The sequence below is a fragment of the Chiloscyllium plagiosum genome, unplaced genomic scaffold (assembly GCF_037043375.1).
Source record: "Chiloscyllium plagiosum isolate Xiang-an unplaced genomic scaffold, Cpla_swu_hap1 HiC_scaffold_6, whole genome shotgun sequence".
In the NCBI taxonomy this organism is placed as follows: Eukaryota; Metazoa; Chordata; class Chondrichthyes; order Orectolobiformes; family Hemiscylliidae; genus Chiloscyllium; species Chiloscyllium plagiosum.
Genome location: NW_028270144.1, coordinates 133,668,280 through 134,244,176, shown reverse-complemented (window position 1 = coordinate 134,244,176; position 575,897 = coordinate 133,668,280). Strand labels below are relative to the sequence as shown.

The 575,897-nt window shown below is 44.1% G+C and overlaps 1 protein-coding gene across 1 annotated transcript; it reads left to right on the top strand.

Annotated features, from left to right (window-relative positions):
• The first annotated feature begins 89,413 nt into the window (after positions 1 to 89,413).
• Positions 89,414 to 460,341, top strand: LOC122551097 (protocadherin-16-like). The gene is made up of 21 exons (XM_087988529.1): positions 89,414 to 89,573; positions 108,567 to 110,396; positions 325,977 to 326,165; positions 333,505 to 333,736; positions 336,747 to 336,983; positions 339,332 to 340,339; positions 352,664 to 352,851; positions 354,957 to 355,053; positions 367,759 to 367,916; positions 368,672 to 369,515; positions 376,274 to 376,513; positions 378,071 to 378,196; positions 380,499 to 380,708; positions 398,484 to 399,344; positions 403,402 to 403,515; positions 430,703 to 430,914; positions 431,054 to 431,205; positions 439,083 to 439,213; positions 451,484 to 451,761; positions 452,539 to 452,680; positions 452,953 to 460,341. The coding sequence occupies exons 2-21, from the start codon at positions 108,633 to 108,635 to the stop codon at positions 455,556 to 455,558; spliced, it is 9,789 nt and encodes a 3,262-aa protein (XP_087844655.1). The 5' UTR covers positions 89,414 to 89,573; positions 108,567 to 108,632; the 3' UTR covers positions 455,559 to 460,341.
• Positions 460,342 to 575,897: the final 115,556 nt, after the last annotated feature.

The following is a 575,897-nucleotide window of genomic DNA, read 5'->3' as shown; positions in this document are numbered from 1 at the left end:
TCATCCACACTACCAAGTATCCGACCATTAGCCCAGTACCCCATCTTTTTGTTATTCTTCCCAAAGTGAATCACCTCGCACTTAGCTACATTGAATTCCATCTGCCACCTTTCTGCCCAGCTCTGCAGCTTCTCTATATCCTGCTGTAACCTGCCACATGCTTCCTCACTGTCAACAACTCCTCCGACTTTCGTATCATCCGCAAACTTGCTCACCCAACCTTCTAACCCCTCTTCCAGGTCATTTATAAAAATGACAAACAGCAATGGTCCCAAAACAGATCCTTGTGGAACACCGCTAGTGACGGCACTCCATGAAGAAACTTTGCCATCAACTACTACCCTCTGTCTTCTTCCATCCAGCCAATTCCTAATCCAAACCTCCAACTCACCCTCAATGCCATATCTCCGTATTTTCTGCAGTAGCCTACCATGGGGAACCTTATCAAACGCCTTACTAAAATCCATATATACCACATCTACCGCTTTCCCCTCATCAACCTCCTTCGTCACCTTTTCAAAGAATTCAATAAGGTTTGTGAGGCACGACTTGCCCTTCACAAAACCATGCTGACTATCCTTGATCACATTATTCCTATCCAGATGTGCATAAATCCTATCCCTTACAATTCTCTCTAAGACTTTGCCCACAACAGAAGTGAGACTCACCGGCCTATAGTTACTAGGGCTATCCCTACTCCCCTTTTTGAACAAGGGAACCACATTTGCTATCCTCCAGTCTTCTGGCACTACTCCTGTAGACAAAGAGGACATAAAAATCAAGGCCAATGGCTCTGCAATCTCCTCCCTTGCTTCCCAGAGAATCCTAGGATAAATGCCATCAGGCCCAGGGGACTTATCTATTTTCACCTTTTCCAGGATTTCCAACACCTCTTCTCTACATACCTCAAAGCCATCCATTCTACTTATTTGTGACTCAGTATTCTCATCGACAACAATGCCCTGTTCCTGAGTAAATACTGAAGAAAAGTATTCATTCAGTGTCTCCCCAATCTCTTCCGCCTCCACACGCAACTTCCCCCTACTATCCTTGACTGGACCTATTCCTACCTTAGTCATTCTTTTATTCCTAACATACCTATAGAAAGCCTTAGGGTTTTCCCTAATCCTATCGACTAAGGACCTTTCATGTCCCCTCCTTGCTGCTTTTAGCTCTCTCTTCAGGTCCTTCCTGGCTACCCTATAACTCTCAATCGCCCCAATTGAACCTTCACGTCTCATCTTGAGATAGGCCGCCCTCTTCCATTTAACAAGGGATTCCAATTCCTTATTAAACCACGGCTCCCTCGCACGACCCTTTCCTTCCTGCCTGACAGGTACATAATTATCAAGGACACTCAATAGTTGCCCCTTGAACAAGTTCCACATATCATTTACACTCTTGCCTTGGAGTCTACTTTTCCAAGCCACACATCCTAAGTCATGCCTCACCGCATCATAATTTCCCTTACCCCAGCTATAATTCTTGCCCTGTAGTACACACTTATCCCTCTCCATCACGAGTGTAAAAATCACCGAATTATGGTCACTATCCCCAAAGTGCTCACCTACCTCTAATTCTAACACCTGGCCTGGTTCGTTACCCAGAACCAAATCCAGTATGGCCTCACCTCTTGTTGGCCTGTCTACATATTGTGTCAGGAAACTCTCCTGCACACATTGAACAAACACTGACCCATCTAACGAACTTGAGCTATAGCTTTCCCAATCAATATCAGGAAAGTTAAAGTCCCCCATAACAACCACCCTATTACTGTCACTCATCTCCTGAATCACCTTCCCAATCCTTTCTTCAATGATTCTAGGACTATTAGGAGGCCTGTAAAAGACTCCTAACAGGGTGACCTCACCTTTCCTATTCCTAACCTCAGCCCAAACTACCTCAGATGGCAAGTCCTCATCCATTGTCCTTTCCACCGCTGTAATACTATCTTTGACAAGCAATGCCACACCTCCCCCATCTCCCCCTTGAAGCAGATACTGAATACCTTGCTTCGACACTGAATACCCTGCTTCAATACTGAATAACCTGCTCCGATACTGAATTCTCTGCTGCGATACTGAATACTCTGCTGCGATACTGAACAGTCTGCTTCGATACTTAATACCATGCTTCGATACTGAGTAACCTGTTTCGAAACTGAATAACCTGCTTTGATACTGAATACCCTGCTTTGATACTGAATACCCTGCTTCGATACTGAATAACCTGTTTTGAAACTGAATAACCAGCTTCGATATTGAATACCCTGCTTTGATACTGAATAGTCTGCTTCGATACTGATTACCCTGCTTGGATACTGAATAACCTGATTCGATACTGAATACCCTGTTTCGAAACTGAATAACCTGCTTCGATACTGAATACACTGCTTCGATACTGAATACCCTGCTTCGATACTGAATAGTCTGCTTTGAAACCGAAAATCCTGCTTCGATACTGAATAACCTTCTTCGATACTGAATAACCTGCTTCGATACTGAAGACCCTGCTTCGATATTGAATACCCTGCTTCGATACTGAATACCCTTCTTCGATACTGAATAACCTCCTTCGATCCTGAATAGTCTACTTCGATACTGAATAGTCTCCTTCGATACTGATTACCCTGCTTCGATACTGAATAACCTGCTTCGATACTGAATAACCTGCTTCGATACTGAATACCTTGCTTCGATACTGAATACCCTGCTTCAATACTGAATAACCTGCTCCGATACTGAATACTCTGCTGCGATACTGAACAGTCTGCTTCGATATTGAATAACCTGATTCGATACTGAATACGCTACTTCGATACTGAATAACCAGCTTCGATATTGAATATCCTGCTTTGATGGTGGATAACCTGCTTCGATACTGACGACCCTGCTTCGACATTTTTTAACCTGTTTCGATACTGAACAGTCTGCTTCGATACTGAATACCCTGCTTCAATACTGAATAACCTGCTCCGATACTGAATACTCTGCTTCGATACTGAATACACTGCTTCGATGCTGAATACCAGTCTCCGATACTGAATATCGGTTTCGATATTGAATAACCTGCTTCGATACTGAATATCCTTCTTCAATACTGAATTGTCTCCTTCGATACTGAATACCCTGCTTCGATACTGAATACCTTGCTTCGATACTGAATACTCTGCTTTGATACTGAACAGTCTGCTTCGTTACTGAATAACCTGCGTCGATACTGATTACCCTGCTTGGATACTGAATAACCTGATTCGATACTGAATACCCTGCTTCGATACTGAACAGGCTGCTTCGATACTGAATAGTCTGCTTCGATACTGATTACCCTGCTTGGATACTGAATAACCTGATTCGATACTGAATACCCTGCTTCAATCTTGAATAACCTGCTTTGTTACTGAATACCCTGCTTCGATACTGAATAACCTGTTTCGATACTGAATAACCTGCTTCGATACTGAATAACCTGCTTCGATACTGAATACTCTGCTTTGATACTGAACAGTCTGCTTCGTTACTGAATAACCTGCGTCGATACTGAAGAACCTGCTTCGATACTGAATAACCTGATTTGATACTGAATAACCTGCTTCGATACTGAATAAACTGATTTGATACTGAAGAACCTGCTTCGATACTGAATTACCTGATTTGATACTGAATAACCTGTTTCGATACTGAATAGTCTACTTCGATACTGATTACCCTGCTTGGATACTGAATAACCTGATTCGATACTGAATACCCAGCTTCGATACTGAATACACTGCTTCGATACTGAATAACCTTCTTCGATACTGAATAACCTCCTTCGATACTGAAGACCCTGCTTTGATACTGAATACCCTCCTTCGATACTGAATACCCTCCTTCGATACTGAATAACCTGCTTCGATACTGAATACTCTGCTTCAATACTGAACAGTCTGCTTCGATACTTAATACCCTGCTTCGATACTGAATAACCTGCTTCGATACTGAATACTCTGCTTCAATACTGAACAGTCTGCTTCGATACTTAATACCCTGCTTCGATACTGAATAAACTGTTTCGAAACTGAATACCCTGCTTCAATACTGAATAACCTGCTCCGATACTGAATTCTCTGCTGCGATACTGAATACTCTGCTGCGATACTGAACAGTCTGCTTCGATATTGAATAACCTGATTCGATACTGAATAACCTGCTTCGATATTGAATACCCTGCTTTGATGTTGAATAACCTGCTTCGATATTGACGACCCTGCTTCGACATTTTTTAACCTGTTTCGATACTGAAAAGTCTGCTTCGATACTGAATTCACTGCTTCGATACTGAATACCCTGCTTCAATACTGAATAACCTGCTCCGATACTGAATACACTGCTTCGACACTGATTACCAGTCTCCGATACTGAACATCGGCTTCGATGTTAAATAACCTGCTTCGATACTGAATATCCTTCTTCAATACTGAATTGTCTCCTTCGATACTGAATACCCTGCTTCGATAATGAATACTCTGCTTCGATACTGAATACCAGTCTCCGATACTGAACATCGGCTTCGATATTAAATAACCTGCTTCGATACTGAATATCCTTCTTCAATACTGAATAGTCTCCTTCGATACTGAATAGTCTCCTTCGATACTGAATACCCTGCTTTGATACTGAATAACCTGAATCGATACTGAATAACCTGCTTCAATTTTGAATAACCTGCTTCGATACTGAACAGTCTGCATCAATATGAATAGTCTGCTTCGATGCTGAATACCCTGCTTCGATACTGAATACCCTGCTTCGACATTTTTTAAGCTGTTTCGATTCTGAACAGTCTGCTTCGATACTGAATAACCTGCTTCGATACTGACTACGCTGCGTTGATTCTAAATAACTGGTTTTGATATTGAAAAACCTGCTTTGATACTGAAGAACCTGCTTCGATACTGAATAGTCTGCTTCGATACTGAACAGTCTCCTTCGATACTGAATACCCTGCTTCGATACGGATTACCCTGCTTGGATACTGAATAACCGGTTTCAAAACTGAATAACCTGCTTCGATACTGATTACCCTGCTTCGATACTGAATACCCTGCTTCGATACTGAACACCCTGCTTTGATACTGAATAGTCTGCTTCGATACTGAATATCTTGCTTCGATACTGAATAACCTGATTCGATACTGAATAACCTGCTTCGATGCTGAAGACCCTGCGTCGATACTGAATACCCTGCTTCGTTGCTGAATAACCTGCTTCGATACTGAATAGTCTGCTTCGATACTGAATAACCTGCTTCGATACTGAATAACCTGCTTCGATACTGAAGACCCTGCTTCGATACTGAACACCCTACTTCGATACTGAATACCCTGCTTCGATACTGAATACCCTGCTTCGACATTTTTTAAACCGTTTCGATACTGAACAGTCTGCTTCGATACTGAATACCCTGCTTCGATACTGAACAGGCTGCTTCGATACTGAATAGTCTGCTTCGATACTGAATAACCTGCTTCGATACTGAAGACCCTGCTTCGATACTGAATACCCTGCTTCGATACTGAATACCCTGCTTCAATACTGAACAGGCTGCTTCGATACTGAATAGTCTGCTTCGATACTGAATAACCTGCTTCGATGCTGAAGACCCTGCTTCGAGACTGAATACCCTGCTTCGATACTGAATACTCTGCTGTGAGACTGAATACCCTACTTTGATACTGAATAACCTGTTTCGAAACTGAATAACCTGCTTCGATACTGAGTACCCTGCTTCGATACTGAATACCCTGCTTCGATACTGAATATCCTTCTTCAATACTGAATTGTCTCCTTCGATACTGAATACCCTGCTTCGATAATGAACAGGCTGCTTCGATACTGAATAACCTGCTTCGATACTGAAGACCCTGCTTCGATACTGAATACCCTGCTTCGATACTGAATACCCTGCTTCAATACTGAACAGGCTGCTTCGATACTGAATAGTCTGCTTCGATACTGAATAACCTGCTTCAATGCTGAAGACCCTGCTTCGAGACTGAATACCCTGCTTCGATACTGAATACTCTGCTGTGAGACTGAATACCCTACTTTGATACTGAATAACCTGTTTCGAAACTGAATAACCTGCTTCGATACTGAGTACCCTGCTTCGATACTGAATACCCTGCTTCGATACTGAATACCCTGCTTCGATACTGAATAGTCTGCTTCGATACTGAATATCCTGCTTCGATACTGAATAACCTGTTTCGATACTGAATAATGAGCTTCTAATCTGAAGACCCTGCTTCGATACTGAATACCCAGCTTCGATACTGAATACCCGGCTTCGATACTGACTAACCTGCTTCGATGCTGAATAGTCTACTTTGATACTGAATACTCTGCTTCGATACTGATTACACTGCTTGGATACTGAATAACCTGATTCGATACTGAATAACCTGCTTCAATTTTGAATAACCTGCTTCGTTACTGAATAACCCGCTTCGATACTGAACAGTCTGCATCAAGATGAATTGTCTGCTTCGATACTGAATTCCCTGCTTGGATACTGAAAAACCTGCTTCAATACTGAATCGTCTACTTCGATACTGAATAGTCTCCTTCGATACTGAATAACCTGCTTCGATACTGAATAACCTGCTTCAATTTTGAAGAACCTGCTTTGATACTGAACAGGCTGCTTCGATACTGAATAGTCTGCTTCGTTACTGAATACCCTGCTTCAATACTGAATACCCTGCTTCGATACTGAATACCCTGCTTCGATACTGAACAGGCTGCTTCGATACTGAATAGTCTGCTTCGATACTGATTACCCTGCTTGGATACTGAATAACCTGATACGATACTGAATACCCTGCTTCAATCTTGAATAACCTGCTTCGTTACTGAATACCCTGCTTCGATACTGAATAACCTGTTTCGATACTGAATAACCTGCTTCGATACTGAATAACCTGCTTCAATACTGAATACTCTGCTTTGATACTGAACAGTCTGCTTCGTTACTGAATACTCTGCTTTGATACTGAACAGTCTGCTTCGTTACTGAATAACCTGCTTTGATACTGAATAGTCTACTTCGATACTGATTACCCTGCTTGGATACTGAATAACCTGATTCGATACTGAATAACCTGTTTCGAAACTGAATAACCTGCTTCGATACTGAATACACTGCTTCGATACTGAATACCCTGCTTCGATACTGAATAGTCTGCTTTGAAACCGAAAATCCTGCTTCGATACTGAATAACCTCCTTCGATACTGAAGACACTGCTTCGATACGAATAGCCTGCTTCGATACTGAATACCCTCCTTCGATACTGAATAACCTGCTTCGATACTGAATAGTCTACTTCGATACTGAATAGTCTGCTTCGATACTTAATACCCTGCTTCGATACTGAATAAACTGTTTCGAAACTGAATAACCTGCTTCGATACTGAATACCTTGCTTCGACACTGAATACCCTGCTTCAATACTGAATAACCTGCTCCGATACTGAATTCTCTGCTGCGATACTGAATACTCTGCTGCGATCCTGAACAGTCTGCTTCGATATTGAATAACCTGATTCAATACTGAATAACCTGCTTCGATATTGAATACCCTGCTTTGATGTTGAATAACCTGCTTCGATACTGACGACCCTGCTTCGACATTTTTTAACCTGTTTCGATACTGAAAAGTCTGCTTCGATACTGAATTCACTGCTTCGATACTGAATACCCTGCTTCAATACTGAATAACCTGCTCCGATACTGAATACTCTGCTTCGCTACTGAATACTCTGCTTCGATGCTGAACAGTCTACTTCAATCTTGAATAGCCTGCTTCGATACTGAATACCCTGCTTGGATACTGAATAACCTGATTCGATACTGAATAACCTGTTTCGAAACTGAATAACCTGCTTCGATACTGAATAACCTGCTTCGATACTGAATACCTTGCTTCGATACTGAATACCCTGCTTCAATACTGAATAACCTGCTCCGATACTGAATACTCTGCTGCGATACTGAACAGTCTGCTTCGATATTGAATAACCTGATTCGATACTGAATACGCTACTTCGATACTGAATAACCAGCTTCGATATTGAATATCCTGCTTTGATGGTGGATAACCTGCTTCGATACTGAAGACCCTGCTTCGACATTTTTTAACCTGTTTCGATACTGAACAGTCTGCTTCGATACTGAATACCCTGCTTCAATACTGAATAACCTGCTCCGATACTGAATACTCTGCTTCGATACTGAATACACTGCTTCGATGCTGAATACCAGTCTCCGATACTGAATATCGGTTTCGATATTGAATAACCTGCTTCGATACTGAATATCCTTCTTCAATACTGAATTGTCTCCTTCGATACTGAATACCCTGCTTCGATACTGAATACCTTGCTTCGATACTGAATACTCTGCTTTGATACTGAACAGTCTGCTTCGTTACTGAATAACCTGCGTCGATACTGATTACCCTGCTTGGATACTGAATAACCTGATTCGATACTGAATACCCTGCTTCGATACTGAACAGGCTGCTTCGATACTGAATAGTCTGCTTCGATACTGATTACCCTGCTTGGATACTGAATAACCTGATTCGATACTGAATACCCTGCTTCAATCTTGAATAACCTGCTTTGTTACTGAATACCCTGCTTCGATACTGAATAACCTGTTTCGATACTGAATAACCTGCTTCGATACTGAATAACCTGCTTCGATACTGAATACTCTGCTTTGATACTGAACAGTCTGCTTCGTTACTGAATAACCTGCGTCGATACTGAAGAACCTGCTTCGATACTGAATAACCTGATTTGATACTGAATAACCTGCTTCGATACTGAATAAACTGATTTGATACTGAAGAACCTGCTTCGATACTGAATTACCTGATTTGATACTGAATAACCTGTTTCGATACTGAATAGTCTACTTCGATACTGATTACCCTGCTTGGATACTGAATAACCTGATTCGATACTGAATACCCAGCTTCGATACTGAATACACTGCTTCGATACTGAATAACCTTCTTCGATACTGAATAACCTCCTTCGATACTGAAGACCCTGCTTTGATACTGAATACCCTCCTTCGATACTGAATACCCTCCTTCGATACTGAATAACCTGCTTCGATACTGAATACTCTGCTTCAATACTGAACAGTCTGCTTCGATACTTAATACCCTGCTTCGATACTGAATAACCTGCTTCGATACTGAAGACCCTGCTTCGACATTTTTTAACCTGTTTCGATACTGAACAGTCTGCTTCGATACTGAATACACTGCTTCGATACTGAATACCCTGCTTCAATACTGAATAACCTGCTCCGATACTGAATACTCTGCTTCGATACTGAATACACTGCTTCGATGCTGAATACCAGTCTCCGATACTGAATATCGGTTTCGATATTGAATAACCTGCTTCGATACTGAATATCCTTCTTCAATACTGAATTGTCTCCTTCGATACTGAATACCCTGCTTCGATACTGAATACCTTGCTTCGATACTGAATAGTCTGCTTCGATACTGAATACCCTGCTTCGATACTGAACAGGCGGCTTCGATACTGAATAGTCTGCTTCACTACTGAATATTCTCCTTCGATATTGAATAACCTGTTTCGATACTGAATAACCTGCTTCGATACTGAAGACCCTGCTTCAATACTGAATACCCTGCTTCGATACTGAAGACCCTGCTTCGATACTGAAGACCCTGCTTCGAATCTGAATACTCTGCTTCGATACTGAATAGCCTGCTTGGATACTGAATAACCGGTTTTGAAACTGAATAACCTGCTTCGATACTGAATACCCTGCTTCGATACTGAAGACCCTGCTTCGATACTGAATACCCTGCTTCGATACTGAATACCCTGCTTCGATACTGAATTGTGTCCTTCGATACTGAATAACCTGCTTCGAATCTGAATACTCTGCTTCGATACTGAATACCCTGATTCGATACTGAATAACCGGTTTCAAAACTGAATAGTCTGCTTCGATACCGAATATCCTGCTTCGATACTGAATAACCTGCTTTGATACTGAAGACCCTGCTTCGACACTGAATACCCTGCTTCGATACTGAATAACCTGCTTTGATATTTAATAGTCTACTTCAATACTGAAGAGTCTCCTTCGATATTGATTACTCTGCTTCAACACTGAATAACCTGCTTCGATACTGAATACTCTGCTTCAATACTGAACAGTCAGCTTCGATACTTAATACCCTGCTTCGATACGGAGTAACCTGTTTCGAAACTGAATAACCTGCTTCGATACTGAATAACCTGTTTCGAAACTGAATAACCTGCTTCGATACTGAATAACCTGCTTCGATACTGAATACCTTGCTTCGATACTGAATACCCTGCTTCAATACTGAATAACCTGCTTCGATACTGAATACCCTGGTTTGACATTTTTTAAACTGTTTCGATACTGAACAGTCAGCTTCGATACTGAATAACCTGCTTCGATACTGACTACGCTGCGTCGATTCTAAATAACTGGTTTCGATATTGATAAACCTGCTTTGATACTGAATACCCAGCTTCGATACTGAGTATCCTGCTTCGATACTGAATACCTTGCTTCGATACTGAATACCCTGCTTCAATACAGAATAACCTGCTTCGATACTGAGTACTCTGCTTCAATACTGAACAGTCTGCTTCGATACTTAATACCATGCTTCGATACTGAGTAACCTGTTTCGAAACCGAAAATCCTGCTTCGATACTGAACAACCTTCTTCGATACTGAATAACCTCCTTCGATACTGAAGACCCTGCTTCGATATTGAATACCCTGCTTCGATACTGAATACCCTTCTTCGATACTGAATAACCTGCTTCGATACTGAATAGTCTACTTCGATACTGAATAGTCTCCTTCGATACTGATTACCCTGCTTCGATACTGAATAACCTGCTTCGATACTGAATACTCTGCTTCAATACTGAACAGTCTGCTTCGATACTTAATACCCTGCTTCGATACTGAATACCCTTCTTCGATACTGAATAACCTGCTTCGATACTGAATAGTCTACTTCGATACTGAATAGTCTCCTTCGATACTGATTACCCTGCTTCGATACTGAATACCTTGCTTCGACACTGAATACCCTGCTTCAATACTGAATAACCTGCTCCGATACTGAATTCTCTGCTGCGATACTGAATACTCTGCTGCGATACTGAACAGTCTGCTTCGATACTTAATACCATGCTTCGATACTGAGTAACCTGTTTCGAAACTGAATAACCTGCTTTGATACTGAATACCCTGCTTTGATACTGAATACCCTGCTTCGATACTGAATAACCTGTTTTGAAACTGAATAACCAGCTTCGATATTGAATACCCTGCTTTGATACTGAATAGTCTGCTTCGATACTGATTACCCTGCTTGGATACTGAATAACCTGATTCGATACTGAATACCCTGTTTTGAAACTGAATAACCTGCTTCGATACTGAATACACTGCTTCGATACTGAATACCCTGCTTCGATACTGAATAGTCTGCTTTGAAACCGAAAATCCTGCTTCGATACTGAATAACCTTCTTCGATACTGAATAACCTCCTTCGATACTGAAGACCCTGCTTCGATATTGAATACCCTGCTTCGATACTGAATACCCTTCTTCGATACTGAATAACCTCCTTCGATACTGAATAGTCTACTTCGATACTGAATAGTCTCCTTCGATACTGATTACCCTGCTTCGATACTGAATAACCTGCTTCGATACTGAATACCTTGCTTCGACACTGAATACCCTGCTTCAATACTGAATAACCTGCTCCGATACTGAATTCTCTGCTGCGATACTGAATACTCTGCTGCGATACTGAACAGTCTGCTTCGATATTGAATAACCTGATTCGATACTGAATAACCTGCTTCGATATTGAATACCCTGCTTTGATGTTGAATAACCTGCTTCGATATTGACGACCCTGCTTCAACATTTTTTAACCTGTTTCGATACTGAATAGCCTGCTTCGATACTGAATACACTGCTTCGATGCTGAATACCAGTCTCCGATACTGAACATCGGCTTCGATATTAAATAACCTGTTTCGATACTGAATATCCTTCTTCAATACTGAATTGTCTCCTTCGATACTGAATACCCTGCTTCGATAATGAATACTCTGCTTCGATACTGAATACCCAGCTTCGATACTGAATACCCTGCTTCGATACTGAATAACCTGCTTCGATACTGAATAGTCTCCTTCGATACTGAATACCCTGCTTTGATACTGAATAACCTGAATCGATACTGAATAACCTGCTTAAATTTTGAAAAACCTGCTTCGTAACTGAACAGTCTGCATCAATATGAATACCCTGCTTCGATACTGAATAGTCTGCTTCGATGCTGAATACCCTGCTTCGATACTGAACAGGCTGCTTCGATACTGAACAGGCTGCTTCGATACTGAATAGTCTGCTTCGATACTGAATACCCTGCTTCGATACTGACTACGCTGCGTTGATTCTAAATAACTGGTTTTGATATTGAAAAACCTGCTTTGATACTGAAGAACCTGTTTCGATACTGAATAGTCTGCTTCGATACTGAACAGTCTCCTTCGATACTGAATACCCTGCTTCGATACTGATTACCCTGCTCCGATACTGAATACCCTGCTTCGATACTGAATAGTCTGCTTCAATACTGAATATCCTGCTTCGATACTGAATAACCTGTTTCGATACTGAATAACCTGCTTCGATACTGAATAGTCCACTTCGATACTGAATAGTCTGCTTCGATACTGAATATCCTGCTTCGATACTGAATAACCTGATTCGATACTGAATAACCTGCTTCGATGCTGAAGACCCTGCTTCGATACTGATTACCCTGCTTCGATACTGAACAGGCTGCATCGATACTGAATAGTCTGCTTCGATACTGAATATCCTGCTTCTATACTGAATAACCTGTTTAGATATTGAATAACCTGCTTCGATGCTGAAGACCCTGCTTCGATACTGAATACCCTGCTTCGATACTGAATACCCTGCTTCGTTGCTGAATAACCTGCTTCGATACTGAATACCCTGCTTCGACATTTTTTAAACCGTTTCGATTCTGAACAGTCTGCTTCGAAACTGAATACCCTGCTTCGATACTGAACAGGCTGCTTCGATACTGAATAGTCTGCTTCGACACTGAATAACCTGCTTCGATACTGAAGACCCTGCTTCGATACTGAATACCCTGCTTCGATACAGACTACGCTGCGTCGATTCTAAATAACTGGTTTCGATATTGAAAAACCTGCTTTGATACTGAAGAACCTGCTTCGATACTGAATACTCTGCTTCGATACTGAACAGTCTCCTTCGATGCTGAATACCCTGCTTTGATACTGAGTACCCTGCTTCGATACTAAATACTCTGCTTCGATAATGAATACCCGGTTTCGATACTGAATAAACTGTTTCGATACTGAATAGTCTCCTTTGATACTGAATACCCTGCTTTGATACTGACTACGCTGCGTTGATTCTAAATAACTGGTTTTGATATTGAAAAACCTGCTTTGATACTGAATAACCTGATTCGATACTGAATAACCTGCTTCAATTTTGAATAACCTGCTTTGATACTGAACAGGCTCCTTCGATACTGAATAGTCTGCTTCGATGCTGAATACCCTGCTTCGATGCTGAATAACCTGTTTCGATACTGAACAGTCTGCTTCGTTACTGAATAACCTGCGTCGATACTGAAGAACCTGCCTTGATACTGAATAACCTGATTTGATACTGAATAGTCTCCTTCGATACTGATTACCCTGCTTGGATACGGAATAACCTGCTTCGATACTTGATAACCTGCATCAATTTTGAATAACCTGCTTCGATACTGAACAGTCTGCATCCATATGAATTGTCTGCTTCGATACTGAATAACCTAGCTTGGATACTGAATAACCTGCTTCGATACTGAAATAGTCTACTTCGATACTGAATACTCTGCTGTGAGACTGAATACCCTGCTTCGATACTGAATAACCTGTTTCGAAACTGAATAACCTGCTTCGATACTGAAGACCCTGCTTCGATACTGAATACCCTGCTTCGATACTGAATACCCTGCTTCAATACTGAACAGGCTGCTTCGATACTGAATAGTCTACTTCGATACTGATTACCCTGCTTCAATACTGAATAACCTGCTTCGATACTGAATACTCTGCTTCAATACTGAACAGTCAGCTTCGATACTTAATACCCTGCTTCGTTACTGAATAAACTGTTTCGAAACTGAATAACCTGCTTCGATACTGAATACCTTGCTTCGACACTGAATACCCTGCTTCAATACTGAATAACCTGCTCCGATACTGAATGCTCTGCTGCGATACTGAATACTCTGCTGCGATACTGAACAGTCAGCTTCGATACTTAATACCCTGCTTCGATACTGAATAACCTGCTTTGATACTGAATACTCTGCTTCAATACTGAACTTTCAGCTTCGATACTTAATACCCTGCTTCGATACGAAATAAACTGTTTCGAAACTGAATAACCTGCTTCGATACTGAATACCTTGCTTCGACACTGAATACCCTGCTCCGATACTGAATAACCTGCTCCGATACTGAATACTCTGCTGCAATACTGAATACCCTGCTTCGATACTGAATAACCTGTTTCGAAACTGAATACCCAGCTTCGATACTGAATACCCTGCTTCGATACTGAATAACCTGTTTCGATACTGAATAACCAGCTTTGATACTGAATAACCTGCTTCAATACTGAATACTCTGCTTTGATACTGGACAGTCTGCTTTGTTACTGAATTACCTGCATCGATACTGAACAGTCTGCTTCCAAACTGAATAACCTGCTCCGATACTGAATACTCTGCTGCGATACTGAATACTCTGCTGCGATACTGAACAGTCTGCTTCGATATTGAATAACCTGATTCGATACTGAATACCCTGCTTCGATACTGAATAACCTGCTTCGATATTGAATATCCTGCTTTGATGTTGAATAGCGCTGAAAATGTGTTGCTGGAAAAGCGCAGCAGGTCAGGCAGCATCCAGGGAACAGGAAAATCGACGTTTCGGGCATAAGCCCTTCTTCAGGAATGAGGAAAGTTTGTCCAGCAGGCTAAGATAAAAGGTAGGGAGGAGGGACTTGGGGGAGGGGCATCGGAAATGTGATAGGTGGAAAGAGGTCAAGGTGAGGGTGATAGGTCAGAGTGGGGTGGGGGCGGAGAGGTCGGGAAGAAGATTGCAGGTTAGGAAGGTGGTGCTGAATTCGATGGATTAGACTGAGACAAGGTGGGGGGAGGGGAAATGAGGAAACTGGTGAAATCCAAGTTCATCCCTTGTGGTTGGAGGGTTCCTAGGCGGAAGATGAGGCGCTCTTCCTCCAACTGCCGTTTTGTTGTGGTCTGGCGATGGAGGAGTCCAAAGACCTGCATATCCTTGGTGGAGTGGGAGGGGGAATTGAAATGTTGAGCCACAGGGTGGTTGGGTTGGTTGGTCTGGGTGTCCCAGAGGTGTTCTCTGAAACGCTCCGCAAGTAGCCGGCCTGTCACCCCAATATAGAGGAGGCCACATCGGGTGCAGAGGATGCAATAGATGATGTGTGTGGAGGTCTTGCACCTCCTGTGGTTGCAGGGGAAGGTGCCGGGGGTGGAGGTTGGGTTGGTGGGGGGTGTTGACCTGACGAGGGAGTCACGGAGGGAGTGGTCTTTTCGGAACGCTGATAGGGGAGGGGAGGGAAATATATCCCTGGTGGTGGGGTCCGTTTGGAGGTAGCGGAAATGACGGCGGATGATACGCTGTACATGGAGGTTGGTGGGGTGGTAGGTGAGGACCAGTGGGGTTCTGTCCTGGTGGCGGTTGGAGGGGCGGGGCTCAAGGGCGGAGGAGCGGGAAGTGGAAGAGATGCGGTGGAGGGCATCGTCGACCACGTTGGGGGGGAAATTGCGGTCCTTGAAGAAGGAATTGGGAGAATGGGATGGCGTTTTTACAAGGGGCAGGATGGGAGGAGGTGTAGTCCAGGTAGCTGTGGGAGTCGGTCGGTTTGTAGTAGATGTTGAATAACCTGCTTCGATACTGAAGACCCTGTTTCGACATTTTTTAACCTGTTTCGATACTGAACAGTCTGCTTCGATACTGAATACACTGCTTCGATACTGAATACCCTGCTCCGATACTGAATACTTTGCTTCGCTACTGAATACTCTGCTTCGATGCTGAACAGTCTACTTCAATCTTGAATAGCCTGCTTCAATACTGAATACACTGCTTCGATGCTGAATACCAGTCTCCGATACTGAATATCGGTTTCGATATCGAATAACCTGCTTCGACACTGAATATCCTTCTTCAATACTGAATTGTCTCCTTCGATACTGAATACCCTGCTTCGATAATGAATACTCTGCTTCGATACTGAATAACCGGTTTCGAAACTGAATAGTCTGCTTCGATACTGAATACTCTTCTTCGATACTGAACAGGCGGCTTCGATACTGAATAGTCTGCTTCAATACTGAATAACCTGCTTCGATACTGAATAACCTGCTTCGATACTGAAGATCCTGCTTCGAAACTGAATAACCTGCTTCGATACTGAAGATCCTGCTTCGATACTGAATAACCTGCTTCAATATTGAATACCCTGCTTCGATATTGAATAACCTGCTTCGATACTGAATTGTGCCCTTCGATACTGAATACCCTGCTTTGAATCTGAATACCCTGCTTCGATAATGAATACTCTGCTTCGATACTGAATAACTGGTTTCGAAACTGAATAGTCTGCTTCAATACTGAATAACCTGCTTCGATACTGAATAACCTGCTTCGATACTGAAGATCCTGCTTCGAAACTGAATAACCTGCTTCGATACTGAAGATCCTGCTTCGATACTGAATAACCTGCTTCAATATTGAATACCCTGCTTCGATATTGAATAACCTGCTTCGATACTGAAGATCCTGCTTCGAAACTGAATAACCTGCTTCGATACTGAAGATCCTGCTTCGATACTGAATAACCTGCTTCAATATTGAATACCCTGCTTCGATATTGAATAACCTGCTTCGATACTGAATACCCTGCTTTGAATCTGAATACTCTGCTTCGATACTGAATACCCTGCTTGGATACTGAATAACCGGTTTCAAAACTGAATAACCTGCTTCGATACTGAATACCCTGCTTCGATACTGAATAATCGGCTTCGATACTGAATAACCTGCTTCGAAGCTGAATACTCTGCTGCGATACTGAATACCCAGCTTCGATACTGAGTAACCTGTTTCGAAACTGAATAACCTGCTTCGATACTGAATACCCTGCTTCGATACTGAATAGTCTGCTTCGATACTGAATACCCTGATTCGATACTGAATACCCTGCTTCGAATCTGAAGACCCTGCTTTGATACTGAATAGTCTGCTTCGATACCGAATATCCTGCTTCGATACTGAAGACCCTGCTTCGATACTGAAGACCCTGCTTCGATACTGAATACCCTGCTTCGATACTGAATAGTCTCCTTCGATACTGATTACCCTGCTTCAATACTGAATAACCTGCTTCGATACTGAATACTCTGCTTCAATACTGAACAGTCAGCTTCGATACTTAATACCCTGCTTCGATACTGAATACCCTGCTTCATTACTGAATAACCTGCTTCGATACTGAATACTCTGCTTCAATACTGAACAGTCAGCTTCGATACTTAATACCCTGCTTCGATACTGAATAAACTGTTTCGAAACTGAATAACCTGCTTCGATACTGAATACCTTGCTTCGACACTGAATACCCTGCTTCAATACTGAATAACCTGCTCCGATACTGAATACTCTGCTGCGATACTGTAAAGTCTGCTTCGATATTGAATAACGTGATTCGATACTGAATACGCTACTTCGATACTGAATAACCTGCTTCGATATTGAATATCCTGCTTTGATGGTGAATAACCTGTTTCGATACTGAACAGTCTGCTTCGATACTGAATACTCTGCTTCGATACTGAATACCAGTCTCCGATACTGAATATCGGTTTCGATATTGAATAACCTGCTTCGACACTGAATATCCTTCTTCAATACTGAATTGTCTCCTTCGATACTGAATACCATGCTTCGATACTGAATAACCGGTTTCGAAATTGAATAACCTGCTTCGATACTGAATACCTTGCTTCGATACTGAATAGTCTCCTTCGATACTGAATACCCTGCTTCGATACTGAATGACCTGCTTCGATACTGAATAACCTGCTTCGATACTGAATACCTTGCTTCGATACTGAACAGGCGGCTTCGATACTGAATAGTCTGCTTCACTACTGAATATTCTCCTTCGATATTGAATAACCTGTTTCGATACTGCATAACCTGCTTCGATACTGAAGACCCTGCTTCAATACTGAATACCCTGCTTCGATACTGAAGACCCTGCTTCGATACTGAAGACCCTGCTTCGAATCTGAATACTCTGCTTCGATACTGAATACCCTGCTTGGATACTGAATAACCGGTTTCGAAACTGAATAACCTGCTTCGATACTGAATAGTCTACTTCGATACTGAATAGTCTCCTTCGATACTGATTACCCTGCTTCAATACTGAATAACCTGCTTCGATACTGAATACTCTGCTTCAATACTGAACAGTCAGCTTCGATACTTAATACCCTGCTTCGTTACTGAATAAACTGTTTCGAAACTGAATAACCTGCTTCGATACTGAATACCTTGCTTCGACACTGAATACCCTGCTTCAATACTGAATAACCTGCTCCGATACTGAATGCTCTGCTGCGATACTGAATACTCTGCTGCGATACTGAACAGTCAGCTTCGATACTTAATACCCTGCTTCGATACTGAATAACCTGCTCTGATACTGAATACTCTGCTTCAATACTGAACTTTCAGCTTCGATACTTAATACCCTGCTTCGATACGAAATAAACTGTTTCGAAACTGAATAACCTGCTTCGATACTGAATACCTTGCTTCGACACTGAATACCCTGCTCCGATACTGAATAACCTGCTCCGATACTGAATACTCTGCTGCGATACTGAATACTCTGCTGCGATACTGAATACTCTGCTGCAATACTGAATACCCTGCTTCGATACTGAATAACCTGTTTCGAAACTGAATACCCAGCTTCGATACTGAATACCCTGCTTCGATACTGAATAACCTGTTTCGATACTGAATAACCAGCTTTGATACTGAATAACCAGCTTTGATACTGAATAACCTGCTTCAATACTGAATACTCTGCTTTGATACTGGACAGTCTGCTTTGTTACTGAATTACCTGCATCGATACTGAATACCCTGCTTTGATACTGAATAACCTGCTTTGATACTGAATACTCTGCTTCGATACTGAATACTCTGCTTCGATACTGAATAACCTGTTTCGAAACTGAATAACCTGCTTTGATACTGAATACCCTGCTTCGATACTGAACAGGCTGCTTCGATACTGAATAACCTGCTTCAATTTTGAAAAACCTGCTTCGATACTGAACAGTCTGCATCAATATTAACAGTCTGCTTCGATACTGAATACCCTGCATCGATACTGAATAACCTGCTTTGATACTGAAGAACCTGCTCCGATACTGAATACTCTGCTTCGATACTGAATACCCGGATTCGATACTGAATAAACTGGTTCGAAACTGAATAACCTGCTTTGATACTGAATAACCTGTTTCGATACTGAATAACCTGCTTCAATTTTGAAAATCCTGCTTTGATACTGAACAGTCTGCATCAATATGAACAGTCTGCTTCGATACTGAATACCCTGCATCGATACTGAATAACCTGCTGTGATACTGAAGAACCTGCTTCGATACTGAATACTCTGCTTCGATACTGAACAGTCTCCTTCGATACTGAATACCCTGCTTCGATACTGAGTACCCTGCTCCGATACTGAATACTCTGCTTCGATACTGAATACCCGGATTCGATACTGAATAAACTGTTTCAAAACTGAATAACCTGCTTTGATACTGAATACCTTGCTTCGATACTGAATACCCTGCTTCGATACTGAATAACCAGCTTCGATACTAAATATTCTGCTTCAATACTGAACAGTCTGCTTCGATACTTAATACCCTGCTTCGATACTGAGTAACCTGTTTCGAAACTGAATAATCTGCTTCGATACTGAATAACCTGCTTTGATACTGAATACCCTGCTTTGATACTGAATACCCTGCTTCGATACTGAATACCCTGCTTCGAAACTGAATAACCAGCTTCGATACTGAATTCCCTGCTTTGATACCGAACAGGCTGCTTCGATACTGAATAGTCTGCTTTGATACTTAATATCCTGCTTCGTTACTGAAGACCCTGCTTCGAAACTGAATAGTCTAGTTTGATACTGAATAGTCGGCTTCGAAAATGAATGCCCTGGTTTGATACTGAATAACCTGATTCAATACTGAATAAACTGCTTCAATTTTGAAAAACCTGCTTCCATACTGAACAGTCTGCATCAATATGAATAGTCTGCTTCGATACTGAATACCCTGCTTCGATACTGAATAACCTGCTTCGATACTGAATACCCTGCTTTGACATTTTTTCAACTGTTTCGATACTGAACAGTCTGCTTCGATACTGAATAACCTGCTTCGATACTGAATACCCTGCTTGGATACTGAAGACCCTGCTTCGAATCTGAATACTCTGCTTCGATACTGAATACCCTGCTTGGATACTGAATAACCGGTTTCGAAACTGAATAACCTGCTTCGATACTGAATACTCTGCTTCAATACTGAACAGTCAGCTTCGATACTTAATACCCTGCTTCGTTACTGAATAAACTGTTTCGAAACTGAATAACCTGCTTCGATACTGAATACCTTGCTTCGACACTGAATACCCTGCTTCAATACTGAATAACCTGCTCCGATACTGAATGCTCTGCTGCGATACTGAATACTCTGCTGCGATACTGAACAGTCAGCTTCGATACTTAATACCCTGCTTCGATACTGAATAACCTGCTCTGATACTGAATACTCTGCTTCAATACTGAACTTTCAGCTTCGATACTTAATACCCTGCTTCGATACGAAATAAACTGTTTCGAAACTGAATAACCTGCTTCGATACTGAATACCTTGCTTCGACACTGAATACCCTGCTCCGATACTGAATAACCTGCTCCGATACTGAATACTCTGCTGCGATACTGAATACTCTGCTGCAATACTGAATACCCTGCTTCGATACTGAATAACCTGTTTCGAAACTGAATACCCAGCTTCGATACTGAATACCCTGCTTCGATACTGAATAACCTGTTTCGATACTGAATAACCAGCTTTGATACTGAATAACCAGCTTTGATACTGAATAACCTGCTTCAATACTGAATACTCTGCTTTGATACTGGACAGTCTGCTTTGTTACTGAATTACCTGCATCGATACTGAATACCCTGCTTTGATACTGAATAACCTGCTTTGATACTGAATACCCTGCTTCGATACTGAATACTCTGCTTCGATACTGAATAACCTGTTTCGAAACTGAATAACCTGCTTTGATACTGAATACCCTGCTTCGATACTGAACAGGCTGCTTCGATACTGAATAACCTGCTTCAATTTTGAAAAACCTGCTTCGATACTGAACAGTCTGCATCAATATTAACAGTCTGCTTCGATACTGAATACCCTGCATCGATACTGAATAACCTGCTTTGATACTGAGTACCCTGCTCCGATACTGAATACTCTGCTTCGATACTGAATACCCGGATTCGATACTGAATAAACTGGTTCGAAACTGAATAACCTGCTTTGATACTGAATAACCTGTTTCGATACTGAATAACCTGCTTCAATTTTGAAAATCCTGCTTTGATACTGAACAGTCTGCATCAATATGAACAGTCTGCTTCGATACTGAATACCCTGCATCGATACTGAATAACCTGCTGTGATACTGAAGAACCTGCTTCGATACTGAATACCCTGCTTCGATACTGAGTACCCTGCTCCGATACTGAATACTCTGCTTCGATACTGAATACCCGGATTCGATACTGAATAAACTGTTTCAAAACTGAATAACCTGCTTTGATACTGAATACCTTGCTTCGATACTGAATACCCTGCTTCGATACTGAATAACCAGCTTCGATACTAAATATTCTGCTTCAATACTGAACAGTCTGCTTCGATACTTAATACCCTGCTTCGATACTGAGTAACCTGTTTCGAAACTGAATAACCTGCTTCGATACTGAATAACCTGCTTTGATACTGAATACCCTGCTTTGATACTGAATACCCTGCTTCGATACTGAATACCCTGCTTCGAAACTGAATAACCAGCTTCGATACTGAATTCCCTGCTTTGATACCGAACAGGCTGCTTCGATACTGAATAGTCTGCTTTGATACTTAATATCCTGCTTCGTTACTGAAGACCCTGCTTCGAAACTGAATAGTCTAGTTTGATACTGAATAGTCGGCTTCGAAAATGAATGCCCTGGTTTGATACTGAATAACCTGATTCAATACTGAATAAACTGCTTCAATTTTGAAAAACCTGCTTCCATACTGAACAGTCTGCATCAATATGAATAGTCTGCTTCGATACTGAATACCCTGCTTCGATACTGAATAACCTGCTTCGATACTGAATACCCTGCTTTGACATTTTTTCAACTGTTTCGATACTGAACAGTCTGCTTCGATACTGAATAACCTGCTTCGATACTGACTACGCTGCGTCGATTCTAAACAACTGGTTTCGATATTGAAAAACCTGCTTTGATACTGAATACCCAGCTTCGATACTGAGTATCCTGCTTCGATACTGAATACCTTGCTTCGATACTGAATACCCTGCTTCAATACAGAATAACCTGCTTCGATACTGAATACCCTGCTTCAATTCAGAATAGCCTGCTTCGATACTGAATAATCCGCTTCGATACTGAATAATCCGCATCGATACTGAATACTCTGCTGCGATACTGAATACCCTGCTTCGATACTGAGTAACCTGTTTCGAAACTGAATAACCTGCTTTGATACTGAATACCCTGCTTTGATACTGAATACCCTGCTTCGATACTGAATAACCTGTTTCGAAACTGAATAACCAGCTTCGAGACTGAATAACCTGCTTCAATGCAGAGTATTCTGATTGGATACTGAACAGTCTGCTTCGTTACTGAATAACCTGCATCGATACTGAATAACCTGCTTCGATACTGAATACCGTGTTTCGATATTGAATAACCTGCTTCAATACAGAATACTCTGCTTTGATAGTGAACAGTCTGCTTCGTCACTGAATAACCTGCATCGATACTGAATAACCTGCTTTGATACTGAATACCCTGATTCGATACTGAGTAACCTGTTTCGAAACTGAATAACCTGCTTCGATACTGAATACCCTGCTTTGATACTGAATACCCTGCTTCGATACTGAATAACCTGTTTCGAAACTGAATAACCAGCTTCGATACTGAATAACCTGCTTTGATACTGAATACTCTGCTTCGATACTGAACAGTCTGCTTCGTCACTGAATAACCTGCATCGATACTGAATAACCTGCTTCGATACTGAATACCCTGATTCGATACTGAGTAACCTGTTTCGAAACTGAATAACCAGCTTCGATACTGAATACCCTGCTTCGATACTGAATAGTCTGCTTCGATACTGAATACCCTGCTTTGATACTGAATAACCAGCTTTGATACTGAATAACCTGCTTCAATACTGAATACTCTGCTTCGATACTGGACAGTCTGTTTTGTTACTGAATAACCTGCATCGATACTGAAGAAGCTGCTTTGATACTGAATAATCTGCTTTGATTCTGAATACTCTGCTTCGATACTGAATACTCTGCTGCGATACGGAATACTCTGCTGCGATACTGAATACCCTGCCTCGATACTGAATAACCTGTTTCGAAACTGAATAACCTGCTTCGATTCGGAATACCCTCCTTCAATACTGAATACTCTGCTTCGATATTGAATACTCTGCTTCAATACTGAAAAGTCTGCTTCGATACTGAATACCCTGCTTCGATACTGAGTAACCTGTTTCGAAACCTAATAACCTGCTTTGATACTGAATACCCTGCTTTGATACTGAAAACCCTGCTTCGATACTGAATAACCTGTTTTGAAACTGAATAACCAGCTTCGATATTGAATACCCTGCTTCGATACTGAATACTCTGCTTTGATACTGGACAGTCTGCTTTGTTACTGAATAACCTGCATCAATACTGAAGAAGCTGCTTTGATACTGAATAACCTGCTTTGATATTGAATACTCTGCTTCGATACTGAATACTCTGCTGCGATACTGAATACCCTGCTTCGATACTGAATACCCTGTTTTGAAACTGAATAACCAGCTTTGATACTGAATACCCTGCTTTGATAGTGAACAGGCTGCATCGATACTGAATACACTGCATCGATACTGAATAACCTGCTTTGATACTGAAGAACCTGCTTCGATACTGAATACTCTGCTTCGATACTGAACAGTCACCTTCGATACTGAATACCCTGCTTCGATACTGAGTACCCTGCTCCGATACTGAATACTCTGCTTCGATACTGAATACCCGGATTCGATACTGAATAAACTGTTTCGAAACTGAATAACCTGCTTTGATACTGAATACCTTGCTTCGATACTGAATACCCTGCTTCGATACTGAATAACCTGCTTCGATACTAAATATTCTGCTTCAATACTGAACAGTCTGCTTCGATACTTAATACCCTGCTTCGATACTGAATAATCGGCTTCGATACTGAATGACGTGCTTCGATACTTAATACTCTGCTTCGATACTGAGTAACCTGTTTCGAAACTGAATAACCTGCTTCGATACTGAATACCCTGCTTTGATACTGAATACCCTGCTTCGATACTGAATACACTGCATCGATACTGAATACACTGCATCGATACTGAATAACCTGCTTTGATACTGAAGAACCTGCTTCGATACTGAGTACCCTGCTCCGATACTGAATACTCTGCTTCGATACTGAATACCCGGATTCGATACTGAATAAACTGTTTCGAAACTGAATAACCTGCTTTGATACTGAATACCTTGCTTCGATACTGAATACCCTGCTTCGATACTGAATAACCTGCTTCGATACTAAATATTCTGCTTCAATACTGAACAGTCTGCTTTGATACTGAATACCCTGCTTCGATACTGAATACCCTGCTTCGAAACTGAATAACCAGCTTCGATACTGAATAGTCTGCTTTGATACTTAACATCCTGATTCGATACTGAAGACCCTGCTTCGATACTGAATACCCTGCTTTGATACTGAAGAGTCTACTTCGATACTGAATAGTCTCCTTCGATACTGATTATCCTGTTTGGATACTGAATAACCTGATTCGATACTGAAGAACCTGCTTCAATTTTGAATAACCTGCTTCGATACTGAACAGTCTGCATCAATATGAATAGTCTGCTTCGATACTGAATACACTCCTTCGATACTGAATACCCTGCTTCGATACTGAATACTCTAGTTTGATACTGAATAGTCGGCTTCGAAAATGAATGCCCTGGTTTGATACTGAATAACCTGATTCGATACTGAATAAACTGCTTCAATTTTGAAAAACCTGCTTCCAGACTGAACAGTCTGCATCCATATGAATAGTCTGCTTCGATACTGAATACCCTGCTTCGATACTGAATAACCTGCTTCGATACTGAATACCCTGCTTTGACATTTTTTCAACTGTTTCGATACTGAACAGTCTGCTTCGATACTGAATAACCTGCTTCGATACTGACTACGCTGCGTCGATTCTAAATAACTGGTTTCGATATTGAAAAACCTGCTTTGATACTGAATACCCAGCTTCGATACTGAGTATCCTGCTTCGATACTGAATACCTTGCTTCGATACTGAATACCCTGCTTCAATACAGAATAACCTGCTTCGATACTGAATACCCTGCTTCAATTCAGAATAGCCTGCTTCGATACTGAATAATCCGCTTCGATACTGAATAATCCGCATCGATACTGAATACTCTGCTGCGATACTGAATACCCTGCTTCGATACTGAGTAACCTGTTTCGAAACTGAATAACCTGCTTTGATACTGAATACCCTGCTTTGATACTGAATACCCTGCTTCGATACTGAATAACCTGTTTCGAAACTGAATAACCAGCTTCGAGACTGAATAACCTGCTTCAATGCAGAGTATTCTGATTGGATACTGAACAGTCTGCTTCGTTACTGAATAACCTGCATCGATACTGAATAACCTGCTTCGATACTGAATACCGTGTTTCGATATTGAATAACCTGCTTCAATACAGAATACTCTGCTTTGATAGTGAACAGTCTGCTTCGTCACTGAATAACCTGCATCGATACTGAATAACCTGCTTTGATACTGAATACCCTGATTCGATACTGAGTAACCTGTTTCGAAACTGAATAACCTGCTTCGATACTGAATACCCTGCTTTGATACTGAATACCCTGCTTCGATACTGAATAACCTGTTTCGAAACTGAATAACCAGCTTCGATACTGAATAACCTGCTTTGATACTGAATACTCTGCTTCGATACTGAACAGTCTGCTTCGATACTGAATAGTCTGCTTCGATACTGAATACCCTGATTCGATACTGAGTAACCTGTTTCGAAACTGAATAACCAGCTTCGATACTGAATACCCTGCTTCGATACTGAATAGTCTGCTTCGATACTGAATACCCTGCTTTGATACTGAATAACCAGCTTTGATACTGAATAACCTGCTTCAATACTGAATACTCTGCTTCGATACTGGACAGTCTGTTTTGTTACTGAATAACCTGCATCGATACTGAAGAAGCTGCTTTGATACTGAATAATCTGCTTTGATTCTGAATACTCTGCTTCGATACTGAATACTCTGCTGCGATACGGAATACTCTGCTGCGATACTGAATACCCTGCCTCGATACTGAATAACCTGTTTCGAAACTGAATAACCTGCTTCGATTCGGAATACCCTCCTTCAATACTGAATACTCTGCTTCGATATTGAATACTCTGCTTCAATACTGAAAAGTCTGCTTCGATACTGAATACCCTGCTTCGATACTGAGTAACCTGTTTCGAAACCTAATAACCTGCTTTGATACTGAATACCCTGCTTTGATACTGAAAACCCTGCTTCGATACTGAATAACCTGTTTTGAAACTGAATAACCAGCTTCGATATTGAATACCCTGCTTCGATACTGAATACTCTGCTTTGATACTGGACAGTCTGCTTTGTTACTGAATAACCTGCATCAATACTGAAGAAGCTGCTTTGATACTGAAAAACCTGCTTTGATATTGAATACTCTGCTTCGATACTGAATACTCTGCTGCGATACTGAATACCCTGCTTCGATACTGAATACCCTGTTTTGAAACTGAATAACCAGCTTTGATACTGAATACCCTGCTTTGATAGTGAACAGGCTGCATCGATACTGAATACACTGCATCGATACTGAATAACCTGCTTTGATACTGAAGAACCTGCTTCGATACTGAATACTCTGCTTCGATACTGAACAGTCACCTTCGATACTGAATACCCTGCTTCGATACTGAGTACCCTGCTCCGATACTGAATACTCTGCTTCGATACTGAATACCCGGATTCGATACTGAATAAACTGTTTCGAAACTGAATAACCTGCTTTGATACTGAATACCTTGCTTCGATACTGAATACCCTGCTTCGATACTGAATAACCTGCTTCGATACTAAATATTCTGCTTCAATACTGAACAGTCTGCTTCGATACTTAATACCCTGCTTCGATACTGAATAATCGGCTTCGATACTGAATGACGTGCTTCGATACTTAATACTCTGCTTCGATACTGAGTAACCTGTTTCGAAACTGAATAACCTGCTTCGATACTGAATACCCTGCTTTGATACTGAATACCCTGCTTCGATACTGAATACACTGCATCGATACTGAATACACTGCATCGATACTGAATAACCTGCTTTGATACTGAAGAACCTGCTTCGATACTGAGTACCCTGCTCCGATACTGAATACTCTGCTTCGATACTGAATACCCGGATTCGATACTGAATAAACTGTTTCGAAACTGAATAACCTGCTTTGATACTGAATACCTTGCTTCGATACTGAATACCCTGCTTCGATACTGAATAACCTGCTTCGATACTAAATATTCTGCTTCAATACTGAACAGTCTGCTTTGATACTGAATACCCTGCTTCGATACTGAATACCCTGCTTCGAAACTGAATAACCAGCTTCGATACTGAATAGTCTGCTTTGATACTTAACATCCTGATTCGATACTGAAGACCCTGCTTCGATACTGAATACCCTGCTTTGATACTGAAGAGTCTACTTCGATACTGAATAGTCTCCTTCGATACTGATTATCCTGTTTGGATACTGAATAACCTGATTCGATACTGAAGAACCTGCTTCAATTTTGAATAACCTGCTTCGATACTGAACAGTCTGCATCAATATGAATAGTCTGCTTCGATACTGAATACACTCCTTCGATACTGAATAACCTGCTTCGATACTGAATACTCTAGTTTGATACTGAATAGTCGGCTTCGAAAATGAATGCCCTGGTTTGATACTGAATAACCTGATTCGATACTGAATAAACTGCTTCAATTTTGAAAAACCTGCTTCCATACTGAACAGTCTGCATCCATATGAATAGTCTGCTTCGATACTGAATACCCTGCTTCGATACTGAATAACCTGCTTCGATACTGAATACCCTGCTTTGACATTTTTTCAACTGTTTCGATACTGAACAGTCTGCTTCGATACTGAATAACCTGCTTCGATACTGACTACGCTGCGTCGATTCTAAATAACTGGTTTCGATATTGAAAAACCTGCTTTGATACTGAATACCCAGCTTCGATACTGAGTATCCTGCTTCGATACTGAATACCTTGCTTCGATACTGAATACCCTGCTTCAATACTGAATAACCTGCTTCGATACTGAATACCCTGCTTCAATACAGAATAACCTGCTCCGATACTGAATACCCTGCTTCAATTCAGAATAACCTGCTTCGATACTGAATAATCCGCTTCGATACTGAATACCTTGCTTCGATACTGAATACCCTGCTTCAATACAGAATAACCTGCTCCGATACTGAATACCCTGCTTCAATTCAGAATAACCTGCTTCGATACTGAATAATCCGCTTCGATACTGAATAATCCGCTTCGATACTGAATACTCTGCTGCGATACTGAATACTCTGCTGCGATACTGAATACCCTGCTTCGATACTGAGTAACCTGTTTCGAAACTGAATAACCTGCTTTGATACTGAATACCCTGCTTCGATACTGAATACTCTGCTGCGATACTGAATACCCTGCTTCGATACTGAATACCCTGTTTTGAAACTGAATAACCAGCTTTGATACTGAATACCCTGCTTTGATAGTGAACAGGCTGCATCGATACTGAATACACTGCATCGATACTGAATAACCTGCTTTGATACTGAAGAACCTGCTTCGATACTGAATACTCTGCTTCGATACTGAACAGTCACCTTCGATACTGAATACCCTGCTTCGATACTGAGTACCCTGCTCCGATACTGAATACTCTGCTTCGATACTGAATACCCGGATTCGATACTGAATAAACTGTTTCGAAACTGAATAACCTGCTTTGATACTGAATACCTTGCTTCGATACTGAATACCCTGCTTCGATACTGAATAACCTGCTTCGATACTAAATATTCTGCTTCAATACTGAACAGTCTGCTTCGATACTTAATACCCTGCTTCGATACTGAATAATCGGCTTCGATACTGAATGACGTGCTTCGATACTTAATACTCTGCTTCGATACTGAGTAACCTGTTTCGAAACTGAATAACCTGCTTCGATACTGAATACCCTGCTTTGATACTGAATACCCTGCTTCGATACTGAATACACTGCATCGATACTGAATACACTGCATCGATACTGAATAACCTGCTTTGATACTGAAGAACCTGCTTCGATACTGAGTACCCTGCTCCGATACTGAATACTCTGCTTCGATACTGAATACCCGGATTCGATACTGAATAAACTGTTTCGAAACTGAATAACCTGCTTTGATACTGAATACCTTGCTTCGATACTGAATACCCTGCTTCGATACTGAATAACCTGCTTCGATACTAAATATTCTGCTTCAATACTGAACAGTCTGCTTTGATACTGAATACCCTGCTTCGATACTGAATACCCTGCTTCGAAACTGAATAACCAGCTTCGATACTGAATAGTCTGCTTTGATACTTAACATCCTGATTCGATACTGAAGACCCTGCTTCGATACTGAATACCCTGCTTTGATACTGAAGAGTCTACTTCGATACTGAATAGTCTCCTTCGATACTGATTATCCTGTTTGGATACTGAATAACCTGATTCGATACTGAAGAACCTGCTTCAATTTTGAATAACCTGCTTCGATACTGAACAGTCTGCATCAATATGAATAGTCTGCTTCGATACTGAATACACTCCTTCGATACTGAATAACCTGCTTCGATACTGAATACTCTAGTTTGATACTGAATAGTCGGCTTCGAAAATGAATGCCCTGGTTTGATACTGAATAACCTGATTCGATACTGAATAAACTGCTTCAATTTTGAAAAACCTGCTTCCATACTGAACAGTCTGCATCCATATGAATAGTCTGCTTCGATACTGAATACCCTGCTTCGATACTGAATAACCTGCTTCGATACTGAATACCCTGCTTTGACATTTTTTCAACTGTTTCGATACTGAACAGTCTGCTTCGATACTGAATAACCTGCTTCGATACTGACTACGCTGCGTCGATTCTAAATAACTGGTTTCGATATTGAAAAACCTGCTTTGATACTGAATACCCAGCTTCGATACTGAGTATCCTGCTTCGATACTGAATACCTTGCTTCGATACTGAATACCCTGCTTCAATACTGAATAACCTGCTTCGATACTGAATACCCTGCTTCAATACAGAATAACCTGCTCCGATACTGAATACCCTGCTTCAATTCAGAATAACCTGCTTCGATACTGAATAATCCGCTTCGATACTGAATACCTTGCTTCGATACTGAATACCCTGCTTCAATACAGAATAACCTGCTCCGATACTGAATACCCTGCTTCAATTCAGAATAACCTGCTTCGATACTGAATAATCCGCTTCGATACTGAATAATCCGCTTCGATACTGAATACTCTGCTGCGATACTGAATACTCTGCTGCGATACTGAATACCCTGCTTCGATACTGAGTAACCTGTTTCGAAACTGAATAACCTGCTTTGATACTGAATACCCTGCTTTGATACTGAATACCCTGCTTCGATACTGAATAACCTGTTTCGAAACTGAATAACCATCTTCGAGACTGAATAACCTGCTTCAATGCAGAGTATTCTGATTGGATACTGAATAGTCTGCTTCGTTACTGAATAACCTGCATCGATACTGAATAACCTGCTTCGATACTGAATACCCTGATTCGATACTGAGTAACCTGTTTCGAAACTGAATAACCTGCTTCGATACTGAATACCCTGCTTTGATACTGAATACCCTGCTTCGATACTGAATAACCTGTTTCGAAACTGAATAACCAGCTTCGATACTGAATACCCTGCTTCGATACTGAATAGTCTGCTTCGATACTGAATACCCTGCTTCGATACTGAATAGTCTGCTTTGATACTGAATACCCTGCTTCGATACTGAATAAACTGTTTTGAAACTGAATAACCTGTTTCGATACTGAATAACCTGTTTCGATACTGAATAACCAGCTTTGATACTGAATAACCTGCTTCAATACTGAATACTCTGCTTTGATACTGGACAGTCTGTTTTGTTACTGAATAACCTGCATCGATACTGAAGAAGCTGCTTTGATACTGAATAACCTGCTTTGATACTGAATACTCTGCTTCGATACTGAATACTCTGCTGCGATGCTGAATAACCTGCTTCGATACTGAATAACCTGTTTCGAAACTGAATAACCTGCTTCGATTCTGAATACCCTGTTTCAATACTGAACAGGCTGCTTCGATACTGAATAGTCTGCTTCGATACTGAATATCCTGCTTCGATACAGAATAACCTGTTTCGATACTGAATACCCTGCTTTGATACTGAACAGGCTGCTTCGATACTGAATAACTTGCTTCGATACTGAATAACCTGCTTCGATACCGAAGAACCTGCTTCTATACTGAATACTCTGCGTTGATACTGAATACTCTGCTTCGATTCTGAATACCCTGCTTTGATACTGAACAGGCTGCTTCGATACTGAATAGTCTGCTTCGATACTGAATACCCTGCTTGAATAATGAATAACCTGCTTCGATACTGAAGAACCTGCTTCGATACTGAATACTCTGCGTTGATACTGAACAATCTGCTTCAATATTGAAAAACCTGCTTCGATACTGAATACCCTGTTTCAATACTGAATAACCTGCTTCGATACTGAATAACCTGATTCGATAGTGAAGAACCTGCTTCAATTTTGAATATCCTGCTTCGATACTGAACAGTCTGCATCAATATGAATCGTCTGCTTCGATACTGAATACACTCCTTCGATACTGAATAACCTGCTTCGATACTGAATACTCTAGTTTGATACTGAATAGTCGGCTTCGAAAATGAATGCCCTGGTTTGATACTGAATAAACTGATTCGATACTGAATAAACTGCTTCAATTTTGAAAACCTGCTTCCATACTGAACAGTCTGCATCAATATGAATAGTCTGCTTCGATACTGAATACCCTGCTTCGATACTGAATAACCTGCTTCGATACTGAATACCCTGCTTTGACATTTTTTCAACTGTTTCGATACTGAACAGTCTGCTTCGATACTGAATAACCTGCTTCGATACTGACTACGCTGCGTCGATTCTAAATAACTGGTTTCGATATTGAAAAACCTGCTTTGATACTGAATACCCAGCTTCGATACTGAGTATCCTGCTTCGATACTGAATACCTTGCTTCGATACTGAATACCCTGCTTCAATACAGAATAACCTGCTTCGATACTGAATAATCCACTTCGATACTGAATACTCTGCTGCGAGACTGAATACTCTGCTGCGATACTAAATACCCTGCTTCGATACTGAGTAACCTGTTTCGAAACTGAATAACCTGCTTTGATACTGAATACCCTGCTTTGATACTGAATACCCTGCTTCGAGACTGAATAACCTGCTTCAATGCAGAGTATTCTGATTGGATATTGAACAGTCTGCTTCGTTACTGCATAACCTGCATCGATACTGAATAACCTGCTTCGATACTGAATACCCTGTTTCGATATTGAATAACCTGCTTCAATACTCTGAATACTCTGCTTTGATACTGAACAGTCTGCTTTGTTACTGAATAACCTGCATCGATACTGAAGAACCTGCTTTGGTACTGAATAACCTGCTTTGATACTGAATACTCTGCTTCGATACTGAATAGTCTGCTTCGATACTGAATACCGTGCTTCGATACTGAATAACCTGTTTCGATACTGAATAACCAGCTTTGATACTGAATAACCAGCTTTGATACTGAATAACCAGCTTTGATACTGAATAACCTGCTTCAATACTGAATGCTCTGCTTTGATACTGGACAGTCTGCTTTGTTACTGAATAACCTGCAGCAATACTGAAGAAGCTGCTTTGATACTGAATAACCTGCTTTGATACTGAATACTCTGCTTCGATACTGAATACTCTGCTGCGATACTGAATACCCTGCTTCGATACTGAATAACCTGTTTCGAAACTGAATAACCTGCTTTGATACTGAATACCCTGCTTCGATACTGAACAGGCTGCTTCGATACTGAATAACCTGTTTCGAAACTGAATAACCAGCTTCGAGACTGAATAACCTGCTTCAATGCAGAGTATTCTGATTGGATACTGAACAGTCTGCTTCATTACTGAATAACCTGCAACGATACTGAATAACCTGCTTCGATACTGAATACCCTGTTTCGATATTGAATAACCTGCTTCAATACAGAATACTCTGCTTTGATAGTGAACAGTCTGCTTCGTTACTGAATAACCTGCATCGATACTGAAGAACCTGCTTTGGTACTGAATAACCTGCTTTGATACTGAATACTCTGCTTCGATATTGAATACTCTGCTTCAATACTGAACAGTCTGCTTCGATACTTAATACCCTGCTTTGATACTAAGTAACCTGTTTCGAAACTGAATAAACTGTTTTGATACTGAATAACCAGCTTTGATACTGAATAACCTGCTTCAATACTGAATACTCTGCTTTGATACTGGACAGCCTGCTTTGTTACTGAATAACCTGCTTCAATACTGAATACTCTGCTTTGATACTGGACAGTCTGCTTTGTTACTGAATAACCTGCATCAATACTGAAGAAGCTGCTTTGATACTGAATACCCTGCTTCGATACTGAATAACCTGTTTTGAAACTGAATAACCTGCTTTGATACTGAACACCCTGCTTCGATACTGAATAACCTGCTTCAATTTTGAAAAACCTGCTTCGATACTGAACAGTCTGCATCAATATGAACAGTCTGCTTCGATACTGAATACACTGCATCGATACTGAATAACCTGCTTCGATACTGACTACGCTGCGTCGATTCTAAATTACTGGTTTCGATATTGAAAAACCTGCTTTGATACTGAAGAACCTGCTTCGATACTGAATACTCTGCTTCGATACTGAACAGTCTCCTTCGATACTGAGTACCCTGCTCCGATACTGAATACTCTGCTTCGATACTGAATACCCGGATTCGATACTGAATAAACTGTTTCGAAACTGAATAACCAGCTTTGATACTGAATAACCAGCTTTGATACTGAATAACCTGCTTCAATACTGAATACTCTGCTTTGATACTGGACAGTCTGCTTTGTTACTGAATAACCTGCATCAATACTGAAGAAGCTGCTTTGATACTGAATAACCTGCTTTGATACTGAATACTCTGCTTCGATACTGAATAACCTGCTGCGTTACTGAATACCCTGCTTCGATACTGAATAACCTGTTTTGAAACTGAATAACCTGCTTCGATACTGAATACACTGCTTCGATACTGAACAGTCTGCATCAATATGAACAGTCTGCTTCGATACTGAATACACTGCATCGATACTGAATAACCTGCTTCGATACTGAATAACCTGCTTTGATACTGACTACGCTGCGTCGATTCTAAATTACTGGTTTCGATATTGAAAAACCTGCTTCGATACTGAACAGTCTCCTTCGATACTGAATACCCTGCTTCGATACTGTGTACCCTGCTCCGATACTGAATACTCTGCTTCGATACTGAATACCCGGATTCGATACTGAATAAACTGGTTCGAAACTGAATAACCTGCTTTGATACTGAATACCTTGCTTCGATACTGAAAACCCTGCTTCAATACTGAATAACCTGCTTCGATACTAAATATACTGCTTCAATACTGAACAGTCTGCTTTGATACTTAATACCCTGCTTCGATACTGAATAATCGGCTTCAATACTGAATGACGTGCTTTGATACTGAATACCCTGCTTCGATACTGAGTAACCTGTTTCGAAACTGAATAACCTGCTTCGATACTGAATGACGTGCTTCGATACTGAATACCCTGCTTCGATACTGAGTAACCTGTTTCGAAACTGAATAACCTGCTTCGATACTGAATACCCTGCTTTGATACTGAATACCCTGCTTCGATACTGAATAACATGTTTCAAAACTGAATAACCAGCTTCGATACTGAATACCCGGCTTTGATCCTGAACAGGCTGCTTCGATACTGAATAGTCTGCTTTGATACTTAATATCCTGCTTCGTTACTGAAGACCCTGCTTCGATACTGAATACCCTGCTTCGATACTGAATACCCTGCTTCGATACTGAATACCCTGCTTTGATACTGAATAGTCTACTTCGATACTGAATTGTCTCCTTCGATACTGATTACCCTGTTTGGATACTGAATAACCTGATTCGATACTGAAGAACCTGCTTCAATTTTGAATAACCTGCTTCGATACTGAACAGTCTGCATCAATATTAACAGTCTGCTTCGATACTGAATACCCTGCATCGATACTGAATAACCTGCTTCGATACTGAGTACCCTGCTCCGATACTGAATACTCTGCTTCGATACTGAATACCCGGATTCGATACTGAATAAACTGGTTCGAAACTGAATAACCTGCTTTGATACTGAATAACCTGTTTCGATACTGAATAACCTGCTTCAATTTTGAAAATCCTGCTTTGATACTGAACAGTCTGCATCAATATGAACAGTCTGCTTCGATACTGAATACCCTGCATCGATACTGAATAACCTGCTGTGATACTGAAGAACCTGCTTCGATACTGAATACTCTGCTTCGATACTGAACAGTCTCCTTCGATACTGAATACCCTGCTTCGATACTGAGTACCCTGCTCCGATACTGAATACTCTGCTTCGATACTGAATACCCGGATTTGATACTAAATACTCTGCTTCAATACTGAACAGTCTGCTTCAATACTTAATACTCTGTTTCGAAACTGAATAACCTGCTTCGATACTGAATACCCTGCTTTGATACTGAATAACCTGCTTCGATACTGAATACCCTGCTTTGATACTGAATAACCTGCTTCGAAACTGAATAACCAGCTTCGAGACTGAATAACCTGCTTCAATGCAGAGTATTCTGATTGGATACTGAACAGGCTGCTTCGATACTGAATAACCTGTTTCGAAACTGAATAACCAGCTTCGAGACTGAATAACCTGCTTTAATGCAGAGTATTCTGATTGGATACTGAACAGTCTGCTTCGTTACTGAATAACCTGCAACGATACTGAATAACCTGCTTCGATACTGAATACCCTGTTTCGATATTGAATAACCTGCTTCAATACAGAATACTCTGCTTTGATACTGAACAATCTGCTTCGTTACTGAATAACCTGCATCGATACTGAAGAACCTGCTTTGGTACTGAATAACCTGCTTTGATACTGAATACTCTGCTTCGATATTGAATACTCTGCTTCAATACTGAACAGTCTGCTTCGATACTTAATACCCTGCTTTGATACTAAGTAACCTGTTTCGAAACTGAATAAACTGTTTTGATACTGAATAACCAGCTTTGATACTGAATAACCTGCTTCAATACTGAATACTCTGCTTTGATACTGGACAGCCTGCTTTGTTACTGAATAACCTGCTTCAATACTGAATACTCTGCTTTGATACTGGACAGTCTGCTTTGTTACTGAATAACCTGCATCAATACTGAAGAAGCTGCTTTGATACTGAATACCCTGCTTCGATACTGAATAACCTGTTTTGAAACTGAATAACCTGCTTTGATACTGAACACCCTGCTTCGATATTGAATAGTCTGCTTCGATACTGAATATCCTGCTTCGATACTGAATAACCTGCTTCAATTTTGAATAACCTGTTTCGATACTGAACAACCAGCTTTGATACTGAATAACCAGCTTTGATACTGAATAACCTGCTTCAATACTAAATACTCTGCTTTGATACTGGACAGTCTGCTTTGTTACTGAATAACCTGCATCGATACTGAAGAAGCTGCTTTGGTACTGAATAACCTGCTTTGATACTGAATACTCTGCTGCAATACTGAATACCCTGCTTCGATACTGAATAACCTGTTTTGAAACTGAATAACCTGCTTCGATACTGAATACACTGCTTCGATACTGAACAGTCTGCATCAATATGAACAGTCTGCTTCGATACTGAATACACTGCATCGATACTGAATAACCTGCTTCGATACTGAATAACCTGCTTCGATACTGACTACGCTGCGTCGATTCTAAATTACTGGTTTCGATATTGAAAAACCTGCTTTGATACTGAAGAACCTGCTTCGATACTGAATACTCTGCTTCGATACTGAACAGTCTCCTTCGATACTGAATACCCTGCTTCGATACTGAGTACCCTGCTCCGATACTGAATACTCTGCTTCGATACTGAATACCCGGATTCGATACTGAATAAACTGTTTCGAAACTGAATAACCAGCTTTGATACTGAATAACCAGCTTTGATACTGAATAACCTGCTTCAATACTGAATACTCTGCTTTGATACTGGACAGTCTGCTTTGTTACTGAATAACCTGCATCAATACTGAAGAAGCTGCTTTGATACTGAATAACCTGCTTTGATACTGAATACTCTGCTTCGATACTGAATAACCTGCTGCGATACTGAATACCCTGCTTCGATACTGAATAACCTGTTTTGAAACTGAATAACCTGCTTCGATACTGAATACACTGCTTCGATACTGACTACGCTGCTTTGATACTGACTACGCTGCGTCGATTCTAAATTACTGGTTTCGATATTGAAAAACCTGCTTCGATACTGAACACTCTGCTTCGATACTGAATACCCTGCTTCGATACTGAGTACCCTGCTCCGATACTGAATACTCTGCTTCGATACTGAATACCCGGATTCGATACTGAATAAACTGGTTCGAAACTGAATAACCTGCTTTGATACTGAATACCTTGCTTCGATACTGAATACTCTGCTTCAATACTGAATAACCTGCTTCGATACTAAATATTCTGCTTCAATACTGAACAGTCTGCTTTGATACTTAATACCCTGCTTCGATACTGAATAATCGGCTTCAATACTGAATGACGTGCTTTGATACTGAATACCCTGCTTCGATACTGAGTAACCTGTTTCGAAACTGAATAACCTGCTTCGATACTGAATGACGTGCTTCGATACTGAATACCCTGCTTCGATACTGAGTAACCTGTTTCGAAACTGAATAACCTGCTTCGATACTGAATACCCTGCTTTGATACTGAATACCCTGCTTCGATACTGAATAACATGTTTCAAAACTGAATAACCAGCTTCGATACTGAATACCCGGCTTTGATCCTGAACAGGCTGCTTCGATACTGAATAGTCTGCTTTGATACTTAATATCCTGCTTCGTTACTGAAGACCCTGCTTCGATACTGAATACCCTGCTTCGATACTGAATACTCTGCTTCGATACTGAATACCCTGCTTTGATACTGAATAGTCTACTTCGATACTGAATTGTCTCCTTCGATACTGATTACCCTGTTTGGATACTGAATAACCTGATTCGATACTGAAGAACCTGCTTCAATTTTGAATAACCTGCTTCGATACTGAACAGTCTGCATCAATATTAACAGTCTGCTTCGATACTGAATACCCTGCATCGATACTGAATAACCTGCTTTGATACTGAAGAACCTGCTCCGATACTGAATACTCTGCTTCGATACTGAATACCTGGATTCGATACTGAATAAACTGGTTCGAAACTGAATAACCTGCTTTGATACTGAATAACCTGTTTCGATACTGAATAACCTGCTTCAATTTTGAAAATCCTGCTTTGATACTGAACAGTCTGCATCAATATGAACAGTCTGCTTCGATACTGAATACCCTGCATCGATACTGAATAACCTGCTGTGATACTGAAGAACCTGCTTCGATACTGAATACTCTGCTTCGATACTGAACAGTCTCCTTCGATACTGAATACCCTGCTTCGATACTGAATACCCTGCTTCGATACTGAATAACCTGCTTTGATACTGAATAGTCTACTTCGATACTGAATAAACTGTTTCGAAACTGAATAACCTGCTTTGATGCTGAATACCTTGCTTCGATACTGAATACCATGCTTCAATACTGAATAACCTGCTTCGATACTAAATACTCTGCTTCAATACTGAACAGTCTGCTTCAATACTTAATACTCTGTTTCGAAACTGAATAACCTGCTTCGATACTGAATACCCTGCTTTGATACTGAATACCCTGCTTCGATACTGAATACTCTGCTTCGATCCTGAATAGTCTGCTTCAATACTGAATAACCTGTTTCGATACTGAACAACCAGCTTTGATACTGAATAACCAGCTTTGATACTGAATAACCTGCTTCAATACTAAATACTCTGCTTTGATACTGGACAGTCTGCTTTGTTACTGAATAACCTGCATCGATACTGAATAACCTGCTTTGATACTGAATACTCTGCTTCGATACTGAATACTCTGCTTCGATACTGAATAACCTGTTTTGAAACTGAATAACCTGCTTCGATACTGAACAGTCTGCATCAATATGAATAGTCTGCTTCGATACTGAATACCCTCCTTCGATACTGAATAACCTGCTTCGATACTGAATACTCGAGTTTGATACTGAATAGTCTGCTTCGAAAATGAATGCCCTGGTTTGATACTGAATAACCTGATTCGATACTGAATAAACTGCTTCAGTTTTGAAAAACCTGCTTCCATACTGAACAGTCTGCATCAATATGAACAGTCTGCTTCGATACTGAATACCCTGCTTCGATACTGACTACGCTGCGTTGATTCTAAGTAACTGGTTTTGATATTGAAAAACCTGCTTTGATACTGAAGAACCTGCTTCGATACTGAATAGTCTGCTTCGATACTGAACAGTCTCCTTCGATACTGAATACCCTGCTTCGATACGGATTACCCTGCTTCGATACTGAATACCCTGCTTCGATACTGAGTACCCTGCTCCGATACTGAATACTCTGCTTCGATACTGAATACCCGGATTCGATATTGAATAAATTGTTTCGAAACTGAATAACCTGCTTTGATACTGAATACCTTGCTTTGATACTGAATACCCTACTTCAATACTGAATAATCTGCTTCGATACTAAATACTCTGCTTCAAAACTGAACAGTCTGCTTCGATACTTAATACCCTGCTTCGATACTGAATAATCGGCTTCGATACTGAGTAACCTGTTTCAAAACTGAATAACGTGCTTCGATACTGAATACCCTGCTTCGATACTGAATAACATGTTTCGAAACTGAATAACCAGCTTCGATACTGAATACCTTGCTTTGATACTGAACAGGCTGCTTCGATACTGAATAGTTTCCTTCGATACTGAGTACCCTGTTTGGATACTGAATAACCTGATTCGATACTGAAGAACCTGCTTCAATTTTGAATAACCTGTTTCGATACTGAACAACCAGCTTTGATACTGAATAACCAGCTTTGATACTGAATAACCTGCTTCAATACTAAATACTCTGCTTTGATACTGGACAGTCTGCTTTGTTACTGAATAACCTGCATCGATACTGAAGAAGCTGCTTTGGTACTGAATAACCTGCTTTGATACTGAATACTCTGCTGCAATACTGAATACCCTGCTTCGATACTGAATAACCTGTTTTGAAACTGAATAACCTGCTTCGATACTGAATACACTGCTTCGATACTGAACAGTCTGCATCAATATGAACAGTCTGCTTCGATACTGAATACACTGCATCGATACTGAATAACCTGCTTCGATACTGAATAACCTGCTTTGATACTGACTACGCTGCGTCGATTCTAAATTACTGGTTTCGATATTGAAAAACCTGCTTAGATACTGAAGAACGTGCTTCGATACTGAACACTCTGCTTCGATACTGAATACCCTGCTTCGATACTGAGTACCCTGCTCCGATACTGAATACTCTGCTTCGATACTGAATACCCGGATTCGATACTGAATAAACTGGTTCGAAACTGAATAACCTGCTTTGATACTGAATACCTTGCTTCGATACTGAATACCCTGCTTCAATACTGAATAACCTGCTTCGATACTAAATATTCTGCTTCAATACTGAACAGTCTGCTTTGATACTTAATACCCTGCTTCGATACTGAATAATCGGCTTCAATACTGAATGACGTGCTTTGATACTGAATACCCTGCTTCGATACTGAATGACGTGCTTCGATACTGAATACCCTGCTTCGATACTGAGTAACCTGTTTCGAAACTGAATAACCTGCTTCGATACTGAATACCCTGCTTTGATACTGAATACCCTGCTTCGATACAGAATAACATGTTTCGAAACTGAATAACCAGCTTCGATACTGAATACCCGGCTTTGATCCTGAACAGGCTGCTTCGATACTGAATAGTCTGCTTTGATACTTAATATCCTGCTTCGTTACTGAAGACCCTGCTTCGATACTGAATACCCTGCTTCGATACTGAATACCCTGCTTCGATACTGAATAACCTGCTTTGATACTGAATAGTCTACTTCGATACTGAATAAACTGTTTCGAAACTGAATAACCTGCTTTGATGCTGAATACCTTGCTTCGATACTGAATACCATGCTTCAATACTGAATAACCTGCTTCGATACTAAATACTCTGCTTCAATACTGAACAGTCTGCTTCAATACTTAATACTCTGTTTCGAAACTGAATAACCTGCTTCGATACTGAATACCCTGCTTTGATACTGAATACCCTGCTTCGATACTGAATACTCTGCTTCGATCCTGAATAGTCTGCTTCAATACTGAATAACCTGTTTCGATACTGAACAACCAGCTTTGATACTGAATAACCAGCTTTGATACTGAATAACCTGCTTCAATACTAAATACTCTGCTTTGATACTGGACAGTCTGCTTTGTTACTGAATAACCTGCATCGATACTGAATAACCTGCTTTGATACTGAATACTCTGCTTCGATACTGAATACTCTGCTTCGATACTGAATAACCTGTTTTGAAACTGAATAACCTGCTTCGATACTGAACAGTCTGCATCAATATGAATAGTCTGCTTCGATACTGAATACCCTCCTTCGATACTGAATAACCTGCTTCGATACTGAATACTCGAGTTTGATACTGAATAGTCTGCTTCGAAAATGAATGCCCTGGTTTGATACTGAATAACCTGATTCGATACTGAATAAACTGCTTCAGTTTTGAAAAACCTGCTTCCATACTGAACAGTCTGCATCAATATGAACAGTCTGCTTCGATACTGAATACCCTGCTTCGATACTGAATAACCTGCTTCGACATTTTTTAAGCTGTTTCGATTCTGAACAGTCTGCTTCGATACTGAATACCCTGCTTCGATACTGACTACGCTGCGTTGATTCTAAGTAACTGGTTTTGATATTGAAAAACCTGCTTTGATACTGAAGAACCTGCTTCGATACTGAATAGTCTGCTTCGATACTGAACAGTCTCCTTCGATACTGAATACCCTGCTTCGATACGGATTACCCTGCTTCGATACTGAATACCCTGCTTCGATACTGAGTACCCTGCTCCGATACTGAATACTCTGCTTCGATACTGAATACCCGGATTCGATATTGAATAAATTGTTTCGAAACTGAATAACCTGCTTTGATACTGAATACCTTGCTTTGATACTGAATACCCTACTTCAATACTGAATAATCTGCTTCGATACTAAATACTCTGCTTCAAAACTGAACAGTCTGCTTCGATACTTAATACCCTGCTTCGATACTGAATAATCGGCTTCGATACTGAGTAACCTGTTTCAAAACTGAATAACGTGCTACGATACTGAATACCCTGCTTCGATACTGAATAACATGTTTCGAAACTGAATAACCAGCTTCGATACTGAATACCTTGCTTTGATACTGAACAGGCTGCTTCGATACTGAATAGTTTCCTTCGATACTGATTACCCTGTTTGGATACTGAATAACCTGATTCGATACTGAAGAACCTGCTTCAATTTTGAATAACCTGTTTCGATACTGAACAACCAGCTTTGATACTGAATAACCAGCTTTGATACTGAATAACCTGCTTCAATACTAAATACTCTGCTTTGATACTGGACAGTCTGCTTTGTTACTGAATAACCTGCATCGATACTGAAGAAGCTGCTTTGGTACTGAATAACCTGCTTTGATACTGAATACTCTGCTGCAATACTGAATACCCTGCTTCGATACTGAATAACCTGTTTTGAAACTGAATAACCTGCTTCGATACTGAATACACTGCTTCGATACTGAACAGTCTGCATCAATATGAACAGTCTGCTTCGATACTGAATACACTGCATCGATACTGAATAACCTGCTTCGATACTGAATAACCTGCTTTGATACTGACTACGCTGCGTCGATTCTAAATTACTGGTTTCGATATTGAAAAACCTGCTTAGATACTGAAGAACGTGCTTCGATACTGAACACTCTGCTTCGATACTGAATACCCTGCTTCGATACTGAGTACCCTGCTCCGATACTGAATACTCTGCTTCGATACTGAATACCCGGATTCGATACTGAATAAACTGGTTCGAAACTGAATAACCTGCTTTGATACTGAATACCTTGCTTCGATACTGAATACCCTGCTTCAATACTGAATAACCTGCTTCGATACTAAATATTCTGCTTCAATACTGAACAGTCTGCTTTGATACTTAATACCCTGCTTCGATACTGAATAATCGGCTTCAATACTGAATGACGTGCTTTGATACTGAATACCCTGCTTCGATACTGAATGACGTGCTTCGATACTGAATACCCTGCTTCGATACTGAGTAACCTGTTTCGAAACTGAATAACCTGCTTCGATACTGAATACCCTGCTTTGATACTGAATACCCTGCTTCGATACAGAATAACATGTTTCGAAACTGAATAACCAGCTTCGATACTGAATACCCGGCTTTGATCCTGAACAGGCTGCTTCGATACTGAATAGTCTGCTTTGATACTTAATATCCTGCTTCGTTACTGAAGACCCTGCTTCGATACTGAATACCCTGCTTCGATACTGAATACCCTGCTTCGATACTGAATAACCTGCTTTGATACTGAATAGTCTACTTCGATACTGAATAGTCTCCTTCGATACTGATTACCCTGTTTGGATACTGAATAACCTGATTCGATACTGAAGACCCTGCTTCGATACTGAATACCCTGCTTCGATACTGAATACCCTGCTTTGATACTGAATAGTCTACTTCGATACTGAATTGTCTCCTTCGATACTGATTACCCTGTTTGGATACTGAATAACCTGATTCGATACTGAAGAACCTGCTTCAATTTTGAATAACCTGCTTCGATACTGAACAGTCTGCATCAATATGAACAGTCTGCTTCGATACTGAATAGTCTGCTTTGATACTTAATATCCTGCTTCGATACTGAAGACCCTGCTTCGATACTGAATACCCTGCTTCGATACTGAATACCCTGCTTTGATACTGAATAGTCTACTTCGATACTGATTAACCTGATTCGATACTGAATAACCTGATTCGATACAGATTACCCTGCTTCGATACTGAATAACCTGATTCAATAGTGAAGAACCTGCTTCAATTTTGAATATCCTGCTGAAATACTGAACAGTCTGCATCAATATGAATCGTCTGCTTCGATACTGAATACACTCCTTCGATACTGAATAACCTGATTCGATACTGAATAAACTGCTTCAATTTTGAAAACCTGCTTCCATACTGAACAGTCTGCATCAATATGAATAGTCTGCTTCGATACTGAATACCCTGCTTCGATACTGAATAACCTGCTTCGATACTGAATACCCTGCTTTGACATTTTTTCAACTGTTTCGATACTGAACAGTCTGCTTCGATACTGAATAACCTGCTTCGATACTGACTACGCTGCGTCGATTCTAAATAACTGGTTTCGATATTGAAAAACCTGCTTTGATACTGAATACCCAGCTTCGATACTGAGTATCCTGCTTCGATACTGAATACCCTGCTTCAATACAGAATAACATGCTTCGATACTGAATAATCCGCTTCGATACTGAATACTCTGCTGCGATACTGAATACTCTGCTGCGATACTAAATACCCTGCTTCGATACTGAGTAACCTGTTTCGAAACTGAATAACCTGCTTTGATACTGAATACCCTGCTTTGATACTGAATACCCTGCTTCGAGACTGAATAACCTGCTTCAATGCAGAGTATTCTGATTGGATACTGAACAGTCTGCTTCGTTACTGAATAACCTGCATCGATACTGAATAACCTGCTTCGATACTGAATACCCTGTTTCGATATTGAATAACCTGCTTTGGTACTGAATGACCTGCTTTGATACTGAACAGTCTGCTTCGTTACTGAATAACCTGCATCGATACTGAAGAACCTGCTTTGATACTGAATACTCTGCTTCGATACTGAACAGTCTGCTTCAATACTGAATAGTCTGCTTCGATACTGAATACCGTGCTTCGATACTGAATAACCTGTTTCGATACTGAATAACCAGCTTTGATACTGAATAACCAGCTTTGATACTGAATAACCTGCTTCAATACTGAATACTCTGCTTTGATACTGGACAGTCTGCTTTGTTTCTGAATAACCTGCATCAATACTGAAGAAGCTGCTTTGATACTGAATAACCTGCTTTGATACTGAATACTCTGCTTCGATACTGAATAACCTGCTGCGATATTGAATACCCTGCTTCGATACTGAATAACCTGATTCGATACTGAATAACCTGTTTCGAAACTGAATAACCTGCTTTGATACTGAATACCCAGCTTCGATACGGAGTATCCTGCTTCGATACTGAATACCTTGCTTCGATACTGAATACCCTGCTTCAATACAGAATAACCTGCTTCGATACTGAATACCCTGCTTCAATTCAGAATAGCCTGCTTCGATACTGAATAATCCGCTTCGATACTGAATAATCCGCATCGATACTGAATACTCTGCTGCGATACTGAATACCCTGCTTCGATACTGAGTAACCTGTTTCGAAACTGAATAACCTGCTTTGATACTGAATTCTCTGCTGCGATACTGAATACTCTGCTGCGATACTGAACAGTCTGCTTCGATACTTAATACCATGCTTCGATACTGAGTAACCTGTTTCGAAACAGAATAACCTGCTTTGATACTGAATACCCTGCTTTGATACTGAATACCCTGCTTCGAGACTGAATAACCTGCTTCAATGCAGAGTATTCTGATTGGATACTGAACAGTCTGCTTCGTTACTGAATAACCTGCATCGATACTGAATAACCTGCTTCGATACTGAATACCCTGTTTCGATATTGAATAACCTGCTTTGGTACTGAATGACCTGCTTTGATACTGAACAGTCTGCTTCGTTACTGAATAACCTGCATCGATACTGAAGAACCTGCTTTGATACTGAATACTCTGCTTCGATACTGAACAGTCTGCTTCAATACTGAATAGTCTGCTTCGATACTGAATACCGTGCTTCGATACTGAATAACCTGTTTCGATACTGAATAACCAGCTTTGATACTGAATAACCAGCTTTGATACTGAATAACCTGCTTCAATACTGAATACTCTGCTTTGATACTGGACAGTCTGCTTTGTTACTGAATAACCTGCATCAATACTGAAGAAGCTGCTTTGATACTGAATAACCTGCTTTGATACTGAATACTCTGCTTCGATACTGAATAACCTGCTGCGATATTGAATACCCTGCTTCGATACTGAATAACCTGATTCGATACTGAATAACCTGTTTCGAAACTGAATAACCTGCTTTGATACTGAATACCCAGCTTCGATATGGAGTATCCTGCTTCGATACTGAATACCTTGCTTCGATACTGAATACCCTGCTTCAATACAGAATAACCTGCTTCGATACTGAATACCCTGCTTCAATTCAGAATAGCCTGCTTCGATACTGAATAATCCGCTTCGATACTGAATAATCCGCATCGATACTGAATACTCTGCTGCGATACTGAATACCCTGCTTCGATACTGAGTAACCTGTTTCGAAACTGAATAACCTGCTTTGATACTGAATACCCTGCTTTGATACTGAATACCCTGCTTCGATACTGAATAACCTGTTTCGAAACTGAATAACCAGCTTCGAGACTGAATAACCTGCTTCAATGCAGAGTATTCTGATTGGATACTGAACAGTCTGCTTCGTTACTGAATAACCTGCATCGATACTGAATAACCTGCTTCGATACTGAATACCCTGTTTCGATATTGAATAACCTGCTTCAATACAGAATACTCTGCTTTGATACTGAACAATCTGCTTCGTCACTGAATAACCTGCATCGATACTGAATAACCTGCTTTGATACTGAATACCCTGATTCGATACTGAGTAACCTGTTTCGAAACTGAATAACCTGCTTCGATACTGAATACCCTGCTTTGATACTGAATACCCTGCTTCGATACTGAATAACCTGTTTCGAAACTGAATAACCTGCTTCGATACTGAATACCCTGCTTCGATACTGAATAGTCTGCTTCGATACTGAACAGTCAGCTTCAATACTTAATACCCTGCTTCGATACTGTATACCCTGCTTCGTTACTGAATAAACTGTTTCGAAACTGAATAACCTGCTTCGAAACTGAATACCTTGCTTCGACACTGAATACCCTGCTTCAATACTGAATAACCTGCTCCGATACTGAATGCTCTGCTGCGATACTGAATACTCTGCTGCGATACTGAACAGTCAGCTTCGATACTTAATACCCTGCTTCGATACTGAATAACCTGCTTTGATACTGAATACTCTGCTTCGATACTGAACAGTCTGCTTCGATACTGAATAGTCTGCTTCGATACTGAATACCCTGATTCGATACTGAGTAACCTGTTTCGAAACTGAATAACCTGCTTCGATACTGAATACCCTGCTTTGATACTGAATACCCTGCTTCGATACTGAATAACCTGTTTCGAAACTGAATAAGCAGCTTCGATACTGAATACCCTGCTTCGATACTGAATAGTCTGCTTCGATACTGAATACCCTGCTTTGATACTGAATAACCAGCTTTGATACTGAATAACCTGCTTCAATACTGAATACTCTGCTTCGATACTGGACAGTCTGTTTTGTTACTGAATAACCTGCATCGATACTGAAGAAGCTGCTTTGATACTGAATAATCTGCTTTGATTCTGAATACTCTGCTTCGATACTGAATACTCTGCTGCGATACGGAATACTCTGCTGCGATACTGAATACCCTGCCTTGATACTGAATAACCTGTTTCGAAACTGAATAACCTGCTTCGATTCGGAATACCCTCCTTCAATACTGAATACTCTGCTTCGATATTGAATACTCTGCTTCAATACTGAAAAGTCTGCTTCGATACTGAATACCCTGCTTCGATACTGAGTAACCTGTTTCGAAACTTAATAACCTGATTTGATACTGAATACCCTGCTTTGATACTGAAAACCCTGCTTCGATACTGAATAACCTGTTTTGAAACTGAATAACCAGCTTCGATATTGAATACCCTGCTTCGATACTGAATACTCTGCTTTGATACTGGACAGTCTGCTTTGTTACTGAATAACCTGCATCAATACTGAAGAAGCTGCTTTGATACTGAATAACCTGCTTTGATATTGAATACTCTGCTTCGATACTGAATACTCTGCTGCGATACTGAATACCCTGCTTCGATACTGAATACCCTGTTTTGAAACTGAATAACCAGCTTTGATACTGAATACCCTGCTTTGATAGTGAACAGGCTGCATCGATACTGAATACACTGCATCGATACTGAATAACCTGCTTTGATACTGAAGAACCTGCTTCGATACTGAATACTCTGCTTCGATACTGAACAGTCACCTTCGATACTGAATACCCTGCTTCGATACTGAGTACCCTGCTCCGATACTGAATACTCTGCTTCGATACTGAATACCCGGATTCGATACTGAATAAACTGTTTCGAAACTGAATAACCTGCTTTGATACTGAATACCTTGCTTCGATACTGAATACCCTGCTTCGAGACTGAATAACCTGCTTCGATACTAAATATTCTGCTTCAATACTGAACAGTCTGCTTCGATACTTAATACCCTGCTTCGATACTGAATAATCGGCTTCGATACTGAATGACGTGCTTCGATACTTAATACCCTGCTTCGATACTGAGTAACCTGTTTCGAAACAGAATAACCTGCTTCGATACTGAATACCCTGCTTTGATACTGAATACCCTGCTTCGATACTGAATACACTGCATCGATACTGAATACACTGCATCGATACTGAATAACCTGCTTTGATACTGAAGAACCTGCTTCGATACTGAATACTCTGCTTCGATACTGAACAGTCTCCTTCAATACTGAATACCCTGCTTCGATACTGAGTACCCTGCTCCGATACTGAATACTCTGCTTCGATACTGAATACCCGGATTCGATACTGAATAAACTGTTTCAAAACTGAATAACCTGCTTTGATACTGAATACCTTGCTTCGATACTGAATACCCTGCTTCGATACTGAATAACCGGCTTCGATACTAAATATTCTGCTTCAATACTGAACAGTCTGCTTTGATACTGAATAGTCTGCTTCGATACTGAATACCCTGCTTTGATACTGAATAACCAGCTTTGATACTGAATAACCTGCTTCAATACTGAATACTCTGCTTCGATACTGGACAGTCTGTTTTGTTACTGAATAACCTGCATCGATACTGAAGAAGCTGCTTTGATACTGAATAATCTGCTTTGATTCTGAATACTCTGCTTCGATACTGAATACTCTGCTGCGATACGGAATACTCTGCTGCGATACGGAATACCCTGCCTCGATACTGAATAACCTGTTTCGAAACTGAATAACCTGCTTCGATTCGGAATACCCTCCTTCAATACTGAATACTCTGCTTCGATATTGAATACTCTGCTTCAATACTGAAAAGTCTGCTTCGATACTGAATACCCTGCTTCGATACTGAGTAACCTGTTTCGAAACTTAATAACCTGATTTGAAACTGAATACCCTGCTTTGATACTGAAAACCCTGCTTCGATACTGAATAACCTGTTTTGAAACTGAATAACCAGCTTCGATATTGAATACCCTGCTTCGATACTGAATACTCTGCTTTGATACTGGACAGTCTGCTTTGTTACTGAATAACCTGCATCAATACTGAAGAAGCTGCTTTGATACTGAATAACCTGCTTTGATATTGAATACTCTGCTTCGATACTGAATACTCTGCTGCGATACTGAATAACCTGCTTCGATACTGAATACCCTGTTTTGAAACTGAATAACCAGCTTTGATACTGAATACCCTGCTTTGATAGTGAACAGGCTGCATCGATACTGAATACACTGCATCGATACTGAATAACCTGCTTTGATACTGAAGAACCTGCTTCGATACTGAATACTCTGCTTCGATACTGAATAATCGGCTTCGATACTGAATGACGTGCTTCGATACTTAATACCCTGCTTCGATACTGAGTAACCTGTTTCGAAACTGAATAACCTGCTTCGATACTGAATACCCTGCTTTGATACTGAATACCCTGCTTCGATACTGAATACACTGCATCGATACTGAATACACTGCATCGATACTGAATAACCTGCTTTGATACTGAAGAACCTGCTTCGATACTGAATACTCTGCTTCGATACTGAACAGTCTCCTTCGATACTGAATACCCTGCTTCGATACTGAGTACCCTGCTCCGATACTGAATACTCTGCTTCGATACTGAATACCCGGATTCGATACTGAATAAACTGTTTCGAAACTGAATAACCTGCTTTGATACTGAATACCTTGCTTCGATACTGAATACCCTGCTTCGATACTGAATAACCGGCTTCGATACGAAATATTCTGCTTCAATACTGAACAGTCTGCTTTGATACTGAATACCCTGCTTCGATACTGAATACCCTGCTATGATACTGAATACCCTGCTTCGATACTGAATAACCAGCTTCGATACTGACTACCCTGCTTTGATACCGAACAGGCTGCTTCGATACTGAATAGTCTGCTTTGATACTTAATATCCTGATTCGATACTGAAGACCCTGCTTCGAAACTGAATAACCAGCTTCGATACTGAATAGTCTCCTTCGATACTGATTACCCTGTTTGGATACTGAATAACCTGATTCGATACTGAAGAACCTGCTTCAATTTTGAATAACCTGCTTCGATACTGAACAGTCTGCATCAATATGAATAGTCTGCTTCGATACTGAATACACTCCTTCGATACTGAATAACCTGCTTCGATACTGAATACACTCCTTCGATACTGAATAACCTGCTTCGATACTGAATACTCTAGTTTGATACTGAATAGTCGGCTTCGAAAATGAATGCCCTGGTTTGATACTGAATAACCTGATTCGATACTGAATAAACTGCTTCAATTTTGAAAAACCTGCTTCCATACTGAACAGTCTGCATCCATATGAATAGTCTGCTTCGATACTGAATACCCTGCTTCGATACTGAATAACCTGCTTCGATACTGAATACCCTGCTTTGACATTTTTTCAACTGTTTCGATACTGAACAGTCTGCTTCGATACTGAATAACCTGCTTCGATACTGACTACGCTGCGTCGATTCTAAATAACTGGTTTCGATATTGAAAAACCTGCTTTGATACTGAATACCCAGCTTCGATACTGAGTATCCTGCTTCGATACTGAATACCTTGCTTCGATACTGAATACCCTGCTTCAATACTGAATAACCTGCTTCGATACTGAATACCCTGCTTCAATACAGAATAACCTGCTCCGATACTGAATACCCTGCTTCAATTCAGAATAACCTGCTTCGATACTGAATAATTCGCTTCGATACTGAATAATCCGCTTCGATACTGAATACTCTGCTGCGATACTGAATACTCTGCTGCGATACTGAATACTCTGCTTTGACATTTTTTCAACTGTTTCGATACTGAACAGTCTGCTTCGATACTGAATAACCTGCTTCGATACTGACTACGCTGCGTCGATTCTAAATAACTGGTTTCGATACTGAATACCTTGCTTCGATACTGAATACCCTGCTTCAATACAGAATAACCTGCTTCGATACTGAATACCCTGCTTCAATACAGAATAACCTGCTTCAATACTGAATACCCTGCTTCAATTCAGAATAACCTGCTTCGATACTGAATAATCTGCTTCGATACTGAATAATCCGCTTCGATACTGAATAATCCGCTTCGATACTGAATACTCTGCTGCGATACTGAATACTCTGCTGCGATACTGAATACCCTGCTTCGATACTGAGTAACCTGTTTCGAAACTGAATAACCTGCTTTGATACTGAATACCCTGCTTTGATACTGAATACCCTGCTTCGATACTGAATAACCTGTTTCGAAACTGAATAACCATCTTCGAGACTGAATAACCTGCTTCAATGCAGAGTATTCTGATTGGATACTGAACAGTCTGCTTTGATACTGAATAACCTGTTTCAAAACTGAATAACCAGCTTCGATACTGAATACCCTGCTTCGATACTGAATAGTCTGCTTTGATACTGAATACCTTGCTTCGATACTGAATAACCTGTTTTGAAACTGAATAACCTGTTTCGATACTGAATAACCTGTTTCGATACTGAATAACCAGCTTTGATACTGAATAACCTGCTTCAATACTGAATACTCTGCTTTGATACTGGACAGTCTGTTTTGTTACTGAATAACCTGCATCGATACTGAAGAAGCTGCTTTGATACTGAATAACCTGCTTTGATACTGAATACTCTGCTTCGATACTGAATACTCTGCTGCGATACTGAATACTCTGCTGCGATGCTGAATAACCTGCTTCGATACTGAATAACCTGTTTCGAAACTGAATAACCTGCTTCGATTCTGAATACCCTGCTTCAATACTGAACAGGCTGCTTCGATACTGAATAGTCTGCTTCGATACTGAATATCCTGCTTCGATACAGAATAACCTGTTTCGATACTGAATACCCTGCTTTGATACTGAACAGGCTGCTTCGATACTGAATAACTTGCTTCGATACTGAATAACCTGCTTCGATACCGAAGAACCTGCTTCTATACTGAATACTCTGCGTTGATACTGAATACTCTGCTTCGATTCTGAATACCCTGCTTTGATACTGAACAGGCTGCTTCGATACTGAATAGTCTGCTTCGATACTGAATACCCTGCTTGAATAATGAATAACCTGCTTCGATACTGAAGAACCTGCTTCGATACTGAATACTCTGCGTTGATACTGAACAATCTGCTTCAATATTGAAAAACCTGCTTCGATACTGAATACCCTGTTTCAATACTGAATAACCTGCTTCGATACTGAATAACCTGATTCGATAGTGAAGAACCTGCTTCAATTTTGAATATCCTGCTTCGATACTGAACAGTCTGCATCAATATGAATCGTCTGCTTCGATACTGAATACACTCCTTCGATACTGAATAACCTGCTTCGATACTGAATACTCTAGTTTGATACTGAATAGTCGGCTTCGAAAATGAATGCCCTGGTTTGATACTGAATAAACTGATTCGATACTGAATAAACTGCTTCAATTTTGAAAACCTGCTTCCATACTGAACAGTCTGCATCAATATGAATAGTCTGCTTCGATACTGAATACCCTGCTTCGATACTGAATAACCTGCTTCGATACTGAATACCCTGCTTTGACATTTTTTCAACTGTTTCGATACTGAACAGTCTGCTTCGATACTGAATAACCTGCTTCGATACTGACTACGCTGCGTCGATTCTAAATAACTGGTTTCGATATTGAAAAACCTGCTTTGATACTGAATACCCAGCTTCAATACTGAGTATCCTGCTTCGATACTGAATACCTTGCTTCGATACTGAATACCCTGCTTCAATACAGAATAACCTGCTTCGATACTGAATAATCCGCTTCGATACTGAATACTCTGCTGCGATACTGAATACTCTGCTGCGATACTAAATACCCTGCTTCGATACTGAGTAACCTGTTTCGAAACTGAATAACCTGCTTTGATACTGAATACCCTGCTTTGATACTGAATACCCTGCTTCGAGACTGAATAACCTGCTCCAATGCAGAGTATTCTGATTGGATACTGAACAGTCTGCTTCGTTACTGAATAACCTGCATCGATACTGAATAACCTGCTTCGATACTGAATACCCTGTTTCGATATTGAATAACCTGCTTCAATACTCTGAATACTCTGCTTTGATACTGAACAGTCTGCTTTGTTACTGAATAACCTGCATCGATACTGAAGAACCTGCTTTGGTACTGAATAACCTGCTTTGATACTGAATACTCTGCTTCGATACTGAATAGTCTGCTTCGATACTGAATACCGTGCTTTGATACTGAATAACCAGCTTTGATACTGAATAACCAGCTTTGATACTGAATAACCTGCTTCAATACTGAATGCTCTGCTTTGATACTGGACAGTCTGCTTTGTTACTGAATAACCTGCAGCAATACTGAAGAAGCTGCTTTGATACTGAATAACCTGCTTTGATACTGAATACTCTGCTTCGATACTGAATACTCTGCTGCGATACTGAATACCCTGCTTCGATACTGAATAACCTGTTTCGAAACTGAATAACCTGCTTTGATACTGAATACCCTGCTTCGATACTGAACAGGCTGCTTCGATACTGAATAACCTGTTTCGAAACTGAATAACCAGCTTCGAGACTGAATAACCTGCTTCAATGCAGAGTATTCTGATTGGATACTGAACAGTCTGCTTCGTTACTGAATAACCTGCAACGATACTGAATAACCTGCTTCGATACTGAATACCCTGTTTCGATATTGAATAACCTGCTTCAATACAGAATACTCTGCTTTGATACTGAACAATCTGCTTCGTTACTGAATAACCTGCATCGGTACTGAAGAACCTGCTTTGGTACTGAATAACCTGCTTTGATACTGAATACTCTGCTTCGATATTGAATACTCTGCTTCAATACTGAACAGTCTGCTTCGATACTTAATACCCTGCTTTGATACTAAGTAACCTGTTTCGAAACTGAATAAACTGTTTTGATACTGAATAACCAGCTTTGATACTGAATAACCTGCTTCAATACTGAATACTCTGCTTTGATACTGGACAGCCTGCTTTGTTACTGAATAACCTGCTTCAATACTGAATACTCTGCTTTGATACTGGACAGTCTGCTTTGTTACTGAATAACCTGCATCAATACTGAAGAAGCTGCTTTGATACTGAATACCCTGCTTCGATACTGAATAACCTGTTTTGAAACTGAATAACCTGCTTTGATACTGAACACCCTGCTTCGATATTGAATAGTCTGCTTCGATACTGAATACTCTGCTGCGATACTGAATAACCTGCTTCAATTTTGAAAAACCTGCTTCGATACTGAACAGTCTGCATCAATATGAACAGTCTGCTTCGATACTGAATACACTGCTTTGATACTGAAGAACCTGCTTCGATACTGAATACTCTGCTTCGATACTGAACAGTCACCTTCGATACTGAATACCCTGCTTCGATACTGAGTACCCTGCTCTGATACTGAATACTCTGCTTCGATACTGAATACCCGGATTCGATACTGAATAAACTGTTTCGAAACTGAATAACCTGATTTGATACTGAATACCTTGCTTCGATACTGAATACCCTGCTTCAATACTGAATAACCTGCTTCGATACTAAATATTCTGCTTCAATACTGAACAGTCTGCTTCGATACTTAATACCCTGCTTCGATACTGAATAATCGGCTTCGATACTGAATGACGTTCTTCGATACTGAATACCCTGCTTCGATCCTGAGTAACCTGTTTCGAAACTGAATAACCTGCTTCGATACTGAATACCCCGCTTTGATACTGAATACCCTGCTTCGATACAGAATAACATGTTTCGAAACTGAATAACCAGCTTCGATACTGAATACCCTGCTTTGATACTGAACAGGCTGCTTCGATACTGAATAGTCTGCTTTGATACTTAATATCCTGCTTCGTTACTGAAGACCCTGCTTCGATACTGAATACCCTGCTTCGATACTGAATACCCTGCTTTGATACTGAATAGTCTACTTCGATACTGAATAGTCTCCTTCGATACTGATTACCCTGTTTGGATACTGAATAACCTGATTCGATACTGAAGAACCTGCTTCAATTTTGAATAACCTGCTTCGATACTGAACAGTCTGCATCAATATGAATTGTCTGCTTCGATACTGAATACACTCCTTCGATACTGAATAACCTGTTTCGAAACTGAATAACCTGCTTTGATACTGAATACCCTGCTTTGATACTGAATACCCTGCTTCGATACTGAATAACCTGTTTCGAAACTGAATAGCCAGCTTCGAGACTGAATAACCTGCTTCAATGCAGAGTATTCTGATTGGATACTGAACAGTCTGCTTCGTTACTGAACAACCTGCATCGATACTGAATAACTTGCTTCGATACTGAATACCCTGTTTCGATATTGAATAACCTGCTTCAATACAGAATACTCTGCTTTGATACTGAACAGTCTGCTTCGTTACTGAATAACCTGCATCGATACTGAAGAACCTGCTTTGGTACTGAATAACCTGCTTTGATACTGAATACTCTGCTTCGATACTGAACAGTCTGCTTCGATACTGAATACCCTGCTTCGATACTGAATAACCTGTTTCGAAACTGAATAACCAGTTTCGATACTGAATAGTCTGCTTCGATACTGAATAACCAGCTTTGATACTGAATAACCTGCTTCAATACTGAATACTCTGCTTCGATACTGGACAGTCTGTTTTGTTACTGAATAACCTGCATCGATACTGAAGAAGCTGCTTTGATACTGAATAACCTGCTTTGATACTGAATACTCTGCTTCGATACTGAATACTCTGCTGCGATACTGAATACTCTGCTGCGATACTGAATACCCTGCTTCGATACTGAATAACCTGTTTCGAAACTGAATAACCTGCTTCGATTCGGAATACCCTCCTTCAATACTGAATACTCTGCTTCGATATTGAATACTCTGCTTCAATACTGAAATGTCTGCTTCGATACTGAATACCCTGCTTCGATACTGAGTAACCTGTTTCGAAACTGAATAACCTGCTTTGATACTGAATACCCTGCTTTGATACTGAAAACCCTGCTTCGATACTGAAAACCCTGCTTCGATACTGAATAACCTGTTTTGAAACTGAATAACCAGCTTCGATATTGAATACCCTGCTTCGATACTGAATAACCTGTTTTGATACTGAATAACCAGCTTTGATACTGAATAACCTGCTTCAATACTGAATACTCTGCTTTGATACTGGACAGTCTGCTTTGTTACTGAATAACCTGCATCAATACTGAAGAAGCTGCTTTGATACTGAATAACCTGCTTTGATACTGAATACTCTGCTTCGATACTGAATACTCTGCTGCGATACTGAATACCCTGCTTCGATACTGAATAACCTGTTTTGAAACTGAATAACCTGCTTTGATACTGAATACCCTGCTTTGATAGTGAACAGGCTGCTTCGATACTGAATAACCTGTTTCGATACTGAACAGTCTGCTTCAATACTGAATATCCTGCTTCGATGCTGAACAGGCTGCTTCGATACTGAATAGTCTGCTTCGATACTGAATATCCTGCTTCGATACTGAATAACCTGTTTCGATACTGAATAACCTGCTTCAATTTTGAAAAACCTGCTTCGATACTGAACAGTCTGCATCAATATGAACAGTCTGCTTCGATACTGAATACACTGCATCGATACTGAATACACTGCATCGATACTGAATAACCTGCTTTGATACTGAAGAACCTGCTTCGATACTGAATACTCTGCTTCGATACTGAACAGTCTCCTTCGATACTGAATACCCTGCTTCGATACTGAGTACCCTGCTCCGATACTGAATACTCTGCTTCGATACTGAATACCCGGATTCGATACTGAATAAACTGTTTCGAAACTGAATAACCTGCTTTGATACTGAATACCTTGCTTCGATACTGAATACCCTGCTTCGATACTGAATAACCTGCTTCGATACTAAATATTCTGCTTCAATACTGAACAGTCTGCTTCGATACTTAATACCCTGCTTCGATACTGAATAATCGGCTTCGATACTGAATGACGTGCTTCGATACTTAATACCCTGCTTCGATACTGAGTAACCTGTTTCGAAACTGAATAACCTGCTTCGATACTGAATACCCTGCTTTGATACTGAATACCCTGCTTCGATACTGAATACACTGCATCGATACTGAATACACTGCATCGATACTGAATAACCTGCTTTGATACTGAAGAACCTGCTTCGATACTGAATACTCTGCTTCGATACTGAACAGTCTCCTTCGATACTGAATGACGTGCTTCGATACTTAATACCCTGCTTCGATACTGAATACCCTGCTTCGAAACTGAATAACCAGCTTCGATACTGAATACCCTGCTTTGATACTGAACAGGCTGCTTCGATACTGAATAGTCTGCTTTGATACTTAATATCCTGCTTCGATACTGAAGACCCTGCTTCGATACTGAAGACCCTGCTTTGATACTGAAGAGTCTACTTCGATACTGACTAGTCTCCTTCGATACTGATTACCCTGTTTGGATACTGAATAACCTGATTCGATACTGAAGAACCTGCTTCAATTTTGAATAACCTGCTTCGATACTGAACAGTCTGCATCAATATGAATAACCTGCTTCGATACTGAATAGTCTAGTTTGATACTGAATAGTCGGCTTCGAAAATGAATGCCCTGGTTTGATACTGAATAACCTGATTCAATACTGAATAAACTGCTTCAATTTTGAAAAACCTGCTTCCATACTGAACAGTCTGCATCAATATGAATAGTCTGCTTCGATACTGAATACCCTGCTTCGATACTGAATAACCTGCTTCGATACTGAATACCCTGCTTTGACATTTTTTCAACTGTTTCGATACTGAACAGTCTGCTTCGATACTGAATAACCTGCTTCGATACTGACTACGCTGCGTCGATTCTAAATAACTGGTTTCGATATTGAAAAACCTGCTTTGATACTGAATACCCAGCTTCGATACTGAGTATCCTGCTTCGATACTGAATACCTTGCTTCGATACTGAATACCCTGCTTCAATACAGAATAACCTGCTTCGATACTGAATACCCTGCTTCAATACAGAATAACCTGCTTCAATACTGAATACCCTGCTTCAATTCAGAATAACCTGCTTCGATACTGAATAATCTGCTTCGATACTGAATAATCCGCTTCGATACTGAATAATCCGCTTCGATACTGAATACTCTGCTGCGATACTGAATACTCTGTTTTGATACTGAATACCCTGCTTCGATACTGAATACTCTGCTTCGATACTGAATACCCTGCTTTGATACTGAATACCCTGCTTCGTTACTGAATAACCTGTTTCGAAACTGAATAACCTGCTTCGATACTGAATACCCTGCTTTGATACTGAATAGTCTGCTTCGATACTGAATACCGTGCTTCGATACTGAATAACCTGTTTCGATGCTGAATAACCTGCTTCGATACTGAATAACCTGCTTTGATACTGAATACTCTGCTTCGATACTGAATACCCTGCTTCAATACTGAACAGGCTGCTTCGATACCGAATAGTCTGCTTCGATACTGAATATCCTGCTTCGATACTGAATAACCTGTTTCGATACTGAATACCCTGCTTTGATACTGAACAGGCTGCTTCGATACTGAATAACTTGCTTCGATACTGAATAACCTGCTTCGATACCGAAGAACCTGCTTCTATACTGAATACTCTGCGTTGATACTGAATAACCTGTTTTGATACTGAATACCCTGCATCGATACTGAATACTCTGCTTTGATACTGAATAGTCTGCTTCGATACTGAATAGTCTGCTTCGATACTGAATACCCTGCTTGAATACTGAATAACCTGCTTCGATACTGAATACTCTGCTTCGATACTGAAGAACCTGCTTCTATACTGAATACTCTGCGTTGATACTGAATAACCTGTTTTGATACTGAATACCCTGCATCGATACTGAATACTCTGCTTCGATTCTGAATACCCTGCTTTGATACTGAACAGGCTGCTTCGATACTGAATAGTCTGCTTCGATACTGAATACCCTGCTTGAATACTGAATAACCTGCTTCGATACTGAAGAACCTGCTTCGATACTGAATACTCTGCGTTGATACTGAACAATCTGCTTCAATATTGAAAAACCTGCTTCGATACTGAATACCCTGTTTCAATACTGAATAACCTGCTTCGATCCTGAATACTCTGCTTCGATACTGAATAACCTGCTTCGATATCCACCCCGACCTCAAATTCACCTGGACAGTCTCAGATTCCTCCCTCCCCTTCCTCGACCTTTCTATTTCCATCTCAGGCGACCGAATCAACACGGACATCTACTACAAACCGACCGACTCCCACAGCTACCTGGACTACACCTCCTCCCATCCTGCCCCCTGTAAAAACGCCATCCCATTCTCCCAATTCCTTTGACTCCGCCGCATCTGCTCCCAGGAGGACCAGTTCCAAAAACGCACAACCCAGATGGCCTCCTTCTTCAAGGACCGCAATTTCCCCCCCGACGTGGTCGACGATGCCCTCCACCGCATCTCTTCCACTTCCCGCTCCTCCGCCCTTGAACCCCGCCCCTCCAACCACCACCAGGACAGAACCCCACTGGTCCTCACCTACCACCCCACCAATCTCCATGTACAGCGCATCATCCGCCGTCATTTCCACTACCTCCAAACGGACCCCACCACCAAGGATATATTTCCCTCCCCTCCCCTATCAGCATTCCGTAAAGACCACTCCCTCCGTGACTCCCTCGTCAGATCCACACCCCCCACCAACCCAACCTCCACTCCCGGCACCTTCCCCTGCAACCGCAGGAGGTGTAAGACTTGCGCCCACACCTCCCCCCTCACCTCCCTCCAAGGCCCCAAAGGAAACTTCCATATCCGCCACAGATTCACCTGCACCTCCACACATATCATCTATTGCATCCTCTGCACCCGATGTAGCCTCCTCTATATTGAGGAGACAGGCCGGCTACTTGCGGAGCGTTTCAGAGAACACCTCTGGGACACCCGGACCAACCAACCCAACCACCCTGTAGCTCAACATTTCAATTCCCCCTCCCACTCCACCAAGGATATGCAGGTCTTTGGACTCCTCCATCATCAGACCACAACAAAACGACGGTTGGAGGAAGAACGCCTCATCTTCCGGCTAGGAACCCTCCAACCACAAGGGATGAACTCGGATTTCACCAGTTTCCTCATTTCCCCTCCCCCCACCCTGTCTCAGTCAAATCCATCAAATTCAGCACCGCCTTCCTAACCTGAGATCTTCTTCCCGACCTCACCGCCCCCACCCCAGTCTGACCTATCACCCTCACCTTGACCTCTTTCCACCTATCACATTTCCGACGCCCCTCTCCCAAGTCACTCCTCCCTACCTTTTATCTTAGCCTGCTGGACAAACTTTCCCCATTCCTGAAGAAGGGCTTATGCCCGAAACGTCGATTCTCCTGTTCCCTGGATGCTGCCTGACCTGCTGCGCTTTTCCAGCAACACATTTTAAGCTCGATATTGAATAACCTGCTTTGATATTGAATAACCCGCTTCGATACTGAATAACCCGCTTCGATACTGAAGAGACTGCTTCAATACTGAATTACGTGCTTCGAAACTGAAGAGTCTGCTTTGACACTAATAACCTGTTTCGATAAAGAGTAACCTGCTTCAATACTGAATAACCTGCTTCGATAAAGAATAACCTGCTTCGATATTAAATACCCTGCTTCGATACTGACTACCCTGTTTTGATACTGAACACTCTGCTTCGATACTGAATACTCTGCTTCGATACTGAATAGTCTCCTTCGATACTGAATACCCTGTTTTGATACTGAACACTCTGCTTCGATACTGAATACCCTGTTTTGATACTGAACACTCTGCTTCGATACTGAATAGTCTCCTTCGAAACTGAATACCCTGCTTTGATACTGAATAATCGGCTTCGATACTGAATACCCTGCTTTGATACTGAACACCCTGATTCAATACTGAATAACCTGCTTCAATTTTGAATAACCTGCTTCGATACTGAACAGTCTGCATCAATATGAATAGTCTGCTTCGATACTGAATACCCTGTTTTGATACTGAACACTCTGCTTCGATACTGAATAGTCTCCTTCGATACTGAATACCCTGCTTTGATACTGAATAATCGGCTTCGATACTGAATACCCTGCTTTGATACTGAACACCCTGATTCAATACTGAATAACCTGCTTCAATTTTGAATAACCTGCTTCGATACTGAACAGTCTGCATCAATATGAATAGTCTGCTTCGATACTGAATACCCTGTTTCGATACTGAATAACCTGCTTCGATATTGAATAACCTGCTTTGATATTGAATAACCCGCTTCGATACTGAATAACCCGCTTCGATACTGAAGAGACTGCTTCAATACTGAATTGCGTGCTTCGAAACTGAAGAGTCTGCTTTGACACTAATAACCTGTTTCGATAAAGAGTAACCTGCTTCGATACTGAATAACCTGCTTCGATAAAGAATAACCTGCTTCGATATTAAATACCCTGCTTCGATACTGACTACCCTGTTTTGATACTGAACACTCTGCTTCGATACTGAATACTCTGCTTCGATACTGAATAGTCTCCTTCGGTACTGAATACTCTGCTTTGATACTGAACAGTCTACTTCGATACTGAATACCCTGCTTTGATACTGAATAATCGGCTTCGATACAGAATACCCTTCTTTGATACTGAACACCCTGATTCAATACTGAATAACCTGCTTCAATTTTGAATAACCTGCTTCGATACTGAACAGTCTGCTTCGATACTGAATACTCTGCTTCGATACTGAATACTCTGCTTTGATACTGAACAGTCTACTTCGATACTGAATACCCTGCTTTGATACTGAATAATCGGCTTCGATACAGAATACCCTGCTTTGATACTGAACACCCTGATTCAATACTGAATAACCTGCTTCAATTTTGTATAACCTGCCTCGATACTGAATACCCTGCTTCAATACTGAATAACCGGTTTCAAACAGCCTGTTCAGTATCGAAGCAGGTTATTCAGTATCAAAGCAGGTTATTCAGTATCGAAGCAGGGTATTCAGTATCGAAGCAGGGTTTTCAGTATCGAAGCAGGTTATTCAGTATCGAAGCAGCCTGTTCAGTATCAAAGCAGGGTATTCAAAATTGAAGCAGGTTATTCAATATCGAAGCAGGGTATTCAGTATGGAAGCAGACTATTCAGTATCGAAGCAGCCTGTTCAGTATCAAAGCAGGGTATTCAGTATCAAAGCAGGGTATTCAGTATCAAAGCAGGGTATTCATTATCGAAGCAGGTTATTCAGTTTCGAAACAGGCTGTTCAGTATCGAAGCAGGGTATTCAATATCAAAGAAGGATATTCAGTATCGAAACAGGTTATTCAGTATCAAAGCAAACTATTCAGTATCGAAGCAGCCTGTTCAGTATCAAAACAGGGTATTCAGTATCGAAGGAGACTATTCAGTATCGAAGCAGAGTGTTCAGTATCAAAACAGTGTCGTCAGTATCGAAGCAGGGTATTCAATATCGAAGCAGGTTATTCTTTATTGAAGCAGGTTATTCAGTATCGATGCAGGTTCCTCTTTATCGAAACAGGTTATTAGTGTCAAAGCAGACTCTTCAGTTTCGAAGCAAGTAATTCAGTATTGAAGCAGTCTCTTCAATATCGAAGCGGGTTATTCAGTATCGAAGCGGGTGATTCAATAACAAAGCAGGGTATTCAATATCAAAGCAGGTTATTCAGTATCAAACTAGGGTATTCAGTATCAAAGCCGATTATTCAGTATGGAAGCAGAGTATTCAGGATCGAAGCAGGTTATTCAGTATTGAAGCAGGGTATTCAGTATCAAAGCAGGTTTTTCAATATTGAAGCAGACTGTTCAGTATCGAAGCAGGTTATTCAGTATCGAAGCAGACTATTCAGTATCAAAGCAGGGTATTCAGTATCGAAGCAGAGTATTCAGTATCGATGCAGGGTATTCAGTATCAAAACAGGTTATTCAGTATCGACGCAGAGTATTCAGTATCGAAGCAGGTTCTTCAGCATCGAAGCAGGTTATTCAGTATCGAAGCAGGGTAATCAGTATCGAAACTGGTTATTCAGTACCAAAGCAGGGTATTCAGTATCCAAGCAGACTATTCAGTATTGAAGCAGCCTGTTCAGTATCAAAGCAGGGTATTCAGTATCGAAGCAGGGTATTCAGTATTGAAACAGGTTATTTAGTATCGACGCAGCGTAGTCAGTATTGAAGCAGACTATTCATTTTGATGCAGACTGTTCAATATCGAAGCAGGTTATTCAAAATTGAAGCAGGTTATTCAGTATTAAAGCAGGGTATTCAATATCGAAGGAGACTATTCAGTATCGAAGGAGACCATTCAGTATCGAAGCGGGGTATATAGTATCGAAGCAGGGTCTTCAATATCGAAGCAAGTTATTCAGTATCGAAACAGGTTATACAGTATCGAAGCAGGATATTCAGTATCGAAGCAGACTATTCAGTATCGAAGCAGCCTGTTCAGTATCAAAGCAGGGTGTTCAGTATCGAAGCAGGTTATTCAGTTGTGAAACTGGTTATTCAGTATCGAAGCAGGGTTTTCAGCATCGAAGCAGAGTATTCAGGATCGAAGCCGGGTATTCAGTATCGAAGGAGACTATTCAGTATCGAAGCAGGGTATTCAGTATCAAAGCAGTGTATTCAATATCGAAACAGGTTATTCAATATCGAAGCAGGTTATTCAGTATCAAAGTAGGGTATTCAGTGACGAAGCCGATTATTCAGTATCGAAGCAGAGTATTCAGGATCGAAGCAGGTTTTTCAATATTGAAGCAGACTGTTCAGTATCGACGCAGAGTATTCAGTATCGAAGCAGGGTATTCATTATCGAAGCAGGTTATTCAGTATCGAAACAGGTTATTCAGTATCGAAGCAGGGTATTCAGTATCGAAGCAGGTTATTCAATTTCGAAACCGTTTATTCAGTATCAAAGCAGTGTATTCAGTATCGAAGCAGAGTATTCAGTCTCGAAGCAGGGTATTCAGTATCGAAGGAGACTATTCAGTATCGATGCAGACTGTTCAGTATCAAAACAGGGTATTCAGTATCGATGCAGGGTATTCAATATCGAAGCAGGTTATTCTTTATAGAAACAGGTTATTTGTGTCAAAGCTGACATTTTTTAACCTGTTTTAATACTGAACAGTCTGCTTCGATACTGAATAGTCTGCTTCGATACTGACTACGCTGCATCGATACTAAATAACCTGTTTCAATACTGAATACCCTGCTTCGATACTGAATACTCTGCATCAATATGAATAGTCTGCTTCGATACTGACTCCGCTGCGTCGATACTGAATACCCTGCTACGATACTGAATACCCTGCTACGATACTGAATACCCTGCTTTGATACTGAACAGGCTGCTTCGATACTGAATAACCTGCTTCAATACTGAATACCCTGCTTTGATACTGAACAGGCTGCTTCGATACTGAATAACCTGCTTCGATACTGAATAACCTGCTTCGATACTGAAGAACCTGCTTCTATACTGAATACTCTGCGTTGATACTGAATAACCTGTTTTGATACTGAATAACCTGTTTCGATACTGAATACTCTGCTTTGATACTGAATAGTCTGCTTCGATACTGAATAACCTGTTTCGAAACTGAATAACCTGCTTTGATACTGATTAACCAGCTTTGATACTGAATAACCTGCTTCAATACTGAATACTCTGCTTTGATACTGGACAGTCTGCTTTGTTACTGAATAACCTGCATCAATACTGAAGAAGCTGCTTTGATACTGAATACTCTGCTTCGATACTGAATACTCTGCTGCGATACTGAATACCCTGCTTCGATACTGAATAACCTGTTTTGAAACTGAATAACCTGCTTTGATACTGAATACCCTGCTTTGATAGTGAACAGGCTGCTTCGATACTGAATAACCTGTTTCGATACTGAACAGTCTGCTTCAATACTGAATATCCTGCTTCGATGCTGAACAGGCTGCTTCGATACTGAATAGTCTGCTTCAATACTGAATATCCTGCTTCGATACTGAATAACCTGTTTCGATACTGAATAACCTGCTTCAATTTTGAAAAACCTGCTTCGATACTGAACAGTCTGCATCAATATGAACAGTCTGCTTCGATACTGAATACACTGCATCGATACTGAATACACTGCATCGATACTGAATAACCTGCTTTGATACTGAAGAACCTGCTTCGATACTGAATACTCTGCTTCGATACTGAACAGTCTCCTTCGATACTGAATACCCTGCTTCGATACTGAGTACCCTGCTCCGATACTGAATACTCTGCTTCGATACTGAATACCCGGATTCGATACTGAATAAACTGTTTCGAAACTGAATAACCTGCTTTGATACTGAATACCTTGCTTCGATACTGAATACCCTGCTTCGATACTGAATAACCTGCTTCGACACGAAATATTCTGCTTCAATACTGAACAGTCTGCTTCGATACTTAATACCCTGCTTCGATACTGAATAATCGGCTTCGATACTGAATGACGTGCTTCGATACTTAATACCCTGCTTCGATACTGAGTAACCTGTTTCGAAACTGAATAACCTGCTTCGATACTGAATACCCTGCTTTGATACTGAATACCCTGCTTCGATACTGAATACCCTGCTTCGAAACTGAATAACCAGCTTCGATACTGAATACCCTGCTTTGATACTGAACAGGCTGCTTCGATACTGAATAGTCTGCTTTGATACTTAATATCCTGCTTCGATACTGAAGACCCTGCTTCGATACTGAAGTCCCTGCTTCGATACTGAATACCCTGCTTTGATACTGAAGAGTCTACTTCGATACTGAATAGTCTCCTTCGATACTGATTACCCTGTTTGGATACTGAATAACCTGATTCGATACTGAAGAACCTGCTTCAATTTTGAATAACCTGCTTCGATACTGAACAGTCTGCATCAATATGAATAACCTGCTTCGATACTGAATAGTCTAGTTTGATACTGAATAGTCGGCTTCGAAAATGAATGCCCTGGTTTGATACTGAATAACCTGATTCAATACTGAATAAACTGCTTCAATTTTGAAAAACCTGCTTCCATACTGAACAGTCTGCATCAATATGAATAGTCTGCTTCGATACTGAATACCCTGCTTCGATACTGAATAACCTGCTTCGATACTGAATACCCTGCTTTGACATTTTTTCAACTGTTTCGATACTGAACAGTCTGCTTCGATACTGAATAACCTGCTTCGATACTGACTACGCTGCGTCGATTCTAAATAACTGGTTTTGATATTGAAAAATCTGCTTTGATACTGAATACCCAGCTTCGATACTGAGTATCCTGCTTCGATACTGAATACCTTGCTTCGATACTGAATACCCTGCTTCAATACAGAATAACCTGCTTCGATACTGAATACCCTGCTTCAATACAGAATAACCTGCTTCAATACTGAATACCCTGCTTCAATTCAGAATAACCTGCTTCGATACTGAATAATCCGCTTCGATACTGAATAATCCGCTTCGATACTGAATAATCCGCTTCGATACTGAATACTCTGCTGCGATACTGAATACTCTGCTGCGATACTGAATACCCTGCTTCGATACTGAGTAACCTGTTTCGAAACTGAATAACCTGCTTTGATACTGAATACCCTGCTTTGATACTGAATACCCTGCTTCGATACTGAATAACCTGTTTCGAAACTGAATAACCTGCTTTGATACTGAATAACCTGCTTTGATACTGAATACCCTGCTTTGATACTGAATACCCTGCTTCGATACTGAATAACCTGTTTCGAAACTGAATAACCTGCTTTGATACTGAATACCCTGCTTTGATACTGAATACCCTGCTTCGATACTGAATAACCTGTTTCGAAACTGAATAACCAGCTTCGAGACTGAATAACCTGCTTCAATGCAGAGTATTCTGATTGGATACTGAACAGTCTGCTTCGTTACTGAATAACCTGCATCGATACTGAATAACCTGCTTCGATACTGAACACCCTGTTTCGATATTGAATAACCTGCTTCAATACAGAATACTCTGCTTTGATACTGAACAGTCTGCTTCGTTACTGAATAACCTGCATCGATACTGAAGAACCTGCTTTGGTACTGAATAACCTGCTTTGATACTGAATACCCTGCTTTGATACTGAACAGGCTGCTTCGATACTGAATAGTCTGCTTTGATACTTAATATCCTGTTTCGATACTGAAGACCCTGCTTCGATACTGAAGACCCTGCTTCGATACTGAATACCCTGCTTTGATACTGAAGAGTCTACTTCGATACTGAATAGTCTCCTTCGATACTGATTACCCTGTTTGGATACTGAATAACCTGATTCGATACTGAAGAACCTGCTTCAATTTTGAATAACCTGCTTCGATACTGAACAGTCTGCATCAATATGAATAACCTGCTTCGATACTGAATAGTCTAGTTTGATACTGAATAGTCGGCTTCGAAAATGAATGCCCTGGTTTGATACTGAATAACCTGATTCAATACTGAATAAACTGCTTCAATTTTGAAAAACCTGCTTCCATACTGAACAGTCTGCATCAATATGAATAGTCTGCTTCGATACTGAATACCCTGCTTCGATACTGAATAACCTGCTTCGATACTGAATACCCTGCTTTGACATTTTTTCAACTGTTTCGATACTGAACAGTCTGCTTCGATACTGAATAACCTGCTTCGATACTGACTACGCTGCGTCGATTCTAAATAACTGGTCTCGATATTGAAAAACCTGCTTTGATACTGAATACCCAGCTTCGATACTGAGTATCCTGCTTCGATACTGAATACCTTGCTTCGATACTGAATACCCTGCTTCAATACAGAATAACCTGCTTCGATACTGAATACCCTGCTTCAATACAGAATAACCTGCTTCAATACTGAATACCCTGCTTCAATTCAGAATAACCTGCTTCGATACTGAATAATCTGCTTCGATACTGAATAATCCGCTTCGATACTGAATAATCCGCTTCGATACTGAATACTCTGCTGCGATACTGAATACTCTGTTGCGATACTGAATACCCTGCTTCGATACTGAGTAACCTGTTTCGAAACTGAATAACCTGCTTTGATACGGAATACCCTGCTTTGATACTGAATACCCTGCTTCGATACTGAATAACCTGTTTCGAAACTGAATAACCAGCTTCGAGACTGAATAACCTGCTTCAATGCAGAGTATTCTGATTGGATACTGAACAGTCTGCTTCGTTACTGAATAACCTGCATCGATACTGAATAACCTGCTTCGATACTGAACACCCTGTTTCGATATTGAATAACCTGCTTCAATACAGAATACTCTGCTTTGATACTGAACAGTCTGCTTCGTTACTGAATAACCTGCATCGATACTGAATAACCTGCTTTGATACTGAATACTCTGCTTCGATACTGATTACCCTGCTTCGATACTGAATACCCTGATTCGATACTGAGTAACCTGTTTCGAAACTGAATAACCTGCTTCGATACTGAATACCCTGCTTTGATACTGAATACCCTGCTTTGTTACTGAATAACCTGTTTCGAAACTGAATAACCTGCTTCGATACTGAATACCCTGCTTTGATACTGAATAGTCTGCTTCGATACTGAATACCGTGCTTCGATACTGAATAACCTGTTTCGATACTGAAGAAGCTGCTTTGATACTGAATAACCTGCTTTGATACTGAATACTCTGCTGCGATGCTGAATAACCTGCTTCGATACTGAATAACCTGTTTCGAAACTGAATAACCTGCTTTGATACTGAATACCCTGCTTCAATACTGAACAGGCTGCTTCGATACCGAATAGTCTGCTTCGATACTGAATATCCTGCTTCGATACTGAATAACCTGTTTCGATACTGAATACCCTGCTTTGATACTGAACAGGCTGCTTCGATACTGAATAACTTGCTTCGATACTGAATAACCTGCTTCGATACCGAAGAACCTGCTTCTATACTGAATACTCTGCGTTGATACTGAATAACCTGTTTTGATACTGAATACCCTGCATCGATACTGAATACTCTGCTTTGATACTGAATAGTCTGCTTCGATACTGAATAGTCTGCTTCGATACTGAATACCCTGCTTGAATACTGAATAACCTGCTTCGATACTGAATACTCTGCTTCGATACTGAAGAACCTGCTTCTATACTGAATACTCTGCGTTGATACTGAATAACCTGTTTTGATACTGAATACCCTGCATCGATACTGAATACTCTGCTTCGATTCTGAATACCCTGCTTTGATACTGAACAGGCTGCTTCGATACTGAATAGTCTGCTTCGATACTGAATACCCTGCTTGAATACTGAATAACCTGCTTCGATACTGAAGAACCTGCTTCGATACTGAATACTCTGCGTTGATACTGAACAATCTGCTTCAATATTGAAAAACCTGCTTCGATACTGAATACCCTGTTTCAATACTGAATAACCTGCTTCGATCCTGAATACTCTGCTTCGATACTGAATAACCTGCTTCGATATCCACCCCGACCTCAAATTCACCTGGACAGTCTCAGATTCCTCCCTCCCCTTCCTCGACCTTTCTATTTCCATCTCAGGCGACCGAATCAACACGGACATCTACTACAAACCGACCGACTCCCACAGCTACCTGGACTACACCTCCTCCCATCCTGCCCCCTGTAAAAACGCCATCCCATTCTCCCAATTCCTTTGACTCCGCCGCATCTGCTCCCAGGAGGACCAGTTCCAAAAACGCACAACCCAGATGGCCTCCTTCTTCAAGGACCGCAATTTCCCCCCCGACGTGGTCGACGATGCCCTCCACCGCATCTCTTCCACTTCCCGCTCCTCCGCCCTTGAACCCCGCCCCTCCAACCACCACCAGGACAGAACCCCACTGGTCCTCACCTACCACCCCACCAATCTCCATGTACAGCGCATCATCCGCCGTCATTTCCACTACCTCCAAACGGACCCCACCACCAAGGATATATTTCCCTCCCCTCCCCTATCAGCATTCCGTAAAGACCACTCCCTCCGTGACTCCCTCGTCAGATCCACACCCCCCACCAACCCAACCTCCACTCCCGGCACCTTCCCCTGCAACCGCAGGAGGTGTAAGACTTGCGCCCACACCTCCCCCCTCACCTCCCTCCAAGGCCCCAAAGGAAACTTCCATATCCGCCACAGATTCACCTGCACCTCCACACATATCATCTATTGCATCCTCTGCACCCGATGTAGCCTCCTCTATATTGAGGAGACAGGCCGGCTACTTGCGGAGCGTTTCAGAGAACACCTCTGGGACACCCGGACCAACCAACCCAACCACCCTGTAGCTCAACATTTCAATTCCCCCTCCCACTCCACCAAGGATATGCAGGTCTTTGGACTCCTCCATCGTCAGACCACAACAAAACGACGGTTGGAGGAAGAACGCCTCATCTTCCGGCTAGGAACCCTCCAACCACAAGGGATGAACTCGGATTTCACCAGTTTCCTCATTTCCCCTCCCCCCACCCTGTCTCAGTCAAATCCATCAAATTCAGCACCGCCTTCCTAACCTGAGATCTTCTTCCCGACCTCACCGCCCCCACCCCAGTCTGACCTATCACCCTCACCTTGACCTCTTTCCACCTATCACATTTCCGACGCCCCTCTCCCAAGTCACTCCTCCCTACCTTTTATCTTAGCCTGCTGGACAAACTTTCCCCATTCCTGAAGAAGGGCTTATGCCCGAAACGTCGATTCTCCTGTTCCCTGGATGCTGCCTGACCTGCTGCGCTTTTCCAGCAACACATTTCAAGCTCGATATTGAATAACCTGCTTTGATATTGAATAACCCGCTTCGATACTGAATAACCCGCTTCGATACTGAAGAGACTGCTTCAATACTGAATTACGTGCTTCGAAACTGAAGAGTCTGCTTTGACACTAATAACCTGTTTCGATAAAGAGTAACCTGCTTCAATACTGAATAACCTGCTTCGATAAAGAATAACCTGCTTCGATATTAAATACCCTGCTTCGATACTGACTACCCTGTTTTGATACTGAACACTCTGCTTCGATACTGAATACTCTGCTTCGATACTGAATAGTCTCCTTCGATACTGAATACTCTGCTTTGATACTGAACACTCTGCTTCGATACTGAATACTCTGCTTCAATACTGAATAGTCTCCTTCGATACTGAATACCCTGTTTTGATACTGAACACTCTGCTTCGATACTGAATAGTCTCCTTCGAAACTGAATACCCTGCTTTGATACTGAATAATCGGCTTCGATACTGAATACCCTGCTTTGATACTGAACACCCTGATTCAATACTGAATAACCTGCTTCAATTTTGAATAACCTGCTTCGATACTGAACAGTCTGCATCAATATGAATAGTCTGCTTCGATACTGAATACCCTGTTTCGATACTGAATAACCTGCTTCGATATTGAATAACCTGCTTTGATATTGAATAACCCGCTTCGATACTGAATAACCCGCTTCGATACTGAAGAGACTGCTTCAATACTGAATTGCGTGCTTCGAAACTGAAGAGTCTGCTTTGACACTAATAACCTGTTTCGATAAAGAGTAACCTGCTTCGATACCGAATAACCTGCTTCGATAAAGAATAACCTGCTTCGATATTAAATACCCTGCTTCGATACTGACGACACTGTTTTGATACTGAACACTCTGCTTCGATACTGAATACTCTGCTTCGATACTGAATAGTCTCCTTCGATACTGAATACTCTGCTTTGATACTGAACAGTCTACTTCGATACTGAATACCCTGCTTTGATACTGAACAATCGGCTTCGACACAGAATACCCTTCTTTGATACTGAACACCCTGATTCAATACTGAATAACATGCTTCAATTTTGAATAACCTGCTTCGATACTGAACAGTCTGCTTCGATACTGAATACTCTGCTTCGATACTGAATACTCTGCTTCGATACTGAATACTCTGCTTTGATACTGAACAGTCTACTTCGATACTGAATACCCTGCTTTGATACTGAATAATCGGCTTCGATACAGAATACCCTGCTTTGATACTGAACACCCTGATTCAATACTGAATAACCTGCTTCAATTTTGTATAACCTGCCTCGATACTGAATACCCTGCTTCAATACTGAATAACCGGTTTCAAGCAGCCTGTTCAGTATCGAAGCAGGTTATTCAGTATCAAAGCAGGTTATTCAGTATCGAAGCAGGGTATTCAGTATCGAAGCAGGGTTTTCAGTATCGAAGCAGGTTATTCAGTATCGAAGCAGCCTGTTCAGTATCAAAACAGGGTATTCAAAATTGAAGCAGGTTATTCAATATCGAAGCAGGGTATTCAGTATGGAAGCAGACTATTCAGTATCGAAGCAGCCTGTTCAGTATCAAAGCAGGGTATTCATTATCAAAGCATGGTATTCAGTATCAAAGCAGGGTATTCATTATCGAAGCAGGTTATTCAGTTTCGAAACAGGCTGTTCAGTATCGAAGCAGGGTATTCAATATCAAAGAAGGATATTCAGTATCGAAACAGGTTATTCAGTATCAAAGCAAACTATTCAGTATCGAAGCAGCCTGTTCAGTATCAAAACAGGGTATTCAGTATCGAAGGAGACTATTCAGTATCGAAGCAGAGTGTTCAGTATCAAAACAGTGTCGTCAGTATCGAAGCAGGGTATTCAATATCGAAGCAGGTTATTCTTTATTGAAGCAGGTTATTCAGTATCGATGCAGGTTCCTCTTTATCGAAACAGGTTATTAGTGTCAAAGCAGACTCTTCAGTTTCGAAGCAAGTAATTCAGTATTGAAGCAGTCTCTTCAATATCGAAGCGGGTTATTCAGTATCGAAGCGGGTGATTCAATAACAAAGCAGGGTATTCAATATCAAAGCAGGTTATTCAGTATCAAAGTAGGGTATTCAGTATCAAAGCCGATTATTCAGTATGGAAGCAGAGTATTCAGGATCGAAGCAGGTTATTCAGTATTGAAGCAGGGTATTCAGTATCAAAGCAGGTTTTTCAATATTGAAGCAGACTGTTCAGTATCGAAGCAGGTTATTCAGTATCGAAGCAGACTATTCAGTATCAAAGCAGGGTATTCAGTATCGAAGCAGAGTATTCAGTATCGATGTAGGGTATTCAGTATCGAAACAGGTTATTCAGTATCGACGCAGAGTATTCAGTATCGAAGCAGGTTCTTCAGCATCGAAGCAGGTTATTCAGTATCGAAGCAGGGTAATCAGTATCGAAACTGGTTATTCAGTACCAAAGCAGGGTATTCAGTATCCAAGCAGACTATTCAGTATTGAAGCAGCCTGTTCAGTATCAAAGCAGGGTATTCAGTATCGAAGCAGGGTATTCAGTATTGAAACAGGTTATTTAGTATCGACGCAGCGTAGTCAGTATTGAAGCAGACTATTCATTTTGATGCAGACTGTTCAATATCGAAGCAGGTTATTCAAAATTGAAGCAGGTTATTCAGTATTAAAGCAGGGTATTCAATATCGAAGGAGACTATTCAGTATCGAAGGAGACCATTCAGTATCGAAGCAGGGTATATAGTATCGAAGCAGGGTCTTCAATATCGAAGCAAGTTATTCAGTATCGAAACAGGTTATACAGTATCGAAGCAGGATATTCAGTATCGAAGCAGACTATTCAGTATCGAAGCAGCCTGTTCAGTATCAAAGCAGGGTGTTCAGTATCGAAGCAGGTTATTCAGTTGTGAAACTGGTTATTCAGTATCGAAGCAGGGTTTTCAGCATCGAAGCAGAGTATTCAGGATCGAAGCCGGGTATTCAGTATCGAAGGAGACTATTCAGTATCGAAGCAGGGTATTCAGTATCAAAGCAGTGTATTCAATATCGAAACAGGTTATTCAATATCGAAGCAGGTTATTCAGTATCAAAGTAGGGTATTCAGTGACGAAGCCGATTATTCAGTATCGAAGCAGAGTATTCAGGATCGAAGCAGGTTTTTCAATATTGAAGCAGACTGTTCAGTATCGACGCAGAGTATTCAGTATCGAAGCAGGGTATTCATTATCGAAGCAGGTTATTCAGTATCGAAACAGGTTATTCAGTATCGAAGCAGGGTATTCAGTATCGAAGCAGGTTATTCAATTTCGAAACCGTTTATTCAGTATCAAAGCAGTGTATTCAGTATCGAAGCAGAGTATTCAGTCTCGAAGCAGGGTATTCAGTATCGAAGGAGACTATTCAGTATCGATGCAGACTGTTCAGTATCAAAACAGGGTATTCAGTATCGATGCAGGGTATTCAATATCGAAGCAGGTTATTCTTTATAGAAACAGGTTATTTGTGTCAAAGCTGACATTTTTTAACCTGTTTTAATACTGAACAGTCTGCTTCGATACTGAATAGTCTGCTTCGATACTGACTACGCTGCGTCGATACTAAATAACCTGTTTCAATACTGAATACCCTGCTTCGATACTGAATACTCTGCATCAATATGAATAGTCTGCTTCGATACTGACTCCGCTGCGTCGATACTGAATACCCTGCTACGATACTGAATACCCTGCTACGATACTGAATACCCTGCTTTGATACTGAACAGGCTGCTTCGATACTGAATAACCTGCTTCAATACTGAATACCCTGCTTTGATACTGAACAGGCTGCTTCGATACTGAATAACCTGCTTCGATACTGAATAACCTGCTTCGATACTGAAGAACCTGCTTCTATACTGAATACTCTGCGTTGATACTGAATAACCTGTTTTGATACTGAATAACCTGTTTCGATACTGAATACTCTGCTTTGATACTGAATAGTCTGCTTCGATACTGAATAACCTGTTTCGAAACTGAATAACCTGCTTTGATACTGAATACCCTGCTTTGATACTGAACAGGCTGTTTCGATATTGAATAGTCTGCTTCGATACTGAATACTCTGCTTTGATACTGGACAGTCTGCTTTGTTACTGAATAACCTGCATCAATACTGAAGAAGCTGCTTTGATACTGAATAACCTGCTTCAATACTGAATACCCTGCTTTGATACTGAACAGGCTGCTTCGATACTGAATAACTTGCTTCGATACTGAATAACCTGCTTCGATACTGAAGAACCTGCTTCTATACTGAATACTCTGCGTTGATACTGAATAACCTGTTTTGATACTGAATACCCTGCATCGATACTGAATACTCTGCTTCGATTCTGAATACCCTGCTTTGATACTGAACAGGCTGCTTCGATACTGAATAGTCTGCTTCCATACTGTATACCCTGCTTGAATACTGAATAACCTGCTTCGATACTGAAGAACCTGCTTCGATACTGAATACTCTGCGTTGATACTGAACAATCTGCTTCAATATTGAAAAACCTGCTTCGATACTGAATACCCTGTTTCAATACTGAATAACCTGCTTCGATCCTGAATACTCTGCTTCGATACTGAATAACCTGCTTCGATATTGAATAACCTGCTTTGATATTGAATAACCCGCTTCGATACTGAATAACCCGCTTCGATACTGAAGAGACTGCTTCAATACTGAATTACGTGCTTCGAAACTGAAGAGTCTGCTTTGACACTAATAACCTGTTTCGATAAAGAGTAACCTGCTTCGATACTGAATAACCTGCTTCAATAAAGAATAACCTGCTTCGATATTAAATACCCTGCTTCGATACTGACTACCCTGTTTTGATACTGAACACTCTGCTTCAATACTGATTACTCTGCTTCGATACTGAATAGTCTCCTTCGATACTGAATACCCTGCTTTGATACTGAATAATCGGCTTCGATACTGAATACCCTGCTTTGATACTGAACACCCTGATTCAATACTGAATAACCTGCTTCAATTTTGAATAACCTGCTTCGATACTGAACAGTCTGCATCAATATGAATAGTCTGCTTCGATGCTGAATACCCTGCTTGGATACTGAATAACCTGCTTCGATACTGAATACCCTGCTTGGATACTGAATACTCTACTTCGATACTGAATACCCTGCTTTGATACTGAATACCCTGCTTTGATACTGAATAATCGGCTTCGATACTGAATACCCTGCTTTGATACTGAACACCCTGATTCAATACTGAATAACCTGCTTCAATTTTGAATAACCTGCTTTGCTACTGAACAGACTGCATCAATATGAATAGTCTGCTTCGATACTGAATACCCTGCTTCAATATTGAATAACCGGTTTCAAGCAGCCTGTTCAGTATCGAAGCAGGTTATTCAGTATCGAAGCAGGGTATTCAGTATCGAAGCAGGGTTTTCAGTATCGAAGCAGGTTATACAGTATCGAAGCAGGATATTCAGTATCGAAGCAGCCTGTTCAGTATCAAAGCAGGGTATTCAAAATTGAAGCAGGTTATTCAATATCGAAGCAGGGTATTCAGTATGGAAGCAGACTATTCAGTATCGAAGCAGCCTGTTCAGTATCAAGGATGGAAATGTGTTGCTGGAAAAGCGCAGCAGGTCAGGCAGCATCTAGGGAACAGGAGAATCGACGTTTCGGGCATTAGCCCTTCTTCAGGATCAAAGCAGGGTATTCAGTATCAAAGCAGGGTATTCAGTATCGAAGCAGGGTATTCATTATTGAAGCAGGTTATTCAGTTTTGAAACAGGCTGTTCAGTATCGAAGCAGGGTATTCAGTATCAAAGCCGATTATTCAGTATGGAAGCAGAGTATTCAGAATCGAAGCAGGTTATTCAGTATTGAAGCAGACTGTTCAGTATCGAAGCAGGTTATTCAGTATCGAAGCAGACTATTCAGTATCAAAGCAGGGTATTCAGTATCGAAGCAGAGTATTCAGTATCGATGCAGGGTATTCAGTATCAAAACAGGTTATTCAGTATCGACGCAGAGTATTCAGTATCGAAGCAGGTTCTTCAGCATCGAAGCAGGTTATTCAGTATCGAAGCAGGGTAATCAGTATCGAAACTGGTTATTCAGTACCAAAGCAGGGTATTCAGTATCCAAGCAGACTATTCAGTATTGAAGCAGCCTGTTCAGTATCAAAGCAGGGTATTCAGTATCGAAGCAGGGTATTCAGTATTGAAACAGGTTATTTAGTATTGACGCAGCGTAGTCAGTATTGAAGCAGACTATTCATTTTGATGCAGACTGTTCAATATCGAAGCAGGTTATTCAAAATTGAAGCAGGTTATTCAGTATTAAAGCAGGGTATTCAATATCGAAGGAGACTATTCAGTATCGAAGGAGACCATTCAGTATCGAAGCGGGGTATATAGTATCGAAGCAGGGTCTTCAATATCGAAGCAAGTTATTCAGTATCGAAACAGGTTATACAGTATCGAAGCAGGATATTCAGTATCAAAGCAGACTATTCAGTATCGAAGCAGTGTGTTCAGTATCGAAGCAGGTTATTCAGTTGTGAAACTGGTTATTCAGTATCGAAGCAGGGTTTTCAGCATCGAAGCAGAGTATTCTGGATCGAAGCCGGGTATTCAGTATCGAAGGAGACTATTCAGTATCGAAGCAGGGTATTCAGTATCAAAGCAGTGTATTCAATATCGAAACAGGTTATTCAATATCAAAGCAGGTTATTCAATATCGAAGCAGGTTATTCAGTATCAAAGTAGGGTATTCAGTGACGAAGCTGATTATTCAGTATCGAAGCAGAGTATTCAGGATCGAAGCAGGTTATTCAGTATCGAAGCAGAGTATTCAGTATCGAAGCAGGGTTTTCAGTGTCGAAGCAGGGTCTTCATTATCGAAGCAGGTTATTCAGTATCGAAACAGGTTATTCAGTATCGCAGCAGTGTATTCAGTATCGAAGCAGAGTATTCAGTCTCGAAGCAGGGTATTCAGTATCGAAGGAGACAATTCAGTATCGATGCAGACTGTTCAGTATCAAAACAGGGTATTCAGTATCGATGCAGGGTATTCAATATCGAAGCAGGTTATTCTTTATAGAAACAGGTTATTTGTGTCAAAGCTGACATTTTTTAACCTGTTTTAATACTGAACAGTCTGCTTCGATACTGAATACCCTGCTTCGATACTGAATACCCTGCTTTGATACTGAACAGGCTGCTTCGATACTGAATAACCTGCTTCAATACTGAATACCCTGCTTTGATACTGAACAGGCTGCTTCGATACTGAATAACCTGCTTCGATACTGAATAACCTGCTTCGATACTGAAGAACCTGCTTCTATACTGAATACTCTGCGTTGATACTGAATAACCTGTTTTGATACTGAATAGTCTGCTTCGATACTGAATAACCTGTTTCGAAACTGAATAACCTGCTTTGATACTGAATACCCTGCTTTGATACTGAACAGGCTGTTTCGATATTGAATACTCTGCTTCGTTGCTGAATACTCTGCTTCGATACTGAATAACCGGTTTCGAATCTGAATAACCTGCTTCGATACTGAATACCCTGCTTTGATACTGAACAGGCTGCTTCGATACTGAATAACCTGCTTCGATACTGTATAACCTGTTTTGATACTGAATAACCTGCTTCGATAATGAAGACCATGCTTCGATACTGAATACCCTGCTTTGATACTGAATACCCTGCTTTGATCCTGAATAACCTGTTTGGATACTGAATACTCTGCATCGATACTGAACAGACTGCTTCAATATTGAATAACCTGTTTCGATACTGAATACCCTGCTTCAATACTGAATAATCGGCTTCGATACTGAATACCCTACTTTGATACTGAATAACCTGCTTCGATATTGAATAACCTGCTTTGATATTGAATAACCTGCTTCGGTACTGAACACCCTGCATCGATACTGAATAACCCACTTCGATACTGAAGAGACTGCTTCAATACTGAATAACTTGCTTCGAAACTGAATAGTCTGCTTTGACACCAATAACCTGTTTCAATAAAGAATAACCTGCTTTGATACTGAATAACCTGCTTCAATAAATAATAACCTGCTTTGATATTGAATACCCTGCTTCGATACTGACTACCCTGTTTTGATACTGAACACTCTGCTTTGATACTGAATAGTCTACTTCGATATTGAATACCCTGCTTCGATACTGATTACTCTGCTTCGATACTGAATACCCTGCTTTGATACTGAATAACCTGCTTTGATACTGAATAACCTGCTTCAATACTGAATAACCTGCTTCGATACTGAATAACCTGCTTCGATACTGAATAACCTGCTTCGATACTGAATATCCTGCTTCGATACTGAATAGTCTGCTTCGATACTGAATACCCTGCTTCAATACTGAATAACCTGCTTCGATACTGAATAACCTGCTTCGATACTGAATATCCTGCTTCGATCCTGAATAGTCTGCTTTGATACTCAACAAGCTGCTTCGATACTGAATACTCTGCTTCGATACTGAATACCCTGCTTCGATACTGAATACTCTGCTTCGATACTGAATACTCTGCTTCGATACTGAATACCCTGCTTTGATACTGAAAAGGCTGCTTCGATACTGAATAGTCTGCTTCGATACTGAATACCCTGCTTCGATACTGAATAACCTGTTTCGATACTGAATAACCTGTTTCGATACTGAATACTCTGCTTCGATACTGAACAGTCGGCTTCAATATTGAATAACCTGCTTCGATACTGAATACTCTGCTGCAATACTGAATAATCTGCTTTGATACTGAATAACCTGCTTCGATACTGAATACCCTACTTTAATACGAAATAACCTGCTTCGATATTGAATAACCTGCTTCGATATTGAATATCCTGCTTCGACACTGAATACCCTGTTTTGATACTGAATACTCTGCTTTGTTACTGAATAGACTCCTTCGATACTGAATACCCTGCTTCGATACTGAATACTCTGCTTCGATACTGAATACCCTGCTTCGATACTGAATAACCGGTTTCGAAACTGAATAACCTGCTTCGATAATGAAGACCCTGCTTCGATACTGAAAACCCTGCTTCGATACTGAATGGTCTACTTCGATACTGAATAGTCTCCTTCGATACTGATTACCCTGCTTTGATACTGAATAACCTGATTCGATACTGAACATTCTGCATCAATACGAATAGTCTGCTTCGATACTGAATAGTCTCCTTCAATACTGAATACTCTGCTTTGATACTGAATAACCTGTTTGGATACTGAATAACCTGTGTCGACACAGAATACTCAGCTTCGATACAGAATACCCTGCTGCGATACTGAATACCCTGCTTCGATACTGAAGAACCTGCTTCGATACTGAATACTCTGCATCGATACTGAATAACCTGCTTCGATATTGAATAACCTGCTTCGATCCTGAATACTCTGCTTCGATACTGAATAACCTGCTTCGATATTGAATAAAATGGTTTGATATTGAATAACCTGCTTCGATACTGAATACCCTGCTTCGATACTGAATAACCGGTTTCGTAACTGAATAACCTGCTTTGATACTGAAGAGTCTGCTTCGATACTGAATATCCTGCTTCGATACTGAATAACCTGTTTCGAAACTGAATACCCTGCTTCGATACTGAGTACCCTGCTTCGATACTGAATACCCTGCTTTGATACTCAACAAGCTGCTTCGATACTGAATAACCTGTTTCGATACTGAATAACCTGCTTCAATATTGAATAACCTGCTTCGATACTGAATACTCTGCTGCAATACTGAATAACCTGCTTCGATCCTGAATACTCTGCTTCGATACTGAATAATCGGCTTCGATACTGAATACCCTACTCTAATACGGAATAACCTGCTTCGATACTGAATAACCTGCTTCGATACTGAATAACCTGCTTCAATAAAGAATAACCTGCTTCGATATTGAATACCCTGCGTCGACACTGAGTACCCTGTTTTGATACTGAACACTCTGCTTCGATACTGAATAGTCTCCTTCGATACTGAATACCCTGTTTTGATACTGAATACTCTGCTTCGATACTGAATACCCTGCTTCGATACTGATTAACCTGTTTCAAAACTGAATAACCTGCTTCGATAATGAATACCCTGCTTCGATACTGAATAGTCTGTTTCGATACTGAATACCCATCTTTGATACTGAATAATCTGCTTCGATACTGAAGAACCTGTTTCGATACTGAATACTCTGCTGTGATACTGAATAGTCTCCTTTGGTACTGAACAGCTTGCTTCGATACTGAATATTCGGGTTCGATGCTGAATACCCTGCTTCGGAACTGAATTACCTGCTTCGATACTGAATAGTCTGCTTTGATACTGATAACATGTTTCAATAAAGAACAACCTGCTTCGATATTGAATAACCCGCTTCGATACTGAATAGTCTCCTGCGCTACTGAATACCCTGCTTCGATACTGAATAGTCTGCTTCGATACTGAACAGTCTGCTTCGAAACTGAATAACCTGCGTCGATATTGAATAATCTGCTTCGATACTGAATAGTCTGTATTGATACTGAATAACCTGCTTTGATACTGGACAGTCTGCTTCCATACTGAATATCCTGCTTCGATACTGAACAGTCTGCTTCGATACTGAACAGTCTGCTTCGATACTGAATAGTCTGCTTGGATACTGAATACCCTGCTTGGATACTGAATAACCTGTTTCGATACTGAATAACCTGCTTTGATACTGAATGACCTGCTTCGATACTGAAGAACCTGCTTCAATACTGAATACTCTGCCATGATATTGAATAAACTGCCTGGATACTGAATATCCTGCTTCGATACTGAACAGCTTGCTTCGACACTGAATAATCGGGTTCGATACTGAATACCCTGCTTCGATACTGAATAGTCTGCTTTGATACTAATAACCTGTTTCAATAAAGAATAAGCTGCTTCGATATTGAATAACTCGCTTCAATACTGAATCGTCTCCTTCGATACTGAATACCCTGCTTCGATACTGAATAGTCTCCTTCGATACTGAATACCCTGCTTCGATACTGAACAGTTTGCTTCGAAACTGAATAACCTGCATCGATATTGAATAACCTGCTTCGATACTGAATAATGTGTTTTGATATTGAATAACATGCTTCGATACTGAATAGCCTGCATCGATACTGAACAGCCTGCTTCAACACTGAATAGTCTGTATTGATATTGAAGAACCTGTTTCGATACTGAATATCCTGCTTCGATACTGAATAGTCTTCTTCGATACTGAATAACCTGCTTTGATACTGAATAACCTGCTTCGATACTGAAGAACCTGATTCGATACTGAAAACTTTGCTTCGAAACTGAATAACCTGCTTCGATACTGAACAGTCTGCTTCGATACTGAATAACCTGCGTCAATACCGGACAGCCGACTTCGATATAGAAGAACCTGCTTCTATACTGAAAACTCTGCTTTGATACAGAACAGTCTGTGTCATGAATGAATAGTCTGCATCGATAATGAAGAACGTGCTTTGTACTGAACAGTCTGCTTCGATACTGAAGACCCTGCTTCGTTTCTGAATAACCTACTTCGATACTGGATAACCTGCTTCGATATTGAATGCCCTGCTTTGATAGTGAATGACGTGCTTTGATATTGAATAACCTGCTTTGATACTGAACAGTCTGCTTCGATACTGAATACCCTACTTCGATACTGAATACCCTACTTCGATACTGAATACCCTACTTCAATACTGAATACCCTACTTCGATACTGGATATCCTGCCTCGATACTGAATAACCTGCTTTGATATTGAATAACCTGCTTTGATATTGAATACACTGCTTCGATACTGAACACGCTGCTTCGATACTGAATAACCCGCTTCGATACGGAAGAGACTGCTTCAATACTGAATAACCTGCTTCGATAAAGAATAACCTGCTTCGATATTGAATAGGAGAAAGTGAGGACTGCAGATACTGGAGATCAGAGCTGAAAATGTGTTGCTGGAAAAGCGCAGCAACCCAACCACCCCGTGGCTCAACACTTCAACTCCCCCTCCCACTCCACCAAGGGCATGCAGTTCCTTGGACTCCTCCATCACCAGACCATAGCAACACAACGGCTGGAGGAAGAGCGCCTCATCTTCCGCCTAGGAACCCTCCAACCACAAGGGATGAACTCAGATTTCTCCAGTTTCCTAATTTCCCCTCCCCCCACCTTGTCTTAGTCAAATCCCTCGAACTCAGCACCGCCTTCCTAACCTGCAATCTTCTTCCTGACCTCTCCGCCCCCACCCCCACTCCGGCCTATCACCCTCACCTTGACCTCCTTCCACTTATCGCATTTCCAATGCCCCTCCCCCAACTCCCTCCTCCCTACCTTTTATCTTAGCCTGCTGGACACACTTTTCACATTCCTGAAGAAGGGCTCATGCCCGAAACGTCGATTCTCCTGCTCCTTGGATGCTGCCTGACCTGCTGCACTTTTCCAGCAACACATTTTCAGCTCAATATTGAATAACCTGCTTCAGTATTGAATAGTCTCCTTCGATACTGAATACTCTGCTTCGATACTGAACAGTCTGCTTCGATACTGAATAACTTGCATCGATATTGAATAACCTGCGTCGATACTGAATAATCTGCATCAATACTGGACAGCCTACTTTGATACAGAAGAACCTGCTTCTATATTGAAAACTTCGATACAGAACAGTCTGTGATGTGATTGAATAGTCTGCATCGATAATGAAGAATGTGCATTGATACTGAACAGTCTGCTTCGATACTGAATACCTAGCTTCGATACTGGATAACCTGCTTCGATATTGAATGCCCTGCTTCGACACTGAATACTGTGCTTCGATATTAATAACCTGCTTCAATACGGAATAGTCTGCATCGATACTGAACAGCCTGCTTAGATATTGAATAGTCTGTATTGATACTGAATAACCAGCTTCGATACTGAACAGTCTGCTTTGATACTGAATAGGAGAAAGTGAGGACTGCAGATGCTGGAGATCAGAGCTGAAAATGTGTTGCTGGAAAAGCATAGCAGGTCAGGCAGCACATCCAAGGAACATGAGAATCGATGTTTCGGGCATAAGCCCTTCTTATGCCCGAACGTCGATTCTCCTGTTCCTTGGATGCTGCCTGACCTGCTGCGCTTTTCCAGCAACACATTTTCAGCTTTGATACTGAAAACCCTACTTCGATACTGAATAACCTACTTCGATACTGAATACCCTGCTTCGATACTGAATACCCTGCTTCGATACTGAAAGTCTGCTTCGATACTGAATACCCTGCTTCGATACAGAATACCCTGCTTTGATACTAAATAACCTGCTTTGATACCGAATAGTCAGCATTAACACTGAATAGTCTGCTTTGAAACTAAATACCCTGCTTCAATACTGAATACCCTGCTTCAATACTGAGTAGTCTGCTTCGATACTGAATACGCTGCTTTGCCACTGAATAGTCTGCATTGATACTGAATAGTCTGCGTCGATACTGAATAACCTGCTTCGATAGTGAAGAACCTGCTTCGATACTGAATACCTTGCTTCAATACTGAATACCCTGCTTTGATACTGAATACCCTGCTTTGATACTGAACAGTCTGCTTCAATACTGAATAACCTGTGTCGATACTGAAGAACCTGCTTTGATACTGAATAGTCTGCTTTGATAATGAATAATCTGCTATGATACTGAATACCCTGCTTCGATACAGAATACCCTGCTTTGATACTGAATACCCTGCTTCGATACTGAATACCCTGTTTCAACACTGAATAGTCTGTATCGATACTGAATAGTCGGCTTCGATACTGAATAGTCTGTATCAATACTGAATAATCTGCTTCATTACTGAATACCCTGCTTCGATACTGAATAATCTGCTTCGATACTGAATAGTCGGCTTCGATACTGAATAGTCTGTATCAATATTGAATACCCTGCTTCGATACTGAATAATCTGGTTTGTTACTGAATAGTCTGCTTCGATACTGAATACCCTGCTTCGATACTGAATAGTCTGCTTCGTTACCGAATAATCTGCTTCGATACTGCATACCCTGCTTCGATACTGAATTATCTGCTTCGTTACTGAATAGTCTGCTTCGATACTGAATACCCTGCTTCGTTACTGAATAATCTGCTTCAATACTGAATTATCTGCTTCGTTACTGAATAATCTGCTTTGTTAATGAATAGTCTGCTTCGATACTGAATACCCTGCTTCGTTACTGAATAATCTGCTTCAATACTGAATTATCTGCTTCGTTACTGAATAATCTGCTTCGTTACTGAATAGTCTGCTTCAATACTGAATACCCTGCTTCGATACTGAATACCCTGCTTCGATACTGAATAATCTGCTTCAATACTGAATTATCTGCTTCGTTACTGAATAATCTGCTTCGTTACTGAATAGTCTGCTTTGTTAATGAATAGTCTGCTTCGATACTGAATACCCTGCTTCGTTACTGAATAATCTGCTTTGTTACTGAATAGTCTGCTTCAATACTGAATACCCTGCTTTGATACTGAATACCCTGCTTCGATACTGAATAATCTGCTTCAATACTGAATTATCTGCTTCGTTACTGAATAATCTGCTTCGTTACTGAATAGTCTGCTTTGTTAATGAATAGTCTGCTTCGATACTGAATAATCTGCTTCGTTACTGAATAGTCTGCTTCGATACTGAATACCCTGTTTCAATACTGAATAGTTCGCTCTCTCTGTGTTTTATAATTTTCTATCTTGTGCTCTCTTTCTCCTTTTTAAAGTTTTTTGTCTCTCTCTGTTTCAGGGTTTGCTCCCTCTCTGTTATAGGGTTTTCTCTCTCTCTCACTCTGCGTATTAAGGTTTCTCTCTCTCTCTCTCTAATTAAGGGTCTCAATCTCTCTCTCTGTGTTAGTATTTTCTCTCTCTGTTTTAGCGTTTTCTCTCTGTCTGCGTTATTGGGTTTACTGTCTCACTCTGTTTTGGAGTCTTTTGTCTCTTCTGTTTTCGGGTTTTCTTTCTCTCTCTCTCAGCTTTAGGGTTTTCTCTCCCTCTGTCTCCAGCTCTCTCTCTCTCTCACACACACACACACTGAGTTAATGCTTTCTATCTCTCACACTCTCTCTCTGTTTGAGGGGTTTCTGTCTCTCTGTTTTATGGTTTTTTTCTCTCTCTCAGTTTTAGAGTCGTCTCTCGGTCCCTGTTTCAGGGTTTCTCTGTCTCACCCTCTGTTTTAGGATTTATGTTTTCTCTGTTTAGGATTTTTTCCCCTGTTTTAGGTTTTCCTCTCTACTTCTCTGAATTTTGGAGTTCCTCTCTCTCTGCCTTAGGGTTTTTCTCTCTCTTGCTCTCTCTCTGTCTCAGTTTTAGGATCTTTTCACTCTCTCATTGTTTTAGGATTTTTTGCTCTATGTTTTAGGATTTTCTGTCTTGCGCTCTCTCTTTCTCTTTTTAGAGTTTTCTTTTTCCATTTAGGGTTTTTGTGTCTGTTTTGGGGTTTTTTTCTCTCTCTCTGTTTCAGGGTTTTCTCTCTCTCTGTGTTTTAGGGCTTCTCTCTCTCGGGATTTCTCTCTCTGTTTCAGGATTATCTCTCTCTCTCTATCTCTGTGTTTTAGGGCTTCTCGCTAAGGATTTTTTTTTCTCTCTGATTTAGGGTTTTCTCTCTCCCTGTTTTAGGGTTTTCTCTCTCATGCGCTCTATTTTAAAGTTTTTTCTCTCTCTGATTTAGGGTTTTCTCTCTCTCTCTCTGATTTAGGGTTTTCTCTCTCTCTCTGTTTTTGGGTTTTCCCTCTCACTCTCTTTTTTAGGATTTCTCTCTGTCTCTATTTTCAGGTTTTCTATCTGTCTATCTCTGTGTTTCAGGTTTTCTCTCTCTCTTTGTTTTAGGGTTTTTCTCTCGCTTTCTCCGTTTTAGGGGTTTTTCCCTCTGTTTTAGGGATTTCTGTTTTTGGATTTTCTCTTTCTGTTTTAGTGTTTTCTCGCTGTCTCTTTGTTTTAGTGTTTTCTCTCTCTCTCGCTCTCTGTTTTAGGGTTTTCTGTGTGCGTGTGTGTGTTTTAGGGTTTTCTCTCTCTCTCTCTCTGTCAGGGGGTGGTGCTGACGTGTTGAGCTCAGCCTGCGCGGCTGCAGCAGCGGCTCCGGATCCCGGTCTCAGTCCCACTCCCGGTCTCGGTCCGGGATGTAACCGCCCGTTCCCGGTGCTGCGCTGTTTTCATGTTCTCAGGACTGCGGCACCGAGTCCGGAATCTGAATTCGGGAGAAATTGGAGCGAGAGAGAAATCGAATCGGATCGGGGTAAGTGAGATAGATGGAAATGTAAAGAAAAGAGGACGTAGAGATGGAGAAAGAAACGGAGGGAGAAAGAAAGACGGAGAGGAAAAGAAAAAGAAAGATTAAAAGCCCTAAACACAGAGAGAGAAAGATAAAGGGAGAGGGGAAGGTGGGAATGGAGAAAGACAGGAGCGGGCAAAGGGAGGGGGAACATTCCCAGAGAAAGGGAATGAGAGGGGGAGAACTGATAAAGGAAAATACATTTTAAAAAGTGGCAAGGGTCCAGTGGAAGATAGCAAAGTGGAGAACAGAGAGAGAGAGAGAGCGAGAGAGCACCTGGAGAAGGGGAAGAGTATTGGGGTCGGGCGGGGTGTGGAGGTGTGTGTGTGCCGGGGGGGGGGGAGGGGGCAGCTGGGGACAATTTGTCTGGAGGCAGGCGATTCAGCCCCTCGGGCTGGTGCTGGGGGCCGTGTTCTTTTTGAAAGTAATGACCTGGGCTCCAGTGAAATTGGGAGAATCGGTGCCGTTTCCCGGATCCAGAATGATGTCAATGGGCAGGAACCAGCTGCTGAGAGCGAAGACAGGGGAGAGGGAAGGGAGAGATTCCGAGGAAGAACAATGAAAAGAAACAATAGAAACTGAAGAGTCCAGTCGAGGAACCTGAAGGTGTCAGCAGAAAACTCATTGTGAGGAGTATGTGGAAACGAGAGGCAGGAATAGAGGACAAATGTATTCAGTTCTTTATAAAAGACTAGTTATTCGTCGCATTCCACGAGGATGGCACAGAAGTCGCTATTAGTCAATGACATTCTGTGAGGTGTGAGCAGTACAAGGAAGAAATTACAAAATGAGAGATTTAAGGAACAGATAGAAGTGGCCAATTCTGTCAACAAATTTGAGGTCATCCACTTTGGACTAGAAAAGGATAAAACCGAATCAAATCTCACTGATGAAAATCCACAAACTGGGGAGGTTCAAAGATTCTTGAGGCTAGGGATGCAGATTTGGGGGTAAAAAGATATAGATCTTTAAATGTCATGGACAGAGAAAGTAAAGAAAATGGCCAATGGAATGCTGGTCTTTACAACTAGGACTGGAATATGGGGGAGGAGGGGAGGAGGTGTCCTGTGGTGGTTTTCCAAAGCCCTGGTAGACTACACCTGCAATTACTGGGAACAGTTCTGGCCCCAAATATTCAGGAGGGAATATTGATTTTGCAGGGAGTGCAATGAAGATTCACCAGAATGATAGTGAGACACAAAAAGTTACATGACAAGGAGTGATTGTATAAACTAGGATTGTATTTCCTGGAATTCTGATTGATGGGTGAGTTGCTTGAAGTTGTCAGGATGTCAGTGAAAGAAGGTAGAGCAGATAGAGATAAACTGTTTCCAATGGTTGAGTTGAGTAAAAGGGATCAGTGTCATAACATTAGATTCATAGCTTTCAGAACAGAAATTGGGAGGTGTTTCTACATAAACAGGATGGTAGATATTTCCTTCCACAAATGAGAATTCATTTTCAATCAATTGTTAATTTTAAATCTGAGATTGATAGCATTTTTTTGACCAGAGGTATTAAAGGTATGGAACAAAGGAAGATACTTAAGAACATTAAAAAATAGGAGCAGGAGTTGATCATTTGGCCCACCACACCAGCTCTTCCATTCAGTAAGGTCATGTCTGATCTTAAATTCTCATCCATGAATCACAAAAAAAACTAGCATTCAATTTCAGTGGGTAATTGGGAAGGCAAATGGAATGTTGGTCTTTATTTCAAGGGAATGGAGTATGAAAGCAGGGAGGTTTTGCTAAAACTATACAAGGCAGTAGTCAGCCCACAGCTGGAATACTGTGATACTGAATACTGGAGCAGACTCAGTGTGCTGAATGGCCTACTCCAGCTCCTACATCTTATGGTCTGATGGTAATTCTGTCAACTCGCTTCAGAGTCTTGAATGCTTCATATTTTTTCAAGTCCAGAGAATATAGACTCAACTAACTTTGCCTGTTGTCATACCCAATCTTCTCAATCTAATGAATATTCACTGTGCTGCCTCTGAAGTGATTGTATCCCCCCAAAGGATGGAAGCTGGAAGTGTGTGGAATGCTCCAGCAAGCTTCCCAGCAAAGGCCAATGCAATTGTTGCAAAATATTCTTGTTCTTAAATCCCTTTGCAATTAAGGCCAACATGTCAATTGCCTTCTTGATCGCTTGCTGCACCTACATGCTAACTTTTCAGCTTTTTTGTTGGAGTACTCCAAAAGTCCTCTGAATGATATTTCAAAGTTTTCTTCCTTTTAAAAATATTGTTTCATCTTCTTAATATCAGAGTGAATACCTTCACACATACCCATGTTATACACATCTGGCACATTACTCACTGTACCGGCCTATATCTATCTACAGATCTTTTATATTATTCTTTTAATTGACAATCTCACCAATGTTGTATAATTAGCAAAAATTGTTCTGTATCTAAAGTAAGCCATTACCAGAGACTGTATGTAGCTGATAAGGAGTTAGATAGTGGACCGACCCTGATCAAAAATCATAGTCTTCAGCCCATTGAGCCTATAATCCCAAAATTTCCTGCATTTCACTTTAAAATTATGCTTCTTTGTTATTGACCCTTCAACAAAATGGAGCAGCTGCTTTCTATTCATCTTGTCCAAGCTCTTCATCATCTTATCCACCTCTGTCAGGTCCCCTCAACCTTCTCTGCTTCAAAGGAAACAACCCGAGCTTATCCAGCCTCTCTCCATCGCTGAAATGCTCCATCACAGGCAACATCCTGGTAAATCTTCTCTGCACTCACATCTTTCCTATAGTGTGGTAACCAGAACCATGGCCTGACCAAAGTCCTATACAGCTCCACCATAACCTCCCTACTCTTATCTCTGTGTTGACTGAAAAAGGCATGTATCTTGCATGCCTTCTTCATAACTGCGCTATTAATGACTAGAAGAAAGTGAAGTTTGCAAATGCTGGAGATCACAGTCAAAAACTGTGGTGCTGGAAGATTCCTGATGAAGGACTTTTGCCTGAAACGTCGGCTCCCCTGCTCCTTGGATGCTGCCTGACCTGCTGTGCTTTTTCAGTGCCACACTTTTTGACTCTGCCCTATTAACCTGTCATGCTACATAGAACATAGAACATAGAAGAATACAGCGCAGTACAGGCCCTTCGGCCCTCGATGTTGCGCCGATCCAAGCCCACCTAACCTACACTAGCCCACTATCCTCCATATGCCTATCCAATGCCCGCTTAAATGCCCATAATGAGGGAGAGTCCACCACTGCTACTGGCAGGCCATTCCATGAACTCACGACTCGCTGAGTAAAGAACCTACCCCTAACATCTGTCCTATACCTACCCCCCCTTAATTTAAAGCTATGCCCCCTTGTAATAGCTGACTCCATACGTGGAAAAAGATTCTCACTGTCGACCTTATCTAAACCCCTAATCATCTTGTACACCTCTATCAAGTCACCCCTAAACCTTCTTTTCTCCAATGAAAACAACCCCAAGTGCCTCAGCCTTTCCTCATACGATCTTTCTACCATACCAGGCAACATCCTGGTAAACCTCCTCTGCACCCATTCCAGTGCCTCCACATCCTTCCTATAATATGGCGACCAAAACTGCACACAATACTCCAGATGCGGCCGCACCAGAATCTTATACAACTGCAACATGACCTCAGTACTCCGGAACTCAATTCCTCTACCAATAAAAGCCAGTACGCCATATGCCTTCTTCACCGCACTATTTACCTGGGTGGCAACTTTCAAAGATCTGTGTACATGGACACCAAGTTCCCTCTGCTCATCCACACTACCAAGTATCTGACCATTAGCCCAGTACCCCATCTTTTTATTACTCTTACCAAAGTGAATCACCTCACACTTAGCTACATTGAACTCCATTTGCCACCTTTCTGCCCAGTTCTGCAGCTTATCTATATCCCGCTGTAACCTGCCATATCCTTCCTCACTGTCTACAACTCCTCCGACTTTCGTATCATCCGCAAACTTGCTCACCCAACCTTCTAACCCCTTCTCTAGGTCATTTATAAAAATGACAAACAGCAATGGTCCCAAAACAGATCCTTGCGGAACACCGCTAGTAACGGCACTCCAAGATGAACCTTTGCCATCAACTACTACCCTCTGTCTTCTTCCAGCCAGCCAACTCCTAATCGAAACCTCCAACTCACCCTCAATGCCATACCTCCGTATTTTTTGCAGTAGTCTACCATGGGGAACCTTATCAAACGCCTTACTAAAATCCATATACACCACATCTACCGCTTTCCCCTCGTCCACCTCCTTAGTCACCTTCTCAAAGAATTTAATAAGGTTTGTGAGGCACGACCTGCCCTTCACAAAACCATGCTGACTATCCTTGATCACATTATTCCTATCCAGATGTTCATAAATCCTATCCCTTACAATTCTCTCTAAGACTTTGCCCACAACAGAAGTGAGACTCACCGGCCTATAGTTACTAGGGTTATCCCTACTCGCCTTCATGAACAAGGGAACCACATTTGCTAGCCTCCAATCTCCTGGCACTACTCCTGTAGACAACGAGGACATAAAAATCAAGGCCAATGGCTCTGCAATCTCTTCCCTTGCTTCCCAGAGAATCCTAGGATAAATACCATTAGGCCCAGGGACTTATCTATTTTCACCCTTTCCAGAATTTCCAACACCTCTTCTCTACATACCTCAAAGCCATCCATTCTACTTAATTGTGACTCAGTACTCACATTGACAACAATGTCCTGTTCCTGATTGAATACTGATGAAAAGTATTCATTCAGTGTCTCCCCAATCTCTTCAGCCTCCACACGCAACTTCCCACTACTATCCTTGACTGGACCTATTCCTACCCTAGTCATTCTTTTATTCCTGACATACCTATAGAAAGCCTTAGGGTTTTCCCTAATCCTACCAACTAAGGACCTTTCATGTCCCCTCCTTGCTGCTCTTAGCTCTCTCTTCAGGTCCTTCCTGGCTACCTTATAACTCTCAATTGCCCCAATTGAACCTTCACGCCTCATCTTTACATAGGCCGCCCTCTTCCCTTTAACAAGGGATTCCAATTCCTTATTAAACCACGACCCTTTCCTCCCTGCCTGACGGGTACATACTTATCAAGGACACTCAATAGTTGCTCCTTGAACAAGTTCCACATATCAATTACGCCCTTGCCTTGAAGCTTACTTTTCCAAGCCACACATCCTAAGTCATGCCTCACCGCATCATAATTTCCCTGCCCCCAGCTATAACTCTTGCCCTGTAGTGCACACTTATCCCTCTCCATCACTAGAGTAAAAGTCACCGAATTGTGGTCACTGTCCCCAAAGTGCTCACCTACCTCTAATTCTAACACCTGGCCTGGTTCATTACCCAGAACCAAATCCAGTATGGCCTCACCTCTTGTTGGCCTGTCTACATATTGTGTCAGGAAACCCTCCTGCACACATTGGACAAACACTGACCCATCTAACGAACTTGAGCTATAGCTTTCCCAATCAATATCTGGAAAGTTAAAGTCCCCCATAACAACCACCCTATTACTTTCACTCTTGAATCATCCTCGCAATCCTTTCTTCTACGTTTCTAGGACTATTAGGAGGCCTGTAAAAAACTCCTAACAGGGTGAGCTCACCTTTCCTATTCCTAACCTCAGCCCAAACTACCTCAGATGGCGAGTCTTCATCCATCGTCCTTTCCACCGCTGTAATACTATCTTTGACAAGCAATGCCACACCTCCCCCTCTTTTACCCCCACCTCTGACCCTACTAAAACATTTAAACCCTGGAACCTGCAACAGCCAATCCTGTCCCTGTTCTACCCATGTCTCCGTAATAGCCACAACATCGAAGTCCCAGGTACCAACCCACGCTGCAAGTTTACCTACCTTATTTCGTATACTTCTTGCATTGAAGTATACACACTTCAAGCCACTTTCCTGTTTACAGGCACCCTCCTTTGAAATTGATGCCATGTTCCTAACCTCCCTACACTCCAGGTCCTACAGTCTGGGTTCCCATGCCCCTGCAGAGTTAGTTTAAACCACCCACAAGAGCACTAGCAAACCTCCCACCAAGGATACTGGTGCCCCTCAGGTTCAGGTGCAGACCATCCTGTTTATAGAGGTCCAACCTTCCCCAGAAAGAACCCCAGTTATCCAAATACCGGAACCCCTCCCTCCTGCACCATCCCTGTAGCCACGCATTTAACTGTTCTCTCTCCCTATTCCTCGACTCTCTATCATGTGGCACGGGTAACAAACCAGAGACAACAACTCTGTTCGTTCTAACTTTGAGCTTCCAACCCAGCTCCCTGAAAGCCTGTCTAACATCCTCGGCACTCCTCCTACCTATGTCATTGGTGCCAATGTGGACCACGACTTCGGGCTGCTCCCCCTCCCCCTTAAGGACCCGGAAAACACGATCAGAGAAATCACGTACCCTTGCACCTGGGAGGCAACATACCAAACGTGAGTCTCTCTTGTTCCCACAAAACCGCCTATCTGTGCCCCGAACTATCGAGTCCCCAATTACTATTGCTCTGCTCTTCTCCACCCTTCCCTTCTGAGTAACGGGGACAGGCTCTGTGCCAGAGGCCTGAACCCCATTGCTTACCCCTGGTAAGTCGTCCCCCCCACAAGTATCCAAAACGGTATACTTGTTCTTGAGGGGAATGGCCGCAGGGGGTCCCTGCACTGGCTGCTTCCTCCCAGTCCCCCTCACTGTCACCCATCTATCTGCCATCTTTGGAGTTACTACTTCCCTAAAGCTCCGATCTATGACCCCCTCTACCATCAATAATTTGTGTACAAAGACACCCCCAAGATCATGCTGTTCCTTTGAGCTTCCTAGTGTTTTGCCATTCATTGAATGACATACTAGTATTCATTCTTCCAAAGTGCATCACCTCATACATATCGGGGTGAAATTCCATTTACCACGGATGTGCCCTTCTGACTAATCTGTTTGTATTCTTCTGTAACCTACGAGCTTCCTCCTTACTAAAAACTCCCAGTCAACCTTTGTATAATCCATAAGGGAGCCAGCGCTGATCCCTGTGGTACATCGCTGCTAACTGGGCTCCAGTCACAGACACAGCCTTCTACCACCAGCCTCAGATTCCTGTCACCAAACCAATTTTGGATCCATCTTGACAGGTTACCCTGGATGCCCTGTCAAAGGCCTTCGTGAAATCCATATAAACTACATTAACTGCCCTACCACTTCTACACACTTGGTAACCTTCACGAAAAATTCAGCCAGATTTATTAAGCATGACTTTCCTCTGACAAAGCCATGCTGACTATCCCTGATCAAACCTTGCTCCGAAATGGAGATTAATTCTGCCCGACAGAATTTTCTCAAGTAATTTCCCTACTACAGATGTGAAACTGACTGGTCTGTAATTCTTTGGTTTATCTCTAACACTACTCTTGTAAAGTGGAATCACATTCGCTGTCCTCCAGTTCTCTGGTACCTCCCCTGTGGCTAGAGGGCAATTAAAAAATTGGGTCAGAGCCTCTGCACTTTCCTCCCTCAATTCCCACATCATCCTGGGATACAACTCATTCAGTCCTAGGATTTGTCCACTTTTAAGCCCAATCAAAACCTCCAATACCTTCTCATTCCCATGTCTTTCTGCTCAAGAACTTCATTATCTATTTTCCTGAATTCCGTATCTATATCCTCCTCCTTTCAAGTTAAGATAGATATGACATTCTTGTTTAACATCCTCCCAATACCGAGCAGCTCAAAGCTCAGATTTTCCCCTTCATCCCTCATGGGTCCTGCTTTTTCTCTGGCTATCCTCTTCCCGAAATACATTTATCAAATATCCTGGGATTCTCCCTAATCTTGCCCAACAGTGTTCCTGAAGAAGGGCCTGTGCCCGAAACATCGAATCTCCTGTTCCCTGGATGCTGCCTGACCTGCTGTGCTGTTCCAGCAATAAAGTTTCAACTTTGATCTCCAGCATCTGCAGACCTCACTTTCTCCTCGAAGTGTTTCTTCATACACTGTCTTTGTTCTCTGAAGTGCTTTCTTAAGATCCCCCTTATACTGTTAATTTTCTGCCAGTGACACTGTTAATTTGCTTCCTTTGCACCTGTTGTATATCTTCCTTTTCCTTTTTATCCAGACCTGAATACTTCCCAACTTGAATGGTTCTTTGATCTCGTCGCCCTGACACTACACCCTAAAGTGAACAGGTTGGGCCTGTACTCCCACAAGTGCCTTTTTGAATGCCTCCTACTGTTATTCTGCTGTAGATGTACCTTCAAGTAGCTGTTCCCAGTCTACTTTGGCCAAAAATTGCCTTATTTTAATAAAATTTGCCTTACCCAAATCCAAAACCCTTTTTTCCAGACCATCTTTCTCCTTTTTCAGACAGTATTGTGGTTGCTATCACTAAAATGCTACCCCCAATGTCACCTCAAACACCTATCAGTTTCGTTATTCAGAATTCAGTCTAGCACTGCACCATCTCTTGTAGGACAATCTACACATTGATATAAAAAGGTCTCCTGAGTATATTTCACAAAATCTACCCTCTCTTAACCCCTTATACTATGACTTTTCCAATTAATGTTGGGGAAGTTGAAATGTAATTACCTGATTATTTTTACGTGCCTCAGTGGAGTGAGTGCACATCTACTTCTTAGTTGCCTGCTGACTGTTTAGGGGCCTTTAGTACATTCTCAATAATGTGACTTCCCCCTTTTTATTCCTAAGTTCTATCCACACAGCCTCTATTAAAAACCTTTCCAAGATATTGTCCCTCCTTAATTAATAATGTGACACCACCTCCTCTTTTACACCCTCTCCTGTCCTGCCTGAAAAGCCCATGACACTGGAATTTTTTTTTGTGGCTAGGATACATGAACACCAACTAGCCACAAAAAGACATGACCCTCTCTCACATACTCACATACGGATGAGGAAGGACACCACTTCGACTGGGACAACACATCCATCCTAGGACAAGCCAAACAAAGACACACATGAGAATTCCTAGAAGCATGGCATTCCAACCGGAACTCTATCGACAAACACATCAGGTTAGACCCCATCTACCACCCCCTGAGAAAAGGAGCAGGAAGTGACTTCACCACAGGAAATAACATCACTACAGGAAATGACATCACCAGCCCAAAGAAACCCAAACATATAAATAGAAAGCAGGACTTATCAGCATTGCTTTGCCTGAGGCCCACTGAAGATGTTATCTAGCATGGTGACAAAACATCTGGAAATGAACCTTCCAGCTTTGCAAGCAAACCTACATCCAAAACCTCAATCTGAGCTGCAAATCTTCTCAAAATCCGGCATTCCATTTTCATCCATATGTTTATCCAATGACCATTTAAATGCCCTTAAAGTTGGTGAGTCTACTACTGTTGCAGGCAGAGCGGTGCCCGCCCCTACTCCTCTCTGAGTAAAGAAACTACATCTGACATCTGTCTTATATCTATCACCCCTCAATTTAAAGCTATGTCTCCTCGTACTAGCCATCACCATCCGAGGAAAAAGGCTCTCACTGTCCACCCTATCTAACCCTCTAATTATAGAGTCATAGAGATGTACAGCATGGAAACAGACCCTTCAGTCCAACCCGTCCATGCCGACCAAGATATCCCAACCCAATCTAGTCCCACCTGCCAGCACCTCCAAACCCTTCCTATTCATATACCCATCCAAATGCCTCTTAAATGTTGCAATTGTACCAGCCTCCACCACTTCCCCTGGCAGCTCATTCCATACACGTACCACCCTCTGTGTGAAACAATCGCCCCTTAGGTCTCTTTTATATCTTTCTCCTCGCACCCTAAATCTATGCCCTCTAGTTCTGGACTCTCCAACCCCAGGGAAAAGACTTTGTTTATGTACCCTATCCATGCCCCTCATGATTTTGTAAACCTCTATAAGGTCACCCCTCAGCCTCCGACGCTCCAGGGAAAACAGCCCCAAGTCACCTCTCAACATTCTTCTCTCAAATGAAAACCGTCTCAAGTCCCTCAGCCTTTCCTCATAAGATCTTCCCTCCATACCAGGCAACATCTTAGTAAGTCTACTCTGAACCCTTTCCAAAGCTTCCACATATTTCCTGCAATGCGATGATAGAACTGTATGCAATACTCCAAGTGCGGCTGCACCAGACTTTTGTACAGCTGCAACATGAACTTGTGGCTCCGAAACGTAATCCCTCTACCAACAAAAGCTAACGTACCGTGTGCCTTCTTAACAACCCTATGAACCTGGGTGGCAACTTTCAGGGATCTGTGTACATGGACACCGAAATGTCTCTGCTCATCTACACTACCAAGGATCTTACCATTAGCTCAGTACGCTGTATTCCTGTTGCTCCTTCCAAACTGAATCACCTCACACTTTTCCCACACTTAAACTCCATTTGCCACCTCTCAGCCCAGCTCTGCAGCTTATCTATGTCCCTCTGTGTAACTTGCCACATTCTTCGTCACTGTCCACAACTCCACCAACCTTTGTGTCATATGCAAATTTACTAACCCATCCTTCTGTGCCCTCATCTAGGTCATTTATAAAAATAACAAACAGCAGTGGCCCAAAACAGATCCTTGCAGTACACCAATAGTAACTGAACTCTAGGATGAACATTTCCCATCAACCACCACCCTCTGTCATCTTTCAGCAAGCCAGTTTCTCATCTAAACCGCTAAATCACCCTCAATCCCATTCCTCCATATTTTGTGCAATAGCCTACCGTTGGGAACCTTATCAAACACCTTACTGAAATCCATATACACCACATCAACTGCTTTACCCTCATCCACCTGTTTGGTCACCTTTTCAAAGAACTCAATAAGTGAGGCACGACCTACCCTTCACAAAACTGTGTTGACTGTCCTTAATCAACTTATACCTTTCTAGATGATTATAAATCCTTTCTTTTATAACATTTTCCAACACTTTACCCACAGTAAGGCTCACTGGCCTATGATTACCAGGACTGTCTCTACTCCCCTTCTTGATCAAAGAACTTTGTTTGTTCTAGTTCTGAGAGCTTTCCCACTCTTTAGGGGCAGCACAGTGGCTCCGTGGTTAGCACTGCTGCCTCACAGCGTCAGGGACCCAGGTTCGATTCCTGCCTCGGGCAACTGTCTGTGCAGAGTTTGCACATTCTGCCCGTGTCTGCGTGGGTTTCCTCTGGGTGCTCCGGTTTCCTCACACAATCCAAAGATGTGCACGTCAGGTGAATTGGCCATGCTAAATTGCCCGTAGTGTTAGGCGCAATAGTCAGGAGTAAATATAGGGTGTGGGTGGGTTACTCCTTGGAGGGTTGGTGTGGACTTGTTGGGTCGAAGGGCCTGTTTTCATACTGTATGGAATCTAAATTTCCACCCTAGCTCCCTGAATTTCTGCCCTAAATCCCTATCCCTTTTCCTGCCTATGTGGACCACGACTTGGGGCTGTTCCCCAACTTGCCCATGACATTGGGAATAATTAGAGATTACAGCCTTTGAGATCTTGCTCTTTAATCTACTGCCTAGCTCCTTGAACTCCTCATGTAGGACCTCATCCCTTTTTTGATCTGCATTGCTGGTATCAATGTGGACCATAACCTTCATATTATCACCCTCTCCTTTCAGGATGTCCTACATCCACTCAGTGACATCCTTAACCATAGTACCACTCTGCAGCCATATCTGCAGCCGCAGATCTTCCCAAAGGGTGGCTCCCCCATGTCTAACTGAACAAATTAGGGATAATATTAGATCTAAAGCGGAGACATAGAATAATCCAAAAAAGCAGCAAGTCTGAGAATCAAAAGCACTTTAGAATTCAACAAAAGAGAGAGTCGTGGCTGTAAAGGGATTGGGATTAGGAGCTGAATATTCAAGGATATACATCCTATCGAAAAGATAAGTAGGTGGGCAGAGGGAGTGGGATTGCCTTATTAGTAAGAAATTAAATTAAATCAATAGCAAGAAATGAAGTAGGGTAAGATGGGGTAGAATCTGTGTGGGTAGAATTGAGGAACCCCAAAAACCGTAAATAGAAACCATAGTTGGAGTTATATACAGGCCTCCAGACAGTAGTCAGGAGCTGGGGCATAAGATACACCAGGAGATAGAAAAGATGTGTAGGAAAGACAAAGTTACAGTGATCGTGGGGGATTTCAATATGCAGCTGGGCTGGGAAAACCAGGTTGGAAGTGATGATTTGGAGATGCTGGTGTTGGACTGGGGTGTACAAAGTTAAAAATCACACAACATCAGGTTATAGTCCAACAGGTTTAATTGGAAGCACACTAGCTTTCGGAGCAACGGTCCTTCATCAGGTGATTGTGGAGGGCTCGATCGTAACACAGAATTTATAGCAAAAATTGTGATGTAACTGAAATTATACATTGAAAAATTGATTGTCTGTTAAGCCTTTCATCTGTTAGAATACAGTGATAATTTCACTGTATTCTAACTATCACTGTATTCTAACAGATGAAAGTCTTAACAGACAATCAATTTTTCAGTGTATAATTTCAGTCACATCACACTGCAAATTTTTGCTATAAATTCTGTGTTACGATCGAGCCCTCCACAATCACCTGATGAAGGAGCGTCGCTCCGAAAGCTAGTGTGCTTCCAATTAAACCTGTTGGACTATAACCTGGTGTTGTGTGATTTTTAAGGTTGGAAGTGGATTGCAAGAAAAGGAATTTGTGGAATGTCAATCAGATGGCTTTTTGGAACACTCCACCACTAAGGAGCAGGCAATACTGGATTTATTATAGTGGAATGAGGCAGACTTGATAGGGGAACTTAAGGTGAAGGAACCCTTAGGAGGCAGTGATCATAATATGATTGAATTTACTCTGCAATTTGAGAGCGAGAAGATAGAATCAGAGGTAATGGTATTTCAGCTGAATAAAGGCAACTACAGAGGCATGAGGGAGGAGCTGGGTAGAATTGACTGGGAGAGGAGCCTAGCAGGAAAGACAGTGGGACAGCAATGGCAGGAGTTTCTGAGAGTAATTCAGGAAACACAGCAGAGATTCATCCTGAGGAAAAAGAAGCAACTGTGGCTGACCAGGGAAGTCAGAGATAGCATAAAATCAAAAGAAAAGCATATAATGTGGCAAAGGGCAGTGGGAAACCAGGGGATTGGGAAGCTTACAAAGACCAACAGAGGGCAACAAAAAAAAAAATAAGGAGGGAGAAGATTAAATATGAGGGTAAGCTAGCCAGTAATATAAAGGAAGACTGTAAGAATTTCTTTAAATATATAAAGGGCAAAAGAGAGGCAAAAGTGGACATTGTGCTACTGGAAAATGATGTTGGAGAGATAGTAGTGGGGAACAAGGAAATGGCTGGGGAACTGAATTAATACTTTGCGTCAGTCATTATTGTGGAAGTTACAAGTAATATCCTAAAAATTCAATAGAGAGGGGGTAGAGCTGAGTATGGTAGCCCTCACCAAGGAGAAGGCGCCAGAAAACTGAATGGCCTGAAGGTGGATAAATCATTTGGACCAGACAGACTACACACCAGAGTTCTAAGGGAGATAGATAAAGAGATAGTGGAGGCGTTAGTGGTGATCTTTCAGGAATCGCTAGAATTAAGGGGGGTCCCAGAGGACTGGAAAATCGCTAATGTGACACCCCTGTTTAAAAAGGGAGTAAGGCAAAAGACAGAAAATTACAGACCAATTAGCCTAACGTCAGTTGTGGGTAAGATCCTGGAATCCGTTGTGAAGGATGAGATTTCTGAATACATGGAAATGTATGGTAAAATAGGGCAAAGTCAGCATGGTTTCATCAAGGGGAGCTGAAAATGTGTTGCTGGAAAAGCGCAGCAGGTCAGGCAGCATCCAGGGAACAGGAGAATCGACGTTTCGGGCATAAGCCCTTCTTCAGGATTCCTGAAGAAGGGCTTATGCCCGAAACGTCGATTCTCCTGTTCCCTGGATGCTGCCTGACCTGCTGCGCTTTTCCAGCAACACATTTTCAGCTCTGATCTCCAGCATCTGCAGACCTCACTTTCTCCTTTATCAAGGGGAGGTCATGCCTGACAAATCTGTTAGAATTCTTTTAGGAAGTAATGAGCAGGTCAGACCAAGGAGAGCCAATGGATGTTATCTACCTGGCCTTTGACAAGGTGCCACACAGAAGGTTACTTAAGGGCCCGTGGTGTCAGAGGCAAGATGCTAGCATGGACAGAAGCTTGGCTGTGTGGCAGAAAGCAGAGAGTGGGGATAAAAGGGTCCTTCTCAGGATTTTCTTTATTCATTTGTGGGATTTGGGCGTCACTGGCTGGCCAGCATTAATAGCCCATCCCTATTTGCCTTTGAGAAGGTGGGGGTGAGCTGCCTTCTTGAATCGCTGCAGTCCACTTGCTGTGGGTTGACCCACAATGCCAGTAGGGAGGGAGGGAATTCCAGGATTTTGACCCAGCGACTGGGAAGGAACAACGTTATATTTCCAAGTCAGGGTGGTGAGTGGTTTGGAGGGGAACCTACAGATGGTGGTGTTCCCAAGTACCTGCTGCCCTTGTCCTTCTAGATGGAAGTGGTTGTGTGTTTGGAAGGTACTGTCTAAGGATCTTTGGTGGATTTCTGTAGTGCCTACCACCCTCTGTACAAAGTACTTGTCGCGTGTATCCCCCTTAAACTTTTCACCTCTCACCTTGACTTCTCGTTATTGAATCCTTCACCCTGGGAAAAAGCTTATCTCTATCTACCCTGTCTATACTCTTCATGATTTTGTAGACCTCAATCAGGTCCCCCCTCAATCTCCTTTTTTCTAATGAAAACAAACCTAACCTACTCAATATCTCTTCATAGCTAGCATAACTATCATGGACTATTTTCTAAATGGGGAGAAAATTCAGAAGTCTGAAGTGCAAGGAAACTTGGGAGTTCTAGACCAGGATTCTTGCAAGGTAAACTCACAGGTTGAGTCAGTAGTTAGGAAGGCAAATGCAGTGATGGCATTTAGTTTGAGAGGACTTGAATATAAAAGCAGGGATGTACTTCTGAGGGTCTATAAGGCTCTTGGTCAAACCACATGTGGAGTATTGTGTGCAGTTTTGGGCCCCATATCTCAGGAAGGATGTACTTGCCCTGGAGCATGTTCAAAGGATGTTCATGAGAATGGTCCCAGGAATGAAAAGCTTAACATATGGGGAACGTTTGAGGACTCTGAGTTTATACTCGATGAAGTTTAAAAGGATGAGTGGGAAATGAATTGAAACATGCAGAATACTGAAAGGCCTGGACAGAGTATCAGTTGAGAAGATGTTTCCATGGGTAGGAGAGAATACAACCCGAGGGCATAGCACTAGAGTAAAGGGAAGACCTTTTAGAACGGAGATAAGGAGAAATGTCTTCAGCCAGAGATTGGTGAATCTATGGAATTCTTTGCCACAGAAGCTGTGGAGGCCAGGTCATTGAGTATATTTAAGACTGAGATAAATAGGTTCCTGAGTATCAAGGGATTAAGGGTTATGGGGAGAAAACGGGACAATGGGGTTGGGAAACCTCTCAGCCATGATTGAATAGTGGAGCAGACTCGATGGGCTGAATGGCCTAATTTCTGTTCCTATGTCTTATGGTCTAAAAGAGGACAAAACATTTGGTTGAGGGGAATATAGAATGAGAGTAACATTGCAAGAATATTAAAACAGACTAAAAAGCCTTCCATAAATGTGTGAAGAGAAAGATTAGTAAAGACTAATACTGGTCTCCAGCAGTGAGAAGCTGGGGAAATTATACTGGGAAAGAAAGAAATGGTAGAAAAAATTAACACAAACTTTATTTCTGTCTTCATAAATAACCTCCCAAAAATATTAGGGAACCAAGGGTCTCGTGAGAGGCCATATCAGTAAGAAATGGTGCTGGGGAAATAAATAGGAAATAGACAAATCTTCAGCGTCTGATGATCTAAGTCTCCGAATACTAAAGGAAGTGGCACTGGAAATATTGGACGCATTGCTAGTCATCTTCAAAACTTTGATAGACTCAGAAGCAATTCCTACAGCTTGGAGTGTGGCAAATATAATCCCTTTATTTGAGAAGACAAGGAGAAAAAAAAGCAGAGTAACAGGCCAGTAGCTAACATCAGTGAGTCTTATATCTATTGTAAAATACATGATAACAGAAGAATACATCAACAGACTGGACAAAGTCAACATGGGTTATGAAAGATAAATCATACTTAACTGATGTAAGGGAGCTTTTGAGGGTGCAATCAAGATGAACCAAATGTTAAATTTCTAAATTTGCTGACAACACAAAATGAGGTGGGGTTGTGAGAAGAATGCAAGGAGGCTTCGAGGTGATTGTTGAATGAGTGGGCAAACACAAGGCAGTACAATGTAGCTAAATGTGAAGTTACGCACTTTGGTGTGAGAAACAGGAAGGCAGAATATGATTAAAATGGTGTATATTGGTAAATGTGAATGTACAAAAGGATCTGGGTGTCCTTGTACACCAGTCAGTGAAAGGAGATAGGATGTGCAGCAAGCAATTAGGAAGATAAATGGTAGACTGGCCTTTATTTCAAGAGAATTAGAGTTCAGAACTAGGAATGGCTTACTGCAATTATACAGGACTCCACATGACACCACGTCTGGAAATGGCGATCTGTTGGTAGTTGGAGTTTAATTTAGATACTTTAGATAAATATGAGGTGCTGCGTTTTGGAAAAGCAAATCAGGGCAGGGCTTTTACACTTAATGGTAAGGTCCTGGGGAGTGTTGCTAAACCTTGGAGTGCAGATTCATGGTTCCTTGAAAATGGAGTCTCAGGTAGTTGGATAGTGAAGGAGGTGTTTAGCATGCTTTCCTTTGTTGTTCAGTGCATTGAGTATAGGAGTTGGGAGGTCATACTGTGGCTATACATTGGTTAGGCCACTTTTGGAATATTGCGTGCAATTCTGGTCTCCGTCCTGTCGGAAGAATGTTGTGAAACTGAAAAGGGTTCACAAAAGATTTACAGAGATGTTGCCAAGAGTGGAGGATTTGAGCTATAGGGAGGGGCTGAATAGGCCGGGGCTGTTTTTCTTGGAGCATCAGAGGCTGAAGGGTAACCTTATAGAAGTTCATAAAATCATGATGGGCATGGATTGGGTAAATTAGACAAGAGGAGTCCAAAACATGGACAGGAGAGCCTAGGTTTAAGGTGAGAGGGAAAAGTTTTAAAAGGGACCTAAGGGGCAATTTTTTTCATGCAGAGGGTGGTGCATGTGTGGAATGAGCTGCCAGAGGAAGTGGTGGAAGCTTGTACAATTACAACATTTAAACGACATCTCAATGGATACATGAATGGAAGGGTTTAGAGGGATATGGGCCAAGCGCTGGTAAATGGAACTAGATTTATCTAGGATATCTGGCCTGCATGGACAAGTTGGACTGAAAGGTCTGTCTCCATGCTGTACATCTCCATGACTGTATGAAGCTAAGGCTGGACAGACTAGATACAAGGAGAATGTTTCAACTAGTTGAGGAGTCTAGAACCAGGGGACAGAGTCTCAGGATATAGTGTAGGCCATTTAGGACTGAGATCAGGAGAAATTTCTTCATCTAGAGATTAGTGAATCTGTAGAGTTCTCTGCCACAGAAAGTGGTGAAGCCATTACATTAAATGTTTTCAAGAATGAGGTAAATATAGTTCATAGGGCTAAAGGGATCAAAGGAGATGGGACTCAATATGATCCAACACTAGCTCGAAGAGCTTACTCCTGCTCCTATTTTCTATATTTCTATGTTCTACACACACACTGACTCTCACTGGGATACACTCCCACACACACTGACTCTCACTGGGATACACTCCCACACACACTGACTCTCACTGGGATACACTCCCACACACACTGACTCTCACTGGGATACAGCCCCACACACACACTGACTCTCACTGGGATACAGCCCCACACACACACTGACTCTCACTGGGATACAGCCCCACACACACACTGACTCTCACTGGGATACAGCCCCACACACACACTGACTCTCACTGGGATACACTCCCACACACACTGACTCTCACTGGGATACACTCCCACACACACTGACTCTCACTGGGATACACTCCCACACACACTGACTCTCACTGGGATACAGCCCCACACACACACTGACTCTCACTGGGATACAGCCCCACACACACACTGACTCTCACTGGGATACAGGTCCCATACACACTGATTCTCGCTGGGGTATGGTCGCACACACACTGACTCTCGCTGGGGTACAGCCCCACACACACTGACTCTCACTGGGATACACTCCCACACACACTGACTCTCGCTGGGGTATAGTCCCACACACACTGACTCTCACTGGGATACACTCCCACACGCACTGACTCTCAGTGGGGTACAGTCACACACACACACTGACTCTCATTGGGATACAGCCTCGCACACACACTGACTCTCACTGGGATACAGGTCCCACACACACTGACTCTCGCTGGGCTACAGTCCCACACACATTGACTCTCATTGGGGTAAGGATCCCACACACAGTAACTCTCACTGGGGTACAGTTCCGTACATACTGATTTTCACCGGGGTACAGTCCCACACACACTGATTCTCACTGGAATACACTCCCACACACGGCAAAAGTGAGGACTGCAGATGCTGGAGATTAGAGTCGAGAGTGTAGTGCTGGAAAAGCAGAGCAGGTCAGGCAGCACCTGAGGACCAGAAGAATCGGCGTTTTGGGCAAAAGCCCTTCATCTGGAATGAGGCCTATTCATGCCTCATTCCAGATGAAGGACCTTTGCCTGAAATGTTGATTCTCCTACTCCTTGGATACTGCCTGACCTGCTCTGCTTTTCCAGCACCACACTCTTGACACTGCAGTGACACACACACTGATTTTCACTGGGGTACGGGTCCCACAGACACTGACTGTCACTGGGGTATTACTGTATTTACTCCTCACTGTAATCCTGTGACTAATGGTGGAATAATTATTTTATCATGCAGAAAGATTGATTCCATCAAGTCTGGAGATTGCCAACATCATCATTTTGATTAGTACCATTTGAGATTATGGATCTAATGAAGAAATCTCAGTCTAATTGCCAAGGTGTGTTTCTGTGGTTGAACGTGGTGTCAGGATTCTTGATTGGATGGAGTGTTGCAAAGTCAGATGAACCTCTCATTCTTCAAATTGATGAGGAGCAGCCACCTTTTACCATCATTGGAGATATCAATGCAGGCCTGCCTCCTGGACATACAACTAGTAGCTTCTTCATTCACGAGACTGATGGAACAGGCATGTCCTCAGACTTAATTATTGATGAAACCACTGGGATTATCAAAACAGCCAAAGTGTTGGATCATGAGTCCAGAGATAAGTACAAATTTGTGGCTGTAAATTGGGGAGGTGATGCAGTGGAGGTGGTCATAATCGTCAATGATATCAATGATAACTCTCCAGTTTTTCCTAGCAGGCAAATGAAACTGAATGTACCTGAACAAACACCTGTGGGAACACGATTTCGTTTAGATTCAGCTATTGATGCGGATGGAGGTCAGTTTAGCACACAGGGCTATCTTATTAAAGATGGAAATGTGGGGCAAGCCTTTAGGCTTGAAACCAAGAAACTTGCAGAAACACTGGACCTGGAACTAGTAGTGAATAATCCCCTGGACAGGGAGAAGAGATCTACTTACACCTTAGTCATTGAAGCTTTTGATGGTGGAACTCCCCGCAGAACCAGTCAGATGATTCTGGATGTCTCCATTTTAGATGTAAATGATAATGCTCCAAGATTTAATCAGACTCGATACTATACCATGATCTCAGAGAGCCTACAGCCTGGCAGCAATATTCTGCAAGTCTTTGCCACAGACATGGATGAGGGAAATAATGGGGTGGTCATTTATGAGATCAACAGAAGGCAAAGTGATCCCGATCAGTATTTTGCCATTGATTCAAAGACAGGCGTTATCAAGTTAAATAAAGGGTTGGATTATGAAATGAAGAAAGTTCATGAGCTGGTGGTCCAAGCCAGAGACAATGCCACACATCCTGAAGTAACAACGGCATTTGTAACAGTTCAGGTAAAGGATTACAATGACAACCAGCCCACACTCACCATCATCTTTCTCAGTGAAGATGGTTCACCTCATATCTCAGAGGGAGCTCAGCCAGGCCAGTTTGTGGCCAGGATCTCTGTATCGGATCCTGACTATGGAGAATATGCCAAAGTCAATGTATCTCTAGATGGTGGTGATGGTAAATTTGGGTTGACTACAAAAGACAATATTATTTATTTGATTTGTGTAGACCAGATGTTAGACAGAGAAGAGCAAGATACTTATCAGCTGAGTGTCACGGCAACTGATTCTGGAACACCACCATTGAGGGCTGAATCCACGTTTACCATACATGTAACTGATGTTAATGACAATCCTCCAGTCTTTGACCACTCTGGGTATCGACAGTCCATCCCTGAGGTTCTGTATCCTGGCAGCTTTGTGCTACAAGTAACAGCCAGAGATAAAGATGAGGGCAGTAATGGTGAAATTGTGTACAGTATTACTGGCAATACAAACTCTCATTCTGAATGGTTCACCATCGATCAAACGACTGGTGTTATTACCACGGCTGCAAATTTGGATTATGAAACAGATCCTGTTCCCAAGCTGGTGGTGACGGCTACTGATCGAGGAAATCCTCCCATGTTCTCCTCTGCTACTGTCACTATTGCAATCCAAGATGTGAATGATAATGAGCCTGTGTTCAGCCGCAATTTTTACAATACTTCGATCAAAGAACATCTTCCGATGGGAACCTGCTTCCTCCAGGTATGATTTTTTGCACTGATGTTTTTGGAATGATTATAAATTGTACATGTTGATGAACCTGTTATCTCTAAATGCTCTGCCATTCTGAATGGAATAAAAACAGAAAGTGCTGGAGAAACTCAGCATCTGTGAAGAGAAACAGAGTTAATGTTTTGAGTGTGATATGACTCCTACTATTCCAAAACATGAACTCTGTTTCTCTCCACAAATACTGTCAGACCTAGTGAATCTTTCCAGCACTCCCTCCATTTATTTCAGGTTTCTAGCATCCACAACATTTGTTTCTATGTTGGAACTGTACAGGACTTTGGTGAAGCCACAGCTGGAGTACTGTTTGTAGTTCTGGTCTCCACATTATAGGAAGGATGTGATTGTACTGGAGGTGATGCAGAGAAGATTCACCAGGACATTGTCTATAATAGAACAGGATAGTGGTGAAGAGAGACTGGAATGTTCGGGATGTTTTCCTTGGAGCAGAGGTTGAAGGCAGGGACCTGATAGAGGTGCATAAGATTATGAGGGGCATGGATAGGGTGGATAGAAAGCAGCTGTTCCCCTTAGTTGAAAGGTCAATAACAAAGGAGCATTTTAAGATAAAGGGCAGGAGATTTAGAGGGGATTTGAGGTAATTTTTTTTAACAAAATGGTAATGGGGTCTAGAATGCACTGCCTAGGAGGGGAGTTGAGGCAGAAACCTCACAATCTTTAAAAAATTACTTGGTTGAACATTTGAAATATCATAGCATTCAAGGTGATGTGCTTAGTGCGGGAAGTGGAACTAGTGTAGATTTAGTGTGTTTTTTTACCAGTGCAGATTCGATGGGCCGAAGGGCCTCTTCTACTATATCTATTATTTCATATACTTTCATTGGCACCAGGTTTGGAATAAAAAATCTATCAACCAGGTTTCTTTAATAATGATTAACACAGGTCTGAAGAAGGGCCATTGGACTTGAAACTTTAACTCTGTTTTCTTTTCACAGATGCTGCGTTTTTCCAGCAATTTCTGTTTTTGTTTGCTTTGGATCTCCTACATCCGCAATTCAATAAATGATTAATGCAAAGATGTAAAGCTGCTTAGCAGCTTGAAATCTGTTTACCCTTGTAAATACCCCGAAATATAAACACACAATCATACAACAGGACACAAAGCAAGAAAATAGATTTCAATGCAGATATTCACTCTGCCCAACAAGTATATTTCTAGAAATAGGAGAACTGAACTGGGAGGTATCCTCCCTTTAGCAGAGACTGGACACCATGTCCCATTGGTTTTAAACCCTGTTCAAACAGAAACTCTTTCTCTGACAGTCAAAACCTCTGGAAGGCCACCCCAGTCCAAATGTCCAGTCATTAGCTGAAATCATATTTTCCAAGAAATGTTTCATAAACATTCAAATGTCAAGTGACTACTTTTAAAAAAATCCAGGTATTTGCAGAATTGAAATGAATCATTTTCCCATAATTCTTTAAAACTCAAATCCTGAAAAGAAATTAAATATGAAGCCTTCATGAGCTTGTGTAGGTTCATGATCACTCCTTGAAAGAAAACAATTAGAAGATTAGCCACTCAACCTAGTTCATATTAAACTGTTCCCTGGACCCAGGGTCAGAGGACATGCTGAGCTGAAGCATTTGATTGACCAATGAGAAGTGACCCTTCCTCTGCTAAAAAGACCAACCTCTCAACTGAAGGGAACTGTATTAAATTACCCCATCCAATTTTAAATCCAATTTTAAAGTTTGTTTTATGGAGGTACAAAAATAATCAAAAAGGAAGAAAAGCAGAAAGGTGGTAACTATAAACCAGTTACTTTAACATTTGTCATCGAGAAATTATTAGAAACTGTTTTTACAAAGTAATTGCAAGTCACTTAATGAGTTTGAGGTAACCATGGTTTTGTCACAGGAAAACCATATTTGACCAGTTTATTGGAGTTCTTTGAGAAGGAACTGTGTGCTGTAATGGTGGATACACTGTACTTCAATTTCCAGAAGGTACTTAATCAGACGTCACATCAAAGGTTATTGCGGAAAATAAATGTTCATGGTTTTGGGGTCAATATATTGACATGGATGGTAGATTGGCTGGTTAACAGGAAGTATGTTAACAGAAAGTAGGAATAAGCGGGTCTTTTTCAGACTGGCACAATATCATGAGTGGTGTGCCATGGGGTCAGGGCTGAGGCCTGAACTTTACAATGTATAGAAATGATTTGCTTGAAGGGATTGAAGGTATTGGAGCTACCTTTGCTCATGGCATAGAGATAGATAAATAAGAATGTGAGTTGTGAAGTGAATGTTGGGAGACTAAAAATATATACTTATTGGTTAAATGAATGCAGAAATTTTTTTAACAATGAAATATAAGTTGCTTAAACAAAAGGTATAAAAATAACAAAAGAAACCCAAGCTTTATAAATATAACTTTATAAATATAACACAGTTTGCAAGATTCAAAACACATGGCAAAGCAAACTCCCATCAACTTCCGACACTGTCATGTGACAATGAATCAAAATCCAAAGAGACTCTCCTTCCCTGTCTAATCAGGTTAACTGCTACTCTGTTCCTGCCCTCTGAGCCATGAAGGCTTTTCCTTGAACAATCACATTCTGTGATCATAAACTTTCTCAGCTTTGAATGCACAATGCACATTTTTTAAAAGAAAGCATTCATGGGTTGCGGTCATCATGGGCTGGGCCAGCATTTATTGCCTGTTCCTTGTTGCCCCTTGAGAAGGTGGTGGTGAGCTGCCTTCTTCATCAGCTGCAGTCCACGTGACCAAGAAACAGTGATATGCTTCCAAGTCAGGATGATGAATGGAACTCATAGGTGGTGGTGTTCCCAGGTATCTTCTGCACTTGTCCTCCCCGATGGTAGAAACATAGGAACAAGATTTGGCCATTCAATCATTGAGCCTGCCTTGCCGTTCATTGCAATTGTGGCAGATCAAACACTCAATGCCTTTTACTCACTCGATTCTTATAACCTTGTATGTTATTGGTAATCAGAAAGCTATAAATCTCAACTTTAAACTTACTAAAAGACAAAACTTTCACAGCCCTCTGGGGCAAAAAATTCCAAAGGTTCATGGATTGATAGTAATGATATCAGCCAAGTGGATCTCATGGAATATGGAGTTTCCTGATTGGGATTGTTAATCTGGTTTAATCAGAGATCTCTGACTCAAAGCTTTGACAGAGGGTCAGTTAGACTCAAAATGTCCTTACAGATGCTGCCAGACCTGCTGAGATTTTCCAGCATTTTCTCTTTTGCTATTTGGGAAGCTTGATTCATTTGATCCTGCTGTAGAAGATTGGGCCCAGTATGCAGAAAGAATGTGGTTCTTTTGTTCTGGTCAAATAATTTTGGGGCAGATGAAAAGCAACGAGTAATTCTTCTGACAACACATGGACCCACAGCTTTTTTGGTTATCAGGAGCTTAACTTTCCCAGAGGTACCAGATACTAAAACCTTTCAAGAGTTGACAGATTTAGTTAAGGAATATTGTGACCCCAAGTCTCCTCTAATTCTGAGATGCTATCAGTTTTACTCGACAATTCAAAAACCAGGGAAATCTGTATTGAGATTTTTGATGAGGTTAAAGCCACTGGCAGAGGCATGTGACTTTGGTTCAAGATCTGGAAAAATGGTGCACGGAGAACAACCCAGCTCTCAATGCCAGCAAAACCAAGGAACTCATTATTGACTTTTGGCGGGATGTTACTCATACCCCCCTACACATTAACAGCACAGAGGTGGAACGAGCGGAGAGTGCCAAGCTCCTGGGAGCGGTCATCAACAACAAGCATTCTTGGACTCTCCATGTGGATGCATTGGTTACAAAGGCCCAACTACGTCTCTTCTTCCTCAGGCAGCTGAGGAAATTTGGCATGACAGCAAATACCCTTGCCAACTCTTATAGGTGTGCCATCGAGAGCATTCTGTCTGGATGTATCACTACCTGGTATGGCAACTGTACCATTCAAGATCGGAGACGGTTACAGAGAGTGGTGAACTCAGCCCGGACAATCACAAAGGCCACCCTTCCATCTCTAGAATCCATCTACCAGGCCCGCTGTCAAGGAAAGGCCGAGAGCATTCTCAAAGATCCATCCCACTCTGGCAATATTTTTCTACAACCTCTATCATTGGGGAGAAGGTACAGAAACCTGAACACACGCACCAGTTCAGTTTCGAAACAGTTTCTACCCTACTGTTGTTAGAATACTGAATGGACTCACAAACTCTTAGCATTTGCCTGTACCCGTGTTTTGGTATTTTGCTGCTGTTTACCTATTATTTAGTTATCTCAGCTACTTAACTCTGTGATCTGACTGTACTGCTCGCAAGACAAAGCTTTTCACCGTGTCTCGGTACACGTGACAATAAATTCAGTTCAATTCAATGCTAAGTGAGATGCTGAGAGACCATTTGGTATGTGGAATTAATGATATGACTGTGCAAAAGCATCTTTTAGCTGAAGCCCAACTGGACTTCAAACAGGCACTGCACCTAGTTTTATAATTGGAAAATGGGGCAAGTAGAACATGTGAGTTACAGGGTATTCCGATGGAAGTGAACACCCTCGCCAGGACGACTGAGGTTGGGGAACAGCACTTGAGTGAAGGCAATTGCACAGCCTTACTCACGACATATCCTGACCAGAGGGACTCAAAGTCAGCCCACAGCAACACTCCAAGACAAAACATAGCCTCGGCCAAATGGTTTAAATGTTCTTCAGGATCTGGGCTGGCAAGCCATTGTAAGCGCTGCCAGTATGTGGACTCGAGGTAGAAGAAGGCATAGACGTACATGGAATAGTGTAGGTTAGATGGGCTTCAGATTGGTATGACAGGTCGGTGCAACATCAAGGGCCAAAGGGCGTGTACTGCGCTGTAATATTCTATGTTCCATGTTCTAAGAGTCCCACTAGGACCAAACTGAGTAAGAGAACTCATAGGCCAGTATCCAGGAGAGTGCACACCCCGGAATGTCCACCTACATCTGGCATGGAGCAATTAAATTGCTTCGCAACAACCAAATCAGAACTAATCAAAATAAACATCTGGCTAAATGGTCACCGGGTTCTAATGGAGGTTAAGGCTGGTGTGGCTGTATCGGTGGTTGCAAAACCAGTCTTTAACAAAATTCACCCTGGACTCCAAACCCTGAAGTTTGTATCAGACTTCAGTTAGACTGAGAACCTATAATCAGGCAGCCCCTCAGATTAAGGGTATAAGTTCAGTTTCCATCTCTTATGAGAAGCAACTGGTTCAGTTACAAGTGATTGTAGTAAAAAGGCTTGGACCTCAGCTTGATGGGGCAAAATTGATTGAGAAAAGTTCAACATGATTGGTTCAACATTTTTCAATTAGAAAATTGCTGCCTGAGTGAAGTCCTAATTAAATACCCAGAAGATTTTTAGGAAGGTCTAGGGACTATCAAAGGGGTCAAGGCCACTTAACGTGTTGAACAAGAAGCAATTCAATGACTCTGTAAGGCACACCCAGGGCCATTTGCCTAATGGGCAAAAGTCGAGGCAGGAAATAGGAGATTGGAAAGAGAAGGAATCATCAAACCAGTCTGGTTTGTGGAATGAGCAGCACCAGTCATATCGATTATGAAGCCTGATGGGCCAGTTCGCCTTTGAGGGGATTTTAAACAAACAGTAAACAGCTATTCACAGCTGGATAAATATCCAATCCCTCACATATGCAAAAATGGCAGGTAGGGCTATCCTTCACAAGGCTAAACATGAGCCATGCTTATCTACAGTTGCGGTTAGATGGGGATTCCCAGAGGTTTGCTATAATTAATACCCATGAGGGTTTGTACCAATATGCAAGACTGCCTTTTGGGGCATCAGCAGCTGTGCCATTTTCCAGTGGATGACGAAGAATATTTTACAAGGTCTACCCAGGTCATCATTTAGCTGGATGACGTGCTAATAACCAAGAAAACTAATAGAGACCATTTTGAGAACTTGCATATAGTGCTTAACTGTTTTTCCAAGGTGGGTGCACCTCTTAGAATGGAAAAATGTATGTTCCAGGTACCCCAAGTGACCTACTTGGACTACAGAGTCGACAAGACTGGGTTATACCCATTGGAAGATATAGTGTTGAATCCCTCTGTTAATTAAACCAAACACCCAGAAAACCTCACCCCACCTCATAATCTGTTAAAATATGAGTGTCAGAAAACTCCTAAGTTCCACTATTTAAAGAAAAATAAAAATCAATTTATTCCTTAACTCTAAAAGTGAACATTAAACAACAACTATTCACAACTCTAAGTTCCTCTTTCTCTTAACTACTTGTTATCTGCCTCCAACTCTATAACACTATACTGTTCCAAAAAAACCTGTATTAAAATTACATCAACTTAATTTCAAAACCGCACAGTGGCTGTCGTCTCCGGTGTCCTTCTTCTTTCGGCTGAAGATCTCTCTGAGTTGTCTTCTGTCTTTTACTGCTAAGATGTTTCATATGGAAAAGGCACCTTTGATATAGTGTGTTTTGATTAGCAGTCTCTCTCAATGGCAGTTACTCTCTGTCTACCTTTCAAAATGCCTGCTTCTTTATCCCCCAAGCATCAGATGGTTCGAGGTTGGCAAAAACAATAAATTCACACTCGATTGGTTTTTAGTGTGCTGGGACATAGTTTAAACTGATTGGTTAAATTCTAATTATTGTCAAAACAACTCGGGTATCTAGTTCACAGCCAAATGTTAGATATTTCCAATATTCCAGTACACTCTGAGACTGCTACTTAGTCATATGACAGGTGCTTGTAAGCTCTCAGTGCAGAACAGCAGTCACTCTCTTTTAAAGGTACAGAACATGCCTTCAACTTCAAAACAATAGTGAGGGCAATCAAAAGTGCTCTGGTTCCCACATTTGTTCTGGACCCTAGGTCTTTCCTCGGACTGATGAATTATTATGAAAAGTTCATACATAACCTGGCCTTCATCCTGGCGCCCTTATATTTGCTATTGAACATAGAACATAGAACATTACAGCCCTTAAAGTTGGTGAGTCTACTACTGTTGCAGGCAGTGCGTTCCACGCCCCTACTATTCTGAGTAAAGAAACCACCTCTGACATCTGTCCTATATCCATCACCCCTCAATTTAAAGTTATGTCCACTCGTGCAAGTCATCACCATCCGAGGAAAAAGGCTCTCACTGTCTAACCTATCTAACTCTCTAATTATCTTATATGTCTTAATTAAGTCACCTCTCAACCTTCTTCTATCTAGCCAAAACAGCCTCAAGTTCCTCAACCTTTCCTCAGAAGACCTTCCCTCCATACTAGGCAACATCCAAGCAAATCTCCTCTGAACCCTTTCCAAAGCTTCCACATGCTTCCAATAATGGAGTGACCAGAACTGTATGCAATACCCCAAGTGCAGCCACACCAAAGTTTTTTTTTAGATTAGATTACATTACAGTGTGGAAACAGGCCCTTCGGCCCAACAAGTCCACACCAACCTGCCGAAGCGTAACCCACCCATACCCTTACATTTACCCCTTACCTAACACTACGAGCAATTTAGCATAGCCAATTCACATGCACATCTTTGGATTGTGGGAGGAAACCGGAGCACCCGGAGGAAACCCGGGTTTCCTCCGGGTTTCCCAAGATGTGATGCTGACATGCGATGCCTTCCCATACGATATTGGGATGGTGTCGGCTCACCGGTACCCCAATGTACAGTTGCAGCATGACCTCACGGCTCCGAAACTCAATCCCTCTACTAATAAAAGCTAACACACCATATACCTTCTTAACAACCCTATCAACCTGAGTGGCAACTTTCAGGGATACATGAACATCAAGATCTCTCTGCTCATCTACACTACCAAGAATCTTACCATTAGCCCACTACTCTGCATCCCTGTTACTCCTTCCAAAGTGAATCACCTCACACTTTTCCGCATTAAACTTCATTTGCCACCTCTCAACCCAGCTCTGTAGCTTATCTATGTCCCTCTTTAACCTTCAACGTACTTCTGCACTATCCACAATTCTACTGACCTTAGTGTCATCCACAAATTTACTAACCCATCCTTAACCCTATTGGAAAGGGGTCAGCCTTGGAAAGGATCGTGAAGTCAATATGTAGCCTTTAGGGAAGTTAAGAAGCAGCTTTTGTCATTTAAGGTGCTTACACACTACGATCCCAAGATGTGATGCTGACATGCGATGCCTTCCCATACGATATTGGGATGGTGTCGGCTCACCGGTACCCCAATGGAGAGGAACGCCCGATAGCATAGTGCTGCCCAGACATTGGCTGATGCTGAAGTAAAATATGCCCAGATAGAGAAGGAGGGTTTGGCACTTATCTTTTGCGTGAGAACCTTTACAGCCATAAATTTGTGATAGTAATAGACCACAAATCTCTGCTAGGGCTACTTAAAGAGGACAGGGCTGTGCTGCCATAGCTTCAAGTCGAATTCAGCGATGGGCCCTTGTTCTGAGTGCATGTAATTACAAGTTGATACGCCCTCCAGGAGACCAAGTAGCAAATGCTTTTGCCTTGAGCTGCCTCCCACTGGGCCACCCCTCACACAATTACAGCAACAACTCCAGCAGAGTTGCTAATGAGGAGAAGACTCTGTACCAGGTTAAATCTGATATTCCTGGACCTGGGCAGGAGAGTGAAATGGCATCAGGAATGCCAGTGCTGGACACAAGACTCCCTCTAAGTGAGAAAGACAGTTTACTTTGATGTTTGGTATTGAAACGATGGAAAAAGCTCTGCACAGGTAAAAAGCATGGTCGATGTGAGGCCAGGTCCCATGACACAAAAAGTTTGATTCGATGAGTTGGTCCTGAACAAGCAGGTAGACCACATGAAAATGGCAAATTCACAAACGGAGCAGGGGCAAAACATACCCAGCCCTCAGAACATCTGACAAGGCTGTCAGTACCTGTGGGTTCTCCCTCGCTACCTAGTGTCGAAGAAACCTCTGAAGAAACCTTTGAAACCTCAGCCTCGACACCATCACTGCCTGAAGAAGATGACCCTCTGAGTGCCAGTATCGAATGCTGAGTTGGAGGAACTGGACCTGGTGTGAAAATGCCCCAGGAAAAGGAATGGTCCATGTCCCTGGACTTAGTAGGGGAGGGATGAAATGTTTCTAACAGGGCCTTGGGGCTGTTAACCTGGTCCAATCAGGGAGTTCTGGCTGACAGATATAAGCAGGAGTGTCAGAAATTCTGCTCACTCTAGGAGCCGGCTCTGAGCTAGCTGGGTCAGTGTCATACATTGTGCCTGTGTAAATAATGAGTAACTTGATGACAGGATACTGGCCTTCGTGGAGTTATTTCAGTTCATAACCCTCTGAGGAAAATAATTTCTCTTCATCTTGGACTTAAATGGCATCCACCTTATTTTTAAATTGTCTCCCATGGTTCTAGACCTCCCCCAACCAGGCAAAACATCTTATCTGCATCTATTCTATCTATCCCTTTAAGTAATTTGTAGGTTTTAAAGAGAACACCTCTCATTCTTGGAAGCTCCAGAGAATATAGTCTCAGTTTGCCAAATCTCTCTTTATAGCACAGTCTCACCATCATGAGAGCAAGTCTGGTGAACCTATGCTGCACTCCCTCTATGGTAATGATATCTTTCCTGAGATAAGGTGACCAAAACTGTGCTCAGTATATCAGGTGTGGTCAAACCAGATTATCCATTTATTTCCATCTTTCCTAATAGATTCTAGCATGTTCTCTACTACTGATATAAGGTAATGAATCTGGAGTTCCCTGTGTTCTCTCTCACTCTTTTCTTAAATAGTAGGTAGTGGTCTCAGATTTGCAAGCTGTTTAAGGAGTCTTAAGAAAATATGAAAAGGAGCAGGAGTAGGCCGTTCAGCCACTCATACCTACTCCGTAGATCAATAAAATTGTAGCTCTTCTGATTGTAACCTCAAACCCACATTCCCACTTATCCCTGAGAACTTTACAACCCCTGCTTAATAAGAATCTCTCTACTTCTGCCTTCAAAATATTCAATGACTCTGATTCCACCACCTTTTGACGAAGAGAGTTCTAAAGTCTCATGACCCACAGAGATATTCTTTGTTGCCAAATCTCTATTTTAAATGGGTGGCCCCTTTTCCTTTTAAAGGACCTTTATGAGCTACTATAATGCATCTTAATGATTCATCAAACGACAATGGTTGAATTCTCTCTTCATTGGCCAACCTGAATGCCCTTGAATTGTGTGGCTTTTCAGAAGGCAGTTAAAAATTAATAACATTGCTGTTGGTCTCTAGTCACATGAGGGCCTAACCAGGCCTTGGTGACAGATTTCTTTCTCTAAAGTACACCAGTGAACCAGATGGTCTTAGGACAATCACCATTAGCTACATGGTTACCATTAGACAAGCTTTTAATCTCAATTTCTTTTGTATTTCAAATTTTAACCATCTGCCAGGTGGAATTTGAATCATGTTTCCAGAGCATTGCCGTGGGGTTCTGAATTACATCCAAGTTACATTACCTCATGGTTGGCTCTGGTGCACAAGAGTTGAGGAGAACATTATAGTTAGGGGGGATTCAATCGTAAGGGGTACAGACAGGTATTCCAGTGACTGGAAAGGAGACTCTGGGATTGAAAGAACCTTCCTGGTACCAGGATCAAGGATGTCTCAGAGAGGCTGCAGGGCTTCCTGAAGTGGGAGGATGAACAGCAAACCATCATTTTACATATCAGTACCAACAACATTGTTACAAAAAAGGGATAAGGTCCCACAAGGTGACTATAAGGAATTAGGATGTAAATGGGAAAATAGGACCTCAAAGCCAGTGCCATGTGAGTGTAGAAATAACAGGTCATATCAGATGACTGCATGGCTGGAAAATGGTGTAGGAGGGAAGGAGGGAGTCAAATTTCTCGGGCACTGAGACTGGGGGAGGTGAGGATTACACACAAACAGGGCAAGTTGCATCTGGGCAGGACTGGGACCAATGTTTGTGAGTGCTATGAGGAAGGGGCTAAAGTAAAATGGAAGGAGGATGGGAATCTGAGCAGGGAGGCAGAGAAGGGGGAAACAAGGGTAGAAACAAAAGACAGAGAAGGGGAAACAAGGATAGAAACAACTTGAGGATAGACAAGTCCCCCGGGCCTGATGGGATATATCCTAGGATTATGTGGGAAGCAAGAGAGGAAATTGCAGTACCGTTGGCAATGATCTTTTCATCTTCACTGTCAACGGGGGTGGTACCAGGGGACTTGAGAGTGGCGAATGTTGTGCCCCTGTTCAAAAAAGGGAATAGGGATAACCCCGGGAATTACAGGCCAGTTAGTCTTACTTCGGTGGTAGGTAAAGTAATGGAAAGGGTACTGAGGGATAGGATTTATGAGTATCTGGAAAGACACTGCTTGATTAGGGACAGCCAGCACGGATTTGTGAAGGGTAGGTCTTGCCTTACAAGTCTGATTGAATTCTTTGAGGAGGTGACCAAGCATGTGGATGAGGGTAGAGCAGTGGATGTAGTATACATGGATTTTAGTAAGGCATTTGATAAGGTTCCCCATGGTAGGCTTATGCGGAAAGTCAGGAGGCATGGGATAGAGGGAAATTTGGCCAATTGGATAGAAAACTGGCTAACCGGTCGAAGTCAGAGAGTGGTGGTAGATGGTAAATATTCAGCCTGGAGCCCAGTTACAAGTGGAGTTCCGCAGGGATCAGTTCTGGGTCCTCTGCTGTTCGTAATTTTTATTAATGACTTGGATGAGGGAGTTGAAGGGTGGGTCAGTAAATTTGCAGACGATATGAAGATTGGTGGAGTTGTGGATAGTGAGGAGGGCTGTTGTCAGCTGCAAATGGACTTAGATATGATGCAGAGCTGGGCTGAGGAGTTCAACCCTGCCAAGTGTGAGGTTGTCCATTTTGGAAAGACAAATAAGAATGCGGAATACAGGGTTAACGGTAGGGTTCTTAGTAAGGTGGAGGAGCAGAGGGATCTTGGGGTCTATGTTCATAGATCTTTGAAAGTTGCCACTCAGGTGGATAGAGCTTGTAAGAAGGCCTATGGTGTATTAGCGTTCATTAGCAGAGGGATTGAATTCAAGAGTCGTGAAGTGATGTTGCAACTGTACAGGACTTTGGTTAGGCCACATTTGGAGTACTGTGTGCAGTTCTGGTCGCCTCACTTTAGGAAAGATGTGGAAGCTTTGGAGAGGGTGCAGAGAAGATTTACCAGGATGTTGCCTGGAATGGAGAATAGGTCGTACGAGGATAGGTTGAGAGTGTTAGGCCTTTTCTCATTGGAACGGCGAAGGATGAGGGGTGACTTGATAAAGGTTTATAAGATGATCAGAGGAATAGATAGAGTAGACAGTCAGAAACTTTTTCCCCGGGTACAACAGAGTGTTACAAGGGGACATAAATTTAAGGTGAAGGGTGGAAGGTATAGGGGAGATGTCAGGGGTGGGTTCTTTACCCAGAGAGTGGTGGGGGCATGGAATGCGCTGCCTGTGGGAGTGGTAGAGTCAGAATCTTTGGTGACCTTTAAGCGGCAATTGGATAGGTACATGGATGGGTGCTTAAGCTAGGACAAATGTTCGGCACAACATCGTGGGCCGAAGGGCCTGTTCTGTGCTGTATTGTTCTATGTTCTATGTTCTACAGTAAAGTAAAAAGTAAAAGTGGAGGATGGAGAAGACAGCGAGAAAGAAATGGGGCCGTAGTGCAAAGGAAAGGTAAGATGATTAACCAGGTGAAAAGCATGTTTAAAGTTTTGTGTATCTTAATGCACAGACCATTTGCAAAAAAAGTAAATAAATTGAAGAGTATTAAGTACAGGAGTTGGGAGGTCATGTTGGGCTGTACAGGACATTGGTTAGGCCAATGTTAAAATATTGCATGCAATTCTGGTCTCCTTCCTATTGGAAAAATGTTGTGAAGCTTGAAAGGATTCAGAAAAGATTAACAAGGATGTTGCCAGCGTTGGGGATTTGAGCTATGGGGAGACGCTGAACAGGCTGGGGCAGTTTTCCCTGGAGCGTTGAAGGATGAGGGGTGACATTATAGAGGTTTACAAAATTATGAGGGGCATGGATAGGATAAATAGATAAAGTATTTTCCCTGGGGTGCGGGAGTCCAGAACTAGAGGGCATAGATTTAGGGTGAGAGGGGAAAGATATAAAAGAGACCTAAGGGGAAACATTTTCACATAGAGGGTGGTACGTGTATGGAATGAGCTACCAGAGGAAGTGATGAAGTCTGTTACAATTGTAACATTTAAAAGGCATTTGGATGGTTATATGAAGAGTTTGGAGGGATATGGGCCAGGTGCTGGCAGGTGGGACTAGATTTGGTGGGATATCTTGGTCGGCATGGACGAGTTGGACCGAAGGGTCTGTTTCCATACTGTACATCTCTATGACTCTATATAAACAAGATTCAGAGATGCCGGTGTTGGACTGGGGTGTACAAAGTTAAAAATCACACAACACCAGGTTATAGTCCAACAGGTTTAATTGGAAGCACTAGCTTTTGGAGCGATGCTCCTTCATCAGGTGATTGAGCGTCGCTCCAAAAGCTAGTGTGCTTCCAATTAAACCTGTTGGACTATAACCTGGTGTTGTGTGATTTTTAACTATATAAACAACGATGTGATATAGTTACAATTATGGAGATAAGACTGCAGGGTGATTGAGGATGGGAACTGAACATCCAGGGGTATTCATTATTTCAGAAGCACAGACGAAAAGGGAAAATGTGACGAAGTAGCATTGTTAGTGAAGGAATAAATTAATGCAATAGTAAGGAAAGATATTAGTATAGAAAATCATAATGTGGAATCTCTTGATGGAGATAAGAAGCACCAAAGGGCAGAAAATATTTTTGGGTAGTTGTCTATAGGTCCCCAAACATTAGTGCAGATATAAGGAAGGTAACAAACTGGAAATTAGAAATACATGCAGTAAGAGTGCAACCGTAATCATGGATGACTTTAGTCTACTATTAGATTGAACAAACCAAACTGGTAATAATACTGTAGAGGGAGATTTCCTGGAGTGTATACATGATGGATTTTTCTTTAGACCAATACATTGAGGAACCTACTGGCTGGGAATGGTGCAATGAAAAAAGATTAATTATATAAAATGATTGAATTGTTCATTTTAATGGAGTGTGAAGCAGTTGAATTCAAAACTAAGATTCTGAATCTAAAGAAAGGGAGAAATGAGGATATAAGGTGTGAGTTGCTGATGATGGATTGGGTAACCAAACCGAAAGCATCAACAGTGGCTAATCTTTAAGAAATAAGTGCATGAATTACAACAACTATTCATTTCTATGCGATGCAAAAATAACACTGGAAAGGTGGCTCAACTCTGACTTATAAAATAAATTAGGGATAGTATTAGATCCAGTCCATCAGCCTTCCATCCATTGACTCCATTAGTACTTCCCACTGCCTCGGGAAAGCAACCAATATAATCAAAGACCTCTCCCACCCTGGTTATATGCTCTTCCACCCTCTTCCATTGGTCAGGAGATATAAAAATTTGAATATACATATTAACATGGATAGGGCAGGAACAGGAATGATTGTTGCAGGTTCCAGTAAAACAGGGAAGGAGGTAAAAGAGGGGGAGGTGTGACATTGTTAGTCATGGACAGTATTACGGTGGCAGAAAGGACATTTGATGAGGACTCATCTACTGAGGTAGTACGGGCTGAGGTTAGAAACAGGAAAGGAGAGGTCACCCAGTTGGGAGTTTTCTGTAGTCCTCCAAATACTTCCAGAGATGTAGAGGAAAGGATAACAAAGATGATTCTGGATAGGAATGAGAATAACAGGGTAGTTGTTATGGGGGCCTTTAACTTTCCTAATATTGACAGGAAACACTATAGTTCAAGTACTTTAGATGGGTCAGTTTTTGACCATTGTGTGCAGAATGGTTTCCTGACATAGTATGTAGATAGGCCAAAAAGGGGCGAGGCAACAGTGGATTTGGTACTGGGTAATGAACCCTACCAGGGGTTAGATTTGGAGATAGGTGAGCACTTTGGCGATAGTGACCACAATTCGGTTATGTTTACTTTAATGATGGAAAGGAATAGGTACATACCGCAGGGCAAGAGTCATTGCTGGAGGAAAGGCAATTATGGTGCGATTAGGCAAAATTTAGGATGCATTGGATGGGGAAGGAAACATCAGGGGATGGGTACAATTGAAATGTGGAGCTTATTCAAGGAACAGCCACTGCGTGTCCTTGATAAGTATGTGCCTGTCAGGCAGGGAGGAAGTGGTCGAGCGAAGGAACCGTGGTTTACTAAAGAAGTTGAATCTCTTGTCAAGAGGAAGAAGGATACTTATGTAAAGATGAGATGTGAAGGCTCACTTAGGGCGCTTGAAAGTTACAAGTTGGCCAGGAAGGACCGAAAGATTGAGCTAAGAAGAGCCAGGAGGGGACATAAGAAGTCTTTGGCAGATAGGATCAAGGAAAACCCTAAAGCTTTCTATCGGTATGTCAGGATAAAAGAAGGTACAAAAACTAGCATAAAGGCACTTTACCTGAATTGTCGGAGCATTCGAAACAAGGTAGATGAGTTAATGGCACTAATCATGGCAAATAAATATGATTTAGTAGCTGTTATGGAGACATGATTACAGGATGGTCACAACTGGGAGTTAAGTATCCAATGTATCAGAATATTTGGTACGGGAGGTGGATTAGAGTGGTGCTTCTCAGATGCTGCCTGACCTGCTGTGATTTTCCAGCATCACTCTAATCTAGACTCTGATTTCCAGCCTCTGCAGTCCTCCTTTTGCCTAAGTAAGGGAGGTGATGTAGCTCGGCTATTTAAGGATGACATCAGGGTGATGGTGAGAGAAGGCATAGGTTCTATGGAGAATCAGCTTGAATTAATTTGGGTGGAAATTAGAAATGCTAACAAGCAAAGGTCACTGGTTTGCATAGTCTTTAGGCCGGTAAAATGAAGGGCTGTTGCCCGAAACGTCGATTTTACTGCTCCTCGGATGCTGCCTGAACTGCTGTGCTCTTCCAGCACCACTAATCCAGAAAATAGTCTTTAGGCCACCAAATAATAACATCTCATTGCGGTGGGCAGTAAACAAGGAAATAACTAATGCCTGTAAAAATGGTATGGCGATTATCTTGGGGGATTTTGATCTACGTGTCAATTGGTCGAACCAGCTCGGTCAGGGTAGCCTTGAAGAGGAGTTCATTGAGTCTATCCGTGATAGTTTTCTGCAACAGTATGTAATGGAACTGTACAGGGAGCAAGCTATCCTAGATCTGGTCCTGTGTAATCAGACAGGAATAATTAATGAGGGCATAGTTAGGGATCCTCTTGAAAGGAGCGATTGCAGTATGGTTTGTTTTAGAATACAGATAGAAAGTGCAACAGTAAAATCCAATACCAGGGTCCTGTACTTAAACAAGGGAGACCACAACAGGATGAGGGAGGAGTTGGCTAAAGTAGACTGGAAGCAAAGACTTTATGGTGGGACAGTTGAAGAACAATGGAGTAATGTTTACAGTAGTGTAAACATTGATCCTTTAGGGAATGAGAAGGGGGATTTAATAATGGGAAATGAGGAAATATCTGAGGCATTGAAGAGGTATTTTGTGTCGGTCTTCATAGTGAAGGATATGAACAACATGCCAGTAATTGACAAAGAGATTAAGGTAGGTGAGGACCTAAAAACAATCATTATCACAAGAGAGGTAGTGTGGGGCAAGCTATTGTAGCTAAGGATAGACAAGTCTCCTGGCCCTAATGGAATGCATCCCAGGGTACTAAACGAGATGGTGGGAGAAATAGCAAATGCACTTCTGATAATTTTCCATAATTCACTGGACTCTGGAACAGTTCCAGCAAATTGGAAAACAGCAAATGTGATGCCAATGTTTGAAAAGGAAATAGACAAAAGATGGGGAATTATAGGCCAGTTAGCTTAACTTCTGTAGTAGGGAAAATGCTTGAATCTATCATCAAGGAAGGAAATAGCAAGACATCTAGATATAAATTGTCCCGTTGGGCAGGCACAGCATGGGTTCATGGAGGGTAGGTCATGTTTAACTAATTTACTGGAATTCTATGAAGACATTATGAGTGTGGTGGATAATGGGACCTAGTAGATGTGGTGTATCTAGATTTCCAAAAGCCATTCGACAAGGTGCCGCACAAGAGGCTGCTGCATAAAATAAAGGTGCATGGCATCATGGGTAAAGTATTAGCATGGATAGAGGATTGGTTGACTAACAGGAGGCAAAGAGTAAGGATAAATGAATGCTATTCTGTTTGGCAATCAGTGACGAGTGGTGTGCCTCAGGGATCAGTGTTGGGATCGCAATTGTTTCCAATTTATATAGATGATTTGGAGTTGGGGACCACGTGTAGTGTGTCAAAGTTTAGGGATGACACTAAGATGAGTGGCAGAGCAAGTGTGCAGAGAATTCTGAAAGTTTGCAGACGGATATAGATAGTTTAGGTGAGTTGGCAAAGGTCTGGCAGATGTTAATAAATATGAAGTCATCATAACAGTAAAAAGGACTATTAATTGAACATAAGAAATTGCAGCGTGCTGCTGTGCAGAGGGACCTGGTTGTCCTTGTGCATGAATTGCAGAAGGTTGGCCTACATGTGCAGCAAGTAATTAAAAGGGCCAATGAAATTTTGTCCTTCATTTGTAAAAGGATTGAGTTTAAAAGCAGGGAGGTTATGTTGCAGCTGTACAGCATGCTGGTGAGGCCACACCTGGAGTACTGTGTGCAGGTTTGGTCTCCTTACTTGAGAAAGGATGTTCTGGCACTGGAGGGGGTGCAGAGGAGGTTCACTAGGTTGGTGCCAGAGTTGAGGGGGTTGGCTTATGAGAAGAGGCTGAGTAGACTGGGATTACATTCACTGGAATTTAGAAAATGAGGGGGGATCTTATAGAAACATATAAAATTATGAAGGGAATAGCTAAGGTAGATGTAGAGAGGACATTTACATTGGCAGGTGAAACTAGGACAAGAGGGCATAGCCTCAAAATTAGGGGATCAGATTTAGGACTGAATTGAGAAGGAAATTCTTCACCCCGAGGGTTGTAAATCTGTGGAATTCCCTGCCCAGTGAAGTATGTGAGGCTTCCTCATTGAATGTTTTTAAAGCTAAGAGGTTTGCTAGTGCTCTTGGGGGGGGGGGGGGTTTAAACTAACTCTGCAGGGGCATGGGAACCTAGACTGTAGCTTTAGGGTGCAGGACCTGGAGTGTAGTGAGGTTAGGAACATGGCATCAATCTCAAAGGAGGGTGCCTGTAAACAGGAAAGTGGCGTGAAGTGTGTATACTTCAATGCAAGAAGTATACGAAATAAGGTAGGTGAACTTGCAGCGTGGATTGGTACCTGGGATTTCGATGTTGTGGCTATTATGGAGACATGGGTAGAACAGGGACAGGATTGGCTGTTGCAGGTTCCAGGGTTTAAATGGTTTAGTAGGGTCAGAGGTGGGGGTAAAAGAGGGGGAGGTGTGGCATTGCTTGTCAAAGATAGTATTATAGCGGTGGAAAGGACGATGGATGAGGACTCGCAATCTGAGGTAGTTTGGGCTGAGGTTAGGAATAGGCAAGGTGAGCTCACCCTGTTAGGAGTTTTCTACAGGCCTCCTAATAGTCCTAGAGACGTAGAAGAAAGGATTGCGAGGATGATTCAGGAGAAGAGTGAAAGTAACAGGGTGGTTGTTATGGGGGACTTTAACTTTCCAGATATTGACTGGGAAAGCGATAGCTCGGGTTCGTTAGATGGGTCGGTGTTTGTCCAATGTGTGCAGGAGGGTTTCCTGACACAATATGTAGACAGGCCAACAAGAGGTGAGGCCATACTGGATTTGGTTTTGGGTAACGAACCAGGCCAGGTGTTAGAATTGGAGGTAGGTGAGCACTTTGGGGACAGTGACTTCAATTCGGTGACTTTTACTCTAGTGATGGAGAGGGATAAGTGTGCACTACAGGGCAAGAGTTATAGCTGGGGGCAGGGAAATTATGATGCGGTGAGGCACGACCTAAGATGCGTGGCTTGGAAAAGTAGGCTTCAAGGCATGGGCACAATTGATATGTGGAGCTTGTTCAAGGAGCAACTATTGAGTGTCCTTGACAAGTATGTACCTGTCAGGCAGGGAGCAAAGGGTCGTGTGAGGGAGCCGTGGTTTAATAAGGAATTGGAATCCCTTGTTAAATGGAAGAGGGCGGCCTATGTAAAGATGAGGCGTGAAAGTTCAATTGGGGCGATTGAGAGTTATAAGGTAGCCAGGAAGGATCTGAAGAGAGAGCTAAGAGCAGCAAGGAAGGGACATGAAAAGTCCTTAATTGGTAGGATTAGGGAAAACCCTAAGGCTTTCTATAGGTATGTCAGGAATAAAAGAATGACTAGGGTAGGAATAGGTCCAGTCAAGGATAGTAGTGGGAAGTTGCGTGTGGAGGCTGAAGAGATTGGGGAGACACTGAATGAATGCTTTTTGTCAGTATTCACTCAGGAACAGGACATTGTTGCCGATGTGAATATTGAGTCACAATTAATTAGAATGGACAGCTTTGAGGTATGTAGGGAAGAGGTGTTGGAAATTCTGGAAAGGGTGAAAATAGATAAGTCCCCTGGGCCTGATGGCATTTATCCTAGGATTCTCTGGGAAGCAAGGGAGGAGATTGCAGAGCCATTGGCCTTGATTTTTATGTCCTCATTGTCTACAGGAATAGTGCCAGAAGACTGGAGGATAGCAAATGTGGTTCCCTTGTTCAAGAAGGGGAATAGGGATAACCCTAGTAACTATAGGCCGGTGAGTCTCACTTCTGTTGTGGGCAAAGTCTTAGAGAGAATTGTAAGGGATAGGATTTATGAACATCTGGATAGGAATAATGTGATCAAGGATAGTCAGCATGGTTTTGTGAAGGGCAGGTCGTGCCTCACAAACCTTATTGAATTCTTTGAGAAGGTGACTAAGGAGGTAGACGAGGGTAAGGCGGTAGATGTGGTGTATATGGATTTTAGTAAAGCGTTTGATAAGGTTCCCCATGGTAGGCTACTGCAAAAAATACAGAGGTATGGCATTGAGGGTGAGTTGGAGGTTTGGATTAGGAATTGGCTGGCTGGAAGAAGACAGAGGGTAGTAGTTGATGGTAAAGGTTCATCTTGGACTGCAGTTACTAGCGGTGTTCCGCAAGGATCTGTTTTGGGACCATTGCTGTTTGTCATTTTTATAAATGACCTGGAGGAAGGGCTAGAAGGTTGGGTGAGCAAGTTTGCGGATGATACGAAAGTCAGTGGAGTTGTTGACAGTGAGGAAGGATGTGGCAGGTTACAGCGGGATATAGATAAGTTGCAGAGCTGGGCAGAAAGGTGGCAAATGGAGTTCAATGTAGGTAAGTGTGAGGTGATTCACTTTGGTAAGAGTAACAAAAAGGCAGGGTACTGGGCTAATGGTCGGATACTTGGTAGTGTCGATGAGCAGAGGGATCTTGGTGTCCATGTACACAGATCTCTGAAAGTTGCCACCCAGGTAAATAGTGCGGTGAAGAAGGCATATGGCGTACTGGCTTTTATTGGTCGAGGAATTGAGTTCCGGAGCCCTGAGGTCATGCTGCAGTTGTATAAGACTCTGGTGTGGCAGCATCTGGAGTATTGTGTGCAGTTTTGGTCGCCATACTATAGGAAAGGATGTGGAGGCACTGGAACGGGTGCAGAGGCGATTTACCAGGATGTTGCCTGGTATGGTCGGAAGATCGTATGAGGAAAGGCTGAGGCAGTTGGGGCTGTTTTCATTGGAGAAAAGAAGGTTTAGGGGTGACTTGATAGAGGTGTACAAGATGATTAGGGGTTTAGATAGGGTTGACCATGAGAACCTTTTTCCACGTATGGAGTCAGCTATTACGAGGGGGCATAGCTTTAAATTAAGGGGTGGTAGGTATAGGACAGATGTTAGGGGTAGATTCTTTACTCAGCGAGTCGTGAGTTCATGGAATGCCCTGCCAGTAGCAGTGGTGGACTCTCCCACTTTATGGGCATTTAAACGGGCATTGGATAGGCATATGTAGGATAGTGGGCTAGTGTAGGTTAGGTGGGCTTGGATCGGCGCAACATCGAGGGCCAAAGGGCCTGTACTGTGCTGTATTTTTCTATGTTCTATGTTCTATGTTCTAAGATTGAGATAATTTTTGAACAATAAAGGAATTAAGGGATACGGTGGGAGGGTGGGTAAGTGGAGTTGAGGCCATGAAAAGATCAGCCATGATCTTATTGAATGGTGAAGCAGGCTCGAAGGGCCGAATGGCCTACTCCTGCTCCTGGTTCTTCCGTTTTTACGTTCCTTTAAGATGCTAGGATAAAATTCTTCTGGATCTGGGGACTTGTCAACTCACAACTGTACCCCAGTCTGACCTATCACCCTCACCTTGACCTCTTTCCACCTATCGCATTTCCGACGCCCGTCCCCCAAGTCCCTCCTCCCTACCTTTTTTCTTTGCCTGCTGGACACACTTTCCTCATTCCTGAAGAAGGGCTTATGCCCGAAACGTCGATTCTCCGGTTCCCTGGATGCTGCCTTACCTGCTGCGCTTTTCCAGCAACACATTTTCAACTCACAACTGCAACAATTTAATTCATGCGGCTTCCCCGGTTAATGTAATATTTTGAGTTGTACCCTCCCTTTCAATTCCTGACTTACAGCTATTTTTGGAATGCTACATATATCCTCTCCAGTGAAAACTGATGTTCAATTCATGTGCCATCCCTTTATCTCCATTACTAATTCCACAGACACATTTTCGGTAGGACCATCACCTACTTTGTTAACGTATTTTTTTAAATAGCTAAATGAAATTTCCAATTTGTTTCATCTATCTCTTGTATTCTTGTGTCTAGTGTGCAGCATCCAGTGCCTCAACCATTTATTGATATTACGAGAATGAATCGAATTATTTAAAGACTGGCATCTGCAATGCTAGGGATCCCTGTAGAATGTGGTAAAAACAATGACTGCAGATGCTGGAAACCAGATTCTGGATTAGTGGTGCTGGAAGAGCACAGCAGGTCAGGCAGCATCCAAGGAGCAGCAAAATCGACGTTTCGGGCAAAAACCCTTCATCAGGAATAAAGGAAGTGAGCCTGGAGCGTGGAGAGATAAGCTAGAGGAGGGTGGGGGTGGGGAGAAAGTAGCATAACGTACAATAGATGAGTGGGGGAGGGGATGAAGGTGATAGGTCAGGGAGGAGGGTGGAGTGGATAGGTGGAAAAGAAGATAGGCAGGTTGGACAAGTCATGGGGACAGTGCTGAGCTGGAAGTTTGGAACTAGGGTGAGGTGGGAGAAGGGGAAGTGAGGAAACTGTTGAAGTCCACATTGATGCCCTGGGGTTGAAGTGTTCCGAGGCGGAAGATGAGGCGTTCTTCCTCCAGGCGTCTGGTGGTGAGGGAGTGGCGGTGAAGGAGGCCCAGGACCTCCATGTCCTCGGCAGAGTGGGAGGGGGAGTTGAAATGTTGGGCCACGGGGCGGTTTGGTTGATTGGTGCGGGTGTCCCGGAGATGTTCCCTAAAGCGCTCTGCTAGGAGGCGCCCAGTCTCCCCAATGTAGAGGAGACCGCATCGGGAGCAACGGATACAATAAATGATATTAGTGGATGTGCAGGTAAAACTTTGATGGATGTGGAAGGCTCCTTTAGGGCCTTGGATAGAGGTGAGGGAGGAGATGTGGGCGCAGGTTTTACAGTTCTTGCGGTGGCAGGGGAAGGTGCCAGGATGGGAGGGTGGGTTGTAGGGGGACGCGTGGACCTGACCAGGTAGTCACGGAGGGAGTGGTCTTTGCGGAAGGCGGAAAGGGGTGGGGAGGGAAATATATCCCTGGTGGTGGGGTCTTTTTGGAGGTGGCGGAAATGTCGGCGGATGATTTGGTTTATGCGAAGGTTGGTAGGGTGGAAGGTGAGCACCAGGGGCATTCTGTCCTTGTTACGGTTGGTGGGGTGGGGTCTGAGGGCGGAGGTGCGGGATGTGAACGAATGTGTCATTCTCTAGCACTTCTGGCTGAAGATTACTAAGACAAAAAGACCACAAGGGGATGGCTCAGTGGTTAGCACTATAGCCTCTCAGTGTCAGGGACCCGGGTTCGATTCGAGCCTCGGGCAACTGTCTGTGTGGAGGTTGCACATTCTCCCCGTGTCTATGTGGGTTTCCTCTGGGTGCTCCTCCCACATCCAAAGATGTGCAGGTCAGGTGGATTGGCCATGCTAAATTGCCCATAGTATTAGGTGCATTAGTCAGAGGGAATGGGTCTGGGTGGGTTACTCTTTGGAGGGTCGGCATGGACTTGTTGGGCCGAAGGGCCTGTTTCCACACTGTAATCTAAGCAGGAACAGGGTAGGCCATTCAGCCCCTTGAGCCTGCTCCGCCATTCCTTGGATCATGGCTGATCTGACACTCAGTTCACTTTCCTACCCTTTCTCCATTACTCTCGACTCCCCGACTGATCAAGAAACTATCTGTCTCAGCTACAAATATACACAAGGACTCTGACCCCATAGCTCTCTGTGGCAAGGAGTTTCGAAGACTTACAATCCTCTGAGAGAAGAAGTTCCTGCTCATCTTTGTCTTAAATTAGCACCCTTAATTCTGAGACAATGCCTTCTGGTTGTAGACTCTTCAATGAGGGGAAACATCCTCTCAACATTTACCTTATTAACCTCCTCAAGAATCCTATATGTTTCAATAACCCCACCTCTCACTTTCCTAAACTCCAGTGAATAGAGTTTAGCCGTTGCTCATAAGATGATCCCTTTATACCAGGGATCATCCGACAGAATCTTTTCTGAACTGCCTCCAATGATATAATATATTTTCTTAAATAAGAATGCTTCAGCCTTATCTCTGGCTCTGATTTATTGGGCTCTAATATCATTGAGGATCGGAATATTTGTAGAGTCTCTATCTCCAGTGATTTGTATAATTGTTTATGACCATTCATGACTGAATGTGACAGGCTGCACAGCTTGGATTTGATTCACTGGATGTAGAATCACTTAGCCCTGTCTCACTCTTGCTGCTTATGCTGTCTGGCACATGTATTTTCCTTTATGGTAACTCCACCAGACTAACCTAGGTATGCCTGGTGCTGCCCTTGGCATTTCCCTCTGCCTTCTTAGATTGTCGAGTAGATCAAGAGAAATACCTCTTTCTTGTAAAAGGAACAAAAACAAGGGAGCACAGATTTAAAATTATGTGCAAATGAAGCAAGGGTGACATGAGAAAAAATTTTCACTCAGCGAATAGTTAGGGTATAGAATACACTTCCTGAAAATTTGGTGAGGATAGGTTTAATTGAAGCATTCAAAAGGGCATTGAATGGTTATTTGGATGGAAATGAAATGAAAACATGTGGAGAGAAAGCAGGAAATTGGCACAAGGTAGTGATACAAGTTTGAAGAGTTGATTCAGAAATGTTCCACTGGATGGCCTCCTCCAGTGCGTAACGATTTTATGATTCTTGATTGAACCAGGGTTAATTCCCTGGCTCGATGGTAACAGTACAGTGAGGGATATAGAGTTGTATAGCATAGAAACAAGCCCTTTTCCCCACCATGTCTATGCTGAAGAACAAACACCAAACTACATTAATCCCATTTCACTACACTTGGTCCATAGCCTACTATACCCTGGCATTTTAAATGCTCATCAGATGTTTCTTCAATGTTGTGAGAGTACCTACTTCCACTACCCTCTCAGGCAGCACGCCCCATATTTCTACCACCATCTGCATGAAAGCAAAATTCCTCAGATCTCCTCTAAACCACTTATCTCTCATCTTAAACTTATGCACTTTGGTCTTAGGCACGTCTGCCATAGGCAAAAGATTCTCATGATCTACTCTGTCATATCCCCACCCAGTCGCCTCTGCTCTAATGAAAGCAAGCCCAGCCTATCCAGTCTCTCCTCATAACTGTGACTTTTCATCTCAGGCAACATCCTGATGAATCTCCTCTGTATCCTCTCCAGGACAATCATGTCCTTCTGATAGTGTTGTGATCAGAACTCCACACACATGTTCCATCTGTGGCCTAACCAATACTTTGCAAAGACTTCCTTGCTCATATATACTCTATGCCTTGGCTAATGAAGGCAAGCATCCCATATGCCTTCACTACCCTGTCGACCTGCGCTGACACCTTCGGCAATCTACGGACGTGTACACCATGGTCCAAGATCCTTTTATTCTTCAGTACTTCCTAGAGGCCTACCATTCATTGTGCATGTCCTTACTTTATTCGACCTCTCAAAATGCATCACTTCATCACACTTATTAGGATTAAATTCCATCTGCCATTGCTCTGCTCAATTTATCAGATTAATCTCAGACTGTAACCTGACTGTAATCCTCCTCACTGTCATCAACACCACCAATTTTTGTGTCATGTGTAAACTTCCTAATTATTCCTTCTACATCCACGTCGAAGTCATTAAAGCACTTAAAAAAGTGAGGGTTTCAGCACCAATCCCTATGGTACATCACTGGTCACAGTTTTCCAATCACAGGAACATCCCTCCACCATCACCTTTTGCCTCCTATCTGGAAGCTAATTTTGATTCCAGTTTGCCAACCTGTCTTAAATCCTATGGGCTATTACCTTTTGGACTAGCCTTCCACGTGGGACCTTGTCAAAGGCCTTTCTGAAGTCCATATAAACCACATCAACTGTACATATTTACATATTTAGTCACCATTTAAAAAAAACAGTTAAATTAATCAGACACTCTCCCTCCAACAAATCTGTGCAAACTATCCTTGATCAATCCCTGCTTTTCCAAGTGTTGAGTAACTATGTCCTTCAGAATTTTTTCCAATAATTTCCTTGCCACTGATGTCAGACTAACTGCTCTGTAATTACCCGTCTGATCCCTGCTGATCTTCTTGAACAAAGGAACAACATTAACTATCCTCCAGCCATCTGGACTTCACCTGTAACCTGTGAAGTATTAGATATCCCTGCCATCTCCTCCATTGCTTCCCATAGCAGCCTAGGATATATCTCATCAGGTTCTGGGAATTTATACACCTTTATGCCTGCTTTATATCAAGCTAAGGAGATTGCAGATTGTGGTGGAGTATAGTTCTGCTCTCATGGATGATGACCCAGAGCATCTCATGGATTGCCAGTCTTGAATTACTAGATCTATTTGAAGTCTGTCCCATTTAGTGTGGTGATAGTGTCATATAATACTAATTGGGTCAGACTGTGTGAAAGTTATGTCCTCACTGTATATATCTTGGGTGTACAGAGACTCTGTCACTTTTGAGTGTATGTCATGTTGTACAGAGCTGTCTGCATTATATGTATATAGAGAACATGCCCCTCTTTGTTTATAATCTGTGTGTACACTGTGTCCCCATTGTGTGTTTATTCATGTATTGTGTTTTCACTTGAGGAAAGTGGGTATCAATGGCTGGGCCAGTGTTTTAGCAATATTCACATTTACCTTTGAATTAAGTGGCTTATTAGGTACTTTGCTGAGGGTCTGGAGTCACATGTAGGCCAGACTGGGTAAGCAAGGTAGATTTCCTTTTATTTAAAAAAAAGGGCATTAGTGAACCAGATGTGTTTTTAAACAATAATTAGCAACAGTTACACAGACACCATTAGGCTAGCTTCTAATTTTAAGAATTTTCATGGATTGCTGCTATTTGAATTCATACCCCCACAACATTGAACTGGTGTTGTGGATTGCTAGCCCAATGCTATTACACCACAACAGTGCTTTCCTGTGAGTGACAGACTGTGTCCTCCCGGTGTACATCAGCATGTACAGAGGCTGTGTTCCTGCTCTTCAAGCTAATTTGTATATATCTTGAGGGCTGAATTTACAAGATTTGGACAGAGCCTGAAGTGTAGTAGAGACTTGTAGAGTTGCACTTTAAGCAGTTTGGCATGAAGCCAGTAAATGACTAAGGGGCCCAGCTCTTGTGATTTAAATAAAACAAGAGAACAGAGTTGTAGCTCCTGCCAAGACCCCCAGGTGTTTGTTCTCACCCTAAGTTAATAACTGTCTGCAGTTCCGGAGAGTCTGAGTATGTTTCGGGGCCAAGAAAGCTACTCAGCTGATCCATCAACTTGCTGTGATTCATCTCATTCCAAATCGGTCTTGGGGGTGGAGTGTTTGTACCTTGAATTCCCGACTGCATGGGGCCAAACCCAAGGAAAATCTATCCAATGTCCCTGGTGATTTTTGCTGTGTTTCAATCCGATGGTTTAAATTGATGGAGCAGGGTAGGAGATGGGGTTCCAGAGACTTGACAGGGAGCTGGATTGGACAAGTTTGGAGAGGAGGAGGGGTTGGGGGGGGGGGGGGGGAGTAGTTTATGAGAGCTGAATGATTTTATTGAGATCCTGCCAACCTGTGATTAACATTGTTTCATCCGAACTGAAACACATGGCAAAACTTAAGCCAAACTTTCTGAGCACAGTTAGTTTCACTAATTCCAACATGTTCGCAAAGAAAATTATTGCTTAATTTGATTCCTGATTTTGCCACTTCATATCACACGACGAGTTTCACTGGCATACAGTCCACTTATATTAAATCATTACCTAATATGGACTGTGTTAATGATGGTGCTGAGGGGTCCCTAAAGATCAGACAACTTGGTGATTGCATTGGTGACATACTTGAGAGGAGAACAATTTGGAAAGATCTTTCAAACTGCTTTCGTCAAATGCCATTGGCATTCTGATATTCATGATATTCGGTCACCGATTAAATCCAGATTATGAGCACCCCACATTCACTAGGTCACAGAACCCGTACCCCATTGAGAGTCAGTGTGTGTGTGTGGAACTGTACCTCAGTGAGAGTCACTGTATATGTGGAACTGTACCCCTGTGACAGTCAGTGTGTATGTGTGTGTGTGGAACCTGTACCCCAGTGAGAGTCAGCATATGTGAGATCCCGTACCCCAATGAGAGTCAGTGTGTGTGTGGGACTGTCCCCTTGTGAGGGGCAGTGTGTGTGTGGGACTGTACCCCAGTGAGAGTCAGTGTGTGTGTGGGACTGTACCCCAGTGAGAGTCAGTGTGTGTGTGGGACTGTACCCCAGTGAGAGTCAGTGTGTGTGTGGGACTGTCCCCCTGTGAGGGTCAGTGTGTGTGAGATCCCGTACCCGAGTGAGAGTCAGTGTGTGTGTGGGATGCTATCCCAGTGAGAGGCAGTGTGTGTGTGGGACGCTATCCCAGTGAGAGGCAGTGTGTGTGTGGGACTGTACCCCAGTGAGAGTCAGTGTGTGTGTGGGACTGTACCCCAGTGAGAGTCAGTGTGTGAGATCCCGTACCTCAGTGAGAGTCAGTGTGTGTGGGACGCTATCCCAGTGAGAGTCAGTGTGTGTGGGACGCTATCCCAGTGAGAGTCAGTGTGTGTGGGACTGTACCCCAGTGAGAGTCAGTGTGTGAGATCCCGTACCTCAGTGAGAGTCAGTGTGTGTGGGACGCTATCCCAGTGAGAGTCAGTGTGTGTGGGACGCTATCCCAGTGAGAGTCAGTGTGTGTGGGACGCTATCCCAGTGAGAGTCAGTGTGTGAGATCCTGTACCCCAGTGAGAGTCAGTGTGTGTGCGGGGCTGTATCCCAGTGAGAGTCAGTGTGTGTGGGACGCTATCCCAGTGAGAGTCAGTGTGTATGTGGGACGCTATCCCAGTGAGAGTCAGTGTGTGTGTGGGACGCTATCCTAGTGAGAGTCAGTGTGTGTGTGGGACGCTATCCCAGTGAGAGTCAGTGTGTGTATGGGAGTGTACCTCAGTGAGAGTCAGTGTTTAGGGGAATATTACTTCCCAAGGTCTGTCTAAGTTCTTTCTGCTTCTTCTCAGGAAGTTACCTGAACTGTTGAAATCCATCTCCATCCTTCATGTGGCTGAAATGATTCTCACTTCGAACAATTTCACTTTCTCTGCCCAGTTAATCAAGTAAAAGTTGCCGCTGAGGGTACCTGCATGTTTCCAGCTCATTAGTCAATTTTCTAAGCACGTGAATAACTACCTCCAATACTATTGGCTCTTATTTTATGACAACTTTCTGTGAGGTCTCTTTTATGAATGCCTTCTGGAAGTCCAAATACAACACATCTACTGGTTCCCCTCTATTCCCCAAAAAACTGCAATAAATTAGTTAAACATAAAGAGGTCGACTGTCTTGGGTGACAAGAGATATAAGTTACATAGCCAAATGAGCAGATTAGTGGTAAATGGAATTTAACATTGAAAAGTTTGAGGTGATGCACTTTGGAAGAAGTAATTTGACAAGAAAGTATTCAGTTAATGACATGACATTCGGCTATTCTGTTGAACAAAGAGATCTTGGAATGTTTGTCCACAGATCTCTGACGATGGAAGGGAATGTTAGTGGGATAGTGAAAAAGACATATGGGACACTAGCCCTTATCAATCGAGCCATAGATTACAAAAGCAGGGAGTCATATTGGAGATCTGTATAGGTTTAGTTAGGCCATAGCCAGAGTACTGTGTGCAGTTCTGGTCACCATATTACAGAAAGGATGTGATTGCACTGGAGAGGGTGCAGAAGAGGAACATAGGAATGTAGGAATTAGGAGCAGGAGTAAGTAATTCACCATTTGACAATTTAACATGGTCATGGCTCATCTTATTTTGGTCTCAACTCCACTCTCCTGTCTGCTCCCCATAGCCCTTTATCCTGCTTTTCATCAGAAACATATCCATTTCTTTCTTGAATCTGTTGATTGTTTCTGCCTCCACTGTACCCTGGGGCAGTGCGTTCCATAGATTCACAGCCCTCTGGGAGATGTAGTTGCTCCTCATCCCAGTTTTGAACCGACCTCCTCTCACTCTATATCTATGATCTCTCATTCACGTCTGTCTCACAAGGGGAACATCTGTTCAATGCCTCCCGATTCCCTTTAGCATTTTATATACCTCAATCAGATCCCACTTTAACCTTCTGAACTTTGTGAGTACAAGTCAAAGCTATTCAACGGCTCCTCATATACCAGCCCTTTCATCCCTGGAATCAACCTGGTGACCCTCCTCTGAACTGCCTCCAGTGCCACCACATCCTTCCTCAAGTAAGGAGACCACAACTGGACACAATACTCCAGGTGTGATCTCATCAATGCTTTATATAATTGTAAAAACACTTCTTTACTTTATAAACAGTCCTTTTGCAATAAATGCCAGGATTCCATTTGTCTTTCTTATTATATGCTAGCTGAAAATGTGTTGCTGGAAAAGCACAGCAGGTCAGGCAGCATCCAAGGTGCAGGAGAATCAACGTTTCGGGCATGAGCCCTTCTTCAGGAATGAGGAAAGTGTGCCAAGCAGGCTAAGATAAAGGGTAGGGGTGAGGGACTTGGGGGAGGGGCATTGGAAATGCGATAAGTGGAAGGAGGTTAAGGTGAGGGTGATAGGCCGGAGTGGGGGTGGGGGTGGGGGGCGGAGAGGTCAGGAAGAAGATTGCAGGTTAGGAAGGCGGTGCTGAGTTCGAGGGTTGGGACTGAGACAAGGTGGGGGAGGGGAAATGAGGAAACTGGAGAAGTCTGAGTTCATCCCTTGTGGTTGGAGGGTTCCTAGGCGGAAGATGAGGCGCTCTTCCTCCAGCCGTCGTGTTGCTATGGTCTGGCGATGGAGGAGTCCAAGGACCTGCATGTCCTTGGCGGAGTGGGAGGGGGAGTTGAAGTGTTGAGCCATGGGGTGGTTGGGTTGGTTGGTCCGGGTGTCCCAGAGGTGTTCTCTGAAACGTTCCGCAAGTAGGCGGCCTGTCTCCCCAATATAGAGGAGGCCACATTGGGTGCAGCAGATGCAGTAAATGATGTGTGTGGAGGTGCAGGTGAATTTGTGGCGGATATGGAAGTATCCCTTGGGGCCTTGGAGGGAAATAAGGGGGGAGATGTGGGCGCAAGTTTTGCATTTCTTGCGGTTGCAGGGGAAGGTGCCGGGAGTGGAGGTTGGGTTGGTGGGGGGTGTGGACCTGACGAGGGAGACACGGAGAGAGTGGTCTTTTCGGAACGCTGATAGGGGAGGGGAGGAAAATATATCCCTGGTGGTGGGGTCTGTTTGGAGGTGGCGGAAATGAAGATGGATGATACGATGTATATGGAGATTGGTGGGGTGGTAGGTGAGGACCAGTGGGGTTCTGTCCTGGTGGCGGTTGGAGGGGCGGGGCTCAAGGGCGGAGGAGCGGGAAGTGGAAGAGATGCGGTGGAGGGCATCGTCGACTACGTCTGGGGGTAAATTGCGGTCTTTGAAGAAGGAGGCCATCTGGGTTGTACGGTATTGGAACTGGTCCTCCTGGGAGCAGATGCGGTGGAGACGAATTGGGAATATGGGATGGCGTTTTTACAGGGGGCAGGGTGGGAGGAGGTGTAGTCTAGGTAGCTGTGGGAGTCGGTCGCTTTATAGTAAATGTCCGTGTCGATTCGGTCACCTGAGATAGAAATGGAAAGGTCTAGGAAGGGGAGGGAGGAGTCTGAGACGGTCCAGGTAAATTTGAGGTCGGGGTGGAAGGTGTTGGTAAAGTGGATGAACTGTGCAACCTCGTCGTGGGAGCACGAGGCAGTGCCGATACAGTCATCAATGTAGCAGAGGAAAAGGTGGGGGGTGGTGCCAGTGTAGCTGCGGAAGATGGACTGTTCCACATATCCTATGAAGAGGCAGGCATAGCTGGGGCCCATGCGGGTGCCCATGGCTACTCCTTTGGTTTGGAGGAAGTGGGAGGATTGCATACCCACTTTCTGTGATTCATGCACACAGACACCCAGATCCCTCTGCACTGACACACTTTGAATCTCCTTCCCATCTAAATAATAATTTTCTCTTTTATTTTTCCAGCCAATATGGACAACCTCACATTTATCCACGTTAAACACCATCTGCTAGATTCTGGCCCATTGTCTGAATCTATCAATATTTATCTATAAATTCTTTACCTTCTCATGACAGCCTATCTATTCCCACCTATTTTAGGATTATCTGCAAACTTTGCTATGTTACACTCTGTCCCTGCTTGCAAGTCATTTATAGAGAGTGTAATTAGTTGAGGTCCAAGAACTGAACCCATGGCACCCCGTTAGTTGCGGTTCGCCGACGCATTTATCCCAATCCTCTGCTTTCTGTCAGTCAGCCAATCTCTATCCAATCCAATGCTATACCCTCAACCCCACGTATCTGAACTTCTGGATCAGTCTTTTATGCAACACCTTGTCAAACACCTTCTGGAAGTTCAAAGAGACCAAATCAAAACGAGTTTTTTTTCTTTTTGTTTTCTCCTTTCTTTATTTTCTTTCATTTACTTACTTCCCTTTACTTACCGTTGGTGGCGGCAAGGAATTCCAGCATGGACCTTGTAGCCTTAGGCAGCACGGTGGCTCAGTGGTTAGCACTGCTGCCCCACATTGCCAGGGACTTGGGTTCGATTCCAGCCTCGGATGACTGTCTGTGTGGAGTTTGCATGTTCTCCCCATGTCTGCATGGGTTTCCTCTAGGTGTTCTGGTTTCCTCCCATAATCCAACGATGTGCAGGTTAGGTGAATTTGCCAGGCTAAATTGCCCATAGTGTTGGCAATTGGGCCAACACTATGGGCCCTTGGGCCCTCAATGTTGCGCCGACCTGTGAACTATTCTCAGCTCGTCCCCCTACACTATACCTAAATCATCCATGTGCTTATCTAAGGATTGTTTAAATCTCCCTAATGTGGCAGAGTTGACTACATTAGCAGGTAGGCCATTCCATGCCCTTATCACTCTTTGAGTAAAGAACATGCCTCTGACATCTGACATCTGTCTTAAATCTATCACCCCTCAAGTTGTAGTTATGCCCCCTCGTACAGGTGATGTCATCATCCTAGGAAGAAGACTTTCACTGTCTACCCTATCCAATCCTCTGATCAGCTTGTTTGTCTCTATCAAATCCCCCCTTAGCCTTCTTCTTTCCAATGAGAACAGACCCAAGTCTCTCAGCCTTTCCTCATAAGACCTTCCCTCCAGACCAGGCAACATCCTGGTAAATCTCCTCTGCACCTTTTCCAATGCTTCCACATCCTTTAGGAAATATGGGGACCAGCACTGTACACAATATTCCAAGTGAGGCTGCACCAGCGTTTTGTATAGTTGCAGCATGATATTGCGGTTCTGGAACTCAATCCCTCTTCGAATGAAACCTGACACACCGTATGCCTTCCTAACAGCACTATCCACCTGTTTGAATCCAGTGTAGATGGAGGCAAGGTGGTGGAGGAGGGATGGCAGCACAAGTGTCATTGATAATGAGTTGCCTCAGGAATGATGAAATCTCTTTAAGCTATATCTTTCATCTTTTTTCTTATTCGCAAAACTATTCAAATGGCACCAGATTGTGGCAAAGGTGGAAAAGCTTTCACTATATATTTTTTTCTCACTGTAAAACTCGTAACAAATAAAAAGAAAGTTTAAAGGTTAGGTGTTTATCATGTGTCAGTGCATACTCGGGCCAAAGGGCTTCTTTTTCACTGTATGGTTCTCTGACTCTAATTCCCCTCTCATGAAGGCATGCTGACTCTACTTGATTAAATTTGGATTTTCCAAATGTGTTCCTATTACGATTAATAATTGATTCCAACATTTTTCCAATAATAGACATTATGCTAATCTATCTACACTTCCTCACCTTTTGCCTCTTTCCCTTTTTGAACAGGGCTGTCATGTTGGCAGTTTTCCAGTCCTCTGGTACTTCTCCAAACTAAGGATTGTTGGAAAATTACAACCAGTACATGTACTATCTCTGTAGTTATTTCTTTTAAGATCCTAGGATGCAAGCCATCAGGGCCAGGGAACGTATCTGCCTTTAGCCCCATTAGTTTGTCTAAAAATACATCTCGTGATGGTGATGGAACTTAATTTCTCCCAAAACTCTTTACTGTTAACGGGATGTTTGAAGTATCTTCGACCATAAAGATTGAAGCAAAATATCTATTTAACTCCTCTTCCATTTTCTTGTTCCCCAAAGCTACCTCCCCAGATTCATTGAGAGGCCTATGTTTACTTTAACCTCTCTGTTCCTTTTTATATATTCAAAAAACCTCTTATTGCTAGTTTTATATTCATTGTTTGGAGGATAGTGGGCTAGTGTAGGTTAGGTGGGCTTGGATCGGCGCAACATCGAGGGCCGAAGGGCCTGTACTGCGCTGTATTCTTCTATGTTCTATGTTCTATGTTTGTTTGCTCGCGTAGTTTATTTCCTCTTTCTATCATCTTTATAGTTCTCCATTGCTATTATCTTTATAGTTTTCCATTGCTGAATTTTGAATTTATCTCAGTCCATGTTGTGATCCATGTTGGTACCAATGACATACAGGAAGGAGGAACTTGTCCTGCAGTCAGAAATTAGGGAGTTAGATACAGGTGAGAGGGCTTTTCTGCTAATGGGAATAGCTCTGGGGGAGATGGCACCTGTACAAGTTGGACGCATTACACCTGAACAGAGCTGGAATGGAGATCCTTTTGGAGTGTTTTCCTAATGCTGTTGGAGAAGGATTAAACAAACTCAGAGAGGGTGTCAGAGTCAGGACAGAATGCTAAAAGATAATACCAGGTGTATGAATTGCTGGGATAGAAAGATAGAGAAAGGTAAGTTAATAGGTGGGGTTGGAGTAAGGGACAAAGTAATAAAATATAAATCAGGGTTGCATTGCATGTATGTATACATATGGAATATCGTTAACAAGGTCAGGGGGTTACACGCACATATTCCTTCTGGAACACAGCTTCCTACACCGGAAGCTGGTGTAGCGCAAGCTTACCTGTGTAGGTTTTTTTTGCTATAAAAGCGCGCAGGAGAGGAACCCGAGGCACTACAGAGGTAGTGCCTCCCACCCGCTCTCCTCCTCTAACCTAATAATAAGTCCCGTTGTGGTAAGTAGGTAAGTGCTGTATTTTGCTTGTTCTATTCTTTAGACCTAGTTTTTTTTTTAAAAAAGGTTACTTTTAGAGGGATGGCAGTGAAGGCAGTGCAATGTTCCTCTTGCAACATGTTTGAGGTGAGGGATGCCATGGACGTCCCTGCTGATTACACTTGCAGGAAGTGCACCCATTTCCAGCTCCTCCAAGACCGTGTTAGGGAACTGGAGCTGGAGTTGGATGAACTTAGGATCATTCGGGAGGCAGAGGGAGTCATAGATCGGAGCTTTAGGGAAGTAGTAACTCCAAAGATTGCAGACAGATGGGTGACAGTGAGGGGGACTGGGAGGAAGCAGCCAGTGCAGGGACCCCCTGCGGCCGTTCCCCTCAAGAACAAGTATACCGTTTTGGATACTTGTGGGGGAGACGACTTACCAGGGGCAAGTAACGGGGTTCAGGCCTCTGGCACGGAGCCTGTCCCCGTTGCTCAGAAGGGAAGGGTGGAGAAGAGCAGAGCAATAGTAATTGGGACTCGATAGTTCGGGGCACAGATACGCGGTTCTGTGGGGGTGAGAGAAACCCACGTTTGGTATGTTGCCTCCCAGGTGCAAGGGTACGTGACGTCCCTGATTGTGTTTTCCGGTCCTTAAGGGGGAGGGGGAGCAGCCCGAAGTCGTGGTCTACATTTGTACCAATGACATAGGTAGGAGGAGCGCTGAGGGTGTTAGGCAGACTTTCAGGGAGCTGGGTTGGAAGCTCAGAGTTAGAACAAACGGAGTTGTTGTCTCTGGTTTGTTACCGGTGCCACGTGATAGAGAGTCGAGGAATAGGGAGAGAGAACAGTTAAATGCGTGGCTACAGGGATGGTGCAGGAGGGAGGGATGCCAGTATCTGGATAACTGGGGTTCTTTCTGGGGAAGGTGGGACCTCTATAAACAGGATGGTCTACACCTGAACCTGAGGGGCACCAGTATCCTTGTAGGGAGGTTTGCTAGTGCTCTTGGGGGGGTTTTAAACTAACTCTGCAGGGGCATGGGAACCTAGACTGTAGCTTTAGGGTGCAGGACCTGGAGTGTAGGGAGGTTAGGAACATGGCATCAATCTCAAAGGAGGGTGCCTGTAAACAGGAAAGTGTCTTGAAGTGTGGAAGAAGTTTATGAAATAAGGTAGGTGAACTTGCAGCGTGGGTTGGTACCTGGGATTTCGATGTTGTGGCTATTACGGAGACATGGGTAGAACAGGGACAGGATTGGCTGTTGAAGGTTCCAGGGTTTAAATGCTTTAGTAGGGTCAGAGGTGGGGGTAAAAGAGGGGGAGGTGTGGCATTGCTTGTCAAAGATAGTATTATAGCGGTGGAAAGGACGATGGATGAAGACTCGCCATCTGAGGTAGTTTGGGCTGAGGTTAGGAATAGGAAAGGTGAGGTCACCCTGTTAGGAGTTTTCTACAGGCCTCCTAATAGTCCTAGAGACGTAGAAGAAAGGATTGCGAGGATGATTCAAGAGAAGAGTGAAAGTAACAGGGTGGTTGTTATGGGGGACTTTAACTTTCCAGATATTGACTGGGAAAGCTATAGCTCGAGTTCGTTAGATGGGTCGGTGTTTGTCCAATGTGTGCAGGAGGGTTTCCTGACACAATATGTAGACAAGCCAACAAGAGGTGAGGCCATACTGGATTTGGTTCTGGGTAACAAACCTGGCCAGGTGTTAGAATTGGAGGTAGGTGAGCACTTTGGGGACAGTGACCACAATTTGGTGACTTTTACTCTAGTGATGGAGAGGGATAAGTGTGCACTGCAGGGCAAGAGTTATAGCTGGGGGCAGGGAAATTATGATGCGGTGAGGCATGACTTAGGATGCGTGGCTTGGTAAAGTAGGCTTCAAGGCATGGGCACAATTGATATGTGGAGCTTGTTCAAGGAGCAACTATTGAGTGTCCTTGATAAGTATTTACCTGTCAGGCAGGGAGGAAAGAGTCGTGTGAGGGAGCCATGGTTTAATAAGGAATTGGAATCCCTTGTTAAATGGAAGAGGACGGTCTATGTAAAGATGAGGCGTGAAGGTTCAATTGGGGCGATTGAGAGTTATAAGGTAGCCAGGAAGGACCTGAAAAGAGAGCTAAGAGCAGCAAGGAGGGGACATGAAAGGTCCTTAGTTGGTAAGATTAGGGAAAACCCTAAGGCTTTCTATAGGTATGTCAGGAATAAAAGAATGACTAGGGTAGGAATAGGTCCAGTCAAGGATAGTAGTGGGAAGTTGCGTGTGGAGGCTGAAGAGATTGGGGAGACACTGAATGAATACTTTTCGTCAGTATTCACTCAGGAACAGGACATTGTTGCCGATGTGAATCTTGAGTCACAATTAATTAGAATGGACGGCTTTGAGGTATGTAGGGAAGAGGTGTTGGAAATTCTGGGAAGGGTGAAAATAGATAAGTCTCCTGGGCCTGATGGCATTTATCCTAGGATTCTCTGGGAAGCAAGGGAGGAGATTGCAGAGCCATTGGCCTTGATTTTTATGTCCTCATTGTCTACAGGAATAGTGCCAGTAGACTGGAGGATAGCAAATGTGGTTCCCTTGTTCAAGAAGGGGAGTAGGGATAACCCTAGTAACTATAGGCCGGTGAGTCTCACTTCTGTTGTGGGCAAAGTCTTAGAGAGAATTGTAAGGGATAGGATTTATGAACATCTGGATAGGAATAATGTGATCAAGGATAGTCAGCATGGTTTTGTGAAGGGTAGGTCGTGCCTCACAAACCTTATTGAATTCTTTGAGAAGGTGACTAAGGAGGTAGACGAGGGTAAAGCGGTAGATGTGGTGTATATGGATTTTAGTAAGGCGTTTGATAAGGTTCCCCATGGTAGGCTATTGCAAAAAATATGGAGGTATGGCATTGAGGGTGAGTTGGAGGTTTGGATTAGGAATTGGCTGGCTAGAAGAAGACAGAGGGTAGTAGTTGATGGTAAAGGTTCATCTTGGAGTGCAGTTACTAGTGGTGTTCCGCAAGGATCTGTTTTGGGACTAATGCTGTTTGTCATTTTTATAAATGACCTGGAGGAGGGACTAGAAGGTTGGGTGAGCAAGTTTGCGGATGATATGAAAGTCGGCGGAGTTGTTGACAGTGAGGAAGGATGTGTCAGGTTACAGCGGGATATAGATAAGTTGCAGAGCTGTGCAGAAAGGTGGCAAATGGAGTTCAATGTAGGTAAGTGTGAGGTGATTCACTTTGGTAAGAGTAACAAAAAGATGGGGTACTGGGCTAATGGCCGGATACTTGGTAGTGTGGATGAGCAGAGGGATCTTGGTGTCCATGTACACAGATCTCTGAAATTTGCCACCCAGGTAAATAGTGCGGTGAAGAAGGCATATGGCGTACTGGCTTTTATTGGTCGAGGAATTGAGTTCCGGAGCCCTGAGGTCATGTTGCAGTTGTATAAGACTCTGGTGCGGCCGCATCTGGAGTATTGTGTGCAGTTTTGGTCGCCATACTATACGAAGGATGTGGAGGCACTGGAACAGGTGCAGAGGAGGTTTACCAGGATGTTGCCTGGTATGGTAGGAAGATCGTATGAGGAATGGCTGAGGCACTTGGGGCTGTTTTCATTGGAGAAAAGAAGGTTTAGGGGTGACTTGATAGAGGTGTACAAGATGATTAAGGGTTTCGATAGGGTTGACCATGAGAACCTTTTTCCACGTATGGAGTCAACTATTACGAGGGGGCATAGCTTTAAATTAAGGGGTGGTAGGTATAGGACAGATGTTAGGGGTAGATTCTTTACTCAGTGAGTCGTGAGTTCATGGAATGCCCTGCCAGTAGCAGTGGTAGACTCTCCCTCTTTATGGGCATTTAAACGGGCATTAGATAGGCATATGGAGGATAGTGGGCTAGTGTAGGTTAGGTGGGCTTGGATTGGCGCAACATCGAGGGCCAAAGGGCCTGTACTGCGCTGTATTTTTCTATGTTCGATGTAATATGATGTTTTGATGATGATGGGAACCTGGCACAAGGAAGGGCAAGACTGGTGTGAAATATTCCCAGGCACTAGGAAAGCTAGTAAAATCAATTAAAAGAAAAGGTGATGTTCTTGGTTCAGAAGAATTGCAGTTCTGGATATGGAGGACATTTTAGATTCAAGGATAGAATCAATTCTTCTACAGATAAGAAATATGAAGGATAAAATACCATTGCTCAGTGTAATCTTGTCGGTCCTTCCCACCGACTAGTGGGAAGGACCAATAACAAATCTGCAGAGAAATAACAAATAAATGCTAGCAATACAGAGTAGTTCTCATGGAGCTGAGTCCACGGAAAGATCAGCCACGATCTTATTGAATGGCGGGGCAGGCTCGAAGGCCTACTGCTGCTCCTAGTTCTTATGTTCTTATAATGTGAGACTTTAAGCACACAAACATATTATGGGATACTGATTGTGTAAATGGCAGAGAGGGACAAGTGTTCTCAGATTGTGTTCAAAAGAACCTCCTACAACAGGATGTGTCCTATCCAACAAGGAAGGGTGCACTGCCAGACTTCGATCTTGAGAATAAGGTGAGCCAAGTGGATCAAGTAGATCATGTGACAGTGGGGAATCATTTAGAGGATAGTGATCACGTATTATAAAATTTAGGATGATGGTGAAAAATGACACTGGTCAACCCAGAATAACAGTAATCAACTGGCAGCAAGCTAACATCAATGGTAGATGCAAGGATATTGAAGGAAGGAAGAGCAGAAATTGCAGACACACTGACCATAATCTTTCAATCTTCCCTGGGCTCCAGAGATGCCAAATACTGGAGAATAATAAATATTTTATACCCTTATTCAAAAAAAATTGTAAAGATTTGATCAGCAATTTCCAGATCGATCAATTTAACTTCAGTGATGGAGAAATGTGAAGAAACAATTATTAGGTTATGATTAAAAGCACATGGACACATGGAGTAATTCAGGAAAATCAGCATGGATTCTAACAAGAAAATTGTATCCAATTAATTTTCTTGAGTTTTTGAAGCAGTAACAGAAATAATTTATGGGTAGTTGTAGGCAGGCAATGTTGTTGATGTGGTGTACATGGATTTCCAGAAAGCATTTGACGCAGTTCCACATAATAGACCTGTGAAGAAAATTGTAGGATATGGTATAAAAGAGACAGTAGCTACGTGGATACAAAATTGGCTGAGTGACAGGAAACAGAGCGTAATGGTCAATGGATAGTTTTTGGACTGGAGGAAGGTTTGTAGTGGAGTTCCCTTATTGAGTAATGGGACCCTTGGTTTTTCTGATATATATTAATTATCTGGTTCTGATGCACAAGATGAAGGGTTTATGCCCGAACTGTTGATTCTCCTGCTCCTCGGATGCTGACATGCTGTGCTTTTCCAGCACTACACTCTCGATGCACAAGAGTCAATTGCAAAGTTTGAAGAGGAAGAATTGTAATCTGTGAGGAGGATATTGTGGAACTCCAAAAGGACATTGAAAAGTTGTTGCAGTGGGTGGATAGGTGGCAGATGAGAGTCAATACAGTGTGTTACATGATGCAGTTTGGTTGGAAGAACTTTGAAAGACAATATAAAATAGGGGATACAATTATAAAAAGGGTGCAGGAGCAGAGGGAGCTGGGTGTATATGTGCACAGATCATTGAAGGTCGCAGGACAAGTGGAGAATATGTTTAATAAAGCAGGCAGTGGCCTCAGCTTTATTAATAGGGACATAGAGTACAAGAGTGAGGAGGTGATAGTGAACTTGTACAAGCCCCCTGTTAGACCTCAGCTGGAGTGTTGTGTCCAGCTGTGGGTGCGAAACTATAGGAAAGATGTGAACGCATTGGTAAAAGTTCAAAAGCAATTTACAAGAATGTTCTAGGAATAAGAAGCTTCAGTGATGAGGACAGATTGAAGAAGTTGGAAATGTCCTCCTTAGAAAGGAGAAGGCTGAAGGAAAATTTGATAGATGTCTTCAAAGTCATGAGTGAGCTGAACAGAGCAGATAGGGATGAGCTGTTCCAAATTGTAAACAGATCAAGAACCAGAAGGCACCAATTTAAAGTGTCTTGGAAACAAAGCAAGGATGAAATGAGGGAAATGTTTTTTTCACTCAGCGAGTAGTTTGTGGATGAATGTACTGCCTAGAAATGTGAAGGAGACAGGTTCAAGAGGGCATCAGATGATTATTTAAGGAGAAACAATGTGCAAAGAATGGAGAAAAGACAGGTGGGTTTCAGAACATTAGGCTGTGGCTCTGCATGGCCAGTCTGGTGACAGCATCACTGTGACAGTATCACTATGACACCACCTCCCCTGTGTGTACGCTGCACGTAGGTGATCACACAGTCCTGTAATCATTAGGCAGAGATGCTGCTATTCAGTCCCTCAAGCCTGTGCTGGGTGTTTATTGATATTTCCATCAGTCTCATTCCCCTTCTCTATTGCTGTGACTCCCGCTCTATCCCTGTTTCTATGCACATTAATTTCCCTCAAGTCACTCTCCCATTTTCTTTCTATTTCTGCTTCCACCACTTGAGATTAAGGTGGCCTCTGGAAACCTTTTAAAAATTTAAAAATGAAACCAGGCAGTCATTGTAGTAACAAAACTGTGATAACGTTAGATTAGATTACTTACAGCATGGAAACAGGCCCTTCGGCCCTACCAGTCCACACCGACCCGCCGAAGAGCAACCCACCCAGACTCATTTCCCTACACATAACACTATGGACAATTTAGCACGGCCAATTCACCTGACCTGCACATTTTTGGACTGTGGGAAGAAACTGGAGCACCTGGAGGAAACCCACACAGACACAGGGAGAATGTGCAAACTCCACACAGACAGTTGCCTGAGGCCGGAATTGAACCCAGGTCTCTGGCACTGTGAGGCAGCGGTGCTAACCACTGAGCCACCTTGCCGCCCATTAGCTTTATTACCGAAGGTTAGAATGAAGGTGAATCAGTACTGGACACTGACACCCCCTTCCCTTCCCCTCCTCTCCCTTCCCTTCCCCATCCCCCCTGACTGAGGAGGTGAGTTACTTGCTGCAGGATTCCTAGCCTCTGAGCTGTTCTTGTAGTTGCTGTATTTATATAGCCAGCCCAGTTTAGTTTCTGTCAATAGTGTTACAGACATCCACCTGACAAACAGCAAAGTGTGTCAATAGGAATCTTGAGGAAATTGATGTTACCTTCAATTATCTTAAATATTCTCATGCAACACAAGGACCAGGTAATGACCACTGCCAACAGGAGAGAATCTTATGCCTTGATCTTCAATGACATTACCGTCACTGAGTCCTGCACTGTCATGTGGTTTGGAAGGAGGGGGTCAAAGGCCAATCTCAGTGATAGAGATTGCAACTAACTCAGAGACCTGGCTCAGGGTTAGTTCATTTGTAACCAACCCCCAAAGTACACCTGATCAGAAAGTTCCATGGGCACATCTATTTGATCTTTCCATGTTGTATACTGTTCGAAGTGTATGATTAAAGATTCTAAACAGGAGGCTAGAATGTTTGGAGTTCCTGCTTGAGTTTTATTTGTTTCTTTTCATGTTAAATCAACTCAACTTAAACAGAACTGTTTAATTGCAGCTGAAGTGGGAAGGAGACAAGGAATGTTTAATGTGGAGTTACTCGGAGATTGATGGAGAAAGTGTCACTCAGAAGAGGTCCCTTTACCAGTAACTTTCAAAGAAAGCACTGTGTTAGGCCTTGAGTGCAAAACAACTAGGATTTCTGTTGCTATGGAGACCCAGCCTGAGGCCCAGGAAGTGAGAATGTTTATTTAAATAATGCAAGGTACCACTGTGATCCTGAACGTGAATAAAAAGCTCAACTTACTGTTGCAATCTTTAAGTGCAGCAAATGTTCATTCAGCTTTGATAGATCATTGGGACAGAACCAAATCCTCAAAGGGTTTGAGTTGTGTGTTAGGGTGAGGTTGCTGGGAGTAAATGCGATTGGGTTTATATGCTGGAATGAGCCAGTGGCTGAGTGTTCTGCTGTGGAACTCTTCCACAGGAGATGTAGATTCCAGTTGCAGTCTGATCTTCCAAAGGAAGCTGTGGCCATTCAGCAGATACTCAGAGATTTTCAAAAAATATACTAGGTTTTTTGCTGGTGAGTTGGTTGCCATGATGACAGTAAATTGGGAATAGCTGTTTGGCAGGAGTCTGTCTGTCTGCCGCTCCAGGGTATAGAGTACCACCTCCTTCTGTGACTCTCTACATCCCCATTGCTCCTTGCAGACCACCAAAAACTGATAGCACAAGGATCTGGATTAGTGGTGCTGGAAGAGCACAGCAGTTCAGGCAGCATCTGAGGAGCAGTAAAATCGATGTTTCGGGCAAAAGCCCTTCATCAGGAATAAAGGCAGAGAGCCTGAAGCGTGGAGAGATAAGTGAGAGGAGGGTGAGAGTGGGGAGAAAGTAGCATAGAGTACAATAGGTGAGTGGGGGAGGGGATGAAGGTGATAGGTCGGGGGCGGGGGGAGAGTGGAGTGGATAGGTGGAAAAGAAGATAGGCAGGTAGGACAAGTCATGGGGACAGTGCTGAGCTGGAAGTTTGGAACTAGGGTGAGGTGAGGGAAGAGGAAATGAGGAAGCTGTTGAAGTCCACATTGATGCCCTGGGGTTGAAGTGTTCCGAGGCGGAAGATGAGGCGTTCTTCCTCCAGGCGTCTGGTGGTGAGGGAGCGGCGGTGAAGGAGGACCAGGACCTCCATGTCCTCGGCAGAGTGGGAGGGGGAGTTGAAATGTTGGGTCACAAGGCGGTGTGGTTGATTGGTGCGGGTATCCCGGAGATGTTCCCTAAAGCGCTCTGCTAGGAGGTGTCCAGTCTCCCCAATGTAGAGGAGACCGCATCGGGAGCAACGGATACAATAAATGATATTGGTGGATGTGCAGGTAAAACTTTGATGGATGTGGAAGGCTCCTTTAGGGCCTTGGATAGAGGTGAGGGAGGAGATGTGGGCGCAGGTTTTGCAATTCCTGCGGTGGCAGGGGAAGGTGCCAGGATGGGAGGGTGGGTTGTAAGGAGCGTGGACCTGACCAGGTAGTCACGGAGGGAGTGGTCTTTGCGGAAGGTGGAAAGGGGTGGGGAGGGAAATATATCCCTGGTGGTGGGGTCTTTTTGGAGGTGGCGAAAATGACGGCGGATGATTTGGTTTATGCGAAGGTTGGTAGGGTGGAAGGTGAATGCCAGGGACGTTCTGTCCTTGTTATGGTTGGAGGGGTTTTTACCTGATAGCACAAGGAGACTGGCTGCATTCCTTTCAGGTGCACATCTCAGTGTGCTGCACTCTTCGCCCCAAAGGACAGTGTCTCTCCTCTCTGACCAATTCACAGTCCCCCCACAATGTCAGAAACTACCCTCCACCCTGCCTCTGGACAGGTTTCCCCTCAACCACTCAACAACATCCACCCCGACAGACAGTTCCCTCCACTGCCAACTGACTGTGCCCCAACCCCCTCGCACATCTCACCCACTCTCCTGCATTGGTCCAATTTCCTCAAATAGATTAGATTAGATTAGATTACTTACAGTGTGGAAACAGGCCCTTCGGCCCAACAAGTCCACAACGACCCGCCGAAGCGCAACCCACCCATACCCCTACATTTACCCCTTACCTAACACTACGGGCAATTTAGCATGGCCAATTCACCTGACTTGCACATCTTTGGAGTGTGGGAGGAAACCAGAGCACCCGGAGGAAACCCATGCAGACACGGGGAGAACGTGCAAACTCCACACAGTCAGTCGCCGGAGGCGGGAATTGAACCCGGGTCTACAGGCGCTGTGAGGCAGCAGTGCTAACCACTGTGCCACCGTGCCGCCCAAAACAGTTGCAGGCCCTGGCAGCTACCCCATCAACACCCACCCTCAGACAAGCACCTCCCCCAACACACACATGCACAGGTCCACCCTTCCAACGAGGCATGTGACCAGCCTCAAGGACATTTCTCCTGACTCTAAAAGGTCACCCAAAGCAAATCTCTCACAACATCAAAGGATTTTTGTGAAATTTGGCTCTGACTCCCTTGACTTCTGCTCTCTCTGCCTCACTGTCTGTCCCTGGCCTTTCTTTCTCCTCCTACCTCTCATTCCCTCTCTGACTGTCTGTCTCTCTCTCTCTTTCTCTCTCTCTTTCTCTCTTTCTCCTTGTGTTACTTTCCCTCTGGTTATCTTTCTCTCTGGATTGCTGCTGTTACTCCCTTTGTCTCACTCACATATCTCTCACTCTCTGACCCTGTTGTCCTGTCTCTCTCTCTGACCCTGCTGTCCTGTCTCTCTCTCTCTCTCTCTCTCTCTCTCTGACCCTGCTGTCCTGTGTGTGTGTGTGTCTCTCTCTAACCCTGCTGTCCTGTCTCTCTCTCTCTCTGACCCTGCTGTCCTGTCTCTCTCTCTCTCTCTGACCCTGCTGTCCTGTCTCTCTCTCTCTCTCTGACCCTGCTGTCCTGTCTCTCTCTCTCTCTGACCCTGCTGTCCTGTCTCTCTCTCTCTCTCTAACCCTGCTGTCCTGTCTCTCTCTCTCTCTCTCTGACCCTGCTGTCCTGTCTCTCTCTCTCTCTCTCTCTCTCTGACCCTGCTGTCCTGTCTCTCTCTCTCTCTGATTCTGTTGTCTGTCTCACCATCTCTCTCCCTACATCTTTACCAGTCTCATAATCTATATCTTCTCTCTTTCTCTTTCCTTTTCTCATGTTGATGGTTTTTGTGATGGCTTTCCTGCTGAGGAGACGCTGTGGGGAGAGGAGATTGATTCAGTTAAAGGAAGCAGAAAGATAAGGGGATGAGGCAGGCAGGGGAGTTTTGAATAGACTGTGGACTGGACTTTCAAGTGGATAAGGGTAAGGAGGGGAGGGGAGTTTCAAATGGACTGGGCTGGGAAGTTTCAAGTGGACAAGAGCAAGTTGGCAACAGGATCCAAATTTTCTTGGCAATAGAGACAAATGATGAGGGTTGTTCTTGTGATTGGAATTCTGTGACCAATGGTGACCAATAGTGCTGGGACCCTTACTGTTTGTAATAGAACATAGAACATAGAACAATACAGCACAGAACAGGCCCTTCGGCCCACGATGTTGTGCCGAACTTCTAACCTAGATTAAGTACCCATCCATGTACCTATCCAAATGCCGCTTAAAGGTCGCCAATGATTCTGACTCTACCACTCCCACGGGCAGCGCATTCCATGCCCCACCACTCTCTGGGTAAAGAGCCCACCCCTGACATCTCCCCTATACCTTCCACCCTTCACCTTAAATTTATGTCCCCTTGTAACACTCTGTTGTACCCAGGGAAAAAGTTTCTGACTGTCTACTCTATCTATTCCTCTGATCATCTTATAAACCTCTATCAAGTCACCCCTCATCCTTCGCCGTTCCAACGAGAAAAAGCCGAGAACTCTCAACCTATCCTCGTACGACTTCCTCTCCATTCCAGGCAACATCCTGGTAAATCTTCTCTGCACCCTCTCCAAAGCTTCCACATCTTTCCTAAAGTGAGGCGACCAGAACTGCACACAGTACTCCAACTGTGGCCTAACCAAAGTCCTGTACAGCTGCAACATCACTTCACGACTCTTGAATTCAATCCCGCTGCTAATGAACGATAATACTCCATAGGCCTTCTTACAAACTCTATCCACCTGAGTGGCAACCTTCAAAGATCTATGTACATAGACCCCAAGATCCCTCTGATCCTCCACCTGACTAAGAACCCTACCATTAACCCTGTATTCCGCATTCTTATTTGTTCTTCCAAAATGGACAACCTCACACTTGACAGGGTTGAACTCCATCTGCCACTCCTCAGCCCAGCTCTGCATCATATCTAAGTCCCTCTGCAGCCGACAACAGCCCTCCTCACTGTCCACAACTCCACCTATCTTCGTATCATCTGCAAATTTACTGACCCACCCTTCGACTCCCTCATCTAAGTCATTAATAAAAATTACAAACAGCAGAGGACCCAGAACTGATCCCTGCGGAACTCCACTTGTAACTGGGCTCCAGGCTGAATATTTACCATCTACCACCACTCTCTGCCTTCGACCGGTTAGCCAGTTTTCTATCCAATTGGCCAAATTTCCCTCTATCCCATGCCTCCTGACTTTCCGCATAAGCCTACCATGGGGAACCTTATCAAATGCCTTACTAAAATCCATGTACACTACATCCACTGCTCTACCCTCATCCACATGCTTGGTCACCTCCTCGAAGAATTCAATAAGACTTGTAAGGCAAGACCTACCCTTCACAAATCCGTGCTGGCTGTCCCTAATCAAGCAGTGGCTTTCCAGATACTCATAAATCCTATCCCTCAGTACCCTTTCCATTACTTTGCCTACCACAGAAGTAAGACTAACAGGCCTGTAATTCCCGGGGTTATCCCTATTCCCTTTTTTGAACAGGGGCACAACATTCGCTACTCTCCAGTCCCCTGGTACCACCAGTGAAGATGAAAAGATCATTGCCAACGGTACTGCAATTTCCTCTCTTGCTTCCCACATAATCCTAGGATATATCCCGTCAGGCCCGGGGGACTTGTCTATCCTCAAGTTGTTCAAAATGTCCAACACATCTTCCTTCCTAACAGGTATCTCTTCTGGCTTACCAGTCCATTTCACACTCTCCTCTTCTACAATACGGTCCCTCTGGTTCGTAAATACTGAAGAGAAGTACTTGTTCAAGACCTCTCCTATCTCTTCCGACTCAATACACAGTCTCCCACTACTGTCCTTGATCGGACCTACCCTCGTTCTCGTCATTCTCAGGTTTCTCACATACGCATAAAATGCCTTGGGGTTATCCTTGATCCTATCCGCCAACGATTTTTCATGCCCTCTCTTAGCTCTCCTAATCCCTTTCTTCAGATCCCTTCTGGCTATCCTGTATCCCTCCACTGCTCTGTCTGAATCCTGTTTCCTCAACCTTATGTAAGCCTCCTTCTTCCTCTTTACCAGACATTCAACCTCTCTCGTCAACCAAGGCTCCCTCACACGACCATTTCTTTCCTGCCTGATTGGTACATACATATCATGGACACGTCGTATCTGCTCTTTGAAAAAGTTCCACATTTCCACCACATCCTTCCCTGACAACCTATGCTCCCAACGTATGCTCCTCAAATCCTGCCTTACAGCATCGTAATTTCCCTTCCCCCAATTATAAAATCTACCTTGTTGTGCGCACCTATCTCTCTCCATAACCAAGGTGAAAGTCACAGAATTGTGGTCACCATCACCAAAATGTTCACCCACTAACAAGCCCACCACTTGTCCCGGTTCATTACCAAGTACCAAATCCAATATGGCCTCCCCTCTGGTTGGACAATCTACATACTGCGTTAGAAAAGCTTCCTGGACACACTGCACAAACACCGCCCCATCCAATCTACTTGATCTAAAGAGCTTCCAATTAATTATGTACATTAACTACTTAGATGTGAATGGGCAAGATAAAATTAGTAAGTTTGCAAATGACACAAAAATTGGCAAGTTTGCAAATGACACAAAAGGTGGCTGATGGTGAGGAGGATGTTGATCAGCCGGTAAATTGGGCAGAGTGATGGCAGATGGAATTTCATCCTGATAAGTGTGAGGTGATCATCATTGCAGACTCAATGGGCTGAAGGGACCTTTCTCCACTGCATGACTATTCCTCAATGCATTTTGGGAGGTCTAACAAGGGAAGCACATCAACAATGAATGGTCCCCCCTGGGGAGGGCTAAGGAACAAAGGACCTTGTTGTATAAATCCGTAGAACCCTGAAGGTGTCAGCACAGATAGACAGGAAACTGAAGAAGGTATATAGGATGCTTGACTTCATTAACTGGGGCATCTTCACCACCCTATCAAGCATTGCTGAGACCACAGCAGGAATACTGTGTGCAGTTCTGCTCTCCACACAATCGGAAGGATGTAATTGCACTGAGGGGGTGCAGAGGAGATTCACCATGATGTTGCATGGGATGAAAAGTCTTGGTTATGAGGAGAGACGGGATAGGCTGGGCTTGCTTTGCCATGTTTTCAGTGGAGACTGAGGAAGGATCTGAATGAGGTACACAAGATTATGAGAGGCATGGACAGCATAGATTGTGGGAGTCTCTGTCTAAAACCAGAAGGGATATGTTTAAGGTGAGGAGCAAATGGTTTAGAGTGGATCTGAGAAATTTCTTTCCCCAGAGGCTGGTAGAAATATGGAAGGTTCTGCCTGAGAGGCTGGTGAAGAAAGGTAGTCTCACAACATTTAAGAAGTATCTCAACATGCACTTAAAATGCCGGGCATAAAAGGCCATGCACAAAGTGCAGGTAAATAAGATTCATATAGTTTGTTGGTTGGCAGTGACGTAGTGAGCCAAAGGGCCTGTTACTTATGCTGTGTAACTCTATGACTGTAAGGGTGCCAGGTGAGTTTTTAGCAGATAAGCACAACAAAGGAAGGGCATGATTGACGTGGTCAGGAAGGCTGTGGCTCCAGAATCCCAGTCACATGGTGCACCATAAGCACCTGCTGGGTTTTCAAAAAAATTATTCATTTTTCATGGGATGTGGCTGTCGCTGACTGGCCAGCATCTAATGCCCTTGAGAAGGTGGGGGTGAGCTGCCTCCTTGAACCGCTGCAGTCCATGTGCTGTAGGCTGACCCACAATGCCCTTAAGGAGGGAATTCCAGGATTTTGATCCAGCGACACTGAAAGAATGGTGATACATTTCCATTGAACCAGGGTTGATCCCCTGGTTTGATGGTAATGGTTAAGTTGGGGATATGCTGGGCCATGAGGTTACAGATTGTGCTGGAATACAGTTCTGCTGCTGCTCATGGCCCACAGCATCTCATGGATTGTCAGTCTTGAGTTGCTGGATCGGTTTGAGATCTGTCCCATTTAGCGCGGTGATAGTGCCACACAACACGATGGAGGTTATTCTCGGTGTGAAGGCAGGACTTAGTCTCCACAAGGACAGTGCGGTAGTCGCTTTTACCCATACTGTCATGGTCAGTGCATCTGTAGCTGACAGATTGGTAAGGATGAAGTCACATATGTTTTTCCCTCCTAATGGTTCCCTCATCAGCTACCACAGACGCAGTCTAACAGCTATGTCCTCTAGGACCCAATGAGCTTCTCTATAGGTCTCCGAATAGTTCCAGAGATGTAGAGGAAAGGATGCAAAGATGATTCTCGATAGGAGTGAGAGAGACGAGTTCTATAGATGGGTCGTTTTTTGTCCAGTGTGTGCAGGAGAGCTTCCTGACACAGTATGTAGTCAGGCCAACAAGGGGTGAAGCCACATTAGATTTGGTACTGGGTAATGAGCCCGGCCAGGTGTTAGCCTTGGAAGTAGGTGAGCACTTTGGTGATAGTGATCACAATTCTGTTATGTTTACTTTAGTGATAGAAAGGGATAGGTGTATACCACTGGGCAAGAGTTACAGCTGGGGGAAAGGCAATTACGATGCGATTAGGCAAGATTTAGGAAGCATAGGATGGGGAAGGAAACTGCAGGGGCTGGGCATATTAGAAATATGGAGCTTATTCAAGGAAAAGCTCCTGAGTGTCCTACATAAGTACGTACCTGTCAGGCAGGGAGGAAGCTGTAGAGTGCAGGAACTATGGTTTACGAAGGAATTGGAATCTCTGGTCAAGAGGAAGAAGAAGACTTATGTTAGGATGAGCTGTGAAGGCTCAGTTAGGGCACTTGAGGATTACAAGGTAGCCAGGAAAGACCTAAAGAGAGAGCTCAGAAGAGCCAGGAGGAGACATGAGAAGTTATTGGTGGATAAGATCAGGGTAAACCCTAAGGCTTTCTATAGGTATTTAAGGAATAAAAGAATGACGAGAGTAAGATTAGGGCCAATCAAGGATAGTAGTGGGAAGTTGTGTGTGGAGTCAGAGGAGATAGGGGAAGCACTAAATGAATATTTTTCGACAGTATTCACTCTAGAAAACGACAATATTGTCTAGGAGAATACTGAGATACAGGCTACTAGACTGGGTGGGATTGAGGTTCACAAGGAAGAGGTATAAGAAATCCTGCAGAGTGTGAAAATAGATAAGTCCCCTGGGCCGGATGGGATTTATCCTAGGATTCTCTGGGAAGACAGGCAGGAGATTGCCGAGCCTTTGGCATTGATCTTTAAATCGTTATTGTCTACAGGAATAGTGCCAGAAAACTGGAGGATAGCAAATGTGGTTCCCCTGTTCAAGAAGGGGAGGAGAGACAACCCTGGTAATTATAGACCAGTGAGCCTTACTTCGGTTGTTGGTAAAGTGTTGGAAAAGGTTATAAGAGATAGGATTTATAATCATCTGGAAAATAATAATTTGATTAGGGATAGTCAGCATGGTTTTGTGAAGGGTAGGTCGTCCCTCACAAACCTTATTGAGTTCTTTGAGAAGGTGATCAAACAGGTAGATGAGAGTAAACCGGTTCACGTGGTGTATATGGATTTCAGCAAGGTGTTCGATAAGGTTCCCCACAGTAGGCTATTGTACAAACTGCGGAGGAATGGGACTGTGGGAGATATAGCAGTTTGGATCAGTAATTGGCTTGCTGAAAGAAGACAGAGGGTGGTGGTTGATGGGAAATGTTCATCCTGGAGTCCAGTTACCAGTGGTGTACCGCAAGGGTCGGCATTGGGTCCACTGCTGTTCGTCATTTTTATAAACGATCTGGATGAGGGCGTAGAAGGGTGGGTTAATAAATTTGCAGACACCACTAAGGTCAGTGGAGTCGTGGATAGTGACGAAGGATGTTGTAGGTTACAGAGAGACATAGATAAGCTGCTGAGTTGGGCTGAGAGGTGGCAAATGGAGTTTAATGTGGACAAGTGTGAGGTGATTCGCTTTGGTCGGAGTAACCGGAATGCAAAGTACTGGGCTAATGGTAAGATTCTTGGAAGTGTAGATGAGCAGAGAGATCTCGGTGTCCATGTACACAGATCCTTGAAAGCTGACACCCAGGTTGACAGGGTTGTTAAGGCATACAGTGTTTTAGCTTTTATTAATAGAGGGATCAAGTTCCGGAACCATGAGGTTATGCTGCAGCTGTACAAAACTCTGGTGCTGCCGTACTTGGAGTATTGTGTACAGTTCTGGTCACCGCATTATAAGAAGGATGTGGAAGCTTTGGAAAGGGTGCAGAGGAGATTTACTAGGATGTTGCCTGGTATGGATGGAAGGTCTTACGAGGAAAGGCTGAGGGACTTGAGGCTGTTTTCGTTAGAGAGAAGTAGGTTGAAAGGTGACTTAATAGAGACATATAAGATAATCAGAGGGTTAGATAGGATGGACAGGGAGAGCCTTTTCCCAAGAATGGTGATGGCGAGCACGAGGGAGCATAGCTTTAAATTGAGGGGTGATAGATATAGGACAGATGTCAGAGGTAGTTTCTTTACTCAGAGAGTAGTACGGGTATGGAATGCTTTGCCTGCAACGGTAGTAGATTTGCCAGTTTTAAGTACATTTAAGTCGTCATTGGACAAGCATATGGACGTACATGGAATAGTGTAGGTGAGATGGACTTCAGATTGGTAAGACTGGTCGGCGCAACATCGAGGGCCGAAGGGCCTGTACTGCGCTGTAATGTTCTATGTTCTATGAGTTCAATCAGTAGTGCTGCTGCTGAGCCAGTTTTGGTGGGGGCATTGAACTGTCCCACCCAGAGTACATTATCTGCCCTTGCCATCCTCAGTGCTTCCTGTTGTTCAACATGGAGGATTACCGATTCATCAGCTGAGAGAGGACGGTACATGGCAATCAGCAGGAGGCTATGAGACTTCATGGGGTCTGGAGTCAATGTGGAGGACTCCCAGAGCAACTCCCTCATGACTGTATCTCACTGTGTCACCACCTCTGCTGGGACAGGACATATCCAGGGATAGTGATGATGATGGTGTCTGGAACATTGTCTGTAAGGTAGGATTCCATGAACGTGACTATGTCAGGCTGTTGCTTGACTCATCTGTGAGATAGCTCTCCCAATGTTGGCACTAGCCCCCTGATGTTAGTCAGGACGACTTTGCAGGATCAACAGGGCTGCTTCTGCTGTTGTCTTTTCCGTTGCCTAAGTTCTCACTATTGAGAAAATAAGAAACAGGTGTAAGACTGGGCTATTTGGCCTTTCAATGGTGGTTCCTGTTCCACCATTCAAACAGATCGTGCCACCATTTTAGTAGAGTTGCAGGTGGATACGATAGTGAAGGAGGCGTATGGTATGCTTGCCTTTACTAGTCAGTGCATTGAATATAGGAATTGGGAGGACATGTTGCAGCTGCACAGGATATTGGTTCAGCCACTTTTGGAATATTGCATTCAACTCTGGTCTCCCTGCGTTAGGAAGGATGCTGTGAAACGTGAAAGCTAAGGGGTGTCCTTACAGAGGTTTATAAAATCATGAGGGGCATGGATGGGGTGAATTGCCAAGGTTTTTTTCCCTATGGTAGAGGAATCCTAAACTAAAGAGCACAGGTTTAGGATGAAAGGGGAAAGATTTAAAAGGGACCAGAGGGACAACGTTTTCACGCAGAGGGTGGTACGTGTATGGAATGAGCTGCCAGAGGAAGTGGTGGAGGCTGGTACAATGACAACATTTAAAAGGCACCTGGATGGGTATATGAATAGGAAGGGTTTAGAGGGATATGTGCCAAATGCTGACAAATGGGACTATATGAATTTAGGTTATCTGGTCGGCATGGACAAGTTGGACCTAAGGGTATATTTCTGTGCTGGATAGTTCCAAATCTGTAATTCGTATCAGCAATCTGGCCTCCACAACTCTCTGAAACTCTTTCCTTTAGCGTGATCACATATGTCCAAGGATGTGCAGGTTAAGTTGATTAGCCATGGTAAATTACCCTATTGAATTCAGGGGTGTGTAGGTTAGATGAGTTAGCCATTGGAAATGCGGATTACAAGGTTAAGATAGAGGAATGAATCTTGGTGGGATGCTGTTCAGAGAGTTGTATAGACTTGTTGGGCTGAATGGCCTGTTTCCATGCTACAGGGATTCTATGGATATTTCTTGTACAGTCTGCCAGCACATTAAATGGAAACTGTAATCACAGGGAAAATCAGAGTGTGGGTTGGGGGCCCATACGCTGCTAAGGATATCAGAAATAAAATTTCAGGTCATAAAACACATGGAGGCTTTCCAGTCCCTGGTCTCTGGATTTCCTGGTTCTAGTTCTTAGGGGGCAGGTCCAGATTTCTAGCAGATGAATTGAGGGTTTTTGCCTGAAACAACATACTTGACCGTGGATTCTAGATACCCACCACCCTCGCAGCGCAAAGGATTTTCCTCATGCCACGTCTCATTCTTTCACTGATCAACATTAACTCTCTGTCATTGATCTATTACAAGGGGAAAAAACTCTTCCCTGTCCACTGTATCCAAAATTTAAACTAGAATGGCAGTGGGACAGTAACTTGAACAGGCAGACAGAGGAGGGAAAACAAATATCGAAACAAAACACAGAAAGGGAAAAAGCAAAGTGCAAGATAGAGGACACATAGAAGAAAAAACATATTGGGCCATGGCAAAAAAAAGCTAATTGGTACGATAATTAATAAGAAAATTAATAAGATAATTAGTAAGATAATAAATAAAATAATTAGTAAGATAAGTGTAAAGACATTGTGACTTAAAGTGCAAAACATTTGGAAATAAGTAAATGAATTAACAGCAGAAATAGATATATTCAGCAGAAATAGTGGTTTCAGTTATGGGGACATGGCTGTACGTTGACCAAGGATGGAAACAACTTCCAGGGGCATTCATTACATAAGATTAGGTTAGATTACTTACAGTGTGGAAATAGGCCCTTCAGCCCAACAAGTCCACACCGACCCGCCAAAGCGCAACCCACCCAGACCCATTCCCTGACATTTACCCCTTCACCTAACACTATGGGCAATTTAGCATGGCCAATTCACATCTTTGGACTATGGGAGGAAACCGGAGCACCCGGAGGAAACCCACGCAGACACGGGGAGAATGTGCAAACTCCACACAGTTAATCACCTGAGGCGGGAATTGAACCCAGGTCTCTGGCGCTGTGAGGCAGCAGTGCTAACCACTGAGCCACTGTGCTGCCCACTACCACCGTGCCGCCCACTACCACTGTGCCGCCCACTACCACTGTGCCGCCCACTACCATCATGCCGCCCACTACCATCATGCCGCCCACTACCACTGTGCTGCCCACTACCACCGTGCCGCCCACTACCACCGTGCTGCCCATTACCACCGTGCTGCCCATTACCACCGTGCTGCCCGCTACCACTGTGCTGCCCACTACCACCGTGCCGCCTACTACCACTGTGCCGCCCACAATAAGGACGACAGACAAAAAGGGAAAGGAGGTGGGGTAGCATTGTTAGTAAAGAATCAATCATGCGGTAGTGAGGAAGGATTTTAATTTGTAAAATCATAATGTGGAATCTGAATGGGTGAATATCAGAAACACCAAAGAGCAAAAACTATTAGTGGGAGTTGTCCAAGGGCCCCCAAAAGTAATGGAAATGTGAGAGAAGGTATGAAACGAAATTAGAGATGCATGCAGTAACTGCACAACTATAATCACAGGTGAATTTAATTTATATATAGATTGGACAAACCAAACTAGCAGAGGAAGATTTCCTGGACTATGTACGTGATGACCTTAAGACCAATATGTCTGCCCAGAGAATAGACTGTTTGAGATGGGGTACTGTCAATGAGAAAGGATTCATTGCCAATCCTGTCATGCGGAGTCCCTTTGGGAAAGAGCTAAGACAAGGTGGGTGAATAATGGGTCTTTTTCCAGCAGGCAGTGATTAGTGACGTACCACAGGGATCAGTGCTTGAGCTCCAGCTATCCATTTTATAAAAATGACCAGGATGAGGGAACTAAATGGAACATTTCCAAGTTTGCTATGACACAAAACTTGGATGGGTGGGTCGATGTAAGGTGGCTTGAAGGTGATTTAGACAAGTTGAGTGAGTGGGCAAACATGTGGCAGATGTATAACAACATGGCTAAGTGTAAAGTTAGACACTTTGGTGTGAAAAACAGAAAGGCAGAATTCTGAGGAAAGATAACTTGAACCAAAACATTAACTCTGATTTCTCTCCACACATGCTGCCAGACCTACTGAGCTTTTACAGCAATTTTTGTTTTTATTTGTGATTTACAGCATCTGCAGTTCTTTTGGCTTTTATTAAGATAGCATATTATTTAAATAATCACTAAATTGAGAATTATGGATGCACGGTGGCACAGTGGTTAGCACTGCTGCCTCACAGCGCCAGAGACCTGGGTTTAATTCCCGCCTCAGACGACTGACTGTGTGGAGTTTGCACGTTCTCCCCGTGTCTGCGTGGGTTTCCTCCCACAGTCCAAAGATGTGCAGGTCAGGTGAATTGGCTATGCTAAATTGCCCGTAGCTGTTTCTACAGGCTGTGACAAGTTGCAGCATTTCCCTGTGGTCTGTAGGGTGGTTGGTCAGTGGGACAGTAGCTGTTTCTACAGGCTGTGACAAGTTGCAGCATTTCCCTGTGGTCTGTAGGGTGGTTGGTCAGTGGGACAGTAGCTGTTTCTACAGGCTGTGACAAGTTGCAGCATTTCCCTGTGGTTGGTCAGTGGGACAGTAGCTGTTTCTACAGGCTGTGACAAGTTGCAGCATTTCCCTGTGGTTGGTCAGTGGGACAGTAGCTGTTTCTACAGGCTGTGACAAGTTGCAGCATTTCCCTGTGGTCTGTAGGGTGGTTGGTCAGTGGGACAGTAGCTGTTTCTACAGGCTGTGACAAGTTGCAGCATTTCCCTGTGGTCTGTAGGTTGGTTGGTCAGTGGGACAGTAGCTGTTTCTACAGGCTGTGACAAGTTGCAGCATTTCCCTGTGGTCTGTAGGTTGGTTGGTCAGTGGGACAGTAGCTGTTTCTACAGGCTGTGACAAGTTGCAGCATTTCCCTGTGGTTGGTCAGTGGGACAGTAGCTGTTTCTACAGGCTGTGACAAGTTGCAGCATTTCCCTGTGGTCTGTAGGGTGGTTGGTCAGTGGGACAGTAGCTGTTTCTACAGGCTGTGACAAGTTGCAGCATTTCCCTGTGGTTGGTCAGTGGGACAGTAGCTGTTTCTACAGGCTGTGACAAGTTGCAGCATTTCCCTGTGGTCTGTAGGGTGGTTGGTCAGTGGGACAGTAGCTGTTTCTACAGGCTGTGACAAGTTGCAGCATTTCCCTGTGGTCTGTAGGGTGGTTGGTCAGTGGGACAGTAGCTGTTTCTACAGGCTGTGACAAGTTGCAGCATTTCCCTGTGGTCTGTAGGGTGGTTGGTCAGTGGGACAGTAGCTGTTTCTACAGGCTGTGCTGCCTGTTTAATCTCAGCCTGATGTTGAGTACTTGATTCTGCATTTACTTTTTCATTTATTTCTAATTCTTGCTTCAAAAGATCATCGTCTTCATCTGCAGGTGATTTCCTCATTAATTAGATTTTTCTGGCCCTGATAATCTTCTCCAAACTGAAAGAAAGTTTTGTGTTCTCTCCCTCTCAAGCGTTTATTTTTAAAGAGTAAGATAATTTGTCTTTGAAGATAATTAAATGGTTTCCTCAGCTAATGATTCACAGTTGCTTTCAAACTTTGAATATATTGCACCAGAGATGTTAATGGAATTTAAAATCAGTTATCAATCACGAGTGAAAGCAGTTCTCATTAATAATGACCACAGAACCATTGTCAATTGTTGTAAAAACTGATCTGGTTCATTACTGCCCTTTTAGGGAGGAAAATCTGCCATCCTTACCTGGTCTGGCCTACCTGTGACTCCAGACCCACAGCAATGTGGTTGACTCTGAAATGGCCAAGCAAGGTCTTCATTTCAAGGGCAATTAGAGATGCTGTCCTTGCTAGTTTGACACCAACATTACATGAAAGAATTAAAAAAAAGGAAAATGTCAAGAAAAGAGAGACTTTTCTCCCATCAGGATACCTTTCTACTAGCAGTCTCAGAGACTTGTATAAATAGTCTACCGTTTTGTTCTTGCTGAATCTTTGAGATTTGAAAGTGTTTTCTGATGAAGTTGGCAGTCACTTTGAGGTAGCTTGATGAATTTTGATTGTTGGAGTTTATTTGATGCTCAATTTAAATTTCTCTAACACAACCTTCATCTTTAGACGCCCAACAATTTGTACATAAGAATGTGTTTACTGATAAATGTACTTATTCATGTATTTGCTGACTGATAAACTGCTTTGCTGATATAAATGTGTTTAATTGGTTTATAGATAAACTTGTTTGATGGTAAACGTTTCCTGATAAACTGATTTACTGATTAACATGTTACGAATAAACCTGCTTAAACATGTTTACTGATAATTGGATTTACTGAGAAACTGATTTATTGATAAATAGGTTTGCTGATAAATGAGTTTAACAACAAACCAGTTTACTGATAAACAGTTTTGCTAATAAATGAGTTTAATGATAAACTGGTTTGTTGGTGAACAAGTTTACTGATGAGTGTGCCTGTGGCTTGCTGGTTCGAGGCAATCATACATTCCAGCTGCTATTTCTACCCTGCAGTAAGTTATCAATGTTGAATATATTCACCTGATGGGATTTGGACTAACGTGTATCTTTTGTTGCTGGATTGTTTTTTATTTGGTTATTGGACTGTTTGGGAGATTTGAAATGTTTTTCTGAATGTATTAAGTTCTTGCTGTTTATTGGTTGTACAAATGATGGCTGTTGGTAAAGGTTGGACACGTCCACCCTACGTGAATCTGTGTCATGCACTGAGGGCTCCGTCATATGTGATGGACAAACTCTTTCCAACTCCTTACTTCAAGATCTTTCAGATTCTGTGGCTGCTAAGAATGAAGCTCCTCAGCTGCTAGCCTTAACCTGTTTTAGCATCTTTCCCATTTATCTGTTCATTTGACCTCACCCTAACAGCTCTTTCACCTTCAGCTGAATTCTGTGAAACTTTGCTGCAGTCCTGTTACCTGTAGGAAATAGGAGCAAGAGGAGGCCACTCAGTCCATTGAGCCTGCTGTACTATTCAAACAGATCATGTGGTCATTTCTTCAGTGCTATTTTGTCAAACTATTTCCATGCCTTTTGATTTCACTTGTTTCTCGAAACCAGTCAATTTCCATCTTAAGTGCACTCAATAACTGTGTCTCTACATCTTCTGGGGCAGAAAATTCCAAAGATTCACAGGTGTCTGAAGACTTCCTCCTCATCTCAGTCTGAAATGATCTGCCCCTTGTTCTGAGATGTTGTCCCTAAGTTATGGATCATGCCCAGAATTGAGGGAAGCATCCTTCCTGTTGTAAGCATGTTGTAAGTTTCAATGAGTTTGCCTCTCGTCCTCTGTTTCTGTCCTGTAAGAGCAAACTAAGAACAAAAACAGAAATTACAGGAAATTTCTGAAGAACTCAAGAAGGGAGGCCTGGTGGCTCAGTGGTTAGTACTGCCGCTTCATAGCACCAGGGACCCGGATTCGATTCCAGCCTCGGGCAAGTGGGGAGTTTGCACATTCTCCCTGTGTCTGCGTGGGTTTCCTTCCACAATCCAAAGATGTGCAGATTAGGTGAACTGGCTATGCTAAATTGCCCAGTGTTCAGGGATGTGTAGGTTACGTGCAATAGTTAGCAGTAAATATAGGGTAGGGGTGGGTTACTCTTCAGAGGGTTGGTATAGATTTGTTGGGCCAAAGGCCTGTTTCCACGCTGTAGGAATCCTATGAAAAAGGATTATGGGACCTGAAACTTTCACTCTGCAGATGCTTCTAGGTTTGCTGAGTTTCTCCAGCAATTTCTATTTCTGTTTCTGATTTGCAGCAACCACAGTTCTTTGGTATTTTTAAGTGCAAACTCTGATTTAGAATGCCCTCTTATGGCTGGTCACATTTGTCTTTGGTATGTATTTGAATCGTGGTGCTTTTACCCATTTTCTCAGAAAATGCAGGATCTGCTGTGTCTTCCTGTCTCCCCTACAGGGAACAGGTTTTAGACATGAACTGTCACTATTGGCTCACTCCATCAACTTCTATGTCCTCTGTGGCTGCTCAGTAAAGAAAATGCAAAGTCATACAAGCAACTCCATTTAGTAAAGGATAGCAATGATGAGGAATAATTCTCTAGCTCCTGTGATCTCTCCCTATTGTCACAGAGTGTAGCATGTGTCGATGCTCTCATTCTCTGATTTTAATAGTTTAAGTAACCCAAAGTCAAATGAAGGGAAGGCCTGAGACCATGGCATCACTTCTGAACAAATAGTTACATCCTCCCGATATATTTAATTTAAAGTTTCCCTGATATTAAGCATGACTGGTATGTCCCATAAATCGTCTTGTGGGTCAACAATATTGGGGGAGTTGAACACATCCAGTGGGTCTTCCTTTACTCTTTGCCTTTACTTCCTTTCCCTGTCCGTGGATTCCTGAAGGAGGCCGAACAGGTTAATAGGGTAGTTAAGAAGGTATTTGGAATTCTTGCCCTGATCCAGTTGAAGCATAGACTATAAGAGCGGAGAAGTTGTGTTATGCTTAGTTCACAGCTGGAGTACTGTGTGCAGTTTTGGTCACCACCCTATAAAAAAGATGTGCACTGGAGGGGGTGCAGAGAAGATTCACTAGGATGTTGCCTGGGATGGAGCATTTCAGTGATGGAGAGAGGCTGGATAAGCTCGGGTTGTTTTCTTTGGAGCAAAGAAGGCGAAGGGGGAGTCGTGATTGAGGAGTATAAGATTTTTAGGGAGATGTAGATGGGATGAATAGGAAGCAGCTGTTTCTCTTTTTTATTTCATTTGTGGCACATGGGTATCACTGGCTAGGCGAATCATTTATTGCCTGTCCCTATTTACCTGTTGAGAAGGTAGGGGTGAGTTGAACCGCTGCAGTCATGTGCTGTAGGTACACCCACAATGCTGCTCAGGAGGAAAGTTCAGGATTTTGACTCAGCAACAGTGAAGGAACAGGAATATATTTCCAAGTCAGGATGGTGGAGGGGAACTTGCAGGTGGTGGTGTTCCTATATATGGAAGAAAGGACGTTTGAGGACTTGTCTACTGAGGTAGTATGGGCTGAAGTTAGAAACAGGAAAGGAGAGGGCACCCTATTGGGAGTTTTCTATAGGCCTCCGAAATGTACCAGAGATGTAGAGGAAAGGATAGCAAAGATGACTCTGGATAGCAGCAAGAGTAACAAGGTAGTTGTTATGGGGGCTTTGACTTTCCTAATATTGACTGGGAATACTATAGTTCGAGAACTTTAGATGGATCAGTTTTAGTCCAGTGTGTGCAGGTGGGCTTCCTGACACAGTATGTAGACAGGCCACCAAGGGGCGAGGCCACATTGGATTTGGTACTGGGTAATGAACCTAGCCAGGTGTTAGATTTGGAGGTAGGTGAACACTTTGGTGATGGTGACCACAATCCAGTTACGTTTACTTTTGTGATGGAAAGGGATAGGTGTATACCACTGGGCAAGAGTTATAGCAAGGGGAAAGGCAATTATGATGTGGTTAGGCAAGATTTAGGATGCATAGGATGGGGAAGGAAACTGCAGAGAATGGACACAGTTGAAATGTGGAACTTGTTCAAGGAACAACTACTGCGTGGCCCTGATAAGTATGTACCTGTCAGGCAGGGAGGAAGTGGTCAAGCGAGGGAGCCGTGGTTTACTAAAGAAGTTGAATCTCTTGTCAAGAGGAAGAAGGCTCCTGTTATGATGAGATGTGATGGCTCAGTTAGGGCACTTGAGAGTTACAAGTTAGCCAGGAGGGAACTAAAGAGAGAGGTAAGAAGGAGGAGACATGAGATGTTGTTGGCAGATAGAATCAAGAAAAACTCTAAAGCTTTCTATCGGTATATCAGGAAAAAGAGAATGACTAGAGTAAGATTAGGAGACAGTGAGGTCTGCAGATGCTGGAGATCAGAGTTGAGACTATGGTGCTGGAAAAGCACAGCAGGTCAGGCAGCATCCAAGGAGCAGGAGAGTTGACATTTCAGGTCAGAGCCCTTCATCATGAATGAGCTAGATTAGGACCAATGAAGGACAGTAGTGGGAAGTTGTGCATGAAGTCAGAGTAGATATGAGAAGCGCAAAATGAATATTTTTTGTCAGTATTCACACTGAAAAAAGACAATATTATTGAGGAGAATACTAAGATACAGGCGGGATACAGATACAGATTAGACGGAATTGAGATTCACAAGGAGGAGGTCTTAGCAATTCTGGAAAGTGTGAAAATAGGTAAATCGCCTGGGCCGGAAGATATTTAGAGCTGAAAAATGCGTTGCTGGAAAAGCGCAGCAGGTCAGGCAGCATCCGAGGAGCAGGAGAATCGACGTTTCGGGCATAAGCCCTTCTTCAGGAATGAGGAAGGTGTGCCAAGCAGGCTAAGATAGGGAGGAGGGACTTGGGGGAGGGATGTTGGGAATGCGATAGGTGGAAAGAGGTTCAGGTGAGGGTGATAGGCCGGAGAGGGGGTGGGGGCGGAGAGGTCGGGAAGAAGATTGCAGGTCAAGAAGGCAGTGCTGAGTCCGAGGGTTGGGACTGAGATAAGGTGGGGGGAGGGGAAATGAGGAAGCTGGAGAAATCTGCATTCATCCCTTGTGGTTGGAGGGTTCCTAGGCGGAAGATGAGGCGCTCTTCGTCCAGGCGTCGTGTTGCCATGGTCTGGCAATGGAGGAGGCCAAGGACCTGCATGTCCTTGGCGGAGTGGGAGGGGGAGTTAAAATGTTCGGCCACGGGGCGGTTGGGTTGGTTGGTGCGGGTGTCCCAGAGGCGTTCCCTGAAACGTTCCGCAAGTAGGCGGCCTGCGCTTTTCCAGCAACACATTTTTCAGCTCTGATCTCCAGCATCTGCAGTCCTCACTTTCTCCCGGATGGTATTTATCCTAGAATTCTCTGGGAAGCCCGGGAGGAGCCTGCTGAGCCTTTGGCTTTGATCTTTATGTCATCATTGTCCACAGGAATAGTGCCAGAAGACTGGAAGATAGCAAATGTTGTCCCCTTGTTCAAGAAGGGAGTAAAGACAACTTTGGTAATTATAGACCAGTGAGCCTTACATCGATTGTGGATAAAGTGTTGGAAAAGGTTATAAGGGATAGGATTTATAATCATCTAGAAAGGAATAAATTGTTAGGCTTAGTTAACATGGTTTTGTGATGGGTAGTTTATGCCTCACAAGTCTTATTGAGTTCTTTGAGAAGGTGACCAAACAGGTGGATGAGGGTAAAGCACTTGATGTGGTGTATATGGATTTCAGTAAGGCATTTGATAAAGTTCCCCATGGTAGGCTGTTGCACAAAATATGGAGACAGGGGATTGAGGCTGATTTCGTAGTTTGGATCAGAAATTGGCTAGCTGAAAGAAGACCAAGGGTGGTGGCTGATGGGAAATGTTCATCCTGGAGTTCAGTTACCAGTGGTATACTGCACAGATCTGTTTTGGAGCCACTGCTGTTTGTCATTTTTATAAATAACCTGGATGAGGGCGTGGAAGGATGGGTTAGTAAATTTGAGAATGGCAGTAAGGTTGGTGGAGTTGTGGATAATGCCAAAGGATGTTACAGGTTCCAGAGGGACATAGATAAGCTGCAGAGCTGGGCTGAGAGGTGGCAAATGGAGTTTAATGCGGAAAAGTGTGAGGTGATTCACTTTGGAAAGAACAAAAGGAATGCAGAGTACTGGGGTAATGGTAAGATTCTTGGTAGTGTAGATGAGCAAAGAGATCTCGGTGTCTATGTACATAGATCCCTGAAAGTTGCCACCCAGGTTGTTAGGGTTGTTAAGAAGGCATACGGTGTGTTAGCTTTTATTAGTAAAAGGATTGAGTTTTGGAGCCACAAGGTCATGCTGCAGCTGTACAAGACACTGGTGCGGCTGCGCTTGGAGTATTGTGTACAGTTCTGGTCACCACATTATAGGAAGGATGTAGAAGCTTTAGAAAGGATTCAGAGGAGATATACTAGGATAATGCCTGGTATAGAGGGAAGGTCTTTGGAGGAAAGTCTTATGAGGAAAGATTTACTCGATATTGCTTGGTAAGGAGGGAATGTCTTGTGAGGAAAGGCTGAGGGAATCGAGGCTGTTTTCGTTAGAGAGAAGGTTGAGGGGTGACTTAATTGAGACATATAAGATCATCAGAGGGTTAGATAGGTGAATAGTGAGAACCTTTTTCCTCGGATGGTGATGGCTAGCATGAGGGGACATAGCTTTAAATTGAGGGGTGATAGATATAGGACAGATGTCAGAGGTAATGTTTTTACTCTACTAGGGACGTGGTAAGCCCTGCCTGCAACAGTGGTAGACTCGCCAACTTTGAGGGCATTTAAATGGTCACTGGATAAACATATGAATGAAACTGGAATAGTGTAGAATAGATAGGTTTCAGATTGGTTCCACAGGTCAGTGCAACATAAAAGGCCAAAGGGCCTGTACTGCGCTGTAATGTTCTATGTTCTATATCTGCTTCCCCGTGTCCTTCTAGATGGAAGTGGTCATGGGTTTGGAAGGTGTTGCCTGAGGATTCAAAGTTTGTGCGAAGATTTGTAGCTCGGGTGCTCGTTGTTGTGGTTCTGTTCGCCGAGCTGGAATTTGTGTTGCAGACGTTTCGTCCCCTGTCTAGGTGACATCCTCAGTGCTTGGGAGCCTCCTGTGAAGCGCTTCTGTGATGTTTCCTCCGGCATTTGTAGTGGTTTGAATCTGCCGCTTCCGGTTGTCAGTTCCAGCTGTCCGCTGCAGTGGCCGGTATATTGGGTCCAGGTCGATGTGCTTATTGATTGAATCTGTGGATGAGTGCCATGCCTCTAGGAATTCCCTGGCTGTTCTCTGTTTGGCTTGTCCTATAATAGTAGTGTTGTCCCAGCTGAACTCATGTTGCTTGTCATTTGAGTGTGTGGCTACTAAGGATAGCTGGTCATGTCGTTTCGTGGCTAGTTGGTGTTCATGGATGCGGACCGTTAGCTGTCTTCCTGTTTGTCCTATGTAGTGTTTTGTGCAGTCCTTGCATGGGATTTTGTACACTACATTGGTTTTGCTCATGCTGGGTATCGGATCCTTCGTCCTGGTGAGTTGTTGTCTGAGAGTGGCTGTTGGTTTGTGTGCCGTTATGAGTCCTAGTGGTCGCAGTAGTCTGGCTGTCAGTTCAGAAATGAGGATCTTGGTGAATTTCTGTAGTGCATCTTGTAGATAGTACACACTGCTGCTCCTGAGTGTCAGTGGTGGAGGGAGTGGATGCTTGTGGATGTGGTGCCAATAAAGCAAGCTGTTTTGTCCTGGATGGTGTCAAGCTTCTTGAGTGTTGTAGGGGCTGCACCCATCCAGGCAAGCAGGGAGTATTCGATCATGTTCCTGACTTGCACCTTGTCGATGATGGACAGGCTTTGAAGAGTGAGCAGATGAATTCCTCACCACCGTATTCCTACACTCTGACCTGCTCTTGTAGCCACTGTGTTTATGTGGGGAGTCCAATTGAGTTTCTGGTCAATGGTAACCCCAAGGATGTTGATAGTGGGAGATTCAGTAATGGTAACACCATTGAATGTCAAGAGGCAGTTGTTAGATTCTCTCTTTTTAGATGTGGTCATCACCTGGCATGAGGGGCATGGATAGGATAAATAGGCAAAGTCTTTTACCTGGGGTCAGGGAGTTCAGAACTAGAGGGCATAGGTATAGGGTGAGAGGGGAAAGATATAAAAGAGACCTAAGGGGCAACTTTTTCACACAGAGGATGGTACGTGTATGGAATGAGCATGAATTTTATTCATGCCTTATCAGCCTAAGCCTGTATATTGTCCAGATCTCATTGCATTTGAACACAAAGTGTTTCAGTACCTGAGGATTCAAGAATGGTGCTGAACACTGTGCAATCAGCAGCAAATATCCCCAGTTCTGACCTTCTGATGGAGGGTAAGTCATTGATGAAGCAGCTGAAGATGGTTGGGCCTAGGACATTACCCTGAGGAACTCCTGCAGAGATGTCCTTGAGCTGAGATGACTGACCTCCAACAACCATGACCATCTTCCTTCGTGCCAGGTATGACTCTAATCAGTGGAGAGTTTGCCCCCTGATTCCCATTGATTCCAGTTTTCCTGGGGCTCCTTGATGCCACACTTGGTCAAATGCAGCCTTGATATCAAGGACTGTCACTCTCCCCTCCCCTCTGGAATTCAGCTGTTCTGTCCATAGAGTCATAGAGATGTACAGCATGGAAACAGACCCTTCGGTCCAACCCGTCCATGCCGACCAGATATCCCAACTCAATCTAGTCCCACCTGCCAGCACCCAGCCCATATCCCTCCAAACCCTTCCTATTCATATACCCATCCAAATGCCTCTTAAATGTTGCAATTGTACCAGCTTCCACCACATCCTCTGGCAGCTCATTCCATACACGTACCACCCTCTGTGTGAAAACGTTGCCCCTTAGGTCTCTTTTATATCTTTCCCCTCTCACCCTAAACCTATGCCCTCTAGTTCTGAACTCCCTGACCCCAGGTAAAAGACTTTGCCTATTTATCCTATCCATGCCCCTCATAATTTTGTAAACCTCTATAAGGTCACCCCTCAGCCTCTGATGCTCCAGGGAAAACAGTCCCAGCCTATTCAGCCTCTCCCTGTAGCTCAGATCCTCCAACCCTGGCAACAACCTTGTAAATCTTTTCTGAACCCTTTCAAGTTTCACAACATCTTTCTGATAGGAAGGAGACCAGAATTGCACACAATATTCCAACACTGGCCTACATGTTTGAACCAAGGCTGTAATGAGGCCAGGAGCTGAGTGGCCCTAGCAGAACCCAAACTGGGTGTCACTGAGCAGGTTATTGCTGAGCAGATGCTGCTTGATAATACTATTGATGACACTTTCCATCACTTTATTGATGATTGAGAGTGGATTAATGGGATGGTAATTGGCTGGATTGGATTTGTCCTGCTTTTTGTGTATAGGACACACCTGAGCAATATTGGGTAGATGCCACCTTGGCTTTGTGAGTGTCAAATTATGAAGTACAAGTCTTCAATGCTATTGCTCGAATATTATCAGGGTCCACAGCCTTTGCAGTATCCCTGTGCCTCCAACCATTTAACGATATCACTTGGAGTAAATCAAATTGATTGAAGACTGGTATTTGTAATGCTGTGGAACTTTGGAGAAGAAGAATATGGATCATTAACTCAGCACTTCTGGCTGAAGATTGCTACAAAAGCTTCAGCCTTATCTCTTGCTCTGCTGTACTGAGCTCTTCCAGCATTGAGGGTGGGGATATTTGTGGACCCTCCTCCCCAATGAGTTGTTTTCAGTCTTGAGTTGCTTAGTCAAAAGGTCAAGAAAAAGGGTACAAAACTTGAACTTTTTTTTCACCCAGAGAGTATTGGGAATTTGGAATGCACTCCCAATGGCTTCAGTAATGACCTCTGAACTTATGCACCTTGCGTGGATGAACTCTGCCATTTGTTTCGTCCCCATCCCAGGAATAACTTCTCATTCACTGTTTCTGTTTTACTCACTGGTTGATTAATTGTTCTTGAAGCATGCCATGTTTGCTGGTCTGGACATTTTTCATGGTTTGCTGAACAGCTGCCCGTTTTCTCTCTATGATCTGGTCTTTTGGGGGAGCCTTGATGTCATTGCTGGCTGCTCCCTGTTGTTGCTGGGCTTCTTTCAGATTCCTTACCCCTTTCTGAGGTTAGGTTGCTGGGTGGCCACGTCCTTCATTGGTAAATAGGATTACTGTTGCTGGGTGCAGTTCAGCTGCTGCTCGCAGTTCACTGCCAGTTCAGTGGTTCTCAGCACCCCAAACCACTTAGTGAGATCCAGTCCCCATTCAAGAAACACAACCATAAAAGGCATCATTAAAACCTAGCTACAGACAAAATGCAGAGCTACAGAACATCACCTGAAAGCATGCAAGATGCAGGCTCCCAGCTCATTGTATCAGATATTACAACATCATCACTTCTTATACATGTGCTCAGTACCTACTCACACAAAAAAAGGTTCCGTTTACTATTTCCTCCACAGCTTTCTCAGACACACACTGACTCTCTCTGGGGTACAGGGTCCCCCACACACACTTTCACTGGACTACAGTCCCACACAGACTGACTCTCACTGAGCCACACATTCTCCTAATGTGGCTATCCCTGACTGATGAGTTAACGTGACGTTATCCACTTTGCAAGTAAACATAGTAGGTCAGAGTATTTAAATAGTGAAAGATTGCAGCATGCTGTTATTCAGAGGATTTAGGAGTGCTTGTACATGAATTGATAAAAGTTGATTTGCAGGTGCAACAGGTAATCAGGAAGCAAACAGAATATTGGCTTTCATTGCTAGAGGGACTGAATTTAAGAGCCAAGGAGGTTCTGCTGCAATTGTACAATGTGTTGCTAAGGCCGCACCTGGAGTATTGTGCGCAGTTCTGGTCTCCTTACTTGAGGAAGGATATACTGGCTTTGGACGTGAAGCAGAGGAGGTTCACCAGGTTGGTTCTGGAGATGAGGGGTTAGCCTATAAGGAGAGATTGAGCTGCCTGGGACTGTACTTACTATTTAGCAGAATGAGAGGGGATCTTATAGAAACATAAAATTATGAAAGGGATAGATAAGATAGACGCAGACCGGTTGTTTCTGCTGGTGGGTGAGACTAGGATGAGGGGACATGCCCTCAAGATTAGGGAGAGTAGATTTAGGACAGAGATGAGGAGGAACTGCTTTTCCCAGAGAGTAATGAATTTATGGAATTCTCTGCCCAAGGAAGCAGTAAAGGCAGCTTCATTAAATATATTCAAGAGAGTTGGATGGGTTTTTGCACGGCAGGGGAATTAAGGGTTACAGGGATAATGCAGGTAGGAGGAGCTGAGATGATGGATAGATCAGCCATGATCTTAATGAAGGGTGGAGCAGGCTCGATGGGCCAAATGGCCTACTCCTGCGTCTGTTATGACGAAATGATCTGAGACTGTTTCAGATTATTTGGTTTAATGTGATTGCCTCTTCTCACAATATCTCGTGGATTCTATGACTGGATGGAATTGTACCTGGTGAATACATTAAGGCAGTTTGTGGCTATCTCCTGATGCTGCAGGAGTTTCTTTGTGAATCCACTCCACTGTAAGCTGCTCAGCAATTGGATGTTTGTTGGCTTTGAAGATGTTGAAGATTCAGAAAAATGCTGAATCTATCTTTTTTTTAACATCTTAACACATTGCTGTATGGGTTAAGGCTGCAGGAGTCATACCTGGCACATAGGAAGATGGTTGTGGTTGTTGGAGGTCAGTCATCTCAGCTCCAGGACATCTCTGCAGGAGTTCCTCAGGGGAGTGTCCTAGGGCCAATCATCTTCAACTGCTTCATCAGTGACCTTCCCTCTATCATAAGGTCAAAAATGGAGATGGTCGCTGAAGATTGCGCAATGTTCAGCACCATTCGTGACTCCTCAGATACTGAAGCAGTCCATAGAGTCATAGTCACAGAACTATACACATGGAAACATACCCTTCAGTCCAATTTGTCCATGCCAACCAGATATCCTTAACTGATCTTGTCCCATTTCCCAGCATTTGGCCCGTATCCCTCTAAACCCTTTTTATTCATATACCCATCCAGATGCCCTTTAAATGTTGTCATTGAAGCCACTTAATAGACAACAGGTGCAGGAGTAGGCCATTCTGCCCTTCGAGCCTGCACCACCATTCAATATGATCATGGCTGATCATCCTTAATCAGTATCCTGTTCCTGCCTTATCTCCATAACCCTTGATAACCCTACCCTTGAGAGCTCTATCCAACTCTTTCTTAAATGAATTCAGACACTGGGCCTCCACTGCCCTCTGGGGCAGAGCATTCCACACAGCCACCACTCTCTGGGTGAAGAAGTTTCTCCTCATCTCTGTCCTAAATGGTCTACCCCGTATTTTTAAGCTGTGTCCTCTGGTTCGGCACTCACCCATCAGCGGAAACATGTTTCCTGCCTCCAGAGTGTCCAATCCTTTAATAATCTTATATGTCTCAATCAGATCCCCTCTCAGTCTTCTAAACTCAAGGGTATACAAGCCCAGTTGCTCCAGTCTTTCAGCGTAAGGTAGTCCCGCCATTCCAGGTATTGACCTCGTGAACCTACGCTGCACTCACTCAATAGCCAGAATGTCTTTCCTCAAATTTGGAGACCAGAACTGCACACAGTACTCCAGGTGTGGTCTCACCAGGGCCCTGTACAGCTGCAGAAGAACCTCTTTGTTTCTATACTCAATCCCACTTGTTATGAAGGCCATGCTATTCGCCTCCTTCACTACCTGCTGTACCTGCATGCTTACCTTCATTGACTGGTGTACAAGAACACCCAGATCTCTTTGATTCCATTTAGGTAGTAATCCTCTGGCAGCGCATTCCATACAGGCACTATCCGCTCTGTGAAAAAGTTGCCCCTTATGTTCCTTTCAAATCTTTCCATTTCTCACTGTAAACCTATGCCCTCTGGACTCCCCTAGCCTGGGAAAAATACTTTGGCTATTCACCCTATCCATGCCCCTCATAGTCATACAGCATAGAAACAGACCTTTCAATCCAACCAGTCCATGTAGAATGTAATCCCAAACTAAACTTAGTCCCACCTCCCTCTCCTGGCCTATATCCTTCTAAAACTGTCCTATCCATGTAACTATCATGTACCTATCCAAATGTGTTTTAAATATTGTAATTGTACCCAAATTCACTATTTCCTCAGGAAGTTCATTCCACATGCAAAACTAATTGTCCCTCATGTCTTTTTTAAATCTCTCTCCTCTCACCTTATATATGTGCCCCCTCGTCTTGAATACCCCCATCCTAGGGAAAAGACAACTGCCATTAACTCTATCTATACCTCTCATTATTTTATAAACTTCTATCAGGTTACTTCTCAATCTCCTACGCTCCAGTGAAACAATTCCCAGCCTATCTGGCCTTTCTTTACAACTCATTATACCTGGCAACATCCTGGTAAATCTCTTCTGAATTTTCTCCAACGCTGATGATCCAGGGAAAATAGCCTCAGCCAATTCGGCTTCTCCCTATATGTTCAAAGTCAACAAGATGTGGACAATATCCAGGCTTGGGCTGACAAGTGCCACACAAATGCCAGGCAATGACTATCTCCAAGTACAGACAAACTAACCACTGCCCCTTGATATTCAGTGGTGTTAACATCATTGAATCCCCCTCTATCAACATCCTTGGGGTTACCATTGACCAGAAACTCAACTGGATTTGCTATATTACCACAATGACTGACTGCATGAGCAGGGCAGAGGCTCGGAATACTGCGGTGAATAACTCACCTCCTAACTCCCCAAAGTCAATCTGTCATTTACAAGGCTCAACACAGGAGTGTGATGGAATACTCCCCACTTGCCTGGATGGTGCAGCTCCAACAACACTCAAGAAGCTCAACACCATCCAGAACAAAGCAGCAGCTTGATTTGTACCGCACCATAAGTACCATCTGGGGCTCAATAGCAACAATGTGTATTATTTTCAAGCTGCACACAGAAATTCAACAAGATTCATTAAACAGCACCTTCCAAATCCACGACCACTTCCATCTAGAAAGACAAGGACAGCAAATATGTGGGAACACCACCAACTACAAGTTCTCCAAGTCACTCGCCATCCTGATTTGAAACATTTGAGGCATGTCTGAGAACTCTGTGTCTATACTCAATGGGGTTTAGAAGGATGAGGGAGGATCTAATTGAAACACACAGAATACTGATTGGCCTGGACAAAGTGGATGTTGGGAAGATGTTTTCATTGGTAGGAGAGACTCGGATCCAAGGGCACAGCCTTAGACTAAAGGGAAGACATTTTTAGAATGGAGATAAGGAGAAACTTTTCAGCCAGAGAGTGGTGAATCTATGAAATTCACTGCCATAGAAGGCTGTGGAGGCCAGGTCATTGAGTTTATTTAAAACTGAGATAAACAGGTTCTTGAGCATCAAAGGTTACAGGGAGAAGGTGGGAGAATGGGGATGAGAAACTTATCAGCCATGATTGAATGGCAGAGCAGACTTGATGGGCTGAATGGCCTAATTTCTGCTCCTATGTCTTATGGTCTTAATATATTGCCATTCCTTCAGCGTGGCTGGGTCAAAGTCTTGGAATTCCCATCCTAACAGCATTGTGGGTCAGCCCTCAGCACATGGACTGCCGCAGTTTATGAAGGCAGCTCACCACCACCTTCTCAAGAGTAACTAGGGGCAGGCAATAACTACTGGGCCCAGCCAGCGACGCTCACATCCCATGAATGAATACAAAAAAGGTGAAATGCCAAAATTGATTGAAGAAATATGGATAAATGGGAGGTTACCACGTTTGGAAAGCAGATTATTACCTAAATGGTGATAGCTTGGGAAATGTGGAGGTGATCTGGATGTCCTTTTAAACCAGTCACTGAAAGTAAGCGTGCAGCAGGTGGTGAAGAAGGCAAATGGTATATTCATCGCAAGAGGATTTGAATACAGGTGTCTTGTTGCCCTCATACAGGACCTTGATGGATACTGTGTGCAGCTTTGGTCCCCTTACCTGGAGAGAAGATGCTCTGACTATAGACTAAGTGCAGCAAAAGTTTACCAAACTGATTTCTGGGATAGTGGGACTGATCTATGAGGAGAGACTGGTTTGATTAGGACTATATTCACTACAGTTCAAAAGATTAAGGAGCGATCTCATATAAACCTAAATAATTCTAACAGGACTAGGCAAGGTAGATGTCGAAAGGATATTCCTGATAATGGGGGAGCCTGGAACAAGTCACAGTTTAAGGATAAAGTGTAGGACTGAGATGAGGAGAAATATCTTCACCCAGAGAGTGGGGAGCCTGGGGAATTCTCTGCCACAGAAGGTAGTTGAGGGCAAAACATTGAATGTTTTCAAGAAGGAGTTAGAATTCAGAAAGTTAAAGGGATCAAAGGAAATGGGGGAGAAAGTGGGAACAGTTTGAATAGTGGAACAGACTCGAAGGATTGAATGACTTGCCTCATTCCTGTTTTCTATGTTTCGCTCATTTTTTTCACCCAGAGAGTGGTGAGCTTGTGGAATTCTTGCTGACAGAAAGCACTCGAGTCCAAAATCATTAACCATTTTAAAGAAGGTGTTTGAAATCGTTCTTGGGGATAAACGTATCAAAGAGTATGGAGTGAAAATGGGAAGAGCAAACTGAGTTGGATGATTACACTTGATCATATTGAATGGCAGAGCAGGGTCAACGGGCCGAATGGCCTACTCCTACTCCTTTTTTCTATGTTTCTGTGAAGGTTCACCTAAAGGCTGTAGGAATGCACTGGGCTTTGTGACTGGGGTCGTTGGTCGGTTTTGTCTTGCTCTCTTTTGCCCCAGGTGATCCTGATGTAAGTGAAGCCCGTTGGCTGATTCTGTGCTGTTTGTGGCTTGAAGGCTTTAAGGCTTTAGGGCTTTCACAGCCTCTCTGAGAGACGCCACTGGGTCGTGTCTGGAAGCTTGTGGAAACTTAGCTGTCTGTAAATCTCCTCGTCATTACCATAGCAACCCGGCTGAGGAGAACCCGAGACAGTGCAATATACCATTCATCTGGAGTGCATTGGAACCAAAAATATTTTGCTAACAGCTTGAAGTTTTATATTAGTGTTGGGAGCTCGGCTGCTGGCTGTCTGGATAGAATTGTAATAAGCAGCAGCTGCTTTCAATTTTTTTGGAAATGATTGTGAGGTTTAATTTATTTGTTAGCTATGCCCTCAGACCTCAGCCTGTCATGTGTCCAGTTTGATTGGTTTTTCTTCCTGTATAAAATATTCATTCTCTTTTCACACAACTTCAGACTGGTCAGCAAGGTCAGTCAAATGTCCAAAACTGGGAAATGAAGCTGGGCACATGAAGGGCCAATTAGAGACCATGCAGATTATAGAGGGAAGACGTGACTTTAATTCCTTTCCAGCGTCAGGATTGTCAAGTTAAGGGTGAAGGACAGGACAGGGCTACAACCAGGGATGTGCCAGGTGATGGCTCTGAGGATGAGCACAATGAGAATCACTGCCTTAGCTCTATTCTTTTAGATTTAGATGTAGATTTTATTGTCATAAGTACTAAGTACAGGGTACAAGTGTACAATGTCGCCACACACGGTGCAATCTCAGGTACAAACTCTTAGTTATAGAAGTAGAAAAATAAAGATATGTCAAAACGTTCAGCATTACAGTCTTCTTAGTATAAAAGTGGCAGAATAAAGAAATGGAATTATAAAATCAAATATTACAGTCATTTCTGAAGCCATGGGCTTGCACACACTCTGAGCTGGGCTTTTGTGATAATGGGTAACAGTCAGACAAAATGGAACTGGGTTAGATTTGCTGTAAGAAATTAAACCAAACAGATCACCAGATATTGACCTAGGTGCTGGAAAAGGCAACAGCAAAAACAGCCCTGTCGACCCTGCAAAATCCTCCTGACTAACATCTGGGGGCTAGTGTCATCATTGGGAGAGCTGTCTCACAGTCTAGTCAAGCAACAACCTGACATAGTCGCACACATAGAATCATACCTTACAGACAATAATAAATCCTTGCCAGCAACACCCATTTCCCATGAATGAATAAATAAAAAAGGCTCAAACATCTTCAGCTGCTTCATCAATGACCTTTCCTCCATCATAAGACATAGGAGCAGAAATTAGGCCATAAAGCCCATCAAGTCTACTCTGCCATTCAGTCATGGCTGATACATTTCTCAACCTCATTCTCCCACCCTTGATCCCCTTGATACTCAAGAACCTATCTATCTCTGTCTTAAATGGACTCAAATGACCAGGCCTCCACAGCCTTCTGTAGCAATGAATTCTATAGATTCCCCACTCTCTGGCTGAAGACGTTTCTCCTCATCTCTGTTCTAAAAGGTCTTCCCTTTACTCTAACGATATGCCATTGGGTCCTAGTCTCTCCTGCTAATGGAAACATCTTCCCAGCATTTACTCTGTCCAGGCCATTTAGTATTCCGAATGTTCCAATTGGACACCCCCTCATCCTTCTAAACTCCATCGAGTATAAACCCAGAGTCCTCAAGCATTCCTCATATGTTAAGCTCATCATGACTGGACCATTCTCGTGAACTTCCTCTGAACCCGCTCCAGGGCCAGTATATCCTTCCAACTGTGCACATTACTCTAAATGTGGTCTGACCAGAGCCTTATAGAGCCTTAGAAGTACATCCCTGTTTGTATATTCAAGTCCTCTCAAAATAAATGCCATCACTGCTTTTACCTTCCTAACTACTGACTCAACCTGCAAGTTTACCTTGATAAAATCATGGACTAGAACTCCCAAGTCTCTTTGCACTTCAGACTTCTGAATTTTCTCCCCATTTAGAAAATAGTCAATGTCTCTATTCTTCCTACCAAAGTGTACTTCAAATCTTCTAGAATTCTTTCAGGAAGTAAGGAGCAGATTAGACCAAGGAGAACCAATGGATGTTATCTACGTGGACTTTGTACTCCACATTGTACTCCATCTGCCACTTCTTTGCCTACTCCCCTAACCTGTCCAAATCCTTCTGCAGCCTCCCCATCTCCTCAATGTTATTTAACCCTATCTTTGTATCACCTGAAAACTTAGCCAGAATGCTGTCAGTTCCTTCATCTAGATCATTAATGTATAAAGTGAAAAGTTGTAGTCCCGTGCGGAACACCACTTGTCACCGGCTGCCATCCTGAGAAGGACCCTTTCATCCCCACTCTGTTGTTTCAGTCAGACAGCCAAGCATCTATCCATGCCTCTAACACCATGTGCCCTTATCCTACTCAGTAGCCTCTTGTGCAGCACCTTCTCAAAGGCCTTCTTGAAGTCCAGGTAGATAACATCCATTGGATCTCCTTAGTCTAATCTGTTCGTTACTTCCTCTGACACCTCCACTATCTCTTCAGCCATTTCCTTTAGCATTCTGGGGTCTGGTCCATCCGGTCCAGGTGATTTATCCACCTTCAGGCCATTCAGGTTTTCAAGCATGTCCTCCTTGGTGATGGCCACCATTCTCAGTTCTGCCCACTGACTCACTTGAATTTTTGGGATATTATTTGTAAAGACTGACACAAAGTAATTATTCAGTTCCTTAGCCACTTCCTTGTTTCCCACAACTATCTGTCCAACATAATTTTCCAGCAGTTCAATGTCCACTTCTGCCTCTCTTTTGTCCTTTATATATCTAAAGATACTCTTACAGTCATAAAGTTAGAACTGGGGATGTTCACTGATGATTGCACATTGTTCAGCATCATTCATGGGACTCCTCTGATACTGAAGCAGTCCATGTTCAAATGCAGGAAGAAGGATGTTCCACTATTCAATAAGATCATGACTGATCTAATAGTCCTTAACTCCACTTTCCTGCCTTTTCCCCATAACCCTTGATTCCCTTCCTGATTAAAAACCTGTCTATCAAAGCCTTGAATATACTTAATGACTCAGCCTTGATATCCCACATCAGTAAAGAAGAGCATAGATTCATAACTCTCTGAGAGAAGAAATTTCACCTAATTTCTGGACAATATTGAGGCTTGGCTGACAAGTGGCAAGTAATGTTCATGCCACTCAAGCCAGATAATGACCATATCCTGTAACAATCAACCACTGCCCCTTGACATTCAATTGTATTACCATCACTGAATTCCCCCACAATTAACATCTTTGGGGTTACCATTGACCAGTAACTCAACTTTACACATAAATACAGTGGCTACAAGAGCAGGTCAGCAGCTAGGAATACTGTAGCAAGTAACTCATCTCCTGACTCCCCAAAACCTGTCTGCCATCTACGAGGTACAAGTCAGGAGTATGGTGGAATACTCACCACTTGTCTGGATGGGTGCAGCTCCAACAACACTCAAGAAGCTTGATGCCATCCAGGACAAAGCAGCCCACTTGACTGGCACCACATCCACAAGCATCCACTACTTCCACCGCCAACACTCAGTAGCAGCAGTGTGTACTAACCATAGCTTGTCATATGAGGTAAGGTTGAGGATTCTAGGTTTATACTCATTGGAGTTTAGAAGGATAAGGGAGATCTCATTGAAACTTACAGAATACTGAGAGGCCTGAATAGAGTGGACATGGAAAAGATATTTCCACTAGTGAGAGGGAGAGAGAAGGAACTGAGGGCAGCCAAGTGAATGGATGACCCTTTAGAACTGAGATGAGGAGGAATTTCTTCAGCCAGATGATCGTGGATCTGTGGAACTCATTGTCTGGAGGCCATGTCTTTCAGACAGAAATAGATTCTTGACAAGTAAGGGACCAAGGGTTCTGGGTAGAAGGCAGGATAATGTGGTTGAGAAAACTATCAGCTGTGGTGGTACAGTGCCTTAGTGGCCAGCACTGCTTCCTCACAGTGCCATGGACGAGGGTTCGATTCCAGCCTCAGGTAACTGTCTTTGTGTAGAGTTTTCCCATTCTCCCCGTGTTTGCATGGGTTTCCTCCAGGTGCTCTGGTGTCTTCCCACAATCCAAAGATATGCGGGTTAAGTGGATTGGCCATGCTAAATTGCCCATAGTGTGCAGGCAGGGTGGACTAGCCATGGGAAATGCACTGATAGGGTAGGGGTGTGAGTCTGGGTGGGATGCTGTTCAGAGGTTTGGCATGGACTCGGTGGGCTGAATGGCCTGCTTCTACACTGTAGAGATTATACAACTGAATGGCCTAATTCTCTCCTATATTTGATCTATGGTTTGATCCATGATCTGCAAGATACATTTCAGAAATTCACAAAGAGTCTTAGAAGTTCTCCACTGGTCTACTGCTGCAAAGTCAGAAATGTGCCGCAAAGTTCCTAGGGAGCAATGACGTTTTGTGTAGACCTCTGATGCCATGCATTGTTAAATATTCATCAGCACACATGCATGGTCGATCTGCTCATTATGCATCAGGCTTGTGGATGCGTAGGCACAAACATTCGGTCTGAGCATGTACAATGATTGAGGATCATGCACAATGATTGAGGATCATGCACAATATTTTCTTTTGTAAGGAGCTAATGAGTCATGCAACTGGCAAAAAAAAATCAGGTAACATATCCCTAAAACTTTATGTTTTGACTTTGGCACTATAAAATCTAAGACAGCCCTTATTTTTACTTCTCTGGGTGCTACTTGATCTTGTCCAAAATGCCACTTTTGCTTTCAGCCACATTTATGTTGACATTTTATAACTAATGTAGCTATTCATTCCAGAGTTGTAAATATTCCTTCTGGGCTTGACTGAACACAACCAAGTTTTCAAAGTAGACACCGCAGTTTCATAATCATTTGATGATATTGTTGATTCATCATCGAAAAGTTGCTAGTGTACTTTTTGTTCCAAATAGCATTACTTTACATTGACAGAGTCCATCTGGTGTTACCAAAGCTGATCATTGTTGGCTATACCAGTCAATAGTGCTTGCTAATATACTTTCAACAAGTCCATTTTTACCAAACCATGGTTAAATTTGGTTAAATTTTCTGGTTTGAGTCTGTAAGGTATGTTGAGTTTTGTGTGTTTGATGGTCTACATTAACACTGTATATAGCGAAATACATTTTCCTTGGCCTGTTTACGTAAATTTATTTATGATGTGTCTAATAATATTTTGTAATTCATATTGATACTTTTCTGGGAGATAGCAGCATAATATTCCAACTAAACATTTAAATGCATCACATTGTCCAGTCTGGTTCCTGAGGGCTAATATTTCAATTTTCAATTTCTGTTTCAGCCTTGAATAATCCTGATATTTGTATTTCTCTTTCCATTCCTTGCAGCAATGTTTGTTTTATTTATTCAAAGGATATAGACGTCAGTTCCCAATCCTAATTGCTCAGAGGCAGGTTAAGAGTCAACCACATTGCTGTTGTTTGAAAGTCACAAATAGGCCAGACCAAATAAGGGCGGCAGATTTCCTTCCCTAAAACATGAGTGAACCAAATGAGTTTTCCAACAAGAATTTATGGTTTCGTGGTCATCATTAGACTCTTTATTCCAGAATTGTATTGGATTCAGATTCCACCATCTGCTACAGTTGGATTTGAAACTGGATCTCCAGAACATTCCCTGAGACTCGGGATTAATAGTTTAGTGAAAACTGCCACTAGACTATTGCCTTGCCATCAAATGTGAACACATTTCTCTCTTGGACTATCCTCCCTTTCAGCACATTACTTTACCATTTTAATATGACACACTCTAATTGGTTCTCACTTGTTTGGAGTCCGTTCTACACAATTCACTTTGTTGAATTTCAGGTTGATTTGGTAAGGTTTAGTGAACCTCACTTATTACTGAGAACAGTAACAGTTCAAACACCTACTCTTGAGCAACAAAATTCTGAGGTTTAGCCTTTTCCTACTGTTTGCTGAACAATTTTCAAATGGATTTTGCAACTCACACGCTTCGATTTGTTTTTCTTGGAAACTTGATACATAACTCAGAAGCATAGTTTCTGAGCTTTAGTTCATGCATTTTCATTAATTTAAGCAGTCCATCTTATGTCTCTGTATCAGTCGAAAGGGACTGAATCCTGTGGAATCATTGGGAGCATCCCTAATTACAAACAGTAACAAGGGATTTCCTTTATCCCAAACATTAGGACATTCTTGGCATTAAGTTGTAATCATGCTCTTTAAGTTTTAATATCATCTTTCTGATCTCCTGGACCAAAAAGGTAGGATTAAAATTGCAACGTAATATTAAAGAGAACAATGCAAAAAAGAGGTTTAGTAAGAAAAAAGGTCGGTTTAAAGAAGTGCAAGTATTATATAGTAGGAATAGGAGGTACTTGGCAAGAACCCTGATGGGGGCTCCTGCTAAGAGTGAGTGTCCACTTAATAAGGAGGAATTGGGGGTGTATTATAAAACCAGATTAATGAAGGTCAATGAGAAAAATAATCTAAGAGGGTTCGCCAAGTACGTTAAAAATAATGAAGGGTGGGAGGAAGATATACTGACAGGCCCAGTGACAGTGGAGGGCGTCCTTCAGGCCATTAAGGTGATTGACGTTGAAACTGCCGCTGGACCTGATGGAATGACCTTAAAGGATGTGACTAAATTGTTTAACAAGGATAACTCAATACTCCCCAGGGTTTACTCTATCTGGATTAAAACCGGGAGAATCCCAAATTGTATGAAGTTGAGTAGGACCGTTTTAATTCCCAAAGTTAATAATGAGGAAGAACTAAAGGATATCAATAACTGGAGGCCTATTACTATCGGTCCGATTATACTTAGATTATTTACTAAGATAATGGCCGGTCGGTTAAACAAAGTGATAAACCTAAACAAACGTCAAAAGGGTTTTATGACGGGTGTGGCCAGGTGCGAGGAAAATATTAAAATCTTAGAAAATATCATTAAAGGGGCCAAGAAAAATAGGAAAAGTTTATCAATAGTCTTTGTAGACCTCGCAAAGGCCTTTGACTCGGTAGGACATAAATTGATTTTAACGGCCTTGAGAAGACTTCAAGTCCCCTCTTTATTCATTAAATTAATAGCAAATCCAAATGAAAATAATTTTACACAAATAGAAGGTTTTAATTGTAAAACAGAACGTATAGGAATTTTAAGAGGGGTTAAGCAAGGTGACGCGTTATCACCGATTTTATTTAATATAGTAATGGACCCTCTAATTACGTCCATAGAAGATAGGAAACAAGGAGTATTTTTAGGTCAGGACGGCAAAAATTATCATTGCGCTACATTGGCCTTTGCCGATGATATAGCGCTGATTAGCGAATCCTATGAGGGTATGTCATGCAATTTAAAACTGGTAGAGAGATTTTGCTATAATACAGGGCTAGAAGTCAATATTAAAAAGACCAAAGGTTTTAGCTTTGTTTTTAAAAACAAAACATTTATTTATAATGAGCAGGCCAACTGGAGATTTAATGATGGTTCTATTCAATTTATTGATCCAGGCCAGGCAGATAAATACTTAGGTGCCAAGATTGATCCCTGGATTGGCGTCAGCCAAGGGGATTGGGAAGCCCAACTGGAGAATTGGATTGGGAATTTAAAAATAACACCTTTGAAGCCTGTACAAAAATTAGAAATTTTAAAAACTTATTTTATACCTAGAATGTTTTATTATTTAATTTTATCTGAATCCTCGGGTAACTACCTTAACAAACTAGATATGATAATTAAAAGTGCCATAAAGGAAATTTTACACCTTCCACAGTCGATCACGGACGGCGTTTTATACGCCAAAGTCCGTGATGGAGGTCTTGCATTTACTCGTTTGGGAACCTTCATCCCTATCTCGATTATGAGGAAGTTCAAGAGGCTGCACCAATCCAAGGACGAAATTCTACATGCCTCATTTCGTTTCGAAGGTGAAAGTGTAGCTGAGAAGATGAGGAGGTGGAGTAAACTTAAAGTGTTGGAAGCAATTTGGAAGCCGAACAGTAATCGGGAGGAGGAGGAATCGAGTACTATAGAAGATGATAGTAATGAGAATATGGAGGAGCTCAGTAGTGTCAACTACAAGAGCTGGAGATCAGCGGAAAGCGACAAGTGGATAGCCCTCCCGTGCCAGGGAGCAGGCGCTCATTACTATAAGAACGACACTATCTCGAATAACTGGATAAAGAAAGTAAATTATATGAAAACATCGAAAGTAATCAACTCGATTCTGCTGAGGACCAATTCCTTTCCTACAAGGGCATCCCTATCGTATGGAAGATCTTTTAATAACATGGCGTGTAGAAGGTGTAATGCAGCGTCGGAAACGTTGGCGCATATCTCGGGGTGGTGTCCCTTTGTGAAGAATATGCGTATTAAAAGGCACAACAGAATAGCGGAAGAACTTACCAAGTATGTGAAGAAATATGGGTGGACAACTTTCGTGGAACCTAGGATTAAGGATAACACTGGGAAGTTATGGATTCCCGATTTAATTTTTAAGAGAGATAGTCAAATTGCAGTAGTGGATGTTACAATAAGGACAGACTTTCAAATCAACTCCTTGGAAGCAGCTTGGGAGGAGAAAATAATGAAATATAAACATCTTACAGAGGAAATAAGGGATCTTATGGGTCAAGGAGAAGTAACTTTTTATGGGTTCAATTGTCTTATTCCCATTTTTCAGCTAAATTGAACCTCAATCTGATTTTCTATCTTTGGGAAAGCTATACCTTGTACAATATTGAACTAACTTTTCCACTTGCCTTTTTAGCTGAATTTTTCCCAAGGGAACTGCATCAGGAAAACTTGCTAAAATTTCCAAAATTGTTAAATATGCTAATTCCCATTCCTGCTTTTAAGTAGGTGTCATACACAAGCTATTAAGACTTTGCTAAATCTTTGTTCAAAAGCAGGAGTTGGGACCAAAGTTGCAGGTTTAATTAAGGCTGAAGGACTCCTCACTACCAGACAATATTAGAGTCATAGAGGTGTACAACACAGAAAAAGGTCCTTTGGCCCACCAATTCGATGCAGTCAAAAACAACCAACGAACTATTCTAATCCCATTTCCCAGCATTTAGCCTATAACTTTGCATGAGTCATATATACTCATACATCACAGTAAAATGAATTTCAGGCCATTGTGTCTAGGCAGAAGAACAAACACCAAACTATACTAAACCCTTTAGCTGCACTTGGTCCATAGCCTACTTCCTCCATCACCCTCTCAGGCAGCACATTCCATATTTCTACCACCCTCTGGGTGAAAACATTTTCTTCAGACCGCCCGTATACCACTTGTTCCTCACCTTAAACTTATCCCCTCTGGTTTTAGACACATCTGTCGTGGAGAAAAGATTCTCACAATCTATCTGAGCCTCTCATAATCAGATCCCCCTCAGCCTGCTCTGCTCCAAGGAAATCAGATCCAGCCTATCCTGTCTCTCCTCAAAACTGAGACTTTCCGTCCCAGGTAATGTCCTGGTGAATCTCCTCTGCACCCTCTCCAGTGCAATTACATCGTTTCAATAAGGTGGTGACCAGAACTGCACATAGTATTCCAGCTGTGGCCTAACCATCTTTTTATAAAGTGTGGCAAGACTTCCTTGCACTATATTCTATGCCTCGGCTAATGAAGGCAAGCATCCAATATGCCTGCCATTCCTCTCTGTCTATCTACACTGACACCTTCAAGATCTATGGATTTGTACATCAAGGTCCCTTTGTTCCTCAGTACTCCCCAGGGACTGACACATTCACTGTGTATATTCTTCCCCATTAAACTTCTCAAAATGCATCACATCACACTTATCAGGATTGCTGCCATTGCTCTGCCCAATTTACCAGCTGATCAATATCAAACTGTAACCTGAGACCATCCACTTCACTGGAGAAAGTGAGGTCTGCAGATGCTGGAGATCAGAGCTGAAAATGTGTTGCTGGAAAAGCGCAGCAGGTCAGGCAGCATCCAGGGAACAGGAGATTCGACGTTTCGGGCATAAGCCCTTCTTCAGGAATGAAGAAGGGCTTATGCCTGAAACGTCGATTCTCCTGTTCCCTGGATGCTGCCTGACCTGCTGCGCTTTTCCAGCAACACATTTTCAGCCACCATCCACTTCACTATCAACAACACCCACCAATTTCTGTATCATCTGCAAACTGACTAATTGCACCTTCCACATTCAAGTCCTTCATGTACATGGTAAACAGCAAGGTTCCCAGTACCGATCCCTGTGATAAATGTCTAGTCCCAGGCTTCCAATAACAAAATCAACCATCCGCCATTATCCTTTGCAACCATTGCCAAGCCAATTTTGAATCCAGTTTGCCAACTTGCCTTGAGCTCTTATCTTTTGTCCACTTGAAACTCCCCTCCTCTGTCTATTCATGGCTGATCTGTGGATCAACTCCATTTGCCTGCCTTGGGGCATATCCTGGAGGTAAAAACAATGACTGCAGATGCTGGAAACCAGATTCTGGATTAGTGGTGCTGGAAGAGCACAGCAGTTCAGGCAGCATCCGACGAGCAGCAAAATTGACGTTTCGGGCAAAGGTCTTTCATCAGGAATAAAGGCAGTGAGCCTGAAGCGTGGAGAGATAAGCTAGGGGAGGGTGGGGGTGGGGAGAAAGTAGCATAGAGTACAATAGGTGAGTGGGGGAGGGGATGAAGGTGATAGGTCAGGGAGGAGAGGGTGGAGTGGAAAGGTGGAAAAGGAGCTGGGCAGGTCGGACAAGTCCGGACAGGTCAAGGGGACAGTGCGGGCTGGAAGTTTGAAACTAGGATGAGGTGGGGGAAGGGGAAATGAGGAAGCTATTGAAGTCCACATTGATGCCCTGGGGTTGAAGTGTTCCGAGGCGGAAGATGAGGCGTTCTTCCTCCAGGCGTCTGGTGGTGAGGGAGCGGCGGTGAAGGAGGCCCAGGACCTCCATGTCTTCGGCAGAATGGGAGGGGGAGTTGAAATGTTGGGCCACGGGGCGGTTTGGTTGATTGGTGCGGGTGTCTCGGAGATGTTCCCTAAAGCGCTCTGCTAGGAGGCGCCCAGTCTCTCCAATGTAGAGGAGACCGCATCGGGAGCAACGGATACAATAAATGATATTAGTGGATGTGCAGGTAAAACTTTGATGGATGTGGAAGGTTCCTTTAGGGCCTTGGATAGAGGTGAGGGAGGAGGTGTGGGCACAGGTTTTACAGTTCCTGCGGTGGCAGGGGAAAGTGCCGGGATGGGAGGGTGGGTCATAGGGGGACGTGGACCTGACCAGGTAGTCACGGAGGGAGTGGTCTTTGTGGAAGGCGGAAAGGGGTGGGGAGGGAAATATATCCCTGGTGGTGGGGTCTTTTTGGAGGTGACGGAAATGTCGGCGGATGATTTGGTTTATGCGAAGGTTGGTAGGGTGGAAGGTGAGCACCAGGGGCGTTCTGTCCTTGTTACGGTTGGTGGGGTGGGGTCTGAGGGCGGAGGTGCAGGATGTGGACGAGATGCGTTGGAGGGCATCTTTAACCACGTGGGAAGGGAAATTGCGGTCTCTAAAGAAGGAGGCCATCTGGTGTGTTCTATGGTGGAACTGGTCCTCCTGGGAGCAGATACGGTGGAGGCGGAGGAATTGGGAATACGGGATGGCATTTTTGCAAGAGGTAGGATGGGAAAAGGTGTAATCCAGGTAGCTGTGGGAGTCGGTGGGTTTGTAAAAAATGTCAGTGTCAAGTCGGTCGTCAGTAATGGAGATGGAGAGGTCCAGGAAGGGGGGGGGGGAGGTGTCAGAGATGGTCCAGGTAAATTTAAGGTCAGGGTGGAATGTGTTGGTGAAGTTGATGAATTGCTCAACCTCCTCGTGGGATGAGGTGGCGCCAATGCAGTCATCAATGTAGCGGAGGAAGAGGTGGGGAGTGGTGCCGGTGTAATTACGGAAGATCAACTGTTCTATGTAGCCAACAAAGAGACAGGCATAGCTGGGGCCCATACGTGTGCCCATGGCTACCCCTTTGGTCTGGAGGAAGTGGGAGGATTCAAAGGAGAAATTGTTAAGGGTGAGGACCAGTTCGGCCAAACGAATGAGAGTGTCGGTGGAAGGGTACTGTTGGGGACGTATGGAGAGGAAAAAATGGAGGGCTTGGAGGCCCTGGTCATGGCGGATGGAGGTGTAGAGGGATTGGATAACCATGGTGAAGATGAGGCGTTGGGGACCGGGGAAATGGAAGTCTTGGAGGAGGTGGAGGGCGTGGGTGGTGTCTCGAATGTATGTGAGGAGTTCCTGGACTAGGGGGGATAGGACAGTGTCGAGGTAGGTGGAGATGAGTTCAGTGGGGCAGGAGCAGGCTGAGACAATGGGTCGGCCAGGGTGGTCAGGCTTGTGGATCCAGGGTAGGAGGTAGAACCGGGCAGTGCGGGGTTCCCGGACTATGAGGTTGGAAGCTGTGGGTGGGAGATCTCCTGAGGTGATGAGGTTCTGTATGGTCTGGGAGATGATGGTTTGGTGATGGGGGGTGGGGTCATGGTCGAGGGGGCAGTAGTTATACCCTTGCTTTAAACAATTACCTATCTCAGATATTTGGAGAAGAGAGTTCCAAACCTCCACTAGTCTTTATGTGTAGAAGTGCTTCCAAACATCTCTCCTGAATGGCCTAGCCTGAATTCTTAGACCAGACCCTGGTTCTAGAATCTTCAACCAGTGGAAATGGTTTATGTTTACTTATCCTGTCTTTCTCAGTTAATTCCTGAAGACCTCAGTTAGATTAACCCTTAACCTTCTTCTATCCATGAGGAATAAGGACTTAATTTGTATAATCTTTCCTCATAATTTCATCCCTGAAATCCTGATATCATTATTGTAAATCTGCATTGAACTCCCCCTGGGGCCTAAACATCCAGATCTGCTCGATGAGGTCTAACTAGGGTTTTACATCCCTGCATTCCTGATGAGGGGCTTTTGCCCAAAATGTTGATTTTCCTGCTCCTTGGATGCTGCCTGACCGGCTGTGCTTTTCCAACATCACTCTAATCTAAACTCTGGTTTCCAGCATCTGCAGTCCTCACATTTGCCTTTTAGCCTTTCAGCATAATCTCTGCATCCTTTATCCCCCAACTCTTCAGATATAATGGCCAGCATTCCATTAGCTTCCTGAACTATTTTCTGCACCTGTTTGTAGCATTTTAAACAACGATGCACCTGCAAATTTCATTGGACGTTCATGTGGGACCTTGTCAAAGTCTTACTAAAAGCCATGTTGAACCACAACAGCTGCACTACCCTGATCAATACATTTAGTCATCTTTCCAAAAAAAACAATTGAATTCGTCAGACTGGATCTTCCCCTAACAAATCCCTGATCAATTCCTACCCTTCCAAGTGTTGACTAACTGGTCTATAATTATCTGGCCTTTCCCTGCTATCCTTCTTGAATAAAGGAACTGCATTAGCTATCCTCCAGTCATCTGGCATTTCACCTGTGGCCAGTATTAAATATCTCTGCAAGTGTTGCAACATACTCCTCCCTTGCTTCCCATAGCAACCTGGGATACACCTCACCAGGCCCTGGGGATATATATACCTGTATGCATTCTAAAACATCTAATACCTCCTCTTAGATTGTTACGTGGTCCATAGTACACTCCCAGTGGTGTGATTGCTCCTTTTTGGTTTTTATGTTCTACCATGTGGAGGTTTCTGTCATCCCTCCTTACTGCTGTAATCAATTCCCTGATCAATACTGTGGGACCTAGCGAGTTTGAGAAGATTTGTAGCTCAGGTTGAGGTTCTGGATGTAGGTTTGCTCGTGGAGCTAGAAGGGTCATTTCCAGACATTTCGTCACCCTACTAGGTAACATCTTCAGTGAGCCTCCGGGCGAAGCACTGCTGATGATTCCTGCTTTCTATTTATATGTTTGGGTTGCTTTGGGTTGGTGATGTCATTTCCTGTTCTTTTAACAATCTATCAACAAACACATCGGGTTAGACCCCATCTACCACCACCTGAGAAAAAGAACAGGAAATGACATCACCACCCAAAGAAATCCAAACATATAAATAGAAAGTAGGAATCGTCAGCAGTGCTTCGCCCGGAGGCTCACTGAAGATGTTATGTAGTAGGGTGACGAAACATCTGGAAATGAACCTCCCAGCTCAGCGAACAAACCTACATCCAGATTGTGGGACCTCCTCCACTTTTACCTCCTTTGCTATCTCTCCTGAAGTCCCTGTATCCTGGAATATTGAGCTGTCAATCCTGCCCCCCTCAACCATGACTCAGTGACAGCAATGACATCATGCCCAATGCTTTGATTTGTGCCATCAATACATCTGTCCCTTGATAGTCAGACTCCTGCATTAAAATAAATGCCAGTCAACTTTGATGCACTACCTTGTGCGTTAACTGGCCTATAATGTCTATGCCTTCCTGATCCACTTGCGGTCTCTTCTAATTTAAACTGTACATTTCCCCTGATAAACATTCTATCTAGGTCTCTGCCCCCTGCCAGGTTAGTTTATACTTTCCCAAACAGCACAGACAAACCTCTCCCCAAAGATACTGGTCCCATTCCACTTCAGGTGTAACCTGTCTCCACTTGACCACATAATCCTGGCCAATAAAAACATTCTAATATTTTAGCCTGAGTTTTGTTAATACCTATCTGAATTAGCATTGGAACTTTATGAGCTACTTATTAAATTTTGTGATGAAGCTCAGGTGGATTGACCCCTGATGGACCACTGTCCATTCCTCAATGACTGGTAGTCTCCCTCTCTATCAGTAATTTGTCTTTCAAATGAGTACACTCAGGTATTGATTTTCTCTTAATTTCTGAGTAAGTTGCTTGATACAGCTCTCACAATTCGGAATGTGTCTTCCATTTCTAATGAAAATGGATTAAACGTGTCAGCCCAGTTCTCGTTTTCTTCTTGCTTTTTACTTAGGTTTACAAATCATGTGTCCGCTAACTTAATTTCCATGTCATCTTACTTTTGCATAGACTCTTCCTCTTTAATTCTGTGGGTCTGAGATCTTGTCATGGCACAGTCAGCAACAACTAGGATGTTCTTTGTGGAACTTCTCAGTTCATTCTACCTCCACAAGTTGGTCCACACCCTTGGTAAAGCCAATATTTCCCAAAATTGAATCAATTCCCACTGTAGGGATTTGTTTCCCGAGTCCCATTTTAGAGAAGATTCGTAAGAGTGATCCTTGGTCTGGAGGAATTGTCTTATGAACAAAGGTTAAACAGGTTGGAACTATACTCATAGGAGTTCAGAAGAATGATGTGATCTCTTTGAAACATGTAAAGTTCTGAAGAGGTTTGATTGGGTAAATGCTGAGAAGATATTTCCCTTCATGGGAGAGTATAGAATCAGAGGCATAGTCTCAAAATAAAAGGCACTAATTTAAGATGGAGATGATCAGGAATTTCTTGACATAGAGCCGTAGAGATGTACAGCATGGAAACAGACCCTTCGGTCTAACTCATCCATGCCAACCAGATATCCTAATCTAATCTAGTCCCATTTGCCAGCACTTGGCCCATATCCCTCAAAATCCTTCCTATTGATATACCCATCCAGATGCCTTTTAAATGCTGCAATTGTACTGGCCTCCACTACTTCATCTGGCAGCTCATTCCATACACATACAACTCTGCGTGAAAAGATTGCCCCTTAGGTTCCATTTGATATCTTTCCCTTCTCATGCTAAATCTATGCCCTCTAGTTCTGGACTCTCCCACCCCAGGGAATAGACTTTGCCTATTTATCCTCTCCATGCCCATCATGATTTTATAAACCTCTATAATGTCATCCCTCAGCCTCCGATGCTGCAGGGAAAACAGCCCCAGCCTGTTCAGCCTCTCCTTATAGCTCAAATCCTCCAACCCTGACAACATCCTTAAATCTTTTCTGAACCCTTTCAGGTTTCACAACATCCTTGTGATAGGAAGGAAACCAGATATTCCAAAATATCATGCAATATTCCAAAAGTGGCCTATCTAATGTCCTGTACAGCTGCAACATGACCTCCCAACTCCTATACACAATACTCTGACCAATAAAGGAAAGCATACTAAACGCCTTCTTCATTATCCTATCTACCTGCGACTCCACTTTCAAGGAGCTATGAACCTGCACTCCAAGGTCTCTTTGTTCAGCAACACTCCTGAGGACCTTACCATTAAGTGTATAAGTCCTGCTAAGATTTGCTTTCCCAAAATGCAGCACCTCGCATTTATCTGAATTAAACTCTATCTCTGCCACTTCTCAGCCCATTGGCCTATCTGGTCAAGATCCTGTTGTAATCTGAGGTAACCTTCTTCGCTGTCCACTACACCTCCAATTTTGATGTCATCTGCAAATTTACTAACTATACCTCTTATGCTCACATCAAAATCATTTATATAAATGATGAAAAGTAGTGGACCCAGCACTGATCCTTGTGGCACTCCACTGCTCACAGGCCTCCAGTCTGAAAAGCAACCCTCCACCACCACCACCCTCTGTCTTCTACCTTTGAGCCAGTTCTCTGTCCAAATGGCTAGTTCTCCCTGTATTCCATGAGATCTAACCTTGCTAACCATGGGAAACCTTGTTGAACGCCTTACAGAAGTCCATATGGATCACGTCCACCACTCTGCCCTCATCAATTCTCTTTGTTACTTCTTCAAAAACACAATCAAGTTTGTGAGACATGATTTCCCCATGCACAAAGCCATGTTGACTATCCCTAATCAGTGGAGAAAGTGAGGTCTGCAGATGCTGGAGATCAGAGCTGAAAATGTGTTGCTGGAAAAGCACAGCAGGTCAGGCAGCATCCAGGGAACAGGAGAATCAACGTCCTGAAGAAGGGCTCATGCCGAAACGTCAATTTTCCTGTTCCTTGGATGCTGCCTGACCTGCTGTGCTTTTCCAGCAACACATTTTCAGCTTCTATCCTGAATCAGTCCTTGCCTTTCCAAATACATGTATCTCAGGTTGTAGCTCAGAGAGCTGTGAGGGCAGTGTCCTAGTGCATATTTAAGGCTGAGATAGATAGATAATACTTGATCAAGAATCTATGGGGAAAGTTCAGGAAAGTGTGAGGAATGTCGAATGAGCCATGATCATGTTAAATGGTGGAGCAGGCTCACCTGCTAACCTGCTTACTCCTGTTTCTGTTTGTTGTTTTCTCACTTTAGCTCTCCATTTATAGAGTCATTCTTTAATCTAACTCGATAACCCAAAAAAAAAGAAAATGTACAGCCCAAGAACAGGCCCTTCGGCCCTTCAACCCTGAGCTGATCTAAATGTACTGTCTAAACCTGTTGCCCAATTCCTTTGCATCTGTATCCCTCTGCTCCCCACCTACTCATGCATCTGTCCAGACGCATCTTAAATGCATCTACCGTACCTGCCTCTACCACCTCTGCTGGCAATGCATTCCAGACGCCCACCACCCTCTGTGTGAAGTACTTGCTGCATGTATCCCTCTTAAACTTTCCACCTCTCACCTTGAAAGTGTGACCTCTCATTATTGAATCCTTCACCCTGGGAAAAAGCTTGTTTCTATCCACCCTGTCCACACCCTTCATGATTTTGTAAACCTCAATCAGGTCCCTCCTCAATCTTCTTTTTTCTAATGAAAACAATCCTAACCTACTCAACCTCTCTTCATAGCGAGCACCTTCCATACCAGGCAACATCCTCGTAAACCTTCTCTGCACCCTCTCCAAAGCATCCACATCCTTTTGGTAATGTGACGCCCAGAACTGTACACAGTATTCTAAATGCAGCTAAACCAATGTCTTGTACAATTTTAACATGACTTGCCAGCTCTTATACACAATACCCCGTCCAATGAAGGCAAGCATAGTACATGCCTTCTTGACCACTCTATCCACATGTGCAGCAACCTTCAGGGTACAATGGACCTGCACTCCCAGATCTCTCTGACCACCAACTTTTCCCAAGGCTCTTCCATTCACTGTATAATTCGCTCTAGAATTAGACTTGCCAAAATGCATCACCTCACATTTGTCTGTATTGAAGTCCATCTGCCACTTTTCCGCCCAACTCTCCAGTATATCTATATCCTCCTGTATTCTTTGACAGTCCCTTATGCTTTCTGTTACTCCACCAATCTTTGTGTCAATTGCAAACTTGCTGATCATACCAACAGTGCCCTCTTCCAGATCATTTATATATATTACAAACAACAGTGGGCCCAACACTGACCCCTGGGCACCTTTCTCCATTTTGAGAAACTCCCCTCAATACTACTCTCTGTCTCCTGTTGCTCAACCAGTTCTTTATCCACCTAGCTAGAACACCCTGCACTCCATGTGACTTCACTTTCTCCATTAGTCTACAATGGGAAACCTTATCAAATGCCTTACTAAAGTCCATGTATATGACATCAACAGCCCTTCCTTCATCTCACAACTTGGTCATTGAAACAGATTTGTAACCTCTGCGAATATCTCCTTCATTAACCCCTGTGGAAGACAAATGTCTCAAGAGCTGTATCAATGACTGACTTCTCCAGTGACTCAATATGTTGATTTGGCTTCTCTCCTTAATTAGAAAAAGACTTTACTTTTAAAATAAAATATTCAGAACTTTGGAAAGACAATAGATGGTTTGGCGATGTGATCCAATGTTAACCACTTCTTTCTCAATGTTGGCAAAACTAAAGAACTGATCATTGACTTCAGAAAGAAAGGAGGAGAACACACCTCCATCTACATCAACGAAACAGAGGCTGAGAGGGTTGAGAGCTTCAAGTTCCTCAGAGTGACAAAAACCAACAACCTGACCTGGGCTTCCCATGTAGATGTGACTGTCAAGAAGGCACATGCCTCACTTTCATCAGGAGCCTCAGGAAGTTTGACCTGTCCATAAGGACCCTCATCAACTTTTACAGATGCACCACTGAAAGCATACTGCCTGGGTCCATAATGGCCTGGCGTGGCAACTGCTCTGCTCAGGACTGTAAGAAATTACAGAAGGTTGTGTGCACAGCCCACCTTCCATCCATGGACTCCATTTACACATCGCGCTGCTGCAGAAAGGCTGCCAACATCATCAAAGACCCATCTCATCCCGGTAATGCTCTCCTATAACCTCTCCCATCAGGCAGAAGATACAGGAGCGTGAACACACACACCAGCAGGTTCAGGAACAGCTTCCCTGCTGTTATTAAACTGATGAACAGACTCTCTACCTTCAAATAATGTTGATCTTATTAATGTTGTTCTTGCCTAGTGCATGTCCTGATCGGTATAACCTGTATGCCTTAATCTGTCAAAGGTTTTCTCACTCTATGACCTGTATGTCCTTGCTTACAATGATTTGCCTGTACTGCTCGCAAACAAAGCTTTTCTCTGTACTTAGGTACAAGTGACAGTAAATCAAATCAAATCCAGTGATCTGATTTCCTTTTGCAATATTTGAGCAAGAAATTTCTTGACTATCCTGAGCCATTCTCCCCTTCTAAATATGTTCTGAGGGAATTCTTTCATTTTAAGTTTTAAAATCATTTGCTTCTCCAATATCCTCCTTCATGAAGATTGCTTATGCAATCCAATTACTGAAATTGACCTTCCATTTAATTTCGAGGAATTAGCTTGAGTATGATCAAATGTGTACAAATGGAAGCATTTTCTTCCCTGTGAAGTCACTTTTAGCTTCTACCCACCTCCTTTATATTTTTGGAACCATTGTGTTCCCTTTCCAATACCTCTTTGATTCCTAGATTTTTTATTCTTCCAGTTAAGAGGATGAGAGCCCATGGTGTTAAGGGCAGCTACTGGCATGGAGAGAGGATTGGCTGACTGGCAGAAGGCAGAGAGTGGGGATAAGGGGGTCTTTTCCAGGATGGCAGAAGTTCCGTAGGGGTTGATTTTGGTATGTCACAGACCAGGCCAGACCCCCTCAAAATATTTCAAGAAAGTAGCATAGACCCTAACTTTTTGTTATTTTAACGGCAGATGTGAAGTGGGTGTTCCAGGTGTGATGCAGCTGGTCAAACCACTCGGCTTTAATAAAACAGAATTTGTATAAACACTACCATTGAAGCACGAACAAAAGAAAACAGAATTTAGAATAACTTTACAATTTAAAAACCCAGCCAATTTGATTCTGCAACTTAACAAAGGAACTGTTCCATTCCAACAACTTCCCATAAATACACCCATTTGGCAAAAGGTAAATTCAAACACAGGTTCTTACAGGCAGCAGAGATTTCAGAGAGAAGTCAAGTCAGGGACCATCTGCTGAAGCATGGAATCTTTTTGCACTGAAGCAGCTTCTCTGCTACAGCTAAACCAAACTAGAAAAAAAACCTGAACTGGGAGATCTGGCCACTCCTCTGCCATTGTTAAAGTAGACGTTTCCAGACACCTCTGCCTTTACGACCTCTCTTGAGAAAACCCAAGGACAAAATGACATTTTTAAAGTGACAGCATCGTCACAGGTACCACAACTATTTACGTTATACATTGAGGATCTAGAGCTTTATGTGTGTCAGTTGTTTTTAGTGAGGAATGTCTGCTGGGCACTATCCTTTCAGGATCCCAGGAGCTGCAGGGATTGGGCTGGTGAGCTTTGGAAAATTAAAAGTTGCAGATGAGTAGCGTGTGGCACTATTTTAGCTCATTGTCCATTTCATGTCCCAGCTCAATGCAATGGTTCTCACACAGCACGCTTGCTTTCATCGGTCAGGGCATTGAATATAAAAGTTGGCATGTTATTGTTACAGCTGTACAAAACTTTAGTTACACCACATTTGGAATATTGCATGCAGTTCTGGTCACCACACTGCTCGGGTTAGGGATGTCACAGGGCACCCTGAAAGGGGAGGGTAATATGTTAGAGGTCTACCACTGTCAGTGGAGACCGTGGTGCCAGGCATGTTAGCAACATTTAAGGCATATCTTATAGACACATGATTGGAGGGAACAGAGGGAGCATAACTGCATATGGACAACGAATAGGTAAAAACAATGACTGCAGATACTGGAAACCAGATTCTGGATTAGTGGTGCTGGAAGAGCACAGCAGTTCAGGCAGCATCCAAGGAGCAGTAAAATCGATGTTTCGGGCAACAGCCCTTCATCAGGAAAGGGCAACAAGTAGCCAACCTAAATAAGAATGAGGAATCAATGCAGGCTTGGTGGGCCAAAGAGCCTATTCCTGTGCTGCATTGTTTTATTGTATTGTGCCTCGCTCTCAAATTGAATTCTAAATTCTAAATGTTATGGCAATTATTCACGAGGGAATATTGGGGAGACAGGCCGCCTACTTGCGGAGCGATTCAGAGAGCACCTCTGGGCCACCCGGACGAACCAACCCAATCACCCTGTAGCACAGCATTTCAACTCCCCCTCCCACTCCACCGAGGATATGCAGGTCATTGGACTCATCCACCGCCAAACCACAACAACGCGACGGTCGGAGGAGGAGCGTCTTATCTTCCGACTGGGAACCCTCCAATCACAGGGGATGAACTTGGACTTCACCAGTTTCTTCATCCCCCCTCCCCCCACCTTGTCTCAGCCGAATCCCTCCAGCCCGGCACCGCCTTCCTGACCTGCAGTCTTCTTCTTGACCTCTCCGCCTCCACCCTACTCCGACCTATCACCCTCACCTTGACCTCTTTCCACCTATCATATTTCCAACGCCCCTCCTCCAAGTCCCTCCTCCCTACCTTTTATCTTCTCCTGCTGAACACTCTCTGCTCATTCCTGAAGAAGGGCATGTGCCCGAAACGTCGAATCTTCTGTTCCCTAGATGCTGCCTGACCTGCTGTGCTGTTCCAGCAATAAAGTTTCAGCTTTGATCTCCAGCGTCTGCAGACCTCACTTTCTCCTTCACAAGGGAATCATTTACCCTGAGAAATTTACCTCAATACACATTGTCAGATCCAAAATAGCCTGATCCCTCACTGGATCCATAATATATTGTTCTAAGCAACAGTTTCTGAATATAATTTATGAATTATTTTGTGTTACGATCTTTGCAAATTGAGTTTCTGAATCTAGTTGAAGATTACAGTTAACAAAGATAAGACACAGAGTCACGATAATGGGTTTTTCTGGGGAGCTGATAGTCTAGTAGTGTTATCACTTGACTGTTTTGGTGACCTAGGTTCGAGTCCCACCATGGAAGATGGTGGAATTTAAATTCAATGACAATTTGGAATTAAGAGTTTAATGATAACCATGAATCCATTATCAAATGTTGGAAAAACCCATTTGCTTCATGAAAGTCCTTTTAGAAAGGGAGATCTGCCATCTCTACTTGGTCTGGCCTATGTGTGACTCCAGACCCACAGCAATGTGGTTAGCTGTTAAATGCCATTTGGGCAATTGGGGATGGACAATGAAAGCTGGCCTAGACAGCTCATCCCATGAATGAATGAAAGAAAACTTAGCTAATACTCACATGTTAATTTAGGTTTCCCTCCTTTTGATGCCAAATTTTGGATCATTACATTAAACATTTTATCCTTATAAGGTTGGGATTTAATTACTCCACTAATTCTGTCAGATTTACCTCAGGCAAATATTTCAAATAATCCACTGTTATATTTTCAACACCCAGCAAAATAATAACAATGGTCAAACATATTTTGGAATTCCAACCTGCATTAATACCTCACAACATCCCCCCCAAGAACTGTAGTCTTAGTCACTATTTTAAAATCAGGTATGAGACCTGTATCCAGCACAAGTGGACTGCATCCCAGTGAGGATCAGTCTGTGTAGGACTGTACCTCAGTGAGAATCAGTGTGTGTGTAGGACTGTACCTCAGTGAAAGTCAGTCTATGTGGGACCTATATCCCACTCAGAGAGGGTGTGTGGGACTGTACCCCAGTGAGAGTCAGTGTGTGTGTGGGACCCTGTACCCCAGTGAGAGTCCGTGTGTGCATCTTTTACTGGAGTGTGTTATTTGAATTCTGTTGATTTTGTCTGGATGACTCTGTCTTGTGCATTACTATTTATTGAAACTAATCCATTGGAAACATAAAGTTTTGTAAAGACGATGTTTGGAGGTAGGACTTTTTGCCAGGACTTCAAGAACTTGTTGTCTGCCCTTTATTTTTCAATGTCTATGGTTTGATGTAAGGTGCTTTCAATGAATCCTGTCTTGTAAATTTATCAGCCTTCATTACAGTCTGATGTATAGCATCTCCATAACTCAGTTTGCTGCCTCTAATCTCCAACATAAAACATCACAAAATGAAGAGTGTGTGCACTCATCTTGACAACTTCAATCAGAAGCATCTTCAAAGCAATGATCTGTGCAGCGGATTCCTCAAGAGCAATCCCCGGTTATTTAGAATGGAATCAATAGTAGGCAGAGAACGGGATCTCCTGAAAGAGCTTTGTTACACAATGTGATTAATTTCATTCCAATCTTCTTATTGATAAGCCAATCTCTCTTAATCTGATGAAAAGAACACGAGAACATTGGTACAGTGAGGGTAAGTCAATCCATTGTGTCTGCCTTATCAAAGTAATATCTCCTAATTCCATATTTTAGTTCAGGTAGATTGTCTTGTCGAAAGTTTCATGCCCATGTTCACTGGTTGCTAAAATGTGAAAAGAATTTCTGGCTCTGCCACCCTTTTATGCAGTGAGCTTGAGATCCCACCATCCTCTTCATCTTAATATTTATCTCTGTTTATCTTTCTCTCAAATCCTTCCAACAATTAAATTCAGTCCCTGACCCCTTGTTATTGACTTCTTCTGATGGAAACTGATCCTTCCTATCCACACTCTCAAGGCTCCACATCATTTTGTATATTTCAGTTGGACTCTCTGCTCAGCTTCCTCTATCAAAGAAAACAACTGCAGCTAATCATCATCGCTAAAATTCTCTTATCCTAGCAACCCCTCCTGTAAGTCTGCTCTGCTTGTTCTCCAGAACAATCACAGCCTTCCTGTAAAGTGGTGACTAAACTGTAAACAGCATTCCAGATGTGGTTTAAATTGGACCTTATACTATTATAAAAAGAAATTTGTTTATGGGATGTGTTTCTGGCTGGTCATCATTTATTCCCCACACCGAATTGCCCCTTGATCTGAACTGTGTGGTTTGCTTGCCCATTTCAGAGGGCAGTTAGGAGTCGGCCACATTGCTGTGGGTCTGAGTCACGTGTAGGCCAGACTGGGTAAGGGTGGCAGGTTCCTTCCTTTTCTTTCCTAAAGGATGTTTTAGTGAACAGGTGGATTTTTGCAACAATCAGCAATGGTTACATGGTCGATATTTGACAATTTTTAAAATATTCTGGCATATACTGTGTTCCACTAATCCAAGCCTCATCTAATAAAGGAGAGTCTTGTCTACTGTCTTACATTTCATCAACTTGTCCTTTAATCTTCAGGGACCTATGGATATGCACCCGAAGGTGTTTCTGTTCCTCTACATTTCTCACTGTCCTGCTTTTGACTTGTTCAGCCTCCACATTATTAAAGAGAAATGACAAGTCAAAGTTTCTCGCTTTGCACTGACCTTTGTTTAACCAGCCGTACTTGGAAACTAAGCAAATAGTGTCTAAAATTAAATGAGATTCTATACTGGACAACACTTAATGAATAATCCTGACTGTGAACAGAAGTAGACTGGAAACCAATTTAATATTAATTTAGGTTCACTCTGTAATACATTTAAGCATGATAGAAGTTACACTTATTCACACAAAGGACCCTGTTCTTTGTAAACCCCAAGGATCAGAGGAACCATTGTGTGCACAAGTCCCTAAGGTATCAGCATAGGTGGGCAAAGTGATTATGAAAGTGTATGGGATACTGGCCTTCATTAGTCAAGTCATGGAGCTTAAGAGCAGAAAGGCTATGATGCAACTGTATAAAACACTGGCTAGACAACAGCTAGAGTACAGTGTGCTGCTCTGGAATCCTTGAAAGGGATGTGATTGTACTGGAGAAGGTACAGAGAAGATTACAGCTGTGCTGAGGGAGGATATTCCCGGAAATACATGCAGAGAAGTTATTTGTGTGGAACTGAGAAATAAGAAAGGGATGATCACATTATTGGGATTGTATTGTACACCCCCCCAATAGTCAGAGGGAAATTGAGAAACGAACTTGGAAGGAGATCTCAGCTATCTGTAAGAATAATAGGGTAGTTATGGTAGGGGATTTTAACTTTCCCAACATAGACTGGGACTGCCATAGTGTTAAAGGTTTAGATGGAGAGGAATTTCTTAAGTGCGTACAAGACAATTTTCTGATTCAGTATGTGGATGTACCTTCTAGAGAAGATGCAAAACTTGACCTACTCTTGGGAAATAAGGCAGGGCAGGTGACTGAGGTGTTAGTGGGGGAGCACTTTGGGGCCAGCGACCATAATTCTATTCGTTTTAAAACAGTGATGGAAAATGATAGACCAGATCTAAAAGTTGAAGTTCTAAATTGGAGAAAGGCCAGTTTTGACGGTATTAGGCAAGAACTTTTGAAAGTTGATTGGAGGCAGATGTTCGCAGGTAAAGGGATGGCTGGAAAATGGGAAGCCTTCAGAAATGAGGTAACAAGAATCCAGACAAAGTATATTCCTGTCAGGGGGAAAGGGAAGGCTGGTAGGTATAGGGAATACTGGATGACTAAAGAAATTGAGGGTTTGGTGAAGAAAAAGAAGGAAGCATTTGTCAGGTATAGACAGGCTAGATTGAGTGAATCGAGTATAAAAAAAGTAGGAGTATACTTAAGAGGGAAATCAGGAGGGCAAAACGGAGACATGAGATAGCTTTGGCAAATAGAGTTAAGGAGAATCCAAAGGGTTTTTACAAATATATTAAGGACAAAAGGGTGACTAGGGAGAGAATGGGGCCCCTCAAAGATCAGCAAGGCGGCCTTTGTATGGTGCCACAGAAAATGGGGAAGATACTAAATGAATATTTTGCATCAGTATTTACTGTGGAAAAGGATATAGAAGATATAGACTGTAGGGAAATAGATGGTGACATCTTGCAAAATGTCCAGATTAGAGAGGAGGAAGTGCTGGATGTCTTGAAACTGTTAAAGGTCGATAAGTTCCCAAAACCTGATCAGGTGTACCTGAGAACTCTGTGGGAAGCTAGAGAAGTGATTTCTGGGCCTCTTGCTGAGATATGTATATCATCGATAGTCACAGATGAGGTGCCGGAAGATTGGAGATTGGCAAATGTGGTGCCACTATTTAAGAAGGGCGGTAAAGACAAGCCAGGGAACTATAGACCAGTGAGCCTGACCTCGGTGGTGGGCAAGTTGTTGGAGGGAATCCTGAGGGACAGGATGTACATGTATTTGGAAAGGCAAGGACTGATTCGGGATAGACAACATGGCTTTGTGCGTGGGAAATCATGTCTCACAAACTTGATTGAGTTTTTTGAAGAAGTAACAAAGAGAATTGATGAGGGCAGAGCAGTAGATGTGATCCATATGGACTTCGGTAAGGCGTTCGACAAGGTTCCCCATGGGAGACTGATGAGCAAGGTTAGATCTCATGGAATACAGGGAGAACTAGCCATTTGGATACAGAACTGGCTCAAAGGTAGAAGACAGAGGGTGGTGGTGGAGGGTTGTGTTTCAGACTGGAGGCCTGTGACCACAGGATCAGTGCTGGGTCCTCCAAATTTTGTCATTTACATAAATGATTTGGATGCGAGCATAAGAGGTGCAGTTAGTAAGTTTGCAGGTGACACCAAAATTAGAGGTGTAGTGGACAGTGAAGAGGGTTACCTCAGATTACAACAGGATCTGGACCAGATGGGCCAATGGGCTGAGAAGTGGCAGATGGAGTTTAGTTCAGATAAATGCGAGGTGCTGCATTTTTGGGAAAGCAAATCTTAGCAGGACTTATACACTTAATGCTGAAAATGTGTTGCTGGAAAGGCGCAGCAGGTCAGGCAGCATCCAAGGAGCAGGAGAATTGATGTTTCGGGCATGAACCCTTCTTCAGGAATGAGGAGAGTGTGCCAAGCAGGCTAAGATAAAAGGTAGGGAGGAGGGACTTGGGGGAGGGGTGTTGGAAATGCGATAGGTGGAAGGAGGTTAAGGTGAGGGTGATAGGCCGGAGTGGGGGTGGGGGCGGAGAGGTCAGGAAGAAGATTGCAGGTTAGGAAGGTGGTGCTGAGTTCGAGGGTTGGGACTGAGACAAGGTGGGGGGAGGGGAAATGAGGAAACTGGAGAAATCTGAGTTCATCCCTTGTGGTTGGATGAACTCAGATTTCTCCAGTTTCCTCATTTCCCCTCCCCCCACCTTGTCTCAGTCAAATCCCTCGAACTCAGCACCACCTTCCTAACCTGCAATCTTCTTCCCGACCTCTCTGCCCCCACCCCCTCTCCGGCCTATCACCCTCACCTTAACCTCCTTCCACCTATCGCATTTCCAACGCCCCTCCCCCAAGTCCCTCCTCCCTACCTTTTATCTTAGCCTGCTTGGCACACTCTCCTCATTCCTGAAGAAGGGCTCATGCCCGAAATGTCGATTCTCCTGCTCCTTGGATGCTGCCTGACCTGCTGCGCTTTTCCAGCAACACATTTTCAGCTCTGATCTCCAGCATCTGCAGTCCTCACTTTCTCCTTATACACTTAATGGTAAGGTCCTAGGGAGTGTTGCTGAACAAAGAGACCTTGGAGTGCAGGTTCATAGCTTCTTGAAAGTGGAGTTGCGGGCAGATAGAATAGTGAAGAAGGCGTTTGGTATGCTTTCCTTTATTGGTCAGAGTATTGAGTACAGGAGTTGGGAGGCCATGTTGCAGCTGTACAGGTAATTTGTTAGGCCACTGTTGGAATATTGTGTGCAATTCTGGTCTCCTTCCTATCAGAAAGATGTTGTGAAACTTGAAAGGGTTCAGAAAAGATTTACAAGGATGTTGCCAGGGTTGGAGGATCTGAGCTACAGAGAAAGGTTGTACAGGCTGGGGCTGTTTTCCCTGGAGCGTCGGAGACTGAGGGGTGACCTTACAGAGGTTTACAAAATTATGAGGGGCATGGATAGGGTAAATAGACAAAGTCTTTTCCCTGGGGTTGGGGAGTCCGGAACTAGAGGGCATAGGTTTAGGGTGAGAGGGGAAAGATATAAAAGAGACCTAAGGGGCAACGTTTTCACACAGAGGGTGGTACGTGTATGGAATGAGCTGCCAGAGGAAGTGATGGAGGCTGGTACAATTGCAACATTTAAGAGGCATTTGGATGAGTATATGAATAGGAAGGCTTTGGAGGGATATGGGCTGGGTGCTGGCAGGTGAGACTAGATTGGGTTGGGATATCTGGTTGGCACTGACGGGTTGGACCGAAGGGTCTGTTTCCATGCTGTACATCTCTATGACTCTATTTACCGGGATATTGCCTGGGATGGAGAGTTTCAGTGATGAAGAGAGAATGGACAGACTGGGGCTGTTTTCCTTGGAGCAGAGGAGACTGAGGGACACATGATTGAGGTTTATAAATAATGAGGGACATACATTGGGTCGACAGGAAGAAACTTTTTCCCTTGATGGAGGGATCAATGGCCAGGGGGCTGTAGATATACAGGAAGGGGCGGGAGGTTTAGAGGGGATAGAACATAGAACATAGAACATAGAAGAATACAGTGCATTTCAGGCCCTTCGGCCCTCGATGTTGCGCCTATCCAAGCCTACCTAACCTACACTAGCCCACTATCCTACATATGCCTATCCAATGCCCGCTTAAATGCCCATAATGAGGGAGAGTCCACCACTGCTACTGGCAGGGCATTCCATGAACTCACGACTCGCTGAGTAAAGAACCTACCCCTAACATCTGTCCTATACCTATCCCCCCTTAATTTAAAGCTATGCCGAGAAAGTGAGGTCTGCAGATGCTGGAGATCAGAGCTGGAAATGTGTTGCTGGAAAAGCGCAGCAGGTCAGGCAGCATCCAGGGAACAGGAGAATCGACGTTTCGGGCATAATCGACGTTTCGGGATTCCTGAAGAAGGGCTTATGCCCGAAACGTCGATTCTCCTGTTCCCTGGATGCTGCCTGACCTGCTGCGCTTTTCCAGCAACACATTTCCAGCTTTAAAGCTATGCCCCCTTGTAATAGCTGACTCCATACGTGGAAAAAGATTCTCACTGTCAACCCTATCTAAACCCCTAATCATCTTGTACACCTCTATCAAGTCACCCCTAAACCTTCTTTTCTCCAATGAAAACAGCCCCAAGTGCCTCAGCCTTTCCTCATACGATCTTCCTACCATACCAGGCAACATCCTGGTAAACCTCCTCTGCACCCGTTCCAGTGCCTCCACATCCTTCCTATAGTATGGCGACCAAAACTGCACACAATACTCCAGATGTGGCCGCACCAGAGTCTTATACAACTGCAACATGATCTCAGGACTCCGGAACTCAATTCCTCTACCAATAAAAGCCAGTACGCCATATGCCTTCTTCACCGCACTATTTACTGGCAACTTTCAAAGATCTGTGTACATGGACACCAAGATCCCTCTGCTCATCCACACTACCAAGTATCCGACCATTAGCCCAGTACCCCATCTTTTTATTACTCTGTGAGGAAACACTTTTCCACCCAAAGGTGGTGGGAATCTGGAACTCACTGCCTGTGAGGATGGGAGAGGCAGAAACCGTCAGAAGATTGAGGAAAGTATTTGGACGTACAGTTGTGATGCCAAGACACACAGGCTGTGGGTCATGTGCTAGCAAATGGGATTAGAATAGTTTGGTGGTTGTTTTTGACTGGAGCAGACTCAATGAGCTGACAACCATTTTGTCTGTGTTGTAGATCTTTGTGACTCAAATATATCACCAAATTACAACATTTTCACTGAGGAAATGGCTGCAGAGGTGAACATTCACTGCTGTACGCCCAACACTACTGTGATTAATGCTTCTTTTTCTAAACATTGTTTGCACTCAGAAGTCAGCAATCTGTGAATTGTGACATTCAGGAGACACTCAGTCCAAAGAAAATACACTTGGTTCTGAAAAACTCCACAGAAATTATTGGAAAAGCTCAGCAAGTCTGGCAGCATCTGTGGAGAGAAATTAGAATTCATGTTGTGGGTCCAGTGACCCTTCTTCAGAACTGATAGTAGCAAGGAAAAAGTTGGTATTTATACAGAAGATTTTTCAGGGGTGGCAGGAAGAGAAAGAGAATAAATGATAGATGGAAATAGAAACCAAAGAGAGAAAAACAGGTGGACAGACAAAGGATTGAGGAAAGGTCAGTCTGGGGGAATGAATAGTTGCTAATTAGTAGCTGACAATGGGCTGTGCGTGGTAGCAGCTCATGTGATGACAAGGCCTCCTGTGTGGAGATTGGGGAAAGCATGGGGAAGGGTGCTGAAGCCCTAAATTTGTTGAATTTGATATTAAGTCCAGAAGACTGCAGAATTCCCAAGCGGAAAATGAGGTGCTATTTTTCTAGCTTGTGCTGAGCTTCACTGGAGCACTGCAGCAAGCCTGAGGCAGAGATGTTGGCCAGGGAACAGGATGGGGTGTTAAAGTGGTAGGCAACTGAAAGCTCGGGATCATTTTGCGGAAGAATGTAGATGTTCTGTGAAGTGGTCACTTGGTCCACAGTTTGGTTTTGAGTGTAGAGCAGCAAATGCAGTAGGCTAGACTGATTGAAGCGCAGGTAAAGCGCTACTTCATCTTGGAAAGTGTGTGTGGGACCTTGGATAGTGAGGAGAGGGGTAGTAAATAGGCAGGTGTTAGATCTTCTGCAGTTGCAGGGGAAGGAGCTGTGGGCTGAAGGGTTGGTGGTGTTGGGAGTGAAAGAGAAGTGAACCAGGGACTTCCAGAGGGAACTGTCCCTGTAGAAGGCTGACTAGGGAGGGGAGGGAAATATGTGTCTTGAGGTAGTGGAAATGGCAGCTAATGATCCTCTGGATGTGGAAGCTGGTGGGCTGGTAACTGAGGACAGGGGGACCCTATCACTGTTGTGGAAAGGAAGAGAAGAGCTGAGGGCTGAAGTTGACAAGGTGCCACATCAAACATTATTTGGAAAATAAAAGTGTAAATGTAACATATTGACATGGATAGAAGATTGACTGACTAACGGGAAGCAGCAAGTTGGAGTGATGGGTCTTTTTCAGGTGAGCAGCATGTCTCGAGTGATATGCGACAGGGTTGGGGCTGGGGCTTCTGCTCCTTACAATTTATAGAAATGATTTGGATGAAGATTTTGGAGGTATGGTTGCCAAATTTGATGACACAAAGGTAAGTAAGGAAGTGAAGAGGATGTAAAGACCTTACAATGGGATATAGATAGGTTAATTGAGTGGGAAAAGACTGGGCATATGGAAGAAAAATCAGATGATTAATTGAATCCTAAAATCCTGAGGGTTCTTGACCAGGTAGAAGTGGAAATGATGTTTCCTCTTGTGGGGCGATCTTGAACCAGGGGTCATCATTTAAAAATAAGGTGTTACCCATTTAAAACTAAGGTGAGGAAACATTTTTTTTCTCTCAGAATGTTGTGAGATTTGAAATTCCTTTCCTCAAAAAGCAGTGGACGCAGAGCCTTTCAATACACCATATCTCAGTGACTTGGAGGAAGGAAGTGAATGCATTGCAGCCAAATTTGCAGACAACACAAAAATAGGTGGAAATTGAGAGAGGGACACAAACAGCTTGCACAGAATATTGAAAAGTTAAGTAAGTGGCCAAAAAGTTGTCAAATGGAGTATAATGTGGGAAAATGTGAAGTTCATTTTGGAAGAGAAAACAAAAAGCCAGAATATTATTTAAATGGAGAAAAATTGCAGGAAGCTACAGAACAAAGAGACTAGGGGATACTTTGTTCACAAAACACAGACAACTAGCACACAGGTGAAACAGGTAATCAGGAAGGCTAATGGAATGTTGGCTCTTATTTCAAGGGGATTGGAGTATAACAATAGGGAAGTCTGACTGTATTGGGGAGACCACATCTGGAACAGTTTTGGTCCCTGTAGCAAAAGAATGAGAGGTGATCTCATTGAAATATATCGGATTCTTAAGGGGTTTGACAGGGTCAATGCTCAGAGGGTGTTTCCCCTCCTGGGAGAGTCTAGGACCAGAGAGTACAGCCTCAGAATAAAGGGGCACCAATTTAAGACTGAGCTGAGGAGGAATTTCTTGTATTCGAAGGTTGTGACTGTTTGGAACTCCTTGCTCCAGAGAGCTCTGGGTACACTAAAGGCAGAGATAGATTCTTGATGAGTATTATCAAAGGTTACGGAGAAAGGGCAGGAAAGTGAGGAATGTTGGATCAGCCATGATCTCATTGAATGGTGGAGCAGGCTTGAGGGGCTGAGTGGCCGACTCTTCTTCCCTGTCTGTGTGTTTGTTTCTATGGTGACCTTATTGAAACACACAAGATTCTCAAGGGACTTGAGAGGGGAGATGTGGAGAGGTTGTTCCCCCTTGGGGAAGAGTTTAGGCACAGAGGGCAAATTCTCAGCATAAGGGGTTGTCCTTTTAGGGCAGAGATGAGGAGGCAATTCTTCTCTCAGAGAGGAGTAAATCCTTAGAATTCTTTACCAAAGAGGGTGTGTTCAAGGTCGAGATAGATAAACTTTCAATCAGTGAGAGGATCAAGAGCTATGGGAAAAAGGCAGGAAAGTAGAGCTGAGGATTATCAGATCAGTCATGATCTCACTGAATGGTGGAGAAGACTCAATAGGCTGAATGAACTACTTCTGCTCCTGTCTAATAGGCACATGATCAAGGCTAGATCATCACATCTTGATCAAACCTGCTATTTGATACGTGCTGTGAATATTTGATCACCATCAGCAGTTACGTTTACAAAGGTTGGTTGGGTGAGGATATTCACTGGTAAATGGATGGTTGGAGAGTGAGGGGCCTTCAACAATGAAATACTGAGAATTCAGAGGTAGTACGTTCCTGCTAGGGGGAAGGGCCAGGCTGGTAGGTGTAGGGAACACTGGATGACTAGAGAAATTGAGGCACTGGTAAGAAAAAGAAGGAAACAAATGGTAGGTATAGACAGCTGGGATCGAGTGAATCTCTAGAGGAGTTTGGGGCAGCTGGAGTATACTTAGGAGGGAAATCAGCAGGTCAAAAAGGGGACATGACAGAGCTTTGGCAAATAGGGTTAAGGAGAATCCAAAGGGATTCTACAAATACATCAAGGACAAAAGAATAACTAGAGACAGAATGGGGCCCCTTAAAGATCAACAAGGTAGCCTATGTGTGGAACCTCAGGAGATGAGGGAATATTTTGCATCAGTGTTTACTGTGGAGAAGGATATGGAAGCTGGAGAACTTGGAGAAATAAATAGTGATATTATGAAAAGTGTTCATATTAGAAAGGAGGAGTTGCATAAAAGTGGATAAATTCCTGAGACCTGACCAGGAGTATCCCACAACTTTGTGGGAAGTTAGGGAAATGATTGCTGGGTCCTTTGCTGAAATTTTTATATCATCAACAGCCATGGATGAGGTGCCAGAAGACTGGAGGGTGGCTAATGCGCAATTAAGAAAGGCGAGAAGAAAAACCAGAGAATTATCGACCAGTGATCCTGACATCAGTGGTGGGGAAGTTGTTGAAGGGAAGTCTGAGGGATAAGATTTACATATATTTGGAAAGGCAAGGATTGATTAGGGAAAATCAACATGGCTTTTGTGATTGGAAAAAGTCAACATGACTTTTTTACATGGGAGACTCATAGAGTCATAGAGATGTGCAGCACGGAAACAGACCCTTTGGTCCAACCCATCTATGCTGACCAGATATCCCAACCCAATCTAGTCCCACCTGCCAGCACCCGGCCCATATCCGTCCAAACCCTTCCTGTTCATATACCCATCCAAATGCCTCTCGTGTCTCACTAACTTGATTGAGTTTTTTGAAGAAGTGAGAAAGAGGATTGATGAAGGCAGTGTAGTAAACACTGTTTATATGGATGTCAGCAAGGCCTGTGACAAGGTTGCAAATGGTAGACTGGTTAGCAAAGTTAGATCATTTGAAATCCAGGGAGAGCTTGCCAATTGAATATAAAATTGGTTTGAAGGTAGGAGACAGAGTGAGGTTTATTTTGGACTGGAGGCTGGTGTCCATCCAGTGTGCTGCAAGGATCGGTGCTGGGTCCACTGCTTTTTGTCATTTATACAAATGATTTTGATGTGAATATAAGAGACATGGTTAGTAAGTTTGCACAAGACACCAAAATTGGTGGTGTAATGGACAGTGAAGAAGGTTATCTCAGAGTACAACAAGACCTTGATCAGATGGGCCAATGGGCTGAGGAGTTGCAGATGGAGTTTAATTTAGATAAATGTGAGGTGTTGCATTTTTGTAAGGCAAATCAGGGCAGGACCTATGCACTTGATGACATAATCCAGTGGACTAGTGTCAAATAAAGAGACTTTAGTTAAATCCTATTCCTGAGAATCCTCTCAAAGAGTTTCCCAACCATTGATGTGAGACTGACAATGGACAATAGGTGCAGGAGTAGGCCCCATTCTGCCCTTCGAGCCAGCACCACCATTCATTATGATCATGGCTGATCATCCTCAATCAGTATCCTGTTCCTGCCTTATCCCCATAACCCTTGATCCCACTATCCTTAAGAGCTCTATCCAACTCTTTTTTGAAAGTATCCAGAGACTTGGCCTCCACAGCCTTTTGGGGCAGAGCATTCCATACACCCACCACTCTCTGGGTGAAGAAGTTTCTCCTCAACTCTGTTCTAAGTGGCCTACACCTTATTTTTAAACTGTGTCCTCTGGTTCGGGACTCACCCATCAGTGGAAACATGTTTCCTGCCTCCAGAGTGTCCAATCCTTTAATAATCATACGTCTCAATCAGATCCCCTATCAGCCTTCTAAACTCAATGGTATACAAGCCCAGTCGCTCCAATCTTTCAGCGTAAGATAGTCCCGCCATTCCGGGAATTGACCTTGTGAACCTACGCTGCACTCCCTCAATAGCCAGAATGTCTTTCCTCAAATTTGGAGACCAAAACTGCACACAATATTCCAGCTGCGGTCTCACCAGAGCCCTGTACAGCTGCAGAAGGACCTCTTTGCTTCAATACTCAATTCCTCTTGTTATGAAGGCCAGCATGCTATTAGCTTTCTTCACTGCCTGCTGTACCTGCATGCTTGCTTTCATTGACTGATGTACAAGAACAGCTAGATCTCGTTGTACTGCCCCTTTATCTAACATGACTCCATTTAAGTAGTAATCTGCCTTCCTGTTCTTGCCACCTAAGTGGATAACCACATATTTATCCACATTAAACTGCATCTGCCGTGCATCTGTCCACTCCCCTAGCCTGTCCAGGTCACCCTGTAATCTCCTAACATCCTCCTCACATTTCACCCTGCCACCCAGCTTTGTATCATCAGCAAATTTGCTAATATTACTTTTAATACCATCATTAATGGTATATTGTAAAAAGCTGCGGTCCCAGCACTGATCCCTGCGGTACCCCACTGGTCACCGCCTGCCATTCCGAAAGGGAGCCGTTTATCACAACTCTTTGTTTCCTGTCAGCCAACCAATTTTCAATCCATGTCAGTATTTTGTCCCCAATACCATGCGCCCTAATTTTGCTCACTAACATAGAACATAGAACATAGAACATAGAAGAATACAGCGCAGTACAGGCCCTTCGGCCCTCGATGTTGCGCCGATCCAAGCCCACCTAACCTACACTAGCCCACTATCCTCCATATGCCTATCCAATGCCCGCTTAAATGCCCATAATGAGGGAGAGTCCACCACTGCTCCTGGCAGGGCATTCCATGAACTCACGACTCGCTGAGTAAAGAACCTACCCCTAACATCTGTCCTATACCTACCCCCCCTTAATTTAAAGCTATGCCCCTTTCTAATAGCTGACTCCATACGAGGAAAAAGATTCTCACTGTCGACCCTATCTAAACCCCGAATCATCTTATACACCTCTATCAAGTCACCCCTAAACCTTCTTTTCTCCAATGAAAACAACCCCAAGTGCCTCAGCCTTTCCTCATACGATCTTTCTACCATACCAGGCAACATCCTGGTAAACCTCCTCTGCACCCGTTCCAGTGCCTCCACATCCTTCCTATAGTATGGCGACCAAAACTGCACACAATATTCCAGATGTGGCCGCACCAGAGTCTTATGACCTCAGTACTCCGGAACTCAATTCCTCTACCAATAAAAGCCAGTACGCCATATGCCTTCTTCACCGCACTATTTACCTGGGTGGCAACTTTCAAAGATTTGTGTACATGGACACCAAGATCCCTCTGCTCATCCACACTACCAAGTATCTGACCGTTAGCCCAGTACCCCATCTTTTTATTACTCTTACCAAAGTGAATCACCTCACACTTAGCTACATTGAACTCCATTCGCCACCTTTCTGCCCAGTTCTGCAGCTTATCTATATCCCGCTGTAACCTGCCACATCCTTCCTCACTGTCTACAACTCCTCCGACTTTCGTATCATCCGCAAACTTGCTCACCCAACTTTCTAACCCCTCCTCCAGGTCATTTATAAAAATGACAAACAGCAATGGTCCCAAAACAGATCCTTGCGGAACACCGCTAGTGACGGCAATCCAAGATGAACCTTTGCCATCAACTACTACCCTCTGTCTTCTTCCAGCCAGCCAACTCCTAATCCAAACCTCCAACTCACCCTCAATGCCATACCTCCGTATTTTTTGCAGTAATCTACTATGGGGAACCTTATCAAACGCCTTACTAAAATCCATATACACCACATCTACTGCTTTCCCCTCGTCCACCTCCTTAGTCACCTTCTCAAAGAATTCAGTAAGGTTTGTGAGGCACGACCTGCCCTTCACAAAACCATGCTGACTATCCTTGATCACATTATTCCTATCCAGATGTTCATAAATCCTATCCCTTACAATTCTCTCTAAGATTTTGCCCACAACAGAAGTGAGACTCACCGGCCTATAGTTACTAGGGTTATCCCTACTCCCCTTCTTGAACAAGGGAACCACATTTGCTAGCCTCCAATCTTCTGGCACTACTCCTGTAGACAACGAGGACATAAAAATCAAGGCCAATGGCTCTGCAATCTCCTCCCTTGCTTCCCAGAGAATCCTAGGATAAATGCCATCAGGCCCAGGGGACTTGTCTATTTTCACCCTTTCCAGAATTTCCAACACCTCTTCTCTACATACCTCAAAGCCATCCATTCTACTTAATTGTGACTCAGTACTCACATTGACAACAATGTCCTGTTCCTGATTGAATACTGACGAAAAGTATTCATTCAGTGTCTCCCCAATCTCTTCAGCCTCCACACGCAACTTCCCACTACTATCCTTGACTGGACCTATTCCTACCCTAGTCATTCTTTTATTCCTGACATACCTATAGAAAGCCTTAGGGTTTTCCCTAATCCTACCAACTAAGGACCTTTCATGTCCCCTCCTTGCTGCTCTTAGCTCTCTCTTCAGGTCCTTCCTGGCTACCTTATAACTCTCAATCGCCCCAATTGAACCTTCACGCCTCATCTTTACATAGGCCGCCCTCTTCCATTTAACAAGGGATTCCAATTCCTTATTAAACCACGGCTCCCTCACACGACCCTTTCCTCCCTGCCTGACGGGCACATACTTATCAAGGACACTCAATAGTTGCTCCTTGAACAAGCTCCACATATCAATTACACCCTTGCCTTGAAGCTTACTTTTCCAAGCCACACATCCTAAGTCATGCCTCACAGCATCATAATTTCCCTGCCCCCATCTATAACTCTTGCCCTGTAGTGCACACTTATCCCTCTCCATCACTAGAGTAAAAGTCACCGAATTGTGGTCACTGTCCCCAAAGTGCTCACCTACCTCTAATTCTAACACCTGGCCTGGTTCATTACCCAGAACCAAATCCAGTATGGCCTCACCTCTTGTTGGCCTATCTACATATTGTGTCAGGAAACCCTCCTGCACACATTGGACAAACACTGACCCATCTAACGAACTTGAGCTATAGCTTTCCCAATTAATATCAGGAAAGTTAAAGTCCCCCATAACAACCACCCTATTACTTTCACTCTTCTCTTGAATCATCCTCGCAATCCTTTCTTCTACATTTCTAGGACTATTAGGAGGCCTGCAAAAAACTCCTAACAGGGTGAGCTCACCTTTCCTATTCCTAACCTCAGCCCAAACTACCTCAGATGGCGAGTCTTCATCCATCGTCCTTTCCACAGCTGTAATACTATCTTTGACAAGCAATGCCACACCTCCCCCTCTTTTACCCCCACCTCTGACCCTACTAAAACATTTAAACCCTGGAACCTGCAACAGCCAATCCTGTCCCTGTTCTACCCATGTCTCCGTAATAGCCACAACATCGAAGTCCCAGGTACCAACCCACGCTGCAAGTTCACCTACCTTATTTCGTATACTTCTTGCATTGAAGTATACACACTTCAAACCACTTTCCTGTTTACAGGCACCCTCCTTTGAAATTGATGCCATGTTCCTAACCTCCCTACACTCCAGGTCCTGCACCCTAAAGCTACAGTCTGGGTTCCCATGCCCCTGCAGAGTTAGTTTAAACCCCCCCCAAGAGCACTAGCAAACCTCCCACCAAGGATACTGGTGCCCCTCAGGTTCAGGTGTAGACCATCCTGTTTATAGAGGTCCCACCTTCCCCAGAAAGAACCCCAGTTATCCAAATACCGGAATCCCTCCCTCCTGCACCATCCCTGTAGCCACGCATTTAACTGTTCTCTCTCCCTATTCCTCGACTCTCTATCACGTGGCACGGGTAACAAACCAGAGACAACAACTCTGTTCGTTCTAACTCTGAGCTTCCAACCTAGCTCCCTGAAAGCCTGCCTAACACCCTCAGCGCTCCTCCTACCTATGTCATTGGTGCCAATGTGGACCTCCTATGTAGGACTTTATCAAAGGCTTTCTGAAAGTCGAGGTACACTACATCCACTGGATCTCCCTCGTCCATCTTCAGAGTTACATCCTCAAAACATTCCAGAAGATTAGTCAAGCATGATTTCCCCTTCATAAATCCATGCTGACTCTGACCTATCCTGTTACTGCTATCTAAATGTGTCGTAATTTCATCCTTTATAATTGACTCCAGTATCTTTCCCACCACTAAGGTCAGACTAACTGGTCTATAATTTCCTGCTTTCTCTCTCCCATCTTTCTTAAAAAGTGGGACAACATTAGCCACCCTCCAATCCGCAGGAACTGATCCTGAATCTATAGAACATTGGAAAATGATCACCAATGCATCCATGATTTCTCGAGCCACCTCCTTCAGTACCTTGGGATGTAGACCATCAGGTCCCAGGGACTTATCAGCCTTCAGACCTAACAGTCTCTCCAACACCAATTCCTGGCAAATATAAATTCCCTTCAGTTCAGGTCCTTCAGCCACTGTTACCTCTGGGAGATTGCTTGTGTCTTCCCCAGTGAACACAGATCTGAAGTACCAATTCAACTCTTCTGCCATTTCTTTGTTCCCTGTAATATGTTCACCCGTTTCTGTCTTCAAGGGCCCAATTTTAGTCTTAACCATTTTTTTGCCTTTCACATACCTAAAAACGCTTTTACTATCCTCCTTTATATTATTGGCCAGTTTACCTTCGTACCTCATTTTTTCCCTTGCATATTTCCTTCTTAGTAATCCTCTGTTGTTCTTTAAAAGCTTCTCAGTCCTCCGTTTTCCCACTTATCTTTGCTATGATATACTTTTTATCTTTAAACTTTATATGTTTCTTAATTTCCCTCATCAGCCACGGCCACCCATGCCTCCTCCTAGGATCTTTCTTCCTTTTTGGAATGAACTGATCCTGCATCTTCTGCATTATACACAGAAATATCTGCCATTGTTCCTCCACTGTCATCCCTGCTAAGGTATTGCACCATTGAACTTTGGCCAGCTCCTCCCTCATGGCTCCATAGTTCCCTTCATTCAACTGAAATATTGTCACTTCCGATTGTACCCTCTCCCTTTCAAATTGCAGATTAAAGCTTATTGTATTATGGTCACTACTTCCCAATGGCTCCTTCACTTTGAGGTCCCTGATCAAATCCGGTTCATTGCACAACACCAGATCCAGAATTGCCTTCTCCCTGGTAGGGTCCAGCACCAGCTGTTCTAAGAATCCATCTTGGAGGCACTCCACAAACTCCCTTTCTTGGGGTCCAGTACCATCCTGATTCTCCCAGTCTACCTGCATGTTGCAATCCCCCATAACAGCTGTAGTAATACCTTTGCGAAAGGCCAATTTCAGCTCCTTATTCAACTGACCAGTTTATAGTTTCCTGAATTGTCCCTATTTTCCTACTTGAATGAAGGAACAACATTTAGCTACTCGTCAGTCTCCTGGGACCTCTCCAGTGGCTAGCGAGGATACAAAGATCTTGGTCAAGGCCCCAGCAATCTCCTCTCTTGCCTTTCTTAGTAACCTGGAGTAGATACTATCGGGCCCTGGGAACTTATCCACCCTAATGCTCTTCAAGAGACCCAACACCACCTTCAAAATTTCCTAGCATATTTGCATGCCCCACACTAGTCTCACTACCCTTAATATCCTTCTCCTGGGTGAATACTGATGCAAAGTACTCATTTAGGATTTCACCCACATCCTCTGCCTCCAATGCAAAAGTTGCCTCCTTTATCTTTGAGTAGTCCTACCTTCTCCCTAGTTATCCTCTTACTTTTAATGTATAGAATACCTTGGGATTCTCTTTAACCCTACTTGCCAAGGTCATTTCATGGCCACTCCTCATCCTCCTATTTCCCTGCTTGAGTTCTTTCCTGCTTTCCTTATATTCCTCATGGGTCCTGTCTGATTTTAGCTATCTGAAGATTCCTGAAGAAAGGTTACACCCAAATCATTGACTTTTCCACTTCTGATGCTGCTTGGCTTGCTGTGTTCTTCCAACCTTCTGCTTGACTACTTTGCATTCTAGCATCTGCATTTTTTTTTTTGTCTCTAAACCTTACATATGAATTTTGACTAAATTCACAACCTCCCTCGTTATCCAAGGACCCCTTACCTTGCCATCTTTGCCCTTTCTCCTTACTGGAACATGCCAGTCCTGAACTCTGACCAATAGGTCTTTAAACAATTCCTCTTGTCAGATGTGGACTTGCCTGATAACAGTTCCTCTCAATTAACATTCCCTCGCTCCTGCCTAATACTGACATAATTAGCCTTCCCCCAATTTAGTATCTTCCCACAAGGTCCTGACCTATCCTTATTCAAAGCTATCTTAAAACTTAAGGAGTTGTGATCACTGTTTCCAAAATGCTCTCCCACTGAAAGGTCAGTCACCTGACCAGGGTCATGGTCCAGTATGGCTCCTCCTTTAGTTGGACTATCCACATACTCTTTCAAGAAACCCTCTTGGATACATCTAACAAATTCTGCCTCCTCTAAGCCTCTTGCTGTAAGGGAATCCCAGTCAATTTTGGGGAAATTAAAGTCACTCACTAAGACAATCCTGTTATATTTGCATCTTTCCACAATCTGCTGACATATTTGTTCCTCAATGTCTCGGTGGCTTTTGGGGGTGGGGGTGGGGGGAGCTATAGTATAATCCAGTCACACCCATCTTATTTTTGAGATCTACCCATACTGCCTCAGAGTATTAGCCCTCCAGTACATCCTATCCGAGTGCCACTGTAACATTCTCCCTGATTAGTAATGCAACTCTTCCACCTCTTTTACCTTCCTCTCTGTCTCGTCTAATAAACAAATCCCTGGAATATTGAACAGCCAGTCCTGTCCCTCTCTCAACCAAGTCTCTGTAATGGCCACAACATCATAATCCCATGTACTGATCCAAGCTGTAAGCTCACCTGCCTTACCTATAATACTCCTCATGTTGAAATAAACACACTTCAGCCCATCAGCCTCATTGTGTTCATTTACTTGTCTCAGCTTGTCATTCCTTTCTGATTTACTGCTCCAACGTGTATGTTCTCCTCAATCCCTCCATTTGCTGACCTGATTCTCTGGTTCACAGCCTCCTGCCACTCTAGTTGTGGCTGCATGGATATTGGTGAGATCACTTTGTTAAACTTGAGAGGGTTCAGAAAAGATTTACAAGGATGTTGCCAGGGCTGGAGGGTTTGAGCTATAGGGAGAGTTTGTATAGGCTGGGGCTGTTTTCCCTGGAGCATTGGAGGCTGAGGGGTGACCTTATACAGGTTTATAAAATCATGAGGAGCATGGATAGGGTGAATGGACAAGGTCTTTTCCCCAGTGTAGGGGAGACGAAAACTAGAGATCATTGTTTTAAGGAGAAAGGGGAAAGATTTAAAAGGGAACTGAAGGGCAACTTTTTCATGCAGGGGGTGATGTGTGTATGGAATAAGCTGCAAGTGGAAGTGGTGGAGGCTGCTACAATTGCAACATTTAAAAGGTATCTGGATGGGTATATGAATAGGAAAGGTTTAGAGGGATATGGGCCAAGTGCTGGCGAATGGGGCTAGATGAGGTTAGGTTATCTAGTCAGCATGGATTCTGTTTCTGTGCTGTACATCTCTATGACTCTTTGTTAATTCTGGATGCTAGAATATAGACTATCCTTTGTTGCAAATTGTATTGCTGTTCTGTCATTGTACATTTTATCGTTGATTGTGGCTTTGTTCTGTTAGTCCACCCCCCGAATCATCACACTTAACATGAAAAATAAATGTTACTGTTTCCTAAACAGATCATTGCCATTAAAATCCAAACTAATCAGAGTCAATTTGCCTGGTATGAATGTAATCAGTTCACTGAGAAAATTTCCTGCTAAGCATCCATGCCAACAAAGTGTAACCCGCCAGCACCCTCTTCCCAGACTGTATAAATGATTATTCCTTTTCAAAATTGGTTTTCTTGTGTGTCAACCCTGGAGTGCAAGGCAGAAAGCTTTGACCTCATGTCCCTTTTCAGTGATGGTTCAGTTCCATCTAATTTAACAGTAATTTGTTTGTCCATCCCCAGCACCTCATCTCACATTTCTTGGGATTGAACTCCATTTGGCACTGACTTATCCATCAGAGCGGTCCATTAATGTTTTTCTGCCATTTACAGCAATCCTACTCATTGTCAATCACAAAAAACAATACCTGTTTGCTTTGTTAACTTTTAATAAGGCACCCTGCGGGTAAATTGCTGGTATGTTGTCCTGCAGATAGTTTCCTAAAAGTCAAAGATTTGAATCTGAAGGCCATGACCTTCCAACTAATGATGTCCAGAAGAAGCAGTAAATGGGTGAAAAAACTGCACCTAAAGGGTCATGATTCGGAGATGCCGGTGTTGGACTGGGGTGGACAAAGTTAAAAATCACACAACACCAGGTTATAGTCCAACAGGTTTAATTGGAAGCACACTAGCTTTCGGAGCGACGCTCCTTCATCAGGTGATTGTGGAGGGCTCGATCGTAACACAGAATTTATAGCAAATTTATATCACACTGCATTCCTGCTCCTAGTTTCTATTAGAATAGTCCAGAGAATGCTGGAGAGACTCAGCAGATCTGGCAGCATCAGTGGAGAGAAAGCAGAGTAAACATTTCAAGTCCTATGACCCTTTCTATTATTTGTAAACAACTCAAACTCGTCACATGCTCTGTCGATTTTTCTCCTGTAACAAGTTTTCTGACATCCAGTGGTCTATGAGCACAAATTTCCTCCAATTAAATATTGGAAAGGCTGCGACTAATGTTTTCAGTTCTCAGTCCAAACTGCATTCCCTTGTCACTCACTCCATATCTCTCCCTGGCAACTGTCTGAAGCTGAACAACTTTGTGTAGCACCTTGTTGTTATAACGAACTGCATTAAGCCATTGCTAAGATCAGAATTCCCTCTGACGTTCTGTATGGGCCCCTAACATCCATGTGTGGCAGTGATTTCCAAAACCAACTGCCACACAGGAACACTGGAGCGGCAGCAGGTGAGTGCAGCTTTAGCAAGAATGTTGGCTAAGAGTCCTGAGCCTCCCTCCCTCTCCGTAACCCTTGATGGTGCAAAACCTGCTTCCAGTCAGGTCCTACTGAAACCCTCAGTTAGGCCTTTGTTAATCCAAGTTTATAATTTCAAATTTTCACATTTTACCCTTGAAAAGTTAAAAGCTATTCAGAATTCCCCTGTTCCCACTTGCATCAATATCACACCTAACCAACTGAACTATCTGATTTAACATTTGCACCATTGTTTTCAAATCCCTCATTGCTCACCCCTCCCCCATTTCTGTACCCTTCCCCAGAAACTATGAGCAGGAGTAGGCCATTCAGCCCATCGAACCTGCTCCACCATTCAATATGATTATGGCTAGTCCACTTCGTCCATATCATAGTCCCACTTCCTCACTATGTTCCTTGATGTCTCTAAATTCAATAAATATATCAAGCTGTTTCTTGAATTTATTTAATGAACTGGTATCCACAGCCTTCAGTGTTGCTGGAGAGATTTGGTCAAGAATTCACAGGTTCATTACATTTGAGTGAAGGAAGTTTTCGTCATCTCAGTTCAACATGGTCTACCAAATATCCTGAGACTGTGTTCCCTGGCTCTGGACTTACCACCTAGGAGAAACATCCTTCCTGCCCGTCTTGCCCTGTCAGAATTTTCAACGTCTCAATCAAATCCCTTTGAAACTCCAGTGAATATAGGCCCAGGTGAACCAATCTCTCCTCATAGAATAGTCCTGCCATCCCCAGTACCAGCCCCTACACTCCTCCCTATCCCTGTAATCTCCTCCAGCACCTACACCACTCCCTATATCTGTACTCTCCTGCAGCCCCTACATCCCCTCCCTATCTCTGTGATCTCCTCCACCCCCTACACCCTCTCACTATCTCTGTAACCCTCTCCAGCTGCTATACCACTCCCTATCTCTGTAACCTCCTCCAGCCCCTACACCACTCCCCCATCTCTGTAACCTCCTCCAGCCCCTACACCACTCCCCATCTCTGTAACCTCCTCCAGCCCCTACACCGCTCCCCATCTCTGTAACCCCCTACACCCCCTCCCTATCTCTGTAACTTCCTCCAGTCCCAACACCCTCCCCATCTCTGCAACTTCCTCCAACTCCTACACCCCACACTATTTCTGTCACCTCATCTGCCCTTACCCTCCTCCCCATCTCTGGGTAAATTTAGGAAACTGCTTCCTAAGAATCTTGACCTTTTGACCTCAGTTTTGTCCTTTAAGATGCTTCAAACAATGATTGCTTGGGGGAGTTTGGTCTTTGTCCTCATATCTCCCTGTGTTCCTTAGTTTCAGGATTTGTTCTTGAAAGATCATGTCAATAGTTTTGGAATGTTTTTAACATTTTAAAGGCTGTATATAAATACAATTTGTTAATCAGCTAGAAAGGGATGAGAGAGCATCTGCGGAACAGATTGATGTGTTATTCCTGTTAGAACAAAGTGTGTAAGAGGGGGAGAATGTTTTTTCATTCTCAGAAGCTAGTTGTAACTAGCATGGCCAGTATTAGTTGCCTGTCCCTAGTTACCCCTTGAGAAGGTGATGATGTGCTGCCTTTTTGGATCAGTCCACACACTTTTTGGCAAACTCTCAATGCCAGAAAGTGTGGTGCTAGAAAAATACGGCAAGTCAGGCAACATCCTGCTCCACCCTCCGCTCTGACCTATCACCATAACCCCTACCTTCATCTACCTATCACCTTCCCAGCTACCGTCCCCTCAGCACCGCCCCTCTACCATTTATCTCTCTGCCCCCGTGGCACCCCCCCTCCCCAACATTCCTGTTGAAGGGCTTATGCCCGAAATGTCAATTCTCTTGCTTCTTGGATGCTGCCTGACCTGCTGCGCTTTTCCAGCACCACACTTTTTAACTCTGATCTCCAGCATCTGCAGACCTCACTTTCTCCTAGACTTACAATGCCCTTAGGGAGGGAATTCTAGGATCTTGATCCAGCAACAGTGAAGGAGTGACAATATATTTCCAAGTCAGGATGGTGAGTGGCTTGGAGAGGAACTTGCATGGGGTGGTGTTCCCATGTATCTATGACCCTTGCCCTTCCAGATGGAAATGAATGTCCATTTGGAAGGTGCTGTCTGAGGATCTTTGGTGAATTCCTGCAGTGCATATTGTAGATAGTACACACTGCTGCTACTGAGCATCAATGGTGGAGGGAGTGGATGCTTGTGGATGTGGTACCAGTCAAACGAGCTGCTTTATCTTGGATGGTATCGAGCCTTTTGAGGGTTGTTGGAACTGCATCCATCCAGGGGCAAGTGGGGAGTATTCCATCATGCTCCTGACTGGTGCCATTAGAGAGTGTGTGCCGTGCCGTGCCGTGCTGTGCCCTGTAGAGGGTGGACATGGTGAAATTCCTATCTGGGGTGGATCCGGGCCCTGAAAGACAATCCATGGACCAAACTGTGAAGGTGCTGGTGATGGTGAAGGTGCTGGTAAACGTTTGGATACATTGAGAGTTTTGGTTGCAGTGAATGAATTGCTCAGGATTTCTGAGTTCAGGATTTTCTTTCAGGTAATTACCTGATGAATACGTGCAGCTGTTGTCAATCCTCATATTGAACTATTGGTAAATTCTGCTTTTTTCAATGAGGTTGAAGATTTCTCCTCTGCCACACACTGCCCTTCTATGCAGAGAGATTCCAACAGTTCTGGTGAGTGCTGAGATTCACAGGCACATTTCTCACATTCCGACATTTGGGTACCAGATGACAGCAGCTTCAAGGAGAGGCCACTGTGTAAGGGGAAAGAATTATGGATGAGAATGGGAGGGGGGAAGGGGTTTCCAATTCAAACGAGGTTAGTTTCAGGATCTGGCGATAACTTAGTTGTACTGACTGTAGCCCAGAATTAACCTCAACATCAGAAACCAGAACTGGCAGTGATTTCAGAGAAAGATTTCAAAGATTTTCTCCTCACAAAGTGAAAACCTGTTTTGAGATTTTAATGTCTGGTATTGAGGCAGCGCAGATACAATTGAATAAGAAGCTGCAACCAATGACAGCAAATGGTCACTCAGTGAAGGAAAGCCCAGCAAGAAACATGTGGGACTGTCCCCCAGTGAGAGTCTGTGTGTGTGTGACTGTCCCCCAGTGAGAGTCTGTGTGTGTGTGTGTGTGTGTGTGAGACTGTCCCCCAGTGAGAGTCTGTGTGTGTGTGTGTGTGTGTGTGAGACTGTCCCCCAGTGAGAGTCTGTGTGTGTGTGTGAGACTGTCCCCCAGTGAGAGTCTGTGTGTGTGTGTGTGTGTGTGTGTGACTGCACCCCAGTGAAAGCCAGTGTGTGTATGGGACTATATCCCACTGAGGGTCAGTGTGTGCGCGTGTGTGTGTGTGTGGGACTGTCCCCCAGTGAGAGTCAGTGTGTGTGTGTGGGACTGTACCCCAGTGAGAGTCAGTGTGTGTGTGTGGGAGTGTACCCCAGTGAGAGTCAGTGTGTGCGTGTGGGACTGTACCCCAGTGAGAGTCAGTGTCTGTGTGGGACTGTACCTCAGTGAGAGTGTGTGTGTATGTGTGACTGTGCCCCAATGAGAGTCAGTATGTGTGTGTGGGACTATACCCCAGTGAGAGTCAGTATGTGTGTGTGGGACTATACCCCAGTGAGAATTAGTGTGAGAGCATGGGACCCTGTATCCCAGTGAGAGTCAGTGTGTGTGGGAGAAGGGTGGGTGTTAATTAAATAACAGTATTTTTGCTGTGAGTTCCAATGTGCTCATGTTTATTAACAACTGTCAGCTTCAGAAAGTTTATTTATGACTGTCAATGAATTATCGCCGAAGGACATGCAATTTATTTTAAACATTGAGCTTTGTTTTATCGTTAAGAATTAGTGAGAAATTCAAAGCAGAAATCACAGCATCAACTTGAGAAATTGGTTAATTCAAATCCAGACCATCAGGAAGATAGGAGCAGGAGTCGGCCTGCTGTTAGAGTCAGAGAATCATCGAATCCCTACAGTGTGGAAGCAGGTCTTTCGGCCCATTGAGTCCACACCCATGCTCTGAAGAGCATCCCACCCAGCCTCACCCTATCCCTCTAACCCTGCATATTTTATTGCTAATCCATCTAGACTACACACTATCAGTAATTTCCCATGGCCAATTCGTTTAACTTGCACATCTTTGGACTGTGGGTGGAAACTGGAGCAACAGGACGAAACCCACGCAGACGCAGGGAAAACGTGCAAACTTTACACTTTGCCCGAGGCTGGAATTTGGGTCCTGAGCAATGAAGACAAGAGTTCTAAATGCCTTCTTAACCACCCTGCCTACCTGTGATGCAACTTTCAAAGAGCTATTTACCCGAACCCCTAGGTCTCTCTGTTCAACAACCCTACCCAGGGGCCTACGATTAACTGTGTAAGTCTTCTCAAAATGCAACGTCTCGCATTTTTCCGAATTAAACTCCATCTACCATTCCTTAGCCCCCATTGGCCCAATTGATCAAGATCCATTTGATAAGGTCCTGACTGATCTGATGACAACCTCAAACTCAGATTCTCGTCTGACGCACTAACCTTTCATCGTCTTTGCTTAACAGGATTTGATGCAGCTCTAACTTAACAATATTCAAGAATTCTGATTCCACCATCTTTTCCCTCGAAGAGAAATAATTTCACCTCATCTCTATTTCAAGTGGGAAACATGATTTTTAATCAGTTACCTCTCAATATCACACCTCATTCCTGGTAGCTCTGGGCACAGAAGCCAAGCTATCCCAATCTCTCTTTTTAAAACAGTTCTAACATCCTAGGGATGAGACTCCAATGAATGTATTCTCTGGCAAGTATATACTTGGCTGGATAAGGATAACTAGGTACAATGCTCCAAGTGAAGTTTTGCCAAGGGTCTGATCAAAAGCAGCAAAACATCTTTAACCTTGGACTTAGATCCCATATTTGACTAAGTGTGGCATCAAGGAGTCCGAGTAGAACTTTACTCCATGGAAATCGGGGTAAAAGTCTCCATTGGTTAGAGTCACACCTGGCACAGAGGAAGATGGCTCTGGTTAAAATCAATCCCAGGACACCTCTGCAGGAGTTCCTCAGGGTAATGTCCTTGACCCAACCATCTTCTGCTGCTTCATCAATAACCTTCCCTCCATCATAAGGTCAGAAATACAGATGTTCACCAATAACTGCACAAAGTTCAGCATCATTCAAGACTCCTCAGATACTGAAGCAGTCCACGTTCAAATGCAACAAGATCTGGACTATCCAGGCTTAGGTTGACAAGTAGCAAATAACATTCATGTCACATAGATGTCAAGAATCACCATGTTCAATAATCTCTGGCCTAAAAATAAAACAGGAAACGTGGATTGGCCATGGTTAACAAGAGAAATTAGGAACATTATTAGATCCAAGGAAGGGATATACAAACTGGCCAAAAACCAAAATACCTGAGGAAATGCTGGAGTCAGTTATAAAATGTTCAATAACAGAACGCTTGAAAAACAGTGACAGGATTAAACAGTCAGCAAAGTTTTAGGAAAGGAAAACCACGTTTGAAAAATCTACTACAATTTTTAAAGGAGTTAATGAGTGTTGTTGAAATGGGAGAGCCAATGGATGTGGTTTACTTGAGCATTCAGAAGAATTTTGATAAGGTCCCACAAAGGTTAGTGTGTAAAATGAAAGCATGTGGGATTGGGAGCAGTGAGTGACATGGATAGAAAACTGGTTAGTAGACTGGAAACAAAAATGTGGGAATAAGTGGATCTTTTTCTGAATGGCAGCCAGTGACAAATGGGTACCACACCGAGCAATGCTGGGACCCCAGCTATTCACAATATGAGTCATAGAAATGGACAGAAGGAAACAGACCATTTGGTCCAACCCGTCCATGCTGACCCAGATATCCCAACCCAATCTAGTCCCACCTGCCAGCACTTGGCACATATCCCTCTAAACTCTTCCTATTCATATACCCATCCAGATGCCTTTTTAGATTAGATTAGATTACTTTACAGTATGGAAACAGGCCCTTCGGCCCAACAAGTCCACACCGACCCGCCGAAGCGTAACCCACCCATACCCCTACATTTACCCCTTACCTAACACTACGGGCAATTTAGCAGGACTTATGTTGTAATTGTTGTAAATGTTGTAATTGTACCAGCCTCCACCACTTCCTCTGGCAGTTCATTCCATACACATACCACCCTCTGCGTGAAAAAGTTGCCCCGTAGGTCACTTTTATATCTTTCCCCTCTCACCCTAAACCTATGCCCTCTAGCTCTGGACACCCCCACCCCAGAGAAAAGACCTTGTCTATTTATTCTATCCATGCCCGTCATGATTTTATAAACCTCTATAAGGTCACCCCTCAGCCTCTGATGCTCCAGGGAAAACAGCCCCAGCCTGTTCAGCCTATAGCTCAGATCCTCCAACCCTGGCAACATTCTTGTAAATCTTTTCTGAACCCTTTCAAGTTTCACAACATCTTTTCGATAGGAAGGAGACCAGAATTGCACGCAATATTCCAACAGTGGCCTAGCCAATGTCCTGTACAGCCACAACATGACCTCCCAACTTCTGTACTCAATACTCTGACCATTAAAGGAAAGCATACCAAATGTCTTCTTCACTATTCTATCTACCTGCGACTCCACTTTCAAGGAGCTACGAAACTACACTCCCTTGGACCTTACCATTAAGTGTATAAGTCCTGCTAAGATTTGCTTTCCCAAAATGCATGTCCTAACATTTATCTAAATTAAACTCCATCTATCGCTCATCAGTCCATTGGCCCATCAGATCTGGTAAGCTGAAGTAACCTTCTTTGCTATCCACTACACCCCCAATTTTGGTGTCATCTGCAAACTTACTAACTATACCTCTTTTGCTCATATCCAAATCATTTATATAAATGAAGCAAAGTAGTGGACCCAGCACTGATCCTTGTAGCAGTCCACTGGTCACAGGCCTCCAATCTGAAACACAACCCTCCACCACCAATGATTTAGAAAAGGAAGTTAACTATTATTTACCATACCTAGGGAAAACAGTGGGTAGGCCAGTGGAGATGAAGAGAAATTTCTTCACAAATGGAGTGATGGGCCTGTGGAAGTCTCTGCCACAGAATGTGGTTGATGCCAAAACGTTGAATGTTTTCAAGGAGGGGTTAGATATAGTTCTTAAGGCTGGAGAGGTCAAAGAGTACAGGTGAAAATGGGAGCAAGATATGAATTGGATAATCAGCCACGATCACATTGAATAGCAGAGCAGGTTTGAAGGGCCAAATGGCCTACTCCTGCTCTTAGTTACTATGTTTTAAATTTCATCTCTTGACAGTCAGGTATATTACCATCACTGAATTCCTCACTATCAACATCCTGGGAGTTATCATTGACCCAAAACTCAACTGGACTAGTCATTTAAATCCAGTAGCTACAAGAACAGATCAGAGATCAGAAATCCTGCAGCAACTAACTCACGTCCTGACTCCTCAAAATCTGTCTGCAAGGCAAAAGTCATGAATGTGATAGAATACTCCTCACTTGCCTGGATGAGTGCAGCTCCAACAACACCCGAGAAGCTTGACACCATCCAGGACAAAGCCGCCCACTTGATTGGCACCACATCCACTCCCTCCACCACTGACGCTCAGTAGCAGCAGTGTGTATTATCCACAAGATGCACTGCAGAAACTCTCAAAGCCTCCTTACACAGCACCTTTCAAACCCACAGCAACTAGAAAGACATGTGGAAAGACAAGGGCAGCAGATGTATGGCGACACTACCATCTGCAAGTTCCCTCCAAGTCACTCAGCACCCTAACTTGGAAATATATTGCCGTTCCTTCAGTGTCACTGGGTCAAAATCCTGCAATTTCCTCCCTAAGGGCATTGTGGGTCTATCTACAACAGGTGGACTGCAGTGGTTCAATCAATGCTGGCCCAACCAGTGACACCCACATCCCATGAATGAACTTACTAGCAAATAAATGCCAATCATAGGAATGATATAGAAAACTTGCAAATAAAGATTTGAGATGTGTTTTAAAATAGAATGTGAGAAAGATACTCTCTAGTAAATTCTATGTTCATGACAGCCAGTTTGAATGAAGTCTTCCTATAGCTGAGCTGAGAGCTTTTCAGCTCTGTGACATGATGGTCAACTCACAAGCCAGCAGCAGGAACATGTTCCCATCAGTTAAATTACACAATCTCAGAGCTCTCTCTGGGATTATCAGAGGGGTTAATATTTGTAAAACTTCCCCTCCATGGTGTAATGACGAGTTCCAACAGCAGTGTGCCACTGGTGATCCTTGTGACATTCTTAGGCATTTAGATCCACCATTGACAAGGACAAATTTGCTTTGAAGATGCATTTGTTTTGAAATGTTACTTGCATTGTAGTGAACAGACTGCTTCGTACACAAGGTCAAGACATAAGACCCTGAGTAGGCTATTTGGCCCCTCGAGCTTGCTGTCCCATTCAATAAGATTATGAATGATCTGCTTGTGGTTTCAGTTTCACTTGTCTGTCTTCCATAACCCTTGACCCCTTTGTCAATTAAAAATCTGTCTAATTCAGCCTGATCATAATGACCCACCCACTACTAACTCTGGGGAAGAGAACTGTGTTCCTCTGAGGGAAAATATTCCTCTTCATCCCTGTCTTAATTGTGAGACACCCTTTTTTTAAACAGTGCCGTTTTATTCTAGTCACCCCAGAGAGAGGAAACATCCCATCAACATCAACCCTATGAAGCCAGACTCAGGTATTCTTCAATAAGATTCCTCTTCATTTTTTTAAAACTGTAATTGATAAGCCCAACCTGCTCAACCTTTCCTTGTAAATAAATGTATCAATTCAGGGATCAGCCTCTCAGAAATTCTCTGAACTTCAAATATGAGTCCATCTTTCTGAAGTGAGGAGACCAATGTGTTCCTCGTGCACTAGGTGTGTATGGCTGAAGCAACATTGAAAGGGAGAGGAAAGTTAGAGACTGGAATGGGATCTGGGTGAGGCACTTTGGTCAGCTGTTTTTGCAAAGAGGAGACACAGTTATGGAGAGATTAATCCCTGACCCCTACCTCCTCTGTAAAACCCTCCAGTTGTTCATCTCTTTTAAACAGTCTGGAACCGTCTGATATTTGAGTGCAGAATGGGGAATGCTAAAGCTTATAGAGGTCGGAGGTTACCACAGAGCAGTGGAGATCTAAAGCTGTAAAATTAGCATTACCGATCATCATGCTGCTGGGTCACAGAGGTCACTGAGCAGGCGTCACATCAGATCACAAGTCTGTAACTAGAACTGAGTGAGAGACCTAGAGGCCTTAAAAATACCTTGAATGAAGGAGTGAATCAAAGGCAAGACATTTATCAGCAAATAGTGACACTGGACTTTGCCTTTGCCACATTTAACCCTGCTAAGTGTGAGGGGATGCATTTTGGAAGAATTAATAAGGCAAGGGACTAATCAATGAATGGTAAACACTAGGAAGCTCAGAGGAACAGAGGGATCTTGGGGTGCTTGTCCACAGATTCCTGAAGGTGTCAGGACAGGGTTAAGAGTAGTTTAAGAGGGTTATGGATTATTGCCTTTAGCAGTCATGGCACAGATTCTAAGAGCAGGGAGGTGATGGAGCTGTACAGAACTCTGCTGAGGCCCCAGCTGGAGGACTACGTGCAGTTATGGTCACCACACCATAGAAAGGATGTGACAAAAACAGAAATTGCTGGAAAATCTCAGCAGGTCTGGCAGCATTAGTGAAGAGAAATCAAAGGAAAATTGAATCCAGAATTTGCTGAGTGGCAGGAGGCAGAGAATGATGATTGAGGGCTGTTTTTCTGACTGGAAATCTGTGTTCAGTGGGGTCCCACAGGAGTCAGTGTTGGGGCCCTTGTTGTTTATGGTTTATATAAATTTAGACTTGAATGTTGGAAGGTTGATTGGTAGGACAAATAGACAAGGGATTATGTGATGGATGATTGGACCCTGGGCAGCACTATGGATCAGAAGGATCGTGGTGTGTATGTCCACTGATCCCTGAAGGAGTCAGGACACATGAATAAAGAAGTTAAGAAGGCATATGGTATACTGGCCTTTATTAGCTGAGGCATAGGGTTTAAGGACAGGGAGGTGATATTGAAACTGTATAAAATATTGGTTAGTTCACAGAGAGTGTACTGTGTGCTGCTCAGTAATCCACATTAGAGGAGAGATGTGATAGCCCTGGAGAGGGTGCAGAGGGAGATTTACCGGGATGTTGCCTGAGATGGGGAGTTTCAGTGATGAAGAGAGAATGGACAGACTGGGGCTGTTTTCCTTAGAGCACAGGAGATTGAGGGGGACATGACTTAGATGTATAAAATGATAAGGACACAAACAGGGTAGACAGGAAGAAACTTTCCCCTTGATGGAGGAATCAGTGACCGGGGCATAGATTTATGGTAAGGGGCAAGGGGTTTAGAGGAAAATCTTTTTCACTCAGAGGGTGGTGGGAAACCGGAACTCTCTATCTGTAAGGGTCGTAGAGGCAGAAACCCTCAACACAACAAGTATTTAGATGTGCATTTGTGATGCCAAGGTATATAAGACTGTGGGCAACTGCTGGAAAATGGGATTAGAATAATTATGTGGATGTTGTTGACTGGCATGGACTTGATGGGCTAAAGGGCCTTTTTTAATGTGTTGTAAACTGCAATGACTCTATGAGTATGACATCCACTGGCACCCCCCTCTATTCTTATCATCATAACCTCAAAAGACCTGAGAGATTTGTTAAGGAGATTTGTTAAGCGTGACATCCATAAGTGACTTTATCCAATTCTGTTCATGTTTCCAAGTGTTCTGAACAGGAACCACTAAACTGCCTTCCAGGTTTCCTCTGTCCAGCCTCTTTTTTTCCCTCTCTATTTGTCTATTTGTTTCTTACTGTTTCCCTGATGCTAGGGTCCTATTACTTGTAATAAGTATGATGAGGAGGTGCCAGTGTTGGACTGGGGGGATAGTTGCCTGATGAAGGAGCAGCGCTTAAAAAGCTAGTGCTTCCAGTAAACCTGTTGGACTTTAACCTGGTGTTGTGTGATTTTTAACTTTGTAATATATAGTGATTCTTGCCCGTAATAGAAACTTGTTCCATGCTTTCTGTCGACTGGGCCTGAAAAGTGATTTAAATTGGGGTATTTTGTGAAATTTATTAAAACGTTTTGCTTCTGCGATGACTCCAGGAATAGCAGAATTTGATTTCCAGCAAGACCCCAGACGCGAGTCCCTTGATAATAGAGAGAAGGTCATTGATGAAATGGCTAAAGATGGCTGGTCCTGGGACACTCCTTTATCAGAAATTAATTATATTAATTATATTAAAGCCAGCAGGGATTGACGGAAAGGTGGAAAAGAGAAGTTTGAGAATAGCGAGTGAGCCATAGGAGAAACGATCAAAACAAAACATGGACAGGAAGATAAACAATGATATTGAGGTTACTGAGGAAGACAGGCAAGTGGGGACACACACAGAAGAACCTAAGCTACAGCTTGAGCTGATTAGAATGAACCACATAAAAGCAGTGGGTGAGGAGAGAAATATCGCAGAAATTTCCATCTGATTAACTGGAGACCAAGCCTGGTGACTATTTACTGTGAAGTTGATCAGAACGCAGGGTACAAGATAAACACAATGATATTCTGACCCCACCCAAACCTAGCACTGTTACACTTTACCCAGACCCTAACCTCTGTCTCTGCTTACCTGACCCTTGATCTATGACCTGGCATGGCACCTAACTCTGAGGTTGATTTTATGATATGTGTTGCAAATGAACATGATAAAAAAGAAATTGAAAATTCTTAGTGTGGAAGGGAGTCTTGCCCATCAGTGGAGACCCAAGGGCCGAGCCAGCGTACAGTTCAGATTAAATCCACATGTACAATCCCACATGATCCAGCTTTCCATCTTAGTTTGCACGCAGTTGGTTAAAAAAAGGCAGGAAAACTATTTTAAACACATAGAAGATCTCCCAAGCATTGGTTCTGCCAAATATAAACTGGAGGGTTTGGCAAAGAATGAAACAGTGAACTAACATTTATCAAATCCAGTTGTTCTCATTTCAATGCTCAGTTCCTCGGAACACAGCTTAGTGTCTGACTGAACTGAGCCTACAAGAATGGCACTGGAGGGAATCTGTTTGAAGACTATAGGACTACACAACATAGGAGCAGAAGTAGGCCATTCAGCCCATTAAATCTTCTCTGCTAATCCATGTGACTGATCTGATAATTGTCAACTCCACTTTCCTGCCTTTTCCCCACAACCCTCGATTCCCTTTCTGATTAAAAATCTGTGTATCTCAGACTTGAATATACTTAATGACCCAGCCTCAACAGTCCTCTGTGGTAAAGAGTTCCACAGATTCACTCCCATCTGAGAGAAAAAAATTAATCCTCATCTCTGTATTAAATGAGAGATGTCTTACTCTGAGATGATGCCCTCTGGACCTAGACTCTCTCACAAGGAGAAGCAACTTTTCCATATCTACCCTGTTATGTCCTCTAAGAATCTAGTTTATTCCAACAAAATGACCTCTCATTCTTCTAAACTCCAATGAGTACAAACCAAATCTAATCAACCTCTCCTCATTAGATAGTCCCTCTATACTCACGCCCCCACGCCGATCTCCGTCACAACATCTAACCCCGCCCCCACGCCGATCTCCGTCATCACCCCCAACTCCGCCCCCACGCCTAACCCCACTCCCAGCTCCAGCCCCACACCAGGTCCTAGCTCCCAGCCCTGCCGTGTTTTCACCATCCCTCCAGAACTACCCCTCTCTGAGGATGAAAGATCAGTCCTCAGCAGAGGCCTCACCTTCATTCTCCTACGCTCTCGGATTAATGAGTTCAACACACGGCGTGACATCGAACAATTCTTCCGCCGCCTTCACCTCCGTGCCTACTTCTTTAACCAGGACTCCCGCCCACCCTCTGACGACCCCTTCTCCTGCCTCCAACATACCCCATCCACCTGGACACCCCGTGCTGGCCTCCTACCTGCCCTCGATCTCTTCATAGCCAACTGCCGCCGCGATATTAACCGCCACCTGAACTCCCACACCCCTCCCACCCACTCCAACCTCTCACCCTCGGAACGTGCAGCCCTCCACTCCCTCCGTTCCAACCCCAACCTCACTATCAAACCAGCAGACAAGGGAGGCGCGGTGGTAGTTTGGAGCACCGACCTCTACACCGCTGAGGCTAAACACCAGCTCGCGGACACCTCCTCCTACTGCCCCCTTGACCATGACCCCACCCCCCACCACCAAACCATCATCTCCCAGACCGTCCATAACCTCATCACCTCGGGGGATCTCCCATCCACCGCCTCCAACCTCATAGTCCCACAACCCCGCACCGCCCGCTTCTACCTCCTGCCCAAAATCCACAAACCTGACTGCCCCGGCTGACCCATTGTCTCCACCTGCTCCTGCCCAACCGAACTCATCTCTGCATACCTCAACATGGTCCTGTCACCCTTAGTCCAAGAACTCCCCACCTACGTTCGGGACACCACCCACGCCCTCCACCTCCTCCATGATTTTCGCTTCCCCGGTCCCCAACGCCTTATCTTCACCATGGACACCCAGTCCCTGTACACCTCCATCCCCCATCACGAAGGACTTAAAGCCCTCCGCTTCTTCCTTTCCCGCCGTACCAACCAGTACCCTTCCACTGACACCCTCCTTCGACTGACTGAACTGGTCCTCACCCTGAACAACTTCTCTTTCCAATCCTCCCACTTCTTCCAAACCAAAGGAGTAGCCATGGGCACCCGCATGGGCCCCAGCTATGCCTGCCTCTTCGTAGGATATGTGGAACAGTCCATCTTCCGCAGCTACACTGGCACCACCCCCCACCTTTTCCTCCGCTACATCGATGACTGTATCGGCACTGCCTCGTGCTCCCACGAGGAGGTTGAACAGTTCATCCACTTTACCAACACCTTCCACCCCGACCTCAAATTCACCTGGACCATCTCAGACTCCTCCCTCCCCTTCCTAGACCTTTCCATTTCTATCTCGGGTGACCGAATCAACATGGACATTTACTATAAAGCGACCAACTCCCACAGCTACCTAGACTACAACTCCTCCCACCCTGCCCCCTGTAAAAACGCCATCCCATATTCCCAATTCCTTCGTCTCCGCCGCATCTGCTCCCAGGAGGACCAGTTCCAAAACCGTACAACCCAGATGGCCTCCTTCTTCAAGGACCGCAATTTTCCCCCAGACATAGTCGACGATGCCCTCCACCGCATCTCTTCCACTTCCCGCTCCTCCGCCCTTGAGCCCCACCCCTCCAACCACCACCAGGACAGAACCCCACTGGTCCTCACCTACCACTCCACCAACCTCCATGTATCATCCGCCGTCATTTCTGCCACCTCCAAACGGACCCCACCACCAGGGATATATTTCCCTCCCCTCCCCTATCAGCTTTCCGGAAAGACTACTCCCTCCGTGACTCCCTCGTCAGGTCCACACCCCCCACCAACCCAACCTCCACTCCCGGCACCTTCCCTTGCAACCGCAAGAAATGCAAAACTTGCGCCCACACCTCCCCCCTTACTTCCCTCCAAGGCCCCAAGGGATACTTCCGTATCCGCTACAAATTCACCTGCACCTCCACAAACATCATCTATTGCATCCGCTGCACCCGATGTGGCCTCCTCTATATTGGGGAGAGAGGCCGCCTACTTGCGGAACGTTTCAGAGAACACCTCTGGGACACCCGGACCAACCAACCCAACCACCCCGTAGCCCAACACTTTAACTCCCCCTCCCACTCCACCAAGGACATGCAGGTCCTTGGACTCCTCCATCGCCAGACCATGGCAACATGACGGTTGGAGGGAGAGCGCCTCATCTTCTGCCTGGGAACCCTCCAACCACAAGGGATGAATGCAGATTTCTCCAGTTTCCTCATTTCCCCTCCCCCCACCTTGTCTCAGTCAAATCCCTCGAACCCAGCACCGCCTTCCTAACCTGCAATCTTCTTCCTGACCTCTCCGCCCCCACCCCACTCTGGCCTATCACCCTCACCTTGACCTCCCTCTACCTACCGCATTTCCAACACCCCTCCCCCAAGTCCCTCCTCCCTACCTTTTATTTTAGCCTGCTGGACACACTTTCCTCATTCCTGAAGAAGGGCTTATGCCTGAAACATCGATTCTCCTGTTCCTTGGATGCTGCCTGACCTGCTGCGCTTTTCCAGCAACACATTTTCAGCTCTGATCTCCAGCATCTGCAGCCCTCACTTTCTCCTCTATACTCAGGATCAGCTGAGTGAACCTTCTCTGGACTGCTTCCAATGACAGTCTGACATTCCTGAGATAAGGGGTCCACAAATTTCAGCTGTAGTCTGTCTAGGGCCTTGTACACTTTCTTGAGAAACCTTTCTACTTGTATATTTTATCGACTTTTGAACCAACATTTCATTTGTGTTCTCTGTTACCTGATGAACTTGAATGCTAGCTTTTTGTGATTTATGCATGGGGACCCTCAAGTCCCTCTGTTTCAGAGCTTTCTGCAATCTTTCCCCATTAAATAATATTCAGTTACGATTTTCTTTCTGTCAAAGTGCATGACCTCACATTTTACCACATTATATTTCAACTGCCAAGTTTTTACCCAGTTGTTTAACCTGTTTGTATCCCTCAAAGATTGTTTGTGTCATCTTGTCATTTACCTTCCCACCTGTATTTGTGTCATCCACAAACATTGCGATGTTTGCGATGTTCACTTTCCTCAGATTGAAGTCACCCATGAGAACAATAGCCAGGAATTCTGGATTATTTTAATTAGACATTAGCACTACACCACCACGTGTGTGTGTGTGTGTGTGTGTGTGTGTGAGAGTAGGTCTTTTGAGGAAGGTCACTTGACCTGAAATGTTCTCTCTGATTTCTCTCCACAGATGCCACTGGACCTGCTGAGCTTTTCCAGTATTTTCTGTTTTTGTTTCTGATTTACACTATCTGCAGTGGTTTTGATTTTTATTTTGCCCCTTGAGCCTGCTTCCCCAAAGGATCATGGCTGATCTGACGTTCCTCACGTCCACTGTCCTGCCTTTTCCCTGTATTCCTGGATTCCCTGACTGACCGAGAACCAATCTCACCTTAAATATACACAAGCGCTCTGTCTCCACAGCTCTCGGTGGCAAAGATTTGAACAGACTCACAACCCTTTGAAAGAAAAAAATTCTCCTTATCTGAGTCTTAAATTGGTGTCCCTTTATTCTGAGATTCTGCCCTCTGGTCCTAGACTCTCCCATGAGAGGCAACATCCCTCTCAGTACTTTCCCTGTCAAGCCCCTAAAGAATCCTATATGTTTCAATTAGATCACCTCTCAGTCTTGTAAACACCAGAGAGTAGAGTCCCAACCTGTTTACCCTTTGCTCATTTACACAATCCCTCCATACCAGGACCATCCTACTGAACCTTCACTGAAATGCCTCCAATTAAATGTTTATTAATAATAATAATAATATTGTGACCAAAGTTGCTAACAGTACTCCAGATGTGGTCTTACCAGCACCTTGTAGAGCTGCAGTAAGACTTCCCTACTCTTATACTCCAACCACTTAAAAAAGGCCAACATTCCATTAGCTCTTCCTGAGTACCTGCTGGCCCTGTGTGCTAGCTTTCAGTGTTTTGTGCACCAGGTCCCTTGTGTTGCAGCTTTCTGCAGTTTTTCTCCATTTAAATAATATTCTGCTGTTTTGTGCTTCCTTCCAAAATGAACAACTTCACATTTTCTGACATTATAATCCATTTGCCAACTTTTTGTTCACTTAATTGACTTATCAATTTCTTTCTCTCTTGCAAATTGCCTTTCCACCTATTTTTGTGTCATCTGCAAATTTGGCTACAGTACATTTGCTTCCTTCCTCCAAGTCATTAATGTATATTGTAAACAGTTGAGGTGCCAGCACTGATGTCTGTGAAACTCCACTGGTTACATGGTCACTGGCGAACCTGAAAAAGAGCCCCTTATCCCCACTTGTTGTTTCCTGAACATTAGCTAATCCTCAATCCATACTAATACACTACCTTGAATACTTTGGGCTCTTATGACTTAACCTTTTGTGAGGTACCTTGTTAAATGCCTTAGAATCATAGAATCACATGGTACAGAGGAGTCCCTTCAGCCCATCAAGCTTGTACAACTAAGAATGTACTGCTACCCCGACTTATCTCACTTTCCTGCACTATGCATAGTCTTGAAAGGTACAACATTTCAAGTGCTCATCCAAGTACTTTAAAAGGTTGTGAGGTTTCCCTCCTAGGCTGTGCATTCCAGACTCCCACCACCTTCTGCATGAAAATGTTTTCCTCAAATCCCCTCTAAACCTCTCACCTCTCACTTTAAAATTATGCCCATTTGTTATTGAACCTTCAAATAAGAGGAACAGCTGCTTTGTATCCAACCTGCCAATGCACTTCATAACCGTATATACCTCTATCAGGATCCCCCCCTCACCTTCTCTTTCTGTAAAGAAAACAACCTGAGTTTATCTAGTCTGTCTTCATCGCTAAATTGCTCTATCTCCAACAACATCTGGGTGAATTTCCTTAATCTATGAAAAGGAAATCAATAATCTATGCCATGACTGAAAAAGGCAAGTAGCCTGTATGCCTTTTTGACTACCCTATTAACCTGCCATGCTCCCGTCAGGGATCCCTCTGTCCCTCTGATCTTCCTAGTATTCTGCCATTCTTTGAGTACTCCCTTGTCTTGTTTCTTCTTCCAAAGTGCATCTCCTCACATTCATCAGTGTTAAACTCCATCTTCCACTTGTCTGCTCATTTGACCAATCTGTCTATATCCTCCTGTAACTTAAGATCTTCCTAGGTAGATAGGATAGTGAAGAAAACATTTGTACGCTTTCCTTTATTAGTCAGAGTATTGAGTACAGGAGTTGGGAGGTCATGTTGCGGCTGTACAGGACATTGGTTAGGCCACTGTTGGAATATTGCATGCAATTCTGGTCTCCTTCCTATCGGAAAGATGTTGTGAAACTTGAAAGGTTCAGAGAAGATTTACAAGGATGTTGCCAGGTTTGGAGGATTTGAGCTATAGGGAGAGGCTGAACAGGCTGGGGCTGTTTTCACTGGAGCATCGAAGGCTGAGGGGTGACCTTATAGAGGTTTACAAACTTATGAGGGGCATGGATAGGGTAAATAGGCAAAGTCTTTTCCTTGGGATCGGGGAGACCAGAACTAGAGATCATAGGTTTAGGGTGAGAGGGCAAAGATATAAAAGAGACCTAAGGGACAACTGTTTCACACAGAGGGTGGTACATGTATGGAATGAGCTACCAGAGGATGTGGTGGAGACTGGTACAATTACAACATTTAAGAGGCATTTGGATGGGTATATGAATAGGAACGGTTTGGAGGGATATGGGCTGGGTACTCGCAGGTGGGACTAGATTGGGTTGGGATATCTGGTCGGATTGGACGGGTTGGACCGAAGGGTCTGTTTCAATGCTGTACATCTCTATGACTCTATGACTCTATGGTCATCCATGTGAAGCCATGTTGAATCCACTTGACTAGATTATGACTTTCCAGATGTTCTGTTATTTCTTCCTTAATCATAGATTTCAACATTTTCCCCCTCATAAATGTGAGGCTAAGCAGCCTTTAATTACCCCCTTTTAAATAGGGTGTCACTTTAGCAGTTTTCCAATCCTTTGGTAAGTTTTCAGACTCAAGAAGTTTTGGAAAATTACAACTCATGAATCCACTATATCTAACTATCCCTTTTAAGATTCTAGTATGCAATCAATCAGGGCCAGGGGACAAATTGCCTTTCACCCCATTAGTTATATAAAGGGCAAAAGAGAGGCAAAAGTGGACTTTGGGCCTCTGGAAATGACGCTGGAGAGATAGTAGTGGGGAGCAAGGAAATGGCTGAGAAACTGAATAATTACTTCACGTCAGTCTTCACAGTAGAAGACACGAGTAATATCCCAAAGCCTCAAGAGAGTCAGTGGGGGGAGCTGAGTGTGGTGGCTAGGAGAGGGTGCTAGAAAAACTGAATGGCCTGAAGGTGGATAAATCACTTGGACCAGATGGTCTACACCCCAGAGTTTGAAGGGAGATAGCTGAAGAGATAGTGGAGGAGTTATTGGTGATCTTTCAAGAATTGCGAGAATCAGGGAAAGCTCCAGAGGACTGAAATATCACTAGTGTGACACCCCTGTTTAAAAACAGAGTAAGGCAAAAGATGGAAAATTACATTTTTAATAACCTATCCTCAGTTGTGGTTAAGATCCTGGAATCCATTGTGAAGAGTGAGATTTCTAAATACTTGGAAGTGTATGGTAAAATAGGGCAAAGTCAACATGGTATCATCAAGGGGAAGTCATGCCTGAGAAATCTGCTAGAATTCTTTGAGGAAGTAACAAACTGGTGAGACCAAGGAAAGCCAATGGAGGTTATCTACCTGAACTTCAAGAAGGCCTTTGACAAGATGTCACACAGGAAGCTACTGAGTAAGATAAGGGCCCATGTTGTCAGAGGCAAGGTGTGAGCATGGTTAGAAGTTTGGCTGTCGGGCAGAAAGCAGAGAGTGGGACAAAAGAGTCCTTCTCAGGATGGCAACCGGTGACAATGGTGTTCCACAAGGCTCAGTGTTGGGACCCCAACTTTTCACTTTACATAGAGGATAGGTAACACTGAGGAGGTGGGGAGGCTGCAGAAGGATTTGGATAGGTTAGGAGAGTGGGTAAAGAAATGACAGATAGACTACAATGTGGAAAAGTATGAGGTCATGCACTTTGGTAGGAAGTCCATGCCTATTTTCTAAATGGGGAGAAAAATCACAGGTCTGAAGTGCAAAGAGACTTGGGAGTTCTAGTCCAGGATTCTCTCAAGGCAAACTTGCAGTAGTTAGGGAGGTAAATGCAATGTTGACATTTATTTCAAGAGGACTAGAATATAAAAGCAGGGACTTCTGAGGCTCTATAAGGCTCTTGTCAGACCGCATTTGGAGTATTGCGTGCAGTTTTGGGCCCCATATCTCAGGAAGGATGCATTAACCCTGGAGCGTGTTCAGAGAAGGTTCATGAGAATGGTCCCAAGAATGAAAAGCTTAATGTATGAGGAACATCTGGGTTTGGACTCGATGGAGTTTAGAAGGATGGGGGGGTGTCCAATTGAAACATTCCGAATACTGAATGGCCTGGACAGAGTAAATGCTGGGAAAATGTTTCCACTAGTAGGAGACTCTAGGACCTGAGGGAACTGCCTTAAAGTAAAGACAGAGGTAAAGAGAAACTTCTTTAGCTAGGGAGTGGTGAATCTATGGAATTTATTACCACAGGAGGCTGTGGAAACCAGGTCATTGAGTGTATTTAAGACAGAGATAGATAGGTTCTTGATTGTAAAGGTAATCAAAGTACGGGGAGAAAGCGGGAGAATGGGGTTGAGATACTTCTCAGCCATGATTGAATGATGGAGCAGATTCGATGGGCTGAATGGCCTAATTTGTCTTCCTATGTCTTTTGGTCTTATGGTCGTATAGTTTGTTTAATGCTATGTATCTCGTGATTGTGATGGTATTTAACTTCTCCCCTTATTCTTTGGCATTAGTGGGATGTTTGAAGTATGTTTCATTGTAAAGACTGATGCAAAATATCTGTTTAATTCCTCTGCCTTTCCCTTGTTTTGCAAAACTATCTCCCCATATTCGTTAGTCAAGGGGCCAATGTTCACCTTGACCTCTCTGTTCCTTTTCATTTAAAAAAGCTCTTATTGTCAGTTTTCATATTCCTTGCTTGTTTGCCCTCGTAGTTTATTTTCTCTGTCTTTGTTAACATTTTAGTCCTCTTTTACTGGATTTTGAACTTATCCCAGTCTTTGGGGCTGTCACTAACTTTTCCCTCATTATATGCGTTCTCCTTCCAACTTAATGCCCTCCTTAAATTCCTTGGTTAACTGTGATTGGTTTATCCCTCTCTCAGAATATTTCTGTTTACTAGGATGTATTTTTGCAGAGTCATGAATTACTCCTTATTTGTCTATCTGCTTGTTCACTGTCAGTCCTGCTAATTTATCTGCTTAGTTCACTCCAGCAAACTATATCCTCATTTCATTGTATTTCCCTTTATTTAAGTTAAACATGGTTGTTTCCTAACCAAGTTTCTCACACTCAAACTAAATATTAAATTTTACTATGTTATGATAAATACTTCTCAGGGGATCTTTTACACTGAGGTCATTTATTAAGCCTGCCTCATTACCCATGACCAGATCTGAGGCAGCTTGCTCCCTGGTTCATGATATATTGCTTTAGGAAGCTATCCCTAATGCACTCTGAATTTGTTGTCAAAGATATCCTTTCCAATTTGATTAACCCAAACATAAAGATTAAAGTGACCCATAAGTATTCCTCCATTGTTTTTTCAAGCTCTGATTATTGATTAATTTAAACTCTTTCCTACAGAGTGGCTACTATTTGGTGGCCTATACATTACTCATATCAATATCTTCTTCCCTTGCTGTTTTACACTTCCGTCTTCATATCATCTCTTATTATCTGCGCACGTGCGCGCGTGTGGAAGAGTGTGATGCTGGCAAAGCACAGTCAGTCAGGTAGCATCCAAGGAGCAGGAGAGTCGACATTTCGAGCATAAGCTCTCCATTAGAAATTAGGGGTTTGCCCAAGGGGGCTGAGAGATAAATGGGAGGGGAGGTGGGGGCGTGTTGGGGCTTGGAGGAAGGTAGCTGGGAATGTAATAGGTAGAATGTGCATGCGTGCGCATGGGCGTGTCTGTGTGCGCATATACATGTCTGTGTGCGTGTCACTGACTGAGTGCAACCTTCATGATCTGAGACAGACTTTGAACAAATCGAGCAACTCAAGTCTGGGCATCCATGAGCTGCTGTTGGGCCATCAACAGCAGTAGAATTGTATTCCAGCACAATCTGTGACCTCCTGGCCTGGCATACCCCCCCCCCCACTGAACTATTACCATCAAGATTGGGGATCCACCCTAATTCAATGGAGAGTGCAGGAGGGCATGCTAGGAGCAGCAGCAGACATACCTGAAAATGAGGTGTCATCCTAGTGAAGCTACCAAACAGGGTGACTTATGTGTCAAATGGAATAAACAGCAAGTGATAGACAGAGCTCAGTGATCCCACAATCAATGGATCAGATCAAAATCCTGCCACATCCAGTCATCAATGGTGGTGAACAATTGGCTGGAGGAGGAATCTCCATAAATATTCCCAGTCTCGATGATGGAAGAACTCAGCACAGCAGCACAAAAGATAAGGCTGAAACTTGCACAGCAATCTTCAGCTAGAAGTGCTGAGTGGATGATCCATCTCAGCCTCCTCCAGTGGTCCCCAACATCACAGATACCAGTCTCCAGCCAATTTGATTTACACCACATGATATTACAAAACAGTTGGAGACACTGGACACGGCAAAGGCTACAGACTCTGACAATATTCCGGCAATTGTACTGAAGACGTGTGCTCCAGAACTTACCACTCCCCTAGCCAAGCTGTTCCAATACAGTTACAACACTGTCATACCCAACAATGTGAAAAATTACCCAGAAATGTCCTGTCCATAAAAAGCAGGAAAAGTACAAATCAGCTAATTACTGCCCCATTGGTCTACTCAGATGTAATGTCAGTTTTTGCCATTAACTTGTCAGAAAGGCATGGTGATAATCATGGGAGGTTTAAATCTTCAAACAGACTGGAGAGTTTCTTCAAACAGCATATTCTGTAGCTGACCAGGGAGCAGGCTATCCTAGGCCTGGTATAGTGCAATGAGATGGGACCTTTGCTTTTTTCTATTTATATAAAAGATTTGGAGATGGGTATTGAGGGAAAAATCTCTAAATTTGCAGATTATACAATGCTCGGGAGAATAGTGAATTGTTAGAATGATGCTGACCAACTTCAGAGGGACATTCACAAGTTGGCCAAATGGGTCGACACCTGGCAGGTGAATTTCAATGCAGAGAAATGTGAGGCAATACATTTTTGGAGATTTTGGGCTTGTTTTATGAAGAGAGGTTATAAAGCTCAGACTTTTCTCTCTGGAGAGAAGGAGGAAGTGAGGTGACCTGATCGAGGTATACAAGATAATGAGAGGCATGGATAGGGTCAATAGCCAGAGATTTTTCCCCAGGGCAGGATTGACTGGAATGAGTTTTAAGATATTAGGAGAAAGGTACAGAGGAGATGTCAGAGGTAGGTTCTTTACGCAGAGAGTTGTGAATGCATGGAATGCGTTGCCAGCGGTGGTGGTGGAAGCAGAGTCATTAGGGACATTTAAGCGACTGCTGGGCATGCACATGGATAGCAGTGAGTTGAGGGACGCGTAAGTTAGGTTATTTTATTTTACATTTGGATTAATCCTCAGCACAACATTGTGGGTTGAAGGGCCTGTTCTGTGCTGTACTTTTCTATGTTCTAGGTTCTATGAAACATGGAAAGACAATACAGGCTCAATGGTACAATTTAGAGGAGAGTACAGGAGCAGAGGGACCTCAGGATTCACATGCACATTTCTCTGAAGGTGGCCAGGCAAGTTGAAACGGTTGTTAAGAAGACTCATAGGATCATTGAGTTTATAAATGGGCGCATAGAATATAAATGCAAGGAAATGATGCTACACCTCTACAAATCTCTCTAGGGTGGCACGGTGGCACAGTGGTTAGCACTGCTGCCTCACAGCGCCAGAGACCTGGGTTCAATTCCCGCCTCAGGCGACTGACTGTGTGGAGTTTGCATGTTCTCCCCGTGTCTGCGTGGGTTTCCTCCGGGTGCTCCGATTTCCTCCCACAGTCCAAAGATGTGCAGGTCAGGTGAATTGGCCATGCTAAATTGCCCGTAGTGTGAGGTAAATGTAGGGGTAGGGGTGGGTTGCGCTTCGGCGGGTCAGTGTGGACTTGTTGGGCCGAAGGGCCTGTTTCCACACTGTAATCTAATCTAATCTAATCTAATAAAAAAAAAATCATTGGTCAGACCACATTTGGAGTATTGTGTTCAATTCTAGGAGAACCTTATTTTTAAAAAAAGGTTTGTTTTTATTTATTCATGGGACATGGGAATTGTAAGCTGGCTCACATTTATCATCTTTCCTAACTGCCCTGTGGGGGTGAGCTGCCTTCTTGAACCGCTATTGTCTATGTGCTGTAGGTAGACCCACGATGCCCTTAGGGAGGGAATTCCAGGATTTTGACCCAGCGACACTGAAGCAAAGGTAACACATTTCCAAGTCAAGATGGAGAGTGGCTTGGAGGGGAACTTGCAGGGGGTGGTGTTCCCATGTATTTGCTGCCCTTGTCCTTCTAATTGGAAGTGATTGTGGGTTTGGAAGATGCAGTGTAAGGATCTTTGGTGAAACTCCGCAGTGCACCTTGTAAATCGCACGCTGCTGCGACAGAGTGTTGATGGTGGAGGGAGTGGATGCTTGTGGATGTGGGGCTAATCAAGAGGGCCTCATTGTCTGGTTGGTGTTGAGCTTCTTGAGCGTTGTCAGAGCTGAACTCATGAAATGAAGTGGGAAGCATTCCATCAAACTCCTGATTTGCGCCTTGTAGATGGTGAACAGGCTTTGGGGAGTCGGGAGGTGAGTTACTCGTTGCCGTATTCCCAGCCTCTGACCTGCTCTTGTAGCCACTGTGTTTATGTGGTGCATCCAGTTAAGTTTTTGGTCAATGGTAATCCCAAGGATGTTGATAGTGGGGGATTCAGTGATGGTAACACCATTGTCAAGGGGTGATGATTAGATAGTCTCTTATTGGAAATGGTCATTGCCTAGCATTTGTGTGGTGTGAATGTTACTTGCCACTTTTCAGCTCAAGACTGGATACCATCAGATCTTGTTGCATTTGAACGTGTTAAAATTCTGGAGAGAGTTTAAAGGATATTTACTGGAATTATATCAGGAATTAAGGATTTTAGATACAAGGAAAGATGAAAGAAATTAGGCTTATTCCCCTTGGAGTGGAGAAGATTAAGAAGTGACCTTATTGAGGTGTTCAAATTTATGAACAATTTTGACAAAATAAAGAAATATATTCTGTTTCCACACATTGGTATGTCAGTAACTAGGGTCACAACTTCAAGATTGTTGGCGAGAGAGCCTGGACTGACATGAGGATAAACTTGTTTACTCAGAGAGTGATTAGGATTTGGAAAGCGTTACCTAGGAAAATGATGGAGGTGGATTACGAGATTTTTAAAGACAGCTGGATATATATTTGAAAGTAATGAAGTTAGAGGGCCATAGAGATAGGGCTGGAGAATGGAGTTAGCTAGATAACTCTTTCAGGAGCCGGTACAGTCAAATTGGATTGAGTGGCCTCTGTCTGTACTGCAAAATTTGATGATTCTATGAGATAGCGCTAATTGATGATCTCACAGTGAAGGTGCCACAAAGTAGCAACGACCATAATGAGGTTGAATTTTACACTCAGCTTGAGAGACAGATGCATGGGTCTGAGACAATTATTTAAAAGTGAAATGAGGATAATCATGAGAGCATGAAAGCAGAGCTGACTAAAGTGAATTGGCAAATTGAAGGGTAAGTCAAGAAAAATCTGAGGCAGACATTTAAGGAACATTTTTAGATTTATTCCAACGAAAGAAAAAATTCCAAGAGATGACCCACTATATAAAATATACAGAGAAATTATGTGAATGGACAAAGATGTGGTAAATGGATACAATGAGGGAGAACTTGAAATTGTCCATTTTGGTAGAAAGAATAAAAATAAGCATATTATCGAAATGAGAGGCTACAGAGTTCTGGGATACAGAAGGGTCTGGGTGTCCTTGTGCATGAATTAAGATGGTTAGCTATGGGGAGGTCCTAGGGAGTGTTGCTGAACAAGAGACCTTGGAGTGCAGATTCATTGTTCCTTGAAAGTGGAGTCCCGGGTAGAAAGGATCGTGAAGAAGGCATTTAGTATGCTTGCCCTTATTGGTCAGGGTGTTGAATATAGGAGTTGGGGCTCAACACTCTGACCAATAAGGGCAAGGATACGAAACACTTCCTGATGAAGGGCTTTTGCCTGAAACGTCAAATCTCCTGCTCCTCAGATGCTGCCTGACCTGCTATGCTTTTCCAGCACCACAGTCTCAACTCTGATCTCCAGTATTTGCATTCCTCACTTCCTTGGAGGAGTTGGGAGGTCATGTTGCGGCTGTACAGGACATTGATTAGGCCACTTTTGGAATATTGCGCACAGTTCTGGTCGCCCTACTATAGGAAGGATATTGTGAAAATTGAAAGGGTTCAGAAAAGGATGTTGCCAGGGTTGGAAGATTTGAGCTACAGGGAGTGGTTGAATAGATTAGGGTTGTTTTCCCTGGAGTGTCAGAGGCTGAGGGGTGACACTATAGAGGTTTACAAAATCATGAGAGGCATGGAAAGGGTAAATAGGCAAAGTCTTTTCCTCACGTTGGGAGAGTCGAAAACTAGAGGGCATAGGTTTAGGGTGAGAGGGGAAAGGGTTAGGGTGAGAGGGGAAAGGGTTAGGGTGAGAGGGGAAAGCCCAATTCATATCATTCAAAATTCAGCCACACCCACACAGACATACACACCCACACAGACATACACACACACAGACATACACACCCACACACAAACATACACACCCACACACACACCCACACACAGACACCCACACAGACACCCACACAGACACCCATACACACACACAGACACCCACACAGACACCCATACACACACACACACACACACACCGCTCGTGCTTGGAGGGGAGGGAAACGACAATCATACTCTTCCCAGTCAAGTATAGAGGTTAGCTTTTCATGGCAATTTTTTTCTTCTCTCTTCTCCAAGTATAAGCGTACTGTACTTTCACCACATTTTATTTAATGAATCGTGGCCTAAATTTGGCGCACAGTGCGATTGCAAGGATGGGCAACAAATTCTGACCCAGCCAGATGTGGCTGACGTCACATGGGGAAATAAGACCAAAGTTGTGCAGTGGATAGAGTCAATACACAAGGCCTTTTCCCTCAGGATGGGGGAGTCCAGAACTAGAGGGCTTGGGTATAAGGTGAAAGGAGAAAGATATAAAAGGGATATAAGTCACCTTTTTCACGCAGAGGGTAGTGCATGCATGGAATGAGCTTCCAGAGGAAGTGGTGGAGGCTGGTACAATTACAGCATTTAAAAGGCATCTAGATGGGTATATGAATAGGAAGAGTTTAGAGGGATGTGGGCCAAATGCTGGCAAATGGGTCTATATGCATTTAGGGCATCTGGTCAGCATGGATGAGTTGGACCAAAATGTCTGTTTCCGTGCAGTACATCTCTATGACGCTATGGCTCTATGAGATACAGTAAGTTATTATGAAAACTAATGGAATGTTATCATTGATTGCGAGGGGAATTGAGTACAAAAGTAAGGGTTGTGCTTCAGTTACACAGGACATTGGTGGAGTATCGTGTAAATTATTGGTCACCTTATTTAAGGAAGGGTGTCATGTGTTTGAGGCCATTCAGGGAAGATTTACTGGACTAATACCAGTGGGTTGTTTTAGGAGGAAATGTTGGACAGGCTGGGCTTAGATCCACTTGAGTTTCTGTAAAAGATGACGAAATGGAAATGTACAAGGTCCTGAGTGGTTAGAACATAGGACATAGAACAGTACAGCACAAAACAAGCCCTTCGGCCCATGATGTTGTGCCGAGGGTTAATCCTAATGTAAATAAAATTACCTAACCTACGTACCCCTCAACTCACTGCTATCCATGTGCATTTCCAGCAGTCGCTTAAATGTCCCTAATGACTCTGCTTCCACCACCACCACTGGCAACGCATTCCATACATTCACAACTCTCTGCGTAAAGAACCTACCTCTGACCTCTCCTTTATACCTTTCTCCTAATATCTTAAAACTATGACCCCTCGTACCAGACAATCCTGCCCTGGGGAAAAATCTCTGGCTATTGACTCTCTCCATTCCTCTCATTACCTTGTATACCTCAATCAGGTCACCTCTCTTCCTCCTTCTCTCCAGAGAGAAAAGTCCAAGTTTATTCAACCTCCCTTCATAAGGCAAGCCCTCCAGTCCAGGCAGCATCCTGGTAAACCTTCTTTGCACCCTCTCCAAAGCCTCTGTATCTTTCCTATAGTAGGGTGACCAGAACTGGACACAATATTTCAAGTGTGGTCTCACCAGGGACTTGTAGAGCTGCAGCAAAACCTCGCGGCTCTTAAACTCGATTCCCCTGTTAATGAAAGCCAAAACACCATATGATTTCTTAACAACCCTATCCACTTGGGTGGCAACTTTGAGGGATTTATGTACTTGCACACCAAGATCCCTCTGTTCCTCCACACTGCCAAGAATCCTGTTTTTAATCCTATATTCAGCATTTGAGTTTCACCTTCCAAAATGCATCACTTCTCATTTATCCAGGTTGAACTCTATCTGCCATTTCTCAGCCCAGCTCTGCATCCTGTCTATGAGGTGCTGCAGCCTGCAGTAGCCCTCGATACTATCAACAGCACCTCCAACCTTTATGTCATTGGCAATTTATTAACCCACCCCTCAACCACCTCATCCAAGTCATTTATAAAAACTACAAAGAGCAGAGGCCCAAGAACAGAGCCCTGCGGGACACCGCTCACCACGGATCTCCAGGCAGAATACTTTCCATCTACAACCACTCTCTGCCTTCTGTCAGCCAGCCAATTCTGAATCCAGATAGCCAAATCTCCCTGTGTCCCATACCATCTGACTTTATGAATGAGCCTACCATGGGGAACCTTATCAAATGCCTTGCTGAAGTCCATATACACCACATCCACTGCTCGACCTTCATCTACCTGTCTTGTTACCTCCTCAAAGGACTCAATAAGGTTTGTGAGGCATGACCTGCCCCTTACAAAGCCATGCTGACTGCCTTTAATCACACTGTGCTTTGCCAAATAGTCATAAATCCTATCCCTCAGAATTCTTTCCAAACCTTTGCTGACCACAGACGTAAGACTGACTGGTCTGTAATTGCCAGGGATTTCCCTATTATCCTTCTTGAAAAGAGGAACAACATTCGCCTCCTTCCAATCTTCCGGTATGACTCCCGTGGAGAGTGAGGAGGCAAAGATCTTTGCCAGCAGCTTAGCAACCTCCTTTCTCACTTCCTGGAGCAGACTGGGATAAATCTGGTCTGGCCCTGGGGACGTATCAATCTTAACTTTTGCCAAAATTTCCAGCGCATGAACTTCATCAATCTTGATCTGGTCAAGACTGTCCCAGCTCCTCAAAGTTCTCATTCACAACAAGGTTCCTTTCCTGACTGAAAACTGAAGCAAAAAACTTATTTAGGGCTTCCCCTATCTGCTCAGACTCCACACACAAGTTCCTTACGCTGTCCCTGATCGGCCCTACTTTCTCCCTGATCATTTTCTTATTCCTCAATTAGGGAAAACCCAAAATGCCTCTGGGTTCTCCCTAATCCTTTTTGCCAAGCCTTTCTCGTGCCCCCCTCCTGGCTCTCCTCAGTCCACTTCTGAGCTCCTTTCTAGCAAACCTGTAATCCTCTAAAGCTGTGCTAGGTCCTTGCTTCCTCCACCTTATGTAAGCTGTCTTCTTCCTTTTGACAAGCAGCTTCTCTATTCTCGTCATCCAATGTTCCTTAATCTTGCCCCTTCTTACCTGTCTCAGAGGAACAAATTTGTGCATCACTCGCAACAACTGCTCCTTAAATAGTCTCCACATGTCTGCTGTGCCCTTTCTGTGGAACAGTTGCCCCCAATCTGTACTTCCCAACTCCTGTCTGATAGCATCATAATTCCCTTTTCCCCAATTAAAATCTTCCCTTGGTAACTGCTCCTTTCCTTCTCCAAGGCTATGGTAAATGTGAGGCGGTTGTGGTTACTGGCACCAAAGTGTTCTCCCACCGTGAGATCTGACACCTGTAAATGTAGCTTGGTCCATTCCACGTGCTGGGTCCATGTTCCTGAGTACACAGTATCCCTGCTACAACTTATATTGAGAATGGCCAGTGCAGCCTGAGGTCCTTATTGAAGCACAGAAGCTTCCTGTAAGTGGATCAGAGATTGGCCGTGAATGCATTTAAAGACTGGTACATGTCATTAGCTCAATGTCTGTGGACAATGGCTCCATGTGGCTGGCGCCCATGGTTCATGCCCTGGGAAATGTATTTTCCTGACATCAAGCTTGTTTGGTGAGTTTGGTAAGATATTTGGTAAATATTAATGAGGCAAGGTGCAACTGTCAACCTGTCAACTCACTGCAACTGAGCAAGAATCTTCCCACATCGCTTCTGAAAAGTAAAAGACGGAGAGAGATGCTGATGTCAATATATCCCTCCAGATTTCTCGCCTGAATCTGCCCAAAATCCCACTATAGCCCACATTCCTCAGGGCCTGGTGTGATTCTCTCCATAGTAATTGAGGAGGAATACAGAATTCTTCCGTTTATCAGACAAAGAATAGAAAATAAGAACAGGGAACTTCTGGAATAATTTCATACACTTATTAGGTTACAGCTAGAGTACTGTTCTGGTCATCTTGTTACAGGAAACATCTGAACACACTTGAGCAAACGGATGAGATTTCCAGAGAATGTTGCAGGTTGGAGAATTGTAGTGATGAGGAAAGACTTGATTGGCTGTGGCTGTTGTTTTTGGGCAGATGAGGATGAGGGAATGGTTAGTTGGAGTGTAAACGATGAGGAGACTGGGTAATGTTGACAGAAGAAAACTACTGTACTTCCTTCAGCAGAAAGGCCAATAAGGCAGGTTTCAATCAGCAGAAGAATTCAAGGGAGGGAGATGGAGCAATCTGTCCACCCAGATAATGATGGAGTTTGGATTTCACTGCCTGAAAAGGGTGGGAGGCACAAATGCTGGAACAAAAAAGTTATTGGAAATAATTTAAATTGTTGTAACCTACAGAGTGACAACCCAAGAACTAGAGAGTTGGGTCAAAGTGAGCGTAGACATGATGGGTCAAGTGGCCTCTTTCTGTGCTATTATTTTATTTCTGGTTTCATGTTATTGTGAATAGTGAGGTTGGAGTGAGAGCATGGAGTAGGAGACCGGAATCCTTACTTTGACAAATTTGATATGGGAATTGAGTCTTTTCTCGAATTCCCAATGCTTGGGAATTAACTATTGACTTCTTCAGTGATCTCCTGCTATTTCCCCTGAGGAAGGATGTCCAGCCTGTTATTGCCTGCACCATATCAAGGTCTATGTGTATTTGTTTAATTGTGAGCATGTGATGCTGTGAGTGTGTACATGTGTGCGCACGTGTGTACAGTTGTTGCTGTGACTCAGCTCGAACCTATATTAACCCCTCATCCTGTGTCCAAACTCATTCATCACTTCTCTCATTAAACTGTTGATTGTAGCAGAGGGAATAGCCTGTGTTTCAGCTGCTCCACACTTGTAAGCCCCATCTTCTTTTAATGATTGAAACCATCCTCATTAACCACTTCAACACTGCAGTGCTATATATAGTTTGAGCCAGGCCCTTCAGGGTGGTAAGGAACAAATGCTTAACTTAGTTCTTGTCTGGCTTTCTGTGCTATTCATAATAAAAAAAGTTCTAATGTGGTCCTTGTAGCAACGAAAAACAGATGAGACTGGGATTCGTTCATATTCAAATTCTTTTAATTTCACTGATACTTAAGTCTTGACAAATTGTTTGAGATTTTAGGGATTGGAGTTGAACATTTATGGCCCAATTGGAAACAGTCCCCTTTAAATATCCCCCAGTATCCAGGCTCTGTCTCCAAACCCTAAAAACTCCTATCCAATTCTGATCTCATAAATATCCTGATTTTAATTATTGTCACCTCTGGTTTCCATATATTCATCTGGACCCTAAACTCTGGCAATTGCTCCCTAACACCAGCACTTTGCCACCTTACTCTCTTCCATTATAAATTCCTTCAAACCTTTGACCCCATTTTTTGAGTTGTTTCAAATATATCTTTGTCCAACTTGGGATCCAATTTTGTTTATATTGCTCCTGTGAAATGGTTTAGGAACTTATTTGTATTGAAAGTGTTATATAAATGCACATTTGTATTGTCCAAAATAATCCTAATGACTTCAGAAAGCACTGACTTCTTGAGTATTCATTCATGAGGTGTGAGCATCACTGGCTGGTCCCAGCATATATTGCCCATCCCTAGTCGCCCCTTAAGAAGGTGGTGATGAGTTGCCTTCTTGAACCGCTGCAGTCCATGTGCCCACAATACACTGAGGAAGGGAATTCCAGGGTTTTGACCCAGGGACACTGTAGTAACAGTGATATATTTCCAAGGCACGATGCTTAGTTTTAGCTGATTCTGTGCGAAAGATCAGAAACATCTCATTGAAACTCGTGCCTTCTTCAATTTTCTGGATGAAGAATCTGAACGTGGCCCGAACATTCTGGTGGTATTCTACCTGAAGTTAGGACTTTTTCACTAGGGGTAGGGAAGGCGAAGGGTCATTTCTTTAATAGGCTCTGATTTAACTCCCTTCATCAGATAATGTATCCAGCTGATTGAAGTTTCAGGAGATGGTCAGTTGTTGACATTTTCTGTGTCAGATGCTGGATAGTCATCAGATTTGATCTGTTGGAGAATTGGGGAGAGTTTCACGTGTTCCAACTTTGCTGATTTGTGAAGAGACCATTCTTTATGAGGTAGGCTGCTCTTGTAGTTGTTATTAATGTTGGCAACTGTTCCTAATCTGCTAAAGCTGCTGGTCACATCTGGGGCCACCTCGCGGTGAGATACTGTGTGCTGTTCTGGGATCCACATTAGAGGAGAGATGTGATAGCACTGGAGAGGATGCAGAGGGAGATTTACCTGGATGTTGCCTGGGCTGCAGACTTTCGGTGATGAAGAGAGATTGGACAGATTGGAGTTGTTTTCCTTACAACAGAGGTGACTGAGGAGAACATGATTATGATGTATAAAATAATGAGGAGTATAGGTCGGGTAGACAGGAAGAAACTTTTACCCTTGATGGAGGGATCAATGCCAGGGAATGTCGATATAAATGATGGTTGGGAGGTTTAGAAGGGATGTGAGGAAACACTTTTTCACCCCGAGGGAGGTGAGAATCTGGAACTCACGGCCTGTAAGGGTGGAAGACAAGCAGTAGGCCAGGCAGCATCAGGAGGGAGAGGATCATAGCAAGACAGGCATCATCAGGAGATGGAGAAGTAGACATTTCAGGTGTAACCCTTCTTCAGGACTTGATACTGTCTTCCTTGCTGTGTTCCCCCAGCCTCCTGATACTGCCTGCATTGCTGTGTACCCCTCCCTCCTGAAGCTGCCCGCCGTGCAATGCCCCTCTCCCTCCTGATGCTGCCTGCCTTGTTGTGTTCCTCTCCCTCCTGATCCTGCCTGCCTTGCTGTGTCCCTCTCCCTCCTGATGCTGCCTGCCTTGCTGTGTTCCTCTCCCTCCTGATACTGCCTGCCTTGCTGTGTCCCTCTCGCTCATGATGCTGCCTGCCTTGCTGTGCCCCTCTCCCTCCTGATGCTGCCTGCCTTGCTGTGTTCCCCTCCCTCCTGATGCTGCCTGCCTTGCTGTGTTCCTCTCCCTCCTGATACTGCCTGCCTTGCTGTGTCCCTCTTGCTCATGATGCTGCCTGCCTTGCTGTGTCCCTCTTCATCCTGATGCTGCTTGCCTTGCTGTGTCCCTGTCCCTCCTGAAGCTGCCTATCTTGCTGTGTCCCTCTTCCTCCTGATACTGCCTGCCTTGCTGTGTTCGTCTCCCTCCTGATGCTGCCTGCCTTGCTGTGTCCCTCTCTGTCCTGATGCTGCCTGCCTTGCTGTGTCCCTCTCGCTCAAGATGCTGCCTGCCTTGCTGTGCCCCTCTCCCTCCTGATGCTGCCTGCCTTGCTGTGCCCCTCTCCCTCCTGATGCTGCCTGCCTTGCTGTGTTCCCCTCCCTCCTGATGCTGCCTGCCTTGCTGTGTTCCTCTCCCTCCTGATACTGCCTGCCTTGCTGTGTCCCTCTTGCTCATGATGCTGCCTGCCTTGCTGTGTTCCTCTCCCTCCTGATACTGCCTGCCTTGCTGTGTCCCTCTCGCTCATGATGCTGCCTGCCTTGCTGTGTCCCTCTCCCTCCTGATGCTGCCTGCCTTGCTGTGCCCCTCTCCCTCCTGATGCTGCCTGCCTTGCTGTGTCCCTCTCTGTCCTGATGCTGCCTGCCTTGCTGTGTTCCTCTCCCTCCTGATGCTGCCTGCCTTGCTGTGTCCCTCTCGCTCATGATGCTGCCTGCCTTGCTGTGTCCCTCTCCCTCCTGATGCTGCCTGCCTTGCTGTGTCCCTCTCGCTCATGATGCTGCCTGCCTTGCTGTGTTCCTCTCCCTCCTGATGCTGCCTGCCTTGCTGTGTCCCTCTCGCTCATGATGCTGCCTGCCTTGCTGTGTCCCTCTCCCTCCTGATGCTGCCTGCCTTGCTGTGTCCCTCTCCCTCCTGATACTGCCTGCCTTGCTGTGTCCCTCTCGCTCATGATGCTGCCTGCCTTGCTGTGTCCCTCTCCCTCCTGATGCTGCCTGCCTTGCTGTGTCCCTCTCGCTCATGATGCTGCCTGCCTTGCTGTGTCCCTCTCGCTCATGATGCTGCCTGCCTTGCTGTGTTCCTCTCCCTCCTGATGCTGCCTGCCTTGCTGTGTCCCTCTCCCTCCTGACTCTGCCTGCCTTGCTGTGTCCCTCTCCATCCTGATGCTGCCTGCCTTGCTGTGTTCCCCTCCCTCCTGACTCTGCCTGCCTTGCTGTGTTCCCCTCCCTCCTGATGCTGCCTGCCTTGCTGTGTTCCCCCAGCCTCGTGATGCTGCCTGCCTTGCTGTGTCCCTCTCCCTCCTGATACTGCCTGCCTTGCTGTGTTCCTCTCCCTCCTGATACTGCCTGCCTTGCTGTGTCCCTCTCCCTCCTGATGCTGCCTGCCTTGCTGTGTTCCTCTCCCTCCTGATGCTGCCTGCCTTGCTGTGTTCCTCTCCCTCCTGATGCTGCCTGCCTTGCTGTGTTCCCCCAGCCTCGTGATGCTGCCTGCCTTGCTGTGTCCATCTCCCTCCTGATACTGCCTGCCTTGCTGTGTTCCTCTCCCTCCTGATACTGCCTGCCTTGCTGTGTTCCTCACCCTCCTGATGCTGCCTGCCTTGCTGTGTTCCTCACCCTCCTGATACTGCCTGCCTTGCTGTGTCCCTCTCCCTCCTGATACTGCCTGCCTTGCTGTGTCCCTCTCCCTCCTGATGCTGCCTGCCTTGCTGTGTCCCTCTCCCTCCTGATACCGCCTGCCTTGCTGTGTTCCTCTCCCTCCTGATGCTGCCTGCCTTGCTGTGTTCCCCCAGCCTCCTGGTACTGCCTGCCTTGCTGTGTCCCTCTCCCTCCTGATGCTGCCTGCCTTGCTGTGTCCATCTCCCTCCTGATACTGCCTGCCTTGCTGTGTTCCTCTCCCTCCTGATACTGCCTGCCTTGCTGTGTTCCTCTCCCTCCTGATACTGCCTGCCTTGCTGTGTTCCTCTCCCTCCTGATGCTGCCTGCCTTGCTGTGTTCCTCACCCTCCTGATGCTGCCTACCTTGCTGTGTTCCTCACCCTCCTGATGCTGCCTGCCTTGCTGTGTCCCTCTCCCTCCTGATACTGCCTGCCTTGCTGTGTTCCTCACCCTCCTGATGCTGCCTGCCTTGCTGTGTCACTCTCCCTCCTGATGCTGCCTGCCTTGCTGTGTCCCTCTCCCTCCTGATGCTGCCTGCCTTGCTGTGTTCCCCCAGCCTCCTGGTACTGCCTGCCTTGCTGTGTCACTCTCCCTCCTGATACTGCCTGCCTTGCTGTGTCACTCTCCCTCCTGATGCTGCCTGCCTTGCTGTGTCCCTCTCCCTCCTGATGCTGCCTGCCTTGCTGTGTTCCCCCAGCCTCCTGGTACTGCCTGCCTTGCTGTGTCACTCTCCCTCCTGATACTGCCTGCCTTGCTGTGTCCCTCTCCCTCCTGATACTGCCTGCCTTGCTGTGTTCCTCACCCTCCTGATGCTGCCTGCCTTGCTGTGTCACTCTCCCTCCTGATACTGCCTGCCTTGCTGTGTCCCTCTCCCTCCTGATACTGCCTGCCTTGCTGTGTCCCTCTCCCTCCTGATGCTGCCTGCCTTGCTGTGTCCCTCTCCCTCCTGATACTGCCTGCCTTGCTGTGTTCCTCACCCTCCTGATGCTGCCTGCCTTGCTGTGTCCCTCTCCCTCCTGATACTGCCTGCCTTGCTGTGTTCCTCACCCTCCTGATGCTGCCTGCCTTGCTGTGTCACTCTCCCTCCTGATACTGCCTGCCTTGCTGTGTCCCTCTCCCTCCTGATGCTGCCTGCCTTGCTGTGTCCCTCTCCCTCCTGATACTGCCTGCCTTGCTGTGTTCCTCTCCCTCCTGATACTGCCTGCCTTGCTGTGTTCCTCTCCCTCCTGATGCTGCCTGCCTTGCTGTGTTCCTCACCCTCCTGATGCTGCCTACCTTGCTGTGTTCCTCACCCTCCTGATACTGCCTGCCTTGCTGTGTTCCTCTCCCTCCTGATACTGCCTGCCTTGCTGTGTTCCTCTCCCTCCTGATGCTGCCTGCCTTGCTGTGTCCCTCTCCCTCCTGATGCTGCCTGCCTTGCTGTGTCCCTCTCCCTCCTGATACTGCCTGCCTTGCTGTGTTCCTCTCCCTCCTGATGCTGCCTGCCTTGCTGTGTTCCTCTCCCTCCTGATGCTGCCTGCCTCGCTGTGTTTATCTCCCTCCTAATGCTGCCTGCCTTGCTGTGTTCCTCTCCCTCCTGATACTGCCTGCCTTGCTGTGTTCCTCTCCCTCCTGATACTGCCTGCCTTGCTCTGTCCCTCTCCATCCTGATGCTGCCTGCCTTGCTGTGTCCTTCTCCCTCCTGATACTGCCTGCCTTGCTGTGTCCCTCTCCCTCCTGATGCTGCCTGCCTTGCTGTGTCCCTCTCTCTCCTGATGCTGCCTGCCTCGCTGTGTTTATCTCCCTCCTAATGCTGCCAGCCTTGCTGTGTTCCTCTCCCTCCTGATACTGCCTGCCTTGCTGTGTTCCTCTCCCTCCTGATGCTGCCTGCCTTGCTCTGTCCCTCTCTGGCCTGATGCTGCCTGCCTTGCTGTGTTCCTCTCCCTCCTGATGCTGCCTGCCTTGCTGTGTCCCTCTCCCTCCTGATGCTGCCTGCCTTGCTGTGTTCCTCTCCCTCATGATGCTGCCTGCCTTGCTGTGTCCTTCTCCCTCCTGATGCTGCCTGCCTTGCTGTGTCCCTCTCCCTCCTGATACTGCTTGCCTTGCTGTGTTCCTCTCCGTCCTGATGCTGCCTGCCTTGCTGTGTCCTTCTCCCTCCTGATGCTGCCTGCCTTGCTGTGTTTATCTCCCTCCTGACACTGCCTGCCTTGCTGTGTCCCTCTCCCTCCTGATGGTGCCTGCCTTGCTGTGTTCCCCTCCCTCCTGATGCTGCCTGCCTTGCTGTGCCCCTCTCCCTCCTGATGCTGCCTGCCTTGCTGTGCCCCTCTCCCTCCTGATACTGCCTGCCTTGCTGTGTCCCTCTCTGTCCTGATGCTGCCTGCCTTGCTGTGTCCCTCTCCCTCCTGATGCTGCCTGCCTTGCTGTGTTCCCCTCCCTCCTGATGCTGCCTGCCTTGCTGTGTTCCCCTCCCTCCTGACTCTGCCTGCCTTGCTGTGGTCCTCACCCTCCTGATGCTGCCTGCCTTGCTGTGTTCCTCACCCTCCTGATACTGCCTGCCTTGCTGTGTCACTCTCCCTCCTGGTACTGCCTGCCTTGCTCTGTCCCTCTCTGGCCTGATGCTGCCTGCCTTGCTGTGTTCCTCTCCCTCCTGATGCTGCCTGCCTTGCTGTGTTCCTCTCCCTCCTGATGCTGCCTGCCTTGCTGTGTCCCTCTCCCTCCTGATACTGCCTGCCTTGCTGTGTTCCTCTCCCTCCTGATGCTGCCTGCCTTGCTGTGTCCCTCTCCCTCCTGATGCTGCCTGCCTTGCTGTGTCCCTCTCCCTCCTGATACTGCCTGCCTTGCTGTGTTCCTCTCCCTCCTGATGCTGCCTGCCTTGCTGTGTCCCTCTCCCTCCTGATGCTGCCTGCCTTGCTCTGTCCCTCTCTGGCCTGATGCTGCCTGCCTTGCTGTGTTCCTCTCCCTCCTGATACTGCCTGCCTTGCTGTGTCCCTCTCCCTCCTGATGCTGCCTGCCTTGCTGTGTTCCTCTCCCTCCTGATACTGCCTGCCTTGCTGTGTCCCTCTCCCTCCTGATGCTGCCTGCCTTGCTGTGTCCCTCTCCCTCCTGATGCTGCCTGCCTTGCTGTGTTCCTCTCCCTCCTGATACTGCCTGCCTTGCTGTGTCCCTCTCCCTCCTGATGCTGCCTGCCTTGCTGTGTCCCTCTCCCTCCTGATACTGCCTGCCTTGCTGTGTCCCTCTCCCTCCTGATGCTGCCTGCCTTGCTGTGTCCCTCTCCCTCCTGATGCTGCCTGCCTTGCTGTGTCCCTCTCCCTCCTGATACTGCCTGCCTTGCTGTGTCCCTCTCCCTCCTGATACTGCCTGCCTTGCTGTGTCACTCTCCCTCCTGATGCTGCCTGCCTTGCTGTGTTCCTCACCCTCCTGATACTGCCTGCCTTGCTGTGTCCCTCTCCCTCCTGATGCTGCCTGCCTTGCTGTGTTCCTCTCCCTCCTGATACTGCCTGCCTTGCTGTGTCCCTCTTCCTCCTGATGCTGCCTGCCTTGCTGTGTCACTCTCCCTCCTGATACTGCCTGCCTTGCTGTGTCACTCTCCCTCCTGATACTGCCTGCCTTGCTGTGTCACTCTCCCTCCTGATGCTGCCTGCCTTGCTGTGTCCCTCTCCCTCCTGATGCTGCCTGCCTTGCTGTGTTCCTCTCCCTCCTGATGCTGCCTGCCTTGCTGTGTTCTCCCAATCTCCTGCTTATCCACCTTGGATTTCAGCATCTGCAGTTTTTTGTTTGTCTTTGGGAGAGTTTGAGAGGCAGAAACCTTGAGAATCTTGAGGAACTATTTAGATGTGCGTTTGCAGTGCCAAGGCATATCAGGCTATAGGCCAAGGGCTGGAACATGGAATTGGAATAGTTAGATGATTGTTTTTTACTGGCACAGGCTCAATGGGCTGAAGGGCCTTTTTCTATGTTGTAGACTTGTATGATTCTAATCTGACTGGCATGTGCCCGTCAGGCGTCTTGCTTGTTCAGCTTCTGTGTAATCCCTGAGCCGTGGAGCCATTTGAGCAAATCTCTTCTGAACATTCTACAAAGTCTCACCTCCTCCTGATGTCCAGAAATAAAATCATAGTCACAATGCAGTCGAACTGTTTCATGTTTTTAGACACTCTGGGACAGTTCTGATAGCAGCTGAAGTAATGGATTGAATTGAATTGAATCTATTATCCCGTGTACCGAGGCACACTGAAAAGCTTTGTCTTGCGAGCAATACAGGCAGATCAGAGTTAAGTCGCATCGATAGTAAATAATAGGTAAACAGCGGCAAAAACAAAACCACAGGTACTGGCAAATCCTAAGAGTTTGTGAGTCCATTCAGTATTCTAACAACAGTAGGGTAGAAACTGTTTCGAAACCGAACTGGTGCATGTGTTCAGGCTTCTGTACCTTCTCCCTGATGGTAGAGGTTGTAGAAAAACATTGCCAGGGTGGGATGGATCTTTGAGAATGCTGGTGGCCTTTCCTTGACAGTGGGCCTGGTAGATGGATTCTGTAGATGGGAGGTTGGCCTTTGTGATTGTCCGGGCCGAGTTCACCACTCTCTGTAACTGTCTCCGATCTTGAATGGTACAGTTGCCATACCAGGTAGTGATACATCCAGACAGAATGCTCTCGATGGCATACCTATAAAAGTTGGCAAGGGTATTCACCGTCATGGCAAATTTCCTCAGCTGCCTGAGGAAGAAGAGATGTTGTTGAGCCTTTGTAACCAGTGCATCCACGTGAAAAGTCCAGGAAAGCCCATTGTTGATGACCACTCCCAGGAGCCTGACACTCTCCACTCGTTCCACCTCTGTACTGTTAATGTGTAGGGGGGGGGCATGAGTAACATCCTGCTGAAAGTCAATCCCACTATTTAACAAGAAGGTAGAGAGAAAACTGGAAATTATAGACCAGTAAGCCTTAAATTGGTAAAGGGGAAAATGCTGGAATTCATTATAAAACATTTAATAACAGAGCATTTAGAAAACAGAATTGTACAAAGTCAGCAAAGTATTATGAAAGGGAAATCATGCGTGACAAATCTACTAGAATTAGTGAGTTTTGAGAAGATTTGTAGCTTAGGAAGAGGTTCTCGATGTAGGTTTATTCACTGAGCTGGAAGGTTCATTTTCAGATGTTTCATCAGCATTGTAGGTGACATAATCAGTGAGCCTCCAGACAAAGCACTGCTGATGATTCCTGCTTTCTGTTTACATGTTTGGGTTTCTTAGGGTTGATTATGTCATTTGCTGTGGTGATGTCATTTCCTGTTCTTTTTCTCAGGGGGTGGTAAATGGGATCCAAGTCAATGTGTTTGTTGATAGAGTTCCAGTTGGAATACCATGCTTCTAGGAATTCTCGTGCATGTCTCTGTTTGGCTTGTCCTAGGATGGATGTGTTGTCCCAGTCAAAGTGGTGTCCTTCCTCATTTGTATATAAGGATACTAGTGAGAGAGGGTCATGTCGTTTTGTGGCTAGTTGATGATCATGTATGCTGGTGGCTAGTTTTTTGCCTGTTTGTCTAATGTTGTGTTTGTTGTGGTCCTTGCACGGTATTTTGTAAATGACATTAGTTTTGCTTGTTGTCTGTATAGGGTCTTTCAAGTTCATTAGCTGCTGTTTTAGTGTGTTGGTGGGTTTGTGGGCTACCATGGGCTACCAAGGGTCTGAGTAGTCTGGCAGACATTTCCGAAATGTCTTTGATGTAGGAGAGAGTGGCTAGGGGTTCTGTACATGTTTTGTCTGCTTGTGTGGATTTGATGCTGAGAAATCTGTGGACTGTGTCATTGGTTACCCGTTCTTTTTGAATACACTTTATGAGTGATTTTCCTCTGTGCTGCATAGTTCCTCTGTGCTGCAGTGTTTGGTGGCTCATTGGAATAATATTCTGATGCAGCTTCGTTTGTGGGTGTTGGGATGATTGCTTCTGTAGTTCAATATTTGATCCGTATGTGTTGATTTCTTGTAGAAGCTAGAAGCATAGCATTCCAACCGGAACTCTATCAACTCTACCCAATTGACTTGGACTGCATTTACCACCCCCTGAGAAAAAGAACAGGAAATGACATCACCACAGGAAATGACAACAGCAATCCAAAGAAACCCAAACACATAAATAGAAAGCAGGAATCATCAGTAATGCTTTGTCTGGAGGCTCACTGAAGATGTTACGTTGTATGGTGATTAAACATCTGAAAATGAACCTTCCTCAGTGAGCAAACCTACACCCTCTACTGAAATTCTTTGACAATGTACTAGGTAAAATGATGAGGAGGAGCCAGTGGATGTGATTTTTTTGGACTTTCAGAAAGCTTTCAGCAAAGTCCTGCATAGGAAATTATTGTGTCAAATTAATGCGTATGGAATTAGGGATACTGGGTTGAGATGGATGGAAAATTGGTTGTCAGACAGGAAACAAAGTGTCAGAATTATCTTAACGGTGATAGATTGGGAAATGAAGAGGTGTACCAAGACCTTGGTGTCCTTCTACACCAGTTGCTGAAGAAGGCAAATAGTATGTTGGCCTTCATAGTGAGGATTCGCATACAGGAGTAGGACTGTCTTACTGCAATTGTACTGGCCATTGGTGACATTGCACCTAGAATATTGTGTACAGTTTATCTCCTTATCCAAGGAAGGATGTTCTGGTATCAAAGGAGTGTAACAATGGTTTACCAGACTGATTCCTGGGACAGCTAGACTGATGTATGTAGAGAGACTGAGAGGGTGATATTCACTAGAGTTTAGAAGAATGAAGGGGGAATTTCATAAAATCTACAGCATTTCAACAAGATGAGAGGGGGTAATTACAAGAAAGATGTTTCCAATGTCCTGGGATTTCACAAGGGTCACAGTCTAAAACTGTAGGGTAGGCCATTTAGGACTGAGATGAGAAATTTCTTCACCCAGAGAGTGGTGAGCACATGGAATTCACTGGTACAGAAAGTGGCTGAGGCCAAAACATTGTGTTTTCAAGAAGGAGGTGGGTATAGTTCTGAGGGTAAAAAGGATTAAAGGGTATGGGGGAAAAGCAGGAATAGGGGACTGAGTTGGATGATCAGCCATAATCACATTGAATAATGGAGCAGGCTCAAAGGACCAAATGTTTAGATCCGTGTGGTGCTGGAAAAGGACAGCAGGTCAGGCAGCATCCGAGGAGCAGGAAAATCAACATTTCTGGCAAAAGCCCTTCATCAGGAATAGTTCTATTCCTGAAGAAGAGCTTTTGCCTGAAACATCGATTTTCCTGCTCCTCGGATACTGCCTGGCCTGCTGCGCTTTTCCAGCTCCACTCGGATCTAAACTCTGGTTTCCAGCACCTGCTGCCCTCACTTTTGCCTCGAAGGACCAAATGGCCTACTCCTGCTGCAATATTCAATGTTTCTATCAATGCCTCAGTTGTCAGAAAGTATTGCGTGTTTCCCTTTTAACTTGTAGGCCTCTGTTTCATTTATCTTCTTGAAGCTCCCATGATGATCCACAGCATGTTTTGGGGAATTAGCTGCATCAGGTGACAGTTAAAGCAGTAACAGGTCACATTAGCTTTAGATTTATTTGAAGCTTAATTATTACAACCATCACCTGACTAATCATGCTCCCCTAGTTTAGTTGTAAATTCTATTTGTTGGAGGCCCTTTGCTTTAACTCTTTGTTGGCCTGCTCCTGGGACATAGAACAGAGGATAGCAATTGGCTATCAATCCACAGACACAGCAGTGATGTCTGGATGGGATTCTGAGTGGGCACTAGGAATGAGACTGGAAATGAGCATTCTGGATGGAATTCTGGGTCAGCCATTTCAATGAGTTTGGCAAAGTGACTCTTGTGGCATTGTGATGCAGTACAATTATGAAATTGGAAGAGTTTTCTGATGGAATTGGGCAAGAACTGTCTGTATGGGATTCTGGAATGATCTGGAGGAGAATGAGCAAGTGGCCCAGGTGGGATCTGGAACAATGAATCTGTATTGGATCAGGAGTGAGTGATCTGAGTCAGGGACAGCATTCCTTTGAATTGTCTTTTCAGTTTCTTTTCTGAAGTCCATGTGCAACAGTGACATCCAGATCCAAAGGTTAGTGCTGTGGTCATCATGCCACCGCTGATCACCATCAGTGGAACCTTGGAGTGAATTTGCCTGGAGATTAGAGATGCTCAGGGATGTAGTTGTGAATTGTTTTTGAACAGGAGAGGGATTAAAGCATTGTCATCTCATTGGCTAGGTTTACTTGGAATGTACTGCTCCCTGGGGAACATGGAATGAATGGACATTAACTACTTGCTTCCATAATTCGTTGAGTGATAGGAAACTGAGTTCTGGTCAAAACATAATTGTTCAGGCAGGAGGCAGGTTTGTGATGGTCTTCCCCAGGGGACAATATTGGAATCCTTGCTTTTCCTGATATTTATTAATGATCAGGATCTTGCTGTGCAGGGAGCAATTTAAAGGGGGCCTCACTCCTGATGAGGAGCTTTGCCCAAAACGTCGATTCTCCTGCTCCTCAGATGCTGCCTGACCTGCTGTGCCTTTCCAGCACCACATTCCATTCTAATCTCCAGCATCTGCAGTCCTCACTATTGCCTGGCAATGTAAAGTACATTGGCAATCTCTTGTGAAAATGTTTGGTGGCAGACTGTTGCAGTAACCATGGTAACCAATTGCAAAATTTATGGTCTGTCAATTCAGGTTCACTCTGTATTAGGCTTGTCCATATCCCCATCAGCTGGGATCATGAGATGCAAGAATTGTGATCTGAGGAGGACATTGGCAAGTTGGTGCAGTGGGTGGATAGGTGGCAGATGAGGATCAATACAGGGAAGTGTGAGGTGATACAGTTTGTTTGAAAGAACATTGAAAGACAATATACAATAGGGAATACAATTCTAAAGGGGGAGCAGGAGCAGAGGGAGCTGGGAGCACAGATCACTGAAGATGGTAGAATACATTGAGAAGTGGTTACTGAGCTTACAGTCTCAACTGCAACAGTTCACAAAGGCAGCTCACCATAAACATCTTCAGGATCCTTAGGGGTGGCTCAGCCTCAGACAGCTTCATCTCAAGAATGAAGAACCAGTCTCCAGGGCTTTAAGAGTGGCATAGAGCACAGAGCAGGAAGGTGCTGGTCACCTTTGTCATTAACTCCAGTTGCCAGTCCTTTCACTGCTTGAAGAAACTAGAAATGTCTGTGCTCAATAATCAAGACCAGTCAGGGTGTGAATCACCATTCATTGAATGTATGAACTCAGCAACTCACTCAGTTATGTTCAGTTTCAACAACACCAAGGTAGATAACATACACACACAGGCTGCTGGAGAGCTGCAGTCGGACTGGCAGTGTCTGTGCAGAGACAATCACATTTAATACTTCAAGTCCAGTATGACTCTTCTTCAAAAATGCTGAATGGATGGGATTTTCCACTTTGCTGAGCTCTTGCAAAAATGTTTGTTGGATTCTGTAAGAATTGTGTCTTTAATGGATGCCACCTACCCTCCTGTAATTGGCACATTTCCGATATGTAGACGATATATTTGCTACATTTGAATAATGAGTTTGTGAACACCCCAACAATCTATCATTAACTGCCAATTGTCCATGCTCACCCCAATTTTTCTCATTCTATGTGTATGCAATTAAAAAGATGATTTTTAAAAAATCAACAAAAATCTATTTTGCTCAGCACTCTTACATTTACCAATTATATATATTGCCTTGATTCTTTAAGTTTTATGTGCCTGCTCGTTTTTAATTGCTGTGTTTAAATGTGTCTTGGATCTGAGCAGGCACAGTCATATTTGAAACTGTATGTGAGAATTTCCTCATATAGCTTAGTGGTTAGCACCGCTGCCTCACGGCGCCAGGGACCCAGCTTCGATTCCACATAGGGGTGAGTGTCTGTGTGGAGTTTGCACATTCTTCCCCTCGAGTCGGCGAGGGTTTCCTCTGGGTGCTCCGGTTTCTTCCCACAGTGAAAGATGTGCAGGTTAAGGCAAATTGTCCCATAATGTTCAGGGATGTGTAGGTGTGGTACATTAGTCAGGAGTAAACGTAGAGTAATAGGGGTAGGGGAATGGGTCTGGATGGGTTACTCTTCAGAGGGTCGATGTGGACTTGTTGGGTCGAAGGGCCTGTTTCCACACTATAAGGATTCTATGATCTATGAATCTCACGTCTTAATGGACTCTCCCTGTTCTCAAATTCACATTGACATGGAGAAGTCTAACCAGCCCTCTATCCTTGATGTCCTGGCTGAGGAATCAGCCAGAGGTTGTCTACAGCTGCTGACCACAAAGCTCACTGCTCAGTAACACACTGGATCTGCTACAGTGCTCCTGCTATAAGAATGGCCTCATTGACTGTTTCATAAATAGGGCCCGAGCCACTTGTTCACTGAGAAAATGTGGTGCTGAAATGGGGCAGATCTAAGCCACCCCTGCAGGATAACAGCTTCCCTGATCAGAACATTTCTCTCTGTATTTCAGAATTACCAAAGACTGATTGGTGATTGTCAGTCAGGCTTCCAGAATGGTATAGTTGCAGATATTAAAAGTTACATTTATTAATGCACAGAACTTGGTCCTTTGCAGACAGAGGGAACACATACACATGCTCCACCTGCTCCAGGCCAACAAAACAGGTGATAGCCATTTACTGGTTTATTTGTAAAAGCAACACCCTGACCAATCAAAATCAATCTGCTCGGCTTAAAATTTAAACAAAGTCTGGCAGTTAACAGTCAATCAGCATTTCTGAATGTTTTCTCCATGTCAACGGCCTCTGCCAGTCAGCCTTCTTGCAAAACAAACATTACCGTCCTCCCATGCAGTATAAATGGTTTCCCTTGAATTGGTATTCTTGTCAAATATCCTGATGAATAAAAGTTGGAAAGCTTGAAAAAAACTTTTTTTACAGTTATTTTCTTTATTTGGTGATGGGGTGTGGACACCACAAGCAAGACCAACATTTATGACCCACCTCTGATTGTCATGGAGAAAGTGCGGATGGACAGGGACAGGGACAGGGATAGGGACAAGGGCAGGGACAGGGATAGGGACAGGGACAAGGGCAGGGACAGAGACAGGGATAAGGGCAGGGACAGGGACAGAGACAGGGATAAGGGCAGAGACAGGGATAGGGACAGAGACAGGGATAGGGACAGGGACAGGGACAAGGGCAGGGACAGGGACAGAGACAGGGATAGGGACAAGGGCAGGGACAGGGACAACGGCAGAGACAGGGATAGGGACAAGGGCAGGGATAGGGACAAGGGCAGAGACAGGGATAGGGACAAGGGCAGGGACAGAGACAGGGATAGGGACAAGGGCAGGGACAGAGACAGGGATAAGGGCAGGGACAGGGACAGAGACAGGGATAAGGGCAGAGACAGGGATAGGGACAGAGACAGGGATAGGGACAAGGGCAGGGACAGGGACAAGGGCAGGGACAGGGACAGAGACAGGGATAGGGACAAGGGCAGGGACAGGGACAACGGCAGAGACAGGGATAGGGACAAGGGCAGGGATAGGGACAAGGGCAGAGACAGGGATAGGGACAAGGGCAGGGACAGAGACAGGGATAGGGACAAGGGCAGGAACAGATACAGGGACAGAGGCAGGGATAAGGACAAGGGCAGGGACAGTGACAGCCGCTGTGTTGTTAGGAGAGAAGCTCTGGGATAGTGGTGAAACTAGTGAAGAAACAATATATCTCCAAACCATGCTTAACAAATTTGCTGGAGGTTTTGAGTTTGTAACAAGTAGATTTGATAAAGGAAAACCAGTGGGTGAGATGTATTTGAATTTGAGAAGATGTTTGATAAGGTCCCACATAAAATAGTGAGCTGTTTGGAGAATTGGTGGACAGACAGGAAACGAGGATTGAGATAAATGAGTCTTTTTTCCAAGTAGCAGGCAGTGATGAGGGGTGTATCACAATGATCAGTGCTTGGATCACAGCTACTCATGATATATCTAATGACACGGATGATGAAACCAAATTCATCCATTCCAAGTTTACTGATGAAACACAATTGGGTGTGATTATGAGGAGACTGCAAAGAGGCTTCAAGATGGTGAATGAGTGGCCCCATGGCAGCTGCAGAACAGTGTGGCTAAATGTGAATTTAGACACTTTGGTGTGAAAAACAGAAAGGCAGAGAATTGTTTAAATGTTGATATTTTGGGAAGTGTATAAAGAGATTTGGATGTACTTGTACACCAATCAGTGAAAGTAGACAGGGAGGAGCAACGAGCAAACAAGGCAAATGGTGTGGTGGCCTTCATTTCAAGAGGATTTGAGTTCAGAAATAGGGATGTCCTACTGCAATTGTATAGGACCTTGGTGAGACCACACCAGGAATATTGTGTACAGCTTTCGTTTTCCTACCTGAACATGGACAGTAAAGGGAGTGCAGTTGAAAGCAGGAATTGCAGATTGTTCTGTGAGGAGACTGGACCTGAATTCACGAGAGTTTGGAAGGACAAAAGGGTATCTGATTGAAACGTATAAAATTCTAACTGTTTTCCATGCTGTGTATCTCTATGACTCCTCTATGGCTGGACATGCAAGATGCAGGGAGAATGTTCCATTGGTTGGGAAGTCTAGAACCAGGGAACACAGTCTTAGGATATGCAGTAGAACATTTTGAACCAGATCAGTTATTTTAGATTTTTATTTAGATTAGATTACATTACATTACAGTGTGGAAACAGGCCCTTCGGCCCAACAAGTCCACACTGACCCGCCGAAGCACAACCCACCCATACCCCTACATTTACCCTTTACCTAACACTACGGGCAATTTAGCATAGCCAATTCACCTGACCTGCACATCTTTGGACTGTGGGAGGAAACCCACGCAGACACGGGGAGAACGTGCAAACTCCACACAGTCAGTCGCCTGAGGCGGGAATTGAACCCGGGTCTCTGGCGCTGTGAGGCAGCAGTGCTAACCACTGTGCCACCTACGGTGCTATTCATATTGAATAGCAGAACCGGCTGAAAGGGCTGAATGGCCTACTCCTGCTCCTAGTTTCTGTATTTCACTGCTTCTATTTCTCTGGCCCCCTCAATCCTATTCTCCACCTATCACTTTCTCTCTTTCTGTCTGTCTTTCTCTCTCTCTGGATTTTGTTGTGGTCTCTTGCTGTGTCCGTACGCTTCACCCTGGCTTGAAAATATTCCTGAGCTGTGTTTAGTTTGGCAGGATCCTGATAGGTAGCTGAGCCTTGAGAGAGGTTTTATTTAGTCAATAATTTATGAGATTTTTCCACTAATAGCAGACTTTAATTACACAGCTGCTTCTAACTAAAATAAGCCAGAACCTGAGTTTTGATCTTTTTTTCTCCTTTTACATTTCCCATCACCCTCCTCCATTCCATCAGACCTGCTCATGAACTGAACAGTCTGCTTCCCCTTGTATTCACTGAGTGAGAATAGACAGAGGCATGAGGAAAAGGAGGACAGATCGAGAACTCGCAACACATTAAGAGGCACAGGAAGTTATTTCAATTGGTGCAGGAAGTGACAAAACAACAGCTGGATTATGCGATTGGATAAAATTATAGCAAATGACTTTGTTCTGGGACCATTCACAGATGATGTCAGGAAGTAGGTAAACATAGTGCTGTAGTATAATATCACTGGACTAGTAATTTAGAACCCCCGGTTAATATTCTAGGGCCATGGGTTTGAATTCAGTTTTTAAAAATCTAGCTAGCTCAATGGTGATGATACAATCATTGTTGATTGTTGTAAAATCCCATCAGGTTCATTAATGTCCTTTAGAGAAGAAAATTGGCCACCCTTACCTGACTGGTCTACATGTGACTTCAGTACTCCAGCAATGTGGTTGACTCTCAACCACCCTCTGAATGTCCCATGAACAAATTTGAAAAAAGCCTAGGAACTATGAGCATGAATATGCATTTTGTCTCTCAATTCCAAACTTCAACTGGATTAGAGCTGTTCATCTACCTCAACACTATTTCCTGTACTGTTCCCAAATCCCTTAAAGTATTGAATCTGTAGGAATTTCTATCTGAAGGATGTTGTGAAACTTGAAAGGGTTCAGAAAAGATTTAAGGACATTGCCAGGGTTGGAGGATTTGAGCTATAGGGAGAGGCTGAACAGGCTGGGGCTGTTTTCCCTGGAGCATCGGAGGCTGAGGGGTGACCTCATAGAGGTTTATAAAATCATGAAGGATAGGATAAATAGACAAAGTCTCTTCCCTGGGGTGGGGGGAGTCCAGAACTAGGGGGTATAGGTTTAGGGTGAGAGGGGAAAGATATAAAAGAGACCTAAGGGGCAACTTTTTCACACAGAGGGTGGTGCGTATATGGAATGAGCTGTCAGAGGAAGTGATATTGACTAGTACAATTACAACATTTAAAAGGCATCCGGATGGGTATATGAATAGGAAGGGTTTGGAGGGATGTGGGCTGGGTGCTGGCAGGTGGGACTAGATTGGGTTGGGATGTTTGGTCGGCATATCCTTAGACTGTGACCTCTGGTTCTGGACTTCCCCAGGTCAGGAACATCCTTCCTGTATCTAATCTGTTTAGTCCTGTTGGAATTTTAAAGGCTTCTAAGAGATCCCCCCTCATTCTTATCAACTCCAGTGAATACAATGCTAACCAACTCAATCCCTCCTCATATGTCAGTTTCACCATCCCTCTATAGCAAGAACATACTTCATCAGATAAGGAGACCAAAACTGCACACAATCCTCCAGGTGTGGTCTTACCAAGGCCCCTGTAAAATTGCAGCAAGACATTCCTGCTCCTGTACTTGAATTCTCTCACTATAAAGGCCAATAACCCATTTGCCTTCTTCACCGCCTGCTGCACCTCCAGCAGCTGGTGTACGAGGAAACCGAGTTCTTATTGAACACCGCCCCCACTCCCAATTTAATACCATTCAGATAATAGTCCACCTTCCTGTTTTTGTTCTCAAAGTCAATAATCTCGCATTTATCCACATTAAACAGCACCTGCTATGCATGTGCCCACTCAGCCTGTCCAAATGACATAGAAACATCTCTGCATCTTCCTCACAGCCCACCCTCCCACCCAGCTTTGTGTCATCTGCAAGTTTTGAGGTGCTACATTTAATTCCCTCGTCTAAATCATTAATATATATTGTGAATAGCTGGGTCATGGCACTGATCTCTACAGTTCCCCACTATTCACTCAATGCCACTCAGACAGAGCCCATGTATTCCTACTCTGTGCTTCCAATCTGCCAACCAGCTCTCTCTCCATGCCAGTGCACGATTGCCAATCTCATGCGAATGAATTTTATACTAAGCTCTTATATGGAGTCTTATCAAACACCTTCTGAAAGATCGAATAAATCATATCCACTGACTCCCCCTCATCAACTCTACTAGCAACATCTTCAAAGAAGTTTTGTAGATGCCAGTTTCTTAAACCTTACACGTGCTTTACTTTTTGACTTATCTTTCAATATCTCTTGTCACCAGGGTTCCTGAACCTTGCCATCCTTATCTTTCATCCTCACAGGAATATCCTGGTCTTGAACTCTGATAAGCTGGCCTTTAAAAGACTCCCATATGTCAGATGTGAATGTGCCCTCGAACACCTGACGCCAATCTAATTTCTCCACTTGCCACTTAATCCTGTTGTAATTAGCCTTCCCCTAGTTTAGCATTTTCACCTGAGGACCAGTCGTAGCCTAATTCATAATACACTGATATCTTATGGAATTATGATCACTGTTTCCAAAATATTCCCCCGTTGAAACTTTGATCATCTGGCCAAGCTCATTCTCCAGCACAAGGTCTAATATTGCCCCTTCCTCTACATATTGTTTCAAAAAATCCTCCTGGATGCACCAAACAAATTCTGGTCTATCTAAGCCTCTGGCACCAGGGGAGTCCCAGGCAACATTGGGGAAGTTAAAATCACTCACTCCAACCAATTTGTTGTTTTTACAGCTTTCCATAATCTGTTCTTATCTGTTCCCTTATCTCCTGCTGGTCACTGGGAGGCCAAGAGTATAACACCATCATAGTGATTGCACCTTCCTTATTCCTAACTTCTACCCATACTGCCTTGCTGGATGAGCCCTCCAAGATGTCCTCCCATATTTGCAGCTGTGACATTAACTTGGTCAGTAATGTAATTCCCCCATCCCTTTCCATCATGCCTGAAATATCAAAATCTGGAACACTGAGCTGCCAGTCCAGCCTTTCTCTCAACCACGTTTTTGTAATAGCTACAACATTGTAGTCCCATGTATTAATCTAGACTCTAAACTCATCACTTTACCTGTTACACTTCTTGCATTACTATTGTTGAAATGTTGTCGGGTACATAGCCTTTGCAGTATCTAGTGCCACCAACTGTTTCTTGATGTCAGATGGAGTGAATTGAATTGGCTGAAGACTGGGCTCTGTGATGCTGGGAACCTCTGGAGGAGGCTGAGATGGATCATCCACTTGGCAATTCTGGCTGAAGATTGCGAGGATAAAGAACAAAGAAAATTTATAGCCCACGAATAGGCCCTTCGGCCCTCCAAGCCTGTGCCGATCCAAATCCACTGCCTAAACCTATCACCCAATTCCTAAGCATCTGTGGCCCTCTGCTCCCCACCTACTCATGCATCTGTCAGATGCACCTTAAATGAATCTACTGTGCCTGCCTCTACCACCTCTACTGGCAACGCTTTCCGGACACCCACCACCCTCTGTGTAAAGTACTCTCCGCGTGTATCCCCCTTAAACTTTTCACCTCTCACCTTAAAAGCATGACCTCTCATTACTGAATTCTTCACCCTGGGAAAAAGCTTATCTACCCTGTCTATACCCTTCATGAATTTGTGGACCTCAATCAGGTCCCCCCTCAATCTCCTTTTTTCTAACGAAAACAATCCTAACCTACTCAACCTCTCTTCATAGCTAGCACCTTCCATACCAGGCAACATCCTCGTAAACCACCTCTGCACCCTCTCCAAAGTGTCCACATCCTTTTGGTAATGTGGTGACTAGAACTATACACAGTACTCTTAATGCAGCCGAACCAAATTCTTGTACAAGTTTAACATGACCTGCCAGCTCTTATACTCAATACCCTATCTGATGAAGGCAAGCATACCATACGCCTTCTTGACCACTCTATCCACCTGTGCAGCCACCTTCAGGGTGCAATGGACCTGAACTCCCAGATCTCTCTGCTAATCAACTTTTCCCAAAGCTCTTTCGTTTACAGTATAGTTCACTCAAGAATTAGACTTCCCAAAATGCATCACCTCACATTTTCCTGAATTGAACTCCATCTGCCACTTCTCCGCCCAACTCTCCAGTCTATCTATATTCTCCTGTATTATTTGACAGTCCCCTATGCATTCTGCTGCTCCACCAATCTTTGTGTCATTTGCAAACTTACTAATCATACCAACAGTGCCCTCTTCCAGATCACAAATAACAGTGGCCCCAGCACTGATCCCTGTGGAACACCACTGGTCACCTTTCTCCATTTTGAGAAACTCCCTTCAACTACTACTCTCTGTCTCCTGTTGCTCAACCAGTTCTTTATCCATCTAGCTAGAACACCCTGCACATCATGTGACTTCACTTTCTCCATTAGTCTACAATGGGGAACCTTATCAAATACCTTACTAAAGACCATGTATATGACATCAACAGCCCTTCCTTCATCTATGAACTTGGTCACTTCCTCGAAGGACTCTATTAAGTTGGTAAGGCATGATCTATCCTGCACAAAACCATGTTGCCAATCACTGATAAGCCCATTCCTTTCCAAATATAAATAGATTTTATCCCTCAGCATCTTCTCCAGCAACGTTCCCACCATTAACATCAGGCTCACTTGTCTGTAGTTACCCGGAATATCCCTACTACCCTTCTTGTACAGGGCACAAATGAGCAACCTTCCAGTCCTCCGGCACCTCACCTGTATTTAAGGATGCCACAAAGATATCTGTCAGGGCCTGAGCTATTTCCTTTTTCACCTCCCTCAGCAACCTGGGACAGATCCCATCTGGTCCTGGGGATTGTCCATCTTAATATCCTTTAGCTTACCCAACACGTCTTCCCTCCTTATGTCAATGTGATCCAGAGTGAGCAAACTTCTATCTCTAATCTCAGCATTCATCATGTCCCTCTCCTCAGTGAACACTGATGCAAAGTAGTCATTGAGAATCTCACCCATTCTCTCAGGTTCAACATACAGCCTTCCTTCCTTATCCTTTAGTGGACCAATCCTTTCTCTAGTTACCCGCTTGCTTCTTATATATGAATAAAAGGCCTTGGGATTCTCCTTAATTCTGCTCGCTGAAGTTATTTCATGACCCCTTTTAGCCCTCTTGATTCCTTGTTTAAGACTGGTCCTACTCTTCCGATATTCCTCCAGGGCCCGTTCTGTTCTTAGCTGCCTGGACCTTATGTACGCTTCCCTTTTCCTCTTGGCTAGTCGCACGCTTTCTCCTGTCATCCACAGTTCACGAATCTTACCTTTCCTATACCTTGTTTTCAACAGGACATGCCTATCCTACACTATCTTCAACCTATATGGACGGCATGGTGATACAGTGGTTAGCGCTGCTGCCTCACAGCACCCGAGACCTGGGTTCAATTCCGGCCTCAGGCAACTATCTGTGTGGAGTTTGCACATTCTCCCCGTGTGTGCATGGGTTTCCTCCGGATGCTCCGGTTTCCTCCCACAGTCCAAAGATGTGCAGGTCAGGTGAATTGGCCATGCTAAATTGCCCGTAGTGTTAGGTGAAGGGGTAAATGTATGGGAATGGGTCTGGGTGGGTTGCTCTTTGGAGGGTCAGTGTGGACTTGTTGGGCCGAAGGGCCTGTTTCCACACTGTAAGTAATCTAATCTAATCTAATCTAATCGATTTTTGAAAGCCTGCCACATATCAAATGTGGACTTTCCTTCAAATTGCTCTGTCCAATCCACAATACCCAACTCCTGGCTAATTTTGATACAATTGGTCTTGGCCCAGTTTAGTGCCTTTCTCTTAGGACCACCCTCATCTTTGTCTACGAGTATTCTAAAACTTACAGAATTTGGTCACTCTTCCCAAAGAAATCCCCCATTGCTGCAAAAGCTTCAGCCTTATCTTTTACACTGATATACTGGGCTCTTCCATCATTGAGGATGGGGATGTTTGTGGAGCCACCTCCTCCAGTGAGTTGTTTAATTGTCCCTCACCATTCGCATAGATCATGGAACAGTACAGCACAGTACACCCCCCTTTGGCCCTCGATGTTGTAACAACCTTTTATCCTACTCTAAGATCAAACTAACCTACATACCCTTCATTGTATATCATCCATGTGCGTATCCAAGAGTCCCTTAAATATCTCCAATGTCTCTGACTCTACTACCACCACTGGCAGTGCATTCCATGCACCCACCACTTTCTGAGTAAAGAATCTAAATCTGACATCTCCCCTAAACCTTCTGCCAATCACCTTAAAATTATGCCCCAAATGATAGATATTTTCATCCTGGGAAAAGGTCTCTGGCTAACCACTCTATCTATATCTCTCATCGTCCTGCATACCTCTATCAAATCACCTCTCATCCTTCTTCGCTCCAATGAGAAAAGCCCTAGCTCCCTCAACCTTTCTTCATAAGATACGCCCTCCAGTCCAGGCAGCATCCTGGTAAATCTCCTCTACATCCTCTCTAAAGCTTCCACATCCTTCTGATAATGGGGTGACCAGAACTGAACACAATATTCCAAGTGTAGTCTAACCAGGGCTCTATAGAGCTGCAGCATAACCTCGCGGCTCTTAAAATCAATCCTCCTGCTAATGAAAGCCAACTCACCATATGCCTCTCAACAACCCTATCAACTTGGGTGGCAACTTTGAGGGATCTATGGATATGGAGCCCAAGATCCCTCTGTTCCTCCACACTGCCAAGAATCCTGCCTTTAACCCTGTATTCTGCATTCAAATTCAACTTTCCAAAGTGAATCATTTCACACTTTTCCAGGTTGAACTCTATCTGCCACTTCTCAGCCCTGTTCTGCATCTGTCAATGTCCCATTATAACCTACAACAGCCCCCCACACTATCCACCACTCCACCAATCTTCATGTCATCGGCAAACTTACTAAACAACTCTTCCATTTCCTCATCCAAGTCATTTATAAAAATCACAAAGAGCAGAGGTCCCAGAACAGATCCCTGCGGAACACCACTGGTCACTGACCTCCAGGCTGAATACTTTCCATCTACCGCCACCCTCGGTCTTCTATGGGACCTGCCCTTCACAAACCCATGCTGACAATCTCTAATCAAACTATGGTTTTCCAAGTAATCATAAATCCTGTCTGTCAAATCCTCTCCAATATTTTGCCCACTACTGATATAAGACTGACTGGTCTATAATTCCCAGGATTATCCCTTTGCCCTTTCTTGAACAAGGCAAAAACATTTGCCACCCTCCTATCATCTGGCACTACTTCAGTGGACAGTGGAGATGCAAAGATCATCATCAAAGGCACAGCAATCTCTTCCCTCACTTCCTGTAGTAACCAAGGTATATCCAGCCTGGCCCAGGGGATTTACCTATCCTTATGTTTTCCAAACTTTTCAGCACATCCCCCTTCCTATATCAATCTGTTCTACCTTATCAATCTGTTTTTCGTTGTCCAAGAAACATCAAGGTCCCTCTCAGTAGTGAATACTGAAGCAAAGTATTCATTAAGGACCTCCTCTACTTCCTCCAACTCCAGGCACAAGTTCTCTCCACTATCCCTGTTCAGTCCTCCCCCCACTCTGGCCATCCTCTTGTTCCTCACATAAGTGTAGAACGCCTTATGGGTTTTCCTTCATCCTACTTGCTAAAGCTTTTCCATGCCCCCTTCTAGCTCTCCTAAGCCCATTCTTCAGTTCCTTCCTGGCTGCTTTGTAACCCTCTAGAGCCCTGTCTGATCCTTGCCTGTTCAAGCTTAAGTAAGCTTCCTTCTTCCTCTTGACTAGGTGTTCCACATCCCTTGTTACCCAAAGGTTCCTTCACCTACCATCCCTTCCTTGTCTCAGTGGGACAAACCTGGCCAGCAATATCAGCAAGTGCTTCCTAAACAACCTCCACATTTCTGTCATGCATTTCCCAGAGAACATTTGTTCCCAATCTAGGCGCCCAGTTCCTGCCTAATAGCATCGTAATTCCCTCTTTCCCAATTAAATACTTTCCCATACAGTCTGCTCCTATTCCTCTCCATGAGTATAGTAAAGATCAGGGAGTTGTGATCTCTATCACCGAAATGCTCTCCCACTGAGAGATCTGACACCTGGCATAGTTCGTTGTTGAGCCTCCCCTCCTGTCAGCCTATCTACATACTGAGTTAGGAATCCTTCCTGGACACACCTGGCAAAAGCTGCTCCATCCAAACTATTTGAACTAAGCAGGTTCCAATCAATATTGTGGAAGTTAAGGTCACCCATGACAACAACCCTGTTACTTTCCAAAGATCTTTCCAAAATTTGTCTCCCAATCTGCTCCTCCGTGTTTCTGTTGCTATTGGGGTGTCCCAATAAAGTGACTGCTTCTTTCCTGTTTCTGACTTCCACCCGTACTGACTCTGTCGACAAACCCTCCTCAACGACCTCCCTTTCTGCAGCTGTGATACTATCCCTGATTAGCAATGACCCTCCCCCCCCCCCCCATTCCTTTTGACTGGATGTGGAAGGACTGCAAAGCTTAGATCTGATCCATTGGTTGTGGGATCGCTTGGCTCTGTGTACCATTTGCTGCTTATGCTGTTTGGCATGCAAGTTCGGTGGCTTCACCAGATTGACACCTCATCTTCAGCTGTGCCTGGTCCTGCTCCTGGCATACCCTCCTGCACTCTCCATTGAACCAGGACTGATCCCCTGGATGATGTTAATGGTTGAGTGGGGGATATGTTGGGCCATGAGGTTACAGATTGTGCTGGAGTACAGTTCTGCTGCTGCTGATGGCCCACAGCACCTCATGGATGCCTAGTTTTGAGTTGCTAGATCTGTTCAAAGTCTGTCCCATTCAGCACGGTAACAATGCCAAACAACACAATGGAGGTTATTCTCAATGTGAAGGTGGGACTTTGCCTCTACAAGGATTGTGCAGAATGTACTGTCTGAGAGTGTGGTGTAGGCAGGTTGACTTGAGTGGTTAGGCTCTTGAATGTGCTTGTTGCAATTATACAGGGCCTTTGTGAGGCCATACCTGGAATATTGTGAGTGACTTTGGTCTCCTTATCTGAGGAAGGATGTTCTTGGTACAGAGGAAGGTTACAAACTGATTCCTGGGATGGCAGGGCTTACATTTGAAGAGAGGTTTCATTGGTTCGTACCATATTCATTGGTATTCAGCAGAATGAGGGGATCTCAGAGAGAGCTATAAAATTCAAACAGGACTAGACAGGTTGGGTGCAAGAAGCATGTACGTGATGATGGATAAGAAAGAGGCAAGAGTAGATGTTGGACTACTGGAAAATGAGGCTAGAGAAGTAGTAATGAACAAAGGAATTATGAAATTGAAGACATGTACTGATCAATTGTTCTCAGTGTACTTCTGGCTGCTTTCCTGAGCAGTTAGATAACACATTTGTTCTCTCAGAGTTTAAGGCAGTATGTGTTAACTACATTATTTGGAGAATTCTAGTTTAGAATGTACATGTGTGGACCTCCTTAGTTAGAACAGTAACATTTCTCACTAGGTTCAGTCTAATTTCACACCGGACTATTCCATTGCCTTGAATGCATTATTAGTGAAGAATTGTAGAATTGACTGATTATGCCATTGACTCAAACTGTATTTGATATTGATGTGAAAAAAAACTTTTGGAAGTTGGCATTTTGTACATGTCTTGTGTCATGCTGCGATATAGTAAAAGATTCTTCTTTGTGTTGTAAAAAAAAATGACGTGGTGGTGAACCCCCCTGTTAATTAAACAAACACCCCAGAAAAACTCACATCGCCTCATAATCTGTTAAACTATGAGTGATGGAGAACTCCCAAATTCCACTATTTAACGGAAATAACGTTAGTTTATTTTTAACTCTAAAAGTAAACATTAAACAATCACTATTCACAATTCTAAGCCCCCATTTCTCTGAACTGCTTACTATCTGCCTCCAACTCTATTAACAATATGCTGTTCCAGTAACATAATAAACTTAATTTCAAAACCACACGGTCGCTGTCTTCTTCTGTGTCTTCACTGTTCCAACTGAAGATCTCCCTGGGCCATCGTCTTTCTTTTTACTGTGAATACATTTCACCTGAAAAGGTACCTTTGGTAAAGAGTGTCCCTAGTTTCTTGGAGAGCCAGTTAGTTGGGCAGTTAGCTCACTCTCTCTGTGGCAGTTGCCCTGTCTGACCAATTTTCAAAATGTCTGCATTCTTATACCCCCCCAATAACAGATTGTCTCATTGGTTTGATATTGGTAAAACAATAAATTCAAGCTCAAATGGGTTTTAGAATCCTGGGGCATACTTTAAACTGATTGGCTATATTTGAATTGTCAAAACGGCAAGGAACTTAGGCCTCCATTTCACAGCCAAATGTTATATGTTATGACACGGGGTAAACCCTCCTGCTTAATTCAAACCAGCAACACAGAAAAGATTTATCCCGTGCAGTAATTATGAAAATTTGAGAGGCCAGGAACTATTTAAAAATTAACAACTTTATTTCTTAAAGTATAACAGAGAATAATTAACTAATAACTATTTACAACTCCTTCTTCTAACCTATCTTTTACTTTCCCTTCTACAATACTAGTCCGATAAAACCCCCTGATTAAGGTTCACCAAAATTTCAAGTTGTCAAAATTAGCCAGACGTCAAATCTTCTCTTCCTCGGTCTTCATTTCTTCTTCTTAGGGATTTCTGTTTCACAGTTCACTGATCATTCAAGGTACCTTTAAGTAAGCTATTTTTCAGGCATTCTCTACATGCTGGTGGTGTGGCAGTTCTCCTCCCAACTGTTCAATTTTCCTGGCCTTATACCCCCAAAGCATCGGATTGTGTCATTGGCATTTAAGATTGTCAATATTCTCAATTCAAACTTGATTGGAATTTGGTATTTTTTGGGGGTATAATTTAAACTGATTGGCCTAATTCAAACCTGTTTTTGTCTCCAGACAATCAGCTATCCTAGCCATCCCAGTAGCTGGGCCACATGTTACATTGTGTCTTGTTGTGAACACTAGGTGCTGTCACTGCTAGCTTATAACTCTCTTAAAGGTACAGTACACCCACATCTTCATAACACCTCTCCCCTTAAGAGAAAATGAACCATCATAATGAAAAGATGACTTCATTTTTATTTTCTATTCTTTCAACACATTACCCTAACATATTGATAACTTTAATCTAGGTTCACCTTTATTTCTTCCCATATAACCTTATATGTATGTGTGTGACATTAAGTAGATACAAATCTCATCTAAACTCTATCAGTTAAATCCACGATAATGCGTCTGTGGTTACATTCTTCTGACCCACAACATGTACGATTTTTAAAAGTCTGGAACGTAAGACTACAACGAAATACTCTGATATTCTTGTCTTTAAAACATTGTAAGAATATAAGCGGATTGTGGTCAGTGTACACAACCATCTCCGACACATTGGTCATGACATACTCATTAACATTTTGTAAGGCCAGTACCAAACTCAGTAGTTCCTTTTCGATTGTGGAGTATTTCCTCTGGTAGATGTTGATCTCCTCCTGACAGTTCAATCCCATCCTCATCTTCCTGTAAAAATACAGCTCCAACTCCAATCTCATTGTGGGCGGCACGGTGGCACAGTGGTTAGCACTGCTGCCTCACAGCGCCAGAGACCCGGGTTCAATTCCCGCCTCAGGCGACTGACTGTGTGGAGTTTGCACGTTCTCCCCGTGTCTGCGTGGGTTTCCTCCGGGTGCTCCGGTTTCCTCCCACATCACAAAGATGTGCAGGGTCAGGTGAATTGGCCATGCTAAATTGCCCGTAGTGTTAGGTAAGGGGTAAATGTAGGGTTATGGGTGGGTTTCGCTTCGGCGGGTTGGTGTGGACTTGTTGGGCCGAAGGGCCTGTTTCTACACTGTAATCTAATCTAATCTAATCTAATCTAATCTAATATAATCTAATCTAATCTAATCTATGGCAACTTTAAAAGGTTTAGAAAAGATTGGTGCAGCTAAAACTGGTTTGGTGGTTAATATCAATTTCAAATGGTTGAGTGCCTCCTGGCATTGTTCTGGCCACCGAAACTTTGTGTTCTTCTTCAGCAAATCGGTTAATGGTGCTAATACACTGCTGAAGTTTGGAACAAATTTTCCATAGAATCCACTGAGTCCCAAAAACCGAAGCACCTTTTTCTTCGAGGTTGGTCGTGGAAATTCCTCGCTGGCCTTCATCTTTGCGTTCTTTTGCATGACTAATGTTACGTCCCAAGAACGTTACCTCTGCTTTTGCAAATTCCATTTTATTTTAATTTAATACCCATTTTCCTTCTCATAGTCATTCAAAGAGCCCTGCCAACTGTACCATGTTATCTTTCCAGGATTACTAAAGATCACTACATCGTCCAAATAGACTGCACAGTTTGTTAACCCAGCCACAACTCTGTTCATGAGTCGTTGGAATGTGGCGGGTGTGTACTTCATTCCAATGGGCATCACTTTAAACTGATATAGTTCATCTGGGGTTACAAATGCAGAAATTTCCTTTGCCGTCTCTGATAAAGGTACCTGCCAGTAACCATGCATTAAGTCCAACTTGGTGATGTAACTGGCTTGTCCGACTTTCTCAATACAGTCCTCCAATCTTGGAATTGGATATGAGTCCGATTTTGTCATGGTGTTGACCTTTTGATAATCCACGCAGAATTGTTGAGTTCCATCTGGTTTGGAACTAACACAGTTGGCAAACTCCACTCGCTCTGGCTTGGTTCGATGATGTCTTCGTCGAGCATGGCCTCCACCTCCATCTGGACCTGTCTGGCTTTGAAAAGATTAAGCCGATAGGGGTATTGTTTTATCGGAGCGGTATTCCCTACATTTACTTCATGTCCAACAGCATTAGTCCTCCCCAGCTGATTCTTACATATGTCCTTTTACTGCAGTAACAAATCTTCCAACTGCGTTCTATGCTCCTGAGACAGATAGCTCACTAACCTATCCCACTCCTCAAGGACTTCTTCATTTTTTAATCTATTTTGGGGCACATCAAAATCCACATCATCTGGATTTGATTCCTCACTCTGCAGGGCAGTAACTAACACCTGTTTTTCTAGTTCTTTCTCTGTAGAATAATACAGTTTCAGCATGTTCACATGACATATCCGATACCTTTTTTTTCATTCTGGCACCTTCACCAGATATTTCACTTGACTCAACTTTTTCTCAATTTGATAGGGACCACTAAACCTGGCTTTGAAGGGATCTCCTATCACTGGTAACAGGACTAACATGTTATCCCCTCGGGAAAATGTCCGAGTCTCAGAGCTTTTATCTGCCATCTGCTTCATTCTACACTGTGCCCTCGAAAGGTGCTATTTAGCTAACTCACCTACTTGATTTAATCTCTCCCTCGCCTCCAATACATAATCTAAGTGTGAGATCTCAGACTTTGGTCCTGTCAGTTTTTCTTTAATTAATTTCAAAGGACCTCTCACTTCATACCTGAATATTAACTTGAAGAGAGTGAAGTGAGTAGATTTGTTTGGGGCTTCTCTAATGGCAATTAGTACAACTGGGATGCTTTTATCCCAATAATTTGGTTAATCCTGACAGTATGTTCTTAACATGCTCTTTAGAAAGATGTCACCTTTCTAAAGCTCCCTGGGATTCAGGATGATACACACTGGATTTAAAGTGCTGTATACCTAAGCTATCCATAACCTCCCTAAACAGTCTAGCAGTAAAATTTGACTCTTGGTCCGATTGAATCTCTCTGGGTAGCCCATACCGTGTGAAGAAAGCTACTAACACCTCTACCACCCTTTTTGCCTTAATACTCCGTAATGGAATTTCCTCCGGAAATCTGGTAGACACATCCATTATGGTTAATAAGTACTGGTTCCCACTTTTAGTTCTCGGGAGGGGACCTACACAATCAATTACAACCCGCATGAAAGGTTCTTCGAATGTGGGAATTGGCAACAAAGGGGCTGGTTTTATTACAGCCTGTGGCTTTGTTACCATTGGGCACGTATGACACATACAGCAAAGGTTAACCACATCCTTGTTCATTCCAGACCAATAAAAATGTTTTTGCACCTTGGCCTGAGTCTTTTGTACACCTAGATGACCTCCTGCAGGTAGTTCATGTGCTACTTATAACATTTCCTGTCTGTATGCTACCGGCAACACAATCTGGTACACTTTTGTCCATTTCTCCTCTGCACTAACCTGCTGTGGTCTCCATTTCTGGTCTGAGGATTCTATGTTTCAGATAATAACCCTTCGGAATATTCTCTGCCTCTTTCTCGGAGTACGTACCCACATATATATCTTTTATCATCATGTCTTGTTGTTGTAAATCTCTAGTCTTTCATGACTAAACACTTCTGTCTGACCCTCTGCCTATTCAGGTTTTTCCTGCACCATACATTAAACAGGGTGTTCACTAACTGAACCTCAACTCCTTCATATTTCTCTTTAGTTTTTGTTTCCTGCTGTGACTTATGATAGTGGGATCTGGTTACTACACAGTCTGGAAAAATACCAGAATATTTTTCTTTTAACTCCTTAGTTTCTTTATCTTCCTTGGGCATCTCCACAACAAGTAGTGTCACTCCCACCTTGGATCCTGCTAAATTATTCCCAAGAACAAATTGGATTCCTGGAACTGACACACCCACTGTTACTTGCCTAGTCTTGCAGTGGCACTCCAACTGATCTTATGTAGAGGAATGCTAAATTTCTGTCCATCTATCCCACAAGTTACCACACTCTCAGGTAACATATCAGAAAGAGTGCATCTTCACTCATCTCTTAGCTATCAGCAACTGGTTAGATGCTATTGCTCTCAAAATTATAACTTATTGTCATTCTCCCCCTGTTCTCTCTGAGTAAACTTTACCCCCAGAGGCGAAGTCTTTGTGGAGATCAGGTACTAACTCCATACCCAGCCCCTGCCCAGGCTGTGCACTCTCCTGCAGCTCCATGGCTCTCCTTGGGGTCTCCTTTACTACCTTCAGTAATGTCACTAGTTTAGCTTCTTTTACCACATCTTTTCCCACAATGCCTTTCTTTAATGACCAGCGCTGTGACTTTGTATGTCCAACTTTCTGGCAGTGAAAACACCTTTTCCCAGTGCCCTTCTGAAACCACCGGCACTGGAATTTTCTGTGTCCCACCCCATTACAGTGAAAACACCAGAGGCCTTTCATCTCCTGTCCACCCTCTTGGGCTTACAACATAGAACATTACAGCACAGTACAGGCCCTTCAGCCCTCGATGTTGCGCCGACCTGTCATACTAATCTGAAGCCCATCTAACCTACACTATTCCGTGTACGTCCATATGTTTGTCCAATGACGACTTAAATGTACTTATAGTTGGCGAATCTACTACCGTCGCAGGCAAAGCATTCCATACCCGTACTACTCTCTGAGTAAAGAAACTACCTCTGACATCTGTCCTATATCTATCACCCCTCAATTTAAAGCTATGCCCCCTCGTGCTCGCTGTCACCATACTTAGAAAAAGGCTCTTCTTGTCCACCCTATCTAACCCTCTGATTATCTTATATGTCTCTATTAAGTCACCTCTCAACCTTCTTCTCTCCAATGAGAACAGCCTCAAGTCCCTCAGCCTTTCCTCGTAAGACCTTCCCTCATACCAGGCAACATCCGAGTAAATCTCCTCTGCATCCTTTCCAAAGCTTCCACATCCTTCCTATAATGCGGTGACCAAAACTGTACACAATACTCCCAAGTGCAGCCGCACCAGAGTTTTGTACAGCTGCAGCATAACCTCATGGTTCCAGAACTTGATCCCTCTATTAATAAAAGCTAAAACACTGTATGCCTTCTTAACAACCCTGTCAACCTGGGTGGCAACTTTCAAGGATCTGTGTACCTGGACACCGAGATCTCTCTGCTCATCTACACTTCCAAGAATCTTACCATTAGCCCAGTACTTTGCATTCCGGTTACTCCGACCGAAGTGAATCACCTCACACTTGTCCACATTAAACTCCATTTGCCACCTCTCAGCCCAGCTTTGCAGCTTATCTATGTCTCTCTGTAACCTATAACATCCTTCGTCACTATCCACAACTCCACTGACCTTAGTGTTGTCTGCAAATTTACTGACCCACCCTTCTACACCCTCATCCAGGTCGTTTATAAAAATGACGAACAGAAGTGGACCCAACACCGACCCTTGAGGTTCACCACTAGTAACTGGACTCCAGGATGAACATTTCCCATCAACCACCACCCTCTGTCTTCTTTCAGCAAGCCAATTACTGATCCCAACTGCTATATCTCCCACAGTCCCATTCCTCCGCATTTTGTACAATAGCCTACTGTGGGGAACCTTATCACATGCTTTGCTGAAATCCATATACACCACATCAACCGGTTTACTCTCATTTACCTGTTTGATCACCTTCTCAAAGAACTCAATAAGGTTTGTGAGGCACGACCTACCCTTCACAAAACCGTGCTGACTTTCTCTAATTAAATTATTCTTTTCTAAATGATTATAAATCCTATCTCTTATAACCTTTTCCAACACTTTACCAACAACTGAAGTAAGGCTCACTGGTCTATAATTACCAGGATTGTCTCTACTCCCCTTCTTGAACAGGGAACCACATTTGCTATCCTCCAGTCTTCTAGCACTATTCCTGTAGACAATGACAATTTAAAGATCGTTGCCAAAGGCTCGGCAATCTCCTGCCTGGCTTCCCAACAGGATGACCTCTCCTTTCCTGTTTCTAACCTCAGCCCATACTACCTCAGTTGACAAGTCCCAAACATCCTTTCTGCAACTGTAATACTGTCCTTGACCAACAATGCCACACCTCCCCCTCTTTTACCATCTTCTCTGTTCTTACTGAAACATCTAAATCCTGGAACCTGCAACAACCGTTCCTGTCCCTGCTCTATCCATGTCTCTGAAATGGCCACAACATCAAAGTCCCAGGTATCAACCCATGCTGCAAGTTCACCCACCTTATTCCGGATGCTCCTGGCATTGAAGTAGACACACTTCAACCTCTTGCTTGTCGGTACCATCTTGCGTCCCTGAAACTTGATTTTGGACCTCCCTACTCTCAACCTTTTTTATACTTGAACTACAATTTTGGTTCCCATCCCCCTTTTTTATCCTGTGGTAAATTCTTACCAGTGCTCTCTACTCTTTCTTTCGTCGTGTAGGACCGCCCTTTCTCCCAATGTCTATCCCTCACAGGATGAAATTCTGACTGGAAGCTTGTCATATGCACCAATATGTACTCATTTGCTAATTCTGCTGCCCTTCTCACTTCCTGAACTTTCTGTTCCTCCATGTGAATTCTTACCATCTCTGGAAGTGAGTTTTTAAACTCCTCCAGCAGAATAATCACTCTTAGAGGCTGAAAGGTCCTATCTATTTTCAAAGTACACCCATCGATCAAAAGCTAATAGCATGCTGCCCTTCATAACAAGAGGAATTGAGTATAGAAGCAAAGAGGTCCTTCTGCAGCTGTACAGGGCCCTGGTGAGACCGCAGCTGGAATATTGTGTGCAGTTTTGGTCTCCAAATTTGAGGAAAGACATTCTGGCTGTTGAGGGAGTGCAGCGTAGATTCACAAGGTCAATTCCCGGAATGGCGGGACTATGTTACGTTGAAAGATTGGAGCGACTGGGCTTGTATACCTTTGAGTTTAGAAGGCTGAGAGGGGATTTGATTGAGACATTTAAGATTATTAAAGGATTGGACACTCTGGAGGCAGGAAGCATGTTTCCGTTGATGGGTGAGTCCCAAACCAGAGGACACAGTTTAAAAATAAGGGGTAGGCCACTTAGAACAGAGTTGAGGAGAAACTTCTTCACCCAGAGAGTGGTGGGTATATGGAATGCTCTGCCCCAGAAGGCTGTGGAGGCCAAGTCTCTGGATACTTTCAAGAAAGAGTTAGATAGAGCTCTTGGGGATAGTGGAATCAAGGGTTATGGGGATAAGGCAGGAACAGGATACTGATTGAGGATGATCAGCCATGATCATATTGAATGGTGGTGCTGGCTCGAAGGGCAGAATGGCCTACTCCTTCATCTATTGTCTACTGTCTATAAAATGACTATGTTTAATTCCTTCAAACTCGACATAAGTCTGACTTGGTTTCTTCTTTGTGTTTCTGAACCACTGTCTATATGTTTCTGAATCAATATATTAGGACTTAAAATACCCTGTTTAACCTCTTCATAATCTGTTGACACCTCATCTGACAGCAAGGCAAATACCTCACTAGCTCTGTTTACCAGTTTAGTATGATCTAGAATTGCCCGTAAATCCTCGGACCACTCCATCTGCCCAGCCAATTTTCTAAATGAAATAAAGAAGGCTTCAACAACTTTCTTATCAAAATGTGGCAGAGTTTGGACATATTTATATATATCGCTAACTTCTCTTTTAATCTCCGTCCTGTTAACTTGACTTTGCTGACTAAGTCACAACTTCTCAAGTTCAATTTCTCTCTCTTTTTGCTGAGCTAAGAATCTTCTCTTTCTTTTCCCCCTCTCTCTCTTCCCTCTCTCTTTCTTTCTCTCTTCCCTCTCTCTTTCTCTCTCCCTTCCTTCTCTCTTTGTTTGCAGAATCAAGAACCTTCTCTCTTTCTTTCTCTTCATCCTCTCCCTCTCACCTCTCTCTCTTTCTCTTTCTCTCTCTCTGTTTATCTTCTAACTCCATTTTCCTCAATTGTAATTTAAGTTTTTCTACCTCTACTGCACTTGTCTGTTTCTCTGACACACCGAAGTGTTTGAGTAGTTCTCTATAATTTCAACTTTATTCTTGTCCTTGATTAAACCCAAGTCTAACTTATTTGCTAATTCTAAAAGTATGGCCTTTTTCTTTCCTTCCAAATGTTTTTCGCAAATTTGAGAATCATCTTCAAATTTCAGAACTTTGTTAGCAATTTTAAGAGCCATTTCTCTCCCTTTTAATTTAATCAACCGCAAGCAACCAAAATTAAACATATTGCCACACCTACGTTTTACTTTAAGATCTAGAACACCAACCTAGAACAAAGAGAACAAAGAAAATTTATACGGTTAAAACAAGGACTGCAGATGCTGGAAACCAGAATCCAGATTAGAGTGGTGTTGGAAAAGCACAGCAGGTCAGGCAGCATCCGAGGAGCAGGAAAATCAACATTTTGGGCAAAAGCCCTTCATCAGGAATAGAGGCAGGGTGCCTGCAGATTGGAGAGACCCTCCCTCTTTTCCTGATGAAGGGCTTTTGCCTGAAACGTCGATTTTCCTGCTATTCAAAGAAAATTTACAGCCCAGGAACAGGCCCTTTGGCCTTCCAAGCTGAGCCGATCCAAATCCACTGTCTAAACCTGTCGCCCAATTCCTAAGCATCTGTATCCCTCTGCTCCCCACCTACTCATGCAACTGTCCAGATGCATCTTAAATGAATCTACCCTGCCTACCGCTATCACCTCTGCTGGCAACGCCTTCCATCACCCACCACCCTCTGTGTGAAGTACTTGCTGCATGTATCCCCCTTAAACTTTTCACCTCTCACCTTGAAAGCGTGACCTCTCATTATTGAATCCTTCACCCTGGGAAAAAGCATGTCTCTATCCACCCTGTCTATACCCTTCATGATTTTGTAAGCCTCAATCAGGTCCCCCCTCAATCTCCTTTTTTCTAATGAAAACAATCCTAACCTACTCAACCTCTCTTCATAGCTAGCACCTTCCATACCAGGCAACATCCTCGTAAACCTTCTCTGCACCCTCTCCAAAGCGTCCACATCCTTTTGGTAATGTGGCGACCAGAACTGTACACAGTACTCTAAATGAGGCCGAACCAATGTCTTGTACAATCTTAACATGACTTGCCAGCTCTGATACTCAATACCCCGTCCAATGAAGGCAAGCATACTAAATGCCTTCTTGACCACTCTATCCACCTGTGCAGCAACCTTCAGGGTACAATGGACCTGCACTCCCAGATCTCTCTGCCCATAAACTGATTCCTGAAGAAGGGCTCATGCCCAAAACGTCGATTCACCTGCTCCTTGGATGCTGCTTGACCTGCTGTGCTTTTCCAGCCCATCAACTTTTCCCAAGGCTCTTCCGTTCTTGTATAATTCACTCTAGAATTAGTCTTGCCTAAATTCATCCCCTCACATTTTTCTGGATTGAAAACTATCTGCCCAACTCTCCAGTCTATCTATATCCTCCTGTATTCTTTGACAGTCCCTCATGCTTTCTGCTACTCCAACAATCTTTGTGTCATTTGCAAACTTGCTGATCATACCAACAGCGCCCTCTTCTAGATCACTTATGTATATTACAAACAACAACAGCCCCAACACTGACCCCTGTGGACCACCACTGGTCACCTTTCTCCCTTTGGAGAAACTCCCTTCAACTACTACTCTCTGTGTCCTGTTGCTGAACCAGTTCCTTATCCATCTAGCTAGAACACCCTGCACACCATGTGACTTCACTTTCTCCATTAGTTTACCATGGGGAACCTTTCAAATACCTTACTAAAGTCCATGTATATGACATCAACAGCCCTTCCTTCATCTATCAACTTGGTCATTTCCTTGAAGAACTCTATTAAGTTGGTAAGGCATGATCTCCCCTGCACAAAACCATGTTGCCTATCACTGATAAGCCCATTCTTTTCTCAATGTAAATAAATCCTATCCCTCAGTACCTTCTCCAGCAACTTTCCCACCACCGACGTCAGGCTCACTAGTCTGTAGTTCCCCGGAATATCCCTACTATCCTTCTTGTACAGGGGGACAACATGAGCAACCCTCCAGTCCTCCAGCACCTCACCTGTGCTTAAGGAAGCCACAAAGTGTTTAAATCTGCCGGGATTTGTCGTACCCCCAACTCGATTCAAATCTATCTAAGCCAGTTCAAATCCCGAAGATAAGCCCCCAAACTGTTACAACACGGGGTAAACCCTCCTGCTTAATTTAAATCTGCAACACAGAAAAGATTTATCCCATGAAGTAATCTGTGAAAGTTCTAGAGGCCAAGAACTATTTAAAGTAAAAATTTACCACTTTATTTCTTAAAATATGACAGAGAATAATTAACTAATAACTATTTACAACTCCTTCCTCTAACCTATCTTTTACCTTCCCCTTCTATAATACTAGTTTGATTAAGGTTTACCAAAATTTCAAGTTGTCAAAATTAGCCAGACGTCAAATCTTCTCTTCCTCGGTCTTCATTTCTTCTTCTTAGGGATTTCTGTTTCACAGGTCACTGATCATTCAAGGTACCTTTAAGTGAGCTTTTTTTCAGGCATTCTCTACATGCTGGTGGTGTGGCAGTTCTCCTCCCAACTGTTCAATTTTCCTGGCCTTATACCCCCAAAGCATCGGATTGTGTCATTGGCTTTTAAGATTGTCAATATATTCAATTCAAACTGGATTGGAATTTGGTATTTTTGGGGGTATAATTTAAACTGATTGGCCTTATTCAAATCTGTTTTTGTCTCCAGACAACCAGCTACCCAAACTACCCCAGTAGCTGGATTACATGCTACATTGTATCTTGCTGCGAACACTTGGTGCTGTCAGGTAATTCTGCTAGTTTTTAACTCTCTTAAAGGTACAGTACACCCACATCTTCATAACATACTTAACTTCAATTTTCCAGTACACTGGAACTTCCATCTAGTTATATACACGGATGCTTGTAATGTCTCAGTTCCAAAGAGCGTTCTTAAAGGTACAGTACATGCCTTCAACTTCATAATACATATTATGTTGCCTATATCAGGTCTAGGAAGCTAAAATTGGACATGAGAAATATAAACAAAGCAGAAAGGAACTCAAGAAGGGAATTAGGAGAGCAAGATTGAGCCTTGAAATGACCTTGGCAAGTAGGTTTAAAGAGAATTTCAAGGTATTCTACAGACACATTAAAAACAAGAGGACAATTAGAGAGAAAGTAGAAACACTCAAGGATAAAGGAGGGAACTGCTGCTTTGAGGCAGAGGGTGTGGGTGGGATCCGAAATGAGTAGTTTGCATCAGTATTCACTGAAGAGAAGGATGTGGAGGATAGAGAGATTAGTGTGGAACATGCTAATATGCTAAGGCTTTTTGAGATCAAGAACAAAGTGGTGTTGTATCTCTTGAAGAGCTTTAAGGTGGATAAGTTCCCAGGGCCTGATGGTATATACCCCAGGTTACTGAGAGAGACAAGAGGAGATTGCTGGGGCCTTGACCAAAATCTTTGTCACTTCACTACCTTCTGGAGAGGTCCTGGAGGACTGGCGAGTAGCCAATGTTGTTCCTCGGTTCAAGAAGGGAAGTAGGGATAATCCAGGAAACTATAGAACGGTGAGTCTTACACCAGCAGTTGGAAAGTTATTGGAGAGAATTCTTAGGGATTGGATTTATGCTCATTTAGAAAAGCATGGCCTAATTAAGAATAGTCAGCTTGGCTTTGTGCAGGGCAGAACATGTCTTACTAACTTGATTTAGTTTTTCAAAGGGGTGACAAAGGTTATCGATGAGGGTAGAGCAGTGGATGTTGTCTTTGTGGATTTTACTCAGAATTTTGACAAGGTCCTTCATGGTGGGCTCATTCAGAAGATTAAGATGCTTGGGATCCAAGGTGACTTGGCTGCATGGATTCAGAATTGGCTTGCCCACGGAAGGCAGAGGGTAGTTGTGGAAGGGTATTTTTCAGGCTGGAGGTCCATGACTTGTGGTCATGGACCTCCACTCTGCTGTTTGTGATCGATATAATGACTTGCTTGAAGATGTAGTTAGGTGGGTTAGTAAGTTTGCAGATGATACAAAGTTTGGTGGAGATAGTGTAGAAGGTTGTCAAAAGATACAATGGGATATAGATTGGTTGCAGATATGGGCAGAGAAATGGTAGATGGAGTTTAATCCAGGAAAATGCACTTTGGGAAATCAAATGTTAAGGAAAACTGTGCAGTTAATGGCAGGACCCTGAACAGTATTGGTGTACTGAGGGATCTTGGGGTTCAAGTCCATAGCTCCCTGAAAGTAGATAGGGTAATAAAGAAGGTGTATGGCATGCTTGCCTTTATTGGTCAGGAAATTAAGTACAAGAGTCAGGATGCCATGTTGCAGCTTTATAAAACTTTGGTTTGGCCACACCTAGAGTACTGTGTTCAATTCTGGTCACCACATTCCAGGAAGGATGTCAAGGCTTTGGAGAGGGAGCACAAGAGGTTTACCAGGATGCTGCCTGGATTAGAGGGTATGAGCTACAAGGAGAGGCTAGAAAAACTCAGGTTGTTTTCTCTGGAGTAGCGGAGGCTGAGGGGAGACTTGGTGGAAGTCTATAAAATTATGAAATACATAGATAGGGTTGATGGTCAGAAACTTTCTCCCAGAGTTGAAATGTCTAAAACTAGGGCCCACACATTGAAGGTGAGAGGGGAAAAGTTCGAAAGAGATGTGAGGGGCAAGTTTTTTGCATAGCACATGGTAGGTGTGTGGAACGTGTAGCCAGGGGCGGTGGTGGAGGCAAATACGAGAGGGACATTTAGGGGGCTTTTAGATAAGCACATGAATATGCAAGGAATAGAGGGATATGGAGCATAGGCAGGCAGATGGTATTGGTTTAATTTGGTGTCACGTTTGACACAATATCATGGGTTAAAGGGCCTGTTCCTGTGCAATACTGTTCTGTGTTCTATGTAAAGAAATGGTGGAGGAACGGAATGGGTATTTTGCATCAGTTTTCACAGTGGAAAACACACCAGTAGAATACCAAAACACACCGGTAGAATACCAAAACACACCGGTAGAATACCAAAACACACCAGTAGAATACCAAAACACACCAGTAGAATACCAAAACACACCGGTAGAATACCAAAACACACCAGTAGAATACCAAAACATACCAGTAGAATACCAAAACATACCAGTAGAATACCAAAACACGCCAGTAGAATACAAAAACATACCAGTAGAATACAAAAACACACCAGTAGAATACCAAAACATACCAGTAGAATACCAAAACATACCAGTAGAATACAAAAACATACCAGTAGAATACAAAAACACACCAGTAGAATACCAAAACACACCGGTAGAATACCAAAACACACCAGTAGAATACCAAAACATACCAGTAGAATACCAAAACACACCGGTAGAATACAAAAACACACCAGTAGAATACAAAAACACACCAGTAGAATACCAAAACATACCAGTAGAATACCAAAACATACCAGTAGAATACCAAAACACACCGGTAGAATACCAAAACATACCAGTAGAATACCAAAACATACCAGTAGAATACCAAAACATACCAGTAGAATACAAAAACATACCAGTAGAATACAAAAACACACCAGTAGAATACCAAAACACACCGGTAGAATACCAAAACACACCAGTAGAATACCAAAACATACCAGTAGAATACCAAAACACACCGGTAGAATACAAAAACACACCAGTAGAATACAAAAACACACCAGTAGAATACCAAAACATACCAGTAGAATACCAAAACATACCAGTAGAATACCAAAACACACCGGTAGAATACCAAAACATACCAGTAGAATACCAAAACATACCAGTAGAATACAAAAACACACCAGTAGAATACCAAAACACACCAGTAGAATACCAAAACATACCAGTAGAATACCAAAACATACCAGTAGAATACCAAAACACGCCAGTAGAATACCAAAACATACCAGTAGAATACCAAAACATACCAGTAGAATACCAAAACATACCAGTAGAATACCAAAACACGCCAGTAGAATACCAAAACACACCAGTAGAATACCAAAACACACCGGTAGAATACCAAAACACACCAGCAGCATACCAAAACACGCCAGTAGAATACCAAAACACACCAGTAGAATACCAAAACATACCAGTAGAATACCAAAACATGCCAGTAGAATACCAAAACACACCGGTAGAATACCAAAACACACCAGTAGAATACCAAAACATACCAGTAGAATACCAAAACATACCAGTAGAATACCAAAACACGCCAGTAGAATACCAAAACATACCAGTAGAATACCAAAACATACCAGTAGAATACCAAAACACACCAGTAGAATACCAAAACATACCAGTAGAATACCAAAACATACCAGTAGAATACCAAAACACGCCAGTAGAATACCAAAACACACCAGTAGAATACCAAAACACACCGGTAGAATACCAAAACACACCAGCAGCATACCAAAACACGCCAGTAGAATACCAAAACACACCAGTAGAATACCAAAACACACCGGTAGAATACCAAAACACACCGGTAGAATACCAAAACACGCCAGCAGCATACCAAAACACACCAGTAGAATACCAAAACTTCAAGAGAGTTGAGGTGAGTGTAGGGGCTGGAGAATCTGAAAGCCTGAAGGTGGATAAAACATCTGGACCAGATGGACTACACTCAGAGTTCTGAAGGAGATAGCTGAGGACATTGTCGAGGCATTGCTGGTGGCCTTTCAGGAATCACTCGGAATCAGGAAGAGTTCCAGAGGACTGGAAAATGGCTGCAGTAACAGCCCTGTTTTAAAAGGGAGGGAGGGAGGCAGAATAAGGAAACTATTGGCCAGTTAGCCTGATGTTGGTCATTGGTCAATGAGTCCATTGTTCAGGATAAGAATGCAGAGTACTCAGAAGTGCATGATAAAACAGGGCTGAGTCAGCACGGCTTCATCAAGAGGAGGTCATGTCTGACAAATCTATGAGAATAAAAACAAAAAATGTTGGAAATCACACCAGGTCAGGCGGTATCCATGGAGAGAGAGAGCAACCTCGCATTTCAAGTCTTGATGACTCTTCATCAGAGCTGGCATGAAGTGTGGGGGGAGCAGCATTTATGCTGCAGTGGAAGAGGAGAGTGCTGCGGGAGAAAGGATGCTGATAATGCAGATTAAGTGATTGGAATGTGAGAATGACAGAACAATGATGGTTCCACACCTGCTCACATACCCACATGTCTGTCCGCGACATGCTGCAGTGTTCCAGTGAATCCCAGCGCAAACTGGAGGAACAACATCCCATCTTCAGAATAGGCACTCCACAGCCTTCTGGACTTAATATTGAGTTCAACATCTTCAAATTGTGAACCAACTCCTATTCCTTCCCTTTCTTTTAGCTTGACTTCTTTGTCACCATGTCCTCTTTCCTCTCCTCCCACTCCATTGTGTTCCCTCCATAATTCACATCTGCTCTGATGAAGAGTTATCCAGACTCAGAATGTTAGCTTGCTCTCTCTCCGTGGATGCTGCCTGACCCGCTGTGATCTCCGTGGATGCTGCCTGACCCGCTGTGATCTCCGTGGATGCTGCCTGACCCACTGTGATCTCCACTATGTCTGACCCACTGTGATCTCCGTGGATGCTGTCTGACCCGCTGTGATCTCCACTATGTCTGACCCACTGTGATCTCCGTGGATGCTGCCTGACCCACTGTGATCTCCGTGGATGCTGCCTGACCCACTGTGATCTCCATGGATGCTGCCTGACCCGCTGTGATCTCCGTGGATGCTGTCTGACCCACTGTGATCTCCACTATGTCTGACCCACTGTGATCTCCGTGGATGCTGCCTGACCCACTGTGATCTCCGTGGATGCTGCCTGACCCACTGTGATCTCCGTGGATGCTGCCTGACCCACTGTGATCTCCGTGGATGCTGCCTGACCCACTGTGATCTCCATGGATGCTGCCTGACCCACTGTGATCTCCACTATGTCTGACCCACTGTGATCTCCGTGGATGCTGCCTGACCCACTGTGATCTCCGTGGATGCTGCCTGACCCACTGTGATCTCCATGGATGCTGCCTGACCCACTGTGATCTCCGTGGATGCTGCCTGACCCACTGTGATCTCCGTGGATGCTGCCTGACCCACTGTGATCTCCGTGGATGCTGCCTGACCCACTGTGATCTCCGTGGATGCTGTCTGACCCACTGTGATCTCCACTATGTCTGACCCACTGTGATCTCCGTGGATGCTGCCTGACCCGCTGTGATCTCCGTGGATGCTGTCTGACCCACTGTGATCTCCACTATGTCTGACCCACTGTGATCTCCGTGGATGCTGCCTGACCCACTGTGATCTCCGTGGATGCTGCCTGACCCACTGTGATCTCCATGGATGCTGCCTGACCCACTGTGATCTCCGTGGATGCTGCCTGACCCACTGTGATCTCCGTGGATGCTGCCTGACCCACTGTGATCTCCGTGGATGCTGCCTGACCCACTGTGATCTCCACTATGTCTGACCCACTGTGATCTCCGTGGATGCTGCCTGACCCACTGTGATCTCCGTGGATGCTGCCTGACCCACTGTGATCTCCACTATGTCTGACCCACTGTGATCTCTGTGGATGCTGCCTGACCCACTGTGATCTCCGTGGATGCTGCCTGACCCACTGTGATCTCCGTGGATGCTGTCTGACCCACTGTGATCTCCGTGGATGCTGCCTGACCCACTGTGATCTCCGTGGATGCTGTCTGACCCACTGTGATCTCCGTGGATGCTGCCTGACCCGCTGTGATCTCCGTGGATGCTGCCTGACCCGCTGTGATCTCCGTGGATGCTGCCTGACCCGCTGTGATCTCCGTGGATGCTGCCTGACCCACTGTGATCACCGTGGATGCTGCCTGACCCACTGTGATCTCCGTGGATGCTGCCTGACCCACTGTGATCTCCGTGGATGCTGCCTGACCCACTGTGATCTCCGTGGATGCTGCCTGACCCACTGTGATCTCCGTGGATGCTGTCTGACCCACTGTGATCTCCGTGGATGCTGTCTGACCCACTGTGATCTCCGTGGATGCTGCCTGACCCACTGTGATCTCCACTATGTCTGACCCGCTGTGATCTCCGTGGATGCTGTCTGACCCACTGTGATCTCCGTGGATGCTGCCTGACCCACTGTGATCTCCACTATGTCTGACCCACTGTGATCTCCGTGGATGCTGCCTGACCCACTGTGATCTCCGTGGATGCTGCCTGACCCGCTGTGATCTCCGTGGATGCTGCCTGACCCGCTGTGATCTCCGTGGATGCTGCCTGACCCACTGTGATCTCCACTATGTCTGACCCACTGTGATCTCCGTGGATGCTGCCTGACCCACTGTGATCTCCGTGGATGCTGCCTGACCCGCTGTGATCTCCGTGGATGCTGCCTGACCCGCTGTGATCTCCGTGGATGCTGCCTGACCCGCTGTGATCTCCGTGGATGCTGCCTGACCCACTGTGATCTCCGTGGATGCTGCCTGACCCACTGTGATCACCGTGGATGCTGCCTGACCCGCTGTGATCTCCGTGGATGCTGCCTGACCCACTGTGATCTCCGTGGATGCTGCCTGACCCACTGTGATCTCCGTGGATGCTGCCTGACCCACTGTGATCTCCGTGGATGCTGCCTGACCCGCTGTGATCTCCGTGGATGCTGCCTGACCCACTGTGATCACCGTGGATGCTGCCTGACCCGCTGTGATCTCCGTGGATGCTGCCTGACCCACTGTGATCTCCGTGGATGCTGCCTGACCCACTGTGATCTCCGTGGATGCTGCCTGACCCACTGTGATCTCCGTGGATGCTGCCTGACCCACTGTGATCTCCGTGGATGCTGCCTGACCCACTGTGATCTCCGTGGATGCTGCCTGACCCACTGTGATCTCCGTGGATGCTGCCTGACCCACTGTGATCTCCGTGGATGCTGCCTGACCCACTGTGATCTCCACTATGTCTGACCCGCTGTGATCTCCGTGGATGCTGTCTGACCCACTGTGATCTCCGTGGATGCTGCCTGACCCACTGTGATCTCCACTATGTCTGACCCGCTGTGATCTCCGTGGAAGCTGCCTGACCCGCTGTGATCTCCGTGGATGCTGCCTGACCCGCTGTGATCTCCACTATGTCTGACCCGCTGTGATCTCCGTGGATGCTGCCTGACCCGCTGTGATCTCCGTGGATGCTGCCTGACCCACTGTGATCTCCGTGGATGCTGTCTGACCCACTGTGATCTCCGTGGATGCTGTCTGACCCACTGTGATCACCGTGGATGCTGTCTGACCCGCTGTGATCTCCGTGGATGCTGTCTGACCCGCTGTGATCTCCGTGGATGCTGCCTGACCCACTGTGATCTCCGTGGATGCTGCCTGACCCACTGTGATCTCCACTATGTCTGACCCGCTGTGATCTCCGTGGAAGCTGCCTGACCCGCTGTGATCTCCGTGGATGCTGCCTGACCCGCTGTGATCTCCACTATGTCTGACCCGCTGTGATCTCCGTGGATGCTGCCTGACCCGCTGTGATCTCCGTGGATGCTGCCTGACCCACTGTGATCTCCGTGGATGCTGTCTGACCCACTGTGATCTCCGTGGATGCTGTCTGACCCACTGTGATCACCGTGGATGCTGTCTGACCCGCTGTGATCTCCGTGGATGCTGTCTGACCCGCTGTGATCTCCGTGGATGCTGTCTGACCCGCTGTGATCTCCGTGGATGCTGCCTGACCCACTGTGATCTCCGTGGAAGCTGCCTGACCCGCTGTGATCTCCGTGGATGCTGCCTGACCCGCTGTGATCTCCACTATGTCTGACCCGCTGTGATCTCCGTGGATGCTGCCTGACCCGCTGTGATCTCCGTGGATGCTGCCTGACCCACTGTGATCTCCGTGGATGCTGTCTGACCCACTGTGATCTCCGTGGATGCTGTCTGACCCACTGTGATCACCGTGGATGCTGTCTGACCCGCTGTGATCACCGTGGATGCTGTCTGACCCACTGTGATCTCCGTGGATGCTGTCTGACCCGCTGTGATCTCCGTGGATGCTGCCTGACCCACTGTGATCACCGTGGATGCTGTCTGACCCGCTGTGATCTCCGTGGATGCTGTCTGACCCACTGTGATCTCCGTGGATGCTGTCTGACCCGCTGTGATCTCCGTGGATGCTGTCTGACCCACTGTGATCTCCGTGGATGCTGCCTGACCCGCTGTGATCTCCGTGGATGCTGCCTGACCCGCTGTGATCTCCGTGGATGCTGTCTGACCCGCTGTGATCTCCGTGGATGCTGCCTGACCCACTGTGATCTCCGTGGATGCTGCCTGACCCACTGTGATCACCGTGGATGCTGCCTGACCCACTGTGATCACCGTGGATGCTGCCTGACCCACTGTGATCACCGTGGATGCTGCCTGACCCACTGTGATCTCCGTGGATGCTGCCTGACCCACTGTGATCTCCGTGGATGCTGTCTGACCCGCTGTGATCTCCGTGGATGCTGTCTGACCCGCTGTGATCTCCGTGGATGCTGCCTGACCCACTGTGATCACCGTGGATGCTGCCTGACCCACTGTGATCTCCGTGGATGCTGCCTGACCCACTGTGATCTCCGTGGATGCTGCCTGACCCACTGTGATCTCCGTGGATGCTGCCTGACCCACTGTGATCTCCGTGGATGCTGCCTGACCCACTGTGATCTCCGTGGATGCTGCCTGACCCACTGTGATCTCCGTGGATGCTGTCTGACCCACTGTGATCTCCGTGGATGCTGCCTGACCCACTGTGATCTCCGTGGATGCTGCCTGACCCGCTGTGATCTCCACGTTTGTTGCTTTGGTACAGATTCCAGCAACTGCAGCAATTTGCTTCTAAATCTGTTAGAATTCTTTGAGAAGGTAATGAGCACATTAGACAAAGGAGAGACAGTGAACGTGATCTATTTGGATTTCCAGAAGCATTTGACAAAAACCTACACAGGAGGCTGCAAAATAAGATAAGAGCCCATGGTGTTAGGAACAAGGCACTGGTATGGATAGAGGATTGGCTGACTGGCAGAAGGCAATGAGTGGGCATAAAGGGGGTCTTTTTCAGGATGGCAGCTGGTGACTAGAGGAATTCCACAAGGGTCTATGTTGGGACCACAACTATTCACATTATACAAGACGGATATGGATGAAGGAACTGAGGTCATTGTTGCTAAGTTTACAGATGACACAAAGATAGGTTGAGGGACAGGTAGTGTTGAGTATGCAGAGAGGCTGCAGAAGGACTTGGACAGACTGGGAGAGTGGACAAAAAAATGGCAGATGGAGTACAATATGGGAAAGTGTGAGGTTATGCACTTTGGTCGGAAGAAGAGACATAGACTATATTTGAAATGGGAAAAGCTTCAGAAATCTGAAGCATAAGGAGATTTGGGAGCCCTAGTTCAGAATTCTCTTCAGGTTAATATGCAGGTTCAGTTGGCAGTCAGAAAGGCAAATGCAATGTTAGCATTCACTTCAAAAGGACTCAAATTCATGAGCAGTGATGTCCTGATGAGGTTGAATAAGACCAGACTGCATTTGGAATATTGTGAGCCATTCTGGGTCCCATATTGAAGGGAGGATGTGCTGGTGTTGAAGGGGGTCCAGAGGAAGTTTACTTGAATGATTCTGGGATGAAGGGCTTATCAAAAGAGGAACAGTTGAGGTCTTTGGGTCTGTACTTGATGGAGTTTAGAAGGATGGGGGTCGGGTTCCGATTGAAATTTACAGAATACTGAGAGGTCTGGTCCTGGGGACTTATCAATCTTAATGTTTGCCAAAATTTCCAGCACACAAACTTCATCAATCTTGATCTGGTCAAGACTGTATCCCAGCTCCTCAAAGTTTTCATTTACAACAAGGTCCCTTTCCTTGGTGAAAACCAAAGCAAAAAACTCATTTAGGGATCTGCTCAGACTCCACACACAAGTTCATTACGCTATCCCTGATCGGCCCTACCTTCTCCCTGATCATTCTCTTATTCCTCATGTATGAGTAAAATGCCTTTGGGTTCTTCCTAATCCTTCTTGCCAAGCCACTCTCGTGCCCCCTCCTGGCTCTCCTCAGTTCATTTCTGAGCTCCTTTCTAGCTAGCCTGTAATCCTCTAAAGCTGTGCTAGGTCCTTGCTTCCTCCACCTTATGTAAGCTGTCTTCTTCCTTTTGACGAGAAGCTCCTCTGTTATCATCATCCAAGGTTCCTTAATCTTACTCCTTCTTGCCTGTCTTAGAGGAACACATTTGTGCATCACTCGCAACAACCGCTCCTTAAATAGTCTCCACATGTCTGCTGTGCCCTTTCTGTGGAACAATTGCTCCCAATCTGTACTTCCCAATTCCTGTCTGATAGCATCATAATTTCCTTTTCCCCAATTCAAATCTTCCCTCGGTAACTGCTCCTTTCCCTTTCCAAGGCTATGGTAAATGTAAGGCAGTTGTCATCACTGTCACCAAAGTGTTCTCCCACAGTGAGACCTGTTCTGGCTCATTGCTGAGCACCAAATCCAAAATGGCCTCTCCCCTCATTGCTCTGTCTACTTACTGAGTAAGGAAACCCTCCTGAACACACCTGACAAAAATGGCTCCATCCAAACCATCTGCACTTAGGAGGTTCCAGTCGATATTGGAAAGTTGAAATCACCCATAACAACAACCCTGCTCCATCTGCATTTTTCCAGAATCTGCCAGTCTATGAGTTCTTCAATCTCTGTACCGCTATTAGGGGGTCTATAGAAAATCCCCAATGAGGTGGCAGTTCCCTTGCTGTTCCTAACTCCCACCCATACTGACTCAGTAGACAAACCTTCCTCAACAACCTTCGTTTCTGTAGCTGTGATGCACTCTCTGATTAGCAATGCTACACCCCCTCCTCTTTTTCCACCCTCCCTGTTCTTTTTAAATGTTCTAAACCCTGGAACATCTAGCAACCATTCCTGCCCCTGTGGAATCCACGTCTCCGTTATGGCCACAACATCGTAGCCCCAAGTACTGATCCATGCTCTAAGTTCGTCACTCTTATTTCGGACACTCCTTGCGTTAAAGCAGACACACTTTAACAGATCCCTTTGTTTCATCACATGAGAAACCTTCCTGATAGATTCAATACATCCTGTCACTGCCCCGTCTGCAACTGCCCCCCTCTCAGAAATGTGGCTCTGATTCCTACCCCCCTGCCAAACTAGTTTAAACCCTCCTGAATCACACGAGCAAATCTCCCACCCAGGACATTTGTGCCCCCCCCCCCAGTTCAGGTGTAACCCGTCCTTCATGTACAGGTCCCACCTTCCCCAGAAGGTATCCCAATGGTCTAGGTATCTGAAGCCCTCCCTCTTGCACCAGCCTCACAGCCACATGTTAAGCTGCATTCGCTGACTGTTCCTCACCTCACTATCTCGTGGTACCGGTAGCAAACCCGGGATCACTACGCTACTCGTCCTGCTCTTTACCTTCCAACCTAACTCTCTGTAGTCACTTTTCAGATCCTCAATCCCTTTCCTGGCTATATCATTGGTGCCATTGTGTACCACGATTTCTGGCTGCTCCCCCTCCCCCTTCAGAATCCTGTAAACCCAATCGGCGACATCCCGGACCCTGGCACCAGGGAGGCAACATACCTTCCGGGAGTCCCGCTCCTGACCACAAAATCTCTTGTCAATCCGTCTCACCATTGAGTCCCCTACCACTAGTGCTTTTCTATTTTCCCCACTCTGGGTGAAGAAGAGAGGTTATGTGTGGAGCCAGAGGAAAGAGTGAGATCCTTAATGAGTACTTTACATTGGTATTCACCAAAGAGACGGACGTGAGGGATGTTGAGGTTAGGGAAGGATGTGTGAATACTCTTGGACAAGTCAACATAGTGAAGGGGGATGTATTTAATGTATTGAAATCCATTAAACAAGTCCCCAGGGCCAGATGGAATCTAAACCAGGATACTGTGGGAGGCAAGTGAGGAAATAGCTGGGGTCTTAGTAGCTATTTTGCATACTCTTTGGCTTCAGGTAAGGTTGCAGAGGACTGGAGAATCACCAATGTTGTTCCTTTGTTTAAGGAGAAGAAGAGAGATAATCTAAGTAATTACAGGCCTGTGAGCCTGACGTCAGTGGTGGGGAAACTGTTGGAGACGATACTGAGAGACAGGATGTATTCACATTTGGAAGTGAATGGAGTTGTTGGTGATAGGCAGCATGGGTTTGTGTGGGGAAGGTCAGGTCTCACCAACTTGAATGAGGTTTTTGAGGGAGTGACAAGAATGATTAATGAGGGAAGGGCAGTGGATGTTGTCCTTAGTAAGGCATTTGATAGATACTTCATGGCAGGCTGATACAGAAGGTAAAGTATCATGGGATCTGTGATAGGCTGGCTAGATGGATACAAAACTGACTTGGTGATAGCAGACGGAGGGTAGCAATGGAAGGGTGTTTTTCAGAAAGGAGACTGATAACTAGTGGTGTTCGCATGGATCAGTGTTGGGACCTTTGTTGTTTGTAAAATATATAAATGATCCAGAGGAAAATGTAGATGGTCTGATTGGTAGGTTTGCAGATGATAACAAAATTGGCAGAGTTGCAGATAGTGAGGAGGTTTGTCAAAGGATACAACAGGATATAGATGGATTGCAGATTTGAGCAGAGAAATGGCAGGTGGAGTTTAATCCAGTCAAATTTGAGGGCATGCCTTTTGGAAGATCAGACTCAGATGCAAATTATACAATAAATGACAGAACGTGTAGGAGTATTGACATCCAGAGGGATTTGGGTGTACAGGTGCACAGATCCCTGAAAGTGGCAACACAGGTGGATACAGTGATCAAGAACTGATATAGCGCACATCTTCATTGGCCGGGGCATTGAATATAAAAGTTGGCAAGTTATGTCACAGCTGTACAAAACTTTAGTTAGGCCACATTTGGAATATTGTGTGCAGTTCTGGTCACACTGCCAGAAGGACATGGATGGTTTGGAGAGGGTGCAGAGAAGGTTTACCGGGACATTGCCTGGTGTATAGGAGATGTTGGATAAACTCAGATTATTTTCACTGGAAAGATGGAAGCTGAGGGACAACCTGATAGAAGTTTACAGATTGTGAGAGGGTGAATAGTCAGAGGCTTTTTTCCCAGGGTGAAAAGGTCAACTACAAGAGGACACAGTTTCAAGGTGAGAGGGAAAAAGTTAAGGGGAGAAATGTGGGCAAGACTTTTCACACAGAGGGAGTGGGTACCTGGAATGGACTGCTGGTGGAGGCGGTGGAAGCAGGCACGTTGGCAATGTTTAAGGCATATCTTAATAGACACATGAATGGGAGGCAAACAGAAAGATAACAACTGCATATGGGCGATAAGCAGTAGGTCTAAGTAAGGATTAGAATCGGCACAGGATTGATGGGACAAAGGGCCTGTTCCGGTGTGTATCAAATTGCATTGTATTATATAAAGAATAGTAATGAGAATAGTTTTGTTCAAATCCCCCCTAAATCTTCCATTCCTCACCATAAAACAGTGCCTCCTGGTTATTAACCGTCTGCTGAGGAGTAAAGCTTCTCCCTGTGCTGTTTAAGCACTCAGAATATTTTACACCTCAGTCAGTCTTTGCTCTGAGGATAACAACCCTAGTCTGTCTCGTCTCTTCATCACAAAAACAGACATTTCTAGGAAAACTCAACAGGTCTGGCAGCATCTGTGGGGAGAAAGCAGAGTTAACATTTTGTACAACTGCATCATAACATGTGCATCACTATACTCCAGCCCTTTAGATCTAAAGACCAGCATTCTATTAGCCTCCTTGACTATTTTCAGCACCTGTCTGAGGCATTTTAAAGAGATATGCAGCTGAACTCCAAAATCGGATTGGATATCCACTGCATTTACTTTGTGCTTCTGAAAAATACTCTGATCGACCCTTTCTTGGTCTGAAATGGATAATCTCACACTTGCTAATACAAAAATCCATCAGCCACAGCTCTGCCCATTTGTCTAATCTATCAATATCCTGCTATAATTTCATGCTGTCGTCAACACTGTTTACAAAGCAGCCCAATTTTGTGTCATCAGCAATTTGGATATTTGACTGTTTATGCTATTATCAACGTTGTTACTGAACAGTATGGATAACTGAGGCCCCAACACAGACCCCTGCAGGACACCACTAGTCACATCCAATCAATTTGAATGTTTACCCATTATTCTAACCTTGTGTTTCCTGCCTCTCAATCAATTTCCTATCCATGTCAGCAATTTGTCCCCAGTTCCACGGGCTTCTACATTAGCTAACAGTGTCCTGTGTGGGACTTTATCAAAAGCCTCTTGGAAGCCCCTATAAACAACATCCATTGACTTAGCTTTGCCCACTGTTTTTGTCACCTCTTCAAAGACCTCTGTGAGCATGGTCAGGCACAAGCTCCCCTTCAGGGATCCAGGCTGACCCTCTATGATTAACTGAAACTTTTCAAGGTAATCAATTACTCTACCCTTGATTACACACTCCAACCAGTTCCCCATCACAGATGTCAGGGTAATTGGTCTGTAATTCCCTGGTTTCCCTATGTCGCCCTTCTTTAAAGAGTGGAGTGATCTTAGCAAATTTCCAATCCAGAGGTACAACTCCTGAATCCAGGGAATTCTGAAAGAAGATGGTTAGGGAATCTGCTCTCCTCTCTTCCTTAACACTGTAGATGGAAACCATTAGGTCATGGGGATTTGCCACTCTAGTTCCATTAAGTTCTCCATTACTGATGGCATACATAAGCTAGTTTTAATTAGACCCTATCCCCAGTTCTCTGTTAATCACTTCCAACAAGATATTCTCCTTCTCCTGCTGTGAATACTGAAGCAAAATAACCATTCAGCATCTCTACCATTTCCCCAATGAAATGTATTTGTTTTGTAAAGGTTTGTGCTCCAGAACTTACCACTCCCCTAGCCAAGCTGTTCCAGTACAGTTACAACATTGGCATCTCCCTGACAATGTGGAAAATTGCCCAGGCATGTCCCATACACAGAATGCAGGACAAATCTAACCTGGTCAACTACCACCCCATCGGTCTATTCTCAATCATCAGTAAAGTGATGGAAGGTGTCATCAACGGAGCTATCAAGCAGCATCTGCTCAGCAATAATCTGCTCAGTGACACCCAGTTTGGGTCCCCCCAGGACCACTCAGCTCCTGGCCTCATTACAGCCTTGGTTCAAACATGGACAGAACAGCTGAATTCCAAAGGGGAGGGGAGAGGGACAGCCCTTAATATCAAGGCTGCATTCAACCAAGTGTGACATCAAAGAGCCCCAGGAATACTGGAATCAGTGGGTATCAGGGAGAAAACTCTCTGCTGGTTAGGATCATACCTGGCACAAAGAAAGATGGTCATTGTTGTTGGAGGTCAGTCATCTCAGCTCCAGGACATCTCTGCAGGAGTTCCTCAGGGTAATGTCCCAAGCCCCAACCATCTTCAACTGTTTCATCAATGACCTTCCCTCCATCATAAGATCAGAAGTGTGGATGTTTGCTGATGATTGCAGTGTTCAGCACCATTCACCACTCCTCAGATACTGAAGCAATCTGTGTCCAAATGCAACAAGATCTGCATAATATCCAGGTTTGGGCTGACAAGAGGCAAGTAACATTTGCACCGCACCAATGCCAGGCAATGACTAACTCCAATCAGAGACAATCTAACCACCGTCCCTTGACAGTCAATGCTATTACCATCACTGAATTTCCACTATCACAACTGGGGGGTTACCATTGACCAGAAATTCAAGTAGACTTGCCACATAAACACATGATTAGAAGAACAGGTCAGAAGCTAGGAATACTGTGGCAAATAACTCACCTCCAGACTCCCCAAAGACAGCCCACCATTTGCAATACTCCCCACTTGCCTGTGTGATTGCAACTCCAACAACACTCAAAAAGCTTGAAACCATAGCAGCCTGCTACATTGGCATTGCATCCACAAGCACCCACTCTCCACTACTGATGCTCAGTAGTTGCAGTATGAACTATCTACAAGATGCACTGCAAAAATTCACCAAAGATCCTGACATTGCACCTTCCAAACCCATGACCATTGACATCTGAAAGGACAAGGGCAGCCGATACATGGGAACACCACCCCCTGCAAGTTCCCCTCTAAGCCACACACCATTCTGACTTGGAAATATATTGCCATTCTTTGACTGCTGCTGAGTCAAAATCCTGGAACTCCCTCTCTGAGGGCATTGTGGGTTTACCTATCATTGATGGACTACAGCAGTTCACTACCACCTTCACAAGGCAAAATAGAGATGGGTAATAAAAGCTCATGTCTCATGATTGCGTAAAAGAAAGGTCACTCATGAGTAGAGGCCCAACCTACTCAAACTCTCCTTATTTGACAATCTTGTGATTCTTCTCAGGACTACCTCCAGTACTAATCTGCTCATGGAAGAGATCAAAACTGGAGGGATGTTGTTGATGGGAGAGTGTCCAAATGGCTATGTGTCATTGCTGATTACAGTTTAAAAGTGATTTTATGTTATTTTTAATCTCCTTGGTCAGGAGTATCTCTGAGCAGTCTTCTTGCATTTTCCAAGCTCAGTATCAACAATTGTCTGGTCTTTTTCAGCCCATACTCCAAATATCAGCCTGTCATTTCACCCAGCCTCATGTCTGCCTTGTATATGATACAACTGCTCTTCCTTGATGTTCAATGCGGGTTTCCACTGTGCTCAGCATGGGGCCTGTTGGTCTCTGAGGGGCTTTGGTTGAGTGTGTGCTATATTGGGAATGCAAACACATCAACTATTACATAGAAAGTCTAATTGCTTCATCTGATTATAGGACTGTATAAAATTTCCTCTCTGGCAAAAAAAAACTCTCTCCTAAGCAGAAGCAGATGGCCCAGTGTTTGAAAGTGACTCCAGCACTCAGAAATGCAGCCTGTTAATGTTAGCTCAAAGTTCCCATCTGGAGCTGATTGTTCACAGTCTGATCTGGCCCAGATCTCATGTCAGAATGCTCCAACCACAGCACACTGCTCTGAACAACAGAACTGTGGCTCCCTGTCTCCAAGTCACATTTACATCCTCTGTCACTGCTCCCAGGGGAAATGTCCTGATGTTGCATTCACCCCAAGCTTTTAAAAGAGCAAGAAAGCTTGCCATCTTTAGCTCTGGAAAACAATTTGAAATCTTAGTGAAGGACTCATTCAAACAACAGGGGCAACTCCAGTGCAGCTGTCTGCAGAGATGTAACCAAGATGGTCCCTGAATGTACAAATCCAAATGGTAACCCGTACCCCAGTGAGAGTCAGTGTGTGTGTGAGACTGTACCCCAGTGTGAGTCAGTGTGTGTGTGAGACTGTACCCCAGTGAGAGTCAGTGTGTGTGTGAGACTGTAACCCCAGTGAGAGTCAGTGTGTGTGTGAGACTGTACCCCAGTGAGAGTCAGTGTGTGTGTGAGACTGTACCCCAGTGAGAGTCAGTGTGTGTGTGAGACTGTAACCCCAGTGAGAGTCAGTGTGTGTGTGAGACTGTACCCCAGTGAGAGTCAGTGTGTGTGTGAGACTGTACCCCAGTGAGAGTCAGTGTGTGTGTGAGACTGTACCCCAGTGAGAGTCAGTGTGTGTGTGAGACTGTACCCCAGTGAGAGTCAGTGTGTGTGTGAGACTGTACCCCAGTGAGAGTCAGTGTGTGTGTGAGACTGTAACCCCAGTGAGAGTCAGTGTGTGTGTGAGACTGTACCCCAGTGAGAGTCAGTGTGTGTGTGAGACTGTACCCCAGTGAGAGTCAGTGTGTGTGTGAGACTGTACCCCAGTGAGAGTCAGTGTGTGTGTGAGACTGTACCCCAGTGAGAGTCAGTGTGTGTGGGACTGTACCCCAGTGAGAGTCAGTGTGTGTGAGACTGAACCCCAGTGAGAGTCAGTGTGTGTGGGAGCTGTATCCCAGTGAGAGTCAGTGTGTGTGGGAGTGTTCCCCAGTGAGAGTCAGTGTGTGTGGGACTGTACCCCAGTGAGAGTCAGTGTGTGTGGGACTGTACCCAAGTGAGAGTCAGTGTGCATGTGGGTCTGTACCCCAGTGAGAGTCAGTGTGTGTGGGACTGCACCCCAGTGAGAGTCAGTGTGTGTGCGACTGCACCCCAGTGAGAGTCAGTGTGTGTGCGACTGCAGCCCAGTGAGAGTCAGTGCGTGTGGGACTGTACCCCAGTGAGGAGAAAGTGAGGTCTGCAGATGCTGGAGATCAGAGCTGAAAATGTGTTGCTGGAAAAGCGCAGCAGGTCAGGCAGCATCCAGGGAACAGGAGAATCGACGTTTCGGGCATAAGCCCTTCTTCAGGAATGAGGAAAGTGTGTCCAGCAGGCTAAGATAAAAGGTAGGGAGGAGGGACTTGGGGGAGGGGCGTTGGAACGCAGCAGGTCAGGCAGCATCCAGTGCCCAGCATTTCCAACGCCCCTCCCCCAAGTCCCTCCTCCCTACCTTTTATCTTAGCCTGCTGGACACACTTTCCTCATTCCTGAAGAAGGGCTTATGCCCGAAACGTCGATTCTCCTGTTCCCTGGATGCTGCCTGACCTGCTGCGCTTTTCCAGCAACACATTTTCAGCTCTGTACCCCAGTGAGAGTCAGTGTGTGTGTTGGACTGTACCCCAGTGAGAGTCAGTGTGTGTGAGACTGTACCCCAGTGAGAGTCAGTGTGTGTGGGACTGTACCCCAGTGAGAGTCAGTGTGTGTGTGGGAGTGTACCCCAGTGAGAGTCAGTGTGTGTGAGACTGTACCCCAGTGAGAGTCAGTGTGTGTGGGACTGTACCCCAGTGAGAGTCAGTGTGTGTGTGGGAGTGTACCCCAGTGAGAGTCAGTGTGTGTGGGACTGCACCCCAGTGAGAGTCCGTGTGTGTGGGACTGTACCCCAGTGAGAGTCTGTGTGTGTGTGGGACTGTACCCCAGTGAGAGTCTGTGTGTGTGTGGGACTGTACCCCAGTGAGAGTCAGTGTGTGTGTGGGACTGTACCCCAGTGAGAGTCTGTGTGTGTGTGGGACTGTACCCCAGTGAGAGTCAGTGTGTGTGGGACTGTACCCCAGTGAGAGTCAGTGTGTGTATGGGAGTGTACCCTAGTGAGAGTCAGTGTGTGTATGGGACTGTACCCCAGTGAGAGTCATTGTGTGTTTGTGGGACTGTATCCCAGAGAGAGTCAGTGTGTGTATGTGAGAGTGTACCCCAGTGAGAGTCAGTGTGTGTGTGTGGGACTGTACCCCAGTGAGAGTCAGTGTGTGTGTGTGGGACTGTATCCTAGTGAGAGTCAGTGTGTGTGTGTGGGAGTGTACCCCAGTGAGAGTCAGTGTGTGTGTGTGGGACTGTACCCCAGTAAGAGTCAGTGAGTGTGTGTGGGACTGTACCCCAGTGAGAGTCAGTGTGTGTGTGTGGGACTGTACCCTAGTGAGAGTCAGTGTGTGTCTGTGGGACTGTACCCCAGTGAGAGTCAGTGTGTATGGGACTGTATCCCAGTGAGAGTCAGTGTGTGTGCGTGGCTGTATCCCAGTGAGAGTCAGTGTGTTTGGAAGTCTCAGATGGATGGAGCCATATTTTGTTTTGGGATCAGGAATCTTAGCCCCAGCACATCTGTGCAAGGGTTCCTCAGAGTAATGTCATGGGCCCAGCCATGTTCAGCTCCTTCATCAATGACTTTCCCTCCATCATAAGATCAGAAGTGGAATGTTCGCTGATAATTGCAGAATCAGGGGAATGGGGTTGAGGAATATACCAACCAAGGCAGAGTGGACTCAAATGGCCGAATGTCCTAATTCTGCTCCTCTATCTTCGGGTGTTATGATGATATGTTCAGTACCTTGATGACTCTTCCAGTCCATGTTCAGATATTGTCCATGGACAATATACAGGCTATGGTTGGAAAGTTGGAAGTAATGTTTACACCATACAAATGCCAGGGAGTGACTGGCTCCAGCAAAAGAGAATCTGACCTTCATTCCTTGATGATCCCCCACTGTCAACACCCAGGCCATTTCTCGAGGAGGTGATCAAGTGTGTAAATGAGGGCAGTGCAGTTGATGTTAACTGCCATTTATCGGGATTTTAGCAAGATCCTTGACAAGGTGCTATGTTGGAGACTGATAAAGAACATAAAAGCACATGGGATCCTGGATCCAGACTCGGGTTCGTGATAGAAGAGAGAGGGTGGTGATATCCTTCATTTTGGAAGGATTAGATTAGATTAGATTCCCCATAGTGTGGAAACAGGCCATTTGGCCCAACAGGTCCACATCAAAGCCTCCAAGAGTGACCCACCCAGGCTCGTTTCCCTCTGACTAATGCACCTATCACTATGGGTAATTTATCATGTTCAATTCACCTGACCTGCACATCCTTGGACTGTGGGAGGAAACCGGAGCACCCAGAGGAAACCACGCAGTTACGGGGAGAATGTACAAACTCCTCACAGGCAGTCGCTGAGGCTGGAATTGAACCGGGTCTCTGGCACTGTGAGGCAGCAATGCTAACCACTGTGCTACTGTGCTGTCCAAAAGGTTGAACTTGAATGCAGATTACAGGGTTAAAGGCAGGATTCTTGGCAGTGCGGAGGAACAGAGGGATCTTGGGGTCCATGTCCATAGATCCCTCAAAGTTGCCACCCAAGTTGATAGGGGTGTTAAGAAGGCGCATGGTGTGTTGGCTTTCATTAGCAGGGGGATTGAGTTTAACAGGCGCGTGGTTATGCTCCAGCTCTATAAAACCCTGGTTAGACCACACTTGAAATATTGTGTTCAGTTCTAGTCACCTCATTGTAGGAAGGATGTGGAAACTTTAGAGAGGCTACAGAGCAGATTTATCAGGATGCTGCCTGGACTGGAGGGCATGTCTTTGAAGAAAGGTTGAGGGAGCTAGGACTTTTCTCACTGGTGATTTGATAGAAGTGTGCAAGATGATGAGAGGCATTGATAGAGTGGATAGCTAGAGACATTTTCCCAGGGCGGAAATGGCCATCACAAGAGGACATAATTTTAAGGTGATTGGATGAAGGTTGAAGGGAGATGTCAGAGGTAGGTCCTTTACACAGAGAGTGGTGAGTGTGTAGAATGCACTGCTAGCAGTGGTAGTAGGGTCAGATGTCATAGGTACATGGATGATAGTAAAATGAAGGATATGTAGGTTAGTTTGATCTTAGAGTAGGATAAAAGGTTGGCACAACATCGAGGGCCGAAAGGCCTGTACTGTGCTGCACTGTTCTACATTCTATGTTCTGTGAAGGGCTGTGTGTGTGATTGGAGCCCGGTATGCAGTGGTGTTCTGCAGGAATCAGTGCTGGTTCCCTTATTGTTTGTGATATTCATAAATGATGGTGATGAGAACGTGTGGGTCAATGATAAGTAAGAATGTAGATGACATGAGGGTTTGCCAAGTGTTTGTCTGTGAAGGAAAAGTGTTTTAGGTGATGGAAGGATATAGACAGATTGGTTAGATGGGCAGATTAGTGGCAGATGGAATTGAACCTTGAAAAGTGTGAGGGGACACACTTTGGAAGAAGTAACAGGAGAAGGGAGTACTCAATGAATTGCAGGAGACTAGGAAGCTCAGTGGAAAATAGCAATCTTGAGGTTCTTCTGCACAGATCCCTGACATTGGTAGAGGAATTGAGTTCCGGAGTACTGAGGTCATGTTGCAGTTGTATAAGACTCTGGTGCGGCCACATCTGGAGTATTGTGTGCAGTTTTGGTCGCCATACTATAGGAAGGATGTGGAGGCACTGGAACGGGTGCAGTGGAGGTTTACCAGGATGTTGCCTGGTATGGTAGAAAGATCGTATGAGGAAAGGCTGAGGCACTTGGGGTTGTTTTCATTGGAGAAAAGAAGGTTTAGGGGTGACTTGATAGAGGTGTATAAGATGATTAGGGGTTTAGGTAGGGTCGACAGTGAGAATCTTTTTCCACGTATGGAGTCAGCTATTACAAGGGGGCATAGCTTTAAATTAAGGGGGGGTAGGTATAGGACAGATGTTAGGGCATTGGATAGGCATATGGAGGATAGTGGGTTAGTATAGGTTAGGTGGGCTTGGATCGGCGCAACATCGAGGGCCAAAGGGCCTGTACTGCGCTGTATTCTTCTATGTTCTATGTTCTATTGGCAGGACAAGTTAATATGGTAGTTAAGGAGGCATATGGGATGCTTGTTTTCCTTGGTTGTTGCATAGATTATAAGAGCTATGAGGTTATGTTGGAGCTGTACAGAACTTTGGTTAGGCCATAACTGGAGTACTGTGTATAGTTCTGTTCACTGCACAATAGGAAGGATGTGATTACACTGGAGGGGGTGCAGAGAAGATTCACCAGGGTGTTGCCTGGAATGGAGCAGGTTAGCGATAAAGAGAAGCTGGATAAACTCAGGTTGTTTACCTTGGGGCGGAGAAGGCTGAGGGGGACCCTGTTCCTGTCTAGGTTCTTGAGAGGCATGGACAGGGTGGATAGAAAGTAGCTGGTTCCCTTAGTTGAAGGGTCACTAATAATGGGCTCATTAAAGGGAGCTTGAGAAACAGTTTTTTTCACCCAGAGGGTGGTCTGTTTCTGGAATGCACTGGCTGGGAGGTGGCTAGTTGAGACGGGAACCTCACAACCTTTAAGAAGTACTTGGATGGACAACTGACATGTCATAACATTCAGGGCTGTAGGTCTAGTGTGGGAAATTGGAAGGAGTGTAGATTTGGTGTATTTTTGTCTGTACAGACACAGCAGGTTAAGGGTTCTCTTCTGTACTGTATGCTTCTATGATTCTATACACTTGGCAGGGGCAAAGGTGCTTTGCTTCAATTGTATAAAGTATGACTGAGATTGCATCTGGAGTAGTTGGTGAGGTTCTGGTAGCCTTGCCTAAGGAAGATGAACTTGCCACAGAGGGAGTGCAGTGGAGATCCACCAGATTATTCCACAAGATGGTGGGACTGTGGTGATTTTGCCACACCATCAACATTATTATTGGCATCAGCTGTCAGCTGAATTAGAGAGATGGTCAGTGCAGCCTTTCAGCTGTTAAAGGCACTTGTAACACTTCTCAGTCCATTCCAATTCCTTGCCTTTCTTTAACAATCTTCTCAAAGCAGCTACCACTGTGCTGGAATTTGAGGAAAACAATCCCATAGAAAACAATTCTACCTGTTTACCACAGAATCTGAGACTGTGGAAAATTCAAGACAGCTCTTACTGTTTAGAGTTATAGAGTCATAGCCTTGTTATGCCTTGGCCTCACAAATGTACATCTAAATACCTTCCTCAATATTCTGATGGTTTCTGCCTCTCCTACCCTCACAGGCAGTGAGGTCCATATTCCCACCAGCCTCTGGGTGAAAAAGTGTTTCCTCACATCCTCTCTAAACCTCCTGCCCTTTCCCTTAATCTTCATCCTGTCCATTGATCCCTCCATCAAGGGAAAAGTTTTGTCCTGTATACCTCATTTATGCCCTTCATAATTTTGCTCATCTCAATCATGTCCCCTCTTAACTTTCTCTGTTCTAAGGAAAACAACACTCATCTGTCCAATCTCTCTTCATCACAGAAACACACCGTATCCTTATTTATCCTATCCATGTCTCTCATGATTTTATAAAACTCTATAAGGTCACTCCTCAGCCTCCAATGCTCCAGGGAAAACAGCCCCAGCCTGTTCAACCTCTCCTTGTCGCTCAAATCCTCCAGCCTTGGCAACATCCTTGTAAATCTTTTCTGAATCCTTTCAAGTTTCACAACATCCTTCCTTTAAAATGGCAACCCGAATTGCACACAATATTATAATTGCACACAATTGTATACAGTATCCCAAAAATGGCCTCAGCACTGTTCTGTACAGATGCTACATGACCTCCCAACTCTATACTCAATGTTATGACCAATGAAGGCAAGTGTGTCAAACGCCTTCTTCACCACCCTATCTACTTCTGACTTCTCTTTCAAGGAACTCTGCACCTGCACCTCTAGGTCCCTTTGTTTAGCAATAGCTCCCCAGGGGCTCTACCATTAAGTGTATAAATCCTGCACCTGACATGTATCTAAATTAAACTCCATCTGCCACTTCTCAGCCTATTGGCCATCTGATCAAGGTCCTGCTGTACTCTGAGATAATCTTCACCGTTCACAACACCAGCTATTTTGGTGTCATCTGCAAACTTACTAACCATACTTCCTATATTCACATCCAAGTTATTTATATAAATTATAAAAAGCAGTGGATCTGGCATTGATCCTGTGGCTGGTCAGAGGCCTCCAGTCTGAAAAACAACCCTTCACCACCCACCCTGTGTCTCCTAACTTGAAGCTAATTTTGTATCCAAATGGCTACCTGTCCCTGGATTCCATGTGATCTCAGCTTGCGAACCAGTCCGTATGGGCGGCACGGTGGCACAGTGGTTAGCACTGCTGCCTCACAGCGCCAGAGAGCCGGGTTCAATTCCCGCCTCAGGCGACTGACTGTGTGGAGTTTGCACATTCTCCCCGTGTCTGCGTGGGTTTCCTCCGGGTGCTCCGGTTTCCTCCCACAATCGGAAGATGTACAGGTCAGGTGAATTGGCCTGGCTAAATTGCCCGTAGTGTTAGGTGCAGGAGTAAATGTAGGGGAATGGGTCTAGGTGGGTTGCGCTTCGGCGGGTCGGTGTGGACTTGTTGGGCCGAAGGGCCTGTTTTCACACTGTAAGTAATCTAATCTAATCTAATCTAATCTAATCATACCGAACTTTGTTGTATGCCTTGCTGAAGTCCAAATAGATAATGTCTATTGTTCTGCCCTCATTAACCTTCTTTGTCACCTCTTCAAAAACTTGATCAAGTTAGTGAGACATGATTTCCAAAGTCATGCTGATAGTCCATGTCTTTCCAAATACATGTAAATCCTGTCCCTCAGCATTCCTTCCAACAATGTGCCCACCACTGATGTCTGGTTCACTGGCCTATAGTTTCCTGGCTTTTCCTTACCACCCTTCTTAAACAGTGGCACCACATTAGCCAACCTCCAGTCTTCCAGCACCTCACCTGGGGCTATCAATGATACAGATATCTCAGCATGGGGCCTTACAATCACTTCCCTAGTTTCCAAGAGTTCTGGTCAGGTCCTGGGTATTAATCTACTTTTATGCATTTTAGGATCTCCAACATCTCCTCTTCTGAACTGTGAACTCTTTTCAAACATCAGTATTTATTTCCCCAAAGTCCCTAGCTTCCATGTCCTTTTCCACAGTAAATATTGATGTGAAATATTCATTTAGTATCTCACTCATCTCCATTTGCCACTGCTAAGCCCACATGACAGGCACATCTGTATCCTCCTGAAGTCCACATCTATATCTTCCTGTAATCTAAAGCTATCCTCTTCACTAGGTACCACACAAGCAATTTTTTGCATCATCAGCAAACTTTCTGAGCAACGCTCCGACATTCAAGTTTAAGTTGTTTATATAATTCACAAACAGTAAAAGCCCCAAATGTGAGGTAAGCTGAACCCCACTGGACCCTGATGTCATCCCCAAAACACCCCTCAACCATTACCCTCTGCTTCCTGCCACTCAGCCGATCTTGAATTCAATTTGCCAAGTTTCCTTAGATCCCATGGATTGTTAACTTTACGAATAGTCTCCCGTGCAGGCCCCTATCAAAAGCCTTCCTGAAGTGTAAACAGAATGCATTGCCCTCATCTGTACACCTGGTCAGCAGGTATACCTGGTCAGCAGGTACACCTGGTCAGCAGGTATATCTGGTCAGCAGGTACACCTGGTCAGCAGGTACACCTGGTCAGCAGTATTTACTGCACAACCTGAAGGGTCAGTTTAATGCACTATTTCAAAGGGCAGTTACAGGAGAACTGCTGTAGTGCGTGTCTGTATCGTTAATGAAAATGGCAATGAGGGCTAATACATCCAGGAGAACATACCACCTTCATCACCCATTGGACGCGTCCTAGCAACTGATTGTGACCATGGGATTAACAGCAAGCTGACCTACAGGCTCTTCCCAGCACAAGGATCAATGCCAGATCCACTACTTTTTATCATTTGCACATGGATAGCAGTGAGTTGAGGGGTGAGTAAGTTAAGTTACGATATTTTATATTAGGTATAAGTCTCAGCACAACATTGTGGGCCTAAGGGCCTGTTCTGTGCTGTACTTTTCTATGAAACTACAGAGAGTGGTGAACACTGACCAGTCTTTCAGAAACCAACCTTCCATCCATTGACTCCATTTACACTTCCCACTGATTTGGAAAGGCAGCCAAAGTAAGCTGAGACTCCTCCCTATCCACCCCCCCCCCCCCCCCCCCCCCCCCCGCACCCCCCCTCCCCCAACACCTCCCTTTATAATCTCTTCTACCCTCTTCAGTCAGCAGGAGATACAAAAACTTAAACACACATACCAACAGCTTCACAAACAACGTCTTCCTCACTGTTATTAGATATCTGAATGGACCTCTGAAATTTTAAATTTCATGTTGATCTCACTCTCTGTGGACCTTCCCCGCAGCTGTACCATTGTATTCCTTGCTCTGTTCTATTAACCAATGCACTGTGTATGGTACGATCTGCCTGTACTGCACATAAAACAAAAGTTTTCACTGTACCCAGCTACATGTGACAATAATAAATCAAATCAAAGATAAATCCATGGCCTCCCTTCTCTATGGCCCTCTGATAATCCATGTTAATTCAAATTAACATCTTCCTGGTTAATGTGTCATCAGCCCAGTATTGAACTCCAAGATACTGTGAGATTTCTTTATTCATCCATGGAATGTGTGTATCACTAACTGAGCCATAGTTTATCACACAGCCCTCATTGCCCTCAAACTGAGTGGTTTGCTTGGCTATTTTAGAGGCAGTTAAGACTCAACAATGATATTATGGGTCTGGAGTCACATGTCAGACAGACCAGGTCATAGCAGCAGATTTCCTTCACTGAAGGACATCAGTGAACCAGATGGTAGTTTCACAGCACATTACTGACAATAGAGATGGTAATTCCAGATTTTATTAACTGAAACCTACTCCAGCCCTAACCCACTCCCAATCTCTGTAACCCCCTCCAGCCCCTACACCCACTCCCTATCTCTGTTACCTCCTCCAACCCCTACACCCCTCCCTATCTCTGTTACTTCCTCCAGCCACTACACCCCTCCCTATCTGTGTCACCTCCTCCAGCCCCTAGACCCCTCCCTATCTCTGTACCTCCTCCAGCCACTACACCCACTCCCAATCTCTGTAACCCCCTCCAGCCCCTACACCCACTCCCAATCTCTGTAACCCCCTCCAGCCCCTACACCCACTCCCAATCTCTGTAACCCCCTCCAGCCCCTACACCCACTCCCAATCTCTGTAACCCCCTCCAGCCCCTACACCCACTCCCTATCTGTATCACCTCCTCCAGCCCCTAGACCCCTCCCTATCTCTGTACCTCCTCCAGCCACTACACCCCTCCCTATCTGTGTCACCTCCTCCAGCCCCTACATCCTTCCCTACCTCTGTAATCTCCTGTAGCCCCTCACCCTTCCTGATCTTTTGGAACTTTATAAACATTTGTTAGGTCACAGCTGGAGTACTGTGTGCAGTTTCTGTTACCACACGATTGAAAGGACGTAACCACACTCCACGAGGGTACAGAGGAGATTCACCAGAATGTTGCTCAGGACGGAAAGTCTCAGTTTTGAGGAGAGACAGGATCGGCTGGGTTTCATTTCCTTCGAGCAGAGGAGGCTGAGGGGGATCTGATCAAGGTTTACAACGTTATGAGAGGCACAGACAGGATAGGTTGTGAGAATCTTTTCCCCGTTGCAGATATGTTTAAAACCAGAGGGGATAAGTTTAAGGTGAGGAGTTTACAGGAGATCTGAGAGAATCTTTTCCTCAGAGGGTGGTAGGAATCTCTCCGCCTGAGAGAGTGGCGGAGGCAAATAGTCTCACAACATCGAAGAACCATCAGGATGAGCACTTAAAATGCCAGTGTATAGGAGGATATGGACCAAGTGCAGGTAAATAGGATTAATGTAGTTGGTGTTTGATAGTTGGCATAGAGTTGGTGGGCCAAAGGGCCTGTTTCACTGCTGTATAACTCTATGACTATCTCTGTTACCTCATCCAGCCAGCACACCCTTCCATGTGCCTGTTCGAGAATGCTAACCTTCGCCTTTTCAATAATGTTCTCCTCACAGGTCTCGGCCACAGATGCTGACAGTGGAAGCTTTGGTGCCATCACTTATTCTATCGGCTCTGGGATTGGCAGCTTGGCTCCTGTTCAGTTCAGTATCGACCAATACACTGGCAGAATCTGCACCACAAGCCAACTGGATCGAGATGAGGGGCCCAATCACTATGAATTCACAGTGACAGCAATTGATGGGGTAAGAAATAATATTAATCTAACCAGGGCCATAGACATGCAGGGAGTTTTACTCTGTATCTAACCACATGCCGTTTAAGACAGAAAGCGATGGCACTGAACTCATGGAGCCCTGCAGGTAATTTTTCACAAGTTAAGCATTTACAGAACCTCCTGGGAAAACATTCAGTACTTTGGAGCATCTGAAGATTAATAAGGAGGAGGTAGTAGATGTTTTAATGGGCATACAGGTCATACTCCCCAGAGCCTATTGAGATGGATCCCAGGCTGCTATGGGAAGCAAAGGAGGAGATTGCTGGGGTCCTGATGGAGATATTCAATTCTTCACCAGACACAGGTGAAGTACCAAATGACTGGAGGATAGCTAATGAGGTTCCATTGTTCAAGAAGGGCAGCAAGGATAGGCCAGGTAATCACACAGCAGATAGTCTGATGTCAGTGGTAGGGAAATTATTAGAAAATATTTTGAAGGACAAGATTAATTAACACTTGCCTTTATTGGATGGGGTATTGAGTATAAGAGCTGACAAGTCATGTTAAAATTGCCCTGAAGATCCCTCTTGAAGGCTTTAGTCAGTAGATAGATGAATGCTAGTTTGATGAGACTATCTGCGAGGTCTTCAGGGAAATCTTAGTCATGTCCTTTCCTGCAACATCTCATGATCAAGTTGTCAATAGACTCTCAAAATCTCTATGACAAGAGTTGGATTTTGATAATCCAGAAGTCAATTTATGTCTTGAGTTGGCCCTTAAGTGCTCTTTGTTCTCCTCTGAATCTTTGTCATCATTCTCAGAAAGATTGGGTATTTTTATTTTCCTTCCTAATAGTGTGTAAAATTTGCATGGATCTCTTCTCAGAAATCATCTGCAAAGTAAGCTGCATATGTTGCTTAAATCAGTATAATTCGGTGAAGGTATCAATCAGGGATCAATCCATTATTAAATGTTTGTCTTCGTGTGAGATGTTTTACTGAAGGTGAGTGCAGAGCTTGTTTATTTTTGCCTTTTACTTGCTTTGCTGTTTTGTCCTTTTATTTCTCCTGTTTTGTTTCTTTCTTAATTTATTTGTCACTGTTGTAGTTCCTTAAGAGTCAAACACCAGATGGAGTTCACAACAAGTAAGGGGTGGTGATGTCACATCAGCTTTGGTACCCTATTAGAGCAATGAGAAGGAGAATTCCAGACAAAATGGCACTGACATGTGTGCTCCTTGTAGCTTTCCCTAATCACACTGTTTCAATTGGCTTTTCAATCAGTTCCATTGGTTGTGCGCTCAGGAGGCTCAGCATAAGAATGACCTTCCTGATTGGGTTCCTGGACAGTGATTCCTTGTCATAGAGTCATAGAGATGTACAGCATGGAAACAGACCCTTCGGTCCAACCCGTTGGGCGAAGTTCACAGCACAAAATCAGATAAGTTAATTGTTGTTTGTCCAAGAGAAAGGCTGCAGTAGTGAGTCGAGTGGATTCTTTCTTGATTATATGTTCTTTGGAGATAAGTCTCTTGATTAAACTTAAAATATAAGCCATAGCTATTAATTTAACCTGGGGCAGTGGTTGTAGAGGAATAAGACGGTGTTATTTTCTGGGTCTGTAGATTGTGAAGGAGCAAAAATGGCTTTTGCAGTGATATGTACCTCTTGTCAGGTGTGGGAGTTTAAAGAGAGTTTAATGGTTACTGCGGATTATATCTGCCATAAATGCTGTTGGATGCGAATCTTATCAGATCGAGTGAATCGGTTGGAGAGACAGTTAGAAGCGATGAGGAATTTGCGACAGCAACAGTATGTGATGGATGGTAGTTATAGGAAGGGAGGGAAGTCTCAGATACAGTCACGTAGATGGGTTAACTCCAGGAAGGGTAAGAGAGGTAGGCAGCTAGTGCAGGAGTCTTTTTTGGATATACCCATTTCAAACAGGTATGCTGTTTTGGAAAATGTAGGGGGTGATGGATCCTCAGGGGAATGTAGCATGATCAGCCAAGTTTCTGGTATTGAGACTGGTTCTCATGCGATGAGGGGTACGTCAGCTTCCAAGAGATCAATTGTGTTAGGGGATTCTGTAGTCAGAGGTATAGACAGACGTTTCTGTGGCCAGCAGAGAAAAAGCAGAATGGCGTGTTGCTTCCCTGGTGCCAGGGTCAAGGATGTCTCAGAGAGGGTGCAGAATGTTCTCACGGGGGAGAGGAGCTAGCAAGAGGTCATTGTCCACATTGGAACCAACGACATTGGAAGGAAAAAGGTTGAGATTCTGAAAGGAGATTACAGAGAGTTAGGCAGATATTTAAAAAGGAGGTCCTCAAGAATAGTAATATCTGGATTACTCCCGGTGCTACGAGCTAGTGAGGGCAGGAATAGGAGGATAGAGCAGATGAATGCATGGCTGAGGAGCTGGTGTATGGGAGAAGGATTCACATTTTTGGATCATTGGAATCTCTTTTGGTGTAGAAGTGACCTGTACAAGAAGGACGGATTGCACCTAAATTGGAAGGGGACTTATATACTGGCAGGGAAATTTGCTGGAACTGCTTGGGAGGATTTAAACCAGTAAGGTGGGGGTCTGGAGAGGGGGCGGGGGGTGGGGGGGGGGGGGCGGAACCCAGGGAGATAGTGAGGAAAGAGATCGATCTGAGACTGGTACAGCTGAGAACAGAAGTGAGTCAAACAGTCAGGGCAGGCAGGGACAAGGTAGGACTAATAAATTAAACAGCATTTATTTCAATGCAAGGGGCCTAACAGGGAAGGCAGATGAACTCAAGGCATGGTTAGGAACATGGGACTGAGATGGGCAGGACTGGCAGCTGAATGTTCCAAGATACAAATGTTACAGGAAGGATAGAAAGGGAGGCAAGAGAGGAGGGGGAGTGGCATTTTTGATAAGAGATAGTATTACAGCTGTGCTGAGGGAGGATATTCCCAGAAATACATCCAGGGAAGTTATTTGGGTGGAACTGAGAAATAAGAAAGGGATGATCACCTTACTGGGATTGTATTATAGACCTGAAAATGTGTTGCTGGAAAAGCGCAGCAGGTCAGGCAGCATCCAGGGAACAGGAGAATCGACGTTTCGGGCATAAGCCCTTCTTCAGGAATGAGGAAAGTTTGTTCAGCAGGCTAAAATAAAAGGTAGGGAGGAGGGACTTGGGGGAGGGGCGTCGGAAATGTGATAGGTGGAGAGAGGTCAAGGTGAGGGTGATAGGTCAGACTGGGGTGGGGGCGGAGAGGTCAGGAAGAAGATTGCAGGTTAGGAAGGCGGTGCTGAATTCGATGGGTTTGACTGAGACAAGGTGGGGGGAGGGGAAATGAGGAAACTGGTGAAATCCAAGTTCATCCCTTGTGGTTGGAGGGTTCCTAGGCGGAAGATGAGGCGCTCTTCCTCCAACCGTCGTTTTGTTGTGGTCTGGCGATGGAGGAGTCCAAAGACCTGCATATCCTTGGTGGAGTGGGAGGGGGAGTTGAAATGTTGAGCCACAGGGTGGTTGGGTTGGTTGGACCGGGTGTCCCAGAGGTGTTCTCTGAAACGCTCCGCAAGTAGCCGGCCTGTCTCCCCAATATAGAGGAGGCCACATCGGGTGCAGAGGATGCATTAGATGATGTGTATTATAGACCCCCCAGTAGTCAGAGGGAAATTGAGAAACAAACTTGTAAGGAGATCTCAGCGATCTGTAAGAATAATAGGGTAGTTATGGTAGGGGATTTTAACTTTCCCAACATAGACTGGGACTGCCATAGTGTTAAAGGCTTAGATGGAGAGGAATTTCTTAAGTGTGTACAAGACAATTCTCTGATTCAGTATGTGGATGTACCTACTAGAGAAGGTGCAAAACTTGACCTACTCTTGGGAAATAAGGCAGGGCAGGTGACTGAGGTGTCAATGGGGGAGCACTTTGGGGTCAGCGACCATAATTCTATTCATTTTAAAATAGTGATGGAAAAGGATAGACCGGATCTAAAAGTTGGAAGTTCTAAATTGGAGAAAGGCCAATTTTGATGGTATTAGGCAAGAATGTTCGAAAGCTGATTGGAGGCAGATGTTCACAGGTAAAGGGATGGCTGGAAAATGGGAAGCCTTCAGAAATGAGATAACGAGATCCCAGAGAAAGTATATTCCTGTCAGGGTGAAAGGAAAGGCTGGTCGGTATAGGGAATGCTGGATGATTAAAGAAATTGAGAGTTTGGTTAAGAAAAAGAAGGAAGTATATGTCAGGTGTAGACAGGATAGATCGAGTGAATCCTTAGAAGAGTATAAAGAAAGTAGGAGTATACTTAAGAGAGAAATCAGGAGGGCAAAACGGGGACATGAGATAGCTTTGACAAATAGAATTGAGGAGAATCCAAAGGATTTTTACAAATATATTAAGGACAAAAGGGTAACTAGGAAGAGAATAGGGCCCCTCAAAGATCAGCAAGGCAGCCTTTGTGTGGAGCCATAGAAAATGGGGGAGATACTAAATGAATATTTTGCATCAGTATTTACTGTTGGAAAAGGATATGGAAGATATAGACTGTAGGGAAATAAATGGTGACATCTTGCAAAATGTCCAGAGTACAGAGGAAGAAGTGCTGGATATCTTGAAACGGTTAAAAGTGGATAAATCCCCAGGACCTGATCAGGTGTACCCTAGAACTCTGTGGGAAGCTAGAGAAGTGATTGCTGGGCCTCTTGCTGAGATATTTGTATCACCGATAGTCATAGGTGAGGTGCCAGAAGGCTGGAGGTTGGCTAATATGGTGCCACTGTTTAAGAAGGGCGGTAAAGACAAGCCAGGGAACTATAGACTGGTGAGCCTGACCTCGGTGGTGGGCAAGTTGTTGGACGGTATCCTGAGGGACAGGATGTACATGTATTTGGAAAGGCAAGGACTGATTCGGGATAGTCAACATGGCTTTGTGCATGGGAAATCATATCTCACAAACTTGATTGAATATTTTGAAGAAGCAACAAAGAAGATTGATGAGGGCAGAGCAGTAGATGTGATGTATATGGACTTCAGTAAGGCATTTGACAAGGTTCCCCATGGCAGACTGGTTAGCAAGGTTAGATCTCATGGAATGCAAGGAGAACTAGCCATTTGGATACAGAACTGGCTCAAAGGTAGAAGACAGAGGGTGGTGGTGGGGGGTTGATTTTCAGACTGGAGGCCTGTGACCAGTGGAGTGCCACAAGGATCGGTGCTGGGCCCTCTACATTTTGTCATTTACATAAATGATTTGGATATGAGCATAAGAGGTACAGTTAGTAAGTTTGCAGATGACACCAAAATTGGAGGTGTAGTGGACAGCGAAGAGAGTTACCTCAGATTACAACAGGATCTGGACCAGATGGGCCAATGGGCTGAGAAGTGGCAGATGGAGTTTAATTCAGATAAATGTGAGGTGCTGCATTTTGGGTAAGCAAATCTTAGCAGGACTTATACACTTAATGGTAAGATCCGAGGGAGTGTTACTGAACATAGGGACCTTGGAGTGCAGGTTCATTGCTCCTTGAGAGTGGAGTCGCAGGTAGATAGGATAGTGAAGGCGACGTTTGGTATGCGTTCCTTTATTGGTCAGAGTATTGAGTACAGGAGTTGGGAGGTCATGCTGCGGTTGTACAGGACATTGGTTCGGCCATTGTTGGTATATTGTGTGCAATTCTGGTCTCCTTCCTATCGGAAAGATGTTGTGAAACTTGAAAGGGTTCAGAAAAGGTTTACAAGGATGTTGCCAGGGTGGAGGATCTGAGCTACAGAGAGAGGTTGTACAGGCTGTGGCTGTTTTCCCTGGAGCGTCGGAGGCTGAGGGGTGACCCTATAGAGGTTAACAAAATTATGAGGGGCATGGATAGGATAAATAGACAAAGTGTTTTCCCTGGGGTCGGGCCGTCCAGAACTAGAGGGCATAGATTTAGGGTGAGAGGGGAAAGATATAAAAGCGACCTAAGGGGCAACTTTTTCACGCAGAGCGTGGTACGTGTATGGAATGAGCTGCCAGAGGATGTGGTGGAGACTGGTACAATTGCAACATTTAAGAGGCATTTGGATGGGTATATGAATAGGAAGGGTTTGGAGGGATGTGGGCCGGGTGCTGGTAGGTGCGACTAGATTGGGTTGGGATATCTGGTCGGCATTGTGTGAGGATAGTGCAGCAGAAACCAGCTTTAATCCACCACCACCCCCTCCTCCCCCAACCTCATCCCAGGTCCAAACTTCCCTCTCTCCCACGTCCCTTTGACCTGACTAACCTGTCCACCTTCTTTCCCACTGACCAATTCCATTCACCTCCTACCTGCATCTACCTATCACCATCCCACCGACCTTTCCCCCAGCCTCCCTCTGTTTATTCTCAGCCCCCTCCCTATTCCTGATGAAAGGTCCTGCCCAAAACGTCGAGTCCCCTGCTCTCCTGCAGTGCTTTTTCCAGCTTCATGTTTTATTGACAGTCCAACAGAAATATATAGATTCTGAAGAGACAACACTCACCTCTCTCTCTCTCTCTCATTTCGCCCCCCAAGCAGTAACAGAAAGCCCCCAGTAGCTAGCCACTGGCCCAATCTTTTCTCCATCAGCTTGGGGGAGAAACCACCCGAAAGGTTCCGAAAGGGCAAACACTGAACCAGTGTCATTGGCTTTAGAGGGAATTGAAAGGAATCAAAACAAAACAACTCATCAACATCTCTGTCAGGATTGGTGTGTCTTTAACTTTTACCCCAATCCCTAAGACTTACGTCTTGTCTGTGTCTCTGTTTATATATGTAGGGGAATTTTAAAAAAGTGGAGTCACTGGAATGCTTTGAGATCCAAGGCAGTGTAATCTTCAGTGGGGTTTCCAAAAGTCTGCAAAAGTGATCTTGCAGTTATCTAGGAGCAGTCCCTGCTGCTTCGCAATGTACCCCCACTACTGGTTACCCAGACCAGTTCTACCCCCTTGATCTGTTGTAGCTGCAGTAATGAGCTATTTACCTTCAGTGGGTTACTCTGCTGTGATGAGGAGTTTATATGTTCACTCCTGCAGCATCAGAATGAGTGACATCGTACTGAAAGATTCAGTAGACTTTTAGACATCTCCTTGTATCTATATCTATTGCAATCAAAGGATCGTATAAGTCAGGGCTGAGCTGTTTGTATACAAACTGGAACACACTCCTGTCAGTGTGTCTTGCTGTAAGAGGACTCGGTAAGATGGAGAGTGAGAATTTTATACCCTGAGAACACATGTACCATGATGGCACCCAAATCATGGGCATGTCACACACTGGCTGTGACACATCAGTGAGCACAAGAATTTCTGTGATCAAGTGTTTCAATGTTTGTGATAACTCTAGTATTAACCTCTCATTCTGTGTCTCCACCTCTCCACCAGGGTGGCCTGAAGTCAGTGGCCTATGTGAAAGTTTACTTGGATGATATCAATGATAACAGGCCAGTGTTCTACCCAGTCCAGTATGCAGCCAGTGTCAGCACACAGAGCTTACCGGGAACTGCTGTACTCAGAGTGTCTGCTTTTGACAAGGATGTTGGACAGAATGGAAAAGTGACCTATCGGATTGTGTCAGGAAACCTACTGTCATTATTCACACTGAACAGGGACACAGGTAAGTGCCTTTGTGCTAAACTCTTGTGAACAAACACAGAGAGAATCTAGTTGACCCCAGCTGAACCCTCAGATCCCTGGCCACTACCTTAAAGCCAACACAAGTCACAGAACTCATTGCCTGATCAGAGAGCTCCAGGGTAGAGCAGGACAGACTACACTAACTATTAGCTCCTGACAGAGCTGGCTTAGTGACCTTGTCCTTGTTCCAAGCTTCAGTGAATTTTTTTCCCTGAAAAATTGCTGCTGTGTGTCATCATGTCCGCTTGTTTTGTTGGGACACTTCCTGCCCTCTGGAAACTTCCTGTTTAACATTTGGCCTTCACTGAACAGCTGTGAGAAACTGATTGTTCCGTCCAGACCTTGTTCCTTCAGCACCCCCACTCACTGCTCTGCCCCTGCCTCTGCACAACCCTCCCCCCATATAACTCTCCCCCTCCTCCTCTCCCCCTCTATGTCTTCCACTTTCCCTCCTGCACCCTCCCCCATTTACCACCCTGGCCACTTGACTCGACCCCACACTCTACCTCCTTCACTCTCCCTCCTCCTCTCCCCCATCACACTCACCCAACTCTTCCCACTAAATCCCTCACTCCTCCTCTCCTCTGTCTGCAGAGGATTTATTTTGTGAGTTGTCAGTGGAATCTTGTCTCTGACCTAACAGTTCAATCTCATTCCAATTCCCTCTCATCTATCCATCTATCTACCTATCTGTCTCTCTTTCATTTTACTTTCTCCCACTCTCTCATTCTCTCTGCATCACTCCACGCTCTCTCCATCACTCCCCCGCTCTCTCCATCACTCCCCCGCTCTCTCCATCACTCCCCCGCTCTCTCCATCACTCCCCCACACTCCCCCACACTCCCCATCACTCCCCTGCTCTCTCCATCACTCACCGACTCTATTCCTCCCTCTCATTTTCTTTCCTCTAGAAATGACGGCTGTCTCTTTAGACCTTTTAAAAATAGTTGCTTCATTGGCTGAGGATTACCCAGAATCCTGTTCATGAAGTGGGTGCAAAGAATATAGGACCCATTCCCCACATGGTTACTCTCTACCAACCACTTCCTCACACGGTCACTCTTCACTGACCCCTTCCCCACACGATCACTCTGCACCAACCACTTCCTCACACGTCACTCTGCACTGACCCCTTCCCCACACGATCACTCTGCACCAACCACTTCCTCACACGGTCACTCTGCACTGACCCCTTCCCTAAATGATCACTCTGCACTGACCCCTTCCCCACACGGTCACTCTGCACTGACCTCTTCCCCACATGGTCACCCTGCACTGACCCCTTCCTCACACAGTCACTCTGCACTGACCCCTTCCTCACACAGTCACTCTGCACTGACCCCTTCCCCACACGATCACTCTGCACTGACCCCTTCCTCACACGGTCACTCTGCACTGACCCCTTCCCACACGATCTCTCTGCACTGACCTCTTCCTCACATGGTCACTCTGCACTGACCCCTTCCTCACACAGTCACTCTGCACTGACCCCTTCCTCACACAGTCACTCTGCACTGACCCCTTCCCCACACGATCACTCTGCACTGATCCCTTCCTCACACGGTCACTCTGCACTGACCCCTTCCTCACACGATCACTCTGCACTGACCTCTTCCTCACACGGTCACTCTGCACTGACCCCTTCCCCACACGATCACTCTGTACTGACCCCTTCCCCACACGATCACTCTGCACTGACCCCTTCCTCACACGGTCACTCTGCACTGACCCCTTCCCCACACGATCACTCTGCACTGACCCCTTCCTCACACGGTCACTCTGCACTGACCACTTCCCCACACGATCTCTCTGCAGTGACCTCTTCCTCACATGGTCACTCTGCACTCACCCCTTCCCCACACGGTCACTCTGCACTGACCTCTTCCTCACACTATCTCTCTGCACTGACCTCTTCCTCACACGGTCACTCTGCACTGACCCCTTCCCCACACGGTCACTCTGCAGTGACCTCTTCCCCACACGGTCACTCTGCACTGACCCCTTCCCCACACGGTCACTCTGCAGTGACCTCTTCCCCACACGGTCACTCTGCACTGACCCCTTCCCCACACGGTCACTCTGCACTGACCTCTTGCCCACATGGTCACTCTACACTGACCCCTGCCCCACACAGACATTGAGCAGTAATTTCTGGTAAAGTCTGAGGGGCAGTTTGAAAGTTTCCCCTGATGTATGAGTCACACTGACACTCTTTCTGGTTCAGTCTCTGTGTTCCACTATCCCTGGCTAATGGTGATATACTCGTGATTGGTGATGCAGGTGCAAGTGGGTCCCACGGTCACACCTTACCATCTGGTGTTATAAATGTCACTGGATTCAGATTATGTGTACAAACAGCTCTCTCCCTGTTCCTGTGCCCTGGGCAATTTCCTGCATGAACTAACAGCACTCAGACGTGCCAAGATAAACTCTACAGTAAGCAGCAATGGCTGAAAATCATTTCTCCTTGAATAAGAATTGGCAGATAGTGTCCTGAGATTCACACACGGGGAATGTACTGCTCCTGGAACCAGTCACAGATACTGGCCGCACAGAGCGTTTAGCCAGTGGTCAGTGGTCAGTGCAGTCAGGCTTTTTAATGGTCTCATTTCAGAACGATCTCTTATTGTTCTGTTCTGAGGAATCACACTTGCCTTTTCCAACAGGAAATCCACAGAACAAGTATAAAAATAATGTCACAAAAATAACTGATTAAATTTTCTCTGGAGACCCAGAAAAAAATCCTGTTTGTTCCTAATTCTGTGTGGGGTAAACATGTGTGTCTGTGTGATGAGCTGGTTTTATTTGTGGGGGAAGAGGTGGTGATATGTATTATGACAAATAGCACGGTTTGTGGATGGGGGTCATGGGTTGATATCATGTCTGTGTATAGAGAGTCAGGTGGTGAGGGACAGGGGGCTGGAGTTGAGCTAATGATTGCTGTTGTTAGGCCAGTTCACTAAAAGTGAAACTGTGTCTTGTTCCAACAGGTGTCCTATCCCTTGTTGCTCATGTACATGACAGAGCAGGTACTGTCCAGCAACTGGTCATCTCTGCCCGAGATGCAGGAGGTCTCACATCGTTGGTCAATGCCATGGTGAACATCAGCATTGTTTCGGGTACTGTCTCACCACCACTCTTTGAACAAGCTCAATATTTCTTCACCATCCCTGAAGATGTGAGGAGAGGGTCCCATATTGGCTCTGTCAGGGCCATAAACTCCCCAGGTGAGTCTGGGATAGTTCTGGTGAAATAGGCTGTGGATCCTGGTAAATAATCACCTTTGACCTCTGCCTAAGACCTCTGACCTTAATAAATGCAACATGTTCATAATGCTAGAATTCTGTTCAATTTTATTCCTCTCATGTCACACTGTTCCCTAAAATTGTCATCAAACCCTGAACAGCTGAATTGTTCATGATAATACATTCATAATTAACAAGAACTTCACTCTGATTGAACATTGGTCATTCCCAGACTCCTCACTCTGACTGGATAATCTTAGAATCATTAAACCATACAGTACAGTAAAGGTCCTTCGGCCCACCAACTTTGTACTGATAAAAAAAACACACTAAATCTACAGTTTTCCCACTTTGTTGCACTAGATTCATAGCCTTAAACATTTCATGTGTGTATCAAAGTACTTTACAAAGATTGTGAGGTTTCCCACCTCGTATCCCCTCCCAGGCGGTGCATTCTAGACCCCTCTGGGTAAAAAGATTTTTCCTCCACTCACCTCTAACCCTCTGGCCTTTCACTTTAAAATTATTTCCCTTGATACTGACCCTTCAACTAAGGGGAACAACTACTTCCTACTCGCCCCTGCCAATGCCCCTCATGATCTTATACATCTGTATCAAGTCTCCCCTCAGTCTTCCTTGCTCCAAAGAAAACCACCTGAGCTTATCCAGCCTCTCTTCATCGCTAACCTACTCAATCCCCAACAACATCCTGGTGAAGCTTCTCTGTACCTCCCTGCAATGCAATCACATCCTTGGTGTAGTGTGAGGACCAGAACTGGGCATACTCCAGCTGTGGTCAAACCAAAGTCAAATCCAGCTCCAACATTGCCTTCCTGCTCTTTTAATCTGTCTTAACTGATAAAGACAAGTGTCCTGTATGCCTTCCCTGGACCTGATGAGATGCATCTGCAGATATTAAATGAAGCAGCTACAGAGATAATGGATGGACTGGTGTAATCTTCCAGGAATTCTTAAAGTCCCAGAGGATTGGAAAACTGTCAGGAAAACACCTTTGTTTCAAAAGGGAAGCAGACAGGAAAGAGGTAACTCAAGGCCAGTTAGCCTCATGTCTGTTATTAGGAAAATGTCAGATTCTACTATAAAGGATAGATAACAGTGTGTTCACGAACACAGAATATGATCAGGGTCAACGTGGCTTCATGATTTTTGTCTTCCTTTTCATTCTTCTAAAATCCAATGAGTAAAGCTCCAACCACATTTGTCACCGATCAGCCCATCCAACAATCCTGTCTATATCCTCCTAAATTTGTAGGCTATCCTCCTCACTATTTACCATTCCATCAATTTTTGTGTTATCTCTGAGCTTACTGATCAACCTTCCTACATTCAAATCTAAATCTCTTTTATAAACCACAAGGGCCCCTATACTGATCTCTGTGAGGTCCCATTGGACAGAGGCTTCCAGTCACAAAATCACCCTCAACCATCATCCTCTGCTTCCTGCCTCTCAGCCAACAGTGGAGCCAATTTGCCAAATTTCCTTGGATCCCATGGACAATCAGTCTCAAATTTGGACCTTATCAAAAGCCTTGTTGAAGTCCAAGTAGACTACATCAAAGCATTTCCCTCATCTACACACTGAGTCACCACTTTGGGAAATTAAATCCAGTGGTCAAACATGACCCCCTTTATTCCCTGATTCTCCAGATATAGATTAATCCTGTTCCATAGAATCGCTTATAGTTTTCCCACCACTGAGGTTAGACTGACTGCGTAATGTCTGTGTGTTCTGGGAATGGTTCACAGGAGTCTGAAATTAGAAAAATCATTCCAATGGCCATTTTGGGAACAAGGTAAAATGATTTGTTTTGAGTTGTGAAACATGAGGAGTGAGACAAGAGACAGATCAAGACAATGCCCTCCTCCTATTTTGGTCATCGTGTCCCTAAACAGGTCCTTACAGTAAGGGGGTTAAATTTACTTGTGAGCAGGGAATTAAAGACGGTAGAATGTCCGTATCCACAGATTTAGTTTCCGCGGTTTCAGTTATCCGCGATTTACCACGGCTCGAAAATATTACATGGAGCATTCCAGAAATAATTCTAGGGGGCTGCCAGAAAGAAAGATTTCCCATTTAACTGATAGGTTTCGCTACTATCCACAGTGGGTCTTGGAACATATCACCCGCAGATATGTTCGATGACATTGCTTTATGTGGTTAAAGCAGGTGAATTAATGCAACAAAGAGTTGCAAAGACAGTTGTGTGAAGAGTGTGTGGGTACAGGTAAACCTCAGGAACATTTTCACAGATCAGCTGGGTCACATTGTTTGAAACTGATTGATTGATGGATTTATTTCTGGTTGGCAGGTCATTCAGACTCTATCTCCTATACGATTTCCTCTGGAGATCCCAATGGTTACTTTGCAATTGGTGTTAGCTCGGGTTTGATCCAGACCAGCATTCCGTTGGACCATGAATCTCATCCTGTCGTGATTCTGGATGTTCAGGCGAGCAGTGGTTCCCCTCCTGCCTATAGCAGTACCAAGGTCAAGATCACAATATCTGACATCAACGATAACACACCAACGTTCCCCACCTCATCTGAATCAATTCTGGTCCCGGAGAACACAGAGATCGGTTCTGTCATCTACACCGTACACGCAGATGATCAGGACAGCGGAGCCAATGGTCAGGTTCAGTTTGACATTGTTTCCAATGAAGACAAGACATTCAGTATTGACCGAACGTCTGGGAAGCTGCGTGTGATCGGATCTTTGAGCTTTGAAACACTCCCACGCTATGACCTGAAAATTGTGGCGAAAGATAGTGGGGCTCCACAGCTCAGCTCCACCTTCACATTAATTATTCACATTCAGGACGAGAGCGACAATGCCCCAATCTTCGATACCTTGACCTATAGAGTTGAAGTGAAAGAAGGGACAGCTATTAACACTCGGTTTCTCCAGGTCCGAGCCCTGAGTCAGGACAGCAGAGACAACCACATCACTTACTACCTGCGGACTGATGGTGACTCAGCCAACTTTGGAATCCTCCCTGAAAGTGGCTGGTTGTACGTGAAAAGTGCCCTTGACCGTGAAAACAAAGACCTGTTTAGTCTGACTGTTGTGGCTTCGAGTAGTGAGGGCGACCAGAGGAAAACAGGGACTGCCATGGTCCGAGTCTGTATCACTGATGAGAATGACAATGCACCAAAACTCAGTGAGGACCAGTATTTCTTCACCATCCAGGAGAACATACCACCTTCATCATCCATTGGACGCATCCTAGCAACTGATCGTGACCATGGGATTAACAGCAAGCTGACCTATAGGCTCTTCCCAGCACATTCCAGCTTTCAGATCAACTCACTCACCGGTAATTATCTTCCAATTCGCCAACTGTTGCAATGGGTCTACAGCAGAGAATTCTCTGGCCTCCCTTCTCTATGGTCCTCTGGTAATCCACATTAATCCAAATTAACATCTTCCTGGTTAATGTGTCATCAGCCCAGTATTGAACTCCAAGATACTGTGAGATTTCTTTATTCATCCATGGAATATGTGTATCACTAACTGAGCCATAGTTTATCACACAGCCCTCAAACTGAGTGGTTTGCTTGGCTATTTTAGAGGCAGTTAAGACTCAACAATGTTATTATGGGTCTGGAGTCACATGTCAGACAGATCAGGTCATAGCAGCAGATTTCCTTCACTGAAGGACATCAGTGAACCAGATGGGAACTGACAGGCAAACAGTTGAATGAAATAATCCACACATTAGGGAGAGAGAAAGAGAGAAGAGGTCACTGTCCAGTGTCACAATCCCAGCTGATGTTATTTCTGGGCAAATCAGATCCCAGGCTGAAACCTGACTCAATAATCATGGTTTGTTTGGTTATAATAAGGTGGTCTGTTACCCACAACATAAACACACAATGTTGCAGATTTGGCTTTGAGAATAAACAGAGATTTATTGCACAAAGAAACAAAAAATAGGAATAAACCAAATTATTTATATCTAACCCCTTTTATTAAGATTTCAAAACACACAATAAAAATGCAATCCCACCAATCCCAACAGATTCACATCCCAGTCCTCAGACACAAGGGAGAATTCCCACCTTTATCTCACATGAGGGATGATGTCGCTGTGACTGTGAGATTCTAATAGTCTCTTCTTAGATTTGTAAGATAATCGTGTTTTAGATCTCTCCATTTCACATAACCTCTTCAGGGTTTTAACCAAACACTTCTCATCCTAAACCCCTTACACTAAGGTGTCATATTTTTTGCAATTTATTTCTTAATTGACAGAATAATGGCATGTCTAACTAGGCCAGAGTACGGACACCATCCCTTTTTTTAAGCCATCTTCTCCTGTTCCCAGGAGCAACTGTTTCACACAGGCAGATTAACCATGGGGAATGCAGGGATGCTCTGGAGGGTTGGTGTAGACTCGATGGGTTGAATGGCCTGCAGGGACTCTATGAACTGTCCACAAACGGCACTTAAAGAAAAGCTTTTTTTTCAGCATATGGGTGTTTCTCTGAATCAATGCTAACTTTCTCAACCAGAACCTAATTTACAATAGAAACTCTCTGCAGAAACTCAGTGCTTTCTCTCTCTCTGTATTTTGAACGGAATCATGATGGCTACAGAAATGATTCTGGATTAGAGTGGTGCTGGAAAAGCACAGCAGTTCAGACAGCTCCTCGGATGCTGCCTGACCTGCTGTGCTTTTTCAGCACCACTCTAATCCAAAATCTGGTTTCCAGCATCTGCAGTCATTGTTTTTACCTACAGAAATGATTACAAGTTAATCGTGAAACACTTTTAGATACCGTGAAAAGCGTGCAGATCATGAGATCAAAATTCAATCAATAGCAAACAATACAAAAAAGCTCACTGTCCCCACATCAGACAGTGATCCCTGGGTTGGAGAGAGGTGGGAGATCAGGAAATAGTTTGGAAAGCATTGAATGATGCAGTGGTTGAAATGGGATCTATTCCAGAGGTGCATATCCGTCCAATGCAGTGCGTGACTTCCTCAGTTCACTGGTGTATGTTGGTACAGAACCATGGGATTGGATTACTCAGGTGTTTGTGTTTGACCAGTACTGTTTCAATGGGCTGAATGTCCTCTTTCTGTGCTGTAGACCTCCATGACTATGACTCGAGGGACCAATGTAGATACCAATTGTCTCATCACTATTTCTGCCCAGATTCATCCCAAATGCAGGTGGAGGCAGGTTTTTGGTGCCTGATGACTGTCCAGACATTTTGGTTGAGAGAGAGATGGGAAATCAGTGAGGATTGGCTAGGTTACCATCAAAAGCCCAACATTTGCATCAGTGTTTACTGTGGAGAAGGACATGGAAAGTATAGAATGTGGGGAAGTAGATGGTGACAACTTGAAAAATGGGTTGAGAGTGGGGTGCTGGAAAAGCACAGGCAGGTCAGGCAGCATCCGAGGAGCAGGGTGAAGTTTGTCTTTATGACTCTGTGACTCTATTAAATTTGGAAGTGACTGGGATATTAACCCTGACACCCATCATCAATTGTTTATAAAAATCCATTTAGTTCATGAGTGGGGATCATTTTGACCTGGTCTGGCTGACATGTGACACTGGATCCACGGCAGTGTGGATGACTCCTAAAAGCTGGCTGGGTAATAAATGCTGCCTTGAGCCAGTGATTTCCACATTCCAGTGAACAAACCAAAAATCAAAATCCAAAAAAAGGTGACATGGCTGGTTCCTCCTTGACAGGGTTTCTCGAATGAGGTAAAGTTAACAGTTTGACCCCATTGCAGCTGAAGGGAATGGAGAGATAAACTTCCTTTATTCATTCATAGAACATCATATCACTGGCTTGGTCAGCATTTATTGCCCATCCCTAGTTGCCCTTTGAAGAGGTGGGGGTGAGCTGCCTTCTTGAACCACAGCAGTCCATGTGCTGTAGATAGACCCAGAATGCCCTTACAGAGGGAATTCCAGGATTTTGGCCCAGTGGTGATAGTGAAGGAGCAGTGATATATTTCCAAGTCAGGATGGGAATTGGCTTGGAGGGAAACTTGCAGGGGCTGGTGATCCCACATATCTGCTGCCCTTGCCCTTCTAGATGAAGGTAATCGGGGATTTAGAAGGTGCTATATGAGGATCTTTGGTGAATTTCTGCAGTGCATCTTGTAGATCGTGTACACACTGCTGCTACTGTGCATCAGTGGTGGAGGGAGTGGATTCTTGTGGATAATGGCCAATCAAGAGGGCTGCTTTGTTCTGGATGGTGTTGTTGGAGCTGCACCCATCCAGGCAAGTGGGGAGTATTCTGTCACACTCCTGCCTTGTGTCTTGTAGATGATGGACAGGCTTTGGGGAGTCAGGAGGTGAGTGATGTCCTACAGTATTCCAAGTCTCTGACCTGTAGCCATTGAGTTTATCTGGCAAATGCAATTCAGTTTCAGGTCAATGGTAAACCCCAGGACATTGATTGGGAGGGATTCAGTGATGGTAACACCACTGACAATCAACTGGGGGAGGTGTGGGGGTGGGGGTTTGGCGGTGGTTGGATTGTCTGTTGTTGAACATGGTCATTGCGTAGCGTTTGTGTTGATACACATTGACTCTCACTGGGATACAGGTCCCACATGCACTAACTCTAATTGGGGTACAGGTTCCCACATGCATACTGAACATTACTGGGGGACAGTCCGACATGCAATGAGTCTGACCTTGGTCCCCCCCACACACACACTGACCCTTATTGGGGTACAAACGCGTACACGCACTGATTCTCACTGGGATACAGTCCCACACAAACACTGACTCTCACTGGGTACAGTTCAACACACACACTGACTCTCACTGGGATACAGTCCCACACATACACACAGACTCCCAATGGGGTCGAGTCCCACACACACACACTGACTCTCACTGAGGTACAGTCCCACGCACACACACACACAGACTCTCACTGGGGTACAGTCCCACACACACACTGACTCTCACTGGGGCACAGTTCCACAGACACTGATTCTCACTGGGGTACAGTCCCACACACACACTGACCCTCACTGGGGCACAGTTCCACACACACTGACTCTCACTGGGGTACAGTCGCACACACACTGACTCTCACTGGTGTACAGTCGAACACACATACACCGTCTCTCACTGGGGACAGCCCCTCACATACTGACTCTTACTGGGGTGCAGTCCCACACACACTGAATCTCACAGGGGTACAGTCCCACACATACACTGACTCTCACTGGGGTACAGTCCCACACACACTGACTCTCACTGGGGTACAGTCCCACACACACACACTAACTCTCACTGGGGTACAGTCCCACACACACTGACTCTCACTGGGGTACAGTCCCACACACGCACTGACTCTCACTGGAGTACAGTCCCACACACACTGACACTCACTGGGGTACAGTCACGCGCACACTGACTCTCATTGGGATACAGTCACACACATCCACAGACTCTCACTGTGGTGCAGTCCCATACACACTGACTCTCACTGGGGTACAGTCCCACACACACACACAGACTCTCACTGTGGTACAGTCCCACACACACTGACTCTCACTGGGGTACAGCCCCGCACACACATACTGACTCTCGCTGGGGTACACTCCCACACACACACACACACACTGACTCTCTTTGGGACACAGTCCCACAAACACACACAGACAGACTCTCACTGGGGTACAGTCCCATAAACACTGACTCTCACTGGGGCACAGTCCCACACAAACACTGACTCTCACTGGGGTACAGTTCCACACACACGCTGACTCTCACTGGGGTACACTCCCACACACACTGACTCTCACTGAGGTGCAGTCCCACACACACTGACTCACTGGGGTACAGTCCCACATACACACTGACTCTCACTTGGGTACCGTCCCACACACACTGACTCACACTGGGGTACAGTCCCACACACACTGACTCTCACTGGGGTACAGTCCCACACACACTGACTCTCACTGGGGTACAGTCCCACACACACACTGACTCTCACTGGAGTACAGTCCCACACACACTGACTCTCACTGGGGTACAGTCCCACACACACACTGACTCTCACTGGAGTACAGTCCCACACACACTGACACTCACTGGGGTACAGTCACGCGCACACTGACTCTCATTGGGATACAGTCACACGCATCCACAGATTCTCACTGTCGTGCAGTCCCATACAGACTGACACTCACTGGGGTATAGTCACACACACACACACACACACACACACTCACACTGGGGTACAGTCCCACACACACTGACTCTCACTGGGGTACAGTCCCACACACACACACTGACTCTCACTGGGGTACAATCCCACACACACTGACTCTCACTGGGGTACAGTCCCACAAACACTGACTCTCACTGGGGTACAGTCCCACACACACACTGACTCTCACTGGGGTACAGTCCCACACGCACTGACTCTCACTGGGGTACAGTCACGCGTACACTGACTCTCATTGGGATACAGTCACACGCATCCACAGATTCTCACTGTCGTGCAGTCCCATACAGACTGACTCTCACTGGGGTACAGTCACACACACACACACACACACACACACACTCTCACTGGGGTACAGTCCCACACACACTGACTGTCACTGGGATACAGTCCCACACACACACACTGACTCTCACTGTGGTGCAGACTCACACACACTGACTCTCACTGGGCTACAGTCCCACACACACACTGACTCTCACTGGGGTACAGTCCCACATACACACTGACTCTCACTGGGGCACAGTCCCACACACACTGACTCTCACTGGGGTACAGTCCCACACACACACACTGACTCTCACTGGGTTACAGTCCCACACACACTGACTCTCACTGGGATACAGTCCCACACACACACACTGACCCTCACTGGGGTACAGTCCCACACACACTGACTCTCACTGGGGTACAGTCCCACACACACACACTGACTCTCACTGGGGTACAGTCCCACACACACTGACTCTCACAGGGGTACAGTCACGCGCACACTGACTCTCATTGGGAAACAGTCACACGCATCCACAGATTCTCACTGTTGTGCAGTCCCATACAGACTGACTCTCACTGGGGTATAGTCACACACACACACACTCTCACTGGGGTACAGTCCCACACACACTGACTCTGACTGGGGTACAGTCCCACACACACACTGACTCTCACTGGGCTACAGTCCCACTCACCCGGTCTCTGGGTACAGTCCCACACACACACTGACTCTCACTGGGGTACATTCCCACACACACTCTCACTGCGGTACATTCGCAGACACACTGACTCTCATTGGCATACCGTCACACACATCCAGAGATTCTCACTGGTGTACGGTCCCACACACACTGATTCTCACTATGGTACAGTCCCACATATACATACACTGTCACAGGGTACAGTCTCACACCTGCACTGACTCTCACTGGGGGGTACAGTCCCACACACACACTGACTCTCACTGGGGTACAGTCCCACACACACGGACTCTCATTGGGTACAGTCTCCCACATACACTGACTCTCACTGGGTACAGTCTCCCACATACACTGACTCTCACTGGGGTACAGGTCCCACCTGCACACTGACTCTCACTGGGGTACTGTCCCATACACACTGACTCTCACTGGGGTACAGTCCCACATCCACATGCACTCTCACTGGGTACAGTCACACACATGCACTGACTCTCACTAGGGTACATGTCCCACACACACATGGACACACTGCGGGACAGTCCCACATACACGTACACTCGCACTGGGTACAGTCTCACACATACACTGACTCTCACTGGGGTACAGGTCCCACCTGCACACTGACTCTCACTGGGATACAGTCCCACACACACTGACTCTCACTGGGGTACAGTCCCACACACACGGACTCTCATTGGGTACAGTCTCCCACATACACTGACTCTCACTGGGTACAGTCTCACACATGCACTGACTCTCACTGCGGTCCAGTCCCACACACACACTGACTGTCACTGGGGTACAGTCCCACACACACTGACTCTCACTGGGGTACAGTCCAACACACATTGACTCTCACTGGGGTACAGGTCCCACCTGCACACTGACTCTCACTGGGGTACAGGTCCCACCTGCACACTGACTCTCACTGGGGTACAGTCCCACACACACTGACTCTCACTGGGGTACAGTCCCATACACACTGACTCTCACTGGGGTACAGTCCCACATCCACATACACTCTCACTGGGTACAGTCACACACATGCACTGATTCTCACTAGGGTACAGGTGCCACACACACACTAACTCTCACTGGGGTACAGTCCCATACACACTGACTCTCACTGGGATACCGTCCCACTCACACACTGCCTCTCACTGGGATACAGTCCCACACACTCTGACTCTCACTGGTGAACACTCCCACACACACATACAGCCCCGCACACAAACTGATTCTCACTAGGATACAGACCCGCACACAAACTGATTCTCACTGGGATACAGCCCTGCGCACACACTGACTCTCACTGGGATACAGCCCCGCACACACACTGACTCTCACTGGGATACAGCCCCGCACACTCACTGATTCTCACTGGGATACAGCCCCGCACACACACTGACTCTCACTGGGATACAGCCCTGCACACTCACTGATTCTCACTGGGATACAGTCCCACAAACACACTGACTCTCTCTGGGGTACAGTCCCACACACACACTGACTCTCACTGGCGTACAGTCCCACACACTCTGACTCTCACTGGGGTACAGTCCCACACACTCACTGACTCTCACTGGGGTACAGTCCCACACACACACTGACTCTCACTATGGTGTAGACTCACACACACTGACTCTCACTGGGCTACAGTCCCACACACCCACTGACTCTCACTGGGGTACAGTCCCACACACACTGACTCTGACTGGGGTACAGTCCCACGCACACACTGACTCTCACTGGGCTACAGTCCCACTCACCCGGTCTCTGGGTACAGTCCCACACACACACTGACTCTCACTGGGGTACATTCCCACACACACTCTCACTGCGGTACATTCGCAGACACACTGACTCTCATTGGCATACCGTCACACACATCCAGAGATTCTCACTGGTGTACAGTCCCACACACACTGATTCTCACTATGGTACAGTCCCACATATACATACACTGTCACAGGGTACAGTCTCACACCTGCACTGACTCTCACTGGGGGGTACAGTCCCACACACACACTGACTCTCACTGGGGTACAGTCCCACACACACGGACTCTCATTGGGTACAGTCTCCCACATACACTGACTCTCACTGGGTACAGTCTCCCACATACACTGACTCTCACTGGGGTACAGGTCCCACCTGCACACTGACTCTCACTGGGGTACTGTCCCATACACACTGACTCTCACTGGGGTACAGTCCCACATCCACATGCACTCTCACTGGGTACAGTCACACACATGCACTGACTCTCACTAGGGTACATGTCCCACACACACATGGACACACTGCGGGACAGTCCCACATACACGTACACTCGCACTGGGTACAGTCTCACACATGCACTGACTCTCACTGGGGTACAGGTGCAACACACACAGTAACTCTCACTGGGATACAGTCCCACACACACTGACTCTCACTGGGATACAGTCCCACACACATTCTGACTCTCACTGGGTACAGTCTCACACATGCACTGACTCTCACTGCGGTACAGTCCCCCACACACACTGAATCTCACTGGGGTACAGTCCCCCACACACACTGATTCTCACTGGGGTACAGTCCCACACACACACTGACTCTCACTGGGGTACAGTCCCACACACATGCACTGACTCTCACTGGTGTACAGTCCCACACACACTCTCACTGCGGTACATTCGCAGACACACTGACTCTCATTGGCATACCGTCACACACATCCAGAGATTCTCACTGGTGTACGGTCCCACACACACTGATTCTCACTATGGTACAGTCCCACATATACATACACTGTCACAGGGTACAGTCTCACACCTGCACTGACTCTCACTGGGGGGTACAGTCCCACACACACACTGACTCTCACTGGGGTACAGTCCCACACACACACTGACTCTCACTGGGGGGTACAGTCTCCCACATACACTGACTCTCACTGGGTACAGTCTCCCACATACACTGACTCTCACTGGGGTACAGGTCCCACCTGCACACTGACTCTCACTGGGGTACTGTCCCATACACACTGACTCTCACTGGGGTACAGTCCTACATCCACATGCACTCTCACTGGGTACAGTCACACACATGCACTGACTCTCACTAGGGTACATGTCCCACACACACATGGACACACTGCGGGACAGTCCCACATACACGTACACTCGCACTGGGTACAGTCTCACACATACACTGACTCTCACTGGGGTACAGGTCCCACCTGCACACTGACTCTCACTGGGATACAGTCCCACACACACTGACTCTCACTGGGATACAGTCCCACACACATCCTGACTCTCACTGGGTACAGTCTCACACATGCACTGACTCTCACTGCGGTCCAGTCCCACACACACACTGACTGTCACTGGGGTACAGTCCCACACACACTGACTCTCACTGGGGTACAGTCCAACACACATTGACTCTCACTGGGGTACAGGTCCCACCTGCACACTGACTCTCACTGGGGTACAGTCCCATACACACTGACTCTCACTGGGGTACAGTCCCACACACACTGACTCTCACTGGGGTACAGTCCCACATCCACATACACTCTCACTGGGTACAGTCACACACATGCACTGATTCTCACTAGGGTACAGGTGCCACACACACACTAACTCTCACTGGGGTACAGTCCCATACACACTGACTCTCACTGGGATACCGTCCCACTCACACACTGCCTCTCACTGGGATACAGTCCCACACACTCTGACTCTCACTGGGGTACAGTCCCACACACACACTGACTCTCACTGGTGAACACTCCCACACACACATACAGCCCCGCACACAAACTGATTCTCACTAGGATACAGACCCGCACACAAACTGATTCTCACTGGGATACAGCCCTGCTCACACACTGACTCTCACTGGGATACAGCCCCGCACACTCACTGACTCTCACTGGGATACAGTCCCACAAACACACTGACTCTCTCTGGGGTACAGTCCCACACACACACTGACTCTCACTGGCGTACAGTCCCACACACTCTGACTCTCACTGGGGTACAGTCCCACACACTCACTGACTCTCACTGGGGTACAGTCCCACACACACACTGACTCTCACTGTGGTGCAGACTCACACACACTGACTCTCACTGGGCTACAGTCCCACACACCCACTGACTCTCACTGGGGTACAGTCCCACAGACACTGACTCTGACTGGGGTACAGTCCCACGCACACACTGACTCTCACTGGGCTACAGTCCCACTCACCCGGTCTCTGGGTACAGTCCCACACACACACTGACTCTCACTGGGGTACATTCCCACACACACTCTCACTGCGGTACATTCGCAGACACACTGACTCTCATTGGCATACCGTCACACACATCCAGAGATTCTCACTGGTGTACGGTCCCACACACACTGATTCTCACTATGGTACAGTCCCACATATACATACACTGTCACAGGGTACAGTCTCACACCTGCACTGACTCTCACTGGGGTACAGTCCCACACACACACTGACTCACACTGGGGTACAGTCCCACACACACTGATTCTCACTGGGGTACAGTCCCATACACATACACTGACTCTCACTGGGGTACACTCCCACACACACTGACTCTCACTGGGGTACAGTCCCATACACACACTGACTCTCACTGGGGTACAGTCCCACACACATGCACTGACTCTCACTAGGGTACAGTCCCCCCTACACACTGAATCTCTCTGGGGTACAGTCCCACACACACTGATTCTCACTGGGGTACAGTCCCACACACACACTGACTCTCACTGGGGTACAGTCCCACACACATGCACTGACTCTCACTAGGGTACAGTCCCCCACACACTGATTCTCACTGGGGTACAGTCCCACACACACTGACTCTCACTGGGGTACAGTCCCACACGCACACACACTGACTCTCACTGGGGTACAGTCCCACAGACACTGACTCTCACTGGGGTACAGTCCCACATGCACACTGACTCTCACTGGGGTACAGTCCCACACACACACATTGACTCTCACTGGTTTACAGATCCCACATACACACTGACTATCACTGGGGTACAGTCCCACACACACTGACTCTCACTGGGGTACAGTCCCACATACACTAACTCTCACTGGGATACAGTCCCACAGACACACTGACTCTCACTGAGGTACAATCCCACACACACACACTGACTCTCATTGGGGTACAGTCCCACACACACACTGACTCTCACTGGGGTACAGTCCCACACACACGGACTCTGGGTACAGTCTCCCACATACACTGACTCTCACTGGGGTAGAGTCCCACATACACTCTCACTGGGGTACAGTCCCACACACACTGTCTCTCACTGGGGTACAGTCACACACATTCACAGATTCTCACTGTGGTGCAGTCCCACACACACTAACTCTCACTGTGGTACAGCCCCACATACACATACACTCTCACTAGGTACAGTCCCACACATGTACTGACTCTCACTGGGGTACAGGTGCCACTCACACACTAACTCTCACTGGGGTACAGTCCCACACACACTGACTCTCACTGGGTACAGTCCCACACACACACTGATTCTCACTCGGGTACAGTCCCACACACACTGACTCTCACTGGGCTACAGTCCCACACACACTGACTCTCACTGCGGTGCAGTCCCACACACACTGACTCTCACTGTGGTACAGTCCCACATACACATACACTCTCACTGCGGTGCAGTCCCACACACACACTGACTGTCACTGGGGTACAGTCCCACACACACTGACTCTCACTGGGGTACAATCCCACACACACTACCTATCACTGGGGTACGATCCCACACACACTGACTCTCACTGGGGTACAGTCTCACACACACTGACTCTCACTGGGTACAGTCCCACACACACACTGACTGTCACTGGGGTACAGTCCCTCACATACATTGACTCTCACAAAACTTATCGAACCATTCCTTTGCCTTGTCTGATCTTGCTCCTTTTTATTGAGCTCGGAGAAAGTGAGGTCTGCAGATGCTGGAGATCAGAGCTGAAAATGTGTTGCTGGAAAAGCGCAGCTGGTCAGGCAGCATCCAAGGAGCAGGAGGAATCATTCCTGAAGAAGGGCTCATGCCCGAAACGTCGATTCTCCTACTCCTTGGATGCTGCCTGACCTGCTGCGCTTTTCCAGCAACACATTTTCTGCCCTTTTCACTGAGCTCCATGGTTTCTGTCTGTGCAGCCTGGCCCTGCCTCTGTTAGACAGTGTGTGGAAGCGTGCTGTCAGTGGGGTTCCTCTGCCCCTTCTCTGTCTCGGCACTGAGTCTGGAACGTTTGGCTGTGTGAATGGTCAGGATTTGACTTGTTAAGGAACTAGCTAATGGAAATCAGAGTAAGATCTAACCCTCATTGCTTTTTATGTGAATTCATGCAAATTCTTTCTCCATTCTGTTTCCAGGGGAGATCAGCTCAAGAGTTACGTTTGACCGAGAGCTTCAGGCCAGTCACCAGGTAACTGTGCTGGTTCAGGATAGTGGGACTCCTCCTCGCAGTGTCACTGGATCGGTCTATGTCATGGTTTTAGATGAGAATGATAGTTCACCCACCTTCAGCAATGTGCCGATGGGAAAGGAGCTGATTGTTCAGGTAAGCTCACAGGGATCTACCCCAGGTCACAGCTTCACTCAGCATGTTGACACAATGCTAAACCCCAGCTCACCCTCTTTAATCTTTGTAATACTATCAAATCACAGCACAGAGGCTGAGGAGGTCAACAGTCTGTGGTTCAGGAATGTGAAATTCCCCAGTTTGGGAAGGAACGGAAGTGAGGAATTCTTTTGATCTGGGAGATCAGGGAGCTGAGTGTCAGATACAGTCAGTGCTTCGTTCACAGTCAGACACTGGATACAGCCCAAATGGATGGAAGGAAAAACTTTGTGAAAAGCTTGTGTCCACACTTTCTCATCTCTTTGATTCTTGGCAAAATTCAAAAAAAGTAAACAAACAGATTCCAACACACACAAGCTGACAATCCCGTTTGTCCAATGAGTTTGGACAGCTGGGTCTTGGTAAACAACAAGCAGCTGCCAAGAATCGACAAACAGTGTCCTTAAACTGGCCAGTCCGCCTGATGGATATTAGACAAACAGTGTCCTTAAACTGGCCAGTCCGCCTGATGGATATTAGACAAACAGTGTCCTTAAACTGGCCAGTCCGCCTGATGGATATTAGACAAACAGTGTCCTTAAACTGGCCAGTCCGCCTGATGGATATTAGACAAACAGTGTCCTTAAACTGGCCAGTCCGCCTGATGGATACTCAACTGTGAGGTTTAAACAAGGGAGACCAGAGACAAACAATATCTGATTATTAATGTAGAATCAAATTTGTTACTTTTGTGAACAATTATTTAATACTAATAAATAGACTTTACAGGGCTGGGACAAGCTGCTAGAGGAAGTGGTGGAGGCTGGTACAGTTACAACATTTAAAAGGCATCGGGATGGGTATATGAATAGGAAGGGTTTAGAGAGATATGGTCCAAACGCTGACAAATGCGATAGTTTAGGATATCTGGTCAGCATGGACGAGTTGGACCGAAGGGTCTGTTTGACTATTATGACTCTATGACGATATGAGGTAAACAGAACCATCGTCATATAACTTTACAGTTACAATTCTAATCACCCTATAACCACACCCTCTATGCATACACATAGTTGGAAAAACATACAACAATAAAATGAAAAATGTCTGCTATTAAAGATTGGAAACAAAAACAGAAATTGCTGGAGAAACTTAGCAGGTCTGACAGCATCCATGAAAAGAAAGCAGGGTTAATGTCTCAAGTACAGTGACCCTTTTCAGACTGGTCAGTTAATGTTAACTGTGCTTTCTCTCCATAGGTGCCACCAGAATCTTCTGAGTTTCTCCAGCAATTTCTGTTTTTATTTTCAGATTGGGGAGGGGTAACTGGGAAAGCAGTTGATTGATCTCCATTCACAGGCTTTGCTGAGGGGATTCTTCCACCAATCAGCTGCCACTGGAGGCACAGCATGACTGGTTTACACTTCTATAAAAATGCCTCATCAATTCAATTCAATCAATTCAAAGTTACAGCTTCCAGCAACTGCTCAAAATAAAATAAACAAGTTTTTATCGGCTTACTGTGGGTTTTACTGCAGAGAACAGAGAAAGCTCCTGAGTCGATGATGGTCTGAAGGTTTCTCTCGATCCTGTTCCAATCACCAAGCTGTACAGCTACCTGGGAACCAATCACATCGCTGTTGGCAGGCAGAAGGCCTTTGTCATCAATAACTGATCACTACTCCACAGACCAATTAGCTATTTGTTTCTGGATGAATTTCCATTTGTACAAACCCTTGGTTCCAGCTCATCTGTGCCTTCTCCTCCCGCTGCTGGAACTAACAGCTGGGTAAACAGTCTTCCAATAAGCGTTGGTAACTTACCTTCAAAAACTTGCAGGAACCATTCAACAATCCTTGATTTTTAAAACAGTTCACTTCCCATTTCAGTCCACAATTAAAATATGGAAAAATAGAAAGACACAGTCTTTACATGTACCACCTGTGACTTTGACACTACACGAGTGACTGAGTGTAATACTGCGAGTGACTGACATTCCATGTGAGTGCAACATGTACCTAACTTCTTGTCCAGTAAGTTTGTTTTCTTACTGGAGTAAAGCCTGAAGAATTCTCATGGTCCTTCTCACCTTCATGTCCATACAGGTTATTGAAGGAAATCAGCCAGGAAATCTGGTGACAACTTTACAGGCAAAGGATGCTGATGAGGGAGAGAATGGCACTGTGATTTACTCACTCGCAGGTAAGATTAGTGGAATGAAAACTGAGCAATGCTGAAGTTAGCAGGTCAGCGGCAGGTGCAGTTAAATAGAGGAACGTGAGATTTGATTGTGACCTTAATGAAGTAACTGAGAGAAGTTCAAGATGTGGACGGAACAGTTGGTTTAAGGGGTGTGAGACTGGTTGCATGACCATTGTTTCAATGTGTAGTTGTTTGCCCACAAAGTGAGAGAGTTTTGCTGCACCCCCTTTAGAATTGAACCCCTATGTTATATTAGATTAGATTAGATTAGATTAGATTAGATTAGATTAGATTAGATTACTTACAGTGTGGAAACAGGCCCTTTGGCCCAACAAGTCCACACTGCCCCGCCGAAGCGCAACCCACCCATACCCCTACATTTACCCCTTACCTAACACTACGGGCAATTTAGCATGGCCAATTCACCTGACCTGCACATCTTTGGACTGTGGGAGGAAACCGGAGCACCCGGAGGAAACCCACGCAGACACGGGGAGAACGTGCAAACTCCACACAGTCAGTCACCTGAGGCGGGAATTGAACCCGGGTCTCTGGCGCTGTGAGGCAGCAGTGCTAACCACTGTGCCACCGTGCCACCCACAAACAGACTTTCAACTTCCTTCCAAATTTCTTTGCATTGACCTTCATCTACCACCTATCCATCCACTCCACCAACTTGTCAATGTCTTTTGGATTTTCACCTTGTCTTCCTCACAGATTACAATTCTTCCAAGCTTTATGTCGTCTGCAAACATGGAAATTGCCAACTGCACAGCAAGATCCTGACCATTAATAAATATCAGAAAAAGCAAGGGCTCAATACTGACCCCTAGGGAACTCTATTACAATTCTTCCCCCATTGATCATTACTCTCTGCTTCCTATCACTCAGTGATTTTTTTTTTAATCCAGTCTGTTACTGCACAAATTGGTCCTGGATTGATGAGGGTAATGCAGTGGATGTTCTCTACATGGACCTAAGTCAGCCATTTGACAGGGTCTCACATGGCCGACTGGTCAGAAAGAGTAAAGCCTACAGGGTTCAGGGAATGAGCTGGATTCAAAATTGGCTAAATGACAGGAAACAGAAGCTAATGGTGGTTGGTGTGTTTGTGTTGGTGTGTTTGGTGTGTTTGTGTTGGTCTGTTTGTGTTGGTGTCTTTGTGTGGGTGTGTTTGGAGTGTTTGTGTGGGTGTGTTTGTGTGGGTGTGTTTGTGTTGGTGTGTTTGTGTTGGTCTGTTTGTGTTGGTGTGTTTGTGTGGGTGTGTTTGGTGTGTTTGTGTTGGTGTGTTTGTGTTTGTGTTGGTGTGTTTCTGTTAGTGTGTTTGGTCTGTGTTGGTGTGTTTGGCGTGTTTGTGCTGGTGTGTTTCTGTTGGTGTGTTTCTGTTGCTATGTTTAGTCTGTGTTGGTGTGTTTGCGTTGGTGTGTTTGTGTTGGTGTGTTTGTATTGGAGTGTTTGGTGTGTTTGTGTAGGTGTGTTTGTGTTGGAGTGTTTGGTGTGTTTGTGTTGGTGTGTTTGGTGTGTTTGTGTTGGTGTGTTTGGTGTGTTTGTGTTGGTGTGTTTGTGTAGGTGTGTTGTGTTGGTGTGTTTGGTGTGTTTGTGTTGGTGTGTTTGTATTGGAGTGTTTGGTGTGTTTGTGTTGGTGTGTTTGGTGTGTTTGTGTTGGTGTGTTTGGTGTGTTTGTGTTGGTGTGTTTGTGTAGGTGTGTTGTGTTGGTGTGTTTGGTGTGTTTGTGTTGGTGTGTTTGGTGTGTTTGTGTTGGTGTGTTTGTGTAGGTGTGTTGTGTTGGTGTGTTTGGTGTGTTTGTGTTGGTGTGTTTGTATTGGAGTGTTTGGTGTGTTTGTGTTGGTGTGTTTGGTGTGTTTGTGTTGGTGTGTTTGGTGTGTTTGTGTTGGTGTGTTTGTGTAGGTGTGTTGTGTTGGTGTGTTTGGTGTGTTTGTGTTGGTGTGTTTGGTGTGTTTGTGTTGGTGTGTTTGGTGTGTTTGTGTTGGTGTGTTTGGTGTGTTTGTGTTGGTGTGTTTGGTGTGTTTGTGTTGGTGTGTTTGTGTTGGTGTGTTTGTGTTGGTGTGTTTGTGTTGGTGTGTTTGTGTTGGAGTGTTTGGTGTGTTTGTGTTGGTGTGTTTGGTGTGTTAGTGTTGGTGTGTTTGTGTTGGAGTGTTTGGTGTGTTTGTGTTGGTGTGTTTGTGTTGGTGTGTTTGTGTTGGAGTGTTTGGTGTGTTTGTGTTGGTGTGTTTGGTATGTGTGTTTGTGTTGGTGCGTTTGGTATGTGTGTTTGTGTTGGTGTGTTTAGTGTGTGTATTTGTGTTGGTGTGTTTGGTGTGTGTGTTTGTGTTGGTGTGTTTTGTGTGTTTGGTGTGTTTGTGTTGGTGTGTTCAGTGTGTTTGTTTTGGTGTGTTTGTGTTGGTGTGTTTGGTATGTGTGTTTGTGTTGGTGTGTTTGGTATGTGTATTTGTGTTGGTGTGTTTGGTGTGTGTGTTTGTGTTGGTGTGTTTTGTGTGTTTGGTGTGTTTGTGTTGGTGTGTTCAGTGTGTTTGTTTTGGTGTGTTTGTGTTGGTGTGTTCAGTGTGTTTGTTTTGGTGTGTTTGTGTTGGTGTGGTTGTGTTGGTGCGTTTGGTGTGTGTGTGTTGGTTGTTTGTGTAGGTGTATTTGGTGTGTTTGTGTTGGTGTGTTTGGTGTGTTTGTATTGGTGCGTTTGTGTTGGTGTGTTTGTGTTGGTGTGTTTGTGTTGGAGTGTTTGGTGTGTTTGTGTTGGTGTGTTTAGTGTGTGTATTTGTGTTGGTGTGTTTGGTGTGTGTGTTTGTGTTGGTGTGTTTTGTGTGTTTGGTGTGTTTGTGTTGGTGTGTTCAGTGTGTTTGTTTTGGTGTGTTTGTGTTGGTGTGTTTGGTATGTGTGTTTGTGTTGGTGTGTTTGGTATGTGTATTTGTGTTGGTGTGTTTGGTGTGTGTGTTTGTGTTGGTGTGTTTTGTGTGTTTGGTGTGTTTGTGTTGGTGTGTTCAGTGTGTTTGTTTTGGTGTGTTTGTGTTGGTGTGTTCAGTGTGTTTGTTTTGGTGTGTTTGTGTTGGTGTGGTTGTGTTGGTGCGTTTGGTGTGTGTGTGTTGGTTGTTTGTGTAGGTGTATTTGGTGTGTTTGTGTTGGTGTGTTTGGTGTGTTTGTATTGGTGCGTTTGTGTTGGTGTGTTTGTGTTGGTGTGTTTGGTGTGTTTGTGCTGGTGTGTTTGTGCTGGTGTGTTTGGTGTGTTTGTGCTGGTGTGTTTGTGCTGGTGTGTTTGGTGTGTTTGTGCTGGTGTGTTTGTGTTCGTGTGTTTGGTGTGTTTGTGTTGGTGTGTTTGGTGTGTTTGTGTAGGTGTGTTTGTGTTGGTGTGTTTGTGTTGGTGTGTTTGGTATGTGTGTTTGGTATGTGTGTTTGTGTTGGTGTGTTTGGTGTGTGTATTTGTGACGGTGTGTTTGGTGTGTGTGTTTGTGTTGGTGTGTTTTGTGTGTTCAGTGTGTTTGTGTTGGTGTGTTTGGTGTGTTTGTGTTGGTGTGGTGGTGTTGGTGCGTTTGGTGTGTGTGTGTGTTGGTTGTTTGTGTAGGTGTATTTGGTGTGTTTGTGTTGGTGTGTTTGTGTTGGTGTGTTTGTTCTGTGTGTGTTGATGTGTTGTCTTTGTGTTGGTGTGTTTGTGTTGGTGTGTTTGGTGTGTTTGTGCTGGTGTGTTTGTGCTGGTGTGTTTGTGCTGGTGTGTTTGTGTTGGTGTGTTTGGTGTGTTTGTGCTGGTGTGTTTGTGCTGGTGTGTTTGTGTTGGTGTGTTTGGTGTGTTTGTATTGGTGTGTGTGTTTGTGTGGATGTGTTTGGTGTGTTTGTGTTGATGTATTGGTGTGTTGGTGTGTTTGTGTTGGTGTGTTTGTGTTGGTATGTTTGTGTTGGTGTGTTTGGTGTGTTTGTTTTGGTGTGTTTGGTATGTGTGTTTGCGTCGGTGTGTTTGGTGTGTTTGTGTTGGTGTGGTTGTGTTGGTGCATTTGGTGTGTGTTGGTTGTTTGTGTAGGTGTATTTGGTGTGTTTGTGTTGGTGTGTTCAGTGTGTTTGTGTTGGTGTGTTTGGTGTGTTTGTGTTGGTGTGGTTGTGTTGGTGCGTTTGGTATGTGTGTGTTGGTTGTTTGTGTAGGTGTATTTGGTGTGTTTGTTCTGTGTGTGTTGGTGTGTTGTCTTTGTGTTGGTGTGTTTGTGTTGGTGTGTTTGGTGTGTTTGTGCTGGTGTGTTTGTGCTGGTGTGTTTGTGCTGGTGTGTTTGTGCTGGTGTGTTTGGTGTGTTTGTGCTGGTGTGTTTGTGTTGGTGTGTTTGTGTTGGTGTGTTTGTTCTGTGTGTGTTGGTGTGTGGTCTTTGTGTTGGTGTGTTTGTGTTGGTGTGTTTGTGCTGGTGTGTTTGTGCTGGTGTGTTTGGTGTGTTTGTGCTGGTGTGTTTGTGTTGGTGTGTTTGGTGTGTTTGTGCTGGTGTGTTTGTGCTGGTGTGTTTGGTGTGTTTGTGCTGGTGTGTTTGTGCTGGTGTGTTTGGTGTGTTTGTGCTGGTGTGTTTGTGCTGGTGTGTTTGTGTTGGTGAGTTTGTTGTGTTTGTGTTGGTATGTTGTCTTTGTGTTGGTGTGTTTGTGTGGGTGTGTTTGGTGTGTTTGTGTTAATGTGTTTGTGCTGGTGTGTTTGTGTTGGTGTGTTTGGTGTGTTTGTGTTGGTGGGTGTGTTTGGTGTTTTTGTGTTGGTGTGTTTGGTGTGTTTGTGTTGATGTGTTGGTGTGTTTGTGTTGCTGTGTTTGTGTTGCTGTGCTTGTGTTGGTATGTTTGTGTTGGTGTGTTTTGTGTGTTTTTTTTGGTGTGTTTTTGTTGGTGTGTTTGGTGTGTGTGTTTGTGTCGGTGTGTTTGGTGTGTTTGTGTTGGTGTGGTTGTGTTGGTGCATTTGGTGTGTGTGTTGGTTGTTTGTGTAGGTGTATCTGGTGTGTTTGTGTTGGTGTGTTTGTGTTGGTGTGTTTGGTGTGTTTGTGTTGATGTGTTTGTATTGGTGTGTTTGTTCTGTGTGTGTTGGTGTGTTGTCTTTGTGTTGGTGTGTTTGGTGCATTTGTGTTGGTGTGTTTGTGTTGGTGCATTGGTGTGTTTGTGTTGGTGCGTTTGTGTTGGGGTGTGTTGGTGTGTTTGTGTTGGGGTGTGTTGGTGTGTTTGTGTTGGGATGTTTGGTGTGTTTGTGTTGGGGTGTTTGTGCTAGTGTGTTTGTTGGTGTGTTTTTGTTGGTGTGTTGGTGTGTTTGGTGTGTTTGTGTTGGTGTGTGTGTGTTGGTGTTGGTGTGTTTGCGTTGGTGTGTTTGGTATGTTTGTGTTGGTGTGTGTGTGTGTGTTGGTGTGTTGGTATTGGTGTGTTTGGTGCGTTTGTGTTGGTGTGTTTGGTGCGTTTGTGTTGGTGTGTTGGTGTGTGTGTTTGTGTGTTTTGTGTGTTTGGTGTAGTTGTGTTGGTGCACCTGGTGTGTGTGTGTTGGTTGTTTGTGTAGGTGTATTTGGTGTGTTTGTGTTGGTGTGTTTGTTCTGTGTGTGTTGGTGTGTTGTCTTTGTGTTGGTGTGTTTGTGCTGGTGTGTTTGTGTTGGTGTGTGTGTTGGTGTGTGTGTGTTGGTGTGTTTGGTGTGTGTGTTTGTATTGGTGTGTTTGTGTTGGTGTGTTTGGTGTGTGTGTTTGTGTTGGTGTGTTTGGTGTGTGTGTTTGTGTTGGTGTGTTTGGTGTGTGTGTGTGTTTGTGTTGGTGTGTTTGGTGTGTGTGTTGGTGTGTTTGGTGTGTGTGTTTGTGTGGGTGTGTTTGGTGTATTTGTGTTGGTGTTTTTGGTGTGTTTGTGTGGGTGTGTTTGGTGTGTTTGTGTGGGTGTGTTTGATGTGTTTGTGTGGGTGTGTTTGGTGTTTTTGTGTGGGTGTGTTTGATGTGTTTGTGTGGGTGTGTTTGTGTTGGTGTCTTTGTGTGGGTGTGTTTGTGTGCGTGTGTTTGGTGTGTGTGTGTTGGGATGTTTGGTGCGTGTGTTTGTGTTGGTGTGTTTGGTGTGTTTGTGTTGGTGTGTTTGGTGTGTTTGTGTTGGTTTGTGTTGGTGCGTTTGTGTTGGTGTGTTTGGTGTGTTTGTGTTGGTGTGTTTGGTGTGTTTGTGTTGGTGTATTTGGTGTGTTTGTGTTGGTGTGTTTGGTGTGTTTGTGTTGGTGTGTTTGGTGTGTTTGTGTTGGTGTGTTTGGTGTGTTTGTGTTGGTGTATTTGGTGTGTTTGTGTTGGTGTGTGTGGTGTGTTTGTGTTGGTGTGTTTGTGTTGGTGTATTTGGTGTGTTTGTGTTTGTGTTGGTGTGTTTGGTGTGTTTGTGTGGGTGTGTTTGGTGAGTTTGTGTGGGTGTGTTTGGTGAGTTTTTGTGGGTGTGTGTGTTTGGAAAGATGTTTGTACAAAAGTTCCACAGGAGACGTTCCACCATGTTGCATCCCTGCTGGTTGTGGGATTCATTAACAATTTAAAGTTGACTGCGAGAGGCATGCTTTTGAAATTTGAAGATGATATAAAAATTGGCAGGATCATTGATAGTGAAGAGGGTGATGATGTCAATGGTTTGATAGAGGGGTGGAAAAGTAGCAAATGGAATTCAGTTCAGAGTTAACTGTGAGGTTAAGCATTTGGAGAGGTCATACACAGCAAGGGAATATACAATAAACGGGAGTGTACTGAGAGGGAGAGAGGAAGTGAAAATCCATCTCCCCAGGGCCCTGGGGAAAATAAGGACAGGTTGATACGGTGGTAAAGAAGGCATAAGGAATGTTTGAATCCAACAGCAGGGATTAAGTGTTGGAACTATATAAGACATTGGCTCAGCCAAAGCTGGAGTTCTGTGTACAGTTCTGGTCACAACCCCTTTCAGGAAAGATGGAATTAGTCTGGAGAGAGTCCAGAGGAGTTTTACAAGAATGATGTCAGGACTTAAACACTGTCGCTATGAGGAAAGCTTGGAGAAACTCGGGTTATTTTCCTTAGAACAGAGGAGTCTCAGGGATGGCTTAAATTGAGGTGTACAATATAATGAGGAGCTTACATAGAATTAACAGAGGAAAATTATCAGGGGACACAGAGCTGTACAGCATGGAAACAGATCCTTCGGTCCAACCCATCCATGCCAACCAGATATCCCAACCCAATCTAGTCCAACCTGCCAGCACCTGGCCCATATCCCTCCAAACCCTTCCCATACATATACCCTTCCAGATGCCTTTTAAACATTGCAATTGTACCAGCCTCCATCACTTCCTCTGGCAGCTCATTCCATACACACACCATCCTCTGCGTGAAAACGTTGTCCCTTAGGTCCCTTTTAAATCTTTCTTCTCTCACCCTAAACCTATTCCCTCCAATTGTGGACCCCCCTCCCCCCCTCTCCTCACCCACTCAGGGAAAACACTTTGTCTATTTACCTTATCCACACCCCTCACGATTACCCCTCAGCCTCCGATGTTCCAGAGAAAACAGCCCCAGCCTGTTCAGCCTCTCCCTATAGCTCAAATCCTCCAACCCTAGCAACATCCTTGTAAGTCTTTTCTGAACCCTTTCAAGTTTCACAACATCCTTCTGGCAGGAAGGAGACCAGAATTGCACACAATATTCCAATAGTGGCCTAACCAATGTCCTGTACAACCACAACATGACCTCCCAACTGCTGTACTTAATACTCTGACCAATAAAGGAGAGCATACCAAACGCCTTCTTCACTATCCTATCTATCTGCAACTCCACTTTTAAGGAGCTATGAACCTGCACTCCAAGGTCTCTTTGTTCAGCAACACTCCCTAGGACCTTACCATTAAATGTATAAGTCCTGCTAAGATTTGCTTTCCCAAAATGCAGCACCTCACATTTATCTAAATTAAACTCCATCTGCCACTTCTCAGCCCATTGGCCCATCTGGTCAAGATCCTGTTGTACTCTAAGGTAACCCTCTTCACTGTCCACTACACCTCCAATTTTGGTGTCATCTCCAAACTTACTAACTATACCTCCAATGTTCACATCCAAATAATTTATATAAATGCTGAAAAGTAGTGCACTCAGCACCGATCCTTGTGACACTCCACTGGTCACAGGCCTCCAGTCTGAAAAGCAACCATCCACCACCACCGCCCTCTGTCTTCTACCTTTGAGCCAATTCTGTATCCAAATGGCTAGTTCTCCCTGTATTCCATAAGATATAACCTTGCTAACCAGTCTCCCATGAGGAAGTTTGTTGAACGCCTTACTGAAGTCTATATGGATCATGTCCACCGCTCTGCCCTCATCAATCCTCTTTGTTACTCCTTCAAAAACCTCAATCAAGTTCTTGAGACATGATTTCCCACACACATAGCCATGTTGACTCTCCTTAATCAGTCCTTGCCCTTCCAAATACATATAAATTCTGTCCCTCAGGATTCCTTCCAACAACTTGTTGACAACTGTCTGTGTGGAGTTTGCACATTCTCACTGTGTCTGCGTGGATTTCCACCTGGTATTCTGGTTTCGTCCCCTAGTCCAAAGATGTGTAGGCTAAGTAGATTGGCCATGCTAAATTACCCATAGTGTGTAGGCTAGGTGGGTTTAGCCATGGGAATGCAGAGGTAGGGGGCAGGATACTCTTTGGAGGGTCAGTGTGGACTTGATGGGCCAAATGGCCTACATTCACACTGTAGGGATTCTATGAAATTTGCCCACTACTGATGTCAGACTCACCATTCTTAGTTTCCTGGCTTTTCCTTTCAATCTTTATTAAACAGAGGCACCACATTAGCCAACCTCCAGTCTTCTGGCATATCACATGTGACTATCGTTGATACAAATATTGCTGGGGCCCAACAACCTCTTCTCTAACTTCCCACAGAGTTCTGATCAGGTCCTGCAGATTTATCCACTTTTATTCGTTTTAAGACATCACGCACCTCCTCCTCTGTAATATGTACGTTTTCAAGATGTCACCAGCTATTTCTCCACATTCGATATCTTCCATGCCCTTCTCATAGAAAACACTGTGCAAAATAATCTCCCACATCTCCTGTGGCTCCACACAAAGACTGCCTTGCTGTTCTTTGAGGGATATTTTCTCCCTAGTTACCCTTTTGTCCTTAATGTATTTGTAAAAACTCTTTAGACTCTCCTTAACCTTACTTGCCAAAGCTATCTTATGTCCCCTTATTACCCTCCTGATTTCCCTCTTAAGTATACTTCTACTGCCTTTATACTCTTCTAAGGATTAGATTAGACTCCCTACAGTGTGGAAACAGGCCCTTCAGCCCAACCAGTCCACACCGACCCTCAGAAGAGTAACCCACCCAGACCCATTTCCCTCTGACTAATGCACCTAACATTATGGGCAATTTAGTTTGGCCAATTCACCTGACCTGCACATCTTTGGACTGTGGGAGGAAACCAACACAAACATGGGGAGAACGTGCAAACTCCACACAGACAGTCGCCCGAGGCTGGAATTGAACCCGGATCCCTGGTGCTGTGAGGCAGCAGTGTTAACCACTGAGCCACCGTGCCGCCCCATTCGATCTCTGCTGTTGATACCTGATATATGCTTCTTTCTTCTTCTTAACCAAAACCTCAATTTCTTCAGTCATCCAGCATTCCCTACACCTACCCAGCCTTGCCTTTTGCCCTAATAGGAACATACTCTGTTTCATTTTCCAGCCGTCCCTTTACCTGCGAACATCTGCCTCCAATCAGCTTTTGAAAGTTCTTGCCTAATACCGTCAAAATTAGCCTTCCTCCAATTTAGAACTTTAACTTTTAGATCTGGTCTATCCTTTTCCATCACTATTTTCAACCTAATAGAATTATGGTCGCTGGCCCCCAAGTGCTCCCCCACTGACACCTCAGTCACCTGCCCTGCCTTATTTCCCAAGAGTTGGCCAAGCTTTGCACCTTCTCGAGTAGGTACATCACATACTGAATCAGAAAATTGTATTGTACACACTTAACAAATTCCTCTCCATCTAAACACTTAACACTATGGCAGTCCCACTCTATGTTTGGAAACTTTAAATCCCCCACCATAACCACCCTAATATTCTTACAGATAACTGAGATCTCCTTACAAATTTGTTTCTCAATTTCCTGCTGACTACTGGGGGGGGTCTATAGTACAATCCTAATATGGCGATCATCCCTTTCGTATTTCTCAATTCTACCCAAATAACTTCCCTGGACCTATCCTCCCTAAGTATAACATAGTGTTGTCCCTTATCAAATAATGCCACTCCCCCTCCTCTCTTGCCTCCCCTTCTATCCTTCCTGTAGCATTTGTATCCTGAGCTGAAAAATGTGTTGCTGGAAAAGCACAGCAGGTCAGGCAGCATCAAAGGAGCAGGAGAATCGACATTTCGGGCATAAGCCCTTCTTCAGGAATGATTCCTCCTGCTCCTTTGATGCTGCCTGACCTGCTGCGCTTTTCCAGCAACACGTTTTTCAGCTCTGATCTCCAGCATCTGCAGTCCTCACTTTCTCTGCATTTGTCTCCTGAAACATTAAGCTGCCAGTCCTGCCCATCCCTGAGCCATATTCCTGTAATTGCTATGATATCCCAGTCCCATGTTCCTAACCATGCTCTGAGCTCATCTGCTTTCCCTGTTGGGCCTCTTGCATTGAAATAAATGCAGTTTAAATTACTTCATTCTCTGCTTTGTCCCTGCATGCTCTGACTGTTTGACTTGTTCTTTTTCCCAACTGTACCAGTCTCAGATTGATCTCTTTCCTCACTATCTCCCTGGGCTTCCCCACCCCCACCTTACTAGTTTAAATCCTCCCAAGCGGCTATAGCAAATCTCCCTGCCATTATATTAGTCCCCTTCCAATTCAGATGCAATCCGTCCTTCTTGTACAGGTCATTTCTATCCCAGAAGAGATTCCATTGATCCAAAAATGTGAATCCTTCTCCAATATACCAGCTCCTCAGCCATGCATTCATCTGTTCTACCCTCCTATTCCTGCTCTCGCTATCTCGTAGCACCGGGAGTAATCCAGATATAATTACTTTTGAGGATCTCCTTTAATTCCTGCCTAACTCTCTCTCTTTGAAAACATTTTGCACTCTCTCCGAGACATCCTTGATCCTGGCACCAGGGAAACAACACACCATTCTGATGTCTCGTTGGCCACAGAAACATCTGTCTGTGCCTCTGACTAGAGAGTCCTCTACCACAATCGATCGCTTGGAACCCGACAAATTCCTCATTACATTAGAGCCTATCTTGATATCAGAAACTTGGCTGTTTGTGCTACAGTCCCCTGAGAGTCCATCACCCCCTAAATTTTCCAAAACAGCGTACTTGCTTGAGATGGGGATAGCCACAGAAGACTCCTGCACCACCTGCCTCCCTCTCTTAGCTTTCCTGGAGGTAACCCATCTACCTGACTGCATCTGCATTTGTCTCCCTTCCTATAACCACTATCCATCACACCTCCTAGCTCCTGTAAATTTCTCATTGCCTCTGCTGCTCCAACTGATTCATGTGATCCAATAAGATTCATAACCAAAGACACTTTCTGCAGACATAATCATCAGTAACATGAAAACCCTCCGTAAACTCCCACATCTGACAGGAAGAATGCATCACTCTATTAAAGGCCTTCTTTGCGTTTTAACAATCTCTGGACCCAGAAAATACCATAGTCTTACTGCTCAGGCTAGCTTAGGACCTATGTTTTATAATTTTACATTTTAATCAGGAGACAGTTCTCAGTAAAACATATAACCAAAAAGGACTCCTCTAGTCACTATTGTAGATTTACACAAAAAAAGCAAGTTTACCGGTAAAAACTATGCTTTCATCTGTTTCTGTGCTGTGAACTCTCTTACACAGGTTCTCAAAGGTCAGCTGTGAATTTCGCTGTTTGTTCATTTTTCCCAGGCGCACTCTGATGTCCAGAGATACTTGAACTCAAACAGCAAAGGCAGTAACTGTGCAGATTCACTGCTGGGTCAGACAGCAGTGTAGGTTACTTTCTCTCTCTCCCTCACTGACCATGTGATCTCTACCTTGGTCTCTCGTCCTCCTTTTTAAAGTGCTGTTATTTTGATTTGTTTCCTCAAAGTTCCAAAACAATGCAACTCCTTATAAAACAATAATAACTGCGCCTGGAATTTAAGGAAATCAGCTCCGACACCTAAAATACCTCAAAAAAGGAACAGCTCTTACAGCCACAATGTTTTCCCATCCTCCATGTTGGAATACCCAGAATCCTTTGGATGATTGGTGGAAGAATTAGAAAAGACACAAGGAATGTATTCTTCCCCCAGAGAATGGTAAATGTCTGAAATTAATTGCTCAGTTTGGTGGTTGACGCAGAAACCCTCAACTCATTTAAAAGGAGTTTGGATCAGTCCCTGAAGAACTGGAGCCTGTTATGGAGCTGTGCTAGAAAGTGAGAATGGGCAGCTAATTTATTTAGCCAGCACATAAACAATGGGTTGAATGTGCTGTAACACACTTCTCTGGTTTCTATAATTTTTTGATGTGAGGGTAAAACATACCAAGATACAGAAAAACCATAATCCAATCAAATGGCACATCCTGAAAGGGCAGCGTGACCCATCTTGATTCTTTGTTACTTGAAGGGGAATGTGATGTCTCTCTCTCCATCATGGAAAGCAAGCTTCTGATGTTCCTATATCATGTTAATTCATCTCCCTCTCTGTCTCTCTCTCTCTGTCTCTAGGACCCTGGGCCCAGCTTTTCTCTCTTCACCCAACCTCTGGTGAACTCCGGACAGCCACAGTGTTGTACAGGCTCGAGAGACATGAGTACGAGTTGACAGCTCTGGCCAGTGACCGTGGGCATCCACCCCAGACCACGTCGCTCGCTATCCGTGTCCAGGTGAACATACTTTTCCCAGTTGGTGTGAAAATGAATTGTTTCAGCATCCAGAATGTTCACTGTTGATGTATGAACCAGATCTTAGGCAGGAACACACAGATGATTCCAAACAAGGCCAACTGTTTCTTTTATTCATTCTCAGGATATGGGCATCGCTGGCTGGGCCAGCATTTATTGCCCCTCCCTAATTGCCCAGACTGCAGTTAAGAGTCAACCACATTGCTGTGGGTTCAAATTCCACCATCTGCCATGGTGGGATTCAACCCAGGTCCCCAGGACATTATCTGGGTCTTTGGATTAACAATCCAGACTCCAGCGATAATGCAGTTGCAGAAAGGCATCCCTGCTCCATTACTTGAATCCTCTCGCTGTGAAGGCCAAAATACCATTTGCCTTCTTCACCTCCTGCTGCACCTGCAGTGCTTACCTTCAGTGACTGGTGTAGAGGACACTCAGGTCTTGTTGCACTTTCATCTCTCTCAGTTTATAGCCATTCAGATAATAATCTGCCTTCCTCCCAAAGCGAATAACTTCACATTTACTTCAGGGGTTAGGGAAGGATGTGTTCAGGTGTTCAGGTCTGGAGGCAGGGGGTGGGAAAGAAGTCCTACTCCAGTGATTTGTGTCCCTGCAGAAGATGAGCTTGCTCCTTTCCCAGGGTCTCACCTCACTCCATTAGCACAGTGTCCTGTCACAGGTTTATCTAATTGCCCTGCAGTGGTTATCTCCTAACCCCAATGTGTTTCACCCTTTAGGTACTGAGCTCAGCCAACAGCCTGCCTCAGTCTGGCAGCAACTCATTTACCTTCAGTTCTATGGAAGGGAAGGCCCCAGGCTCTATCATTGGTTCAGTGGTCTCCCAGGATCAATCGAGTCGTGCCAATGGGCAGGTGACATATACCCTGGTGGGTGGAACAGACGTGGATGGGAGATTTGTTGTGGACAGATTCACAGGTAAAATTTACTTGGCCCAGGAGCTGGATTACGAATTGGGATCACATTACCAACTGGAGATTGCAGTTGATGACCTGAGTACAGCTCTCCCCCATAGCACTCTCGCCATCGTCGACATCAATATTGAGGATCGCAATGAATATGCACCACAGTTTGCTGAGGACCCCATCACTCTAGTCATCAATGAGAATGCAGCAGTTGGTACCTCCATCTACACCTTCCAGGCAGTTGATAAAGATGGAAGTGGTCCCAACAGCCAGGTCCAATACACTCTCCTCCAGCAAACACCCCCTGGGAACTTCCTCCACATTGACTCCATGACCGGAACACTGACAGCAGCAGCAGTTATTGACCGGGAGACCACTCCATTCTTCCTGCTGGTGGTACAAGCCATGGACCAAACAGTGGAGAGATCCCAGCGGAAATCCTCAGCTGTAACAGTCCGTGTTTTTGTGACTGATGAAAATGACAATGAGCCCCAGTTCCTGTCTCCATCAGTGCTCCAGGTCATGGAGGACCAGCCCATTAGTAATATCATCTCTTACATCGTTGCCCAGGATGCTGACCTGGGAGAGAACAGCAGGCTCAGTTACCGGATCAAATCTGGATTGGGGGCTAACAAGTTACGACTCAATCCAACAACAGGTAAGTAGTTGAGGACCATCTTTCAGAGAGATCACCAATGATGCCTGATGCCCTTTCAGTAACCCCAATTACCTCTAATGGCCTTCAATTTACATCAAACTACACTATCATTCACAGAATTGTCACAGGAGGATGCCATTCGGCCCATCATGTCCCACTGACTGGATGAGTAATTCACCTTAAACCATTCCCCTGCCTTCTCCCCATGGCCCTGCACATTCCCTCTTCACATTATCATCTCATTTAATTTGAAATCCTCAAGTGAACCTGCTACCCCAATATTGAGCCATGTCTCTGTAATTGCTATCAGATTGTACTTATTCATTTGAGGCTGTTGTGACACGTTGGGAGTGAATTTATTTCTGAGCCAGGAGATTTTAATTCAGGTTGCACCTGCTCCTATAATGACACCTCTGTGCAGGCCCATCAGATGAATTTACATAGTTGTTTATTTTCAGAAAAGATTATTAAAGGATTATAGGGGTGGGTAGGAGAGTGAGATTTAGTTAGGTCAAATTAGTTTAGAAAGGGATTATCAAAGAGCCAAATGGTCTGTTTCTATTCCACAACATGAGACTCTTCATTACTGAGGGCCTGAAAGATGATTGGAGGTTTTCAGGAATGTAGAGTTGAGGTTAAAATCAGATCAGCCATTGGCCTATTCATTTATTTTGTTTGTAAGTTTGTTTCTACTTGGACTCTATATTTTCATCTGTATTTACACTCTCAGTGCATCCATTGCTGACTGCATTCAGATACAGAGCCTTTAGTTTAATCCTTTTACTCTTTGTAAATTCTCATCTTATTTACTGGCTTGCACTAAGGTTTATACTTTCTATCCTTTCCTGTCATGGTCCAGTTATCATTTCCTCTATTTATATTTTTCTCTTTTGCTTTCTGTCACCTCTGAATTAGGAAAATCGGAACATGAGTTATGGCCCTGCAGCATGTTCAGAGGAGGTTCATGAGAATGGTCCCAGGAATGAAAATTTTAACATATGAGGAACGTTTGAGGACTCTAGGTCTATACTCGATGGATTTTAGAAGGATGAGGGGGGGGGATCTAATTGAAACTTACAGAATATGAATGGCCTGGACAGCTTGAATGTTGGGAAGACGTTTCCATTGGAGACTAGGACTCGAGGGAACAGCCTTCGAGTAAAGGGAAGACCCTTTAGAACGGAGATAAGGAGAAACTACTTCAGCCAGAGAGTGGTGAACCTGTGGAATTCATTGCCACAGAAGCTGTGGAGGCCAGGCCATTGATTATATTTAGGACTGAGATAAATAGGTTCTTGTGTATCAAGGAGATCAAGGGTTATAGGGAGAAAGCAGGAGAATGGAATTGAGAAACCTATCAGTCATGATTGAATGGAGTGGAGCAGACTTGATGGGCTGAACGGCCTAATGTTTGCTCCAATGTCTTATGGTCTTATGGTCTAGTAGGACATTCAACCCCTCAAGCCTGTCCTGCAATTCAATAACATCATGGCTGATCTGTGGCCATGTTTTATGCCTGTCTTGGGCCCATATCCTTTGTTTAATAAACATTTGTCTATCTCAGATTTAAATTTAACAATTAAATGAACATTGACCACTCTTTAAGGAAGAGAATTCCAAACCTCCATGACTCTTTAATTTAGGTGTGAATTATACTGTAAATGGCAGAACCCTGAGGAACATTAACACACAGACAGATCTGAGCATGCAGGTCCACAGTTCCTAAAAGTGGGAACACAGGTGGCTATCTTTGCCTTCATCAGCCGGGGCATGGAGTACAGGAGTTGGCGAACCATGTTGCAGTGATATAATATTCTTGTTAGGCTGCATTTGGGGTATTACTACCAGAAGGACGTGGAAGCTTTGGAGAGAGTGCAGAGAAGTTTCATCAGGTTGTTGTCTGTCTCAAGGACCAGATTGGCTATAAGGAAAGGTTAAAAAGACTGGGATTGTTTTCACTGGAGAAAGGAGACCTGACAGATGGCTACAAAATTATGAGAGGCATTGACAGGGTGGAGAGTCAATGGCTTTTTTCCCAGAATTGGAGTTTCAATTACAAGAGGGCACAGGTTCAAGGTGAGAGGGGAAAAGTTTAAGGGAGATGTGCTAGGGAAGTTTTTCATGCAGAGAGTGGGAGGAGTCTGGAACACATTGCCAGAAGAGGTGATGGAAGCAGGCACATTGGTGACATTTAAGAGGCATCTGGATGGTTATATGAATAGGGAGGGAATAGAGGGATATGGACCAAACAAGGACAGAAGGTTTGTTTTTTAGTTTAGTTGAGGTAAGATGATCAGCACAGGCCTAGACGGCCGAAGGGCCTGTTCCTGTACAGCACTTCTCTTCTGTTCTTTTGCTGTTTGTATATTGAAGTGCTTTTGAACAAATCTCCCGAATAACCTGACTCAAAATCAGGTTCTAGAATCTTCAACCAGTGGAAATAGTTTATCTAAATTAAGCCTGTCTCTTCCTGGTAATATCCTGAAGACCTTGATTAGATCAACCTTCAACCTTCTAAATTCAAGAGAAGCCATGCCTCATTTTTCTAATCTCTCCTCATAACCTAACCCCTGAAGTCCAGGTATCATTCTTGTAAACCTGCGCTGAACTCCCTCCAGAACCAATCTATCCATCCTCAGGAGTGGTGCCCCGGTCTGCCCATAGTACTCTGAGTGAGGTCTGACCAGGGTTTTGTATAACTGCTTTATAATGTTTGAATTGCTATATTCCAGCCTTTTAGATGTGAAGGCCCAGAATTCCATTAGTTTTCTTTATTATTTTCTGCATCTGTTCCATGGCATTTTAAAGAGATATGCAGCTGAACTCCAAAATCGGATTGGATATCCACTGCATTTAACTTTGTGCTTCTGAAAAATACTCTGATCGACCCTTTCTTGGTCTGAAATGGATAATCTCACACTTGCTAATACAAAAATCCATCAGCCACAGCTCTGCCCATTTGTCTAATCTATCAATATCCTGCTGTAATTTCATGCTGTCGTCAACAGTTTACAAAGCAGCCCAATTTTGTGTCATCAGCAATTTGGATATTTGACTGTTTATGCTATTATCAACGTTGTTACTGAACAGTATGGATAACTGTAGTCTGGTGGGGGGAGTGGATCTGACAAGGGAGTTGTGGAGGGAATGATCTCTCCGGAACGCTGATAGGGGTGGGGAGGGAAGTATATCCCTAGTGGTGGGGTCTGTTTGTAGGTGGCGGAAGTGGCAGAACATGATGTGATGTATACAGAGGTTGGTGGATGGAAGGTGAGGACCAGGGGGATTCTGTCCTTGTTGCGTTGGAGGGATGGGATTTGAGGGCAGAGGTGCAGGAAGTGGAGGAGATGCGCTGGAGGGCATCATCAATCATGTGGGAAGGTAAATTGCGATCTTGGAAGAAGGAGGCCATCTGTGATGTTCTAAGGCAGAATTAGGAGGAGAAAGTGAGGTCTGCAGACGCTGGAGATCAAAGCTGAAACTTTATTGCTGGAACAGCACAGCAGGTCAGGCAGCATCTAGGGAACAGAAGATTCGACGTTTCAGGCACATGCCCTTCTAAGGCAGAATTAGTCATCCTGGGAACAGATGCAGTGGAAGCTGAGGAATTGGGAATACGAGATGGCAGTTTTACAGGAGGTAAGGTGGGAGGGAGTGTAGTCCAGGTAGCTGTGGGAGTTGGTGGGTTTGTAGTAGATGGCCGTGTTGAGTCGGTCACCATTAATGGAGATGGAGAGGTCTAGGAAGGGGAGGGAGGTGTCAGAGATGGTCCAGGTGAATTTAAGGTCGGGGTGGAATGTGTTGATGAAGTTGATGAACTGTTCAACGTCCTCATGGGAGCACGAGGTGGCGCTGATGCAGTCATCAGTGTAGTGGAGGAAGGTGTGGGGAGTGGTGCCGGTGTAACTACGGAAGATGGACTGTTCCACGTAGCCGACAAAGAGACAGGCAGAGCTGGGGCCCATACGGGTGCCCATGGCTACCCCTTTCATCTGGAGGAAGTGGGAGGATTGGAAGGAGAAGTTGTTAAGGGTGAGGACCACTTCGGCCAGGCAGCATCATCCTCTGCCACTTCTGCCACCTACAAACAGACCCCACCACCAGGGATATATTTCCCTCCCCACCCCTGTCAACGTTCTGGCGAGACCATTCCCTCCACAACTCCCTTGTCAGATCCACTCCCCCCACCACCAGATTACACCCCACTCCAGGTACCTTCCCCTGCCACCGCAGGAAGTGCAAAACCTGCGCCCACATCACTCCCCTCACCTCCGTCCAAGGCCCCAAGGGATCCTTCCACATCTGTTACAAATTTACCTGGATCTCTACCAGTGTCATCTACTGTATCCGTTACACCCGACGTGGTCTCCTCTACATCGGGGACATAGGGTGCCAACTTGGGGATCGTTTCAGAGAACATCTCTGTGACACCTGCACCCACCAACTCCATGGCTGAACACTTCAACTCCCCCTGAGGAATTTGCTGCTCTCCACCCTCTCCACCTCAGCTCCGTCGATGTAGATAGGGGGGGGGGTGTCCTACTTTTTTCCTGAAGTTAACGATCAGTTTTTTAGTTTTGCCGATGTTGAGAGAGGGGTTGTTCTCATTGTACCACGTCACCAAGCCCTCTATCTCTTTTCTGTTTTCTGACTCAGCATAGTTTGATAGCCATCCTACCATTTGGTGTCATTGAGCAAACTTGTAGATAGCGTTCTTTCGGAATTTGGCAACACAGGGAGTACAGCAGGGGGCTGAGAAAGCATCCTTGGGGGCTCCAGTGTTGAGGGTTATTGTGGAGGAGATTCAGTTGTCTATCTTCACTGATTGCAGTCTGTGGGTCAGGAAGCTGAGGATCCAGTTGCAGATGGCGGAGTCAAGACTAAAATCACAGTCTTGAGATCAGTCTGGAGGGGACTGTGGGGATAATGGGGTGCAAGTCCATAACTGGCAACTCAAGTGGATAAAGTGGTTAAGATTTGTTTTGATTTATTTATTGTCACATATATTTTGTTACAAAATACAGTAAAAAGTATTGTATAATGTCGTCACCCTCCAGCGCCATCTTAAAACGCAAAAAAAACCCCAAAACATAGAATAAAAAGGCAGAAAGATGAATAAATAGAGAAAATGTATTCAGCTCTATGGTCCTTCTTGTTAAGTGCTCCTCCATGGGCTATGGTCCCTCAATCATGTCCTGATGTTGTCCACATGAGAAGTGTTACCTCACTTCCTTTTCCTGTTCATTTCTCTCTCCTAAACGTAGAAAGTATTAGATATACAGTTGCCAATCTCAGCTACATCTCTGACAATTCACTCATACCCATTGACCTACGTTTGTGTGTTCCAGCCATCAGGTTAGTTGTCAATGGGATGTGCATTCCAAGAGCTCATTGATTCTGCTGATTCTGGTCTGTCTTATATTCTTGTGTTCTACTTTTCTACTACTTCTCTTTCTGCTTTTAGAGTAATCGAGTCATAGAGATGTGCAGCATTGAAACACACCCTTCAATCCATCTCATCCATGTCAACCAGATATCCCAACCTAATCTAGTCCCATTTGCTAGCACTTGGCCACTCCAAACTCTTCCTCTTCATAGTCCTATCCAGATGCCTTTTAAATGTAGTAACCGGCCTCCACTACTTCCTCTGGCAGCTCGTTCCATACGCACACCACCCTCTGCGTGAAAAAGTTGCCCTTTAGGTCCCTTTTAAATCTTTCCCCTCTCACCTTTTCTCAAATCTAACTTCTTTCTCTAATCCTGATCCACTCAATCCACTTCATTCCCAAAAGCCAGGTCTGGTAGTGCCTCCTGTCTTATTCAGTGAGCACATCCTGCTACAGGTGGTTAACTCACTGCTCTCAGGTCTAGTGCTATCTGCCCTCTATTTTGAGCACCTGGTATTACTCCTTTCCTCTCTCTCCTGATTACAGTGCCCTCACCTCATTTAAACCCCCTCCTGTAGCACAAGCACCGGTTCTGAAAGCACCTCACTCTCAGCTGTATTCAGGTGTAACCTGCCTGGCTTGTACAGGTGCCATCTTCCCCTGAGCCAGTCCCAGCTCTCCCAGGAACTGGAAGTCTTTCCTCCTGCACCCTTTCCAGCCACATATTCATTTGCCTTACCCTCGTATTCCTGCATTTCCTGCACAAGGCACTCAAAGTGATCTAGAGATTACTACATTTGAGATCCTACTTGCTCCCCAGATTCTGATTGCAGGACCATATCCATCTTTATGCCGATATCATTGATACCGACGTGTATCACAACCTCCATGTAATCACCTTCAGGGCGCTCTGTAGCTGGAACCAGGAGGCAACACACCATACTATGGTCTGTGGCTGCAGAAACAGCTTTGTGTTGCTGTAACTGTCAAATCTGCTGTCACTATGGCTCTTGTCTTATTTGTGCCCCCCACAGCCATACAGCTGAGACCCTCCTCCCTCATTGCTATTGGCCAGCATTTATTGTCCATCCCTAGCTGCCTCCCTGAACCACTAAAGTCCATTTGCTGTGGGTAGATTCCGGAGCCAAAGCTCAAGCTGCAGTAACTGTTGCAGGTTCTACAGGATGTGGAGACTCACCAACAATTGCCATTAACTCTCAGTCACACTGACATCTCCCCATTTGTCCCCACTCTTCAATATCCCAGATGTCAATAATACATTCCCAGGAACCCTGACCCCTAACCCTTGACCTGCAGTATTCCTGGGAGCAATGTGATTGGTCAGTAATAGTCCCTTCTGTTTGACTGCAGGGGCTTTGTCCATTGTGAAAGAGCTGGATTGCGAAGAGCAGAGTTGGATTAACCTGACGATTGAGGCCTCAGATCATGGAACATTCCGGCGTTCAGCCATCCAGCTGCTCCACATTCAGTTGATTGATGTCAACGATGAGGTACCAACATTTGATAAGAAACTTTACGAAGCCAGTGTCCTGGAGAATCAAGCAGCTGGCACCCAGGTCATTAAGATACACGCCACCGACAGAGACCAAGGTAACCAAGCAGCCACTGCATACATCAGCAGTCAAGCCGGGCATGAGTGAGGGTCAGGGGGTTAATGGTGACAGAGTGGATGACAGAGAGGTTGATTTGATTTGGTTTATTATTGTCACATGTTAAAAAGTATTGTATTGCATGCTATCGAGACAAGTCATTCCTTACCTAAGTACATCAGGGTAATAGAACAGAATGCAGAATATAGTGTTACAGCTACAGAGAAGGTGCAGAGAAAGCCCAACTCTAATGTATAAGAGGTCCATTCATAAGTCTGATAACAGCTGGGAGGAAGCAATTCTTGACTCTGTTAGGTATTTTCAAACCTTTATGTCTTCTGCCAGATGAAAGAGAGTATAACTGGGGTGGGGAGGGTTCTTTAATGACGTTGGCCGTTTTTCTGAGGCAGCAGGAAGTGTACACAGAGCCAATGGATGGTAGGTTGGTTTGTGGGATGGACTGGGCTGTGTTCATGACTCTCTGTAATTTCTTGCATTCTTTGGAGAAGCAGTTATCATACCAAGCTGGATGGTACATCCATAACAATTGTTGAGTCATTGTCAATATGCTGAAGTTCCTCTGGAATTTGAGGCAGTAGTGGCATTGATGTGCTTTCTTGACTGTAGTTTTGATGTGGATGGACCAGGATAGATTGTTGGTGATATTTAGTCCAAGGAACTTGAAGCTCTCGACCATCTCTACCTCAGCACACATGTTACAGATAGAGGAGTGTACACCGCTCCACTTCATGATGTTGATGACCAGCTCCTTTATTTTGCTGACTTTGAGGGAGAGATTGTTGACTTTACACCATGCCACTAAGCTGTCTACCTCTTTCCTGTACTCTGTCTCATCATTGTTTGAGATCTAATCCACTACTGTGGTGTCATCAGCAAATTTGTAAATGGAATTAGAGCTGAATTTAGCTGTACAGTCATAAGTGTAAAAGAAATATAGTATGGGGCTGAATACACAGCCTCGCGGGGGTACAGGTGTTGTGGATTATTGTGGAGGAGATGTTATGGCCTATCCTTACTGATTGCGGTCTGTGGGTCAGGAAGTTGAAGATCTAGTTGCAGAGGTGGGGAGCAAAGTCCTAAGTCACAGAATTTGGAGATGGGTTTCGCTAGAATTATGGGGTTGATGCTGGAACTAAAGTCAATAAATAGGAGTCTGATGAAGGTGTCCTTGTATCCAGATGTTCCAGGGATGGGTTTAGGACCTTGGGAGATGGTATCTACTGTGGACCTATTATGACGGTAAGCAAATTGTGGTGGATCAAGGCAATCTTGGAGGAGTGGGTTGGTGTGTGCCTTTACTAACCCCTTGAAACACTTTATAGCGATGGATGGCAGAGCAGTTGGGCAGTAGCCATTAAGGATGGAGTGGATGATGGAGTTGATGACAGGAAGGATGATGGGAAAAGTGACGAGAGGGCACAGATTGAAGGTTGGGTGATGGGGACTCAGTTCCATGTTTATTTTTGTAAACCTTGTCCATTGTGTCCATTCTAATGTTGATCTTTGTCAGTCTGAGCTGTGTTTTCTTTCTCTGTAGGTTTAAATGGTCTCCTGAGGTATGGAGGGCTGGTGGATGACAGCTTCTCCATTGACCCAGTGACCGGTGTCATAACAACCAGCCGATCCTTAGACAGAGAGCAACAGGATCACTACCAACTTACAGGTAAGTGACCAGTAACTCTACGAGAGAGCTCCAAACCATTCTCTCTCCTCTTCCCACCTCTATGTCTCTCTCCCTCCTCTCTCTTCTCCTCTGTCACTTTTTTTCTCTCTCTCCTCTCATTCTCTCTCTTTCTTGTTTTCTTTGTCCTCTCTCTCCTCTGTGCTCTCTCTCTCCTGCATGCTCTCTCTCTCGCGCGTGCTGTCTCTCACCCGTGTGCTCTCTCTCTCCCGTGTGCTCTCTCTCTCCCATGTGCTCTCTCTCTCTCCCATGTGCTCTCTCTCTCTCTCTCTCCCGTGCGCTCTCTCTCTCTCCCGTGTGCCCTCTCTCTCTCCCGTGCGCTCTCTCTCCCCCACGTTCTCTCTCTCTCTCCCGTGTGCCCTCTCTCTCTCCCGTGCGCTCTCTCTCTCTCTCCCCCACGTGCTCTCTCTCTCTCTCCCGTGTGCTCTCTCTCTCCCACGTGCTCTCTCTCTCTCTCCCACATGCTCTCTCTCTCGCTCTCACTCGTGTGCCCTCTCTCTCTCTCCCATGTGCTCTCTCTCTCCCGTGTGCTCTCTCTCTCTCCTGCGTGCCCTCTCTCTCTCTCTCACTCGTGTGCTCTCTCTCTCCCGCATACTCTCTCTCTCCTGCGTGTTCTCTCTCTCACCCGCGTGCTCTGTCTTTCTCCCGCATACTCTTCCCCTCTCTCACTCGTGTGCTCTCTCTCTCCTGTGTGCTCTGTCTCTCTCTCTCCCGTGCGCTCTTTCTCTCTCTCCCGTGCGCTCTCTCTCTCTCTCTCCTGTGTGCTCTCTCTCTCTCCCGTGCGCTCTCTCTCTCCTGTGTGCTCTCTCTCTCTTTCTCTCCCGTGCGCTCTCTCTCTCCTGTGCGCTCTCGCTCTCTCCTGTGTGCTCTGTCTCTCTCTCTCCTGTGTGCTCGGTCTCTCTCTCTCTCCCGTGCGCTCTCTCTCCTGTGTGCTCTCTCTCTTTCTCTCCCATGCACTCTCTCTCTCTCCTGTGTGTTCTGTCTCTCTCTCTCCCATGCGGTCTCTCTCCTGTGTGCTCTGTCTCTCTCTCTCTCCCGTGCACTCTCTCTCCTGTGTGCTCTCTCTCTTTCTCTCCCATGCACTCTCTCTCTCTCCTGTGTGTTCTGTCTCTCTCTCTCCCATGCGGTCTCTCTCCTGTGTGCTCTGTCTCTCTCTCTCTCCTGTGTGCTCTGTCTCTTTCTCTCCCGTGCGCTCTCTCTCTCCTGCGTGCTCTGTCTCTCTCTCTCCTGTGTGCTCTGTCTCTCTCTCTCTCTCCTGTATGCTCTGTCTCTCTCTCCCGTGCGCTCTCTCTCCTGTGTGCTCTGTCTCTCTCTCCTGTGCGCTCTCTCTCTCCTGTGTGCTCTGTCTCTCTCTCTCCCGTGCGCTCTCTCTCCTGTGTGCTCTGTCTCTCCTGTGTGTTCTCTCTCTCCCATGCGCTCTCTCTCTCCCTCCCGTGCGCTCTCTCTCTCCTGTGTGCTCTCTCTCTCTCTCTCTCCCGTGTGCTCTCTCTCTCCTGTGTACTCTGTCTCTCCTGTGTGTTCTCTCTCTCCCGTGCGCTCTCTCTCTCCCGTGCGCTCTCTCTCTCCTGTGTGCTCTCTCTCTCCTGTGTGCTCTCTCTCTCCTGTGTGCTCTCTCTCCTGTGTGCTCTGTCTCTCCTATGTGCTCTCTCACTTTCTCTCCCGTGCGCTCTCTCTCTCTCTCCCACATGCTGTGCCTCCTGCGTGCTCTCTCTCCCACGCACTCTCTCTGTCTAGATTGGTTTTCCTGCTTGTTCCTTGTATCCCTCCCTCATTCCTGATACCAGACCTCTGTCTGTCCAAGGTAGACTGCCCACCTTTCTAGGGTAGAAAATTCTTGAGATTCACAGCCTTCTGATTGAAGACATTCCTCAACATCTCAGTCCTTAATCTTTACACTGAGCTCTCTGTTTTAGATTCCCAGTTTGGGGAAGCAATCTCCTTGTCAAGCCTCTTAAGAATTTTTAATGTTTCACTGAGGTTGCCTCTCATTTATCTAAACTTGCAAATTGTTTTGACTCCCTTCATAGGACAAGCTTGTCATCTCAGGAAGCATTCCTGTGAACACTTGCTGCCTCTGTCTTTTTGTCTCCCTCTCTCTGGCTGTCTCACTGTCCCCTTTCTTGTTCTCCCCTTTTCAATACTGTGCCTATCGTTATCCCACACTCATTCATACGCTCTCTCTCTCTCTCTCTCTCTCCATTTCTCTATTACAGTCTCTCTCACCTTCTTTATCTCTCATTCTCTACCTCGTTGCTTCTGTTTACTAATAGACTGTTTTTTGTAGTTTATGCTAAAGATAGTGGGAGCCCCCCCAATGTTGCCACGGTGACAGTTTCCATCAAGATTGAAGATGAGAATGACAACAAGCCTATGTTTGAGAAGGATGTGTACGAGCTGCAAGTTCCAGAAAACCAGGAGCGAGTCCCACTCTTCACAATGAAGGCAACAGATAAGGATGCGGGGGAGAACGGATGTGTGCAATATGAGATCATTGGTAAGATTGAAAAAGTGTTTGTGGTGTGCTTACAGTGTCATAACATCATATAACCGTAAAGAAACAAGAGCAGGAGTAGGCCATTTGGCCCATCAGGTCTGTTCCACCATTCAATAAGATCAAAGCTGATCTGATAATCCTCAACTCTACTTTCCTGCCTTTCTCCCATAACCCTCAGTTCCCCTCTTACTGATTAAAAATCTCTCTATCTCAGCCTCAAATATACTTAATATACTTAATAATATACTTAATGACCAGCTCCTACAGAATTCCACAGATTCACAAACTTCTCAGTGAAGGGATTCTTCCTTATCTGGATCTTAAATGAGCAACTCCTTACTCTGAGATGATTCCCTCTGATCCCAGACATTCCCACAAGGGGAAACAGCCTTTCTGCATCTCCTGTGTCAAGTCCCCTAAGAATCTTCTATGTTTCAATAAAGTCACCTCTTGTCTTCTACAATCTGATGAGTACAGGTTCAATCTACTCAACCTCTTTCACGAACAGTCTCTCCATGTTGTGGTTCTGTTCGCCGAGCTGGGAATTTGTGTTGCAGACGTTTCGTCCCCTGTCTAGGTGACATCCTCAGTGCTTGGGAGCCTCCTGTGAAGCGTTTCTGTGATGTTTCCTTCGGCATTTGTAGTGGTTTGAATCTGCCGCTTCCGGTTGTCAGTTCCAGCTGTCCGCTGCAGTGGCCGGTATATTGGGTCCAGGTCGATGTGCTTATTGATTGAATCTGTGGATGAGTGCCATGCCTCTAGGAATTCCCTGGCTGTTCTCTGTTTGGCTTGCCCTATAATAGTAGTGTTGTCCCAGTCGAATTCATGTTGCTTGTCATCTGCGTGTGTGGCTACTAAGGACAGCTGGTCGTGTCGTTTCGTGGCTAGTTGGTGTTCATGGATGCGGATCATTAGCTGTCTTCCTGTTTGTCCTATGTAGTGTTCTGTGCAGTCCTTGCATGGGATTTTGTACACTACATTGGTTTTGCTCATGCTGGGTATCGGATCCTTCGTCCTGGTGAGTTGTTGTCTGAGAGTGGCTGTTGGTTTGTGTGCTGTTATGAGTCCTAGTGGTCGCAATAGTCTGGCTGTCAGTTCAGAAATGCTCTTGATGTATGGTGAATCCACAGATTCAATCAATAAGCCAGTTTATTTTTCCTTAGACACGGGGCCCAAAGCTGTTCACAGTATTCCGGCTGTGGGCTGACTAGTGCCTTGTATAGTTTTAGCAAAACCTCCCTACTTTTATACTCCATTCCCTTGAAATAAAGGCCAACATTCCATTTGCCTTCCCGATAACTCACTGAAGGTGGGTGCTTCAGTGATTCATAGACAAGGACTTCGAATCCCTCTGTTCTGTAGCTTTCTGAAATCTTTCATAATTAAAATAATATTCATCTCCTCTATTGTTCCTGCCAAAATGCAGAACATTACATTTCCCCATGTTATATTGCATTTGGCATGTTTTTGAACACTTACCTAACATCTCTCCATCCCTCTGTATATTCTGAGTCATTCTCACCACTTGCTTGCCCAGCCATTTTTGTGTCATGTGCAAACTTGGCTATGGTGCCGTCGCTTTCCTCATCCATGTCTTTAATATTTATTGTAAATAATTGTGGCCCTAGCACTGAGCCCTGTGGCACTCCATAATGAAAACAACCTCCTTATTCTAATTCTCTGCCTTCTGTTAGTCAGCCAGTCCCCTATCCATATTAAAATATCACTTTCAACACTATGAACTCTTATCTTATTATGTAACTTAATGTATGGTACCTTATCAAACACCTGAAAATCCAAATACATGACACCCACTGCTTCCCCTTTATCTACCCTGCTTGTTACCTCCTGAAAGAGTTCTAATAGATTTGTCAGTTATGATTTTTCCCTTCATGAAGACATGACTCTGCTTCATCATATGATGCATTCTAAAAGGCTCTGCTATCGCAGAGTTTAAAACAGATCTAACATTTTCTTAATTACAGATGTTAAGCTAACCTGCCAATAATTACCTGTTTATGCCCATTTCCCTTTTTAAAGAAAGGTGTAACATTGGCAGTTTTCCAATCCTCTTGTCCTTATCCAGAATCTGAAGATCCCTGGAAGATTACTCCAGTGCACACACTATCTCTATAGCTACTGCCTTTAAAATCTGAAGATGCATTCTATCAGGTCAGGCAACTAATTGATCTTTTGCCCTATAGTTTCCTGAGCCCTTTTTCTCCAGTGATCGTTATTATAGTTGTTTCTTCTCTTCCTTTTACCCCTGGATTATTTAGTAAATTTGTGTCATCCACTGTGAAGATTGATGTGAAATGTTTATTGCCCATTATTATTTCTCCAACCTCATTGTCTCAGCGCCCTACATTCACTTTGATCTCTCTCTTTACCTTTTGATATATTTAAAGAAGCGCTTGCTGTCTGGCTTGATATTACTTACAAATTTAGCCTCAAAGTTTATTTTCTCCTTCTTTATTATTTTTTAGTCATCTTTTGTTGGTTTTTAAAATTTTCCAACCCTCTGACTTACCACTAGTTGTTGCCACATTCAATTTTTTTTCTTTAATGTCTGCAGCAGGTGGTGAGGGAGCCAACAAGAAGGAAGAACATATTTCACCTCATCCTCATTAATGTAGGAATGTCGGAGCATAGGAACAGGAATAGACCAATCAGCCTCTCAAGCATGTTCTGCCATTTAATGAGATCATGGCTAATCTGTGGTTTAACTCCATTTTACTGCCTTTGGCCCATATCCCCCCTAGTTCTGAGGAAGGGTCACTGGACCTGAAATGTTAACTCCAATTTCTCTCCACAGATGCTGCAGTCATGCTGAGTTTTTCCAGCAATCTTTGTTTTTGTCCCTTAATATCATTGCTTAATAAAAATATATCTATCTCAGATTTAAAATTAACAATTGATCTTGCATCCACTGTCATTTACAAATCTCACCCACTCTTTGTTTGTGGAAATCCTTCCTAACATCTCTCTTCAATGCTCTGACCCTAATTCTCAAACTATGCTCCTTTGTTCCAAGATCCCCAAGCAGCGGAAATAGATTACCTCTATTGACCCTGTCTTTTCCTGTTAATATCTTGAGGACTTCAATGAGATCAGTCCTTATCCTTTGAAATTCTAGAGAAAGCAGGCCTAATTCGTATAATCTCACCTCATAACTTAACCCCTGAAGTCTAGGTACCATTCTTGTAAACCTATGTTGTACTCCTTCCAAGATCAGTATATCCTTCCTGAAGTGTGGAGCTCAGATCTGCTCAGAGTTCTCCAAGAGGGGTCTCACCAGAGTTTTGTATAGCTGCAGCATAATGAGTGCATTCTTGCACTCTCGATATATCCTCTCGATATAAAAGGCGGTTTTCCATTCATTTTCTTGATTACTTTCTACACCTGTTTGTGGCATTTTAAATATCCATGCACCTGAACTGTCAAGTTTCTCTGGACATCCACTGTATTTAACTCAATACTGTCGAGAAAGTGCCCTAATCTACCCTTTTCTCAGTCAAAATTAAAAACCTCACATTTGCTTACATTGAACTCCATCTGCCACAGTTTTACCGATTTACTCAGTCTATCAACAGCCCTTTGTAATTTTATGCTATCATCTTCACTGTCTAAAATACTGACTAACATTTTGTCCTCAGCAAATTTGGATACATGACTTTCTATGCCATTATCCAAATTGTTAATAAATAATGTCAACAATTCAAACCCTAACATAGATCCTGTGGGACACCAATGGTCACATTCTGGCAGTTTGAGCACCTACCCATTATCCTTACTTTCTGTTGCCTGCCACTTATCCAATTTCTCAACCGTGTCCTCAGTTCCATGAACACCAACCTTAATTAACAGTCTCTTATGTGGGACTTTATGAGAACTTATTAAACGCCTCTTGAAAGTCCATATAACAACATCCATTGACATGCCCAGGTCCACTACCTTAGTCACCTCTTCAAAAACTTTAATGAGGTTTGTTAGCATGACCTACTTGTCATGATTCCATGACAACTGTTCCTGATTAATTAAAAATTTTCAAGTTGTTCAGTTATGCCATCTTTGATTATAAACTCCAACACGTTCCCCGCCATAAATGTAGGCTAACTGGTCTGCAATTCCCTGATTTTCGTCTTTTTCCCTCTTATAAAGCGGAGTGATGTGCAATCATCTAATCCTGAAGGATGACTCCTATATGGAGGGAACTACTGCAGATGCATCTGTCCATGCCAGTGTCAGTAAGAGTGACCAACACACAGTCCCGTCTTCACATTGAGAATAACCTCCATTGTGTTGTACGTCACTATCACCATGCTAAATGGGATAGACTTCAAACCAATCTAGCAATTCAAGACTGGGCATCCATGAGATACTGAGGGCCATTAACAGCAGCAGAATTGTACTCCAGCACAATCTGCATCCTCATGGCCCGGCATCTGTCCCACACGACCATTACCATCAATCCAGGGCATCGATGGTGAGTACAGGAGGGCATGCCAGGAGCAACACCAGGCAAACCTAAAGATGAGGTGTCAACCTGGTGAAGCCACCAAACAAGACTACTTGTGTAAACAGCAAGTGATAGATGGAGCTAAGGAATCCTACAACCGACGGATCAGATCTAAGCTCTGCAGTCTCAACAATTCCAGTCGTGAATGTTGGTGGACAATTAAACAACTCACTGGAGGAAGAGGCTCCACCAATACCCCACCCTCAATGATGGAAGAGCCCAGCACATTAGTGCAAAAGATAAGGCTGAAGCTTTCGCAGCAATCTTCAGCCAGAAGTGGCGAGTGGATGATCCATCTCAGCCTCCTCCAGTGGTCCCCAGCATCAGAGATACCAGTCTTCAGCCAATTTGATTCACTCCACGTGATATTAAGAAACAGTTGGAGGCTTTGAATACTGACAAGGCTATGGGCCCTGATAACATTCCGCAATAGCACTGAAGACCTTGTACTCCAAAAGTTGCGGCTCACCTGGCCAAGCTCTTCCAGTACAGTTACAACACTGGCATTTACCTGACAATGTAGAAAATTGCCCAGGTATATCCTGTACATAAAAAAGCAGGACAAATTCAACCCGGTCAATTACTGCCCCATCAGTCTACTCTCGATCATCAGTAAAGTGATGGAAGGTTCCATCAACAGAGCTATCAAGCTGCACCTGCTCAGCAATAACCTGCTCAGTGACAAACAGTTTGAGTTCCCCCAGGGCCATCAGCTCCTGATCTTATTACAGAAACTGAACCAGACCAGAAACATAATTCCTAGAATTCCTACCCAAATGACGTTGTAGGTCAAACTACAGCTTGTGGCCCACAGTGGTCCAATACGAGAGTTCGTCATGAACAACTAGGAAAGGCCAGTAAGTGTTTGCCCAACCAGTGTGATCCACATCTCATGAATGAATTTATAAAAGTGGCTCCTCCTGTGTCTGTATTCCCATCAGGACCTGCCCCCATAGAATCATACAATACAAAAGGGGCCTTTCAACCCATCATATCTGAAGTGAGCAAAACTGCTCTAATTCTACACTAGTCCCACTTTTCTACACTTCTCCACAGCCCTGAATGTTATGACATGTCAGTTGCCCGTCCAAGTACTTCTTAAAGATTGTGAGGTTCCCACCTCAACTAGCCACCTCCCAGCCAGTGCATTCCAGAAACCGACCACCCTCTGGGTAAAAAGCTTTTCTTCAAATCACCTCCTGCCTTTCATCTACAAAGTGTATGCCATTGTTCTATTCTTCAACTAAGGAGAACAGCTGCTTTCTACCCATCATGTCCATGCCCCTCATGATCTTATACACCTCTATCAGGTCCCCCTTGGCCTTCTCTGCTCCAAAGTTAATAACCAGAGTTTATCCAGCCTCACTTCATCGCTAACCTGCTCCATTTCCAGGCAACATCCTGGTGAATCTCCTCTATACTCCCATTCATTGAAAGCACATCCTTCCTATAGAGTGGACACCAGAACTACACACAGTCCTCCAGCTGGGTCCTCCCCAAAGTTCTGTACAACTCCAACATAATATCCCTGCTCATATAATCTGTGCCATGACTGTGCCTGACTGTGCCACGACTGTGCCACGACTGTGCCACGACTGTGCCTGACTGTGCCTGACTGTGCCACGACTGTGCCACGACTGTGCCTGACTGTGCCACGACTGTGCCACGACTGTGCCTGACTGTGCCACGACTGTGCCATGACTGTGCCACGACTGTGCCAGGACTGTGCCACGACTGTGCCATGACTGTGCCACGACTGTGCCACGACTGTGCCTGACTGTGCCACGACTGTGCCATGACTGTGCCATGACTGTGCCACGACTGTGCCATGACTGTGCCACGACTGTGCCTGACTGTGCCTGACTGTGCCATGACTGATAAAATTCCATCTGTCAATTAAATGCCCACCTGACCAATCCGTTGATATCCACCTGTAACTTAAGACCTTCATGTCATCCTCAAACTGACTTATCAACCCCCCACCCCCATCACCACCACCACCCCACATTCTCATCTCCATTATTTATGAATATCACAAAAAGGGACCCAGCGCTGATCCCACTGCACACCGGGCTCCAGTCACACACACAGCCTTCTACCTCCACCCTCCAATATAAATGGTGCCCTCCTCAAAAAATTCCACCAAATTTGTGAGACATGACCTCCCTCTGACAAAGCCATGCTTGCTACCCCAATCAAGCCTCGGTTCTCTAATTGGAGATTAATTCTTCTTCAGAATTTTCTCCAATAGTTTCCCTATTACTGATGTGAGACTCACCAGTCTGTAATTCTCTGGTTTATCCTTACCGCCCTTCTTGTGAAGTGGAACCACATTAGCTATTCTCCAGTCCCCTGTGGCCAGGGAGGAATTAAAAACTTGAGTCAGAGCCTCTGTAATTTCCTCCCTCATCTCCCACAGCATTCTGAGATACAACTCATCCAGTCCTGGGGATTTGTCCACTTTAAGCCTAATCCAAACCTTCACTGACTCCTCATTTCTGATGTCAATCTGCTCACGTGAAGGCAGATGTGAAGTGCTGGATTAGTTCTCTCCCAATGTTCTCCAGCTCCACACACAGATTCCCCCCTTGGTCCCTAATAGACCCTTTTTTTTGCTTGTTATTCTCTTGCCCATGGTGTACTTGTAGGTTATTTTGGGACTCTCCCTAATCTTACCCACTAAAGTCTTATCATGCGTCCTCCTTGCACTCCTAATTGCTTTCTTAAGCTTCCTCTTGCACTTTCAATAGGTCACTATAGCCTCCCTTTGCATCTGTCAAAAGCCGCTCTCTTACTTTTTATCCAGTCCTAACATTCTGAGACACCCAAGATTCTCTGGACTTGTTGCTCCTACATTTCACCTTGAAGGGAACATATTGGGCCTGATCTCTGTCCAGTACCTTTTCAAAAACTTCCCACTGTTCAGCTGTAGATTTACATTCAAGGGGCTATTCACTTTGGCCAGATCCTTTTTTATTTTAATAAAATCTGCCTTCCCCCATTCAAAACCCCCTTTTCCATACCATCTTGTTACTTTTCCATAACAGTGTTGTTGCTGCTATCATTGAAATGCTCTCTCACTGCCTGGATTCATTCCCAGAATTTGGTCCAGCGTTACACTGTTCTTTGGTGGACCATCTATATGTTGGTATAAAAAACTTTCCTGAATACATTTCAAAAAATCTGCCACTTCTAAACATAGAACATATCTACAGTTGACTGCTGATTGTTTGGGGGCTTATAATACACTCCCAGTGGTATGGGAGAAAGTGAGGACTGCAGATGCTGGAGATCAGAGTCGAGAGTGTAGTGATGGAAAAGCACAGCCTCATTCCTGATTAAGGGCTTATGCTCGAAACATCGATTTTCCTGCTCCTCAGACAGTGCCTGACCGGCTGTGCTTTTCCAGCACCACAGTCTCAACTCCCAGCAGTGTGACTACTGGGAGTCACCCAGGTAAATAGTGCGGTGAGGAAGGCATATGGCGTACTGGCTTTTATTGGTAGAGGAATTGAGTTCCGGAGTCCTGAGGTCATGATGCAGTTGTATAAGACTCTGGTGCGGCCGCATCTGGAATATTGTGTGCAGTTTTGGTCGCCATACTATAGGAAGGATGTGGAGGCACTGGAACGGGTGCAGAGGAGGTTTACCAGGATGTTGCCTGGTATGGAAGGAAGATCGTATGAGGAAAGACTGAGACACTTGGGGCTGTTTTCATTAGAGAAAAGAAGGTTTAGGGGTGACTTGATTGAGGTGTACAAGATGATTAGGGGGTTAGATAGGGTTGACAGTGTGAACCTTTTCCCGCGTATGGAGTCGGGTATTACAAGGGGGCATAACTTTAAATTAAGGGTGGTAGATATAGGACTGAAGTTAGGGGTAGGTTCTTCACTCAGCGAGTCGTAAGTTCATGGAATGCCCTGCCAGTAGCAGTGGTGGACTCTCCCTCTTTATGGGCATTTAAGCGGGCATTGGATAGGCATATGGAGGATAGTGGGTTAGTATAGGTTAGGTGGGCTTGGATCGGCGCAACATCGAGGGCCAAAGGGCCTGTACTGCGCTGTATTCTTCTATGTTCTATGTTCTACTGCCCTTTTTAATTCCTAAACTCTACTTACAAAGCCTCATTTGAAGACCCGTCCAAGATATCATCCCTCTTTAATGAATAATACGACATCACCTCCTCTTTTACATCCTCTCCTGTCCTGCCTGAAGATCCTATGCAATGGAATGTTGAATTGTCATTCCTGGCCATCTCTCTGCCATTTCTCTGTGATAGCAATAACACCTTAATTCTACCTGTCAATACATGCCCTGAACTCATCTGTCTTACTCCTACCATTAAGGTAGAGACCATGTCCTCTTTAGCATGCTTTGAGATATTTGGAGTAATGTTGCAGATGTGAGTGTGACCATGAGAGTGTGTCACAATGGCCTAGTGGTATTATTACTAGAGTATTAATCTAGTGATTCCCCAATAATGATCTGGGAGCCCAGGTTCAAATTCCGCTGTGACAGATTGTGAATTTTGAATTAGAGTGACAGTGTAATACAACGTGGAAACAGGCCCTTCGGTCCATGCTGACTATAGTGCCTACTCAGCTGGTTCCAATTGCTGCATTTGATCCAGATCCCTCTAAACCCTTCCCATCCATGTACCTATCCAAATATTTTTTTAAATGTTGCTATTGTACCTGCCTAAGTCACTTACTTTAGCAGCTCATTCCATATACGCACCACTCTCTGTGTGAAGACGTTGACTCTCAAGTCCTTCTTAAATCTTTCCACTGTCACCTTAACCCTATGCCCTCTAGTTTTCAATTCCCCATCCCTCGGAAAAAGACTATATGCATTCATCCTCTCTATGCCCCTCATGATTTTATGCACCTCAATAAGGTCACCCCCCATTTTCCTACATTCCAAGGAATAAAGTGCTGTCTTGGCCAAGTTTGCACGTTCTCCCCATGTCTGCAGGGTTTCCTCTGGGTGCTCCAGTTTCCTCCCACAGTCCCAAAATGTGCAGGTTAGGTGAATTGGCCATGTTAAATTGCCCGTTGTGTTCAGAGCAGCGTAGGTTAGGTGCAATAGTCAGGGGTAAATATAGGATTATAGGGTAGGGGAATGAGTCTGGGTGGGTTACTCTTCAGAGCGACAGTGTGACTTGTTGGGCCAAAGGGCCTATTTCCACACTGCCGGGATTCCATGATTCCATACCTCAGGCCTACTAAATCTGGCAATATCCTCGTAAATCTTCTTTGCACCATTTCCTTAACAGGGAGATCAAAACTTTACACAATCCTCCAAGAGTGCGGCCTCAGCAATGACTTATAAAGTAGTAACATAACATCCCAACTCTTATGCTGAATTCCTCGATAGATGAAGGCCAGTGTGCTAAATGCCTTCTCTACCATCCTGTCTACCTGTGATGCTGCTTTCAAATTATTAAGACCTTGTAATCCTCGGTCCCTCTGTTCCACAACACTCCTCAGGACCTTACCATTTACTGTAAAAGTCCTACCTTGGTTTGACTTTTTAAGGTGCAATACCTCACATTTATCTGTATTGAACTGCATTTGCCAATCCTCAGCCCACTTCCCAATCTGATCAAGATCCCTCTGTAATTTTAGATAACCTTCTTCGCTATAAATGATACCCCCTAATTTTGTATCATCCACAAACTTACTAATCATGCCTTGTACATTCACATCCAAATCATTTATACAAATAACAAATCATAAAGAACCTAGCACCGGCTCCTGTGGCACACCACTAGTCACAGGCATCCAGTCCAAGAAACAACCTTCAACCGTCACCCTCTGCTTCCTACCATCGAACTAATTTTGAATCCAATTATCTAGTCCTCCCTAGATCCCATGCGACCTAACCTTCATGACTAGCCTGTTGTGTGGGACCTTGTCAAAGGCCTTACTGAAGTCCATACATATAACATCCACTGCCTTACCCTCATGGTTACCTCTACAAAACATTCTAAAAGATTTGTCAGACATGACTTCCTACACACAAATCCACACTGACTATCCCTAATCAGACCTTGTCTATCCAAATGTTGTTTAATCCTGTCCCTCAGTATCCTTTCCAACAATTGCCTATCATTGAGGTCAGGCTCACTGGCCTGGAGTTCCCTGGCTTGTCCTTGCTACCTTTCTTAAACAATGGAACAACATTAGCCACCCTCCAGTCTTCCGAGACTTCACCAGTGGCTAAAGATGAAGCAAAACTCTCTGCAAGAGCCTCTGCAATTTCTCCCTAGCCTCCCACAGTGACTGAGGATGGACTTGATGAAGCCCAGGGGCTTTGTCCACCTTAATGCACTTTAAGGTTGCAAAAGCCTCCTCTCTGGTAATGTGTATGCAGTCCAAAACATCCCGACTTGTTTCCCTTATTCCTTAGCATCCATGATTCTCTCCTCAGTAAACACTGAGGAGATACATTTCATTAAAAATCACTGCCACCTTCTCTGACTGCACACACAGATGGCCATGCTGATCTTTAAGGGACCTATTTTCTCCCGAGCTACCCTTTTATTTTTAGTATAGCTATAGAATCTCTTGGGATTATCTTTAACTTTATCTGCAAGATCCATCTCATTTCCTCTTTTTGCTCTTAAGTGTGCCCCTACACTTTTTATAGTCATCTAGGGATTCATTTGAGTCCGATATCTTATACCCAATGTATGCCTTCTTTGTTCTCCTGAGCAGAGCCTCAATGTCCCTCGGAGAAAGTGAGGACTGCCATTTCTCGCGATCAGAGTCAAAATGTGTAATGCTGGAAAAGCACAGCAGGAGACTCCCCTGCTCCTCAGATGCTGCTTGACCGGCTGTGATTTTCCAGCAGCACATTTTTTGATCCTCAATATCCCTCGTCAGCCAGGTATCCCTAAACCTGCCAGCTTTTCCCTTTACCCTAATAGGGACATACTGGCCCTGGATTTTTCATATCAGACTTTTAAAAGCCTCCCATTTGCCAGTCATTCCTTTTCCTTCAAACAGACTCACCCAGTCGACCTCAACTAGTTTAGATTAGATTAGATTAGGTTAGATTACTGATAGTGTGAAAACAGGCCCTTCAGCCCAACAAGTCCACACCGACCCGCCGAAGCGCAACCCACCCAGACCCATTCCCCTACATTTACCCCTGCCCCTAACACTACGGGTGATTTAGCTTTACCAAGTCACCTAACCTGCTTGTTTTTGGACTGTAGGAGGAAACCGGAGCACCCGGAGGAAACCCACGCAGACACGGGAAAAATGTGCAAACTCCACACAGTCAGTCGCCTGAGGCAGGAATTGAACCCATGTCTCTGGCGCTGTGAGGCAGTAGTGCTAACCACTGTGCTACTGTGCCGCTTCATTGCCCCAAAATTGACCCTGCTCCAGTTTAGCACCTTAACCTGTCCTATCTTTATTCATAACTGTGTTAAAACTAAGAGAGTTATGGTCACTGGACCCAAAGTGCTCTCCGACTGACACTTCAGTCATTTGCCTGACCTTGTTTCTGAAGAGGAGCTCCAATGTTGCACCCGACCGAGTTGGGCCCTCTCCCGAGTTGGGCCCTCTCCCGAGTTGGGCCCTCTCCCGAGTTGGGCCCTCTCCCGAATTGGGCCTTCTCCCGAGTTGGGCCCTCTCCCGAGTTGGGCCCTCTCCCGAGTTGGGCCCTCTCCCGAGTTGGGCCCTCTCCCGAATTGGGCCTTCTCCCGAGTTGGGCCCTCTCCCGAGTTGGGCCCTCTCCCGAGTTGGGCCCTCTCCCGAGTTGGGCCTTCTCCCGAGTTGGGCCCTCTCCCGAGTTGGGCCCTCTCCCGAGTTGGGCCCTCTCCATACTGATTTCAGAAACTTTCTTGGACACATTTGACAAATCTGGGTCGTTTACACTCTGGGTGGCCCAGTCAACACAGGGGAAATTAAAATCTCTAACCAGTACTCCTCTATTATTCCTATAGCTATCTGCAATCTCTCCACACATCTTCTTCTCTGGTACCTGCTGGTTATTTGGCAGTCTATAATACAGTCACAACCCCTTTCTTGTGATAAGTTCTGACCATATGGCTTCATTTGATGACCCCTTCGGAGTATCCTCTCTGAACACTGTCGTTATGTCCTCGCTTATCAAAAGGACAAATCCCCCTCCTCACTTACCTGTCCTTCTGTCACGCCTGTAGCTTCTGTGTCCTGGAACACTGAGCTGCCAGTCCTGCCCTTCTCTCAGCCATGTTTCAGTTATGGCTATAATATCCCAGTCCCCAGAGCCAATCCATGCTCTGAGCTCATCTGCCTTACCAGACAGGCCTCGCTTATTCAGAGTCCCAACCCCCTGCCAAACTAGTTTAAACCCTCCGGGGTAAGACAAGCAAATCTCCCGGCAGGGATACTGGTGCCCCTCTGCTTCAAGTCCAACCCCGTCCCCTTTGGACAGGTCACCTCTACCCCAAAAGAGATCCCAATGATCCAAGAATCCACATTCTCCCGGTGTCTGCGTGGGTTTCCTCCGGGTGTTCCCACACTCGAAAATCTTGCAGGTTAGGAAAATTGGTAAAGCTAAATTGCCTGTAGTGTTAGCTGAAGGGGTGAATGTAGGGGAATGGGTCTGGGTGGGTTGCTCTTCGGAGGGTCGGTGTGGACTTGTTGCGCCGAAGGGCCTGTTTCCACACTGTAAGTAATCTAATCTAATCTAAACTGAAAACCTTACTCCCTCCATCAGCTTCTCAGCCACACATCCGTCTGGCCTATCTTTCTATGTCTATTCTCACTGGCATATGGCACTGGGAGTAATCTGGAGATCACTACCTTTGATGTCCTGCTTTTTAACTTCTTACCGAATTCCTTATACTCATTTCACAGGATGCCATCCCTTTGCCTACCTATATCATGTGTAGCAATGTACACAATGACTTCTTGCTGTTCACCCTCCCCGTTCAGAATGTCTGTAAGCACTCAGAGACATCCTTGACCCTGGCACCTGGGAGGCAGCATACCATCCTGGGGTCTCTTCTGTGGTCACAGAATCTCCTGTCTGTCCCCCTCATGACTGAATGTCCTATCAGTATCACTCTGTCTGACTGCACCCTTTCCCTCTGGACCTCAGAGCTGATCACAATGCCACTGACCTGACCACTGCTGCTCGCCCCTGAAAGGTCATCCACCCCGAACAGTATCCAAAGCAATATACCTGTTATTGAGGGGACTGGCCAAAGGGAAACCCTGCACTATCTGCCTTCCACCCTTACCTCTTCTGGTGGTCACACAGCTACCTGCAGCCCCTGCACCTTCGGAGTGAACACTTCACTCTAGCAAAGCGAAAGTGAGGACTGCAGATGCTGGAGATCAGAGTTTAGATCAGTGTGGTGCTGGAAAAGCACAGCAGGTCAGGCAGCATCCGAGGAGCAGGAGAATCGACGTTTCAGGCAAAAGCCTTTCATCCCGAAACATCAATTTTCCTGCACCTCGGATGCTGCTTGACCCGCTGTGCTTTTCCAACTTCACTTTAGCAGTTATCAACGATGTTGTCTGCAGCGTGGATGGTCCTGAGGGCATGCAGCCCCAGTTCCTTAATGCAGTCTGTCAGGAGCTGCAGATGGGTGCACTCCTCACTGGGGTAGCCACCAGGAACACGAGAAGTCTGCCACATCCTGCAAGAGGAGCACGCCACTGCCCTAAGCCAAGACAGAAAGATCAGAATCCTTACCTGTACCACCACTGAACCTCCTCAAACCAAAACCTACCAAGCAAACACCTCAACCCTTCCACTGGCCCACTCCCTTAACAGCTGCTTCCTCATACACCTTGACCTTGTTAGTCACCCTCTTCACAGAACCTTTTTTTATATTTCAAAAATATACTTTATTCATAAATACTTTGCTGATCTGTACAACTGAGGAAAGCTAATGGCATACTGGCCTTTATAGTGAGAGAGTTGGAGTATCAGAGTAAGGATGTCTTGCTGAGGGAATCCTGAGGGACAGGATGTACAAGTATTTGGAAAGGCAAGGACTGATTAGGGATAGTCAACATTGCTTTGTGCGTGGGGAATCATGTCTCACAAACTCGATTGAGTTTTTTGAAGAAGTAACAAAGAGGATTGATGAGGGCAGAGCAGTAGATGTGATCTATATGGACTTCAGTAAGGCATTTGACAAGGTTCAAACTTTATTGCTGGAACAGCACAGCAGGTCAGGCAGCATCCAGGGAACAGGAGATTCGACGTTTCGGGCACAGGCCCTTCTTCAGGAATGAAGAAGGGCCTGTGCCCGAAACGTCGAATCTCCTGTTTCCTGGATGCTGCCTGACCTGCTGTGCTGTTCCAGCAATAAAGTTTCAACTTTGATCTCCAGCATCTGCAGACCTCACTTTCTTCTCGAAGATTTGACAAGGTTCCCCATGGGAGACTGATTAGCAAGGTTAGATCTCATGGAATACAGGGAGAACTAGCCATTTGGATACAGAACTGACTCAAAGATGGAAGGCAGAGGGTGGTGGTGGTGGAGGGTTGTTTTTCAGACTGGAGGCCTGTGACCAGTGGAGTGCCACAAGGATCGGTGCTGGGTCCTCTACTTTTCGTCATTTTATATAAATGATTTGGATATGAGCATAAGAGGTACAGTTAGTAAGTTTGCAGATGACACCAAAATTGGAGGTGTAGTGGACAGTTACCTCAGATTACAACAGGATCTGGACCAGATGGGCCAATGAGCTGAGAAGTGGCAGGTGGAGGTTAATTTGGATAAATGCGAGGTGCTGCATTTTGGGAAAGCAAATCTTAGCAGGACTTATACACTTAATGGTAAGGTCCTAGGGAGTGTTGCTGAACAAAGAGACCTTGGAGAGAAGGTTCATAGCTCCTTGAAAGTGGAGTCACAGGTAGATAGGATAGTGAAGAAGGCGTTTGGTATGCTTTCCTTTATTGGTCAGAGTATTGAGTACAGGAGTTGGGAGGTCATGTTGCGGTTGTACAGGACATTGGTTAGGCCACTATTGGAATATTGCATGCAATTCTGGTCTCCTTCCTATCGGAAAATTGTTGTGAAACTTGAAAGGGTTCAGAAAAGATTTACAAGGATGTTGCCAGGGTTGGAGGATTTGAGCTATAGGGAGAGGCTGAACAGGCTGGGGCTGTATTCCCTGGAGCGTCGGATGCCAAGGGGTGACCTTATAAAGGTTTATAAAATCATGAGGGGCATGTATAGGGTAAATAGGCAAAGTCTTTTCCCCAGGGTTGGGGAGTTCAGAACTCGAGAGCATAGATTTAGTGTGAGAGGGGAAAGTTATAAAAGAGACCTAAGGGACAACTTTTTCACACAGAGGGTGGTACATGTATGGAATGAGCTGCTAGAGGATGTGGTAGAAGCTGGTACAATTGCAACATTTAAAAGGCATCTGGATGGGTATATGAATAGGAAGGGTTTGGAGGGATATGGGCCGGGTGCTGGCAGGTGGGACTAGATTGGGTTGGGATATCTGGTCAGCATGGACAGGTTGGACTGAAGGGTCTGTTTCCATGCTGTACATCTCTATGACTCTAAATTCTTCACTCAGAGAGTGAAGCCTTTGGAGCCAGTTCATTGGATACATTCATGAAGGAGCTGGACGTGGTTCTTGTGGCTAAAGGGTATGGGGAGAGGGCGGGAATGGGACACTGAGATTGCATGATCAGCCATGGTTGTATTGAATGGTGGAGCAGACTTGAAGGGCTGAATGGCCTCCTCCTGCTCCTATTTTCCATGTTTCTAGGTTACTATGAGTGTTGGCTCAGCCAGTGATGTCCTCGTCCTGAGAATAAATTTAAAAGACTAATGCCAGAACAGCGTCTGGGCCTGTATCTGATAACCACACACACAGAATCATTCTTAGGTTCAGAGAAACTTCCACAGGCTCAAACTGCCAGGCACCAGGGCTCCCTTTCCATAGAGCAGGCACCCTGGCTGATTTCGGAAGTGGAGATGGGATGTGATTCTGAGGGAATTACTGGGAAATTGAAATCCCAGTGGGCAGTTTCCCTCCACCTGAAACCTACCTTGCCCCAAATATCTCAATTTCAACCAGAGAAAACCAGAGAGGGTTCTGAGGAAATGAAGGACACATTTACACAGAAAAGTGTTGGATAAATAGATAGAGACGCCATATTTATCTCACACACTCCCCAACTGCAACCAGAGCCCAAACGTACTCTTGACCTATTACCCCCCACCTCACCCAGTCCCACTCTCATGTGATACTGTAAAAACTCAACGCAATGAGCCCCCTCCCCCTCCCTACCATTCTCTCTCCTCCATCCCATACCGTCCACCTTCCCCTCCCCACCCCTCAGCTTTGCTTGAGATACCTTCTGTTCACCAGCTGTTTTCAGAACGCAGTCTCAGGTTGGGGATTAGTAACACATTGACTCAGGCAGCTCTTTCTGAGAGTGGGGGTCACAATGGGCCTGTATCAGAGACCTGTCAATGTGGACTGACAGCTTAGCCCTTCTGAAGGAACCCGCATCGGAATTTCTCTTCAGAAATGTTGGCCTCGGTTATTGCATCCAATGGGAAGCAGAGATCTCAGGGTAACACAAACTCTCCTCAGAAAATCCAGCACATTGGCCCTGTCAGAGCTTCCCCGGGGACATCAGAACAGCATCCTGGGATAGTGAGTGAGTGTGTAAGAGAGAGAGAGAGAGAGAGAGAGGGGAAATCAGCCAGGGTTCCTGTTCCCGATCATTGTCCAGTGATCCCTGGGTTGGAGAGAGAGAGAGAGAGAGGAGGGGGGAACCAGCCAGGGTTCCTGTTCCTGATCACTGTCCAGTTATCCCTGGGTTAGAGGGAGAGAGAAGGAGAGAGAGAGGGGGGAGAAATCAGCCAGGGTTCCTGCTCCTGATCACTGTCCAGTTATCCCTGGGTTAGAGGGAGAGAGAAGGAGAGAGAGAGGGGGGAGAAATCAGCCAGGGTTCCTGCTCCTGATCACTGCCCAGTGATCCCTGGGAAAGAAAAAGAGAGAGAGATAGAGAGGGAGGGTTAAATCAGCCAGGGTTCCTGTTCCTGATCACTGTCCAGTGATCCCTGTGTTGGAGAGAGAGAGGGGGAATCAGTCTGAAGGGCAGTGTGATGGACCATCCCTGAACCTGATGGGTTAGCTGAGTGGTGGAGTATGGTGCAGAGAAATGTTGATTCAAATGATGCTGTTTTGCCTTCCACTACTTCAGGACCTTTAACTGGAAAAAGAAACCTTGAGCTCATGTATTTTGTTCTGTTTTGTTTCTGGTTCCAGAGGGAGATGCGAGTGGTCATTTTCAGATTGACAGGAATACTGGGGTTCTGTCCACAAACAGTGGCCTTGACAGAGAATCAGTTCCATTTTATACTTTAACTATTCTGGCTGAGGACGGTGGGACCCCACAGGCAAGTAGCACAGTATCTGTCCATGTTACTGTGCTGGATATCAATGACAACACCCCCGCTTTTCCAGAATCTTCCTACACCATCGAGATTGGAGAGGATAGTGCAGTGGGCACAGTGCTTCTGAAAGTTTCTGCGACCGACGGTGACGAAGGATCTAATGGTGATGTCTTGTATTATCTGAGCAGTGAGTCCCAGGGTATGTTTCACATTGACCAGGAGGGCAGGATCAGCACTGTCATGTCTCTGGACCGGGAGAAACAGCCCAGCTACACCTTCCTGGTTCGAGGTGTTGACTCAGCTCCCTCAGACCCCAGGAGCTGCACAGCACGGGTTGAAGTTAATGTGAAGGATGTTAATGACCACTCTCCACATTTCGTTATCGATCCACTCATTGTAAACATCTCCAAACACACATCAGTCAATCATCTCGTGGCTACCATGAAGGCAGATGACAAAGACTTTGGTGCCAACGCCTCCATATTCTATCGCTTCCTGAGGGCAGTTTCTGGGTTCACTATCAATTCTTTCACTGGGGAAATTCGCCTGCTCTCCCCACTGTCTTCGATGAGTCAGAGCGAGCGGACACTGTTTGTGGTTGCGACAGACCAGGGCTCCCCAGCTCTCTCCTCCACTGGAGTGGTCATGATCCACCTGAGGGAGGAACACAATCCCGGCTTACGGTTCCGTCGCAGCATCAGCAACATCCCATTGGCAGAGAACTCAGCAGCAGGTGGGTGTGCAACTGCTCACACTCACATGCGAACGCACACACTCACACACAAACACACACTCACACACACAGACACACACACAGACTCACACACACACACAAAGACACACACTCACGCATGCACACACACTCACGCACACACACACACAAACACACACAAAGACACACACTCACGCACACACACACACTCACACACACACACACACACACAGACTCACACACACACAGACTCACACACACAGACTCACACACACACACAGACTCACACACACACACAGACTCACACACACTCACAAACACACATGCACTCACACTCACACACACACTCACAAACACACACACACTCACTCACAGATTCACTCACACAGACTCACACACACAGACTCACACACACTCACTCACAAACACACATGCACTTACACTCACACACACACACTCACAAACACACACACACTCACTCACACAGACACACACAGACTCACACACACTCACAAACACACACGCACTCACACTCACACACAACACACACACTCACACACACTCCCATACACTCACACACACACACACACATGCTAACACACACACACACACACACACATGCTCACACTCCACACGTTCACCCACGTCTCTGTGATACCCACAGCATCGTACCTGCCAATTTCAATCTGTGGTGCAAGCTCATTCCCCTTGTTTTGTACACTGTGTGTATTTCAGTACAACCCCTTCAGTCCTGTATTGATTGCTCCCCTTCTCATAGCTGTCCCATTATCTGCTGTACCTGAAGATAGATTCCTGACCCTTTACATACTCTCTGTCTGACTACTTCTTCTGGAAAAAGTCAGAAGTCACACAGCACCAGCTTTTAGTCTAGTAGGTTTATTTGAAATCACAAGCTTTCAGAGCGTTGCCCCTTCATTAAGTGACAAATGAGCAGCTCCTCAAAAGCTCGTAATTTCAAATAAACCTGTTGGTTTATAACCTAGTGTCATAGAACATAGAACATTACAGCGCAGTACAGACCCTTCGGCCCTCGATGTTATGCTGACCTGTCATACCAATCTGAAGCCCGTCTAACCTACACTATTCCGTGTACGTCCATATGTTTGTCCAATGACGAATTAAATGTACTTAAAGTTGGCGAATCTACTACCATCGCAGGCAAAGCATTCTATACCTGTACTACTCTCTGAGTAAAGAAACTACCTCTGACATCTGTCCTATATCTATCACCCCTCAATTTAAAGCTATGCCCCCTTATGCTCGCCGTCACCATACTTGGAAAATGGCTCTCCCTGTCCACCCTATCTAACCCTCTGATTATCTTATATGTCTCTATTAAGTCACCTCTCAACCTTCTTCCCTCCAACGAAAACAGCCTCAAGTCCCTCAGCCTTTCCTTGTAAGACCTTCCCTCCATACCAGGCAACATTCTAGTAAATCTCCTCTGAACCCTTACCAAAGCTTCCACATCCTTCCTATAATGCGGTGACCAGAGCTGTACACAATGTGACCTCTGACTTCAGCCACCCAGTCCTATACCAGCACCTCCACACCTTGATCTGGAAACTTTAATAACCTCTGCTGAGCCCTTTCATCCATGACTCCCCACGCAACTGAACTCATCACCCTCTGCTTCCTATTACTCACAGGAGAGGTGCTGGAAAACTGGAGGACAGCCAATGTGGGACTGTTATTCAAGGAAGGTACAAGTGATAAAGCAGTAAAGTACAGGCTGGTCAATCTAACACAGTGGTGGGAAACTGTTTGAAGCAATTCAGAGGGACAGAATTAATCTGCATTTGGAGAGGCAGGGATTAATCAAAGACAGCCAGTATGGTTTTGTTCAGGGGAGATCATGTCTGAACATGATCATGTCTGATCAGCTTGATTGTATTTTTCAAAGAGGTGACAGTCACCCAATGCGGGAATTGAACCTGGGTCCCTGGTGCTGTGAGGCAGCAGTGCTAACCCCATGGTCTTCTCTCAGTGATTTGGCCACCTCAACTCTAGAGAATTCCAGACATTCACTACACTGACAGAAGATCTTCACAGGGTCCACACACAACTTCCCACTTCTGTCTTTGACTGGCCCTATTCCTAGCCTCGTCATCCTTTATTCCTCACAAACCAATAGAAAGCTTTAGGGTTCTCCTTTTTACTATTTTCTAAAGACTGTTCATGTCCTCTCTGTGCTCTTCTTAACTCTCTCTTTAAATCCTTCCTAGCTGATCTATAACTCACCATCGCCTCATCTGTATCATCTTGCCTCATCAACACATAAGCCTCCATCTTCCGCTTAACAAGAGATGCAATCCCTGTAGTAAACCACGGTTCCCTTACTTTATCACTTCCTCCCTGCCTCACAGGGACATACCTATCAAGGACACGCAATATCTCTTCCTTTAACCAGCTCCACATTTCGATTGTCCCCATCCCCTGCATTTTGCTGCCCCATTCTATGCATCCTAAGACTTGCCTAATTGCATTATAATTGCTCTTGCCCTGTGGCATGTACCTATCCCTTTCCATCGCTAAATTAAACATTACTGAATTATGGTCACTCTCTCCAAAGTGCTCACCCACAACTAAATTGAACACCTGGCCTGGTTCATTCCCAAGCACCAGCGGTTAGCACTGCTGCCTCACAGCGCCAGAGACACGTGTTCAATTCCCGCCTCAGGCGATTGATTGTGTGGAGTTTGCACATTCTCCCCGTGTCTGCGTGGGTTTCCTCCGGGTGCTCTGGTTTCCTCCCACAGTCCAAAGATGTGCAGGTCAGGTGAATTGGCCATGCTAAATTGCCCGTAGTGTTAGGTAAGGGGTAAATGTAGGGGTATGGGTGGGTTGTGCTTCGGCGGGTCGGTGTGGACTTGTTGGGCCAAAGGGCCTGTTTCCACCCTGTAAGTAATCTAATCTAAAGTCTAATCTAATCTAATCCAGTGTGGCCTCCCCTCTTGTCGGCCCTTCAACATACTGTGTCAGGAAACCCTCCTGTAACATTGGACAAAAACTGATCCATCCGACGTACTAGAGTTATAGCATTTCCAGTCAATGTTGGGGAAGTTAAAGTCCCCCATAATAACCACCCTGTTCCTTTCACTCCTACACAGAATCATTTTGCCAATCCTCTCCTAAACCTCCCTGGAACTCTGCGGAGGTGTATATAAATAAAAACTCCAAGCAGTGTGACCTCTCCTCCTGTTTCTAACCTCAGCCCACACTACCTCAGCAGACGAGTCCTCGTCAAAAGTTCTCTCAGCCACCTTTATACATTCCTTGACTGACAAGGCCACACCTCCCCCTCTTTTACCACCTTGCCTGTTCGTAATGAAAGATCTAAACCCTGGAACCTGCGACATCCGTTTCTGTCCCTGCTCTATCCATGTCTCCGAAATGGCTACAACAGCAAAGCCCAGGTACCTAATCATGCTGCAAGCTCACCTACCTTATTCTGGATATTCCTGGTGTTGAAGTAGACACACTTCAAACCAGCATGCTGTCTGCCAACACATTCCAGTGACCATGAAATCCTGTCCATGCCCTCCCTACTCTCATCCTCCTGTGCACTGGAACTACACCTCAGGTTCCCATCCCCCTGCTGAGCTAGTGAAGATAAACTTGACCCCAGGATGGGTTTATGAAGCTGTGTACAGAAATGTGGGGATGCAGCTGCAAATGTTGTAAATGTGTCAGCGTGACAGACAAGTGTTTGTTCAGGCACCAGGAATTCTGCAGAAAATGTGAACGAGATTGAAATAAAACAGAAGGAAAGGCTGGGCAGATGTAGATTCACTTCTTTGAGATTGAGAAGCTCAAGATGTGACTTTATGGAGGTCAGGGTAAGGGAGGCTGGAGAGAGAGTGGGTTTCCAGGATCCCTGGGAGAGAGGGCGAGGTGGGAATAGTGGGATTCAGGGGCAGGATGGGAAGATGTGATTCTAGACTTGTCTTATGTGGAGAATGAAACACAAAAGAGACTCTGTTACTCCATTTGTTTCCGATCTGTATCTGTGATTGGGGTCATCATTATGTTAACACCATGTGACTGCTTCCTGCAGGTACATCTGTTGTGAAGATTGAGGCGCAGCATCCTGATGGTTCACACAGAGGAATCTTCTACAGTATCTTCAGTGGCAATGAGAGAGATGCCTTCACCATTCATTCCAATACAGGTCGGCAAAGCACACATGCACTCACACTGCCACTGGGGGGAGTGGGGAGGGGGGCTGGAAATCAAACCCCACTATTCCCAAAGCTATCCCCAAGGTGAAAGGGTTTTGTTACTCTGTCGAAAGCCCCCCATTTACCTGACTGGCAAATTCAGGCTAAAAGGAAACATTGACCAGCTTTCTCTACTTCAGAAGAAGACAGCACCTTATTGCAAATGAAGTGTTTCTAACCAATGACAGAAAATAAACACAAATTGCTAATTTATAACTTTCTATAATCAAACTCTGCCCCTTTGAGAAGCACTCGCAGACACAGACAAACAGACAGACAGAAACATCACAGGGAGGGAGGGAACCAAACTGTTGGTGAAGTGCAATCCTGGCACCAGTCCAGATAGAGGGAATGTTTTCCTTCATTTCCCATCCAATTCCTTTGGATCCTTTGAGGATGACACAAGCTTGTGAACACACTGAACCTCAGCCTTTTATTCCCCGGTTAAGCCTTCACCCTTTCAGTGTTCTTGAAGTATGTCTCTCCCTTTGTTGTTTCAGGAAGGAAATGTGCAGAGAGAGGGTTAAACTGTTCGGAACATCCTTTTACTTAGAATAGAATAGAATCCCAACAATGTGGAAGTAGGCCATTTGACCCATCAAGTCCATATCACTCCAGCAAACAGCATCCCACCCAGACTCACTGTCATACCTGTAACCCAGCATTTCCAATGACTAACCCTATCCCAGTAACCCAGCATTTCCCATGGCTAATCCACCTAAGCCTGCACATTCATGAACACTATGGCCCATCATCTAACCAGCAAGACCTTGGACTGTGGGAGGAACCCAGAGCACCAAGAGGAAACCTACACAGACACTGGGAGATTGTGCAAACTCCACACAGACAGTCACCTGAGGCTGGGATTGAACCTGGGTCTCTGGTGCCGTGAGGCAGCTGTGCTAACCACTGAGCAACACACATGCCCACAAGCATGCACTCACACACACGCGCACGCACGCACCTACACACATGTAAACACACCCACATGCATGTACACACCCACACATGTACACATGCATGCAAACACCCACACACATGTGTGTGCATGTATCACATACGTGCACACAAACACACACCCCAACACAGAAACAGGTCTTTCAGCCCATGATGTTGTGTAAACATGACACCAAACTAAACTAATCCCTTCTGCCTGCCATTAGTCCATATCCCTCTATTCCTTGCATAGCCATGTGTTTATCTAAAAATCCCTTAAACACCCCTATTATATCTGCCTCGATCACCACCATTCCAGACTTCTACCACTCTCTGTGTAAAACACTTCCCCTCATGTCTCCTTTAGACATTCCCCCCTCACCTTAAATTAATGCCCCATTATATTTGACATTTGAACTCTGGGAGAAAGTTTCTGACCATCAAACCTACCTGTGCATCTCATAATTTTATAGACTTCAATCAAGTCTCCCTGCAGCTTCTGCTTCTCCAGAGAAAACAACCTGAGTTTTTCTCGCCTCTCCTTGTAGCTCATACCCTCTAATCCAGGCAGCATCCTGGTAAACCTCTTCTGTACCCTCTCCAAAATTTCCACATGCTTCCTGCAATGGGGCAACCAGAATTGAACACAATACTCTAAGTGAAGCTTAACCAAAGTTTTATAAAGCTGCAACATGACATCCTCACTCTGGTACTCAATTTCCCGGCCAATAAAGACAAACATGCTATACACTTTCTTTATCACTCTCTCTACTCATGTGGCCACTTTCAGAGAGCTATGGACTTGAACCCCAAAATCCCTCTGTACAGCAATGTTGTTCAGGGTCGTGTCATTAACATTTGATCTCCCAAAATGCAGTGCTTCACACTTACCTGGATTAAACTCCACCTGCCATTTCTCTCCCCATATCTGCAACTCATCTACATCCTGCTGTATCCTTTGACAACCTTCTACACTATCCACAGCTCCACCAACTTTTTTATCGTCTGCAACACATCAATGATTCAAGTCATTTATATATATCACAAACAGCAGAGGTGCCAGTACAGATCCCTGCAGAACACCACTAAATATGGACTTCCAGCCTGAAAAATACCCTTCCACAACTACCCTCTGCCTTCCGTGGGCAAGCCAATTCTGAATCCATGCAGCCAAGTCACCTTGGATCCCAAGCATCTTAATCTTCTGAATGAGCCCACCATGAAGGACCTTGTCAAAAACCTGAGTAAAATCCACGAAGGCAACATCCACTGCTCTACCCTCAGTGATCACCTTTGTCACCCCCTTGAAAAACTAAATCAAGTTGGTAAGACATGACCTGCCCTGCACAAAGCCAAGCTGACTATTCTTAATTAGGCTATGCTTTTCTAAATGAGCATAAATCCAATCCCTAAGAATTCTCTCCAATAACTTCCCAACTGCTGATGTAAGACTCACCGGTCTATAGTTTCCTGGATTATCCCTACTTCCCTTCTTGAACCGAGGAACAACATTGGCTACTCGCCAGTCCTCCAGGACCTCTCCAGAAGGTAGTGAAGTGACAAAGATTTTGGTCAAGGCCCCAGCAATCTCCTCTTGTCTCTCTCAGTAACCTGGGGTAGATACCATCAGGCCCTGGGAACTTATCCACCTTAAAGCTCTTCAAGAGATACAACACCACTTTGTTCTTGATCTCAAAATACCTTAGCATATTAGCATGTTCCACACTAATCTCTCTATCCTCCACATCCTTCTCCTGGGTGAATACTGATGCAAACTACTCTTAGGATCTCACCCACACCCTCTGCCTCCAAGTACAAGTTCCCTCCTATATCCTTGAGTGGTCCTACTTTCTCTCTCCTCTTATTTTTAATGTGTCTACAGAATGCTTTGGAAATCTCTTTAACTCCACTTGCCAAGGTCATTTCAAAGCCCTTCCTCGCTCTCCTAATTCCCAGTTTGAGTTCCCTCCTGCTTTCCTTATATTCCTCATGGGCCTTGTCTGATTTTACCTTCCAAAAACTTACATATGCTCCTTTGTCTCTTTTGACTAAATTCACAACCTCCCTCGTTATCCAAGGATCCCTTACCTTGCCATCCTTGCCCTTCCTCCTTACTGGAATATGCCGGTCCTGAACTCTTCCCAGTAGGTTTTTAAACAATTCCTCTTGTCAGATGTGAACTTGCCTGATAACAGTTCCTCCCAACTAACACTCCCTCGCTCCTGCCTAATACTGACATAATTAGCCTTCACTCCAGTTTAGAACATAGAACATAGAAATGTACAGCAAGGAACAGGCCCTTTGGCCCACGATGTTGTGCCGAGGTTTAGTCCTAATGTAAAATATATTAACTTAACCTACGCAACCCTCAACTCACTGCTATCCATGTGCATGCCCAGCAGTCACTTAAGTGTCCCCAGTGACTCTGCTTCCACCACCACAGCTGGCAACGCATTCCATGCATTCACAACTCTCTGCGTAAAGAACCTACCTCTGATGTCTCCTTTATACCCTCCTCCTAATATCTTCAAATTATGACCCCTCGCACCAGTCATTCCTCCCTGGGGAAAAGTCTCTGGCTATTGACTCTACCTTTCCACTCATTATTTTGTACACCTCGATCAGGTCTCCTCTCTTCCTCCTCCTCTCCAGAGAGAAAAATCTGAGCTTATTCAACCTTCATAAGGCAAACCCTCCACTCCAGGCAGCATCCTGGTAAACCTTCTTTGCACCCTCTCCAAAGCCTCTGTATCTTTCCTATAGAAGGGTGACCAGAACTGGAGCTGAAAATGTGTTGCTGGATAAGCACAGCAGGTCAGGCAGCATCCAAGGAACAGGAGAATCGACGTTTCGGGCATAAGCCCTTCTTCAGGAATGAGGAAGGGTTATGCCCGAAACGTCGATTCTCCTGTTCCTTAGATGCTGCCTGACCTCCTGTGCTTATCCAGCAACACATTTTCAGCTCTGATCTCCAGCATCTGCAGTCCTCACTTTCTCCCCGACCAGAACTGGACACAATATTCCAAGTGTGGTCTCACCAGGGATTTGTAGAGCTGCAGCAAAACCTCGCGGCTCTTAAACTCGATTCCCCTGTTAATGAAAGGCAAAACACCATATGCTTCCTTAACAACCCTGGGTGGTAACTTTGAGGGATTTATGCACTTGCACACCCAGATCCCTCTGTTCCTCCACACTGCCAAGAATCCTGTCTTTAATCCTATATTCAGCATTTGAGTTTGACCTTCCAAAATGTATCACTTCGCATTTATCCAGGTTGAACTCCATCTGCCATTTCTCAGTTCAGCTCTGCATCCTGTCTATGTCGCGCTGCAGCCTGCAGTAGCCCTCGATACTATCAATGACACCTCCAAACTTTGTGTCATCGGCAAATTTACTAACCCACCCCTCAACCTCCTCATCCAAGTCATTTATAAAAAACTACAAAGAGCCATGAACAGAGCCCTGAGGGAACCCACTCAACACTGACCTCCAGGTAGAATACTTTCCATCTACAACCACTCTCTGCCTTCTGTCAGCCAGCCAATTCTGAATCCAGATAGCCAAATCTCCCTGTGTCCCATACTTCCTGACTTTATGAATAAGCTTACCATGGGGACCCTTATCAAATGCCTTGCTGAAGTCCAGATACACCTCATCCACTGCTCGTCCTGTCACCTTCTCAAAGAACTCAATAAGATTTGTGAGGCATGACCTGCCCCTCACAAAGCCATGCTGACTGCCTTTAATCAGACTATGCTTTGGCAAATAGTCATAAATCCTATGCTTCAGAATTCTTTCCAAAACTTTGCTGACCACAGACGTAAGACTGACTGGTCTGTAATTGACAGGGATTACACTTCTTGAAAAGAGGAACAACATTCGCCTCCTTCCAGTTCTCCGGTACGACTCCCGTGGAGAGTGAGGAGGCAAATATCCTCGCCAGCGGCTTAGCAACCTCCTTTCTTGCTTCATGGAGCAGCCTCGGATAAATCTGGTCTGGCCCTGGGGACTTATCAATCTTAATGTTTTCCAAAATTTCCAGCACACCAACTTCATCAATCTTGATCTGGTCAAGCCTGTTTCCCAGCTCCTCTAAGTTTTCATTTACAACGAGGTCCTTTTCCTTAGTGAAAACCGAAGCAAAAAACTCATTTAGGGATCTGCTCAGACTCCATGCACAACTCGGCCCTACCTTCTCCATGATCATTCTCTTATTCCTCACGTATGAGTAAAATGCCTTTGGGTTATCCATAATCCTTCTTGCCAAGCCTTTTTCGTGCCCTCTCCTGGCTCTCCTCAGTCCATTTCTGAGCTCCTTTCTAGCAAGCCTGTAATCCTCTAAAGCTGTGCTAGATCCTTGCTTCCTCCACCTTATGTAAGCTGTCTGCTTCCTTTTGACGAGAAGCTCCTCTGTTCTTGTCATCCAATGTTCCTTAATCTTACCCCTTCTTACCTGTCTCAGAGGAACAAATTTGTGCATCACTCGCAACAACTGCTCCTTAAATAGTCTCCACATGTCTGCTGTGCCCTTTCTGTGGAACAATTGCTCCCAGTCTGTACTTCCCAATTCCTGTCTGATAGCGTCATAATTTCCTTTTCCCCAATTAAATATCTTCCCTCGATAACTGCTCCTTTCCCTTTCCAAGGCTATGGTAAATGTGAGGCAGTTGTCATCACTGTCACCAAAGTGTTCTCCCACAGTGAGACCTGTTCTGGCTCATTGCTGAGCACCAAATCCAAAATGGCCTCTCCCCTCATTGCTCTGTCTACTTACTGAGTAAGGAAACCCTCCTGAACACACCTGACAAAAACGGGTCCATCCAAACCATCTGCACTAACGATGTTCCAGTCGATATTGGGAAAGTTGAAATCACCCATAACAACAACCCTGCTACATCTGCATTTTTCCAGAATCTGCCAGTCTATGAGTTCTTCAATCTCTCGCCTGCTATTAGGTGGTCGCAGAAAACCCCCAATGAGGGGGCTGTTCCCTTGCTGTTCCTAACTTCCACCTGACTGACTGACTCAGTACACAAACCTTCCTCAACAACCTTTGTTTCTGTAGCTGTGATGCACTCTCTGATTAGCAATGCTACACCCCTTCCTCTTTTTCCACCCTCCCTGTTCTTTTTAAATGTTCTAAACCCTGGAACATCTAGCAACCATTCCTGCCCCTGTGGAATCCATGTCTCCGTTATGGCCACAACATCGTAGCCCCAAGTACTGATCCATGCTCTAAGTTCGTCACTCTTATTTCGGACACTCCTTGCGTTAAAGCAGACACACTTTAACAAATCCCTTTGTTTCATCACATGAGAAACTTTCCTGATAGATTCAATACATCCTGTCACTGCCCCGTCTGCAACTGCCCCCCTCTCAGAAATGTGGCTCTGATTCCTACCCCCCTGCCAAACTAGTTTAAACTCTCCTGAATCACACGAGCAAATCTCCCACCCAGGACATTTGTGCCCCCCCCCCCAGTTCAGGTATAACCAGTCCTTCATGTACAGGTCCCATCTTCCCCAGAAGGTATTCCAATGGTCTAGGTATCTGAAGCCCTCCCTCCTGCACCAGCCTCACAGCCATGTGTTAAGCTGCATTCACTGACTGTTCCTCATCTCACTATCTCGTGGCACTGGTAGCAAACCTGAGATCACTACGCTACTCGTCCTGCTCTTCAGCTTCCAACCTAACTCTCTGTGGTCACTTTTCAGATCCTCAATCCCTTTCCTGGCTATATCATTGGTGCCGATATGTACCACGATTTCTGGCTGCTCACCCTCCCCCTTCAGAATCCTGTAAACCCAATCGGCGACATCCCGGACCCTGGCACCAGGGAGGCAACATACCTTCCGGGAGTCCCGCTCCTGACCACAAAATCTCTTGTCAATCCGTCTAACTATTGAGTCCTCTACCACTAGCGCTTTTCTATTCTTCCCCCTTCCGTTCTGAGCCACAGTGCCAGGCTCAGTGCCAGAGACCTGACAACTATGGCTTTCCCCTGGTAGGCTGTCCCCACTGTAGTATCCAATCCTCTTTTGCTGAGGGGAACAGCCACAGGGGATCTCTGCTCTGACTGTCGGTTCCCTTTCCTCCCCCTCACCGTAACCCAGCTGTCCTTTTCCTGTGTCTGGGGAGTGACCACCTCCCTGTACATCCTCTCAATTTCCCCCTCAGCCTCCCAGATGATCCATAGTTCATCCAGCTCCAGCTCCAGCTCCAGTTCCCTAACTCGGTTTTCAAGGAGCTGGAGTTGGGTGCACTTCCCACTGATGTAGTTGGCAGAGACATGTGAAGTGTCTCTCACCTGCCACATTCTGCAGGATCCCACCCACTTAAAAACTCTGCAGAAGTCCTTCGCTCCTCCCTCGCATCTCTCAGAAAAATAGAGCCTTCCCACAAGGTCCTGACCTATCCTTATTCAAAGCTATCTTAAAACTTAAGGAGTTGTGATCACTGTTTCCAAAATGCTCTCCCAATGAAAGGTCAGTCACCTGACCAGGGTCATGGCCCAGTATGGCTCCTCCTTTAGTTGGACTATCCACATACTCTTTTAAGAAACCCTCTTGGATACATCTAACAAATTCTGCCTCCTCTAAGCCTCTTGCTGTCAGGGAATCCCAGTCAATATTGGGGAAATTAAATTCACTCACTATGACAATCCTGTTATATTTGCATCTTTCCATAACCTGCTGACATATTTGTTCCTCAATGTCTTGGTGGTTATTGGGGGCCAATATAGTATAATCCAATCAGAGGGATGTGCACACTGACGTGCCTACTCACACACAATATTTGTATGTTTGTGCACACTCGCCTTATGTAAGCTGTCTGGATCGTGGATTCAACTCATTTCATAGCAATTAAAATTCAATTCATAACATCTAGAATTGAAAGCTAACCACAGTGATGGTGACAAAGGAACTATTGTTGATTGTTGTAAAAACCCATCTGGTTCACTAATGCCATTTAGGGAAGGAAATCTGCCAACTTTAGCTGGTCAGGCCCCATGGGTAGCTCTACTGCAATGGCTAGCTCAGAGCAGCCCTCTGAAATCCAGAGCAAGTTGCTGAGTTCAAGGGCATTGAGGGATGGACAATAATACTGGTCTAGCCAGTGATGCTTAGGTCCCAAAAACACAGTTTCAAAGCTTATACAGAAACATAAATTGAGAGACCAAGAATTAACAGTAACACTGCCAATGTTCACGGGTAGGTTACTGAACTCATCATTAAACTGCAGAAGCATTTATGGCTCAGAGTAGGCTCTTCAGCCTATTCTGTCCTTACTAGATGTGAAAGAGCTCCCCATTTCAATGCCATATCCCATTTCTTGGTCTACAGCCTTATGGGACACCAAGTCTGTGTGTGCCTTCAATGTGATGAGACTTTTTCCCTCTCTTAGCCTTTAAATTAGTGAGTTCCAGCCATCACCCTCTTCCATGCGTCAACCAATTGATTTAAATTAATGTCCCTGGTTATTGACTTCCAGACGAAGGGAAGTGAATCCTTCCCATCCTCTCACTGTCCTTCATTCCTATCCCCATGCCCAGTGATGTCAGAAACATGTTGATCTCTGTTTCCAGAAGTCATTTTCACTGGGATATGTCACTAGCTCATCACCAAAACCTGAAGGGTGAACTGTGACATTTTATATCAAACATGGTTGACCAGTTATCTCTCCTGCTGTCTCTGCCTCTCATTAGCATGTGGTAATTAAGTTAATTTATTGAAAACGGGTTTGTAAGTTTAAACTTAAAATTTAAGCAAAGACTATCCATTAACTGTCAATCATCATTAATTGGTGCATTCACCATGGCAATGCTTCTACCAATCAGAGTTGACTCTCCAACCAATCAATGCTCTCCTGTCATGAAGTATAAAGAGTAGGGGCAGAATATTTAAGACTGAATTGATGAGCAATGTCTTCACTCAAGGGGGCAGTGAATCTCTGGAATTCTCTTTCTCAGAGGCTGTGGAAGCTCAGTCATTGAGAAGGTTCACTGGTAATTAGTATTTCTTGCAAATTGTCCTGATTAGAGCAGGATAAAAAGCTTTAACAAAATGTGTCTTTGAACAATTTTCAAATTCTGTCTGACCACATAACACAATGTCCATCATCCATCAGTAACACTCCTGCTCCCAGAGAGGACTGAGACTGAATCAAATAAACACAAGGAATACTGGAGAAGCTCACCTGTGCTGGCAGCATCTGTGAAGAGAAAGCAGAGTCACTGTTTTAAGTTTGGTACAACCTGTTCTGATGATGGTCTCTGGACTTGAAACATTATCTCTGTTTCTCTCTGCAATGTTGCCAGAGTTGCCAAGTTTCTCTATCACTCTCTGTTTTGATTTCAGATTTCTAGCCTTCCCAGTGTTTTGACTTTATACGAGACTAAGACTTACAGCTATTTCTTCCTTGGTTTTGCTGAACATCTAAGATATACTTCATCGGGGCCTTAGAATTTATCCATTTTAAGATATGCTAAACAGCTTGAGATTTTTCACTCCCGTATCTAATATTTTATGCTCATAGTTACAGGAGGAGGCCATTCAGCCTCCCAAGATTGCAATACCAGTCCAGATCCTGACTGATCATCTACCTCAATGCCATTTTCCTGCATTATCGCCCTCTCCATTGATGCATCACTGATGAGAAACCTATCAATCTTTGTCTTGACTCTTCTCAATGACTGACCTTCCACAGCCTCTGAAAAAGAGAATTCCAAACATTCACTGCTCTCTTGAGTGAAAACATTGCTCATCAATTCAGTCTTAAATAGCCTGCCCCTTACCCTTACATTATGTCCCCTGATATTAGACTAACCAGCCAAGAGAACATCCCAACTACAAACATCCTGTCACACTCTTGAAGAATTTTGTAGGTTTCAAGAGATCACCTCTCATTCTTCAAAACTCCAGAAAACAGCAAGGCCAGTAGCTATATGGGAACACCACCCATGATCATGCCTCACAAATTTGTTTGAGTTCTTTGATGAGGTGACCAGGAAGGTTGACAAGGGCAGGGCGGTAGACGTGGTCTATATGGATTTCAATAAGGTCTTTGACATGCTAGGCTGCTCTGGAGGGTTAGATTGCATGGAATCCAGGGGGAGCTGGCAAATTGGATACACAATTGGCTTGATGGTGGGAAGCAGAGGGTAATAGTGGACTGGAGGCCTGTGACCAGTGGAGTGCCTCAGGAGTCGGTGCTGGGCCCATCACTGTTTGTTATCTGTATCAATGATTTGGATAAGAATGTACAAGGCATGGTTAGTAAGTTTGGAGAAAGTGAGGACTGCAGATGCTGGAGATCAGAGTCGAGAAAGCAGTGTTGGAAAAGCAAGTCAGGCAGCATCCGAGGAGCAGGAGAGTCAACGTTTCAGGCCGAAGCCTTCCATCAGGAATGAGGAAGAGGAAGGGAGCTAAGAGATAAATAGAGGGTTGGGTGTAGAGCTAGGAGGAGGTAGGTGGGATAGTGATAGGTGCATGCAGGTAGGAGGTGATTGTAATAGGTTGGTGGTGAAGGTGGCGCAGATAGGTGGGAAGGAAGATGGACTGGTAGGACAGTTCAAGACGGTGGTGCCGAGTAGGAGGGTTGGATCTGGGATGAGGTGGGGTGAGGGGAGATTTGGAAACAGGTGAAATTGACGTTGATGCTGTGTGGTTGTCGTGTCCCAAGGCAGAAGATGAAGAGTTGTTCCTCCAGTCAGCGGGTGGCTTTGATTTGGCAGTGAAGTGTTTGGCCATAGGGCAGTTGGGTTGTTTGGTGCATGTGGACCAGAGATGTTCCCTGAAACATTCCGCGAGTTGGCGCTCGGTCTCTCTGATGTAGAGGAGACCACATCGAGAGAACATAGTACATTACAGCACAGAACAGGCCCCTTGGCCCTCAATGTTGTGCCAACCTGTGAAATCAATCTGATGCCCACCGAACCTACACTATTCCATTCTCATCCATATGTTTATCCAATGACCATTTAAATGCCTTTAAAGTTGGCGAGTCTACTACTATTGCAGTCAGCGCATTCCACGCCTCTACTACTCTCTGAGTAAAGACATTACTGCTGATATCTGTCCTATATCTACCACCTCTCAATTTAAAGCTATGTCCCCTCGTACTAGCCATCACCATCTGAGGAAAAAGACTCTCCTTGTCCACCCTATCTAACCCTCTGATCATCTTATATGTCTCAATTAAGTCACCTCTCAACCTTCTTCTCTCTAATGATGTCTCAAGTCCCTCAGCCTTTCCTCATAAGACCTTCCCTCCATACCAGGCAACATCCTAGTAAATCTCCTCTGAACCCTTTCCAAATCTTCCACATCCTTCCTATAATGCAGTGACCAGAACTGTACTCAATACTCCAAGTGCGGCCGCACCAGAGTTTTGTACAGCTGCAGCATAACCTCATGGTTCCGGAACTCAATCCCTCTATTAATAAAAGCTAAAACACTGTATGCCTTCTTAACAACCCTATCAACCTGGGTGGCAACTTTCAGGTAGGTAAAAACAATGACTGCAGATGCTGGAAACCAGATTCTGGATCAGTGGTGCTGGAAGAGCACAGCAATTCAGGCAGCATCCAAGGACTTTCGAAATCGACGTTTCGGGCAAAAGCCCTTCATCAGGAATAAAGGCAGTGAGCCTGAAGCATGGAGAGATAAGCTAGAGGAGGGTGAGGGTGGGGAGAAAGTAGCATAGAGTACAATGGGTGAGTGGGGGAGGAGATGAAGGTGATAGGTCAGGGAGGAGAGGGTGGAGTGGATAGGTGGAAAAGGAGATAGACAGGTAGGACAAGTCCGGACAAGTCATGGGGACAGTGCTGAGCTGGAAGTTTGGAACTAGGGTGAGGTGGGGGAAGGGGAAATGAGGAAACTGTTGAAGTCCACATTGATGCCCTGGGGTTGAAGTGTTCTGAGGCGGAAGATGAGGCGTTCTTCCTCTAGGCGTCTGGTGGTGAGGGAGCGGCGGTGAAGGAGGCCCAGGACCTCCATGTCCTCGGCAGAGTGTGAGGGGGAGTTGAAATGTTGGGCCACGGGGCGGTGCGGTTGATTGGTGCGGGTATCCCAGAGAACGAGGGTAGGTCCGATCAGAGAACGAGGGTAGGTCCGATCAAGGACAGTAGTGGGAGACTGTGTATTGAGTCGGAAGAGATAGGAGAGGTCTTGAACAAGTACTTCTCTTCAGTATTTACGAACGAGAGGGACCGTATTGTAGAAGAGGAGAGTGTGAAATGGACTGGTAAGCTAGAAGAGATACCTGTTAGGAAGGAAGATGTGTTGGACATTTTGAACAACTTGAGGATAGACAAGTCCCCCGGGCCTGACGGGATATATCCTAGGATTATGTGGGAAGCAAAAGAGGAAATTGCAGTACCGTTGGCAATGATCTTCTCGTCTTCACTGGCAACGGGGGTGGTACCAGAGGACTGGAGAGTAGCGAATGTTGTGCCCCTGTTCAAAAAAGGGAATAGGGATAACCCCGGGAATTACAGGCCTGTTAGTCTTACTTCTGTGGTAGGCAAAGTAATGGAAAGGGTACTGAGGGATAGGATTTATGAGTATCTGGAAAGACACTGCTTGATTAGGGACAGCCAGCATGGATTTGTGAAGGGTAGGTCTTGCCTTACAAGTCTTATTGAATTCTTCGAGGAGGTGACCAAGCATGTGGATGAGGGTAGAGCAGTGGATGTAGTGTACATGGATTTTAGTAAGGCATTTGATAAGGTTCCCCATGGTAGGCTTATGCGGAAAGTCAGGAGGCATGGGATAGAGGGAAATTTGGCCAATTGGATAGAAAACTGGCTAACCGGTCGAAGGCAGAGAGTGGTGGTAGATGGTAAATATTCAGCCTGGAGCCCAGTTACAAGTGGAGTTCCGCAGGGATCAGTTCTGGGTCCTCTGCTGTTTGTAATTTTTATTAATGACTTAGATGAGGGAGTCGAAGGGTGGGTCAGTAAATTTGCAGATGATACGAAGATAGGTGGAGTTGTGGACAGTGAGGAGGGCTGTTGTCGGCTGCAGAGGGACTTAGATATGATGCAGAGCTGGGCTGAGGAGTGGCAGATGGAGTTCAACCCTGCCAAGTGTGAGGTTGTCCATTTTGGAAGAACAAATAAGAATGCGGAATACAGGGTTAATGGTAGGGTTCTTAGTCAGGTGGAGGAACAGAGGGATCTTGGGGTCTATGTACATAGATCTTTGAAGGTTGCCACTCAGGTGGATAGAGTTTGTAAGAAGGCCTATGGAGTATTATCGTTCATTAGCAGAGGGATTGAATTCAAGAGTCGTGAAGTGATGTTGCAGCTGTACAGGACTTTGGTTAGGCCACAGTTGGAGTACTGTGTGCAGTTCTGGTCGCCTCACTTTAGGAAAGATGTGGAAGCTTTGGAGAGGGTGCAGAGAAGATTTACCAGGATGTTGCCTGGAATGGAGAGGAAGTCATACGAGGATAGGTTGAGAGTTCTCGGCCTTTTCTCGTTGGAACGGCGAAGGATGAGGGGTGACTTGATAGAGGTTTATAAGATGATCAGAGGAATAGATAGAGTAGACAGTCAGAAACTTTTTCCCCGGGTACAACAGAGTGTTACAAGGGGACATAAATTTAAGGTGAAGGGTGGAAGGTATAGGGGAGATGTCAGGGGTGGGTTCTTTACCCAGAGAGTGGTGGGGGCATGGAATGCGCTGCCCATGGGAGTGGTAGAGTCGGAATCATTGGCGACCTTTAAGCGGCATTTGGATAGGTACATGGATGGGTACTTAATCTAGGTTAGAAGTTCGGCACAACATCGTGGGCTGAAGGGCCTGTTCTGTGCTGTATTGTTCTATGTTCTATCTATGTTCTATGTTCCCTAAAGCGCTCTGCTAGGAGGCAGAACACACCAGATGGCCTCCTTCTTTAGAGACCGCAATTTCCCTTCCCACGTCGTTAAAGATGCCCTCCAACACATCTCGTCTACATCCTGCACCTCCGCCCTCAGACCCCACCCCTCCAACCGTAACAAGGACAGAACGCCCCTGGTGCTCACCTTCCACCCTACCAACCTTCGCATAAACCAAATCATCCGCCGACATTTCTGCCACCTCCAAACAGACCCCACCACCAGGGATATATTTCCCTACCCACCCCTTTCTGCCTTCCGCAAAGACCGTTCCCTCCGTGACTACCTGGTCAGGTCCACGCCCTCCGACAACCCACCCTCCCATCCTGGCACTTTCCCCTGCCACCGCAGGAACTGTAAAACCTGTGCCCACACCTCCTCCCTCACCTCTATCCAAGGCCCTAAAGGAGCCTTCCACATCCATCAAAGTTTTACCTGCACATCCATTAATATCATTTATTGTATCCGTTGCTCCCGATGCGGTCTCCTCTACATTGGGGAGACTGGGCGCCTCCTAGCAGAGCGCTTTAGGGAACATCTCCGGGACACCCGCACCAATCAACCACACCGCCCCGTGGCCCAACATTTCAACTCCCCCTCCCACTCTGCCGAGGACATGGAGGTGCTGGGCCTCCTTCACCGCCGCTCCCTCACCACCAGACGCCTGGAGGAAGAACGCCTCATCTTCCACCTCGGAACACTTCAACCCCAGGGCATCAATGTGGATTTCAACAGCTTCCTCATTTCCCCTTCCCCCACCTCATCCTAGTTCCAAACTTCCAGCTCCACACTGTCCCCATGACTTGTCCGGACTTGTCCTACCTGCCTATCTCCTTTTCCACCTATCCACTCCACCCTCTCTTCCCTGACCTATCACCTTCATCCCCTCCCCCACTCACCCATTGTACTCTATGCTACTGTCTCCCCACCCCCACCCTCCTCTAGCTTATCTTTCCACGCTTCAGGCTCACTGCCTTTATTCCTGATGAAGGGCTTTTGCCCGAAACGTCGATTTCGAAGCTCCTTGGATGCTGCCTGACCTGCTGTGCTCTTCCAGCACCACTGATCCAGAATCTGGCAACTTTCAGGGATCTATGTACATGGACACCGAGGTCTCTCTGCTCATTCACACTACCAAGAATCTTACTATTAGCCCAGTACTCTACATTCCTATTGCTCCTTCCAAAGTGAATCACCTCATACTTTTCTGCATTAAGCTCCATTAGCCACCTCTCAACCCAGCTCTGCAGCTTATCTATGTCCCTCTGTAACCAACAACATCCTTCTGCACTGTCCACAACTCCACTGACCATAGTGTTACCTGTAAATTTATTAAGGAGAAAGTGAGGTCTGCAGATGCTGGAGATCAGAGCTGAAAATGTGTTGCTGGAAAAGCGCAGCAGGTCAGGCAGCATCCAGGGAACAGGAGAATCGACGTTTCAGGCATAATCCCTTCTTCAGGAATGAGGAAAGTTTGTCCAGCAGGCTAAGATAAAAGGTAGGGAGGAGGGACTTGGGGGAGGGGCGTCGGAAATGTGATAGGTGGAAAGAGGTCAAGGTGAGGGTGATAGGCCAGAGTGGGGTGGGGGTGGAGAGGTCAGGAAGAAGATTGCAGGTTAGGAAGGCGGTGCTGAATTCGATGGATTAGACTGAGACAAGGTGGGGGAGGGGAAATGAGGAAACTGGTGAAATCCGAGTTCATCCCTTGTGGTTGGAGGGTTCCTAGCCGGAAGATGAGGCGCTCTTCCTCCAACCGTCGTGTTGTTGTGGTCTGGCGGTGGAGGAGTCCAAAGACCTGCATTTCCTTGGTGGAGTGGGAGGGGGAATTGAAATGTTGAGCCACAGGGTGGTTGGTTTGGTTGGTCCGGGTGTCCCAGAGGTGTTCTCTGAAACGCTCCGCAAGTAGGCGGCCTGTCTCCTCAATATAGAGGAGGCCACATCGGGTGCAGAGGATGCAATAGATGATGTGTGTGGAGGTGGAGGTGAATCTGTGGCGGATATGGAAGTTTCCTTTGGGGCCTTGGAGGGAGGTGAGGGGGGAGGTGTGGGCGCAAGTCTTGCACCTCCTGCGGTTGCAGGGGAAGGTGCCGGGAGTGGAGGTTGGGTTGGTGGGGGGTGTGGATCTGACGAGGGAGTCACGGAGGGAGTGGTCTTTACGGAATGCTGATCGGGGAGGGGAGGGAAATATATCCTTGGTGGTGGGGTCCGTTTGGAGGTGGCGGAAATGACGGCGGATGATGCGCTGAACATGGAGATTGGTGGGGTGGTAGGTGAGGACCAGTGGGGTTCTGTCCTGGTGGCGGTTGGAGGGGCGGGGTTCAAGGGCGGAGGATCGGGAAGTGGAAGAGATGCGGTGGAGGGCATCGTCGACCACGTCGGGGGGGAAATTGTGGTCCTTGAAGAAGGAGGCCATCTGGGTTGTGCGTTTTTGGAACTGGTCCTCCTGGGAGCAGATGCGGCGGAGTCGAAGGAATTGGGAGAATGGGATGGCGTTTTTACAGGGGGCAGGATGGGAGGAGGTGTAGTCCAGGTAGCTGTGGGAGTCGGTCGGTTTGTAGTAGATGTCCGTGTTGATTCGGTCGCCTGAGATAGAAATAGAAAGGTCGAGGAAGGGGAGGGAGGAATCTGAGACTGTCCAGGTGAATTTGAGGTCGGGGTGGAAGGTGTTGGTGAAGTGGATGAACTGTTCAACCTCCTCGTGTAAATTTATTAACCCATCCTTCTGTGCCCTCATCCAGGTCATTTATAAAAATAACAAACAGCAGTGGCCCCAAAACAGATTCTTGTGATACACCACTAGTAACTGAACTCCAGGATGTACACATCCCATCAAACACCCCCCTCTGTCTTCTTTCAGCTGGCTAATTTCTGATCTAAACCATTAAATCCCCTCAATCCCATGACTCCGTATTTTGTGCGATAGCCTACGGTGGGGAAGCTTATCAAACGCCTTACTGAAATCATTATACACCACAGCAACCACTTTACCCTCATCTACCTGTTTTGTCACCTTCTCAAAGAACTCTATAAGGTTTGTGAGGCACGACCTACCCTTCACAAAACCGTGCTGACTGTCTCTAATCAAATTATTCCTTTCCAGATGATTATAAATCTTATCTCTTATAACACTTTTCCCACAACCAAAGTCTGGCTCACTGGTCTATAATTACCAAAGGCCACAGTAGATGAGGGGGGGGGTGGATGTGCAGGAGAATCTCTGCTCAATGTGAAAAGTTCCTTTGGGAACTTGGACGGAGGTGAGGGAGGGGGGTGAGGGGGGAGGTGTGGGGGAGGTGACGGGAGGGGGGTGAGGGGGAGGTGACGGGAGGGGGGTGAGGGGGAGGTGACGGGAGGGGGGTGGGGGGGAGGTGATGGTAGGGGGTGAGGGGGGAGGTGACGGGAGGGAGGTGAAGGGGGTGAGGGGGAGGTGAGTGAGGGGGAGTGAGGGAGTGAGGGGGTGGGGGGAGGTGAGGGGGGTGATGGTGAGGGGAATGAGGGGGAGGTGAGGGAGGGAGGTGAAGGGGTGAGGGGGAGGTGAGTGAGGGGGAGTAAGGGGGTTGAGGGGAGGTGAGGGGAGTGAGGGGGTGGGGGGAGGTGAGGGGGGTGATGGTGAGGGGAATGAGGGGGAGGTGAGGGAGGGAGGTGAAGGGGTGAGGGGGAGGTGAGTGAGGGGGAGTAAGGGGGTTGGGGGGAGGTGAGGGGAGTGAGGGGGAGGTGAGGGGGAGGTGAGGAGGAGGTGAGGGAGGAGAGTGGGGGTTGGTGGGAGGTGAGAGGGTGAGGGGGGAGGTGAGGGAGGTGGTGTGGGAGCAGGTTTTACACCTTGTGCGGCAGCAAGAGAGGGTGCTAGGTGTGGAGGGTGGGTTGGTGTGAGGTGTGGACCTACTGAGGCAGTCATGGTGGGAATGGTCTCTGAGGAATGCAGATCAGGGTGGGGACGGAAATATATTTTTCTCCTGCATTCACTTATTGCCTTTCCAACTATCTTCCCTCCACCCCCTTATTTATCTCTTAGCCACCTTCCCCTTCACATTCCTGATCAAGGGCTTATGCCTGCAGTATTGATTCTCCTCCTCCTCTGATGCTGTCTAACTTGCTGTGCCTTTCCAGTGCCACAACTTGTTGACTATGATTAGTAAGTTTGCCGATTACTCTAAAATAGGAGGTATCGTGGACAATGAGGGAAGTTATCAGAAGTTGCAGCAGGACCTTGATTGGCTGGGGAAGTGGGCCAAGCAATGGCAAATGGAGATGTGTGAGGTCTTGCATTTTGGAAAATCAAATCAAGGCAGGAGTTTCATGGTGAATGGGAGGGCCTTAAGGAGTGTAGTGGGACAGAGGGACCATGGAGTTCAGGTGCACTGTTCTCTGAAAGTGGAGTCACAGGTAGACAGGCACACTGGCCTTCATCAGTCAGGGCATTGAGTGTAGAAGTTGGGAAGTTATGTTGCAGTTGTACAGGATGTTGGTGAAGCTGCACTTGGAGTATTGTGTTCAGTTTTGGTCACCTTGCTGTAGGAAGGATGTTATTAAACTGGAAAGAGTGCAGAAGAAATTTACAAGGATGTTGCCAGGACTCAATGATCTGAGTTACAGGGAGAGATTGGACAAGCAGGACATTTTTCTTTAGAGCGTCGGAGACTGAGGGGGGATCTTATAGAAATGTACAAGATCATGAGAGGCACGGATAGGGTGAATGCACTTCGTTTTTTTCCCCAGGGTTAGGGAATCGAGGACTAGGTAGTTTAAGGTTAGAGGGGAAAGAATAAAAGGGAACCTGAGGGGCAACCTTTTTAAACAGAGGGTGGTACGCAAATGGAATGAGCTGTCAGTGGAAATGGTTGAGGCGGGTACATTAACAACATTTAAAAGGCATTTGGTCAAATACCTGGATAGGAAAGAATTAGAAGGACCTGGGCCAAGTGCAGGGAAATGGGGTTAGCCTGGAGGACATTAGGTCGAAGGGCCTGTCTCCATGCTGTACAACCGAGACAGCTTTGCTGGAAAAGCACAGCCGGTCAGGCAGCATCTGAGGAGCAGGAGAATCGATTTTTTTCGGCCGGAGCCCTTCATCAGGATTCCTGATGATTATTACCCTTGGCTGAATCATCTTTCCCATTGGATGCTTGTACCTTAGATGAATATTTATCTATTGTAGACCTTTTAGTCTTCCTTTAAATACCTACTATTGCTTTTCTACTGTCCAATTTTTGTGGATTTTCCTAACCCACCCTTGCCTCTCATACCGTCATAGTTTATTTTGCTCTGATTTCAAAATGAACTGTGTCACATTCAAATCTCCGGTTTATTCTATCCTGTTATGGTCACCTTTTCTGAAAACAGCTTTTGACCAAATCCAAGATACCCCAAACCTGCATTGGCTCCTCAAAATACTGTTCCAGAAATCAATCTTGTACCAATTCCATGAATTCGTGCCCCATAGCATTAGCATTGGTTAGATTCACTCAGTTTCTCTGTAGATTAAAGTCAACCATGATTACTATGCTCTGAGGTCATGCGTTCAAATCCCACTACAGCACCTGGTGGAAATTATATTCCATTTATCAATCTGGAATTGAAAACTGTTCCCATTGATATTGAATGGCTCGGAAAAGATTTACAAAGCTGTTACCAGGGTTGGAGGATTTGAGCTAGAGGGAGTGGTTGAATAGGCTCAGGCTGTTTCCCCTGGAGTGTCGGAGACTGAGGGGTGACCTTATAGAGGTTTATAAAATCATGAGGGGCATGGATAGGATAAATAGACAAAGTATTTTCCCTGGGGTGGGGGGAGTCCAGAACTAGAGGGCATAGGTTGAGGTTGAGAGGGGAAAGATATAAAAGAGACCTAAGGGGCAACTTTTTCACACAGAGGGTGGTGTGTGTATGGAATGAGCTGCCAGAGGAAGTGGTGGAGGCTGGTACAATTACAACATTTAAAAGGCATCTGGATGGTTTCATGAATAGGAAGGGTTTGGAGGGATATGGGCCAAGTTCTGTCAAATGGGATTAGATTGGGTTGGGATATCTGGTCGTCATGGAAGGGTCTGTTTCCATGTTGTATCTCTGACTCTATGACCATGAAGCCACCATCAATCGACATAAACATTCATCTGGTTTTCCCTTTAGGGAGGGAAATCTGACTTCCTTACCTGGTCTGACCTACACATGACACCAGACCCACCAGAGAGCACTGAGACTGAAACACATATACACAGAGAATACTGGAGAAACATTTCAGTTCTGGCAGCATCAGTGGAGAGAAGGCAGAATGTTTCGAGTTTGATACAACCAGTTCTGAAGATGATCATTGGACTTGAAATATTAACTCTGTTCCTCTCTCCAATGTTGCCAGACTTGCTGAGTTTCTCCAGACCCACAGCAATGTGGGTGACTCTTAACTGCCCTCTGAAATGGTTGAGCAAGCCTATCAGTTTGAGGACAATTAGAAACAGGCAATAAATGCTGGCTTTGCTACTGACTCTTATGAAAGAGCTTGTTAAAACATGTATGATTCATCTCCTGATTTGTCCCATACGTTACATTATCATGATTTGGAGATGTCGGTGTCGGACTGGGGTGTACAAAGTTAAAAATCACACAACACCAGGTTCTAGCCCAATAGGTTTATTTGGAAGCACTAGCTTTCGGAGCGACGCTCCTTGTTCAGGTGGTTGTAGTGCACTTGGAAGTACTCAAAGATGCCCTCATAAGAACAGGATCCGATGCTCAACTCACCGATCAGCAGTTCCAACGTGCCACAACGAGGAACCATAATGACCTCCTCAGGGGACAGAGATGAGCTACAACCGACAGGGTACCCTTCATTTTCCAGCACTCCCCAGGAGCTGAGAAACTATGCCATGTTCTTCGCAGCCTGCAACACATTATCAATGAGGATGAGCACCTCGCCAAGACCTTCCCCACACCTCCAATGCTCGCCTTTAAACAACCGCCAAACCTCAAACAGATCATTGTTCGTAGCAAACTGCCCAGCGTTCAGGACAACATCAACCATAACAGCGCACAACCCTGCTGTGGCAACTACTGCCAGGTGTGTCAGAGTGTCAACACGGATACCACCATTACACGTGGGGACACCACCCACCATGTACATGGCAGGTACTCATGTGACTCGGCCAACATTGTCTATCTCATACGCTGCAGGCAGGGATGCCCTGAGGCATGGTACATTGGCGAGACATTATGACAACGGATGAATGGGCACCGCACAACAATCAACAGACAGGAGGGTTCCCTCCCAGTTGGGGAACACTTCAGTGGTCCAGGACATTCAGCCTCGGACCTTCGGGTGACCATCCTCCAAGGTGGACTTTGAGACAGGCAACAGCGAAAAGTGGCCAAGCAGAGGCTGATAGCTAAGTTCGGTACCCATAGGGAGGGACTCAACCGGGACCTTGGGTTCATGTCACATTACAGGTGACCACCATTGCACTATGTACACACACAGACACTCCTACACACACACAAACACACGCACGCACACACACACACACTGAAGTGCACATACACATTCACACACTCACAGACATTCATTACTCCCAACACACACACATCCACATGCACACATACACATTTAAGTTTGTGGGGTGAATTTGTACTTGCAGAATTACATTTTATTTTGCTCAAAAACGAAATGAATCCATGTAAGATTCTGTAAATCCCTGTTTTAGATTAGAATCAGTCTGACCATTGTGGCACAGACAGCCTCACACAGGGCACCTCACACCTTCAATGCATTATCTTGGCCAACATGGCACCTATTGTTAAAATTCACTTGAGAATGTAACTTTTAGAAAGTTCTGGAATTTACATATGAAAGAACTGTAACCAACATGCCCATTCTAAATGATGAGAGACTGAACAAACAATCCAATATATAATTTCAGTTACATCACACTTTAAACTTTTGTTGTAAATTCTGTGTCTTACGATCTTATACTCCACAATCACCTGATGAAGGAATAGCGCTCTGAAAGCTAGTGCTTCCAAATATACCTATAACCTGGTGCTGTGTGAATTTTAACTTAATTACCACGTGTTAGATGTTTGACAAATACTCTCAGCAATGTTTACCGCCTGTTGATGTTTCTCAGCTCCACCACACTGAATCCCTGATGTGATTGGTCCTTTAAGACCCTCTCACTCCTCTAATACTGTCTGAATTATTTATAGCTTCTGTAAAGGCTGATGCAAACAAAGCCACATCTTCTGCTTCACTCACCAGTTATTGCTGCAATCTCTGGCTCTAATCCCCTTAGTCACCCTCCAGTGATCCAGCAGCCTCAGTTTCTGTATCAGTATAATGTTTATATTTGAGTGAATAAATGTTGATCTTGCCAGGAAACTAATCACTACACAAGAATGTATCGACTGTATCTCTTTATTTTTCTGTACATTTGATTGTGGACTGAAATGAAAAATAATCAAGGATTGCTGCCGGATTGCTACATTTTTTAAAAAGCACATTACTGACACTCAATGTGTGTGTTGTTTACACAGCTGCTTTTTCAGGCAGTGGTTGATAAGTAATTTGCAGATGAGTAGGAGCTGGATGAGTGTCTATGAGTGTGTGTGTGAATGTGTATTTGTGATTGAGTGTGTGTGATTGTCTATCAGAGTCTGTGCGCATGGTTATGTGAGTGTGTGTGTATCTGTAAGTGTTTGTGTGTGAGTCTATGTGTGTGTGTATCTGTGAGTGTGCGTGTGGGTCTATGTGTGTGTGAGTCTGACTGTGTGTGAGTCTGACTGTGTGTGTATCTGTGTGTGTAGCTGTGTGTGTGTGAGTCTGACTGTGTGTGTATCTGTGAGTGTGTGTGTGGGTCTATGTGTGTGTGAGGCTGACTGTGTGTGTGAGTCTGACTGTGTGTGTATCTGCAAGTGTGTGTGTGAGTCTGACTGTGTGTGTATCTGTGTGTGTGTGTATCTGCGAGTGTGTGTGTATATCTGTGTGTGTGTGAGTCTGACTGTGTGTGTATCTGCGAGTGTGTGCGAATATCTGTGTGTGAGTCTGACTGTGTGTGTATCTGCGAGTCTGTATGTGTGTCTGTGGGTGTATGTATGTATCTGTATGTGTGAGTGTGTGTGTGGGTCTGTGTGTGTGTGAGTCTGAGTCTGACTGTGTGTGTCTATCTACAAGTGTATGTGTGAGTCTGACTGTGTGTATCTGCGAGTATGTGTGTGTGTATATCTGTGTGTGTTTGAGTCTGACTGTGTGTGTATCTGTGAGTGTGTGTTTGTGTATTTGTGTGTGTGTATGTTTTTGTGTGTCTGTGTGAATGTAAATGTGTGTATCTCTGTGTGTGTGTGTGTGTCTGTATCTGTGCGTGTGTATCTGTGAGTGTGTGTGTGAGTCCAACTGTGTGTGTATCTGAGTGTGTGTGTGTGTCTGACTGTGTGTGTATCTGTGAGTGAGTGTGTGAGTCTGACTGTGTGTGTATCTGAGTGGGTGTGTGTATCTGTGAGTATGTGTGTGTGTCTGAATGTGTGTGTGTATCTGTGAGTGTGTGTGTATCTGTGTTTGTGTGTATCTGTGTGTGTGAGTGTGTGTGTGTATCTGTGTGTGTGTGTCTGACTTTGTGTGAGTGCCTGACTGTGTGTGTGTCTGTGTGTGTCTGACTGTGTGAGTGTGTGTCTGTATCTGTGTGTGTGTATCTGTGAGTGAGTGTGTGAGTCTGACTGTGTGTGTATCTGTGAGTGTGTGTGTGCCTGACTGTGTGTGTATCTGTGTGTGGGTGGGTGGGTATGGGTGTCTGGCTGTGTGTGTGTGTCTGTGTCTGTGTGTCTGACTGTGTGTGAGTGTGTGTGTCTGTGTGTGTGTGTGTGTGTCTGTATGTGTGTGTGTATCTGTGTGTGTGTGAGTGTGTTTGTATCTGTGTGTGAGTGTGTGTGTATCTGTGTGTGTGTATCTGTGTGTGTGTGTGTATCTGTGTGTGTGTGAGTGTGTGTGTGTATCTGTGTGTGTGTGTCTGACTTTGTGTGAGTGCCTGACTGTGTGTGTGTCTGTGTGTGTCTGACTGTGTGAGTGTGTGTCTGTATCTGTGTGTGTGTATCTGTGAGTGAGTGTGTGAGTCTGACTGTGTGTGTATCTGTGAGTGTGTGTGTGCCTGACTGTGTGTGTATCTGTGTGTGGGTGGGTGGGTATGGGTGTCTGGCTGTGTGTGTGTGTCTGTGTCTGTGTGTCTGACTGTGTGTGAGTGTGTGTGTCTGTGTGTGTGTGTGTGTGTCTGTATGTGTGTGTGTATCTGTGTGTGTGTGAGTGTGTTTGTATCTGTGTGTGAGTGTGTGTGTATCTGTGTGTGTGTATCTGTGTGTGTGTGTGTATCTGTGTGTGTGTGAGTGTGTGTGTGTATCTGTGTGTGTGTGTGAATCTGTGTGTGTGTGAGTGTGTGTATATCTGTGTGTGTATATCTGTGTGTGTGTGTGTGAATCTGCGTGTGTGTGTGTCTAACTGTGTGTGTATCTGTGTGTGGGTGTGTGAGTATGTATGTGTGTATGTGTGTGAATCTGTGTGTGTATCTGTGTGTGTGTGTGTGTGTGTATGTGTGTGTGTGTGTGTGTATGTCTCCTCTCTCTGAGCAATGTTACATCTGTTTCCATGTGCTACTTTGAGAGAATGGGGTTTGAAGATTACAGTGAATCAGGCCCATCAGGATCCCACAACCCACTTTGATCAGGGAAAGCTGCCTCACACTTTCCGTGCCAACACAATCCAATGAGGGAGCAGTGATTCACAGCTCAAAGATGGAAGTCTTTCCATGGAGCACGGTCTCTCAGCTCTGAGGTTTGGCGAGTGACTACAGACAGACTGAGATTGTAAACACTCCATAACAGAGCCAGGCTAGAAATATGGTTCACTGTTATTCACTAACAAAGAGGCAGAACAGAAAAGCAAGAGGGAGAGAGATTACAAAAATAATTTACTGTTTTTAAGACAATAAAAAAGATGCAGCACTGTCGGAGGGTCAGTGCTGAGGGAGTGCCGCACTGTCGGAGGGTCAGTGCTGAGGGAGTGCCGCACTGTCGGAGGGTCAGTGCTGAGGGAGTGCCGCACTGTCGGAGGGTCAGTGCTGAGGGAGTGCCGCACTGTCGGAGGGTCAGTGCTGAGGGAGTGCCGCACTGTCGGAGGGTCAGTGCTGAGGGAGTGCGCACTGTCGGAGGGTCAGTGCTGAGGGAGCACCGCACTGTCAGAGGGTCAGTGCTGAGGGAGTGCCGCCCTGTCAGAGGGTTAGTACTGAGGGAGTGGGCACTGTCAGAGGGTCAGTGCTGAGGGAGTGTCGCACTGTTGGAGGGTCAGTGCTGAGGAGGTGCCGCACTGTCGGAGGGTCAGTGCTGAGGGAGTGCCACACTGTCAGAGGGTCAGTGCTGAGGGAGCGCTGCACTGTCGGAGAGTCAGTGCTGAGGGAGTGCCACACTGTCGGAGGGTCAGTGCTGAGGGGGTACCGCACTGTCAGAGGGTCAGTGCTGAGGGAGTGCCGCACTGTCAGAGGGTCAGTGCTGAGGGAGCGCCGCACTGTCGGAGAGTCAGTGCTGAGGGAGTGCCGCACTGTCGGAGGGTCAGTGCTGAGGGAGCGGGCACTGTCGGAGGGTCAGTGCTGAGGGAGTGCCGCACTGTCGGAGAGTCAGTGCTGAGGGAGCGCCGCACTGTCGGAGAGTCAGTGCTGAGGGAGTGCCGCACTGTCGGAGGGTCAGTGCGGAGGGTGTGCCGCACTGTCGGAGGGTCAGTGCTGAGGGAGTGCCGCACTGTCGGAGGGTCAGTGCTGAGGGAGCGGGCACTGTCGGAGGGTCAGTGCTGAGGGAGTGCTGCACTGTTGGAGGGTCAGTGCTGAGGGAGTGCTGCACTGTCAGAGGGTCAGTGCTGAGGGAGTGCCGCACTGTCGGAGGGTCAGTGCTGAGGGAGTGCTGCACTGTCAGAGGGTCAGTGCTGAGGGAGTGCTGCACTGTCGGAGGGTCAGTGCTGAGGGAGCGGGCACTGTCGGAGGGTCAGTGCTGAGGGAGTGCTGCACTGTCGGAGGGTCAGTGCTGAGGGAGTGCTGCACTGTCAGAGGGTCAGTGCTGAGGGAGTGCCATACTGTCAGAGGGTCAGTGCTGAGGGAGTGCCGCACTGTCAGAGGGTCAGTGCTGAGGGAGTGCTGCACTGTCAGAGGGTCAGTGCTGAGGGAGCGCCGCACTGTCAGAGTGTCAGTGCTGAGACGGTGCCGCACTGTCGGAGGGTCAGTGCTGACGGAGTGCCACACTGTCAGAGGGTCAGTGCTGAGGGAGTGCTGTACTGTCAGAGGGTCAGTGCTGAGGGAGTGCCGCACTGTCAGAGGGTCAGTGCTGAGGGAGTGCTGCACTGTCAGAGGGTCAGTGCTGAGGGAGTGCTGCACTGTCGGAGGGTCAGTGCTGAGGGAGCACCGCACAGTCAGAGGGTCAGTGCTGAGGGAGTGCTGCACTGTTGGAGGGTCAGTGCTGAGGGAGCATGCACTATCGGAGGGTCAGTGCTGAGGGAGTGCTGCACTGTTGGAGGGTCAGTGCTGAGGGAGCACCGCACAGTCAGAGGGTCAGTGCTGAGGGAGTGCTGCACTGTTGGAGGGTCAGTGCTGAGGGAGCATGCACTATCGGAGGGTCAGTGCTGAGGGAGTGCTGCACTGTTGGAGGGTCAGTGCTGAGGGAGTGCTGCACTGTTGGAGGGTCAGTGCTGAGGGAGTGCTGCACTGTTGGAGGGTCAGTGCTGAGGGAGCATGCACTATCGGAGGGTCAGTGCTGAGGGAGTGCTGCACTGTCGGAGGGTCAGTGCTGAGGGAGCACCGCACTGTCAGAGGGTCAGTGCTGAGGGAGCATGCACTGTTGGAGGGTCAGTGCTGAGGGAGTGCTGCACTGTTGGAGGGTCAGTGCTGAGGGAGCATGCACTGTTGGAGGGTCAGTGCTGAGGGAGTGCTGCACTGTTGAAGGGTCAGTGCTGAGGGAGTGCTGCACTGTTGGAGGGTCAGTGCTGAGGGAGTGCTGCACTGTTGGAGGGTCAGTGCTGAGGGAATCAATATTTGATAAGACTCTGTTGCAGAGTGTTCTCCCTGTTACGTCTGGAATTTTGAGCAGAATCTCTTACTTATTTGCCTGTCTCTGAGGGGATTTCCTTTCATTTCAGTCTGTTTTATGGGATCTTGCTGTGTACCTGCTTGCTCTAGTTTGAAATGTTAATGTCAATCAGTTTGCGGGGTGTTTAGTGTGATGGGTTATATGAATTGCTGATAGTGTACCTGATGAAATGGTTTGAATGATGGGTGATGTACTCAAACAGTAACCGGTCTCTGTGCTGTTGCTAGGAGACATCACAGTGAAGAGCCCCTCAGCACTCGACTATGAACAAACACCAAAAATGCGGCTTGTGGTTAAAGCGGAGTCTACGTCCTCCTTTGTGTTCACGGCCGTCACTCTTAGTCTCCACGATGTCAATGATAACCTGCCACGGTTCCAGATGCAGAACTATGTCACTTTCATCTGGGAGGCCCGTGGCTACAGCACTCCCATCACCCAGGTAAGGTACAGCCCAGGCCCAGGTAAATCTCTACAGCAGGGAGGTATCCCTTACAGATCCTGCAGCCCGCTTCCCACTCTCTCTCTCCAGGATGTGTCCGGTCACTGACTGCTCTCACCTGGTGATTTGTGCCTCTCAGGTTTTGGCGAATGATTTGGACCAGGGCCAGAATGGGGAAGTCTCTTACACCATCGCAGCTTCAGCCCAGAGTGACCTCTTCCACATCAATCCCGTCACTGGCCACATCAGCACAGCCGCTATCATGGACCGAGAGGTCTGGCCACAGACTCAGTAAGTACTGACCACACCCACACTGACCACACCCACACTGACCGCACCCACGCTGACCGCACCCACACTGACCGCACCCACACTGACTGCACCCACACTGACTGCACCCACACTGACTGCACCCACACTGACCGCACCCACACTGACTGCACCCACACTGACCACACCCACACTGACTGCACCCACACTGACTGCACCCACACTGACTGCACCCACACTGACCACACCCACACTGACTGCACCCACACTGACCACACCCACACTGACTGCACCCACACTGACCGCACCCACACTGACTGCACCCACACTGACCACACCCACACTGACCGCACCCACACTGACCACACCCACACTGACCGCACCCACACTGACTGCACCCACACTGACTGCACCCACACTGACATTACCCTCACTGACTGCAGCCACACTGACCACACCAACACTGACCACACCCACACTGACATTACCCACACTAACCACACCTCACTGACCACACCCTCACTGACCACACCCTCACTGACCACACCCACACTGACATTACCCACACTAACCACACCACACTAACCACACCCTCACTGACCACACCCTCACTGACCACATCCACACTGACATTACCCTCACTAATCACACCCACACTGACCACACCCTCACTGACTGCACCAAAACTGACCACATCCACACTGACATTACCCTCACTGACCACACCCATACTGACCACACCCATACTGACCACAACCACACTTACCGCATCCAGACTGGCCACACCCACACTGACCACACCCACACTGACCACACCCACACTGCCTGCACCCACACTGACTGCACACACACTGACCACACCCACACTGACCGCACCCACACTGGCCATACCCACACTGACCACACACACATTGACTGCATCCACACTGACCACACCCACACTGACTGCACCCACACTGGCCGTACCCACACTGACCACACCCACACTGACCACACCCACACTGACCGCACCCACATTGACCGCACCCACACTGCCCGCACCCACACTTACCGCACCCACACTGGCCGTACCCACACTGACCACACCCACACTGACCGCACCCACATTGACCGCACCCACATTGACCACACCCACACTGTCCACACCCACATTGGCCACACCCAAACTGACCACACCCACACTGACCACGCACACACTGACCACACCCACACTGAGCACACCCACACTGAGCACACCCACACTGACCGCACCCACACAGACCACACCCACACTGACATTACCCTCACTGACCACACCCACACTGACCTCACCCACACTGACCGCACCCACACTGACATTACCCTCACTGACCACACCCACACTGACCTCACCCACACTGACATTACCCACACTAACCACACCCTCACTGACCACACCCTCACTGACTGCAGCCACACTGACCACATCCACACTGACCGCACCCACACTGACATTACCCTCACTGACTGCAGCCACACTGACCACACCAACACTGACATTACCCTCACTAACCACACCCACACTGACCACACCCTCACTGACCGCACCAAAACTGACCACATCCACACTGACATTACCCTCACTGATCACAACCACACTGACCGCATCCACACTGGCCGCACCCACACTTACCGCACCCAGACTGGCCACACCCACACTGACCACACCCACACTGCCTGCACCCTCACTGACTGCATCCACACTGACCACACGCACACTGACCACACCCACACTGACCACACACACATTGTCTGCACCCACACTGACTGCACACACACTGACCACACACACACACTGTCCGCACCCTCACTGACTGCATCCACACTGACCACACGCACACTGACCGCACCCACACTGGCCGTACCCACACTGACCACACCCACACTGACCACACACACATTGACTGCACCCACACTGACTGCACCCACACTGACTGCACCCACACTGACCACACCCACACTGCCCGCACCCACACTGGCCACACCCACACTGACCACGCACACACTGACTGCACTCACACTGACCACACCCACACTGACCGCACCCACACTGACCACACCCACACTGACATTACCCTCACTGACCACACCCACACTGACTGCACCCACACTGACATTACCCTCACTGACCACACCCACACTGACTGAACCCACACTGCACCCACATTGACCACACCCATACTGACCACATCCACACTGGCCACATCCACACTGGCCACACCCACACTGACCACACCCACACTGACCGCACCCTCACTGACTGCACCCTCACTGACCGCACCCTCACTGACCGCACCCTCTCTGACCGCACTCTCACTGACTGCACCCTCACTGACCACACCCACACTGACCGCACCCACATTGACCACACTCACACTGACTGCACCCTCACTGACTGCATCCACATTGACCACACTCACACTGGCCGCACCCACACTGACTGCACCCTCACTGACTGCACCCACACTGACCGCTCCCACACTGACCAGACCCTCACTGACCGCACCCTCACTGACTGCACCCACACTGACGTTACCCTCACTGACCGCACCCACACTGACCGCACCCTCACTGACTGCACCCACACTGACTGCACCCACACTGACATTACCCTCACTGACCACACCCTCACTGACCGCACCCTCACTGACTGCACCCACACTGACATTACCCTCACTGACCACACCCTCACTGACCGCACCCACACTGACTGCACCCACACTGACTGCACTCACACTGACCGCTCCCACACTGACCAGACCCTCACTGACCGCACCCTCACTGACTGCACCCACACTGACGTTACCCTCACTGACCGCACCCACACTGACCACACCTTCACCGATTGCACCCAGACTGGCCACACCTACACTGACCACATCCACACTGACCACACCCACACTGACCGCACCCACACTGACTGCACCATCACTGACAGCACCCACACTGACATTACCCTCACTGACCACACGCACACTGACCACACCCACACACTGACCACACCCACACTGACTGCACCCGCACTGATCACACCCACACTGATCACACCCACACTGATCACACCCACACTGGCCACATCTACACTGACCACGTCCACACTGACCACATGCACACTGACCGCACCCACACTGACCGCAGCCACACTGACTGCACCCACACTGACTGCACCATCACTGACAGCACCCACACTGACTGCACCATCACTGACAGCACCCACACTGACTGCACCCACACTGACCGCACCCACACTAACATTACCCTCACTGTCCACACCCACACTGTCCACACCCACACTGACCACACCCACACTGTCCACACCCACACTGACCACACCCACACTGACTGCACCCTCACTGACAGCACCCACACTGACCTCACCCACACTGATCGCACCCACACTGACCACACCCACACTGACTGCACCATCACTGACCGCACCCACACTGATCGCACCCACACTGACATTACCCTCACTGACCACACCCACACTGACCACACCCACACTGACCACACCCACACTGACATTACCCTCACTGACCACACCCACACTGACCACACCCACACTGAATTACCTTCACTGACCACACCCACACTGACCACACCCACACTGACCACACCCACACTGACCACACCCACACTGACATTACCTTCGCTGACCGCATCCACACTGACCGCACCCACACTGACGTTACCCTCACTGACCTCACCCACACTGACCACACCTTCACTGACTGCACCCACACTGACTGCACCCACACTGACCGCTCCCACACTGACCAGACCCTCACTGACCGCACCCTCACTGACTGCACCCACACTGACGTTACCCTCACTGACCGCACCCACACTGACCACACCTTCACCGATTGCACCCAGACTGGCCACACCTACACTGACCACATCCACACTGACCACACCCACACTGACCGCACCCACACTGACTGCACCATCACTGACAGCACCCACACTGACATTACCCTCACTGACCACACGCACACTGACCACACCCACACACTGACCACACCCACACTGACTGCACCCGCACTGATCACACCCACACTGATCACACCCACACTGATCACACCCACACTGGCCACATCTACACTGACCACATCCACACTGACCACATGCACACTGACCGCACCCACACTGACCGCAGCCACACTGACCGCACCCACACTGACTGCACCATCACTGACAGCACCCACACTGACTGCACCCACACTGACCGCACCCACACTAACATTACCCTCACTGTCCACACCCACACTGTCCACACCCACACTGACCACACCCACACTGTCCACACCCACACTGACCACACCCACACTGACTGCACCCTCACTGACAGCACCCACACTGACCGCACCCACACTGATCGCACCCACACTGACCACACCCACACTGACTGCACCATCACTGACCGCACCCACACTGACCGCACCCACACTGATCGCACCCACACTGACATTACCCTCACTGACCACACCCACACTGACATTACCCTCACTGACCACACCCACACTGACCACACCCACACTGACATTACCTTCACTGACCACACCCACACTGACCACACCCACACTGACCACACCCTCACTGACAGCACCCACACTGACTGCACCCACACTGATCGCACCCACACTGACATTACCCTCACTGACCATACCCACACTGACCACACCCACACTGACATTACCTTCGCTGACCGCATCCACACTGACCGCACCCACACTGACGTTACCCTCACTGACCTCACCCACACTGACTGCACCCACACTCACCACACCCACACTGACCACACCTTCACTGACTGCACCCACACTGGCCACACCCACACTGACCGCACCCACACTGACCACACCCACACTGGCCACACCCTCACTGACCGCACCCACACTGATCGCACCCACACTGATCGCACCCACACTGACATTACCCTCACTGACCATACCCACACTGACCACACCCACACTGACATTACCCTCACTGACCACACCCACACTGACCGCACCCACACTGACATTACCTTCGCTGGCCGCACCCACACTGGCCACACCCCCACTGACCGCACCCACACTGACCGCACCCACACTGACCGCACCCACACTGACCGCACCCACACTGACATTACCCTCACTGACCTCACCCACACTGACCACACCTTCACTGACTGCACCTACACTGGCCACACCCACACTGACCGCACCCACACTGATCGCACCCACACTGACATTACCCTCACTGACCACACCCACACTGACCGCACCCACACTGACATTACCTTCGCTGGCTGCACCCACACTGGCCACACCCACACTGACCACACCCACACTGACCGCACCCACACTGACCGCACCCACACTGACGTTACCCTCACTGACCTCACCCACACTGACCTCACCTTCACTGACTGCACCCACACTAACTGCACCCACACTGGCCACATCCACACTAATATTACCCTCACTGACCACACCCACACTGTCCGCACACACACTGATATTACCCTCACTGACCACACCCACGCTGACCACACCCACACTGACTGCACCCTCACTGACCACTTCCACACTGACCACACCCACACTGACGTTACCCTCACTGACCTCACCCACACTGACCACACCTTCACTGACTGCACCCACACTGACCACACCCACACTGACCACACCTTCACTGACTGCAAGCACACTGGCCGCACCCACACTGGCCACACCCACACTGACCGCACCCACACTGGCCACACCCACACTGACCAGATCTACACTGACCACACCCACACTGACATTACCCTCACTGACCACACCCACACTGACTGCTCCCACACTGACCACACCCACACTGACCACACCCACACTGACCACTTCCACACTGACCACACCCACACTGATCACACCCACACTGACTGCACCTTCACTGACCACAACCACTCTGACCGCACCCACACTGACATTACCCTCACTGAGCACACCCACACTGACCACACCCACACTGACCACACACACACTGACATTACCCTCACTGACCACACCCACGCTGACCACACCCACACTGACCACACCCACACTGACTGCACCTCACTGACCGCACCCACACTGACCGCACCCACACTGACGTTACCCTCACTGACCACACCCACACTGACCACACCTTCACTGACTGCACCTACACTGACCACACCCACACTGACCACACCTTCACTGACTGCACCCACACTGGCCGCACCCACATTGGCCACACCCACACTGACCGCACCCACACTGGCCACACCCACACTGACCAGATCCACACTGACCGCACCCACACTGACATTACCCTCACTGAGCACACCCACACTGACCGCAGCCACACTGACCTCACCTTCACTGACTGCACCCACACTGACTGCACCCACACTGGCCACACCCACACTGACCGCACCCACACTGACCGCACCCACACTGACATTACTCTCACTGACCACACCCACACTGACCACACCTTCACTGACTGCACCCACGCTGACCACACCCACACTGACCACACCCACACTGACCGCACCCTCACTGACTGCACCCTCACTGACAGCATCCTCACTGACCACACCCTCACTGACTACACCCATACTGACCGCACCCTCACTGACTACACCCACACTGACTGCACCCACACTGACCGCACCCACACTGACCACACCCACAGTGACCACACCCACACTGACAGCATCCTCACTGACCGCACCCACTCTGACCGCACCCACACTGACATTACCCTCACTGAGCACACCCACGCTGACCACACCCACACTGGCCACACCCACACTGACTGCACTGACACTGACCGTACCCACACTGACCACACCCATACTGACCGCACCCTCACTGACAGCATCCTCACTGACAGCATCCTCACTGACCACACCCACACTGACCACACCCTCACTGACTACACCTACACTGGCCGCACCCACACTGGCCACACCCACACTGACCGTACCCACACTGACCGTATCCACACTGGCCACACCCACACTGACCTCATCCACACTGACCACACCCACACTGACATTACCCTCACTGACCACACCCACACTGACCACACCCACACTGACCGCACCCTCACTGACCACACCCACACTGACCGCACCCTCACTGTCCGCACCCTCACTGTCCGCACCCTCACTGTCCGCACCCACACTGGCCATACCCACACTGACTGCACCCACACTGACCACACCCACACTGACCACACCCACACTGACCGCGCCCTCACTGTCCACACCCACACTGACCGCACCCTCACTGTCCGCACCCTCACTGTCCGCACCCTCACTGTCCGCACCCACACTGGCCATACCCACACTGACCGCACCCACACTGACCACACCCACACTGACCACACCCACACTGACCGCACCCACACTGATCGCACCCTCACTGTCCGCACCCTCACTGTCCGCACCCACACTGACCACACCCACACTGTCCGCACCCTCACTGTCCGCACCCTCACTGTCCGCACCCACACTGGCCATACCCACACTGACCGCACCCACACTGACCACACCCACACTGACCACACCCACACTGACCGCACCCTCACTGTCCGCACCCTCACTGTCCGCACCCTCACTGTCCGCACCCACACTGACCACACCCACACTGACCACACCCACACTGACCGCGCCCTCACTGTCCACACCCACACTGACCACACCCTCACTGTCCGCACCCTCACTGTCCGCACCCTCACTGTCCACACCCTCACTGTCCGCACCCACACTGGCCATACCCACACTGACCGCTCTCCACATTCCTGGCGATATGTCGTTACGGGGGTTTGATGTTTACTGAATGTTTTTGATGGTTTATGAATGTTTTCTCTCCTTGTAATTTCAGGTTGATTGTGTCAGCTACAGACCGAGGGTCACCACGGCTCATGGGCAGTGCTACACTCACCGTCATTGTCCTCGACCTGAATGACAACAGTCCCACCATCCCACTGCCAAAGCTGGTGCGCGTTCCAGAGAGTGAGTGACCACCCCCCTCTGTACCTCAACACACTCACACTCACACACCTTCACACCTACGCCTTCACATTCACACACTCACACATCTGTACATACACACTCACACACTCAAACCTTCACACTCATGCTCACTCACATATTCACACTCCACACTGACATACTCACTCACACCTTCACACTCACACACACTCACAGCTTCAGGCTAATGCAATCTCACTCATACCTTCGTACTTACACAATCTCTCCCTAAACCTTTGCACCTCCACTATTATTCATTATTTATATAAATGACTTGGATGAGAATTTAGGAGGTATGGTTAGAAAGTTTGCAGATGACACCAAGGTTGGTGGCATAGTCGACAGTGAAGAAGGTTACCTGGAAATACGACAAGATCTTGATCAACTGGACCAGTGGGCTGAGGAATGGCAGATAGAGTTTAATTTAGATACATGCAAGGTGTCGCATTTTGGTCGGTTAAATCAGGATAGGACTTAGACAGGAGAAAGTGAGGTCTGCAGATGCTGGAGATCAGAGCTCGAAATGTGTTGCTGGAAAAGCGCAGCAGGTCAGGCAGCATCCAGGGAACAGGAGAATCGACGTTTCGGGCATAAGCCCTTCTTCAGGAATGGGGAAAGTGTGTCCAGCAGGCTAAGATAAAAGGTAGGGAGGAGGGACTTGGGGGAGGGGCGTCGGAAATGTGATAGGTGGAAAGAGGTCAAGGTGAGGGCCTCCGCGATCGCCGACCAGACAACCGCCTCCGCGATCACCATGAAGACAATCGCCGGCAGATTCGCGACCTCTGCGGCTATGGGGAACAACTCTGTCTCCGCGGTCGCCGCAGCCACCTCCGCCCCCACTGACGTCACCAACCCACACGCCCACAACGCCGCATGTTAGGACTTAGACAGTCAATGAAAGGACCATGGGAAGTGTTATAGAAAAAAAGGAGATCTAGGGTACAGGTTCATAGCTACTTGAAAGTGGAGTCACAGGTAGGCAGGGTGGTGAAGAAGGCTTTTGGCATGCTTGCTTTCATCAGTCAGAACATTGAGTACAGGAGTTGGGGCGTTTTGTTACAGCTGTACAAGATGTTGGTAAGGTCACCTTTGGGGTACTGCATGCAATTCTAGTCACCCTACTATCAATAGGATAATATTAAACTAGAAAGAAGCAGAAAAGATTGACGAGGATGCTACCTGAATTGGAAGGTTGGAGTTATAAGGAGAGGTTGGACAGGCTGGGGCTTTTTTCCATGAAGTGTACAAGACTGAGGGGTGACCTTACAGAGGTTTACAAAATCATGAGAAGCATAGATAAGGCGGATAGTGAATAGCTTTCCCCAGGGTAGGGGAGTCTAAAACTAGAGGGCATAGGTTTAAGATGAGAGGGGAGAGATCCAAGAGGGCATTTTTTTCACACAGAGGGTGTTGAGTGCCTGGAACGGGTTGCCTGAGGTGGTGAGTACAATGTTGTTATTTAAGAAACATTCAGACAGGTACGTGGATGGATAGGCATGGAGAAATAGGGACCCAACAGGAGCAAATAGGACGAGTTTATTGTGGAAACTGGGCACATGGGCAGGTTGGGCCAAAGGGCCTGTTTCCATGCTGTAGACCTCAATGACTCTATGATTCATACATCCTCACTCACACTGACACTTTCACACCTACACACTCTCAATCACATTTATGCACCCTCACTGACACCTTCACATTTACTCATTCTCACGCTAACGTACACCTACAACCTTCACATTGACACTCACATTTTCACCCTGAGATTCAGTTGAAACAAACCTTGCTGACCAGATTATTCTTGAAAGAATGAAAGGATAAAGTATAGAATGTCCCATGGGTTTCTCATTCTGATGTTCTGGCACCGTTGTCTCTGGAGTCTTGTCAGACACAGCATGCTCAGGAGATACAATATCAGTAAGTGTAGAATTAGATTCCCTACAGTGTGGAAACAGACCCTTCGGCCCAACAACTCCACACTGACCCTTCAAAGGGTCACCCATCTAGCCGCATTCCCCTACCCTATTATTATACATTTACCCCTGACTAATGCACCTAATCTACACATCCCTGTGGGGCAATTTAGCATGGCCAATTGACCTAACCTACACATATTTGGACTGTGGGAGGAAGAATGTACAAACTCCTCACTGACGGTCACCCAAGGCTGGAATCAAACCCGGGTCCCTGGCGCTGTGAGGCAGCAGTGCTAACCACTGAGCCACCATGCCGTTGTTACCAACGTTTCGTGAATTGGTCACACCGCAGGTTAGAATTGCTAAGGGAGAAAAGGATTGGGTGACCAAAAGGTAGAGAAAGAGCAGGAAGGCAGTGTAGGTGTTCCCTTCTGGTCATCTCCCTCCAAAACAGGTATACCATTTTGGATACTGTTGGGGGAGATGGCTCACCAGGGGAAGGCAGGAGTAATCAGGTTTATGGCACCGTGGCTGCTCTGCTGTACAGAAGGGCTGGAAAAAGAGTGGAAGGGCTATAGTCATAGGGATTCAATTGTAAGGGGAGTAGATAGGCGGTACTGTGATCGAAAACGAGACTCCAAGATGGTATGTTGCCTCCCAGGTGCACGGGGAGGGATGTCTCAGGTCAACTGCAGAAAATTCTCAAGGGGGAGGGTTAACAGCCAATTGTTGTGGTGCATAGAGGCACCAATGATGTAGGTATAAAATGGGATGAGGTCCTCCACAAAGAATTTAGGGAGTTAGGAACCAAGTTAAAATGCAGGACCTCAGAAGTTGTAATCTCAGGATTGCTACCCGTGCTACATGCTAGTCAGAGTAGGAATGATAGAATAAGCAGGATGAATACTAGCTTGAGAGATGGTGCAGGAGGGAGGGATTCCGATTTTTGGAACATCGGGACTGGTTCTGGGGGAGGTGGGACTATTACAAATTAGCTTATCTACACCTGGGACAGACTGGAACCAATGTCCTTGGGGATGCTTTTGCTAACGGTGTTGGGGAGGATTTTAACTAATGTGGCAGGGGATGGGAACCAAATGAGGATGTTAGTGGACAGGAAGGAGGTAGTAACTAAAATAGTACAGCACAATTCAGGCCTTTCAGCCCTTGATGTGGTGCTAACATTTTATCCTACTCTAAGGTCAACTACATACCCTTCATTTTACTATCATCCTTGTGCCTATCCAAGAGTTGCATAAATGTCCCTAATATATCTGACTCTACTCCCACTGCTGGCAGTGCATTCCACACATGCACCACTCTCAGTGTAAAGAACCTGCCTCTGACATCTCCCCTAAATCTTCTTCCAATCACCTTAAAATTATTCCCCCTTGTGATAGATATTTCCACCCTGGGAAAAACTCTCTGGCTATCCCCTCTATCAATGCCTCTCATCATCTTGTACACCTCTCATCCTTATTTGCTCCAATGAGAACATAGAACATTACAGCGCAGTACAGGCCCTTCGGCCCTCGATGTTGCGCCGACCTATCATACCAATCTGAAGCCCATCTAACCTACACTATTCCATGTACGTCCATATGCCTGTCCAATGACGAATTAAATGTACTTAAAGTTGGCGAATCTACTACCATCGCACGCAAAGCATTCTATACCCGTACTACTCTCTGAGTAAAGAAACTACCTCTGACATCTGTCCTATATCTATCACCCCTCAATTTAAAGCTATGCCCCCTCGTGCTCGGTGTCATCATATTTGGAGAAAGGCTCTCCCTGTCCACCCTATCGAACCCTCTGATTATCTTATATGTCTCTATTAAGTCACCTCTCAACCTTCTTCTCTCCAACGAAAATATCCTCAAGTCCCTCAGCCTTTCCTCATAAGACCTTCCCTCCATTCCAGGCAACATCCTAGTAAATCTCCTCTGAACCCTTTCCAAAGCTTCCACATCCTTCCTATAATGCGGTGACCAGAACTGTACACAATACTCCAAGTGCAGCCGCACCAGAGTTTTGTACAGCTGCAGCATAACCTCATGATTCCAGAACTTGATCCCTCTATTAATAAAAGCTAAAACACTGTATGCCTTCTTAACAATCCTGTCAACCTGGGTGGCAACTTTCAAGGATCTGTGTACCTGGACACCGAGATCTCTCTGCTCATCTACACTACCAAGAATCTTACCATTAGCCCAGTACTTTGCATTCCGGTTACTCCGACCCAAGTGAATCACCTCACACTTGTCCGCATTAAACTCCATTTGCCACCTCTCAGCCCAGTTCTGCAGTTTATCTATGTCTCTCTCTAACCTATAACATCCTTCGTCACTATCCACAACTCCACCGACTTTAGTGTCGTCCGCAAATTTACTAACCCACCCTTCTACACCCTCATCCAGTTCGTTTATAAAAATGACGAACAGCAGTGGACCCAACACCGACCCTTGCAGTACACCACTGGTAACTGGATGAACATTTCCTATCAACCACCACCCTCTGTCTTCTTTCAGCAAGCCAATTACTGATCCAAACTGCTATATCTCCCACAGTCCCATTCCTCCGCATTTTGTACAATAGCCTACTGTGGGGAACCTTATCGAACACCTTGCTGAAATCCATATACACCACGTCAACCGGTTTACTCTCATCTACCTGTTTGATCACCTTCTCAAAGAACTCAATAAGGTTTGTGAGGCACGACCTACCCTTCACAAAACCATGCTGACTATCCCTAATCAAATTATTATTTTCCAGATGATTATAAATCCTATCTCTTATAACCTTTTCCAACACTTTACCAACAACCGAAGTAAGGCTCACTGGTCTATAATTACCAGGGTTGTCTCTCCTCCCCTTCTTGAACAGGGGAACCACATTTGCTATCCTCCAGTCTTCTGGCACTATTCCTGTAGACAATGACGATTTAAAGATCAATGCCAAAGGCTCAGCAATCTCCTCCCTGGCCTCCCAGAGGATCCTAGGATAAATCCCATCCGGCCCAGGGGGCTTACCTATTTTCACACTCTGCAGGATTTCTTATACCTCTTCCTTGTGAACCTCAATCCCACCCAGTCTAGTAGCCTGTATCTCAGTATTCTCCTAGACAATATTGTCGTTTTCTAGAGTGAATACTGTCGAAAAATATTCATTTAGTGCTTCCCCTATCTCCTCTGACTCCACACACAACTTCCCACTACTATCCTTGATTGGCCCTAATCTTACTCTCGTCATTCTTTTATTCCTTAAATACCTATAGAAAGCCTTAGGGTTTACCCTGATCCTATCCGCCAATATCTTCTCATGTCTCCTCCTGGCTCTTCTGAGCTCTCTCTTTAGGTCTTTCCTGGCTACCTTGTAATCCTCAAGTGCCCTAACTGAGCCTTCATATCTCATCCTAACATAAGCCTTCTGCTTCCCCTTGACCACAGATTCCAATTCCTTCATAAACCACGGCTCCCGCGCTCTACAGCTTCCTCCCTGCCTGACAGGTACATACTTATCTGGGACACACAGGAGCTTTTCCTTGAATATGCTCCACATTCCTAATGTGCCCATCCCCTGCAGTTTCCTCCCCCATCCTATGCTTCCTAAATCTTGCCTAATTGCATCGTAATTGCCTTTCCCCCAGCTGTAACTCTTGCCCAGTGGTATACACCTATCCCTTTCTATCACTAAAGTAAACATAACAGAATTGTGATCGCTATCACCAAAGTGCTCATCTACTTCCAAGTCTAACACCTGGCCGGGCTCATTACCCAGTACCAAGTCTAATGTGGCTTTGCCCCTTGTAGGCCTGTCTACATACTGTGTCAGGAAGCCCTCCTGCACACACTGGACAAAAACTGACCCATCTATAGTACTCGTACTATCGTGTTCCCAGTCAATATTTGGAAAGTTGAAGTCCCCCATGACAACTACCCTGTCTCTCTCACTCCTATCGTGAATCATCTTTGCTATCCTTTCCTCTACATCTCTGGAACTATTCGGAGGCCTATACAAAACTCCCAACAGGGTGACCTTTCCTTTCCTGTTTCTAACCTCAGCCCATACTACCTCAGTTGACGAGTCCCCAAACATCCTTTCTGCAACTGTAATACTGTCCTTGACCAACAAGGCCACACCTTCTCCTCTTTTACCGTCTTCTCTGTTCTTACTGAAACATCTAAATGGAACCTGCAACAGCCATTCCTGTCCCTGCTCTATCCATGTCTCCGAAATGGCCACAACATCGAAGTCCCAGGTACCAACCCATGCTGCAAGTTCATCCACCTTATTCCGGATGCTCCTGGTGTTGAAGTAGACACACTTCAAACCAACTTCTTGCTTGCCAGTGCCATCTTGCGTCCCTGAAACTTGATTTTGGACCTCCCTACTCTCAACCTAGCTCCCTCAATCTTTCTTCATAAGGCATGCCCTCCAGTCCAGGCAGCATCCTGGTAAATCTCCTCTGCACCCTCATCCACATCCTTCCTATAATGTGAGTGAGTGCTGCTCCTATTGGTCATGGCTGACCATGGGTTGCATCCTCGTTGTTTGAGCTTTCTGCTTCCCTGAGGCAATGTTGTTTGTGACTGAAGAGACCAATGCTGGAGTGACAGTCCCAGTCACAGAGGTCACATCTGTATGTGGTCATTGATCTGCTCGAGCTGCTGCACTCCTTCCTTGGCACCCGCTTGTCTACTGCAGTGCTCCTCAGCTTCTTTTCCCCTGTGTTGAGGTGTTGGTTCAGAGTGCTTCTCCATCTTGTGTGGTCAGCTGCAGGCCTTTCCCAGGACTCTAACGATATCAAATGCCTCATGTCCCTCATGCAGACATCCTTGTAGCATATCTGAGGACGCCCAGTGGGTCTCTTCCAAGATGAGAGCTCTCCATGGAGGATATCCTTTGGGATGCAGCCATCCTCCATGCAGTGGATGTGGCCCAGCCAGCACAGTCTCCGCTGCCTGAGCAGAGTGTACATTCTGGGAAGGCCAGTGCAAGATAGGACAGCTGTGTTGGATACTCTGTCTTTCCAGGATATGCCTCAAGTGGAAATTGTTTAGTCTTCTCTCCTATCTGGTATATGTAGTCCACGTTTCACTGCCGTACAGCAGTGTGCCTATGATGCAGGTGTTGCAGACTGACATTTTTGTCTTCACTGTCAGCTTGGGGTTTGTCCATACTCAAGTCGTGAGGCGAGCAAGAGTTGAGGCTGCTTTCCCAGTCCTACTGTCGATCTTCCTGTAATGAGGCGACCAGAACTGAACACAATATTCCAAGTGTGGTCTAACCAGGGCTTTACAGAGCTACAGCATTACCTTGCGGCTCTAAAACTCAATCCCCTGCTAATGAAATCCAACACAGTATACGCTTCTTAACAACCCTATCAACCTGGCTGGCAACTTTGAGAGATGTATGGACATGGACACCGAGATCCCTCTGTTCCTCCACACTGCCAAGATTCCTGCCTTTAACCCTGTATTTTGTATTCAAATTCGACCTTCCAAAGTGAATTTTTTCACAGTTATTCAAGTTGAACTCCATCTGCCATTTCAGGCTCATGCCCAAAACGTCGATTCTCCTGCTCCTTGGATGCTGCCTGACCTGCTGCGCTTTTCCAGCAACACATTTTCAGCTCTGGTCTCCAGCATCTGCAGTCCTCACTTTCTCCTAATGTCCCACTACAACCTACAACAACCCTCCACCACTATCCACAACTCCACCGACCTTCATGTCATCGGCAAATGTACAAACCCACCCTTCCACTTCCTCATCCAAGCCATTTATAAAAATCACAAAGGGCAGAGATCCCAGAATAGATCCCCGTGGAACACAACTGGTCACTGAGCTCCAGGCTGAATACTTTCCATCTGCTACCACCCTCTGTCTTCTATGGGCCAGCCAAGTCAGTATCCAAATGGTCAGGTTTCCCTCTATCCCATGCCTCTGTACTTTCTGAATGAGACCACCATGGGGAACTTTATCAAATGCCTTGCTAAAATTCATATACACCACATCCACTGCTGTACCATCATCAATGTGTTTTGTCACATCCTCGAAGAATTCAATAAGGTTCATGAGGCTTGACCTGCCCCTCACAAAGCCATGCTGACTATCTCTAATTAAGCTATGCTTTTCCAAATAATCATAAATCCTGTCTCTCAGAATCCTCTCCAATACTTTGCCCACCACTGACAAAAAACTGACTGGTCTGCAATTCCCGAGATTATCCCTATTCCCTTTCTTGAACAAGGAAATAACACTTTCCATCCTCCAATCATCTGGCACTACTCCAGTGGAGAGTGAGGACACCAAGATCATTGTCAAAGCCACAGCAATCTCTTCCCTCGCTTCCTGTAGCGACCTTGGGTATATCCTGTCAGGCCCATGGGATTTACCTATCCTTATGTTTTTCAAAATTTTCAACGGATTCTCCTTCTTAACATCAACCTGCTCAAGCAGATATCTGTCTGTTTCATGCTGTCCTCAGAAACGTCAAGGTCCCTCTCAGTAGCGAATTCTGAAGCAAATTAAGGACCTCCCCTATTTCCTCCGACTCCAGCTGCAAGTTCCCTCCACTATCCCTGATTGGTCATACTCTCACTCTGACCATCCTCTTGTTCCTCATGTAAGTGTAGAACGCCTTAGGGTTCTCCTTAATCCCACCCGCTAAAGCTTTTCCATGCCCCCTCCCCGCTCTCCTAAGTCCATTCTTCAGTTCCTTCCTGGCTGCCTTGTAACCCTCTAGAGCCCTGTCTGATCCTTGCCTCCTCAACCTTAAGTCAGCTTCCTTCTTCCTCTTGACTAGATGTTCCACATCTCTTGTTACCCAAAGGTTCCTTCACCTACCATCCCTTCCTTGTCTCAGTGGGACAAACCTGGCCAGCAATATCAGCAAGTGCTTCCTAAACAACCTCCACATTTCTGTCGTGCATTTCCCTGAGAACATCTCTTTCCAATCTAGGCTCCCAGTTCTTGCCTAAGAGCATCGTAATTCCCTCTTCCCCAATTAAATGCTTTCCCAAATGGAGGGATTGCAGAGCTATTCCATCCACACACACACACCCCTCCACCCCCACCCCACACACACACACACCCTTCTCCCTCTCTCTCTCTCTTTCCCCCCCACACACACCCTTCTCTCTCTCTCTCTTTCCCCCCCCCCCACACACACACACACCCTTCTCTCTCTCTCTTCCCCCCACACACACACCCACCCTTCTTTCTCTCTCTTCCCCACCCCCCCCACACACACCCTTCTCTCTCTCTCCCCCCCCACCCCACACACACATACACAAAACTGAGGAAGACAACAGGGGATACAAGTTATACATGACAAATTTTGGTAAATCCAGTTGGTATTCAAAACAAGTTTACATCAGTTACAACTTTCCAGAGGTCAGGGTCCTTGGTGAGTTAGACCCAGCCATTCCCTAAATTGGAGCTGAGCTGTAGGCTTCTGTTTCCAACTGGATCTTCCTGACGAAGGGCTTATACTTGAAACATCAACTCTCCTGCTCTTCGGATGCTGCCTGACCGGCTGTGCTTTTCCAGGGCCACAGTTTTCAATTCTGTTTCTAGTTGGAAACCTGGAGATCGAGATGGAGGGTTCGTATCCGAAAGTCATTCCAGCCTGAAGTCCTGCTCTCCCTCTGGAGGGTCACACCAACCTAGAATCCCAGAACTCCAGATTTAAACAGTTCAGATTTCAGTCAGGTGACAAGGGCAGTCATGTGACATGGTAAAGATTAATCTCAATGGGTTGGTTCAAAGGTTATTAAGATGACAGTGTGACGTTACCTCCCCTTATCAGACTTTCCATTGTGAGATAGTAAAGGTATTAACACCAATTTTAGCATAGTGAGTCTTGATGTTTCCTTTTGTCCAAAACTGAATACCGGCTGACAGCTCATCACTGAGTCATAGAACATAGAACATAGAAGAATACAGCGCAGTACAGGCCCTTTGGCCCTCGATGTTGCGCCGATCCAAGCCCACCTAACCTACATTAGCCCACTATCCTCCATATGCCTATCCAATGCCCGCTTAAATGCCCATAAAGAGGGAGAGTCCACCACTGCTACTGGCAGGGCATTCCATGAACTCATGACTTGCTGAGTAAAGAATCTACCCCTAACATCTGTCCTATACCTACCACCCCTTAATATAAAGCTATGCCCCCTCGTAATAGCTGACTCCATACGTGGAAAAAGGTTCTCACGGTCAACCCTATCTAAACCCCTAATCATCTTGTACACCTCTATCAAGTCACCCCTAAACCTTCTTTTCTCCAATGAAAACAGCCCCAAGTGCCTCAGCCTTTCCTCATACGATCTTTCTACCATACCAGGCAACATCCTGGTAAACCTCCTCTGCACCCGTTCCAGTGCCTCCACATCCTTCCTATAGTATGGCGACCAAACTGCACACAATACTCCAGATGCGGCCGCACCAGAGTCTTATACAACAGCAACATGACCTCAGTATTCCGGAACTCAATTCCTCTACCAATAAAAGCCAATACGCCATATGCCTTCTTCACCGCACTATTTACCTGGGTGGCAACTTTCAAAGATCTGTGTACATGGACATCAAGATCCCTCTGCCCATCCACACTATCAAGTATCCGACCATTAGCCCAGTACCCCATCTTTTTGTTACTCTTACCAAAGTGAATCACCTCACACTTAGCTACATTGAGTCCTTTAGCCACGTCCTCACCTGTTGTCCATTTTTAAAACAAACAGAATTTAACCAGGAAATTATAGAATAGAATGGAGTTTTCTTTGGGATTTCTCTCCATGTCCTATGGTGACTCGTTTCCCACAGTCTGTGAAATTAAGAGAATCCAAAACACCATTATCAATATCTCAACTCACAATCGATTCTTTATTGAATTTAAATTCCATAATTGGCCATGGCAGGGTTCGAACCTGGTTCCCCAGAACATTCAACAAATAAACAAAGAACTGCAAATGCTGGAAATCAGAAACAAGCACAGAGAGTGTTGGAGAAACTCAGCAAGTCTGGAAACATCTATGGAGAGAAAGCAGAGTTTATGTTTCCGGTCACTAGACCCAGAATATTAACTCTGTTTCTCTCTCCCCACAGATGCTGCCAGACCTGCTGAGTTTCTCCAGCACTCTCTGTGTTTGTTTTCAATCTGGTTTATAGATGAGTTTGTGTCAATGAGTTTCATAGCAAAGCAATGGATAGAACATTCCAGGCTGACACATGGCCATGTTTGATATCTCCAGCTCTGCACCCCTGACAATTACCCTTCAGACTCGAAGCTGAAAGCTAGAACATAGAACATAGAACAATACAACACAGAACAGGCCCTTCGGCCCACGATGTTGTGCCGAACATTTGTCCTAGCTTAAGCACCTATCCATATACCTATCCAATTGCCGCTTAAAGGTCATCAATGATTCTGACTCTACCACTCCCACAGGCAGCGCATTCCATGCCCCCACCACTCTCTGGGTAAAGAACCTACCCCTGACATCCCCGCTATACCTTCCACCCTTCACCTTAAATTTATGTTCCCTTGTAACACTCTGATGTACCCGGGGAAAAAGTCTCTGAATGTCTACTCTATCTATTCCCCTGATCATCTTATAAACCTCAATCAAGTCACCCCTCATCCTTCGCCGTTCCAATGAGAAAAGGCCTAGCACTCTCAACCTATCCTCGTACGACTTATTCTCCATTCCAGGCAACATCCTGGTAAATCTCCTCTGCACCCTCTCTAAAGCTTCCACATCTTTCCTAAAGTGAGGCGACCAGAACTGCACACAGTACTCCAAATGTGGCCTAACCAAAGTCCTGTACAGCTGCAACATCACTTCACGACTCTTGAATTCAATCCCTTTGCTAATGAATGCTAATACACCATAGGCCTTCTTACAAGCTCTATCCACCGGAGTGGCAACTTTCAAAGATCTATGAACATAGACCCCAAGATCCCTCTGCTCCTCCACCTTACTAAGAACCCTACCGTTAACCCTGTATTCCGCATTCTTATTTGTCCTTCCAAAATGGACAACCTCACACTTGACAGGGTTGAACTCCATCTGCCACTCCTCAGCCCAGCTCTGCATCATATCTAAGTCCCTTTGCAGCCGACAACAGCCCTCCTCACTGTCCACAACTCCACCAATCTTCGTATCGTCTGCAAATTTACTGACCCACCCTTCGACTCCCTCTTCCAAGTCATTAATAAAAATTACAAACAGCAGAGGACCCAGAACTGATCCCTGCGGAACTCCACTTGTAACTGGGCTCCAGTTCTGTTGGTAGAAATCATCACTCACCTATCTCTCTATCCTGCCCACAGATGCACTGATTGGCTCCGAGATCATTGAGGTAACAGGAAATGATGTGGATTCAGGTCCGGTCTTGTCCTACAGTCTGGTGACCGATACAGAGAAGTTCAGCATTAATCGTTACCAGGGAATCATCTCACTGTCAGACACCCTGGACTTTGAGGAACGAAGTTGGTACATGCTCACTGTCCACACTTCTGACTCCAAACATGAAACTGAGGCCAACATCACCATCATCGTTGAGGACGTCAATGACAACCCCCCTGTCTTTGTGCAGCATTTGTATCAGGTACAGGAGGTCTCAAAACGGAGGGGTACCGGGGCTGGACAGGAACTGACCGTGAGACACTCATACATATACACACAAACACACACACACACACACAATTTCTCTCTCTCTCTCTCTCACACACACACAATCACATACATAGTCTCTCTCTCTCACACACACACAAACACAGTCTCACACACACATGCACACACAGACACAGTCTCTCTCTCACACACACAGATGCACACACACAGGCACACACAGTCTCTCTCTCTCTCACACACACACACTCAGTCTCTCTCTCTCTCTCTCTCCCCCTCTCTCTCTCTCTCTCTCACACACACACACACACATACACACAGGCACACACACACACAGTCTCTCTTGCTCTCTCACACACAGTCTCTCTGACACAATCATGTACACAGTCTGTCTCACACACACAAACACAGTCTCACACATGCACACACACAACTCACACACACATACAGGCATACACAGACACAGTCTCACACACAGACACAGTTTGTCTCTCATACACAGTCTCTCACACAGTTACATGCACACAGACACACATACTCACACACACACTCACACACACACTCACGTACACACACAGTCTCACACACAGTCTCACACACACATAGACACAGTCTCACATACTTACATAAACATGTGGAATGTACAGGAACGGAGACTGAGACACGCATTTGTAAGTTTAATAATTGAGTTTGACTTTCTGTGCGACCTTTCTATGTGTGTTGTTCTGAATTGTCCATGTTTCTGTCTTACCAGGTAACAATGTCAGAGTTTGCAAGTTCCGGGAGCAGCATAGTTACTGTGACAGCCACTGACCGTGATCCTGGTGAAAATGGGGAAATCATGTACAGCCTGAAATCCCCAAAAACTGGAGGATTTTCCATTGACCCTCACAATGGTGAGTGCTACTCCCTCCCACCCCCCCCCCCCCCACCCCCAGAGGGTCAAGAGGAGGGGAGGGGGTGTGTCTCTCCACAGGGTAGTGTGTGTCTGATATCAGAGTGGGTGAAGTCTGAGGCTCGGGGTGAGGAGTCGGGGGGAGTTAGGGAGCGGGGGGTTTTGGGGAAGAGGTTGGGAGCAGTTTGTGTTGTGACAAAAGCTGGGTGTGTGAGTGGGGAATGGACGATGGGGTAGTCTTGTGTGGTTACTTGTTTGTTTCCTCTGTTTTAGGGACTCTGTTTACTGTGAGGGATGTGGATCTGAGGCTGGCTGAACCTTTGGACCTGGTGATTGAAGCACGAGACTGCGGCTCCCCACCTCTCTCTTCTTTTACCACGGTTCAGATCCAGGTGCTGGACATCAATGACCACTCTCCATCCTTCACTCAGCCCGAGTACAAGGCTCAGATACTGGAGGACCTGCCTCCAGGAAGCACCATCCTGACCCTGGAGGCTATTGACTTGGATTACTCCTGGGATAACAGTGGCCTTGATTACAGCATTATCAGTGGGGACACAGGTAATGTGTTCCAGCTGCAGAGCCAACTGCAGGTTATAGACGGTCACTTTAGGACGACTGCCTCTCTCATACTGCTCGACACTTTGGATTTTGAAACTGTCACCAAGTACAATTTAACCATCGCATCATTGGATTATGGAGTCCCTCAGCGCAGTGCACTCGCCTCTGCCGTCATTACAGTACAGGATGTCAATGATAATGCTCCTGTCTTTAACCGTACTCAATACAAAGTGACTGTGAGTGAGGATGTTGCTGTAGGGACTGAGATTGTCCGAGTGGCAGCTCATGACCTTGATTCTGGGGGCGACTCTGTGCTGCGATACAGTATCAGCTCAGGTGATGAAGATACGCAGTTCGAGGTGGGTGAGAGAACAGGGATTGTCAAATTACGTAAAGCCCTTGATCGTGAGGCACGGTCTCGGCACACAATCATCATCCAGGTGACCGATGGCCAGGCCCCTCAGGCTAACTTTGCCCTGGTCCCACTGACAGTGGAACTAAAGGATGTGAATGACAACCAACCCTTCTTCCCAATGCAAACACTGAGTGCTAACATCCGCGAGAATTTGCCAGCTCATTCGCTCGTGGCCAAAGTCCGTGCCATCGACTTTGACTGTGGAAGATTTGGTGAGTTACAATACTCGATCATCAGCCAGCCCATCTCCATGACAGGCTTTGGGAAAGACAAAGAAATGTTTGACATTAACCAGCTGAGCGGAGAGCTTCACACAAAACTCTCATTTGATTTTGAGAAGTTGAACTCCTTTCAGGTTGTGGTGAAGGCAGTGGATTCTGGGAACTCCTCAGCCACTGTCACTGTCCAGGTCCATGTGACTGGGGAGGATGAGTACGATCCCATTTTTGTCAACCCCGTGTATAACTTTGTTGTCCCAGAGAACGCAAAGAAGGGCCAGAGCATTGGGCAAGTGATAGCCACAGATGAGGATGGAGGTCTCGATGGGATTGTCCTGTACTCACTGTTAACCCCATCACAGTACTTTGAGGTGAACAAAACTACAGGTGACATCATCCTCAAGATGGACAATCAGAGACACCAAGGCAAACGATCAAAGAGAGAAACTCGGACAATGACCCTCAACATCCAGGCCAAGAGCCCACTGGTATCCTCCAGATTCTCCAGCACCAAGGCACATATTGACATCACTCAGACCTCGTTTGGATTAACAACTGAGCTCAATTGGTTGCTGATAGTTGCCTTGGCAGCGTCACTGGGAATTGGGGGGATTCTTGCCATCATCGGCTTGGCCCTGGTGATCATCCGAGCCAGGAGGAGAAGGAAGAACCAAGAGGCAAGCAGCGGCTCACAGCTCGACAACATTCCGGAACCCACCTTCCAGAAACTGGGAACTGAGGATGCCACTTTACCATCCAGTGACCGTATCTACCATCAGACCTTGCCCGGGTATACAGCCGAGGCTGCAGGAGTGGGAGCTCCGTACACCCGGGGAGACTCGATCGATCCGTCACACTCCAGCGGCCGTGGCTCAGCTGAAGCAGCGGAAGATGATGAGATTCGAATGATTAATGAGTACCCACGTGTCAGCAGCCTGAGCTCCTCCATGCAGGAGCATGTGTCAACACGTGGCCCAGACTCAGGAATCCAGCAGGACGCTGACCAAATGTCAGATATTTCCACTGACCCAGGCATGGAGTGGTTTAAACACAAGAAAAGCAGTGGCCTTTTGTTGCCAGGGCAACAGCAGCTGTACCGGGAGGATGGTGCTGGTGGGTATATGGGGGCAGGACTGGGCCTGGGTGTGTGTCACGCCAAGGACTATGTCTTTGCTGAAGATGGCCGCCCATCAGCACAAGGTTCACTGACTGCCATCGTCGCCAGTGAGGAGGAACTGCGAGGCAGCTACAACTGGGACTATCTCCTGAACTGGAGCCCGCAGTTCCAGCCCTTGGCCAGTGTCTTCACTGAGATTGCCCGGCTCAAGGACGAGAATGCCCCTCGCAAAAACTTCCAATCCAAACCCAAAGTGGACCCCAAACCTCGCATTGACCCTCCCCCACTCATCACCTCTGTGGCCCACCCCAATGCCATGTCTGTCCCTCCCCGAATGGCAGTGAACCGGAGCCACAGTCACATGACCGCATTGCCACGCTCACCCATCACTAGTGATGCCTCAATGACATCAGCAGCCATGTCACCCAGCTTCTCCCCTTCACTGTCTCCATTGGCCGCTCGCTCTCCAGCTGTATCCCCATTCGATGTTTCCCAAGGACCCTCAGCCTCCATCATCAGTACCGAGCATTCCTTAGACAATCCAGAGGATGTGGAGCTGCGGATATAGATCCCAGTTAACACAGCAGCCATGCTCCTCATTCAGTCACTCCCACTGCCACAAACTGCCGATGCCAAACCACAGATATCACTGGAAATACCAGACCGTGTAACATTGTTCAAAGTAATAGAGAGAGAGAGACAGAGACAGGGAGAGAGAGGGATAGAGACAGAGAGGGAGGGAGAGAGAGGGTGGTGGCACTCTCAAATCAAATACCAAATATTTCACTTTTATTGGGTTCACAACCACAACGACACCTAATTCCTTCATTAATTCATTACACAGAAGTTCAGAAACGAACTGATTCTGAACCACATGGAGCAAGAGGATTTTAGAGATTTGGAGCAGTGGGACCTAATCAAAAGATGGGGATAAAATAAATTAAACTTTACTCTGTATATAACTCTTTGCCATCCCTCCTGGAAGTGTTTGATGGGGACAGTGCAGACCATAACATCATAAGATGTAAGAGCACAATTAGACCATTCAGCCCATCGAGTCTGCTCCATCATTTGGCTGAAATGTTTCTCATCCCCGTTCTCCTGCCTTCTCCCTGTGACTCTCGATCCTCTTAACAATCAAGAACCTATCTATCTCTGTGTCTTAAACACACTCAATGACTTGGCCTTCACAACCCTCTGTGGCACTGAGTTCCACAGAGTCCCCACCCTCTGACTGAAGAAATTCCTCCTCATCTCAGTTCAACAGGGTTGTCCCTTTACTCTGAGACTGTGCCCTCAGGTCCTAGTCTCTCCTACTGGTGGAAACATCTCCTCCATGTCCACTCTATCCACGCCTCTCAGTATTTTGTAAGATTCAATCAGATCCACCTCATCCTTCTAAACTCCATCAATTACAGATCCAGAGTCCTCAACCTCTCCTCATTTGACAAGTTCTTCACCCTCAGAATCATTCCTTTAAACCTCCTCTGGACTTTCTCCAAGGCCAACTTCCTTAGATACGAGGCCCAAAACTGCTCGCAATATTCCAAACATGGTCTGACCAGAGCCTTATACAGCCTCAGCAGGACATCTCTGCTCTTGTATTCTAGCTGTCTTGAAATGAATGCTAACATTGCATTTGCCTTCCAAAGTGCCAACTGAACCTACACATTAACTTTAAGAATTTCCTGAACTCAGACACCCAAGTCCATTTGTACTTCAGATTTCTGAAGCCTTTCCCTGTTTCAAAAATATTCCATATCTCTATTCTTCCTCCAAATGTGCATAGTCACATATTTTTCCAGAGTGTAGAAGGAGCTTTACTCTGTATTTAGCCCCATACTCTCCCTGTACAGCGAATGTTTGAGGGGGATTCTCAGCGAATGCTCACTTTTACACTCACTCACAATCAGGGTTAGTGTAGCTCAGGTCAGGGTGGTTCAGGTCAGGGTTTGCTGAGGGCTCAGGTCAGAGGTCATTGATGGCACTGGTCAGGGGTCACTAATGATCAGGGTCAGGGGTTGCTGATATTTAGTGTAAAAGGGTGCTCTGAGTCTCGTCCCAGTTCAAGTTTCTTTTTAGGCAGGAGACAGGAAGTTTCCCGTTAAATATCTGTGAATTGGTTGAAATTGGTTGTTCCTTTCTTCACATCGACTTGTTTCAGACTGAGGGACAAATTCCCAGCATCTGGGTGCCACAGCCCTGACTCTAACCCGGTCAATCATTGCTTCATCACCTGACGCCACTTCTCCCTCCGTCAATCTGAACTCTGCCCTCATCTACAAAATGACACCTCACCAATCTCCTCAGAGACACAAGGGCTTTGAAAATTGTTGCATTAAAAGTTTCTTTCTGTTTTTGGTGTAATGATTAATCACCAGACAAGAGTCCCCTTTAAAGCTGCACCACCTTGAATTTCTAACTGGACCCTGACCGGTGTCAGGCAACCCAACACGTGAGCGTGTCTGCAGGAACCTGTCCATGTGGAGAGTCCATGTGATTGGGTGCTGTCACAGTGACAGTGGAATACTGATGGATGGAGATTGGACATTGTTATATGACAGTGTTAACCCACAGTATGACAATGCCATGGGATAAAGTCCCAGTGAGATATAGCATTGTAACAGCATTAGGGGACAGTGTGATGGGGGCTGTGTTTGCATTGAATGACACTGTAAGAGTTACAAGACAGTGTGACTGTGACAGTGGAACAGTATTCTGTTCTGGGGTAACTGTGTGATTTCACACCATGTTGTTGACAGCGTCCTGTGACACACTGCCCCTGACCTCTGCACATAATCCGAAAAAAATCCTGACGGAATTTCAGGACGATCCACTGTAAATAAAGATTCAAAGGATGTGAGCCTTCACTTTCTAATCTGTACTCTTCATTTGCACAAGTCTTGTATAAAGTTGTGTTTGTAATTTGCCAAGAGTATTAATGAAGTAATGTTCTATTCATGGCCAATGAAGACTGGCCTGTTGCCACAAAGATACTTTGTAAGATTGATGCAGGTGACCTATCATCAGGTCCATGACTCTCATTTGTGAATGTTCATTGTTATTTTTGTATTGGAGATGCACAGTGAGGATTGAACCGAACACAGAGACAGAATTCCCTCTTTCACTGAGTAATTAGTGACCTCTCAGAGGTTTCAAACTGAAAACCAGGATCCATCCTACAGAATGTTCACAATCTCCAGTTACCAGCAGCAAGTTCACACCACCTCCCACTCAATTCCTCTCCACCAAAAACTACACGGTCTCTTGGGCTCGATGTGTAAACTTTCCCTTTTCAGATGAAGGGATGTCTGACACCTGGGAAACTAAAGAAAAAGACAGAGACAATCAAGGAGGGGACTGAGATCAATATCAAGCGTTGGACTGGGTGGCAGGAACGGCCCAGAATACAGGGTCTCTCAGGAAGTTTGCCCACTGCCGAACTCGGTCACAGATTTCTCCAGGAACGTGAAATTTTGTTCATTTCATAAAACCTGATGGAGGAAACGATGCTGTTTCTCCTTCAACATCAAACATAAATGATTCAAAACATATTTGGGTCTTTGCCCAAATTGGTGCATTCTTATTAGGTTAGGATCCCCACACACACTGACTCTCACTGGGGTACAGTCCCACACACACACTGACTCTCACTGGGGTACAGTCCCACACACACTGACCCTCACTGGGGTACAGTCCCACACACACACACTGCCCCTCATTGGGGGACAGTCCCACACACACACTGACTCTCACTGGGGTACAGTCCCACACACACTGACTCTCACTGGGGTACAGTCCCACACACACTGACTCTCACTGGGGTACAGTCCCACACACACACTGACTCTCACTGGGGTACAGTCCCACACACACTGACTCTCACTGGGGTACAGTCCCACACACACACTGCCCCTCATTGGGGGACAGTCCCACACACACACTGACTCTCACTGGGGTACAGTCCCACACACACACACTGACTCTCACTGGGGAACAGTCCCACACACACTGACTCTCACTGGGGTACAGTCACACACACACACTGACTCTCACTGGGGTACAGTCCCACACACACACTGACTCTCACTGGGGAACAATCCCACACACACTGACTCTCACTGGGGTACAGTCACACACACACACTGACTCTCACTGGGGTACAGTCCCACACACACACACTGACTCTCACTGGGGAACAGTCCCACACACACTGACTCTCACTGGGGTACAGTCACACACACACACTGACTCTTACTGGGGTACAGTCCCACACACACACTGACTCTCACTGGGATATAGTCCCACACGCACTGACTCTCACTAGGGTACAGTCCTACACGCACACTGACTCTCACTGGGGTACAGTCCCACACACACACTGACTCTCACTGGGGTACAGTCCCACACACACACTGCCCCTCATTGGGGGACAGTCCCACACACACACTGACACTCACTGGGGTACAGTCCCACACACACACTGACTCTCACTGGGGAACAGTCCCACACACACTGACTCTCACTGGGGTACAGTCACACACACACACTGACTCTCACTGGGGTACAGTCCCACACACACACACTGACTCTCACTGGGGTACAGTCACACACACACACTGACTCTTACTGGGGTACAGTCCCACACACACACTGACTCTCACTGGGATATAGTCCCACACGCACTGACTCTCACTGGGGTACAGTCCCACACGCACACTGACTCTCACTGGGATACAGTCCCACACACACTGACTCTCACTGGGGTACAGTCCCACACACACACACTGACTCTCACTGGGGTTCAGTCCCACACACACTGACTCTCACTGGGGTACAGTCACAAACACACACACTAACTGACTCTCACTGGGGTACAGTCCCACACACACACTGACTCTCACTGGGGTACAGTCCCACACACACTGACTCTCACTGGGGTACAGTCACAAACATACACACTAACTGACTCTCACTGGGGTACAGTCCCACACACACACTGACTCTCACTGGGGTACAGTCACAAACATACACACTAACTGACTCTCACTGGGGTACAGTCCCACACACACACTGACTCTCACTGGGGTACAGTCCCACGCACACACTGACTCTCACTGGGGTACAGTCACAGACATGCACACTAACTGACTCTCACTGGGGTTAGATTATGATCATTGGACAATGACCAGGAGCAGGAACCCTGGCTCATGACTCCCATTCTCCCTTTCTCTGATGGATGCTCCTGTTATGGTTCTGAGCAGCAGCATCACAAGGATATGCACTGAGTCTGGAGCGTCCTTTTTTCAGGGTGACTATAGTGGTTAGGGCAGAGCACTGAAACATTGGGACCTGACGGAGGGTGGGTGAGTGGAGAGTAGGGGTGGGGGATGAGGGGGGTGAATCACTCTCAGACGGTTTCCTTGCTGATAACCACAACTACCATAGGGATGGTGACTGACAATTGGCTGTGGTCAACTTCTGTTTTTTTCACCTTTTTTTATTCAGACACGTGCGGAAGATACAAAGACGTTATTTATTTTTACACTTTCTAATGTAAACAGTGTTTTGTACTCTGATCCAACAGAATTGCATGAATCTCAAGATGATTTGGAAACTCTTGTTTATAGATCCCCAGCAGCGTAATGTGTAATCGCTGTGCCATATTGGTCCAATTTTTATAAACAGTTGTTTCATTAAATCCTTAAATTTGTACAAATCTTTGTCAGCATCATTTTGTGACACAGAAAGAGGCCGTTCAGCCCATCACATCCATATCAGCTTTTCTTCAAAATTTCCCTCATTTTTTTTCCATATTCTCCACACCCCCCACCCTCCTGGGCAGCGGGTTCCAGCTCATTCCCACTCACTGTCAGAATACCTCTGTCCTCACCCCTAACCTTAGCTTGTCATAACATCATCCCCCCGCCCACTTCCTTTGCACCATTCTCCCTCCACAAAGCTCCTCGAGGAGCCTTACTTCATTCCAAACAAGGGAACCCCAGAACTTGACTCAATGCTCCAGGTGTGGCCTAACTAGGGCCTTCTGAAGATTCAGTGTGTGAGGTGTGACCTGGGAGAGGGTTAGGGTTGACAGCTGGATGAGGGTTGGGGTTGTGGGTTGTAGGTTATGAGTCAGGGCAGATCTGGTTGGGTGGTTTTGCTGACTGGTGTGGGATAGTCTAGTCAGATCAGGATAGGTCAGAGGTCGGTCAGGTCAGTGTGGGCAGGGTCAGGATGCGTAAGGTCAAGCTGGGTAAGGTTAGGGGGAGCTGGCACTCGATCAGAGCAGGGGGATGGGAGAGTGTCAGACACACAGATGGACATTGACTGGGTTCAAGAAGCTAGAGCAGGTTTGGGAGCTCTCACATTTCCTGGGTCAATATGGAGGGAGGCCTCACCGCCCTGACCTTGGACTGTCAGAAGCCTCAGCTTTGTCAGGTCTTCCTGGGGACTCCATTATCCCGGCACATCCTGAGGCTCGGCCTGCTTTCTGCTGCTATGGTGATGGTCACCCACCAAAAGACTCGGCCAAAATCCTGATGCATCTTATCTGCAGATAGGAGGAATCAAATATATTACAGTCCCCTCACTCCCCACTTCCCCGAACCTCCAATGTCTTTCCCCTTTTGTGTCACTCTGTCTCAAACTTCGGAGATGCCGGTGTTGGACTGGGGTGTACAAAATTAAAAGTCACACAACACCAGGTTATAGTCCAACAGGTTTAATTGGAAGCACACTAGCTTTCGGAGCGACGCTCCACTACCACCTGATGAAGGAGCGTCGCTCCGAAAGCTAGTGTGCTTCCAATTAAACCTGTTGGACTCTAACCTGGTGTTGTGTGACTTTTAATTTTGTCTCAAACTTGTTCCCCTCCCCTAACCCCACATTCCAGATTGTGGATGGCTGGAACATTCCAGCTGACAGAGTAACTGCAGTAAAGTGTCACCATCGAATTAGAGAGGCCAAGCAGATGGAGTTACTGTGTGGAAAGGGTCCAGAGTTATCAATCCCTTGAGCCTCTCCAGACAGTAAGCCTGACTTGTGGTTTGGAAACAGACCATTCCTGCAGTGAGTCTCAAACCTAGCCAATACCTAGCCAAAGCCAACTTGCTGGAAAACAGCTGTGAATCAGGAGGTCACTCACAGCAAACATCAAACTGACCAAAAGCTGCCCATTGTTCCCAGCACTTTCCAAAACAGCTCGTTATCTACAGAGGACTGTCAGCACTGATGAGAATATTGAACGTGACAGGCCCTGAGCCAGCAGCAGATCATTACAGGCAGGAAAATTACATCCAGAATCAGAGCCAAACTCAGACAGTGTCAGTCTCATTGAACAGTGAACAGTTCCTCAACACTGTTACCATAAAAAGAAGTCAACAAGAAAATACAGGAATCCAGGTCCCAGAATCTGAGAGACTCTGAAATTGTTAAATATCATGAGCATTCAGAGCACAATCCATACTCCTTTCATTGGAGACATTCTATTCAATAATACAGCAGTGAAGGGGAAGAAATATGTTTCAAAACTGGAACAATTCAAACAAGTAAAACCAAAAGCAATAATAATTTCTAAGACGTGGTTACGCTATGAGAGTCCAGGTTACTGACTGCTCCACTATTCAATGAGATCACAGTTGATGGAATCATGAAGTCATACATCACAGAAACATACCCGTCAGTCCAACCCTGCCTTTTTTCCCAAACCCCGTGAGACAACGTGCTAACCACTGAGCTACTATGCCACCCTCTATCCTCTAGCAACTATTTAATTAAAAATAAATGTATATTAAATTAATTTACAACTAACTAGATGGCCCCCAGTGTTGAATTCTCATTAAAAAATACTGAATAGAAAATTGTATAAATAGCAGTCTATGTCCTGCCTAAATCCCAGCCCTGCACCAAAGAACAAAGAAACGTTACAGCCCAGGAACAGGCCCTTCGGCCCTCCAAGCCTGAGCCGATCCAAATGTACTGTCTAAGCCTGTCGATCAATTCCTAAGCATCTGTGTCCCTCTGCTCCCCACCTACTCATGCATCTGTCCAGACGTATCTTAAATGAATCTACCGTGCCTGCCTCTACCACCTCTGCTGGCAATGCGTTCCAGACACCCACCACCCTCTGTATAAAGTACTTGCTGCGTGTATCCCCCTTAAACTTTCCACCTCTCACCTTGAAAACGTGACCTCTCATTATTGAATCCTTCACCCTGGGAAAAAGCTTGTCTCTATCCACCCTGTCTATATCCTTCATGATTTTGTAAACCTCAATCAGGTCCCCCCTCAATCTCCTTTTTTTCTAATGAAAACAATCCTAACCTACTCAACCTCTCTTCATAGCTAGCACCTTCCATACCAGGCAACATCCTCGTAAACCTTCTCTGCACCCTCTCCAAAGCGTCCACATCCTTTTGGTAATGAGGCACCCAGAACTGTACACAGTATTCCAAATGCGGCCGAACCAATGTCTTGTACAATTTTAACATGACCTGCCAACTCTCATACTCAATACCCCATACGATGAAGGCAAGCATACTATATGCCTTCTTGACCACTCTATCCACCTGTGCAGCAACCTTCAGGGTACAATGGACCTGCACTCCCAGATCTCTCTGCCCACCAACTTTTCCCAAGGCTCTTCCGTTCATTGTATAATTCGCTCGAGAATTAGCCTTCCCTAAATGCATCACCTCACATTTGTCTGGATTGAAATCCATCTGCCACTTTTTCGCCCAACTCTCCAGTCTATCTATATCCTCCTGTATTCCTTGACAGTCCCTCATGCTTTCTGCTACTCTACCAATCTTTGTGTCATCTGCAAACTTGCTGATCATACCAACAGTGCCCTCTTCCAGATCATTTATGTATATTAAAAATAACAGTTGCCCCAACACTGACCCCTGTGGAACACCACTGGTCACCTTTCTCCATTTTGAGAAACTCCCTTCAACTACTACTCTCTGTCTCCTGATGCTCAACCAGTTCTTTATCCACCTAGCTAGAACACCCTGCACACCATGTGACTTCACTTTCTCCATTAGTCTACAATGGGGAACCTTATCAAACACCTTACTAAAGTCCATGTATATGACATCAACAGCCCTTCCTTCATCTAACAACTTGGTCACTTCCTCGAAGAACTCTATTAAGTTGGTAAGGCATGATCTCCACTGCACAAAACCATGTTGCCTATTAATGATAAGCCCATTCTTTTCGAAATATAAATAGATCCTGTCCCTCAGTACCTTCTCCAGCAACTTTCCGACGTCAGACTCACTGGTCTGTAGTCACCTGGAATATCCCTACTACCGTTCTTGTACAGGGGGACAACATGAGTAACCTTCCAGTCCTCCAGCACCTCACTTGTGTTGAAGGATGCCACAAAGATATCTGTCAGGGCCCCAGCTATTTCTTCTCTCGCCTCCCTCAGCAACCTGGGACAGATTCCATCCAGTCCTAGGGATTTGTCCACCTTAATAACCTCTAGCCTACCACTCCACTCTATTCCCAAAATCCCAACCCTGCACCACTCCACTGGCCTCAATCCCATTGTTCAAAAACTTTGGAAAGGTTAATGGAATTGGACGGTAAGATAGAAAATCACCCGATCATTATTTACCAATCACAAGCTGTTCTGTTCAAAATATAACATTTAAACTTGAGGTGCAAGCTTTGCACAGTCAGAAAGCAGCTATCCAAGAGTGGGGAGAAGCGACAGAGACAGCAGACCTAGGGGAATGAACAGTGCTCTCTGTGGCCAGGATCAGGAGTTCTGCATGGTGCCCGGGTTCAGGATATCTCACCTGGGCTGTAGAGGAATCTGGAGTAACAGGGGAAAGATCCAGCTGTTGTGGTCCACATAGGCCTCAAAGGGGCAGGTAGGAAGAGGAAAGAGGTTCTGCTGAGAGAATATGAACAGCTAAAGACTAAGTTACAAAGCTGAGCCAAAAGGGTAATAATCTTTAGATTACTACCTGAACTACTTGCGAGCTGTCACATGGTCAACAAGATTAAAGAGGTAAACACGTGGCTCAAAGATTGATGTGGGAGAAATGGGTTTGAATTCATGGGACATTGGAACTGGGACTAGGGAAGGATGAAGCTGTTCCAATGGGACGGGCTCCAACTGAATCATTTTGGGACCAGAATCCTGGGGAATTGCATAACTAGGGTCTGTGGTTAAGGCTTTTAACTGAACAGTAGGGGTAGGTTCAGCTGTATGGAAAATTATAGGAACCCTGAGCAGAGGTTATTAACATTTGCAGAGCAATTAATAGGACAGAGAATATGGAAAGGGTCAGGAAACTAACTTCAGGCACAGCAGGTGAAAGGATAACAATGAGAAGGGATCAGTCAATGTCAGACTGAGGGTGTTTTACTTAAATGCACACTGTGTGAACCAAGGTAAATGAGCTAAAAGTGAGATTAAAATTGGCAGGTAAATGGTTGTGGGTATCACAGAGACATGGCTGTGAGGGATGAGGAGATGGGACCTAAATATTCAAGGATACATATTTTATCAATAGGACAGGCAGATGGGCAAAGGGTAAGGGATTGCCTTGTTATTAAATTAAGTCAATAGCAGGAAGTGACATAGAATCACAAGGCATAGGATCTGTATGGGTAGAGTAGAGAAGGAAAGGAGAACTGCAAAGGAGACGGAGACAGGCCCCTAACAGTAATCAGGATGTGGGACAGGAAATAAATGAGGAGATAGAAAAAATATATTATTACAGAAATCATGGAGACTTCAATATGCAGGTGGACTGGGAAAATCAGGTTGGTAGTTGATCTCAAGAAAAGGAATTTTTGGAATGTATACAAGATGGTTTTTGGGAGGAGCTTATGGTGCAGCCCGCTAGCGAACAGGCAATTCCAGATTTAGTGATGCGATTTGGAGGATAATCTGACCTAATTAGTAAGTTTGTGGATGACGCAAAGATGGGAGGAGCTGTGGATAGTGAGGAGGATTGTCAGAGGATACAGCAGGATATCGATTGGCTGGAAACTTGGGCAGAGAAATGGCAGATGGAATTTAATCTGGATAAATGTGAAGTGATGCATTCTGGGAAATCTAATGTAGGGGGTAGAACCCTGAGCAGCATCAACATACAGAGGAACAAGGTGTACAGGTCCAAGTGTTACCACTCTTGGGGAACAAAGTGGATCAGGTGGTCAAGAAGGCTTTTGTGCCTTATGACCCTGACCCACTAGTTACCTGGTGAAGAAGCAGCGCTCCGAAAGTTAGTGCTTCCAAATAAACCTGTTGGACTGTACCTGGTGTTGTGTGTTTTTTTAACTTTGTCCATATGGGTATAGAGTACACAAATTAGCAAGTCATGTTGCAGCTGTATAGAACTTTAGTTAGCTCACAAATGGAGTATTGTGGATAATTCTGGTCACCACATTACCGAAAGGATGGGGAGGTTTTAGAGAGGGTACAGAAACAGTTTACCAGGATGTTGTCTGGTTTGGAGGGTATCAACTATGAGCAGAGATTGGAAAAACTTGGTTTGTTTTCACTTGAATGTCAAAGGATGAGAGGATTACTGTATACAAAACTATGAGGGTAGAGCAGTGGATGTAGTGTACATAGATTTTAGTAAGGCATTTGATAAGGTTCCCCATGGTAGGCTTATGCGGAAAGTCAGGATGCATGGGATAGTGGGAAGTTTGGCCAGTTGGATAGAGAACTGGCTAACCGGTCGAAGTCAGAGAGTGATGGTACATGGTAAATATTCAGCCTGGAGCCCAGTTACAAGTGGAGTTCCGCAGGGATCAGTTCTGGGTCCTCTGCTGTTTGTAATTTTTATTAGTGACTTGGAAGAGGGAGTCGAAGGGTGGGTCAGTAAATTTGCAGATGATACGAAGATTGGTGGAGTTGTGGATAGTGAGGAGGGCTGTTGTCGGCTGCAAAGGGACTTAGATATGATGCAGAGCTGGGCTGAGGAGTGGCAGATGGAGTTCAATCCTGTCAAGTGTGAGGTTGTCCATTTTGGAAAGACAAATAAGAATGCGGAATACAGGGTTAACGGTAGGGTTCTTAGTAAGGTGAGGAGCAGAGGGTTCTTGGGGTCTATGTTCATAGATCTTTGAAAGTTGCCACTCAGGTGGATAGAGCTTGTAAGAAGGCCTATAGTGTATTAGCATTCATTAGTAGAGGGATTGAATTCAAGAGTCGTGAGGTGATGTTGCTGTATAGGACCTTGGTAAGGCCACATTTGGAGTACTGTGTGCAGTTCTGGTCGCCTCATTTTAGGAAAGATGTGGAAGCTTTGGAGAGGGTGCAGAGGAGATTTACCAAGATGTTCCTGGAATGGAGAATAGGTCGTACGAGGATAGGTTTAGAGTGCTAGGCCTTTTCTCATTGGAACGGCGAAGGATGAGGGGTGACTTGATTGAGGTTTATAAGATGATCACGGGAATAGATAGAGTAGACATTCAGAGACTTTTTCCCCGGGTACAACAGAGTGTTACAAGGGGACATAAATTTAAGGTGAAGGGTGGAAGGTATAGCGGGGATGTCAGGGGTAGGTTCTTTACCCAGAGAGTGGTGGGGGCATGGAATGCGCTGCCTGTGGGAGTGGCAGAGTCAGAATCATTGATGACCTTTAAGCGGCAATTGGATAGGTACATGGATAGGTGCTTAAGCTAGGGCAAATGTTCGGCACAACATCGGGGGCCGAAGGGCCTGTTCTGTGTTGTATTGTTCTATGTTCAATGTTCTACGTCCTATGTTCTATGACAGGCATGGATGGAATGGACAGTGGGAGTCTTCTTCCCCAAGGGTAGAAATGTTAATAATTAGGGACGTAGGTTAAAGGTAAAAGGGGGTAAGTTTAAAGGAGATGTGCGAGGCACATTTTTTTACACAGAAGGTGGTAAGTGTCTGGAACATGTTCCCAGAGGAGTTGGTGGAGGCAGATACAATAGCAACTTGACAGATACATGAACAGGCAGTGGATGGAGGGATATGGACTGCATAGAGGCAAGAAGTGTTTAATTTAGATAAGTGTAATGTGCTGGTGCAGGCTTGTTGGGCTGAAGGGCTTTTTCTTGGGCTATATTGTCTTGTGTTCTCGCTGTTCTGTTATTAAGAATGGGATTGTGGAGTATTGGAAATGCATGTTAAAATAGGGCTGAGTCAGCATGGCTTCGTCAAGGGGAGTCATGCCTGACAAATCTGTTGGAATTCTTTAAGCAGCAAAAGAGTAAAGTTAGACAAAGGAGAGCCAGTGGACGTGATCTATTTGAATTTCTGGAAGCCCTTTGACAAGGTGCTACAACAGGAAGTAGCTCAATAAGATAAGAGCCCATGGTGTTAGGGGCAAGGTACTGGCCTGGATACAGGATTGGCTGACTGGCAGAAGACAGAGAGTGGGGATAAAGGGATCTTTTCAGGATGGCAGCTGGTGACTGGTGGAGTGCCAAAGGGATCTGTTTTGGGACCACAACTATTCACATTATACGCTAACGATCTGGCTGGAGGAACTGAGGGCATTGTTGCTAAGTGTCACCTATAGCTGACACAAAGATAGGTGGAGGGACAGGTAGTGTTGAGTACACAGGGAGGCTGTGGAAGGACTTGGACAGTCTGGGAGAGTGAACAAAGAAACTGCAGATGGCATACAATGTGGGAAAGTGTGAGGTTATGCACTTTGGTCAGAAGAACAGAGATATAGACTATTTTCTAAATGGTGAAATGTTTTGGAAATCAATGAACAAAGGGACTTATGAGTCCTAGTTCAGGAATTGCTTCAGGTTAACATGCAGGTTCAGCTGGCAAGTAGGAGGAAACTGCAATATCAGCATTCATTTGTAGAGGGCTAGAATGCAAGAGCAGAGATGAGGCTGGATAAGACTCTGGTCAGATCACATTTGGAATGCTGAGAGCAGTTTTGGGCCCTGTATCTAAGGAAGGATGTGCTGGCCTTGGAAGGGGTCCAGAGTAGGTTTACAAGAATGATCTTGGGATGAAGGGCTTGTCATGTAAGGAACGATTGAGGACTCTGGGTGTGTAGTTTAGAAAGATAAGGTGGGGGGGGGGAGGGGGTGTGAATAAAATGCTCAGAGTACTGAGAGGCCTGGATAGAGTGGACATGGAGAAGATGTTTTAACTAGTAGGAGAGATTAGGACCTGAGGGCACAGATGAGGAGGAATTTCTTCAACCAGAGGGTGGTAAATTCATCGAACTCTTTGTTGAGGGACCTCTGGAGGCCAAGTCATTGAGTGCGTGCAAGAAGAGATAGATATGTTCTTGATGAGTAAGGGGGTCAAGAGTTATGGGGAAAAGCCAAGAGAATGGTGTTGAGAAACATAGCTGTGGAGCAGACTTGATGGGCAGAATAGCCTAATTCTACTCTGATAATCGAATGGTGTTATGTGGCAAGGCTAAGTGCAGCTCCCACCATATTCCCCATGGACACAGGTCAATGCCCAGCAGTAGAGGCCTTTCTCAGCTGCACTCACTGTCTCCTATCTCCACCCTGTCTTAATTCCTGCAGTTAAACAACATATGTCTGCAATGTGAAACTAGCAGTGGTGACTGTTTCCCCTTTATCTATCCTGTGTGTTCCGTCCCAAAAGAATTCTAATAAATGTCTAAGGCATGATTTCCCCTTCATGAAGGGACAGGCTGACTTCTACCGGCTCATATTCCGTACTGACTCTCGGACAATGCAGCACTCCCTCAGCATTGATCCTCTGACAGTATGGCACTCCTTCAGCGCTGACCCACTGAAAGTTCGGCACTCCCTCAACACTGACCCTCCGACAGTATGGCACTCCTTCCGCACTGACCCACTGAAAGTGCGGCACTCCCTCAACACTGACCCTCTGAAAGTGCGGCACTCCCTCAACACTGACCCTCCGACAGTATGGCACTCCTTCCGCACTGACCCACTGAAAGTGCGGCACTCCCTCAACACTGACCCTCTGAAAGTGCGGCACTCCCTCAACACTGACCCTCCGACAGTGCGGCACTCCCTCAGCACTGACCCTCTGACAGTGCAGCACTCCCTCAGCATTGACCCTCTGACAGTGCAGCACTCCCTCAGCACTGACCCTCTGACAGTGCGGCACTCCCTCAGCACTGACCCTCCGACAGTGCGGCACTCCCTCAGCACTGACCCTCTGACAGTGCAGCACTCCCTCAGCATTGACCCTCTGACAGTGCAGCACTCCCTCAGCACTGACCCTCTGACACTGCAGCACTCCCTCAGCACTGACCTTCTGACAGTGCGGCACTCCCTCAGCACTGACCCTCCGACACTGCAGCACTCCCTCAGCATTGACCCTCTGACAGTGCAGCACTCCCTCAGCACTGACCCTCTGACAGTGCGGCACTCCCTCAGCACTGACCCTCCGACAGTGCGGCACTCCCTCAGCACTGACCCTCTGACAGTGCAGCACTCCCTCAGCATTGACCCTCTGACAGTGCAGCACTCCCTCAGCACTGACCCTCTGACAGTGCGGCACTCCCTCAGCACTGACCCTCTGACACTGCAGCACTCCCTCAGCACTGAACTTCTGACAGTGCCCATTCCCTCAGCTCTGACCCACTGAAAGTGTGGCACTCCCTCAGCACTGACCCTCTGACAGTGCAGCACTCCCTCAGCACTGACCCTCTGACACTGCAGCACTCCCTCAGCACTGACCCTCTGACAGTGCGGTGCTCCCTCAGCACTGACCCTCCGACAGTGCAGCACTCCCTCAGCACTGACCCTCTGACAGTGCAGCACTCCCTCAGCACTGACCCTCTGACAGTGCGGCACTCCCTCAGCACTGACCCTCTGACAGTGCAGCACTCCCTCAGCACTGACCCTCCGACAGTGCAGCACTCCCTCAGCACTGATCCTCCGACAGTGCCCGCTCCTTCAGCACTGACCCTCTGACAGTGCGGCACTCCCTCAGCACTGACCCTCTGACAGTGCAGCACTCCCTCAGCACTGACCCTCCGACAGTGCAGCACTCCCTCAGCACTGACCCTCCGACAGTGCCCGCTCCCTCAGCACTGACCCTCTGACAGTGCAGCACTCCCTCAGCACTGTCCCTCCGACAGTGCAGCACTCCCTCAGCACTGACCCTCCGACAGTGCCCGCTCCCTCAGCACTGACCCTCCGACAGTGCGGCATTCCCTCAGCACTGACCCTCCAACAGTGCGACACACCCTCCGCACTGACCCTCCGACAGTGCGGCACTCCCTCAGCACTGACTCTCCGACAGTGCGGCGCTCCCTCAGCACTGACTCTCCAACAGTGCGGCACTCCCTCAGCACTGACCCTCCGACAGTGCCCGCTCCCTCAGCACTGACCCTCCGACAGTGCGGCACTCCCTCAGCACTGACTCTCCGACAGTGCGGCGCTCCCTCAGCACTGACCCTCTGACAGTGCGGCACTCCCTCAGCACTGACTCTCCGACAGTGCAGCACTCCCTCAGCACTGACCCTCTGACACTGCAGCACTCCCTCAGCACTGACCGTCTGACACTGCAGCACTCCCTCAGCACTGACCCTCCGACACTGCAGCACTCCCTTAGCACTGACCCTCTGACACTGCAGCATTCCCTCAGCACTGACCCTCTGACAGTGCGGCGCTCCCTCAGCACTGACCCTCTGATACTGCAGCACTCCCTCAGCACTGACCCTCTGACAGTGCCCACTCCCTTAGCACTGACCCTATGACAGTGACCACTCCCTCAGCTCTGACCCTCTGACAGTGCGGCACTCCCTCAGCTCTGACCCTCTGACACTGCAGCACTCCCTCAGCACTGAACTTCTGACAGTGCCCATTCCCTCAGCTCTGACCCACTGAAAGTGCGGCACTCCCTCAGCACTGACCCTCTGACAGTGCAGCACTCCCTCAGCACTGACCCTCTGACACTGCAGCACTCCCTCAGCACTGACCGTCTGACACTGCAGCACTCCCTCAGCACTGACCCTCCGACACTGCAGCACTCCCTTAGCACTGACCCTCTGACACTGCAGCATTCCCTCAGCACTGACCCTCTGACAGTGCGGCGCTCCCTCAGCACTGACCCTCTGATACTGCAGCACTCCCTCAGCACTGACCCTCTGACAGTGCCCACTCCCTTAGCACTGACCCTATGACAGTGACCACTCCCTCAGCTCTGACCCTCTGACAGTGCGGCACTCCCTCAGCACTGACACTCTGACAGTGCAGCACTCCCGCAGCACTGACCCTCTGACACTGCAGCACTCCCTCAGCACTGTACTTCTGACAGTGCCCATTCCCTCAGCTCTGACCCACTGAAAGTGCGGCACTCCCTCAGCACTGACCCACTGACAGTGCAGCACTCCCTCAGCACTGACCCTCTGACAGTGCGGCACTCCCTCAGCACTGACCCTCCGACACTGCAGCACTCCCTCAGCATTGACCCTCTGACAGTGCAGCACTCCCTCAGCACTGACCCTCTGACAGTGCGGCACTCCCTCAGCACTGACCCTCCGACAGTGCGGCACTCCCTCAGCACTGACCCTCTGACAGTGCAGCACTCCCTCAGCATTGACCCTCTGACAGTGCAGCACTCCCTCAGCACTGACCCTCTGACAGTGCGGCACTCCCTCAGCACTGACCCTCTGACACTGCAGCACTCCCTCAGCACTGAACTTCTGACAGTGCCCATTCCCTCAGCTCTGACCCACTGAAAGTGCGGCACTCCCTCAGCACTGACCCTCTGACAGTGCAGCACTCCCTCAGCACTGACCCTCTGACACTGCAGCACTCCCTCAGCACTGACCCTCCGACACTGCAGCACTCCCTTAGCACTGACCCTCTGACACTGCAGCATTCCCTCAGCACTGACTCTCTGACAGTGCGGCGCTCCCTCAGCACTGACCCTCTGATACTGCAGCACTCCCTCAGCACTGACCCTCTGACAGTGCCCACTCCCTTAGCACTGACCCTATGACAGTGACCACTCCCTCAGCACTGACCTTCTAACAGTGCGGCACTCCCTCAACACTGACCATCTGACAGTGCCCACTCCCTCAGCACTGACCCTCTGACAGTGTGGCACTCCCGCAGCACTGACCCTCTGACACTGCAGCACTCCCTCAGCACTGACCCTCTGACAGTGCAGCACTCCCTCAGCACTGACCTTCTAACAGTGCGGCACTCCCTCAACACTGACCATCTGACAGTGCCCACTCCCTCAGCACTGACCCTCTGACAGTGTGGCACTCCCTCAGCACTGACCCTCTGATACTGCAGCACTCCCTCAGCACTGACCCTCCGACAGTGCCCACTCCCTTAGCACTGACCCTCTGACAGTGACCACTCCCTCAGCACTGACCCTCTGACAGTGCGGCACTCCCTCAGCACTGACACTCTGACAGTGCAGCACTCCCGCAGCACTGACCCTCTGACACTGCAGCACTCCCTCAGCACTGACCCTCTGACAGTGTGGCACTCCCTCAGCACTGACCCTCCGACAGTGCGGCACCTCCTCAGCACTGACCCTCCAACAGTGCAGCACTCCCTCAGCATTGACCCTCTGACAGTGCAGCACTCCCTCAGCACTGACCCTCTGACAGTGCGGCACTCCCTCAGCACTGACCCTCTGACACTGCAGCACTCCCTCAGCACTGAACTTCTGACAGTGCCCATTCCCTCAGCTCTGACCCACTGAAAGTGCGGCACTCCCTCAGCACTGACCCTCCCACAGTATGGCTGTGTGTAATATCTGCCCTGGGTGAATCAGCCCAGGATATTTTTCCACTTGTTGATTGTTCAGTTAGAATCCTGTGTGTGTTCAGTGAGATGCAGACTAGTCTGAGTGGGGACAGCTTTAATATCTGAATTGTTTGAGAGTCTGTCTTTTCGTTTATATCTATTTGTGTGATATAGATGCCTGAGGCTTTGCCGGTGTTGATTTTTCAGCTCTGCTTGACCTCAGGAAGCTGGTGGTGAGCTGTCTTCTGGAATGTCTGCTGACCGCATGCTGTGATGAGGTCAGGAGCTGAGTGCCCCTTGGGGAACCCAAACTGGGCGTCACTGAGCAGGTGCTGCTTGATAGCACTATTGATGACACTTTCCATCATTTTACTGATGATTGAGAGTAGGCTGATGGGCCAGGTTGGATTTGTCTTGTTGTTTTATGTGCACGATATAATTGTGCCATTTTCCATCTTGTCAGGTAGTTTCCAATGTTGTAACTGTACTGGAACAGCTTGGCAATGAGAGCGGCAAGTTCTGGAGCATTATTGCCAGGGCCCATCCTGATGGAATCTGTGAGATTGAATGTTGGAAAGTGAGGCATTTTTCCCACTTCTGGAGAAGTTATTCCAGTCTCTTGTGTCTCTGCTTCCTGGTGAACTGCAAACTCTGTGAGTAACATATTGTCCCATCAGGACTCACTGACTGTTTCTTACATTCCTGACAGTCCATAATTACAGGCTGCTCATTCAGCACCTAGTTTGACAGAAGCCTCTAAACCCATCTCAAATTTTCTAATTACTGTTTTTTCTGCATAATTCGAAAGTGCTCTTTTAGTGCAGACAGTTGAACACTGTCATCAGAGTGTGGCTTGGACCAGGAGCAAGCAACTGGAAATATTTCTTACTGACTCACTGACATAGATGGACCGAGAGACTGACACACTCAGAGATAGAGTGAGAGACTGATTTATAGACAGGTAAACTGAAAGACTGAGAGGCAGACAGACAGACAGATGAACAGACAGGCAGACTGTCCCCTGGTCAGATGGGAGACAGCGCAGACTCAGTGAGACATAGACAAGTCCAAATGCAGAACAAATGGAGTTCCTCCTTCCAAGTGACATGAGCTGAGACTTTATGCACATTTGTACACTTTTTGCTGCAGACAAAATAACCCCAGAATCTTCTGTGATTTCTTAGAGACTCGATAATTTTGTAAGATAACAAAATGATACAGAATAGATGAATAATTATCAACTATTCCAGTACCAATGCATTGAAAACCATTTTTATAATCATTGATGGAAGGTGGGTATAGTTGTCTGGACCAGCTTTCATCGTCCGTTCCTGGTTGCCCTTGAGAAGTTGGTGGTGAGTTGCATTCTAGTCGTAGAATCATACAGAACAGAAACAGACCCTTCAGCCCAACTCATCCCTGTTGACCAGGTTTCCTAAACTAAACTAGTCCCATTTACCCACGTTTGGCTCATGTCCCTCTGAACCTTTCCTATACTTGCACCTGTCCAAGCGCCTTTTCAATGTTGTAACTATACCTATATCTACCACTTTCTCTGGCAGTTTGTTCCATTCGCACACCACATTCTGTGTGAAAAAGTTAGGCCTCAAGTCCCTTTTAAATCTTTCCTTTCTCATTTCTGAAGAAGATGCTGGCAGACCTGCTGAGTTTTCCCAGCAATTTCTGATTTTGTTTTTGTCTGTAAACATCTTTCCCTGACATCTCCTTTAAAGTTCCCTCTTTACCTTCAAGCATTTGACATTTCCACCCTCGTGAACAGACTCTGACTGTCCATCCTATCCATGCCTCGAAGAATTTTATATACTTCTATCAGATTACCCTTCACGCTCTGATGCTGTAGTGAAAACAATCCAAGTTTATCCAATCTCTCCCAATCACTAATACACTCCAATCCAAGCAACATGCTGATAAGCCTTATTAGTAGCACCCTCTCCAAAGCCTCTACATCCTTTCTGTAGTTTGGCGACCAGAACAACGTACAATATTCCAAATGTGGCCTAAAGTTTTATACAGCTGCAACATGACTTGCTAGCTTTTATACTCAATGCCCTGACTGATGAAGGTAAGCATGCCATCCACCTTCTTACTATTTTATTCTCTGGTGTTGCTACTTTCAGAGAGCTATGGACCTGCACCCTAGGATCCCTCTGTATATCCAAGCTCCTAAGGGTCTGGTCATTTACTGTATCCTTTCATTATGCATTTGACCTCCCACAATGCATCACCTCACACTTGTTAGCCGTTTCTCTGCCCGACTTTCCAACTGATCTGAATCCCACTGTATCCCTTGGCAACCTTCCTCACTATCCACAACTCCAACAATTTTCATATCATTTGCAAACTTACGAGTCAGACCAGCAACAGTTTCATCTAAATAATTTATATATATTACAAACAACAGAGATCCCAACATTGATCCTTGCAGAATATCACTGGTCACAGATCTCCAGTCAGAAACACACCCCTTCACAACTTCTCTCTGTCTTCTGTGACAAGACAATTTCGTATCCAACTTTTACCAACTCACCATGGATTCCATGTGTCTTAACCTTCAGGACCAGATTATCATGAGGGACTTTGTCAAATTCTTGAGTAAAGTCCATGAGGATAAAATTCACTGCCCTGCTCTCATCAAGCAACGTTGTCACTTCCTCAAAAAACTCAATCAAATTTTTGAAACAAGACCTCTCCTGCATAAAGTCATGCTGACAAACCCTAAAAGATGTATTTTATATCTAAATACAAGTAAACCATTGTAAGAAATGGGGAAGTGTGTTGTTTTCGCAGATATAGCAAAAAGGTAGTGCTAATAAGCTTAAGTATAGTGCTGATAAATCGAGTATAAAGGACAGCTGCAGACAATAATTAAATCAACAAGCACTAGGGAAATGTATATAATTGTGGATAATTGGGTACTAACTTTAGTGCATAATTATTCGAGTAAATAATTTCTTTCATCATGATAGTTTAAATAATTTAGTCTCAGCAAAATAGCTGAGATAGCTGAAACACATAAACTAGGCAATTTCTGCTTTTGTTTCTGATTCCATCATCCATGTCCTTCTCCTTGGTGAATATTGATGCAAAGTACTCTTTCAGGACATCACCCACATCCTCTGGCTCCATGTTCTATCCTTTGTCCTTGAGCAGATCTATTCTTTCTCCAGCTACCCTCTTGCTCCTAATATATGTATAAAATACCTTGGGATTCTCCTTAATCCTACTTGCCAAGGATAATTCAAGGCCCTTGTAGGCCTCCTAATTATTTATTTAATTTCTTTCCCACTTCCTTTATACTCCTCAAGTGTCTTGTCTGATATCTGTTTCCTAAACCTTATATTTTATTTATGGGACCGCAATGATTCACTGGATGAGGGCATCATTGGCTGGACCAGCATTTATTACCCAGAGGGCAGTTAAGAGCAACTACATTGCTGTGGGTTTGGAGTCACACATAGGTGGGGATGGCAGATTCCTTCCCTAAAGGACATTAGTGACCCAGATAGGTTTTTCAAACAATTGACAATAGATTCATGGTCATCATTAGACTGTTAATTGCAGATTTTTATTTAGACAATAGACAATAGACAATACGTGCAGGAGTAGGCCATTCAGCCCTTCGAGTCTGCACCGCCATTCAATATAATCATGGCTGATCATTCCTAATCAGTATCCTGTTCCTGCCTTATCTCCATAACCCTTGATTCCACTATCTTTGAGAGCTCTATCCAACTCTTTCTTAAATGAATCCAGAGACTGGGCCTCCACTGCCTTCTGGCAGTGGAGGCCTTCCTGAAGAAGGGCTTATGCCCGAAACGTCGATTCTCCTCCTCCTTGGATGCTGCCTGACCTGCTGCGCTTTTCCAGCAACACATTTTCAGTTCTGATCTCCAGCATCTGCAGACCTCACTTTCTCCTCTGTCCTAAATGGTCTACCCCGTATTTTTAAGCTGTGTCCTCTGGTTCGGCACTCACCCATCAGTGGAAATATGTTTCCTGCTGCCAGAGTGTTCAATCCTTTCATAATCTTATACGTCTCAATCAGACCACCTCTCAATCTTCGAAACTCAAGGGTATACAAGCCCAGTTGCTTCAGTCTTTCAGTGTAAGGTGATCCTGCCATTCTAGGAATTGACCTCGTGAACCTACGCTGCACTCCCTCAATAGCCAGAAAATCTTTTCTCAAATTTGGAGACCAGAACTCCACACAGTACTGCAGGTGTGATCTCACCAGGGCCCTGCACAGCTGCAGAAGAACCTCTTTGCTTCTATACTCAATTCCTCCTGTTATGAAGGCCAGCATGCTATTAGCCTTCTTCACTACCTGCTGTACCTGCATGATTACCTTCATTGACTGGTGTACAAGAACACCCAGATCTCTCTGTACTGCCTCTTTACATAAATTGATTCCATTGAGGTAGTAGTCTGCCTTCCTGTTCTTGCTACCAAAGTGGATAACCATACATTTATCCACATTAAGCTGCATCTGCCATGCATCTGCCCACTCACCTAATTTGTCCAGGTCACCCTGTAATCTCCTAACATCCTCATCACATTTTAATTCAAATACCATCATATGCCATGGTGGGATTTGAACCTGGGTCCCCAGAACATTACCTGGGTCTCTGGATAACAGTCGAGACCCAGTGATAACAGCAATAGGCTATTGCCACTCCTGGCTTTTCTCCATTTTCATTTTGACTGAACATTCATTATCTCTCATCATCCAGGGTTCCCAAATCTTGCCATTCTGACCTTCAATCCTCACAAGAGCATACTGGTCCTGAGATCTGACCTTTAAAGGATTCCCAAACAGCTCTGGCAACTGTTCAAGACAAAATAAACAAGTTTTTATCGGCTTACTGTGGGTTTTACTGCAGAGAACAGAGAAAGCTCCTGAGTCGATGATGGTCTGAAGGTTTCTCTCGATCCTGTTCCAATCACCAAGCTGTACAGCTACCTGGGAACTAATCACATCGCTGTTGACAGGCAGAAGGCCTTTGTCATCAATAACTGATCACTACTCCACAGACCAATTAGCTATTTGTTTCTGGGTGAATTTCCATTTATACAAACCCTTGGTTCCAGCTCATCTGTGCCTTCTCCTCCCGCTGCTGGAACTAACAGCTGGGTAAACAGTCTTCCAATAAGCGTTGTGCAATTGATAAGGTTAATTAATGATCTCATTGTGAACGTGCCTCTTGAGAGAAGTGGCCACAATGAGATTTGAATTTAGACTCAGTTTGAAGGAGAGAGGTGTGGTTCCAATCACAAGGATATGGAAGCAAAGCTGTCGCAAGTTAATTGACAAAGTTGAAGCATGGTTCAATAGAAAGTAGCAAACATTCAATGAGCCTTTTCAGAATTCACAGAATAGTTGCATTCCAACGGGTAAGGAGGTCAGCCCGCTTGACTTCATAGAATATGAGATTCCTGATTGGGGCAGTTAATATGGTCCAATCAGGGAGCCCTGGCTGACAGATAAAAATGGTGTATATCAGCAATACCAGAGATGCTGACACTGATAGTTGACTCTGTATGAGGCTGTACTAAAGTCAAGGACTGCTCATGTGTAAATAAAGGGTAACTTGGTGACAGGATACCAGCCTCTGTGGAGTTATTTCACCAATGAGTAAAAATATTCTAAAAGACAGATCCACCATCCATTGATAATTTAAAACATTAAAGATAGTATCAAACCTAGATCAAATGGTGCAAGAGTAGTTGACCGGACAGAGACATAGAAACATAGAAAATAGGAGCAGGAGGCCATTCAGCCCTTCAAGCCTGCTCCACCATTCAATACAATGAAGGCTGATTATCCAACTCAGTCCCTTGTTCCACTTTCTCCCTCATACACGTTGACCCTTCCCCTGTTCCACTTTCTCCCTCATACACATTGACCCCTCCCCGTTCCACTTTCTCCCTCATACACGTTGACCCTTCCCCTGTTCCACTTTCTCCCTCATACACGTTGACCCTTCCCCTGTTCCACTTTCTCCCTCATACACATTGACCCTTCCCCTGTTCCACTTTCTCCCTCATACACGTTGACCCTTCCCCTGTTCCACTTTCTCCCTCATACACATTGACCCTTCCCCTGTTCCACTTTCTCCCTCATACACGTTGACCCTTCCCCTGTTCCACTTTCTCCCTCATACACATTGACCCTTCTCGCCCTCAGAACCACATGTAACTCCTCCTTGAAAACATTCAACATTTGGCCTCAGCCACTTTCTGTGGTAGAGAATTCCACAGGCTCACCGCAGTGAAGACACTTCTCATCATCACCGATTCATAAACTGTGACCCCTGGTTCTGGGCTCACCACCACGTGGAACATTCTTCCTCCATCTACCCTGTCTCGTCTTGTAAGAATGCTATAGGTTTCTATGAGATTCCCCATCATTCTTCTAAACTCCAGTGAATATAGTCCTAACTGATCTAGTCTCTCTTCATACATCTCATACTGTTTTTACTCTAGTGATGGAGAGGGATAAGTGTGCACTGCAGGGCAAGAGTTATAGCTGGGGGCAGGGAAATTATGATGCGGTGAGGCACGACTTAAGATGCGTGGCTTGGTAAAGTAAGCTTCAAGGCATGGGCACAATTGATATGTGGAGCTTGTTCAAGGAGCAACTATTGAGTGTCCTTGATAAGTATGTACCCGTCAGGCAGGGAGGAAAGGGTCATGTGAGGGAGCCGTGGTTTAATAAGGAATCGGAATCCCTTGTTAAATGGAAGAGGGCGGCCTATGTAAAGATGAGGTGTGAGGTTCAATTGGGGCGATTGAGAGTTATAAGGTAACCAGGAAGGACCTGAAGAGAGAGCTAAGAGCAGCAAGGAGGGGACATGAAAGGTCCTTAGGTGGTAGGATTAGGGAAAACCCTAAGGCTTTCTATAGGTATGTCAGGAATAAAAGAATGACTAGGGTAGGAATAGGTCCAGTCAAGGATAGTAGTGGGAAGTTGCGTGTGGAGGCTGAAGAGATTGGGGAGACACTGAAAGAATACCTTTCGTCAGTATTCAATCAGGAACAGGACATTGTTGTCAATGTGAGTACTGAGTCACAATTAATTAGAATGGACAGCTTTGAGGTATGTAGGGAAGAGGTGTTGGAAATTCTGGAAAGGGTGAAAATAGATAAGTCCCCCGGGCCTGATGGCATTTATCCTAGGATTCTCTGGGAAGCAAGGGAGGAGATTGCAGAGCCATTGGCCTTGATTTTTATGTCCTCGTTGTCTACAGGAGTAGTGCCAGAAGATTGGAGGCTAGCAAATGTGGTTCCCTTGTTCAAGAAGGGGAGTAGGGATAACCCTAGTAACTATAGGCCGGTGAGTCTCACTTCTGTTGTGGGCAAAGTCTTAGAGAGAATTGTAAGGGATAGGATTGATGAACATCTGGATAGGAATAATGTGATCAAGGATAGTCAGCATGGTTTTGTGAAGGGCAGGTCATGCCTCACAAATCTTATTGAATTCTTTGAGAAGGTGACTAAGGAGATAGACGAGGGTAAAGCGGTAGATGTGGTGTATATGGATTTTAGTAAGGCGTTTGATAAGGTTCCCCATGGTAGGCTACTGCAAAAAATACAGAGGTATGGCATTGAGGGTGAGTTGGAGGTTTGGATTAGGAATTGGCTGGCTGGAAGAAGACAGAGGGTAGTAGTTGATGGTAAAGGTTCATCTTGGAGTGCCGTTACTAGCGGTGTTCCGCAAGGATCTGTTTTGGGACCATTGCTGTTTGTCATTTTTATAAATGACCTGGAGGAGGGGTAGAAGGTTGGGTGAGCAGGTTTCCAGATGATACAAAAGTCGGTGGAGTTGTTGACAGTGGGGAAGGATGTATCAGGTTACAGTGGGATATAGATAAGTTGAAGAGCTGGGCAGAAAGGTGGCAAATGGAGTTCAAGTGTGAGGTGATTCACTTTGGTAAGAGTAACAAAAAGACGGGGTACTGGGCTAACGGTCGGATACTTGGTAGTGTGGATGAGCAGAGGGATCTTGGTGTCCATGTACACAGATCTCTGAAAGTTGCCACCCAGGTAAATAGTGCATATGGCATACTGGCTTTTATTGGTAGAGGAATTGAGTTCCGGAACCCAGGGGTCATGTTGCAGTTGTATAAGACTCTGGTGGGGCTGCATCTGGTGTATTGTGTGCAGTTTTGGTCACCATACTATAGGAAGGATGTGGAGGCACTGGAAGGGGTGCAGAGGAGGTTTACCAGGATGTTGCCTGGTATGGTAGGAAGATCGTATGAGGAAAGGCTGAGGCACTTGGGGCTGTTTTCATTGGAGAAAAGAAGGTTTAGGGGTGACTTGATAGAGGTGTACAAGATGATTAGGGGTTTAGATAGGGTTGATCATGAGAACCTTTTTCCACGTATGGAGTCAGCTATTACGAGGGGGCATAGCTTTATATTAAGGGGTGGTAGGTATAGGACAGATGTTAGGGGTAGATTCTTTACTCAGCGAGACGTGAGTTCATGGAATGCCCTGCCAGTAGCAGTGGTGGACTCTCCCTCTTTATGGGCATTTAAACGGGCATTGGATAGGCATATGGAGGATAGTGGGCTAGTGTAGGTTAGGTGGTCTTGGATCGGCGCAACATCGAGGGCCAAAGGGCCTGTACTGTGCTGTATTTTTCTATGTTCATGGGACATGGGACTCAGTGGCTTGGCCAGTATTTATTATTCCTCCATAATTGACCCGGAGGACTCTTAAACATCTGGGTCTGGAGTCACATGTAAGCCTGACCATGAAGGGATGGCAGTTTCCTTCCCAAAAGACATTAGTGAATCAAATGGGTTTTTCCAACAACCCACAATGGTTTCATTGTTATCATTAGACTTTTAATTGCAGATGTTGATTTTCTTTTTGCTAATTGAGTTCAATTCCACCATCTATCATGGAGAGATTCAACGCCAGGTCTCCAGGATAATGCCTTGCTGTCTACGTTAATTGTCTGGTGATAATATGGTGGTGTCTGGGACATTGTCTGTAAGATAGAACATAGAAAAATACAGCACAGAACAGACCTTTTGGTCCATGATGTTGTGCCGAGATTTAATCCTAATGTATGATTAGATTAGATTCCCTACAGTGTGGAAACAGGCCCTTCGGCCCAACCAGTCCACACCGACCCTCTGAAGAACAAACCACCAAAACCCATTCCCCTACATTTACCCCTTACCTAACACTACGGGCAATTTAGCAAGGCCAATTCACCTAACCTGCACATCTTTGGATTGTGGGAGGAAACCAGAGCACCCGGAGGAAACCCACGCAGACACGGGGAGAATGTGTAAACTCCACACAGAGTCACCCGAGGATGGAATTGAACCTGGGATCCTGGTGCTGTGAGGCAGCAGTGCTAACCACTGAGCCACTGTGCCGCGCATTATGTGAAATATAGTGACTTAACCTACACACCCCTCAACTCACTGCTATCCATGTGTATGTCCAGCAGTTGCTTAAATGTCTCCAATGACTCTGCTTCCACCACCACCGCTGGCAACGCATTCCATGCGTAAAGAACCTCCCTCTGATGTCTCCTTTATACCTTCCTCCTAATATCTTCAAACTATGACCCCTTGTACCAGTCAATCCTGCCCTGGGGAAAAGTCTCTGGCTATTGACTCTATCTATTCCTCTCATTATTTTGTACACCTTGATCAGGTCTCCTCTCTTCCTCCTTCTCTTCAGAGAGAAAAGTCCGAGTTTATTCAACCTTTCTTCATACGGCAAGCCCTCCAGTCCAGGCAGCATCCTGGTAAACCTTCTTTGCACCCTCTCCAAAGCCTCTGTATTTTCCCTATAATAGGATTCCATGAGTACGACTGTGTCAGGCTGTTACTTGACTCATCTGTGAGGTAGTTTTCCTAGTGTTGGCACTAGCTCCCTGATGCTAGTAAGGAGGACTTTACAGGGTCAACAGGGCTGTTTCTGCCATTATCTTTGCCGGTGCCTAGGTCGACGTTTGTCAGGTTTAATTCCTTTACAGCAAATCCAATCCTATTCTGTTTATGTGACTGTTACCCTTAAGCACAAAAGAATAGAGCAAAGGCACAAATTTCCCATCCACAATATACAACTGTATACAAGTGATTCCCAATGTGCTCAGCTTAATGCAGCAATGTACTGGAACCAATAAAGGCCATAACTCAATAAGGTACAGGAAGAGCAGAATTAGGCCATTTAGCCCATCAGGTCTATTCAATCATTGATCAAGGCTGATACATTTCTCAACCCATTCTCCTGGCTTCTCTCCATAACCTTTGAACCTCTGACTGATCCACAACATACCTGAATTAATGCCCCAGAGTCACCCTTTATTTACACGGGGAGAATTCTTGACACTGATCCAGCTCCCTGAGAGCCAGCTGTTACAGTAAACAGAACCCCTGACCCTCTTGATTCTAACTGTCAGCCAGGGCTCCCTGATTGGACCAGACTAACTGCCCCAATCAGGGAACTCATATTCTATGAGGCCCACTTGACTTACCTCATTACAATCAATCCATCCCTATCCCTTTGAGTCCAAGGATGTAGGCAGGATCTTTTTCTTGTAGATCCTCCTGGTGACTTTTAGCACCGGGTCAGGTTCCTCCAACTCTGCCTCTGATACAGACAGTGAGTAACACACAGTAGCTTGCCTCTTGTGCCTGGAGTGTCTCAGAAAAAATTCATTTTCCTCTTCAGATTCTGAAGTCCCTTCAATACTTATTGGAGAGGGAGAACCCAAAGTTTTCAACAGTCTTTCCGAATGTTCCTTCCCCGTTTGTGAGGTTGCAGCTTTCATATGGTCCACATGCTTGTTCAGACCCAGTGCACCGACCCGAACTTTATACATCATGGGACCTGACCTCACCTTGACCACGCCTCTTACCCATGCAGGGCTATTCCTGTGGTTCTGACATCAAACTCCACCCCCTGAAGTAAACTGTCTCTCTTGCTTAGTGGAGTGTTGTGTCTGGCATTCCCCCTTCAGGTCCAGGCAGATTAGATCTAACCTGGTGTGAATCCTCTCCTCAGTAGCAGCTCTGTTGGAGCTATTCCTGTAGTTACATTAGGAGTGGTCCTAAAATCAACAGGAACCAGGACAGTTTGGTACATAGTGAAGCTGTGGGCTGTTTCTTTAAGCCTATCTTCAACATTTGGACTCCATTGGACGAAGGATGGTATACAGCTCTCCCTAAAAGTTGAATGCCATTCAACTTGAAGAAATACTCAAATTCCCTGCTGACAAACAATGGCCTATTGTCTATATCCAACACTTCTGAAAGTCCGAGTATTGCAAAAGATGTCCACAAGTTTTCTATTGACAACCCCGCGTTTGACAAATTAACTCTATGCATGTCCAGCTACTTTGAGTGGGTGTCCACAATGACCATGAACATTAACTCATTGAAAGGACCTGCCCATTCAACATGGAACCGAGTCCAGGGTTTACCCGGCCATTCCCATTAATGGTGGCGGCAACCTTTGTCTTTTTCGGCACTCTGGGCACTGCCCCAAAAAACGGTTATGTCTGCATCCAACCCTGGTCACCAGACATCCATCTTCAATGTGCAAACCCCTGGATGACCCTGGTGAAGCTTACCTGGTACCTGGCAGTGACCTCCGTTCGGGACAATCACTCTAGATCCCATAATAATATGCCGTTCTCTACTACGGTCTGGTCTCTCCAAGGCCAAGAAGGTTTCAGTCCCGGCTGTGATTGCCCTTTGGTTCCCTCCATCACCACCAGCTGTTTCAGTTTTGCCAGGACTGAACCTTTCTGCATCCAAAGTCTGATATTGTCAGCTGTGATTGAGCGTCTGTCTGGATAATTTAAAATCATTCTGGACTCTTCCAGTGTCAGTACCACAGGTGATGTACCTGTCAGTAGGAGGTCGTTCATTGCATCCACATTTGCTACTTGGCCGCCTGGACTTAATATTAGAGTCCACCCCTGAATTCAGCCTGAATCTATGGATGGCACTGCCTTGCCCACTTCAGGTAAGCCAAGCAGGGGTTTGAGGTCTGTTATTATTACAAATTTACATCCATAAAGATGTTGGTGGAACTTTCTGACTCCAAATCCGACCGCCAAACCTCCTTTCTCTGTCTGGGTGCATTTAAACTGTACATTTGCCAAAGTGGGCTATTGGGCATTCCTCTCCATTGGGCCACCTATGAGCTAATACTTCCCCAATGCTGTACTGGGAGGCACACGTCAATACCAGATCGCACTTGGAACCATGATATGCCAGCACCTTCAAGGATGATAGCTGTTTCTTCACTTCCCTGAAGGCTGTGGCTTGGCTACATGACCATTTCCAAGGTTGACCCTTTTTTTTCACATAAAAAAGAGTTGATGTAAAAATGCCAGAATGGAGGCCAGGTTATGTATGAATTTTCTGTAATAATTCACCAGCCCAAGGAAAGAAGTAAGCTCCGGGACAGACGTAGGAGCCAAGATACCTTTGATTGCCCTCACTTTATCTTCCTGAAGAAGGGCTTATGCCCGAAACGTCGATTCTCCTGTTCCCTGGATGCTGCCTGACCTGCTGCGCTTTTCCAGCAACACATTTTCAGCTCACTTTATCTTCCAACGGGTCTCTCCAAGCCCAAGCCCTTGTCAACTCTGCAGCTTGGAACACACATTCCTCCCTCCTGGGAGAAAAGTCTCAGGACTATGTCCAATTCTCCCTCTTGGTCTCCCCCATTATTAGCACATCATCTCCATAAATGGCGACCTGGAGTAAAATGTTCTCCATGATCCGCTGATAAATGGCACAGGCTGATGATACCCGAAATGGCAGTCTCGTATATCTATACACACCATTATGGGTATTAATTGTAACATACTTCAGGGAATCCTCATCTAACCACAATTGCAAGTACGCATGGCTTACTCCCAGCTTTGTGAAGGACAACTCCTTTGCCAGCTTTGTGTATAAATATCTCTGCGAGGGATTGAGTATTTATCCAGCTGTGAAAAGCAGTTTATCATTTAGATTAGATTAGATTAGATTACTTACAGTGTGGAAACAGGCCCTTCGGCCCAACAAGTCCACACTGACCCGCCGAAGCGCAACCCACCCATACCCCTACCATTACCCCTTTAACCTAACACTACGGGCAATTTAGCATAGCCAATTCACCTGACCCGCACATCTTTGGACTGTGGGAGGAAACCGGAGCACCCGGAGGAAACCCACGCAGACACGGGGAGAATGTGCAAACTCCACACAGTCAGTCGCCTGAGTCGGGAATTGAACCCGGGTCTACAGGCGCTGTGAGGCAGCAGTGCTAACCACTGGGCCACCGTGCCGCCCACAAATCTCCACAAATCCCCGCAAACTCACCCATCCAGCTTCACAATCGGTACGAGCAGTGCTGGCCATTCCACAAACTGGACTGGTTTGATGATCCTTTGCTTTCCAACCTTCTGATTTCTGCCTCTCTTTTTCCCCACAAGGTAAACGGCACAGGGTAGGTCTTTGAGAATCATTGAACTACTTCCTGGTCAACATGCAAGATGATCTTGGCTCCTCTGATAGCCCCTAAACCTTCCTGAAAAACTTCCAGATATTTAATTAGGACTTCATTCAGACAGCTATTTCCTAATCAAAGGATTTTGAGCCAATCAAGGTAAATCTTTCTCAAGGAATTGTGTCCCATCAAGCTTGGGCCTGAGCCTTTCACTGTAATCATTGGGAACTGAACCAGCAGCTTCACATGACAGACCAGACCCGAAGTTGTGTCCTTAATCTGTAAAGGGCCCTTGGTATAGGTTCTCAGTCTAGCAGGGATTTTGTGTAAACCTAAGTGTTGTGGTCCAGACCGGATGTTGTTAAAGACTGATTCTGCAATCACTGATACAGCTGCACACAGTATCGACTGCCATTAGAACCCAGTGACCATTTAACCGGATGTTTATTTTGATTGGTTCTGATTTGGATGTTGCTAAGTAGTTTAACTGTTCCAAACCAGATGTAGATGGACTTTCCAGGGGGTGCACTTTCCTGCATACAGTTCACTTACTCTTCCACTGTCTCAAGTCAACATACTGGCAGCAATTACAATGGCTTTCCAGCCTGGATTCTAAAGAAAGTTTGAATCGTTTTGCCAAAGCTTGACTTTGTTTTGCTGCGGCTGACCTAGGGTCCCTATGTTCAGGATACGGTCTGAATGAGGCTGTGCAATTGCCTTCAATCAAGTGGTGTCCACAAAGCTCAGTCAGACTAATGAGGGTGTTCACTTCCACCCTTCAACTCATATGCTCCACTTGCCACATTTTTCAATGATAAAGCCAGTCTGTTTGAACTCCTTTTGGTTTTCAGTTGCCATGTTCAGTAACATCCTCCTGTTTGTTCTTCCTCTTAGTGCTGCATTTTGGAAAGGCAAATCTTAGCAGGTCTTATACACTTAATGGTAAGGTCCTAGGGAGTGTTGTTGAACAAAGAGACCTTGGAGTGCAGGTTCATAGCTCCTTGAAAGTGGAGTCGCAGGTAGATAGGTTAGTGAAGAAGGCGTTTGGTATGCTTTCCTTTATTGGTCAGTGTATTGAGTACAGGAGTTGGGAGGTCATGTTGCGGTTGTACAGGACATTGGTTAGGCCACTGTTGGAATATTATGTGCAATTCTGGTCTCCTTCCTATCGGAAAGATGTTGTGAAACTTGAACGGTTTCAGAAAAGATTTACAAGGATGTTGCCAGGGTTGGAGGATTTGAACTAGAGGGAGAGGCTGAACAGGCTGGGGCTGTTTTCCCTGGAGCGTTGGAGGCTGAGGGGTGACCTTATAGAGGTTTACAAAATCATGAGGGGCATCAATAGGATAAATAGACAAAGTCTTTTCCCTGGGGTGGGGGAGTCCAGAACTAGAGGGCATAGGTTTAGGGTGAGAGGGGAAAGATATAAAAGAGATCTAAGGGTCAACGTTTTCATGCAGAGGGTGGTACGTGTATGGAATGAGCTGCCAGAGGATGTGGTGGAGGCTGGTACAACTGCAACATTTAAGAGGCATTTGGATGGGTATATGAATAGGAAGGGTTTGGAGGGATATAGGCCGGGTGCTGGCAGGTGTGACTAAATTGGGTTGGAATATCTGGTCAGCATGGACGGGCTAGACCGAAGGGTTTGTATCCATGCTGTATATCTCTATGACTCTATGACCTTAGTCTCTGACTTCTCCTTGGTCACTTCACTTGCTGACCTATTGCTCTGAATTCTGTTCCCCTGCCACACTCAGTTAAACCCTTCTGAGTGTAAACTCATCCATAAAACTAAATCTTTTTCCACCACCCTTATAGATTTGAAAGGGATAGAAATGGATGATTGAAAAAGAGGCCAGTAACCAAGGAAAGGAATGCATAGCTGGGAATGACCCAAAGTCTTCTCCTCAGATCAGAAAAGGAAAGCATTGAAGGTGGAGGTGAGGACGAGGTGTCTTCTTGTAACAAGATGGGATACATTTGTGCAGAATGCTTGAAGTTGAGAGGGCAACTCAAGGAACTCATTGGAGTTCATAAGAATGAGTCTGATAGAGAAACCCAGAAGGAAAGGACCATGGATAATTATAAAAACACAAAGACCCTTCAGGTAGACATTGCTGTGAGTGCAGAAGAATACATTGGGTAGATGGACAGATGAGGAGTTTTGTCTACAATCACATTTTCTTCAAAGGCAACATTCAAGGTTATAACTATATGAAAGGATATAGGTGCTACTCAAGCTCTGTTGATTGAGAAGAATTAAGTTTTCCCTCCAAAGATTTCAGTGAAAGCCAGAATATTGGTAAATGGTTTAGATATAAAGTATATCCTAGTTCCATTCCACAAGATCCAATTGGAGTGGGACGTGTTGTCTGGATTAGTGGTTGTCAGCATAAGTTAAGAAATTATCTGGACATAGAGTTGATGTACCTTTTGGGAATGCTTTAGCAGGATTGAAAGTCACAGCTTCATCTGCAATCATGGAAAATCTGAACAAATACAGAAATAGGTTCCAGGTATTTTCCCATAGCATGCAATGATCAGAGCAATGGCAAAGCAAAGGCATTCACCAGAAATCACAGTAATATGTCAAATAGATTTTAGGGTCACTGAAATACTAAGAATGACAATCGTTCAGCAGAATGTTCCTATGGCAGGACCAAAAGGAACACAGAAAGCACTGACATTGAGAAACAGGTATTTTAGATGGCCAGGACTTCATAAAGGTGTAGTGTCAGGTGGTAAGATGAGTGGAGGATGTCAGAGACAGTAAGGAAGACTGGGAAGAAAGGTAGCTAGTGCTGAAAACCAGCGTCTTACAATCCGACTAACGAACACAGGAAACTTCAAACAGTTTGATACTGTGCTGTCAAACTTAGAGAGAGGAGAACAGGAGGATACTGTCAGGCCAGTTAGAAAGTATAAGGCAATCTGCAGAGATTTGCCTGGGTGTTCTATATTAAGGAGAAAATGAGGTTCGTAAAGAAGGGCTTATGCCCGAAACGTCGATTCTCCTGTTCCCTGGATGCTGCCTGACCTGCTGCGCTTTTCCAGCAACACATTTTCTGTTCTATAATAACTAGACACAATGTGGATGTAGGAGAATCAGGACAAAGAAAACAACACCCTGTCAGCTAGGCCCGGTGAAACACGCTCAGGTGAAAACAGAGATTCAGTGTGTGCTGGAATGAACCTGGTTAAAATAGCTGGAGTTCACCAGTAGTTAATTCTTAACCTGGATGGGTCAACTAGATTCTATATCGATTACAGAAATTCAGTGAATGCAGTCACAAAGACCATTCCAGTTCCACTGTCACAGGACTGTATCGATAGGATTGCACAGTATGCCTTTCTGCTCTAAGGGTGATCTCCCAAACGGGGACTGCTCAGTGACATTAACATCAGGGCAAAAGAAATTTCCAATTTTTTTTACTGCAATGGGCTGTACCAATGTCAAGTGAAACCATTTAGATTAAAATAAATCATATTCCCCAGTCCATTCTAGAGGTTCATGAATCAAGTTGTGGGTGATTTAGAGTGATAACAGTCGAGTTACATATCAATGGGTCTCTACCTGGAATTAGGGTTGCTAAATTAATAATAAATAGGCATTCTTGTTAAATTCGAAAACTTAGTCCATGATTTCTGTCAACCTGGATATGAAGATCAGAGACATTGGGAATTTGTCTATTTTTAAAAATACTTTAATTTTGGAATCGGCAGTGTTTGATTTCTGCTGTTATCCCAATGAGGGGGAACATGAGCCAAGTAAGACCCTGGAATGACATCCATTAGGGTGTGTCTCTGCTTTTCCTTTACTTTGCCAAACACTTTCTGTATCTCTGTTTCTTTGTTTCCCTTTGCTTTCTCACTCCCTGTCTCTCTGTCTCCCTCTCAACATCTGTCTGTCTGTCTCTCTCGTTCTCTCTTTTCTTCTGTCTCTGAATCAGTTTCTCTTATTGTACCTCAAGCCCTCTATCTGGCTCTCTCTCTCTTTTCTCTCTCTCTCTCTCTCACTCTCTCTCCCTCCCACTTTCTCTGCCCCTCCCTTTTCTCTTGTCTCACTTTCTCTCTCATTCTCTCTGTCTATCCTTCACTTTCTCTGTTTTTCACTCTCGCTCTTTCTCTCTGCCTCACTTTGTCTCGATCTCTTCTGTTGTTTCTCCCCCTCTCGCCCTCTCTCTGTGAGTCTCTTTCTTTCTCTCCTGCTGTCTGGTATTTGGGGGAGAGGTGCTTTGCCAGGGCTGTGGTCTGGGTTTACATCCTTTCCCTGCTGACCATGACAGTGTTAGACTGGGTGCTGTGTATGTAATGAGCAGATTGCTGACAGAGTGTGATGTGGTAGCGTTAGTCGGAACTGCACAGTGCTGCCTGGCCATCTGTTTGTATTTAACACACTCCACAGATCCCACAGGACCTGACCTCAGACGCCAAGGCAACCAGCAGCAGGAATGTGGCAGATGTGGAATGAGACCGTGTGACACGGATTGCGTTCCTCTTGGACAGTTAGACACACAAACAACATTCCAAACAAGTGTCTGATCATTCAGGGTGGGGGCATAGGTGGGGGAGGGAGGGAGGACAATTGAGTCACGTCAGATCAACATTCAGGCTGACCCTGACATTCAGAAATCAGACAGTGCCGCACTGTCGGGGGGTCAGTGCTGAGGGAGGGGGTACTGTCGGGGGGTCAGTGCTGAGGGAGGGGGCACTGTTGGGGGGTCAGTGCTGAGGGAGTGCCGCACTGTCGGGGGGTCAGTGCTGAGGGAGGGGGTACTGTCGGGGGGTCAGTGCTGAGGGAGGGGGCACTGTTGAGGGGTCAGTGCTGAGGGAGTGCCGCACTGTCGGGGGGTCAGTGCTGAGGGAGAGCCGCACTGTCGGGGGGTCAGTGCTGAGGGAGAGCCGCACTGTCGGAGGGTCAGTGCTGAGGGAGAGCCGCACTGTCGGGGGGCCAGTGCTGAGGGAGTGCCGCACTGTCGGAGGGTCAGTGCTGAGGGAGTGCCGCACTGTCAGAGGGTCAGTGCTGAGGGAGAGCCGCACTGTCGGAGGGTCAGTGCGGAGTGAGGGGGCACTGTCGGGGGGTCAGTGCTGAGGGAGGGGGCACTGTCGGGGGGTCAGTGCTGAGGGAGGGGGCACTGTCAGGGGGTCAGTGCTGAGGGAGGGGGCACTGTCGGGGGGTCAGTGCTGAGGGAGGGGGCACTGTCGGAGGGTCAGTGCTGAGGGAGGGGGCACTGTCGGAGAGTCAGTGCTGAGGGAGTGCCGCACTGTCGGAGGGTCAGTGCTGAGGGAGGGGGCACTGTCGGGGGGTCAGTGCTGAGGGAGGGGGCACTGTCGGGGGGTCAGTGCTGAGGGAGGGGGCACTGTCGGAGGGTCAGTGCTGAGGGAAGGGGCACTGTCGGGGGGTCAGTGCTGAGGGAGGGGGCACTGTCGGAGGGTCAGTGCTGAGGGAGGGGGCACTGTCGGAGAGTCAGTGCTGAGGGAGTGCCGCACTGTCGGAGGGTCAGTGCTGAGGGAGTGCCGCACTGTCGGAGGGTCAGTGCTGAGTGATCGTTTTCAAATTCACTTGTGGGATTTGAATATCGCTGGCTGTACCATCCTGAGAAAGTGGTGATGAGCTGCCTTCTGGAATCTCTGCAGTTAATGTATGGTAGGATTACCCAGAATGCCCTTAAGGAGGGAACTCCAGGATTCTGACCCAGTGACCCTGAAGGAACGGTGATATATTTTCAAGTCAGGATGGTGAGTGGCTTAGAGAGGAATTTGCAGGGGGTGGTGTTCCCATATATCTGCTGCTATTGTCCATCCTAATGAAAGTCGTCAAAGATTTGAAAGATGCTGTCTGAGGATCTTTGGGTGAATCTCTGCAGTGCATCTTGTCGATAGTACACACTGCTGTTACTGAGTGTCAGTGGCAGAGGGAGTGGATGTCTGTGGAAACATGGCTAATCAAGAGGGCTGCTTTCTTCTGGATGGTGTTGTTGGGGCTGCACTCATCCAGGCAAGTGGGGAGTATTCCATCACACTCCTGCCTTGTGCCTTGTAGATGGTGGATAGACTTTGGGGAGTCAGGAGGTGAGTTACTTACCACAGCATTCCTAACCTCTGACCTGCCTTTGTAGCCACTGTGTTTATATGGTGAGTGCAGTGTCGTTTCTGGTCAACTGTAACCCCAAGGTTGCTGATGGAAGATTCAGTGATGGTAACACTATTGAATGTCAAGGGGCAGCGGTTGGATTGTCTCTTATTGGTGATGATCATAGCCTGGCATTTGTATAGTACAAATGTTACTTGCCACTTGTCAGCCCAAGTCTGGACATTATCCAGATCTTGTTGCATTTGAACATGGACTGCTTCAGTATCTGAGGAGTCATGAGTGGTACTGTACATTGTGCAATCTTTGGTGAACATCCCTCCTTGTGAACTTATGATGGAGGGAAGGTTATTGATGAAGCAGCTGAAGATGGTTGAGCCTCGGACATTACCCTGAGGAACTCCTGCAGAGATGTCCTTGAGCTGAGATGACTGACCTCCAACAATCATGACCATCTGAAGCTGTGCCCTCAGGTCCTAATCTCTCCTATTGGTGGAAACAGTTTCTTCCCTCCACGGCCTCTCAGTATTCTGGAAGTTTCAATCACACCCCTCCACCTCCCACTTATTCTTCTAAACTCCATTAAGTGCAGACTCAGAGTCCTCAACCAATCCTCCTATGACAAGCTCTTCATCCCCAGGATCATTCTTGTAAACCTCCTCTGGACCTCCTCCAATTCTTGCACATTCCTTCCTTAGATATGAGGACTAAAACTACTCACAATTTTCCAGCCTTATACAGCCCCAGCAGTACATCTCTGCTCTTGTATACTCGCCCTCTTGAAATTAATGCTGACATTGCGTTTGCCTTCTGAACTTCCAATTGAACCTGTTAACTTAAAGAGAACCCTCAACTGGGGCTCCCAAGTCACTTTGTGGTTCAGATTTCTGAACCTTTTGCCCATTTAGAAAATAATCCAAGCCTCTGTTGTTTTGACCAAAGTGCATAACCTCACACTTTCCCACATTGTATGCCATCCGCGGTTTCTTTGTTCACTCTCCCAGACTGTCCAAGTCCTTCCGCAGCCTCCCTGTGTACTCAACACTACCTGTCCCTCCACCTATCTTTGTGTCAGCTATAAACTTAGCAACAATGCCCTCAGTTCCTCCAGCCAGATTGTTAGTGTATAATGTGAATAGTTGTGGTCCCAAAACAGATCCCTTTGGCACTCCACCAGTCACCAGCTGCCATCCTGAAAAGATCCCTTTATCCCCACTCTCTGTCTTCTGCCAGTCAGCCAATCCTGTATCCAGGCCAGTACCTTGCCCCTAACACCATGGGCTCTTATCTTATTGAGCTACTTCCTGTTGTAGCACCTTGTCAAAGGGCTTCCAGAAATTCAAATAGATCACGTCCACTGGCTCTCCTTTGTCTAACTTTACTCTTTTGCTGCTTAAAGAATTCCAACAGATTTGTCAGGCATGACTCCCCTTGACGAAGCCATGCTGACTCAGCCCTATTTTACCATGCACTTCCAATACTCCACAATCCCATTCTTAATAACAGACTCTACAATCTTACAAATGACTGAAGCCAGGCTAACTGGCCTGTAGTTTCCTATCTTCTGCCTCCTTCCCTTTTTCAACAGGCATGTTACATTTGCCATTTTCCAGTCCTGTGGGACCCTGTTTGACTTCAATCATACCTGAACCATTACCCCCAATGTCTCTACAAGCTCCTCAGCAACCCCCTTCAGAAATCTGGGGTGTGTCCATCTGGTCCAGGTGATTTATCCACCTTTGGCCCTTTCAGCTCCTTCAGCACCATCTCCTTAGTGATGGCTACTGCACTCACCTTTGTCCACTGCCCCTCTTGAAGTTCTGATAAGCTATTAGTTTCTTCCACTGTGAAAACTGATGCAAAGTACCGAATTCAGTTTGGATCCAGTGACTCGTCCTCAGAACTCACTGGTTGCCAGAACTGCTGAGCTTTTCCAGCAATTTCTGTATTTGTTTCTGGTTTTCAGCATCCGCATTTATTTAGTTTTTACCTGTTTAATCCCTCCACCATTTCTTTGATCCCTATTACTACATCCACAGCCTCATTTTCCAGCAGTACAATGTCCAATCTTGCCTCTCTTTTACCTTGTAGATATCTAAAAAAACCCGAGGTAAAAACAATGACTGCAGATGCTGGAAACCAGATTCTGGATTAGTGGTGCTGGAAGAGCACAGCAGTTCAGGCAACATCCAGAATCTAAAAAAAACCCTCTTGTATCCTTGTTGCATATTACTAGCTACCTTCCCCTCATATTTCATCTTCTCCCCCTTTTAATTGCTTCTTTAGATTTACTCTAGTTTTTAAACATTTCCTGATACTTTACTTTCGCTTCCCATTAATCTTCATCACATTGTACGCTTTTTCTTTTGTGTTCATGGTGTCCCTGACTTGTCAGCCACGGTTGCCTCATCCTCCTTTTAGTTTTTTCTTCTTCCTTGAATGAATTTCTGCTGGGCCTCCTGAATTACCCCAGAAACTCCTGCCATTGCTGCTCCACTATTTTTCCTGCTCGGCTCTCCTTCCAGTCAGCTCTGGCCAGCTCCTCCCTCGTGTCTTTGCAGTTACGTGTATTCGACTGTAATACCAGTACATCTGATCCAATGTTTTCCCTCTCAATCTGCACAGTGAATTCTATTATATTACGATGTAGTGGTGCCAGTGTTGGACTGTGTTGAACAAGATCAAAAGTCACATGACACCAGATTATAGTCCAAACAGGTTTATTTGAAAACACAAGCTTTCAAAGTCTCACTTCTTCATCGGGTACCGGTGAGAGAGGGAGACACCAGACACTATGTTCTATGACCTAAATAATGTCCTGATGCAGCTCCGTTTGTGGGTGTTGGGATGATTGCTCCTGTAGTTGAGTATCTGGTCAGTGCGTGTGGCTTTCCTGTAAATGCTGGTCCATTGGCTTTTCATTCTACCATGACATATAGGAAGGGAAGTCTGTTGTTCTCTTTCTCTTTGGTGAACCTTATACACGTGAAGATGTTGTTTATGTGTTTGTGGGTTTCTTCTAGTTTGTTGAGTATCATGATGACAAAGGTGTCATCCACATAGAAGACCCAAAGTTTGGGCTGGATCATGGGGAGGGTTGTTTGTTCTAACCTCTGCATAACTGCTTCTGCTATAAGTCCTAACATTGATGATCCCATAGACCTTCCAATGATTTGTTTGTAGATCTTGTCATTGAAGGTGAAGTGGGTTGTTAAGCACAGGTTTACTAGTTTGAGGATGCTGTCCTTGCTGATGGAGTTGGTGCTGTCAGGTGTTTGTGTCCTTGGGTCGTCTAGCAGTGAGGTCAGTGTTTCTTTGGCCAGGGTGATGTTTATTGATGTAAATAGGGCCAGCATGTTGAAGGAAACCATGACCTCATCATCCCCTACCTTGGTGCCTTTGATGTTAAGGAATTCCTGGGTGGAGTGGATGGAGTGGCGTGAGTCTTCTGCTAGGTATTTCAGTTTGCATTGCAGTTCCTTTGCTAGTTTGTATGTTGGTGTATCAGGAAGTGAGACTATGGGTCTGGGGGTGGGGAGGGGGTGGGGCCTTGTTTATGTACCTTTAGTAATCCATAGAAACAGGGTGTGTTGAATCCTTCAAGTTTCATTCTTTGGAGGTCTGTCTTGTTAATGTCACCTGTCTTGTGGAGTTTCCTCAGGGATGTTGTAATACGGTTTTCTAGCTGTGGAGTTGGGTCCATTACCACCTTTTGGTAAGTGTCGTTATCTGCGAGTAGTGTGTTTGCGATTTCCATGTATTGTGTTCTGTTCAGGAATGCGGTCACGCGTCATTTGTCTGCTGGTAGGATTATGATCGTTCTGTCTTTTCTGAGTCTTCCAGGGCTTTTCTTTCCTGTGTGTTTCCTTCTTTCTTTCTGCTTAGTACTGGTGCTATAGTCTGTCTGATGGCCTGCTGAGTTTCTTCGGTAAGTCCATTGTCTCTTCAGGGTGGATTCCAGTACTGCTAGGAAATCCTTTTTATCCGTGTCCCTGTGGTTGAAGTTCATCCCTCGTACTAGGATGGCTTTTTCTGTGTCTGTGAATGGTTGGTGCAAGAGGTTCTTTATCCAAGCCTCTGAATTGTCTGTGCTACTGCTGTGTGTGAGCTTGGCAGGTTTTTCTTGTTGGGCCCGTCTTTTCTTAGAGAAAGGAAAGAGTGAGAATAATTGAATACTTTTCTGGTTGGTGATCAATGATTAGTGGTGCCCCTCAGGGCTCGGTGTTGGGGCTGCAATTCTTTACAATTTACAGAGATGATTTGGAGTTGGGCACCATGTGTAGTGTGTCAAAGTTTGGGGATGACACTAAGGTAAGTGGCATAGCAAAATGTGCAGAGGGTACTGAAAGTCTGCAGAGGGATCTAGTTAGGTAAATTGAGTGGGCAAGAGTCTGGCAGATGGAAGACAATGTTGGTAAATGTGAGGTCATCCATTTTGATCTGAATAACAGCAAAATGGACTATTATTTAAATGGTGAAAAATTGCAGCATGCTGCTGTGCAGAGGGACTGAAGTGTCCTTGTGCATGATTCATAAACAGTTGGTTTGCAGGTGCAGTAAATAATTCAGAAGACAAATGAAATATTGTCCTTCAATGCTAGAGGTGTAGTGTTTAAAAACAGGGAGGTTATGTTGCAGCTGTACATGGTGCTGGTGAGGTCATACCTGGAGTACTGTGTGCAATTTTGGTCTCCTTACTTGAAAAACAAGTACTGGCACTGAGGAGGTGCAGAGGAGGTTCACTGGGTTGATTCCAGAGTCGAGGGGTTGGCTTATGAGGAGAGACTGAGTAGATTAGGACTATACTGACTGGAATTTAGAAGAATGAGGGGGGATCTTCTAGAAACATTATGAAGGGAATCAATACGATAGAAGCAGGGAGTTTGCTTCCACTGGTGGGTGAAACGAGAACAAGGGAGCATCACCTCCAACATAAGGGGGAGCAGATTTAGGAAGACGGAAGTTCTTCACCCAGAGGGTTGTGAATCTGTAGAACTACCTCCCACTGAAGTAGTTGAGGCTTCCTCATTGTATATTTTTAAGGCAAAGGTAGATTTTTGAACAGTCAAGGAACGAAGAGTTATGGTGAGAGGGTCAGGTAAGTGGAGCTAAAGCCACAAAAATATCAGCCAAGATCTTATTGAATGGCCATGGAGTGGAGGTGCCAGTGTTGGACTGGGGTGGACAAGGTCAGAAGTCACCTGACCCCAGGTTATAGTTCAACAGGTTTATTTGAAATCACAAGCTTTTGGAGCACTGCCCCTTCATCAGGTGAAGTGTGACGAAGGAGCAGCGCTGTGAAAGCCTGTGATTTCAAATAAACGTTTTGGACTATCACCTGGTGCTGTGTGTCTCCTGATTTATTGAACGGTGGAGAAGGCTCAATTTCCAGATGGCCTGCTCTTGCTCAAACTTTTATGTTTTTGTGTTCAGCTCTGATCCCCTTGCAACCCATGTCTCTGTGATACCCACAGCATCGTACCTGCCAATTTCAATCTGAGGTGCAAGCTCATTCCCCTTGTTTTCTACACTGTGTGTATTTCAGTACAACCCCTTCAGTCCTGTGTTGATTGCTCCCCTTCTCATAGCTGTCCCATTATCTGCTGTACCTGAAGATAGATTCCTGACCCTTTCATACTCTCCATCCTATTACTGGTTCTGGAAACTTTAGTAACCTCTGCTGAGCAGCTCTCCCAAGAACTTGTCTGAAGTCCTTGTGACCTTCAATTTACCTCAATTTACAGCACCTACTGTATTCCAAATGCTTCATCATTAAGATACTGAGCCTTTAGGCTTGTTCCATTATTCAGTTTCTCAACACTCGCATGGTTACTTGGTACAGTATGACATTTACAAATTTGGGCCCTTCCTTTTACTTTCTAATAATCATCAATTCTATCACTAACTGCCAATCCTACCAATCTCCTCTACTTTTTATTTTACAGCTTTCTTAACAAATGAAACCCCCACCTCTCCGCGATTTATTAAAGTCTATTCGCAGCCCTAATAGAATTATACAAACCCAAGAGTGTACATATCCCTCTATAACTTTCCTATTGAATGAGCTCTGGCAGTTCATTCCATACACACAAACCACCCTCTACCCTGTCTCGTCCTGTTGGAATTTTATAGAGTTCTGTGAGACACCCTATTCTTCTGAGCTCCAGTGAATGTAATCCTGATTCAACCTCGAGTCTGCTCTGACCCTTCTAATTGCATCCCACACAGACCCAATTCAAGCCCATAACCCAATATTTTAGCCAATTCTCCCTAACCTTCATGCCTTTGGACTGTGGGAGGAAACCAGAGCCCCCCAGAGGAATCCCACACAGACACAGGGAGAATGTGCAAACTCCACACAGGCAGACACCTGAGGGTAGATTCAAACTTGGATCCCTGGTATTGTGAGGCAGCAGTGCTAACCGCTGAGCCACTGTGCCACCCCATGATGCAATTCACCAGGACTCCGGTCCCAAAATGATTCAGGTGGAGCCCAACCCATTGGAACAGCCTTATTCCCCAGTCATAGAGTCATAGAGAAGTACAGATGGAAACAGACCCTTCGATCCAACTCGTCCATGCTGACCCAGATATCCCAACCCAATCTAGTCCCACCTGCCAGCACCCGGCCCATATCCCTCCAAACCCTTCCTATTCATATGACCATCCAAATGCCTCTTAAATGTTGTAATTGTACCAGCCTCCACCACTTCCACTGGCAGCTCATTCCATACACGTACTACCCTCTGTATGAAAAAGTTGCCCCTTAGGTCTCTTTTATATCTTTCCCCTCTCACCCCAAACTTATGCCCTCTAGTTCTGGACTTCCCCACTCCAGTGAAAAGACTTTGTCTATTTATCCTATCCATGCCCCTCATGATTTTATAAACTTTTATAAGCCTCTATATCAGCCTCCAATGCTCCAGGGAAAACAGCCCCTGTTCAACCTCTCCCTATAGCTCGAATCCTCCAACCCTGGCAACATCCTTGTAAATCTGAACCCCCTCAAGTTTCACAACATCTTTCCGATAGGAAGGAAACCAGAATAACACGCAATATTCCAACAGTGGCCTAACCAATGTCCTGTACTGCCTCAACAAGACCTCCCAACTCCTGTACTCAATACTCTGACCAATAAAGGAAACCATACCAAATGCCTTCTTCATGATTCGATCTACCTGCGACTCCACTTTCAAGGAGCAATGAACCTTGGTCTCTTTGCTCAGCAACACTCCCTAGGACCCGACCATTAAGTGTATAAGTCCTGCTAAGATTTGCTTTCCCAAAATGCAGCACCTCACATTTATCTGAATTAAACTCCATCTGCCACTTCTCAGCCCATTGGCCCATCTGGTCCAGATACTGTTGTAATCTGAGGTGACCCTCTTCGCTGTCCACTAATTGTTTCTCCCATACTGATCTTTGAGCCATACATCTAACTCGATAAATTTGCAATTAGCTCATTGCTCAGGGAGCAATTCAGAGATTATTACCTTCTTGGTTCCCTTTATAATTTAGCCCCTTGCTGCTCATTTTCCATCAGCAGAACCTCTTTCCTCATTCTACTGATATTGTTGGTACCTACATGGTCCATGACAAATGGATCTTTTCCCTCCTACTCCGAGTTCCTCTGCAGCCATAGAGTCACACAGCACAGAAACAGACCCTTTGGTCCAACTCATCCAAGCTGACCAAGTTTTCTAAACTAAACTAGTCCCATCTGCCTGTATTTGGCCCATATCCCTCTAAACCTTTCCTATTCAAGTACCTGTCCAAATGTCTTTTAAATGTTGTAACTGTACCTACACCTACCACTTCCTCTGGCAATTCATTCCATACACACAAATCACCCTCTAACTTGTCTTGTCCTATTAGAATTTTATAGAGTTCTGTGAGATACCCTATCCTTCTGAGCTCCAGTGAGTATGATCCTCATTCAACCTCTCCTTAAATATCAGTCCTGCCATCCTAGGAGTTTGTCTGATAAACCTTCACTGCACTCCCTCCATTGCCAGGACATCCTTCTTCAGAGAGAAAACTGCCCCCAATATTCAGTATGGTCTCACCAGGGCCCTGTATAATTGCAGCTGCTCCTGTACTTGAATCCTCTCGCTGGGAAATTGCACCAGCTGCTTACCTTCATCGATTGGTGTATGACGCTCGCATTGCACATTCCCCCCTCTCAGTTCACAGCCATTCAGATAATAATTCACCTTCCTGTTTTTGTTCCCAAAAGTGGATAACCTCACACTTACTCACAGCGTGCTGCATATATCTCCCAATAGCAGCAGAGAGATGGAAGAACAGATTGGACAGCAGATCTTAGAAAGGTGCAGATGTAACAGAGTTGTTGTTATGGGTGACTTCAACTTCCCCAATATTGATTGGAACCTCCTTAGTACAGATTGTCTGGATGGAGCTGATTTTGCTAGGTGTATCCAGGAACGATTCCAGGTCGGCTGACTGGGGGAGGCCATATTGGATTTGGTGCTAGGCAATGAACCAGGCCAGATGTCAGATCTCTCAGTGGGAGAGCACTTTTGTGACAGTGACCACAGCCGCCCCACCTTTACCATAGCTATGGAGAGGGATAGGAACAGACAGTATGGGAAGGCATATAATTGGTGGAGGGGAAATTATACTGCTATCAGACAGGAGCTGTGGAGTATGAATTGGGAACAATTGTTCTACGGGAAATGCACAGCAGAAATGTAGAGGCTGTTTAAGGAGCACTTGTTGCGAGTAGAACATAGAACATAGAACATAGAAGAATACAGCGCAGTACAGGCCCTTGGGCCCTCGATGTTGCGCCGATCCAAGCCCACCTAAACTACACTAACCCACTATCCTCCATATACCTATCCAATGCCCTCTTAAATGCCCATAAAGAGGGAGAGTCCACCACTGTTACTGGCAGGGCATTCCATGAACTAACAACTCGCTGAGTGAAGAACCTACCCCTAACATCAGTCCTATATCTACCCCCCCTTAATTTAAAGCTATGCCCCCTTGTAATACCCGACTCAATACGCGGGAAAAGGTTCATACTGTCGACCCTATCTAACCCCCTAATCATCTTGTACACCTCAATCAAGTCACCCCTAAACCTTCTTTTCTCTAGTGAAAACAGCCCCAAGTGCCTCAGTCTTTCCTCATACGATTTTCCTTCCATACCAGGCAACATCCTGGTAAACCTCCTCTGCACCCGTTCCAATGCCTCCACATCCTTCCTATAGTATGGCGACCAAAACTGCACACAATATTCCAGATGCGGCCGTACCAGAGTCTTATACAACTGCATCATGACCTCAGGACTCCGGAACTCAATTCCTCTACCAATAAAAGCCAGTACGCCATATGCCTTCCTCACCGCACTATTTACCTGGGTGGCAACTTTCAGAGATCTGTGTACATGGACACCAAGATCCCTCTGCTCATCCACACTACCAAGTATCCGACCATTAGCCCAGTACCCCATCTTTTTGTTATTCTTCCCAAAGTGAATCACCTCACACTTAGCTACATTGAATTCCATCTGCCACCTTTCTGCCCAGCTCTGCAGCTTCTCTATATCCTGCTGTAACCTGCCACATGCTTCCTCACTGTCAACAACTCCTCCGACTTTCGTATCATCCGCAAACTTGCTCACCCAACCTTCTAACCCCTCTTCCAGGTCATTTATAAAAATGACAAACAGCAATGGTCCCAAAACAGATCCTTGTGGAACACCGCTAGTGACGGCACTCCATGAAGAAACTTTGCCATCAACTACTACCCTCTGTCTTCTTCCATCCAGCCAATTTCTAATCCAAACCTCCAACTCACCCTCAATGCCATATCTCCGTATTTTCTGCAGTAGCCTACCATGGGGAACCTTATCAAACGCCTTACTAAAATCCATATATACCACATCTACCGCTTTACCCTCATCAACCTCCTTCGTCACCTTTTCAAAGAATTCAATAAGGTTTGTGAGGCACGACTTGCCCTTCACAAAACCATGCTGACTATCCTTGATCACATTATTCCTATCCAGATGTTCATCAATCCTATCCCTTACAATTCTCTCTAAGACTTTGCCCACAACAGAAGTGAGACTCACCGGCCTATAGTTACTAGGGCTATCCCTACTCCCCTTTTTGAACAAGGGAACCACATTTGCTATCCTCCAGTCTTCTGGGACTACTCCTGTAGACAAAGAGGACATAAAAATCAAGGCCAATGGCTCTGCAATCTCCTCCCTTGCTTCCCAGAGAATCCTAGGATAAATGCCATCAGGCCCAGGGGACTTATCTATTTTCACCTTTTCCAGGATTTCCAACACCTCTTCTCTACATACCTCAAAGCCATCCATTCTACTTATTTGTGCCTCAGTATTCTCATCGACAACAATGCCCTGTTCCTGAGTGAATACTGAAGAAAAGTATTCATTCAGTGTCTCCCCAATCTCTTCCGCCTCCACACGCAACTTCCCCCTACTATCCTTGACTGGACCTATTCCTACCCTAGTCATTCTTTTATTCCTAACATACCTATAGAAAGCCTTAGGGTTTTCCCTAATCCTATCTACTAAGGACCTTTCATGTCCCCTCCTTGCTGCTTTTAGCTCTCTCTTCAGGTCCTTCCTGGCTACCCTATAACTCTCAATCGCCCCAATTGAACCTTCACGTCTCATCTTGAGATAGGCCGCCCTCTTCCATTTAACAAGGGATTCCAATTCCTTATTAAACCACGGCTCCCTCGCACGACCCTTTCCTTCCTGCCTGACAGGATAACTTTGTCCCACTGAGACAGGCAAGGAATGAGATGGTGAAGGAGCCTTGGATGACAAGAGAAGAAGACCTTCTCGTCAAGAGGAAGAAGGAAGCTTACTTAATGTTGAGGAAGTAAGGATCTGGCACAGCTTTAGACGATTACAGGGTAGCTAGGAAAGAACTCAAAAATGGCCTGACGAGAGCTGGTGGGCGGGGGGGACAAAAATGCCAACGTGGGAAGGATGAGGGAAAACCCAAAGGCATTCTACACTTACGTGAGGAATAAGAGAATGATCAGAGAGAGAGTAGGGCCGATCAGGGATAGTGGAGGGAACTTGTGCCTGGAGTCTGAAGAGGTAGGGGAGGCCCTAAATGAGTTTCCTGCTTCAGTATTCACTAGAGAGAGGGACCTTGTTGATTGTGAGAACACCATGGATTAGATGGATATTAAGAAAGTGGATGTGCTGGAAATTCTGGGAAGCATCAAGATAAATAGGTGCCTGGGCCAGACCAGATATGTCCAAGGTTATTAAGGGAAATGAGGAATGAGATTGCTGCGCCTCTGGCGAGAATCTTTGCATCCTCACTCTCCATTGGAGTAGTACCGGATTATTGGAGGGAGGCAAATGTATTCCTCTGTTCGATAAAGGGAATAGGGAAATCCCTGAGAATTACAGACCAGTTAATCTTACATCTGGGGTGAGCAAGGTTCTAGAAAGGATTCTGAGAGATAGGATTTATGACTATTTGGAAAAGCATAGTTTGATTAAAGATAATCAGCATGGCATTGTGAGGGGCAGGTCATGCCTCACAAGCCTGATTGAGTTCTTTGACGATGTGACGAGACAAGTTGATGAAGGTTGAGCAGTGGATGGGGTGTATATGGGTTTCAGTAAGGCATTTGATAAGGTTCCCCATGGTAGGCTCATTCAGCAAGTTAGGAGGTATGGGATACAGGGGAGATGTGGATGTCTGGATACAGAAGTGGCTGGCTGAAAGAAGACAGTGAGTGGTAGTGGATGGAAAGTATTCCGCCTGGAGGTCGGTGACCAATGGTGACCCACAGAGATCTATTCTTGAGTCTCTGCTTTTTGTAGTTTTTATAAATGACTTGGATGAAGAAATGGAAGGGTAGGTAAGTACGTTTGCTGATGACACAAAGGTCGGTGGTGTTGTAGATAGTGTCGAGGGCTGTTGCAGGCTACAAGACATTGACAGATTGCAGAGCTGGGCTGAGAAGTGGCAGATGGAACTCAACCTGGATAAATGTGAAGTGATTCATTTCGGGAAGTTGAATTTGAATGCTGAATACAAGGTTAAAGACAGGAGTCTTGGCAGTGTGGCAGCGAGATCTTGGGGTCCATGTACACAGATCCCTCAAAGTTGCCACCCAAGTTGATCGGGTTGTTAAGAAGGCGTATAGTGATTAGGCTTTCATTAACAGGGGGAGTGAGTTGAGCTGCGAGGTTTTGCTGCAGCTCTATAAAACCCTGGTTAGACCACACTTGGAATATTGTGTCTAGTTCTGGTCACCTCATTATAGCAAGAATATAGATGCTTTAGAGAGGATGCAGAGGAAATTTACCAGGATACTGCCTGGATTGGAGGGCTTGTCTTATGAAAAGAGGTTGAGTGAGCTAAGGCTTTTCACACTGGAGAGAAGAAAGAGGAGAGGTGACATGATAGAGGTGTACAAGATAATAAGATTTGGAGATGCCGGTGTTGGACTGGGGTGTACAAAGTTAAAAATTTGTACTTGCAGGGTTACAGTGTTCTTTGCTCAAAAACTGCATGAATTTATGTAAAACTCAGTTATCTCACTTTTTAGATTAGGATCAATCTAAACATCAGGTCATACACAGAGAACACAGGGGGCTAACACCTTCAACATATTGTCTAGCTATCACCATTGTTAGCAGCTAACCCGAGAATGCAACTTTTTAAAAAAAGGTTTTGTGATTTACACATGAAAAAAGTGAAACTATCACTGTATTCTAACAGATGAAAGGTTTAACAATCAATTTTTCAATGTATAATTTCAGTTACATCACACTGTAAATTTTTTCTATAAATTCTGTATGTTAGGATTGAGCCCTCCACTACCACCTGATGAAGGAGCAACGCTCCGAAAGCTAGTGCTTCCAATTAAACCTGTTGGACTAGAACCTGGTGCTGTGTGATTTTTAACAAGGTAATGAGAGGCATTGATAGAACAGACAGCCGGAGACTTTTCCCCAGGGCAGAAATGGTTGATATGAGAGGTCATAGTTTTAAGGTGATTGGAGGAAGGTGTAGGGGAGATGTCAGAGATCAGATCATTACTGAGAGAGTGATGGGTGCGTGTAATGCAACTGCTGGACAAGCAGATGGATGGCAGTAAATTGAGGGGCGTGTTGGTTAGGTTGATCTTAGATTAAGATAAAAGTTTGGCACAACAATTTGGGCTGAAGGGCCTGTACTGTGCTGTGCTGTACTGTCCTGTACTGTACTGTGCTGTGCTGTACTGTCCTGTACTGTGCTGTGTGCTGTGCTGTCCTGTGCTGTGCTGTGCTGTACTGTACTGTACTGTGCTGTCCTGTTCTGTGTTCTATGTTCTATTTACCCACTCCCTCAACCTGTCCAAAACACACTGTTACACCTCTGCACCCTCTTCACAGGTCACTCCCCCACCTCCCCCACTGTATCACCTGCAAATGTGGAGGTATTATATTTAGTTCCCTCATCCAAATCATTAATACACATTGTGAATAGCTGGGGTCCAAATGCTGATCCCGGAGGTGCCCCACTAGTCACAGCCTGCCACTTTGCATAAGACCCGTTTATTCCTGCTCTTTGTTTCCTGTCTGCCAATCAGTTTTCTATCCATCTCAATACTCTATCTCCTGCACTTTAATTTGAAACATTAATCTCTTACGTGGCACTTTGCTGAAAGTCTTTTAAAAGACCAAATAAACCACATCTACTGGCTCCCCCTCATCAACTTTGTCATTTATATCCCTGAAAGGTTCCTGTAGATGTGTCAAACATGATTTCCCTTTCATAAAGAGGTGGCATGGTGGCTCAGTGGTTAGCACTGCTACCTCACAGCACCAGGGACCTGGGTTCGATTCTAGCCTCGGGCGACAGCCTGTGTGGAGTTTGCACATTCTCCCAGTGTCGGCGTGGGTTTCCTCCGGGTGCTCCGGTTTCCTCCCACAATCCGAAGATGTACAGGTTAGGTGAATTGGCCATGCTAAATTGTCCATAGTGTTCAGGGATGTGTAGGTTAGGCACATTAGTCAGGGTAAATATAGGATAATAGGGGGTGGGTTACTCTTTGGAGGGTCAATGTGGACTTGTTGGGCCAAATGGCCTGTTTCTACATGGTAGGGATTCTATGATTTATGATGAATTCATACTGACTGTGTCCAATCCTATCACTGTTTTCCAAATGCTCTGCAATTAATCCTTTGACAATGGACTCTCGCATCTTCCCCACTACTAACATAGACATAGATAGAACATAGAAGAATACAGCGCAGTACAGGCCCTTTGGCCCTCGATGTTGCACTTATCCAAGCCCACCTAACTTACACTAGCCCACTATCCTCCATATACCTATCCAATGCCCGCTTAAATGCCCATAAAGAGGGAGAATCCACCAATGGTACTGGCAGGGCATTCCATGAACTCACGACTCGCTGAGTAAAGAACCTACCCCTAACATCTGTCCTATACCTACCACCCCTTAATTTAAAGCTATGCCCCCTCGTAATAGCTGACTCCATACGTTGAAAAAGGTTCTCACAGTGAACCCTATCTAAACCCCTAATCATCTTGAACACCTCTATCAAGTCACCCCTAAACCTTCTTTTCTCCAATGAAAACAGCCCCAAGTGCCTCAGCCTTTCCTCATACGATCTTCCTACCATACCAGGCAACATCCTGGTAAACCTCCTCTGCACCCGTTCCAGTGCCTCCACATCCTTCCTATAGTATGGCGACCAAAACTGCACACAATACTCCAGGTGCGGCCGCACCAGAGTCTTATACAACTGCAACATGATCTCAGGACTCTGGAACTCAATTCCTCTACCAATAAAAGCCAGTACGCCATATGCCTTCTTCACCCGCACTATTTACCTGGGTGGCAACTTTCAAAGATCTGTGTACATGGACACCAAGATCCCTCTGCTCATCCACACTACCAAGTATCCGACCATTAGCCCAGTACCCCATCTTTTTGTTACTCTACCAAAGTGAATCACCTCACATTTAGCTACATTGAACTCCATTTGCCACCTTTCTGCCCAGTTCTGCAGCTTATCTATATCCCGCTCTAACCTGCCACATCCTTCCTCACTGTCAACAACTCCTCCGACTTTCGTATCATCCGCAAACTTGCTCACCCAACCTTCTAGCCCCTCCTCCAGGTCATTTATAAAAATGACAAACAGCAATGGTCCCAAAACTGATCCTTGCGGAACACCGCTAGTAACTGCACTCCAAGATGAATCTTTGCCATCAACTACTACCCTCTGTCTTCTTCCAGCCAGCCAACTCCTAATCCAAACCTCCAACTCACCCTCAATGCCATACCTCCGTATCTTTTGCAGTAGTCTACCATGGGGAACCTTATCAAACGCCTTACTAAAATCCATATACACCACATCTACCGCTTTACCCTCGTCCACCTCCTTAGTCACCTTCTCAAAGAATTCAATAAGGTTTGTGAGGCACGACCTGCCCTTCACAAAACCATGCTGACTATCCTTGATCACATTATTCCTATCCAGATGTTCATAAATCCTATCCCTTACAATTCTCTCTAAGACTTTGCCCACAACAGAAGTGAGACTCACCGGCCTATAGTTACTAGGGTTATCCCTACTCCCCTTCTTGAACAAGGGAACCACATTTGCTAGCCTCCAGTCTTCTGGCACTACTCCTGTAGACAACGAGGACATAAAAATCAAGGCCAATGGCTCTGCAATCTCCTCCCTTGCTTCCCAGAGAATCCTAGGATAAATGCCATCAGGCCCAGGGGACTTATCTATTTTCACCCTTTCCAGAATTTCCAACACCTCTTCCCTACATACCCCAAAGCCATTCATTCTACTTAATTGTGACTCAGTATTCACATCGGCAACAATGTCCTGTTCCTGAGTGAATACTGACGAAAAGTATTCATTCAGTGTCTCCCCAATCTCTTCAGCCTCCACAGGCAACTTCCCACTACTATCCTTGACTGGACCTATTCCTACCCTAGTCATTCTTTTATTCCTGACATACCTATAGAAAGCCTTAGGGTTTTCCCTAATCCTACCAACTAAGGACCTTTCATGTCCCCTCCTTGCTGCTCTTAGCTCTCTCTTCAGGTCCTTCCTGGCTACCTTATAACTCTCAATCGCCCCAATTGAACCTTCTCACCTCATCTTTACATAGGCCGCCCTCTTCCCTTTAACAAGGGATTCCAATTCCTTATTAAACCACGGCTCCCTCACACAACCCTTTCCTCCCTGCCTGGCAGGTACATACTAATCAAGGACATTCAATAGTTGCTCCTTGAACAAGCTCCACATATCAATTACGCCCTTGCCTTGAAGCCTACTTTTCCAAGCCACGCATCCTAAGTCATGCCTCACCGCATCATAATTTCCCTGCCCCCAGCTATAACTCTTGCCCTGCAGTGCACACTTATCCCTCTCCATCACTAGAGTAAAAGTCACCGAATTGTGGTCACTGTCCCCAAAGTGCTCACTTACCTCTAATTCTAACACCTGGCCTGGTTCGTTACCCAGAACCAAATCCAGTATGGCCTCACCTCTTGTTGGCCTATCTACATATTGTGTCAGGAAACCCTCCTGCACACATTGGACAAACACTGACCCATCTAACGAACTAGAGCTATAGCTTTCCCAATCAATATCAGGAAAGTTAAAGTCCCCCATAACAACCAGTCTCACTAGTCTGTAATTTCCAATTTTCTCTCTGCCACACTTTTTAAATAATGGGGTTACATTCGCTACAATCTGTGAGAACTGTTCCAGAGTCACTAGAACCTTGGAAGGCGACCACTAATGCAGCCACTATTTCTCCAGCCACTTGCCTAAGTACTCTTGGATGACATTATCAGCCTTCAATCCCATCAATTTCCCTAATACCATTCTCCTACTGATACTGATTTCCTTTATTTCCTACCTCTCTCTAAAGAAGTTAAAAGCACATGGGATCCTGGGTAACTTGGCAAGTTGGATTCAGACTTGGGTTGGTGATGGGAGACAGAGGGTGGTGGTAGAAGGCTGTGTGTGTGACTGGATCCCTCTGCAGTAGTGTACCATGGGATCAGCGCTGGGTCTCTCATGATATTCATAAATGATAGAGATGAGAATGTGGGAGGGACGATGAGTAAGTTTGAGGATGTTATGAGGATTGGCCATGTGTTTGACAGTGAGGAAAGAATACTTTAGGTTACAGAAGGATATAGATGGATTGGTTAGATGGGCAGATCAGGGACAGACAAAAGGTAACCCAGATACATGTGAGGTGCTGCATTTTGGAAGGAACAAAACACTGAATGGCAGGACACTAGGAAGCTCAGAGGCTCAGAGAGATCTTGGGGTCCTGCTCCACAGATCCCTGAAGGTGGCAGGAAATGGGTTGATAAGATAGTGAAGAAGCATATGGGACACTTGCCTTTATCAGTCAAGGCTTGGATTAAACAAGCAGGGTGGTGATGTTGGAGCTGTACAGGACTTTGGTGAGGCCGCAGCTGGAATATTGTGTGCAGTTTCTGGTGCCCACACTATAGGAAGGATGTGATTACACTGGAGGGGGTATAGATTAGATTGCTTACAGTGTGGAAACAGGCCCTTCGGCCCAACAAGTCCACACCGACCTGCCGAAGCGCAACCCACCCAGACCCATTCCCTTACATTTACCCCTTCACCTAACCTTACGGGCAATTTAGCATGGCCAATTCACCTGACCTGCACATCTTCGGATTGTGGGAGGAAACCGGAGCACCCGGAGGAAACTCGCGCAGACACAGGGAGAATGTGCAAACTCCACACAGTCAATCACCTGAGGCGAGAACTGAACCTGGGTCTCTGGCGCTGTGAGGCAGCAGTGCTAGAAGAGATTCACCAGGGTGTTACCTGGGATGGAGCAGGCTAGCGATGAAGAGAGAACACGAATGGTTTTCTTTGGAGCAGAAAAGGCTGAGGGGGACCTGAGGGAGGTGTATAAGTTCATGAGGGGCATTGGCAGGGGAGAATAAGAAGTAGCTGATCCCCTTAGTCAAGGAGTCAATAACAAATGGGGCATAACTTTAAGGTGAAAGGCAGGAGGTTTAGAGGGGATTTGAGGAAAGCCTTTTTATCCAGAGGCTGGTGGGAGTCTGGAATACACAATTTGGGAATGTAGTCGCGGCAGGAAACTTCACAATCTTTAAGAAGTACTTGGATGAGCACTTGAAGTGTCATAATATTCAAGGCTATGGGCAAAATGCAAGAGAGCAGGTAGTGGTAATATTTTCACAGACAGTGGTAATATTTTCACAGGCACTGTAATATTTTCACAGGCAGTGGTAATATTTTCACACAGTGTAATATTTTCACAGGCAGAGGTAATATTTTCACAGGCAGAGGTAATATTTTCACAAGCAGTGTAATATTTTCACAGACAGTGTAATATTTTCGCAGGCAGTGGTAATATTTTCACAGGCAGTGTAATATGTTCGCAGGCAGTGTTAATATTTTAACAGGCAGTGGTAACATATTTTCACAGGCAGTGTAATATTTTCACAGGCAGTGGTAATATTTTCACAGGTAGTGTAATATTTTCACAGACAGTGTAATATTTTCACAGGCAGTGTAATATTTTCACAGGCAGTGGTAATATTTTCACAGGCAGTGTAATATTTTCACAGGCAGTGGCAATATTTTCACAGACAGTGTAATATGTTCGCAGGCAGTGTTAATATTTTCACAGGCAGTGTAATATTTTCACAGGCAGTGGCAATATTTTCACAGACAGTGTAATATTTTCACAGGCAGTGTAATATTTTCACAGGCAGTGGCAATATTTTCACAGACAGTGTAATATGTTCGCAGGCAGTGTTAATATTTTCACAGGCAGTGTAATATTTTCACAGACAGTGTAATATTTTCACAGGCAGTGTAATATTTTCACAGACAGTGTTAATATTTTCACAGGCAGTGTAATATTTTCACAGACAGTGTAATATGTTCGCAGGCAGTGTTAATATTTTCACAGGCAGTGTAATATTTTCACAGACAGTGTAATATTTTCACAGGCAGTGTAATATTTTCACAGACAGTGTTAATATTTTCGCAGGCAGTGGCAATATTTTCACAGACAGTGTAATATGTTCGCAGGCAGTGTTAATATTTTCACAGGCAGTGTAATATTTTCACAGACAGTGTAATATTTTCACAGGCAGTGGTAATATTTTCACAGGCAGTGTAATATTTTCACAGGCAGTGGCAATATTTTCACAGACAGTGTAATATGTTCGCAGGCAGTGTTAATATTTTCACAGGCAGTGTAATATTTTCACAGACACTGTAATATTTTCACAGGCAGTGTAATATTTTCACAGACAGTGTTAATATTTTCACAGGCAGTGTAATATTTTCACAGACAGTGTAATATTTTCACAGGCAGTGGTAATATTTTCACAGACAGTGTAATATGTTTGCAGGCAGTGTTAATATTTTCACAGGCAGTGGTAATATTTTCACAGGTAGTGTAATATTTTCACAGGCAGTGGTAATATTTTCACAGACAGTGTAATATTTTCACAGACAGTGTATTATTTTCACAAGCAGTGTAATATTTTCACAGACAGTGTAATATTTTCACAGGCAGTGTAATATTTTCACAGGCCGTGTAACATTTTCACAGACAGTGTAATATTTTCACAGGCAGTGGTAATATTTTCACAGGCAGTGTAATATTTTCCCAGGCAATGTTAATATTTTCACAGGCAGTTGTAATATTTTCACAGGCAGTGTAATATGTTCGCAGACAGTGGTAATATTTTCACAGGCAGTGTAATATTTTCACACGCAGTGTAATATTTTCACAGGCAGTGATAATATTTTAACAGGCAGTGGTAACATATTTTCACAGGCAGTGTAATATTTTCACAGGCAGTGGTAATATTTTCACAGGTAGTGTAATATTTTCACAGACAGTGTAATATTTTCACAGGCAGTGTAATATTTTCACAGGCAGTGGTAATATTTTCACAGGCAGTGTAATATTTTCACAGGCAGTGGCAATATTTTCACAGACAGTGTAATATGTTCGCAGGCAGTGTTAATATTTTCACAGGCAGTGTAATATTTTCACAGGCAGTGGCAATATTTTCACAGACAGTGTAATATTTTCACAGGCAGTGTAATATTTTCACAGGCAGTGGCAATATTTTCACAGACAGTGTAATATGTTCGCAGGCAGTGTTAATATTTTCACAGGCAGTGTAATATTTTCACAGACAGTGTAATATTTTCACAGGCAGTGTAATATTTTCACAGACAGTGTTAATATTTTCACAGGCAGTGTAATATTTTCACAGACAGTGTAATATGTTCGCAGGCAGTGTTAATATTTTCACAGGCAGTGTAATATTTTCACAGACAGTGTAATATTTTCACAGGCAGTGTAATATTTTCACAGACAGTGTTAATATTTTCGCAGGCAGTGGCAATATTTTCACAGACAGTGTAATATGTTCGCAGGCAGTGTTAATATTTTCACAGGCAGTGTAATATTTTCACAGACAGTGTAATATTTTCACAGGCAGTGGTAATATTTTCACAGGCAGTGTAATATTTTCACAGGCAGTGGCAATATTTTCACAGACAGTGTAATATGTTCGCAGGCAGTGTTAATATTTTCACAGGCAGTGTAATATTTTCACAGACACTGTAATATTTTCACAGGCAGTGTAATATTTTCACAGACAGTGTTAATATTTTCACAGGCAGTGTAATATTTTCACAGACAGTGTAATATTTTCACAGGCAGTGGTAATATTTTCACAGACAGTGTAATATGTTTGCAGGCAGTGTTAATATTTTCACAGGCAGTGGTAATATTTTCACAGGTAGTGTAATATTTTCACAGGCAGTGGTAATATTTTCACAGACAGTGTAATATTTTCACAGACAGTGTATTATTTTCACAAGCAGTGTAATATTTTCACAGACAGTGTAATATTTTCACAGGCAGTGTAATATTTTCACAGGCCGTGTAACATTTTCACAGACAGTGTAATATTTTCACAGGCAGTGGTAATATTTTCACAGGCAGTGTAATATTTTCACAGATAGTGTAATATGTTCGCAGGCAGTGGTAATATTTTTGCAGACAGTGTAATATTTTCACAGGCAGTGGTAATATATTTTCACAGGCAGTGTAATATTTTCGCATGCAGTGGTAATATTTTCCCAGGCAGTGTTATATTTTCACAGGCAGTGTAATATTTTCGCAGGCAGTGGTAATATTTTCACAGACAGTGTAATATTTTCACAGACAGTGTAATATTTTCACAGGCAGTGGTAATATTTTTGCAGGCAGTGGTAATATTTTCACAGACAGTGTAATATTTTCACAGGCAGTGGTAATATTTTCACAGACAGTGTAATATTTTCACAGGCAGTGTTAATATTTTCACAGGCAGTGGTAATATTTTCACAGGCAGTGTAATATTTTCCCAGGCAATGTTAATATTTTCACAGGCAGTTGTAATATTTTCACAGGCAGTGTAATATGTTCGCAGACAGTGGTAATATTTTCACAGGCAGTGTAATATTTTCACACGCAGTGTAATATTTTCACAGGCAGTGATAATATTTTCACAGGCAGTGGTAATATTTTCACAGGCAGTGTAATATTTTCGCAGACAGTGGTAATATTTTCACAGGCAGTGTAATATTTTCACAGGCAGTGGTAATATTTTCACAGGCAGTGTAATATTTTCAAAGGCAGTGTTAATATTTTCACAGGCAGTTGTAATATTTTCACAGGCAGTGTAATATTTTCACAGGCAGTGGTAATATTTTCACAGGCAGTGTAATATTTTCACAGGCAGTGGTAATATTTTCACAGGCAGTGTAATATTTTTACAGACAGTGGTAACATTTTCACAGACAGTGTAATATTTTCACAGGCAGTGTAATATGTTTGCAGGCAGTGGTAATATTTTCGCAGACAGTGTAATATTTTCACAGGCAGTGGTAATATTTTCACAGGCAGTGCAATATTTTCACAGGCAGTGGTAATATTTTCACAGGCAGAGATAATATTTTCACAGACAGTGTAATATTTTCACAGGCAGTTGTAATATTTTCACAGGCAGTGTAATATTTTCACAGGTAGTGGTAATATTTTCGCAGGCAGTGATAATATTTTCACAGACAGTGATAATATTTTCACAGACAGTGTAATATTTTCACAGGCAGTGTTAATATTTTCACAGGCAGTGATAATGTTTTTGCAGGCCGTGGTAATATTTTCGCAGGCATTGGTAATATTTTCACAGTGTAATATTTTCACAGGCAGTGTTAATATTTTCACAGGCAGTGTAATATTTTCACAGGCAGTGGTAATATTTTCACAAGCAGTGTAATATTTTCACAGGCTGTGTAATATTTTCACAGGCAGTGGTAATATTTTCACAGGCAGTGTAATATTTTTGCAGGCAGTGGTAATATTTTCACAGACAGTGTAATATTTTCACAGGCAGTGGTAATATTTTCACAGGCAGTGTAATATTTTCACAGGCTGTGTTACATTTTCACAGGCAGTGGTAATATGTTCACAGGCAGTGTAATATTTTCGCAGGCAGTGGTAATATTTTCACAGACAGTGTAATATTTTCACAGGCAGTGGTAATATTTTCACAGGCAGTGTAATATTTTCACAGGCTGTGTAATATTTTCACAGGCAGTGGTAATATTTTCACAGGCAGTGTAATATTTTCGCAGGCAGTGGTAATATTTTCACAGACAGTGTAATATATTCACAGGCAGTGGTAATATTTTCACAGGCAGTGTAATATTTTCACAGGCAGTGGTAATATATTTTCACAGGCAGTGTAATATTTTCACAGGCAGTGATAATATTTTCACAGGCAGTGTAATATGTTCGCAGGCAGTGTTAATATTTTCACAGGCAGTGTAATATTTTCACAGGCAGTGTAATATTTTCGCAGGCAGTGCAATATTTTCACAGGCAGTGGTAATATTTTTGCAGGCAGTGGTAATATTTTCACAGGCAGCGTAATATTTTCACAGGCAGTGGTAATATTTTCACAGGCAGTGTAATATTTTCACAGGCAGTGGTAATATTTTCACAGGCAGTGGTAATATTTTTGCAGGCAGCGATAATATTTTCATAGGCAGTGTAATATTTTCACAGGCAGTGGTAATATTTTTGCAGGCAGTGGTAATATTTTCACAGGCAGTGACAATGTTTTTGCAGGCGGTGGTAATATTTTCACAGGCAGTGTAATATTTTCACAGGCAGTGATAATGTTTTTGCAGGCCGTGGTAATATTTTCGCAGGCAGTGGTAATATTTTCACAGAAAGTGTAATATTTTCACAGGCAATGGTAATATTTTTGCAGGCAGTGTTAATATTTTCGCAGGCAGTTGTAATATTTTCACAGGCAGTGTAATATTTTCACAGGCAGTGGTAATATTTTCACAGGCAGTGTAAAATTTTCACAGGCAGTGTTAATATTTTCACAGGCAGTTGTAATATTTTCGCAGGCAGTGGTAATATTTTCACAGACAGTGTAATATTTTCGCAGGTAGTGGTAATATTTTCACAGGCAGTGGTAATATTTTCGCAGGTAGTGGTAATATTTTCACAGGCAGTGGTAATATGTTCACAGGCAGTTGTAATATTTTCACAGGCAGTGTAATATTTTCACAGGCAGTGGTATTATTTTCACAGGCAGTGGTAATATTTTCACAGGCAGTGGTATTATTTTCACAGACTGTAATATTTTCACAGGCAGTGTAATATTTTCGCAGGCTGCGCTAATATTTTCAAAGACACTGTAATATTTTCACAGGCAGTGTAATATTTTCACAGGTAGTGGTATTATTTTCACAGGCAGTGTAATATTTTCACAGGCAGTGGTAATATTTTCACAGACAGTGTAATATTTTCGCAGGTAGTGGTAATATTTTCACAGGCAGTGGTAATATTTTCACAGGCAGTTGTAATATTTTCACAGGCAGTGTAATATTTTCACAGGCAGTGGTAATATTTTCGCAGGCAGTGTAATATTTTCACAGGCAGTGGTAATATTTTTGCAGGCAGTGGTAATATTTTCACAGGCAGTGTAATATTTTCACAGGCAGTGGTAATATTTTCACAGGCAGTGTAATATTTTCACAGGCAGTGGTAATATTTTCACAGGCAGTGGTAATATTTTTGCAGGCAGCGATAATATTTTCACAGGCAGTGTAATATTTTCACAGGCAGTGGTAATATTTTCACAGGCAGTGTAATATTCTTGCGGGCAGTGGTAATTTTTTCATAGACAGTGTAATATTTTCACAGACAGTGTAATATTTTCGCAGGTAGTGGTAATATTTTCACAGGCAGTGTAATATTTTCACAGGCAGTGTAATATTTTTGCAGGCAGTGGTAATATTTTCACAGGCAGTGTAATATCTTCACAGGCAGTGGTAATATTTTCACAGGCAGTGTAATATTTTCACAGGCAGTGTAATATTTTCACAGGCAGTGGTAATATTTTTGCAGGCAGCGATAATATTTTCACAGGCAGTGTAATATTTTTGCAGGCAGTGGTAATATTTTCACAGGCAGTGGTAATATTTTTGCAGGCAGTGGTAATATTTTCACAGGCATTGACAATGTTTTTGCAGGCGGTGGTAATATTTTCACAGGCAGTGTAATATTTTCACAGGCAGTGATAATGTTTTTGCAGGCCGTGGTAATATTTTCGCAGGCAGTGGTAATATTTTCACAGACAGTGTAATATTTTCACAGGCAATGGTAATATTTTCACAGGCAGTGGAATATTTTCACAGGCAATAATAATATTTTTGCAGGCAGTGGTAATATTTTCACAGGCAGTGTAATATTTTCACAGGCAGTGGTAAAATTCTCACAGGCAGTGTAATATTTTCACAGACAGTGGAAATATTTTCACAGGTAGTGTAATATTTTCACAGGCAGTGGTAATATTTTCACAGGCAGTGGAATATTTTCACAGGCAATGATAATATTTTTGCAGGCAGTGGTAATATTTTCACAGGCAGTGTAATATTTTCACAGGCAGTGGTAAAATTCTCACAGGCAGTGTAATATTTTCACAGACAGTGGAAGTATTTTCACAGATAGTGTAATATTTTCACAGGCAGTGATAATATTTTCACAGACGGTGTAATATTTTCACAGGCAGTGGTAATATTTTCATAGGCAGCGGTGATATTTTCTCAGGCATTGATAATATTTTCACAGACTGTAATATTTTCGCAGGCAGTGATAATATTTTCACAGGCAGTGTAATATTTTCGCAGGCAGTGTTAATATTTTCACAGGCAGTGTAATATTTTCACAGACAGTGTAATATTTTCACAGGCAGTGGTAATATTTTCACAGGCAGTGTAATATTTTCACAGGCAGTTGCAATATTTTCACAGATAGTGTAATATGTTCGCAGGCAGTGTTAATATTTTCACAGGCAGTGTAATATTTTCACAGACACTGTAATATTTTCACAGGCAGTGTAATATTTTCACAGACAGTGTAATATTTTCACAAGCAGTGTAATATTTTCACAGGCAGTGGTAATATTTTCACAGACAGTGTAATATGTTTGCAGGCAGTGTTAATATTTTCACAGGCAGTGGTAATATTTTCACAGGTAGTGTAATATTTCCACAGGCAGTGGTAATATTTTCACAGACAGTGTAATATTTTCACAGACAGTGTATTATTTTCACAAGCAGTGTAATATTTTCACAGACAGTGTAATATTTTCACAGGCAGTGTAATATTTTCACAGGCCGTGTAACATTTTCACAGACAGTGTAATATTTTCACAGGCAGTGGTAATATTTTCACAGACAGTGTAATATTTTCACAGACAGTGTAATATGTTCGCAGGCAGTGGTAATATTTTCACAGACAGTGTAATATTTTCACAGGCAGTGGTAATATATTTTCACAGGCAGTGTAATATTTTCGCATGCAGTGGTAATATTTTCCCAGGCAGTGTTATATTTTCACAGACAGTGTAATATTTTCGCAGGCAGTGTTATATTTTCACAGACAGTGTAATATTTTCGCAGGCAGTGGTAATATTTTCACAGGTAGTATAATATTTTCACAGGCAGTTGTATTAGTTTCACAGGCAGTGGTAATATTTTCACAGGCAGTGGTAATATTTTTGCAGCCAGTGGTAATATTTTCACAGACAGTGTAATATTTTCACAGGCAGTGGTAATATTTTCGCAGGCAGTGGTAATATTTTCACAGGCAGTGTAATATTTTCACAGGCAGTGGTAATATTTTCACAGACAGTGTAATATTTTCACAGGCAGTGGTAATATTTTCACAGACAGTGTAATATTTTCACAGGCAGTGTTAATATTTTCACAGGCAGTGGTAATATTTTCACAGGCAGTGTAATATTTTCCCAGGCAATGTTAATATTTTCACAGGCAGTTGTAATATTTTCACAGGCAGTGTAATATGTTCGCAGACAGTGGTAATATTTTCACAGGCAGTGTAATATTTTCGCAGGCAGTGTTAATATTTTCACAGGCAGTGGTAATATTTTCACACGCAGTGTAATATTTTCACAGGCAGTGATAATATTTTCACAGGCAGTGGTAATATTTTCACAGACAGTGTAATATTTTCGCAGACAGTGGTAATATTTTCACAGGCAGTGTAATATTTTCACAGGCAGTGGTAATATTTTCACAGGCAGTGTAATATTTTCAAAGGCAGTGTTAATATTTTCACAGGCAGTTGTAATATTTTCACAGGCAGTGTAATATTTTCACAGGCAGTGGTAATATTTTCACAGGCAGTGTAATATTTTCACAGGCAGTGGTAATATTTTCACAGGCAGTGTAATATTTTTACAGACAGTGGTAACATTTTCACAGACAGTGTAATATTTTCACAGGCAGTGTAATATGTTTGCAGGCAGTGGTAATATTTTCGCAGACAGTGTAATATTTTCACAGGCAGTGGTAATATTTTCACAGGCAGTGCAATATTTTCACAGGCAGTGGTAATATTTTCACAGGCAGAGATAATATTTTCACAGACAGTGTAATATTTTCACAGGCAGTTGTAATATTTTCACAGGCAGTGTAATATTTTCACAGGTAGTGGTAATATTTTCGCAGGCAGTGATAATATTTTCACAGACAGTGATAATATTTTCACAGACAGTGTAATATTTTCACAGGCAGTGTTAATATTTTCACAGGCAGTGATAATGTTTTTGCAGGCCGTGGTAATATTTTCGCAGGCAGTGGTAATATTTTCACAGTGTAATATTTTCACAGGCAGTGTTAATATTTTCACAGGCAGTGTAATATTTTCACAGGCAGTGGTAATATTTTCACAGGCAGTGTAATATTTTCACAGGCTGTGTAATATTTTCACAGGCAGTGGTAATATTTTCACAGGCAGTGTAATATTTTCGCAGGCAGTGGTAATATTTTCACAGACAGTGTAATATTTTCACAGGCAGTGGTAATATTTTCACAGGCAGTGTAATATTTTCACAGGCTGTGTTACATTTTCACAGGCAGTGGTAATATGTTCACAGGCAGTGTAATATTTTCGCAGGCAGTGGTAATATTTTCACAGACAGTGTAATATTTTCACAGGCAGTGTAATATTTTCACAGGCTGTGTAATATTTTCACAGGCAGTGGTAATATTTTCACAGGCAGTGTAATATTTTCGCAGGCAGTGGTAATATTTTCACAGACAGTGTAATATTTTCACAGGCAGTGGTAATATTTTCACAGGCAGTGTAATATTTTCACAGGCAGTGGTAATATATTTTCACAGGCAGTGTAATATTTTCACAGGCAGTGGTAATATTTTCACAGGCAGTGTAATATGTTCGCAGGCAGTGTTAATATTTTCACAGGCAGTGTAATATTTTCACAGGCAGTGTAATATTTTCGCAGGCAGTGCAATATTTTCACAGGCAGTGGTAATATTTTCACAGTGTAATATTTTCACAGGCAGTGTTAATATTTTCACAGGCAGTGTAATATTTTCACAGGCAGTGGTAATATTTTCACAAGCAGTGTAATATTTTCACAGGCTGTGTAATATTTTCACAGGCAGTGGTAATATTTTCACAGGCAGTGTAATATTTTCGCAGGCAGTGGTAATATTTTCACAGACAGTGTAATATTTTCACAGGCAGTGGTAATATTTTCACAGGCAGTGTAATATTTTCACAGGCTGTGTTACATTTTCACAGGCAGTGGTAATATGTTCACAGGCAGTGTAATATTTTCGCAGGCAGTGGTAATATTTTCACAGACAGTGTAATATTTTCACAGGCAGTGGTAATATTTTCACAGGCTGTGTAATATTTTCACAGGCAGTGGTAATATTTTCACAGGCAGTGTAATATTTTCGCAGGCAGTGGTAATATTTTCACAGACAGTGTAATATATTCACAGGCAGTGGTAATATTTTCACAGGCAGTGTAATATTTTCACAGGCAGTGGTAATATATTTTCACAGGCAGTGTAATATTTTCACAGGCAGTGATAATATTTTCACAGGCAGTGTAATATGTTCGCAGGCAGTGTTAATATTTTCACAGGCAGTGTAATATTTTCACAGGCAGTGTAATATTTTCGCAGGCAGTGCAATATTTTCACAGGCAGTGGTAATATTTTTGCAGGCAGTGGTAATATTTTCACAGGCAGCGTAATATTTTCACAGGCAGTGGTAATATTTTCACAGGCAGTGTAATATTTTCACAGGCAGTGGTAATATTTTCACAGGCAGTGGTAATATTTTTGCAGGCAGCGATAATATTTTCATAGGCAGTGTAATATTTTCACAGGCAGTGGTAATATTTTTGCAGGCAGTGGTAATATTTTCACAGGCAGTGACAATGTTTTTGCAGGCGGTGGTAATATTTTCACAGGCAGTGTAATATTTTCACAGGCAGTGATAATGTTTTTGCAGGCCGTGGTAATATTTTCGCAGGCAGTGGTAATATTTTCACAGAAAGTGTAATATTTTCACAGGCAATGGTAATATTTTTGCAGGCAGTGTTAATATTTTCGCAGGCAGTTGTAATATTTTCACAGGCAGTGTAATATTTTCACAGGCAGTGGTAATATTTTCACAGGCAGTGTAAAATTTTCACAGGCAGTGTTAATATTTTCACAGGCAGTTGTAATATTTTCGCAGGCAGTGGTAATATTTTCACAGACAGTGTAATATTTTCGCAGGTAGTGGTAATATTTTCACAGGCAGTGGTAATATTTTCGCAGGTAGTGGTAATATTTTCACAGGCAGTGGTAATATGTTCACAGGCAGTTGTAATATTTTCACAGGCAGTGTAATATTTTCACAGGCAGTGGTATTATTTTCACAGGCAGTGGTAATATTTTCACAGGCAGTGGTATTATTTTCACAGACTGTAATATTTTCACAGGCAGTGTAATATTTTCGCAGGCTGCGCTAATATTTTCAAAGACACTGTAATATTTTCACAGGCAGTGTAATATTTTCACAGGTAGTGGTATTATTTTCACAGGCAGTGTAATATTTTCACAGGCAGTGGTAATATTTTCACAGACAGTGTAATATTTTCGCAGGTAGTGGTAATATTTTCACAGGCAGTGGTAATATTTTCACAGGCAGTTGTAATATTTTCACAGGCAGTGTAATATTTTCACAGGCAGTGGTAATATTTTCGCAGGCAGTGTAATATTTTCACAGGCAGTGGTAATATTTTTGCAGGCAGTGGTAATATTTTCACAGGCAGTGTAATATTTTCACAGGCAGTGGTAATATTTTCACAGGCAGTGTAATATTTTCACAGGCAGTGGTAATATTTTCACAGGCAGTGGTAATATTTTTGCAGGCAGCGATAATATTTTCACAGGCAGTGTAATATTTTCACAGGCAGTGGTAATATTTTCACAGGCAGTGTAATATTCTTGCGGGCAGTGGTAATTTTTTCATAGACAGTGTAATATTTTCACAGACAGTGTAATATTTTCGCAGGTAGTGGTAATATTTTCACAGGCAGTGTAATATTTTCACAGGCAGTGTAATATTTTTGCAGGCAGTGGTAATATTTTCACAGGCAGTGTAATATCTTCACAGGCAGTGGTAATATTTTCACAGGCAGTGTAATATTTTCACAGGCAGTGTAATATTTTCACAGGCAGTGGTAATATTTTTGCAGGCAGCGATAATATTTTCACAGGCAGTGTAATATTTTTGCAGGCAGTGGTAATATTTTCACAGGCAGTGGTAATATTTTTGCAGGCAGTGGTAATATTTTCACAGGCATTGACAATGTTTTTGCAGGCGGTGGTAATATTTTCACAGGCAGTGTAATATTTTCACAGGCAGTGATAATGTTTTTGCAGGCCGTGGTAATATTTTCGCAGGCAGTGGTAATATTTTCACAGACAGTGTAATATTTTCACAGGCAATGGTAATATTTTCACAGGCAGTGGAATATTTTCACAGGCAATAATAATATTTTTGCAGGCAGTGGTAATATTTTCACAGGCAGTGTAATATTTTCACAGGCAGTGGTAAAATTCTCACAGGCAGTGTAATATTTTCACAGACAGTGGAAATATTTTCACAGGTAGTGTAATATTTTCACAGGCAGTGGTAATATTTTCACAGGCAGTGGAATATTTTCACAGGCAATGATAATATTTTTGCAGGCAGTGGTAATATTTTCACAGGCAGTGTAATATTTTCACAGGCAGTGGTAAAATTCTCACAGGCAGTGTAATATTTTCACAGACAGTGGAAGTATTTTCACAGATAGTGTAATATTTTCACAGGCAGTGATAATATTTTCACAGACGGTGTAATATTTTCACAGGCAGTGGTAATATTTTCATAGGCAGCGGTGATATTTTCTCAGGCATTGATAATATTTTCACAGACTGTAATATTTTCGCAGGCAGTGATAATATTTTCACAGGCAGTGTAATATTTTCGCAGGCAGTGTTAATATTTTCACAGGCAGTGTAATATTTTCACAGACAGTGTAATATTTTCACAGGCAGTGGTAATATTTTCACAGGCAGTGTAATATTTTCACAGGCAGTTGCAATATTTTCACAGATAGTGTAATATGTTCGCAGGCAGTGTTAATATTTTCACAGGCAGTGTAATATTTTCACAGACACTGTAATATTTTCACAGGCAGTGTAATATTTTCACAGACAGTGTAATATTTTCACAAGCAGTGTAATATTTTCACAGGCAGTGGTAATATTTTCACAGACAGTGTAATATGTTTGCAGGCAGTGTTAATATTTTCACAGGCAGTGGTAATATTTTCACAGGTAGTGTAATATTTCCACAGGCAGTGGTAATATTTTCACAGACAGTGTAATATTTTCACAGACAGTGTATTATTTTCACAAGCAGTGTAATATTTTCACAGACAGTGTAATATTTTCACAGGCAGTGTAATATTTTCACAGGCCGTGTAACATTTTCACAGACAGTGTAATATTTTCACAGGCAGTGGTAATATTTTCACAGGCAGTGTAATATTTTCACAGACAGTGTAATATGTTCGCAGGCAGTGGTAATATTTTCACAGACAGTGTAATATTTTCACAGGCAGTGGTAATATATTTTCACAGGCAGTGTAATATTTTCGCATGCAGTGGTAATATTTTCCCAGGCAGTGTTATATTTTCACAGACAGTGTAATATTTTCGCAGGCAGTGTTATATTTTCACAGACAGTGTAATATTTTCGCAGGCAGTGGTAATATTTTCACAGGTAGTATAATATTTTCACAGGCAGTTGTATTAGTTTCACAGGCAGTGGTAATATTTTCACAGGCAGTGGTAATATTTTTGCAGCCAGTGGTAATATTTTCACAGACAGTGTAATATTTTCACAGGCAGTGGTAATATTTTCGCAGGCAGTGGTAATATTTTCACAGGCAGTGTAATATTTTCACAGGCAGTGGTAATATTTTCACGGGCAGTGTAATATTTTTGCAGGCAGTGTAATATTTTCACAGACAGTGTAATATTTTCAAAGGCAGTGGTAATATTTTCACAGACACTGTAATATTTTTGCAGGCAGTGGTAATATTTTCACAGACAGTGTAATATTTTCACAGTCAGTGGTAATATTTTCACAGGCAGTGGTAATATTTTCACAGGCAGTGTAATATTTTTGCAGGCAGTGGTAATATTTTCACAGACAGTGTAATATTTTCACAGGCAGTGGTAATATTTTTGCAGGCAGTGGTAATATTTTCACAGACAGTGTAATATTTTCACAGGCAGTGGTAATATTTTCACAGACAGTGTAATATTTTCACAGGCAGTGTTAATATTTTCACAGGCAGTGGTAATATTTTCACAGGCAGTGTAATATTTTCCCAGGCAATGTTAATATTTTCACAGGCAGTTGTAATATTTTCACAGGCAGTGTAATATGTTCGCAGACAGTGGTAATATTTTCACAGGCAGTGTAATATTTTCGCAGGCAGTGTTAATATTTTCACAGGCAGTGGTAATATTTTCACACGCAGTGTAATATTTTCACAGGCAGTGATAATATTTTCACAGGCAGTGGTAATATTTTCACAGACAGTGTAATATTTTCGCAGACAGTGGTAATATTTTCACAGGCAGTGTAATATTTTCACAGGCAGTGGTAATATTTTCACAGGCAGTGTAATATTTTCAAAGGCAGTGTTAATATTTTCACAGGCAGTTGTAATATTTTCACAGGCAGTGTAATATTTTCACAGGCAGTGGTAATATTTTCACAGGCAGTGTAATATTTTCACAGGCAGTGGTAATATTTTCACAGGCAGTGTAATATTTTTACAGACAGTGGTAACATTTTCACAGACAGTGTAATATTTTCACAGGCAGTGTAATATGTTTGCAGGCAGTGGTAATATTTTCGCAGACAGTGTAATATTTTCACAGGCAGTGGTAATATTTTCACAGGCAGTGCAATATTTTCACAGGCAGTGGTAATATTTTCACAGGCAGAGATAATATTTTCACAGACAGTGTAATATTTTCACAGGCAGTTGTAATATTTTCACAGGCAGTGTAATATTTTCACAGGTAGTGGTAATATTTTCGCAGGCAGTGATAATATTTTCACAGACAGTGATAATATTTTCACAGACAGTGTAATATTTTCACAGGCAGTGTTAATATTTTCACAGGCAGTGATAATGTTTTTGCAGGCCGTGGTAATATTTTCGCAGGCAGTGGTAATATTTTCACAGTGTAATATTTTCACAGGCAGTGTTAATATTTTCACAGGCAGTGTAATATTTTCACAGGCAGTGGTAATATTTTCACAGGCAGTGTAATATTTTCACAGGCTGTGTAATATTTTCACAGGCAGTGGTAATATTTTCACAGGCAGTGTAATATTTTCGCAGGCAGTGGTAATATTTTCACAGACAGTGTAATATTTTCACAGGCAGTGGTAATATTTTCACAGGCAGTGTAATATTTTCACAGGCTGTGTTACATTTTCACAGGCAGTGGTAATATGTTCACAGGCAGTGTAATATTTTCGCAGGCAGTGGTAATATTTTCACAGACAGTGTAATATTTTCACAGGCAGTGTAATATTTTCACAGGCTGTGTAATATTTTCACAGGCAGTGGTAATATTTTCACAGGCAGTGTAATATTTTCGCAGGCAGTGGTAATATTTTCACAGACAGTGTAATATTTTCACAGGCAGTGGTAATATTTTCACAGGCAGTGTAATATTTTCACAGGCAGTGGTAATATATTTTCACAGGCAGTGTAATATTTTCACAGGCAGTGGTAATATTTTCACAGGCAGTGTAATATGTTCGCAGGCAGTGTTAATATTTTCACAGGCAGTGTAATATTTTCACAGGCAGTGTAATATTTTCGCAGGCAGTGCAATATTTTCACAGGCAGTGGTAATATTTTCACAGTGTAATATTTTCACAGGCAGTGTTAATATTTTCACAGGCAGTGTAATATTTTCACAGGCAGTGGTAATATTTTCACAAGCAGTGTAATATTTTCACAGGCTGTGTAATATTTTCACAGGCAGTGGTAATATTTTCACAGGCAGTGTAATATTTTCGCAGGCAGTGGTAATATTTTCACAGACAGTGTAATATTTTCACAGGCAGTGGTAATATTTTCACAGGCAGTGTAATATTTTCACAGGCTGTGTTACATTTTCACAGGCAGTGGTAATATGTTCACAGGCAGTGTAATATTTTCGCAGGCAGTGGTAATATTTTCACAGACAGTGTAATATTTTCACAGGCAGTGGTAATATTTTCACAGGCAGTGTAATATTTTCACAGGCTGTGTAATATTTTCACAGGCAGTGGTAATATTTTCACAGGCAGTGTAATATTTTCGCAGGCAGTGGTAATATTTTCACAGACAGTGTAATATATTCACAGGCAGTGGTAATATTTTCACAGGCAGTGTAATATTTTCACAGGCAGTGGTAATATATTTTCACAGGCAGTGTAATATTTTCACAGGCAGTGATAATATTTTCACAGGCAGTGTAATATGTTCGCAGGCAGTGTTAATATTTTCACAGGCAGTGTAATATTTTCACAGGCAGTGTAATATTTTCGCAGGCAGTGCAATATTTTCACAGGCAGTGGTAATATTTTTGCAGGCAGTGGTAATATTTTCACAGGCAGCGTAATATTTTCACAGGCAGTGGTAATATTTTCACAGGCAGTGTAATATTTTCACAGGCAGTGGTAATATTTTCACAGGCAGTGGTAATATTTTTGCAGGCAGCGATAATATTTTCATAGGCAGTGTAATATTTTCACAGGCAGTGGTAATATTTTTGCAGGCAGTGGTAATATTTTCACAGGCAGTGACAATGTTTTTGCAGGCGGTGGTAATATTTTCACAGGCAGTGTAATATTTTCACAGGCAGTGATAATGTTTTTGCAGGCCGTGGTAATATTTTCGCAGGCAGTGGTAATATTTTCACAGAAAGTGTAATATTTTCACAGGCAATGGTAATATTTTTGCAGGCAGTGTTAATATTTTCGCAGGCAGTTGTAATATTTTCACAGGCAGTGTAATATTTTCACAGGCAGTGGTAATATTTTCACAGGCAGTGTAAAATTTTCACAGGCAGTGTTAATATTTTCACAGGCAGTTGTAATATTTTCGCAGGCAGTGGTAATATTTTCACAGACAGTGTAATATTTTCGCAGGTAGTGGTAATATTTTCACAGGCAGTGGTAATATTTTCGCAGGTAGTGGTAATATTTTCACAGGCAGTGGTAATATGTTCACAGGCAGTTGTAATATTTTCACAGGCAGTGTAATATTTTCACAGGCAGTGGTATTATTTTCACAGGCAGTGGTAATATTTTCACAGGCAGTGGTATTATTTTCACAGACTGTAATATTTTCACTGGCAGTGTAATATTTTCGCAGGCTGCGCTAATATTTTCAAAGACACTGTAATATTTTCACAGGCAGTGTAATATTTTCACAGGTAGTGGTATTATTTTCACAGGCAGTGTAATATTTTCACAGGCAGTGGTAATATTTTCACAGACAGTGTAATATTTTCGCAGGTAGTGGTAATATTTTCACAGGCAGTGGTAATATTTTCACAGGCAGTTGTAATATTTTCACAGGCAGTGTAATATTTTCACAGGCAGTGGTAATATTTTCGCAGGCAGTGTAATATTTTCACAGGCAGTGGTAATATTTTTGCAGGCAGTGGTAATATTTTCACAGGCAGTGTAATATTTTCACAGGCAGTGGTAATATTTTCACAGGCAGTGTAATATTTTCACAGGCAGTGGTAATATTTTCACAGGCAGTGGTAATATTTTTGCAGGCAGCGATAATATTTTCACAGGCAGTGTAATATTTTCACAGGCAGTGGTAATATTTTCACAGGCAGTGTAATATTCTTGCGGGCAGTGGTAATTTTTTCATAGACAGTGTAATATTTTCACAGACAGTGTAATATTTTCGCAGGTAGTGGTAATATTTTCACAGGCAGTGTAATATTTTCACAGGCAGTGTAATATTTTTGCAGGCAGTGGTAATATTTTCACAGGCAGTGTAATATCTTCACAGGCAGTGGTAATATTTTCACAGGCAGTGTAATATTTTCACAGGCAGTGTAATATTTTCACAGGCAGTGGTAATATTTTTGCAGGCAGCGATAATATTTTCACAGGCAGTGTAATATTTTTGCAGGCAGTGGTAATATTTTCACAGGCAGTGGTAATATTTTTGCAGGCAGTGGTAATATTTTCACAGGCATTGACAATGTTTTTGCAGGCGGTGGTAATATTTTCACAGGCAGTGTAATATTTTCACAGGCAGTGATAATGTTTTTGCAGGCCGTGGTAATATTTTCGCAGGCAGTGGTAATATTTTCACAGACAGTGTAATATTTTCACAGGCAATGGTAATATTTTCACAGGCAGTGGAATATTTTCACAGGCAATAATAATATTTTTGCAGGCAGTGGTAATATTTTCACAGGCAGTGTAATATTTTCACAGGCAGTGGTAAAATTCTCACAGGCAGTGTAATATTTTCACAGACAGTGGAAATATTTTCACAGGTAGTGTAATATTTTCACAGGCAGTGGTAATATTTTCACAGGCAGTGGAATATTTTCACAGGCAATGATAATATTTTTGCAGGCAGTGGTAATATTTTCACAGGCAGTGTAATATTTTCACAGGCAGTGGTAAAATTCTCACAGGCAGTGTAATATTTTCACAGACAGTGGAAGTATTTTCACAGATAGTGTAATATTTTCACAGGCAGTGATAATATTTTCACAGACGGTGTAATATTTTCACAGGCAGTGGTAATATTTTCATAGGCAGCGGTGATATTTTCTCAGGCATTGATAATATTTTCACAGACTGTAATAATTTCACAGGCAGTGATAATATTTTCACAGGCAGTGTAATATTTTCGCAGGCAGTGTTAATATTTTCACAGGCAGTGTAATATTTTCACAAACAGTGTAATATTTTCACAGGCAGTGGTAATATTTTCACAGGCAGTGTAATATTTTCACAGGCAGTGGCAATATTTTCACAGACAGTGTAATATGTTCGCAGGCAGTGTTAATATTTTCACAGGCAGTGTAATATTTTCACAGACACTGTAATATTTTCACAGGCAGTGTAATATTTTCACAGACAGTGTTAATATTTTCACAGGCAGTGTTAATATTTTCACAGGCAGTGTAATATTTTCACAGACACTGTAATATTTTCACAGGCAGTGTAATATTTTCACAGACAGTGTTAATATTTTCACAGGCAGTGTAATATTTTCACAGACAGTGTTAATATTTTCACAGGCAGTGTAATATTTTCACAGACAGTGTAATATTTTCACAAGCAGTGTAATATTTTCACAGGCAGTGGTAATATTTTCACAGACAGTGTAATATGTTTGCAGGCAGTGTTAATATTTTCACAGGCAGTGGTAATATTTTCACAGGCAGTGTTAATATTTTCACAGGCAGTGGTAATATTTTCACACGCAGTGTAATATTTTCACAGGCAGTGATAATATTTTCACAGGCAGTGGTAATATTTTCACAGACAGTGTAATATTTTCGCAGACAGTGGTAATATTTTCACAGGCAGTGTAATATTTTCACAGGCAGTGGTAATATTTTCACAGGCAGTGTAATATTTTCAAAGGCAGTGTTAATATTTTCACAGGCAGTTGTAATATTTTCACAGGCAGTGTAATATTTTCACAGGCAGTGGTAATATTTTCACAGGCAGTGTAATATTTTCACAGGCAGTGTTAATATTTTCACAGGCAGTGTAATATTTTTACAGACAGTGGTAACATTTTCACAGACAGTGTAATATTTTCACAGGCAGTGTAATATGTTTGCAGGCAGTGGTAATATTTTCGCAGACAGTGTAATATTTTCACAGGCAGTGGTAATATTTTCACAGGCAGTGCAATATTTTCACAGGCAGTGGTAATATTTTCACAGGCAGAGATAATATTTTCACAGACAGTGTAATATTTTCACAGGCAGTTGTAATATTTTCACAGGCAGTGTAATATTTTCACAGGTAGTGGTAATATTTTCGCAGGCAGTGATAATATTTTCACAGACAGTGATAATATTTTCACAGACAGTGTAATATTTTCACAGGCAGTGTTAATATTTTCACAGGCAGTGATAATGTTTTTGCAGGCCGTGGTAATATTTTCGCAGGCAGTGGTAATATTTTCACAGTGTAATATTTTCACAGGCAGTGTTAATATTTTCACAGGCAGTGTAATATTTTCACAGGCAGTGGTAATATTTTCACAGGCTGTGTAATATTTTCACAGGCAGTGGTAATATTTTCACAGACAGTGTAATATTTTCACAGGCAGTGGTAATATTTTCACAGGCAGTGTAATATTTTCACAGGCTGTGTTACATTTTCACAGGCAGTGGTAATATGTTCACAGGCAGTGTAATATTTTCGCAGGCAGTGGTAATATTTTCACAGACAGTGTAATATTTTCACAGGCAGTGTAATATTTTCACAGGCTGTGTAATATTTTCACAGGCAGTGGTAATATTTTCACAGGCAGTGTAATATTTTCGCAGGCAGTGGTAATATTTTCACAGACAGTGTAATATTTTCACAGGCAGTGGTAATATTTTCACAGGCAGTGTAACATTTTCACAGGCAGTGGTAATATATTTTCACAGGCAGTGTAATATTTTCACAGGCAGTGGTAATATTTTCACAGGCAGTGTAATATGTTCGCAGGCAGTGTTAATATTTTCACAGGCAGTGTAATATTTTCACAGGCAGTGTAATATTTTCGCAGGCAGTGCAATATTTTCACAGGCAGTGGTAATATTTTTGCAGGCAGTGGTAATATTTTCACAGGCAGCGTAATATTTTCACAGGCAGTGTAATATTTTCAAAGGCAGTGTTAATATTTTCACAGGCAGTTGTAATATTTTCACAGGCAGTGTAATATTTTCACAGGCAGTGGTAATATTTTCACAGGCAGTGTAATATTTTCACAGGCAGTGTTAATATTTTCACAGGCAGTGTAATATTTTTACAGACAGTGGTAACATTTTCACAGACAGTGTAATATTTTCACAGGCAGTGTAATATGTTTGCAGGCAGTGGTAATATTTTCGCAGACAGTGTAATATTTTCACAGGCAGTGGTAATATTTTCACAGGCAGTGCAATATTTTCACAGGCAGTGGTAATATTTTTGCAGGCAGCGATAATATTTTCACAGGCAGTGTAATATTTTCACAGGCAGTGGTAATATTTTCACAGGCAGTGTAATATTCTTGCGGGCAGTGGTAATTTTTTCATAGACAGTGTAATATTTTCACAGACAGTGTAATATTTTCGCAGGTAGTGGTAATATTTTCACAGGCAGTGTAATATTTTCACAGGCAGTGTAATATTTTTGCAGGCAGTGGTAATATTTTCACAGGCAGTGTAATATCTTCACAGGCAGTGGTAATATTTTCACAGGCAGTGTAATATTTTCACAGGCAGTGTAATATTTTCACAGGCAGTGGTAATATTTTTGCAGGCAGCGATAATATTTTCACAGGCAGTGTAATATTTTTGCAGGCAGTGGTAATATTTTCACAGGCAGTGGTAATATTTTTGCAGGCAGTGGTAATATTTTCACAGGCATTGACAATGTTTTTGCAGGCGGTGGTAATATTTTCACAGGCAGTGTAATATTTTCACAGGCAGTGATAATGTTTTTGCAGGCCGTGGTAATATTTTCGCAGGCAGTGGTAATATTTTCACAGACAGTGTAATATTTTCACAGGCAATGGTAATATTTTCACAGGCAGTGGAATATTTTCACAGGCAATAATAATATTTTTGCAGGCAGTGGTAATATTTTCACAGGCAGTGTAATATTTTCACAGGCAGTGGTAAAATTCTCACAGGCAGTGTAATATTTTCACAGACAGTGGAAATATTTTCACAGGTAGTGTAATATTTTCACAGGCAGTGGTAATATTTTCACAGGCAGTGGAATATTTTCACAGGCAATGATAATATTTTTGCAGGCAGTGGTAATATTTTCACAGGCAGTGTAATATTTTCACAGGCAGTGGTAAAATTCTCACAGGCAGTGTAATATTTTCACAGACAGTGGAAGTATTTTCACAGATAGTGTAATATTTTCACAGGCAGTGATAATATTTTCACAGACGGTGTAATATTTTCACAGGCAGTGGTAATATTTTCATAGGCAGCGGTGATATTTTCTCAGGCATTGATAATATTTTCACAGACTGTAATAATTTCACAGGCAGTGATAATATTTTCACAGGCAGTGTAATATTTTCGCAGGCAGTGTTAATATTTTCACAGGCAGTGTAATATTTTCACAAACAGTGTAATATTTTCACAGGCAGTGGTAATATTTTCACAGGCAGTGTAATATTTTCACAGGCAGTGGCAATATTTTCACAGACAGTGTAATATGTTCGCAGGCAGTGTTAATATTTTCACAGGCAGTGTAATATTTTCACAGACACTGTAATATTTTCACAGGCAGTGTAATATTTTCACAGACAGTGTTAATATTTTCACAGGCAGTGTTAATATTTTCACAGGCAGTGTAATATTTTCACAGACACTGTAATATTTTCACAGGCAGTGTAATATTTTCACAGACAGTGTTAATATTTTCACAGGCAGTGTAATATTTTCACAGACAGTGTTAATATTTTCACAGGCAGTGTAATATTTTCACAGACAGTGTAATATTTTCACAAGCAGTGTAATATTTTCACAGGCAGTGGTAATATTTTCACAGACAGTGTAATATGTTTGCAGGCAGTGTTAATATTTTCACAGGCAGTGGTAATATTTTCACAGGCAGTGTTAATATTTTCACAGGCAGTGGTAATATTTTCACACGCAGTGTAATATTTTCACAGGCAGTGATAATATTTTCACAGGCAGTGGTAATATTTTCACAGACAGTGTAATATTTTCGCAGACAGTGGTAATATTTTCACAGGCAGTGTAATATTTTCACAGGCAGTGGTAATATTTTCACAGGCAGTGTAATATTTTCAAAGGCAGTGTTAATATTTTCACAGGCAGTTGTAATATTTTCACAGGCAGTGTAATATTTTCACAGGCAGTGGTAATATTTTCACAGGCAGTGTAATATTTTCACAGGCAGTGTTAATATTTTCACAGGCAGTGTAATATTTTTACAGACAGTGGTAACATTTTCACAGACAGTGTAATATTTTCACAGGCAGTGTAATATGTTTGCAGGCAGTGGTAATATTTTCGCAGACAGTGTAATATTTTCACAGGCAGTGGTAATATTTTCACAGGCAGTGCAATATTTTCACAGGCAGTGGTAATATTTTCACAGGCAGAGATAATATTTTCACAGACAGTGTAATATTTTCACAGGCAGTTGTAATATTTTCACAGGCAGTGTAATATTTTCACAGGTAGTGGTAATATTTTCGCAGGCAGTGATAATATTTTCACAGACAGTGATAATATTTTCACAGACAGTGTAATATTTTCACAGGCAGTGTTAATATTTTCACAGGCAGTGATAATGTTTTTGCAGGCCGTGGTAATATTTTCGCAGGCAGTGGTAATATTTTCACAGTGTAATATTTTCACAGGCAGTGTTAATATTTTCACAGGCAGTGTAATATTTTCACAGGCAGTGGTAATATTTTCACAGGCTGTGTAATATTTTCACAGGCAGTGGTAATATTTTCACAGACAGTGTAATATTTTCACAGGCAGTGGTAATATTTTCACAGGCAGTGTAATATTTTCACAGGCTGTGTTACATTTTCACAGGCAGTGGTAATATGTTCACAGGCAGTGTAATATTTTCGCAGGCAGTGGTAATATTTTCACAGACAGTGTAATATTTTCACAGGCAGTGTAATATTTTCACAGGCTGTGTAATATTTTCACAGGCAGTGGTAATATTTTCACAGGCAGTGTAATATTTTCGCAGGCAGTGGTAATATTTTCACAGACAGTGTAATATTTTCACAGGCAGTGGTAATATTTTCACAGGCAGTGTAACATTTTCACAGGCAGTGGTAATATATTTTCACAGGCAGTGTAATATTTTCACAGGCAGTGGTAATATTTTCACAGGCAGTGTAATATGTTCGCAGGCAGTGTTAATATTTTCACAGGCAGTGTAATATTTTCACAGGCAGTGTAATATTTTCGCAGGCAGTGCAATATTTTCACAGGCAGTGGTAATATTTTTGCAGGCAGTGGTAATATTTTCACAGGCAGCGTAATATTTTCACAGGCAGTGTAATATTTTCAAAGGCAGTGTTAATATTTTCACAGGCAGTTGTAATATTTTCACAGGCAGTGTAATATTTTCACAGGCAGTGGTAATATTTTCACAGGCAGTGTAATATTTTCACAGGCAGTGTTAATATTTTCACAGGCAGTGTAATATTTTTACAGACAGTGGTAACATTTTCACAGACAGTGTAATATTTTCACAGGCAGTGTAATATGTTTGCAGGCAGTGGTAATATTTTCGCAGACAGTGTAATATTTTCACAGGCAGTGGTAATATTTTCACAGGCAGTGCAATATTTTCACAGGCAGTGGTAATATTTTCACAGGCAGAGATAATATTTTCACAGACAGTGTAATATTTTCACAGGCAGTGTAATATTTTCACAGGCTGTGTAATATTTTCACAGGCAGTGGTAATATTTTCACAGGCAGTGTAATATTTTCGCAGGCAGTGGTAATATTTTCACAGACAGTGTAATATTTTCACAGGCAGTGGTAATATTTTCACAGGCAGTGTAACATTTTCACAGGCAGTGGTGATATATTTTCACAGGCAGTGTAATATTTTCACAGGCAGTGGTAATATTTTCACAGGCAGTGTAATATGTTCGCAGGCAGTGTTAATATTTTCACAGGCAGTGTAATATTTTCACAGGCAGTGTAATATTTTCGCAGGCAGTGCAATATTTTCACAGGCAGTGGTAATATTTTTGCAGGCAGTGGTAATATTTTCACAGGCAGCGTAATATTTTCACAGGCAGTGTAATATTTTCAAAGGCAGTGTTAATATTTTCACAGGCAGTTGTAATATTTTCACAGGCAGTGTAATATTTTCACAGGCAGTGGTAATATTTTCACAGGCAGTGTAATATTTTCACAGGCAGTGTTAATATTTTCACAGGCAGTGTAATATTTTTACAGACAGTGGTAACATTTTCACAGACAGTGTAATATTTTCACAGGCAGTGTAATATGTTTGCAGGCAGTGGTAATATTTTCGCAGACAGTGTAATATTTTCACAGGCAGTGGTAATATTTTCACAGGCAGTGCAATATTTTCACAGGCAGTGGTAATATTTTCACAGGCAGAGATAATATTTTCACAGACAGTGTAATATTTTCACAGGCAGTTGTAATATTTTCACAGGCAGTGTAATATTTTCACAGGTAGTGGTAATATTTTCGCAGGCAGTGATAATATTTTCACAGACAATGATAATATTTTCACAGACAGTGTAATATTTTCACAGGCAGTGTTAATATTTTCACAGGCAGTGATAATGTTTTTGCAGGCCGTGGTAATATTTTCGCAGGCAGTGGTAATATTTTCACAGTGTAATATTTTCACAGGCAGTGTTAATATTTTCACAGGCAGTGTAATATTTTCACAGGCAGTGGTAATATTTTCACAGGCTGTGTAATATTTTCACTGGCAGTGGTAATATTTTCACAGGCAGTGTAATATTTTCGCAGGCAGTGGTAATATTTTCACAGACAGTGTAATATTTTCACAGGCAGTGGTAATATTTTCACAGGCAGTGTAATATTTTCACAGGCTGTGTTACATTTTCACAGGCAGTGGTAATATGTTCACAGGCAGTGTAATATTTTCGCAGGCAGTGGTAATATTTTCACAGACAGTGTAATATTTTCACAGGCAGTGTAATATTTTCACAGGCTGTGTAATATTTTCACAGGCAGTGGTAATATTTTCACAGGCAGTGTAATATTTTCGCAGGCAGTGGTAATATTTTCACAGACAGTGTAATATTTTCACAGGCAGTGGTAATATTTTCACAGGCAGTGTAACATTTTCACAGGCAGTGGTAATATATTTTCACAGGCAGTGTAATATTTTCACAGGCAGTGGTAATATTTTCACAGGCAGTGTAATATGTTCGCAGGCAGTGTTAATATTTTCACAGGCAGTGTAATATTTTCACAGGCAGTGTAATATTTTCGCAGGCAGTGCAATATTTTCACAGGCAGTGGTAATATTTTTGCAGGCAGTGGTAATATTTTCACAGGCAGCGTAATATTTTCACAGGCAGTGGTAATATTTTCACAGGCAGTGTAATATTTTCACAGGCAGTGGTAATATTTTCACAGGCAGTGGTAATATTTTTGCAGGCAGCGATAATATTTTCACAGGCAGTGTAATATTTTCACAGGCAGTGGTAATATTTTTGCAGGCAGTGGTAATATTTTCACAGGCAGTGACAATGTTTTTGCAGGCGGTGGTAATATTTTCACAGGCAGTGTAATATTTTCACAGGCAGTGATAATGTTTTTGCAGGCCGTGGTAATATTTTCGCAGGCAGTGGTAATATTTTCACAGAAAGTGTAATATTTTCACAGGCAATGGTAATATTTTTGCAGGCAGTGTAATATTTTCACAGGCAGTGTAATATTTTCACAGGCAGTGGTAATATTTTCACAGGCAGTGTAAAATTCTCACAGGCAGTGTTAATATTTTCACAGGCAGTTGTAATATTTTCGCAGGCAGTGGTAATATTTTCACAGACAGTGTAATATTTTCGCAGGTAGTGGTAATATTTTCACAGGCAGTGGTAATATTTTCGCAGGTCGTGGTAATATTTTCACAGGCAGTGGTAATATATTCACAGGCAGTTGTAATATTTTCACAGGCAGTGTAATATTTTCACAGGCAGTGGTATTATTTTCACAGGCAGTGGTAATATTTTCACAGGCAGTGGTATTATTTTCACAGACTGTAATATTTTCACAGGCAGTGGTAATATTTTCACAGGCAGTGGTAATATTTTCACAGACAGTGTAATATTTTCACAGGCAGTGTAATATTTTCACAGGCAGTGGTATTATTTTCACAGGCAGTGGTAATATTTTCACAGGCAGTGGTATTATTTTCACAGACTGTAATATTTTCAAAGACACTGTAATATTTTCACAGGCAGTGTAATATTTTCACAGGCAGTGGTAATATTTTCACAGGCAGTGTAATATTTTCACAGGCAGTGTAATATTTTCACAGGCAATGTAATATTTTCACAGGCAGTGGTAATATATTCACAGGCAGTTGTAATATTTTCACAGGCAGTGTAATATTTTCACAGGCAGTGGTATTATTTTCACAGGCAGTGGTAATATTTTCACAGGCAGTGGTATTATTTTCACAGACTGTAATATTTTCACAGGCAGTGTAATATTTTCGCAGGCTGCGCTAATATTTTCAAAGACACTGTAATATTTTCACAGGCAGTGTAATATTTTCGCAGGCAGTGGTAATATTTTCACAGGCAGTGATAATATTTTCACAGGCAGTGGTAATATTTTCACAGGCAGTGTAATATTTTCGCAGACAGTGGTAATATTTTCACAGGCAGTGTAATATTTTCACAGGCAGTGGTAATATTTTCACAGGCAGTGTAATATTTTCACAGGCAGTGGTAATATTTTCACAGACAGTGTAATATTTTCGCAGGTAGTGGTAATATTTTCACAGGCAGTGGTAATATTTTCACAGGCAGTTGTAATATTTTCACAGGCAGTGTAATATTTTCACAGGCAGTGGTAATATTTTCGCAGGCAGTGTAATATTTTCACAGGCAGTGGTAATATTTTTGCAGGCAGTGGTAATATTTTCACAGGCAGTGTAATATTTTCACAGGCAGTGGTAATATTTTCACAGGCAGTGGTAATATTTTTGCAGGCAGCGATAATATTTTCACAGGCAGTGTAATATTTTCACAGGCAGTGGTAATATTTTCACAGGCAGTGTAATATTCTTGCGGGCAGTGGTAATATTTTCATAGACAGTGTAATATTTTCACAGACAGTGTAATATTTTCGCAGGTAGTGGTAATATTTTCACAGGCAGTGTAATATTTTCACAGGCAGTGTAATATTTTTGCAGGCAGTGGTAATATTTTCACAGGCAGTGTAATATCTTCACAGGCAGTGGTAATATTTTCACAGGCAGTGTAATATTTTCACAGTTGAAACTTTATTGCTGGAACAGCACAGCAGGTCAGGCAGCATCCAGGGAACAGGAGATTCGACGTTTTGGGCACAGGCCCTTCTTCAGGAATGAAGAAGGGCCTGTGACCGAAACGTCGAATCTCCTGTTCCCTGGATGCTGCCTGACCTGCTGTGCTGTTCCAGCAATAAAGTTTCAACTTTGATCTCCAGCATCTGCAGACCTCACTTTCTCCTCTAATATTTTCACAGGCAGTGGTAATATTTTCACAGGCAGTGTAATATTTTCACAGGCAGTGTAATATTTTCACAGGCAGTGGTAATATTTTTGCAGGCAGCGATAATATTTTCACAGGCAGTGTAATATTTTTGCAGGCAGTGGTAATATTTTCACAGGCAGTGGTAATATTTTTGCAGGCAGTGGTAATATTTTCACAGGCAGTGACAATGTTTTTGCAGGCGGTGGTAATATTTTCACAGGCAGTGTAATATTTTCACAGGCAGTGATAATGTTTTTGCAGGCCGTGGTAATATTTTCGCAGGCAGTGGTAATATTTTCACAGACAGTGTAATATTTTCACAGGCAATGGTAATATTTTTGCAGGCAGTGTTAATATTTTCGCAGGCAGTTGTAATATTTTCACAGGCAGTGTAATATCTTCACAGGCAGTGGTAATATTTTCACAGGCAGTGTAATATTTTCACAGGTAGTGGTATTATTTTCACAGGCAGTGTAATATTTTCATAGGCAGCGGTAATATTTTCACAGACAGTGTAATATTTTCATTGGCAGTGGTAATATTTTCACAGACAGTGTAATATTTTCACAGGCAGTGATAATATTTTCACAGACAGTGTAATATTTTCGCAGGTAGTGGTAATATTTTCACAGGCAGTGTAATATTTTCACAGGTAGTGGTAATATTTTCACAGGCAGTGTAATATTTTCCCAGGCAATGGTAATATTTTCACAGGCAGTGGAATATTTTCACAGGCAATAATAATATTTTTGCAGTCAGTGGTAATATTTTCACAGGCAGTGTAATATTTTCACAGGCAGTGGTAAAATTCTCACAGGCAGTGTAATATTTTCACAGACAGTGGAAATATTTTCACAGGTAGTGTAATATTTTCACAGGCAGTGGTAATATTTTCACAGGCAGTGTAATATTTTTACAGACAGTGGTAACATTTTCACAGACAGTGTAATATTTTCACAGGCAGTGTAATATGTTTGCAGGCAGTGGTAATATTTTCGCAGACAGTGTAATATTTTCACAGGCAGTGGTAATATTTTCACAGGCAGTGCAATATTTTCACAGGCAGTGGTAATATTTTCACAGGCAGAGATAATATTTTCACAGACAGTGTAATATTTTCACAGGCAGTTGTAATATTTTCACAGGCAGTGTAATATTTTCACAGGTAGTGGTAATATTTTCGCAGGCAGTGATAATATTTTCACAGACAGTGATAATATTTTCACAGACAGTGTAATATTTTCACAGGCAGTGTTAATATTTTCACAGGCAGTGATAATGTTTTTGCAGGCCGTGGTAATATTTTCGCAGGCAGTGGTAATATTTTCACAGTGTAATATTTTCACAGGCAGTGTTAATATTTTCACAGGCAGTGTAATATTTTCACAGGCAGTGGTAATATTTTCACAGGCAGTGTAATATTTTCACAGGCTGTGTAATATTTTCACAGGCAGTGGTAATATTTTCACAGGCAGTGTAATATTTTCGCAGGCAGTGGTAATATTTTCACAGACAGTGTAATATTTTCACAGGCAGTGGTAATATTTTCACAGGCAGTGTAATATTTTCACAGGCTGTGTTACATTTTCACAGGCAGTGGTAATATTTTCACAGGCAGTGTAATATTTTCGCAGGCAGTGGTAATATTTTCACAGACAGTGTAATATTTTCACAGGCAGTGGTAATATTTTCACAGGCAGTGTAATATTTTCACAGGCAGTGGTAATATATTTTCACAGGCAGTGTAATATTTTCACAGGCAGTGGTAATATTTTCACAGGCAGTGTAATATTTTCACAGTTGAAACTTTATTGCTGGAACAGCACAGCAGGTCAGGCAGCATCCAGGGAACTGTTCCAGCAATAAAGTTTCAACTTTGATCTCCAGCATCTGCAGACCTCACTTTCTCCTCTAATATTTTCACAGGCAGTGGTAATATTTTCACAGGCAGTGTAATATTTTCACAGGCAGTGTAATATTTTCACAGGCAGTGGTAATATTTTCGCAGGCAGCGATAATATTTTCACAGGCAGTGTAATATTTTTGCAGGCAGTGGTAATATTTTCACAGGCAGTGGTAATATTTTTGCAGGCAGTGGTAATATTTTCACAGGCAGTGACAATGTTTTTGCAGGCGGTGGTAATATTTTCACAGGCAGTGTAATATTTTCACAGGCAGTGATAATGTTTTTGCAGGCCGTGGTAATATTTTCGCAGGCAGTGGTAATATTTTCACAGACAGTGTAATATTTTCACAGGCAATGGTAATATTTTTGCAGGCAGTGTTAATATTTTCGCAGGCAGTTGTAATATTTTCACAGGTAGTGTAATATCTTCACAGGCAGTGGTAATATTTTCACAGGCAGTGTAATATTTTCACAGGTAGTGGTATTATTTTCACAGGCAGTGTAATATTTTCATAGGCAGCGGTAATATTTTCACAGACAGTGTAATATTTTCATTGGCAGTGGTAATATTTTCACAGACAGTGTAATATTTTCACAGGCAGTGATAATATTTTCACAGACAGTGTAATATTTTCGCAGGTAGTGGTAATATTTTCACAGGCAGTGTAATATTTTCACAGGTAGTGGTAATATTTTCACAGGCAGTGTAATATTTTCCCAGGCAATGGTAATATTTTCACAGGCAGTGGAATATTTTCACAGGCAATAATAATATTTTTGCAGGCAGTGGTAATATTTTCACAGGCAGTGTAATATTTTCACAGGCAGTGGTAAAATTCTCACAGGCAGTGTAATATTTTCACAGACAGTGGAAATATTTTAACATGTAGTGTAATATTTTCACAGGCAGTGGTAATATTTTCACAGGCAGTGTAATATTTTTACAGACAGTGGTAACATTTTCACAGACAGTGTAATATTTTCACAGGCAGTGTAATATGTTTGCAGGCAGTGGTAATATTTTCGCAGACAGTGTAATATTTTCACAGGCAGTGGTAATATTTTCACAGGCAGTGCAATATTTTCACAGGCAGTGGTAATATTTTCACAGGCAGAGATAATATTTTCACAGACAGTGTAATATTTTCACAGGCAGTTGTAATATTTTCACAGGCAGTGTAATATTTTCACAGGTAGTGGTAATATTTTCGCAGGCAGTGATAATATTTTCACAGACAGTGATAATATTTTCACAGACAGTGTAATATTTTCACAGGCAGTGTTAATATTTTCACAGGCAGTGATAATGTTTTTGCAGGCCGTGGTAATATTTTCGCAGGCAGTGGTAATATTTTCACAGTGTAATATTTTCACAGGCAGTGTTAATATTTTCACAGGCAGTGTAATATTTTCACAGGCAGTGGTAATATTTTCACAGGCAGTGTAATATTTTCACAGGCTGTGTAATATTTTCACAGGCAGTGGTAATATTTTCACAGGCAGTGTAATATTTTCGCAGGCAGTGGTAATATTTTCACAGACAGTGTAATATTTTCACAGGCAGTGGTAATATTTTCACAGGCAGTGTAATATTTTCACAGGCTGTGTTACATTTTCACAGGCAGTGGTAATATTTTCACAGGCAGTGTAATATTTTCGCAGGCAGTGGTAATATTTTCACAGACAGTGTAATATTTTCACAGGCAGTGGTAATATTTTCACAGGCAGTGTAATATTTTCACAGGCAGTGGTAATATATTTTCACAGGCAGTGTAATATTTTCACAGGCAGTGGTAATATTTTCACAGGCAGTGTAATATGTTCGCAGGCAGTGTTAATATTTTCACAGGCAGTGTAATATTTTCACAGGCAGTGTAATATTTTCGCAGGCAGTGCAATATTTTCACAGGCAGTGGTAATATTTTTGCAGGCAGTGGTAATATTTTCACAGGCAGCGTAATATTTTCACAGGCAGTGGTAATATTTTCACAGGCAGTGTAATATTTTCACAGGCAGTGGTAATATTTTCACAGGCAGTGGTAATATTTTTGCAGGCAGCGATAATATTTTCACAGGCAGTGTAATATTTTCACAGGCAGTGGTAATATTTTTGCAGGCAGTGGTAATATTTTCACAGGCAGTGACAATGTTTTTGCAGGCGGTGGTAATATTTTCACAGGCAGTGGTAATATTTTCACAGGCAGTGTAATATTTTCACAGTTGAAACTTTATTGCTGGAACAGCACAGCAGGTCAGGCAGCATCCAGGGAACAGGAGATTCGACGTTTTGGGCACAGGCCCTTCTTCAGGAATGAAGAAGGGCCTGTGACCGAAACGTCGAATCTCCTGTTCCCTGGATGCTGCCTGACCTGCTGTGCTGTTCCAGCAATAAAGTTTCAACTTTGATCTCCAGCATCTGCAGACCTCACTTTCTCCTCTAATATTTTCACAGGCAGTGGTAATATTTTCACAGGCAGTGTAATATTTTCACAGGCAGTGTAATATTTTCACAGGCAGTGGTAATATTTTCGCAGGCAGCGATAATATTTTCACAGGCAGTGTAATATTTTTGCAGGCAGTGGTAATATTTTCACAGGCAGTGGTAATATTTTTGCAGGCAGTGGTAATATTTTCACAGGCAGTGACAATGTTTTTGCAGGCGGTGGTAATATTTTCACAGGCAGTGTAATATTTTCACAGGCAGTGATAATGTTTTTGCAGGCCGTGGTAATATTTTCGCAGGCAGTGGTAATATTTTCACAGACAGTGTAATATTTTCACAGGCAATGGTAATATTTTTGCAGGCAGTGTTAATATTTTCGCAGGCAGTTGTAATATTTTCACAGGTAGTGTAATATCTTCACAGGCAGTGGTAATATTTTCACAGGCATTGTAATATTTTCACAGGTAGTGGTATTATTTTCACAGGCAGTGTAATATTTTCATAGGCAGCGGTAATATTTTCACAGACAGTGTAATATTTTCATTGGCAGTGGTAATATTTTCACAGACAGTGTAATATTTTCACAGGCAGTGATAATATTTTCACAGACAGTGTAATATTTTCGCAGGTAGTGGTAATATTTTCACAGGCAGTGTAATATTTTCACAGGTAGTGGTAATATTTTCACAGGCAGTGTAATATTTTCCCAGGCAATGGTAATATTTTCACAGGCAGTGGAATATTTTCACAGGCAATAATAATATTTTTGCAGGCAGTGGTAATATTTTCACAGGCAGTGTAATATTTTCACAGGCAGTGGTAAAATTCTCACAGGCAGTGTAATATTTTCACAGACAGTGGAAATATTTTCACATGTAGTGTAATATTTTCACAGGCAGTGGTAATATTTTCACAGGCAGTGTAATATTTTTACAGACAGTGGTAACATTTTCACAGACAGTGTAATATTTTCACAGGCAGTGTAATATGTTTGCAGGCAGTGGTAATATTTTCGCAGACAGTGTAATATTTTCACAGGCAGTGGTAATATTTTCACAGGCAGTGCAATATTTTCACAGGCAGTGGTAATATTTTCACAGACAGAGATAATATTTTCACAGACAGTGTAATATTTTCACAGGCAGTTGTAATATTTTCACAGGTAGTGGTAATATTTTCGCAGGCAGTGATAATATTTTCACAGACAGTGATAATATTTTCACAGACAGTGTAATATTTTCACAGGCAGTGTTAATATTTTCACAGGCAGTGATAATGTTTTTGCAGGCTGTGGTAATATTTTCGCAGGCAGTGGTAATATTTTCACAGTGTAATATTTTCACAGGCAGTGTTAATATTTTCACAGGCAGTGTAATATTTTCACAGGCAGTGGTAATATTTTCACAGGCAGTGTAATATTTTCACAGGCTGTGTAATATTTTCACAGGCAGTGGTAATATTTTCACAGGCAGTGTAATATTTTCGCAGGCAGTGGTAATATTTTCACAGACAGTGTAATATTTTCACAGGCAGTGGTAATATTTTCACAGGCAGTGTAATATTTTCACAGGCTGTGTTACATTTTCACAGGCAGTGGTAATATTTTCACAGGCAGTGTAATATTTTCGCAGGCAGTGGTAATATTTTCACAGACAGTGTAATATTTTCACAGGCAGTGGTAATATTTTCACAGGCAGTGTAATATTTTCACAGGCAGTGGTAATATATTTTCACAGGCAGTGTAATATTTTCACAGGCAGTGGTAATATTTTCACAGGCAGTGTAATATGTTCGCAGGCAGTGTTAATATTTTCACAGGCAGTGTAATATTTTCACAGGCAGTGTAATATTTTCGCAGGCAGTGCAATATTTTCACAGGCAGTGGTAATATTTTTGCAGGCGGTGTAATATTTTCACAGGCAGTGGTAATATTTTCACAGGCAGTGGTAATATTTTTGCAGGCAGCGATAATATTTTCACAGGCAGTGTAATATTTTCACAGGCAGTGGTAATATTTTTGCAGGCAGTGGTAATATTTTCACAGGCAGTGACAATGTTTTTGCAGGCGGTGGTAATATTTTCACAGGCAGTGTAATATTTTCACAGGCAGTGATAATGTTTTTGCAGGCCGTGGTAATATTTTCGCAGGCAGTGGTAATATTTTCACAGAAAGTGTAATATTTTCACAGGCAATGGTAATATTTTTGCAGACAGTGTAATATTTTCACAGGCAGTGGTAATATTTTCACAGGCAGTGTAAAATTCTCACAGGCAGTGTTAATATTTTCACAGGCAGTTGTAATATTTTCGCAGGCAGTGGTAATATTTTTACAGACAGTGTAATATTTTCGCAGGTAGTGGTAATATTTTCACAGGCAGTGGTAATATTTTCGCAGGTAGTGGTAATATTTTCACAGGCAGTGGTAATATATTCACAGGCAGTTGTAATATTTTCACAGGCAGTGTAATATTTTCACAGGCAGTGGTATTATTTTCACAGGCAGTGGTAATATTTTCACAGGCAGTGGTATTATTTTCACAGACTGTAATATTTTCACAGGCAGTGTAATATTTTCGCAGGCTGCGCTAATATTTTCAAAGACACTGTAATATTTTCACAGGCAGTGTAATATTTTCACTGGCAGTGGTAATATTTTCACAGGCAGTGTAATATTTTCACAGGCAGTGGTAATATTTTCACAGGCAGTGTAATATTTTCACAGGCAGTGTAATATTTTCACAGGCAGTGGTAATATATTCACAGGCAGTTGTAATATTTTCACAGGCAGTGTAATATTTTCACAGGCAGTGGTATTATTTTCACAGGCAGTGGTAATATTTTCACAGGCAGTGGTATTATTTTCACAGACTGTAATATTTTCACAGGCAGTGTAATATTTTCGCAGGCTGCGCTAATATTTTCAAAGACACTGTAATATTTTCACAGGCAGTGTAATATTTTCACAGGCAGTGGTATTATTTTCACAGGCAGTGGTAATATTTTCACAGGCAGTGGTATTATTTTCACAGACTGTAATATTTTCACAGGCAGTGTAATATTTTCGCAGGCTGCGCTAATATTTTCAAAGACACTGTAATATTTTCACAGGCAGTGTAATATTTTCGCAGGCAGTGGTAATATTTTCACAGGCAGTGATAATATTTTCACAGGCAGTGGTAATATTTTCACAGGCAGTGTAATATTTTCGCAGACAGTGGTAATATTTTCACAGGCAGTGTAATATTTTCACAGGCAGTGGTAATATTTTCACAGGCAGTGTAATATTTTCACAGGCAGTGGTAATATTTTCACAGACAGTGTAATATTTTCGCAGGTAGTGGTAATATTTTCACAGGCAGTGGTAATATTTTCACAGGCAGTTGTAATATTTTCACAGGCAGTGTAATATTTTCACAGGCAGTGGTAATATTTTCGCAGGCAGTGTAATATTTTCACAGGCAGTGGTAATATTTTTGCAGGCAGTGGTAATATTTTCACAGGCAGTGTAATATTTTCACAGGCAGTGGTAATATTTTCACAGGCAGTGGTAATATTTTTGCAGGCAGCGATAATATTTTCACAGGCAGTGTAATATTTTCACAGGCAGTGGTAATATTTTCACAGGCAGTGTAATATTCTTGCGGGCAGTGGTAATATTTTCATAGACAGTGTAATATTTTCACAGACAGTGTAATATTTTCGCAGGTAGTGGTAATATTTTCACAGGCAGTGTAATATTTTCACAGGCAGTGTAATATTTTTGCAGGCAGTGGTAATATTTTCACAGGCAGTGTAATATCTTCACAGGCAGTGGTAATATTTTCACAGGCAGTGTAATATTTTCACAGTTGAAACTTTATTGCTGGAACAGCACAGCAGGTCAGGCAGCATCCAGGGAACAGGAGATTCGACGTTTTGGGCACAGGCCCTTCTTCAGGAATGAAGAAGGGCCTGTGCCCGAAACGTCGAATCTCCTGTTCCCTGGATGCTGCCTGACCTGCTGTGCTGTTCCAGCAATAAAGTTTCAACTTTGATCTCCAGCATCTGCAGACCTCACTTTCTCCTCTAATATTTTCACAGGCAGTGTAATATTTTCACAGGCAGTGGTAATATTTTCACAGGCAGTGTAATATTTTCACAGGCAGTGTAATATTTTCACAGGCAGTGGTAATATTTTTGCAGGCAGCGATAATATTTTCACAGGCAGTGTAATATTTTTGCAGGCAGTGGTAATATTTTCACAGGCAGTGGTAATATTTTTGCAGGCAGTGGTAATATTTTCACAGGCAGTGACAATGTTTTTGCAGGCGGTGGTAATATTTTCACAGGCAGTGTAATATTTTCACAGGCAGTGATAATGTTTTTGCAGGCCGTGGTAATATTTTCGCAGGCAGTGGTAATATTTTCACAGACAGTGTAATATTTTCACAGGCAATGGTAATATTTTTGCAGGCAGTGTTAATATTTTCGCAGGCAGTTGTAATATTTTCACAGGCAGTGTAATATCTTCACAGGCAGTGGTAATATTTTCACAGGCAGTGTAATATTTTCACAGGTAGTGGTATTATTTTCACAGGCAGTGTAATATTTTCATAGGCAGCGGTAATATTTTCACAGACAGTGTAATATTTTCATTGGCAGTGGTAATATTTTCACAGACAGTGTAATATTTTCACAGGCAGTGATAATATTTTCACAGACAGTGTAATATTTTCACAGACAGTGTAATATTTTCGCAGGTAGTGGTAATATTTTCACAGGCAGTGTAATATTTTCACAGGTAGTGGTAATATTTTCACAGGCAGTGTAATATTTTCCCAGGCAATGGTAATATTTTCACAGGCAGTGGAATATTTTCACAGGCAATAATAATATTTTTGCAGGCAGTGGTAATATTTTCACAGGCAGTGTAATATTTTCACAGGCAGTGGTAAAATTCTCACAGGCAGTGTAATATTTTCACAGACAGTGGAAATATTTTCACAGGTAGTGTAATATTTTCACAGGCAGTGGTAATATTTTCACAGGCAGTGGAATATTTTCACAGGCAATGATAATATTTTTGCAGGCAGTGGTAATATTTTCACGGGCAGTGTAATATTTTCACAGGCAGTGGTAAAATTCTCACAGGCAGTGTAATATTTTCACAGACAGTGGAAGTATTTTCACAGATAGTGTAATATTTTCACAGGCAGTGATAATATTTTCACAGACGGTGTAATATTTTCACAGGCAGTGGTAATATTTTCATAGGCAGCGGTGATATTTTCTCAGGCATTGATAATATTTTCACAGACTGTAATATTTTCGCAGGCAGTGATAATATTTTCACAGGCAGTGTAATATTTTCACAGGCAGTGTAATATTTTCGCAGGCTGCGCTAATATTTTCAAAGACAGTGTAATATTTTCACAGGTAGTGTAAAATTTTCACAGGTAGTGGTAATATTTTCACAGGCAGTGTAATATTTTCGCAGGCAGTGATAATATTTTCACAGACAGTGTAATATTTTCGCAGGTAGTGGTAATATTTTCACAGACGGTGTAATATTTTCACAGGCAGTGGTAATATTTTCATAGGCAGCGGTGATATTTTCTCAGGCATTGATAATATTTTCACAGACTGTAATATTTTCGCAGGCAGTGATAATATTTTCACAGGCAGTGTAATATTTTCACAGGCAGTATAATATTTTCGCAGGCTGCGCTAATATTTTCAAAGACAGTGTAATATTTTCACAGGTAGTGTAAAATTTTCACAGGTAGTGGTAATATTTTCACAGACAGTGTAATATTTTCACAGGCAGTGATAATATTTTAACAGGCAGTGTAATATTTTCGCAGGCAGTGATAATATTTTAACAGGCAGTGTTAATATTTTCACAGGCAGTGTAATATTTTCGCAGGCAGTGATAATATTTTAACAGGCAGTGTAATATTTTCACAGGTAGTGTAATATTTTCGCAGGCAGTGATAATATTTTAACAGGCAGTGTAATATTTTCACAGGCAGTGATAATATTTTCACAGGCAGTGTAATATTTTCGCAGGCAGTGATAATATTTCCACAGGCAGTGTTAATATTTTCACAGGCAGTGTAATATTTTCGCAGGCAGTGATAATATTTTCACAGGCAGTGTAATATTTTCGCAGGCTGCGCTAATATTTTCAAAGACAGTGTAATATTTTCACAGGTAGTGTAATATTTTCGCAGGCAGTGATAATATTTTAACAGGCAGTGTAATATTTTCACAGGCAGTGATAATATTTTCACAGGCAGTGTAATATTTTCGCAGGCAGTGATAATATTTTCACAGGCAGTGTTAATATTTTCACAGGCAGTGTAATATTTTCACAGACAGTGGAAGTATTTTCACAGATAGTGTAATATTTTGACAGGCTGCGCTAATATTTTCAAAGACAGTGTAATATTTTCACAGGTAGTGTAATATTTTCACAGGCAGTGATAATATTTTCACAGACGGTGTAATATTTTCACAGGCAGTGGTAATATTTTCATAGGCAGCGGTGATATTTTCTCAGGCATTGATAATATTTTCACAGACTGTAATATTTTCGCAGGCAGTGATAATATTTTCACAGGCAGTGTAATATTTTCACAGGCAGTGCAATATTTTCGCAGGCTGCGCTAATATTTTCAAAGACAGTGTAATATTTTCACAGGTAGTGTAAAATTTTCACAGGTAGTGGTAATATTTTCACAGGCAGTGTAATATTTTCGCAGGCAGTGATAATATTTTCACAGGCAGTGTAATATTTTCACAGGCAGTGGTAAAATTCTCACAGGCAGTGTAATATTTTCACAGACAGTGGAAGTATTTTCACAGATAGTGTAATATTTTCACAGGCAGTGATAATATTTTCACAGATGGTGTAATATTTTCACAGGCAGTGGTAATATTTTCATAGGCAGCGGTGATATTTTCTCAGGCATTGATAATATTTTCACAGACTGTAATATTTTCGCAGGCAGTGATAATATTTTCACAGGCAGTGTAATATTTTCACAGGCAGTGTAATATTTTCGCAGGCTGCGCTAATATTTTCAAAGACAGTGTAATATTTTCACAGGTAGTGTAAAATTTTCACAGGTAGTGGTAATATTTTCACAGGCAGTGTAATATTTTCGCAGGCAGTGATAATATTTTCACAGACAGTGTAATATTTTTGCAGGTAGTGGTAATATTTTCACAGACGGTGTAATATTTTCACAGGCAGTGTAATATTTTCACAGACAGTGTAATATGTTCGCAGGCAGTGTTAATATTTTCACAGGCAGTGTAATATTTTCACAGACAGTGTAATATTTTCACAGGCAGTGTAATATTTTCGCAGGCAGTGATAATATTTCCACAGGCAGTGTTAATATTTTCACAGGCAGTGTAATATTTTCGCAGGCAGTGTAATATTTTCGCAGGCTGCGCTAATATTTTCAAAGACAGTGTAATATTTTCACAGGTAGTGTAAAATTTTCACAGGTAGTGGTAATATTTTCACAGGCAGTGTAATATTTTCACAGACAGTGTTAATATTTTCACAGGCAGTGTAATATTTTCACAGACAGTGTAATATGTTCGCAGGCAGTGTTAATATTTTCACAGGCAGTGTAATATTTTCACAGACAGTGTAATATTTTCACAGGCAGTGTAATATTTTCACAGACAGTGTTAATATTTTCGCAGGCAGTGGCAATATTTTCACAGACAGTGTAATATGTTCGCAGGCAGTGTTAATATTTTCACAGGCAGTGTAATATTTTCACAGACAGTGTAATATTTTCACAGGCAGTGGTAATATTTTCACAGGCAGTGTAATATTTTCACAGGCAGTGGCAATATTTTCACAGACAGTGTAATATGTTCGCAGGCAGTGTTAATATTTTCACAGGCAGTGTAATATTTTCACAGACAGTGGAAGTATTTTCACAGATAGTGTAATATTTTCACAGGCTGCGCTAATATTTTCAAAGACAGTGTAATATTTTCACAGGTAGTGTAATATTTTCACAGGCAGTGATAATATTTTCACAGACGGTGTAATATTTTCACAGGCAGTGGTAATATTTTCATAGGCAGCGGTGATATTTTCTCAGGCATTGATAATATTTTCACAGACTGTAATATTTTCGCAGGCAGTGATAATATTTTCACAGGCAGTGTAATATTTTCACAGGCAGTGTAATATTTTCGCAGGCTGCGCTAATATTTTCAAAGACAGTGTATTATTTTCACAGGTAGTGTAAAATTTTCACAGGTAGTGGTAATATTTTCACAGGCAGTGTAATATTTTCGCAGGCAGTGATAATATTTTCACAGACAGTGTAATATTTTCGCAGGTAGTGGTAATATTTTCACAGACGGTGTAATATTTTCACAGGCAGTGGTAATATTTTCATAGGCAGCGGTGATATTTTCTCAGGCATTGATAATATTTTCACAGACTGTAATATTTTCGCAGGCAGTGATAATATTTTCACAGGCAGTGTAATATTTTCACAGGCTGCGCTAATATTTTCAAAGACAGTGTAATATTTTCACAGGTAGTGTAATATTTTCACAGGCAGTGATAATATTTTCACAGACGGTGTAATATTTTCACAGGCAGTGGTAATATTTTCATAGGCAGCGGTGATATTTTCTCAGGCATTGATAATATTTTCACAGACTGTAATATTTTCGCAGGCAGTGATAATATTTTCACAGGCAGTGTAATATTTTCACAGGCAGTATAATATTTTCGCAGGCTGCGCTAATATTTTCAAAGACAGTGTAATATTTTCACAGGTAGTGTAAAATTTTCACAGGTAGTGGTAATATTTTCACAGACAGTGTAATATTTTCACAGGCAGTGATAATATTTTAACAGGCAGTGTAATATTTTCGCAGGCAGTGATAATATTTTAACAGGCAGTGTAATATTTTCACAGGCAGTGATAATATTTTCACAGGCAGTGTTAATATTTTCACAGGCAGTGTAATATTTTCGCAGGCAGTGATAATATTTTAACAGGCAGTGTAATATTTTCACAGGTAGTGTAATATTTTCGCAGGCAGTGATAATATTTTAACAGGCAGTGTAATATTTTCACAGGCAGTGATAATATTTTCACAGGCAGTGTAATATTTTCGCAGGCAGTGATAATATTTCCACAGGCAGTGTTAATATTTTCACAGGCAGTGTAATATTTTCGCAGGCAGTGATAATATTTTCACAGGCAGTGTAATATTTTCGCAGGCTGCGCTAATATTTTCAAAGACAGTGTAATATTTTCACAGGTAGTGTAATATTTTCACAGGCAGTGATAATATTTTAACAGGCGGTGTAATATTTTCACAGGCAGTGATAATATTTTCACAGGCAGTGTAATATTTTCGCAGGCAGTGATAATATTTTCACAGGCAGTGTTAATATTTTCACAGGCAGTGTAATATTTTCACAGACAGTGGAAGTATTTTCACAGATAGTGTAATATTTTCACAGGCTGCGCTAATATTTTCAAAGACAGTGTAATATTTTCACAGGTAGTGTAATATTTTCACAGGCAGTGATAATATTTTCACAGACGGTGTAATATTTTCACAGGCAGTGGTAATATTTTCATAGGCAGCGGTGATATTTTCTCAGGCATTGATAATATTTTCACAGACTGTAATATTTTCGCAGGCAGTGATAATATTTTCACAGGCAGTGTAATATTTTCACAGGCAGTGTAATATTTTCGCAGGCTGCGCTAATATTTTCAAAGACAGTGTAATATTTTCACCGGTAGTGTAAAATTTTCACAGGTAGTGGTAATATTTTCACAGGCAGTGTAATATTTTCGCAGGCAGTGATAATATTTTCACAGGCAGTGTAATATTTTCACAGGCAGTGGTAAAATTCTCACAGGCAGTGTAATATTTTCACAGACAGTGGAAGTATTTTCACAGATAGTGTAATATTTTCACAGGCAGTGATAATATTTTCACAGACGGTGTAATATTTTCACAGGCAGTGGTAATATTTTCATAGGCAGCGGTGATATTTTCTCAGGCATTGATAATATTTTCACAGACTGTAATATTTTCACAGGCAGTGATAATATTTTCACAGGCAGTGTAATATTTTCACAGACGGTGTAATATTTTCACAGACGGTGTAATATTTTCACAGGCAGTGTAATATTTTCACAGGTAGTGTAAAATTTTCACAGGTAGTGGTAATATTTTCACAGGCAGTGTAATATTTTCGCAGGCAGTGATAATATTTTCACAGACAGTGTAATATTTTCGCAGGTAGTGGTAATATTTTCACAGACGGTGTAATATTTTCACAGGCAGTGTAATATTTTCACAGACAGTGTAATATGTTCGCAGGCAGTGTTAATATTTTCACAGGCAGTGTAATATTTTCACAGACAGTGTAATATTTTCACAGGCAGTGTAATATTTTCGCAGGCAGTGATAATATTTCCACAGGCAGTGTTAATATTTTCACAGGCAGTGTAATATTTTCGCAGGCAGTGTAATATTTTCGCAGGCTGCGCTAATATTTTCAAAGACAGTGTAATATTTTCACAGGTAGTGTAAAATTTTCACAGGTAGTGGTAATATTTTCACAGGCAGTGTAATATTTTCACAGACAGTGTTAATATTTTCACAGGCAGTGTAATATTTTCACAGACAGTGTAATATGTTCGCAGGCAGTGTTAATATTTTCACAGGCAGTGTAATATTTTCACAGACAGTGTAATATTTTCACAGGCAGTGTAATATTTTCACAGACAGTGTTAATATTTTCGCAGGCAGTGGCAATATTTTCACAGACAGTGTAATATGTTCGCAGGCAGTGTTAATATTTTCACAGGCAGTGTAATATTTTCACAGACAGTGTAATATTTTCACACGCAGTGGTAATATTTTCACAGGCAGTGTAATATTTTCACAGGCAGTGGCAATATTTTCACAGACAGTGTAATATGTTCGCAGGCAGTGTTAATATTTTCACAGGCAGTGTAATATTTTCACAGACAGTGGAAGTATTTTCACAGATAGTGTAATATTTTCACAGGCTGCGCTAATATTTTCAAAGACAGTGTAATATTTTCACAGGTAGTGTAATATTTTCACAGGCAGTGATAATATTTTCACAGACGGTGTAATATTTTCACAGGCAGTGGTAATATTTTCATAGGCAGCGGTGATATTTTCTCAGGCATTGATAATATTTTCACAGACTGTAATATTTTCGCAGGCAGTGATAATATTTTCACAGGCAGTGTAATATTTTCGCAGGCTGCGCTAATATTTTCAAAGACAGTGTAATATTTTCACAGGTAGTGTAAAATTTTCACAGGTAGTGGTAATATTTTCACAGGCAGTGTAATATTTTCGCAGGCAGTGATAATATTTTCACAGACAGTGTAATATTTTCGCAGGTAGTGGTAATATTTTCACAGACGGTCTAATATTTTCACAGGCAGTGGTAATATTTTCATAGGCAGCGGTGATATTTTCTCAGGCATTGATAATATTTTCACAGACTGTAATATTTTCGCAGGCAGTGATAATATTTTCACAGGCAGTGTAATATTTTCACAGGCAGTATAATATTTTCGCAGGCTGCGCTAATATTTTCAAAGACAGTGTAATATTTTCACAGGTAGTGTAAAATTTTCACAGGTAGTGGTAATATTTTCACAGACAGTGTAATATTTTCACAGGCAGTGATAATATTTTAACAGGCAGTGTAATATTTTCGCAGGCAGTGATAATATTTTAACAGGCAGTGTAATATTTTCACAGGCAGTGATAATATTTTCACAGGCAGTGTTAATATTTTCACAGGCAGTGTAATATTTTCGCAGGCAGTGATAATATTTTAACAGGCAGTGTAATATTTTCACAGGTAGTATAATATTTTCGCAGGCAGTGATAATATTTTAACAGGCAGTGTAATATTTTCACAGGCAGTGATAATATTTTCACAGGCAGTGTAATATTTTCGCAGGCAGTGATAATATTTCCACAGGCAGTGTTAATATTTTCACAGGCAGTGTAATATTTTCGCAGGCAGTGATAATATTTTCACAGGCAGTGTAATATTTTCGCAGGCTGCGCTAATATTTTCAAAGACAGTGTAATATTTTCACAGGTAGTGTAATATTTTCGCAGGCAGTGATAATATTTTCACAGGCAGTGTAATATTTTCACAGGCAGTGATAATATTTTCACAGGCAGTGTAATATTTTCGCAGGCAGTGATAATATTTTCACAGGCAGTGTTAATATTTTCACAGGCAGTGTAATATTTTCACAGACAGTGGAAGTATTTTCACAGATAGTGTAATATTTTCACAGGCTGCGCTAATATTTTCAAAGACAGTGTAATATTTTCACAGGTAGTGTAAAATTTTCACAGGTAGTGGTAATATTTTCACAGGCAGTGTAATATTTTCGCAGGCAGTGATAATATTTTCACAGACGGTGTAATATTTTCACAGGCAGTGTAATATTTTCCCAGGCAATGGTAATATTTTCACAGGCAGTGGAATATTTTCACAGGCAATAATAATATTTTTGCAGGCAGTGGTAATATTTTCACAGGCAGTGTAATATTTTCACAGGCAGTGGTAAAATTCTCACAGGCAGTGTAATATTTTCACAGACAGTGGAAGTATTTTCACAGATAGTGTAATATTTTCACAGGCAGTGATAATATTTTCACAGGCAGTGGAATATTTTCACAGGCAATGATAATATTTTTGCAGGCAGTGGTAATATTTTCACAGGCAGTGTAATATTTTCGCAGGCAGTGGTAAAATTCTCACAGGCAGTGTAATATTTTCACAGACAGTGGAAGTATTTTCACAGATAGTGTAATATTTTCACAGGCAGTGATAATATTTTCACAGACGGTGTAATTTTTCACAGGTAGTGTAATATTTTCACAGGTAGTGGTAATATTTTCACAGGCAGTGTAATATTTTCGCAGGCAGTGATAATATTTTAACAGGCAGTGTAATATTTTCGCAGGCAGTGATAATATTTTAACAGGCAGTGTAATATTTTCACAGGCAGTGATAATATTTTAACAGGCAGTGTAATATTTTCACAGGCTGCGCTAATATTTTCATAAACAGTGGAATATTTTCACAGGTAGTGTAATATTTTCGGAGGCAGTGATAATATTTTAACAGGCAGTGTAATATTTTCACAGGCAGTGGTAATATTTTCGCAGGCAATGATAATATTTTCACAGACAGTGTAATATTTTCGCAGGTAGTGGTAATATTTTCACAGGCAGTGTAATATTTTCCCAGGCAATGGTAATATTTGCACAGGCAGTGGAATATTTTCACAGGCAATGATAATATTTTTGCAGGCAGTGGTAATATTTTCACAGGCAGTGTAATATTTTCACAGGCAGTGGTAATATTTTCATAGGCAGCGGTGATATTTTCTCAGGCATTGATAATATTTTCACAGACTGTAATATTTTCGCAGGCAGTGATAATATTTTCACAGGCAGTGTAATATTTTCACAGGCAGTATAATATTTTCGCAGGCTGCGCTAATATTTTCAAAGACAGTGTAATATTTTCACAGGTAGTGTAAAATTTTCACAGGTAGTGGTAATATTTTCACAGACAGTGTAATATTTTCACAGGCAGTGATAATATTTGAACAGGCAGTGTAATATTTTCGCAGGCAGTGATAATATTTTAACAGGCAGTGTAATATTTTCACAGGCAGTGATAATATTTTCACAGGCAGTGTTAATATTTTCACAGGCAGTGTAATATTTTCGCAGGCAGTGATAATATTTTAACAGGCAGTGTAATATTTTCACAGGTAGTGTAATATTTTCGCAGGCAGTGATAATATTTTAACAGGCAGTGTAATATTTTCACAGGCAGTGATAATATTTTCACAGGCAGTGTAATATTGTCGCAGGCAGTGATAATATTTTCACAGGCAGTGTAATATTTTCGCAGGCTGCGCTAATATTTTCAAAGACAGTGTAATATTTTCACAGGTAGTGTAATATTTTCGCAGGCAGTGATAATATTTTAACAGGCAGTGTAATATTTTCACAGGCAGTGATAATATTTTCACAGGCAGTGTAATATTTTCGCAGGCAGTGATAATATTTTCACAGGCAGTGTTAATATTTTCACAGGCAGTGTAATATTTTCACAGACAGTGGAAGTATTTTCACAGATAGTGTAATATTTTCATAGGCTGCGCTAATATTTTCAAAGACAGTGTAATATTTTCACAGGTAGTGTAAAATTTTCACAGGTAGTGGTAATATTTTCACAGGCAGTGTAATATTTTCGCAGGCAGTGATAATATTTTCACAGATGGTGTAATATTTTCACAGGCAGCGTAATATTTTCACAGGCAATGGTAATATTTTCACAGGCAGTGGAATATTTTCACAGGCAATAATAATATTTTTGCAGGCAGTGGTAATATTTTCACAGGCAGTGTAATATTTTCACAGGCAGTGGTAAAATTCTCACAGGCAGTGTAATATTTTCACAGACAGTGGAAATATTTTCACAGATAGTGTAATATTTTCACAGGCAGTGGTAATATTTTCACAGGCAGTGGAATATTTTCACAGGCAATGATAATATTTTTGCAGGCAGTGGTAATATTTTCACAGGCAGTGTAATATTTTCACAGGCAATGGTAATATTTTCACAGGCAGTGGAATATTTTCACAGGCAACAATAATATTTTTGCAGGCAGTGGTAATATTTTCACAGGCAGTGTAATATTTTCACAGGCAGTGGTAAAATTCTCACAGGCAGTGTAATATTTTCACAGACAGTGGAAGTATTTTCACAGATAGTGTAATATTTTCACAGGCAGTGATAATATTTTCACAGACGGTGTAATTTTTCACAGGTAGTGTAAAATTTTCACAGGTAGTGGTAATATTTTCACAGGCAGTGTAATATTTTCGCAGGCAGTGATAATATTTTAACAGGCAGTGTAATATTTTCGCAGGCAGTGATAATATTTTAACAGGCAGTGTAATATTTTCACAGGCAGTGATAATATTTTAACAGGCAGTGTAATATTTTCACAGGCTGCGCTAATATTTTCATAAACAGTGGAATATTTTCACAGGTAGTGTAATATTTTCGGAGGCAGTGATAATATTTTAACAGGCAGTGTAATATTTTCACAGGCAGTGGTAATATTTTCGCAGGCAATGATAATATTTTCACAGACAGTGTAATATTTTTGCAGGTAGTGGTAATATTTTCACAGGCAGTGTAATATTTTCCCAGGCAATGGTAATATTTGCACAGGCAGTGGAATATTTTCACAGGCAATGATAATATTTTTGCAGGCAGTGGTAATATTTTCACAGGCAGTGTAATATTTTCACAGGCAGTGGTAATATTTTCATAGGCAGCGGTGATGTTTTCTCAGGCATTGATAATATTTTCACAGACTGTAATATTTTCGCAGGCAGTGATAATATTTTCACAGGCAGTGTAATATTTTCACAGGCAGTATAATATTTTCGCAGGCTGCGCTAATATTTTCAAAGACAGTGTAATATTTTCACAGGTAGTGTAAAATTTTCACAGGTAGTGGTAATATTTTCACAGACAGTGTAATATTTTCACAGGCAGTGATAATATTTTAACAGGCAGTGTAATATTTTCGCAGGCAGTGATAATATTTTAACAGGCAGTGTAATATTTTCACAGGCAGTGATAATATTTTCACAGGCAGTGTTAATATTTTCACAGGCAGTGTAATATTTTCGCAGGCAGTGATAATATTTTAACAGGCAGTGTAATATTTTCACAGGTAGTGTAATATTTTCGCAGGCAATGATAATATTTTAACAGGCAGTGTAATATTTTCACAGGCAGTGATAATATTTTCACAGGCAGTGTAATATTTTCGCAGGCAGTGATAATATTTTCACAGGCAGTGTTAATATTTTCACAGGCAGTGTAATATTTTCACAGACAGTGGAAGTATTTTCACAGATAGTGTAATATTTTCACAGGCTGCGCTAATATTTTCAAAGACAGTGTAATATTTTCACAGACAGTGTAATATTTTCACACGCAGTGGTAATATTTTGACAGGCAGTGTAATATTTTCACAGACAGTGTAATATTTTCACACGCAGTGGTAATATTTTCACAGGCAGTGTAATATTTTCACAGGCAGTGGCAATATTTTCACAGACAGTGTAATATGTTCGCAGGCAGTGTTAATATTTTCACAGGCAGTGTAATATTTTCACAGACAGTGGAAGTATTTTCACAGATAGTGTAATATTTTCACAGGCTGCGCTAATATTTTCAAAGACAGTGTAATATTTTCACAGGTAGTGTAATATTTTCACAGGCAGTGATAATATTTTCACAGACGGTGTAATATTTTCACAAGCAGTGGTAATATTTTCATAGGCAGCGGTGATATTTTCTCAGGCATTGATAATATTTTCACAGACTGTAATATTTTCGCAGGCAGTGATAATATTTTCACAGGCAGTGTAATATTTTCGCAGGCTGCGCTAATATTTTCAAAGACAGTGTAATATTTTCACAGGTAGTGTAAAATTTTCACAGGTAGTGGTAATATTTTCACAGGCAGTGTAATATTTTCGCAGGCAGTGATAATATTTTCACAGACAGTGTAATATTTTCGCAGGTAGTGGTAATATTTTCACAGACGGTGTAATATTTTCACAGGCAGTGGTAATATTTTCATAGGCAGCGGTGATATTTTCTCAGGCATTGATAATATTTTCACAGACTGTAATATTTTCGCAGGCAGTGATAATATTTTCACAGGCAGTGTAATATTTTCACAGGCAGTATAATATTTTCGCAGGCTGCGCTAATATTTTCAAAGACAGTGTAATATTTTCACAGGTAGTGTAAAATTTTCACAGGTAGTGGTAATATTTTCACAGACAGTGTAATATTTTCACAGGCAGTGATAATATTTTAACAGACAGTGTAATATTTTCGCAGGCAGTGATAATATTTTAACAGGCAGTGTAATATTTTCACAGGCAGTGATAATATTTTATCAGGCAGTGTAATATTTTCACAGGCAGTGATAATATTTTAACAGGCAGTGTAATATTTTCACAGGCAGTGATAATATTTTAACAGGCAGTGTAATATTTTCGCAGGCAGTGATAATATTTTAACAGGCAGTGCAATATTTTCACAGGCAGTGATAATATTTTAACAGGCAGTGTAATATTTTCGCAGGCAGTGATAATATTTTAACAGGCAGTGTAATATTTTCACAGGCAGTGATAATATTTTAACAGGCAGTGTAATATTTTCGCAGGCAGTGATAATATTTTAACAGGCAGTGATAATATTTTCACAGGCAGTGTTAATATTTTCACAGGCAGTGTAATATTTTCGCAGGCAGTGATAATATTTTAACAGGCAGTGTAATATTTTCACAGGTAGTGTAATATTTTCGCAGGCAGTGATAATATTTTAACAGGCAGTGTAATATTTTCACAGGCAGTGATAATATTTTCACAGGCAGTGTAATATTTTCGCAGGCAGTGATAATATTTCCACAGGCAGTGTTAATATTTTCACAGGCAGTGTAATATTTTCGCAGGCAGTGATAATATTTTCACAGGCAGTGTAATATTTTCGCAGGCTGCGCTAATATTTTCAAAGACAGTGTAATATTTTCACAGGTAGTGTAATATTTTCGCAGGCAGTGATAATATTTTAACAGGCAGTGTAATATTTTCACAGGCAGTGATAATATTTTCACAGGCAGTGTAATATTTTCACAGGCAGTGGAATATTTTCAAAGACAGTGTAATATTTTCACAGGTAGTGTAAAATTTTCACAGGTAGTGGTAATATTTTCACAGGCAGTGTAATATTTTCGCAGGCAGTGATAATATTTTCACAGACGGTGTAATATTTTCACATGCAGTGTAATATTTTCCCAGGCAATGGTAATATTTTCACAGGCAGTGGAATATTTTCACAGGCAATAATAATATTTTTGCAGGCAGTGGTAATATTTTCACAGGCAGTGTAATATTTTCACAGGCAGTGGTAAAATTCTCACAGGCAGTGTAATATTTTCACAGACAGTGGAAATATTTTCACAGATAGTGTAATATTTTCACAGGCAGTGGTAATATTTTCACAGGCAGTGGAATATTTTCACAGGCAATGATAATATTTTTGCAGGCAGTGGTAATATTTTCACAGGCAGTGTAATATTTTCGCAGGCAGTGGTAAAATTCTCACAGGCAGTGTAATATTTTCACAGACAGTGGAAGTATTTTCACAGATAGTGTAATATTTTCACAGGCAGTGATAATATTTTCACAGACGGTGTAATTTTTCACAGGTAGTGTAATATTTTCACAGGTAGTGTTAATATTTTCACAGGCAGTGTAATATTTTCGCAGGCAGTGATAATATTTTAACAGGCAGTGTAATATTTTCGCAGGCAGTGATAATATTTTAACAGGCAGTGATAATATTTTAACAGGCAGTGTAATATTTTCACAGGCTGCGCTAATGTTTTCATAAACAGTGGAATATTTTCACAGGTAGTGTAATATTTTCGGAGGCAGTGATAATATTTTAACAGGCAGTGTAATATTTTCACAGGCAGTGGTAATATTTTCGCAGGCAATGATAATATTTTCACAGACAGTGTAATATTTTCGCAGGTAGTGGTAATATTTTCACAGGCAGTGTAATATTTTCCCAGGCAATGGTAATATTTGCACAGGCAGTGGAATATTTTCACAGGCAATGATAATATTTTTGCAGGCAGTGGTAATATTTTCACAGGCAGTGTAATATTTTCACAGGCAGTGGTAATATTTTCATAGGCAGCGGTGATATTTTCTCAGGCATTGATAATATTTTCACAGACTGTAATATTTTCGCAGGCAGTGATAATATTTTCACAGGCAGTGTAATATTTTCACAGGCAGTATAATATTTTCGCAGGCTGCGCTAATATTTTCAAAGACAGTGTAATATTTTCACAGGTAGTGTAAAATTTTCACAGGTAGTGGTAATATTTTCACAGACAGTGTAATATTTTCACAGGCAGTGATAATATTTGAACAGGCAGTGTAATATTTTCGCAGGCAGTGATAATATTTTAACAGGCAGTGTAATATTTTCACAGGCAGTGATAATATTTTCACAGGCAGTGTTAATATTTTCACAGGCAGTGTAATATTTTCGCAGGCAGTGATAATATTTTAACAGGCAGTGTAATATTTTCACAGGTAGTGTAATATTTTCGCAGGCAGTGATAATATTTTAACAGGCAGTGTAATATTTTCACAGGCAGTGATAATATTTTCACAGGCAGTGTAATATTTTAGCAGGCAGTGATAATATTTTCACAGACAGTGTAATATTTTCGCAGGCTGCGCTAATATTTTCAAAGACAGTGTAATATTTTCACAGGTAGTGTAATATTTTCGCAGGCAGTGATAATATTTTAACAGGCAGTGTAATATTTTCACAGGCAGTGATAATATTTTCACAGGCAGTGTAATATTTTCGCAGGCAGTGATAATATTTTCACAGGCAGTGTTAATATTTTCACAGGCAGTGTAATATTTTCACAGACAGTGGAAGTATTTTCACAGATAGTGTAATATTTTCATAGGCTGCGCTAATATTTTCAAAGACAGTGTAATATTTTCACAGGTAGTGTAAAATTTTCACAGGTAGTGGTAATATTTTCACAGGCTGTGTAATATTTTCGCAGGCAGTGATAATATTTTCACAGACGGTGTAATATTTTCACAGGCAGTGTAATATTTTCCCAGGCAATGGTAATATTTTCACAGGCAGTGGAATATTTTCACAGGCAATAATAATATTTTTGCAGGCAGTGGTAATATTTTCACAGGCAGTGTAATATTTTCACAGGCAGTGGTAAAATTCTCACAGGCAGTGTAATATTTTCACAGACAGTGGAAATATTTTCACAGATAGTGTAATATTTTCACAGGCAGTGGTAATATTTTCACAGGCAGTGGAATATTTTCACAGGCAATGATAATATTTTTGCAGGCAGTGGTAATATTTTCACAGGCAGTGTAATATTTTCACAGGCAATGGTAATATTTTCACAGGCAGTGGAATATTTTCACAGGCAATAATAATATTTTTGCAGGCAGTGGTAATATTTTCACAGGCAGTGTAATATTTTCACAGGCAGTGGTAAAATTCTCACAGGCAGTGTAATATTTTCACAGACAGTGGAAGTATTTTCACAGATAGTGTAATATTTTCACAGGCAGTGATAATATTTTCACAGACGGTGTAATTTTTCACAGGTAGTGTAAAATTTTCACAGGTAGTGGTAATATTTTCACAGGCAGTGTAATATTTTCGCAGGCAGTGATAATATTTTAACAGGCAGTGTAATATTTTCGCAGGCAGTGATAATATTTTAACAGGCAGTGTAATATTTTCACAGGCAGTGATAATATTTTAACAGGCAGTGTAATATTTTCACAGGCTGCGCTAATATTTTCATAAACAGTGGAATATTTTCACAGGTAGTGTAATATTTTCGGAGGCAGTGATAATATTTTAACAGGCAGTGTAATATTTTCACAGGCAGTGGTAATATTTTCGCAGGCAATGATAATATTTTCACAGACAGTGTAATATTTTTGCAGGTAGTGGTAATATTTTCACAGGCAGTGTAATATTTTCCCAGGCAATGGTAATATTTGCACAGGCAGTGGAATATTTTCACAGGCAATGATAATATTTTTGCAGGCAGTGGTAATATTTTCACAGGCAGTGTAATATTTTCACAGGCAGTGGTAATATTTTCATAGGCAGCGGTGATATTTTCTCAGGCATTGATAATATTTTCACAGACTGTAATATTTTCGCAGGCAGTGATAATATTTTCACAGGCAGTGTAATATTTTCACAGGCAGTATAATATTTTCGCAGGCTGCGCTAATATTTTCAAAGACAGTGTAATATTTTCACAGGTACTGTAAAATTTTCACAGGTAGTGGTAATATTTTCACAGACAGTGTAATATTTTCACAGGCAGTGATAATATTTTAACAGGCAGTGTAATATTTTCGCAGGCAGTGATAATATTTTAACAGGCAGTGTAATATTTTCACAGGCAGTGATAATATTTTCACAGGCAGTGTTAATATTTTCACAGGCAGTGTAATATTTTCGCAGGCAGTGATAATATTTTAACAGGCAGTGTAATATTTTCACAGGTAGTGTAATATTTTCGCAGGCAGTGATAATATTTTAACAGGCAGTGTAATATTTTCACAGGCAGTGATAATATTTTCACAGGCAGTGTAATATTTTCGCAGGCAGTGATAATATTTTCACAGGCAGTGTTAATATTTTCACAGGCAGTGTAATATTTTCACAGACAGTGGAAGTATTTTCACAGATAGTGTAATATTTTCACAGGCTGCGCTAATATTTTCAAAGACAGTGTAATATTTTCACAGGTAGTGTAAAATTTTCACAGGTAGTGGTAATATTTTCACAGGCAGTGTAATATTTTCGCAGGCAGTGATAATATTTTAACAGGCAGTGTAATATTTTCGCAGGCAGTGATAATATTTTAACAGGCAGTGTAATATTTTCACAGGCAGTGATAATATTTTAACAGGCAGTGTAATATTTTCACAGGCTGCGCTAATATTTTCAAAGACAGTGTAATATTTTCACAGGTAGTGTAATATTTTCGGAGGCAGTGATAATATTTTAACAGGCAGTGTAATATTTTCACAGGCAGTGGTAATATTTTCGCAGGCAATGATAATATTTTCACAGACAGTGTAATATTTTCGCAGGTAGTGGTAATATTTTCACAGGCAGTGTAATATTTTCCCAGGCAATGGTAATATTTGCACAGGCAGTGGAATATTTTCACAGGCAATGACAATATTTTTGCAGGCAGTGGTAATATTTTCACAGGCAGTGTAATATTTTCACAGGCAGTAGTAAACTTCTCACAGGCAGTGTAATATTTTCACAGATAGTGTAATATTTTCACAGGCAGTGATAATATTTTCACAGGCAGTGTAATATTTTCGCAGGCAGTGATAATATTTTCACAGGCAGTGTTAATATTTTCACAGGCAGTGTAATATTTTCACAGACAGTGGAAGTATTTTCACAGATAGTGTAATATTTTCACAGGCTGCGCTAATATTTTCACAGACAGTGTAATATTTTCACAGGCGGTGGTAAAATTCTCACAGGCAGTGTAATATTTTCACAGATAGTGTAATATTTTCATAGGCAGTGTAATATTTTCACAGACGGTGTAATATTTTCACACGCAGTGGTAAAATTCTCACAGGCAGTGTAATATTTTCACAGGCTGTGGTAATATTTTCACAAATAGTGTAATATTTTCACAGGCAGTGATAATATTTTCACAGACGGTGTAATATTTTCACAGGCAGTGGTAAAATTCTCACAGGCAGTGTAATATTTTCACAGATAGTGTAATATTTTCACAGGCAGAGGTAATATTTTCACAGGCAGTGGTAATATTTTCACAGACAGTGTAATATTTTCACAGGCAGTGGTAAAATTCTCACAGGCAGTGTAATATTTTCACAGATAGTGTCATATTTTCATAGGCAGTGTAATATTTTCACAGACGGTGTAATATTTTCACACGCAGTGCTAAAATTCTCACAGGCAGTGTAATATTTTCACAGGCTGTGGTAATATTTTCACAGATAGTGTAATATTTTCACAGGCAGTGGTAAAATTCTCACAGGCAGTGTAATATTTTCACAGGCTGTGGTAATATTTTCACAGATAGTGTAATATTTTCACAGGCAGTGATAATATTTTCACAGACGGTGTAATATTTTCACAGGCAGTGGTAAAATTCTCACAGGCAGTGTAATATTTTCACAGATAGTGTAATATTTTCACAGACGGTGTAATATTTTCACAGGCAGAGGTAATATTTTCACAGGCAGTGGTAATATTTTCACAGGCAGTGTAATATTTTCGCAGGCTGCGCTAATATTTTCAAAGACAGTGTAGTATTTTCACAGGTAGTGTAAAATTTTCACAGGTAGTGATAATATTTTCACAGACAGTGTAATATTTTCACAGGCAGTGTAATATTTTCCCAGGCAATGGTAATATTTTCACAGGCAGTGGAATATTTTCACAGGCAATAATAATATTTTTGCAGGCAGTGGTAATATTTTCACAGGCAGTGTAATATTTTCACAGGCAGTGGTAAAATTCTCACAGGCAGTGTAATATTTTCAAAGACAGTGGAAATATTTTCACAGATAGTGTAATATTTTCACAGGCAGTGGTAATATTTTCACAGGCAGTGGAATATTTTCACAGGCAATGATAATATTTTTGCAGGCAGTGGTAATATTTTCACAGGCAGTGTAATATTTTCGCAGGCAGTGGTAAAATTCTCACAGGCAGTGTAATATTTTCACAGACAGTGGAAGTATTTTCACAGATAGTGTAATATTTTCACAGGCAGTGATAATATTTTCACAGACGGTGTAATTTTTCACAGGTAGTGTAATATTTTCACAGGTAGTGTTAATATTTTCACAGGCAGTGTAATATTTTCGCAGGCAGTGATAATATTTTAACAGGCAGTGTAATATTTTCGCAGGCAGTGATAATATTTTAACAGGCAGTGATAATATTTTAACAGGCAGTGTAATATTTTCACAGGCTGCGCTAATATTTTCATAAACAGTGGAATATTTTCACAGGTAGTGTAATATTTTCGGAGGCAGTGATAATATTTTAACAGGCAGTGTAATATTTTCACAGGCAGTGGTAATATTTTCGCAGGCAATGATAATATTTTCACAGACAGTGTAATATTTTCGCAGGTAGTGGTAATATTTTCACAGGCAGTGTAATATTTTCCCAGGCAATGGTAATATTTGCACAGGCAGTGGAATATTTTCACAGGCAATGATAATATTTTTGCAGGCAGTGGTAATATTTTCACAGGCAGTGTAATATTTTCACAGGCAGTGGTAATATTTTCATAGGCAGCGGTGATATTTTCTCAGGCATTGATAATATTTTCACAGACTGTAATATTTTCGCAGGCAGTGATAATATTTTCACAGGCAGTGTAATATTTTCACAGGCAGTATAATATTTTCGCAGGCTGCGCTAATATTTTCAAAGACAGTGTAATATTTTCACAGGTAGTGTAAAATTTTCACAGGTAGTGGTAATATTTTCACAGACAGTGTAATATTTTCACAGGCAGTGATAATATTTGAACAGGCAGTGTAATATTTTCGCAGGCAGTGATAATATTTTAACAGGCAGTGTAATATTTTCACAGGCAGTGATAATATTTTCACAGGCAGTGTTAATATTTTCACAGGCAGTGTAATATTTTCGCAGGCAGTGATAATATTTTAACAGGCAGTGTAATATTTTCACAGGTAGTGTAATATTTTCGCAGGCAGTGATAATATTTTAACAGGCAGTGTAATATTTTCACAGGCAGTGATAATATTTTCACAGGCAGTGTAATATTTTAGCAGGCAGTGATAATATTTTCACAGGCAGTGTAATATTTTCGCAGGCTGCGCTAATATTTTCAAAGACAGTGTAATATTTTCACAGGTAGTGTAATATTTTCGCAGGCAGTGATAATATTTTAACAGGCAGTGTAATATTTTCACAGGCAGTGATAATATTTTCACAGGCAGTGTAATATTTTCGCAGGCAGTGATAATATTTTCACAGGCAGTGTTAATATTTTCACAGGCAGTGTAATATTTTCACAGACAGTGGAAGTATTTTCACAGATAGTGTAATATTTTCATAGGCTGCGCTAATATTTTCAAAGACAGTGTAATATTTTCACAGGTAGTGTAAAATTTTCACAGGCAGTGATAATATGTTCACATGCTGTGTAATATTTTCACAGGCAGTGATAATATTTTCACAGGCAGTGGTAAAATTCTCACAGGCAGTGTAATATTTTCACAGACAGTGGAAATATTTTCACAGATAGTGTAATATTTTCACAGGCAGTGGTAATATTTTCACAGGCAGTGGAATATTTTCACAGGCAATGATAATATTTTTGCAGGCAGTGGTAATATTTTCACAGGCAGTGTAATATTTTCACAGGCAATGGTAATATTTTCACAGGCAGTGGAATATTTTCACAGGCAATAATAATATTTTTGCAGGCAGTGGTAATATTTTCACAGGCAGTGTAATATTTTCACAGGCAGTGGTAAAATTCTCACAGGCAGTGTAATATTTTCACAGACAGTGGAAGTATTTTCACAGATAGTGTAATATTTTCACAGGCAGTGATAATATTTTCACAGACGGTGTAATTTTTCACAGGTAGTGTAAAATTTTCACAGGTAGTGGTAATATTTTCACAGGCAGTGTAATATTTTCGCAGGCAGTGATAATATTTTAACAGGCAGTGTAATATTTTCGCAGGCAGTGATAATATTTTAACAGGCAGTGTAATATTTTCACAGGCAGTGATAATATTTTAACAGGCAGTGTAATATTTTCACAGGCTGCGCTAATATTTTCATAAACAGTGGAATATTTTCACAGGTAGTGTAATATTTTCGGAGGCAGTGATAATATTTTAACAGGCAGTGTAATATTTTCACAGGCAGTGGTAATATTTTCGCAGGCAATGATAATATTTTCACAGACAGTGTAATATTTTTGCAGGTAGTGGTAATATTTTCACAGGCAGTGTAATATTTTCCCAGGCAATGGTAATATTTGCACAGGCAGTGGAATATTTTCACAGGCAATGATAATATTTTTGCAGGCAGTGGTAATATTTTCACAGGCAGTGTAATATTTTCACAGGCAGTGGTAATATTTTCATAGGCAGCGGTGATATTTTCTCAGGCATTGATAATATTTTCACAGACTGTAATATTTTCGCAGGCAGTGATAATATTTTCACAGGCAGTGTAATATTTTCACAGGCAGTATAATATTTTCGCAGGCTGCGCTAATATTTTCAAAGACAGTGTAATATTTTCACAGGTACTGTAAAATTTTCACAGGTAGTGGTAATATTTTCACAGACAGTGTAATATTTTCACAGGCAGTGATAATATTTTAACAGGCAGTGTAATATTTTCGCAGGCAGTGATAATATTTTAACAGGCAGTGTAATATTTTCACAGGCAGTGATAATATTTTCACAGGCAGTGTTAATATTTTCACAGGCAGTGATAATATTTTAACAGGCAGTGTAATATTTTCGCAGGCAGTGATAATATTTTAACAGGCAGTGTAATATTTTCACAGGCAGTGATAATATTTTCACAGGCAGTGTTAATATTTTCACAGGCAGTGTAATATTTTCGCAGGCAGTGATAATATTTTAACAGGCAGTGTAATATTTTCACAGGTAGTGTAATATTTTCGCAGGCAGTGATAATATTTTAACAGGCAGTGTAATATTTTCACAGGCAGTGATAATATTTTCACAGGCAGTGTAATATTTTCGCAGGCAGTGATAATATTTTCACAGGCAGTGTTAATATTTTCACAGGCAGTGTAATATTTTCACAGACAGTGGAAGTATTTTCACAGATAGTGTAATATTTTCACAGGCTGCGCTAATATTTTCAAAGACAGTGTAATATTTTCACAGGTAGTGTAAAATTTTCACAGGTAGTGGTAATATTTTCACAGGCAGTGTAATATTTTCGCAGGCAGTGATAATATTTTAACAGGCAGTGTAATATTTTCGCAGGCAGTGATAATATTTTAACAGGCAGTGTAATATTTTCACAGGCAGTGATAATATTTTAACAGGCAGTGTAATATTTTCACAGGCTGCGCTAATATTTTCATAAACAGTGGAATATTTTCACAGGTAGTGTAATATTTTCGGAGGCAGTGATAATATTTTAACAGGCAGTGTAATATTTTCACAGGCAGTGGTAATATTTTCGCAGGCAATGATAATATTTTCACAGACAGTGTAATATTTTCGCAGGTAGTGGTAATATTTTCACAGGCAGTGTAATATTTTCCCAGGCAATGGTAATATTTGCACAGGCAGTGGAATATTTTCACAGGCAATGACAATATTTTTGCAGGCAGTGGTAATATTTTCACAGGCAGTGTAATATTTTCACAGGCAGTAGTAAACTTCTCACAGGCAGTGTAATATTTTCACAGATAGTGTAATATTTTCACAGGCAGTGATAATATTTTCACAGGCAGTGTAATATTTTCGCAGGCAGTGATAATATTTTCACAGGCAGTGTTAATATTTTCACAGGCAGTGTAATATTTTCACAGACAGTGGAAGTATTTTCACAGATAGTGTAATATTTTCACAGGCTGCGCTAATATTTTCACAGACAGTGTAATATTTTCACAGGCGGTGGTAAAATTCTCACAGGCAGTGTAATATTTTCACAGATAGTGTAATATTTTCATAGGCAGTGTAATATTTTCACAGACGGTGTAATATTTTCACAGGCAGTGGTAAAATTCTCACAGGCAGTGTAATATTTTCACAGATAGTGTAATATTTTCACAGGCAGAGGTAATATTTTCACAGGCAGTGGTAATATTTTCACAGACAGTGTAATATTTTCACAGGCAGTGGTAAAATTCTCACAGGCAGTGTAATATTTTCACAGATAGTGTCATATTTTCATAGGCAGTGTAATATTTTCACAGACGGTGTAATATTTTCACACGCAGTGCTAAAATTCTCACAGGCAGTGTAATATTTTCACAGGCTGTGGTAATATTTTCACAGATAGTGTAATATTTTCACAGGCAGTGGTAAAATTCTCACAGGCAGTGTAATATTTTCACAGGCTGTGGTAATATTTTCACAGATAGTGTAATATTTTCACAGGCAGTGATAATATTTTCACAGACGGTGTAATATTTTCACAGGCAGTGGTAAAATTCTCACAGGCAGTGTAATATTTTCACAGATAGTGTAATATTTTCACAGACGGTGTAATATTTTCACAGGCAGAGGTAATATTTTCACAGGCAGTGGTAATATTTTCACAGGCAGTGTAATATTTTCGCAGGCTGCGCTAATATTTTCAAAGACAGTGTAGTATTTTCACAGGTAGTGTAAAATTTTCACAGGTAGTGATAATATTTTCACAGACAGTGTAATATTTTCACAGGCAGTGTAATATTTTCCCAGGCAATGGTAATATTTTCACAGGCAGTGGAATATTTTCACAGGCAATAATAATATTTTTGCAGGCAGTGGTAATATTTTCACAGGCAGTGTAATATTTTCACAGGCAGTGGTAAAATTCTCACAGGCAGTGTAATATTTTCAAAGACAGTGGAAATATTTTCACAGATAGTGTAATATTTTCACAGGCAGTGGTAATATTTTCACAGGCAGTGGAATATTTTCACAGGCAATGATAATATTTTTGCAGGCAGTGGTAATATTTTCACAGGCAGTGTAATATTTTCACAGGCAGTGGTAAAATTCTCACAGGCAGTGTAATATTTTCACAGACAGTGGAAGTATTTTCACAGATAGTGTAATATTTTCACAGGCAGTGATAATATTTTCACAGACGGTGTAATATTTTCACAGGTAGTGTAAAATTTTCACAGGTAGTGGTAATATTTTCACAGGCAGTGTAATATTTTCGCAGGCAGTGATAATATTTTAACAGGCAGTGTAATATTTTTGCAGGCAGTGATAATATTTTAACAGGCAGTGTAATATTTTCACAGGCAGTGATAATATTTTAACAGGCAGTGTAATATTTTCACAGGCTGCGCTAATATTTTCAAAGACAGTGTAATATTTTCACAGGTAGTGTAATATTTTCGGAGGCAGTGATAATATTTTAACAGGCAGTGTAATATTTTCACAGGCAGTGGTAATATTTTCGCAGGCAATGATAATATTTTCACAGACAGTGTAATATTTTCGCAGGTAGTGGTAATATTTTCACAGGCAGTGTAATATTTTCCCAGGCAATGGTAATATTTGCACAGGCAGTGGAATATTTTCACAGGCAATGATAATATTTTTGCAGGCAGTGGTAATATTTTCACAGGCAGTGTAATATTTTCACAGGCAGTGGTAATATTTTCATAGGCAGCGGTGATATTTTCTCAGGCATTGATAATATTTTCACAGACTGAAATATTTTCGCAGGCAGTGATAATATTTTCACAGGCAGTGTAATATTTTCACAGGCAGTGTAATATTTTCGCAGGCTGCGCTAATATTTTCAAAGACAGTGTAATATTTTCACAGGTAGTGTAAAATTTTCACAGGTAGTGGTAATATTTTCACAGACAGTGTAATATTTTGACAGGCAGTGATAATATTTTAACAGGCAGTGTAATATTTTCGCAGGCAGTGATAATATTTTAACAGGCAGTGTAATATTTTCACAGGCAGTGATAATATTTTCACAGGCAGTGTTAATATTTTCACAGGCAGTGTAATATTTTCACAGGCAGTGATAATATTTTAACAGGCAGTGTAATATTTTCACAGGTAGTGTAATATTTTCACAGGCAGTGATAATATTTTCACAGGCAGTGTAATATTTTCGCAGGCAGTGATAATATTTTCACAGGCAGTGTTAATATTTTCACAGGCAGTGTAATATTTTCACAGACAGTGGAAATATTTTCACAGATAGTGTAATATTTTCACAGGCTGCGCTAATATTTTCAAAGACAGTGTAATATTTTCACAGGTAGTGTAAAATTTTCACAGGTAGTGGTAATATTTAAACAGGCAGTGTAATATTTTCGCAGGCAGTGATAATATTTTAACAGGCAGTGTAATATTTTCGCAGGCAGTGATAATATTTTAACAGGCAGTGTAATATTTTCACAGGCAGTGATAATATTTTAACAGGGGCAGTGTAATATTTTCACAGGCTGCGCTAATATTTTCAAAGACAGTGTAATATTTTCACAGGTAGTGTAATATTTTCGGAGGCAGTGATAATATTTTAACAGGCAGTGTAATATTTTCACAGGCAGTGGTAATATTTTCGCAGGCAATGATAATATTTTCACAGACAGTGTAATATTTTCGCAGGTGGTGGTAATATTTTCACAGGCATTGTAATATTTTCCCAGGCAATGGTAATATTTGCACAGGCAGTGGAATATTTTCACAGGCAATGACAATATTTTTGCAGGCAGTGGTAATATTTTCACAGGCAGTGTAATATTTTCACAGGCAGTGGTAAACTTCTCACAGGCAGTGTAATATTTTCACAGATAGTGTAATATTTTCACAGGCAGTGATAATATTTTCACAGACGGTGTAATATTTTCACAGACAGTGTAATATTTTCTCAGGCGGTGGTAAAATTCTCACAGGCAGTGTAATATTTTCACAGATAGTGTAATATTTTCATAGGCAGTGTAATATTTTCACAGACGGTGTAATATTTTCACACGCAGTGGTAAAATTCTCACAGGCAGTGTAATATTTTCACAGGCTGTGGTAATATTTTCACAGATAGTGTAATATTTTCACAGGCAGTGATAATATTTTCACAGACGGTGTAATATTTTCACAGGCAGTGGTAAAATTCTCACAGGCAGTGTAATATTTTCACAGATAGTGTAATATTTTCACAGGCAGTGGTAATATTTTCACAGGCAGTGTAATATTTTCACAGGCTGTGGTAATATTTTCACAGACGGTGTAATATTTTCACAGGCTGTGTAATATTTTCACAGGCAGTGTTAATATTTTCACAGATAGTGTAATATTTTCACAGACAGTGTAATATTTTCACAGACAGTGGTAATATTTTCACAGGCAGTGTCATATTTCCACAGGCTGTGGTAATATTTTTGCAGGCAGTGATAATATTTTCACAGACAGTGTAATATTTTCACAGGCAGTGGTAATATTTTTGCAGGCAGTGATAATATTTTCACAGACAGTGTAATATTTTCACAGACAGTGTAATATTTTCGCAGGTAGTGGTAATATTTTCACAGGCAGTGTAATATTTTCGCAGGTAGTGGTAATATTTTCATAGGCAGTGTAATATTTTCACAGGCAGTGTTAATATTTTTGCAGGCGGTGATAATATTTTCACGGGCAGTGTAATATTTTCACAGACAGTGTAATATTTTCACAGGCAGGGTAATATTTTCGCAGGCTGCGCTAATATTTTCAAAGACAGTGTAATATTTTCACAGGCAGTGGTAAAATTCTCACAGGCAGTGTAATATTTTCACAGGCAGTGGTAAAATTCTCACAGGCAGTGTAATATTTTCACAGATAGTGTAATATTTTCACAGGCAGAGGTAATATTTTCACAGGCAGTGGTAATATTTTCACAGGCAGTGTAATATTTTCACAGGCTGTGGTAATATTTTCACAGACGGTGTAATATTTTCACAGGCTGTGTAATATTTTCACAGACGGTGTAATATTTTCACAGGCAGTGTAATATTTTCACAGATAGTGTAATATTTTCACAGGCAGTGATAATATTTTCACAGACGGTGTAATATTTTCACAGACAGTGTAATATTTTCACAGGCGGTGGTAAAATTCTCACAGGCAGTGTAATATTTTCACAGATAGTGTAATATTTTCATAGGCAGTGTAATATTTTCACAGACGGT

Coding starts and splice junctions, on each gene's coding strand:
- LOC122551097 (XM_087988529.1), top strand. CDS start 108,633: ATGGATCTAATGAAGAAATCTCAGTCTAATTGCCAAGGTGTGTTTCTG. Junction 380,709..398,483: donor TGTGCAATATGAGATCATTG/GTAAGATTGAAA, acceptor TTCTGGTTCCAG/AGGGAGATGCGAGTGGTCAT. Junction 430,915..431,053: donor ACAGCACTCCCATCACCCAG/GTAAGGTACAGC, acceptor TGTGCCTCTCAG/GTTTTGGCGAATGATTTGGA.